The sequence below is a fragment of the Pezoporus occidentalis genome, unplaced genomic scaffold, assembly GCF_034315485.1.
Source record: "Pezoporus occidentalis ecotype Australia unplaced genomic scaffold, CSIRO_AGI_Poc_V1 ctg267, whole genome shotgun sequence".
NCBI classification, from domain to species: Eukaryota; Metazoa; Chordata; class Aves; order Psittaciformes; family Psittacidae; genus Pezoporus; species Pezoporus occidentalis.
The window spans coordinates 1-572,605 of record NW_026914578.1 but is presented as its reverse complement, the minus strand read 5'-3'; the positions used below and the strand labels follow the sequence as shown (position 1 = coordinate 572,605).

The following is a 572,605-nucleotide window of genomic DNA, read 5'->3' as shown; positions in this document are numbered from 1 at the left end:
CTCAGCACCCTCACAGGGAAGAGCTTCTGCCTAAGAGCTCAGCTCAGTCTCCCCTCGGGCAGGTTAAAGCCATTCCCCTTGGCCTGTCCCTACAGGCCCTAATGAAGAGTCCCTCTCCAGCGTCTTTGTAGGCCCTGTTCAGATACTGGAAGGCTGCCCTGCTTCTTCCATATCTGACACCTTAGGATGCCAATTCCACTTTTTAACCCCACAGAAATTCACTTTGCAGAAGAGAAAACTGAAGTTCTCACTCCAGAAAGATGAATAACCTCATTGAGTGGTGAGAAACACTAGGAGCTGCCATGAAGGTGGTTGATTGCCTGCTCAAGGGATGGGAGAAACGAGACTGTATTTATCCACAACAGCAACGGTGAACAGCTTCCTGCCATCAGGTCAGAGCTGCACGAGACAGGGACACAGGCTCAGGAGAAGCTTATTCAATGCCATAGCTTGGTGTTTTTGGAAGGAGGAATATAGTATCCTCCTGCTGATCCCCACAACTGGCTCTGCTCCCTCACGCCACCCCTCATACCTGCTTGAGTCTGCTGGATCTTTCCATGAGCTGATACAACTGGTTACCCCACAAGAAGCTTTTCACTTCTGAACCAGTGAGCTGGATCAACCCACGGCAGAAGCTCTGGGAGCACCTACACAAACGCAGCAGGAGGAGCAGGGTCTCCCCTCTCAGGCAGCTAGGAGCTGCTAGACCACCTTGACTGTTTCCATACCCCCTCAAGCTACAGTTAACATCTGCTTGAAATTTAAATCAACCTATGCCAATTAAAGGCAACAACAAAATTCGGCTGACAAGAAGCTCCCCGTGAACCAGCTTCAGTGTGCGCTTGAGCCCAGAAGCCCTTCGTCTGCTGAGCTGCACCCCTAGAGCGTGAGCAGCAGCTCAGGGAGGGGATCCTGCTCCTCTCCTGAGCTCTGCGGAGACTTTAGCACAGCTCCAGTGCCTAAAGGGGCTGCAGGAAACCTGGAGAGGGGCTTTGGACAAGGGCCTGTAGGGACAGGCCAAGGAGAATGGCTTTAACCTGCCCGAGGGGAGACTGAGCTGAGCTCTTGGGCAGAAGCTCTTCCCTGTGAGGGTGCTGAGGCGCTGGCACAGGGTGCCCAGAGAAGCTGTGGCTGCCCCATCCCTGGCAGTGCTCAAGGCCAGGTTGGACACAGGGGCTTGGAGCAAGCTGCTCCAGTGGAAGGTGTCCCTGCCCATGGCAGGGGTTGGAGCTGGATGAGCTTTAAGGTCCCTTCCAACACAAACCAGGCTGGGATTCTATGATACTACATCCCTAACTCTCCCACCCCACCTCTGACCAAACAAAACCACCCTCCTTCCCATGCAGCAGCCCTGGTACTCTTCAGAGTTAGTAAAAACCAGCCAACACAAACCCTCACCATTTTCCCATGACTTTTGCCTCTTCAGTACCCTGGCAAGTGCCTGTAGCAACCTGACCGACGCATCTTACCATGGCACAAAATAAAGTAACAGCAGGAATTCAGCACGTCTGGAAATTACAGGCATTATTTAGCTGCCCATCCCTCCAACACAAAAGTCTGACCCGGGCTCTGCAAGTTCTTTGAATCAGAAGATCTCATTCTGACAATTTATTCAGACATTATAATGGCTGAACAAACAAAAAACCCCATTCGCTTTCACCTACCAAGCTTTTCAGTCCAAAAATCTTTTCTTCTCAATAGGCATTAAAACACTCGTGCTTGGGAAAAATATGTATCAGCATTCACTCCTCCACAAAGACTAAATAAGCAGCTGAATGCATGATACAGTGATATTCACAAAGCCTGAGCTGGTCTTAAGTTCAACATGCTTTCTTTCTGATTTAAAACTCAAACAATCTTCTAACGTGGTGGAATACCAGGACTCAAACCAGTCATGTGAGCATGCTTTGAAGGAAAATGAAGTTCTAGCACAGGCAATTAATCCCAAAGCTAAAACCAGTTTAATATATAATCAAAATCTTTTGGGTTTGGTCTGTCCTTTACTCAAACTGGTGCTTCTGTGAAAGTGAAATGCAGTTTTTGTTAATTTAGTTTCAGTTTCTGGCCTCATTTACTCATTACCCAGGTTCAGAGCTCCTGTCTGAAGAGCCTTCCTGTCAAAGGCAAAAAGGTTCATATTGATATCGTTTAATTGTTGAGGTTTCTATCTCCAGCATTAAATCCTGGCTGATTCTTTACACCTAAAATCATTTTCCTATGGGATGAGTTCCTGTGCATCCCTTCAGAAGAGCTGGAGTGATACTTTCCACTGGGGAGCGATGGGAAGAGGGCAGGAGACACAACAGCAGCATTATTTTTCCACCCACATTTTCAACCCAGGCTGATCCCAGGCCCCTTGTGTGCTGTGACAGCCAAGTCCCAGGGCTGCCTGAAGAATCAGTTTTCCCTCATTCCCAATCAACATAGCATTATCCCAACACCCCCTCCTTCGGCACACCACCACATAGCGGCAGTTGCCTTCAGTTCCTCCAGGCAGATGGCTGACACCATCAGTGAGACTTCCCATCCTATCCCTGATATTTCCTAAATTGTGCTAGGAACCATACTGAGGACGTTGCTCCAAGCTTAACTCACTGACAGAAAGTCTTATTATCTTTCAAATTCTGATTATTCCCGATGCAGAAGGCAGAGCAGCCATGCAAACAGTTGTGTGAAGGACTCAGCGGCTGTGAAGGAACATCAGCTGAGCTGCTGCTGCCACCCCTGCGCTACTGAACTCATCCCACAGGTGGATCAAAGCTCTCACAGCCCCTTGATGCTGCTCCTGCCTCTTAACCTCAAATCAAGAAGCCAAAATAGGACAAAGAATTTGCCTTTGCTTTTCTTCACAAAAACCAAATGCTGAGGGGGAGGGAGCGGAGAAAACCACAAAACTCTTAGTTTCTTAGTAAAATATCAAGATCAACACATAATAGAAGCCTGACCTGTTGGAACACCATCCACAAGGTGAAATCCAGAACCTGCCTGACCTCCGTAACCCATGGACCTTTCGCTGCTCTCTGCAGCACGAGTCCCCTCCAACTCTCAATGCTATCACTGCTGCAACGTCAGTGCAAGTACGTGACAACAGAGAATAGGAAGTACTGCAGCGTCCTGCCCATGTCTCTTCAGCAACATGGTGACTTGAGCTCCCCCCAGAAAAGAGCTAAGCAGGAGGATTTCACAATAACGCTGCGTTTAATTAACTAAACTTACAAGCAATTGGTGAAACTTGAGACACAAGCCCTGAATACTGCGATGCCTACACCAGCACGGGCCCCAGCGCGCCTCTGCCACTTCACAGAGCACAGGGATTTAATAGCCATGGGTTTTTGGCCAAGGAATAGCTCAGAGATCAGACCTATGATTCTCTGCCCCTTGAGATACAGTAAAAAAAAGCCCAGGCAGATCCTTTAAACTTCTAAGATTAGATTAGTACATGCCGTACCAATAACAGGAAGAATGCTTCATTATGGTTTTCATTTCGGGGGGAAAGATAAAATAAATCTCAGTAAAAAGCCACACGTATTCAGGAATTTCAAAGGAAGAAGGAAGAAACCTCATCTGTAAAATATTCTGATCCCAGTACCTTGAACACCCCCCCAGCCTGGCTGGAAGAAACTGCTGTCCCACACAAGCAAGGTGCTGGTTGTTGTTGCTTTAACAGCATACCTTTCAAACAAGCATTTCCAATTCATTTGTCAACACTGCTCAAGCAGCAAATTACCTTCAGATTGGAATCTTGGGATCATTTGAAGAAAACTTAATGAAACATCTATTCATCTGTCCTAACTTGCCTCCTAAGAAGCAGGAGAGCTGTTCACCCAGATCCTATCGGGATGGACAAATCCACACCTCAATAATCAAACACGTATCTCGCTCTGCCTCCCACATAAAAGAGGTCAACAAGCCTTTTCCCACTTCCTGCAACCCCTCTGAATAGCCCTTCTGCCTTCTTCAGGAGAAAGGTCTCCCTCCCAGGAGACACCGTTCTACCTGTAAAGGCAATTCCCCTTTGTTCTAACGACTACAAGAAGGTATTTAAATACACATTTTAACCTCAAGCAACGGTGCTCTCATCAAAGCCCGGGAGAAGCGATTCTTTCGCGCTGGGACAGACGGCCAGAGCTGGCAAGCAGCGCATCCCTCTCCACCCCGAAGGGCTCGCACTCCCCCCGCCACAGCACGTAAAGCTGCCCCACTTCCCACCCCAGCAAAGCTCAGCCCCGTCCCGCGGGGGGCACAGGCCCCGCTCCCCTCCTCCCGGGCGGGGGACCCTCTCCAGCATCGCCCCTCGGCCGCTGCCGCCGATACAGCCTCGCCTCCCCGGCTCGCGGACGAGGCGCAGACCCCAGCCCGGAGCCACCGCCTCCAGGCCCCCGGCCCGCCCGCCCGGGCCGCGCTCAGGTCCCGCCCGCGCCCCGCCGCCGAGGCGGGCCCGGATCCCCCCCGGGGCTCGTCTCCCCGTCCCAGGGCAGCAGGCCCCGGAGAGGAGGGGGGCGGGCGGCCCGGTGCCCGGCGCGGCTTCCCCGGCCCCACAACTAACTTATGGGACGCTCCGCCCGGCCGCGGCCCCGCGCAACAAGTTCCCGGGCGGGCCCCCGCCCCGCCGCGCTCTCACCTCCGCCATGTTGGCTGCGCGGGCGGGCGGGCGGCGGCGGCGCGGGGGGGGGGGCAGGCCCGGGGAGGGGTCACATCGCCGCCGCGGCGGGGGTAGCGGCGCCGGCGGGTCACGGTCTGCGCGGCGGCGGAACGGAGCGGCGGGAGGGAGGGAGGGCGGGGAAGGAGGGGGCACGCCACGCACGACGTCACCGCGCACGGGCGCGCGCCGCCAGCGGCTGTCACTCAAGGCGCAAGGCCCCGCCCCCGGGCTGTCAGCGCTGAGGCGGCGGCGCCGGGCGGGACCCGCGGAGGGCTCGGTTCCACAAGCGGGGTTCTCCCGCACCCGGTGCCGCTGCCTCCCGCCTGGCTGCTGTCCCCCGGCAGCCGTACTCACGCGGTGAGGTGGGGGAAGCTGTCCCGGCGCGCTGCGAGGTCCTCAGGGAGCGTGGTGGGGGGCTCCCGGCGGGGTGACCCCGGCAGCGTTATGTTGGTCCTATGTGAAGGAAAACACTAAAAACAAACCCCAAAACAAGCGCCCAGACCTAATTCTGCTGCTTTTCTCCCTAAATCCTCCCCCGGCTGCCTCACCCGCCCAGGCTCGGTTCTGTCCCAGCGCTGGCGCAAGGACAGGCACGGTCCTGCGGGCAAAGGGGAAGAGAGCTCCTGATGCAGCAGTCCGGCATCGCAGCGCCGGTAACGGCGAGGAGCGCCTCGGGGAGCCCTGCCGGGCCTGCGGCGGCTCCATCCCGCTCTGCCCGCGCACAGGTCACTAACGACCGCGGCTCTCCCGGCAGTTTTCCCAACCAAACGCGTTTCACACCCTCAAAACGCGCCCGCGGCACATCAACTGGGCCACCTCATCCCCCCCAGTCCTCCCCCCTCCGAAAGCCCAGACCTGCTCCGATCCCCGCCACCGGGGCAGAGCTTTACGGAGGGAGCTCCAGTCTCCCCCGGGCCGACGAGAACCTTTGTGCTTCAGTGACAAAGGGGGCGCAGGGGAGGAGCCCCGGGCTGGGCGGGGGGCGGCGGAGACCTGAGCCGAGGCCGAGGCGGGCGCAGAGAGGGGCCCAGGCACGGGCAGGCCGCGGCCCCGCGGGGTCCCTCCTCAGGCGGGCGGGCGGGGGGGGCGGCCGCGGGGTGGGTAGGAGGGAGCCCAGCGCAGCCCGCGCTGCCGCACGGCCTATCGGCGGCGCCGTCCTTGGCAGCCAATCCCCGCGCCGCGTCTTGGGGGCGCGTTGCCGTGGTTACCGCGCGACGCGGTGGCGCGGCCCTGGCAGCCGCCATGCAGGGCCCCGGAGGCGGCCGGCGGGGTCCTACGTGAGTGCGGGGGCAGCGGCTCCAGGCGTGCCGGGAGGTGGGGGGGGGGGGGGGAAGGAGGGACCGGGGCACCCCGCCACAGCAGCCCCACTCGCTGCACCCCTCGCCCCTTCATTGCCACATCAGTGCCCGTCAATAAGCTCATCCAGCCCCCTGCCAGGGGCAGGGACACCTTCCACTAGAGCAGGTTGCTCCGAGCTTCGACCAACCTGGCCTAATTTCAAGATTCACGTCCTTTAAACCATTCCTGAAAGTTCAGGGATAAGTAGTTCAGTGCTTGTATTTCCCTGTTAGCATTTTACTGATCGAAACAAAACTTCTGTGGCCAATTCCAGGCTCAGGCAACCCTCGAGAACAAGTTTTTACGGTTACAGACAGGGGAGCATCGCAAGCAGCATCTACAGGTACAGAGCGGGGAGCTGCAGAAGCCAGTCCACCACGTCCGAGAGAACTGCAGACAAGTACATCATACGGGTGAGGAGACAGTTACGCTGCTGCCAACAGTTCGGAATATTTAGTTATGGTGGGTGTTAAAAGCTGTCAGGAAGTGGGAGAGGGAAGAGGAAAGGAAAGGCTTGTCTGAACCTGAGCTGTGGAGGAAGAAAACGATCACAGAGCTTAATCTGTTCTGAAATGGCAATGATGAGTCTCCAAACCCAATCTCCAATAGTAAAAACTTAAGAATAACAGCTCTCCTCCTAATCTGACAACTACTGGCTTTCAAATCCATGTGAGATATTGCCTGTACCGCTTCTGGGTCTTCACCTAAAACTGTGATCTGCTGTTTAAAGACCTTCCTGAATACTTCCTTACAAGTAAATAATCTGAGCAGTACAATAAAAATGATGCACAACTGTTCCTTTGTTGCTTTTGCTGCACTGTTAATTTGAGTTGAGGAGACACAGCCCATAAACCACTGTTGGCAGTCATTACAGACTAATACTATAGTGATTATAGAATAATAGTCATTTCATCGTCATCATCATCATCATCATCATCATAATTTGAAAGAGACACTAGGACTGACCAAGGAGAGGAAGTGGGTCTGACATCCAGACAGATATATTTTTTCCAGCCATTTACAGCCATTTCTATCGGGAGAGTTCCAGGGGGCTTTCCCATACTTTCTGCCAGCTTCCTGCCTGGATCCAGGTCATCTTCCTGTTCCAGATGAGATAAAATGTTGCAAGTGTCATCACTGTCACTTGTTGTGGGGAAACAGTGGAACTATTGTAACTATTTAAGTATTTCTCCAGGTTTTTGATGAAGGAAAGGACGTGACACCCCATCCACTCTTCCAACCAGACCCAAGTACTGCTGCACTCAGGCAAGACAAGCTCTCTGGAGCCACAGGATCCATTTTGCTTGCTCTTTTTCCCACGCAGCAGCTATCAAGAACTAGTTTAGCCTCCCTCCCATGGTAAGTCAATGCACTGGTTCTTAAATCTGACCTCAAACCTAAAGCAGCCACACTCCTGCTCTTCAGAGAGCTTTGGAGCTGGAGTTACTGTGCAGGGCTGTCCAAGTACAGAAACACGCTTGTCAGTCTTCACTTAAAATTTGGGGACTAGCACAAGTACAATGAACGGAATCTGTCTGTATTCATGGCTATGTTGGAATTCCTGCTGAAACGCTCACGAAGGTGGACTGGGGCACACACTCCTGTGATATCTCTAATTTCACTCAGATTCTTCTTACTTTGATTCTCCCCCTCTACTGCTGAGACACCCCCCCCCCCCCCAGTCCCGATCCAGCTCTGGGGCAACAGCACAAGAGGGACGTGGAGCTGTTGGAGCAAGTCCAGAGGAGGCCACGGAGATGCTGTGAGGGCTGGAGCAGCTCTGCTCTGGAGCCAGGCTGAGAGAGCTGGGCTGGGGCAGCCTGGAGAAGAGAAGGCTCCTGAAGGGGAGACCTGAGAGCAGCTCCAGTGCCTGAAGGGGCTGCAGGAAACCTGGAGAGGGGCTTGGGACAAGGGATGTAGGGACAGGCCAAGGGGAATAGCTTTAACCTGCCAGCTGAGACGAGCTCTTAGGCAGAAGCTCTTCCCTGTGAGGGTGCTGAGGCGCTGGCACAGGGTGCCCAGAGAAGCTGTGGCTGCCCCATCCCTGGCAGTGCTCAAGGCCAGGTTGGACACAGGGGCTTGGAGCAAGCTGCTCTAGTGGAAGGTGTCCCTGCCCGTGGCAGGGGATTGGAACTGGATGAGCTTTAAGGTCCCTTCCAACACTAAACCAGGCTGGGATTCTTTGATTCCTAAACCACATATGTTTAGGTAACATACCAGAATGGACCAATTTTAGAGATCACAATGAGCACCTCATGGTTCAAACCGACAGCCACACGAGCAGCAGCCTTTGTACTGGTGAGGGCTGCACACAAAGTTACAACAGAACCTACATAGGCACACCACAAAACACTGTTTAGACATTGAGGAGGCAGTGCTCTGGTTGTGATCTGGCTGTCCGAACAAGGCTGTGCAGTGGAGGTGGGGCACTTGTAGCTTGTTAGTAACACTTCCTTTAGCTACTACAGATCCTTTCTGCCTTCCCTAATCTTGGGTTGTTTTTTTTTTTTCAAAACTGGAATATATCAACACCCTCCCATCTATGGGATGGGAAACATGAGGCCTGGTTTCACTGAAGAGCTTCAAATTTATTGTATTTTTTCTGTTTCAATGTCACTTCTTAAGTAGAGAAAGTCCTTGAATGTCTCAGTTCAAATACCTACACACTGTTAACACAGTAAGAATCCTCTATTTGTAACCAATTTAAGCAATTTAACACTCTGTGATTATGTGCATCCATTTCAAAAGATGCTCTTACACAAAAACATTTGAGTTAGAGCTGCTGAATTACATGTTTCACTACTTAGGAGCTTTATTTACAAACCTTCAGTACAGAGGGAATAAACGAAGTCAATGGACTTGAGCCATTTTCTCTTGGGGTGAGAGATTCAATTAAGTAATGCAAATGAAGGTAAAGGACTATTTGTGTTTCAAATGAAACATAATGAAGCACATCAGTGTATCAAACGGTGTGTGCTCACTCAGACTGCACAAGAGAAGATGTTATGTATTTAGTCCAAAGGGACTAAAAGACTGGTGAAGTCAGCCCTGGGGATAAAACACAAAGAAAAGCTTTATTTACTGTTTTCTTTGGCAAAGTTAATGCCATGGTGATGTCTGAGAAGGAGGGATTGCAATTGGGGAACTCTCTCCTTGTCATGTTTTCTAGGCTGGCTGTTAGAAAGGATAATCCCAGAGGAAGGGATATTAAACAGGAGCAAACAGACACAAAAAAAATGACTGAAGAATAAAAAGTGTCTCCTGAAAACTAAACACATCATTTTTGGAGACAAGAGGGCTTTATTTAACAGACAAAATGAAATTATTTCACTTTAGTTTTAAATATAAACCTTAAAAACTGTTTTTTTCAACTGCTTTTGCTCAGCTGTTGAGGCAGAGAAAATCTGCTGACAAACCTCCCAACTGTACCAAGTTTTGAGTTTTACCTCTCATTCTCACACCTATCCCTTCTGTGAACATCACCAATGGTTTTTAACAAGCTGGTCCCTTCAAAAGAGTTTCTGGTGCATTTCAAAGACTCTTCAGTGCACGCAAAGCACCAAAGGATGCGAATCCTGGTGGAGATAGGTGCTGTCTATGGGTGAGCCTTATCACACAGTGGGCAGCCAACACTTCACGTTCGTATACGATAGGGCTGAATCCAAGAGCTCAGTAGCTTCTTTTCCAGCAGCTCTTTAATTCCTCAGGACTTGCTGCCAGAGGAATTCTTCCTTTTTAAGTCTTCTTCAAACCATTTATTTTCTTTCCTAAGCCTTCTGCAACTCCTTTCACAACACAACCATCACCGTATGTGCTTACAGTCTTCGTAGTTTATCCTGGTAACAACACTGCTATTTTTGTGGCATTTTGCTAAATGACATCTGGACCCTCACATACTATTTCTGCTTATTTCTTTGTTACTGAAGGACATATGGAAGCAGCACCACTTCTATATCAAATGCCTCAATGGCTGAGTCCGTACTGGATGAAACGGCAGAGCCTGGCTCTCGAGGGGACACAACCATTAGTTGCCCTGGTAAAGAACATAAGCTATATAATTAAAGGCTTAATTCTTCTTTGGAGCACTAGTTACCTGGTAAAGAACATGTGCTGTATAATTAAAGAATTCATTTTTCTTTGGGGCACTGTGATTTGTGAGACTCTGCAGTCTGTGGGTGTGAGATGCCTGGCACTTCACTCAGTGCCTCACAACTGATCATTCAATACTATCAGAATTAATCTGTCTTCTTCGACATTTAGAGCAGAAAAGGTCTCACTTATGGATCTCATCTAATTTTTCAGATGTGCAGGTGAGACAAGAGGAGATAAAAGAAGAACTGACAGAAGCAGACTTAGATAGGAGAGTGGATATTTACCTCACAGAGACAGAAACTATCTGGATACTGGATCTGCCAGCTGTTGTGATGTCTACAGAGTCAGAAGATGCTGAAAGAGTTCTGTATGTATCTCCGTAGTTGTGTACACACACACATATGCTCAGCACACTCAATTTCTGCTGGTGGCAAAGTCTTGAACAGGCTGCCTACACACAGGTTCAGTACTCTGACTACCACAACCAGTCATTCCACTTTTGTTTAAAACCATACTGGGCTCGAGTCTCTCTTTTGACACAACAGCTTAAAATTCTTACAGCTCCATCTTACTGAATAAATTAATTCTCTCTTTCACTGGTAAAAGAAGGCAGATTAGCAAAGGCAGGGGATGGTAACCAGAGAACACACAGGTGATAGGGGAAAGATGAGATGGAGAAGTGTGGAATATGGGAATTACAGGATTTAATTTTGGTGAAAACAGTATGAAATTGTAAACATTTGCACTGATTCTTGTGTGTAGCTTTACAGCTATACATGAATTAGTAACAAAAATACAAACTCTTCAGGCTTCCTCTGAAGCTCTTCCAGTGCTCCTACCTAGAAGAAACCTCACCCCACCATGAGTGACCTCTCCTGTTAAAATACTGTATCCCGTCCTTAGTTGCATCTGGTGCATTTCTACTCCAGTCTCCTCCCTGGACTGCCATGACCTTTGGTAGGGAGTTAACACAGAGCACACAGGGGTTTGGCTTACTCCCAGGAGCTGGCTGGGACAGAGTGCAGCAAAGTTCTCTCCATGATGGATGTCAGACTGCTAGACCTGTCACATGGCTTTTGTAAATGGCAGCCCTAAAGCCTGGGATGCACTGGTCTGCAGCTGGCAAGTCAAACAACTGACCTACGGGAGGCTTTTCTGCTAGTACAGAACCCCAGACTGGTTTGTGTTGGAATGGAGCTTAAAGCTCACCCAGTTCCAACCCCTGCCTCGGGCAGGGACACCTTCCACTAGAGCAGCTTGCTCCAAGCCCCTGTGTCCAACCTGGCTTTGAACACTGCCAGGAATGGGGCAGCCACAGCTTCTCTGGGCACCCTGTGCCAGCGCCTCAGCACCCTCACAGGGAAGAACTTTTGCATAAAATGCTTTTTTATTTATATATATATATATACATATATACACACACACACACACACACACACACACACACACACACACACACACAAAATGTTCATGGTAGGACTCCAACCCCCACTGCCTGTGAATTGAACTGGTGTGATTTGGGGGAAAAGGGAAGAGGAAGAGCACCCTATGAATCAGACTTAGCCAGTGTACGCAGCACACAGTGCCAAGTATAGGAACAGGCAGTGACTGCTCCTGAGCACAGCAGCCTGTTTGTGATCTAAGGTGGGGTATCACCTCTATCTGCTGTTAGAATATTTAAACCAGAACAGTAGAAAAAGCTTCACAATCCCTACTGACCATTCCTAAGAACCTGAGGGCTGGATGAAACAGAAATACTCTAGTTTCATTTCTGTCTCCCAGATGCACTGCCCTTCACTCCCAAGCGATGAGAACTACACACTTCTGAACCCTCTGAAACCCACCAAAAGTAGCTGGAGTAGCTGATGTCTACCTTTGCAGGCCATTTCTGGTTTAGAACAGCATCACAAGGTCACAAATAGCTGCTGAAAGCCAATACATAGACTGAAATAAAATCTAGCAATCAGAAAAAAACCCAAGCAGTAAATTTATGCCATGGAGTATCCTTTCCTGTCCAACATGTGAAGTTGAATGCAAATGGTTTTCAGACTGTCAATGTACACTTTTTTCCCTTCTTTCTGAGGGAGCGGAACAAGGTTTACACTGACATATGCAAGAGCAAGGCTGACAACGACCGCTTTGTGGAAAAAACAATGCAAACCCTCAACGGAGCCACCAAGAACAAGGAGGTGCAATGTGACAGAATCATCATGGAAGACAAAGGTAAAGTTCCCAAGGCCCATATAGAAAGGGTATTTAATAAGAACAGGCTCTCACCGATTGTACCCTCGGCAGGTTATTATTGGAATCATACAATCACAGAATGGTTTGGGTTGGAAAGGACCTTAAGATCATCCAGTTCCAACCCCTTGCCACAGGCAGGGATGCCTCACACTAGATTATGTCACCCAAGGCTCTCTCCAGCCTGGCCTTGAACACTGCCAGGGATGGCACATTTACCACTTCTTTGGGCAACCTGCTCTTCACCACCCCCACAGGGAAGATCTTCCTTGTATCTAACCTGAACTTCCCCTGCTTAAGTTTTAACCCATTACCCCTTGTCCTATCATTACAGTCCCTGATGGAGAATCCCCCTCCAGCATTCAGTTTACTTACTGAACATTTATTTGGGCAAACTCCAGCCTTACAGCTGTACTGTGGGACCTCAGCAGACTCTCTGTGCACAGTTCGGATACTGAGGAAAGGGTTTTCTTTTCATCTTCCATCCCTAAGCAGAAGACGTCTCCTCAACTTCAAGAGCCACTTTGATTTGGGGTGGCCTTTTCTGTCCTTCCCAAAACTCAAGCACTGGTTTTGGTGCACTGTGTCTGTTGCAATAAAACAGGCATTACATTAGCAGAGAGCTGCTGTGTCCTTCCTGCCTCGGCACCCTGCAAGCAGAGTTTGCTGCTCAGGAGGCAGAACTTGCCCCTACTACTCAACTATGCTCCTGAAATATGAAAGGACAGTTCCCTTTTTTCCCCTTTGCTTCTCAGTGATGCTGATTTCTATTTCTATTTGTCGTAATGCAAAGAGAACCTCTGGTATGAGATTGAATGTCTTGGGGAAAGCAGAAAATCTTGGCAGTCCCACAAGATAGATGCAATTTTACACAATGTTCAGCCTCAATGCTCTAAAAAAAGGTTATACGGAATATCAAAGTTTTAGATGCATGTGCTGAGCTTTGCTTCACTAAGGGCATTTTTTTTTTGGTGTAGGAGGCCAAAGAAAACCATGGGAATTGTCATTGCAAACTTTTTTCCTTTGTTTTCATTACATGTATGTAAAATGGGGGGGGGGGGGGGGAAAGAAGTAAAACAGATATTGATCTGATTTGAATAACATATCTTCCCCCTTTCTGCATGCCTTGAGCATCAACAGAGCTCATTCCAACCCATACCTGAAAAGCTGAACACGCAAAGGGAAGGCTATAGAGCATTGTTTGACCCTGCTGAAGGGAAGCCACATACCCAGCAGACCCCACTAGAGTTGTTGCAGTCACACAGCAGCTGCTGCTACAGCCTTGTCTGACCCACAGTTGGGTTCAAATCTCCTCAGCCAAACAGTCGGGAGCACAGTATGGGAAGTAAATCTGTAATCTGAAGCTGTACATAGTCTTTACCACAAGGAATCACAGAGTGGTTTGGGCTGGAAGAGACCTTAAAGCTCACCCAGTTCTAACCCCCTGCCACGGGCAGGGACACCTTCCACTAGAGCAGCTTGCTCCAAGCCCCTGTGTCCAACCTGGCCTTGAACACTGCCAGGGATGGGGCAGCCACAGCTTCTCCATTCGATCCATTTCAGTGTTCCATCACCTTCACAGGGAAGAACTTCTGCCTAAGATCTCATCTAAATCTACCTTTACAGTAACATACTGAAACAAGAGACTTGCATAACACAGTGTAATTCATTCCTAGGGGAGATGGTCACTTCCTGGGACTTTTATGATACATTTAATGCATTGGAAATAGAACCAATATTCAAAACAGAAGGCAGCACAGATAGCAAGACAGAGACCGCAACCAAAACAAGCAGCAAACCTCACACCACTAAAAAGCAGGATCAGACTACCCCTGTCTCGTCTACCAAAGGTAAGATTCTTCCAGTTTGACGTTCCTGCCATGTTTTCATCCTTCTAAACCATGCACATCCGTACGGTGTGTGAAGAAAGTGCTTGGGCTGCCTGCCTGGCACTTGGAAGAGAGTTTGCCAAAGAGTCTTGGACAGGTCTGCACCGAGACCGTCTGTGAACTGCCATCATATCTTAAATCTATTTATCTTAAATACAGATAAATAGCCAGTGACAAAGTTTGCTGGTCTTTACTTAGGACAGTAGAAGCAAAACACCAATTGTGAATAACTCCACTAGTATCTTATCATAGTACTTGAGCATGAAAATAATTAACAAAATTAAAGCCAGAAAAAATTGAGTGGAAGTATTTTTTGATGATGACAGATTCTTCTATGCTTTTTTGCAGGTGGAGGAAGAGGAGATTTCTTATCCCCTTGATTTTTATGTGCTAAGTATTTTCATGTTCAAACTGGCTTTTCCTGTGTTATCTGTTGTCAGGCAGCACAACTTCTATGACTTCGAGAAGTGCTGCTGTTGCCAAGAACCAAGAGGAGGAGGAGAAGGAGCAGGAGGAGTACCAGTCAGAAGCTCTCCCAATACCAGAAAACCTTCAGAAGGGTTTATTTTTCATGGAGAGGATTCTAATGGAGAATATTTTCCAACCCAAACTTGCAGCTTATCGGCAGTTTCCCATCCTTATAGGTTTGATTATTATTGACTACCCTGTTTTCAGCACAAGGTTTTGCATGCTATTGAGTCAGAGTCCTGTCCCTCATCCAATATCTCTACAGACAAGTCATTTAAGAAGTAGACAAAGGAAAGGAGACTTTAGGAGACGGCAACATGTACTTTGTAGTTTGAAACTCACTTTTAACACGCATCCCTACCATACTTGGTACAAAAACTGAATACATGAGTCCTCCTCTCATCACCACAAACTGACTTACTCAAAATATCAGTCAAACTTGTTTCCTGACAGTTAAGATACAGATTAATTCTGCTACTTCTCCAGCTACCTGTTTTCATTGGAATGTCTTTTACAGTTTGTTTGGTGGGGATTTTGGGGGATTTATTTTATGAGGACACTGACAGTAAACAGAAGTTTTAGCCCGATGGATGCTCAGTGTCTAACAATATACATTCATTGCAGACTGTAAGAGGTATACCCTGGGCCAATGTTCTAAGTAATATTTTACCTTGTACAGGAATTCCAAGTTAACATAGGGATTAAAACAAAAATCAAAGGCAGAGCCACACTGCTGATATTGTATGGTACCTCCATGTCCTAGAGTTACAGTTTCTCAAGCAATGAAAGTGTTATATCTTGTTGCTCTTCAGGAACTAACTACAGTGAGAACACAACAAAGGCGAGGAAGACTATGGCAGTTTACCATGTTCTTACTCTGTTTACAGTGATCTGAGATCAATTTATGATTTATACGTTATATAAAGGGGTGACTAAACAAAAATACTTGGCAAACATAGTCTAAAAACATGCCCTACACTTGATTTTCCCAAGTAATGAGCAACTTACTACAGCACCACGTAACTTAGCTAGGATGTGCTAATTCTTCAAATCTTTACTTCATTTTGGGTATTTTGCTACTCAATATTTGCTGAAAGGGTAAATATCTTCTGATATGAATGACTGGAGTTGGATGAGTGAAACGTTACTACCCAGACTCTACCATATTGGTATGTTATAGATCCTGGAGTTACATCAGACAGTAATGGTACAGAGGAAGACAAAAAAGAAGCTAAACAGGAAAAGGTTGACAGGCAAAAGGATGAGCAAGAGGCAGCATTCACTGATCCATCAGTTCTGTCAGCTCTAAAAGAAGAAACTGCACCAGTTCCCACATTGGAATGGCTGTGGTCTTATGCATGTGGTTTAACTAATGGTCACAGCGTGAGCAGTATGGCCTGGAGCAAAGTAAACCCCGTGAGTTCACAAATCATCCTCTAAGCTGTTTCAAAATGGTCTAAGCCATTGTTGGTATAAAAATAACACCCTGATTTTGATGTACTTTGTTGGGAGGGGATACCAGAGAAATGGATTCGTCTTTACAGTCAGGTGGGCTGTCTTTGCATCTCACCCTCTGCATTTTGTCCTTTCATATAACAATACTGCTACATTATCCTACAGGTTGGACCACTGCAATAGACTTTTCCTACAAAATCTGTCACAACAGCTTTAACTGGTTCAGAATTGAAGTTAATTGGTCCAGTTTACCAGGGGCAGTCACCTGAACAACAACAACATTAAGATAATAGACTTGGGCTGTTATAGAATCGGAAGACTGAGTTTAACAACCTACTGCTAAACTTTTTTCATCACAGTTTATCATAGAATCCCAGCCTGGTTTGTGTTGGAAGAGACCATAAAGCTCATCCAGCTCCAACCCCCTGCCACGGGCAGGGACCCCTTCCACTAGAGCAGCTTGCTCCAGGCCCCTCTGTCCAACCTGGCCTTGAACACTGCCAGGGATGGGGCAGCCACAGCTTCTCTGGGCACCCTGTACCAGCTCCTCAGCACCCTCACAGGGAAGAGCTTCTGCCTAAGAGCTCAGCTCAATCTCCCCTCTGGCACGTTAAAGCCATTCCCCTTGTCCTGTTCCTACAGCCCCTTGCGCAAAGCCCCTGTCCAGGCTTCTTGTAGCCCCTTCAGGTACTGGAAGGCTTTTATAAGGTCTCTCCTGCACCTTCTCAGGATACCACATCTTTGTTTCTAACTACAATCTCCCAGGAAAGCAGCATTCATCTAACTTTAAGGACAAGACGCAACACAACAGGCACAGATTTCTGAGCAGCTGGACCAGGTTTATTCAGTTTGGTTTCAGTGGAGGTGAGAATGACTCAGTCATCTCCTCTTTCACTGCAACCTAAGGCTCAGTTTTTCCAACAGAGCTCTCTTATGGCCACAACAAAAATAATGAATGGAAGGAAAGTAAAAAGCAGGTGAGGATGAGAAACATAAAACCAGGAAGATTGCCCCAAGGGAAAATGGAAGAACATAAAGACCATTTCACACTGTTAGCACACCAGATGCCCAGATATGATTAAGTTGGACACGTTTATAGACTTAAAACTTAGAATTAGAGGGCAAACAAATACCTTTTAAAGTGTTAGTTTCTCTGGAAAGGAACACATTTTTATGCTGGCAGGAGCGGGAATTGCAAACACAACTGACAGTGGCTATAAATACACTTTTAGTTGAAAGAGCTTCCAGTACTCTAGAAATTCTGTTGTTCTTGTGTGTTATTCCACTTGCACATGAGCCTTATTTTTCCAGACTTTGCACTGTTAACAGAACATTGCCTTTTAGAAATACAGAACCGAACTTCCAATTAAACTGAGGTTGTTTATGTTCATCTGTGCTTTCAGGATCTTTTAGCCGTTGGTTATGGAGCATTTGATTTTAAAGGCCAGAAGAAAGGCTTGGCTTGCTGCTGGTCACTGAAGAACCCCATGGTAATGAGCAGCCACTTTGCTTTCTTTCTTTTTCCTCAATGCATTTTCCTGCTATACTATTTCTGCTTTATATATTTCCCTCTTACTGTTTCTAAAAGCAAGACCTAGCAATGAGGTCGAATTTGCTATCACAAATCACACACCTCTGGAAAACTGACTGATGACAGTACCTAGCAATGTGCTTAAATCTTGACCCCAGGAAAGCACCTGTAGGAAACAGTTCAGTTCTATGTCTGTGTGTCCTCTCAACTGACATTTCCAGCAAGAGGTGATGATTGGTGGCTTGGTAACATGGACATCTGTTCACAGGAACTAAACTCATTACAGGCCGCCAAGCGACTAGCAGATGGTCACTACTCACAGGTAGTACCAGTCTATGCCAGGCAACATAGCAATGCAGGTGTCCGTGCCCCATTTCCAATCCCTAGAGCCACCTACCCAAGACTGTAAACCTGTTTTGTTACTATTGTGGGTAGGCCCAGGTATGTAGAAATCATTATTTAGACTGGAAGAAAGTCCTGAGCACAGCAAATGTGAAAATAAATCCACTTATCTTTTGTTTTTTTCAAAATTCATAGGCCGTTTGTTCAGTAATTCCAAACGCTCATCACAGAGAAAAAGCGAATTTTAAATTCAATTATTATCCTTTCCAATCCAAGAAAAGAAACCAAATCAACCTGCACTCACATAGCTCAATCTTAGGGAACTTGATTTTTAGGCGGTTGGTTTGGAGTAGACCCATCTAACTTATTTTACAGTGTAATATTTTGCATAGTCTTTATTTTCCCCTAATTACATCAGCTGCAGCAAGAAATCAGAGAATCCCAGCCTGGTTTGTGTTGGAAGGGCCCGCAAAGCTCATCCAGCTCCAACCCCTGCCACAGGCAGGGACCCCTTCCACTAGAGCAGCTTGCTCCAAACCCCTGTGTCCAACCTGGCCTTGAACACTGCCAGGAATGGGGGAGCCACAGCTTCTCTGGGCACCCTGTGCCAGCGCCTCAGCACCCTCACAGGGAAGAGCTTCTGCCTAAGAGCTCATCTCAGTCTCCCCTCTGGCAGGTTAAAGCCACTCCCCTTGGCCTGTCCCTACAGGCTCTTGTCCAAAGCCCCTCTCCAGTCTTCTTGTAGCCCCTTTAGGTATTGGAAGACCTCTATGAGGTCTCTGCAGAGCCTCTCTTTTCTAGGCTGAAATAAACCAAACCCTTTAGAATATAGTAGCTGATTTCTGTCTGTGTTTCTATAGTCACTATGGTCATCAGCACTTGAATTCTCCAGCAGAGCCTGGCAATTCAGTATCCAATGTTGAGAAGACAGAAGTAAATTAAGAAACTAATTTAAAACATCCTTGTGTTTTTCTCCTGGTCAGTGGCCAGAGCGCATTTTCCAGTGTGAGTATGGTGTTACTGCTCTGGATTTTTCCATGGCAAGCCCAAATCTCTTGGCAGTTGGAATGTACGATGGATCTGTCACAATCTATGATGTACAGAGCTGTAATGACACTGTGCTCTTGGACAGCAGGTAAGGCAATGACTGCACATCTCCTCTCACCTTCATCACCTCTTAAAAAGTAAAGGAATAGCCACAACTGAGGAGCTGAGGGAATAGTAACAGCTTAATCCTCAGCCACCAGCATTCTCCTTCTGTACTGCCATTGTTCTCTACTCTTACTCAGGCTGATAAATGCTTATATTGCTTTAACATCACTGGTCCTTATCTGAGGTATGACACTCTCTGTGCCTGTTACTGTGCATACAAAGCGAGTTCCCCATGTTGGAGAGGTGAAACAAATGAGCACCACGCTGTAAGAAAATGTTACAAGTTACCACCACATACCATTTCATACTCCATGTACTTACTAAGACAACCCTGACCCACATAATAAACCCTTATGGGAAACCAGTTGCAGATGTTGGTGTTTTCTCACTGATTCCACTTGTCAAACAAGGAAAGAACATCTGAACAGGGGAGGGATAAGCAGGAGTTAAGAAGAAAATGAGAGAGGGGGGGAATTAGGGAGACATGCATCTTTAAGGACACTCTCCTACAAGTCTCCTACAAGCTGATTTCATGATTCAGGTGTCAATGAAAGGTGTGTCAGCACATTAACAGTGCCCTGAACCTGGGGCACTGTTAATACCAAACATGCATGACAAAAGAAAAAGTTTCCTGGAGAAAAGAACCAATGTTCAGATTTCTTTCGTTTTGTTTTTAAGAAAAGCTAACAATATCTTTGTCATAAGACTTAACGTTCATTACAAAGTGGACGGTTAATTATTTCTTGGTTTTGTTCATGTGTGATTTATCACGTGCCTCTTTTGTCCCAGTGAATCCCCAAACAAACATAGAGGTCCTGTGTGGCAACTGAGGTGGGTGGAACAGGACAGAGGTGAGGCAGGAGGTGGCAAAAGAGAGAGACTGTTCTGTATCTCAGCAGACGGCCGAATAACCGAGTGGTATATACAGAAAAGACTTGACTGCACTGGTAAGCACCATCCTCTCCAGCATTCCTGCAGAGGGATAACACCTGAATTGCTCCATTTCATTTCAGGTGACATTTATACCAGTTACCATACATAAAGCATCTAAGAGCATTCCAAAGAAGCACGAGTTACTCATAGCACTGTCACATTCTTGTTTGACAAAAACTCTTGCTATTTGCACAGATCTGATGAAAATAAAGCGAAAAGGAAGTGAGAAGAAAAGATTACCAGGTAAGAAAGAGAGGAAAAGCGAAGCACTGATATCTCGACAGGCAGCTGGGATGTGCTTTGACTTCCACCCAAAGGTAGGCTCAGAATGTCCATCCTGGCTAAAGCAGTACCTGGGAAAACCACACAGGAGGGGCAAGATCCTTAGCTGGAGCTACTTCAGTATGCACTAGGCTGGGACTTGGCACTGGTACTTGAAGCATATTTAGTTCTGAAACAAATTGCTTCTTAGCTAGTAACAATTTTACCCAAGATGGATGAAATGTTAAACAAACATAAGCCCTGTATGAGAACAACGCCATCATTTCAGCCATGTTACTCACATTCACCTTGGGCCAGATCCTAGGGCAGATCTCTGTGTGTTGGTCACATCAGTGAGAACTTGACTGTTCAGCAGCTCCCGAGCCCAGGCCCTACATGGCTCTTTAGCCAGCTAAATATTGTCCACAGAGTGCGTGAGGAATTCATGTGTTTGCCCATGTGGACTGCATAAAGTCTGAGATTTTCAGGAGTCAGAACTCACAGTGTATGTTCTGCACAGAGAACACACATCACAAATCCCACACATTCTGTCACCACTGCATCTACTGCACATACACCTTAACAACTCAGTGCACAACAGCCTGGCAGCTCCATCCTTCTTCCTCAGTTTTGTCACTGCCAAACTCATGTAGTCCTTTCACAGACTTTCAGATGAGTGAGAAATAGGTTAATCCAATTTAGGCTACTTTTACCTTTCTTTCAGGATACAAACTTTTATCTGGCTGGAACAGAAGAGGGTTGTATCTACCAGTGCTCCTGTTCAAGCAACGGGCAGTTTCTAAAGACATACAGAGGCCACAAGGTAAGTGATAGTAGAAAAAGCAATGCCAGCAGAAACTGCTCAATTAAGTTCACAAATGTATTAGCTCCTTTGCTTATTTTTACTAAAGAAAACATCTGCAACAAAAGAAACCTAAACTACTTCTATGAGGAACACATTTCCATAGCATAAAGCATCACAGTCTTATCAGATCACTATTAGGATTTTTAAGTAAGCTATTAAAACTTGTATTATAAACTGGTTTAAAACTCTAGTTCTGGCTTTACATAAAGAAAACAACCAGTAATGTGACTGGCCTGCAAACCACAGTTAAACAGTCTCACCTCTGAGGAAAAGGTGGCAGAACATTAACAGCACCTCTTTTGCAGTTAAGTCTCTGCCTCATCCAAGAAGCTGCCCTCTCACCATCAGTCCAACAACTGGTGAAGGGGCAGAATCAGCTGAATGGTTTTTATTCCCAAGATCCCTCCTGCCTTATCACATCAGCTCCATCCTAATTTCCAATGGGTGACACATGATGCTGGTTTTGCTCTTAGGGTCAAAGGATAGCCAGAGTATCCATGAAAGGTCCCTATTAAAAACCATCCTGGGAAGTTGTAGCTCTAGAATAACACAAAGTTCTTTGTTTCTTCCCAAACACCAAGGGTCCTGTGTACAAAGTCACCTGGAACCCTCTCAGCACTGAGATGTTCCTCAGCTGCTCTGCAGACTGGAGCATTATCCTGTGGCACCGGGATTCACAGACACCTGTTTTAACCTTCAGTTCTGCCAGTGCTTTTGTTCATGACATTATGTGGTCTTCAAAATCAGCCTTCATGTTCGCAGCAGTGAATGAAAGCAGAGTAGAAATTTGGGATCTTAGGGTCAGCATGTAAGTAAACACTTTTCTCAAAGAAGTTTCTGAAACTTAATGGCACAAAGGCTGCACACTATTGCCTCATCACTGTTGTTACTCATCAGTGAGCATTTGCTTGCTCAGCTATTGAAAGTATTGCATTTTAAAATACTCATTTTGTAACAGCACATGGTAGTTACCAGAGAACTGTGATTACAAGAGAAGGAGCTGGATGTTTTATGGAACTGATAACGGGCAAACTGAGCTTTGCTCCTGCAGAAATAATAGATTTCTGCCACAGTTAAAAGGAAAAAGAACTGAAACACTTTGATCTTTCATAAAGACAGGATGGTCAGAAGTTGAGGCAGCTCTCACGTTTCCCCTCTACTGTAAAGCAGGTGCACATCTCACCTCAATTAACCTGTGGCCTTGCACTGCTGGGCTGTTCCATTCAGTATTAACCACAGCATGAAGCCCACATGGAGAAGGAGCCTGTCATATCTGATGGTAGCAAAAAGCAAATTCTCCATATAATAAAGATATCACCCCCCAGCCCATATCAGGCAATAGAACAGATTTTAGGTAGCCAGGATATCTTAGTTAATAGCAGCTGGGATTTTTGTTATGGTAGAGGCCTAAAGAAAAAACTGTTTCACTTCTTAAGTTTTTGAGTGCATCTAGAACGTAGAAAGTAAACCATGCAACACCTATCAGGCTCAGTCAACACAATGTGACCTGTTAATTCTGGCCTTCACTGCAGCTTAGAGCCCGTGCTGTCTCGCTTTGCCAACCCAACAGTCAAATTCACATCTGTCCTCTTTGCTAAGAACACCGACTGCCTTCTTGTAGGAGACAGTCAAGGAGAAGTTGGTGTGTTTTTGCTGCAGAACCTGGCTGCTCTCAGCAACAGTAAGGTATGATCTACACGGGAATGGTGGTAGCTCGTGGAGGCCTGTGTGCTTGTCTAGCATGTCATTCATCTGCAAGGAGGTTTCTGCTAAACACTAGCTAATAAATATTGAAACAGGTGGAATCAGATACAATCCCATGAGCAGATTAAACCCTGAGACGGTTCCTGCTCTTCTGCATACCACATCACCAGAGACCTCAGGAACAATGAAGTCAACATTTAACTTTAGGTTTCACTTGATCACAAATCCAGAGGTTAGCTACAGCTGGATTTGGGAGGGACACCTGGGTCAAGGGCAGGAAGGTGGAGCTCCTCTAAATGCAGTCCGCAGGTGACTGTACTTGGCAGAATGCCTCTACCTGCTGACAATGCAGGACCTGCGCTCTCCTGGCCACCCCCAAGACAGTCTCACTGTGCTGGCGGCAGCAAACCCATCAGCCCTTTGGCTCTGCATTGCCCTCACTCTTCCAGAAGCCACCCTGGGTGCTCCAGCACCAGATGGATCTCTCCTCTGATCCATCCAGCTGATATCCATCTAAGCTTCATTCTTAGGGTAATACAGATTAATAATTTACAAATGTCAGCTTTGCATTTATAAATTCTGGTAATTACCAGCTTCATTTGCCAAGTGCTGTGAAACACAGAGCAAAAAGATAGTTGCCTTAAAAAATAAGAGCGAGGCCATTGTCATCTCAGTCTCCCCTCTGGCAGGTTAAAGCCATTTCCCCTCAGCCTTTCCCTACCAGCCCTTGTCCAAAGCCCTTCTCCAGTTTTCTTGTAGCCCCTTTAGGCACTGGAAGCAGCTCTACGGTCTCCGTGGACCCTTCTCTTGTCCAGGCCAAACAACCCACATCCCTCAGCCTGTCTTCATACCATACATGTATCATCTTGAAAATGAATTTGCTTTCTAAACAAGATGTATGTTTGTTGCTGACACTACAAACACAATCCAAGCAGGCCTGCCAAAAAGTGCTGTTTTCAAGGAGCATTGTTAGAAGTAAGCAGTGTATTACCAGAGTTCCAAAGAAGAATCAGCTGACACAACACAAACTACCTCAGCCTGTTTGCTGGATGCTCGCCACGCAAGCAGCTCTGCTCTCAGTTTGTAAACAGGAATTGTGAATCACTGCACGTCTTACACTGCTCTTTTTTTATCTCTTATTTTACAGGTTTAAGGCTTTACCATATATAGGATATAATTGGTCCTGCTGTAGGTGTTTAACAATAGTTAAACAATACCCCTTCTCGGCTGGTAGAGAGTGAGAAAGACCTATTATAGTATTAACAGAAACCATTTTAATGACTGAAAAAGAATAAACTTCTCCATGAAACTATATTGGCTAGAAACTGCCTTCAAATGCTCTACATTTTCCCCTGGAAGTCCCTCCCCGTCTCCCCCCCCCCCCCCCCATTAGACAAACAGCATTAATACACAGGGGGAACAGAAAAGTCTTACGGATCTTTTCTCCTTGGAGTTTTCTCCTTCATTTTTCCACCAAGGTGTTTTCTCCTTGGGCTACTCAAAAACAAAAAAAGCCAAAATCACCTCCTGCATAGGTCACTCCAAAACACAGCCTAAACCCCTACCAGACTATCCTGCATCTGCCCTGTGAGATCATACAGTAAATGAATGGAATTCCCATGAGATCATAGAACCACAGAATCCCAGCCTGGTTTATGCTTGAAAGGACCTTAAAGCTCATCCAGTTCCAACCCCCTGCCACGGGCAGGGACCCCTTCCACCAGAGCAGCTTGCTCCAAGCCCCTGTGTCCAACCTGGCCTTGAACACTGCCAGGGATGGGGCTGGGCATCCTGTGCCAGTGCCTCAGCACCCTCACAGGGAACAGCTTCTGCCTAAGAGCTCATCTCAGTCTCCCCTCTGGCAGCTTAAAGCCATTCCCCTTGGCCTGTCCCTACAGGCCTGTGTCCAAAGCCCCTCTCCAGGTTTCTTATAGCCCCTTTAGCCAGTGGAGCTGCTCTAAGGTCTCCCTGGTGCTTTCTTATCTCCAGGCAGAACAAGCATCTTGTCTTTCATCCCATAAGCCACCACTGAGATGGAAGCTGAGCTCTGAGAGGCACTGGGTGGTCTGGGAGCTGCAGACCAGCCCACACTAAGCACAAGGAAGGACCAACCTTGTTCACCCTCTGACGAATTAGAGTAATATCAAATTGCCATTTAAACTCACCGTGTTCCACACTGACACTTTCAGAAAGCTCTTTACATGACATAAGTGTCCAGGCTGCTGGACCATGGTGTCTTAGAGGACTTCCAGAGCCTTGACTGCTCACAGAAAATACAGAGCATTTCTACAGATGAGCCACTAAGATCAAGGATCACAGGAGCGGGGTGACACAAAGCTTGGCTGTAAAGCTCCCTGCCCACCTGCTGACGGGGACCATAGCTGCCTGCTCCCTCAAGCATTACATCTTGAGACATGTATTTCATAGATAAAAAACATTCAGACCCTCTCATTAGCCTGACAATAAACATCCAACATTTAAACACATCACTGAAGTTAAAGACCATTTGTAAAGCATTAACGTTTACTTCCTCCTGCATTCTGCACATTTTACAAGGACTGTGCAAGCTCACCCTGGACATAAAATTAATCTTTGTGCATTTCAAAGAAGGACACCCATTAAAGTGAATCATGTGTTAATCATTATTACAGATCTGAACAAAATACACCACGTATTTTCCATTGGTGGTTCTAACTGTTTACTTACTGATGCTACTGGTAAAAAAACGAGCTTTCTGTCAAGGCTGTAACACATTGTAATTCTCCCTGTACACAGTGTAAACTCGTCATCTGGAACATTATGGTGCTGGAAAACACTGGTGCTAGGAAGTGCTGGAGATCTCCTAAGATCCTCCTGCATTTTGTTCTTATCACAGAATTTCTGACCTCATAATTGCCAAGTTTTCTCCTTAAGGCATTTTATTGCAGTATGTTTTTATAGAAGCTGATGGCAACTACAGCCAATGACATCCAAAGCGCCAGGAAGGGACCACTCTCATAATCTACTAACCTCTGGTCCTGGAGCACAGTAACACTGCTCCACCCTGCGCCAGTGAACCCACTTGTGTCTTTCAGCTACCACCAAAAAGACATTCTGATCTGTAGCTGTTCCTGCTCTGTCTAGAGCCATCTCCTCTTTTCCTTGCCTTTTTGGAGATGGGCCATATCCACAGGCCTCCCTGCAGAGACATTTGAGCCCTGCAGCTGCACTGGTGCTACTTCCAGGCAAATACCTATGGATGCAAACTCACAACCAACTCCATCACTCTGTACAGTTTGTCACAGCCAGTTCACAGACAGCTCCATGTGCTGCAGGATCGCATCCTACCACTCGGCACACCAGGAATCAGAGCAGGGCACATGCAGGCTCTGGTCCCTCGGTGCCCCATTTTTGTTGTGAGTGACTGCCCAGCACTGACAGGATACTTCAAAGCATCCACAGTTACCAGCCTGACAAAGAACAAGGCAGAGGTAATGCAAAAGCACACAACTGTGGACATCCCAAGAGTTAAATCCCTCTTGGTTTGTGATCACCAACAGAAAAAGACTGATGCCACTCAAACTGTAGTAACAGACATGACTGGGAAGAGGCTGCATGCTGTGTGGGAAATACACAGGGATGACACTCGTTATCTACAAACCATGTAACAAACACCCTCTCGCTTCTGCAGAACATACACATCAATGGTATCAAACTGAGCCTGCACCCTCGAAGCATGTTGTATATACCATATATGTTCATATAGCAAAGCAGTTCCATAAGGAACTCCTTAAGGAGACTTTAACACCTGAACAAAATCCCAGCACAAATCCTGACACACATAAAACACCACATCACTGGAAGGAAACAAGTCATCAGCTTGTTTTTAGCAAACATTAAGTCATCCTCAGAATGAGCCAGTACTCAGTGGAGCGGACAGGCCCTTGGTATAAAGGTAAGTGTGGCAGCAGAACTCCCCACCTTGGCCTCGCAGGTCCCTCCTGCCCCACCAACATCAGCTTCCAAGCACTCCATCTGCAGCATGAGGAGCACAATGCTAGCACTGGCCTCACTTGCACTCCTGATCACAGCACAGGAAGGCAAAGGTGAAGGGAACAGCATGAGGCTCTGTGGGAGAGACTTTGTCAGAGCCATAGTCTTCACCTGCGGCGGCTCTCGGTGGAAAAGGCACTTGACTGATTATCAGTACCTGTTTGGTAAGTACTCATTAACACATTACAGTCTTATTGCCCCCTGGAAGGTGTGCCCAGCTCCAAGGGGATTCAGAAGAACCATGTCACCTGCAGACTGTGCCCAAGGGCAGAGCTGTGCTCTTGGCTCTTGCTGCTCCCCTGAACAGGCACATCTCAGATGCCAACAGCACAGGCTCTGCCTGGAGACAGCAAGTTTCCTTGCAGCTTGCTTGGCATAGCTTAAATAAAACGCATTTAGAATGAGACTTTCCAAATCAACCTGAGAAACCGCAAGTTAAGGCCAAGGCTACCACTAGGAATCTCTATAGCCCTGACATTTTAAATGTCAGGGACAGCTTTGCACAGTCCATGCAAGTTCTTTACCGTTATCTTCAGTAGGACACACTGCTTTCCCCACTAGAAACTATATTACAACCTAATAATATTATAATTAAAGTATGTTAAATACATAGTCTGCAATTTAAGTACCTTCATGTGGTGGTGTATATATTTGTATTTATTAGCGCAGTTTTAGAGTCAGAAAATTTGGCCATTACTGCTAGTAATTTCTAACTCTGATAGATTAAAATAACTAGAAAAAGGAAACTAAATGAGGCAGATGAGAGAAGCTGAGGCTTTCTACACCTTCTATTCAGTAACTTCAGACTTTTATGAAAATTCTATCATAGTAGCAGCTTTAAACAAACATAAAAAGTGATGCTACCTGCAACACCCTACCGGAGTCTGTTACAGAAGAAACCCCTGCTGCTAAACTAAGCCAGGGAACTACTACACCTTTACAAACTCCACAAGGCAGTGCCTACTTGTACCATGGTATTTAAAATGAACCCAAATTGCAAGTGTAACTTCAGTGGGAACATCCAGAACTTTGGAACTGTGGGGTATTTGATGCCTTAACACCTGCTTTTCAGGAAACCCACACCCAGCTCCAGGCTAACAGGCTGGTCAGGTGCCACTGACACATCAAATCACAGTTTTACCCTTCAAAACAAATATATCAGTGTGAGACTGATAAGGAAACTGTTCCTACAAAGAACACTCTTTAATATAAATCCATGAATTACTGTTTTTTTTACATGCTAATCACAGAATGGGTATTCAGATGTCTATTTTAATACTGCCCTGGTAAAAAGTCAGTGCTCTGGTCCATCTTGGTTTTTCACAGTGGAAACACAGAGGATAGGTAATACCTTCAGCTCCTTGGCCATAGGCTGGTCTGTCTTTCTAGTAAAGATAACTATTACAAATTACTCATGATTCCATGACTTCTAATTTTTATGTGCCAGAGAGTGAAAACCCCCTGCCTCTCTCACAAGAGAACAACGGCTATGCTGACCCCTCAACGTACGCAGACCAGAGTCTGGAGACCGACAGCGAAGAAATCCACAATGTCAAGCCTGAGGCAGAGCAGGACTTGCAGCACTCCAGGAAAACATTTATCCTGCAAAAGCGTGAGGCAGCTAAGCTGCTCACCACATCCTGCTGCAGCATCGGCTGCAGTGAGAGGGATATCAGCACCCTGTGCTGAAAGACAGCAGATGCTGATGGGATTTGATGTAACGGCTTTCAGGTAATAAATAATCATGACATAAACCACTATTATTTCAGTTGTATTCTTGAACTGTAGCTTTATTTTCTGGAGCACACTAGGGAGTAAAGGCTGAATGTTCAATGTAGTGCAAGCTAGTAAATGCTGCAAGGACAGTTCAGGCTGGAATGCCTGGATGCCACAAAGTCTTCACAGTGGTTTAGAATTAAACTTCTAGTCATCAGTACAAATATCTGTTTCCATCTAACTACTGTTCTAGTTCCACATAAAATCCAACAAACCACACAATTTATTATATGCTCATTCTCTTATGAAAGCCCAGCAGCAGGTTTCAGCTGTGAAATATGGGTAGCAAGAAGTCCTTTTTCAGAACCAGAACCAAACCCAGGCCATGCAGACAGCTCTGGTGGAGGACCACACAGTGCAGCAAGTCAGCCAGACCCCACTACTGCAGCAGGGAAGGGCTGCAGCAGGCAGGAGCTGCCACCAGCCATTACCAGCCCCAAACTGGGCAGGCAATAGCTAGGATTTATTTCCTATTCCAGCTGCTTCCAGTAATGACTATACAAGGTCCTATCAAGTGAACAGTTAATCTGCATCCAGAGAGACTGGAAACACACTTCTGAGCTCACAGGGCTGTACTTCCTCTCTTAGCTATAGGTATCTATCAGATGAGAACCCCAATTCAATTTTTCTTTGCTGGATTCAAGCACCTTCAACAGAAGGGCCCAGATATGTTAGATCTATATACTTTAAACATAATTTGAAGATGTTTTTCACTTGATTTCAAACCCTATGGGACTGAGCTAGTCTCCTCAAAGCAGAACCAGACACCTTTTCCTGGCCACCTTTTCTGTACTCAGGGTGCAAGGGGAGGCAGGCCAGAATGACTCATTCTCCTTTCCTCTCTTCAGCAGGAAGGTTTGAAGGTACCCCCCTGTCCCCCAGGCAGGGCAGGGTAACTCGCAGCACCGAGTTATCACAGCTTGATGGGACACAGCACCTGCAACACAGTATGTGCATGGAGCCAGGGCCACAGGCCCAGCATGTGTTTCCCTGCCTGCAGTTGCCATTTAACAGAGACGGTTTTAAAATGCTTTTGGTTTACTTTCCCCAAATCCCTCTCTGTTTTCTACTTGGGGTTACTCAGTAAGAGCAAATTCAGGGCGAAATAAAGTATTTAAGGGACACCCAGTTCTGAAAGCAGCTAGAATCAGGTGCAAATCAGCATGTCACAGCAAATCACGGCCCAGAAGAAACTCTGGGAAGTACAGTTATTACATTCACCACCGGAAGGCTCATGGTAACCACATTTCAAACAGGTGAAAGTTGCCTTGGTCCTTCACAACCCTTTTCCGCAACAGAAACAGGGAGAGTTAGGCTGGATATTCATTTCTCTTGCGGTTAAACTCTACCTTATTCCAAATAAACAGCATAGACATTTGCAAGAGCAAACAGTGACGCATTCTTGAACACGTACGATGAAAACGTATCGCTCACAGGATCCCACAGGCACCTGCTTCCGATCAGGATGCTCGGCTCCTTCAGCTGCCCAATGTGTGTCACCACAACGATCTTGTACCTGGGTATCATCAGGTCTTTTACCCGCGCTTTAATAACCTGCAAGAGAAAACCAAGTTTAGACCCCAGTGAATAGCATGTTCTCCTCTGTACAGACTCACAGTTACCTGATTACAGGGGGAAAGGAAGAGCAAACAGTACCCCTTTTTTAATGCCGATTCTGAGCCAAATCAGCTGAGACTGAAGGGGCAGGACAGTCTCCCCCCAACAAGAAGCCTGGGTTTAACTGAGGAGGAGTCTGCACACCTAGCACTGCTCAGAATTCAGTCACTACGATAACTATCCTGTTTTTAAGAGGTCTGACACGTACCTGGACTTAGTTATGATATTCCTGGGCAGAGCAACCACAGCGTGGAGTTTTTACTACACCATGCGCTTGGCCAGAGCCACTGCTGCTCAAATAAACCCCACAATCAACTCGTGTAAACCCACACCCGCCTCAGAGCGACCTCTGGTGCACCCCGACTTCCCCCCAGCACTACTTTTACACTTTATACCTGCATTCCGGACCTCCCCGCCCTGAGGGCCTCCTCCCTGACACCCCGTCGAGGCGTGCGGACAAAATGGCCGCAGCGGTACCTCAGCGATGTCCTTCACCATCTCCCTGCACCGCACGGGCTCGTAGGGCTGCTCCCTCAGGCAGCTCCCCAGCACATCCCTCAGGATAGCATCCACCGCCGCCACCGGGAAGCGCTTGGAAGGACCTGGGGGCAGGCGGGGAGGTTAAGCTGGGTTTCCTGAGGGAAAACACCGCGCTGAAGCCAGAGGCAGCCGCGTCCCGCCCCGAAGCACCCGGCCCCGGGGCCTACCGAAGGACGGGGGCTCGCTGCCGGCCGCTCCGCCCTGCATCCCGCTCCGCTGCTGAGGGCAGGCGGAATGGCGGGAGCGGGGCGGCCGGCGGCGGAGCACGGCTCCCGGCTCCCTGCGGCCGCGGGGCGGCGCTGCCGGCAGCGAGCCCGCACAGCCCGGCCGCAGCCATGTTGGCTCCCTCCCCGCAGGCTCCACGCACCTTCTGTGTCTGCAGCCGGTGCAGGGGCCCGCAGCCTCTGGGGGCCTTGGGTGTCCCCATGGCCCCCAGGGGTTAACAGAGTCCCTATGGCCCCTGTGGGACCTCAGGACCCCCATGCCCCCCACAGGTCTCCACGTGTACCTACAGCCCCCCAAGGGTACCCACGGCCTCCACAGGACCCCCACATATGCTTATAGCCCCCATGGGCATCCATGGCCTCTCATGGCCTCACATGTGCCTACAGCCCTGACTTGTCCCCATGCCATCCACAGTCCCCTCAATCCTCACAAGCCCTCAGAGCCATGATGCCTCGTGTCCCTACAACCTCCATGTATCCTGTCAGGCTCCATTCATCCCCATGGTCTCTGGGAATCACAGAACAATATAATCCCAGCCTGGTTTGGGTTGGAAGGGACCTTAAAGCTCCTCCAGCTCCAACCCCTGCCACAGGCAGGGACACCTTCCACTAGAGCAGCTTGCTCCAAGCCCCTGTGTCCAACCTGGCCTTGAACACTGCCAGGGATGGGGCAGCCACAGCTTCTCTGGGCACCCTGTGCCAGCGCCTCAGCACTCTCACAGGGAAGAGCTTCTTCCCAGTATCTAACCTGACCCTCCCTTGTTTCGGTTTGAACCCGTTACCCCTTGTCCTATCACTGCAGTCCCTGATGAAGAGTCCCTCTGAGCATCCTCAGAGCCCCCTTCAGACACTGGAAGCTGCTCTGAGGTCTCTTCTCCAGGCTGAACAGCCCCAATGTTCTCAGCCTATGTGGCTCCCATCTCCCCACATTTGCCCCCACACCAACCCCAATGTGTCCCCAAGCCAGGATGCTACACATAGCTCCAGCAGCGGTGATGATTTGGGCCAGGGACATGGTAGCCCCTGATACCTCTGCTCCGCTCCTCCGGGTACTCCCGCACCTGCAAGCAAAGCTCACTCAGAAAAGGTCGTGTTTTACAGATTTTTGTTTATTTTCAAGGAAAAAAAAATAATAATCACATTTAAATTGCAGCTCAGTTGGGGATTTAACGTGGTTCTGATGTACAGAATTCATAAACTTTGTTCTGACGCGGGGGTCCGTCGGTTGCAACGTTATGCATGGTAAATAATTGCATATTCAAGATTTTGTGAAATGGGCGACGGGGGGGAATGGAGGGGAGACATTTATAAAAAACATTATTTACAAAAAAAATGATATCCACGTCGTCGTCTTCTACCCTATAAGGCAAGTAAACATTTAAAATATGTTGGTTCATGATTATCTTCAACGAGTCAATACAGCACATTCATATTACCAGTGGTCAAATACAAAGCTTTGCTGCGAGAGTCCGTGTGCAACAAACCCAGACGGCTTTTACAGTGTTGTTTCTTTTTTTCTCTGAGAACAGTAGGTAAGCAGCAAAGTTTTCATCACAGACTAAGCAGTACCTAGGCCATCGTCCACTAAAGGTATAATATATCTCATTGCACGTTTAGGCAAAAAAGGCCAGCCATTAATTAACTTATTTAACTTAAATCTTAAAAATAGACCTGTGTATCTTAATCCACAAATATTTATAAACATTTTATACACGAGGGAGTTCATAAAATGATACAGGGCGATACCTAGGGAAATCCAATTCGATTCCGGGGCATCCTCTGGGTTCAGAGGTGTCACAGTGAGGTTCTCCTGCGCCCTGTGCCCTTCACCCACCAGAGCTGCAAACCAGAGCCCGCCCCAGTCCCTCTCTCAGACCACAACTAACATCTCCGGATGTTTTATGCCATCCAAGCAACCAGGTGATTTCATCAACCTGGGAGCACTCTGGAGTGGAAAACCCCTCCTATGTGGATTACAATCCCAACAGCCGGGCTGCATGTCTGCAACCGTTCACCCCATGTCCAGAAAGGGGGATTTCTAACAAAGAATAAGATATTCTGGTATGTTTTACCACATACTGCTTGGCCTGAAGTCCTGCTCAAGGGCAAACCTTTGAATGCTTGTGATTTTAAGAGCAACTGGCAGCAGCATTATCTGCAGTCCCTCCTAAAGGGATAGGGTTACACAGGGTGGGGGGTATTTCTTGCAATGAAATAAGAATTGAAATACTGATAATCATAAAATCTTCCCAACTCTGCAAGAATGATTTTCCTTGGGAAATTGTGAGAAAAGAAAAAATTCTGGTTATGAAATTAAATCCTTGAGACTATCATTTTTTACTGAGAAAGTTATTATATAGTGATGGTACAGATTTGGTCACACTAAGCTCCCAAAATTAAGTATTTTAACCAAGATATTTTCAAGTAAAACCAAGAAAAGGGTAGGGGAAAATCACTCCATATTCAGTGTATTGAAGTGGTTTTCTCAAGTAGATGTTGGGTTCTTGGGTAACAGACCCACGGGCTGTATTTCCAAAGTAATAAGATGAAGTGGAGCAGAATTCCTCTGTGATGCACTGTGCCACGTGCCTGGCAAAACAAAACTGCTTTCCTTCCCTATCCCTCCCTGCCTGCCAAAACTGGATGGCATTTTAACATAAAACTTCTCTTTGCCATCTATGTTTTAAAATCCTCCTATAGATAAATCCTGAAAGGGCACGCTGAAGACAAAATTAACTGAAATACCAAATAACAGCACTAACATCACTGAGTCCAACCTGCATCCAGAGTTGTGTAACTTACTCAGTATGAGATCGTGCCCACGTGACAAAGCTTTTGGGAGTGAATCCACACACGTATGCATTAAGAACTCATATCTGCTGGGCAGGAATAGGAGTTTAATGGACAGTGGCCTCGCAGCAAAATAACAGAAGAAGCTTTATAACAGGGGAGTGATACAAAAATCAAATTAAAAGCTTCTTATTTGGTAGTATTTCATAGTACTGAGCAATTTCATAGTTACTAAGAAATACTGTTAAAGGACGTTGGTCTGAAACAGGGGGGAGACTGAGATGAGCCCTTAGGCAGAAGCTCTTCCCTGTGAGGGTGCTGAGGCGCTGGCACAGGGTGCCCAGAGAAGCTGTGGCTGCCCCATCCCTGGCAGTGTTCAAGGCCAGGTTGGACACAGGGGCTTGGAGCAAGCTGCTCCAGTGGAAGGGGTCCCTGCCCGTGGCAGGGGTTGGAGCTGGAGGAGCTTTAAGGTCCCTTCCAACACAAACCAGGCTGGGGCTGTATGAAGCAGCCGACAAAACAACCATCCCTGGGGGACTTTGCCACTCTGCTCAGACACCAGCAAGGCAGCAAAACCAAACCATCAACATGGAGCAGCATCTCCTCACGAAGGTCATGCTGGGAGGGAAAGGGGAGACACATGATCCAAAGGTCCTGAGCAAACACCTAGCTGAACTACACCACCATGCAAAAACCTTGCAAAAGCAGTACACAAAAACATCCCAAACTGTCCCAAACTGCTGGCTTTGATCCCAGTGTAATGGGCTAGGAATAGCTGTTTGGTGTTTCCTGCTGGTGGCTGCAGGGGACCCTATAGAATGAGTACGGGACGTTCTCATCTCTCTACCCAAGCTGCATCCCAGCACCGCCACACACCCGTAGAAGCTACCTCTGTTTTGTGGGACAGCACAAATGGACAGGCTGGGAAGCTTTGGGTTATGGGCTTTTTCATTTAAAAAGCATTTAAAACCCCAATGCTAATGTAAACACTTTGTCTTTCAAATGAAATATAAAGTAAAATAGCTATGTTCTGGTAATATTTACATTACAAAATCCTGATTTTCTGGATTAAGACAAATCTCTTTTGGAAGCATGAGTTTATAACAATTGTACACAGCATCTACTGACTATGCAAAACCTGATTCTTATAGTTTGCCCTATATCCCTGTGTCGCAAAGGGGGAGGTTACACAGTTTATATGGATTCCTATTTCAGGGGAAAAACTATTAGCAGAATTGAACACCCCATCCAGGAGTACCAGCAAGGGTACTTTCAAAAACTGCGAAGGGAAATGAAGCTGCGTAACTGAATTGTGCTTAATCTTCTCTTTAACCTGACAGAGAGACCGAGATGAGCTCTTAGGCAGAAGCTCTTCCCTGGGAGGGTGCTGAGGCGCTGGCACAGGGTGCCCAGAGAAGCTGTGGCTGCCCCATTCCTGGCAGTGCTTAAGGCCAGGTTGGACACAGAGGCTTGGAGCAAGCTGCTCTAGTGGAAGGTGTGGCAGGGAGATGGGAAGAGATAAGCTTTAAGGCTCCTTCCAACCCAAACCAGTCTGGGATCTATGATTCTGTGTTGATACCTTTTGGGAGCAAGCACACAACTCAACCACCCTAACATACATAGGAGTCACCTTAGAACTGAAATATCTCAGATTTTCTTATTTTCTTTTCAGACAGCATTGATTTCTGTTTTCTTACGCCCCTCCAAACTGCTCTGTGAGCAAGCACTTCCCAACATGCACAGTCTGAAGTTTTCCAACACAAATGCACAAACCTAATCCTGGCAGCATTTGTGCCTGTAAAATTAGCACTATTTGTCATTGTACGCATTTCTGAAGTCCCAGCACCCTGTTCAGCAGACGCTCCCATGCTTCTCTGTGCATCTGAACAGCAAGTGCATTTCATTCTGGAAAGATCACTACTTTTCCCCCCCATATCACCACATTCTCCCAGGGCATGCACAGGGATGAGCAGCACAAGGTGCAGGAGCCCACATCGGCTCAGGGAAAACACAGAGGGGCAATTTCCACCCCACAACCTCCAGTTTAGAGTTATCTAAACCCATGGGGCTTTCAAAAATGGGGAAAAAAATAACCAAACCAGGAAAAGCAAGCAAAGGAACATAGAAATGCAACCAAAGAACTGGGAGCTGCTCAGGAAACACATCCGTAAAAACAGCAATTGCATTTCCAGGCAGTGCTGTAAGCTCAGATTTACTACCCAGCCTCTTAGCCTGCTCATTTCCTTATCTGCATCCCTGCAAAAGGGAAGGACACCAAGCAGAGAGAGGTGTTTATCACCCATGCATTCCCTGCTGGCACTCCTGAGGGTTAATCTGTGGCTGCAGGAGAACACTTGAAGGAGGTTTTTTGTAATGGAAATGTGAAGGAAATGCTCTTTGAAGTGACTTTTTCCCTTGCGGTTTTTCTGGGAGACTGAATTAGGAACCTCACATTTACATCAATACCCATCTGGAGTTAAACCAGCTAAACCTGAACGTAGAGCTTTTTATTCATCACCGTGAGACGTACCAAGGACTGAAGTAAAAAGAAATCAGCATGTCAGTTGTACTTAACTCTCTTTTGATGAGGCACCCCCTTCATAACAGCTATCAGTATTGTATTTAAATCGTATATATTGACAAAATGTAATCTACCTCTGTAAGCATTGTGCCATTCAACAGTACTACTATTAAATTTATATACCACAGTTTAAATTACATCCATTTCATGAATGGGAAAATGCTAAAACTCAAGTGTCTAACTGCCAAAATACAGCCTTACTGGAATGAGTACAATTTACAAATACAATAATTACATTTTAAAACCATTAACAATGTTACATCTAGAAGTAAATACTGTAGGACTGGTCAAGACGGTGTTTTCCAAGGAAAAAAAATGCTGAAAGTTGTCGACACTTCCAACAGAAATGTCCCGAGTGCAGGATTTAGTTCATTTTCCTTAAACTGTAATTAAAACCCGTTCCACGCACAGCAGTCCTTGGGTATTTTTCCATATTATTTTCCATAGACTTGCATAAGCTTCCTTCAGTTATCGGCCAAGTATTTACCTAGAAATGGGATCAGAAATCAGCTGTGGCGACAGAGCAGCCCTGAGTCCTGGGGGATGGTCACCCACCTCCGCCAGACCCTGCGCCCAGGGCAATGCATGAGCAGCACATGGAAAAGTACTTGTATTTCTACGCAACAATGGGGCAAAAGCTCTTCCTGGAGATCCCCAGCCCTTGCTTTCCATGCAGGACCCATGAGTGGAAAAGAGCCCATGAAATTCAAGGCTCTCATAGGCAGCAGCAGGATTTATTTCATGCAAAGGAGCTTTTGCCCTTCTGCCACTGAGCAGCCCCTGTCATGCCCTGATGTAGCAGGACCTCTGGGCTTGAATGCTCAACACAAACACTGCAAGGGCAGTCCCAGGCATGCCAGCAGAGCGGAGGGGACCATCATGGACATGGATCCCAAGAGGAGCCACCGATGAGGCACCTACCTGCTGCAAACCTCTTCTTGATGAGGGAGAAGCGGTAGCCGGCGCCGACGAGCTCGATGTCGCAGCTGGACAGCGTGCTCCCCTCGCTGGTGAACTGCACAGCCAGGGGGGCCGGGGTGCTGGGCCCCTCCGAGAGCTGGAATCGGGCCAGCAGAGACCCCACGCCTGCAATTTAAAATCCCATGAGATCATTAGAAGGCCGGAGGGGAATTCTGTGCATCCCAGAGCCTCGTTTGCCAGCCAAGGTGATGAGATGCCCAAAGCGCTGCAAGTGAAGCACACTGCTGTGGTGGTACCCAGCTCCTCAGTATCCCCTGGATGGGGCAGAGCAAACCCCCTCATCCTCCCAGCAGATCTTATCTTTTCAGACACTGCAGTGACATGATGCAGGGGAGCTGCATCAGTTACATGCGGAGAAGCACTGTGGTCCCTCAACCAGGATGCAACATGGGGCATCAGACTTCAATGCAGAGGGTCAAAGAAGCATAAGACATGGCAAACAACCATGTCTAAACCAGGTGTGTCAATACCCATCTGTGATGCCAAAGCTGTTGGCAAAACAGTACAAGCAGCACATACCACTGCTTTGCTCCTAGCTTTGAACAGCTTCAGCCCTGGCAAGTGCCAGCAGGCATCTGTGTGTCTGTATTTGTGTGCAGGCGTGATAAACAGGTTACTGTCTGATCTAATTAATCAAAGTTAATAACATGCACATTTATAGGATTACCTCCGTTTTCTGACTTCTGAGAGATATCAGGGATCTTCCACAATATCCTTTGCTGTTCGGCATTCCTAAAAACATATGAAGAGGAGAATTGGTTCAGCCTGGAGAAGAGAAGGCTCTGGGGAGACCTTTTAACAGTCTTCCAATATCTAAAGGGGCCAACAAGAAACCTGGAGAGGGGCTTTGGGCAAGGGCCCATAGGGACAGGCCAAGGGGAATGGCTTTAACCTGCCCGAGGGGAGACTGAGATGAGCTCTTAGGCAGAAGCTCTTTCCTGTGAGGGTGCTGAGGCGCTGGCACAGGGTGCCCAGAGAAGCTGTGGCTGCCCCATCCCTGGCAGTGTTCAAGGCCAGGTTGGACACAGGGGCTTGGAGCAAGCTGCTCTAGTGGAAGGTGTTGGAACTGGGTGAGCTTTAAGCTCCCTTCCAACACAAACGAGTCTGGAGTTCTTGCCAGGGATGGGGCAGCCACAGCTTCTCCGGGTGTTCAGCCCTGACCCTTTGCTTGTGGGAATGGCAAGATAAAACCACCAGAGTGGGGTTGCATGCTTCCTGCGCAAGAGGAGGACAGGTTTGGGTCCCCAGCGTTCCCCCACCCACAGCCACTTCCCCAGGATGATCCCAATCCTGCAGCCAGGACAGCTGGGTTAGGCAGGGGCATGGCAGAAACAGCAAGCAAGCTCTTCCCCAGGGGAGCAGTCCTTACCACACAGCAGGAGGAAGCACAGCTTGAAGTTTGGTTACTCCTCCATCGACGGGGACGAGGAACTGGACGTTGTTTAGAGCTACCGGTGTGGTCATTGCCTCTGTATTGTATTTGTAGTCGATGCGGAGGTCAGTGCTTGCAGGGTCACACCGCCAGCTCACTGCAAGGTTTAATGGAGTAGACTGAATACCCTGGGCAGATACCTTCCAAAATGACAGAAAAAACATTTAGTTTCCATAGGGGTGAAGGGAGAAAGCCCATTTTACAGACGCAGTAATTGCATTTGGTTTCAGAGGAGACAACACCCTGTGTTCCCATGGGAAAGTTTGAACTGGGCTCAAAACCAGGCAATCTAGTGACATACAGAAGGGTTACATGCCCCCACCTCATGTTACCTCCTCTCTGCACTAGGGAAATACCATCTTTTTCATCTATAAGTTAAGCACACATTTTTTTGGCATAGTTTTATCTCGCAATAAAGCTCCTACCTGGTATTTGAGCATATCCACATTGTAATAGGTGGCTTGTGGTTTCTGTTCCGATACCTTCTTTAGGTGAGTCATCAGATTTGGCATGTTGACCCAGAACTCCTTCGTGTTGGTGTCGCTCTGGATGTTGTCACTGCACAGAGGGAGAGTTAACACTGCATAAGCCACCTCAGCAGAAGAAAGCTTTTCTACCAAGCATGCAGGACGGCAGCGCCAGCCACCAGCTGGGACCACAATAACCCCACGTTCAGGGAAATAATCCCTTCCTCACACACATCTTTGGCTTGTCCTCCGTCACATCCAGGGAGGAACAGCAGATGCAACCTGTAGGTCATCTCGGTTTGCAAACAGGAGGTCTAATGAGCAGAGTGAGGCACAAAAGAAGCAAACCCTGTCAAAGCACTTACTCCTCTCTGCTGATGCTCTTCTGCCTGGCAAAGGGGCTGATCTCAAAAGGGGTATTCAGCAAATAAGAAGCTCACGAAGTTCAACCGGGCCAAGTGCAAGGTCCTGCCCCTGGGTCAGGGCAATCGCCAGCACAAACAGAGGCTGGGGGATACTGGATGGAGCATCCCTGAGGAGAAGGACTTGGGGTGCTGGGTGAAGAGAAGCCTCCCATGAGCCAGCTTCAATGTGCACTTGAACCCCCCATATGCTGGGCTGCACTCCCAGAGCGTGAGCAGCAGCTCAGGGAGGGGAATCCTGTCCTTCTGCTGCTTCCCCAACTCAGGGCAGGCCTCCAGGGAAGATATTCCAGGCCATGTGGTTTTGCACAGCACCCTACTTTCCTGGATCCCCGCATTCCTTTGGGATGCCGGTGGGGTGGGTGCTCACCAGCAGAGGAGCTGGGGGTTTGGCAGGACGTGCTCCAGCCTGTTGTAGTTCAGCACGCGGAAGGTGAGCACCGCTGGAGCGGGGTTGTTGGCAAAGTGTCGGGTGATGCCTGCGGGAAACGACAGCACCATCTCCCCCGTGATCTTCACAATACACCTGCAGCGCCGAACAGACACCAAGGGGGGAGGAAATGAGGGGCTCAAAATGCAGCAGGAGGGGACAGTGCAGTGACAGCCCCCTGCTTCCCTCCCACCACACTGGGGGAACAACCTCCTGTGGTCCTGAACCAGAGCAAGCAAAGTCTGGCCACTTGCTAGGGATGGGGACTGATGCTCATGGGGATGCCCCATGAGCATCCTGAGCCTGGACCTCTGCCTGGTGAACTGATAGGCCAAGACCAAAGCACCTCCTTCCCTCCTCCCTCCCCACACTCACCAAAGCCTCAATAGCACCCTAAGCCTATCCTGACCCCAGGACCACCCATACCAACACCCAGACCCCATCGGTTGGCACCTACTTGCTCGGGTCAGCCCCTTTGAAGTACGCGTTGACCGTTTCCGTGAAGGCAGCAGCGACGGGCAGGGTGTCCTGTGCCCCCATGGTCAGGGGGCTGGGGCCCCGCGATGAGCCTGCAACAGAGCAGAAACCTCCACTTCTTACCTGCAAAGAGAACCCACACTGCTCCCCCCCAGCACCAGGGCAACGGGGTGCTCCCCATGAGCCCCAGCCTAGCTTTGTGGGCAAATAATAGCAACAGGTCCCCCAGGCTTTGGATGAGGCTTTAAAAACACTCTGAAATGATTTTTCGCCCTCCCAACCCACTCAAGCAAGCAAAGAAATAATAGAGGCGCCCAGGCAGGAGCAGCATGCAGGGCAGCAAACCCCCAGCACGGCTCCGAGGGGCTGCCACACAACAGGCTTTGCATGACAGTTTTTGCAGTAGGTTTCTGGGTTCCAGCAGGAGGGATTGTGGAGGTTCCTTATCCCTTGGCTGGAGAGCTCAGGTTGCCTGTGGGAAAGTGGGATGTGGGCAGGTTTCCTGCCCTCATCCTGCCTACAGGAACCCCAACCACAGGGAGACCCTGCAATCCCTGGCATGCTCCCCTTTCCTGCCTGGCAAACCCCCTGCTCACCACACCAAGCCCATGGCACGCTACAGCACATCTGTAAATCATCCTAAATCTGGAATTGCAAAGGAGAACATGGGACTCTGGGTGCGAGAGCCAGAGCTGTCAATCCACAATAACAATAGAAGGGGAAAAGTTTGCTTTGGTCATGCTGCATATCCATGGATGCTAGCCAGGCTCTAAATAATTCATCCCTGCACAATCACACACAGGTTTCCCTTTGCTGGCCAGGAATGGCAGTCACTGAACAACAACTGAAGATGAAAACATCACTGCAAGAGGATGCCAGAAGCTCTGGGCATGGTGGGGACCCTGCATGGGGAGCAATGTCCTGCTCCCTGTGCTCACCACCGAGAGGAGAGCAATGTGGACTGCTGGCACAGCAAAGCTTTCCTCTTTCCCCCAAGGAAACTGCTGGAATATCAGCTTGGGGTTGATTTTTGGTCACTCACCCACCCAATGTACAAGGTGCTGATCCCCTGGGCACCCAAAAAAGCCCTCAGAAGGTCACCAGCCCTGTGCTATCATCACCAGTTCGTATTCGTCTGCAATGTACCATTTTGGAACCCTTTCTAGTATCACAGTCTGTGTATCAGGTTAAGCACAAGGATTGTTTTGCCCAAAACCAGCTAAAAAGGAATGGCGAAGGTCTCTGGAGGGGCAACTTCCCCAGGGACCCTGACACCCCCTTTACTGTTACCTTCATTTACAATGCCTGAATCAGGCAGGTGGAAGGGGCTATTAAGTGAGCCCAGGGTTTTGTTTAGAGCATGCAAGCATGGGCCAGCTTCAGCCCAAGCCATACAACATTAAATGCTGGCCCTGGGAAGGGCAGCACCTCCCCAGGCAGTGAAGCAAAGCAACCAAGTGAAATGCAGCGTGTTTCTGGTGAGCTCCTGCTCAGCCTGTCCTCAAAAATACCCCCCTCCCTTCTTTATCTGCTGCTTCCCACCGCTGCCCTGCTGTCTGTTGCTTTTTTCTTTGCATCTAAACAATCTGCCGGGGGTTTTGTGTGATGTACAGTGAGGTCCTGGCTCACCGCTGCATTTTGTGCGAGCAGATAATAGGGTTTGGCTGCAGGGAATCAGGGTTCGTAATGTTTCCTGAGGAAAGTGCTTCTGTCACCTAAATTACACTTTGAGTTGTGATATATTAATTGTGACAGAACGTGGCATTCGTAGGATTCCTCCTGCCTTACAAACCCATCCATGCAGGCAGTGAGTTAATGCATAAAACCACAGCCACTCCCTCACAGAGGCACACATGAGCTTCTCCAGTGCTGGGATTTTCCCTTCCAATGTCTAATGGAGCCTAAAAGGGTGTAAAAAATTAATGTAGGCACACATCTCCTCTTGGACATACATTTTAAAAGAGCCAGGGGAGTGATTTCAGCCGTGGCCTGGAATAGTGATGCTCAGTAAGAGCAGCGCATCCGGCTGTCCCAGCACCCAGGATGGGCAGGCCGAGCACGTCACGCACACAGGACAGACCCATCAGCACACACACATTAATTATCCTAATGACCCCAGGGAGGCAGCCTGGGCTCCCCAAGCCTTCTGCTTCTGAGGCCCCAGCCCCGAGCTATGCATCCATCAGGAACGCGGCCAGCATCCCGTTGAAGAGCTGACACTTCCCATCAGCGCCAGCCACGCAAAGGCAACATGTTTTGTATAAACCCTTTCCACAACACAACTAACGGGTTATCAGAGAGCACAGCCTCGCTCCACACACACGGCAACCACCCCACAGCACGCAGAATCCAGCTGAACACACTGGGATATTCTCATCATGGCCACCCAGAAATACAGACGGGGTTCAAAGTCATCAATACAAACTGGCTATAGAGGGGAGAAAACTGGAGGCGTCACTCAGCAGGGGAACACCAGGTTAATCTCAGCAGGGAAGGTGAGGGGAAGGTCTTTAGCCATCCAGCAGCAGCAAACCCCGTGATCCTTGGCAATGCAATCATTGTTATTTGGGAGAGGAAAAAAGCCACCTCCTGAATATACGTGCACTGGCACCAGCCTGGTTTAGCCTACACCCTGCACTGGGACATCGAATGAGGGGCTGGCTTCTCTTATACCAATGTGCCTTACCCCCGATTTTCAGTCTCATTTCTTCCACTCATTTCTCTGCATGTACATGAGATTTCTTCATTCTCCAGAAAGAAAATCCTATGTGCAAGAATAAACCAGCTCATCTCACATAGCTCTACCCGCAGGCTCAGGTGGCCTTTGGAAATCTGAGTCCATATGAACAGCAACCAAACATCCTCCACATTTCCAATCTGGCTTTGCATAAAGATCATGAGGATATAACTGGCATTCCTGGCTCTCAGTTCCCTCCCCACTTCCCTCATGAACCTCATTCTTCTCTTAATGGCTTCAGACACTAAACAACTCTTTCAATTAAAACTTTAATTTGAAAAGAAAAGTATACTCTATTTTAAACCCAAGAATTCTCTTCCAGAAACCTGAGAGACAAGTCTGGTTCCTCTGGAACGCCTCCACCAAAAATCCGGCTTTTCAATGACTGCTTCAGAAGTCATTTATAGAAACTTCTCCTTTTGGCAAAATGACCTGATAATCCTGGAGGGGAAAAAACCCCAACACTTGATGAAGCTTTGGACCCAGCCATATGCAGCTCACCAGGTTCATTTGCCTTATTTTCCCTACACGAAGGTGGAAAATACAGACGTGGAGTAAGGACGGCTGAGTACCAGTGATCCTGGTAAGCAGCTCTGCCCGTGTATACAGGAGAGCATCACCAAACTTCACTGTGTCTCATCACCCATGAGCACACTGCCCCACGTTCTGCAAATGCACAGATCCTAGCACAGAAAAACCCAAGCCCAGAAACGTAAGATATCCAAAAGGCCTGCTGGAGTCCAGAGGAGGCCATGGAGATGCTGGCTCTGCTCTGGAGCCAGGCTGAGAGAGCTGGGCTGGGGCAGCCTGGAGAAGAGAAGGCTCCTGAAGGGGAGACGTGAGAGCAGCTCCAGTGCCTAAAGGGGCTCCAAGAAACCTGGAGAGGGGCTTTGGGCAAGGGCCTGTAGGGACAGGCCAAGGGGAATGGCTTTAAGCTGCCAGAGGGGAGACTGAGATGAGCTCTTAGGCAGAAGCTCTTCCCTGTGAGGGTGCTGAGGCGCTGGCACAGGGTGCCCAGAGAAGCTGTGGCTGCCCCATCCCTGGCAGTGTCCAAGGCCAGGTTGGGCACAGGGGCTTGGAGCAAGCTGTTTCACAGGCAGCCAGCATTCCCTGGACAAGCTCACCTCCTGTTCCAGACCATCCACACTGGCAGTACAAAGTATAAGATTTCCGATACACCATTCCAAACCATCAATATACAAAACCACAGGAAAACCCCCAAATACTAAATGTTCTCACAGTGCTGGTGCTAGGCAGAGTGAGGAGGAGAAGAAAACACAGAGGAAACATGGTGCCAGGATATAAATACTGAGGGATACAAATGTGGCTGCTGTGACCCAGCATCAGCTGTTCCTTCATGGCCCCCTCCCAAGTCTATGCCAGGGGCTGACATTGGAATGGGGAACATCAAGTGGGGACCTTGGGACCCAGCCACTGTGGCTGATGAAAAGGCAAGAGGGAAGGAAAAAAGAAACCGCTCTCCTGGTTACCACCACCTCCATCCCTGCCTTCTGCTGCTCCTACAGTTTCACACTCACCAGAATGGGGTTTGCTCTATAAATACAAGCCCATGCTCAACAGCTAGGCATTGCAATCCCGAATCCCAGCCATTTGGCTGTTTACTGGAAGGAACACACTTATGGATCACATATGGGATCCGTCCTCCGGTATGTCGCATGCCATCAGCATCTCCAGTTAGCCCCAGCACAGCTCTGCTGCAAGCACTACAGCAGCTCCAAAGCTGGTTTTAAAGCACCAATTCCTGCTGCTAGCAAACCTCCCTGCTTTGCTGTTTTATAAGGAAACATGTTGGCATGTTGTCTGTGAGATGAGGCTTCTTCCAAAGCCTCAGGGCTCTCAGGTGGGGCTGGCTGCCCAGCACTGGTGCCTCTGCCCTGTCCAAGATGTGATGCTGCTCAGAGAAGCTGCCATCCACCCCAAAACAAGCTCTTCTCCCCCTGCATCCTCCCCAGAGAGGCTTCTCATCGACTAGGGACCCCAAAACTCACACCACCTCTGAGCAGCCACACCGGCAGCATAACCTATTGGCATTTCAGTGATGCTTGCTGGCAATGCGGCACGCCTCCGACCCCTCACCATGGAAAAATCCAATGGGAAGAGGACCGTGGCTCGGCAAAGAACCCATCACCCTTTGGTGTGTAATTAACCACACTGTGCCACAGCCTGCTCAAGGTGACGAGCAGCTCGCAAGGGAGAGTAGAAAGAAGCCCTGGTTGACAGAGTCAAGTTCCTCGGCAGTGCAAGCGGTTTGGCTCTCTGGTTTCCACCGCAGTCTCGGTATGAGAAGAGTCTTTTGGGTTTTGGTTTGTTTGGGTTGGTTTTGAATGAATAAACAGGGAAACAGATCATCGGGACAAATAGCACAAATCAGAATGATTCCGGATCGAACTTGCGATGTCATCTAAGTAGCATTTTGCATGGAAAGCCGGACTGGAGCCTTGGAAGGAAACCCCGGGAGTCAGAGAGCAAGAGCAAGGGGAGCGAGTGGTTACCGGGTATGCTATGCACTACTTACCTTCGAAAGTCAAATAAAACTTTCCTCTGTCAAACCAAACGAGGGAAGGCTGTTCATTCTCTGTATGGCCAGGAGTTGAAGCGGGATGGGAAAGGTTAAGGAGAGGGAGAGAGAAGGACACAGTGTGAGTCACAGAGCAGGTCATTTATCTCGCTACGGGGAGGGGACGAGGCGCTGCAAGCCGTTCACGTGCAAGGAAAGGAGGGGCTTGAAACTCTGGTTTTGGCTTAGCAAAAAGCAGAAAGCAAAGCTATGGAAGCCCAGATGGAAGAGTGTTTTTGCTTGCTTGGTAAGGATTTCAGAGGGGTTTCTCTTTCTTTGTCTAGAGTAGAAGCAGCTTCTTGGCTCATGCACTCCAATAGCATATTCTAACTGCACTGATTGTAGGAACCATGACCTTATCCTCTTCACTTCCAGTGATGTCTCAGACAACAGCGTTTTCCCGGTGGGATGCTGAGCCGCATGCCACACCGGTGTGCAGAATAGATGACAGTGAAACATAGGTGCTTTGTGTTGCATTTCAGGACATAAAACTTGCGGATAAACAGACACACTCACACAGAGCAGGAGATGCCTAGCTGGAAGTTTCCCTTTCCTATCACAGCCACCAGCTCCCTGCACTCAAACTGCTTCAAGAGCCACATTGGATAACAAGTCCTGTCAAAATAACTAAGGGCAGGGGGGGAAAACGACGTTTTGAGCTGTTAAATTAACCTTTTTGAACTCAGGAGGTGATGGTGTTTCACCTCAAAGTCCTTTTTGTCACTCAGAAACTGTCATGCAAGGTGCTGTGAGCGATGGGTGCTGGGGCGCAGGGTGCCCGCAGCCTCCCCACTCCAAAGCCAAGATGTCTTGAGAGCGCCCTGCTAATACAGTACCTGCAGGCGTCTCACAGCGCCTTTCAAACGTGGGCAGTTTGTCAATAAAAGCATCATCTTCTGATAACACAAGCAGAAGAAACGTAAAAGAAAGGAAACAAAACAAGAATGAGAAAGCGAATCCCAAATGAAACCGAGCAGCGCGTTTAACAACGGGAAGAGACAGAGCAGGATCTGAACGAGAAAAGGAACAGGCGCTGGCACAGGAAGAACAGCTTCTTTCCCTGCAATGAATTATTCAGACCGCACATGCAACCACAACGAAAGCAAACCAGACCAGCACAGAGGACAAGTAAAGGAAAAGGCACTGGAACAGAACGCCCAAGGAAGTTGTGAATGCCCCATCCCTGGCAGTCTTCAGGTTGGACACTGGGGCTTGGAGCAAGCTGCTCTAGTGGAAGGTGTCCCTGCCCGTGGCAGGGGGTTGGAGCTGGATGGGCTTTAAGGTCTCTTCCAACCCAACCCATTCCATTATTCTATGATTCTGTGAAATAACTCTTCCACATGCCCTCTGGACTAATTTCATCAGACTTTGCCATGGAAAACAAGAGATGCAGAGCGTAGCGGAGATGGACCCAGCAGCAAGTGCTCTCATGGGAGCTCCAGAGATCCCTAACCCACTGTTGTGCCCATACATCCCTGCTCCCTGCCCTGTACACCTTTTACCTTATCTTCTCAATATTCTAAGTGATAAACCCATGATGGGTTCACAGCCAGCACAAAGAGGTGAGTGCTGAATGGATGCTCACCCAGCACCACTGCCCACCCTTGCCCTGGCCACCTTGGTGGGGAGAATGGGGAGATGCTTGGTCTTTCCCAGAGTGGCTCCCAAACCCCATCTGCCCTTGTCTGCCCCCCATCCAGCTTATCCCAGGCCAAATCCTGGCAATAAGGCACCCACCACTTTGTCTGCATGGAGCTGGAAAGGCAAAACATGGAGATGCTGCTCCTGGCTGCCATGTTCAGTGTCCCTCTGCCATGGGGTGACCCCAGAGCCCTGATTTCATCTCTCTGCCAAGGAAAGCCCCAATGAAAGTCATAGGAGCCAGGGGACTGGAACACCTCCCGTAGGAAGATAGGCTGAGAAAGTTGGGGCTGTTCAGCCTGGAGAAGCTGCATGGAGACCTCCTAGCAGCCTTCCAGTATCTGAAGGGGAGCCATAGGGATGCTGGGGAGGGACTCCTCATTGGGGACTGTAGTGACAGGACAAGGGACAATGGGTTAAAACTTAAACAAGGGATGTTTAGACTGGATATAAGGAGGAAATTCTTTCCTGTGAGGGGGGGGAGGCACTCGGATTGGTTGCCCAGGGAGGTTGTGAATGCTCCATCCCTGGCAGTGTTCAAGGCCAGGTTGGACAGAGCCTTGGGTGAGATGGTTTAGTGTGAGGTGTCCCTGCCCATGGCAGGGGGGTTGGAACTGGATGATCTTGAGGTCCTTTCCAACCCAAACTATTCTGTGATTCTATGAGGCCAGTGGACACAGCTTCTTACCTGCTCTGAATGCATCAGCCCCCACTGCTCAGGGTGGGTACATCATTAAAAACATCAAGCAGCAATTTTTGTTCACAAAAATATGTGTGTTGGAGATAAAAACAATAACTTTTAATCCAAGAGCAGGACCTGTTGCCTGCTCAGCCTACAGAACCAGCACACAACCCCCATTGCCTCTTGAAGACCCCACAGTGATCCCTGTCCTCAGCCTGGCTGCTCCTCTCCACCAAAATCATGTTCACCACCATGCCAAGGCCACCAACAGCCCCACCAACAGCAGCCAAAGCTGCAGGACAATGGGCACAGACAGGACCAACACACCAGGGATGCTCGGGGCTGGCCAGCCCCTTGCTTGAGATGCTTCCTTTTCCCCACAGCACGCTGTGACGGTGACCAACAGCCAGCAAACAGGTACAAGCATCTACAACACCTCGAGAGCAAAGCAAACAACAGGACGGAGACGCAGGTTGGACACTCCAGTAAACCTACAGGGAGGGTTTGGATGGACACCGTGGGGATGGTACCCAGTGCACGGCACATGGAGCTGGGTGGTGATGCCACCGCTCCCCGTGGCTCATAAGGTGACAGCAACAGGACATGCTGCAGCCAGGACCATGGCCGAGCACACACAGCCACCAGCCTGGTTCGGCTTCTCAGAGGGTTGGGGTTCCAGCTCCCCATTTGGAGCCCATCAGCCAGCCCTCACTAGTGATGGACTGCAGAGCTCCTTCCCCACCACGCGAACCAGGAGGACTCATCACAGAAGACATGGAAAGGAAAGGAAAAGGAGGAAGGTGTTCCTGGAAGATGGAGCTGCGGGAAGCAAGGGGCAGCAGGGCTGGCAGCCGGGTGGGATGGCAGGGATGGAGGAGGAGGAGGGAGCGCCAGCAGCCAGGACAGAGGGGATGGAAGGGATAGAAGGGTTGGAAGGGATGGAGGGGAAGCACAGGGCGGAGCCTGGCATATGGAGCCTGGGAGCTGCCAGCCAGACTTCATTCACACTTCTTGTTTCATGCCCCAGCGAGGGGCCTAAAGGGGTTTGGCAAAAGCCATGTTTTTCAGGACATTACTCCAAAAGAAAACTACAGCACTTGTGTCTGTGTCCAGGTAAGGGTTAGGAAGGGCCTCTTCCAGGACCCATTTCCCACTGCCGCTTTAAGGGGAGGTTTGAATTTAGGTCATTCAAAGAGATACAGTATTAGGTGTCTCCTGGATCCCAAGGTCTGGCTTCCAGCCCCGCTCCCCTCCAGGCACAAGCATCTCCCGCCATAAAAAGCTTATTTTGACCAAAGGTACAGACCATAATCACCATGTATGTTATATTCACTTGGTGACAACCTCTACCTTCACCAAACAGTCATCTTTCCCAACATCTGGGGCTGCCACAGAGCAAGCTTCCCTAGCAGCATCACACTCATGACACATTGCACCCCCCCCCAAATCCCTCTTTGCGTTTAAAAGCCCGATGAAAGCTAATGAATGTCAACCCAAAGAACCATACTGAAGGATGTTCAGAGGTAGGAAAGGGGAGAGAACAGCAGTGCTGTATGTGTTTACCAACGGTGGGAGTGGTGGCTGCACTCAGGGAATTGGTGGAAGATATGGAAGAAGTGCTTTCAGCCCGGGCTAAAGGTGCTATCGGAGGAGGGCTGGAGGAGTGAATAGGAGGGCTGAAAGGCCTGGACTGTAGAGAAACATAAAATAACAGCAGGTTAAAGGAAATATGCACAGCAACATTTGCATCAAACAAACAGAAGCCTTCCCATCAAGCCGTAACCCTCTGCGTACCTCCAGGCCCACTGGTGCCACTGGCATCCCAGGGCAGCCCCGCTGGGTTAGTGCAAGCCTGAACAACTTTAGTTCTTTTAGTGCCAACGGCATTTTAGTCTGGACCTTGAAAACTGCCGGATGATTCCCAGCATCTTGAGGGTCTGGGTGTTTGAAGTCCCCATCCCCACCGAGGATGGCAATTCCATGGCCATTAGATGGATTGAACGCACTTAGCGTTGAGAAGGGAGCAGTGCCCATCACGTGCCAGCTCACCAGGGGTCAGCTCTTTGGGTCCTTAAGGATCCTTTTTGGGTTCCAGGCCAGCTGGATACAGGGGCTTGGAGCAAGCTGCTCCAGTGGAAAGTGTCCCTGCCCATGGCAGGGGTTGGAGCTGGATGAGCTTTAAGGTCCCTTCCAACCCAAACCATTCTGGGTTTCTGCAATAACTTTATATCTATAAACACTCTCTATAACTTACCTGAAGCAGCTTGGACAGAACCCAACAGCCCAGCCAGCACATTATGGTGATGGTCACCCCCTCCCCTAGCCAGGCACCCTTCCCAGCACAGCCAGAGCTGGCTTGCTCTGCTCCATTAACCAGGCTGGGAATGGAGACCCACCACCCCTCCCGGTGCTCAGCACGCTCCTGACCATGAACATACCACATCGGCCACAGCAGGCTTGCCGGGGGGCAGCTTGGGCCGGGAGGGGGGCCGGGGTGGTGGCGGTGGCGGGGTGCTGCAGGTAGCCAGCGGCGTGCCGGGGCGAGCCGGGGATGAGGAACCTGCAACAGAGGAGAGCTGTGAGTGCACTGCAGGCTGGAGCCAGAGCTGCCCACCCCGTGCCCGTCTGGGTGCATGGACCTCTCCCCCAGGAGCTGGTGTGGGTGCTCACACATGCGCTGCACACGCTTCCGTGGATCATTGCTCCGCACCAGCAGCACGGAGGATTGCTTTTTGGCATCGCCGATGCGAGTGGATTTCTCACAGGGAATGCCTATCTGTGCTGGGTACTCGACTCCCTCAGCCAGGGTCCCTGTGCTGGAGGAATCTTATGGCTTTCCTGAAAACCACACATGGGCAGGAGGAAAACGATGCCTCACCCCTGCAGCAACTGATGCTGATTCCCCAGCTCCTGGGGTGGCAGAGCCAGTGAGCAGGGTCAGTCCCCCACCATGGCAATGAGGGGTCCTGGTCAGAGGGGTAAAGCTTTGCCTGAACAATGAAGAGTGGAAGAGCAAGGTTACCAGATTTTCTGGAAGCTTAATGTGTTTTCCAGCCCTCTGGAAGTGTTTCTGCTGTTGGGATTCCTGTGCTTCCCAGCAGCCACTGCCTTGCTGCAAAGGGGAACTTTCTGCAGTCAAATAGAAGCGCTATCCGATGCTGAAGAGGATGCTCAGCAGATTGTTTTGCTCCAGGTGCAGCAGTTCCCCCCAGGTAAGCTCAGACAGTAAATCCTGGCTGTTCACTTGCACAAGTCCAAAATTCAAACCTTATTTATTTAGAATCCTAACCTGGAAACCAGAGTGTTGATTTTTCCTTCCTTATCCCAGTGAAAGCCTGACAAAACAGGAATTATTCAGGGAAAGCAGCTACCAGCACTGTACGAGTGTCAGAAGGTGGAGGCTTCAAAGGTGCCCTTTGCTCCAGCTCAGAAGCAGACACCAGCCAGCCAAAGCCCTGCTAGACCTCAGCTTTCATGCAGGGAGGTTTAGACTTCAGGTACTGAAGGTCCCTGGGAGACCCATGTACCTACCTCTAGACAGTCTCTACAAGAAACTGTGGCACCAGGTTGTAAACCAGCATGAATAAGAAGCCTTCTTAGATGCTGGGCTTGGAGCAAGCTGCTCTAGTGGAAAGTGACCCTGCCCGTGGCAGGGGGTTGGAACTGGATGAGCTCTAAGCTGCCTTCTAACCCAAAGCATTTTATGATGATTCCATGCTAGTCCCAGCCCTTGGTGACACCCAGGAACCCAGGCAACCACGGGACATGAAGGCAGGAAGGTGCCCTAGGATGGTTCTGCTCCATGGCATGTGAAAGCCCAGGGAAGGGTGCAGCAACAGTGGTCATGGAAAGGTGCAGAGGGCAGGAGCAGGATGGTGCTGGATCCACACCGTGCATCCAGACCGGCTGCCACAGGATGCAGCTTTCCAAAGATTTCCATGATTTTGATAGGGGATTTCAATACTGCATTTTTAGAGCCTGCTGTCCTGGGTAAGGCTGAGGTGTGAGTGGGCTGCAAAGCACACCAGACAGGAGATGATTCCTGGGGAGGACACATGGATCCTCCCAGGCAGGCAGTGCTGCCTCACCAAGTGGGTTTTCTCCATCCATCCGGAGCCACCGGCACATCTGCATCCTGCAGATCTCTGCTCACACATGGCACTGGCTCACTTGGCATGGAGGTGGGGAGCAGTGTGGGAAGAAGCTTGCTCCTTCCTGCTGCCAGTCTCCTGGAGAAGTCTCAGCTCCAACCAGTGCCCCAGCAGACAGTCCCTGTCCCGCTCACCCACCCCACCAACCCAGCACAGAAAAGACATCACCACTGAAGCAAAGCCACACTTGCAGCAACAGCCACGCTCAGGGGGATGGCCCCAGCACCCTACATACACCTGTGGAGGTGGCAAGCCCCCAAAGCAACAGCATGGCCTTCACGCTCACATGAGGCTGGTGACAGCGGTTGGACACCCAACACACCCATCATCTCCCACCACTGCCTGCATGGATCTGCAGGGGTAACCCTCCAGAAAACAACTTTTCATGGATGCGGGATTGCTGGTGCGGATGGGATTTGCGCATCACACTTCACTGGTACACAAAGTGCCCTGGGGTCAGCCTCTAAAGTGGCATGATCAGGTTGCACCTCCTCAAGCACCGTGGGCACTGTGTAAGCTGACCCCTGTGAGCTCCTTCGCCCTGATGGGACACAGACATTCATAATTCAGCAGGCGAAGCCAGGCAGCCAGCACCATGCTGCATGAACCGCTCGGGTTCTGCCCTGGTGAGAGGTTCACCATGGAAGCTGTCCCTCCAGAGCTGGCTGGGCACCCAAGCTCTCATGGTTGAGTGACTAAGCACCATTCAGACCTGTGCCACCTCTGAGTCATTTGGTATCTGCCACCCTGGGGTGATGATATGCAGTGATCTGTCCATCTGCAACAGATTTATACCCCCCTTGGTCTGAGGCTTGCTCAGATCATTCACCTGACATGTTTCCACCTATGTTCACTCTGAAGCCTGCTGAGGATGGAGCTGCTGCAACAGCCGAATTTTGCGTGGTGGGGGTTATGTGGTGTAGCAGAAGTGGGAAGGACAGCTCGGGGAAGCTTTGGGAAAAGGCTGTCAGAGCCATCCGACCATCAGACACGCAGCAAGGAGCAGGGGAGAGGAGGACACGGGAGGCAGAGTGCAGACGCTGGACGCGGAAGCACGAGACGGCTGGGCGGGAGCACGGCGCTGGGCACAGGCACAACCAGGCGGGAAGGGGAGGACGGATGCGGTCACGGCCACCCCGAAGCACAGCCAAGGCCGCGGGACGTACCGCTGGTGCTGCCCGTGCCGCTGCTGCCGCCCGGTCCGGGTGAGGAGACCACCGTGCGGTAGGTGGGAGGCGGAGGGGGAGGCGGGGTCGCTCTTTGTCCCAGCCCAAAATCTTTGGGAGAGGCGACCGGCTCCAAGTTATCCTCCTTAAGGTGCTCCGAGACCTTCTTGGGAACCTCTTCCAGGTGGAGCGGTGAGGGCAGCGGGCGCGAGGGCTCGGCTGCCGGGGCACCGGCCGGGCTGCCCGCTGCTGCCGGGGACCCCGCTTTGTCCCGGGGCGTCCGCTCCGGAGTCGCGCTTTCCGGGGATTGATCGGAAAAATTGACCCACTTGTCTCCTGCGTTAACAGCAGCAGACTTGGGGGAGAGCACGGGGCCAAAGATGCTGTCCAAGTCATTGATGGACGGGAGTTTGTCACCTTTGAGCTCTGCTGCTGTCTGGTCCCCTCCTGTGGTCAAAGTAGTTGATTTGACAACTTAGCATGAACCCAGAGCACCGTGGTCGCGCTATTCTCTATGGGGCTCTACATCAGCTACTTCCTACAGGAGATGCTTTAAAACCACCTTTTCTTATAAGCTGCCACGGAATATAATTCATGTGCAAGAAAGTTTCTGCATCACATCATGTGCCATGCAGAATGGACCACACTGGACTGAAATACATACACTGTATGAGAGAGCATGCACCCCGAGCCAAGACTTCCTCAGCGTCATCGCTTCACACACAGCAGTCCCATATCCTCCCAAAGCCTGGAGCTGGCTCTCGGCCTTTGCTCTCTGCCATCCAAATGGTATTGCTACATCATTATCATCACTCTGAATTATCAGCAGATATTAAACTTATGCACTCAGCTCTTGCACAGTCCACTAAATATATCTATTTATAAACACATACATCTAAATATATCTGTTTAAACATGCTGGCTTGACACTCTCAAGAACTAGGACTGGGCATGCAGTGCAGGGAAGCAGACAAGGTGTATGTATTTCAGTTGCAAGCAGCAGCAGATAAGGGTATTTTAGGGCTCTGCTCACTGAGCTACCACACGTTGTTCCTATCCAACTTCCTAACCAACACAGAGACAAGGCTCATCAGCAAAGTGTTATGCATCCAGAGGAGGGAGATCCTCCTTCCTTTCTTTGGTGCCCTGTTTTCTTGCATTCATCTTCCCCAAGGGCTGGAGCCTGGGGAACTGGCAGCTCTCTAACACCAGGAAAGCTGCCCACTGCTTTGTGTTGCACAGATTGAATGGAAGGATGGAGTGCGGACCATGGCCCTGCTACAGCCATGTGCATATGGATAACAGTAACATGCCCTCTGGGCTCCTCGTGTTGGCATCCCACCCCTGTTCCTGCATTTGTGGGGAGCCATCTGCTGTTCTGCGTTTAAGGGATAAAATACAGTCTTGCTAAGACAAGGGGAAAGAGACTTCTGCTGCTTGCTCTGCTTGATGCACAGGCTGACGTGTGCAGCACGCCGGACCCCAGCAAATAAACCACAGCACATGGCTGGGCATCACGTTTGCTCTGGTTGATGTCTGTAGGAGAACGCTCTGCCAGCCTGGCTGCTCACATGGACGAATCAAGCTATGGAGCATGAATGAAATCCTGACAGAAAGAGCAGTCAGCTCAGGCCAGGGGATTTCTTCATGGTGATGACCCCCCAAGGTGCTCAGTATGATGTGGGTGCAATGAGATGGTCTGTACCCATACAGTGCCCTGCACAAAGATCGAGAACACACTTTCCTTCCCCAAACCAGCCCCCCCAGCACACAGCACCCTGCCAGCAACATGAATTATATGCTTATAAGCACTTTATGTCCTATTGCAGCATTCAACATCATCTTTCAAACCCTTCTTTCAGGCTGTCCTTGGTTCCAGGTACCATTTCATTCTTTCTCCAAGCCCTAGGGAGCTTTTCCCGCTGTCCCTGAGAGCACTAGGAGTTTGGGAGGGCAGGACCAGCTATCCCCCAGCACAGGCAGGCACTGCAGACCCTGTTATTTCATAAGCGGACTGCGCAGTGCTGCTCCAAGCAGTAACAGTGCTCTGTTTATTCCCAATTTTGGGCAGGACTTTAAGGCTAATGTTGCATTTCATTTCTAGAAAGGAAATTGATCTAGAAATGAGACCCATTCCAAAGGCACTGGGGAAGAGAGAACATTAATTTTACCAGTATGACACCAAATTGGGTGTTAAAGGCATCTCTGCAACGATCCTAAAGCATCACCCCGACTGCAGCATCCGCTGAAGCACCACGGATGCAGAGGAAGGAGGATGCACCAGGAATAAATCTACATCCAAAACTCAGCCACAGGGACGCTACACCCCCCCCCCCCCCGAGCAACCCTTGGATCAGGCTTCCAGGGCTGTGGAATGGCACAGAGTGTGGTGCTGGGCTTTTACCTATTCCCACTGTCAGAGGAGAGCCGGTGCGTGGCGGCGTGGCCGGGATGTTTTTCGGTGGGAGTGGTGGAGGTGCTGCAAAAAGAACAGAGAGAGGGAAAGATTCAGTGGGGGTGCATTAGGAATCATGGAATCCTATAATGGACTGGGCTGGAAGGGACCTTAAAGCTCCTCCAGCTCCAACCCCTGCCACGGGCAGGGACACCTTCCACTAGAGCAGCTTGCTCCAAGCCCCTGTGTCCAACCTGGCCTTGAACACTGCCAGGGATGGGGCAGCCACAGCTTCTCTGGGCACCCTGTGCCAGCGCCTCAGCACCCTCACAGGGAAGAGCTTCTGCCTAAGAGCTCATCTCAGTCTCCTCTCTGGCAGCTTAAAGCCATTCCCCTTGGCCTGTCCCTACAGGCCCTTGTCCAAAGCCCCTCTCCAGCTTTCCTGTCAGCAGGTTTGCTGGGAAAGGAGGATCTGGCAGCATGGAGCAACAAACAATCACTGGTGGCTTTTCTGTTGGGTTTTCATTGTTGGTGGTTTTCATTTTTAAGCCTTTGATTGGACTGATGATTTAAAACCCTGAATTGCCATTTTAATTAAAACCCGTAGCCTCTGAGGCACATACCTGCCTCCGCGTTCCTCACGTGCTCATCCCGCATGAATCCGGGATGCTCATGTGGGAGGAGGAACATCATGGCTAATTAACCCAGTGTTGCTTTACAGGGGTACTTTGGCAAAGCAGATGCAGATTCAAATAGGTTGGAAAGGACCTTTAAGATCATAGAGTCTAAGGATGCTATGTAAACAGCATCCAAGTCCTAAACACCTGGAGGCTTGGTTTCCTCCTCTAGATGCAGGTCAGCACCATTAACCATGGGGTCCCTGTCTCGCTTGGAATAAGATTATCCTTAAGGTTCCTTCCAGCCCAAACCATTCCATGATTCTATGATGAAGCAACCATTCCAATCACGAGCATCACCTTCCCCTGGCAAGCTCATGGTGTGAGCAGGCATTGCCTTGACCTTGCCACATCAGCACCGGGGCTGGGGATGGGTTTGGCATGAAATGGGTTGTGTTAATTGCTAGTAAGGGGGGAAAGGAGCAGGGGAGCAAGGAAGGAATAACTTTGCAGCTAGGGAGGAGGATTCCCCTGGCTGCACCAGGCAGTGGGAAAAGTTCCAATGAAAACCAGGGATTTAGGGCTGTTTGCCTGGAGAAACCGGTGCTTCCAACCTCAATAACCAGATCATCAGCATGAAGGATCAGGTGCTCCTTGCTCTGAGGGCAGGGTGGGTTTAATCCCTGGCTCCATGCAGGCCACTTGCCTTGGCTGGAGATGCACATTTCCCCAGGGAGGCTGTGCATCATCCCCCCCGCCTTGGGTACCATCCATCCCGTCCTTATCCAACCTGTGTCCTTCCTCCACCATCATCACTGAAGCCAGGGGAAGTGAAAGCCTCTAACCTGCTACGTGATTAAAACCTGCACAATTCCAGGAGTTTGGATGAGGGGAAGTTAAAGCTTTGATTCAATTTCTGTATATATTGAGTAATTTCTGGTTGATACTTGCACGGTCACTTACTTCCAGTTGGAAAAGGTCTCGGTAGCTTTGGGGACTCTATGCTTGTGTTGACGGGCTGGACCGAACCCCATATCTCAGGCTGATCTATAGTGGCTGGAAAACAAACAGATACACATGTAAAGGTGATGATAAACCCAACAGTCCAACAAATACCAACAGACAGAGACGAGACACACTCACGTGACGAGAGGAAGCCAAACAGTGACAGCAGCTCCTCATTAGATAAAGACAGAGAGGGTTCTGTAATGTTAGATAATTACAGGCTTGCCTGATTGTTAAACGTGCAATTAGTTTGACACTCACGCTGCTTGACAAACAAAACGGTGCCATTTATGTGTTTGGAGGCTTATTGCATTAAGTGAGACACTGCACTAATTGCAAAACTCATGAGGAATTCTAGGATATGCTGAAAAACACTCCGGGTCTCAAAAGGAAAAGATCCAGTTGTATTCACAGGGATTGTAGGAGGAAAACCCTTGGTTTATATCTCATTTAAACTGCTGAGAGGGGAGCTACGTGGAGAGAAGTGCGCACAAGCACAGTTTGATTCAGAGAATGAACTGGAATCACTGATGACAAGACAGAGAAGGGGCAGTGGCCACTCCATGACAGCTGAGCAGAGCCAGGAGGAGGAGAACCCTCCGTGGACAAACCACTCCAGTGGGTGAATGGGTTTTTTCTTTGGGGAGAACAAGCCCTGCAGCTCCCTGTGCCTTGGGAAAGCAGTGGGAAAAGAAAGGCAGGGAAGGGAGCAAGGTGTCATCCTGCTCCTGTGCAGGGCAATGCTGTTTCTGGGGGGAAATGGCACTACTGAGATAGCATCTTCATGGGCATGGGGAGCTGCAATGCAGAGAGCTCCATTCTTATCCTGCTTCAATTAAATCAGTGCGATGCTGTGGTGTGCAGAACAGCTTTGATGTACATCAGCAGAGCCTGGTGAACAGGCGTAGTCAGAGCTTCATTTGAAAATCAGTGTTTTGATATCTGTCAGCTGCTCTCATTCAGGATGTGTCCCAAGACCACACAATTAAAGAATTGATTTAAATACTCTGTTTCTATATACCCTGTATATGCTCCATCCCTGGAAGTGCTGGACGGAGCTTGGAGCAACCTGCCCTAGTGGAAGGTGTCTCTGCCTGTGGCAGGGGTTGGAACTGCATGGGCTTTAAGGTCCCTCCCAACACAAACCATTATAGGAGTAGATGATAAACCCAACCCCGCACTGCCTGTAACACAATCATCCACCCTTTGCGTTCTGCTTTAGTTTTGCCTTTCTCCTCTTCTAAGAGGAGCTCCAGGGGGTTACTGACCAGGGCTGCCCGCCTGCTGGCAGAGCAGGGTGCTGTGAGCCAGCCCCAGGGCACGGCAGAGCCATGGGGCACTGCCAGGAGATGCCCCCCGTGTCCCTGACCCACCGTCCAGCTTCTGCTCCTCAAACGCCGACTCGAGCGGGGGCCCGAAGAGCGGTGCCAGCGCAGCCGGGTCCTCCACGGGTTTCTTGCTGTGGGATGAGGAGACAAGGGCAGAGGAACCTTGAGGTTCAGGTACAGGAACCTTGAGGTTCAGGAATAGGAACCTTGAGGTTCAGGTATAGGAACCTTGAGGTCCAGGTACAGGAACCTTGAGGTTCAGGAATAGGAACCCTGAGGTTCAGGTACAGGAACCCTGAGGTTCAGGTACAGGAACCCTGAGGTTCAAGTATAGGAACCTTGAGGTTCAGGTACAGGAACCTTGAGGTTCGGGTACAGGAACCTTGAGGTTCAGGTACGGGAACCTTGAGGTTCAGGAATAGGAACCATGATGTTCAGGTATAGGAACCATGATGTTCAGGTATAGGAACCATGATGTTCAGGTATAGGAACCATGATGTTCAGGTACAGGAACCTTGAGGTTCAGGTACAGGAACCTTGAGGTTCAGGTACAGGAACCATGATGTTCAGGTACAGGAACCTTGAGGTTCAGGTACAGGAACCTTGAGGTTCAGGTACAGGAACCACGAGGTTCAAGTATAGGAACCTTGAGGTTCAGGTACAGGAACCTTGAGGTTCGGGTTTAGGAACCCTGAGGTTCAAGTTTAGGAACCCTGAGGTTCAAGTTTAGGAACCCTGAGGTTCAAGTTTAGGAACCCTGAGGTTCAAGTTTAGGAACCCTGAGGTTCAGGTACAGGAACCTTGAGGTTCAAGTTTAGGAACCCTGAGGTTCGGGTTTAGGAACCATGAGGCTCAGGCTTGCACTCAGACCTGGTGCTTGACTGCAGACCTGGAGGCTTTCAGGGAGTATTTATGCTCCAGACTCAGAGGCACCAGGCAAAACCCAGGGGTTTGGGCAGAGAGAAAGGAGTTCAGAGTGGTAACATCGGCTGCAGCACTGCAGTGCGGACCCAGTAATGCCCCAGCAGCCACTGAGACACTGGGCATTGATGGTTGCTCAGAGCTACTCCAGACCACATGGGAAAGGGAGAAAACAAGTCAAGGTCTGGACCGTGCTTAGCTCCAGCACAGCTTGAGTCAAGCTCTGGGGCTGCATAGGGCACTCTCCTCCTGAGATTTGGCTTCTAAATCAATCTATACCCACAGCACACACATGGCAGCTCTCCCCAAGAGCAGGCTCAAGGTGGGTTCTAACAAAGGATGTCCTTGCTGGTCCTGTGGAGAGCCAGAGCTGTGCCTCTGGTACGAGGATGCCACGGCCATCAGCGCCTCAATTCTGCATGGATTTATTTGGCTGTGTTCTGGGGCATCCACCCCCCTTCAGTCCTCATTTACACAGCATCCAAGCAGAGAGCCCATGGACCCAAAGCTCCTGTGCCTCTCGCATCCTGCAACCCGGAGCTTATTTAACAACTAAACACGGACATGTGGCTGTCTCATGAGCCTAAGAAGTCACCAAAGTGATGTTTCTGCTGTGGTGTCCTTGATGAGGCAAACTGGGGCAGCTCAGCTGGCCGATGGGTGGGCAATGTTTGCACAGCAGTAAATACCCAGTGAATTTAGCACCCAGAGGGTGCTGAGGCGCTGGCACAGGGTGCCCAGAGAAGCTGTGGCTGCCCCATCCCTGGCAGTGCTCAAGGACACAGGGGCTTGGAGCAAGCTGCTCTAGTGGAAGGGGTCCCTGCCTGTGGCAGGGGCTGGAGCTGGAGGAGCTTTAAGGTCCCTTCCAACCCAAACCAGGCTGGGATTCTGGATTCGGGCTTTTCTTCCCACTGAGCAATGGTGCAAACACGCAGCTGCCCACTGACGTGTTTAAAGACCACATCAGGGCGATGTGCCTGTGCTGGATGATGATCCCAATGGACTCTGCACTGACCTGGCAGGGTCTGGCGTCGGTGTGGAGCGCCGGGGCCGCGTGATCTCCTCATCTGCGGCACAGGATGGACAGTGCAGGGTTAGAGCCGTTCCACCACCTGCCCCCAAACATCACCCCCAGCCCACCCAGACCCCATGTTGGTGTGAGGCTCACACCATGCACAGCACGTGTCCCATCCCATGCCTGCTATGGGGATCCTGGCAGGAAAAGGTCTGGTTTTTAAGTTGGATTTTGTTTCTGTAGAGAACTAGACCAGGTAGCTGCTTCTATAGGATGTCCCCTATGGCCTTCTTCAAGGAAGGCATTTGGGTGCCATCATTTCTGCCAGAACCACTGTACAGCAGCCCTAACCCACTCCCTTGTATTCCCCCTCCCCACAATACCACCACCACACGTATAACAACTGTTTCTGAAGGCTGCAGAGCATACTTACTGGATAAATTCCTTTTAATCGTCCCCTGGAATTAGAAACACACGAGGTAAGAGGGATGCACAGGGACACGGGTGCATGGCAGCTGTCACCCAAGGAGGGACACAGCTGGAGCAAAGCAGCCCAGCAGATGCAGGAGGAATTGCCTGTCCTGGGTGATATTTACTGTACATGGCTGAGATATGCCCGGCTACACATGTGTGTTGTGAAATCCCATCTGCTTCCAGCACACAGGGAGCAGAAAAAACCCTTTGAAAAGGATTTTTAGCCATGAAAATCCATCACCTGGCAGCGCTGCATTCACAGCCATCCCGACTGCCAGGGGCTTACAGGGGTCACTTACAGCATCACCCCATGCTGATGGCATAAACCCCGATTCCTATGTTTCATGGCTGCAGATGGATCTAAATAATGCATTTTTTAGCAATCTAAATCCTCCCTTTTTCCATACAACACACACGGGCTTGTGCACAGCAAAAACCACCCCCACCTGGACCATGGGAGCTGGGGCTTCATGGCAGGGGGGGGAGCAGGATGGGCAGTGAGGCTACCCCAGGACCACAAGCAGCATCCCCAGGAGGGCTGCAAGGATGCAGGTCAAGCCACAGAGGATGCCCATCACTGGGGACCACTTAGCAGTGGTGACAGTGACAAGGTCCTTCCATCACCTGGGTCACACGACAGCGTCTAACGGGACCAGCACCGGCTCCCCTTCCCCTGCGCTCACCACGTAACCCCAGCACAGACTCAGCCCCCCCAGCACCCCCACGCTGGAGCAGCAGGGGCAGGAGCAGCGAGCACGGGCGCTTACCGGGCTGCGCCGCTGCGGTCAGCGAGAAGGAAGAGAGAAGAGACACCTGGTCAGAGAGCAACAGGTCAGCACCCCGAGTCCCCAGCACCCATCACACCCTCATCACGGCTTCACAGAGCACACTGCAGGGGGGTTCCTCCTCCACGCAGCCCCCAGCACCCACCAGTGGGAGCAAACCCCTTGCCCGGGGGGGTCACTGTAGCCATGGGCATAAGGCAGGGGGAGAGCAGCATCCACAGAGACCCCTGAGGAACCCAAACCCTATGAAACAAATGAACCTCCCCGTTCTGGGCTTAGAATCACGGGAAGCCCAATCCTCTCAGGGAAGCCATCACCACCGCGTACAGCAGCACTGCAGAGGTCATGGACCACTGATGGGGTTTTCTGCCTTCTCGTATCTTTTGATGTGCAAGGATGCACGTAAAACATGCCCAGGTAAAGCTGTGCCCTCAGGCACCTTGTCCAATATGTGCCTCACCCACTACAGGGTGAAACCACACGGGGTTTGACGTGTGGGTTGGCACTTTGACATGGTTTAGTGATGGCCTTGGCAGTGCTGGGGAACGGTTGGACTTGGTGATCTTAAAGGTCTTTTCCAACCCGGTTGATTCCCTGGTTCTGTACACCCCCAGACTGTGCACAACCAAAGCCAGCCTAGCTCCATAGTAAAGTGCTCCAAGTTAAATCGAGGGAGAAGGAAAACAAACATCACGCCTTCCAAACCAGTAGGATTTGTTATTTGCATTTCACAGTTCATTCTAGAGACATGCAAAACAGGGAGCGTGCAAACCAGAGAAGATGGTGTTAAGAAGCTATGAGAGATAAAAAACTGTATTTCTTACCGGACTTCTCCTCTAAAAGAATGCAGAAAAGGAAGAAAACAAATGAAAAATGAGAATATAAGAGATTTTCTGTAAAGGGATAACAGAGAAGTAAAAGATTTGTATTATGAAGGGTATTTGAAGGATTCACATGCCTTGTCATTAACAGGCCCCATTAGCTATAGACTGGAAGGGCCATGTACGAGCAAAGACAAAAGGAGCAGGAAAGAGGCCTGAAGATGCTGGGACGTTGCTGGTATGGTACGTGGCAAGGTGCAGGTTGTCCCATCACTTGCAAGTGCAAGGAGTGAGACGCAAGCTACTGGGCTTCAGATGGAAGATGCAGCCGAGACCAGTTTACAAGAGCATCTCCAGTTTCCTGCTTGTCTTCAAGTTGAGGCACCATAGCTTACACCCCAAAGGGATGGGGAGGACAGTGCCCATGGACACAGCATCCCACTGCTCTCGTCCAGGAGAGGCCGATGCACAGGAGGGATGTGGTGCTGGAGCATGGCTTTGCAGCTGGTTTTGGAGGGGAGCAAGGGCATGGACTCAGACAGGAAAGCAAGGAACTCCCTTGGATGCAAAACTCCTTCAGCCAGCTCCTGCCCAGGGCACAGGTGCTTTCCCAGGGCAGCGGGGCCAGTGCCGCTTGCCGGGATCCGGTGTACTGGGGAGCAGCACCACTCACGTCTCCATCTGCGCCCTTTGGCTCTGTGCGATGGGACTTGGATCCCGACGCAGGGAAGCAGCTTCTGTTCCTTCTGTCCAGCCTGGCACAGGGCTTTTCCCTGAGCCCTTCAGGCTGAGCGGAGTCTGCACTGTTTTACAGGGAGGCACCGGCTCCAGCCCCAGGCTGTGTTTACTGCTAGAGACAGCATCACTTTACATGCACAGATTGGTTTGGGTTGGAAGGGACCTCAAAGCTCCTCCAGCCCCAACCCCTGCCATGGGCAGGGACCCCTTCCACTAGAGCAGCTTGCTCCAAGCCCCTGTGTCCAACCTGGCCTTGAACACTGCCAGGGATGGGGCAGCCACAGCTTCTCTGGGCACCCTGTGCCAGCGCCTCAGCACCCTCCCAGGGAAGAGCTTCTGCCTAAGAGCTCATCTCAGTCTCCCCTCTGGCAGCTTAAAGCCATTCCCCTTGGCCTACAGGGCCCTACAGGCCCTTGTCCCAAGCCCCTCTCCAGCTTTCCTGCAGCCCCTTCAGGCACTGGAGCTGCTCTCAGGTCTCCCCTTCAGGAGCCTTCTCTTCTCCAGGCTGCCCCAGCCCAGCTCTCTCAGCCTGGCTCCAGAGCAGAGCTGCTCCAGCCCTCGCAGCATCTCCATGGCCTCCTCTGGCCTCGCTCCATTGCTCCACATCCATATTTTTGGCTGGGTTCTCCAGAACCCCTACACCCAGGGCTGCAGCCCAGCACCAAGGAGCAGCTACTCCCACCTCTGCAGCGGCTGTGACAGAGCCACCGGCTACACCCGGGGTCCAGCGAGTGCCCTGTGGTGACTGGAGCACCAAACCCCACAGGCAGGGGCCTGAAATAGCAGCAACGAGGGGAGGAGAATGCACCAAGAGTTGAGCCCTTTGGAAAGTTTTGCATAGCACTTTCCCTATCCCATTCCTGACGTGTTGCACTATTTCCTCTCTCCTCACAAAATCACACTCTCATACATTATTTACACATACATGTGTGTACCAGGCTGCTGGGGCCATCACTTTGCAAAACCAAAATCAGCTCGGTTTCACAATAAGAAATTCTGTGGGGTTTTTCCCCTCTCAATCGAAATTATCCACCTTTTAGGCACATAACTGCAGCCTCCAAAACTCCCCCCATCCTTTCTGCTGCATTTTGAGCTTGGGTTTTTAACTCTTTTTTCGTTTTTGTGCTTCCCAAAGCAGCCAACTGCAGTTTCTAACCCCTAAACCTCCCTGGTCGCAGCACCAAAAGCATCCAGAAGTGCACACTGCTAAAAGGGACAAACATGAGGGGAAGCAGAGATGTGCCAGGGGCACTCAGAAGCTCTCATGGAACTCGGCCACGTCACATTGGTTTGGAAAGGAGAAATAAAACACATCTATTCGATTTCATCTTTGCTTCGGGTTTGAGATTCATTCACACTTCAGATCCAGGCTATTTATAAAGCACAGAAAGCTTCATCTGAAAAGACACTAAAGCCCACACTGAAGCCCACTGAAAGGGAAAAATCAAGTCTTTTCACAGCTGAACAGATTGGGATGAGATGACAGAAATCTTGACAAGTCTTAGGGAAACCAGAAGGTGATGGTGTTTATACCATGTATATACAAGGAGAGGTGACCTCTCCTTCCAGGAGCCCCACATTCACCCCTGGGGTGAGAAATTTCCCTCTAACACCCATAGCGGTGGTGTGGAAAGCCCTGGGAATGAGGGCAAGGCCGATCCAATTTGTGTCCTGGATGATGGTCGCATTGAAAGATAAGGGGAAAAATAAGGGAATAGTGTATTCCAATCTCGGTTGCTCTGTTTTATGAGCAGGAAAAGGGATTTTTAAGACATTTGAACTGGAAACATCACTGCAATACATCTGAGCTCTATCTGCAGTCACGTTATTAGTTCCGTATAGACTAGACCTTATAAATAAGGACATAAAGAGAAACTCATCCATCCTAAGGGAGAGCTTCCTGATCACTTGGGATGAGCCCTGAGGAGCACAACTGCTTTTGTAACCCAGGGAAGAGATAGAAACACGAGGACTCACCACGGGGGATGGAGAAAGTGCAATGTTGCCTATTGATGCCTTCAGCTCGTCCACCGTGGCCGCGCTCTTCAGGATGTCTTTAGCCTGCAAAGGCTTGATCTTGATGTTGAACTTCTTGTGCGCCTCCTCTTCCTCTTCAGATTCACTCGAGGAGTAGAAGTGCTTTCCTTTGGTAGGTAGAGCACAGTTAAAGAAGGTTTCGTCCTGCTGTGAGGGCAGAGCCTTGGGATTCAAAGGCTCCAGCATCCCTGAAGAGTGGGAATGAGGGGTTCCCAAAATGCTTATCCAAAACTCCCGTGGATGGGATTAGTGTGCAGGGACAAATCCTCCTGCAGTGCCTGCCACTGCTGTGATGTTTCAGTGCTTTATCCATATGCAGGCACTGATGCTCACAGGGATAAAGCCAACCCTGGTTTAGCCCGGCAGTGATGCGCATCAGTGCCTGCATACCTGGACCATGCACGGGCTCTGGTCTTGAACATCGCATGTGCACCCAGCACAGATGGGATAGGACATCACCTTCCCCATGGGACACCCTGCTGGGATGCTCCTGGCACCACTCATCACACCTCCTCATTTCATGGCAGTGGATCAAAGGCAATTAAAATCACCCTCTGCTCTACTGCCTCAGGTAATTCCCTGTGGGAGCCAGTTAGAGCTGTGGAGTGACAGCTCAAAAGGGAAGTAAAGAGGGGGAAAGAAATAAGCATAGAATCACAGACTGGCTGCTTTCTTCTTGGCCCCGTTAGGCACTGCTCTAAGGTCTCCCAGAGCCTTCTCTTCTTTAGGCATGATAATAATAATAACAACAATGATAATAACAACTATGTCAGTGGCCTGCCTGCGAATCCCAGCTCATCTTACAGTTGGTAACCCAAGAGGCAAAGCCAGCCATAAAGGATATAGCCTGGTTCCTCCGGTCGGATGCTGTATCCTTCCTCATCAAGCTCAGGTGAGTTCTGAATAGGGCACAAAAACAAAACCAAAAGAAAGAATTGGGAATGCTAATTCCATCCCTGGAAAGCTGGAGCAGCTCCTTCCTCCTGCAGGAAGAGATGCCCATCACAGCTCTCCGCAGCCTAACCCTACCCAAGAGCCACAAGGCAGCATGTGGGTACAGCCCAGGTCCCATTGGGAGCTGCATGGGTGCTGGGTGGAGGGAAGGTTCCTTGGGGCACTTACGTATCTGTCCCAGTCAATCTCTGCATAGAATCCATTCGGGGCTCCATTTGCTTTCTTCTGCAAGACATTGAAAAGGAAAATGTCCATGTTCTAAGTTAAGAAAGCAAGAGCAGAGCATCTCTTATAGGTGTGCATTGACACAGCTGGGATGGCAGTGGGTACTGCAGCAGCTGCCCCTGCAGGCACTACAGCGAGCTGCTCTGCACCTGCACATCAGCCATACACAACAGCACTTCCCACTTCTGGAATGCCTTCCACACCAGAGGGGTAAAAAGGCTTTTGTTGAATATTCATTAAGTGAATTTAAGAGGGGGGAACTTAAGCAAGAGGTGAAATGACCATTTCTATATGTGATGGGATGTTCAACCCATGGGGAGAGCTGGCAGCAGGGGTTTTCCCCTTGCCCATCAAGCACAGATAGCACCACCGTTTATAGGGAGATAATCACCTTCCCCAGGACACACTGAAAGCAGAATCCAGTTTGTGTTATTCAGCAGCCCAGCCACCCATGGCATGAGCTGGGTTGCAGCAGTGAGCGGTGTCGGGGCTAACCCAGCTGTGATCATGGAATCCCAGACTGGGTTTGATTGGAATGGAGCTTAAAGCTCATCCAGGTCCAACCCCCTGCTTCTCCATCCTAGAGACGCTGTGGCTGCCCCATCCCTGGCAGTGCTCAAGGCCAGGTTGGACACAGGGGCTTGGAGCAAGCTGCTCTAGGGAAGGGGTCCCTGCCCGTGGCAGGGGTTGGAGCTGGAGGAGCTTTAAAGTCCCATCCCACACAAACCAGGCTGGGGTTCTATGACTGATTCTATGAATTGCTCTTGGCCACTCCGGTGGCTGCAGATATTACAGTGAACACATGCTGTAGGAAGAGAAGTTACATTAAGTGTCTCCGTCCTCCAATTCCCCTGCCCCAAATACATTCGGTGGCTTCCTTATACCCCCCCAAAATCGCATTTCTCCATCTTTCAGCTTGCTGGAACACTGGAGACTTTCCCTGCCCTGCCCTGAGCTCAGACAGCAAACCTCATGGAACAACAAGAACATGAGCCTGACTGAGAGGGCACCTGAGCTCACCCGAGGTCCCTGCACCCAATCCTGCTAGGACAGGCTGCCCACAGCACTTCTGCTGGTGGAGGAGACAGCTCAGGGCTGCCCCTTGAATGTTATTTGTGTGTTACTGTGAACAGAGCCTTGGTTCCAGCCCTACCTGAGCTGCAGGCTCCTTTTTATCCCTATTAACCAGCTCTCATGGACACAGGGCAAGCCCAAAGCCATGGATTTTGGGTCAGATGTGGAAGAAAACCCAAACCAGAGGAGTGGTACCCCAGTTTTTGTTTGGCTTTGTCACCCCAGCATCGCTCTCCTTGCTGAGCCTCCTGAGGGTCTCATTATTTTAAGGTGAGTCTCTAACATCTAAATTTGCTCAAGAAACAGCAACCAACGCAGTCACAGTGTGAACCCAACACTTAAACTGATATCGAATGGCAAAAGGAGATGTGGTCCTTCCACTACCCAGGTCTAGCAGGGCCATTTCTAACACCATAAATCAAAGCAGCAATAATCAAAATAACAAACCCAAGTCTCTCCTTGTTTTCAATGTAGAAAATAAAAGCAGGCACTGGAAACAGCTGTTCTGGCAACATCCCCTTAACCCATCCCACAGCAAATCTGACCCAAGCCAATTAGCAGGAGTGGAAATGGGGATATGGAGCCAGGGGGGTTTAGCCGGACACGTGGTCCCTCTGCCCGAGGCTCTCTCCGGTGTTTGTTGTTATTTTCTCTCTGTTAAACCTGCAGGAATCCTGGGATGTGCCATTAAACAGCTCCTTACCCAGATGTATTTCCTATATGAAACAGAAATGAAGAGACAGTTCGCAAAGTGCTGATGGGGGAATTAACACTTAAGGAGCCATATGAGGAGGGGAAAGCAGGATGAGGTCCATGCAATACTTACAATGCCATCCCTGTCTGGTGACCCTCTGTAAAGAACAGAAAGAAGCAGAGTGTTACTCCCAAACTGCACTAGTGCCCAATCCATACCGTGGCGATGTGGGTTACACAATTAGTACGATTACTAGCGTGGAGATGGTTTTAATTATGAGACTATCAGCAAATCTGAATTACCTGCCACGTGCTCTCTCTGAAACCCACACAGAGGTCTCAGTGCTGCTGATCTCATGTTATCAGGTGACAAATGCTATATTTATTCCTAAAGTGCTCCTGCTGATGATCCCACTCTAGTGCTGAGGAGCCGGGCTGGCTCCTCCTTGCACCCCTACCATGGCCATAGCCCGATGCTGGGTGCACATCCTATTGCAGAAGGCACTAAAAATGACAGAGTGAGTGAGTCGGAGGTTTTATTCCGGCAGCAGCACAGTCACTTCTCTTGAATGGATTTGAAAACTGAGGAGATCCTCAGGGATCCTAATCCCCAACCACTCACGGGATTTAGACCCTGATCACGGCCAGCAGCGTGTCCGGCTCAGCAGCCACATTCAGACACTGCCCAAGGATGCTAAGTTGGTTAGTGAAAACACAGATATGCTCATGAAAACCAGGCGGCTGCTCCACCTCTCCCGTGCTCCCCAGTCATACCCCAGCTAGAATGGCTACGGAGACCCTTGGCCGCTGGAGGGAAGGGGTGGAAAATCCTTTCCCCTCACACAGCAAACCCAGCCCATTCCAGACCCCAGACAGCAGCTCTGGACATCCCACACCACGGTGCCCACCCCCAGGTCCATGGCAGGGGGGGGACCAGGGGGGCTGTCCCAGCCTCTCAGTGCACCTCCCAGCCCCACACCGCCTACTGACGTGGGATTTGGAGAGCACTCGAAGGCCCTTGGGGCGATGATGGCGAGGTGACCCTGTGCTCTGCTAATCACTGCTGCCTGCTGATTGCAAGTGTCTCCTCCACAGCGGCCTTTCTGCAATCATTGCCATCACGAAAGCCCCAGGATTCGTTTGCCATCTCCATAGGCTGCCACCTTCCCCAGCCTCTAGGAAGAGCCGGCTGCTGCGAGCGACTGGTTAAAGGCAGGACCTAGCCCTGGCTCCATTGATTTTCCCTGGGCAGATGAGGATGCAGAGCAGCCTGACTCCTGCCCAGCATCCTGATACATTATAAATGAAGCCATTCACAGAGCTCCCGGCTGTCCCACAGCCTGCTTGGGGATGGACAGCCACCCTTCCTGGTGACAAGCCAGCAGGACAACGGCCTGGTGCTGCACAGCCCTCTTTGGGGATGTTCTCCATAGAGCTGAATCAACGAGGTTGGAAAAGACCTTTAAGGTCGTCAAGCTGTATCCCATATTTTCAGGCCCCATTTTGCAGTGGGCAGAGCCCTGCAGGTGCTGATGCAACCAAGGCTCACCGTGGTCCCAGGAGCATGGCTAGGGCTGTGGTGGCTGCCCCTTTGCAGAGGAAACCTCAGCAACCACCAGTGACATAGAAAATAGCTGAGGAAAGCAAATCTGAACAAAACCAAACCAAAACCCCACAGGGATTTTGTTGTGCAAGGCATTAAATACCTGTATGACGGTGAGGGAGAGGGAGCGGGGCTCCTCACTGCCTTTCCCCCTCTCCTTTGCCACACTGCTTTCTGATATATACCCCAAAATACCTCAGTGGCAGCCAAGAGCTGGGCCCAGTGCCCCACCAGCAGCTCTGCACCCAGCTGTGAGGAGACCCCTGCCAGATGTTCTTCCAGGGAGCAAAAGCACCTTCCACATCAAAGCCAAAGGAGCCCCACGCGCCCTCATCATCCCGAGCCTGCCCCAACCACGGCTCTGGCTCTTCACCACCCTGTGCAGGCATCTGCTTAAATGGAATTTGCATCTAAAAAGACCTCAGCAGACGGCAGATGAGGAGCTTGGGCAGGGATTAATCTGCTGAAACTCCCAGAGGAGCAATTTCCTCCTGATCAGCGCTAACTGTCACCATCAATTGCGAACACGTGGAGAGCGGGCTGTGTGGAGCAGAGGAAACACCTTGATTTGCTGTGCACTGCGTGTCCAAGGGAAACAGCTTCAATGCATTTGTTCTTCCAAGACTTGATCCGAGGCTGATGAATGCCTGTGGTGCTCCGACTTCCTTCCTGGCCTGGCACCCCGGCATCAGCTTCTCCCCGGTATCAGCGTGCATTAAAGTGGTTTATAGCTCACTGACTTACGTGGAATCGGTATCCTTCTCTTTCTTCCGTATACCAAAGGCCTTCCTTGTACGTTTTTTCAATCCTGTGGGTAGAAGGGGTATAAACAAGAATGCAACATTGCCATCAGCCTTGACAGAAATCCTCCAGGAGGCTCCTTATTCCTTTGTTATTTATAAGGAAGGTTAAAATAGAAAGGCCCAAACCCAAGAACCACCCGCAGCACTTTGCAGGTGGTTTCTACAGTTGCTTGTGCCTCCTATTTGCCCACTTAACTCTCATTAACCTGCTCTCAGCATGTGTGACTACATATTTCACAGCTAATATTTCTAAGCTTACTGTCTTATGGGGACTGATGCACAGCGGGGAAACCTCTTTTTGGTGCAAAACCCACACAGCTGAAACCATGAGGCTGGTTGTCCTGCACTGATTCTTGATCTGCATAGTGCTTAAAATGATGCCTGGTGTCAATGATGCTGGAACCAGCTTGGAGCCCATCACGGCCATCACCACACTACTTAAAGAATGAATGGAGGAGAGAGGGTTTCTGAGATTTTCTCTCTCTTTTCCATCCTCAGAGCTACCCAGGAGAAGGATTTGAATGGCTGCTTGCAGCAAGGACTCCAAGGAAAGGATTGGGAGCATTTTTAGCACATTTCACTTGGCTGCTTTTCACACAGATGATGTTTCAGCTGTGGCTGGAAGCTGCTCTTGTGCTGGACACTGCTGGACACGCTCGTCATGAATCTCTGCCAGGAGCATGACAGCAATTAATGTAGGTCACAGCTTAATTTAGGGATTCTGGTAGCCACAGGAGCCAATATAAACCACAGTTCTTGAGACTAGAACAGCTATTTCTGGCCTCTTTCCCTTTCACAGCTCCTGGGAGTTGTGCCTTGGTCTGGAAGCCACCCAAATGTGCTGCGACGTGGGTCAGACGCTGCTGCAAGGGTGCAGCAGTGCTGTCGGGAGGTAAATGCAGTGCTCGCACTGATCCAATGTCAAATGATCCTGTGTCAAATGGCCAGAGCAAAGGTGCAGGGACCACAGCAGGTCCCTTCCCTGAAACCTCCTGGAAAGCACAGTCAAGCATCACAAGGCAAAGAGGGACCATCGCTAACCAGAGCCCACAGGGACGGAAGGCAGGAGGAGCAGGGTTGGCAGCACGCACCCTGTCCTGCTGCCTCCTCGCTGGGTGCCCAACCAGCTCTGCAGGGACTCAGCCATGGGTGCCTGCACACAGCAAGGAAACAGCTACGGGGTGAGTCTGCAGGGAAGATGAACACGCTGCCATTGGGAGTCCTGTTGGATGCACACATGCCTGCACAGCCCTGCACGCCTTCCTCTCCCCAGTGTGATATGCAGCAGCTTTCGAAGGTGAAGGCAAGGGTCAGTGGCACCAATAGGGGTTGCCAGGACTGAGGCATAGCTAACAACCAGTACACCGCTGTGCTCTGTTACACCAGAAGCACACAGCTGTACCAGTGCTAAAACCTGCTTTGTTATAAACCACTGACTAGGTTTCGATGAGAAAACCTCAACCTCAAGCAATGTGTTGAAAGAGCCAAATCTCCTGTAGCTCCCCTGAAACAGGCTCTGGATACCCCAGGAACATGGGAGCACTTATCCTCGGAGCTGTGTGCCCTGGCATAGTTCATTTATAGAATCCCAGCCTGGTTTGTGTTGGAAGGGACCTTAAAGCTCCTCCAGCTCCAACCCCTGCCACAGGCAGGGACCCCTTCCACTAGAGCAGCTTGCTCCAAGCCCCTGTGTCCAACCTGGCCTTGAACACTGCCAGGGATGGGGCAGCCACAGCTTCTCTGGGCACCCTGTGCCAGCGCCTCAGCACCCTCCCAGGGAAGAGCTTCTGCCTAAGAGCTCATCTCAGCCTCCCCTCTGGCAGCTTAAAGCCATTCCCCTTGGCCTGGCCCTGCTTCCTCTTATGATGCTGCTGGCAAACACTGGGTTTCTTTGGTCTGGCTCCTGCTTTGAACCTGCCATTGAATTGAAATTATTTCTCGTTTTCCCAGGAACATCCTACTCTTCTGGGCACTGGCACAAGCAACAAGCACTACGAACATGAGCTTACTGCAGCACATCATTAAACACTGGGTTTAAATATCACCATAACACAGTGGGATGCTCCATGCTTTCAGTAGCCCATGGCTGGGTGGTCTGTGGGCCAACATTAGGACCAAACAAGCCAGGGCAGGACAAGGAGATGTCCCCTCGGTGCTGCTCATGGAGCTTTGCGCTGGACACTATCCCCTGTGAAACGGGAAACTAAGAGGCTGCTCCTGAAAAAGCACACGCAGTGCACTTCCTTTCTCTCCCCAAGGCATTACATGGTCAGGGCAAAGGAATCCCTTATGGGATCCCACACAGCCCATCCTATGGGATCAATATGCCTTCACGCGCCGAACCCGTGGGCTCATCCTGCAACCTCACATGGACTCTGTTTTTACTACATAGTGCTGCTCAGCATTCCTTGTGTTTCTTCAAGACTCAAGCGAGTTATTAATAACCAAGGAAGGTTTCCATTCATCTCACCCCCTGGAATAACTTCATCCTCCAAACTCAAAGTAGAACAGGGAGGGCCGAAACCCCCAGAAATGAGTTCTTGCTCAGTCTTACATGAGGCAGCACCCGATTTGGCTGAGTCTTGTAACAAAGCCGTCTGCTCAGTTACACAACAGGCCCACCATCTGCTTTAAATGGGCGATGACTGAGCAAAACATGGGCAAAGTGGCTGCCCCTTCCAAGGTACAACAGCTTCACACGCTGCAATTGGTCCTCATCGAGCCGAACGGCTTCACGTGCTCTCCCTCAAAGCCTCAGAGTAGCCACAAGCCAAAGCTGAACTCATCACTGTGTGCCAGGGATCTCATTTCAAACACCAATGGCTCTCCAAATTTGGGAGCATTATTCATCTTTTATTTACTATTACTCTTTCTTTTCCTGGTATACCTGATAAGTGGCATCTGAGAAATAGGAATCATTATGAAGCTCTCTGTATCTTACTCTCAAGAACAACCAGCACCTTTTTTTTCCTACACCAAAGACTTTACACCTATAGAAATAACTCCAGTATCCCAAATTCAGCCTCTTGCCCTCCATTCCCAGGCAGCTGAAGCAGCTGCTGCTGCTTCTGGACCTCCAAATACTGAAGGGGGTCCCTAAAGGAAGAGCTATTCACTCAGCAGGATGGGCCTCATGAAAGCAGCACACCTCTCCAACAGGAGAGACATCAGGGAGAATATCTTTGCCTTAAACGCTCTTTTGTGATGACTAAAGGAAAAAGAAATGATTGAAATTAGTTCTACTTAGTCTGTGCATGAAGATAAACGTTATCTATTGCCATGCCAGAGGCTCAAGACCAAAGTAGCAGCAGGGAGGGGAGAGAATAAGGAAGAAGGGGGAGAAATAGGGGAGGCAATAAGAACTAATCACTCTTAGCTTTGTGTTTTCTTTGTTTTGGTGTGTGGAATTGTTTTGCACGCAACTTGGAGCTGGATTTGAGCATCCTGCTTCCCCACCGCACACAAACCTGAGTCTTACTGAATATACTGAGTCCAAAGACCTGGAAACCTGCTGCCGTTTCATAGCCAAAAGCTCTTTGTATTTGGGTTTGGCTTGCTTTACTAAAGCAATAATAATCCTCCCTTTGCTCAGTAAGACAAAGCAAAGGCAAGATAGAACTCCTGAAAACCTGAGTCATATCCAGAGGAAAAAGTCAAAGGGTGAATTAAAGCCCCAAATAAATAACCCAAAGAACAGTGTCTCGAATGCTCTCTGCAAGTCAGCCCAGAAGCTTCCCCTGCTTTGACACAGCGCCTTGGGCCCAGCTGCTGCACCAACCTTTTACATGAAAATGAGCATGTTTGGGCCATTGCAAACCCAGGGATTCTCAACTCCTTCACCCTCAGCAGCAGAAGAGTCAAGCCTCAGTGGCCACACTGCTTCAGTCCACGCTATTTTGTCCTTTCCCCACTGTATAGGATCGATTTAATTCTATTATCTATAATTAAATTAGTATACATCACGAGAGCATTTTAAATGCTTTACCTAACCCAGTCTTTGCATTCCAGCTCATTACCAGCCTCTCAGCAGGCTTAATAACGCAGTGAGGAGCCGAGCCCTCCGCACACTGCCTTGGTACAGCCATTAATATTTTAACCCCCTTCATTTACAAGTCTAATTGCTCCACAGAGGAGAGGATGGACCATCAGCGAGCAGCAGTGGGGCAGCAATGGCACCGCTTCTGTTGGCAGCCCAAAGGGGCTCGTCCTGCAGCAGCCTGGTCCTGCAGAGCATGGATGAAGCCTTCAGGAGACAAGGTCGTTTGCTGCTGTGTCATGGTAGGCACCAGGCTCCAGCCACAAACCCATCACCAGTAAGAGTCAACACAGGCAATAAATAACATGCTGATGTTATTTACTGCCACTGTTCCTGGGTTTCCTTCCTGGTACAAAATGGTGCACCTCAACTACTGCAGTCTTAGGAAAAAAAAAAATCACTTTTTAACCAGCAGCACTTGTATTTATCACTGACTTAACATTCCATCCCAGTACACCAATAGTTTCCAGTGCAAACTGGCACTAAAATACTACATTTAGCTTTGCCACGGCGGGCTAACAAAGCTGTCTTTGGTCATGAGCTTGCCAGGTGTTAAAGGGCCTTTCTTCACCCTGTTGGGCTTCCAGGGCACTGAAAACAATATAAGCTAGATAGCAAAGTCCCACACACGTGTATTACAATCTTCCACTTGCTTACTGCAGTCCCTACCTATTGGAAAATGGAATGGTGGCTTCACCACTGCATCTCTCGCTCTCTGCCAGAGCAGAACATGGCTGGGGTCTTGCCTGTGGCTTTCAGGAAAGGAAATACTTGAAAAGAAAAGTGAACAACAACAGCTGTGGGCTTCTTTTGAAAGGACACATAAATTAATGCTGAGAAGTTTGCTCCATTTCAGATGGAAGACACTGAAGGACTAAAAAGTTCTTCATTTTGAGTGACCCCAGAGCAGAGCCTCAGCTCACGGGGGAGTGATGAGGGCAGCCAAAAGTCTGGAGGAGATGGTGGTGGGCAGCTGTAAGAGCTTCAGCTATTCGGCACAGCACCAAAACCTTGTCAGGAGCAGCTGCATCGGCATCCAAACTTAACCTGGGGAATGGAAACGGGATGATGGAGGGACACCCATTGCAGTGGGCAGAGGTGATAAAAGACCCTGTGGCTGATTCAGAAATACAGTCACATTTTCAGCCATGAGGGTAACTGAGTCTCTGAACAGGTTGTGGTGAACTGCCTGAGGAGGTTTTGAATTCAACACCTCCCTAAAATTACAGATCTCATTCCAGCCACTAAATGCAAAGAGCTCGGATGAAGTCCTGTGGCCACCACCACGTGTCCTGCCTGTCCCGCAGCAGCAGCCCCCATACTGGCTCAGCTCCGAGCATCCATCCCCATGTATCAGGAGGAGTTTGGGCTCCTAGCGCCTTTACATCTTTCCCATTCCCTTAGGTCTGCACCTTTCTCCCTCTGCAAACCACCCAAATACTCCTTGCAGCAGAGTCAGGAATTCAAAGGGCTGAGCATGCAAGGACTGCTGAACACCGGATCATTGCTCACAGGTTATTCACCAACCTCAGTAAAGAAGCTGCAGGAACACCTTGCTGCCTGCTGACCCCAGGCATTGTTAACACCACCTTTCAGAGCCCCCAGGTGTGTGACAGGCAGGGACGTGGCACACAGGCACCTCCACTGATCCTGTCAGTGAATTCAATGTGGGTACAGTTGTGGCTTTCATTCCCGCCTGGCACACACACAAGAACACCAGATGCATTTCTAAAGGTTGCTGTGCTGTGTAAGAAGTTGTCCAGGACAGGCTCTCCCTCCCACATGATGCTCAGGCTTCTATTCTGAGGAGGTTTCAGGTTTTTGGTGTATCAGGAAAGGATGACAACGGTGCTCCCAGATGCCTCCCTTGGCTCCAAGCTGCAGGAGGCCATTGGACTTGTTCAGGAGAAACCCACCCAGGAAACATCACCCATGCTGGTATTTCCTTCTCACTCCCCCACAGCAAAGCCCACTGCAAACCTCTCCTCCTCTTTGCAAGGCTTTGCCATCACCTCTGCTCCTCAGCCAGCAGCAGCTCCCATCTCACAGCCCTGTTGTCAAAGGCATCTCCTTAAAACCCATTGCTCCACGCACACCACAGGTTCCCAGCAACCCCTTTGACAATTTTCCATGAAGAACACACCAGTTTTCCTGCTCTGCTGTTCACACAGAACATAAGGACTTACTAAACCCCACCAAAACCCTTCCCACTAAGAAACGGCCTTCCATCCACCCATGACTTATGGACCAAGGCAACCCCACTGCAGCCAACATCCATGAGCTCCCATTCCCGATTTCCCGGGTGAAGAGAACACCCAGGTTGGCAGGAAGATGCTTCCTTGGGGATAAGGGACAAATCCAGGCGACTTGCCAGGGAAAAGCATCATTTGCTCTCAGTTTGGTCATCCCATAAAAAATAATTGGCAATATTCACATTTGCATACGATGAGGATTTAAACCCAAAATAAAGCCTGACGAGACACTTCTTCCCAGTTCCTCTCCCCATCCTGTTCCTCCCACAGTCTGCTGTCAAACCATTATCCTGATTTTAAAGCAGTGATTAACTGTGGCAATAGTGTAACTAAAAATAAGAGCAGGAGACCTGACCCGAAGAAAAGCTTCATTTCCAGGCAGTGTTTGACTAAACTGATGGAGCTTCTCCCACCCATCTGTCTCCCTGCAAAGGAGCTGTGCAAGGGGAACGAGCTCAAGACCCCTATGGGAAAGGAACCAGGTAACCATGAGGCATAAACGACCTTATAATAAATAACTTGGACAATATAAATGGCCTTATTGTTAATAACTCTTACAGGCTTCTTTTGCATCTTCTGTACTAACACCAGAACCATGCCAAACCCCTGCAAAAACCTGAACAAGGGGAAATGGGTTTAAACTTAAACAGAGGAAGTTCAAGGGCATGGATTAGGCAGAAGCTTTTCCCTGTGAGGGTGCTGAGGCACTGGCACGGGGTGCCCAGAGAAGCTGTGGCTGCCCCATCTAGGCTGATGTTTGAGATGCGAGATGCTCTTAAAGCTGATGCTGCCTGTAACAAGAGCAGGGCACAGGATCCAGCCTGTCTGACCCGCACCCACTGCGTGATAAGCGTGATGCTGGGTGATGTTTTAAGAGAAGCACAAAACAACCAAACACCCACTGAAATGCACACATGGATCTAAGAGCCTGACACCCACTTATTATTAATTGTTAGCTCTAACAACAGTATCCATCTTTAGTGATTTCTATAGACCCAGCTTTAGAAAGCCAACATATTTGTGTGGCTGTATGAAATCCTGCAGGCACCCAAACTGGGGGCTGCAATGGTGCTGATTATAGAATCCCAGCCTGGTTTGGGTTGGAAGGGACCTCAAAGCTCCTCCAGCTCCAACCCCTGCCCCGGGCAGGGACCCCTTCCACCAGAGTAGCTTGCTCCAAGCCCCTGTGTCCAACCTGGCCTTGAACACTGCCAGGGATGGGGCAGCCACAGCTTCTCTGGGCACCCTGTGCCAGTGCCTCAGCACCCTCCCAGGGAAGAGCTTCTGCCTAAGAGCTCATCTCAGTCTCCCCTCGGGCAGGTTAAAGCCATTCCCCTTGGCCTGTCACTAAGGGATGAGGGCAGGCTGTGAAACCTGCCCCCAGCACCACCACAGCTCCTATCCTCCTCAACCAAGCCATCCCAAGCCCTCTGCGAGATCCCACACATCCCACACATGATGACACTAATCTCAAGTTGATGTTTTAAATTCCCTGAAACACGTAGGTGGAGACTTGAAGATTTTTATTCCTCAATAACTCCCTCAAAAAAGGGTCATAATTTAAATGAATTTAAATGCAAAGGAAGATGTGCCAAAGTCAGGGGTGCTTTTCCAAGGCTGGGGTGGGTAAGGATCAACTCCCAGATAATACAGGCTGCAAAGCACAACTTTCCCAGTCCTGATACCTTACTGCTTTCAAATAATATAACCATTGTCAGCACTAATCCAGTGTAAATGGGGACATGGTAGGGAACTTCCCCTTTCCACCTCTGCAGTGAAGCCCACTGGTGTGGAGGGGAGGAGATGGGGTTTGTTGGACACTGTATGAAATCAAACCACACTTAAAACTAACTCGAAGACTGAAGTGAAGAGTTCTGTGAGGCTGTAAGTGCAAAAACCCCTCTTTCAGTCACACAGATAAAGCAAAAAAACCTTCAAAAGCCCCCCAAAACGTCAGCTTGCAACTGAACTTCTATTAAAAACAAAGAGCTGAGGGTAGTCAATAGCTGGCAAGGCAAACAGGGCTACACTTGTACTACTGCACTGCATGTGAGCATCCCACACTGCTGACAAACACAGTGTGCCAGCCAGGTGTTTGCCTTTTTCCTACTGAACCTGTAGGAACTCAAGTGTAGTGTCTTAAGAACAGAGGCTATATTGGGCCAGCAAAGGAAAGGGGAAGGCCACCACATGTGAGACAGCCACCGTCACACGCCATAGGCTTCTCAAAGGCAGACAGGTTTTTAGTGATGGTCTCCAAATACAGCAGGGTTTGGGCATCCAAATAGTTTAAGGTTGCTGCTTTAGGAAGGAGCTCTGCCCTTGCCCCCCTTCCAATTTTCCCTCTGAAATGCTCCCTTTCAGACCCCAGCCACGGGTCATGATCCCTGGAGCAAGTGCTGGGCAAATCACGTTTTATACCACCTACAGCTTCACAGCCTCAACACGAGCATTTAGGGAAGGTGCTTCCACTCAGAACCATGTTTTGCATAGAATCCCAGCCTGCTTTGGATTGGAAGGGACCTTAAAGCTCCTCCAGCTCCAACCCCTGCCACGGGCAGGGACGCCTTCCACCAGAGCAGCTTGCTCCAAGCCCCTGTGTCCAACCTGGCCTTGAGCACTGCCAGGGATGGGGCAGCCACAGCTTCTCTGGGCACCCTGTGCCAGCGCCTCAGCACCCTCACAGGGAACAGCTTCTGCCTAAGAGCTCAGCTCAGTCTCCCCTTGGGCAGCTTAAAGCCATTCCCCTTGGCCTGTCCCTACAGGCCCTTGCCCAAAGCCCCTCTCCAGCCTTCTTGCAAGTCCCCTCTAGGCACTGGAAGGCTGTTTTCCACCTCTGCTTCAGACCCTGTGATGGAGGTGCAAGAGGAACAGACACCTGATTTCTCCTGTAATTTGTTTTCTAAAGTCTCTTTAAAATTTGAATAATACCCATGAATCATGCAGAAAGTCTCTGCCTTGGCAAAGGAGCCCAAATTGCTGCGCTTGGGCACCAGCTCGAGATGCCCAAGGGCACGCTTTAAACCGAGGTTCAGTCCAAGGAGGCATTTTGCAGACCCGTCACGTTTTGCCCCATTTTCTATCTTTTATACCCCCCAAATTAAACCCTCTTTGGGTTTGCTTCAGCTTCCACGTCTCACTGGTTATTTTAGTTGCAAGGCAAACATCGAGCTTTGCTGCCTCACACGTATTTTGCTTTAAATCTTCAACATCATCATGTTGGCACCACACGGGTTTTAAGTGGCAAGTACCACCAGCCCCAATCCAAAGCATTCCCCAGACTCACAGGGGTTGGGGGGGACCTTTTGCTTCATAACTGGTAGTTTTCAGCTAGAGTCTTCTTATCCCTTCCCTCCCTTTGCACGGAGAGACATGCTGCCAGTGGACTACAGCTGGAAAAACCCAGCCCAGCCCAGCGGGGAGGGTTTGAATGCCTGCAAAAAGGGATGTTCCCATTTTTTGCCCTTCCATAAACTAGAAGGTGCTACTGCAACCTGCTCAGCTCATGGAGACATTTAGTATAACTGTAACATAGACTTTAGTATAACTTTTCTTCCTACATGTTCTCACCATAGCATTTGCCTCCACCGGAGTGACCAAGGGCAAATCAGAATCAATCATAGAATGGTTTGGGTTGGGAAGGAGCTTAAAGCTCCTCCAGCTCCAACCCCTGCCACGGGCAGGGACACCTTCTACTAGAGCAGCTTGCTCCAAGCCCCTGTGTCCAACCTGGCCTTGAGCACTGCCAGGGATGGGGCAGCCACAGCTCCCCTGGGCACCCTGTGCCAGTGCCTCAGCATCCTTGTGTTGAACAATCAAACCATCTCCTCTTGCACTCATGGAAGAACAGTTTCCACACCAATGCCAAGGCCTGTCAGTTATGCAGCAGGGTCCAGCAGGTCTGTAAAAATCCCCCTTGCATCCCAGAGGACACAGCTGGAGATGCTCCTGCAAGACAAAGCCTCTTTGCAAGCCCAAGCTTGGTCATGGTCTACTGCTCAAACAATGCATTGGAAAACACAGGTCCTGGTTTAGTGTTATGGTCCTAATGGATCTCTTTTGCTATCCATGCCTAGATTTAGGTTAATTGTATCAAACCTGCTATTAGCTTTCCCAAATAAAACCCAAACTTTTCTAGTAGGCCATTTCCTTGCTGAATCCCACACTGAGCACATTTAAACACACCATTCACTGAAACCATAGCACCAAAACAGAATAAAGCCACGTTTTTGCCCTAATCAAGAAAAAGACTTTTTAATGTGCCCTTAAATACTCTGCTCCCAGCACTACCTGTTCAGCACAATGAAAACACAAGACCTGGAGACAACTATTGCCAAAAGATGACTCAAGAAAGTCTTGGCCATTTTGGATGTGCCCAGTTACCCATGCAAGTTCCTAGAGGACCCCGCTTCCAGAAACATGTGCAAAAAGCCAGATATTTCCACTCTGAGAGAGCTTCCCTCCAGCAAACATGACATTTGGGCTCACACAGGTACTGTTTCCTACAGAAGAAATGACCTTCTCCCATGTAACCATGGCTGCTCCCATTAGCCACAGTGCTGTCTTATCTTTCTGAACATCACAGAGCTTCTGGCTGGGGTGATACATTGCAGCAGTGATTTCAAAACTTAATTAGGCTGCATAAAATACCTTCAGTACATTGGAGATGCAACAGATGGATTAAAAAAGGAGATAAACTTGTTCCTGTGCACGGATGTTTACCTTAACAACGCATCCAATGTTTTTCTGAGTACTGCAGAGTAATTTTACAATCCAAGAGAACATCTAATTACCTCATATCAACAGACACACATGCAGAGAGCTTTCCAGCATGTCGTGGAACCTTTCCCACAGAGGCTTGGGTCCTAGATCTACTGCTGACATGCAATACAGTTCTGCTTCAGGTTATATGCCCCATCCCTGGCAGTGTTCAAGGCCAGGTTGGACACAGGGGCTTGGAGCAAGCTGCTCTAGTGGAAGGTGTCCCTGCCTGTGGCAGGGGTTGGAGCTGGAGGAGCTTTAAGGTCCCTTCCAACCCAAACCAGGCTGGGATTCTACTCAATGGTTCCATTTTTCTCACTTCAAACCTGGGAGGGTTTTAGTCCCCATCCCCAACACCTACTTCCCACCTGTAAGTGAAGCCGGGCATGGCAAAGCATCCCTAATGTGGATGGTGAGCAACAGCAATACTTGTGCACCCTGCATCCCACCATGCTATGGAGGACCACCCTCTTCTGGTGATTGAGACACCATGAGGCAAGGGTTCAGCATGCCTGGTTTCCTGAGACAGCATCCACGCTTGGGTATCATTGCAATTTTTAAGCATACAGTGAAAAATATGCACCAGGAAAGAGAAGAAAAAAAATCCATATCGGGTTGAGAACAAACTAGTACAAATGGCAGAACCTGCATGGTTCCCAAGGAGCCAAATTCTCTCATTTTCAAAAAGGAGGATCAAAAACCATCAACCAAGCCAGGCTCATTCCACTGGCCATGGGTAATGCTGACGGCTGCATGCTCTGCGCCCATGGGTATAAGCACATGCTGGGCAAGTAAAGACTGGCTCATCCCAAGCTCCACCCTCAGCTTCCAATATTTTGGTGAGACAAGTGATTTAAATAATTATAACACTAATAAAACCCCCTTAAAATGTTTAACGCCCCATAGAAAGAGAAAACTGTGGCTGTTCAGCCTGGAGAAGAGAAGGCTCCTGAAGGGAGACCTGAGAGCAGCTCCAGTGCCTGAAGGGGCTGCAGGAAACCTGGAGAGGGGCTTGGGACAAGGGATGTAGGGACAGGCCAAGGGGAATGGCTTTAACCTGCCAGAGGTTGAGGAGACTGAGATGAGCTCTTAGGCAGAAGCTCTTCGCTGTGAGGGTGCTGAGGCGCTGGCACAGGGTGCCCAGAGAAGCTGTGGCTGCCCCATCCCTGGCAGTGTTCAAGGCCAGGTTGGACACAGGGGCTTGGAGCAAGCTGCTCTAGTGGAAGGGGTCCCTGCCCGTGGCAGGGGTTGGAACTGGGTGAGCTTTAAGGTCCCTTCCAACACAAACCAGGCTGGGATTCTATGTTTACTGCAGGGAATCACAGATACTCTGTGCAGGTTTACAAGTTTCAGATGAAACCTAAGCGCATTCAAAAGCATGCTTATCTTAAAATAAAGACATATAAATGAACACCTCATCAAGGTGCCAGTGTTCCAGTTGGACGTTGCTCACAAAAGTCTCACTCTCCCACAAATAGAACCAGTTTCCAACCGGTTAAAAACTCACCAAAAGCAGTAATTATTTCTTCTCATTTTCTTGCTATCATTCTAGGTTCCTGCACCATTGGCTAGATGCGGAACAACGTGTTACGCAGCTTCAGAAGTTGCAGATAATGGGGAAATTTTGGAAATAATAGGTAAAAGCTACCCATAAGATTTTTCTTTCTTAATGCCTGGATCACAAAAGGTGATTCCATGTTCACCATAGACCAATGAACCTGCTGCCCCAGACCTGGCCAACATCCCCAGCGCCTTGGCCACGGTGGCCAAGGCTCCTACACAGAGGCAACCCTTGGGCATGTCCCAAGCAAGGCAAAAATCCTCCAGGAAAAACAATCCACACCAAAAAACCTCCAAAACACACAACCCCCCCCCAAGCACCCACCCATCTTCCCCCCATCCAGCCTCTAAACTACTTAAATAACACAAACTGCGAACTGCAGGAGGCCAACTTCAATTTAGCCACATTCATTCCTCCACAGACGTAGGCACTTTTGAGAGAAACCACGTTCTGAATGATATCTTCTCTCAAATGACCTGTTCCTGCACGGCCTGGGTGCCTGGTCCCCAGTCATGTATGTCAGCACGGTGTAATGGGCTCGATGTCATGGCTTAAAATGAAAGTCTCTTTTGATGGTGACTATCGTCGGTATTAAAGGAGACGTTGACATGAGGCATTTCCTGCCATCAAAGAGCACCACCACTCATTTTCTTAATGCCAAGACACAGAAAAAATAGCAGGAAGCAATTCCCGTGTGCTTACACATGGCCATTACAGCACCCGAATTCCCAAGGTTAGGCAAATAATTCAAGTCAATAGGAGAAGTCTCGATTGCACAGACCTTGATGCCTCCCTAGGTTAATGTGGAGCGGGTGGCAGAGCACGATTTGCAGGGACACACCAAGAGGAAGCCCAATTTCTGCCTGTCATCTCGGGAAGGCCGGGAATGCCGGTTAGCATGAAGGCAGCGCCGCGAGCACAGTGCTGGATGCGGCTCCATGCAGCCCTCCCCAGGCTGGGCCCTGCTGCCTCGGCCAATGGGCCAGGAAATACAAATCCAAGGGAATATTTTGACATCCTCAGGTCTCTCCAATAGATCATTTTTACTTAGCAGAAATAAAGGAGAAATATATTCCCTCCAGTACCCATTCTGCTCAGAATACAAATTAAAGTCTTCCTTTCCCTGCATCTGACTTCAGCAGGCATTAAAAAATTAAATAGAATTAAAAAGAGCTTTACATACAGTCGAGACAAATGACATAGGTTAAAATCTCTTTAATGCCCAAAGGCTTTTCCCACACAGCATCAGACACAGTCTCACAACACTCTCCTGCTCGGAGCCCATATTTCCTTCTCATTTATTCCAGTAAGCCACAATCCAACACCCCCCCACCAGAGCCTGCGCCTTCAAACCAGTGACACAACATGGCAAAAAATGACCCTAAGTTTAAATATCCTTGTTTCCTGCTGGAAAGATGCTCCTCCATGCAGTGTAAACCCACTGAATCCCATCCAGCATCGCCAGGCTTCACAGCCCCGGTCTGTGCACGCAGCTAACGCTTAAATTCACCCTCTGTGCATCACAGCAAGTGGAAAAAAGCGGGTTTCCAAGCAGAGGATAAAATAATGCCTAAAGGATCCTAATTCCAACCAACCCACCCGGGTTGGGGTTCATCTCTCTGCCCAGGCTGCTGCCTGGAACTGGCAGCTCTGATGGACAGCCGGGTGTTTGCCTACCCCGAGCTGCCTACACAGGGCTGGGGAGGGAACTGCAAATAATCTGATGGGCTTGATATTATATCACCATCCGCCAGCTTGCCGGCAGTGGGCAGGGAGCTTCGGTTCGACTGGGATTAGGGGGAGGGGAGGATTTAATTTTATTATCATTATTATTATTATCATCATTATTTGGGGGGGTCTTTAATAGAAAAAGGATTCACACGCGCAGGTTGAGAGCATCCTCCTTCCCCCACGGCTTTGAAAACTCCAGTGATCCCGAAAGACATGCTCAGATCATCACCTACCTTCCATCATGGTGGCAGAATTGCATTCCTCAATTTCCAAGGAGCCTGAAAAAAAAAAAAAAATACAGGAGAATACGATCCCAGTTACCAGATGCTGAACGGGAGCCCCTCCACCAAACGCCTCCGATCCCGCTCAGCTGCCGGAATAAGGAGGAGGGGGAAAACCCGTGCGCTGAGGGGCTAAGGGCAGGCCATGGATGCTCTGCTGTGCCTGTATCACCTCCAGGAGCACCGGAGGATGCTGAGAGAAAGGGAGGACGAGCCGGGCTCCGGCGCAGCCAGTCCCTCCCGCCCCGCACCTCCTCACATGCGCGCTCGCTCCCGACACCCCCCCCCCCCCCCCGGGAACACACCAACCTATTTCCCATCTTTTCCCCCTTTCCTTTCCACTTTCACCAAAAGCATAACCCCTCTCCGTACCTCGTGACGCACTTCCCCTCCCTCTAATCCTATTGCAGCGGCTGGGGGAGCCGGATTAATGCCCGGGTGCTGTCAGATTAGGGAGACGGGCTGGCGACGAGGGAGGGGGGGGAAGAGATGAACCCAGGCTGGATGAGGCAGCGGAGCTCGCTCCGGGCCCGGCTCCCGCAGCCATTCAAGAGGGAAACGCATCGGGCTGACGTCACATCGCCTGCAATTAGCCCCGAGAGGATGATGAGGAGAAATTTCTGCCGGGATTGCCTTCCGACAGCGCCTGGGAAGCGGCTCCATGGGAAGAGCGGCGCCGGCACCCCCGGAGCGGGGAACAAAAGAGGCTGGGGAGGGAGGGAGGGTGCAAGAGCCGAGCCCCGGCTCTGCCTGGGGACCCCCCATTTCCCATCACCAGCCGGAGCCACCCTCCAGGAGATGCCATCAGAGCCTGCCCCGGCCAACTGACACATCCCGTTTCTCTGTCAGCCCCGGCTTCCAGCTCCCCTCAGCACAGCGCTGAGCCGCAGCCGGCCCCGAATGCACTGCGGGACCCTCCCTGGCTTGGGAAGCACCTCTCAGAGCTGCTTACAAGGGCTGGGGGTGACGGGGAGTTCCAGCACAGGGGTTATGCGGGACACCACCGGGTTTACCCCAGTAAATACGTGAGGCACAAATCCGGTCCTGGCAAAATGGGGTCTAAACAGCTCAGAAAGTTCAGACACCCCTGGAGAAGAGAAGGCTCCTGAAGGGAGACCTGAGAGCAGCTCCAGTGCCTGAAGGGGCTGCAGGAAAGCTGGAGAGGGGCTTGGGACAAGGGCCTGTAGGGACAGGCCAAAGGGAATGGCTTTAACCTGCCCGAGGGGAGACTGAGATGAGCTCTTAGGCAGAAGCTCTTCCCTGTGAGGGTGCTGAGGCGCTGGCACAGGGTGCCCAGAGAAGCTGTGGCTGCCCCATCCCTGGCAGTGTTCAAGGCCAGGTTGGACACAGGGGCTTGGAGCAAGCTGCTCTAGTGAAAGGGGTCCCTGCCCGTGGCAGGGGCTGGAGCTGGAGGAGCTGAAACCAGCCTGTTTCAGCATTTGCCAATGCAGCTTTTCTGTGTGACCTTGTGTCTGATGGAACCTCAACCTCCACCTCTCACCCTGCATCACCGTCTTTAGGACCACTGAAGGCAGCCACACGTTTCTCAGGACCTCACTCTGCACACAGGCAGGGAAAGCAAAACCCATATTGTTTTCCTATTTAAAAAAAAAAATAAACCTTCCCCCCCCCCCCCATTTAAAATTCTACCATTTTTCCCATTAAAAAAAAATCTTTCCCCATTAAAAATTCCTATCTTTCTTCTATTAAAAAAAAAAACAAAACAAAATAAACAAATCTACTCATTTCCCCCCATTAAACAAATAATTCTCATTTCCCCCATTGAAACCCTCCCAAAGCCGAGCACCTCCGAGGGTCTGGATGCACCACTGGGGAAACAAGACTCAACCCCACATCAGAGCCTCCAGCCTTGAGTATCCCAACCCAAAGCATCCCCAGCCGCAGCCCTCACCCATCACAGCACCGAGATGCCCCCAAGGGCTGGGATTATTTAACAGATGGTGGGTTAATCCCTGCAGGAGCCCCCGTGACCTGTCCCAACTCCCGGCACCTTCTGCACGGGCACAGGGCAGTGGGATGGGGATGGTGCCTGTGGAAAATCCCTTTGTAATCCCAGGGTGAGCACAATGAGATGAACGTGGCTCCATTGTCCCCCCCCCCCAAGAACACCCCAAGGAGAGAGGCTGGCACAGTGACAGGATGTCTGGGTGATGGGCATGCACACACCATGTCCAAATCCCTCTGGAGACACCAAAATAACACCTATCCTTATCACGGCGCTGCTGTAGCCATCCTGCATCCCAGTGGTGCTGCTTCCCATGACACTCCTCAGCCAGGTTTATCCTTCTTAACCAAGCAGGAAGAGCTGTAACTTCCCTGCAAACACCTTCCCAAGCTGGCAACGGGTAAATAAGTTGTTGTCACCAAGCTCCTCCATTTCACAGCATCCCCCACACTGTGCCCCCATAACCCACGGTAGCACAGGTGGGGACCCCTGCATTACTGCTAATCCCAGCACGGCTCCGGCTTGCTCAGCTCTGTGGGATGTCTCGACCTTATGAAATAATTCCTGTCATGGGGCAAGAGCGAAACTCGGCTTCCCGAGGGTAAAATTAACCCTGAGCTAACCTGGGGCAGCAGCACAAGAGGGACGTGGAGCTGCTGGAGCGAGGCCAGAGGAGGCCATGGAGATGCTGCGAGGGCTGGAGCAGCTCTGCTCTGGAGCCAGGCTGAGAGAGCTGGGCTGGGGCAGCCTGGAGAAGAGAAGGCTCCTGAAGGGGAGACCTGAGAGCAGCTCCAGTGCCTGAAGGGGCTGCAGGAAAGCTGGAGAGGGGCTTGGGACAAGGGCCTGTAGGAGTTAAACACATCCTTGGCAGTGCTCAAGGCCAGGTTGGACACAGGGGCTTGGAGCAAGCTGCTCTAGTGGAAGGGGTCCCTGCCCGTGGCAGGGGTTGGAGCTGGAGGAGCTTTCAGGTGCTTTCCAACCCAAACCAGGCTGGGATTCTGTGACACCATGAACCTGCTCCCTGCACTGGCTCTTCCCATACCCAGGAGGCACAGGGAAAGCCTTGTTCCTGGTACCCCAGCAGGGCAGCGTGCCAACGAGCCCATTCATTCCAAGGCAAAAATTGCTACTTGTGGATTTCTATACGATTCCCAACCGCAGCAGCTGACACAGGGCCATTTCCCAGCTAAAGCACGGGCAATCTCAGGCAGCTCCTGAAGGATACGCGCTCCGGGGCTGCAGCAAACACCAACAGACAAGTCAATGGCATTAACAAAATGAAAGGCAGAAAGTGAGTCACTGAGCACATTACTCACATCCCAGCAGAGTCATGCTTGAGGTGCATGTGACAGGCGCCAGGAAGAGCCCGGCTCGGCCCCGGCCAGGACAGGGTGCCCCCGGGATGCAGCACGGACAGGGATTTGCTATATACAGCTCCAATCCTTGTCCCCACGCAGGATCCGGCCCTGGCAAATCCCCCAGCATTAGCAGCAGTAACGGGCAGCCGGTGCCTTGTTTACATCCACGCCTGGGGCTCCACAGCCCCTTTGCTAAACCATAGTTAAACCTTCAGTAAAATAAGCTCATCCTTCATCTGGTGCTGGTGGGAACGCGGTGGAGGAGGCCAGACCCTCAGCATCCCCATTACTGATCGCTCCCGTCACCACACAGCACTGGGGTTTCCTCCCCATCACTGCAAACTAGACTTTCCAACAGAGTTCAGCTATTTGCCTCTAGAAAATCAGGTTTTTCCATGCAGGACACTGGAGGATTTAAATCCTGGGATGCAGGACTCACTGTGAACATTGATGGTGGTGTTCTGCCATAGGACAGCTGGGGACAAACCCAAAGCCTTGCACAGGCTGCCATCTGGGCTCTGATAAAGTGACGTATTTACAAGATACCTTGCTCAAAAGGCTTCTCCCGACCAGGGAAGGGGGCTACGGGATGCAGGGCTCAACCAGGAGCATCTCACCCAGGTCTCCTGCATGGAGCCAGAGCAGCCCATCAGCCACATCCTCAGCACCAAATACCCTCACACAACCTTCTCAGGAATGCTGCAGACTGTGGAGCTGAACCTAAACATGCCGCACCTTGGGATGCTATCCGGCTGGACCATAGAATCATAGAACATTTAGGGTTGGAAAGAACCTTAAGATCACTCCACATCATGCTTTGCACAGCCATCATACGTGCACTGAGTCCCATGGCAGGAGCAGGGCTGGACCAGCCCCCGGACATCACAGGAATGACCCCCAGCTCATCCCTTGACACTGAGCACAGGATCCCATCACCACCCTTCAGGGTGGGAGCAGCAGGGACGAAAGCAGAGGAGCATCTCCCACCCGCATCCCAGCGCATCCCGGGCACAGGGCCCCTTTCAGGCTGCAGCTGCTCCTCGCTCCACAATACAGCCCGTTACCTTCTGCTCTATTAGTTTCCTGCTCTATTCATCCCCGGTTTTCCCACGCACAAAGAGCCACCGAGCCCTTTCCATCTCACTGAGCTGCTCCGAGGACTGACACAAGGGATGCGGGACGAGCCAGGTCCCTGGGAGAGAGCCCTCTCCCATGGGACATGGACTTGGAGAGGGCGGAGAGCTGGATGGGTGCCTGCTTTCCCAACAGCGCCAGGGAAAACGTGCTTATCCCGCATTTAAAGGGAGACTCAGTGCACTGGGCTGTCCTCTGGATGGAGGGGAGGGCACAACCTCAGCATGGAAGCAGCTCCCTGGGGAAGCACCAGGAGCAGAGCACAGGCACACGCTGCACCCTAAGCCCCTTCCTGCCCTTCAGCTGCCTCTTGCCTTCACTCACTGGCGCACAAGGAAACAGCCCCAGGGAGACACAACCCCGCTAGCCCCAACATGCCCCTGCCAAGTGCTTTGCACCCTGTCAAACACCCCCCAAAGCACCCAGAACCAGCCCAGCAGCATCCCACAGGACCCCAAACCGTCCTTGGTGGGAGCAGCCCCTGTAATCCCAGCCCAAGTCACAACCGGGCTGGGAACAGGCAGTGGCTCCCCTGAAACCCCCTCACGGGACCGACCACCTCCATCCCCAGGCCTGAGCTGGATGTGGGGCACGGAGGGGCCCAAGCAGCCATGGACCAGCACCAGGGAGCTCACTCGGTGACCCCCCAACACTCACATTTTGGCGAGCAGGGCCCCTCCGCCGCGGCAGGGAGGTGCTGGCAGCGCAGAGCCGCAACGTGCGCGCTCAAGGGGTGGTTTAGCGCTGCCGGGTTTAATCACTACCAGGTAAGCGGAGGTAATCAGGCTGCACCCTGGGGCGGAAAAGCACGGTGGGAGCCCCACGCACACCCTGCTCCCGCCGGGAATCCTGCTCCGTGCCTCCGCACGGCGACCAGCGGCAACCAAAACCCACCTCCGCCGCGCCGGGAGGGTCACCATGGGGCAGCACCGCGCCACAATGGACCTTCCTCTGCTCTGCCCTCCTCTTCCTCCTCCGAGCAGCCTCCTCCCAGCACCAGGAGCTCCTCCTGGCTCCCACCCACAGCCGGGTAATCAGGGTGAGCACCTGCCCCAGCGCCTCAGCTCACTCCCAATGGGATGAGGAGCAGCTGGATGGGGCCCAGGGATGCTCTGAGCTCCAAACCCAGCACCTCTGCAGCCCCCCCCCATACACCCAGGTGGTCACTGCTGCTGGGTATCAAAGGGACCAACCACCCACATGTCCAGTAAAGAGATGGAAGAGGGAACACTGTTTTGGTTTGGGGTTTTTTGCTGGGGAGAGGGGCTTTGGATCAAGGGCCTGTAGGGACAGGCCAAGGGGAATGGCTTTAACCTGCCAGAGGGGAGACTGAGATGAGCTCTTAGGCAGAAGCTCTTCCCTGTGAGGGTGCTGAGGCGCTGGCACAGGGTGCCCAGAGAAGCTGTGGCTGCCCCATCCCTGGCAGTGTTCAAGGCCAGGTTGGACACAGGGGCTTGGAGCAAGCTGCTCTAGTGGAAGGGGTCCCTGCCCGTGGCAGGGGTTGGAGCTGGAGGAGCTTTAAGGTCCCTTCCAACCCAAACCAGGCTGGGATTCTGTGAAGAAGTCATTTAGGAACACTGAAGAAGACCTCATGCACCCCCCAGTTGGGGGTTTGCAGCCAGCAGCCCCACTTCACACCCCACATCTCAGCATTGCTAAGCCCATTTTGGATGTGATCACTGAGGGCATCAGCATTTCAGAACGGGAACAGCCCTGTCCATGTGCCCCCTGGCACGGGTCAGGGGTCAGCTCTGTGCCCCGGCCCCCAGCAGCCCCACACGGCATCCAGCATCCCCATCAGGCACAGGGAAGGGGGACCCCAACTCCAGCCTTTGGGCATTGACGGGGAAGCCCCAGAAGTGCCATTTCATCCAGTTCCACCCAAAGAGACATCGATTGATTTGAACCGCTGCACCCTGAGGGTGGGAAGGAGCTCAGCAGCACATGGGGAGGGGGGGAGCAGCATCAGCTTTCAAATGGAAGATGAAGTGTGCAAACCAGTGCCAGCTGTGGGCATTGCAAAGAAGCTCCTTCTGTTTTGGACACCGCTCCCTCCTTAGACATGAGAGACATTAAAACAGCTCCAAGCTCCTGTGTTGTTCCCTTCTTCCCCATAGTTTAAGCATTATCTTAAGGAGGGTATTAATGAGCAAGGGGAAAGATGTCAAAGAATGAGGCTGGGATTACTGGTGATCCACAGCAAACCACACTGAAGGGAGCCTGAGATGCACTGAGTGCTCCTGCTCCAGGCAGCTCCCACCTCAGGCAGGTTTTTGGGGGTGAGGTGGAGGTTTCAGCCCAAATAACTCAGCTGAGAATAAGGAAAATAATAAAAACTGTGGTGTTTTAATGGTGAAACTGTTCTTACCACCGTTCTGCTGCAAAACCCCCCAACGTCTGCTCCCCCAGCCCTGAGGGTGTGCTCTGGGGATGCTGCAAGGGTTTACGTGGATTCTCAGAGAACTAAGGAATGGTTTGGGTTGGAAGGGACCTGAAAGCTCCTCCAGCTCCAACCCCTGCCACAGGCAGGGACACCTTCCACTGGAGCAGCTTGCTCCAAGCCCCTGTGTCCAACCTGGCCTTGAGCACTGCCAGGGATGGGGCAGCCACAGCTTCTCTGGGCACCCTGTGCCAGCGCCTCAGCACCCTCACAGGGAAGAGCTTCTGCCTAAGAGCTCATCTCAGTCTCCCCTCGGGCAGGTTAAAGCCATTCCCCTTGGCCTGGCCCTACATCCCTTGTCCCAAGCCCCTCTCCAGCTTTCCTGCAGCCCCTTCAGGCACTGGAGCTGCTCTCAGGTCTCCCCTTCAGGAGCCTTCTCTTCTCCAGGCTGCCCCAGCCCAGCTCTCTCAGCCTGGCTCCAGAGCAGAGCTGCTCCAGCCCTCGCAGCATCTCCGTGCCCGTCTTCTCCACCCAGCCTGTGTTTGGTGGAGGAGCTGCTCCTCTGGTGTCAGGGAGCTCCTGTGGGTGCTCCACAGGGAGATGCCCATCGTGGGGTCTGCAGTGCCCGGGTATCCCTGGGTCAGGGGGTGCTGTTAAAGATCCACGGTGCCCTGCGCAGGCAGGGGGGGGAAGTTTTGCCCTCACCAGTTTCCAAAGCCCCAAGGAGATGTTCTTCAACCCCTGCAATCGTCACGGTCCTGTTGTCTCCTGCACCTTCTGAGGGTGTTCCCAGCGCTCTGCTGCAGGCTGGGTGGTGGCAGTGCTTGTGTGCAGAGGTGGTGGCCAGCCTGGGTCAAGGCTAATGCGCGTCAAACACAGCGTTACTGCTGCTGCTGTGCGTGACCTCAAGCCTTGTGGCTCCCCACCTTTGATGTGGTGGCAATGTCACGTTTGGCTGAGCATCCATAAACACCTTTATGTGTTTGCGTCCTCCAGCCACCAGCAGCGTGGCCCACATGGCCAGGGAGGAAACATTTATCTCTCCCTTATAATAAGAGTTTTCTGCAAGACCTATATATTAAGAGCTGAAGGGGTTTCTTAGAGGGGAGGGACAGAAGGTGAGAGGCAAACATGTGTGGCCCTGGCTGGGCACTGGGTCAGGCAGCTGGGTTTGGATCCCACCAGCTGCATTTGCACATCAGCACAGGGGATGTGGAGCTGTGAGCTCCTGCGGGACAGCAGGGAGCAATGCAGGAGTAGGCTGGAGGAGAGGGAAGGAAGAGGGACTTGTGCTGGCAAATAGCTGTGTGATGGGGCAGGAAAGGTAGAGAGAGCCCCAAGGGTGGGGGTAACCCAAAGCAGGCCTGGAGTTACTGCCTCCAGATGTGTGGGAATCCAGATGTGCGAGAACCCAGCTGTGCTCCGCCTCCAGCTGTGTTCAGTGTCCAGCTGTGAACTGCTCCAACTACACAGGCACCCCAGCCATGCGCCCCTCCATCAGTACCTGGCTCCAGCTGTGCACCGCCCTGGCTGTCGGACCGCATCTGGACATGTATCCAGCTGTTTAAGGTGACCCGCTCCAGCTGTGCCGGACCCGCGCTGTGTGGCCGTGCAGCGCCCCGCAGTGCGCGCTGCGATGTGCAATGGTGCAGGGCCTCGGCAGATGGAGCTCTGCAGCTGTGCCGGCGCCGTGAGCGAGCAGGATGGGAGCTGTGCAGATGTGCTGCAGCCGCGCACAGCAGGGGACAGGGACAAGGGGGGGACCCACAGCAGGACCTGCTGCCAGCAGTGACCCTCTCCTGCAGGTAAAATACCTTCTGCAGTATACAGATGTTCATATGCATATATATATATATATTTCATTGCAGCAATCTCTCTGTGGTGAGCAGCCTGCAGTGGGGATGAGGATATCCCTAGGTTGGTCCTGTTGGGGACTGTGAGTCCTCAGAGACAGGGAGCCCTTAGGCACCCCGTATCACATCTGGAAGAGCTAAAACACTTAAAGGCATCTTAAACTGCATCAGCTGTACCCCATTCCCTGTCCTTCCCGGGATCCAGCCGGATTCCCTGCTGCCAGACCCACCTCCCCTTCGCACCGAGGCCACCGGAGCCGTGAGCCCTCGGGCTGGGTTCCAGCGCCGCAGCGTCGATAACATCAGTGCTTCGGGCGCCAGCCCCCAGCTCCTTCCTGTTTTTGACTCCGAAGCTGTCAGCGGCTGATTCTCATGTCTCTCTTTTCATCTGTAGGACTTTGAAGTGAACTCTAAACCAGTGGCACCTACACCTCCTTGGCTGGCAAATCCTTAGGGCTGCGTTATCAACCTCAATGCAGCCTCTGCCAAGCACAGCTAAAGGCTGGGGGAGACTGGATGGAGCAGCCCTGAGGAGAAGGACTTGGGGTGTTGGGTGAGGAGAAGCTCCCCATGACCCGGCTTCAGTGTGTGCTTGAGCCCAGAACCCCCCTGTGTGCTGGGCTGCACCCCCAGAGCGTGAGCAGCAGCTCAGGGAGGGGATCCTGCCCCTCTGCTGTGCTCTGGGGAGACCCCCCCCTGCAGCCCTGATCCAGCTCTGGGGCAGCAGCACAAGAGGGACGTGGAGCTGTTGGAGCGAGGCCAGAGGAGGCCATGGAGATGCTGCGAGGGCTGGAGCAGCTCTGCTCTGGAGCCAGGCTGAGAGAGCTGGGCTGGGGCAGCCTGGAGAAGAGAAGGCTCCTGAAGGGGAGACCTGAGAGCAGCTCCAGTGCCTGAAGGGGCTGCAGGAAAGCTGGAGAGGGGCTTGGGACAAGGGATGTAGGGACAGGCCAAGGGGAATGGCTTTAACCTGCTAGAGGTTGAGGAGACTGAGCTGAGCTCTTAGGCAGAAGCTCTTCCCTGTGAGGGTGCTGAGGCGCTGGCACAGGGTGCCCAGGGGAGCTGTGGCTGCCCCATCCCTGGCAGTGCTCAAGGCCAGGTTGGACACAGGGGCTTGGAGCAAGCTGCTCTAGTGGAAGGGGTCCCTGCCCGTGGCAGGGGTTGGAGCTGGAGGAGCTTTAAGGTCCCTTCCAACCCAAACCAGGCTGGGGTTCTATGATTATACCTTGGGAAACACAAAACACTCCATCCTGCTGGCTGGCATACTGAGGGAAACAGCACTGTGCATCATGGTGTGCTCAAGCACATGGGGCACCCCCATGCCAGCATGATGGACACAGAGCCAGCCTTGGTGGGGCCAAAACACGAGCAGAAGCTGCGGCAGGGACCAGCACCGCTTGCAGCTGCTGGCATGCATCTCTGCAGTAGACGGCAGGTTGCAATGCCTGCGCTCCTCCCTCACTCCTATGGACCAGGAGTTAAAAAGCACATGGCAAAGCATCCCCCCAGCCAGGAGAGCCCCATGGGAAGCCAGCAGAGCGGGTTTGTTCTTTCATTTCTTTGCACCACGGTTTCTATGAACAACACCGACCTCCGGGGCAGGAGTTTCCTGGCAGTGCTGGGGGCTCTGTGGGACCCTTGTCCCCCGTGCAGCTGGGAAGGGCCGGCCCCGCTCCAGCACAGCGAGCAGCGGCTCATCCCAGCACTGATGCCATGGGGGGTTATGGCTGGTGGAAACTCCCTCTGAAACCCCAGTGGGACGTTAAATCCTTGAGGACCCGGCCGCTTAGGGCACTGCTGCAGTAGGGGTGTTGGGGGCATCCATCATTAACACTGGCAGCGAGAAGGGGAGAGCTTGTGGGTCCTTATCCTGCGTCCCCGAGGCTGGGTCCTGCACCATCCACCCTGCACACAGCACTGCCCCTGCTGCACACCTGCACTGCACAGCCCTGTGCACTCCCCAGTTGCATGCTGCAGTTGCACAGCTGGACGCACACAGCGGTTGCACAGCTGGATGCACACCTCGCTTGTACCTGGGAGCCACCCCTTCTCTGGAAGGACGTGCTTTCTGCACCCTGTTTTCCCGCAGGTTTTCTTTTTCATCCTGTTTTCCCCTCCAGGATCTGAGCCGAGGCCATTCCAACCCGTCTGGGTGCAGCCAGAGCTGCTGGGAACGGGGAGAGCACTGGGAAAGGGGAGCAGGACCCATCATCTCGCTGCATCAAGCAAGGAGGACGCATCACACTGCATTGCTGCCTCTACGTGGAGCCGCTTCTGATGATGAAGGAAACCATGCAAACCCCGTGGGGCCCTCAGGGCCAGTCAGTTTTGGATGGGAGGATGATAAAGCAGACCCAAGAGGCGTCCTCGTTCCCTGAGAAAAGGACAAAAAGCACCAGTAAGCTGCCCTGCTCCCCAGCTGGGATTTCCCACCCCCAAAATGGGAGGAAAACAGGAGGGATTCGAGTTAGCTTCACAGCATTGCTGCCACCAGGGTGTTTCTCTGCTGCTGCAAGAAGGAGAAGTGAAAGGAGCTGTTATTTCGGTGCCAGAGCAAGAGCACAGTGTTTGCATGCGCTTGTGATGAACCGGCCTGGCAGAACGAGGTCACTGGAAGGGAAAGAAAGAAAGCAAGAGAAGGCTGGTGGAGGGATGGGGGGGGACCGGGGCACCCTGTGCTGTGTCAGCCCCACACCGGGGCGCCCCACGTCCCAGTGCCATCCCTGCTGCCCTGGGGCTGGTTGTTCACCTGCAGCTCCAGCTCTTTGCTGCCTTCTCCACCCGGAGCTGCCAATGCTCTTCCACTCCAATAACTCCGTGTCCCAGCTCTGCACATCCCCGGGAGCCATGAGCGCAGCGCTGGCTGCAGCAAAGGCGAATGGAAACGATGCTCGGGGGGGAATTCATGGAGAACAATTTGGGATCGGCATCATCATGAAGTCTGCACCTTACACCCATGCCAAGGTGCTGGGAGAAGCACCCCGGGAGGCTGCAGCCCCACTCCCAGGGTTACCATCAGCTGCTTGAGGCTGCAGCCCCCTTCCAGCCGGATGAGAGGTGTTGGCATGAAGGTGTCCCCCATGAAGTGCTGGGTGAGAAGATGGGTACGGGATGGGGGATCTGCACTTCCACACAGCTTCTATGGAGCCAGGGAGTGCTGGGTCTCCTTCAGGTACCGCCAGCTCCCCAGCATCACCCGCAGCAAGAGCAGCCGAGAGCAGTCCCTGGTCCCCCCCCCCATCCCCTCATTTCCACCCCCCACCACCAGCAGGATGTTTTTGACTGGAAATCCCGTTGTTTTGGGTCAGGCCGGGACATGAAAGCATCCCTGAGCCCCGGAGCCGCCCTGCACCGGGCGCAGGCTGCGCTGCGGCCATCGCCTTCCTGTCTGCATCCGCCTTCCTGTCGCCGCTGCCACCGGCACGGCCCTGCTCAGGAAGGAGAAGGTCTCCACATGGAGAGGGTGGCCGTGCCCTCTGCCTGCGTCTCTTCCCCTTTGTCTCTGCCGGGGTTTGGCCATGGGAGGGTTTGGTGTTACCGGTGCCAGCAGCCAGGTTGCAGCCGCTGCCGCTTGCCCACAGCGACCTGTTAAAGAAAGCAGCAGCCACAGGGCAGGGTCATGCTTTCGTTTATTCACTTCATATAAAAATCTCTTTTAAGAATGCATCTGAACACAATATATAATACTATAACATACATTGTGTGAAACTTGGAGGGGTGGGGGGGACAATAAAATAACCACCTGGAACAATGCAGTGTTCAACAGACATACAAACCCATTGATCATGCACAACTGTGCTATTTTCATTAACTAGTTAGTCACAAGTTGGACCAAAAGCTTGAAACATTATTTTACAAACTGAGATTTGACACGGCTCACGACTGCCGGACAAGCTTTGTCAGAAGAAGTTTCACAGCACAATTATTACATCAGTTCACATTGGGTTTTGTGGCATAGAAATTCACATTGGGTTGTTCAGAAGGCGGAAGGGGACGTTTAAAAGCCAGCCCCGTTGCGGGGGGGGGTTCTTTGCTAGGGTTCCTTTCTCCAGGTTTTTTTTCAGCGTTTCCATTCATTGCCATGGGGTCTGGGTCTGTGAAGATGAACCCCCCCACAGGCAGCTGCCACCCGAATGCCCTCCCTGGGTTGCGTCTGTCTCTTCAGCTATGTTCAGGTTCGTGTATTTTATGCAATATAAAAGGTTAGAAGGAAGGGGGGGGGGGGGGGGAAGGCAACTCTTGTTCGAGTTTTCTACCCCTTGAACATCGCCGCCGAGAGGCGATGCCGGTTCATATATAAATTAATAACTTACAAAACATTACAGTATGTACATTACGTAATAAATACACTGTTATAAACAGTAATGGAGGTGTTAGAGCTCAAGGCAGTGCAGGAGGACGGCGGCGGACCAAAACCTAGGAGACGTGGAGGGGAGGAAACACAAAGATCCGAGCGTGCAAATTCCACGGAGCCCAGGAGCTGCCGAGGGGGAAGGCGCGTCCCGTCCCACCGCGCCGCGCTGCCTCATCACTGCTTACAGGGGTACGGCAACAACCTACCCTCTATCCTGCTCCCGACAGAGAAGAACACCCCGCGGAGGAAAACCCACTGCTATTCCTAGCAAGCGAACGGAGGTGGTGCATGAAGTGACTGTAAATGGGTCGCCTGGGGTAGCGAGAGGACGATTAAAGGTGCAGCAATGCAAAACAGAGAGGGTTTCCCCTTCCGTTTAGTCTGTAAAAGTGATGAACTGCAATAAAGTGACAGGTATTGCCATGGAAAAAAGGAAGACTGCTTCTTGTAACAGGAAGAATCAAAAAGGAATCCGTCAATTCTGAAACACTTCTGTGTCACTTTTGATACTAAACTCCGTGTATTTTGTTAAGAGACTCTTGAAAAGACATGAAAGTGTTTACAAAGAAGGCACACAGGTCTGCAGACAGGTGGTCAGGTGGACAGCTTTTATATGGAGAGTTATTAATCAGTAGTTTCTATCAGTCTAACTGGTATAAATTCCAAAGCTAACAGTATAAAATCTCTCAGTTGTGTGTCATTTACTCTTCAGTCACGACCCGAGCCAGCTCCAGGACAGCAGGATGCTGGGAGCTGACAAGGATTCAAACCACAACGTCAATCACCTGTTAATTTCCTGAGCAATCATTCACTACACGATCTTTAACCCTGACTCCAATCTCAAGTAGCTGGGGAGATCTGTCAGCCCGTGTTAGGCACAGGCCTCAGACCCAGGCTGCAGGCAAGTCCGTGAGACTGCTGCATGCTCCTCAAGTGTTTGAAATCCACTCACACGGGCGCAGGACATTATGTGTCCACAGGAGATGTGTCTTCTGTCACAATCTCTATGTTGGCCTCCCTCTGTGAATCCTCTTCCCCTGGCTCGGCCACGCTGAGTGTCTTTGTATTGCTGAAGTAGCCGATGCTCTCGCCGTCCTTCTCCGGTCCATCCGAGTCCTCCTCCTCCAGCGTCAGTTCAAACTGGAACTTCTCCATCAGGCCCTGGCAGTCCCTGCCCCGCTCCTCCAGCGGAGGAGATGGGCTCTGAGGTATCATGCTCTGGTACCAGTTCCTGTTGTCCTCCAGCGTGTCCAGGATGTCCTGGGCATCGGGCTGCACCAGGTCAGCCCACGTCTCCCAGAGCGGATGGACGATGTAGTCAATGAATCCCACCTAAGAAACACAGCGATAAGCATGCTTAGGGAAAGGGAATGGCCAAGATGGATCTAAAAGGTTCAAATGATGTTAACAGATGAATTTTACAAGCAAAACACCCCACCCCACCCAGAGCAAGTCCCCAAACCAGCACAGTCTAATTGCAGATATAATGAAGATGCTGCGAGGGCTGGAGCAGCTCTGCTCTGGAGCCAGGCTGAGAGAGCTGGGCTGGGGCAGCCTGGAGAAGAGAAGGCTCCTGAAGGGGAGACCTGAGAGCAGCTCCAGTGCCTGAAGGGGCTGCAGGAAAGCTGGAGAGGGGCTTGGGACAAGGGATGTAGGGACAGGCCAAGGGGAATGGCTTTAACCTGCCAGAGGTTGAGGAAACTTAGATCAGCTCTTAGGCAGAAGCTCCTCCCTGTGAGGGTGCTGAGGCGCTGGCACAGGGTGCCCAGAGAAGCTGTGGCTGCCCCATCCCTGGCAGTGTTCAAGGCCAGGTTGGATACAGGGGCTTGGAGCAAGCTGCTCTAGTGAAAGGGGTCCCTGCCCATGGCAGGGGCTGGAGCTGGAGGAGCTTTAAGGTCCCTTCCAACCCAAACCAGGCTGGGATTCTATCCTCTGACACCCAAAGCCGCACCTACAACATTGGGTCAGGTCAATGCCTTGTCCAAAATCAAATCCTGGATGAAAGTTTAAAGGCAGGAGCCACGGGGAAACTCAGTGATGGAGCTCCCAATCCCATCCCTGGCTGCCTGCATGATTCTAAATATCCCTGGAGATGTCTGCTCCTGACCAGGGGCTCAACCCCTGCTCTGGGAAAGTCAGGGCAAGCCATCACTTTGAAGACAGACCATGCCACTGAGGGGTGCCTCTCACCAGCTGTTAATGCAGAGGGGCAGTTTAGATGGTTATTGCCTCTACCCTAAGCATCAAGGAAGTTTCCATGTCTCCAACAGGATCCCCTGGTGGCTGTGGACAAGGCTGGTGTATTTATGGCAACGCTGCCATTACCCCAGATGTGTATGGATGTGGCTGGCAGCTGTGAAAACACCAGTGCTCCCAAGGCCAGCCACCAAATGTCACTGTTTTTATGGACTAAAGGTTGACCTTTCAGTGCATTTTACAACAGTGTGTGGTTTGTACCTATTCTGAGCTGCTTCATGCCCTGCATCTTTAAACACTTCAACACTGCTACTCTACTTTGCCAAGGCAGCCACCGTGGTTCTCTGTGGAGCTGGTAGAGGTTTCCTTTCCCTTCACTTCGGTTTGGAACGAGTGCTGAAAGCAGGTCAGAAGTGCTCCTCCTGCATGAAGGAGCACAGAGCACTGCTGCCTGAGTCCCATGGAATGACATCCAGAGGTGGAAACGATGAGGGCTGTGGCCGAGCCCGTCAGCCCTTCCGCTGGCTGGAGCGTAAGCTCTGAGCTAAATCACTTTTCAATTGTCTGAGTAAGAGGACGTACGTCCAGGATGGAGAAAACTCAATGGCCATAAAGAGGATTGAAATTCTTCCGTCTTGGCAGAATGTGTCACTTCTTGCTCTGCTGGACAACATTTCTGTGCAGCAGGAAAATGGCTCTCAGAGGGGCCAGGCTCAACGTGCAGATGTTTGCTTTGGAAATCGCACATGCCTCCTTCAGACACAACAGGATGTCAATAGAACCATTAACATTCAATTGTAACGTACTGGGGAGGCAGCTTAAACAAAAAGGTGATGAAAATTTCCTGCAGCACATGTTCCAGAGCACTTTTAAAGTGACGAAAGAAAACCCTTCTCTATGGTTAGCTGATGGCTTCACCACCACCCAAAACGCTGCAGGGCTACCCAGCACCCATGGTGAGAGACCAGTCCCTTTGGAACCAGGCCACTGTTTCCTTAAACAAACATCCCTAACCATGGAATAGCTGGCCAACTGGCTGAGCACTGATCTTAAAGATTTTGATGTGAAGAGGTAATATATGAAGGCAGGTTGAGAAAGTTGGGGCTGTTCAGCCTAGAGAAGAGAAGCTGCGTGGAGACCTCAGGGCAGCTTCCAGTGTCTGAAGGGGTCTACAAGGATGCTGGAGAGGGACTCTTCATAAAAGACTGTAGTGATAGGACAAGGGGTGGTGGGTTCAGCGTTAAACACGGGAAGTTCAGGTTAGGACCAAGTAAGAAGTTCTTTACTATGAGGGTGGAGAGGTGCTGGAATGGGTTGCCCAAAGAAGTTGTAAATGCCCCACCCCTGGCAGTGTTCAAGGCCAGGTTGGACACAGGGGCTTGGAGCAAACTGCTCTAGTGTGAGGTGTCCCTGCCCATGGCAGGGGGTTGGAACTGGATGATCTTAAGGTCCTTTCCAACCCAACCCATTCTATGATTCTCTGATCTAGAGCTTTGTAATACTTGCATACTATATTCTAACCAGTTCCTTATTTCACCCCAGAACAGACATGCCACCTCCCTTTCCCCTCTGCCACTAGCTGGGATTTCAACAGTAGCCATTTTGTGCAACTCCTGTTCTCTCTTGCATGGCAAAAATGCCATTTTGAACCTCTATGAAGTGCACATGTGAAGCAAGAAATTAACTGGGGCTCACATGAGGAGCACATGGGCCTTTTCCGGCCAAGCCTTGCTGAAGGATTCATTTCTCATTAGGTTAACAAATAAGACAGATTTTTCCAACAAAATCACCATGTGGTTGAGTGAATAATTTTGAAACCACTTGGCTTAGCCCAAGAGGACATTTGGAAACAATTATCATCAATTTTGTTACTTATTCAAGCTGAAAACCCTGGACGATGACTTGCCGGAGTCATTTAGAAACAACAACCAAGACACCATTATGTAAAGGTTGGAAGATGTTGAGGCAAACATCAAATTACCAGCTTCATTACAGACTAACCGGGTGAAATTTTATGGCCTGTGCTACACGGGTCAGGACAAAAGCTGGCCTTGAAACCATTTAATCTATGAATCAGAACGAGGGATGAGCCGGTTCATCTCGGAAAAAGAGACGTATCCAGCTCCTTTTGAGGTTTATATTGACAGAAACAGGTATTTCTTTGATATATATTTCTTTGATATACCTAGCACACAGCAGCTCCATCAACCTCGAACTTAACTGGACAGATTGTGCAGTGCACAACTGTTCTGCACAAGGCTGAATAAACACCTTTCCAGTGTCCTCAAGCGGATCTTGGGTGGGAGAAGCTCCTAACCCTATGGTTCAATGCAGCTGGCATTGCTATGAATGCCTAACATGAGATGCAGTGGCAGTAGGTTTAGGAGGTGCTATTTAAGGAGGCTGGGGGCTTTGAAGGCAGGAGGGGGAGATCAGAACTGCACTTTTTCCAGCCTGGGGAACAAAAGGAAACCAACTCGCTCTGGAAACTGGGACACAAACAGCGCAAGATGAAGAGGCACTGGAAACGATTTGATGCCAAGGGGGTAGATAAAGGAGCCTGAACAGCCTTGCGGGTCTAGATGGGCTTCAGGCACAGCTGGATGTCAGGGTCAATCAGAACCAACCCTCTGAACAGCTGGCTCTTTGCCTGATTGTGCTAGAGAAAGCAGATGAATTTGGTGCGTGCTTTAGAAACACAAGCCTGGGCAGTACAGAAAGGCAGCTCCCAGCCAATTACCTGGGATTTTTCCACTGACGCTGTGTGTTTGTCGCACATTGGGCTGATTTCCATCCCTCTCTCTCGCTCTTTGTCTCCCTGCTGGAAGAACTCCTCCATGATCCTGTCCGTCCATTGCCGGTACAGCTCCAGAGACTTTGTGGGATTACTCAAGTCTGCACAATGTACCATATTTCGGAGAACCTGCAATTACATTAATCAGAAAAGTCATAAAATCAAATGGAAAAAAGAGGATGGTTTCAAGCTGTATCTGCTTGCTTAGTTCAGAACATTTAACCACAAGGCTCTTTGATTATGCAACAGCCTCCAAAAGTATTAACATCCCAACAGCTCCATATACGAGACTGACTGCTATGGCCCACTTCAGGAGTGAAATATGCCCTATGTTTTTCAGGCATCTTACACAGGGTGTAGTTGTAGCCATGTGAATTACATCATACGGGTTTGGTTTTGAATGCAGGTGCTTCCCACCATTCCGACTTTATTTCCATGCTCTCAGGTGGTTAAATGCTCCTGCTTCATTAAATGAGTAATATCCCTTCCACACACACACAAAAGCCGTGGCTGCAAGGACCTGGACAGCAATGGAGTGACCCGTTTGAACATCAGCAGTCTTAAATAACTGTAAGGAGAGGTTTCCCTGCTCTTAAGTTGTCCATCAAAAGTGGAGAGAAGAGCAGGGTATATCTTGTCCTACTAACTATGAAACCCTGCTCCAGTTTTAATAACTGCTTCGTTATTTCTGCAAATAAAGGATTAGATGACACAGGGACACTAACTTCAGCTCACTGTGAGAGTTGCTTTAGATAAGGGGTTACAAATTAAATTCACAATGCTACGGCAATCTTTTTGACAGGAGAAACAAATGGGAATAAGCAGCAAGGAAATTCAGGAGCCCTCAAAAACTCAGCCTTGTAAGGCTGATCAGCTTCAGAAGAACATGCATGTTTGCAGCTCCATGCTGTAAGTGCTCAAACATAACCCCATTTATCTAAAAAACATGGGACTATCTTGTGCCTCTTTGTGGTGCAGAACAGAAGAAAAATTAGGTCAGTAGCTTCTATATTTAAAAGCCCCGGTAAAAACCAGAGCATGGTTTCATAGAATCAAGGAATGGTTTGGATTGGAAAGGACCTTAAAGCTCCTCCAGTTCCAACCCCTGCCACGGGCAGGGACACCTTCCACTAGAGCAGCTTGCTCCAAGCCCCTGTGTCCAACCTGGCCTTGAACACTGCCAGGGATGGGGCAGCCACAGCTTCTCTGGGCACCCTGTGCCAGCGCCTCAGCACCCTCCCAGGGAAGAGCTTCTGCCTAAGATCTAATCCAACAAAATACATAAAATCCAGGCACCCCGGCTGACCCACCTGTATTCTGTCGGTGTAGTTGTCCAGGAGGAGGACCCCTGAACTGGTCACTTTCTTGGTTTCCACCATAGTCTTCAGATCAGCTAACAGACTCATATGCTTGGACATATCCGTGGCCAACACCTTTGCAGAAGTGAAAACAGGATCTCAGTACAGGCAACCATAGAAAGCAGCCACTCTTTTGTTTAAGAAGAGGAGCAATGTGTGCATAGCTCATACCATGTCAATGACCATCTTCCTGAGTGTCTGACGCTGCTTCTTGGTCAGGTTCTGGAAGATGTCACAGTGCTCCTCTTGAAGCAGTTTGAAACCCACGGCAAGATGGTGGTTTTCCAAGACAGATTCATCGTTGTACATCAGGGCGAGCTCAGAATCTAGCAAAGCAACACAAATACGTGAGTCCTGCCCGTGAAAGGTGTGATTTCAGACAGCAAACCCTTGTCCTGAGTAATGAAATGTTGATTTCTATGCAATAAATTGGGAACAGTTTTCTTCTTTGGCCTCATGTGGGCCAACAGCGTGCGGTTTTCCAATCTGAGCACATACGTATATAACATAAACAGCCCTTTGTTCAGTTCTAATGAACAAAATAATACTTGGTTGACTTAGTTACAGGCTTCAGAATCACTGACAACAGAGAGCATGAATCCTACGAACACACTTTCCATAAAAGAACAATACCCATCTCTTGGAATCAAGATACATGCTTAGGCTGTTGCAGAGTACAATGTGAACCACAATATTTTGCTTCATTGTTGTCAATAGCAATAGTGTTATTTCTCTTTTATTAACAATAAAATTTGCACTCAGGCCTGGAAGAATTATTATGCATTAGCAAGTAGTAATACTCATAAGCTTCAAGGGCACTTTGCAAATTGTTCTACAATAGCTTCTTTTGTTAGGAATTTCATTGTAATTACTGCTTATTTCATAATGTCCGAGTAGTTTACTGCACAATAGTTTGAGAAAGTCGTAATGGGTGACCCCACTGTTAGGGAAAATGCAGTTCCATTAGATTCCAAGTTTGAGGATGAAGTTATGACTGTATCTGAAACAAAACTCACTTGTGTTAATGAGAAATTGATTGGAGACCCCGGGGTGATCCACATCATGAATTGCAGCTGCAAAGATTGCAGCGAGGATTTCCAAATCAGTGAAGACAGCCTAGGAAAGAGAAAAGGAATTCATCAGAGAAGTCCTCATGTTTTATCTCAGCAGTTTGGGAGGCTGATGTACAGAAAGAACTTGTGCTTTTTAAATGAGTTTTCTGAGGGCAAGACATTTAGGCAGAAGAAAGGTCGACAAAGCAGCATGTGCCCTTTTCAGGTGAAACAGAGATTACAGGTAAAGCTGCTGCTGAAATTTCTCACTGGTGACTTCCCTGGCAGTAAACTGAGCCCTCGGAAGAGCAGAGAGCACACAGCCTCTTGCAAGTCTCAGTGCTACTGGCCACTGACTCAGCTTGAGTTTTCCCTTCTCTATTCACATAGGCAATGCGGTGCTTGTAAGCCTCCATCCTACCTTTAAAGCCAACAAACAGCTGCCCAACACAAAGCACTGAGCTCAAACTGGGAAACTCACATCCAGTGCTGGGGTAGAGAGCAGAACGTGTGTGGACTGGGCAACGTCAGCAGCGTGGAGGCTGTTGTGGTAAGCCACATCAGAGTGGTAGTGGTCTTCTAGTGTCATCATGTACGTCACGAAAGTGTCTGATGAGATCTTGAATGTTTTCAGTAGATCTCGCTCCTGTGTAATAAATGGTACAAGGATAGATGCAGGTATCAGATGAGGGTCTCATACAGTAGAAGGCAACAAGACAGGAAGCGATTAGGAGCTCAAAGAGTGTTGTAAAAGAGCAGCAGATTTGATCAGAAAACCACCCACCTGAAATATCGCGTACATAATGCAGGTGAGCGGCCGGTTGTGGGAATACCTGGCCACATTGAAGATGTTGAGACCCCACTTATTCAGATCCTCCAGTTCCTTTGGAAAGGACAAAAAGAGAATGGTTACAATTTTTCCAAGGCAATCCTGCCTTTAGCACTTGCTCTGCATCTTTAGCATTTTCCAAATGTTTAAAGAGATGCAAATTCAATGCTCATTGTGGGAATTAGGTGAGTGATGAACACATGGACTTAAAGCACACCAAGACAGAGGAACTGGAAAGGGCTGATGCCAAAGCACTTGTGCAAAGAAATGCCATTTGTGTGGCAGGGGAATTATGTGTGATGTGAATTTCCAGGCTGAAAGAAGAAATGCCCTGACAAAGGCCCCACAGCCAGACTGCTGGACATGGTGTTGTTATAGTTTCCTATGTCTGATAACTGCTCTCCTCAGCTTCCATCATATTTTTATTATTATTTTAGGGATATTTCCAAGGAATTTACTAACACAGAATATGTTGTTAGGGCCTGGAGCCATTAATTACAGTATTTGTAATGGCCACATCACTTCAGGGATGCCAATTCCAGTTTTACAAGGGGATACGGTCCAGCCAGCCAGTCCATCCCCAGCTTCCAGATAACTCCCAGTTCCCACAGAACTGTCATACCTTGGCCAGATGGTCTTCCTTTTCTGTCTTCACACCAAATCTTGAGATGCTGGTGTTATTTAAGCTTGAACTATGCATTAATTTTTTCACTCCACTGATCTGTGTCATGAGCTGCTGTTTTTTCTTCTTCTCTCTGTCTTTCTGGGTGGGAGAAGGAATCTCCACATCATTCTGCTTGTCTGTAACCAAGAAAGGTGGAATGAGTCAATGCTGTTTGCAGTGTGAGCACCATCACACCCCGCAAAACGAACCCTTAGCTCTGCTGACTAAGTTCAAGCCCACATGTTTCTGCTGGGGCCTTCTCTATTTTGGGGACTGAACTGAACCAAAAGCAAAGCAAAACAGTCACATAACCTCTGTTTGCCCTTGGCAAGCCTGACCCTTCCCACTGAGCCCTGCTGGGCTGCCTTCAGCACAGCCATTGTCAAGCTGCATCACTTGGGGACATGGCACGTGTCCAGGACACAGCTCTGCATGTCTGAAGGGCACCAGGCTCTGCTTATGGATAGAGCTCAATTAATTTTTCTTTCCTATTTTCAGGAAAATAAAATGTCTATTCAAAATAACACATTTTTCCTCAACAGATTAGGACGAAGAATAGATATCAGATTGTATTTTCATATCCATTCTGTTGTTACTTATTAGGGCCAAACTCATCTCCATATCCCCTGCTCTTAAAACACCAACCCAGTAACAAATTGTTGTCACTGATTTATTAAAGGCTTGCCCTTTACTTATGTATAGAGTATCTATAACATGTATAACATATATAGATGAATATATTATATATAAAATGTATATATATGTATAGCATGTATAACAATAACATGTATAGGCCATATTTCTGATGTCAGGCTCAGAGACAATGACAATATTAATGCACATTAAGTAGGCATCTATCTAGTAGGGCACAGACTTGGCTGTGGAGATGTGTTGAACAGATAAATCTATCCACATATGCTACTGACTGCCTTTCCCACTGATTTATCTGCTGCATTAGAATGGAGATAGAGCGGCTCATTACTTTCAGGCTAACCATGAACTCTTAGGAGAGGATGCTATCATCTGTTCGCACCTTTGCATCTCTGAGGACCTCTGGAGGACTAAACATCGAGGCATTAGTTACCTTTGCCTTGGCTTAATTAAAAACCTCTCAAGTAAGAACTACCAGTGTGTCTGCAACACTGCAATTAAGAGGGAAGCCATTATTCACAGCCACAGTGAGCTGACATCAGTGGGTGTTTCCCTTGTGTCTTTCTGCTGAACAACAGAAGGACTTTCCTCTATATAATCTCTTTAGCAATGACTAACACCAGGGCAGTGTAAAATGGACATTCTTGAACAGAAAGGTCCAGTTTGTTAAACCAAGTCCCCATGGTGGTGGTGGCAGCAGCAACACCCTTCACCCCTCAGGAAAGGGCAGGTGCTGAAAGGCCATTGTGACCTTCCTCATTCATGTGGTGTCGCCAATGAAAAAGGGCCTGTAGGGCCAGGCCAAGGGGAATGGCTTTAACCTGCCAGAGGTTGAGGAGACTGAGATGAGCTCTTAGGCAGAAGTTCTTCCCTGTGAGGGTGCTGAGGCACTGGCACAGGGTGCCCAGAGAAGCTGTGGCTGCCCCATCCCTGGCAGTGTTCAAGGCCAGGTTGGACACAGGGGCTTGGAGCAAGCTGCTCTAGTGGAGGTGTCCTTGCCCGTGGCAGGGGTTGGAGCTGGAGGAGCTTTAAGGTCCTTCCAACCCAAACCATTCCAGGATTCTATTCTATGAACACCACCAGTGTTCATCTTTGTCCTTCGCAGGGATTTAAAGCTGGAGCCCTTGCTCTCACTGACCAAACTGACAGCAGGGCTGGCCCCTCTGGTGCCTTGGCTCTTGGTGCCTTTCTTAGCTCGTTTAATAAAGTCTAGACACTGAATAAAAGTGGAGGGTTTAATATCTATGTTAGCCCCTCTAGTACTGGTTGAAGATAAATTAATAGATAAATCCTATTCACTTGTGTCTTTTTGATTGCTTGCTCAGCTTCCCCAGTCGTAGACTCCTGTTATTTTGGGCATTACATTTTCAATCAAAAGGCAGAAAAAAGTTATTTATAAAGGTGTGACAGCATGACTTCCTAAAAAAAGCTTGAAGATCCTTTTAAAAGCTTTACTCATTTCTCTTTAATATGCGCAATTAAGCTGCAATCTGCCCCAATCTGGTGAGCCTGCGCCACTTGGCAACACAGCCCAAAGAGGCTGAGTGGCTCTCAAACTGTCACAAACCAGGGAGGACGTCACCGTTACAAGACTATGTGAGAAGAAGCAGAATAGGGATGAATAAGACCCATTGTCAAGACCTGCAAAGGGAAATGCAGTTACCTGACCCAGCCCAAGTGCAGGGAATAACAGAGCCCCATTAGCACCAACAGTGGCTTCAGCTAATTAGTCCCTGGTGCAATAGAGACTCCTCTAAATTCACTGTAGGTGTGGTTTATGGGTTTTATATTAGGTCCACAGTCTCAAGCCACACTGGGTATCTCCCTGTCCCATAGATACATGCCTATTGGCAAGGGCTGTCTCAAAATGTAACGGTGGTCACGCTCCCCAGCATGCTGTGTATGCCCCAGGCTCTTCAGCTGAAGCAGCAAGGCAGCCTTGCTTCTACTCCCTCCATTAAGTCATGTTCTGGATGTCACAATGAAGCTAAAGACTGGGCAAATGGACTCCCACAAAGCAGCTCCAGACTTACATGGATTATTAGTGATGTGTCCTAAATGCACGCAGTAGTTCCAGTTCCAACTGGCTACTGAAATCACTTTAAAATCCCTTAATGGGAATAATTGTGTGTCATACAGTGAATGCATTCTGAGACATCTTAACCGCAGGGCACGAGTCCCCACGAGCTCCAGCATCCCATACACTCAGCACTTGAAGCTGTTGGACTCAGCAGTATAGAACCCCAGCCTGGTTTGGGTTGAAGGGACCTTAAAGCTCCTCCAGCTCCAACCCCTGCCACGGGCAGGGACCCCTTCCACTAGAGCAGCTTGCTCCAAGCCCCTGTGTCCAACCTGGCCTTGAACACTGCCAGGGATGGGGCAGCCACAGCTTCTCTGGGCACCCTGTGCCAGCGCCTCAGCACCCTCACAGAGAAGAGCTTCTGCCTAAGAGCTCATCTCAGTCTCCCCTCGGGCAGGTTAAAGCCATTCCCCTTGGCCTGTCCCTACAGGCCCTTGTCCCAAGCCCCTCTCCACGTTTCCTGCAGCCCCTTTAGGTGCAGTGCAAAGCTTCATTTTATATACAAATGGTCACAAATTCTAAAGCTGCTGGAGAACACAGAAGATTCAGGGGTTTATAACAAATCTGTTTTGTAAACCGAGAGCATTCACTCCTGTCAGTTAGTCCTACGAGATCCAACAAATCTAATGACATTCAAAATACTGTTCCTACTCTTTATTCTGACTTCCAGTGCAAAATGAGCAAATACACACAGCGTAACATAGAAGATAAAATGGCAGGGCTGAACCTGCTTCTCTGACCCCCATCTCTGAAGGGGGAAGATGTAGCTGCATGAGGCAGCAGTTGCAAGGATGAGAGGATGCAGTTGGGCTTGTGTGACTTTGTCCTTTACTTAAGGTCAAGACAAAACCAAATCCTGCACAAGGCAGCTACCAGCAGCTTAATACAATCTGAGCAGAAACCTCTTTTCATTTGGAGAAGGCATTCCCCCGTGGATAGACTTATCCAAACCCTGTATTATTCCCCTCCCTTGATCCATTTTGAAAGTGAAAAAGCAAAACTAATGCTCTGCCCTGAAGGCAAACTGGGCACAAGTGCTGACTGGTGGCTGTGAGGCTTCCATTCATCCTGAGCTTTGAGTCACCCGAAAGCTTGGGATGTGATTCCTTACCTAGGAAAGTGTTGGAAATGTACTCGGACACCTGGTTACCGGAGCGGCTCATCTCGGAAAGGTGTGTCAGCTCCCGGTTCAGCATCCTCTTGAACTGGGAGGGAAAGAGCACAGACAAAAGATGGTCTTTTTCTGGATGCTTTTCCCAATTAACACAGCTTTATCAGAAGCGAGTTCACAAATGAGATGTTAAAAACAAAATCCTGGAGGTATCTGGAATGGAGACAGCTGCATATGGTTTCATTTAGATACTGCTCAGCAGCATCATGAGGAGAGATTTCCTTTCAGTACACTAAACTGCAAAATTCATTTCCTCCACACAAACATACTAGTTTTTACTGCAAGAAATGAGCAGATAACGTTTCAGGTAATCTCTCTGAACGATCAGATTCTTGCACTGCTTTTAAATCCCACATCCTATAACCTTCTTTTGTTCTGCGTTTCCTAAGTTTGCTCCATTTTGTATTATGCCAGTAAAAGACAACTGCATAGAAGAGCATAGCAGAGGAGAAACATGCCATAAATCTGAACATCTGCTTGGGTCATTGCAGTAAAATGCAGGATCCAAGCATTGATTCCCTCAGAGATACATGCTGCGATCCTCCCAATTTTACAACCACATCTTTTCATTGCTGCATCATGTTATCCTGCACCACTGAATTCCCAAATGGGGGAAAAATTACATACATGTCAGCTGCATGCACAGTACAAACGTACGTACATCTCCTGCCCTGCAGTACACACAAATAACCATTTAAAAGCATGTTTTCCTTATAGAGGTTCTATCCAAGCAATACAGCACAAAACCCAGTCACTTACAAGCCTCGAGGATTTAAACCCACCTTAATATAACCCCAAGACACAGACAATAAATAGTTGGCTTCAGGCATTTTGGAAAACTCCTCAGCACCGTCCCCAAATCCTCACGGAGAAGCCGCCGGTCGGATGGGAATGCTCCTCGGGCACACACGGACACCCCCTGCCCCGGTCAATCACAGAAGGCAGCATCCATCAGAGCCGGAGATCCCCCCGAACCCGGTGGTTGCTAATCCCAGACACAGCCGAGCCCGGCAGAGCATCTTTGCAGAGGGCTGAACGTGGGTGTATTTGCTCGCAGGAGAGAAGAATGAAATCAGGAGCTGCACGGAGGAAGGAGAACTGATCCAAACGCATTCAGCTGGAAGCACTTAGGGATTACGAATGCTCCTGGTCGCTTAATTGGCTGAAGGGGGTCCCCACTCCACCTCAGCCTTGCCCAGCTGCTCTCTCTGACACGAAAATGATGCTGGTTTCCGAGGGGCTGCCAGCTCTAGTCACACAGCCATCTTTGGATGAGGGAGATTAAAATGGAGGAAGCTCCGTGCATATTTAAATAAGTCAAAAGTAGGCAGTAGCTCTTCTCCGTTTCTGCTTTGGTTTAATCCTCTTCGTTACAGAGGCTGAGGATTTCCAAAGCAAGGATTCTCATAGGGGTTTTGAAAAGCATCGTTTTCACTTTCTCAGTGAGATGACAGAGATTTCTCCCCTACGTGGTGAAGGGCAAAATGCAGCAATGTAACAAAGCGCACCTTCATGACATAGAATTATTTTTCAGTGATAAACTAATACCAACTTTAAATCTGTAATGCCACTGTACGCTTCATAAATCCTTCCTTACAAGTATATATTCACAACCCCAATGTCAAGATTCAATCCTTTCTGTGTTTTTTACTTGAGACTGACATGCAATGACTTTATTAGGAAGTTGCAGCTGTCCCTTTTAGCATCAGATCAAAAGCAAAGCCCATTGCACTGCGTATGTGATAGAGATCACAGTGAGGAATCCTGCTGATGCGCAGCACTCGCTGCTTTAGGACGTCCTTGGTGATTGTTGGCTGCAATACACTGCATGACAGCAGCCAGCATTCCTAAAATAAGAGTGCAATCTGTGGTTTAAATCATTTCCTTTCTCCATTAAACGTTATCAGCCTCGCCTGGAACGGCATCACGGGGCTTCCTCACGTGCTGCAGGACATGCAGGGATGGGGGAGCTGGTGCTGCATCGCATCCCCTTGTCCCTGCTGCAGCAGCTGATGCAAGCAGGGAGATGCGGAGCCTGCAGACAGCCCATGCGGAGCCTGCAGCTCCCTGAAAATCACCCCTTGCTGGCCAAGCATGGCTCCACCTGCGGCTCAGCACCATCCAGATGGGACTCCCCCTCAAGCCTTTTGGCCACAAGAATCACATAGAGCAAAATGAAGCTGTGAAGGCACCGTCTTCTCTCCTTAAATTCATGATTATCAGAGGTGGAAAGCTGATGCCATCTCTCTTTTGCCATGTGAGCAGACCAAAGATGGGTGCCATCTGCTCAGACTCTGCCGCCACCACCTCTGCTGTCTTCTCTTACAGCAACCTGCCTTGCCCTGCCAGTGTGAATGCCCACTTTCCAGGTTACTCAACCAGTTTAAATACTGTCTCATGGGATCTGGGCAAGAGCAGGATGTGAAGGATGCCATCTCATGGGATACAGGCAGGAGCAGGATGTGAAGGATGCCATCTCATGGGATACAGGCAGGAGCAGGATGTGATGGATGCCACCTCATGGGATACAGGCAAGCGCAGGATGAGAAGGATGCCATCTCATGGGATACAGGCAGGAGTGGGCAGTGAAAGATGCCATCTGATGGGATATGGGCAGGAGTAAAACATGAAAGATGCCATCTTATGAGATATGGGTGGGAGTAAAACATGACAGATGCCATCTCACGGGATATGGGCAGGAGTGGGATGTGAAAGATGCCATCTCATGGGATCCAGGCATGAGTGGGATATGAAGGATGACATCCCACAGTGCTGGGTCATGGGCTTCAGCTCACAAGGTCCCCAGTAAACTTCACGTCAACCAAGAGGGACAAAAGCCTTTTGAAACTCCTAAGAGAGACCTTAGTGATGGAGAGTGAGTGGCAGGAAGATAAGAACCAAGCAAAGAAAGCCCGTGGGAGGAGAGCTCTGACCCCGTCATTCCTCACGCTGACGTACTTTGGCTGGTCACAAGCCCTGGCCACCAACACGTGGATGCTCCCATAGGCTCCCAGTGAAGCATGTGCTGAAATGCTGCCCTGGACCGAGGCCTTTATCTTCACAAGGAAAACACCACAATCAGATGATGACACAGACGCTTTCGGCAATGTTGAACCAGGCAGGTTTGCTATACAATCACCCCTTTCAGGCAAATAATCACAAGGGGTGAGCAAACAGCTGAAAAAATGCCTTTACCTCACAACTGCCTTCCTCCAGGACAAAGGGTGGCCGCTGCCTTCTCACGCGGGCACAGAGCCATTACTTGGGTTCCACAAGGTCACCCAAGCCATCCGCAGCGGAGATGAGGCCAGATACAAGACGCTGGGGTTCTCCTATCTGATCTTTAAGCAGAAACCTGTCCCCTTCATCTCCTCCAGCAGCCTCACTCCTGCTCTCTTTTCCAGGCTTTTCATTAGCAGCCTCTTATGAAGGCGAACAGCAGGATCCCAGTGCTGCTAAAAGCACTGCGGGGGCCAGACCCAGCCGAGACACCCACAGCGCTGTGAGAAAACACACATGCTTTGCAAAGCTCGCTGTGGTTTAACATCCGAGTGATGCTGGCACCTAAGGAGGGTTGCATAGAATCATAGAACCAACAAGGCTGGAAAAGCCCTTCAAGCTCACCCAGTCCAACCGTTCCCAGCCCTGCCACGGCCACCACTGCCCCATGGCACTGAGGCCTCCCCTCCACGCTGTGTGAACACTCACAGGGCCGGTGCCTGCAGCCCTGCCCTGGGCAGCCTGTTCCAATGCCTGAGCACCCTCTGGGGCAGGAATTGTTCCTCAGCTCCATCTAAACCTGCCCTGGTGCAGCTTGAGGCCGGTTCCTCTTGTCCCATCCCTTGTTCCTTGGGAGCAGAGCCCAGCCCCTCCTGGCTCCATCCTCCTGTCAGGCACTTGTAGGGAGCCATCAGGTCCCCCCTGAGCCTTCTCTTCTCCCCACTGAACCCCCCAGCTCCCTCAGCCCTTCCCCATCACCCTTGTGCTCCAGGCCCTGCACCAGCTCTGCTGCCCTTCTCTGGCCCTGCTCCAGCACCTCAATGTCTCTCCTGTAGCGAGGGGCCCAGAGCTGAACACAGGATCCGAGGTGCAGCCTCACCAGGGGACAATCACTGCCCTGGCTCTGCTGCCACACTGGTGCTGATACCTCAGGCCAGGATACCCTTTACTTAGTAACACTGTGCCTTTAAAAACCAACCCAGTTCAGCCATGGTGCACATGGAAACCATGATGTCTTCACTGCTCCCAGGGGGTATCTGGGACTATTCCTGAGCTTTCCTTGATGTGAGGATGCTCGGGAGTGACACTGCTTGCTCTGAACTGCATTGCCATTTCCCTGCAGGCAGAGAAAGCAGGTCGCTGCCTCTGTCCAGATCGATGCCTGATGTCATGTGCAAAGCTCTGTAACGATCCCTTCGTTGAATTGATGTGACAGCAAAGGGTAAAACAAACAGATTGCACGCTAGCGATGAGAAAATACCAACTGCTCTGCCACTGAGCAAACAGAAGTGTTGCTGCTTCAGAGAGCTCCTGCGTGGCCCCTCAGCTTGGCAATTAGGATCGTGCCCATCAGCAACATAGGGAAACGTGCTCTTATTTTCATAATTAATAATAATCGCAGGGCCTTTTCCAAAGGAAATCAGCACTGCTAACTCCATGTGCAGATGGGAACTGAAAAATGCATGTGGCTGCAATAGGATGTACGTGGGAGGGGATGGCCACCCCAGTCCAAGGGGGTCTTCATTGAATCACAGACTGGTTTGGGTTGGAAAGGGCCTTAAGATCATCCACTTCCAACCTGTTGCCACGGGCAGGGACACCTTCCACTAGATCATGTAACCCAAGGCTCTGGCCTTGAGCACTGCCAGGGATGGGGCAGCCACAGCTTCTCTGGGCACCCTGTGCCAGCGCCTCAGCACCCTCACAGGGAAGAGCTTCTGCCTGAGATCTAACCTGAATTTTCCCTGTTTAAGTGTGAACCCATCACCCCTTGTCCTGTCACTCCAGTGCCTGATAGAGTCCCTCTGCAGCATCCATCCTTAAAAAGAAGCAAAACCAAGAGGCAGGCTTAGCACTCCCGTCTCTGTACCCCAATTTGACCACGGGACCGTGCAATGAACTGACGAAAAGGGTGCCGATAACATGCGTAAGACGAAGCCCCAGCTGAGGTCTGTATTAACCAACCAGCCGTGGTGCTCCAGCTGACCTTCCCGGCAAGTCACAGAGGTCTAAAACCATCTGGAGGCTTGTGCGAGAAAACGCCATCGCATCGCGTGGAGCCTTCCTGGTTTGCATGCTCTGCAGTAACTGCACAAGGCATCTGAAGCAAATTAAGTCTCCCAGAAATTGAATCACTCTTTGATTACCAGCAGTGACCCTTTTTCGTGCGTTCTCTGCTAGAGGGAATCACAGTTTCTTTCCAGCATCCCAGTCGTGCGTGTGTGTGGCAATTTCCTTGATTACTGTTGGGAAAGTTCCCTCGCAGTTCCCCTCCTGGCTGCCCACGCTGCTGCTCCTGCCTTCCCTGCACTGCCACTTGCAATGCTGGCTTGGGGCTGAGCGCTGGCCCCAGCACAAGGCTCGGCAAGGGCACGACCATGGGGACCTCTGTGGTGGCATCGGCACCGAGCGCATGGCAGCTCCTTCAGCCCATCCTAACCAAACGCTCTGCAGGTGAAGCTCACCTGCCCTCTTTTTGGGCTGAGGAAGAAGATTTGGCCTGGTTTAGGGTAGGATTTACCAGATTTAGGAGGCCAAGCAAGCCTGGAGTGCACTGGCTCCAGGGCTACCACGTGCGATATGTGGTGGAGCCCAGGGCAGCATCCAGCCCCAGTGCTTCAGTGTGGAAAATCCCACCTTCGTGGCTCCTTATGGAAGAAACAGATCTCCTCCTTTCCCAGGAAGGTCAGGGAGAGCCACACAGAGGCACACACAGTTCTTGGCCTTTCCAGCCCCATGCTGTTACTCCTGTTCCTATTCCCCCTTGGAGTAGGGCATGAGAGGTGTTGCTGGTGCTTTACAGGGAAAAGAAAGACAGGAGGATGGATCTGCTGCTGATGTAAAGCCTTTGAAGTCAATTTATACCAGCTGGGGTTCCCTGAGGCCAAGAGTCCTTATGCAAAGAGGCTGCTTAAAAAAGCTGTAGTCCTCTGCAGGAGCTGAGGGCAATTTCAAGATAAAAGAGCTGCTGAGATGCTGTGGGCTCCAGCCTGGAGAACCTGAGGAGAGTGGGGTCCCACCCCACACTTTGATGAGGAATCTCGGTGCAGATCTCCAGTGTGTAAAGATGTTTATAAACTGTGTTCCCGGCGACCCACCCTTCTGACGCAAACATCACGTCCCTCGCTCCTCGAGACCTCAGAACAAAGGGGTTTGTGGTACCAGGGCTCCTCTCGCCTTTGATTTCCACCCAAAGGCAGCTGGGCTGAAGCCTCCTCGGAGTAATTGCCCTGGTAAATTAGTACAGGTCCAGAGGCACAATTAAACTATGGTGGATCTGTTTTAACAGCTTTTCTCCTGGGAGTAAGTGGATGGCCAGCCCTGGGAGCTGGGAAGAGTTGACACTCACCTGCCTGTGTGACAGAGCAGAAACGGGAGTCCAGCCGGAAATCATTTACACACAGGAGGGAAATTACTCATCCGTGGATACAGCAACCAGGTCCAGGAGTGAATGCGTAATGCTTTTGTCTGGAGCCCTGGTTACTCAAGGGGAATGGATGTGACACTCGTGTGCTACTAGAGATTTCAAACCGAGATTCAGCTCATTGTCTGCATTTGAGAGCTAGAAGATGGGTTTGTTAATCCCTAGCCCTCTCTTCCCAACGTGAATACCTCATTCCTGTATTGCACACAGGCACCTAAGCCTTAGGCAGACAAAACTCCAGGAGCTAAGACTTTGCGTGGGCACAGGCAGAGTGATGCTAACTGGGTGCGATGCCGAGCACCCCTGGGCAGAACCAGACCTGGTACTTCTGCTCCTAAGAGGTCCAGGAAGCACATCTCTGGCACACCAACACCGTGTAACTTGCTGAAGGCAGTTCTTCATTCCTCTGGGGTTTATCCCAAACTACATTTGGAAAACATGGGGTGGTGATGGCACAGGGTGCCCAGAGAAGCTGTGGCTGCCCCATCCCTGGCAGTGTTCAAGGCCAGGTTGGACACAGGGGCTTGAAGCAAGATGTTTGTGGCAGGGGTTGGAACTGGGTGAGCTTTAAGGTCCCTTCCACCCAAAGCACTCTGGCATCCTACGAAAACCTGCGGATTTTGGAGTGCTGGAGCATTTCTTTTGTTGTTTCTTCCAAGGTTTGCAAGTCAAAAGAGTTAAAAATCTCTGCTTTACAGGAACAGTAACTGGATCACAATCTGCCTTTTCCTGACATTACCTCACTTACAGAAACTGTGTCAAACGCATTCTCGGCTGTCCTTGTTCCTTCGTAATTCCCATTGATTTTCCTTTTTAAGCACTCCCATGAAGGACAGTGGGATGGGGCATTTCAATGTTTAAAGAAATAACGAGCCCGTTTCACACAAGAGAACACTTCCAGGCACATTGCAGTGCCTGCAGAAAAGTGGGATGGTTGCAGTCAACTATCAGTCATTAAAGAAATCAAATGCTTTTTCAGCTCTTTCTTAGTTGTTGTTTCCTAAAACAATATAGTTTTTAATGTGCTAGAAACTATTTTTAATGAGATACAAAGTACTATTTGTTTTTTGGGGTTTTCTTGTTTTCCCTTCAGCTTATTTTTTAAACCAAAAAGTAAACAGAGGGTTATGAAATCTCCAATTTCACATCAAAGGCGAGTTGATTTATATATGTGTTCAAAGGCAGACTTGAAAGGAGTAACATCATGACCAACTTGTTGGCCTGATGTTATTAGAATAATTTAAAAATCCACAATGTAAATGTTGATAAATAAATAGCACGTTGCCATAAATCAGCATGTGGCTGCTCATGAAAGCACTGAGCTCTATCTGATGTAGACAGAGCAATATTCAGATTTTACCAGTGAAGTTTAGCATTTTTGAAAGCAGCAGAACCTCCCTGGGGTGGGACGGATTGATGCAACACAGGGCTTCAGAAGTGATGGAGTGGAACCTGAAGCAGGAGCTTTAGCACCGGTACCAGTTCCAGCTCATTTCCAGACAAATGAGACTTGAAACATGCAAATTGCATTCAAATGCCGGAAAGGAACAACTCCCCATAGGATCCTGCCCAAGGAGAGTGTTGTGAATTAGCACTGCCTAGAAATGATACTGGATTTCCTTATTGAAAAGCAGGTTCGGGGCATGTTACTCACTTACTGGGAACAGGTAGGGCAGAGGAAAAACCCCCTCCACCCGCTGCTGGGGAATGGGTAAGGTCATGGAGAAACTACCCTGTTTGCTTTCCTGAAAGTGGATGTGTCATGTGTTTGTAAGGTGTGCCCTGCCCGCTGGAGCTGTGGTTGGCACAGGGAGAAAACGCCTGCCATGCCCTGCAGGGACAAATCTGCTCAGCACCTCCTGGATGCGGGCAGTCCTGCAGTGCCTGGTGCCGAGGAATTCAAGTCTTGGTGTATCCAGCACTGTCGTGTTTGGTACCCAACAGCCCTCGGTTTGGATTTATGTTTGTTGGGATTGATATGGGGTAGCAGGGTTGAGAGAGTTGAAGATTTCATGCTGCACGGTGTGACGAAGCACACGGTGTGTATCTTCTTGGGTGGAAAAGACATTACTAATCCTCGGCTGGATTAGACATTCAGAAGCTCTTCCCTGTGAGGGCGGTGAGGCACAGGGTGCCCAGAGAAGCTGTGGCTGTCCCATCCCTGGCAGTGTTCAAGGCCAGGTTGGACACAGGGGCTTGGAGCAAGCTGCTCTAGTGGAAGGGGTCCCTGCCCATGGCAGGGGTTGGAGCTGGATGAGCTTTAAGGTCCCTTCCAATACAAACCATTCTGTGAAGACCCGTAGCAGCAGGGTATGGCCCAGGCTGCAGCTTGAACTGAAGCTTTGGCTTCCTTTGGAAGCAGCTCAGATTGGTTTCTGCTTTATCCAAAATGCTCTTCCTGTACTTAAATAAGTTTCTTCTAGTCAATTAATACACACAGCTAGACCTGGAGTCTACAGATCAGCTTATTCGATTTGGTATGGGTTTCCTCACCAGTAAGTACCAAACTGCACACAGCACGAGCTCTCAACTGGACACAAGCTTAGCAGTGATCCCCTGGGAACCACACTCTCTCTCCATCATTAGAAGGTGCATTTTGTAACATAAACCAAATTGTAAGGAGGAAAGACCCCACAAATGGCACGTTAGAGGGAAGAGGTAACCCCCACATTAGCACCACTTCTTCCCGTGTGGCTGAGCACAGCGTGATGAGCACTCATAGAGGTTTTTCACCCCAGCCCTGCTTTGATTCTTCACTCCAACAAGAGGCGAGGAAGTAAAGCCAGAAACAAGCAAATAAACCATGTTTGTGCTGCAAAATCACTTTTACAGAGTGGTGGAAAACTGTTTGTCATGTTAGCTGCAAGAGGAAAATCAGGAGGAAGAGATGCCGAGTGCCAGCCTGGGCTGAAGGCTCGGAAGCACCAGCAGAATGGAAACCTACAGCAGCCCGTTTGTTGGTCTGAAGTTGATTAAAGAAAGACCTGATGCAGCTGACAACATCTGTGGCCTGGAGAGCAGCGAGTGCTCCAGGAGGCTGCAGATCTCAGACCAAAATCTGCTGTCAGTCACACCCATGCAAACCACACTGCTGAAGCCTCGAGTGCTAAAGGAAGCCAAAGGACTACGTCAAGAGCCCACAAATGAAAGCAGCTCCTCAGCCTCTCGCCCTGCTGGGGAGCAGCAGAAGCACCCCTGCTCCCCCTGCCATAGGCGACGCTGGACCCTCGGATGAAATATACCTGGATTATATTCTCAACCTTCAGGACAAAAACAACTGAGAGGGAAGAGCATTTGTCATTTAACAAGAGAGCAATGCAATTAAAGAGGGGATTTTGTTAATCGTATGAAGCAGCAATTTAAAATTCATGTAAATTTGAGTCAGGCTCTGCAGTCATCATTTAGGCAAATCCAATGGGGTTTTACCTGAGTAGGAGAACAGGCTTTGGAAAATTCAAACAGCTTTGTGCCCTCAGATGACTTTTCCAAGGTGCCCATGATGAGAAAAAACTCTGGTAGCTTCTAATTGACGGAGGTCTGGTTTGCTTCAGAAAACACAGGCTAAAGAGCAAGACATCAGTATGGCTCCACTACAGCAGTACCTCCCCCAAAACCTGTGGCAGTTGGTCCTGCCAAAACAAAAATGAGCCTAATGCAAGCACCAAAACCCTCCAGAAAGCACTAATTCATGTAAATAGATTTAAATGAAAACTCCTCCTCGCACAGAGATAGGCAAATGATTTGCAGAGTAACTTTTCCGCAGCGTTTGCCCAGCTGGGCTAAACCAGCAGCAAGGTGAGGCACTACTTGTTTGTTTGCTTTAAACACGGAGCAAAGGCTTTAATCAGAGGAATCTCTCCCTCTAAGAGCTCTGATGGATGAGCCTTGAAACCAGTACATCTCCACAACATGTCCTGGCTTTGATAACACCACATCTTTCAATTAGGTTTCACTTAGCGCAAACATTTTGCTCACCAGCTGCCTCACCGAAAGCAATTGCTTTGCAGCTGGCTGAAAAATGAGGAGTTTGGAGCCAGGCTGTAGGATCCTGGTGCACAAAATCAGCGTCAGGATGAGGACTACTCCAAGGGTTAAATCTGCCTCTGAAACCCAACTCACCCTCATCCTAAGAGATGCTTCTCCTCTGAGGTTTCGTGCGTCTCCAATATCCCCACTTCACTTGCGGAGAGGTCACTGCTCTGAACAGTTACTCACTCTCCAGTCCTGCCCTCAAATCATGATTCATTTTGAACCTGCCTTTGAGCTACTATTTATTTAAGCCCCACCCTAATGTGTTGTAACGTCAAAGTCTGAGAATGCAGAACTTTCAAACCCAGCGCATCCTACAAGCAGAGATGTTTAAAGGACACCCTAGAAGGTCCTGGGCACCGGCATGTCCCTGTGGATCATAGAATCTGGGAATGGTTTGTGTTGAAGGGACCTCATCTGGGTCCAGCCCCTGCCATGGACAGGGACACCTTCCACTAGAGCAGCTTGCTCCAAGCCCCTGTGTCCAACCTGGCCTTGAACACTGCCAGGGATGGGGCAGCCACAGCTTCTCTGGGCATCTCGAAAGGTGGTGCTGGCTCCTGACACTGTCCTGACGCTTTTCATAAGGGTGCAGCTATCCAGTATTTAATATCTGAATCAGTTATCCAAGATACCTGGCAACTGACAGCCCAGAGGGCTCGCAAGACCAACAGATGAGACTGCTAAATAAGCTCACGTATGGCTCTACTATCCCACCCCACTCAAGACACATTTGATCTAATCAGAATGATTTAGAGGCCAAAGAGCAAGGGAGGAGCAATAGGATGGATACAGCGACAGCTACCCTAAAAGTCCATTTATGATAGCGATAAGAATTGATTGATGCACAGGAGGTGACTCAAAGCCAGGTCCCCAAGCCTCGAGGGGTTTCAGTCAGAGCCCCGGTGCAGAGCTGCCTCCTCACCCAGGACTTCACTGGAACCTCATGTTCACCACGGCCAAACGCCTCTGTCAAAAACCTCAGCTCTCACATCCCGCATAGCTTTGCCTTAAGAAATACAGCGCCGTGTCCCCCCCAAAACAAGGACATCCTCAGGACAGATGAAAAAGCAACCAGATAAAACAAAAGCTAGAGCGAATATTCCCAGCCTCAGACAGAAGCAGCTCCCACCTACCGCAGTTCTCAAGGAGCATCCCGATCGCCGAGGTCCTGCTCTGCAGCCAGCAGCTGTATGGCTCAGAAACAGTTAAACCACCGCCGACGTCAAACCGACACGGGCAACTGCGTTAGGGCTCTGCAGGGACCAGCTCTGCAGGGACCACGTGGAGCAATGCCAGGGGCTGCTCCGACCGTCGCAGATCCCCGTTTCCATAACGTGAGTCCCCGGGCGAGGGGAATACCGGCTCCGGAGCTCAGTGATTCATCCCGGCTTGTAAAAACAGGAGACGTGGAAGTCTCTTTGTTTCGCTGGCTGCTGCACAGGCGAACAAGCCTCTCTTTGTGCGGCGCTCCGGCTATTTTAAAGCACGTTAAACAAAGGAAGTTCCAGCGAAAGACTAAACAGCTCGGCACCGCTTAAGGGAAACATCACGTACAAAGAGGGCAAGATTCGGGGCTGATGGCCGGGCAGGAGATGGGAGAGCAGCGTGGAGGCTGTGCAGCGCGGCACATACGCCGCTGGCACTCGGCCCCGCACCGCACTCGACCTCTACCACTCCACCGCGGAGTTTACATTAGTGTCCAGATGTTTATTTAGCCGCTGGCTCCTGAACGCTAGGTGCGGCCTCGCTCCTCTTTCTGACCAAAATGCCCTTGGAAAAAACAAGCAAAATGACATCAGTTGTGTTTATCTTAACAGCTTCTGGCCCACAAGCAACCAAGATAGGAGTGTGGAGCCCCAGCGTGCCCTCAGCCGCTGCCCCAAAACGGCCTTGGGTGGCAAGGTTTGGGTTGGGTTATCCCGCACTTGGGAGTAACGGAGACGTCTCTAAGAGCTGAGAGAAGAGAGCTTAAGGATTTAGTCTGCAGTGGTGGCAGGGAACAGGCTGGGTGTTGAAAGTTCTGAGGGCACAAGGCAGGCACCCTGACGACAACACCTCTGCCTACTCAGAATCAAAACATCCCCACAGACCACAAATTACGTTATCTGCCCATTTGCTTACTCAATGGACTGAAAAGCTCTGAATAAGACTGAATTTAAGGGGGTGGAAAGGTGCTGCTTAGGTCTGTTCAATATATCTGTTTTACCTGTGATCTGGGCTCTATTCTGCATGGACTGGCAGGCGGATGTTGAGATAAACCACATTTTCTCCATCCTTCATTTCTACAGTAAGTTCTAAAAACTTGGAGCTGGCCAGAGCAGCTTCAGCTGGGAAAAATGCTTGCTCCTTTTTATGACCCGGGGGATGGATGATCCTGTCCTCCCCAGATCCCAAATTAGGTAATAGAGCTGAGGGGTCCTGCAGGACAAGTGGGGCTGCGGACAGCTGCCTATGTCAAATGCAGCATTACAGGGTGGCCACCAAGAGAGAAAATCCCCTGTCTTTTATCAGCAGGCTCATGACTCACAAATCCTTCAGAGCCCCAGCAGTTGCCTGAGCTGGAAGCTGGAGAGGGAGATAAATGCAGGGGAAAAAGCCTGTATGTGTTATAATGAGGTAAAGATGTGCTGCCTGCTTCTACAGGCAGCGCTGAGCGCCTCTGAGCTTTCCGCAGGTCATTCTGTTTCACTGCAAACTGCAGTACCATACTCTGCTCACAGCAAAAGACAGTGTTAGGAAATCAATTCCCTTCACGTCGGTGGCATTCCCTGCAAGCAGGGAGTTTTCCAGGCAGTTAGTTGGGAAGTTGAGGCATTGTGCATGGGCAGCGGCTCTGTAGCAGAGGCTGGCAGCTGGAGCAGGGACTCTGCTCTGGTAAATGCATCAGGACTCATGGATGCTGCCAACACACCCAGGGCACAGAGCTCCCCTCTCTGCCAGTTTATGTCTGATCCCTGCTCTGGCCCTGCAGGGTCCCACTGTGGAAGCAGCGCCGCTCCCCTGGCTCACGCTGATGTCAGTGCAACCAGGCTGTTAGCTCACAGCAAGATCAGCTCCTCATTTCCTCACTCCTCCGGTAATTAACTCACACCTTCCAAAAAGCACACGCACATGTTTGAACCCATGCTTTCCAAACCCCATCAGCTTAGAGCCAGGATGCATCCCACATGGCATCATCCATCCATCCATCCCCCCCCTTTCAGCGATTCCTTTCTGGAGCAGGACTTCCGAGAATCCCCTTGCAAACACGTATGCCGCCATCCTCCCCCTCTGCCTCGCTGTTGTTGCAACTCTGGGTTTTCTAAACTACGTCTGTCAGGAAGGAGACAGGAAATTCGAGTCACACTTGCAACAGCTGTGCCATGCCTACTATCAGTCGCAAATGACGTAGTTTGGCTTGGGTGGCGTGGGGCCAGGAACTCGGCGGAGCGGAGGTCAGGGAGATAGGTCACTGTTTATACTGCTCTGCGCTTGGGAGCATGCCGAGCCCATTTGCTTTCTTCCTATCTCTACTGTTTCTCTTTCCGTTTTTCTTTAATAACGTGGAGCCCAAGCATCCTGTTTTCAAAACATCGGACTCGTTTGCTGTTTACCGGTGACAAATTCAAATGCCTCTGAGCGGAGCTGGCGCTTGAATGGGTCACTTGGCTCCGGGACAGACAAGGACCGCTGCAGCCTCCTCCGCAAGATGCACATTTCAAACCCAACAGCTTCTCACACTGCAAGATCGCCCTGCAGATAGCGTCTGCCACCAAAACCACAAACTCCCAAACGAATGTGTGTCCCTGTTCATCACTGATGAGGAAAGGAACCGAGCTGTGAGGCCATTTTAGGCTTCTCGTTTGCTGATGAAAATGATACTGGAAGTTGACCAAAAAGCGCAGACATGTCAGAAACTGGTTGTGAAAGAACAGTTTGGGGAACCTTTTGCTCGGCTCTGCTCTAAATCGTTTGCACACGGAGGAATCACAACTTTTAGTCACTACAATAAGCAATTTAGTGAGTCTTTCACCGTCACAAGTCCAGCTTTGGCACTCAGCAGGAAGAAAATCAACTCCAAATGAAGGGCTTTAGTGTCCACCCTGGAGGTGCAGCCTCCTCTGCAGCCTGAACCTGTTCCAGCTTTCACCCTGGCTTCCCTCAACACAAACTCAGGAAAAAAACTATATTCCTTTCTTGAAAGCTGGGTCTATAAAACTTTTATTGCTTCCTTTGCCCCTGCACATCGCGGCAATCGCAAACAGAGGAGGAAGCTGAAATAACACGGGATTCCTTAGCTCAACTTTTTCCATAAAATCAAGTTGGTGATTCAGCATTTCATTAATTCCCAATTAATGGGAAAAAAACCCAGTAATATCGGGCTCCTGCAGCACAACTCAGAACTGGGTTTGACCACGGCCACTGGTCAAAGGCATGGCTGCAGCAGGCACAGCCCCTGTCCCAAAGGCGGGGGAGCCACCCTGGGGCTCTGATCCTCTCCATGGGACAAGGCACGGCTGTAAACGCTGCCTTAAAGCCTGGGTGCAAACCCGGGCTCGCCAAACCAAGGCAGAGATGGGGGGAGCCGCCAAGCGCTGCCCCAGGGGAGGGAGCGACTCCTTCCAGCAGCATCACCCGGGCGACTTACGGTCTGCCCTGGGGAGATGCTGCAGAGAAGGAGCTTGGCTGATGCTTTGGCTCGGAGGGACGGAGCTGGGGAGCCCGGCTCCAGCACCGGGGGGGGGGGATGCGGGGGTGTGGAGGAGGAACACCAACTTCCAGCACTTCATCCTGGGCGTTCAGACCTCGCACTTCGCTTTCCTTCCCCTCTGCTGCTCCTCAGTGTACTCCTGGGACTCTCCTCTCCCTCCTGCTCCTGACTCGCAGCACAAGGCACTGCTCTTTATGTTAGCACCTCACTCCTCGCAGCGAACTCAATTTCCCTTTTCGCTCACGGCTCATTAAACCCCCCCTAAAAGACGAAAATAAGGTGGCGGGAGGCGGGGGAGTAGCTCATTCCCACTCCACAGTCCTTGACTTCGCACCCTCCTCATGTGCTGGCAAGCGGTGCGGAGCCAGCCCACCACATTAACCCCCAAATCAAAAGCTTTCCGAAAGGACAGAACAGCAATAACGCACCACGATGTTTAGAGTTTGCCGTTATTACGGCCAGGCAACAATGAGGATGATTGAAATCTGATGTGATAATTTGTTAAAAGCGGCGGTTTTAACAGTGTTCCCGGTTAAATCGGTTCCGAAGGGACCGGCGCTCACTGAAAGCTCTCTGACTTCTCAGGAGCGAGCCTGGCTCGTTACGGGGCAGTCAGAGAGGTGCGGGTCGCTCTCCCCATACTGCCCCGCCGCCAGTTTTATCTGCGGGGGAAACCCGCATCTCTTTTCCCGGGAGTAACCTGGAGTTACTCTCCCGCACACCCCGCTGCCGCGCACCGCATCCCCGCCGCTCCGCTCACCTTGTTGGATGCCATCTCACTGACGGAGCGGTAGGTCTGGATGGTCTCCAGCTGATCCAGGCACCAGTCGAGCTCCTCCAGCGTCTCCATGGCCAGCTTCTGGTAGGGCTCCTCTGCGAAGAGGCACACGGACATGTACTCGGGCTGGCGCGGCTGCAGGCTCTCCATGCCGGGGCCACCGCCAGCGCCGCCGGAGGTGCCGCACCGCTCCCTCATCATGCGGCCGCCGCTGCGCTCCCCTCGCCGCCGGCGAGCAAATCCCCGCCCGCCGCTGGCACCCGGCACGGCCCCGGCCCCGGCCGCCCGCCCCGGCCCGCCCCGGCTCCGCCCTACCCCCGCGGGACGGGGAACCGGGCGCCCCCGGGCAGGGCCAGGCCGGGCTGCGGGAGGGAAGGGTGCCCCCACCCCGGCTGCTGCGGGACCCGGGACAAGCGCGCTGAGCCCGCCCGCGATGCGGGTCCTGCGCCAGCCCCGCTCCCCAACCTCACCGGGTCCTGCTCCCCATCAGCCCCGCACCTCAACCCTGCCTGGTCCTGCTCCCCATCAGCCCCTCACCTCAACCCTGCCTGGTCCTGCTCTTCCCAACAGCCCCGCACCTCAACCCTGCCTGGTCCTGCTCTCCCCATCAGCCCCGCTCCCAACCTCTCCTGGTCCTGCTCTCCCCATCAGCCCCGCTCCCAACCTCTCCTGGTCCTGCTCCCCCCATCAGCCCCGCACCTCAACCCTGCCTGGTCCTGCTCTCCCCATCAGCCCCTCACCTCAACCCTGCCTGGTCCTGCTCTTCCCAACAGCCCCGCACCTCAACCCTGCCTGGTCCTGCTCTCCCCATCAGCCCCGCTCCCAACCTCTCCTGGTCCTGCTCTCCCCATCAGCCCCGCTCCCAACCTCTCCTGGTCCTGCTCCCCCCATCAGCCCCGCACCTCAACCCTGCCTGGTCCTGCTCCCCATCAGCCCCGCACCTCAACCCTGCCTGGTCCTGCTCTTCCCATCAGCCCCGCTCCCAACCTCTCCTGGTCCTGCTCTCCCCATCAGCCCCGCACCGCAACCCTGCCTGGACCTGCTCTCCCCATCAGCCCCGCACCTCAACCCTGCCTGGTCCTGCTCTTCCCATCAGCCCCGCTCCCAACCTCTCCTGGTCCTGCTCTCCCCATCATCCCCGCTCCCAAACACTCCTGGTCCTGCTCTCCCCATCAGCCCCACTCCCAACCTCTCCTGGTCCTGCTCCTCACCAGCCCCACACCTCAACCCTGCCTGGTCCTGCAACCTAACCCCAGAAGCCCTGTACCCCAGCTGTGTCTGGCCCCGCTCCCCTCCAGCCCTCCTCCCTAACCTGAACAGCCCTGCTCCCCAGCCCTGCTTGGTCGTGGCTTTCCAGCCCCACCAGTCCTGCTCCCCAACCCTGCTAGCCCTTCTCCCTAATCCTGCCTGGTCCTGCTCCCCGCCAATCCCTCCTCCCCAGCCCCACCAACCATCAACCCTGCTCCTGTCAGTCCTGGCTCTCCAGCTCTGCTGCCATTGCTCCAACCAGCCTTGACCATGCATCCCACCAGCCCCACACCTGATGGTACCACTGCAGTGCTATTCTACTGTGCTCCCCCCAGACCCTGCACCCCAACCCTGCCAGCCCTGTTCCCTGCTCCCACCGAGTTCTGCTGCTTGACCCTGCCGCAGGCCAGCGCGCTCCTGAGCAGCTCTCAGCACAGAAGTTCGGGTTTACATAAGCGGATACAGTGAATCATACAATCTCCCCATGCTTGTAACTGCTTCTCGTAACAGCGGTGACATGTGCTTACCACATAAATCTGTCAAAGTTAATGGATTCAGCATTTCTGATGGCACTGGCCAAGCAGGTAACAGTGACATCAGAGGTCAGGATTGCTGCCACAGACTAGCAGCAATGCATCTGCTGTGCAGTGCACACACTGCATTCACATATGTCTCGTGTGTGTACACCCTTGTCATCCCTGTCACACGCTGGTTGGGGCTGCATGGGGTGTGCTCCTCCTCCAAGGCCCCCCAGGTCCTTGGGAGAGGAACTGCACCTCAAGCTGCCATCCATCCACCTGCCTTCACAAGGAGAGATTCTCCTCATTCCCCATCCTCATCAAGCACTGCACAGCATTAGAAGTTCTGTATAGAGACCATGCGTTCATCATAGAATCCCAGACTGCTTTGGGTTGAAGGGACCTTAAAGCTCATCCACTTCCAACCCAGCCTGTCCATACAGTCCAAAGCCCCTCTCCAGGTTTCCTGTAGCCCCTTCAGGCACTGGAGCTCCTCTAAGGTCTCCCCTTCAGGAGCCTTCTCTTCACATGGCAGACAAAGAACCACTGCCAAGGAGTAATTCAGCAATGAACTCACAGGGAGCACTTGGCACAGGCACACTTTAAAGATTCAGTAAATCTGAACCCTTGTGGCACTGGAAGTTAATGTTTTTTCTGGGCTCACAGAGCTCCAAACATGGCAAGTAATCTCGGTCTTGCATACTTGTGTGATACATACATCAAAAAGCAGGTGGCAATAGCCAAAACACACAGGACTGGGGTGTATTTTTCTTTCTAAGACACCTATTCTCTATCAGCTACTTTATCATGTCAATGAGTTGCCCTGGAAGGGCTCAAATTCCTTGTAATAGAAAACGTTTGCATTGATAAAACTAACATGGGCTAAATCGTGATTTTAGGAACAGGGAGAACAATCTCCTCTGCCCAAGTGAAGAGGAGCTGCCCGTACGTTTAACTAAGGCGCTGTGCTGCATCCCATGTGTCCTCCAGCTCCAAGGGGCTCACAGAGGGGAGAGCCTGTGACACCAGACCCTAATTTAGCCCTTTGGGGTTCTCCAGCCTTGGCCAGGGTCAGGGTTGTGGGACCCACTGTCCCAGCAGCTCCTCCTAAATCTTCCATTCACTTAAATCTCTGACAGAGCCCTCAGAACACAAATCAAACCTCAAGACTCATAGAATCCCAGCCTGGTTTATGTTGGAAGGGATAATCCAGTTCCAACTTAAAGCTCCTCCAGCTCCAACCCCTGCCACGGGCAGGGACCCCTTCCACTAGAGCAGCTTGCTCCAAGCCCCTGTGTCCAACCTGGCCTTGAACACTGCCAGGGATGGGGCAGCCACAGCTTCTCTGGGCACCCTGTGAGCTCCAGAGCTGATGATGGGTTCAGGCTACTCCCTTGGTTTGTTTGTTGAGTTTTGGGTAATAAAAGAAGGCAAAATAAACCAAAACAAAATGCAGAATCAAGGAAAGAGGGTACATATCCAGCCCCATCCCTCCCTGTGAGCCGCTCTGCTGCTCCACTTCAGAACACCTGAGCAGTGTGTGGGGGGGTCCCTCCAGGCTGAAGCCTCCTTTGCCCATGTAAAAGCATTATCACTCAGGGAGGCCTTTTCAGCAAAACCATTTAGAGGCCAATAGAAGGACGATTTAATTGCAGATGCTTTGAGGACCACCACTTAGTGTATCTCCAGTCCTTCCAGTGGCAAAGATGGAATAGGGTGATAGTGACCAGTTCTGCCTAAGTACCATTTTAAGATAGAAAAAAGGTGAGTCCTGCTGCTGTTGGGAGGTGTTTGGGGCCCACCCTCCAAGTGTATTTCCATCTAAAAGCACTTTTCCTTCAGAACTTGCTTTGTCTGACACTACCCACCCTGCCCATTCCCACCGGCCTGCCCACAGCCCTGCCTGGCTCTGGGGACCTGGGAATCTGCATCAGCCCACCCTGGAATGGCTCTTCTGAAATTCCTCAGTGTCTCCTGGGTTTGCCTGATCTAAGGATTTGTTCAATCATTCCCTTAAGCAAAGGAGCCCTGAGAAGGGAGGTCCTGATGATGTGTGTGCCTCCTTCCAGCAGTGTGCATGCATCTCAGCTCCTGCACCCTCCTTGGTCCTCAGCCCCTCATTTCTCAGCCTGCTGCAGGGGTTTAGCTCCATTTCCTTGGCCAGTAGCTCCATCAAACATACCACATTCCTATGAGTTCCAAGAAATCGGTCAAGCAGACTAGAAATCGTTGTCCTTCTGGACAGAAGGAGGACACCCCGAGCCCAACGCTTCCTAGAAACTCACTAACTGTCTCCCAAGCCACTTTCTATGTAATCCAGGCTGAGCCCAATCAAACGAAACCCCAACTGTTATCAAAGCAGCCCTCCTTGGGCTTGGACAACTGTTAACTCGATTGTGTTAAACTGGTGTGAACATTTACAGATGCATTGTGAAAGCAGTGGCTACAATTCCACAGATCAGGATAAAACTGCACCAGGCATTTATTTCCAGCATGTGAAATTAAAATACATGCTCCAAGAACGCAGTGAAATGCTGTAAACTATTCAAAGCCAACATTGGGGTGTAACACCAACTAGAAACTGCTCTTCTAGGAATGTAATAACTTTCCACAGGAACCATCTCAAAGGGAATAACAGATTTTTATAGAACCCCAGCCTGGTTTGTGTTGGAAGGGACCTTAAAGCTCCTCCAGCTCCAACCCCTGCCACAGGCAGGGACCCCTTCCACTAGAGCAGCTTGCTCCAAGCCCCTGTGTCCAACCTGGCCTTGAACACTGCCAGGGATGGGGCAGCCACAGCTTCTCTGGGCACCCTGTGCCAGCGCCTCAGCACCCTCACAGGGAAGAGCTTCTGCCTAAGAGCTCATCTCAGTCTCCCCTCTGGCAGGTTAAAGCCATTCCCCTTGGCCTGTCCCTACAGGCCCTTGTCCAAAGGGCATTTTCTAACCTTCTTAAGAGTTAATATTCATGGATACATACCACATTAATCACACTCAACTATGTTAACATTAACCATACATTTTGATACTGATAAGGCCGACCATACTTCAGAGCAGAACCCAACACCGTCACTACCAGAAGGAGCAGCTCCTTTCTTCCTGAGGCCACCTTCCACCCTGCTCGGTGGCCCCACAGCATCTCCCCTACAGATGGCACAGCCAGTGCTGTGTTCAGTATAACACAATACACAAGATACGTTCTTGACATCCCGTGATCCACCAGCACTCAGTGCCATGGGTTAGGGGCGGCCTTGGCAGTCCTAGGGTAATGGTTGGGCTTGATGATCTTAAAGGTCTTTTCCACAGTTGATTCTCTGATTCCATTCTATGATTCCTTGACTACCTGCTTTGGTAGAGGCGGGTGTGTGGGGCATGGGAGGGACTGGAAGCAGTGGTAGGGTGAAAAATGCAAGCAGAGGAACCCTATAAAAGCAGAGGGGGAGAAAAAGAAGAGGTGGACAGGGAGAGAGGAAGAGGCAGAGGAGAAAGACGGAGCACATCAGGATCCCCTTGCTGTGTGCCATCTCCAGGGATTCACATAAACAGTAAACACAAGTTTAGGAGCGATGTGACATGATCCTCCCCTGACTCCAATGTGAGCGTCCCGCTGACATCAGGAGCACAACACCTCTGCCAGAAACACTCCTCAGCCTTCTCCTGTCGCAGCCCTCGATAACCTTCCTGGTACAGCTGATGCACACGGTCACTTACGGAAAGAGCCCCGGAGTTTGTGGATGAGGACTCCTGGAATCCCATCTGACACAGCTTCAACTGTATCGTGTTTCAGTTTATATTTGGGTGTTGCATAACCCAGCCCTTATCCATAAAACCACAACCACCACTTCTGGCCCTTTGCTAGAGCCCTACACGAAACCAGTTCAGAGACTGAACAAAGAACTGATCGACAACAGGAGTTTGCTTCAGTGTTCAAGTACTACAGGGTGTTTGTGCCCAACTTTTGGTCCCAGTGGCAATGGAGCAGGCACTGAGGTGACATTTCATCACAAGACCTGATTTGCTGCCAGTCCACCAGAGGACAGGCTGGTGGGGCTCTCCCAAGCAGCACATGGTTCAGCAGTTTCCAATTGGCACTTAGAAGGCTGTAATGTACTGAAATATAATTCACTGATGGGGCAGTATTTGCTGTAACTGCATTTTGGGCATTTTCTGCTCTCTATTCCTTTTAATCTCTGTAAGATGATGGAACATACAGGAATTTTCATGGAACATACAGGAACTCTCACTAGAGCAGACTTAGCAGCCCATGTTTAGAACCATGGAATCCCAGCCTGGTTTGTGTTGGAAGGGACCTTAAAGCTCATCCAGCTCCAACCCCTGCCACGGGCAGGGACCCCTTCCACTGGAGCAGCTTGCTCCAAGCCCCTGTGTCCAACCTGGCCTTGAACACTGCCAGGGATGGGGCAGCCACAGCTTCTCTGGGCACCCTGTGCCAGCGCCTCAGCACCCTCACAGGGAAGAGCTTCTGCCTAAGAGCTCAGCTCAGTCTCTTTTTCTTCTTGAACACTCAACAAGTGACAGGTTTTAGCGTCCTCCTGTCTGGGAGTGGTTCAGGGTAAAAGCAAACGTGAACCTCCTGAGTGTGCTCTATGAAGTGTTGCAAATGAGGAGGGGGCTTAATAACGACAAGCTCTTGCCTGACACTCACCCTCCAGCCCTGTCTGTGTCTGTCTTCCCTACAGCACAGAGCTGCAGCCCATCACCACTGCCCAGGCTATCTCCGAGCACAAGGCAATGTTATCTGCAGCTGCAGTTGCTTCCTCTCTCAGCCCACAAACTCGCTGTCCACATCCTGTTACCCAAATGCCCCACGCGAGGAGGGATGGTGGGGCAGAGCCCCTTGTCCCCACACTGCGGCAGTGAACAGCGGTGGCTTTACCCTTGACTGACACAGGAGATGAACCAAGTTAGGGAACATTTTGAAACTAGATCCAAACACCAAAAGACAAACGGAGTTTTTCTCTCCTGATTCTCTCATGATTCTCACTTGCCACCCTCGTCCCCTTTAAATAAATACATCAAGACACAGCACGTCTTGCTTCTGGCAGAAAGTGTAAAGGCTACAGAGTTTTAAGAGCAGGCGAAATCAGGTGAGTCAAACAAGTTGCAGAGGAGTTGCAGTTCTCTTTGTTCAATAGACTACTGCAGGTGCCAAATAACGACGTTTTCCATGATGCAGCAGGTTAATAGCATTAACGGGTTTCTATCTGGTGAACAGATCGTCCAATTCAGCAGGTGAGAAACATGAATACAAATATATGCAGATGTATTTAAAAACTCAGCTCTCCTCAAGGCTTAAAGATTACATTATGATATTGATGCTGGGCTGCACCCCCAGAGCGTGAGCAGCAGGTCCAGGGAGGGGATCCTGCCCCTCGGCTGCGCTCTGGGGCAGCAGCACAAGAGGGACGTGGAGCTGTTGGAGCGAGGCCAGAGGAGGCCATGGAGATGCTGCGAGGGCTGGAGCAGCTCTGCTCTGGAGCCAGGCTGAGAGAGCTGGGCTGGGGCAGCCTGGAGAAGAGAAGGCTCCTGAAGGGGAGACCTGAGAGCAGCTCCAGTGCCTGAAGGGGCTGCAGGAAAGCTGGAGAGGGGCTTGGGACAAGGGATGTAGGGACAGGCCAAGGGGAATGGCTTTAACCTGCCCGAGGGGAGACTGAGCTGAGCTCTTAGGCAGAAGCTTTTCCCTGTGAGGGTGCTGAGGCGCTGGCACAGGGTGCCCAGAGAAGCTGTGGCTGCCCCATCCCTGGCAGTGTTCAAGGCCAGGCTGGACACAGGGGCTTGGAGCAAGCTGCTCCAGTGGAAGGTGTCCCTGCCCGTGGCAGGGGTTGGAACTGGATGAGCTTTAAGGTCCCTTCCAACACAAACCAGGCTGGGATTCCGTGATTCTATGAAATTATGGACTGACTGTACAGCTAAAGGAGTTAATCCCTAATTCTGCATAGAAAATAAATAGTTGCTTCTAATGGATCATAACTTCACTCATAAACCTCAGGCATGTAGAGTTTAAGACTCAAAGAAGACTCTAATAGTCTCTATTAAAAAGGGCTGCCAAAAAACCTCTGGCAGTGCAGGTTTTAAAGCAAAGCATCCCAGCTGATAGCAGCCTTCCCAGCTTCAGCACAGCGTATCCTACTCCACACGCACAGCCACTTGTTTACAGTGCCAGTAAGACATCCACTGGGTTATTTACCTTTAATTGCATCCTGGCTGTAAGAAATTGCAGCTCTTTATAATTAGTAACTTCTTCACGACTCGAGGCTGCCCTTCCCAGGAGCACGTTGAGCTCAGCCCTTGCCTTCAGAGCAGCAGTTCAACCCCGACCTAAGGGACGGCACCGAGCCACCAAGTGCCCATTTTGCAGGGATCCCAGTTAATTTAATAAAGAACACTTCACTATCTGAACCAATTCAGACCTGGGATCAAATGTGTCCATTTCAAAGTGAAATTAAGAAGCAGAATTGCCTTGGAAAGGCTTACACACTGGATCTGTTCCCAACTCCAGTACGTACCAACGTGGCAAGGGGCAGGCACTGAAATGTTCCCAGAATGTTTAAGAAACTGATAAAACCCAAAAGAACCTGAAGCAGACAAAGCTCATAAGAAACACAAGATTAAAATAGAAGTATTACAGGAGAAAATGCTTCCTAACTCCCAGCAGGGACAGGGAAGGAGGCAGTAATGGGCGCAGTGGATGAACTGAGCTCCATGATGGCTCTTAGGTGCGCTGGGGCTTCGGAGTCCTCGTGTCCTTGTAAGGGAACACGCAGATGTTTATCCCAGTGCAGGAAAGCCCTCGCAGGCACTGAATCCCTGCTTTAGGAAATGCCTGAAAGCACATTCCCAGGCTCCTAACTTGAAAAGAACAGTAAGGGTGCAATTGTAAAATGGGTAAAATTCCCAGTGTGAATCCATAGGACACAACCCCTGTCCCGGAGGTTCTGGGCACATTTCAATGTTTCGCTTATTTTCATATATTCAAAATCATTTACAAAGCCAAAGAAAAGAAAGGAAAGCATGTTCAGATAAGGCTCCTACTTAAAAATCATAACAATGTAAATGATAAGTGTTTATCACTCAGAATTCAGCAGAGGACTTTCAGACAACCCATTTTAATGACATAATGTACTGTATTTACGATAGATTATCATAATTGTTGTCATTATTATAGATGACAGAAAAGATTAAGAAGAGAAGAGAGGAGAGATGCTCTGGTTAATCATGTGAATGACAGATTATTACTTTGTGAGCAGTGTAGATATCATTGATGTTTACTGAAGGCTGCATTTACCTTTCTCAGCCCTTGACTACTAATGACTAAGAGCTCATATCTCAGCAGGCCGGCAGAGACCCCCCCTGCAGCCCTGATCCAGCTCTGGGGCAGCAGCACAAGAGGGACGTGGAGCTGTTGGAGCGAGGCCAGAGGAGGCCATGGAGATGCTGCGAGGGCTGGAGCAGCTCTGCTCTGGAGCCAGGCTGAGAGAGCTGGGCTGGGGCAGCCTGGAGAAGAGAAGGCTCCTGAAGGGGAGACCTGAGAGCAGCTCCAGTGCCTGAAGGGGCTGCAGGAAAGCTGGAGAGGAGCTTGGGACAAGGGCCTGTAGGGACAGGCCAAGGGGAATGGCTTTAACCTGCCAGAGGGGAGACTGAGCTGAGCTCTTAGGCAGAAGCTCTTCCCTGGGAGGGTGCTGAGGCGCTGGCACAGGGTGCCCAGAGAAACTGTGGCTGCCCCATCCCTGGCAGTGTTCAAGGCCAGGTTGGACACAGGGGCTTGGAGCAAGCTGCTCTAGTGGAAGGTGTCCCTGCCCGTGGCAGGGGTAGGAACTCAATGAGCATTAGGTTCCCTTCCAACCCAAACTACGCTGGGATTCTGTGATACTGGAAGTGTTACTTGGAAACAGGCAGCTCTCTACCCATTTGCATGGGGTGTCTGCGCCATCTGCAGTGTCCCTGCTGAGCTCCAGCCCTGGTTCATGGCTCTCCCAGTGCCCATCACAGCTGCATCGCGCTGGGGAGCAAACCAAGAGCCCTTCACCCTTACTCCCACCTCCCTTTGCACACTGCAGGGAGGCTGCAGCATAGCTGCAGGTGTGAGAAATGTGAGAGGGGGCAGCTAGAGTTACTGGTTGAACTGGAGCCCCAGATACATGATGGGGAGGGGGAAGCAGGGCCGGCTCATCCATTTGCTCAGGGAATTGCTCAAGAACATACTGGCTCCTCCTGTTCCACGGGTGCTGGGGCTCTGTGCCTTTCTTAGCACATCTGCACTTATCTTTGCAAAAGATATAATTAGTTTCATTGCCTACAATGAACTGCTGGGGAGGAGGGAAGTGCATCAATCCTGCTGTCGTTCCCATGATTTTAGATTGCCCTGTCATTCCAGCCCTGCAGTCCAGCAGACTGGGAGTGCACAAGTGTCCATAAACCTACAAGAGGGAACATGTTAGTACTCTGGCAGTGTTGCCAGCACGTGTGGTGTTGAGTAGTTCTGCTGGGTACATCTTGCTTTTGGACGATACCTTCTCTTAGGTACATGTCTGGATTCTTTGCTTGGGAAAGTAGCTGGAAATCTGCTTCCTGAACACTGAAAAACATAGAGGGCATCTATAAAGGAAACCTGGGCATCCAGGATACAGGGTTTTTTCAGTGCTTGCAGTTTGTAAGATGGTGCTACCAGACCTGGACATTTCCATGGCAGGTTTTACATGAATCACTGCAGTTGTCCTTTGCCCCTTTGATTTTCCATCCTGTGGATTTTCAAGCCCATCTCCAGACCATTTTCACAGCTCTATTTGTTGGATCTCTTAGAACAGTGGTTTAATTCAAGGAAATAGCTCTGTGCTCACGGGTAGTCATGAATACAGGATGCATTAAACAAATAAATCCTTTGGTGTCAGTTATTCACTCGGCATTGTCAAGGATAAATATGTAAACATGTCCACACGATCTGTAAGTAACCACAGATACATTAGGGAAGGCAAAGGGTAAATGGCTGACAGCCTGCACAAGGCCCTCTCTCTCCTATCAAGTTTTGGCATGTCCTTGGTTGATAAACCTGTTTTCCTGAACATGCTCCGGGGTTTTAGAGGGATGCCAGACACTGGCTGCTGGTGATTGCAGGGCAGGTAGCGAATCTCGCTCTCAAGTTAAAATAGCCACATGCTCTTGTGGAAGGGAATGGGAGCTCCTACTGTGACCTTTAGCTAAGCCATGAGCACACGAGTACCTTGTTAAATCACACAGGCCACCCTGTCTTTTTTGTCTCCTTCACCTCTCTTTTCCTCTCCTCTAATAGCCACCAAAACTTAAAATCAGGTGAGTTCAGCCGGTGACTCAATCTTCTGTGGATGAGATGATGTGTGAGGACCCCAGAAGGGCTTTGTAGAATGATCTGTGTTGAAAGAGACCTCAAAGCTCACCCAGCTCCAACCCCTGCCACGGGCAGGGACACCTTCCACTAGAGCAGCTTGCTCCAAGCCCCTGTGTCCAACCTGGCCTTGAGCACTGCCAGGGATGGGGCAGCCACAGCTTCTCTGGGCACCCTGTGCCAGCGCCTCAGCACCCTCACAGGGAAGAGCTTCTGCCTAAGAGCTCATCTCAGTCTCCCCTCGGGCAGGTTAAAGCCATTCCCCTTGGCCTGTCCCTACAGGCCCTTGTCCCAAGCCCCTCTCCAGCTTTCCTGCAGCCCCTTCAGGCACTGGAGCTGCTCTCAGGTCTCCCCTTCAGGAGCCTTCTCTTCTCCAGGCTGCCCCAGCCCAGCTCTCTCAGCCTGGCTCCAGAGCAGAGCTGCTCCAGCCCTCGCAGCATCTCCATGGCCTCCTCTGCACTCGCTCCAACAGCTCCACGTCCCTTTTTTTGCACAAACCCATTTCAGAAACGTGGACTTTTCCATCCCCAGCACTAACAGAGGAGATGTGGTAAGAGAGGGCAGGGCAGTGAAACCCCCCGCAAAGAGTGATGATGGGATTAACGGGCAAAGCCACTACTAGACGTGCACCGAAGAGGTGGCACTGGAAGAGATCCAGCTGTGCGGGAGCACAGGCAAAACCTCTCTTAAAGAGGCTCCGAAGCAGCAGAAACAATGGAGTCTGTGTTCGGAGATGACAGAGGAAGATAGAGACCCAAAAAAACGAAGTGAAAGCTTTCTACTGCTAATTGCGAAAAATGCCAGGAAATGAGCGCGATGCTGCTGCCAGGAATAACGCCAGGGAGGCTGAAACCGCTGCGGAGAGCGTGCGACAGCCACAGGCAAAGCCCGGCCAAGGGTTTGGGGGGCAGTCTGCTTTGGGGGCTCTGTTTTCCCAACAACAAGGAGCAGAAGAAATGAGCTCTTCTGATGCACTGCTGAGGAGCCCGGCTTTACACGTTCCCTAATGAAAGACAGGTCCTTCCTGGGACCCGCCGGTCCGCCCGCCCAGAAGGGCTGCTGGGAAAACTCAGTTCCTATTAAAAAGGCTCCAACAGTGCTGAAGATGCCAAGGCAGTGATTAAAACAGCACCCGCCAAGAACATCAGGGACACATCCAGGTCCAAACGGGAAGACTCTGAGGAGCCAGCAGCGATGCCTCACGGGGACCGGGGAGAGGAATATGAGAGGGAGAAAGGAAAACCTCCCGCCTGTAGGGAATGACACAAACCCAAATGGCTTCACGTCCCCACACGGCAGCCTTCCCAAGAAGGAAGAAGGCCCAGCTCATTTCAGCACTGAAGCAGAGGCTCCCGGTGACGGAAGGAATGCCTGCAGCGTGACTCGGCCACGACACCAGGAGCCCGGGCCGCCTGCTCCCTGCTCCACTGCCATAGTAGCAGTGATGTTTCTGAGTCAACAGCCGAGGCCTCGCTGCCCCATCAGCTGCGGTGTAACCTGAGCAAAGCAGAGCAGCAGTAATATTAGCCTGCAGAAATGTCACTGGGTGGGGGGTTCAGCTGGGCTATCTTTAGCCATCTACAAGTTAATCACCTAAGCTCCCGCGGCCAGTGGAAAGTGGCTGTGGGACCTCCGAGGGGTGATCCTGGTCTATTCTCAGCACCACGGCTGCGATGGGCTGAATCACCCTCCGGAGGTGCCTGTCATCCTCCATCAGCTGCAGAAGGCAGCTCTCTATCCCGGTCTCAGAGCTGGCTGGCAGGGACCTTTGGAGGTCATCGGCTCCAGCCTCGCACCCCCCAGCAGGACTGGCTCCAGTATCACCAACACAACATTGGCCTGATGCTCCAGGAGCTGCAGGGCACCATCAGATACCCCAGACCTTCCTGTCATCAGCCACCAGCTGGACATGCAGCTTCATCACCGCCCTGAGAGACTGGCAGTGCAGCACTACCCAACCCTGCCAACAGGCTGGCTGTCCCGCCAATGCTGCTTCATTCCACATGGGAATGCCGTGGGAAATGGTGCCAAAGTGCTTATGGTATACGCACCCGCGGTGCCCCCACAGCCAGGATAGCCTCCCTAGCCCTGGCAGCAGGAGGTTGGAGCTTTCACCTACCATTCCCAATCTACTTTCCTGTCCTTCATGTGTCTGGAAATAGACTCCAGTGGACACCCTCAGTGACCTCTCCAGTGACCAAGAGTCTGAGTGCTCCATAGTTCCCTAGATCCCCTTTGCCCTTCTCAAACATGGACCTTTTTCCTGTTGCCACAGACCTTCCCAAGGACCACAGTGTTTCACGAATGACACATGCTGACCTTACAGTCACATCAGCCAGCGTCTCCAGCCTGAATCCCGTCCAATGCCATGGATTTGAACATATCCACCTCCTCTAAGTCACCCCTAGCCTGCTTCTCCCTTACTGCCCTCCATCCCTCTCCTTCCTAAGCGGGCTGGGAGGTGCCAGGGCCCAGGCAAAGACTCTGTCTGTAAAGACTGAGATGAAAAAGACACTGAGTACTTTGGCCTTCCATGTACCAGACGTCACCAGGCTGCTTCCACCATAGATTAACATCTTCTCTGAAGCTCCTTTCCCTACTTCATTGGAGTCCCCTCATTAGTCACAGCTCCACCAGCCTTTGGCCTGCCCTGCTTCACCCCTCATACCCAAACAGCACTTGTACATCCCTCCTTTGTTGCCAGCCCTTCTCACTTTTGGCCTGCTCTTTTTTGCACTGGCTCGCCAAGAAGCTCCTTGCTTCACCCAGTTGGCTTCTGCTGAAATTCCTGATCTTCCTGCACAACAGGATGGTTTGCTCCCCAGCTCACAAGATGTTTCCTTCTAAACCCAGCCACTGCTAAAGATGGGTCTGTAATTTTTAGGTGGCTGAAGGCAGGTGAAATTAACCTTGTGACAGTGACAGAGTCTTGAGACCAAGCAGCAAATGGAAGCCCTGGGCAAAGAGGAGAGCTTCTGCAGAGCCCTGGTGCCGGGCAGCCTGCTCCCCTGAGCTTTCCTTTGACCCCAATTCCTGCTTCCCACCCCAGGGTGAGCAGCAGGGGATACGTCACAGGGGCCCAACCACGGTTTTGAGGCAAAGATGAAACATTGCAAGGAAACTCATGGCAAGAGGTGAGCCTGGAGCGAGAGCCAAACCCTGATGGAGCCAGTTAAGGCAGAACTGGACAAACCTGCAGGAGTGCTGATTGCACCCACCAGTGGCTGGGGTGCATCACAGCCAGGGCATGAGAAGCAGGTCACGGGCTGGCAGCTCACTGAGCAGACACTGGCTCTTAGCAGTGACCAGGCAGGGGCTGAAGCAATGGGTGTGAGTCCAGGGGTTGCGGTTTATTATCGCGGGTGCTGGAGAAGTCCCTGGATTTTGCCAGGCTTTGTGGCAATCACTGCGGGTGCCCACAAGCAGCACTTATGAGAGAACCTGGGAATGGTCTGGGATGGAAGGGACCTTAAAGCTCCTCCAGCTCCAACCCCTGCCACGGGCAGGGACCCCTTCCACTAGAGCAGCTTGCTCCAAGCCCCTGTGTCCAACCTGGCCTTGAGCACTGCCAGGGATGGGGCAGCCACAGCTTCTCTGGGCACCCTGTGCCAGAGCCTCAGCACCCTCACAGGGAAGAGCTTCTGCCTAAGAGCTCATCTCAGTCTCCTCAACCTCTGGCAGGTTCAAGCCATTCCCCTTGGCCTGGCCCTACAGTATAAAGATTAAAGATCAAGATTCCCAAACACTGCACCTTTTGCATGACAATGAGTTGCAAAACCAAGCAGTAATCACCAAGAACACCTTAATGTGTCTAATAGGAGCCTAGGAAGCTTCCCAGAGAGATAATTTCTGATCTGAAGATAAGCCTAAAGGTTTAATCTGAAATGCTAATGACTGAGGAAAACTGGAGCAGCTCTGCAGAAGGGTTTAGATTGGAGATATCACCTCATCCTGGAGTTTTACCACAGGGCAGCTCCCATCTCAGCAGTGTCCTTCCCCCCCAGCAGCCACAGGAGTGAACAATACAGTGTCTGCCACAAATCAGAAGGGTAAGTGACAGTGCTTTTATGGTGCCAAATGGAAGTAACAAAATGCAGGAAGCATCTTGTCAGATGTCACTTAGCAGCGATATCACGGGGGAATCTGGGAACGGGATTTGCCTGCATAGTAGGAATTCCTCAGTCCACGGAGAGGGAGAAGCAGAAATGGCAAGAGGGGCAGAATCTAATCTTGGCCTGTGGAAGGAACGGGAAAGATTGTTCAGTTCCAACTTTATCTCGGGGAGCAAACACACAGTTTGGCACGTTATCATTTTACTGACCGGGCTTGATTCCTGCTGCCCTGTAGGATTCCTGCCTTAATCACGAGACAGGAGGGAAAACACAAGGCAAGGGAGACCTCTCCTCCACAGGATCTCAAAACCGAGTAGAGAAGACTGACAATGTACTTAAAAGAAAGGCCTTCAAGGAGAATGCTGAAAATGATTTACCAGATGATGCTTTGTATGGGAACAAACACAGACCTCAAACACGTTTCTGAAGATAGATCACAGTTACCAAGGTCATGATGAGTTTGTAAACGAAGTGAATCCCCATCACTCCTCTTTGCTCAACTGAAAGTGTGCGTCTGGGATACACTCAGCTCTCACTGTTCCACAGAGCACAGTGAAAACAGCCCAGAGAGCCGCAGGCTGGGGATGGAGGTGACCAGTGGTTCTAACAAGCTGCCGAAAGAAGCCTTCAGCCCAGACCTATTGCTGAGAGCAGGGATTAAAACCCCAATCCCCACTTCCTGCTAATCATGGGGTGCCCAGATTGCGGTTTTGTTTTCCTAGCTAAACAAGGCTGGATCAGAGTAAGATGTTGTGTGAGCAGAAATGTTTTCTTCCTGAGCACATGGCCTGCATGTGAATGCAGGAGTGTGAGAAAGCCACTGAAAAAGCAGGATATGATTATGAAACGACTTTGGATTTACCTGTGCCGTCTATTATCTCCCTTGATACATGTGGGCAGGCTCGCAGAGGGCTGGTAAGCTTTACACGTGCAGGGAAACCAACTTGGATCCTGGAAGCAGCAGTGCTGTGCTAAGGAGGCACTCCACCTAGGTGTAATTAGCGCTGCCTTTCAACAGCATTAATTAGGTGGGGCACCATCCTGGGCTGTTGTGGCGAGACAGCTTCCGGCTCCGGAGCTGGCTCATCCACGGCCGGGCTGAGGACTTCTGCTCTGCGCTACCTGGTGCCACGCTCTGATGTGCGTGTGCTGGAGCAGGGCTCTCTGCCCATGGCTGAGCCCACTGCCTCCCTCCCCTGAGCTGTCCCCATGCATGCCCAGGAGTTCAGGTTAGATATAAAGGCAGCAGCTCTTCCCTGTGAGGGTGCTGAGGCGCTGGCACACGGGGCCCGGAGAAGCTGTGATGCTCTGTATCTGTGCAAAACTGAGAACTACTCCTTGAGAAACCACGAGCTGACTTTCACAACAGGCCTAAGACAAGGAAGGAACTATCTAGACAGACCACAGCAACGATTTCAATTTGACAAGATGGGAAAACCCAAACTCATACCCGAATCATGAAAGATGCAAGGGACCAACCATTCCCTATTTCGCTGCTGCATATGAGCTCTGTAAGCCACAAACAAAAAGGTCTGCAGTGGGATCTGCCACAGAATTCAACATTACTTTCATCCACATGCCCACCTATAGATGTTAAATCAGGTTTTAAGACTGGTTAACCTGGAGATACAAGAGTTAAAGCCCTTTGACCGTGGTGAAACAAATCCTGGAGTAGGGAATGGAAAAGGAAGCTCTGCAATGAATCCTGGCAGTAAAAAGCACAGTGCTGATTTACCTGAAAGGCTCACACTTGGCAACAGGCATCAGATATAAAGACAAAGTTTATGAATAATCCATAGCTCTTCGTGAGGAAAATTACTCAGAAACTCTAAATGAGGGTCAGAACAAGGCAAGCAGCAGGGAACAGGCTCTTGGTAACATGTCAGACGTGCTTGAATCAGTTTTCTTCACTCCTGGAAAGGTTGGGGATCAACACCAAATTGTCCTTCCCTTCCTCTCCATTTAATTTCCTGAAAGTCTTCAATATAAAAGTTAAGAATGTGGTTCCTGGAAGCATCCCAACCGTAATTCACTGGAATTCTTTAAGACACATACCAACCTTTGTGCCCTGATCTCAGCCTTGCGATGACTGGGCATAGTCCTGGTTGCCAGCCACCATGCCAGCCATTTAAATGATATTAATTAGCGAGTATAATTAAAAGCATAAATCAATATAATGTGGGGTTTTTTTCATGTCTAAATGCAATTTTTTGAAAGCATTATCCTATAGGATGGAAGCTTGAACAACTGCCTCAGTTTGGAATTTTAACCTGGATTCCTCCAACAGGTATTTTACGCACCCAAAAGGTAATGTCTGCCTCTCTGATTTACCTTAGTTGAACCTTCTGTCCTTATTTTGCCTCGGAAAGGAAAGAAAGAAGCTGTCATCCTGCAGCTGAGCCCCAGAGCCAGCACGTTGCAGAAAACGGCCTGTTTTGCCACATTTGCTTTTCAGGTGATACTCTGAGTAAGCCCTATCGCCTGATCTGCAACTGCACGGAGCTGCACCGTGGGTAGGCAGAGCATTGCTCACTGCAGCTCGTGGGTCGGGTACGGAGCAGGACCAGCAGAAATAGCATGAACCAGCTGAAAGCACACGCACTGAAAAGAGATGTTTCTTCATCTGTGCTCCTCCTGCTTCTGAAAACATGGAATGCTCTGGCCGTTGAGCTAATGCCCTTCACATCGCTCTCTGGTGGCACCCTGGGATGTACAGAGTCACCTTTTGCGCAAGCAAACACGGTAACATCTGGAGTGAGCCTCAAGTCCCAAACCTAAAGACCTTTAGACCTGCAGCAGCTGAGAACAGAGCCCAAATATTCTCTGTGCCAATCACCTGTATTAATCCACCCTTGTGAACCACCTCAGCTGTTGGAGCAGTGACTCAGTGTGCTCTCTGTTTACTACTGCACGTACAGCCTGTTAGAATAAGCTGTTTAAAAGCACAGAGTTAAGTCCCACTGGTAAAAGGGTGGGGAGGAAGAGGGAGATGTCAGGATCCTACAAACCAGCATCATTTGTTTTGACAGCTTTTAATATTCCACATTAATCCTTTCACGTGCTGATCTCCACTGTGCCTCTGTGTCACCTTCAGGCTGAGGCCATCACACCCTGGGCACCAGGTTTAACTATTCTATGATCCCATGTGTTTGGGACATGGGTCAGAATTGGACCATATTTCCCCAGACCCTGCCAAGGACACAGCAACAGGTTCAATACTTGTTTATCCATAATCACAAACAGATAAAATAGAACATGAGATAATCATTTATCTATGTTTTTTCCTTACATCTGGATCATTTTAGGAAGAGGGTGATTAAATCTGGAGGTCTCAGTCCTGTACAACTACTCTCCTCAAACCTAGGCTCTCAGTCTTATCCCAAATCAGGCTCTTAACACCAGAACTGAGCAGTCAGAGATGCCTTCAAGGGGCAGAGGGAGGATAAACTTGACCCCAGTAATGGAAATGCCAGGCAGACGTGGAAGTGTAAGCACTTGGCAAATCACTGCAGCCAGCACAGGTAAGAACAGCCTTTCACTCCCAAAATACATTTAATTAAGGCCCTCAAAATACACTTCTTTAAAGCACCTCAAACTGAGTGCAAGGAAATCAAAATGTCACCTACATTACAGGCACCTTGATTAAGAACCCCAGTTAAAACATCAGATTAAATGGCCGTGGAAATGGAAACGTTCCCCACTGCAGGTCAAACACGGGTTGGCTGCCGCAGATGATTCCAGTGGTTGCTTTTTATGCTTCCAGTTTTATGCTCTGTGGCACCTTTTGGAATTTCTGCCATTTAGCAGCAAAAGAGAGGCAGATTGTGTGAGCCTTGGCCAAGGTCTCTGCCCCAGCACTGCTTCTCCGAAACCATTAATTCTGTGGAATAAATTGGGTGAAATTCACGCAGTTTCTGTGAAGCATCTGACTCGAAGCTGCACATGACTTCCACTCCGGGCAGTTTGCAGTCAGAGCCATTCCAGCAGCATGTTAAACCGACCACATTTGGCCGCGGTACAAAGGCAGGCTCAGAAGGAGCAGCTGCTGCTGAAAAATGTGCTGTGAGCATCATCTCTCCTTGGGTTTCATTTTCACGTTGCTGATCTACAACGTGCGAGTAACAGGGTTTTGGCTTTTACCTACGGAGCCCGTTCCCACTGGAGGTGGATGGAAACACTGCAGAGTTTCACACCATGGACTTGGAACTCAGGAAGCTGCAACCAGTGACATTTCAGTAACAGGAATTTCGGGAAATACCCTGCCCAAAGAGCTTGAATTGAGATGAAGGCCCAGCATTCATATTTGAGTAGGATCTGGATGCGGACCACATGCCATAAAGTACGACTGCTAACCCAGAAAACACTCACACTGGAAACTTGTATCTGGATTTCTCTTCTTCAAGAAGGATCTTAGGGAAGAAAGGGAGGGAAACATTTCACAACCAGCAAATTCTAGCAAGATCTGCTAGTGAGAAACCCTCGCTTGGGTTTGCTAACCTGTGAGTGAGTAAACATGGAATTTTGCCCATGGCTTGGCCCCACACTAGGCTCAACTCATTGGAGCAGACGGTTATACCATGTCCTCTAGAACAGCAGATCCAAATGTCCTGCACTCAAGTTGGTAACAGCAGGACCACCATTTCGGGTCACTTTGGATGAAGCCAGAGAGAGAAGGAGGAAGGAAGGGAGGGAAGGAGCAGGAAGACAGGCTGCCTTTTCCACTTCTTGGAACAGCACTCTGGGTTTTCAGAGAATACAATTGCTCCGTGTCCTGCTTTTGTCAACTTAATATATGGCATTTAAAGAAAAATACACTGCTTGTAAAATGTGACATTTTAGACTCAGTTTGGTATTAAGTGCTAAGCTCCTAAGCCCAAGTGAGGTGTGAAAGGCCTAACTGGATTCAACTCATTTTAAGGGAAAACACTGAGGTGTCTGGAACATGCTGGAAGGGCCCTGGCAGGCTGGACCCAAAACCCTGCTCCCAGCGCCTGGATCCTGGAGCCTTTTAGGTACAGCACAAAAACATCTGTTAAAGAGATCTTTTGCAGACTGTGGAGGTGTGGTAGAAGGTGTTCATACACATAGATGTTTAATTTCCTCTTGGAAAGGTATATTTATGACAGCAGATTTACACCAGAAGATCTCCATTAGAAAGCATAGCTCTTCTAAAATTCAATCTAACTACAGAAGTAGTTAGTACTGAGTAATGGCTCCTACGTAAGTATTTAGTACTGAATAATGGCTCCTAGCGAACAACACAAGCCAGTGTCTAACCTTGGGTCAGCCCCTGCTCCTGTTCTGGTTGGTAATGGGCTGTTTGCCTCTGGCCTTCAGCAGGCAGGGGACTGAATACAAAATCAAAAGGCAGTCACTGCCAAATCAAGACCATGCTGCATTTTGGAGGTTTTTTCTTTCAGTTGGGTTTTTTTTACTTGTTGTTTTTTTTTTTTTTTACATTCTGAATTCCTAAAATTATGTCAATCAATGACGCCCTAAAATATGAAAGCATCTTCCACATGGACAGGCTTACTTAGATGGTGTTTAAAGTCTACTGCTTAAAACACGTCAATCTTTGCAAGCATTCCTCTTTTGCCAGTGAGCTGAGTTAACTTCAGAACCTGGCATGTTTTATTAATAACCATAAATAATTAACAGTTGTTTCCTCCCTGTCAAAAAAGTATTGCAATTATACACTACTTGAGGCTGTCATTTAGACACTTCTCACAGAGAAAACACTATTACAATAAAGTGTTTCATTAAGCAGTAGCGCAACATTCGTTACCGGTTGCACAATGCCATCATGCTCACAGTAATAAGCATTCCATGCTTCCCTATAGAAATCTTTTGAGTCAATCAGGAGATGAACAGATACCAGGAACAAAACCAGAGCATTACTGGGGAACTGGAACATTGGAGACGGTCAATGTGTTCATTGTTGAGGCTCACCGGTTGGGAATTGGCGAGTCTAAACCATATCTCAAAGTGGATGCAATTCCCTCAGGGAACAGAGGAAAAAATGCATTAGCAATCCTTTACTCCTGCTTTTAATTCTAGATATTGATTTTAAAAGCTCTTAAAGTTTTAATCTTTATCATTGTTATCCTATAATTGAAGAGTTAACTTTGGTGGGCAAAACGTCTACCCTAGAGAGGACCACTGTCCTAGAGAGGACAATGATCAAATTCCATGTGTACATCAGATTCTGCCCACCAAGGCCAGTGCTCTACCCTCTGTACATGCCCCCATAACCCAGAATCAAACACTGCTCCCACCACCACTAAGAAATACAAGAGTCAGTGGGGTCCCTGCCCAGCCATGCACCCAACGATTTGGCCACTGACAGTCAAAACACAACAGCCAGAAAGAGGTTTTAAAACACAACAAGAAAGCAACTTACACTTGGAATCAGATCCTGCCAGAGGACAAAGCTGGGAGTATTAGGACTGCCCAAGGCCAGGCTGGTGGCTCTGGGATCTGTGCAGTGCATTCCCCTTGGGAAGGTCTCCGCACAGAGCCTGGGATGCAGCCCCTCACACTCCCATGGCCAGCTGTGTCTGGGACACGATGCTGCTGCACCGAGCTCAACCTTGGGGGAGGAAGGAGGAACTTATATATAGCTGCTGCGGGGATGAGCTGATGGGTGCTTCCAGGAGCCCAGTTCAGCTCCCACTGGCTGGAAAAGGCTGATGACATGGAAGTTGAAGGGGCTCAAATCAGTGGGACAATGAAGAACCCTATTCATCACTAAGGCATGCACAAACTGTGCCCCATGACCTAAAAAAAAAAAGGAATAACTCGGGCTGCCAGAAGTTTGGTTTGGGTGCTTTTTGTTTGGTTTGGGTTGGGTTTTCTCTCAGCTCTCATACACATTTCTCAAACTCATATGGAAGTGATTCAGTCCACCGAAGGCTGCGCTGTCAAAATCTCACCCACAGCAACTATTATCATTCTATACAGAAAACAAAAGAAACACAGATTTTATCAACTCCGATATTAGCAATGGCAAAGTCTTATTGTCTTCACAGAGGCCTTAAGCAATCCAGTCCAAACAAACGGGAACTGAATAAAGCAATACAGGGCTTTCAGGGCTTGACCTGCACTAAAAGAGCACAGAGAATGTGGGCACGCAACAAGAACATGCCACCGTGAAGATGTCTCCGTTGCCACCTTGGGTTTGCAATTGCCTGGGTCATTCAGAAAGAAACCATCCGTCCCAGAGAAGCCCTTTTCAGAACCTATGCCTGGTATTATCCTGCGTAGCCAAGTGTGGTATCACCAGTGAAATGACCACCTCAACCAAAAAAAAACCCAAACAACAGCGGTTTGGCTCCTCAGCTGTTCTTCAGGAACACGCTGCTGCTGTTGATTACAACATACCTGCTTATCTTGTCAAAGGAAAGATACTCCTTCCACCTGGGTGAGGATGCCATCTATATATATCCTTAGGTTCTCAGCCCCTTTGGAGCCTTTGTCTGTCAGCCAGAGCCATTCCTGACACTGGGCAAGGAGACCTGCAGAGCCCAGAGCTGCCTTCAGCAATGGACAGGATGGCAGCTCCGGGAGGCAGGGATCTGCCTGGCCATGGGCATGAATGGATGCCCCGGCCAGCCCGGCTCAGGAATACAGCAGGACACTGGGAGCGCACACGGGGAGTCCCGCTGGCACGGCGGCCACAGAGGGCAGCTGGGCCCCAGGGAGGAGTGACAGGCTCCTGATGGCAGCAGCACGTGTAGCATCTTCATGTGACATCCACAGGTGGGGCGGAGGGGAAAACAGTTTTTATGCGTTGCTATGGAGTCATGATTAGCTTGTATGTCTTCAGAGCCTGCCGAGGAGAAATGAAGGCTATTTTCTTATATAGATGTCATGAAATCAATCCTTGCAGAATTTCTGGAGTCAAAGGCTAAACAGGTTTGCCTGAATACCTTCTGTCACTTGAGACACAGATAAATCTAGCTGGGAGACCGAAAACCAGTGTCATTTTTCAGCTGGTTGCAAAACCCCTACTCTTTTAGTCTCGTTTGGAGTTGTTTATGCACACAGCAACACAACAGAAGCGTGTTAAATAAAAAGCAGCAATTATCTCCACACAAAATGGGGCTTAGAAAATGAAGCAAAATAAAAAGAAACCCACCCTAACCCAAAGCCTTATTGCAAAGCACGGGGACTTCAGAGGAAACTTTTCCCTTCTTCTCTCCAAATGCTAAAAGCAAACCTGATGTTCTTCTTTTAAAATGTGTCTGCCTCTAGGTCTTTGGCACAGGTTTGCTGATGGGAGGGCCGGCAATCTATTTAATGACTGCATTGACGTCAATAGCATAACTGAAATACTTACTAAGATGCATGAGTCCAACTCGCAGGGGGGGTGTGCGCGCAGCAGGCGCAACACGCGAAACGGACTCGCTGCCGGAATGAACTACCCCCAGAGAGAGCAGGAGCTGCCTCGGGATGCCCCAGTGCTGCCCGGAGCTCGGGCACCGCGCTCCCGGCTCCAAGGAGCACTCCCAAAGTTCACCTTGAAACGCAGCTCTGAGTTTGCCCAGCAGGAAGGAGCGCTTCAGCATCCCGCAGCCTGTGCTTGGCTCTGTCATGTCAGGGAGCTGCTCGCCTACCTGATTTCCTCTAGTTCTGCTTAGCTTCTAAGCAGTCTGCATCACTTTAGCCCTGCATCCTTTAAAATTAGGGTTTGTAGGTAACAGTATTTATAGGTAAGTGTCCAGCATCACTGAATTCACTGGGCACAAGCAGTTACTTCCAAGCTCAGCTATTTGGTAACAGCACTCTAGTTAAAAGCCTGAAACACCACACACTGACTTGTATAACCCTTCTCAAAATCAAAGGGCCACATCTTGAGCCAAACGCACAACAGACCAAGGGTGTTTCAAAATCAATCCTCTACTTCATCTATGCCCAGAGCCATTCTGCACACGCCAAGCAGAGGAAGTATGGTGCAAGAGCATCAGCTCCGTGCTAATTGCTTGGGATATACAGGTATTTATAATCAAGAGCTGACTTTCATAGAATCCCAACCTGGTTTGTGTTGGAAGGGACCTTAAAGCTCACCCAGCTCCAACCCCTGCCACAGGCAGGGACCCCTTCCACTAGAGCAGCTTGCTCCAAGCCCCTGTGTCCAACCTGGCCTTGAGCACTGCCAGGGATGGGGCAGCCACAGCTTCTCTGGGCACCCTGTGCCTGCGCCTCAGCACCAGATGCAGATTTGATGCACAGGGCTCCTGAACAAAGCGCTGGGACTCGGTGAGCACGGGCACCAGCATTCTCCAGTGGTTTGTTTACGCTCTATACAAACCTTCGTGCACGAGTCTGTGTGCATCTTACACCCACATAAGAAATGAAAGAGCCCAAGTTTGGAGTTCGTGTAAAGGCATGCGAGAAGCGCAGGCAAACGTGCAGATGTACAGGAAAGCAGAGGCTAAGGCACAAGCACGAAAACCACCAATCTTTCACTCCCATCCCCAGGAAGGAATTTTAACCAAGCTTTAATCCCATGAGCCCTGAAAAGCCAGCGTGGGACATATCCCAAAGCACTACACCCCCAAAGCCTCGGGTTGCAGAGCACGGCAGCTCTGTTACATGGTTGGGGACACAGTTAACTCTGAGGACAGGCCAGGATTGCTCAGTGTTGAAAGCATTCAAGCAGCACATGGTTGAGAAACGTTTCTGCAGATCCTTCACAGCTCTGGGAAGAGCTTGACACTGTTTGCTCCCTGACAGGGTGCCGTGCTCCTGTCAGCATTGCTCACAGTTAGAAGTTGCTGCCTATCAAATGAACTGCAGAGGGAAAATACTGCCCATCTGGGTATTGATTTGGCAGAAAGGTGGCACTTCTGCCTCTGCTCATAGAGTCACAGACTGGGTTGCTTGGAAGGGACCTTAAAGCTCATTCCCTTCCAGGGATGGGGCAGCCACAGCTTCTCTGGGCACCCTGTGCCAGCGCCTCAGCACCCTCACAGGGAAGAGCTTCTGCCTAAGAGCTCATCTCAGTCTCCCCTCTGGCAGGTCAAAGCCATTCCCCTTGGCCTGTCCCTACATCCCTTGTCCCAAGCCCCTCTCCAGCTTTCCTGCAGCCCCTTCAGGCACTGGAGCTGCTCTCAGGTCTCCCCTTCAGGAGCCTTCTCTTCTCCAGGCTGCCCCAGCCCAGCTCTCTCAGCCTGGCTCCAGAGCAGAGCTGCTCCAGCCCTCACAGCATCTCCATGGCCTCCTCTGGCCTCGCTCCAACAGCTCCACGTCCCTCTTGTGCTGCTGCCCCAGAGCTGGATCAGGGCTGCAGGGGGGTCTCCCCAGAGCACAGCAGAGGGGCAGGATCCCCTCCCTGAGCTGCTGCTCACGCTCTGGGGTGCACCCAGCATTCCCCCAGACAGGCTTCTCACTCCCTGCTGTGTCACGCCTGTACAGCCCTTTCTCCACAACCTCTGTTGATGGCACAGGAGTGGGATCCTTTACCCAGTGCCCACAGAGGGGACAGAGGCTTTTACACGGGCACTGCAAAGGTATGGGTATGGCAGAGGGAGCCTACGCTAGTCAGGACACACACCAAGACAAGGTACACAAGCACTGTGGAGCACTGAGGGAGAAACTGATCCTGGGAATCTAAGCAAACAGCACTGATCCTGTTCTGAGCTGAGAGAAAGAACGTTGGTGAAATATGAGCAAAACACAAAGGGAACAAAAAGGACGGAGAAAAGATTGTACCAAGATGGGTGGAAGAAAGAGAGGCTCAGGCTGAACGTGGCAGCCAGAGACAAACGATTTAATTCAGAGAGAATTAGGGCCAGTGAAGTAAATACGGAGGAAGGAGCAAAGCTAAGCAGGAGCTGCCAGATGTGTTCAAGATTTTATTAGCTGAATCAAGTGGGTAGGAACTAAAGACCTTCCACTGATGCCAAGGGAATGGAGAACTGAATTGAGAGAAGGTGCTGATGGATGTACTGAGCCCCAGGTTGAACAAAGGTTAGTGAAAGCAACTGTGGGAGAGGCCACACTTCGAAACGAAGAAGGCAATGGCACAGACATCTGTGTAACACCACGTGCAAGTGTGCTCGTGTCATCCTTTCTGTAACTCCAGAGGAGGCAACTGGGTAGCATTCATTCATGATCATAGAATTAAGCTGAAAAGCCCTTCAAGCCCACCCAGTCCAACCATTCCCCAGCCCTGCCACGGCCACCACTGCCCCATGGCACTGAGGCCTCCCCTCCACGCTGTGTGAACACTCGCAGGGACGGTGCCTGCAGCCCTGCCCTGGGCAGCCTGTTCCAATGCCTGAGCACCCTCTGGGGCAGGAATTGTTCCTCAGCTCCATCTAAACCTGCCCTGGTGCAGCTTGAGGCCGGTTCCTCTTGTCCCATCCCTTGTTCCTTGGGAGCAGAGCCCAGCCCCTCCTGGCTCCATCCTCCTCTCAGGCACTTGTAGGGAGCCATCAGGTCCCCCCTGAGCCTTCTCTTCTCCACACTGAACCCCCCAGGTCCCTCAGCCCTTCCCCATCACCCTTGTGCTCCAGGCCCTGCTCCAGCTCCGCTGCCCTTCTCTGGCCCCGCTCCAGCACCTCAATGTCTCTCTTGCAGTGAGGGGCCCAGAGCTGAACACAGGATCCGAGGTGCAGCCTCACCAGTGCCCAGCACAGGGGCACAATCACAACCCTGCACAGCTGCACTCTGTATTGCTGTAAACCTCATGCCCTGAAGTATCCCCATTACCCTTCCCAGCGGCTGAGGACAGGAGCTCAGTAAGGGTTTATGGCTTTGTATGTCCATGTTACGGTTTCTGGGTTAATTCACAAAAGCAATTCTGTGTGGTCCTGTGATCTCCAACAAAACAACAGGAAAAATCTGCCACGTTTACTGGAGCCGATACCAAGGGCAAAACACAGGATGTTCAATACACACTGCTCGTCCTTTTATGGCTGCGGTGGGAAGGTTGAGAAAGCTCCGAAATCCACCGTGACATCAGTGTGGGCCCTGAGAGCACTTTGTGCCACGAGAAACCTGGCCAGGCTTTTCCATACATTGAGGAAAGCGAAAGCAAAGCAGAACTTCATCATTCCGACACAGCTCATTCCCTTCACCCGGCGCCTGCGTCCTCAGCAATGCAACTCCCTGGGAGTGCAATGGCCACAGGTCTGCTCCTCCGACTGACAAACCCTGAATATCCTAGCTGGAGCAAACAGCTGGCACGTGTTACCTCCAGCACAAAAGCTGGATGGGATTCGCCTCCCTCCAGGGTAATTTGATTAATGTATGCCTGTTTGCTTCAAACCCCGAGTTCTGCACTTTTCCTAACAGGATATAAATCACTCCACTAATGACAAACAGGAGACATATACGAGGTGCTCAGACTGATGTCAACGGGGGGTGGTAAATCCGTGAATCAATGTGTGACATGGGAGAGCTAAAATACAATTCCAAGCTTTGCCGGCTAACCCACGGAGAGGGTATCAACACGTTTCATTCCCAAGCATGTTCTTTCATCCAGAGGGATGAACCTCAGCACAGTCCCAATCAAAACATTGCTGTTTCCTTCTCCAAAACTGTCAGGAAAACCACCCCGTGTCCTTTCAGACACAGGAGCCATTGGCACAGAGCTGGAAGTGTTCCGATAGGAAAAATCTTTCCTTCCTCTCATCATTTCCAAATCAAAAGCCATCCAGGGGAAAAAAAAAAAAAAGCTGGAGAAAAATAAATAATCCCCTAAAAATCTTTGTTCTGCTGCACTGAAACGGAAACTTCCTTAGAAAGTCAATGGCTGTCATTGTGTGCTGCTGCACTGAGGTGAGCTCCAATATGCAACGAGGGCCGTAAACAGGGAAAGGAAGGCAACCAAATGGATGGAGGGAAGTGCTCTACAGAGTGACTCCAGCCTCCTACAGAAACCAGAGAGGCTTGGGGAACTGGGGAACGCAGCAGAGCGGGGACTCCAAATGCAACAAGTAAAGAAGGCCAGAGATGCAGGACAGTCCTGGTTTCCACACAGTAAGTTACTGCAGGATAGAGCCACGCTGGTGCTCCTCACCACACCTCTGTTCTCACGTGAACATGGGGAGCACACGAGCTGAGGGCACACAACCCATCACAAAAGCAAGGAGGAAGGTGCCTGGGTGCTGGCCTCCCCCGAGGAGAGCCTGTCCCCTCTCCCAGCTAGGATCCCAAATGTTCTCTTGCGAGACCTCACCTGGAGCATTGTGTGCAGTTCCGGGGTCCTCAACATAAAAAGGACATGGAACTGTTGGAACAAGTCCAGAGGAGGCCACGAGGATGATCAGGGACTGGAGCACCTCCTGTATGAAGACAGGCTGAGGAAGTTGGGGCTGTTCAGCCTGGAGAAGAGAAGCTGTGTGGAGACCTCAGAGCAGCTTCCAGTATCTGAAGGGGGCCTATAGGGATGCTGGGGAGGGACTCTTCATTAGGGACTGTAGTGATAGGACAAGGGGTAACGGGTTCAAACTGAAACAGGGGAAGTTTAGATTGGATCTAAGGAGGAATTCCTTTCCTGTGAGGGTGGTGAGGCACTGGAATGGGTTGCCCAGGGAGGGTGTGAATGCTCCATCCCTGGCAGTGTTCAAAGCCAGGTTGGACAGAGCCTTGGGTGAGATGGTTTAGTGTGAGGTGTCCCTGCCCATGGCAGGGGGGTTGGAACTGGATGACCTTGAGGTCCTTTCCAGCCTGAACTATTCTGTGATTCTACGTTCTGAACTGCCTGTTTCAGGATGCTTTCAGAGTCTGGCTCTGACGCGTGACAGCCACTGGCCCTCCTGAGGCCCTCAGTGCAGGGCTGTGATCCTGCAGCCGATGCAACGGCTTGGTCTGGCCAGGAAGGGATTGAGAGACCGGATCCTGTGGGAGCTGGTACCATCCATGAGCACAAATAATCTGAAATGGAATTTAACCAAGAACCCCAGGCTCTTTCACAATGCCAGTATTAGCTTATTTCACATAGGAAATCACACAATTCCTTATAATCTGAAAGATGTCTCTTAGTCTTAGAATCACAGAATAGTTTGGGTTAGAAAGGACCTTAAGATCATCCAGTTCCAACCCCCCTGCCATAGGCAGGGACACCTCACACTAAACCAGGTCACCCAAGGCTCTGTCCAACCTGGCCTTGAACACTGGCAGGGATGGAGCATTCACAACCTCCCTGGGCAACCCATTCCAGTGCCTCACCACCCTCACAGCAAAGAATTTCCTCCTTATATCCAATCTAAACTTCCCCTGTTTCAGTTTGAACCCGTTACCCCTTGTCCTGCCACTACAGTCCCTAATGAAGAGTCCCTCCCCAGCATCCCTATAGGCCCCCTTCAGACACTGGAAGGCTGCTCTGAGGTCTCATCTACAAACTGTCACAATTTACCTCATGTAATGATATCACTCACACCTTTTTGTTTCATTTGAAGATTTCACCTAAAGTCACTTCAGATTCATGGTTAAGAACTCAGTTTACTTGAGGAACACAAACCCAGCCTGTGCTTCCCTACTTAACACAAATCCCACAAACCCTGAACTGCAATCTTCTTCCACAGTCACCAAATAAAAGCCTGTGTATGGAAAACTCATCCAGCGTGGCTCATTTCCACATCTGGCCATTCTCTTTTTCCACATCGCAGGTGAGACACGAATATAATTCATTTTAGATCTATCCACCTGTAATTACCAGGACTGAAACATTAAAACCCATGAGTCAGGATCACAAGGCTCAAAATGCTAAAAGTTGGATTCTTCTCCGTGGCTTTTCTCTTGGAGCTTTGCAGGGAACACAAAACTTGCTCTACAGTTACATGAGTCAGGCCCTTCAGTCCAAAAGGAAGCTCAGATTTTAGTGCATGCCCAGCTTTAGAAGCCTGGGTTCGCTAAAAGGGAACAAGCATCCTACAGCTCTCATTGCACAGAACTCTCCGCAAGGTGTTAACATGCTGAAAGCCATTGTTTCCACAGAAAACGTTGAGAAAGTTAACCTAAAAATTCCTGGAAGGAATCTTGTAACTCCCACAGACACGTCTCGGGACGTTTTCCATGGCTTTTGTTTCCACAGAATCAGAAGTCTTGCTGGAACACATCTCTGCCTAAGGTGACGAGCTGCGTTCCTGCCGGCTCTGCCTCGGCACTGGTCACAGGCAGGCAGGGAAAGAGGACTTGAGGATCCTATTGTCCAGTTTTGTTTCTGCATCAGAGGTTTCCACATCCCCTAAACAAAGCTTGAGGAACCTAATCGGGACTACACGTGTCCCCAGACGGTAAATCCTACCCAGCATGAAAGGAAATGCTGGAGAGTTATCCAGGCTTCACACACCGTAAAAGTTAAGCTTTATGAGTCCCTCCAAGCACGTAATTATTGGAAAGGCTGAGATTAAGCCTACAAATGGGCACTCCTCCAAGTCTTATCTCCTTCCCTGTGGGAGTAACCTTTAAATTAGCGCGAATAGGGCCAGCTCTGTTCTGCAGAGGGGTCCCACAAGCCCTCAGCACCGCACGGCTAAACCCAGGGGTGGAAATAAACTTGCCCTAAGTAAGCAGCAGGCTGCCTCTGCTTCCCAGCCTCAGCACTTCACCCTACCTTGCTCCTTGCTTGTAGCCAGACCTATCTGTGTTTGCTGGGGTCCCTGAGCTGACGGGGGGGGTGAGGACAAGGGGACTGAGGGACACGGGGAGCAGACAGGGAGAAGCTGTGATGAGCCACGCTCCCTGACTTCTGCTCTCCTTTGATTGCTACATGTAGGTGTCAAAAGAGATGGAAAAATGCCCTTGCAGGGCAGCCTGCTGAAAGCGGGGGAAGTTTCACCTGAGCGAGGTTCTTCAGATCACATTTTTTTACATAGATCACATGGAAACAAACTGAAATAAACAGGGTAAAAAAAAATACAGCTGTGTCTGAGCCTGTTCAAGGCTCGTAGGCTGGGGCTTGTCCAGGCCTGTGCAGCACAGGGACTTGGGAGAACAGCAGTCACTGTGGCCGTGGCTATCAGACCAAAATCGTGTTCATCTCCTATGCTAACACACAAGGATAAACCCCAACCCCAACCCACCACAGTAACAACATTTTGGCCTTGATGGTTCTCTCCTAGTAGTTTTGCACGAGCAAGCCAGAAGAAGCTCTATGAGCCCAGAAATCCACCAGGAAGAGGGGGCAGAAAAGTAGGTGTTGGTAAATGATGTGCAATTTGACCTTGCAGGTGGTTATCAAAGCCACACACGTACCTTGCAGGTTAACTCTGGACACAGGAGGCTGACTTGTTGCTGGAGATCTCCTAAAAGAGATAAAGGACACTCCATCAATAGGCAATGTTTTACCATTTCAAACTGCCACCTCCCACAGTCCAAAATCCTCTTCCAGATTCACAAAGAAACCCCAAACACTTCAAGATCTGGCAGTTAAAGAGCACTATTGACAGACCTGTTAGAATACACCTAGCCAGGGACATCCCTTGGGAAGAAGGAATTCCAGGGAAGATGTGCCATCATCTCGTGCTGCCTTCACAATTCCTGCTCAAAATGTGCCTGGGAGGAGGCAAGGCCCAGCCTCTGTGGCTGAAGGATTCAGTGGCAGCCCCAGAATCAAGGCCTTCTCCCAAACAGCTTCTCCCCGCAAGGTCTGGACCCTGAAGTAACATCAGAATCTACACAAGCATGCAGGCTGCAATGCAGAGGGCAATGCCATAGCTGAGAAATGGCTTTAAACCTTGCAGTTAACAGTTTGAGCTGCACCTGGAAGCAAGTAAGGGGACGCTGGAGCCACTAAGAAAGCTCTGAAGCAGCTGAAGGACATCTTCTTGATGAGGAGCAATGATTTCATCGGGAAAGTCTGGATTTCAAATGCTAATTGAAGAATTAGTTGTGGGCAACGGGGTCTGACTGGAAAATGGCTGCAGCATCTCTCCACATGTCAGAGGATTTCACTGAGAGGTTTGCCAAATAAAACTCATGATTTCAAAGTCAAAACCACAATTTACTTGTGGAAAAAAGGAGACTTCTTTACAACAAGAACTTGAACGGAGTTGACACCAAGATGAAGATCCTTTGTTTTGCACCGAACACGGTATTTCAGGCTGGCCAAAACCAAAACTTTGGGCTTTTCCTTCCTTCCGAAGTCCCTGATAATGTTTTAACCAAAGGCAGATCCCCCCCAACTCCCTCCCAGCCAACCTCCTCACCCCCATTTTTTGAGCCAGGCACCGAGCTGAAACATCCATTATTTGCCAGCTCGCCTTTGAAGCTCAAATCAAAGCAAGCGAGCGGCTCAATCCTGCTGCAGTTGTAGCTCCAGGGGTTTCCTCAGCCCTGCCCCAGGAAGGCCTCACTAACCAGGTACAGCCCGTGCCAGTGTCCAAAGCCTGCTCCGGAGCAGCAGCACCCATGTGCCAGCTGGCATTTGGAAAGCTTGTTTTTAACGGAGGGAGCTGCAGGACCCAGATTCTTCGAAGGGTTCAGCACAGGGCGCACAGGTTGGATGCTGACTGCTCTAAAATCTGCCCTGACCTGCCTCTGCTGAGCCTTTGAAAAGCCAGATCTTGAGATCTCTCAAAAACAGAAACTCCCCAATGGGGACACCACGGCTGCAGCGCTTCCAGTATCTGGGGAGACGTGCTCCAGGTATCTCCAAACCCCGCGCGAGCTGCACAGGCATGCCCACGGGGAGGCGGGGAGGGATGAACACGAATCCAGCAGGGTATTCCCCACTGCAGAGCCTGGAAACCTGGAAAAGGGAACGGCACCGCTCCTGGCATCCTCCTACTACGTCCCAGCTGTGCCCATCCTGGTTTCTGCGGCAGCCAGGGTGCAGGTAACAGAGACCCAGAGATGGAATCATGGAATCAATGAAGGTTGGAAGGGACCTTAAGATCATCCAGTTCCAACCCCTGCCATGGGCAGGGACACCTTCCACTAGAGCAGCTTGCTCCAAGCCCCTGTGTCCAACCTGGCCCTGAACACTGCCAGGGATGGGGCAGGCACAGCTTCTCTGGGCACCCTGTGCCAGCGCCTCAGCACCCTCACAGGGAAGAGCTTCCTCCTTATCTCCGACCTGAACTTCCCCTCCTTCAGTTTGAACCCGTTGCCCCTTGTCCTGTCACTACAGTCCCTAATGAAGAGTCCCTCCCCAGCATCCCTATAGCCCCCCTTCAGATACTGGAAGCTGCTCTGAGGTCTCCACACAGCTTCTCTTCTCCAGGCTGAACAGCCCCAACTTCCTCAGCCTGTCTTCATACAGGAGGTGCTCCAGCCCCTGATCATCCTCGTGGCCTCCTCTGGACTTGCTCCAACAGCTCCATGTCCTTTCTATGTTGATCTGGGTCTCCACAGCACTGTCCCACCTTAAACACCACCACGCTCAAGTGGACATGGCTCGCACTCCCCATTCTTTCTCTCTTGCCAGTGGGCATTCAGAGGAGTAGGTGCTGGATGCTTTCTGACCATGTCTTGTGCCGCATCTGCCAAACTCAGGCACTCCAAACCCATTAATCATACTCTCCCCTATTCCAATCGGGAAACTGCTTGAAAACCCCTGATGCTGAAGTCCAAAAAATACGACTTCTAATTAGTTTTTTTTTCCCCTCCAGCCCTCAACATTCATATTTTCCATCATTTCTGCAAATACGTGGGACAGCATCCTCTTTCTTTCTTGGGACAGGAGGAAAAAGAGAGGAGAGGCCGGGCTGCAGCAAAGCTGAGGCTCTCATGATCCCCAGAGCAGAAGCTGAAGTGAAATACCACGTATCATGAGACATATGATAAAATAATGAGCTGTAACCCAGCAGAGCTGTTTGGAAACAGTGCGGGAAGCTCCGCAGCGCCTGGAAGCACATTCTGCCACGGACTTGGATGTTTGGTCTATAATGGTTTAAACATTTCACGACTCTGACTTTGGCTGGGCAAGTGACTTTATAGCTCAGTCAAACCTGGGAATGCTTTCAAAAGGACACTGCAAGATGCCTGTGCATCCTACAGGTTACGCCTTCGCTTCCTTCCGGCCCTGTCCGATTTCAGATTCCTCATTAGGAGCTGCTGAAATGCTGGAGTTCCTCAGCAAAGCTGGAAGAAGGGATCTACCTCAGCCATCTCTTTTTCTATTAACTTCCATCTTGGAATGCAGAGGCTCCTTCCCATCAGGGTTTGCAAGGAGAAATCAACAGGAGGAAAAACGCCTGGACAAAGTGCTGGCCTTCATGTAACACATAAGAGTGCACTGGAAGGCGGAAACCTGAGTCCATGGTGGGCACCCAGGCGATGCCATCTCCATGTGCAGTACTGAAGCAATACCATGGTGTCCCGGTGGAGTCCACTTTTGCACCTCATCTTCTGCTTCAAGAAAGAGAGGGATGCTCTGGATGAGCAGCCCCAGGGTGGGATGGATGGATGGATGGATGGATGGATGGATGGATGGATGAATGGATGGGTGTGTAACCAACGTCAGCAGGAACAAGTGATGTTGGTTTCACACAGAACAGCTCTCCTGGGGCAAAACAGGCTAGAAAATGACGGTGACTGGCTCATTATAAATAGCTACGGGGAAATGATGGTTCTGGACACAGGCGTAAAAAGGAGTTTGTTTGGTTTCTCCTGTTGAGCAAGTATAAAAACACACCTTCGTCTTACGTTCATCACCTGCTACATTCAGTGCAATTACAGCCTGAAATGAAGAGAGGTGGGCTCCCTGCCTGCCTCTCTGGGCATCCCCCTCAGACCCAAGCCCTGGGTGAAATCCTCCCCTTCCCCACATCCTCCTGCTTGGCATCTCCCTCCTTTGCCTGTGACCACCTCTCTTGCTGCCAACGCAGAGCCAGCACCACATCTCGACCTCCGCTCGCAATTATGCGCCTAACACACACACCTGGGCCACCCAAAGTGCCGCACATCCCACCGTGCCCTGGAACACATCCCATCGCCTTCCCAAGTGGAAATGCATCGCTCCATCCTCGAGGACCACTGCGGCGAGACCCGAGGTGAGGCGCGGCGGAGGGCTGCGCTTTGGCGCCGCCTGGCGTCCAGCATCGGGAAGCGCAGGCCGAGCAGCGGCGGCGAGGGGGAGCCGGGGAACCGCGGCCGCGGTTCCCCGACTCCCCCTCGCCGTCCCTGCTCGGCCCCTGCTAAGCGATAACCATAAAGGACCTAAGAAATACTTGCTTACTTGTTGGAGGTGCCGTGTAGGTTGGTAAGGAGCGTGAAGTTGTTCCTCACGCTTCGTAGGCTGGCCAGCACCTATGGGGGGAGGCGAAAGCAGAGGTGTTACCTTCCCCACCTGAGGTTTTCGCGTGGTTTTGCATTGGTTTAAGAGGTCTCCGACTCACCTGGGCGAAAGGCGTGACGATCAGGTCGTCCCCATGCCTAAGGAGAAAGGGAAATGTGTGAATTTACCCCAGACAGGTCACTTTGAGTATAGAGAGTGAGTTTTCACCCAAAACCCTATACTTTAACTCATACAGCACGTATTTAACACCACATAAAAACCTTGCTCCTAATGGAAAGGTCTTTGCAGTGTACATCCAAAACAACCCGGCTGGAGAGCCTGTTCGGATTGGTAACTCCAGGCAATAAAAGGCAGGAAATAGAGAAGTTAAGGCACACGCTTGCACCGTGGTGGAAAAAACCCTGTAAGAGTCCAGGGAAAGGTCAGCTTTGAATTTCCTGGCATTTGCTGATCTCTGTCACAGACTTTAATGTTATTCAGGCGCTGGGTTCTGTCTGGCTGTTTTCATCATGGAAGATTTTCCAGTGCCTAAAGGGGCTCCAGGAAACCAGGAGAGGGGCTTGGGACAAGGGCCTGTAGGGACAGGCCAAGGGGAATGAATGGCTTTAACCTGCCAGAGGGGAGACTGAGCTGAGCTCTTAGGCAGAAGCTCTTCCCTGTGAGGGTGCTGAGGCACTGGCACAGGGTGCCCAGAGAAGCTGTGGCTGCCCCATCCCTAAAGGAACTAGACCAGGTTGCTTGAACACTGCCAGGGCTGGGGCAGCCACAGCTTCTCTGGGCACCCTGTGCCAGCGCCTCAGCACCCTCACAGCAAAGAACTTCTTCCTTATCTCCAACCTGAGCTTCCCCTGTTTCAGTTTGAACCCATCACCCCTTGTCCTATCACTACAGCCCCTGATGAAGAGCCCCTCTCCAGCATCCTTGTCCCCCCCCTTCAGACACTGGAAGGCTGCTTTCAACTGGAGAATTCATACTGGGAGGCCGCAGCTCCCCAAGTGCTACAGGAGCCTTTACCCTGCAGTAAATGGATCTGCTGAACTGCAGGCAGCTGTGAAGCTGGGAGCAACCAGGGTGGTGGGCACATCTGGACGGGGCTCCCCCCACCCCAGCACAGCTGGCTGGGAGCACTGGGCAACTGTTACAATCCCCTGTTTACACAAAACATGGCATTTGCATAATTTGGAGTGATTACTTGGTCTCTGGTAAGCATCTACTAATTGTTAACTAACAGGAGGAACATTCTAGTATCTGGATTTCTACTTCATGACAAAGCTTGTAGGGCTTTCATACCAGAAACCTCTTTTTATACCTTAATGGCCACTTTAAAGCTTTAAACTGGGCCTTTTAGAATAAAGGGCTGCAAATCTAGGACACCCCTTTAAGCTCCATGCTCTGTTGTATTGATCCTCTCAAGCTCAGCCATCTGTCTGGGCTCTCTGCTGTATTTTCCGCTCAGCTCTAGTTAACAGCCCATGACAGAAAACAGGATGGAGAAGAGCAATACTGTAAATGTAAGTACAGTCATATTCCTCTTGTCCAGCCTAATGGAGGAAAGAGCAGAGATGATGTTAACCAGGCTCTGACAGCACGCACTGAGAGTATGATGGCAAAAAGGGAGTGCGAGCAAGCCAAGGACTGGAGTGACAGGGTTCCTCTGACTCCAGGTCCAATGGAGACAAAAGGACCTCACAGCAGTGCCTGCCCTGCAGTTAGCTGCAAGCACTTCATACCTCACCCCCCCCCCCCCAAATCCCCAGGTGAAGAACTGGTACCAAGAAAGGTAAAATGCAAGATTTCTATTATTATTTCAGGATATGGGCTGGAAAACTGCTGCTAAATTATGGAGAAAAGGGGAATACTTTCAGGGTGGGTGGGGAGGGGGAAATCATGCCTTGGCAGACCATAAAAGCAGCCGTCTTGGGCACTCAGGCTGTGAAACGCGAGTACCACCCACAAGCTCCTCTTACCAGAGCCCTGAGGATTACAGGAGGCCATCTAAACCTCTCAGTTCCCATAAAATATGAGGTGAGCTGGCTGGATGCTTACTGCTCGCTTGGGAGAGAGGAGTTCCTGGACATGGTCTTTGGTGATAAGTCATAGTCGCTGTCGGATCTGTAGAGGAACGACTCCCGGCGCTGGCTGTGGCCCGGGAACGTGGTGTGCAATACGAGCCCCGAGGAGGAGCTGGCCTGCGGGTCCAGGGGGCTGCGCCCTGGGGACGGGCCATTCTCCACGTCGAAGCTGCGAACAGAACACACGCCGCGCGTCAAGAGAGGCTCTCAGTGTGTGCGGGTCACGTTCGCGCTGCCCACAGCGCATCCGGCTCGGTGCAGGAGCCATGGGGCTGTGTTTACTGGAGCTCTCCCTGGTGTATTCCTACTGCACGCAAGCAGGACTCTGCAGTGAGGTACATTTACCCCCTAGGCTTCTATTGGCATGCACAGAATCCCAGCCTGGTTTGGGTTGGAAGGGACCTTAACGCTCATCCAGTTCCAACCCCTGCCACGGGCTGCGAGCGGAGAACTGTTTCAAAGGTGTTAAAAAGGCCCTAAACCTTCTGTCACCTTTTCCATTATACACCCATTTCCTTACGGTGTCAGAACTTGGCTGCTGCAACTGGTGGCTGAAGTCACCCTGGACACTTCAGCAAGTGACACCCCTCATAAACCCTGAAAATAAGCAGGTTGGCCTCCTTTGCTTGGGCATTTGGATCCCATATAAAGACCACATTCCAGCTAAGCCAAGTGGAGCACAGCTGCGCTCAGGATGAACTTCCTTGCCTTTGGAAGTCTGAAGGTTCGTCTCACTTGCAGTGGGAGCTGAGTTCTCCCTCCCCCCAGGGCACGTGCCTCTCCCCATTCCCAATGTTCTCCCAATTCTTTTGGCCTGTTGGGTGTGATATCAAGCTACAACCCTGGTCATGCATTTCTCCATCCTTCCTCACTGCTTCCCCCACTCTTAAGTCCAAAGATCTCCCTCTGCTCTGCAGAGCATGCAGTGTGCTTCTAACTGCATGGGGAGGCAGGTGAAGTGTAGAGATGAAACAAGGCAAACTTCTGCCACATCTGAAAGCAATGCACAAAACCATGAAAGAAATGAGAGAGCCTGTGTCCACTTGTAAAGTGTATCTCAGCTTAGTCCCCTTCCCTGCTGCGAGTCCATACATGCACTCAGAGATTCAATACAGGGCGACCAAGGGATGAATGAGAAGGGGAAAACAAACACCAAACACCGCAGAAGAGAATCACAGGTAGAAGAGGTCTTGGAGATAACTGCTAACATGAAGGTGCCATTGCTGAGCTGGGCCTGCATTATTAACGTGTGAGGCTGCAGCAAACAGAAGACCAAACAGGCTCAAAACCAAGATAGCCTCCCCTGTTTGGGCAGTGACCTGACACTTTGAAGCACTGAGACCTCCTACCCCCTGACCAGGGAATCTGATTAAAATCCAAATTTCATGGCATGAACAACAACCACCTCAGCCTTAGGTTTTGCAGAAGCGTTTCAGCTCCTGTATAATAAGACCACAGAAGCCCCAGGCTGTGGTGTGACACCAAACTGTGTGCAGTGACGCAGCTGAGGGATGCAGGAGCTGCCCTGGAAGTAGCCCTGATAATGGAACACAGGCTGCATGCCCTGATGTGGCAGGGTCTGGTGCAAGCTGCTTCCTGGGACACACCAAACCCCTTCGTATGAACAACCCCCAGTGAATTACTGAACAATTTACCAACAGTAAGAACACATTGCATGTGGGGATTTTATGCTTTGCTGAAGCAGTTACATTCACAGCATAGATACAGATATTTATTTGCAGTTATGCATGTGCTTGGGAGCAAGGGGGTGCTCAGGCAGTCACTTCTGATGTCTCATGAAACTACTTACTGGGATAGGCCACGGGCAGGGACATCTTCCACTAGAGCAGCTTGCTCCAAGCCCCTGTGTCCAACCTGGCCTTGAACACTGCAGGGATGGGGCAGCCACAGCTTCCTCCCTCTACCATGCCTCACTGTAGCATTTACTTACCCAACTGCTTAAGTACATCTTGAAACTGGTAATGGCTCAATTAATATTCTTTTCTTTCGCTCCTTATTATCTGCTCTTTCACCACTGACAGCTCGAGTACACTTCCTTTGTACGCACACAGTCATCAACAGAAGCAGCTCAGCTCTGTAACTATGGCATCTACAAACAAGAGGCAGCTGATAATTAATCCTACCTATTCAGGAAATTAACTGTGATTACTCAAAACACTTTGGTGCAAAACCTTCAGTCGAGAACATTGAGTTTACTGACACAAATGGAAATACAGCACTGGGCTAAACCTGAGCTAAAGCTGGGCAGAGCTGCTTCTGGCTCTTTGATGCTGTACCTGCTTCGTGCTGATAGGTGTTAGCAGTTGGCTTGGGAGAAGAAGTTAACCCATGAGGTTCAGAGGGCGTGTGAGAGGTGAAGGGAGGGAGATGGGGCAAGGCTGAGGAGAGGACCTTTTTGCAAAGACATCTACTCAGCAGCAACAGAGTAAGTTTAACAGGAGGGGAATGATCCACCAAGGATGGGGTTTGCGTTTGGTGTTTGTGGGGTTTGTTTACTGTAGCACGGCTTCTATGCCAAAGGTGGGTGGAATATACTCAAATCCCCTCCCCTTTTCCTCCTTTTTAACATAAAGGAAACCCCCTCTCTGCGAGCCTAGGCCTATTCTGAGTCACTCCTGCAGAAATTCCCACCTATATCCCAGGGATTTTTGACATCCTGGAAGGAGTTTTGTAGCAGAGCTGTAAGAAGAAGCCTCATGCTCTATAACCTGGGTTAACGGTGGATGTTAAACCATGGCCAAGGCAGAGCTCCCCAGGAAACAGTCTGCCAGAACCATACAAGTTTACCAGATTCCTGCAGCACTTGTAGCTCATGGTGGGATGAGCCGGAGACATTCAGGTGGCATGAGCAGGAAGCCTGGCACGGTCGCCATGAGGATGCTGCAGCACAAACCACACAGTTAATCCAGCTGGACTCCACCTAATCCAACCTGCTCTAGTGGAAGGTGTCTCTGCCCGTTCCAGGGGTTGGAACTGGAAGAGCTTTAAGCTCCCTTCCAACACAAACCAGGCTGGGATTCTGTGATGCTAAAAGCTGGGTGGCTGCAGAGCAATGCTCAGCAGTTCACCGCAAGCGATGGGGCAGCTCCATCTCCTTTGTCCCAAAGAAACTGGGATGTTAATGCAGTGAAGAGCAAAGGAGGAGACGGCAGGTGGCAGGAGTTAGCTGCGGCTCGCTCCGACAGCGGCTGAAGGAGGCCCTTGCTTTGGACCTGGGGAAGGATGCGACTGTGACACGGTAACGAAGGGAGGGAGCACACGACGGCGAGCCAGGAGAAACCACTGTAAAACACACCAGGTTCCATGACTCACTGTGCAAAACAAAGACAATCAATGGCAGCACCCCCCAGCTGCCCACATTCTGCACTCCTGCAGCAATGACTACAATGTCTCTGCATTGAAAACTGCTGAAATCCTCCAGCACAGGGGAAAGTCCAACCAAGCCTCTGCAGGCAGAGGGATCGCGCTATGGGACCCCTGTCATGATCCAGCCATCTCTGCTCCCACCCAGGGACCAGGCCAGCTCCCTGCAGTGTGCATGAGGACCTGTTCCCATCACACCTGCCCTAAATCACTCCTCAACCAGCCCTGCTCCTTCCCAGAACACCACCCTCACATGAAACCATGACAGGCTTCAAGGTGTCCCGACACAAGTCCCACTGTGAGGGTGCTGAGACGCTGGCACAGGTTGCCCAGAGAAGCTGTTTGTGATTCCATGACTCAATGTTTAAGATGCTGCCTCCAACTTACCCAACAATTCAGGCTTCGAAGCTCTTGGATCTCCCTCTGCAAGGGGGTCTTGACACAAAACTTTTAGTGGCGTGGCAATAACGAAGAGACAGCATGGGGAACACACAGTCCGGCATCAGCATCAGCAGCCTTGGAGTATGGTTAAGATAAAAACCTAGAGTGCTTTGTGTTGGAAGGGAGCTTAAAGCTCATCCAGTCCCAACCCCTAGAACACCTTCCCCTAGAGCAGCTTGCTCCAAGCCCCTGTGTCCAACCTGGCCTTGAACACTGCCAGGGATGGGGCAGCCACAGCTTCTCTGGGCACCCTGCGCCAGCGCCTCAGCACCCTCACAGGGAAGAACTTTTTCCTTGTATCCAACCTAAATCTCCCCTGTTTAAGTTTGAATTTGGCCTCAAACCTGACAAATAGGATTGCACCACGATTTCCAAGTAATTCAGAGTCATTTGACCAAGTCAAAGAGTTACCCCGAGAGAGCTGCAGGGCCCCACAGCTTGTTTCTAGGCCAGTGATGTCAAACCCAACACAAGGCACATTTCAGTCTCTCAAAGCAGGCAGGCTGGGATGTGCTGTTTATGTTACAGGTTTACACTTTTCCTAGGGCTGACAGCACTGACTCCATGAGAGAGCTTTCCATCTGCTTTGCCTTCCCTGACCTCCTCACTAAGGCACCCCCTTGCTATGGTACCAAATCTGGTTCCAAAAGGCAGTACTGCAGGAAGTTTGAGCAGACCCTGCTATTATAAAGATCCTCTCACAAGCGTTAGAAGCCTGCTTCTCACCAAGATGTTCAGCTGGATTTTTAACACCATTAGCAGTGAAAAACACTGTTCCTTGCACCTTCAGATCCATACAGACACAACTGCTTCTGGCTGCTATGTCATTTGGGGCATCTGTTTCCCATTATCACAACAGCTTGCTGGTTTTCCTAAATAGTCTTTCACAGGGAAAGGCCTGTGCTTGGAACATCAGGAGGATGTATGGATGAAATGCAGCTGGGTCAGACACAGTGGGCATGCTGGAGCTGAGCATGGCTCCACGAGCCTGACCACCCTCAGCACCACAGGTATTAGTGCCCTTTTATCTCCCTCTTGACCTTCTCCCACCAAAGGGACAATCTTATCCTAAAAAACATGTAGATGAGGCCCTCAGTGCCATGGGTTAGTGGTGGTCTTTGCAGTCCTGGGGTAATGGTTGGCCTTGATCTTAAAGCTCTTTTTCAACCTGGTTGATTCTGTGATTCTGTTGCTCTCAGGGCCCTCTCAAAGAGTTCAGATCCCACTGCCAGGTTCATCCCTCACGTGGGTCCTAACTCGCTTTTACCTCCAGTGCCTCCTGAAATACAGCTACCGAACTCCTTGCAACTGAACCACGTATCACAGCTCCAAACTCATGCAACCCCAAACTCCTCCCTCCCCAGCACCATGTACCACAGCTGCCCAGCACAGAAACCCAGCAGCACTTCCTGAAGTGTAACGTAGACTCTCACCTGCTGCTAAACATGTTTTAAGCCTTTTAGTGCCTTTTAAGCATTTTAGTGCATGTATCACAAACCAATGTACACATTTATTTGACTCTGTTCACTCTTCAGCACCCAGAGCCCAATGCAGACCCAAGAGCTCGCGGTGCTCCCTTTGCAACCCAGGTCCATCTTCAAGATAAAGATGAATATACACAGCCAGAGCCCTACACTCTTCACTGTAACTCAGCAGCAGTCCCCTCGTTGGGCTAATGCAAACACGGGTTCAGCTCCCAGCTCAGCATGAGCACTGATGGGTTTCAAAGGACATCACAAAGTGCTCATTTAGTTTTTAAAAGCCCCATTCTCTACGAAGGAGCCATTGTGCTTCCTGCTTGCTCAGAGTCTGCAGCAATTACTGTCTGAAGCTGCCTTGCACATCAGGTCCTCAAGCCATTACTGCTCCCCATGGCCATTCACTCCCTGGCACTGGTGAAAGCCACCCAGCTGCGGAGCTGCTGCATGTCCCAGAGGATGTCTTGCAACTCCATGCAGCCTCACATCGCGCTGGAGCACCACCGGGAGGGAGAGGGTTGGAAAAGGGCAGGAGGGAGGTAAAAATGAGTTTGCATTTTCTTTCAGCTGAGAAGGGTCCAGAAAATCTCATCCTTTTCACATTTACTCCAGCTCAGTAGCTTGGCGTTACCCTGTAACCAGCTAACACCATGTGGCTGCTTAAGTCCCCCAAAGAAGGAATCCTCACTTATACAAACCACTGCTATTTGTACATCCTGGGCTATTTTATCATCCTGCTATGGTTCACTGCCGTTAACCCCCGGGAAAATGCAAGGAATAGGAACCACAGCAGACACCTTTCCTATTTGCACTTCCAGAGCTGGTAAAAGCAGATGGGGATGAGCGTGGTCACTCTGCGCGCAGGCAGCAGTGCCACTTCCTAAGGGCTATTTCCTCCTGAAAATATCCCAGCTATCAACTGGCAGAGGAGCTGTTTCCTTCCTGACTGCTGCTGCCCAAGCCAAGGTATTCGTGAGGAATTATGCTCCCTGTGCAGCACTTACACGGCCCTTTGAACTATGTGGGTGCTTCTGCCCAGCACCCTCCACTCCCTTCTTCAGGAAGAGCTTCTGCCTAAGAGCTCATCTCAGTCTCCTCAACCTCTGGCAGGTTAAAGCCATTCCCCTTGGCCTGTCCCTACATCCCTTGTCCCAAGCCCCTCTCCAGCTTTCCTGCAGCCCCTTCAGGCACTGGAGCTGCTCTCAGGTCTCCCCTTCAGGAGCCTTCTCTTCTCCAGGCTGCCCCAGCCCAGCTCTCTCAGCCTGGCTCCAGAGCAGAGCTGCTCCAGCCCTCGCAGCATCTCCATGGCCTCCTCTGGCCTCGCTCCAACAGCTCCACGTCCCTCTTGTGCTGCTGCCCCAGAGCTGGTCACAGCTCTGCTCTGGCACATGGGCTGTGCTTTTGCTGCACTGAAGGACCTGGATGGGTCACTCTGAAGGGAGAATTGTCACCTTTTCCATGCTGGAAAGGTGCTGGCTGTGCAGTTGCATGCTGCTGGCCACGAGTTCAGGAGCCACCAGGACAGCACAGTGCTCCTCAGTAGACACTTGCTGGATTTTGGCATCACCTGCTCCATGAAACAGTGATGTTCTGCAGCACAGACATTTACATTCAAGTTATGGGATAGTATTTATCCCTGTCTGCCCTGGCTGTTATGCTCTGCTCAGTGTCAGCTCAGCTTTTACAGCTACGTAGAAGCACCGTGACATTTCACAGACTCTCTTTCCCAATATGCAAGACACCTCCATAGGAGGCAACATCCTTCTTGAAGCTTAATGGCTTTAAGCTGAAATAGGGGAGACTGAGATGAGCTCTCAGGCAGAAGCTCTTCCCTGTGAGGGTGCTGAGGCGCTGGCACAGGGTGCCCAGAGAAGCTGTGGCTGCCCCATCCCTGGCAGTGCTCAAGGCCAGGTTGGACACAGGGGCTTGGAGCAAGCTGCTCTGGTGAGCAGCCTGGTCTGTGAGTCTATGACACAGCCATGTATTAAATCTTTCATCAATACATCTTAAAGCACCTCATATACCTTGTAAGTATAATGTGCACTTAGCACTCTTCCCAAAGCCTATAGTGCACTAATGGCAAGCACATCCAATAGCACAGGCCTCAAGGGTCCCACACAGCAAACGGCATCTGCTTCCAGTACACAGGGCAGTGTTCCCGTGTGTGCATGGAACCGGAGCATCAGGAGGCGGCCGGCCGGAGTCATGGCTTGTTTCATCCTGCCCTCAGGAACAGGATCACTTGGCACAACTCCAGGAGGCACTTCTGCTGTTTCAGAGAGGCCGGTGAGCACTTTGCTCTGCCCTAGCTCCATCCGGCTGCATCATCCAGCCACAAATCAAGTGGCTGCTCTGATCCGCTGTCAAACAGACCGGAGACAGGAATACAGCCACAGTCATTGCAACGAGCTGCAGAACCCATGGATTTGTCCATTTTACCTGAACTGGGGCAGCCTTTGAGTCAGATTTTCTGCACTGATGCCCATCTGTGACACCCCAAAGTCCAACAGCGGATGTGTGGAAAGCTGCTGCACTGAGAAATGCACCAAACCTTTCCACTTTGGTTCATAAAGTCATTATTTGACGTGGGGTTTGGATTTAACACCATAATCTGTGTCTATGCTCCCTGCCAGCAAGAAGACAATGAAATCTCCTAAAATGGTATTTGGATTATTAAATGCTTTGGAGACTCGGCCCTCCCAGAAATAACTGATCTGGTTGGGTATATTTCAGCAAAACCTTATTTGTTTCACATCTTTCAACTGTCTGTACTCTTCATCTCTTACATCAACAGGCAAAGGCACCGCACACACCAAATGGCAAAGTACACCGATGCCATTGCAAGGACAATGGTTTTTATAGCTCTTAGTGATCCTTTCAGGCCCAGCACAAACTTCATGTAAAAGGAGCCTTATCCAAATCAAGAGCATCAGCCAGCTGGCACTTTCTGAGGACAAAGTATTAAGGGTGGAAAAACTTGGCCCTTCCTTTGGCAAAGCTGCAGGTTTACTCTAAGTGGCTTGGTACATGGAGCGAGTGGATGGTTGGAAACAGCACCTTCTTCCAGGGTACCAATACCTTGGTCAGTCCAACTTCAACTGAGTATTTGCTATAACTACTTCAATGGCAATCACAGTATTTCTGTCATCACTGCAGCCAAGCAAGTGCAGAGAAATAGGACAGATGCCAAAACTGCAAGAGAGGAGACTGAGATGAGCTCTTAGGCAGAAGCTCTTCCCTGTGAGGGTGCTGAGGCGCTGGCACAGGGTGCCCAGAGAAGCTGTGGCTGCCCCATCCCTGGCAGTGTTCAAGGCTAGGTTGGACACAGGGGCTGGGAGCAAGCTGCTCTAGTGGAAGGGGTCCCTGCCTGTGGCAGGAGTTGGGGCTGGATGAGCTTTAAGGTCCCTTCCACCCAAACTATTCTATGATGGTAAGGCTGGAGCCACTCTGCTCATTGATCCTGCTGACCCCCCCAAGCAAGATGTTGCCCAGCTTCTGTACATGTACCAGGGGCAAAGGCCAGCAGAGGAGACAAGATCCTCAAACTAAAGTTCAACACTGGCACAGGAACAAGCAGGTATAAACCGGACAGGAATAAACTGAGGCAGGAAATCAGAGGGAAATCTTCTGCCTCAAGATCAGGCAGATCACTGAACAGCTTTCCTGTAGGAGTGATGGGGGTAAACACCAACTTGATGTTATTACTGGTGGGATTAATAGCATCATTGACTATAACACTGCAGGATGGAGGAGAAGGCTCATCCCACAGTTGCACCTGAGCTTTGCTCAGACACCTCCAGCATCACCTCTGCTACCATAGCTCCAGATATCACCCACACCTCAGCACACAGCAAGGACAAGGCAGGAACAACACAGGATTTCCATACATTTGCATGTTTACTGATGTTAGGGAGCGGGGAGGGACACCCAGCACAGCCTCACAGCAACCAGCAGTGACACGCTCTGCCTGCCCACACTCCCTCCGGTCCTCCTCAGGCTGTTTGAAAACAAGAGGGGGCAAAAGCAAGTGAATTTAAAATGTAGGCTTTTATTTTCTGCTATCAAATCACATGCTCCGAAATGAGCTTTAATAACTCTGGGCAGCAGACGGGATTTAGCAGAAGGAAAACCTTCTACAGCGTGGAGAGAAGATAGAACTGGTGGGGAGCAAGAGCAAAACCTTCTATAGAATCATAGAATCACAGAATAGTTTGGGTTGGAAAGGACCTGAAGATCATCCAGTTCCAACCCCCTGCCATGGGCAGGGACACCTCACACCAAACCAGGTCACCCAAGGCCTCGCCCAACCTGGTCTTGAACACTGCCAGGGATGGAGCATTCACAACCTCCCTGGGCAACCCATTCCAGTGCCTCACCACCCTCACAGGAGAGAATTACAGGAGGGACTATGGGCCCCAAAAGCCAGGCAGGGCAGAAGATCTGCAGCAGAATTCATGCAGTTTATGCCAACTGCTGAGCTCATATGGATTTTGCAGGTGTGGTGGAGCTCAGGATGTTGGTCCTTGCAGACCTGCCAGCTATTGACCACAGAAGGAGGCAACCATTATCACCCATCCCGTCTGACATCCATTATCTGGGGGTTGGGGTTTCTTTCTTTTTAACCTTTTTAGCACTCTTACGGCTTGCTCCTCCATCCAAACCAAACCTTCAGACCGTGGAGCCTGCCTGCACGCGGCAGCTCAGGTCAATGCAGTTCTCATCCCAGCTCTCCTGCTCTCACCCAGACAGCGCAGGGATCTCTGCTCCCTTCCTGGTTCCTGCCGTGCAGCTGAAACTCCCGGCTTGCCACATCCCCTACCCGGAGTTTCACAACCATCTTGTGACTCCTTCTACAGCGTGTTTGTGCTTGCAGCAGTCTACATCATCTCACTGCCAAGTTACCTCCTTGCTCAAGTCCCACCTCAGCTCATCCTCGTGCCATGAGGCTGCTGCTGGCCTCCTACACTGCCTCCTCACACGCTGCACCTCAACCAACTCCTCTGCGCCGCGGCTCTAAAACCCTCTCGGGAGGGATTTATTTCCCTGATGTGAAAGCAGATAGTGCCCCGTTGGCACCCAAAATATCATTTAATAACACTGTTATTTTCCTTAGACCTGCAAATCTTCCTAAGACCTGCTTCAGGGCTCATTTTGATCTTCCTTAATTAGTGATCCCTTAGAAGCTCTGTTTCATGTTGAAAAATCACTTGCTGGAATCCCTAGTTTGGAGTCACTTGCCACAAATCATAAAGCTGCACTGTTCAAAAGAAATAGAGACGTGGGAGCAAAGAGCAAAATATATTGCAGCCCCAAACTATGAATATATTAAATGCAGCTATAAATCATCAAGGCCAGTAACAGCAAACAGTGCAGCAGTACAGCTACGAACACTTGGAGATTGGGAAGAAACACGAGCTGAGTACTTGTACAATTGATTACCATTTAATAATGCAGAAAGTGAAGTTTTCGGCATGAATAAGCAGAAATGTGTAGGCATGGCACAAAATCAGTGCATCTGATTCCACTTTACGACTCACATCATCGTAGTAAAAGCTTCATTCTTGAACTCAGAGCTCTGACATTATGAGTAGTTTATTGTAATGATAAAAAGGAGCCCTGAAGAGAAGGACTTGGGGGTGTTGAGTGAGGAGAAGCTCCCCATGGCCCAGCTTCAGTGTGCGCTTGAGCCCAGACCCCCCCATGTGCGGGGCTGCACCCCCAGAGCGTGAGCAGCAGCTCAGGGAGGGGATCCTGCCCCTCTGCTGTGCTCTGGGGAGAACCCCCCTGCAGCCCTGATCCAGCTCTGGGGCAGCAGCACAAGAGGGACGTGGAGCTGCTGGAGCGAGGCCAGAGGAGGCCATGGAGATGCTGCGAGGGCTGGAGCAGCTCTGCTCTGGAGCCAGGCTGAGAGAGCTGGGCTGGGGCAGCCTGGAGAAGAGAAGGCTCCTGAAGGGGAGACCTGAGAGCAGCTCCAGTGCCTGAAGGGGCTGCAGGAAAGCTGGAGAGGGGCTTGGGACAAGGGCCTGTAGGAGTTGAACACATCCCTGGCAGTGTTCAAGGCCAGGTTGGACACAGGGGCTTGGAGCAAGCTGCTCTAGTGGAAGGTGTCCCTGCCCGTGGCAGGGGACTGGAACTGGATGAGCTTTAAGGTTCCTGTCAACCCAAACCAGTCTGGGATTCTACCTTGGCTTGGGCTGGAGAAGCAGATGTCTGCGCTGGGGTGGGAGGCTGTGGGCTGGTGCTAAATCTCCTTCCAGTCTCCTGCTGGGATATAATCTGAGTTTAAACAGGCTGACTTTAATCCATCGTTCCAACTGAAAGCATATGGCCAGCAAGTGATCTAGCAAATGCAGCTCTCCTTGCAGGAGGTGTCGGGCTGCATCAGCTTGCTGGCCCTGGCTTGCTTTAGCTCTCTTTCATGTGTTTCATTGGTGAAGTCAAACATTTCTTCCCTCCTCCACCTGGGCATCCTTTCCACCCCCCCCATCTGTGCACACTGTCTTCGGGTTCTGCAACACTGAATGCTGTCACACACACGGTCATTAGTTTGTTTTACTGGAACCATTCTGGCTGTTGATTACCTCTGCCTGCTCCTTCTTTGTTATCTCAGTACAAACCTTTACCATAGAATCACTGAACTCTGGAATGGTTTGGGTTGAAGGGACCTTAAAGCTCCTCCAGCTCCAACCCCTGCCACGGGCAGGGACACCTTCCACTAGAGCAGCTTGCTCCAAGCCCCTGTGTCCAACCTGGCCTTGAGCACTGCCAGGGATGGAGTTTCAGAAACCCTTCCCTTTGCTCTCTGTGCTCTTGCTGAACTCCAGCAGAAATCCAGCTCCTTCCTTCCTTTACATAAGAGATGGAGCCACTTGTGAGTTTTCAGGTTAGGAAACCTTGCTGCAAATGTGCTGATGTACTTGGAACTGGATGATGGCCAAGAAATGCATCAGTCCTGTACTGAGCAGGACCACGTGCTATCTGTCTGCTGGGAGCGTCTGGAAAAGATCAAGATACAGACCCAGGGTGGGAGACAAACAACAGGGAATTCTCTTTACCCCACTCAGGCAGAATAGAATGTGACACTATATTAATAACCCAGCAAAACATCTGACCAAGGGGACGGAAAATGCCACACAGATATCGAGGGCCTGATGGCAAGTCATGTGAAGAGCAAACAAGATAGCTGGGTGACACGAGATGCAGCTGGGAACAAAACCCTCGTGTCAAGCCCTTTTGTGCTCAGCAATCAGCCCTGACTGGTTTGTGATTTCTGCCTTCTGCCAACGTACTGCTTTAATTGGGCAAGGGAGAGTGGGCAGCATATTGAGTAACAGAGGGCAGAGAGGAAAGTGGCAAGTGCCAGGCTCAGAAGACATGGAGAAGTCACCCTGATGAAGTGCAAAGATTTATTAGCAGTAGAAAAACATCTTATTCACTATGGCTTTTTACTGTTGTAAGCAATGATTTATTCTAACAACACAACCTTTCGTGTGCTGTCCACCAGCCACACACAGAAACCAAATGCTGCCTGAATTTATACTCATGGGTTCCACTTGTCCCAGTAAGCAAAGCCAGAATTAACTCCCATCCCTTTTCACTGCCTTGGGTGAGGTGGAAGCAAAAAGCCACTGACAGCTGAGACAGCCTGAGAACACAACCATGAACATGCTGGTGGACCTCATCCCCTCCATGACTCTCCCTACGCTGGACAAGCAGCAGCAAGGACCAAGCTGTTCCACCTTAACTACTCACTGCTCGTACCTGCAACTCCAGAAGGGCTGAGGAAGCAAAGTTCTCCTTGGGAGCTGGGGATGAAACCTCCCGGGTGCTTTCAAGACATCAAAGTTGGCCTAAACCCTAAATTGTAATGATGACCTGTATGGCTGTTCAAGTGAATTAGAGATGCAGAAAATGTGAGCAAGAATAACTGAGCTGCTTATTGACTTGAATTTAACAGATCAGTTAATAAAACCCAGGGCTTCCTCACAGAAGTAACACAGAATCAGAATCCCAGCCTGGTTTGTGTTGGAAGGGACCTTAAAGCTCTTCCAGTTCCAACCCCTGCCACAGGCAGGGACCCCTTCCACTAGAGCAGCTTGCTCCAAGCCCCTGTGTCCAACCTGGCCTTGAACACTGCCAGGGATGGGGCAGCCACAGCTTCTCTGGGCACCCTGTGCCAGCGCCTCAGCACCCTCACAGGGAAGAGCTTCTGCCTTATCTCCAACCTGAACTTCCCCTCTTTCAGTTTGAACCCGTTACCCCTTGTCCTGTCACTACAGTCCCTGATGACAAGTCCTTCTTCAGCATCCCTATAGGCCCCCTTCAGACACTGGAAGGCTGCTATGAGGTCTCCACGCAGCTTCTCTTCTCCAGGTTGAACAGCCCTAGCTTTCTCAGCCTATCTTCATACAGGAGGTGCTCCAGCCCCTGATCATCCCTGTGGCCTCCTCTGGACTTGCTCCAACAGCTCTGTGTCCTTCCTATATTGGGGACACCAGAACTGCACACAATGCTCCAAGTGAGGTCTCAAGAGAGCAGCAATGCTCCTGCTTTGACTCTTGCAGCAGCTCCATAATCACCTGAATGGCATCTTTAGTACTTGAACCTCTTTCCAGCACAAAACTAGCTCCAAAGCAGCACTCAAGCCTGGAATAGCCAGACTGGCTACACTCTGTCTTCAGGAGAGTATGAAATCCTTGCTGCTGCCTAAGAAAGACAAATCACTTGGCACAAATAAGGTCTTTTAAAACCACTGATTAAATAGATATTCACAAGACAGAGCACAATGGCTTTGATGGAGCCATTGCAACCTATTACATAAACCCTCATTCATGCCCATGAGAGCTTTTCCTTTTTTTAATAACAGAAGAGAAAATGCAGCCACGTAAGATTAAATTGAATAAAAATGTTTGACTGGGAAGTCCATGACTTAGAGGAGCAAACAGATGGAGAGTTTGGGCTGGAGATCCCAACTGATGCCAAGAACTTGCTTCCTTGGACTTGGCTCCACAGCACGGGAGACCCAGAATTACACCTCTTTTGAAGAGGACATAACTCAGAGTTTATTTATGGGAGTGCTGACAAGGAGAACAAAGCATCATGTGAGGGGGGTGGACAATACTTAGGAACTCCATCCCTTACCCTATAAATGCTCCCTGTCCACACATATACAGCCCCAGCACCTCCAGCCATGCCTTCAGCGACGCGGCTGATGTACGTCAGCAGCACCCTATTTGTGCTTGCACACACTGTTGTACTAACATGTCAGACCTGATTGAAGGCGATGCTCTTGCTAAAGCTTTGGCAATTCTCCGTGTTTCCTCCCCAACATGGATTCCTTTTCTTTTTGCCAGAAACCACTTCTAACACATCTAATCTGAAATAAATAGGTAACATTGCATCAGTCAGCAGCTGACCTCCTTAGCTGGGCTTCCTCTGCTCCAGCTGAAACTGGTCTGGGGAAGCTGCAGTCAGTGGAGAGGGTAATAAAACAGTTCTTCAAACACTGTTTCATTTCACTGCAGCAAAGCAAAAGGGGGTCAGCTTGTTCTTCCAGGCTACAAACAGTGAGTAGCTTCATAGAGGGGGAAAAAACCATAGGCAGCCTTTTGTGATTTGAGTGAACTAGGACCTGCAATCTACACCCGCTACAAAACCTCGCTCACAGATGTCTATTCCTTCAGCTAGTATTTAGATTTTCAGGAAAGCCCCACTCTTATGTGCCAGATCCAGGCACAGCATCTCCCCTGTGGCCACTTTGCTCCAGTAAATCTCTGTTCTCATGAGTGTCTCTAACCACAGACAGATGAAATCAAACCGGAGCCAGGCAGGCTCACTCTCCCAGAGTCAGTGTTGTACAATGTGGAGCTTGATGGCCCTACCGAGGTGGTTATGATGGACTTGACAGCTTGGTCCAGCACCAGGACTCAAACCAGATGTCAGTATCCTCACTGAGGCAGCACCAAGAAGCACGTTGGTCTCAAGAGATCTGTAACTTCAGGAGCAGACAACGTGTCACGAAGAAGCTCCTCACCCTGCCTTTCTTCTCATGGCTGGCCATTGGACCTCTGGAGCCAGGTTGCCCTATGGGAGATGGAAAGCAACTTGGAGACACAGGATGGCCAAGCACGATGCTCCCTGGTCCTGTGGGGCATCCTCTCTGTCTTCTTTCTTGCAAGAGAGAAACTAGTTTGTGCCTATGAGTGGTGAGCTTCCTTTCAAATGCTCTGCAGGCCATACGCACATACCACACCGTGGTTCTTCACAGCCAGGTAGGACTCGGCTTCTTCTCATGGATTCATTGACCCAATGCACTCCACACTCACTGGCCACTGATGTGGACAGCACCCAGAACCAACCTCTTCTTTTCTGCTCCTCCCCACCAGAAAGGGTTAACAAGAAACATTTGTTGAGGAGACCAACAGGCTCTCGGGCCCAAAACTGGACTTGCATCACACACTGAACCCCTCTGGGTGCTCAGCCTCTCTCCGCTCTGCTTTGCAAGGCACAGCTAAGCCGGAAGACCCAGGAACGCAGATCACCAACGTCACCATCCGTGTGAATTCATTCCTTCTCCTCCTGATGTCATCCAGCTCCAGCGCCCACGGGGCTTTCACAGGAGTCGGGAAGCGTTGACGTGTGTGGGGATTCTCACTTCAGCTGAAGGAGAGATGATTTATAAGAAATCCCTGGCTGCACTTCCTCCAGCTGGCTGCAAGAGCTTTCCCTTGGTGCTTTTGTAGTAAAGCTTCTCCAGGGCTCAGCTCCAGCTCCCCTCACCAACACAACGCTTACCCCAGGCCAAGCAAGGCAAGTTTTCCATGGGTTTATGGAGCTGAGCTGGCTCACTGCAGGGGCACAGGTGAGCAGGTGACACCGAGCCACTGATCCCATATCTGGGCTTCATACACTGCATAAGGAACTTGTTGGGATGGCTCCCAAAAGAGCTAAGAACCGGGATCATGGACTCTGAGACCACTGGGACTGAGGCAGAGTGCAGCACTTCAGTGGGAAACTCACCTCACCCAGTATTCAAATCCCAGCCTGGTTTGGGTGGAAGGGACCTTAAAGCTCCTCCAGCTCCAACCCCTGCCACGGGCAGGGACCCCTTCCACTGGAGCAGCTTGCTCCAAGCCCCTGTGTCCAACCTGGCCTTGAACACTGCCAGGGATGGGGCAGCCACAGCTTCTCTGGGCACCCTGTGCCAGCGCCTCAGCACCCTCACAGGGAAGAGCTTCTGCCTAAGAGCTCATCTCAGCCTCCCCTCTGGCAGCTTAAAGCCATTCCCCTTGGCCTGTCCCTACAGGCCCTTGTCCAAAGCCCTTCTCCAGGTTTCTTTCCCTGCTTTAAGCTTTTCTGGAGGCCCAGGAGCAGGCACTGGTTTCCATTAAGCATCGCAGTGGTAGCCCTCCATCCTCACATGCTGTGGTGCCATGAAGCCAACACCAGCTCATGACCTCCACCTACAGCCGATGGAACAGGCAGCAGCAAGGATACAGCTTTCGGGGGGAAATGAATTCCCTGATCACCCACCAAGATGAATTATTATATATTTGTATGAGGATTGCAAACATCTGGGAAACATTAACAAACTGCTGCAGAGAGAACAGGCCTCTCCGATGAGCTCAGCTGCATCATGGCTCCTTCCTCCAGCCGTGAAAGGGGAATTTTGGGAACGATCTCTGCAGATCCATTGACTCAGTGCCCTCTTGGCACCCGGCAGACCCACTGCCTCTAGCTCCCCAAGGCAAGATACAGCAGGTTCCTCTCTTTGCCTTTTTTAATCTACACCCTTTGAATCACTGCTAAATATATCCAGCACCAATACACCAACTCTACAGAGAAACTGCTTCATGCTCCATCTTGTCCCTGGTCAGGTTATGCCAAAATGCCCTGGATCTGCTCCTGCAAGTGACAAAACTGCCAGTAAAATTGTGGTTGGGAATGTCCCTGCCTACCCACCAAAATGTACTTCTTGGATACGCCATGACTCAGCTCCCAGTGGGATTTCAGCTGGGGACAAACACGAAAGCATCTCCTGTTCCCATAGGTACCAACAAGCACATGGGCTGCTTTGAAGTCTGTCATAAAGCTTTTTTGCCTCTTCTCAGCTCTAGGCAAAGGCAAAAAAAAAAATAACCTCAGTGCTATGGCAACTTTCCATGGACAAACCTGACACCTACCTACTATTAACAAGGGTACCTCGACATTTCAGGTGGGCAGAAACAGCGGTGGGAACATGATTAACTGAGCAAGGATCAGGATCTTTTGGCTCTGACATTACCCTACACACGATGTACGACAGTACCGCGGCCATTTCCCTGGTGTTCAACAGCCACAAGCGAAGCACAATGATTCAGGCTTAGAAACACAGCAGGGAATCAAACACTGCCCAAGTGAATGCTGATGTTTTGGTCTCCTTTCTCCTCAAGTCATTGCTAACAGGCACTGGCTGATGCGACCAGGAACAAGTCAGGTAGTGTATAGAGATATGTCTGGCTCCAGATGTGTTCCCAAAGAGCATCATCAGGGGAGTATTCCAGACTCCTTTTGGGCTGAGAGCTGGAGAACATCATCAAAAGTACCTGGAGCTTCCTCCAGTGGCACCAGGAAGACCCAGTGGTCCTCCTGAACTGCCAAAGCCACCCAGGTGAGGTAGCCCATGCAGAGATGGGTACAGCAGAGAATGATTGGTCTGAACAAAATACCTGAAGCTTTAATTCTGAGCATATTTTTTGTGATGATTTCCTCTGCTGGTGTGAATCAGGACGCGAGGCACTGCTGAGTCATGTCTCTGCAGGGGTAATGGTGAGCCCTGTCTGTACAGACCCCAGAAATCCAACACAGCCACGCTGGCATGGCCATGAAGGGGATGGAAAAGCCAACTGAGAGACTTATAAAATCACAGAGAAAGGGTAAACCAGGGTATCTGCATCTAGGGTGTGGGAACATCCAGGCACAGCAATGCTCTGATAGCCTGAGAGCTTAAGGAAGTGACCATCTAAAGTAGGTATGGGGCTTCCCCATGCTTTCTGGCAATGCAGAACATGAAAACAAGTATTGCGTATATCTAAAACGGAACTGTAGGAACAGGGTGCAAGCTGGTGTGAAACAGCAAGAAGAAACAGCCTTCCCACACTGCTAGAAAGGGATACAACAGGCTGGGAACGCCGCCCAGGAGCTCCAGTGGGGTCCAAGGGCTGCGCCGGGAGGCAGCAGCATCCCTGAGCTCTCCGCGCCAGGCTCTCACGACACCCAGGTTGTGCCAGGGCCCTCCGAGAGGCTTTAACACCCACTTTCCCGTAGGAGAAGGATCCTGCCAACATCCTTGCCTCTCACTTCTGCAGAGTAGTTCCTGTGCTGCTGCTCCTTGGATAAACAGGCAGGGCCCAGCCCTTGGCAGGGAAGGCTGTTTGTGAAAACAAGCACCAGCCGGGGAGGACTCGGGTGGCAGCACATCCTCCCGAAAGCTTTGGGATCTCTTCATCCCTCTCTGGGGAACGCCAGTAGCTTGGATGGGATAAAGACAACTCCAACACTCACAGCATCAGCCTTTCTCCCACCAAGGAACAAAGAGCCACAGACGCCCCATGGAATTTCCCCTCCTACCAGTCTCCAAGACCAGATGATTCCACCCCAAACATTGCCTTATAAACTCACAAACTAGTGCCCGACGCACTAAACAGCTTAGCAAAACAAAAGGTGAAATCTATGCAACAACATCTAGAACACTGCATTACTGATCAAGTCGAAAGAAATGAATACAAACAAGGTAAGATTTAATCTCCGAGTTCTTCTCCCATTAAGTCATCCCGAGGACTTAATTTCCAAACACAAAAGTGTTCTGAGAATATTTTGTAATTACAAACCGATAAGAGAAATCATCCAGGAGGAATAATTACATAATTTCTAGATGAACTCACTGCTTAGAAGAGCTCACAGCTTAGAAGAGCAGTAATAAATAGATCCTCATATCATTACTGTTGCTGCAGCTGATGACTCACCACTGTTACTGGGATCATATCCCAGAATAGTCCTGCTACTCTGTGTACTGCATACAAAATTAGCCACGAGGGACTTACTATTAAATGAAACAGGTTTGGGGGTTTAGGATTCATGTGGTCATAGCATAAACCACAAAAGCTGTTCAATGCTTCACCCGACGGCAGTGATTTTAGATCCCGACCCTGAAGGTGTCTGCTCGCCCTCAGACAGGATTAGCATCTGCATAGATCTGCATACACTGACCACGAGGGTTTTCAGGCAATGACTTCTTCTCACACCCTCGTGGTTCTGGCAGCTAGAACATGCCGTCTCAAGGGGAACATGCACACAGCTTCATAAGGGAACATAAGGGAACAAGTACAGGTGACTGCCACAGTTTATCTAAAAGAAAGAGAACTAATTAAAACATACTTGCCTTACCATCTAAAGAGGAACAGTGCATAGAGCTCAATTCAACATGCAAAACAAGGTGGCATAAACCATTAGAGATGGCCTGCTAGAAAACTGCCCTGATAGCCTCCAAAAACCCTGAGAGAAACAGCCCCCATTTCCTCTACTAAATACCTGATCACTTGATGGAGGTTTTGTCTGTGCTGATGGGCCACACCTCAGTGGGGTTTGGGTGCTATTCTCAGTGAATACCAAAAGCCTTTGGGAAGTGTAAGGCACATCCCCACACAGCCATGTGGGAGACTGACGGAACGATAGGACCAGGAAAGGGCTTCTCCCCGTCCCTCCCATCCCTCCCAATCTCATTTCCAGCCATGTTCTGGTATTTATGCACATCTCTAAGTAACTCTGCATCCTTTACCTTCACAACATGTTTCCTGGAAAGAATCCCAGAATCCCAGCCTGGTTTGGGTTGGAAGGGACCTTAAAGCTCCTCCAGCTCCAACCCCTGCCACAGGCAGGGACCCCTTCCACCAGAGCAGCTTGCTCCAAGCCCCTGTGTCCAACCTGGCCTTGAACACTGCCAGGGATGGGGCAGCCACAGCTTCTCTGGGCACCCTGTGCCAGCGCCTCAGCACCCTCACAGGGAACAGCTTCTGCCTAAGAGCTCATCTCAGTCTCCCCTCTGGCAGCTTAAAGCCATTCCTTCCCCTTAGCCTGCCCCTACAGGCCCTTGTCCAAAGCCCCTCTCCAGGTTTCCTGCAGTCCCTCTAGGCACTGGAGCTGCTCTAAGGTCTCCCTGGAGCCTCTTCTTCTGCAGGCAAAGAACATTAGGAACATTCAAAGTTTACTTTTTGTTGAGTAAAACCCTCTCCTTGTGCATTAACAAATAACTAGTGAGTATTATAAGCAAAAACCACTCTTTTCAATCTCCAAGCAACATCAAGTACTCACTGGACAATAAAACACTGACAACACGCCACCACCTCAAGATACTTCTATTTTTGCACTTGAGCTGCACCTTCAGATTTAGCAGTCACTAATTCTTCAGCCATTCCTCTTAGGAAAACAGCTATTTTCATTTTATGCTGCTTTCTTAAGAGACCCCCTGGGTCCAAGGTTCTCTGAGACCAAGAGGTCTGTCTGTCTGTGCCACAAAGCCCCCTGTTCATGCAGCTCCCGCAGGTCACTGCACTGCTGAATCCGCCTCATTTTCTGCTTTTAAACCCTGAACTTCCAAACAACTGCTGTGATTTCCTTGGAAATACGTCAGCTGCTGCCCTAGATACCGAGCCTGCTACACCCAATGGTCTTTTCCAGACTGCACAGTGACTGCCAGCTTAGCTCTTGTGTTATTCTCAGCATCCCTCAGTTCATTGTGCCTTTCCTGCCAGCCTCCTGGAGGACCACCACGCTGCTGCCCGCCTCCCTCTCCTTCTCCTTGACTAATATGCAGGAAACCAAGTATTGATTTGGCATTTTTGCAGCTTTCAGACAACAGAGCGCTCGCTTCTCTGCAGATATCAATTCCTCCAGGCTAGGAAATATCAGGCTCCCTGAAGAATCCTTTTCCTTGCAGGATCGCAGTGATGCTCCTGGACCACCCACTCCCGTATTCAGCCAACAGCCGGTTTTCTGGCTGTGTTGCAGCTACCCCCTTACAGGAGCCAACCGGAACCCTTGAAGTTGTATTTCATGTTCTCCTAAAAGGCAAATATATACTGTCTATCAAATTCAGTTCCTCTCCTAACTCTTAGTTCCATAAACAAACCCACCAATCACATATGCTGTGTTTTGCTCATGCTTGTGCTTTTGACAGTGGGCCAGACCGCTGAAATCAAGAGAGCTTCTGAGTAAGGACAGGCAATACAATCTCTGCTGCTTTAACTGTGACAAACCTGCTTTTAAGAGGCTTTTAAGGATGACAGATTTTAATCCTGTGGAAGCAATTGTCTAGATTGCTACCTGTGTGTTTCTACAAACACACTCTGTTTGCTTTTTCCAGTCCTCTGATTTCTCTATATTCCTATCCCAATATTGTATCACTTAAAGCAGCAAGTGATGTATTCATTCCACTTGTCTATATTCTGTTATTCATAGTAATCCCAGCCTGGTTTGTGTTGGAAGGGACCTTAAAGCTCATCCAGCTCCAACCCCTGCCACGGGCAGGGACCCCTTCCACTAGAGCAGCTTGCTCCAAGCCCCTGTGTCCAACCTGGCCTTGAGCACTGCCAGGGATGGGGCAGCCACAGCTTCTCTGGGCACCCTGTGCCAGCGCCTCAGCACCCTCACAGGGAAGAGCTTTGTCCTAATGCCTAACCTAATCTCTCCTCTGTCATCTTAAAGCCCTGTATCAGCATCAAACTTGTGTTCGTAACACAAGTGTCAGATGTGGACATGGACTCTGCTATTAAGAAGAGAAGAGGTTGGCACAAGATGGTCTTTAAGGTCCCTTCCAACCCAACCCATACTACGGCTCTATGATATGTAATGCAGGCAAACACAGAAACAGAAAGAAAAGCGAAAGAATGGCAGTTTTTCCTCATGAAAGAGGAGCTGTGAGAGTTTCTACAAAGTTTCAGGATTACATGAATGGCATCAGAATTATCCAGTTTCATTTTCTGCTGTTCCTGCTCACATGAACCCTTACCCTGTTTGGGGTCAGCTCTTGCACACAGTGGGTATAAACCCCTCGGAGGGACACACAGGGCAGAAATTGCTCAGAACTCCCTATGGCAAAGGCCAGCGCTCAGCGCGTGCTGCAGCCTCACCCTGTGTCACTTCCTCAGCATTGGTTTTGCCTGGAAATTGAGCTGTTTTCAGGAATAAGACAATGGGAAACACATTCCTCCCGCAGAGCCCAAGGCTCTGTCAGAGCGGGCTGCAGGCTGCCGGGTGCGTTTGCTTCTTCTCTTTCTTTTCCCCTCCATCGCAGGCTATCGCTTTCAAGGTTTAATTTTAAACTTGGCAGTAGTGCCCCAGCAGTGTCAGGCAGGGAGCAGCCCTTCCCCAGACAAACACTCACACTTGACTCACTGATGGGCTTTCGAAAGCAAATCTTAGCACAGAAGCACTAACTGGAGCCTTTTCAGCGCCGGGCTGTTAAGCAGAGTCCCAAAGGTGACAGGCAGAGGAGTCTGGGGTGGAACCAGGCAGCTGCTGCCTGCTCCCTGCCTGCAGCATCCAGGAGCTCTGCTGGGGTGTCAGACACTGTCCTAAAGCAAACGAGCTGAGAAACTTGGTTAAAGAACAGGTAGCAACACAACTATGGACAGTTCTACATGGTCTTGATCTGGACCCAGGCTTTGGGTGCGTGCTGTGGGATGTCCCTGCGGAGATGCTGGGCATTCAGCCACTGCTCCATGAGCCACTGCTCCGGGGAATGCAAAAATGGGTCTCACCAGTTCCAAGAAGTTCTGGGGCTTTTCCCACTCTTGTATCTTAGCAGGCTTAGGAATGCAGACTCTTGTTTCTAAAGCTTTATTGGGATTTCCTACATAAACCTCTTTAACAGAGGTTAATAACTGGGATAAAGATTTCTTTCAGCTACAAACTGACTGGCAGAGAAGTCAACCTCTGGGCAGTTAGCAGATACAGTGAATAACACAATGAAAACAGGGTTTGAAATCTGGATCCTGCAGAAGGAATATGTGGAATTTTGGGTTCCTACTGACCTGGGGTTTGTTCCATGACCCAGCTTCAGTGTGCTTGAGCCCAGAACCCCCCCGTGTGCGGGGCTGCATCCCCAGAGTGTGAGCAGCAGCTCAGGGAGGGGATCCTGCCCCTCTGCTGGGCTATGGGGAGACACCCCCCCACCCCCCCCCCCCCCCCCCCCCCCGCATTCCTGATCCAGCTCTGGGGCAGCAGCACAAGAGGGACGTGGAGCTGTTGGAGCGAGGCCAGAGGAGGCCATGGAGATGCTGCGAGGGCTGGAGCAGCTCTGCTCTGGAGCCAGGCTGAGAGAGCTGGGCTGGGGCAGCCTGGAGAAGAGAAGGCTCCTGAAGGGGAGACCTGAGAGCAGCTCCAGTGCCTGAAGGGGCTGCAGGAAAGCTGGAGAGGGGCTTGGGACAAGGGCCTGGAGGGACAGGCCAAGGGGAATGGCTTTAAGCTGCCAGAGGGGAGACTGAGCTGAGCTCTTAGGCAGAAGCTCTTCCCTGTGAGGGTGCTGAGGCGCTGGCACAGGGTGCCCAGAGAAGCTGTGGCTGCCCCATCCCTGGCAGTGTTCAAGGCCAGCTTGGACACAGGGGCTTGGAGCAAGCTGCTCTAGTGGAAGGGGTCCCTGCCCGTGGCAGGGGTTGGAGCTGGAGGAGCTTTAAGGTCCCTTCCAACACAAACCAGGCTGGGGTTCTACGATTTATGTCAGCACTCAGCTGCTGTCTTGAACCTTGCACTGCTCACCCTCTGGTTCACAATGAGCTATCTTTGCTTTGTCATTTTGGGGGCAACCATATACAAAAGAAAGATCTGCAGTTTATAACACAGAACACAAAATGCTACTGTTCCACATAATATAACAACATTAACAGCATGTTTATTTTGTGTGTTGTAACATGACATTCTAAACAGACTGAAAGAGAGTTTAAAAGCCATTCAGTCACCTTGGGAGGAACAGAGCAGCCGTCGGGGCGGAGGTGTTGGTACCTCTCAGCAGGGCAGCGCTCCAATGAGCCACGCTCCATTTCAGCTGGTGTACCTGCCCTAGCCACAGCATCACCGAGCTCGGGGCTGCAGCTGGTGCGTGCAGGCACCCGGCAAACCCACTGCCATCAGGACAGCAGTCTGGGGCAGGCGAGGCTGGATGCAGCAGGTAACAGCAGCGGGTCTCCTCCTGCAGCCCCCCCCTTTCTCAGCCTTTCTGTGGTTCGGTTTGTCAGGGATGAGCCTCAGGGTTCATTAGAACTGCAGTTTTATGTATTTAAACAGCAAGCAGATAACGGGTGCGAAACCAGAACAAACCAGGAAAGGATCCCCGAGGGGGGGGAAACCTCGTTGTTATTCCTGCTCCCAGTTTTTCATTGTTTCATCTCTGTGCAAGTTCTCTTGACATACTGGGCTCGTTTGAAACCTCCCAGTGACGTCAATGGGACACTGAAATCAGAGCAGCAGCAGCTCCGCTCCCAGCCTGCCCGGCTCTGCTGCTGCTCTCAGACAGACACCATCCATCACACTGCAGCACAGCAGGGCTGCTTCACCCTGCCTGCAGCAAAAGCTCCCCGGCACCTGCAGAATACACACATGTATTCCTGTTCAGTGCAACTAACAAAGGATGTGGCATTAGAAAATGCAGGTGGCAAAGGACTTAATGCCTGAAATGCATTACAGAATTCTGGATGTTTCATTTTGGGGGAGAAAATACAAAATTCCAGCAACCAAAGTTCAACTAACCAAGTCTTTGCTTGGCTTATAAAGGGATTTAACAATCATTTTAGAGGCTCTATTCCCCCTTTGCCCTGTTATTTGTATGGTTCTGTTCGCTTTTTGATGTAGCTCTCCCTATAAATCCTGGAAAATAAAACGGCCACAAGCCTTTCCTTGCAGTTTAGCTTCCTTAGCTTTTATTTTTTAAGGGAAGCATATGAAAACGTGTTAATTCTACCAGTCTGGCTGTTAAACATGAATCAATTTTCTCAGTGAGAAATCGACCCACGACACTGAGCTGATGAATTCCCACTGCGCACTGTGAAGCCACATGTGCCCGTTTCACAGCACTTCGGGTTTATCAAGGAGTTGTCCCGGTTTATCCAGGCCTTCTCATCCAGGATATTAAACCTGGCACAGCACAGGAGTGCTCTGCACAGCAGTTGTCTGCAGAGCCAGGCAGCATCACCTAAAGGGGCCTCAAGAAACCTGGTAGAGGGGCTTTGGACAAGGGCCTGTAGGGACATGACTCTAGCACCACAAATGATTTGGGTTGGAAGGGACCTTAAAGCTCCTCCAGCTCCAACCCCTGCCACGGGCAGGGACCCCTTCCACTAGAGCAGCTTGCTCCAAGCCCCTGTGTCCAACCTGGCCTTGAACACTGCCAGGGATGGGGCAGCCACAGCTTCTCTGGGCACCCTGTGCCAGTGCCCCAGCACCCTCACAGGGAAGAACACAGATATACATGGACTTAGCTAAAAGGAGTTTCCCTCCCAAATAAAGTTACATAGATTATTTCACAGGAAATTAAGCTAATGAATGTAAATATGAGGTCATGTAGATACGACCAGAGCAGCCTCAAATGTTCAAACTCTCATCTTCTACCTCGCAAGACCAGCATGAAAATACAGCCAGAAACAACTTGAAAGGATAGAGCATGAAGAGAAGGGAAAGGTCACTAAATACCAAGCACCATTCCTCCACCAGAATCCCTCCATTACCATCTCCTCACACAGGGAAAGCAAACACTGTGCTCCTCAGACCCAATTAAATGCCCATGATTTGATTGTTAAAGCCCCAATTCCAGCCAGGCATTGACTTTGCTGCAGACACATCTCAACAACAGATTCTTTATGCTTCCTACAGCCATTTGCGAGCACAAGAGAAATATTTGGCCTCCTCTTTCTAAACTGTGCCTACAGATCTCTGAGTTCTGTCTCTCAAACCTACCCTCTGCATACAAATCACTTCTTTGTTGAGATACCGCCTATTCATAGAAGGCCACTGAATTAATACATGAAGACAACCAAATTGTTCTAAGTATATCTCAAGTCACAGCTAAGCCAAACTAAAACAAGACAATGTGAAGGAAGAGCTGATTTATACCCGTGATATTGGCAAGTGTTAACTCCCAGAGCAAAACCTGAGGACTTCAAACTCAAGTTATAAATCAGTCAGTACGTATGGTACCACAGGATGGAAATACTCCCAGCCTCATCCACCGGCAAACATCTCAGCTTGAACCAAATGACTTGAAGAGCTGGAAATGGGAAAAGCTGATTTCTTTCATGTCATGAACACACTTTGGGTAGTTCAGGTTAGGGAACACTTGTGCTTCCACCACAGTTTTTCTCTTAAAGTTTAGTTCAAGAGCTTGCTCATGAGTGGTGGAAAAAGGAAAGAGCTCAGAAGAGGACCAAGAACTTACTGCAGAGGAACAAAGTGCTTGAGGGTACAGTGCAGAAGGCTGGCACTGGATCTCAGCCACAACACAGGCCCTGAACAAGTAACCAGGTGGTCATGAACACTGTGATTAGCCAGACTCAGCCTGTAACTAGACCAACATGGGGTGAAGGACATGCTGTATTTCCACCTCTGCGCAGGTAGTGAATTTATATAGGATAACCCCTATCCTCTCCTTTTAAATCTGCCTAAAAGCTCATCTCAATCTCCCCTACTATAAATCTGTATATGGAGAAACTGAGCTATTGTGGTACAAAGATGCCAAATACCAGTAACGTGCTTGTCTGACATGGCAACGTGTTGCACAGCAATTGGACATCTGACACCTGGATGACGTGGTCCTTGCTTCTCTGCAGCATTACATCTGCTTGGGAGGGAACGCAAGAGCCGCATGGTCAGGTCATGAGCACAGCCACCTGAGTGGACCACTCTGGCTGGGTAGGAACCCGTGCTGCCAACACCCGTTGCCCTCCTGAGCACGTAACAGCCATGCCAACCAGTGAGGTGACACATGTCAAGTGTGTCCTTCAGAAGGGCAGAGGGTGTTGGGCAGCACCGTGCCACCACTGTGGCTCCCTTGGGCTGGCACAGCCGGCAGCAGGAAGGAGAACGACCTCAATGTCCACCCCAACCCACAGCGCAGCAGGGACAGAGCAATCCTCCTCATGTCAGCTGTCAATAGATCAGTGTGGAAGTTTAGATTGGACCTAAGGAGGAAATTCTTTCCTGTGAGGGTGGTGAGGCACTGGAATGGGTTGCCCAGGGAGGTTGTGAATGCTCCATCCCTGGCAGTGTTCAAGTCCAGGCTGGACAGAGCCTTGGGTGCCATGGTTTAGTGTGAGGTGTCCCTGCCCATGGCAGGGGGGTTGGAACTGGATGATCTTAAGGTCCTTTCCAACCAAACTATTCTGTGATTCTATGAAGACGCAGCCCTGATGTTTATGCACTGTAATGACAGACACCATTGGGTTTCGAATTAAGACCAACATGAACCGGCCCTTGGGAAGGGAGGACACACAGCACCTCACAATGAGAACTTCCCCGGTGGGACTCTCTTCCCTTTCCCATCTTGCTGCCTCAGTGCCTCTATGGACTTCTGTTCCTTCCTTTCTTACCAGGTGCTTTAACCAGAGGTCTGCCAATAACCCAATGATGCATTTCTCTTCTCCTCTAAATATTTACCTTTCTATTCTCCTGCCCTGCACCACAACACACAGCTCTTCTGAATGACCAGACTAGATCTGGAGAAGGAAAACTACCTCTCTGTCTTTACAACACCATTCAGAGACTCAGAACCTTGACATTTGTACTAAGATCTACAATTTAATACCTAGAAAACCCTAAGCTATAGGTTCGTCTCAGAGCCTAACGCAGAGGAAGCTACAATTAAATCATCATAAGCAATAATAAGATTACACAGAATAAATTCTATGCAAGAATATGTAACTATGAGGAATATACTTGAATATCTAGAATAGAAAATTCTCTCTATATTGAATATTCTCACAAGATGCTGTATAGACTACATAGATTATCTATAATCACAGATTGTAGATTATGAAGCCACATATAGATTACAGATTACAATCCATGTATATCACACTATCCAATGACTTCATACCTGACCTCCTAGGAAAGGGAAGCCCGTTTCAGTGCAGTCTCAGACTCAGTTCCTGCTGTGGGATGTGCCTCTGGAGTTCCCTTCACATCCCCCCATCCCAACACCACAGCTCCGAGCAGAGGCAACAGCAGCAGCAGCCCTGGCTGCTTCTTAGAATGCAGCTGGAGTTGCCAACAGGCTGGGGAAGGTGCCGAGGTAACACCATGAAACCACCCAAGTGAGAAGTTGCTTCAGTGCCTCATTACTTCCTCAAATGAGAATGTATGCCCATACACACCTTGTAGCGAAAATAATGAAGTGCAAGACAACATTCCCCACCCTTTTTCCACACCCCAGTTGTGAGGGTGCATTGTGAGACCCAAATCCCACCAGGAAAGACAGAGAAACAGAAAACATCCCGCAAACACCCTGAGATTCTGCAGCTGGAGGAACGCGCGCATCCTTATCCGCGTTTCCATTGAACATGGCTTTTTGGCAGAGGTAAAATCACACATTTCCAAGCTCTTTTGCCCACCATGACTACTCTGATGGGGCCAAACCCAAACGATACTCACCAAATCCACGAGTGACGGCGATTAGGTAAAAAATTAACATTCAACATCTTCCACGATGCTGCTTCTCTTCCGCTCGTCCGAAAGGAGTCAGCACATTTCCCACTGATCCCAAACTTCCTTCCGAAGTTCTACCAGTGGCACGGAGCTGCTCCCAGGAGTTTTTATTCTCTGTGGTTACATGCCAATTCCCATCGCAGGGTGGATGGCACTTTAGAAATGAACGCAAATGACCTGGCAATCAGAACGTGAGGGTGCCTGTGGAGCAGCCTCTACGGACTCCCATATTTCTTCACTGCCATCAAGAAGAAAAAGACAAAATCATCTATTTCTGGCAAAGCCCTGACTGCAGTTTCCTGCTCTCATTTGTATAATCCCTTCCAGTGATCCTGAGACGGCGAGGGGGGGAAAAGCAAGCCTTTTCCAAGCTGGAGAAACATCCCCATTTTCCTGTTGATCCTTTCCAGGTCACATCCCTCGTTCATTCACCACCTTCGCAGATGAATCAAAGTTTTCTGACGCTGCAGAAACTCTGCTCTCGCTTCCCTCCTGCGCTCCGTGGATGTGAGAGATGGTATTCCCGGGGTGAAAACAGGGACCCAGCTCCCTGTCCACGTTACAGGCAGGAGGGAGCCCGTCCCCGTGGCAAAAGGCCTGGCTCATCCATCCCACCAAAACAGAAGAAACAGCGATGCTCTCAGCGGGTTGCAAGCTCCCTGCAAGGGGTCACTGCAGGAGCAGGGCTGTGCTCTGCGTCACTCCCGCCGCACAGGGACGGGGCTGTGTTTCTGGATGGGATCCCTATCTGCCCATCCAGCCCTCCCTGTGCCCGGCTGGAGAGGTGCTCTGCCTGCAGGAAGCTCCTCGGAGCAGGTATCTCCGCAGCTGCAGCTCCCCCCGAGCCTTTGAGCCGGAGCCGATTTGTGTGTCTGCATAAAATGGAATTTTACAAGATTTACATCTAAATCCCGCCGCTAAACATCAAACCCGGCACAGCTCCCTGGTGCAGCCAGACGTCAGGGGGTGGGTGGTGGGAACGCGGAGCGGCTCCTGGAATAAGGGCTTTTCCGCAGGAGCGCAGCCCGGGGCTTGGCCGCCAGCCCCCCGCCACGCACCCGCTACCGCCGGCGCTCCGGAGCACAGGGAGGGGATGTAAGGACAAAGGGACGCTGAAAGAAAGGAGGATGTAAAAGCGCTTCCAGCAGCAGCGCTGCGATGGCTTGGGAATGCCGAAAGGGAATCTGCTGACACATGCCTGCCCGGGCAGCACCGCTGCCCACCCGAACGCAGGGGTAAGGATGGGGGGTTAGGGAATGATGCTGGAATGTGAGCTGTGCTGCCTTCTGCTTGGGAAGCAAGAAGTTCAATGTCAAGAAATGCGCAGTGTGTGCAAGCAGATTTTCCATTTACTGGATTTATTCCTCCCTCCCGGTGAAGTGTCCGGACGTTTCACCTTGACAACCAACAGGAAGGGATTTGATCATGGGCTGAAATCAAATAAGCAAACATGTATAAATGGGCTTCCTATAGGTGACGTAGAAGTGGGGTTTACATTTCATCAGTCATAAGTGATGCAGAATGTTCCCCACCCCCAGAGAGGAGGTTCCCAAAGCAGCAGGAGGGGACAACACCAGAGCCCAGCACTGCGAGGCACGGAGAGGGGGATCAAAACCATGGCTCAAGGAGCCTCTCCATAAACTGAGACCTGAATCCCAGCGGATCACCCTGCCTTGCAGCTGAGACTGAACTGGAAAGGGGAGTAACTGGCACAGTAGTTAAGATCTCAAATCCCAAGGGCAGGTTGGACACAGGGACTTGGAGCAAGCTGCTCCAGTGGAAGGTGTCCCTGCCAGTGGCAGGGGGCTGGAGCTGGATGAGCTTTAAGGTCCCTTCCAACCCAAACCAGGCTGGGATTCTATGGACCAGTTTGTGGCTCTCATTTCCTTTGCTGCATCTCCACTTTGGTTTGAAAGGAGCCAGTTTCACACGTGGTGGCAACTAATTTTGCTTTCAAATCAGCACAGACCACAGAAAAATGCATCTCATCTATGAGAAGGTCCCACAAACACACATGGATGGAGATAAATATACAGACACATGCCCATCTTCAACGCAGCCTGCAGATCATACTGGTACAACAGGTTCCACATAATCAGCTTAGCCCAAACCTAAGGGCCATTCCCAATGGACATGCCGACACTGTGGGCTTGGGAAGCAACAAACCACTGTCACCCTTCAAAACCTCCCATCCATCACCCCATGGACATCTCCTCCCACCTGCACCCAATAAGTTGAAAACTCTCAGGATTGCATGTGACTCAAAGAAATTCCTGTTTAATGTCCTCCTCTTGGTTCTGCCCTTTGAGCTTTTCCCCACCTCTCAGCCTGGTACATTAGATGTTATGAGGTTTAAAACAGCTGTGTCTTCCAACCCCATACCTGGGAAAAAACACCCTCTCCAATAGCAAGTCCACCACATTGGCCTTCAACTCTCTTCTTCTCGGTGAAAAAGACAAAATCAATTCACTGCTAATTTGGTAACGGGCCTTTTCATGCACTACCACACTGAGATCTTGCATCTTCCCTCCCTGCTCCCATTTGTGTGGTATCTCCCATCACGTTTCCAACCTTTCCCTTCCTCGAGCATCCTGAACTTGATGTGGATAATTGCAGGGAACATAGCAGTAATCAAACAGTGGCTGGTGGGAAGGATAATAAGTCGTTCTCTTGGGTTTTTCTCCTATAGCTTCTCAGACAGTTGAATAATTATCCCCCACTAAAGACTCAAGTGCAAGAGTAGCAATTGCAGTATCAACATGACAGAAACGAATACAGCTCTCAGAGCTATGATCAGAACCCGCTTGCACCTCACTCCTGGGTCCAAGCACTGCTGAGTGCCCTGCCTCCACTCCTACACACTTCAGAAGATCATCAAGTTGTGCATTTTGGTCCTTATCCACTGGGTGCCACATTTACATATTTAGTATGTATATTAATGAGAGGCTAAAATGGCTTTGCAAGCCCTCCTAACGATGAGTCAAAGTCCCATTGGTCCAGCCTGGCAGCCCCAATGCCAATGTTCTACCAATGAAGTTTTCCATTAAGAAAAACATCAAATATGGTGTGAAAAATTGCTTTCCAAACCCATTTCTTGCTGGAAAAGCACCATGTAACCTTTTTTAATCCACATCTTTCAGAGGAGTTACAGAACGCAGCTATTGCGCAGCCGGCCCCTTATCGTGCTGCCTTGAAACACTCCAGGCCCTTCAGCACTTCGTTACCTTCATCCCCTCCATCAACAGCAGGTTGCTGTGAAGGCTCAGGAATGTTCTCTGGCCTCAAAAGGCACAGATAGAGCAGCCTGGAAAAAACACAGCTGATATTGTGGATATCTTGAGATAAACCAGAAGTGCAGCACATTTGGGAAGAATACACACATTGGATCCTGCCTCTTTCCAGGTTAAAGACCCTCAACAACTGCAAGAGGATACTGGGGGTTCACCCCAGATAAATAAATAAATCCAACACTAACTATACTTAGAAGAATATTTTGTCTTCCTCCAAGTTGTCGAAAGTGGAATAGTGGAGCGAGGCCAGAGGAGGCCATGGAGATGCTGCGAGGGCTGGAGCAGCTCTGCTCTGGAGCCAGGCTGAGAGAGCTGGGCTGGGTCAGCCTGGAGAAGAGAAGGCTCCTGAAGGGGAGACCTGAGAGCAGCTCCAGTGCCTGAAGGGGCTGCAGGAAAGCTGGAGAGTTGGGACTGGGACAGGGGTTGGAACTGGATGAGCTTTCAGGTCCCTTCCAACACAAACCAGTCTGGGATTTGATGAATAATCAAACACCATCTCCCTACCTGATCAAAAAGCATGAAAACAACTCAGGAACAAACTTCTCCAGTGCTGCCCCCAGTATTTCATTTGCTGTTTTGCAGAGGAGTATTGACCTTTCACCATGGGCTGCACTGCACAGTACAAAGCCATCTATTGATTTGCAAAGGATGCGATTGCTTGTGCACCAAACCAGCTCCTCCGCCTCACAGGACCTCTTCGTCCTTCCTTTCTGGCCACACTGATTCATTATGATGAAATACTGATCTGTGATTCTAATTTCCTTCCTTCTCTTCAATAGGCTGCTCAAGGACTGACCCAAGGGCTCCAGGAACATAGCCTTGCCAACCCTTACATTAAATACCAGTGCTCTTACTTCTTTAAGAAATGCAATCATCAAGCATATACCCATTCAAAATAATTAGCTCTTCAACCACAATTTGAAGATAATCTATTTTAGCTTGAATTTTGGGTTTCTATTCACCAAATAATAAGCTGTAGCTGCTTGAAACCTGCAGGTAAATTGGTGTGCCAGGAAATTACCAGCTCCAAAACCCATCCTGGAGCTCCTGGAGACTCTTCTGCAAGATGCATATGGCAAACACCCCAGAGGAATACAAGTCTAGGATAAGGCAAGCATCGGACTGCAGAAAATAGCATCATAATTACAGGTATGTATTCACTAGGGACAGGCTCACTGAAATCTCTTGCCAGTGCAGATGCCTCTGTTTAATTGTCAACTTGACTGTTCTGGGCTGTTCTTTCCCCAGCTCTGCAGCTGGTTCAGACCCCACACCTGTGCTGTGGGTGTTTACAAGGGGCTGAATGTGAAGGATGAGCTTCTTTACATTGTCTTACTCTCAAGTTGAACTCGATCTGCAGAGCTCTGGGTAAATACAGGCAGGAGATGGCACAAGCACATTATGTCTTCCAAAAATGGTGTCACTGAAAGTCATTTGGCAGCAGGGAACTGCAGTTTCTGGAGCAGCGCTCTCAATATAGCGTGAATGTCTCCTCTGCAATGCAAAACCAAAGTGCCCCCCAGGACCATTCATCTTTTCAAAACAGACACATCACTTCTGAGCAACACCTTCCTGCCAGCAGCTCAGGGAGGGGATCCTGCCCCTCTGCTATACTCTGGGGAGACCCCCCCTGCAGCCCTGATCCAGCTCTGGGGCAGCAGCACAAGAGGGACGTGGAGCTGTTGGAGCGAGGCCAGAGGAGGCCATGGAGATGCTGCGAGGGCTGGAGCAGCTCTGCTCTGGAGCCAGGCTGAGAGAGCTGGGCTGGGGCAGCCTGGAGAAGAGAAGGCTCCTGAAGGGGAGACCTGAGAGCAGCTCCAGTGCCTGAAGGGGCTGCAGGAAAGCTGGAGAGGGGCTTGGGACAAGGGCCTGTAGGGCCAGGCCAAGGGGAATGGCTTTAAGCTGCCAGAGGGGAGACTGAGACGAGCTCTTAGGCAGAAGCTCTTCCCTGTGAGGGTGCTGAGGCGCTGGCACAGGGTGCCCAGAGAAGCTGTGGCTGCCCCATCCCTGGCAGTGTTCAAGGCCAGGTTGGACACAGGGGCTTGGAGCAAGCTGCTCTAGTGGAAGGGGTCCCTGCCCGTGGCAGGGGTAGGAACTGGATGAGCTTTAAGCTCCTTTCCAACCCAAACCTTTCTGTGAGTCTAAGACATGCAAGGAGTTACAGCACTTTAGTTCCTTTGGTTTCATCCAGAAAGCTGCTATCAGTGTTTCTTCCCTAACCAAGGTTTTACAACAACTGCATTTCCAAAGAAGTGGAGCATTGAGAGCAAATACATTTCATCTTAAACATGAAGGCTGATAATTTCTGGTAGTTTCTGTTTCCATCAGATAAATGATGCAAGGTTTTGGTTTAGTCACATTACGTGCTGCGGTGGGAACTCACATCCCCTGCAGCATCTCTTCCTCAAATTGGTTTGTGAAAGCTTTATAGTTTGGAAGTAGCCAAAGTGGAACATAAAATTAAAGCTCCCTAAAAATGCAGTAAAGCTGTCGATCAAGATACAAACCAGATGGAAACCTGCTCAGTGCAGGCACTGCTATATACAGCATGATCCCAGCTTTGAGGGTTTGGTGTGCTCTCCCCAAAAATGTGCACTCTAAAGATGTCATCATAAATGCTGTTGACATAAAACAGACGAAAACTCTCCCAGTAATTGATTGCAAGTGAAGCCAGAACCCAGACCCCATGGAGGTGGTTATGAAGATCATGATATTCACAGAGCAGCTGCAGGTTTTGATTCACTGTGCTACCTTCTGTTGGAATCTTATCAGAAATGTCCCACTTACCCAAGTAAGTCTGGTGCGTCGTCGCTGGCTCACTGTTATGATGCGAGAGCTGCATGCTCTGCAATGGAGATTCCACTAGAGCAGGTTGCTCCAAGCCCCTGTGTCCAACCTGGCCTTGAACACCGCCAGGGATGGAGCATTCACAACCTCCCTGGGCAACCCATTCCAGTGCCTCACCACCTTCACAGTAAAGAACTTCTTCCTTATATCCAATCTAAACTTCCCCTGTTTAAGTTTTAACCCATTACCCCATGTCCTATCACTGCAGTCCCTGATGAAGAGTCCCCCTCCAGCATCCTTGTAGACCCCTTCAGACACTGGAAGGCTGCTCTGAGGTCTCCACACAGCCTTCTCTTCTCCAGGCTGAACATACCCAATGTTCTCATCCTGTCTTCATATGGGAGGTGCTCCAGCCCCTGACCATCCTCGCGGACTTGCTCCAACAGATTCATGTCCTTATTCTGGGGACACCAGCACTGCACACAGTGCTGCAAGTGGGGTCTCACTAGAGCAGAGTAGAGGGGCAGGATCACCTTCCTCAACCTGATGAGATCAGAATATCATCACCTGTCAGCACACTAAAAATTAGCAGTGAGGCATCCCAGAGCAGTTGGGCGGTAACGTACCAAGCATCGTGAGGCTTCCCAAGCTGGGCCTCTGGGTCCTCCCTCCACCAGTGGAGCCATCTGGAAAAGCAGATGCCGAACAAACACCCGACGCCGGCACGCTCTTGCACTTCCCACTCCCTGCTGCAGGCCAGGAAGGAAAAGCTGAGCCCCACAGCCAGGCTGGACTTCTCCTGGATGAGTAATAACCCCCCGGGAGCGCTGACGTGGCCCTGGAGCTTTCAGGCTCGAGCTGGACCCAAATATAGGCACCTACGTACAGAACCGGATTTGTAGATATGGTAAAGCACAAGGAGAGGGGCGGCGGGTGGGAACCATGCAGCAGCACCAGCCTTGCTGCCTCCCTGGACCTCATCCCCAGCACTGATTTATACATGGAAAGAAGCATTACCTCTTTAACACGGGTCATAACCCTCAACACTTTACATTGGTGTATCTTGGACCCTTTCAGCTGCAGCTTTCTGGAGCATCAGCTTTTGTATCTCCTCCACTGAAGAAGGGGTATTTTTACACCACGGCATTTTGTGTTAAAACAAGCAGATGACGTTTTGGGAGTGTGGTACTTAAGGAGCTATTTCCTGACAGGAGACAAGGGAAAGCAGCAGTTTCCTCAGGCACTCGGATTGCTCCTTTCTGCTCTCTCCCCTCATGTTAACTCCCATCGTGCTCACAGTTTCCTTTGACTGCAAATCCATCTGCATGAAAATATTTTACAGCATTTTGTATTGCATCTGATTTCGCAACAGGGAGGAAGCCCCAGAATGCACAGGAACATTTAATCACATTCTCCATATGCTTCCTCCCTTGCAAGCCAGTATTTTACATCCACCACTGGCCATGGGATCGCAGGTGAAGCCCATGAGGAGAAGCTTGCAAATCCATCACTTTAGCACTTGTTTGGACATGAAATGGCCACAACCAGCTCCATGAAATGGGCACTGCCAGCTCCTTGACATGGCTACCACCAGCACTGCCTGTCACCACCAGTGCTGATCCCAAAGGAAAGCGTTCAGGTGGATGTTTAAATATCCATCTAGGTCACACAGACACTGGTTTGACGGCTACAGGATAGCACCAGTGTGTGTGAAAGATGAGGATGTATAAAACCAGTGAAGGTTGCAGCCAAGAAGCTGTTATCTCTTTGATACAGCTTCCACGTCTAGCAACAAGGCTCTTCATCTACCTTTATCAAATACAACAATCCCTGACTTTCACTCTAAAGGAGGCAATACAATATCCTGAACCCTGAAGGGAATCTTCAGTTTCTCAGACCCTTTTGAAGAACTAAAGAAATCTAAGATAATATGGCAAAACTCACCAATGTTAAGATGTGAATACACCACTTCCTTGGCATACTGAAACTCCCCACTCAACGATATCTTATATTTCTGTAACAAAGAAGTAACTTGTATTGACAATAGTTATTTTTTCATATTGAAATCACTCTCATTTTAACTTCCAGCAGCAGAATAAGCCGCGTGTCTCTATGCATTCATTCAAGCCAGGAGATTTTGGCATGCTCGAACTGTGAAAAATCAGAACAGGAATCACTTTTAAATCATCTGAAACCAGTGATTGTGCCATCATTATCCCAGAACCTTTCCCAGCATTAGCTACACAGAGTAAGCCATGCTCTGTGATTAAATGCCTGTTTCAGAGCAAAAGCACACTGTGAAATACATGCAGCACATGGCAGGGATTTGCTCTGAACCAGGTCCAAAGTGGGTGAGCTCTGGGGTGGCTTAGACATGCTGTGGGTACTTCTATCTCCTCTCAGTGCTCCTGGCTCTGCTGGTATCTGGTTTTAAATCCCCTTCACCTGGGGGCATGAAAGAAGCAGTGGTGGTTTGAATCACAGAATGAATCATGGAATGGTTTGGGTTGGAAGCGGCCTTAAAGCTCACCCAGTTCCAACCCCCTGCCACAGGCAGGGACCCCTTCCACTAGAGCAGCTTGCTCCAAGCCCCTGTGTCCAACCTGGCCTTGAACACTGCCAGGGATGAGGCAGTCACAGCTTCTCTGGGCAACTGTGTTGAGTGCTGGATGGTTTCTCCTGGTTTGCTGTATTGGCTGAGCTGTAGCCTCTGTTCCTGTGAAGCTGCAAAACCTTAGGCACAGGGAGCATGAAGATCCCCACTCAAATCCTTCACTGGCCAAGCAAGGGGAAAACAAGGGAACAGAAACCAGAGGTTAACAAAGAGGTTGGTGAACATGAAGAAAGATACTTGGAAGCCTTAGCAAGGAGATACCAGCTTCACGGCCACAGCATTCACTGGTTTTATACAGTCACATCTTTTACACATACTGGTGTTATCCCGTGGCCGTTAAACCAGTGTATGCATGAGATGGGTATTTAAACATCCACCCAAACACCTACCATAGGGGTCACCCTGCAAAGAGGTCTCAAATGCAGCGCAACACAGATGATCTGGAGTAGGACTGAATAAAAATGAGGTGTTCTTTGCAAACCTGTCCTTCCTGCGTTGATAGCAACACATCTTGACACTTCCGTGACTATTAGATTTTGTTCCCACTGAATACTCAGAACCATTATTATTAAGTTACATACATCAGGAATTCACCTCTCTCATCTTCCCAACTTCTTTCCTGGTGGGAAATCATCTTGGCAAAACAGAAACAAGGGACAGAAAGAAACACCAGGGAAAGGGACCTCATGGAATCATAGAATCCCGGGCTGGAAGCGATCCTAAGGCTCATCTGAGCCAATCTTTCTAGGCAAAGAATGACCTAGACTAGATGTCCCAGCATGTTGTCCAGACAAATCTTGAAGTCTCTAAGTCTTCCTAAAGAACAGGTATACCCAGACAGAATTTGGGGGAGTATCCACTTCTGTTCCTGGCAGAGCACAGAGACAGCATCATAAGGATCAGCTTCACATGAGCATGCGTATCCATGTGTCATTTAGAGGTGCACTGAAGGGGTTTAGATCACATACCTGTACAGAATGTGCCAACACTCCTTTTCCTGCCTTTATTACCAGCAGTGGAAAACCATCTAACGATCTAATTCCCAGGGCACAATGGCCTTGAGCTTCTCCCAGGGGATTAGACTTGGGATTTAACAATCCCCAAAGCATCGCTCACTCTGAACTAGGAGAAATTGCTGAGTTTTGCCAGCAAAGGCTTTGCAGGCAACTGGGGACCTTGCTCTTCAAGAGGGCGAGCCCTGCCAAAGCCCCACAGAGAACATACATCTACTTTATTGAAGCCTGGCATCATAGCAATGTTTTGAAAGAGACATGACACTGCTCGTAATTTAACACATCCATATTCATTTCAAATAGGTAAAGTTGATTAAGCTAGCTTTTCTAGGGAGAAACCCATCATTGCTAAAGACACAAGGGCTAAAGAGAGGTATTTCAGTTCTATGTGGTTCAGGACCTGGTAAAGACAGACTTGTTCTGCCTCTCTCGGCAGAGATGCCCCTTAGAGCCTTTCCCACCATCCTCAGTGATGTTTCCTATGGACTTGCTCTTCCTGGATGACCTATGGCATATAATGAAAACCCACTATTCCCAGAACAGGTTTCAAGAAGAGGTTTAAGTCCTTTGAGAGACTTACTCATGCATCTCAGAATAGTCCATGTTGCAGCAGCGTGAGTGTATATATTTAACTGTTACTCTTTATCACTTATGTTCCCTACCCTCTAAATATCTCAGGAGCAGGGAGAAGACACACTCTTTCTAAATGTTTAAACTTTTGGGGGAAACCCTCACACATAGAAAACACCTTTGGACTTTGGCATTGTTTCATAGAATCATAGACTAGTTTGGGTTGGAAAGGACCTGAAGATCATCCAGTTCCAACCCCCCTGCCATGGGCAGGGACACCTCACACTAAACCAGGTCACCCAAGGCTGTGTGTCCAACCTGGCCTTGAACACTGCCAGGGATGGAGCATTCACAGCTTCCCTGGGCAACCCATTCCAGTGCCTCACCACCCTCACAGGAAAGAATTTTCTCCTTATATCCAATCTAAACTTCCCCTGTTTAAGTTTTAACCCGTTACCCCTTGTCCTGTCACTACAGTCCCTAATGAAGAGTGCCTCCCCAGCATCCCTATAGGCCCCCTTCAGACACTGGAAGGCTGCTATGAGGTCTCCATGCAGCCTTCTCTTTTCCAGGCTGAACAGCCCCAACTTTCTCAGCCTGTCTTCATACAGGAGGTGCTCCAGCCCCTGATCATCCTCGTGGCCTCCTCTGGACTTGTTTCCCAATTTTTTGCCCGTTACTATGATTTTCAGGTAATTTTTTATTACTCCTATTTCCCCGACAAAACTGTATTTCAGAGAAAAGGGCAAGAAATCAGGAAGCATCTCCCTACTGTGTGCTCCTCAGCCCTTTTTCACATCACATGTGTTAAAGGCAGTCTTTAGCACACCTGTAGCAAGGCATAGAAGCACCACGAATATGTCTACTCAAACTAATAGAGACATCATTCAATGGTCTGGTTTGAAGGGACCTTAAAGCTCCTCCAGCTCCAACCCCTGCCACGGACAGGGACCCCTTCCACTAGAGCAGCTTGCTCCAAGCCCCTGTGTCCAACCTGGCCTTGAACACTGCGAGGGATGTTGACTTTTAATCTAAGGTGGAAAAGAAAAGCTACCTGTAGAAGCAGAGCTGCAATATAAATTAGCAGGTGCCTTATTTTAACCATAAAGGATGCCCCTAGAACACAGCATATTCTTTCAAGAGCACATAGCACACCTGCACAAAAGAATCCCCGCGGAGCCTGATGAATCTCAAGACTCCAGGATTCAGACACCGACACTCCACCGCTTTCTTTCATGCACCCAAATAGTGATTGGAGAAAATACACTCCTGTGTTCAGGAAAACACGAACCCAGGTGTTTCAGAGAAAGGCTCCCCAAAAGGCACCGTTACCTCCTGACACTTTGCTCTCCTGGTTATGGCATTTCCTCATAGGAATCATTTAATGGAAGGCAAATGCGGTGCATTTGTTTCCTTGGAAACAAACCGCTTCAACCTCCATCGCACACGGTCTCAAGCAAAAGCAAACTCTGTAATGAGGCCCAAGGTCTTGCTATTTTTAGCCAGAAAGATGTTAAATCACGACTATTTTATTTGCAATAGGGCACAATGAAAATGCAGGGATCTCAATGAGCGGAGTAAGGCTTTGTAGCAGGAAAAACAATGAATGCATTGAATTACACTGAGAAATGGAATTCTTCACCCATTTAAAAGAATTGGGTAGACTTGGACTTCAACCAGGATTAAAAGAAAACTTCCAACTGAGTACAGTTCTGTGGTCCCCAAAATAAGCAGGACATGGAGCTGCTGGAGCAGGTCCAGAGGAGGCCACGAGGATGAGCAGGGGCCGGAGCACCTCCTGTATGAAGACAGGCTGAGAAAGTTGGGGCTGTTCAGCCTGGAGAAGAGAAGCTGCGTGGAGACCTCAGAGCAGCTTCCAGTATCTGAAGGGGGATAACAAGGTTACCAGAGAGGGACTCTTCATCAGGGACTAGAGTGATAGGACAAGGGGTGATGGGTTCAAACTGAAACAGGGGAAGTTCAGGTTAGATCTTAGGCAGAAGCTCTTCCCTGTGAGGGTGCTGAGGCGCTGGCACAGGGTGCCCAGAGAAGCTGTGGCTGCCCCATCCCTGGCAGTGCTCAAGGCCATGTTGGACACAGGGGCTTGGAGCAAGCTGCTCTAGTGGAAGGGGTCCCTGCCCATGGAAGGGGTTGGAGCTGAATGAGCTTTAAGGTCTCTTCCAGCACAAGCCAGGCTGGGATTCTAAGCAAGGAAACAATCAAGAGGTAACATTTAATCTTTTAGGAGACTTTAATACCCTGAATAACCACCCACTGTTAGCACCTGTTGTAAACATTTGGCCAACAAGGCTCAAGCACTATCAAGTACCACCACCCACATATTCATTGTCAGTACTTTACTCAGGCTCTAGGACAAAACAGCATCATCAACACCGACTTTTAGCCGAATCCTGTATGCTCTACAACAAACTACTGTATAAAACTCAGCACAATAAGCCTTAGTTGATCAGGTTAGCTATAGTGCTTTTGCTGTCAGAAGCAAAATCCATTCTCATACCCCATGAAGATACTGAGCCACCAGAGATTCGCTTCTAGTATTGCTGACATTGTTGCTTCAGCCAGTGGGATCAAGAAACACACGTATCCTGGTCTTCAAAACCTCCACTTTCCAAATCTTTATATTCATAAACATATAGAAATGGCTTCAAGTTGCACCAGGGGAGGTTTAGATTGGGTACTGGGAAAAATGGCTTCAAGAAGAGGGCTGTCAAGCACTGGAACTGGCTGCCCAGGGAAGTGGGCACCCCTGAAGGTATTTAAAAGACGTGTAAATGTGGCGCTTTGGGATATGGTTTTGTGGTGAATGTGGCAGTGATGGGTTAACGGTTGGATGTGAGGTCATTTCCAACATGAATGAGTCTATTTTATGATGTAACTGAGCAGGAGTCGGAACACAGAATGGCCCAAAGAGTAAACTACTCTGGATTTTCACCAGTTCTACTTTGCCCACCAGACACAAAGATAAAAAGTATGTATGTGACTGTGGTCTCCATGCTACGCTCCTAACAAATACATCCACATTGTGAAAGGAGCTCAAGAACCAAAATCCTATAGTCAAAGAGGTAGATTCTTTCATTAGAAATAGCAATATGGCCTGAGGAACTTAGAATGAAATGGATAGCTTCATCTAAACTACACTGGCCAATTCTATTCTGCTTATGTTCTTTCCTGTGAGGGTGGTGAGGCACTGGAATGGGTTGCCCAGGGAGGCTGTGAATGCTCCATCCCTGGTGGTGTTCAAGACCAGGTTGGACAGAGCCTTGGGTGACCTGGTTTAGTGTGAGGTGTCCCTGCCCATGGCAGGGGGCTTGGAACTGGATGATCTTCAGGTCCTTTCCAACCCTAACTATTCTGTGATTCCATGGTCCCTCAGTGGTTTTATTGTAGAAAACCTCTTTCTCATTTCAATTAAAAAGGTACCAATTGAATTCTACAAAATAATTATCTGAAAAGATAAAGGGAAAAGTATTATCCATTAAATTCTATTGTGAAATCAATATTTTTTCCTCAGAAGGCCTTTTAAAGAATTATAGAATTATTTATTCTATAAATGTGTAGTTCTATTGTTAATTTTTATACTTTTAGACATTATTGGGTGTTTTTTTTTCTGGGCACTGAACAGATCATCAAAACAGTATTTCTGACAAAGTCTATTATTCGGCTGCTTGGGGAAAGGGATCATTAAACCCAAGATTTACAAAATCACAACTTCTTGTTTCATACAGCAAAACTGAGCCCGGGAGTGAGATTGTTTCACAGCCCTTCACTTGTATTTGCTGCTCTCTGGAGATTCTCTCACTTGCTGCTGATAGATTTTCCTTTTCCTTGTATAAATGTTTTAAACTGAGAGCAATTTATTCTCTGACCATCACATCTTTTTGATTAAACATTCCACTGCAGGCTTTTTTCCACCGCAGGCTTTTTTCCACCATAAATAGAGAGATTTTCAATAAAAGGAAGCGTCGTGACACTTGTGAGTTGAATCACTTGAACAAACAGAGGTAAATCACAGGGAAGGGAATTTCAATGCTTTTATGGATAAGGATTATTTGGCTTAATGTTGAATATGTACTTCTTCCAGAAACAGAGGTTTAATCTCTTCATGACTAAAACACCGCCCAAAGGGCAACCTATGGTGGGGTCATTTACAGGGGAAGTACTAGGGAAAAAAAGAGAGTATTAAGTGATGGGAAGGCAAGAGGAGAAACAGAGACTTCAGGCTAAATTTCACTTCGTGTTATCACACACAAATCAATGCCTGGAGATACCACTGCTGAGTCAGCTAGGTAAAACTGTCACGATTTGGGTTTGGGAGGTATCAGTTTTCACAGATGACCCCCACGTATCACCAGGAGCAGCAGTAAATCTGGCATACCTGTTAACCAGGAATTCCTTCTGCCTTATATGTCTTCCCTGTGAGGGTGCTGAGGCGCTGGCACAGGGTGCCCAGAGAAGCTGTGGCTGCCCCATCCCTGGCAGTGTTCAAGGCCAGGTTGGACACAGGGGCTTGGAGCAAGCTGCTCTAGTGGAAGGGGTCCCTGCCCGTGGCAGGGGTTGGAGCTGGAGGAGCTTTAAGGTCCTTTCCAACACAAACCAGGCTGGGATATGACAGAACGATTTGAAGGACTCCAGCAGACACTACACACAACATCATCCATAGCTTTGGTGCTCCTCTGTTACCCATACAGCAATTGAAGGATAAATGGATCACTGCAGAACTGTTACCAATATTTCCATGATTGATGGCAAATCTACAACCCTGCACTGCAACAAAGCGACACAGATTTAGCTCAGTCTGCAATCACCATAAGCGGGCGTTTGTGAAACACCCCTCTCCATTCATGGTACAACACTCTTTATGCACAGCGTGTCGGGGTCTCACTGCTTGAAGCAAGAAGTGGTGGTTAACTCAGGAGTGATAACCTTTTCAAATGTCAAGGTGTGATTGTACGGGTGTTATGCAGACACCCCCGGCCCCCCGCTCACAGCTGCAGGGAGACCAGCAGTTATTGCTGCTCTATTCAATATATTGCTATTTTCCCACATAGAGCAGGTTAGATATTAAATTCTCTCCCTATTCTGAAAGCAACTGACACAACAGCAGAAAATTCAGAGACAGATCTAGTCCCCTACATCAGGCAATTCACTGCTGATAAATGACACTTCTCTGTCTGCCTAAGAAATACTTCATTAGAAGTGCAGCTCAACCCCTACTGTTCCCAGAGAAAAGATCCACTTACTTTGAGTTGCTTTGGATCCTAATATCATGCCTCTGTCTCCTCAGCTCCTCCTAAACAACAGCTTTATACAGCTCCACATACTGCAAAGAGACAATCTACCTGCTGAGACAGAAAATTGCCCCGGTTGTCACAGAAAGTGCATACACCAGGAAGCAGCTGGCATGAAAACTATCTTGTTGTGAACAATGGGAAGCTGAGATTCTTAATGTTTTCATTCCTCCAGTCCCTAGGGTATGCCTGATTCTGCTCTGCAAGAGATGACTTAACATTATGGATGACAAAGAAGGTTAAGTCATCTTGTATGTCAAATAAAGTCATCAACATCTGTAAGTTTAGTGCAGGGCAATGCGGACCAGCTCTGGGGCAGCAGCACAAGAGGGACGTGGAGCTGTTGGAGCGAGGCCAGAGGAGGCCATGGAGATGCTGCGAGGGCTGGAGCAGCTCTGCTCTGGAGCCAGGCTGAGAGAGCTGAGCTGGGGCAGCCTGGAGAAGAGAAGGCTCCTGAAGGGGAGACCTGAGAGCAGCTCCAGTGCCTGAAGGGGCTGCAGGAAAGCTGGAGAGGGGCTTGGGACAAGGGCCTGTAGGGACAGGCCAAGGGGAATGGCTTTAAGCTGCCAGAGGGGAGACTGAGCTGAGCTCTTAGGCAGAAGCTCTTCCCTGTGAGGGTGCTGAGGCACTGGCACAGGGTGCCCAGAGAAGCTGTGGCTGCCCCATCCCTGGCAGTGTCCAAGGCCAGGTTGGACACAGGGGCTTGGAGCAAGCTGCTCTAGTGGAAGGTGTCCCTGCCCGTGGCAGGGGTTGGAACTGGGTGAGCTTCAACAGAAACCATTCCATGATTCTGTGACCACCATCCCTCATTGGGATCACAAGGAAGAAGATCAGCCTGTGTCAAGAAGATTCAGCAAACCACAGTCGCCTTTGTTCTTGCACCACGTTGCATATGGATACTGGCCAATTCTGTGGTGAATCAAATCCACAAGAATCTCCAGTGTGAACATCTGAAAACCTCCAAGGCTTCAGAGCTCTAAAGAGCATTTGCAGCATGAGCAGTCTCATTTGCAAGATGGATTGTTCCTGAACTTTGGAGAATGGAAACTTGGACTCAACCTCATTTTCCTCCAAGTCCCCCAAGTGAGAAGCACATCTGGAAGACATTAACCTCCTATACCGGTGTGTTTAGACACAAGAACTGGACAAAATGGTTCCTAGGCCAGTGAAAGCATATTTTTTGTTATTTTAAGAGCAATTGAAAACTGTTATATCTGATATTAGCTGAAAATTGCACCTAGTTAATAGAATCAGGACCAAACAAGTGGAATGCCATTTCTGCTAAAGAAACCAGGAACATACAGATTAATGTTCCTCTAATTGCACATGGCAGAAATACTACTGAGGGGGCTTTGTGTGACACTAACAAGGCAGAAGGCAGAGTGGGTCATAAATCTCACTGAAGCCCCTCTGTGGGATTTCAGCTCCACACGAACGATTCAGCTGCTTTAGAAAACCCAGCTTAACAGGTATTTTATTCCAGCTCCTTCGTTATGAATTTTCCGCTCCTTGCACTCACTGCCTTCCACACGGGGAAGAGTCATTTCTTGTGCTTTCAGCTCATGATGCACCAATCCGTAACCCTTTCTTTGTCTGAGGGAAGCTGCTATGTCTAATTGCCATTGACTTCAATGAGATCTTGCCAGAAAATCTGTAGACCTGTGGCAGCGAAAACTGGAGACTGATCCGTCAGCAAGAGTTGGAGACCTGCTGAAGGGAACCACTAGGATACCCTCGTATTTTGCTAACAAATACCTGGCTACAGCACACCAGGGAGCACAAGCAGGGCACGCTGGAGCAATGATAACACTTGTTAATAAACCCCAGATCTGCTCTGGAAAAATTAACTCAACAAGCTCTTCCCTGGGAGGGTGCTGAGGCACTGGCACAGGATGCCCAGAGAAGCTGTGGCTGCCCCATCCCTGGCAGTGTTCAAGGCCAGGTTGGACACAGGGGCTTGGAGCAAGCTGCTCTAGTGGAAGGGGTCCCTGCCTGTGGCAGGGGGTTGGAGCTGGATGAGCTTCAAGGTCCCATCCAACCCAAACCATCCTATCATTCATTCATTCTGCCATGTCACCTCCGCTCACCTAAGATCTATCTTTCCATGCACTAACCACTTTAAAGCCCTGTTTTCACTAATCGTCCTGGTAGCTCATTATCAAGTTCATTATGAATTCCACAAGGCTAAACATTTAGCACACCCAAAATGCTGTAGTGCTTTAGTACTGCAATGGAATATATTAAAAATATGCCTAAGGAGATCCTAAAAGCGTGTAAATTCAGAAGCATCAACTCCAAGAACATGGCCCACACAAATCTGCTGGTTTGCAATTTCTCTTTCACCAGTAAGGTTATTCATGTGCCCAATTTTCTGGTGTTTCATCCATTCACAGTCTTTCTTATCATAGAATCACAGAATCCCAGCCTGGTTTGTGTTGGAAGGGACCTTAAAGCTCCTCCAGTTCCAACCCCTGCCATGGGCAGGGACACCTTCCACTAGAGCAGCTTGCTCAAAGTCCAGTCCAACCTGGCCTTATCACTGTACTTAATTCCCACTCAAACTGTTGGAATCCACATATTTGGCTTCTCCAGTCTGGCAGCCCCTTGGATGGAAGCTTAGGACATGAATCCCATTGGATCTGGCAGCTACCCATGCTTGGGAGAGAGATGCAGTTTCTTAGCAGGCAATCCCAAGCCTAGAGCTGGAGATCCACAGATCCATGCCCAAACTGTCCCTTGGGATAGAGGTCCACAAAGAGCTGGAGGCAGCAAGATGCATCTTCCCCGTGGACCACCTGCACCAGGGGGGAAACCAAGGATCAATTTGACCAAGTCACAAAGCCAATGGTGGCAGGCTTCAAACAGGGATTTGCTCACTACATCCTACTCAGATAATCCTAGAAAACTCAAAAGGCAATTTAACACTTCAACAGCATTAAAAGGTATTTTCAGTTATATCTTGGGAAAAGAATCTTTAGTCAAGCAAATGCAGTAATAAACTGTAACCTTTTCTATTTTTTGTTTGTGACAACGTATTGGCATTAACATTCATTATTTCAAACATGAGTAATATAAAAATAAGAAAATCACATAGTAGGAAAGTATCAAAATGACAGCAGCAGCAAATAAATAGCTCTTTCAAATTAGACTCTACTCTTTCATCATGAAGTAGAGCTCTTTTCCATTGCAGCAAAGTAACAGGCAAACTAATAATTTAATGTGAACTGGAAGGCATGAGATAAAACAAGCATTAGGAACACTTTCAGACTTGCAATAAACTTTATTCGTTAGATGCAAGCATAAATGTACCAGAACATCTGGAACTGCACATGGATGGATGGTGTTGATGTAAGGTATGGAATTGGTTTATCTGAACGAAAATTAACCATTCTAATGTGTACAGCATGGAAAATCCACTGAATTTCTAGGAATGAACGCAGACAGAACTTGGAGCAATCCTGCTTAGTAACACCTGAGTAATAGATAGGAGTTCTGAAGATGTTGATATTGGTTAAGCCAGGTTGGACACAGAGGCTTGGAGCAAGCTGCTCTAGTGGAAGGTGTCCCTGCCCATGGCAGGGGTTGGAACTGAAGGAGCTTTAAGGTCCCTTCCACCCAAAGCAGGCTGGGGTTCTGTGATTCTATGAAAAAGAAGTGGTGGAAATTCATACAGTCATAGAATGGCCAATTCATTTGAGTTCACCTCCCCAAAGAACTGCTCAAGCTGACAGAGTACAAAGCCATTCTACAGGTTTTCACAGCACTTCAGCCCTCTTGAACATGGCCAAAGTCTGTTTCAGCCTTGGCCAGGGCTCAGAGATCAGTCATGATGCTCAGAAATGCAGAAAATACTTTAGTAAATGAAGGGAATTTGCCTTTTTCTCTGCCTCTTGAGTCCTGCAGCTCGACGTAGATGTTTCTGTTGGGTGGAGGAGCAATGCAGCACCCCCAAGCACAGCCCAAGCTACTGCTGCCTTATGGCTTTGTAAGCACAAAGTAAAAACACAAGAATCATAGAATGATAGACTAGTTAGGGTTGGAAAGGACCTGAAGATCATCCAGTTCCAACCCCCCTGCCATGGGCAGGGACACCTCACACTAAACCAGGTCACCCAAGGCTCTGTCCAACCTGGCCTTGAGCGCTGCCAGGGATGGAGCATTCACAACCTCCCTGGGCAACCCATTCCAGTCCCGAAGTAACTTAACTGCTGTAGGGCTCAATAACAAGCTAGTCACATGAACCACTTTTTAACAGCGCTTCCGACGCTGGCCTGTGTGTGATCGATGCTCTCCGGGCAGGCAGTCGCACAACGTGACCACCAGATGCAAACTGGAACTAAAAGCTTTAGGCTGGCTCCCGCTGCCCTTTCCCACGTCTGTATTTTCAATCTCTACAGCACAAAGACACAAATACTTACACGGGGGGGGGGGGGAATCTGTCGAGTAATGAATAATTTACCTTATAGCAACAAAATACTTTCCAAATCAGCACCTAATGAGTTATGAAATCCAAACCTGAAGCTTATCGGTGTAGAGTAAAACCAGGCAATGTGGTGATTTCCTGCAAAACCATAAATGCATCCCGCTCTAGTAGAAATTAAATGCAATTCCCAGCATTCTCTTGTATACTGGAGTAATATTCATCAGCATCTTTACACTTAAATATCCCTGCTGCTCCTGAACCCATGGCACTGCATTAGTATTCTGAGCAAGGTACTTCCTAAAATTCAGAGCTTCTTTAGTGTTCGTATTTGTTTTTCATGAGCGTACACAGATCATATAAGAAGAAAGAGTGGACCTGACTTGAGCAAGGATCCAGGACATCAAGCCAATTCAAAAGAGAATCAAATCAAAGCTTATAAACCTCTGAGACAATTTTTTCTGACTTTGACTGCTGAATTTGGTGCCTAATCAGTAAACTCTGAGGTGAGAACACTGCGGGATGTTATAAAAGAAGGATTTTCTCTGCAGAAACATTTACTTTTCATCTCTGTTACTGCAACAGAGATAAAGCAGTAGAAAATATTGTTAAGGATCATAAGGTGAGACTGGCACCCAGATATAGAACCAACAAGGCTGGAAAAGCCCTTCAGGCTCACCCGCTCCAACCGTTCCCAGCCCTGCCAAGGCCACCCCTGGCCCATGTCTCAAAGTGCCATGTCTCCATGCCTTTTGAATCCCTGCAGGGACGGTGACTGCAGCCCTGCCCTGGGCAGCCTGTTCCAATGCCTGAGCACCCTCTGGGGCAGGAATTGTTCCTCAGCTCCATCTAAACCTGCCCTGGGGCAGCTTGAGGCCGGTTCCTCTTGTCCCATCCCTTGTTCCTTGGGAGCAGAGCCCAGCCCCTCCTGGCTCCATCCTCCTCTCAGGCACTTGTAGGCAGCCATCAGGTCCCCCCTGAGCCTTCTCTTCTCCAGACTGAACCCCCCAGCTCCCTCAGCCATTCCCCATCACACTTGGGCTCCAGGTCCTGCTCCAGCTCTCCTGCCCTTCTCTGGCCCCGCTCCAGCACCTCAATGTCTCTCTTGTAGTGAGCATCACAGATCAAGATGATCCCCATGTCAAGAAAACCTCCAATATTTGTGTATTCCAGTGCTTTTCAGAAAGGAAAGGACTGGGATCAACATCCTTAGATATTCTAACGTTAAAGACAGTGGTACTGCTAATAGTGTTCAGCAATGTCCAGTGGTGGTTTGGCAATAAACAATGCTGGTCTTCAACTCAGTCATCAACAGAGATATATCAAAGGAAGCTTTTGGCAAGAGCATGGTGGAAATACGCAGTTGCCACAGAAATGCAGCTCTAAGGGAACCCCAGCAGTGCTTGGGAGAAGCAACAGGCACAGCAGACACTGGAAAACCTCAACCTCCAAACTGCCAGCAGAACCAGAAGGCAACTTTCCAAGCACAGAGGTTCAGATCCATCAAACTGCCAATCTTTAAACCCTCGCCCCAAAGGAGAAGAGCAGTGAGCAGTAACACTGGGGTACAGGCAACGTGGAGGGAGATGCAGTCCCACAGATGCACCAGAAACAGCTAAACCCTTGCGAGAGGAGCAGCTGTGGGCAAGCTCCAGGTGAATGCCTACAGCTTTCTCCCTTCTGACACGCACCTCTGAGCACTGCATTTACTTGGCAAAAGGCATTTGAAAGTAGCAGCCCCAAGTCCATTCTGGGATCACAGTTGGATCCATCCTATGAAAACCATTCCATCCATTCTCCCCATCTTTGTTGCCTCCAAAGTGTTTCAAACGTGACTGGTGCACTCTAACCAGTGGAAGCCGTGGCTGAAAATGAGCCATTTGCACCCCATCAGTCAAGCAAAGCGCAGTCTAAACATTGTAAATACAGTGTTCACTGAGAAAGCCACAGTGACATCTGTGTGGGTGCTTTAATACGCCTGGTAAATAAAACGCATTCAGAAGATCTCTCCAAATGCTGACAATGGAGAGTGATGAACAGGGGATTTGCCTGTGGGAAGATTCGGTGGGATTCCACCAGGAAACCATAAACCTGAATATTACAGTGCCTACCCCCCCCCAGCAACCTGCAGAGACAGAGCTCTGGGATAAAAATACCCCATTGAGCAGCAGTGCTGGTCAGAGTTATCCAGGATAGTCTCCAGTGAAACCCTGAATTGGGTTTTGGGGGGTTTTTAACAGAAATCCTTCAGCGCTGCTGTATGATTTCCTCTCATTCAAGTCGAATGAACTGCAAAACAAAATAAGCAACTGGGATGTTTTGGAAGTAATGAAACCACAAGAAATTCCACTGCCAAAATGAGCAGCACTGGAGCTCATCAAGGAGCTTCCAGAAGAGGGGGAAAAGCACACCTTCACTTTGGTACCTAGGTGCTGTGATTGGTTTTCCACGATCCTATTTCATCATCCAATGCATGATGCAATATGCAGAAAATCATAGTTCTCAACACAACCATGATACAGTTGTGACCCTTTCTGCTAGTCCAAAGCTCAACACGCACAGCATTCAGGTATCAAAACGTGAACTGAATCAAAACATGAAGACAAAAGGGAAACTTCACTGCCCACAGCTTTCTCTTAAATGCAACTCAGTAAGGCAGCAATGTAATCCACAAGACACCAGAGATGAAACTGTCATTCTACTAAATTGTAATTGATAAAAAGGAAATGTAAGTCCTAAGGAGAGATGAAGGAGACAAGTCCCTGGTCTGACCCAGGGCTGAGCTCACGGGACTGAAAGAGGGTAGATTGAGATGAGCTCTTAGGAAGAAGTGGTGTGCATGCCTTGCCAGTTAGTGTATAGAGTACCTAAACTGCCCTCAGATTAGCCCAGCCCAGGCATGTCAATGGGGGTGCAAACACAAACCTGACCCCTTTAGGTGCCAGAATAGAGGGCAGGGTGCAGTGTCTGCCCTCTCCCTCCTGCTGCTGCTGAGGGTTTCACGTTGCTGAGCTGCACAGTAATAGGTGTTTCTGTTTGGTTTAAAAGTCAATGGCGACTGGCTCAGCCCAGGCTGACCATGAGGCGGCACTGGGAATGTGACCATCCCTCCTGGCACTGGTGAGGACTTACCCTGAGCATGGACCCCCATGATCATCTACACGGAGCAGCCGTGAAAGAAGATGTGATTGACTCTGTCCCTTGCTTTATTCCAGAAGGAATAACACACAAGTCAGACCTGTGACACTTTAAAAGCTCAAAACATCCTGGACCAAAACGACTGCCCACTGTCAGAGCTGCAACATTTATTAACACGAGCTGCTTTTCCAAGTAGCAAGGTGATGGTGTATCCCATTGCATTCTCATTTGCTGTACGCAGCACTATTTGCAGCAGTCATTTAATAACCCCTCTAGGATTTTACTTTTCCACTTGACTGCAAATTTTCAAACCCAAGAATTAAATGTATTCAGGTTTCCCCCCCCAATACATGGTAATGCTTATGCTAAAAAGCTCTCAGCTCTTGTGTTTCATTTTTAAAGCACGGAGAGCAGGCGGTTCCCCATGGAAGTGTATCTGTCGTTTGAGATGGTTTCCAAAATCTCATATTTAAAGCTGAAATCCAGCAAGATTTGGCAATGTCTAAACATGGCAAGGCCAATGACGATACTTACAGACATAACCATCTATTAAGCTGGCCTTTTAGAGAAGATGGGATTACTTTGGTCTGCATGGGAAGGAAGATCATGCTCTGGGGGAGCAAAAAGGAGCATCCGCCTCCCTCTGCAGTATGGACGTCACTAGTGCAATTCACTTGGGACCATGACATTTGTAGGAACTGCTAAGTGTGCCCTGCTGGGAGGCAGTGGATGAATGACATCTGGAGCCAGGGAGCAAGTCTCCTGCCGGCTCACACCAGCAAGGAGTGTCATGGAGAGGAGAGTTAAATTCTTCTGTGTAGTGACCAACCCCAGGATTGTCCAGGTGTCACATGGACAAGTGCTCTGCAACTGCAGAGAGGACACTGACAACAGCTTTAGTGCCATAGAATCTCAGACTGCTTTGCATTGGAAGGGACCTTAAAGCTCATCCAGTTCCATGGGCAGGGACCCCTTCCACTGGAGCAGCTTGCTCCAAGCCCCTGTGTCCAACCTGGCCTTGAACACTGCCAGGGATGGGGCAGCCACAGCTTCTCTGGGCACCCTGTGCCAGTGCCTCAGCACCCTCACAGGGAAGAGCTTCTGCCTAAGAGCTCATCTCAGTCTCCCCTCTGGCAGGTTAAACCCATTCCCCTTGGCCTGTCCCTACAGGCCCTTGTCCCAAGCCCCTCTCCAGCTTTCCTGCAGCCCCTTCAGGCACTGGAGCTGCTCTCAGGTCTCCCCTTCAGGAGCCTTCTCTTCTCCAGGCTGCCCCAGCCCAGCTCTCTCAGCCTGGCTCCAGAGCAGAGCTGCTCCAGCCCTCGCAGCATCTCCATGGCCTCCTCTGGCCTCGCTCCAACAGCTCCACGTCCCTCTTGTGCTGCTGCCCCAGAGCTGGATCAGGGCTGCAGGGGGGTTCTTCCCAGAGCGCAGCAGAGGGGCAGGATCCCCTCCTTCAACCTTTGCTTCTACCTGGAGCAGAATACAGATGCAGCCTCTGCCCTTCACAGCACATTTGAAGTCTGTTAAGGGTTGCTGGAGCATGGACCCTCATGATTAGGCAGCAGTGATGTGTGGGCGCTTTTGGATCACCTCTGCAAAGGACTAAATCTGATGACTCAAGTGCTCTCTTCCAAATGTCCTGCTGATCAAGACTACATTAGCAAAGCTCCTTTGGTGAGGATGGGATTCCTGCTATGCTCTTTGCTCCACTGGCTAATGCATGAAGGGAAACCACCTGCCTCGAAAGGAGCACATGATGCAGCTCCAGCATGAGGGATGTGATGGATCCCTCTGAAAGACGGCACTGAAGGATGCACAAAGAATCATAGAATCACAGACTGGTTTGGGTTGGAAAGGACCTTTTAAGATCATCCGGTTACAACCCCCTGCCACGAACACTGAGTCACTCTCACCAACCCGACTGCCACATGTGCTCATTGAAAGGAAGAGCTGCCACCAGCTAAACACAATGTCAACGCTGAATTAAGAGCTGTTGGGCAAACTACAGGCTTGGAACCATTAAGATGCTGTTGCCATGAGCTACAGGAGTTATTTTCACACAGACTGCAGCCCAGGTGGCAGAAAGAAGCCTTTTGAAAAGATATTAATTTCGAGGAACCAACACATCACATTTATTTATAACCCCTTACTAGAGGCAATAATCTAATACAGAAGTAAAAAGACAGTGGAAGGCACTCTGATACCCTCCCTGGCAACCCGGATAACAGCATTAGGTCTCAAAGCAATACGAAATGGTGGCGGGGTTTTTATTACAGGCTGCTTTGCTTCAGGTTACACATGAACCTGCTGCATCGGTGAGGCAACAGCGTTGTGCCGCGTGTGGGAGTCAGCAAATTCAATTGTAAAGCTGCTCTGAAAACACTCTTCTCACAAAGAGATTACAGCAACCCAAATGATGAAAGCGGATGAGCCGCTCCTGGCTCCTGTGTTTTCCCAAGCAGGTATCAGCTGCCCGTGAACATGGGGCTCCGATGGCATGTTCAATTCGGAGAGAGCTTACGTATTCTTACATTAAATGGCAGGTTTTATATAGAATTTAGCTTCATCTGTAATAGTGGGAAAATATTGTTCATCTTGGGGTTTATCTGGGAGTTCAAACTGTAAGGGTTTGATAGCTTTGATACCAGGATTGCTTTGCCTCCCAGATTTAAGGTGGCTGGGATGCGTTGTCTCATAGTCCAGGGATTTCCCAGGCACAGGGGTGCAGGGACACTATGAAATACTTGGGAAGGAGGAAACTCCAGGAAACCTGCTTGAATGGATCAGGATGGGTATTAATCAACTTTCTGACTAGTTTTTACCAAGATTCACTCTGTCATTGGCTGCTGAACATCCTGCATCCGACATGAACCCAACTGTTTGCAAGACAGAATGACACTGGTTACAGCTGAGATGGAGAATATTGCAGTGTGCAATACATCTGCACCATCTACACCTGCTCTCTGCTTTATCACCATAACTTCATCACACTTGGGATTCTGTAATGCCCCTTTTCTCCTCTATTTTCTCCTCTCTTCATATTAGTCTTGTAAGATTTTTTCCTAGCAGCAATAGGCAGGAACCAAGTGTTACAGCTGGTCTTGAGTGAGAAATCAGATTATTCCATAGCTGCAAGGTATCTACGTATTTTCCTCAGATATTTCAGCTGGCCAATATGCAAGGAAAGACTCTAATCCATCTGGATACAGAAATCAGACACTCACAGAAGAGCTTGGGTTAGAAGGGACTCTGGAAGAATCTCATGCAGACCCCGATACAAGCAGGTCCAAGTAGATCAGGCTGCTCAGGGCCTTGCCTTGCCAAATTTGGGGCATCTCCAAGCACGGTGATCCCACAGCTGCCCTGGCCCTGGCCCAGCAGCTGACCATCCTCCCACTGAAACACTCTTTGCTTACAGGAAGCCAGAACTTCCTGTGTTATAAAAGGGTGGCTCTGCCTTCTCTATACCCTCCCATCCCATGTCTAGAGGCAGCAACGAGATCCCCCATTCCCTTTTCTCCTGAGGGCTGAGCAATGCCACATTTCTGGGAGGGGATTCTAACCCTCTGCTCTGCTCTGGTGAGACCCCTCCTGTAGTCCTGTGTCCAGCTCGTAAGTCCTCAGCACAGGAAGGGCATGGACCTGTTGGAGAGGGTCCAGAGGAGGGCCACAAAAATGATCAGAGGACTGGAGCACCTCCGCTATGAGGAAAGGCTCATAGAGCTGGGTTTGTTCCACCTGGAGAAGAGAAGACTCCGGGAAGACCTTATTGCAGCCCTTCTGTTCTTAAGAGGGGCCTATAAGAAAGATGGAAAGAGACTTTTTAGCAGGGTCTGCTGTAACAGGACGAGGGGTGGGGGGGGTTAAGCCAAAAGAGAGGAGATTCAGGCTGGACACGAGGAAGAAATTCTTTACAATGAGGGTGGTAAAACCCTAGCACAGGTTGCCCAGAGAGGTGGTGGCTGCACCTCATTTTGCCTCTGCTTGGAGTCTGGTCTTCGTTGCAGCCACAGTTGCTGGTTTGAAAAGTACACTCATCTTTCCCATCAGCTCCTCATGAACAAACAACAGACGTCTAAAATATGCACTGTATCATCGGAATTGACTTTAACTTGAACTGAAGCATAGGGATAACTGACGTTACCAAAACACATGCATTTTTCATGAGGAAAGTTTGCATCTTGGCAAAACACTGACTCTTAAATAAAGGCTTAGTGACCATCCACATCACAGTTATAAAACACACGAACCCTTCAAAACACAAACTGTCCAACACAAGGGCAAGATTTTGTTTTCAGCAAACAGAACTGACTCTTCTGGTGCTGCCACCAGGTACTGCCAAGAAGGATGTATGAATAATGTAGCAGGTATAAAGGGAAGAGGTTCTTTGCCCCTTGAACATAGCAAATAGCCAGGTTGATCCAAAACATTACTTTTCCAAGGCTTATTTTGCAAGACATCACTTAGGGTACCACTTGAGAGAGACACATGCTCCTTGAGAAAGCCCTACACAGGGCTTGCAATCGTTGCTCTTAGCTCCACACCTTCCATATTCTTTGGTCAGTCACCTTGACACCTCCTCTTCAGATTAGATCCTGACTTGGCAAACTGCAGTGAGTGAATGTGTCACAATGCACATGACTTGTCCCATGACTCTACATCAGTAACAACAAGTTGGGCAAAAGCCATTTGTGCAGCCTTCATTAATTCTAGCAGAGCACGGGGGATTCATTGAGATATAGATAAATACCAGAGATGTGCAAAAAGAGAAAACAGGAGGGGTGTATTCCCTCTGTAAGTACTAGCAATGCACTCAAATTAGATCCCTTGACACTTTGGGCATGAATTATTAATCACCTTGAATGTAGGGAACGTAGGTGAGCTCCTACCAGCGACCTGCTGTGCCTGGATACATTCCTCCTCCTTACTATTATGCAGATTCTTTCCTTCCTTCACCTCAGGAAAGTGAAGATGCACAGCAACCCCATTAGTAGAAATAAGGAACAGGAGCTGAAATCTGCTGTTCAGTGACTATGTTTGACTCTGTGGATGGAGAGCACAGACATGCACATGGACAACTGCCTGCAGGCGAGCAAAACAGGGTGACAGCAGATGTGGAACCAAACGGGGCACTGGCTATACCTAAAACTTAGGGCTATTGAACATATGGATGACTTACTAGTCCATCCACATTCTAGTTAACAGGTGTTCCTGCTATTCAGAAGAGAATACAAGGAAGATGGCAGGTTGTTCAGCCTGGAGAAGAGAAGGCTCCTGAAGGGGAAACCTGAGAGCAGCTCCAGTGCCTGAAGGGGCTGCAGGAAACCTGGAGAGGGGCTTGGGACAAGGGCCTGTAGGGACAGGCCAAGGGGAATGGCTTTAAGCTGCCCGAGGGGAGACTGAGATGAGCTCTTAGGCAGAAGCTCTTCCCTGGGAGGGTGCTGAGGTGCTGGCACAGGGTGCCCAGAGAAGCTGTGGCTGCCCCATCCCTGGCAGCGTTCAAGGCCAGGTTGGACACAGGGGCTTGGAGCAAGCTGCTCTAGTGGAAGGTATCCCTGTCCACGGCAGGGATTGGAACTGGATGAGCTTTAAGCTCCCTTCCAACACAAACCTATTCTCTTATAGGATTCTATTCTGTTCTGTGATGCCCTTGAACTTCGAAAGATAGCAAAGATCAACTAGTGCCTGTCTAGAAATATGTCCTGATACACACACAGTGAAACCTTTTTGCATTGACTCCGGTATTTGTTAAAAATACAGAAAACACGGCAAGCACCTTGTCACAAAGAGGCTTTTCCTGCCCCAAGTTCAATGATTTCTCATGGGGCGGGTGGAGGGAGGGACTGGCAAACCAAGAATACGGCCAAGCTGCCCTCATAAACAAGAAGTGAAACATAAATAAAGTGGCTTTGTCCAAACACACTATTCTGTGGGGGGAGGATGACTTATTTATTTGGGTGTTTTAAAACCCCAATGCATTTAAACTACAGATGAAAAAGATGCATTGAAAAGGAGTGAAGTATTTCACGGGAGTAAACTTCCATTTTATGAAACGTATTCCCCACAGCTGTGATACAACAAATTAAAGCCTGGAATTTCAGATCTGGAATATTACTTCTAAGAGGATGTGATGCACTTCTTCAGGAATGAGGCACTTTGTTTGGAAAAATAAATTAGAAGAATACTTCTATAATTCAAAGTTAATGCATTTTTATTTGTAATAACTGAACCAAAGAGGCCAGGAGAAAAGAAAATCTTCAAGGACGGTATTACTGAAACCCAGCCTCGATTCACATGGTAACAAGTACCAGGCACAAGCACTTGTCAATCTGATTTCTCCCTTACACATCATAGCTCAATAATTCTTATTCATTGCTCCTGGTATTTCCTACGTGCAAATCTGCCCCATCTACCACTCGCTTTCTGACAAGACCAGCAGAACACAGCACATAAAAGAACAGTAATTTCTTCATAAACAGTTTTTTTCCTGGATCTGCTGAACATTTCAGGTGATAAAGTGTCTCCTGAAAAGTGGAAAATTAACAGAGAACTCATCCCTGAGGAGCATTATCAACTTCTGTGTCATGTCACCCACGTCATCCTCCACTTGCAGCAAGAACCCATTGCTAGCGCTGATGCTGCCCTTGGGGACGTGTATATACCAATGGCTTCCTCTGGGCTGTTTATTCCATCAGATGAATAAAATCCATCTAAAACCTTGTGTAAACTATGCACTGTTAACAACCCTTTCTACCACCAACTGAAACCCTTGAATAGATCTACAAGCTGTCAGTTCTGATGTGGGTTTTATTTCCTGGGCTTCCTCAATTCACTGTCATGGGTAACATCCTGTAGTTTTTAACATACCCCTTCTGAGGTAACACAAAAAATAACCCCTCATCTTCCAGTGAACTGGAAGCAGCAATTGATACATGTATACATGAAAGGTCTGGCTTTGAATTAAAAATACCAGCCTACCGATGGGCTTTGCAGCAGCATGGGCCTTGTGGGAGGGGGCTGGAATCAAAGCTGATAGACCTGATGGGTTGGTGGGGAGACAAGCAGAAAGGTCAAGCTCTGAAGCTTGCAGGGATGTCTGACAGCATCGTTTTCATGGGAAAACATGAAAGCATTTCAGCTAGAGATTAAAAACTCCACTGAAGGCCTCAGTGAAAAAGAACAGGATCGTTTCTACCTAATGTTTCCAGTCATGGAATTCTGCTAAGCCACATAATGGATACATTCCATTTGAAATCAAAAATAGGTTACTTCTCTGAATATTGCAATATCCAACCAGGATTGTTTTCATAACAGACAACATGAATATGTTCAACCTTCTAAAAAACTGATTTACTGGGGCAATGCAGCTGCCACCTCCCACCAGGAGAAACGGTCCCACCAGCACAGTTCATGCCAGCATGAGGCATGGGGAGCATCCAGGAACTATTTATTATGGCAACAGCACCCAGACCTCAGCAAACACCACATCTACTGATCTGTAAACTGATGTCCATGCCCTCCGAAAAGGAAGTTTCAGAGAACCAGTAAATGGAGATGGAGATTACTTTGGGAGTCAAAACAAGACTCAGGTTCCGCCTTGCAAAGCAGGAAAAGGGCCAAAGATAAAAAGCCCAAATTAAAAGGAGACCCAGCATTGGTACTGTTCTATGTAAAAACATGATAATCTTCATCACAGAACAAAGAATTCATTCTTGAACCCAAAATCTTGCAACAGCTACTACAGCTCCAGCACAAGCTACACGAAAGAATAACACATGATCATATAATCACAGAGTGGTTTGGTTGGAAGGGACCTTAAAGCTCCTCCAGCTCCAACCCCTGCCACGGGCAGGGACACCTTCCACTAGAGCAGCTTGCTCCAAGCCCCTGTGTCCAACCTGGCCTTGAACACTGCCAGGGATGGGGCAGCCACAGCTTCTCTGGGCACCCTGTGCCAGCGCCTCAGCACCCTCCCAGGGAAGAGCTTCTGCCTAAGAGCTCATCTCAGTCTCCCCTCTGGCAGCTTAAAGCCATTCCCCTTGGCCTGTCCCTGCAGGCCCTTGTCCAAAGCTCGTCCCCAGCTTTCTTGACATTCAGTACCTCTAGGTACTGGAAGGCTACAGATCCTGTGAAATAATGATGCCCATAAATCACCTTCCTGAAACGAGCCACAGGTTAATTCAGATGGTCATCTCGTGCACTGCTCGGACAAAAGGCAGAACGTGCAGGCACAGGTACCATCTTTGCATTGCACACATGGGAAGAAGGCCAAGTGATGGAAAAGCACTATCTGGACCAGCTTCCAGAGAGGAGTCAGAGAAGAGACTTCCTGAGGCTCCTGACAATTAGAAAATTGAGTAAAAATAGAAAAATAAAATAAAATAAAACATTAGAAAATATTGGGCAGAAAACTCACACTAAACTACAGGTACACCTAAAGAAACTGAACAGGCTCCCATTGCAAATACCATGTAAATACTTCTTCATACTTCTTTCACGTTCAAGAGGCTCTTTATTTCAGGATGTCATTTTCCTGTGCCCCTGTTCAGATGACTTTTAGCATAACCATAAAGTAGAATCATGTTGGAAGTACCTGGTGTTACTGACACGCACCACCCATTTGACATTTGGCATTTGACACACAATATTGAAAGAAGTTAAGGACAAAATGCTAAATTCCCAGCCTGAAGATTTTCCAGTGCTCTTCCTGTTCTCCCCAGCTCTTGTGGTGAGCAGAGGTTCACTTCTGGCTGCCCTGGTTTTTACAGCAGAAGGAAACAAACACATGAATGGGTTGCCCATCGGTGGCAGCGTGGGCTGAGCGCGACTGCTCCGGTGCCAGCCGCACAAGTGAGCAGTGAGAACATCCTGCTTCCCAAGGCTGATCGCTTCCCTGACTCAACACGAACCAACCCATCAGCCCAAAGCTATCTTGTATCCCACCGCAGAAAACCTTTTGGGCTGTTCCCATAACTGATGTGCAGCTAGTTCTAGAAAGAACAACATGAAGCATATTGTTTGACTCACTATTACTTGCACTGGTCATCTCCAAGTTCTGCACTTCATGTTCTCTGTCCCCGTCATGAACTTCCCAGGTTTTCCTGCCTACACATCAGCAGCTCTTCTTTTTGATGCCAACAGCATATTGAAACAAGAGTCTGGGATAAAAATCTCTCTACAAATGTCATCTTTCAGTTTTAAATACCTGTACTGTCATCCTGCCACCCCTGCCCCAGACGACAGCGCTCTATCTCCTACTAATACACATTTACTGGCAGCCCACACACTAACGTATCTTCTGCCTTCTTCTGTACGCCCCTCTTAGCTTTCACACATTATTACGTATTCAGCTTGTTCCTGTATCATATCACTACTCCCATTCTCTTGCTCTATCAGATCATCCTATTCCATACAGTAACTTCCGCTTGCTTTCCCAATTTCCAAAATTAAACACAGGTTATATCCCGGTGCCAAGGATTGTGTAAATGGTAACAGAAACTTCCTACTTACAGCTAGATTCATCAGAATCAGTCTGATCAAATCACAACAGTTATGGATGATGGCAAATTTATGGGGCAGTCTCCTCTGAAGCCTCCATGAGGCCCTGTTAAAATGGCACCCATCAGAGAATCATCATAGAATTATGGAATGGTTTGGGTGGAAGGAACCTTAAAGCTCCTACAGCTCCAACCCCTGCCACAGGCAGGGACACCTTCCACTGGAGCAGCTTGCTCCAAGCCCCTGTGTCCAACCTGGCCTTGAACACTGCCAGAGATGGGGCAGCCACAGCTTCCCTGGGCACCCTGTGCCAGCGCCTCAGCACCCTCACAGGGAAGAGCTTCTGCCTAAGAGCTCATCTCAGTCTCCCCTCGGGCAGGTTAAAGCCACAGAATCAACCAGGTTGGAGAAGCCCTTCAAGCTCACCCAGAGCAACCATTCCCAGCCCTGCCAAGGCCACCACTGCCCCATGGCACTGAGGCCTCGTCTCCATGGTGTGTGAACACTTAGAATCATAGAATCACAGAATAGTTAGGGTTGGAAAGGACCTTAAGCTCATCCAGTCCCAACCCCCTGCCATGGGCAGGGACACCTCACACTAAACCAGGTCACCCAAGGCCTTGTCCAACCTGGCCTTGAACACCCCCAGGGATGGAGCATTCACAACTTCCCTGGGCAACCCATTCCAGTGCCTCACCACCCTCACAGGAAAGAATTTCCTCCTTAGATCCAATCTAAACTTCCTCTGTTTAAGTTTTAACCCGTTACCCCTTGTCCTGTCACTACAGTCCCTAATGAAGAGTCCCTTGCAGGGACGGTGCCTGCAGCCCTGCCCTGGGCAGCCTGTTCCAATGCCTGAGCACCCTCTGGGGCAGGAATTGTTCCTCAGCTCCATCTAAACCTGCCCTGGTGCAGCTTGAGGCCGGTTCCTCTTGTCCCATCCCTTGTTCCTTGGGAGCAGAGCCCAGCCCCACCTGGCTCCATCCTCCTGTCAGGCACTTGTAAAGAGACGGTGCCATTTCCCTAATGATACCTGAGTCTAAAAGGCAAAAGTGTCACCCTGGGCTGAAAAAATTATTTAAAAAAAAGAAAAATCTTTGTTTTGGCTCAACAACCTGCTTGGTTCATGAGGAAAGGAGGAGGTTTGTCCAGTCCTTGTTCTGGACCCTGGCAAGGCAATCCCCAGCAAGCTATCACCTCGCATTGCATGGAGACAGGCTTCAAAAGAGAGGAAAATAATTGCATACAACTTGGAAGCTTGCACTTGTTTTGTACCTGACAAGGACACTGTGTTCCTCCTTAAATGCCACTTTTCCTACCTTAATGGTCTTATTTGCCTTCAGACTGACATTTTCTTTGCCAAGCTCTCTTCAATTAGCATGAAATGTAATCGATGAAGTGTTGAATGTACAACTATCAAGGTACTCATTTACATCACACCAAATATTTAACATTTCTGGTGTTAATGAAGGGAACCAGACCACGACGAGACACAGTGCAGAAAGCAAACGGTTTTGTGACAGTGCAAACAGGAATAATGCTGTACTTGTGCATGTTCTGCTCCAAATAACGGAGATATAAACACCACGAACATTGTTCAGAGCAGAACGGGAAACAGCATCTGTCAGTAAGGTCAGCTCTGGATTCTATTATGCTTGAGTTTAAAAAGGGACATGAGAAAGAATCACTAAATATTACACTTCGGAAAACGGATGAAATTGCATTAAAAAAATAACCTTTTAAGAGCATTTAGCTAAATACAAAAATCAATTTCTAGGCAATATTTGGAGGGGGAATTTCAGGTTTTACAATTAAGAGGCACTCATGTAATTAATGAGACGTGAGCACCATTAATTTATAGGGATACATCTGTCTGAGGCTGATAGGTTGAAAGCCACAGTACAGATTAAAGCAGTGGATGTGGGAACAGCTCAAAGCTGGCTTCTACAATGATTATTTAGATAGACTAATGTGGGAAAGCCACCATGATGGGTCACCACAGGGCATCTGGGAAGAAAGCTGACGGTTTGAAGGTCTGGTTTGTACCAGAGGGCTTCTGGTGCCTTGGCCTGGGGAGCTTCAGCTCCTAAGAGATGGGATGTGAACAGAATGAGGGTGTGAGTCCACATCTGGCAGGAGCCTGGACTAACACAAGTGTCACCCTGCCCACTTTGGTCCTTTTCCAAACCTGAAAGCTCTGGGAAACTGAACATAAACAAGAAGTTCTTTATAGTGAGGGTGCTGAGGCACTGGCACAGGGTGCCCAGAGAAGCCGTGGCTGCCCCATCCCTGGCAGTGTTCAAGGCCAGGTTGGACACAGGGGCTTGGAGCAAGCTGCTTTAGTGGAAGGGGTCCCTGCCCATGGCAGGGGTTGGAGCTGGATGAGCTTTAAGGTCCCTTCCAACCCAAACTATTCTATGATTCCATAAGGGGAGGTAAATTCCCCTTGGGATAGTGGTGGGATCCAGGTTCCTGGAATGAGAGACTAGTCATCAGGACATGTCCAACACCATGCACTTCAGGTTTACTAAATATCCCAGAATCTATATGAAGTTGGGTTGGGCAACCCAACAGGTGGAAGAAGAAATGGGCCAGGCAGGAGATATGTTATCACAGAATGGTTTGTGTTGGAAAGGACTTTAAGATCATAGAATCATAGAATAGTTAGGGTTGGAAAAGACCTGAAGATCACCCAGTTCCAACCCCCCTGCCATGGGCAGGGACACCTCACGCTAAACCAGATCACCCAAGGCTTCATCCAACCGGGCCTTGAACACTGCCAGGGATGGGGCAGCCACAGCCTCCCTGGGCAACCCATTCCAGTGCCTCACCACCCTCACAGCAAAGAATTTCCTCCTTATATCCAATCTAAACTTCCCCTGTTTAAGTTTGAACCCGTTACCCCCTGTCCTGTCACTACAGTCCCTAATGAAGAGTCCCTCCCCAGCATCCCTATAGGCCCCCTTCAGACACTGGAAGCTGCTCTGAGGTCTCCACGCAGCTTCTCTTCTCCAGGCTGAACAGCCCCAACTTCCTCAGCCTGTCTTCATACAGGAGGTGCTCCAGCCCCTGAGCATCCTCGTGGCCTCCTCTGGACTTGTTCCAACAGTTCCATGTCCTTTTATGTTGAGGACACCAGAACTGCACACAATGCTCCAGGTGAGGACTCACAAGAGCAGAGCAGAGGGGCAGGATCACCTCCTTCGCCCTGCTGGTCACGCTCCTTTGGGTGCAGCCCAGGATACGGTTGCTTTCTGGGCTGTGAGCGCACACTGAAGCCGGCTCATGTTCATTTTCTCACCGACCAACACCCCCAAGTCCTTCTCCTTGGGCTGCTCTGAATCTCTTCTCTGCCCAACCTGTAGCTGTGCCTGGATCATCCAGTTCCCACCCCCATGACCCCTTCCACTAGAGCAGCTTGCTCCAAGCCCCTGTGTCCAACCCGGCCTTGAACACTGCCAGGGATGGGGCAGCCCCAGCTCCTTCATCTAGCTCACACTAATGAGCTTTAAGGTCCCTTTCAACCCAAACCAGTCTGTGATCCTATGAATTTACCCTTCTTGAAATGTTCCTCTTGACGTATCCTCACATGTTAGAAGCCAAAATAAAATTTCCAGCAATAATGAAGCCGGTTTATAGCAAGAAATCTGGATTCTAAACTTCTTTAGTTTTATTTGTCTGTGCAACATAGGTTGGAGTTTGGGGATCTTACAAGGTTTTGCCACAGAACTCTATGAAGTATTTATCTCCTGACAAATAACATCAAGCACTAGAATACCCATTCAGGTTAGAAAAATGAGCCATTACTTTGAATGCATTAAAATAAGGAAATTAAAATAAAGATTATTATATGAATCCATGTGCCTGTCAAAAGACAACAAATGATTCCATCACACTTTTCCTTGCCTCCAACAGCCTTTCCTGCACTTCCACAAAGCAGCTGTGCCTAATAATACCATGAATTACCATGAAACCAATGTTCAGACTGCAGCCTGCTTATTTATAATCTCATTTGCACTTAAAGTACATTGAAAAACTGAAATAAGTTTTCCAATATTTGGCGGTCCTGGTGTCCTCAGTGCTTGTTTTCCCCCAGGATACGGAAAGCGCTGTCCACACAATAATTCATTTGACCAAAACCTGATCAGCATCCAATAGTAACTCCCTAAGGTCTGGCTACTCGCTCCGTCCTTGTGTTTTGTGCTAAATATTTTTAGACTGTGAAATGGCAGTTACTCACATAGGGATGACACATGGAGCTTCTCACGAAGAAAGGTGCTATATATACACCTTTAAGGTTTTATTATAGATCTTAAAAGCTCCACTTCCCTTGAAAGGGCGTCAGGATTACATATGGCTGTTGAGCTTGTAAACCTATACAAACAACGGGCAAAATCAATTCAAGCAATTCTTTCTGGTAAGAAGCATCACCAACCACTTGAGCTACTGAAACAGGCTATTTGTATAAAATCTGACCCAGAGCTAAACAGCCTTTAATTACACTCTTTGTGATGAAGGCTCAATACCGTATAAGCATAGGATGAAATGAGCTTTTAAATTATAGCTCTTAATACACAGAAAAACATCTTTATATTTACTATCTTCAAATAGAACCCCCTTCTCTTATATTTTATGAATGAATATAGTACTTATGAGAAAGCAGCATGATGGAGTAGATAAATGCTAAGTCCTGCACCCTCTGCAGGGTTGTGCTAAAGCACAATAAACCCAAATTCTGTTGTTGTCTCACCCAATCTGTCAAACAAGCTGTTGTTGTTTTCTGGTGTGGTACAAACTTACTGGTGAGGATGATCCCTGCTCCAGGAAACTTGTATTAATTAGAGATAACAGAAGGGGCAGCTCCAGCAAAGCCAGTCTCCACAGCACTGGCATCACAGAGCTGCTCGTGTCCATGTTTCCTGTCAGCCTCTTCTACCTCCTCTGCATGTGGGCTGGCCTGACCAAAACTGTTTGGCAGTTGGGAACATGAAAACTGCAGGACATGACAGCAATGAGGACATCTCACTTCAGCACACATTTATACATTAGATCTCATTATCTGTCAACTAAAACTGGAGCTCTTGGAATGACTCCAGAGGAGGCCATGGAGATGCTGCGAGGGCTGGAGCAGCTCTGCTCTGGAGCCAGGATGAGAGAGCTGGGCTGGGGCAGCCTGGAGAAGAGAAGGCTCCTGAAGGGGAGACCTGAGAGCAGCTCCAGTGCCTGAAGGGGCTGCAGGAAAGCTGGAGAGGGGCTTGGGACAAGGGATGTAGGGACAGGCCAAGGGGAATGGCTTTAACCTGCCAGAGGGGAGACTGAGATGAGCTCTTAGGCAGAAGCTCTTCCCTGTGAGGGTGCTGAGGCGCTGGCACAGGGTGCCCAGAGAAGCTGTGGCTGCCCCATCCCTGGCAGTGTTCAAGGCCAGGTTGGATGGGCCCAACCATTCTGTGATTCTGTGTAAACCAGGCTGGATGAGCACCACTAACTCATGGCTTTATCCGAGGCACGGGAATGGGAAACCGGCCTGGGAGTGTTTGGTAGAATCACAGAATGGTTGGGGTTGGCAGTGCCAGAGAGTTCCAGCACTTGCAAAAACTGATAACAAAATATAAAAGCAAAATACAAGCATTTAAGGATACGGAGATTGCAGCTTAATGAACCTGCTCTTTGCTTAAAGAACTAAACACTGCCATTAGAGTTTTGAGCAACAAACCCATTTATGAAATGATGAAGGACCCCATTCCCATTTCATTTCACTAGAGGGATTTAACAAGTGACTAAAAGATTCTCCAGCTACTGAAGTGTTGCATATTCTCCACATGACTACCTATATATCTTATCCTAGAAGGCAAAGTCTAACTTCAGCTCTTACCAAACAAGATAGTACTTGACAGGAGCAACCACACAGCAAAATGTTCAGACTCCCTATGGTGCCAAACCCCAATCTCAAGGAACACAAGGCACTGCAGCCACGGACACGAATCGGATCAGCTGCTAGGAAATGAGGGAGGACGAGCTTCTGAGGGATGGAGCACTTGAATTCCATTTTCTATGTGAACTGGATACAAATGCTCCCCTGGCTCTAACAGCAGGAGCTGGAAGGACCAGCTGCTAACAGTGTTGGCATTACCAAATGCCCAACGCTCTTTGCCCCTCACAACAGAAACAGGTCAGTTACTCCTTTGTTCATCCATTAACACAAACCCCTACTAAACACAAACTCCCAGAACCAAATGGCCCGTTCCGTTGACTTGTTTTTCATTAGAAATTAAGGATGCATTTCAGCTACTTTGTCATACAAAAACTTGCTGTGCAAATGATGAACGTCCTCTATTTTTCTTGAAAACAAAGTCTATTTCAAAGCTGTTTCTTGAGATAAAAAGAAATTATGTGACATTAAAGCACAGTATTGAACCACAGAAGACAGAGGTTGGAAGGGACTTCAACTTCTAGGGAACTACATAAGCAATTTTCATTAAAACCACAACGTGATTTTAAACTGGACTAGAAACTTGCTCAAGGGGAAGAAACAACGGTTATGCTCTTAAGGAAAAAAAATAGCTCCAAATGTCCGTGTTTCCATAGAGACAACCTCTATCCTTTTGTGCTTACTAATCTATCTTGGTCGATCAATACTTTATGGTAATTGTTTCCATGGTAATTGCAACTATAATAATCCCCTTTTTGAGTATAAAAGCAAAAACAAAACCACTTGGGAAACACAGACTGTGTCTGCCACAGTGACAGCAGAGAACACTCCTTTGGCTTAAAGAAAAGAACTGAGACATTTGGGCTTGATTAACCCAGCTGGAGTTCCCACTGTAGGTGAAGTTTGGTGGCGCATCTGAGGATGAGGATGCAATCGATGTCTGTTCCCGCCACTGCTGGGCTCAACCCCGGGCAGCCAACTTCAGCAAGCCAAGAAAAACAAACCTGGGAGCCCTCTGAGCTGACTGACCATGGTGGGATGGAATAGTAGGACGCTCTGGCATCACTGCTACCCTCCAGCACTCCTTTCCTGAGTTCTGGTGTCCTCAACATAAGGAGCTGTTGAAGTAAGTCCAGAGGAGACCATGAGCATGATCAGCCTGTATGAGGACAGGCTGAGAAAGCTGGGCTGGGTCAGCCTGGAGAAGAGAAAGCTCCTTAAGGGGAGACCTTAGAGCAGCCTTCCAAAATCTAAAGGATTTACAGGGATACAAGGATGCTGGGGAGGAACTCTTCATCAGGGACTGCAGTGATAGGATAAGGGGTGACGGGTTTAAATTGAAACAGGGGAGATGGAAGTTAGCTATAAGGATGAAGCTTTTCCTTGTGAGGTTGGTGAGGCACTGGCACAGGGTGCCCAACCCAACCCACTCTGGGATTCTGGGATTCTATGATTCCTTTCTTATCCTGGCACCCTGATGATGTGAACAGGAACAAAGCCAGAACATCATGGAAAAAAGAACAAGCCATTCATGACATAACACAGAGCTGGGGGCAGGAGGAGTTTATCTCCATGTTGGACCCACACCCAACCTGATCATCCAGGTGATGTGCAGCAATGCTGGGTATCACAGAGCCTTGGGTGACCTGGTTTAGTGTGAGGTGTCCCTGCCCATGGCAGGGGGGTCGGAACGGGATAATCTTACGGTCCTTTCCAACCCTAACTATTCTATGATTCTATCACCCATGGGGCACCCCAGAGAACAGCCCCAAGTCCTTAACTTCCAGAAACGAGCATTTCAATGTTCACTAGCATCCAACTAAAACAATAAAATATACTAAAGGGACAATGAGAACTCCATGCTTCTCATGGGTCAGTATTTCAGGAAAAAGCAGTATTTCCACCCAGTTAAATGTCGAAGCTGCTGGGTAAAGGTAACATCGGGTAAAGGTAACATCAGGTAAAGCAAACTTCATCAATATAAAGATCACCAATTAGCAGCTTGTCAGAAAGGAAATTACCTGGAACACTTAAGGAAAACCCACCCCCTGAATTAGGACCAATTTAGCAATTCCTGACACTTTGTGTGAACCAAGGAGAGCAACAGTATAGAAATTAATTATGTTGATTGTGTACTTGATTACAGTGGATTAAAAAGCATTACACAAGTGCTGTTCCCACAGCAGCATGAGCCCCACAAACCTCTGCCGTGAAAACACAGCAGCAACGAGACTCCATCTCGGCTGGATCCTTCTCTACCTGTTTTAACCAGATACATTCGTTTTCTGGTTAAAGCAGCTACAAAAATGGAGGATGTGGCACCTGGCTGAGCTCCCTACTCCAGCTGTGCAGCAGGTCTGCTGTATTTAAACACGCAAAACCAGGAACAGAAAGCAGCCAAAGGTTATGTTCATTACTATGTGTTGGCTCAGCCTGGAGAAGAGAAGGCTCCTGAAGGGGAGACCTGAGAGCAGCTCCAGTGCCTGAAGGGGCTGCAGGAAAGCTGGAGAGGGGCTTGGGACAAGGGCCTGTAGGGACAGGCCAAGGGGAATGGCTTTAAGCTGCCAGAGGGGAGACTGAGATGAGCTCTTAGGCAGAAGCTCTTCCCTGGGAGGGTGCTGAGGCGCTGGCACAGGGTGCCCAGAGAAGCTGTGGCTGCCCCATCCCTGGCAGTGTTCAAGGCCAGGTTGGACACAGGGGCTTGGAGCAAGCTGCTCTAGTGGAAGGGGTCCCTGCCCGTGGCAGGGGTTGGAGCTGGGTGAACTTTAAGCTCCCTTCAACACAAACCAGGCTGGGATTCTATGATTCTCGATTTGCTTTCACAATGCTGATGGCTCTCAGAAGAGCTCAGCCCATTGCTGTTAGGGAAGGATGGCACAGAAACCAAAGCCTAAAACTTGCATTTTAATTTTTCTTTTTTCAATCACAGACAAAAAAGAACCAAAGCGTACTTGGTGGGGAGAAGAACAAAAAGGATCTATTTGTTCCTGTCATATCTACATTACACAGAATTCTCAAACCAGCCCAGAGGTTTAAACCCTTTGCTAAGCTGAGCTCATGCCAGGGATCACGAGTGGCACCACTGGTGGTGGCAGCAGCTCTCAGTCATCAGCCAGAGAGCAGAGGGACAAGAGGGAGCACTCGACAGCACTCCCGTCTCCTCTGAACCACAGACTGCAGAAATCACAGGCTGCCGAAATCACAGGCTGCCTACCTCTGACTAAGGCCCTTTAGAAGAAAATCAATGTCACTGACACATACATGAGCCAACAGAGCCTGCGGTGCCACCTCCCCAAGTGCTGGTAGATCAGTCCAAGGATTCATTTGACCTGATGGCTCAAGCAGGGAGCCAGTTGCTTTGCATTTTACATCACTTTAAAATGGTGATGGATGTTTTAAATCAATAGCTAATCTGTAACAACGCAAAAGGAAGAGAAACTTCAAGGGGGCAACTTCTGAAGGCACACAAAAGGCTAATCCTGCTTTAACAACAGCTCACCTATTTCAACAGTGAAGTTGCCAAGGAACCCCTGAAGACATGGAGCTGCCAAGCCCAATACATCAGCCAGCGCCACATGACGTGGAGCCTGCTGTAAGGGCTGACCCTCCTGAACCCTGCCTGCCGTGTGCAGAACACAACGTACAGACCAAAGAGCCAAATGTGGGCAGAGGGAAAACTCTAAGTCAGTTTTCTGTCTAGCTTCATGCACATTTTATGAGCCTTTCTCCTGAGATCATCTACTAAAACTGGCACAGAAACTGCCTTCTCAATTGCTGCTGGCTGGGATGGAGAGCCAGTTTTCTGCAATGGCTGCAACCTGCTTGTGGGGCAGAGAGGAAGTATTTGAGGTATTTGTCAGTTCACTATTGTATATGTGTTATATGTAGAACACATAAATATCTTTATACACACACCCTTGCATATAAAAAGTACCTACCTGTTTATAGCCTCTACTGACTTCTCTAGGAGGGAACTCTTCTTCCCATAGGCACAAGGAAGGAAACTACTAAGCCCCATGGCTGGCAATTAGAAACTTCTTCATAAATGTCTATATAAATGCTAAATGCATAGAAGCAATGAAAACACTTATTTCACATACACAAAACACCATTTTAATGTATATATAAATGCAAAAGCTATATTTAACCAAGTAAATTCTAGTACTTGAATTATTTATGGCAATGTCCTTTTCAAAAGTCATTTAAATACTCCAAGAATTAGAATGAAACATTGAAGTTTAGTTCTTTTAGTGCCTATGGGTCAGAATACAGACAGTGCACAACTCCTTAAAATAAAGGTTTGACCAGGTTAAATATATAAAAAGCACCATTCAAATACCATGGAAATTCCACTGTGGTATTCCTTATATATGGAAAAGGTACCAAATTAAGTGAGACATATTTTACCCACCTATATAGGCCTAATCCTGCTTCCACTGATGTCAAAGACATTTCTGTCATTGACTTTAATGACAGCAAAATTCCTCCTTAAATGTTTAGTAGACCCTCCTATGCTATGGGGCTACACAAAGATGCAGGTGTCCTTCAGGGGTGTCATTTCATTCTCAGTGTAGACTCTTCACTTCTGAATTCCTAACTACATATGCTTGTCTTCTGAAAGTTCTCATTATTAAAGTGCATTTCTCTTCCTCCTCCACAGGTAGCAGATGGAATAGTACAAATCACACTTCATATATCCTTGGGAAGTGAGTTTGAACAAATATAGCTCCTTTTTAAAGCTGTAGCTACCAGAAATACGAGGAGAAATACGGCTGAATACGTGTATCACGCTGACAGCCACGCAGCACTGACATTTAAGGGTTTATGACAAACAGCTTACAGCTGTATACACATACATAACAATAATAAATTCTTTTCTTATCCCATTGAAATATCATTTGGTGGGAAAAGGGTCAGCAGGATGATAGTGCATCACGTAGAGCAAGGTGAGGATCACTGCCTTTGCTGCTGTGCCTCAAGTCATGGGAAATGCATGACAACCTAAAATATACATAATATTTTAATGAAGAATTTGCCTTATTTGAAAGGCCAGACTGGGAATATGCAACATTGACAGAAAACGAGAAACTTCTAACCTAAGGTGTTTCTCTACAAGCTAAATAAGGAGCTGCTATCTCTATTAAATATTGAATCTAATGTAGATACTTTGGATAAGGGCCTGGAGGGCCAGGCCAAGGGGAATGGCTTTAACCTGCCAGAGGGGAGACTGAGATGAGCTCTTAGGCAGAAGCTCTTCCCTGTGAGGGTGCTGAGGCGCTGACACAGGGTGCCCAGAGAAGCTGTGGCTGCCCCATCCCTGGCAGTGTTCAAGGCCAGGTTGGACACAGGGGCTTGGAGCAAGCTGCTCTAGTGGAAGGGGTCCCTGCTGATGAGCTTTAAGGTCCCTTCCAATCCTAAACGTTCACTGACTCTATAAAACAATATTGGCAGCTCAGAAAACTCTTGGGGTTTGCGCTTGCTTTCCATGCTGATGACCAAGAAGTCACCAAGGCACTTTTGTCATTTTATGTCCTGCTGTTTGACACAGGGACTTAACGCATGTTTGGGTTGCACTGAGGATGCTGCTTACTCTTAACAGTCTCCTGCTGGCCTGCAACATGACTAGAAGTAATTGGTATGGACAGTAACACAGAATACAAATGCCAGGATACGTTAGGGGCAACCCACAAAAGAGAGTCAATGTAGTAGCCACTTTGTTTGCTCTTCAGAAAGATGCTCGGTGAGCTCATGCCTCCTGTCTCCTCTTCCTGCTTCCTCCCTGCAGTTCACTCCCAATCACCTTCAGGACTTTGCAGAGGGAGTTGATGGAAAACTCATCAATGATTTATGGCAATTTACGGCTAGAGGAAGCTTTGATCTGAGGACACACAACAAGAGCAGCAGCAGTGCCTTTGATGCAGCTGATCGATTGTTGTGGCAATGCTGTCCTGTTGTGCTGTTGGTTAAAGGGATTTACCTTTCTTCTCAAATAAAGCCACGTAACACTTTGCTTCCTTTTATGCCAACTATTTTGTGTTGAATATATTGACTTAAAGCTTTGTTGTGGGAGTTGCCAGGAGTGCAAAGTTTCTGCAGATCTCTTTCCTTTGAAGAATGCTTCAATATTAAGTATGAGTAAGCTAAAGATGAAGATGAGTCAGAACTGCCACTCCACAAAGAGGCAGTGAGATGGACTTTGATCTACCGGAGATAATATGGAAGCCCTCAAGAAAAACTTACCTAAATGCTTCTTATCCCTCAGAGCAGCCTCATGACCAAGGTATAAAACTCCCTTCTGATATCCTGTATTTCCCAACGTATGTTCAATGGAAGAAAAATGCACTTTCAGCTTTAAAGAGGGTGCAAGTCATTACACAGCCCTGACCTTTTAATATGAAAGCAATATCCAGCTTCTAGACTTGAAAAGCTGCCATCAGTGAGGAGAAATCCTAATTTCTTTAGCCTTTCTGCTGGGTTCTTGCCCTGAAATGTATAAATTTCTCCTCAACTTCTCCAAGTAGTACAAAAAGAGGGAAAATTATTCCAAAATTGTAGCTCATTTTTCTCTCACTGCATGCTAGAGACAAAAACGTTTGACATGAACTTTACTAGCTATTTACTCAAAGAAGGAAAGAGCTCTATCAACAGGATCTATCTATGAACATAAATAACTCACTCTTTAAAAGACCAGATGTCCCAAATAGCAATTCATTTCCCTGTTCACAGATTGTGTTAATGATCAGTAAACTTCCAATTTCCAGGAAAAACCCCAAAACATTCCTTGTAAGAGGGCTGCACATCCTGCAAATCTCCCAGGAGGCACCATCAGCCTGAAAGCACTCCTGAGATTCCTTTATAATTCTCATGGGATTCTTTTCCTTCTCATGCCTTGTTGCATATGAGCTCCTGTCAAACAACTCCATTACAAACATAGAAGGATTCGCATTTCCAGCATCACAAATGTGACAATTCCCTTATAATCCCATTCATTTTTCATACCACTCTAGGGGAAACTGGAACAGAACTGACAGTTCTCAGTACAACTTGTAACAGTCTTCTAACACCTAAGGAGGCTGACAAGAAATCTGAAGAGGGAGTTTTTACAACAGCAAGTAGGGCCAGGCCAAGGGGAATGGCTTTAACCTGCCAGAGGGGAGACTGAGATGAGCTCTTAGGCAGAAGCTCTTCCCTGGGAGGGTGCTGAGGCGCTGGCACAGGGTGCCCAGAGAAGCTGTGGCTGCCCCATCCCTGGCAGTGTTCAAGGCCAGGTTGGACACAGGGGCTTGGAGCAAGCTGCTCTAGTGGAAGGTGGCCCTGCCCGTGGCAGGGGTTGGAGCTGGAGGAGCTTTAAGGTCCCTTCCAACCCAAACCCGTCTGTGGTTCTATGACCTGAGTCTAGGAATTAAGACTGGAACTGCAACCCAATCCACAGGCTCAAGGAATCCTTTTAGTTTTCAGAAAGGGGATTTCTCTCGGATGGCACAACTCAGAGAGGACCATGCCTTCAGGTGCTCTTTCAGAGCACAGTGTTTCTACCCCCTACCCAGCATTTAGACACAAAACCATATGTTAAACCTGCTGCAGCGTGAGACACTGACAGGATGGGGAAAGAGGAGGTGTGAGCCTGGCGCAGGCAGCTGCAGCGGTGCTGGGCTTGACGTCAGCCCTGCTGACCCCCTGCCCTGCTTTGTCTCCCTCCTTCCTCGCTCCTCCTCCAGCCCCCATCCCTTTTGTCCTTCCCCTCCCTGCGTTTTCCTCCTCACTGGCATTACTTCATCCCTTTCGGCTGTTTTTACATCAGCTGCCCTCCCTTCTGCAGTGTTATTATTTACAGGTTCGCTCTGGGTTCAGCTCAGCTATAAAAATCCCTTTAATGGCATTCCCAGCACACTAATGCTCCTCCATCACAGCACAGCCAGCTCTCCATCACTTTTATTCAGTGAGGGTAGGACCAAAGAAGTGCAAGGCTGTTGAATCAGCAGAGTTCCACTCAAAGCAATGTTGAAAAGAAACCTGCTTGGTCCCTATCCCACCACCTCCCCCTTCCGTTGCCCCAGGGAGCTCTCATCATGCACAGTGGCTCTTAGCAAGGGGAAAAATCTTTGTGAAAACTAAAATCATTCCTTGAGCCTGTGGATTGCTTTCAATTCCAATCACTTCATAGAATCGTGGAATGGTTTGGGCTGAAGGGACCTTAAAGCTCACCCAGCTCCAACCCCTGCCACGGGCAGGGACCCCTTCCACTAGAGCAGCTTGCTCCAAGCCCCTGTGTCCAACCTGGCCTTGAACACTGCCAGGGATGGGGCAGCCACAGCTTCTCTGGGCACCCTGTGCCAGCGCCTCAGCACCCTCACAGGGAAGAGCTTCTGCCTAAGAGCTCATCTCAGTCTCCTCAACCTCTGGCAGGTTAAAGCCATTCCCCTTGGCCTGTCCCTACATTCCTGCCATGGTTTTACATTTTACATTCTTAGCATGTGGTTAAAAAGCCAGTAAGGAGCAGAAAGTTAATCTATATGGAAATGAACAGCGTGCATATGGTACCGCTCTGCTAAGGCCCCTCGCACGGCAAAGCAGAGCCGCTTCAGCTTTGTTCCACAAATGTTCCCACTGCTATTTTCCCGGGATGACGTCCTTAGTGTCATGGTTACAACAATGCTGCAGAAAGCATCGCTCTCGCCTCTCCCCGCTCGCTGGGAACAGCTGAGCCACCGCCTCCCTCCTAAAGGGAATCTGCACCAAGCCCAGTGCTCCGCACAGCAGTACCGTACGGGAGGGTGGACTGGGACACAACCTTGTTTCCTCACTGTGTTTTAATCGCCTTATTCTATTTTAATGGTCTTTGGTTATTAAAAAAGGCACTCAGCACTTGCAAAGGCTCCTTGGTTGACTCCGAGATGGGTTTAATATTCTGTAATTTCTCAAAGTCCCCGTTTCATGCAGCAAAGACCAAGCAAGTGATGTTCCTGGCTATATGGACACTCAGTAACCTCTGCAAGCTCTAGGAAAGGACTGTGATCAATTCTTCCTGAGAGGTGTAGTTTAAACCTGCTCTACATGCTATAATTGAAGCCTGTTCTTTATAAAAACATAGAACCCTTGAATGGTTTGGGTTGGGAAGGACCTTAAGATCACCCAGTTCCAACTCACTTCCAACACCTTCCACTAGAGCAGCTTGCTCCAAGCCCCTGTGTCCAACCTGGCCTTGAACACTGCCAGGGATGGGGCAGCCACAGCTTCTCTGGGCACCCTGTGCCAGCGCCTCAGCACCCTCACAGGGAAGAACGTCTTCCTTATAGCCAATCTAAATCTCCCGTTTAAGTTTGAAGCCATTCCCCTTGGTCCTATTGCTATCTCTGATGAAGAGTCCCTCCCCAGCATCCCTATAGGCCCCCCTCAGACACTGGAAGGCTGCTAAGAGGTCTCCACGCAGCTTCTCTTCTCCAGGCTGAACAGCCCCAACTTCCTCACCCTGTCTTCATACAGGAGGTGCTCCAGCCCCTGAGCATCCTCGTGGCCTCCTCTGGACTTGTTCCAACAGTTCCATGTCATTCCTATACTGGGGACACCAGAACTGCACACAGTGCTCCAAGTGAGGTCTCACGAGAGCAGAGTAGAGGGGCAGGATCACCTCCTTCGACCTGCTGGTCACGCTCCTTTGGATGCACAGAGATACCCACTGTAACTTCAGCCTGTTCTACATACTATTTTTCCCATTTACAAATACAAATCAACTAATCTTTCACCTCTCCAACTCATTACCAAGGTTAATAACTGGGTAACAGATTCTGAGTGCAGATGAGTAACCTCAGTCAGTCAGAAATGACAGCAGTTGGGCTTCACAGTATTTCTTTTTCCCCACAATATTTGCTTCCATCTCAACCCTTGTATGTGATTTTACATCACCATTTGAATTTCAAATGATCTCCTATTTTCTGTTACCTGCTGACCCTTCCTGAGAAGAAGATTATTCTGGTCAATCTTGTTACGATGCCGCGATCTCATTTTAACAGTACTGAGTACTACTGCAATTTCGCTATTACCTGTTTTCAAATCAGACTTGAAGAAGAGGTTGTTTTGGGGGTGGGTTCTTTTTTGGGGGTTATTTTTGAGCTCGTGACTCCCACCTGTGTCGTTCATGGCACAAGGCAATAATTAAACCGCAGAATCTCAAACGCTTTCTTGACACAACGGTTGCTTTCCTATCAGCAGACTCACCATTTCCCCCTCCCCATCGCTGTTCTTAAAGTGATGAGCAAGTGACAGCCCTTAAATGTCAGTGCAGAAAACTGGCAGATCGATGGCAAATGACTTGTGACTGAATGTGACTCGGTAAGGCTGGCCCGGCCACCCCCCGACACAGTATCAACACCGTTAGAACCAATTATTCTTCAAATCAGTTAGAAAAGGGCAAAACCTGCAGCACCTTATTTGCTGCTGGCTTCTCCCCTTTACTCCTTTAGCTCTGAATCAATCAGTTGAATGGCTGACATAGAATCATAGAATAGTTAGGGTTGAAATTTCAACCCCCCTGCTATGGGCAGGGACACCTCACACTAAACCAGGCCACCCAAGGCTCTGTCCAACCTGGCCTTGAACACCAACACAGAATCATAGAACAGTTTGGGTTGGAAAGGACCTGAAGATCATCCAGTTCCAACCCCCCTGCCATGGGCAGGGACACCTCACATTAACCATCTTACCCAAGGCCTCGTCCAACCTGGTCTTGAACACTGCCAGGGATGAAGCATTCACAACCTCCCTGGGCAACCCATTCCAGTGCCTCACCACCCTCACAGGAAAGAGCTTCTTCCTTAGATCCAATCTAAACTTCCCCTGTTTCAGTTTTAACCCGTTACCTCTTGTCCTGTCACTACAGTCCCTAATGAAGAGTCCCTCCCCAGCATCCCTATAGGCCCCCTTCAGATACTGGAAGACATGTAGAATCCCAGACTGGTTTGGGTTGGAAGGGACCTCAAACCTCATCCAGTTCCAACCCCCTGCCATAGGGAAGAACTTCAGGGAAGCTCTTCCCTGTGAGGGTGCTGAGGCGCTGGCACAGGGTGCCCAGAGAAGCTGTGGCTGCCCCATTCCTGGCAGTGTTCAAGGCCAGGTTGGACACAGGGGCTTGGAGCAAGCTGCTCTGGTGGAAGGGGTCCCTGCCCGTGGCAGGGGTTGGAGCTGGGTGAACTTTAAGCTCCCTTTCCAACACAAACCATTCCATGGTTCTATGATTCTGTGCCAGTAAATCAATGTAAGCACTGAGGACAATAAGAATGCCTACTGAAAATAAAGCCAAGAAAAGCTTCACTGAAGAGAGCACATCCTAACATTGCTATAGCATCCACATTCCTCACCCTAAACCTGAACAGTTCCTACTAAAACATGCTTTAAAGATTCCAGCAGAATCAGATCTTATGCAAGAATAATACCTGCCAGAAGTTAATGCTTTAAGTTTCCAGTCTCACCACAAGGTAAAGCTACTGATTTCTGATGATCATAGAGGAAAAACTCCTGCTGCTGTCAGTGTCTGAGTAACCTGTGGCATTTCACAAAGGGACTTGAAAGTCCGAGCACGCAAACCCAGCACACTGCAAGGCAGAATGGAAATTTCCACCTGAAGAAACACTCCTTTAAAAACACAGTTGGTTTCTTGGGAAGCATTTGTGGCTCTTTATTAGCCCCTGTTGCTTCCAGTCCCCCAACCAGAAGGATGTTTTCTGTACACACTATCCACCTCGGGAGAACACAACTGAGAACGCACTACTTATGTCTTACGGCAGCCGTACCTGGGTGCTGGCACCTCATTTGGCACATGCATCACCACAAAACATGGAAAAGGCACAGGAATCCATCCAGGTTTTCATTTAAATGTCTCACAAACTCTTCTAAAGCCTAGGTAAGGTGAAAAGGAAGAGTGCTCCTTCAATTTAAATATCACAAAGGCACAACACATAGACATTTAAAGGTTAAAACTCCCAATGCTCTCTCCTCTAAAGCACTACAAATAACACAGAAATCCTTTTCTGTGTGAATGGGGTTTTAGGTGTCTTAAGCATTCTCCCTGTGCCTATAGTAAGAATGACTGCTTAATGAAGGGACATTAAGGAATTGCTCCCGATAGAGAATCCACATCGAGGAAAAGGAATAAATCATAATTCATTCTCCAAACCAAATAAATACCCTGAATTAGTTCTCATTATTGCCACCCAGAGAAATATGCAATCATTTGCTATTGTTCTTGATTTGTTTGCATTAAACTTCACTGTATATGCAGACAACAGGATCATGCCAGTCTGAAAAGTATATAAATTGTTTAACCAACAAAGACATAATGATAGACCGCAGCAGACAGGGAAAGCAACATGGGAGCACTCAAGGATTCTTCAGGAAACACAGAATCTCATAGGAACAGGGCAGAATTCACTCCATTGATCAACATATGAGGTCATCTCTTTGTGGACATTAATCCTTGGAAGTATCTGAGGGCAGGATGAAGGGGCTTGGAGCAAGCTGCTCTAGTGGAAGGTGTCCCTGCCCATGGCAGGGGTTGGAACTGGATGAGCTTTAAGGTCCCTTCCAACTCAAACCAGTCTGGGATTCAGGCTGTCATTTGCACTCAAGACATATAATAAACAAAATAAAAGTGTATTAGGATGTAATGGTGCTGTATTTCAACCCCTGGGTAGGAATATCAAATTCTCTCCAGAAGAGCTGGCATCAGAATAAAGGATTACCTACAAAATGATAATTAACCTTCTATAAAGTGCTTCTGGCTAACATAAAGAGCTGCCTTTTAGTCTGTTCTGTACGAGACCCAAAAATTAGATCAATGATACAAAGATTTATGCTTTAGTAATAAAGATATCTGTGAAGTGAAATCCTGCCCATGAAAATCCTGGTGGTTCCAGACATCAGTGGCCCTTTGTACATCCCCAACCAATGCAACATCCACTGAAACAACAACAGTGATAGAAAGAATGGAAAACTTTGGAATGGAAAAATGGAAGGGAAGCAGAATGGAAACGGGTGTCATTTAGCTTCTCAATGAGCTTATACAGCAACAGCCACTGCACTTCTTGCAGTATTTACATCTCCGTCATCAGACACGAATGAGATTTGGGATAGAGACAGTAACTGAAATCATTCACCAGCAATGGGAACAGGTGAAATTCCTGTGGGAAAGCCAGATCATGCACCTGGTTTTCATGCCCACCAAAAATATAGATTTAAATACTAATTCTCAGGATCTCACAGGACATATTTAAATCATTTGAATAATGCAGTTTCATTCTCACTGAAGTGCAAGACAAGACACAGGTACAATGGATTTCTGAAGTATTTCAGTCCTGTTAGGTACAACGCCTGGATATAACTTAGGGGCACAAGACCATTGGGAATATTTCCTATTTGGAGATCTTTTTGTTTGTATAATAAGGACACATGCTACACTCTACATTAACAGCAGCATCCCCTGCTTGCCTCCCGATTCCTCCTTTCCACACCTTCCACAGACACATCCTAACAAGCATCTCAATGTATTCAGGCTGCAGCAGACTCTGCTCTTCCTCACTCTTACTGACCCAATTTAAAGGTGGTAGCTACAGCATCAGCCACGGAACAAGCACATTATTGTTTCTATGGTCCCTTGATTAACTGCCATAGTAACCAGGGAGTAGTGGATTTGTAGCTGACTACCTTATCTTATTTTTATTTCAGTTATTATTCTAGAGGTGAGAGTCGAACGGCAATTCCCCATCCTGCTCTCCATAGCCTACACCAGCGGTCGAGGGAGGGGATTCTCCGCCTCTGCTGTGCTCTGGGGAGAGCCCCCCTGCAGCCCTGATCCAGCTCTGGGGCAGCAGCACAAGAGGGATGTGGAGCTGTTGGAGCGAGGCCAGAGGAGGCCATGGAGATGCTGCGAGGGCTGGAGCAGCTCTGCTCTGGAGCCAGGCTGAGAGAGCTGGGCTGGGGCAGCCTGGAGAAGAGAAGGCTCCTGAAGGGGAGACCTGAGAGCAGCTCCAGTGCCTGAAGGGGCTGCAGGAAAGCTGGAGAGGGGCTTGGGACAAGGGATGTAGGGACAGGCCAAGGGGAATGGCTTTAACCTGCCAGAGGGAGATTCAGAAGTCAGCCTCTGTACCTCTGCCTGTTGCAATAGCGTTTTATTTCCCATGGAAAACCTAAAAAGCTGGTAGCAGTTTCACTACAGTCAGTCCTCAACACATGCTGCACTGTCTTGTTCAAATACACCTTTTTCTTCCTCCTCTTTCATTAAGGATTTAAAAATTCACTGCTCCTCTCCTTCCTCTGGAGAGCGGACTTTGGTCTCACCAGGGAGAGGGGATGCACACCATGGAAGGGCTGCTAATGGAATCTAGCTTTTCCACCAGTACAAATGATACGTATTTGGAGAAGGGAGGCAGGAGTGATCGCAGCTGAACCTCTGTGTAAAAAGAGGGTTAAAAACCCAATGACTACAATGAGCTCACTGAAGAGAGCTGGAGGGAACAGTCACAATGAGGATGAGAAGGTTATCCTGGTAACGTCTCCGGCACCTTCAACACCACCACCGAGTGACTGTCAGGGTGACTGAAATGGGATACGTGACCTGTGCTGCCTTATGCAACTGCAGTCATCAATCTTTCCAGCAATTCTCTTCCACTCTGACCTACGGTTCAAAACAACAGATACATAGGAGAGGATCAGAGAGCTGGGCTTGTTCAGCCTGGAGAAGGCTTCTTAAGGGGAGTCCTGAGAGCAGCTGAACTGAGGACTTGCAGTGGAGAATATGACTACACTGCAGTAGTATTACCAGATGTCTCGTTTCTCTTGCTTTTACATAGTAGAATGAGATTTCTACTCACCTACATCTGCATAAAAATGGGACTTTAAATAGATGAGTAATATTTAAGATAAATGTTCTTTTATGTTCACTCCTATTATCTTACTCTCCGTATTACATTGCCACAGATCTCCATCAGCACCATGAATCTCTACCATACCTCTCCTGTGAGCAGAAAGACATCCCTGTGAGGGATTTCAAGAAGCCAGCTGCTGTCTTCCCACAGTCCAAAGCAGGCTCAACAACATCCAAAACTCTCTAGCCTCACTCAACAAATGATACAAGCTGAAGATGTAGTTCAGTTCTTCACCATCCTTCCATCAAAGCATTTCTCAATGCCCATACCCAAATAACCTCCCTTGCCGCAGGATGTGCTGATTATTTCTTCCCCTGTCTGCAGCAGCTATGGAACGAAGCTTCCTTCTCCTGAAACTTTATATAGAACTAAAAGAAACCAATTACCACAAGAGTAAATAATACCAAGGTTTTAATCCTCCCTGATAGACAAGGTTTGCTATTTCTGTCATTTTTATTCAGATTCTCTCAGACTCTTCCTCTTGAAGGGAGGTCCCTGAAGAGGACACAGTTCTCCAGCTCTAACGTCACTACCCTCAGTGGGGCAGAGCATCTCATAGCTGCCTCACCTTCTCAGAACAGTAATACTGAGAGTCGTGCTCAAAGCCTGAAGGAAGCATCACTTGTAACTTGACTTCCAGGCTGATAACACGGTGGTGAGGCACTGGAATGGGTTGCCCAGGGAGGTTGTGAATGCTCCATCCCTGGCAGTGTTCAAGGCCAGGTTGGACGAGGCCTTGGGTGATATGATTTAGCATAAGGTGTCCCTGCCCACAGCAGGGGGGTTGGAACTTGATGATCTTAAGGTCCTTTCCAACCCTAACAATTCTATGATTCTATAATTCAGCCATCTCCAGGTCACTAGAAACACAGCTCTTCTTTGTTGCTATTCTATATATAGATTAAAAACAACCACAAAAGGCAACACCTTTCTAATGAAGATGTTTCCTTTCTTCTTCCTGCCTGCCATATTTTTCCACAGTAAAATTCTGCATCACCTCAGAAAAGTAACACATGAAAATGTAAGTGATTTGCTCCAAGGATGCTTCCCCAGTCTTCCCTGATGTTATATTTTCCTTCCTGGGCGTGGAGGTTACAAGCCCAAATATTGCTCCACCAGCCAAATAGAGATTTGTATTGCAAGAACAGGAATACTTTTAACAGATTACAATGCACAAACCAATATTGTTGGAGCAATCCCAGGCACAGCTACAGGTTGGGCAGAGAAGAGATTCAGAGCACGCCAAGGAGAAGGACTTGGGGGTGTTGGTCGATGAGAAAATGAACACGAGCCAGCTTCAGTGTGCACTTGCAGCCCAGAAACCAACCGTATCCTGGGCTGCATCCAAAGGAGCGTGACCAGCAGGGCGAAGGAGGTGATCCTGCCCCTCTGCTCTGCTCTCGTGAGACCTCACCTGGAGCATTGTGTGCAGTTCTGGTGTCCTCAACATAAAAAGGACATGGAACTGTTGGAACAAGTCCAGAGGAGGCCACGAGGATGCTCAGGGGCTGGAGCACCTCCTGTATGAAGACAGGCTGAGGAAGTTGGGGCTGTTCAGCCTGGAGAAGAGAAGCTGCGTGGAGACCTCATAGCAGCCTTCCAGTGTCTGAAGGGGGCCTATAGGGATGCTGGGGAGGGACTCTTCATTAGGGACTGTAGTGACAGGACAAGGGGTAATGGGTTCAAACTTAAACAGGGGAAGTTTAGATTGGATCTAAGGAGGAAATTCTTTCCTGTGAGGGTGGTGAGGCACTGGAATGGGTTGCCCAGGGAGGTTGTGAATGCTCCATCCCTGGCAGTGTTCAAGGACAGGTTGGACAGAGCCTTGGGTGAGATGGTTTAGTGTGAGGTGTCCCTGCCCATGGCAGGTGGGGTGGTACTGGATGATCCTCAGCTCCTTTCCAACCCAAACTATTCTGTGATTCCATTCTCTGAGTGCTGCAGGCAAAATTATCTATCCATTCTGCTGGCCTAATCTCAGTATTTCAATATTGAAGCAGCTCAGCTTTTCAGTCCAAGCATACTTCAAGTGAGATGTCTACACAGAAACCTGACATGCAGATCAGTGCCATGAAATTGGCTAAAAACATCCCAATATTAATTTAACAATTAGAGTTGAGAAGATGCACAGGGATTAATGAATTACAACTGGCGTTATGAATATTGCAACAAGCTGCACAATGAGTACATGCTATTGTGAGCGCTTGTTCTGTGGCGCTGAAATTCCTACAAGAAAGCAACTGTGAATCATCTGAACAGTCATGCTTCTCAAAGGGAACAAATCACCCATGAATATGCTTTAATAATTAAGAAATAAATGTCTTGTGACTCTGCTTCCAGAATGTCCCACACGCCTTGCGGTGGGCAATGAAGGGTTATCAGGATTCACAGAATCACAGAATGGTTTGGGTTGGAAGGGACCTTAAGATCATCCAGTTCCAAACCCCCTGACATGGGCAGGGACACCTCGCACTAAACTACGTTACCCAAGTCATCAGTTTCCCCTTCTTCCTTGGCCAGAGGAGGTGACATTGGGTGTTCCACACAACTGGCTTCACCCAGTAGAGGCAGCTGCTGTTCTGCAGAGTGCTGCATCAAGACAAGTCCTTTCTCCCCAGACTGGTAGCTGCAAACACCGCAGTCCCAAGGCAGCCATGAACCATCATATAATCCCAGACTGGTTTGTGTTGGAAGGGACCTTAAAACTCATCCAGCTCCAACCCCTGCCACGGGCAGGGACCCCTTCCACTAGAGCAGCTTGCTCCAAGCCCCTGTGCCCAACCTGGCCTTGAACACTGCCAGGGATGGGGCAGCCACAGCTTCTCTGGGCACCCTGTGCCAGCACCTCAGCACCCTCACAGGGAAGAGTGAAAAACAGTGGGATGGTCACTCCATCAAGAGGAGGAAATGCTCTATGCTTGGATCAGTCAGCAACAAAGAGCAAGCAGAAGACCCCAGTACACTTCACTCACACTGTCCCCATCTCTTTTGCCATCATGTACTAAGAGCTAATTTACACCGGAGCTTGATGGAAGCTGTTAATTGTGGTTACATCAAAGTGAGTTCCCACCAAATATTATTCCATGGTTTTGACCGGAGGTCAACAAACTGGGTACACTGGACATCAATAAATCCTGACCACAACATTCATTAAACCAGGTCAGACAGATACCAATCATGTGCAATATGGATTAATTCCATTAGTGAAAGACTAGTCAAATTCAGAAAAGAACTGATGGGATGACTATGAACTTGCAAAAAAAAAACCCATAGGAATGAAATACATAATGGAAACTGCACGTTAACCTCTCACACTGTGCTGGGTTAAATACACACCAAGAGGCACCAAAACCAACCCTGGCACAATAAGGGAGCACTTTGGCTAATTGGTGTTGGAAGCAGAACAAAGAATTGTGGTTTATGGTCCAGCCTTCTGCTTCTCAGCCTCATTTGCACCAGAGATCATCATCCGCCCACAACCATCCAGCAACTCACACTCTGAACCAGCCAAATTGCCAAGCCGTATTTCCACAAGAAAACAGAAGGAGTTTTCACTTTTACTCCATCTGGACACTCCATTGATATTATCAGCTCTTAGCCATGAATGCATTAACTGAAGGGGCTACTTACACTGAAAAACAAATTGTTCTCCAAACCTCATACAATGCAGTTCCCCAGATCCAGCGGTGCTCTGGCAGGGACCGTGGGTTTAACCACTGTTGTTTCATACACAGATATTTTGAGAACAGAGAAATGAAGTAGGCACAGTGCACAACTGAACAGCATGAGCCACAGGATGATCGATGGCTTTTTAAGCGCCAAAAGACCCATTAAAAGTAGCAGATGAACCTCAGTGGCAATTGGTGTAACTGCTGGATTTGGTCTACTACAGCTTCAGTCACAGCACGGTGCCCTGCAATACTGGTTTGCCAGTAAGAAAAGGCTATAAAACAAAGCCACAAACAAAACCTGGGATGAATTCAGCTTAAAAAAGAAGTAAATTTAATCTCTTCTCATGGATCTGATTTGTACTTTGGGATAATCTCTCGGTGACAAAGGAAACTTTCAGTACGGGAGAAAGAGATGAACAAGGAGACAACGTTATTGCTCACGAACTCCCTGGACGATGGTTTCCTGCTCCTGTCCAACACTGTGGCTTAAACATTCCTGGAAAACATATGTAGTGCTGGTGGATGGGGAACATCTGGGATGTTCCCCATCTCCCAGCAGAGATGTCAGTACTGTAAATACATCAACAGGCCCTAGAAATGACATGATAGATCTGGAATGATGCTGCGTGAATTGGCGGAAGCTTGGTCAATAGTGAAGTACCTTGTGAAACACTCATTCTCACCAAGTAAAGCTTAAGGCTGATCAGGCAGAAATTACATTTCCTTACGTAGGTGGGAACATATGGGAGTTGTCAAAACACATGCTCCTGCAGATGCACGTGTCCCAGAGCTCCACTGCCTTCCACATTCTGGGACTTCACGTTATGGGACTTAACGCTGGCTACAGGAACATTTGTAGTTTAATTACTGTAAGCCTAAAAATGGTGTTGCAGGAAGAGTACCTGGGGTCTCTCGTGGTTTTTTGCAGAGCTCACAGCTCCTCGGTGGTGAAAGGAAGCCTGTGCTTCATCACAGCAGCATGAGTGGTCTGATGGGAAGCAGTAATGCTGCTGGGGCTGATGTGGAGGTGAGAGAAGTGAGCTGGAAGTGGTGGTAGGAGAAGAGTGTTTCTCACCTCCATCTTCCACCTGTTTTGTCTATACCTTGAGATAGAATCACAGAATCACAGAATAATTAGGGTTGGAAAGGACCTTAAGATCATCCAGTTCCAACCCCCCTGCCATGGGCAGGGACACCTCACACGAAACCAGATCACCCAAGGCTTCGTCCAGCCTGGCCTTGAACACCCCCAGGGATGGAGCATTCACAGCTTCCCTGGGCAACCCATTCCAGTGCCTCACCACCCTCACAGTAAAGAACTTCTTCCTTAGATCCAATCTAAACTTCCCCTGTTTAAGTTTGAACCCGTTACCCCTTGTCCTGTCACTACAGTCCCTAATGAAGAGTCCCTCCCCAGCATCCCTATAGGCCCCATACCTGGAACCTCACAGCCCCTCCAGCAGACTGAGAGCTGGTGCTGCAGCAGCCAGAAACATCCTTTGTGTGGCTGATGACAGCCTGCTTCCTCACACAGACAGGCAGCACAGTGAGGGGCTCTGCAGGAAAGCAGGACTCTGACACACTGCACAGGAGGGGCTCCCTTAGCATACAGCAGTGCTGCTTCCAAATTAAAGTAGTGAATGGGACATATAACACACATAGGTTCTGGCTTTTCTCTTCTGCCATCAGCCTGTCTCCTCTCACCTATGTGCCCCTGGACATGGAGTTTATCTGCTGCTTGCACCCGCTCCTCACCAAGCATCCAGAATCACTAAATGTCTTGCTTCCAGTCTCCAAGGCCCTAAAATCATCCAAGTCCCCCAAGTTGCAAAGCATAAACCTAAGTGAGAGCTCTGCTCCTCAAACCCAACAGTGATGTTCCCTGACCACACTTCAAGCTATGCAAAGAGGCTCCACAGGAGCAAAAAGCTGCTTCCATTCCTGCCGCTCTCCATTGCAATGCCACTGCTTCTCGCTGGGACGCCAGGGACAAAACAGCTTTGCCCCAAGCGGGTGGGCATCCACACACAATGACTTTGCCTACTGTAGATCAAGACATGAGCAAAGAGGAAGGAGAACCACCATCTGGGTGCTGGTAAGGCACTTTCTGTACTAACAGCGACGCAGAAACCTTCAGCACAGAAAATTCCTCTTGGTGTGTCCTCAGAAGACCCAAATTTGATGACCCAGAGATTAATCTTCTGCATATAACTTAAATCCAAGCATAGCAGCAGGAGGCCCACACATGTCAAACCAATCAAAACAGCTCAACCCAACCAGTTCAGGAAAGGATTACTGCAGTGGGATGAAAACAAAGTATGTTTTAGAAGCTAAATGAGCTAGCCAGGATCTTAAAAATACTGAAAGATGTGAAGATGTCCCCCATGTTTCTAAAAATTAACTGCAAGCTTAGGAATGTGAAGTCAATCTCTTCCACCTCAGCTTGAAGGCCGATTCGTTCACACGCTGCAAGGTAAGGGCTGGTAAGAGCAGGGACAAAAAGTAGGTGCTGCAGCTGATGAAAACCTCAGCTAAACTCATTGTCTACAGGCAAATGCACTAGGCTGAGCCATGCAGGAACAGCGGGACACTCGGCTGAAACTGGATGCTTTAGATTGCATGTCTAAACCGTTAGAAATTCCCTTGTTTATCACCAGAAATGGGTATGATCGGGATACTCCGGGCATAGAAAAACAAACCCCATGCTGACACCTGAAATGAAAGAGTGTGCTATGGGAGAAACTAGCTAGGTTTGAATGGAATGAAAAAGAGGCAAAAAAGGCCCATGGGATTAGTATAAAGAAAGACTGAAATAAGAAAACAGACATCTTTTAGGCATGTTATAGCTGATACAGCTGTGCCGACTGTCAACATTTGTTCCCAGGTGTTAAGACAAGAAGGAAGAAACATATTAGAGTGGTAAAATTAAAAGCACGGTGAGGATTTATGCAATGAAATGCAGAAAAAAAGAAGACTAAAAGTGCAGGCTATTAGAAGAAGCTTTTAGAGCACAATATTTATTAGATATGAACAGTCCATTGAGTAGCTGAAGCTCTGGCACTAAGGACAAATAAGGGAGACCTCAGAGCAGCTCCAGTGCCTAAAAGGGCTCCAGGAAAGCTGGAGAGGGACTTGGGACAAGGGCCTGTAGGGACAGGCCAAGGGGAATGGCTTGAACCTGCCAGAGGGGAGACTGAGATGAGCTCTTAGGCAGAAGCTCTTCCCTGGGAGGGTGCTGAGGCGCTGGCACAGGGTGCCCAGAGAAGCTGTGGCTGCCCCATCCCTGGCAGTGTTCAAGGCCAGGTTGGACACAGGGGCTTGGAGCAAGCTGCTCTAGTGGAAGGTGTCCCTGCCCGTGGCAGGGGTTGGAGCTGGAGGAGCTTTAAGGTCCCTTCCAACCCAAACCAGGCTGGGATTCTATGAAGTTTCTCACTTTACTCAGAGAAGTCCACAGCTCATCAGTATCAAACCCAACCACAAGTACCTACTACAGCAACCACCTGAAACTGGAGAAGTCCAAAATCTAACCCAGGATGAATCTCTACTCTTTAAATTGTGGCAGTAAGCCAAAACCCCTAAAAGCAAATAACTCTCCCCAAAATAACATTCTTCAGCTATGCAATGTGGTTAGTTCAAAACCTTTGTCACAGGCTTGACAACATGAATTAATCAAAGCTAATAAATAGCTGCAATCACTTGTACCCAGTATTCTTCCATCTGAACACAGCTGCAAAGGCTTCTCTCTGGCATGCCCCTTACATGGCACCTACAGTTATTAAGCACTGAGAAGATTTTAATCCTGGTTATTCCTTTCAGTTGAGTCATTACCAGAATATTTTATTGCCTTCCTGGAATGATGAACAGGAGTGACCTTTTCAGCATTTGGAAGGATCTTTTCTGCATGTTAAGTAATACCACAATGGTTTCATTCAAGCTGCAGCCCAAAGCCATTCTACCTAAATAATCCCTGTCAACAATGAATTTACCATTAAGAGAGTCAAATAAAAATACATAGTTTGTAGCAGTTCTGGCTTTAATTCGTTTGTCCTCTCTTAAGACCTTGCTCCAGGCAAGAACTATTGGTGACAAAACCAGTCACAGTCCCCACATCGATTTAACTTCAGTGCACGAAGCCGAACTCCCTTCAGCTTCAAGAAGCTCCAGAGATCAATGTGTCAACATCACAAGATTCTCACCATTAAAGTTTCCCTGTTTCTACTCCCTAAGAGACTCAGCAAGCCCTATGAAAGATCAGATGACCATAAAAAAAAAAACCAAAACCAAACAGATCTTCATTGCCTCTTATAAATAAATGAATAAATAAATGGTACCCCCAAACCACAACTGTACCAGCACGTATCATCCATAAAGCTACTTGAAGGAGCTGTCTGCCACCAGAAAAGGCTGACTGAAGGGTACTGAACAGCTCTGAAACTTTAAGTGATCATTGCTATTTCCTTTCACTCAGATGAAATTACCTGTAATTTCTGTGAACAGTTCTCCCTCAGAGTAGAAATACCTACGCAATTGTTACAAGCTGCAGGATTCCCAACCCAGGGCTTTATGTCAAATGGGGAATATCAGATAATTGTCTACACCAGGGTCACCCTGAAATGAAAAATAAAAAGCTATTTCCAATTGCACCATACTGCTGGGTTTGGAGGTTTCTCTATTACTTTAAACCCCCAAATGCCTTCAGAATGCAACTACTTGGAAAGGTGACACACGTCACCGTGCACTGCTCTGTGAGGCTCTGAAATCCTTTATTTGGCTTTGAAATCCCAAATTTACATCCAAAAATGTACATCCAAAAATGCAGATCAAGAGATCCAGGCTATCTGCAGCTCTGAAAAGCATTTGTATTAATGTCTGCTTCTCTCAGTGGAAGCAAAGCGCTCCTGAACATTAACATCTCTGCTTTAATCCCTGCCCCTATCCAAGATTTACGTTTCTGCCTCTTATCTCTTCTTAACCTTTATCTGTGGTAATTGTTTCTGCTAAATCTTGTTAATTAAGACTTCAAGCTCATCAGGGAAACATCTTCCCTTTTGTTTTCCAGTCTGCATCACGCCTGGCACAAGTACAGCATCAAAAATGCATCAGATACCTCATCCAACAAAACCACTGCACTGAACTATACAGTGGAGACATGGAGGCCCCTTAGTCCTCTTGGGTGTTGATATCAAAATGCTTCTGCTCATATAGTTTCTTTTATTATAGAAATTATTTTTTATTATATAAAATATTATTATATAAATTACTAATCAGCTTGTTGCTTCTGGTGAGAGACTTTAATATTGACTATTAAGGCAATCTATCAGAATCAAATCACTCTCTCTTTCAGCCAAGAGCTGATGCCCTTCCAAGGTTCATAGGCTTATCACAGCATCCCCTCCCACCACATTAACTTCCCACTCTGGTCCTTGTTTTGCTAAGTGCTGTGTATTTATTCCCTTTGTCTAAGGCCCTGGAAGCTGGCTTTCAGTCCGGGTTCATGAATTACTGACACTGAATTATTCAGTAGCTATTTAACCAAATGCTCTACCAAAAGCCCCAGTTGCTGTAAACCTAATGAAAATACATTACAGATTCTATTTTTCTCTATACAGCACTAAATACTACATTTTTCTTTAAAAGATTCCTTTAGGCATCACTTGCTTTTTCCTTAAGTGATACCAGGATAAAAGGCAGATTTAATAATCTGTTTCAGTTTCTTATCTTCCCTTTTCTTGAACCATTAATGTAAGTGCAAGCAAAAACGTAACTCAGCTTGTTATCTTTGCAAAATCAAATACATTAGACAGGGTATTATTTGCCTCAGGCAATGCCATTTTGAGTTTGCATCACTACTACCCAGGACCATTCCATTTACAAAGAACAAAATGTGGAGTTGACAATGACTGCTGCCACTCATTTCCAACGAGCAATTGCTCTTTCACCAAGAAATCAGCTTCCACCTCAGCACATCTGAATGAGCAAACCTGGGGTGTTTATTACATAGGAAATATTTTCCCCTGAAGTCTTGAAATAATAGGAATGTATTGCTCTTTCCCTTCAGATTAACAACAGAAATCAGAAACTAACCAAGACCTGTCTTGGGAGAGCAATTTGAACAACTTAGAAATTAGATTTCTAACAAAGAAACACAGTTTGGATGAGAGTCACTAAATAAGAAAAACAACCCAACTAAATGCCTGTGCTTTAAACCTCCAGGTTGACTGTTCCAAATGCCACCAGCTCTGGGGACAAGTTGCTCTGCTGTTGACAGCATCTTTGAACATCTAGTCACGTACCTCAGACAGCTTGAAAACTTAATGCTATGGGTTTGCAAATTTTGACCCACAAAATGCATCATTTGAAGATCTGTGAGCATCTGCCTTATGGTGTCATGCACACAACTTCAAATGAGTTTTTACAACATCAGGCCTACGTATTTTAGAGCTCTTCCATACTCATTATTTGCACGGGCAACAACTCAACACCCAATACTGTGCTTGACTATCTCCCACCATGTTTTCTTGCTCTATCTCCCTTCAGCATAGAAACAAGATCATGGTTTCTCAACTTAATTGCTCCTCTGAGGTTAACATTACAAGGGAGAATAAGTCAAGCAACAGAAAGACTGAGAAAAAGCCAGGTCTGAATGATGAGAGTGATGGAGATGGTGGTGACTGAATAACCTAGATCAGCAGTCACAAGAACACTCTGCCAAAAACACAATTGCCACCTCAAGCCACAGAGAAAAATTGTAATTTCTCCCACATCTATTACTATAGAACAAATCCATGATCTTAATTTCATAATGTTTTTCAAGCTTCATTAATTTAAATCCTTTCAATCCATTCTAAGTTATTTTAAGTAATGATTAAAACCAAACCCATCTCTCAAGTCCACCTTGGGGCTGTTTGGAGCGAGTACACTACAAAGGGAATAGGCTGTCAAATACTGTTAGCAGTTATGATGTGAATCCTAAACAATACAAATATAGAATCCCAGACTGGTTTGGCTTAGAAAAAAACCTGAAGCTCATCCAGTTCTAACCCCCTGCCACAGACAGGGACGCCTCACACTAAACCATGTCACCCAAGGCTCTGTCCAACCTGGCCTTGAACACTGCCAGGGATGGAGCATGTACCACTTCTCCAGGCAATCTGTGCCAGGGCCTCTCCACCCTCACAGGGAAGAACTTCTGCCTTATATCTAACCTGAAATTCCCCTGTTTAAGTTTAAACCCCTTACCCCTTGTCCTATCACTGTCCTCCAGGGTCCTGACTTACCCTTCTGTGGAGCCCTAGTGTACAGAGCTTGAGTAAATAAAATTCCAACCCAAAATATGAAGACTATTCTCAAAAAACACCCCTTCAGTGCTTTCCAAGCGTGGCTGAAGAAGATTCACATTCCCTTCACAACAGGCTGACCAGCTCAAAGGATTTACAACTTGCTACAGAAATTCGCTTCCCTTGTAAAATAACAACTGACAAGCACAACATGAACACTAATAATCCTCTACAGCAGGCACGCGGCGTTCTGCAATTGTGGATGCACAGAGCAATGCAAGAGCTGCTTTTTGGGCCATGCTGTACCAACAGCAAAGCTTGACATTTAAAGATTCTTGGGTTTCCTTATGGAGGAGGTTTCAAGTACAGTAGTGCAGGTTTTCATCGACCCGTTCTTGAATGCAGGGCAAAGCCTTAGGCCTTGGTGACTCAGGCAGGTGTGTTTGTTGGAGGCGAAGAGTGGGAGAACATGTCCTTATGTCTATGGAGATGATAGCTCAACACTTCTCCAAGTTAGAAGTGGCAGCACTGTGATTACAGATCCCAGACTTACAAAGATTGCCAAGACATTGTTCTCCAGAGAAGATTATTTCAAAACCTTTTTCATACACAGTGTGGGCTTCCCATTACACCGACTTCCCTTTCAATGTGCACCTTCCAGTGTTACCTCCTCCATCCTGTACCGTCTTCTCTCTTTTGTTCCTTTTTGTCATGATGCCAATGTAATCACCTGCATCCCATTGCCAATAGGATGCTGAAGAGGTCTCTTGAGACAGTAGGATTATTCCTCTTACATTCTGCTCAATATTGAAGGATATTTCTCTTGCAAATACAAGTTAAATGACAATGAAGTTCCTTTGGGGGGTGGAAGTGTGGGGTTTTGTGGTAAGGACATCATTTATCATTTGTTAGCAGCTACCTTTGAGAGCAAAAATAAATGATGTCTTAGAGGCTGTAATTCAGAAACACAGAATATTTGCTGCTTCCATCAATTTCATCTGGGATTGAAGGAGCTCAGCGTCAAATAAACAGGGCTGCCTGGAACTAATTTATGAATACACTGTGACCTCTTGATGAGCACGTTTACTGAATGTGTGCACTGGTTTAGATCTAACAGCAAACTGTTGGAAAAGTAAGCTGCAAGGCCAACAAGGGCTGGAGGCAGCCCCATCTACCAACAACACAGGAGCCATTTGTTTTCATGTTCCACCTCTGACCTCCAGCAGATCAAGCAAAGAGTTTAAGGGGATCCAGCCTGACAATACAGACCTTGACAAGATTTGAAAGGACACATTCCCTAGGGGAGAGAAGACAGAGCTTTGGAAAACGGACTGATGCTTAGATCTCAAAAGTTAAGGTGGCTGTGGCTTGTCATCATTAATTTATAGCGATCATAGCTAAGAGATGTGTATAATCACTCCTTGCTAATAATCACACTGCTAAAGAATGCTTCATTTAAGTGTTTCTTTAGTGGTTCAGAATGCTATTCACTTACTCTGATAACCACAAGCAAACCTAGCTCATCTCCGGAATACTGGAGCCCACCTGCAATGGGATAACTCAAAGCTCTTGCTTCAACCTGGAAAGCACATTTCCCAGCCACAATACTCTGTGATCCCACGCCTCTGCCTCCAAAAGACAGAACTCAGGCAAGTGGATTAAGGACAGAGCCAAGGACAGAGTAAACTACCACAGCAGTAACAACTGATGAAGGCAGCATGGCTGGAGAGGCCAAGTATCCACGTAGCCCCAGCTCAGACACTGCTCCCTTAGGTGCTGCATACCATGAAGGATGCACAGTAAGGACACCAGGAGCTTTGCAGTGGTGACAGCCCTCAGGAAAACAAGTCCTTGTATAGACTGTGAAAATGCTTGTGATTGTAATAACTGAATACTCCCTATGATTACTTGCCTCATGTGGTTTTTTTACAAATATTTTGACTTCCTACCCATCTAACTTGCTTGAAGATAAAGCAAATGGGCTGAGAACCTCCTAATGAGCACCCATGTGTTATCCTATAGGAATGATACCCTCAGCTGATGCACGCTTGTGGATGAACTCCTACAGTGGGACCCGAGCCCTGAGCCATTTATCCACCAGCAGAGAGGGGTCTCCATCTGTGGTGTGTAAGAACAGCTTGATATTCTGACAGAGGAAACACTGCTCTAACTCAGTGTACTCACGCTGATGGTCATTATGCTGCTATTTCTGTTCCTGCGAAAGCTGCAGTATGAACAGTCTTTGGTGGAAACAGGAACATACTCCAGGTTGTGAGGTAAGGGAATCGCCTAGAAACATATATGCCCAGATGAGCAGAATCTACAAATCTGAGGTTATCTGAAGCTGTAAGACGCCAACAGAGAGACATCTAAGAAGGAAAAACACATTACTTACTCTTTGCTTTTAGCATGTTCATAGGGAAAACACCAGTATCCTAAATACTGGGCAGAAAAGGAACTCCAAATGCTGGACCAAGTGCCTGGGAAGAGCTCCAACACTGAGCCACCAGAAGCAGATGCTTGTACAAGGATCTCCAGCACAGCTTCTCAACAGCTTGGGCCTGTATGACTTAAGCACATACTTCTGCCAGAGAGCACTACCTCAGCCTCTTAAAAGCAAATGCTATTGTTATGAAAATTCATGGGAACTTGATATTTCAGGATAAAGATCTCAGTTTTGAAGATAAAATAGGGCTAGGAACAAGTGTCTCATGCTGTGAACATCACTTATTTCCCCATGAATAGCACCAGGACCTGGATTCACCTGAATTTTTCTTTCTTAGGCAGGCAAATGAGTCCCCACGTTGCTATCTGCAACATTTGAACAGCAATAGTCTGCATATATGTTTACAAGTCTCTGGAAAACACACATTCAAATATCGTAAGGATGGTTTTAATAAGGACTTGAGAGCTGGCCCTGAAGTCTAATGGAAAAGTAGATGGCTGCATTACAAGCCACCTTGAGGCTGGCAGTCTATTCATTAAACACACCCAAGCACTTGAAGATGCAAAGACCCTGGAGGCAACAGCGTGTATAGTGTGTAAGTTACTAACCTCAGGTCCTCACCTGAGAGAAACAGACAAAACTTCCAAAGCCTGAATCCAAAGGGAGTTTCAGGGGCGATGGTCAGGTTTGGAAGGCTGAGAAGAACTCTGCCTCAGGTCTTCAAAGGCTTGCCTCTTCCAATGGCATCAGTCCATCAGCATGAATTCCAGAGCTGGAACTGCCTAAGGACAGTCTAACATGCTAGGGACAAACAGTGACTGCATCACTTAGAATCCATTCAGAGTCACCTAGAAGCTGTTTCCCACAGGATTAGTGTCCCATCAGCACCTCCTGCCCCATTCTCTCCTTTGCCTTAGCTCTGCACTCCTTGTCAGCCTCTTCCTTTGTTTCCACATGTCATATTTGATTATTTTTCATTCTTTCCCCATTTCCCTCACAAAAAAATACACAATAAATATCCCATACACAAGCAAGAGGATTTCTTATCTAAGTAATACAGGATAGGATCATGCTCAGCCACCATATTGTCTTCTCTGATTAAAAAAGAGGAACCCTGCAGTACAGAGCACCCAACAGATGGAACTTCAGTCATAACTAGATGATTAGGTCTATGATAACCATTAACTTTAAACATTAATGCCTAATTTGACTTAGTATACTGTTTTAAGCAACAGGGATCTGAAATACCCATAAACCTAGAAGGACTGAGGTGAAGCTTGCTGAGTTCCCTTAGATCTCATTTCTGTGGCATGAGCTCTGCAATGTTCTGAGCTCAGTACAGGTTCAGTCTCCCCAATTACCTCAGTAATAATGAATCCAATAAAACAGAAGAGCTACTTCTGCGTTATTGTTATGAAAGAAAACTTTGCCTCTAAGCTAATGAAGTTGTCCATCATTATGCAGTTATTACCTGCATGTGTCCAACGTCAGCAGGGCTCATTAAAGCTTTCTGAAATGAAGTAGCAGCACAAAATGTTTCTCATTTGCAGATAGCTCTTTAGATGGTTCTTTCTATATTGAAAAGGGAGCAAGCAACTGTTAAATTACACGCTATATTCTGTACATTTTAAGAACACACAGGAAATAATGGGGTACTCTGGTAAAAATGACGCGTTAATATCATAAAAGGTAATTTCTTCAGCATTTTTCTTCTACTTGCACTTTGCCAGCCATTGTCAGTGTAAAAGCTGTGCCTGAGCCAAGAGAAAAATCAAACGATTTCTGCTTTCTTTGACTGATAAAATAAGATTAATGTCTCCTTATGTTTCTTTTCAGGAGGTATGCTTTCAGATGGTGCAACACGCTTGCTTTTCCATGCCAACGTCTAGACAGCTAGCTCTGCCAGAAATCAATGAAACAGAGAAGTTACTGTACCAAGACAAACATGCAGTGAAATGGAAATTACTCAGTATGTGCATATGTAGGAATCTACCTGCAGTACATTTTTATCCAGCCTCCCTTTCTGAGATCTGCATCGTGATGCATCACACGCTGTACACACAACAAAAAGTCATCACAGAGCGGTTTGGGTTGGAAGGGAACTTATAGCTCATCCAGCTCCAACCCCTGCCACAGGCAGGGACACCTTCCACTAGAGCAGCTTGCTCCAAGCCCCTGTGTCCAACCTGGCGTTGAGCACTGCCAGGGATGGGGTTTCCTCACAGTAAAAACTGAACCATGCAACACTGGACACGTGGAGCTGCTGGATGCGCAACAAAAACTCTTTTCTCCAGACGAGTACAGATTGATTCAGGGGAAAACTGAGGAAATGGTCCTCATTTAATTCCATTAACTGCCGTGCAGATGCTTTATTTCCATAGCATTTAACTCTGCTGTGGAGAAAGCTGCAATAAATTGCTCTATCATGATAAAATCACAGATTCACAAACAAGGGCTGACTTGAATTTACAAACCCCTGTCAGCCTTCTCACTCCAAGTTCTTCTCACATTTCTGTCTATCAGTTTTATTGGAAACAGTCAAACTCCAAAGCAATCTGGGTCAAGCCTGATTCCCAGTTAAGTGTCCCACGCTAGCGACATGGAAAATGTGAGTGTACTATAGCACACCACATCACAAGGAAGGTCTATATTTATCAGGAGCTACTAGTAGATGAAGCATTTTCTCCAACACAAAAGAATAAAGGTTTTTTTTTACCACAAGAAGAAAATAAATCAGGTAATATATTGCTGTTTCTCTAGAGTCTTATTCATATATTATTCAATATCTGCTCTGCCCCTCAGCAATACCCATGTGCTGCACTGAGAGAACAAAAGAATTGAGAAACCTAAAAATTTAATACTGAATCTTCTTCCTGTGCTTCCCAAAGGTTCATCCAACAGAAGAGATTGAATCTATGTATTTATTTCTTGGGAAATAGACCTATATTTCATATTAATAATTTGTTCTATGGGTAGCTACAGTGATATTTTACCCTAAAACACCATCAGCTGCTGTTGCACCAGTTGTCCTGTTTTACTTTAGTGTTAAGGCTTGTGTGTGCGTTGCCATTTCAGTTCATTACATAAAAGTCTGTTATTTATTGTCAGGTTTGCTTTATATCGTGCTGAGAGAGGAACTCGCACATGTCAAGCAATGCTGCCTATTGAGTCACGAGCATGGTATGAAAGTCAGAGCGCCCCATGAGCAGAGTTTAGGTTTCTTAGTTACATTTTATGTATCATACCCATGCATATAGTCCAACAGGAAATTGAGAGCAACTGTGATTTTCCCATCCTTCCCAAATCTCTTCTTTCTACTTCCTCAAGTCTATGTTGGCAAATCCGCCCATCCCAGAACCAGCAGAGCATCTTCTGCGGCATTGCATTTACTCATCCATGCCAAGAACATTGCCCATGTTTCAACCTGAGCTAATGTTCTGACTACTGCACAATGCTCCTACAATGATAGTTACAAAGAACCTACAAACCCAACTTGTCAAACTACCCCAAACTTGTGCCATGCGACACAGAAACATGCACGAAACCCACATGATGTTCTCATAGGTAATACAAGTAAAACATGGAGAATCACCGAATCACACAATGGTTTGGGTTCAAGCTCATCCAGTCCCAACCCTTGCCATGGGCAGGGACACCTTCCACTAGAGCAGCTTGCTCCAAGCCCTGTCCAACCTGACTATATGTCTGCAGAGACACCGAGAGGTAACGGTGGTTATTCAGAAACAAAATAGCTGAAGAAGACCAGAAAATCCCCAGTGATGGACCAGAGAATGCACAGCTCTGCACTGAAGCTAATCTACACTGCATAAATTATGTGGCAGACACATTCGTGGTTTTTCATCTGTCCTGGCAACCAACTTGAGCACGTAAGAAGCAAACTGTACCTCCTAGAAACACACAGCGCAAAGCTGTAGATGCTACCACAACGGCAAGTTTCACACATCAACAGAGCTTTCAGCAAAGCTAAATTCAACAGCAAAGCTTCCTTAAGAAACCATTTCAGCACAGACAACATTCACTTAACCATGAAGCCTGTTTATGAGAGTTGGGTGTCACAGATTCTCTAGGCAGGTCTCACAACCATGGCAAGTCATGAAACCTCTCCAAATCCATATTCCCCATAGATAAGCACACTATGAACATTAAAACCTTACTTGCAGGTATTACAAATTCCAGAAATAATGGGGTTTTTCTCCTAGAAGGGATCCACTCTTTTTCTCTCTCCTTCTTGTAGAGAAATGGCTGAATCTATCCAAATCAAATTATCATTACTATAATAACCTGCTGTATCTCCTTGAATCTTGAGCAGTTACTGAGCATTTTAACACCATGTTTTCCCACCGGGGAATGAAAGAAGTTTCCCCTTTCTGTCACCCATGGTTGCAGAGAGGGTTTAGAGGCAATATATAGACAGAAGCGATGTAAAGATTTCACAGCTGGTTCTGTGTGTGCTGAGTGCGCTTATTTCTGTTGTCTGAAGAGCTCTTTCCTCCTCACCGTCATGTCCTTTGCAATCCTTCCTGCCACTCACTGTTAGCACACAGGAAGTCTCCTCAGGACAGATGGGAGAACATATTAAGCAGAGGAAAAGAGAGGAACCTTCTGGTTTCTCCATCCTTTTCCCTACTCACTTCAGCTTGTTTCTCCTGGGACTTTCAGTAGATAAATGAGCAATCCTGTGTGTCCAATAGCAGCCCCGGCTCAAGAGAGAAACCCCAGAAAGCAAGAGAATCACCCTGTTTCTCCAAAATACACACAAAAACAACCATAAAAAGCTTAAAGTCACATCAACAGACAGCAAGAACTGCAAACAGGCCCACTCAAACTAAAGACAAGTGTGTTATTCAAAGCTGGAACTACGGCAATGCATCCTGATATATATATATATATCTCAAAGTTGAAAGGGGTCCAAATGCATATCATGTACCTTCAGGCTATGTGAGAGACACTGGCTTTGTCTCAAAACCAGAAGTCAGCTCCTCGAGCCCAAGTATTGGCTGAAGCTGGCCAGGAAATCTCAGATCAGGGGCAGTGGTGTGTTTGATGCCAGCCCAGGGCAAAGGCCACCTCATCACAGTCAGACACAGAAGGGCTTGGTGCTGTAAAGTACTCCACTGGGACACGGTCATAGAATCCTGGAATGGTTTGTGTTGGAAGGGACCTTAAAGCTCCTCCAGCTCCAACCCCTGCCACGGGCAGGGACACCTTCCACTAGAGCAGCTTGCTCCAAGCCCCTGTGTCCAGCCTGGCCTTGAACACTGCCAGGGATGGGGCAGCCACAGCTTCTTTGGGCACCCTGTGCCAGCACCTCAGCACCCTCACAGGGAAGAGCTTCTGCCTGAGAGCTCATCTCAGGCTCCCCTCTAGCAGCTTAAAGCCATTCCCCTTGGCCTGTCCCTACAGGCCCTTGTCCCAAGCCCCTCTCCAGCTTTCCTGCAGCCCCTTCAGGCACTGGAGCTGCTCTAAGCTCTCCCCTTAAGGATCCTTCTCTTCTCCAGGCTGAACCAGCCCAGCTCTCTCAGCCTATCACCATAGCAGAGATGCTCCACTCCACCATACAGGTGACTTGAACACACCACAATAACTCCAACAAAACACTGAAGACACTCATGTATCTTACATATCCCTCACCAATTTCAAGCACACGGGCAGTCCCCAAACCCTGCATTTTCTGAAGCCCTACCTTGCTACTAGGTAAGTCTTTCTTATTTGGTTCTAGAAGCACAGTGATCAGAAAGCAAACCAAAACGTGACATCTTCTGATAGCTTTGATTTGCCTCTAGTGCATTTGGCAGCTTCAAGTAATTAAACCCATCAGTTGTTATTCACCAGGCTTGGAAAAAACTCAAACGCTTCCCCTCTGACTGGATTGTGCCATACTATTTAACTTACGGAATTCCACCACTGCAGATTATTGTGTAATGAAAACAGAGCTTGTTTTCAAAAGATTCAGGCTACCATATGATTTACACTTTACATTGTATTTTAGAAAGCAAACACATGTCTGCATTTCAACTGCATTGAAGGAGAACCAAAAGAATAAACAGAGCAAAACTTCATAGCATACCTTTTCTGTTCTGTTGTTGCTTTATAACTAGAAAACAGGTATAAAGAAAAAAAACAGGCTTAAAACCACCAAAATAATGAAAGGGAAATGTGAATTAATTGGAAAAAAAAACCACAAAAGTCTTAGTTAAGACAATAAACATCATATTCTATAAATCACAGAGGTTGGTATAGGCAATGACTGTCTATATATTAACAAACTAAGTCCTCTAGGCTTTATAAATATTATTGAAGAGCTATTTATAAGCTTGAAGACAAATACTGCAAGATAATAAAACCTACTTAACTAAATAAGTTAAGTGAAAGTAAATATAATCCAGCTCCAACCCCTGCCATGGGCAGGGACACCTTCCACTAGAGCAGCTTGCTCCAAGCCCCTGTGTCCAGCCTGGCCTTGAACGCTGCCAGGGATGGGGAATATCAAGTCAGGTATCAAGTTGTGGCAGCTACTGCCTGCTCTTCTCCTCACACCCCCCCTCAAAATGCAACTGATACAAGGGAAAAGAAAGGAAGAAATAGGATTTGGGCTTTCAGGATCTCCAGGACTACGATTCTATGATGCAAGAAAACAAGAACGAGACCTGAGGATTCTGGTGGAGGAAAAAGGCCAAACGCTTGAAGAGTTTTTGTGCTGCTGTTTTATAGGAAATGGGGCATTTGAAGACCGGACACAGCAACAGCAGCCGTGGCAAACGGTTAAAGGGGTTTGGAGGAGGAAGGGATCAGCTTGACATACATCCAAAAGAGCACATTGGTCATGTATTGTTATGAGAACTGGATCCCAAGGAATAGAAAGAGCCAGAGAACAGAAGCATTTGAGTTTTAAAACATCTGAAATGTTGCTTTCCTTTTCCTGTTTGGAGAAGATCTGGTGAGTGGATATTGGAGAGGACTGGTGATGACAAAGGCTTCATCAGCATAATAAGGAGAAAGAAGTCAAAATGTATTTGGTTATAAAAGAAGAAAAATGCCTAGAAAAGGCCATTAGTTACAGAGCAAGGGAAGGCAGAACACTGAAAATAAGAGGCACAGAAAAGGGACTAGAAGATTCATCAAGAAACAACATTAGCAATGATGGCAAAGGCTGTGACAGATCATAATTCACCACGCCACAAACCCCAAACTGAGGAACTTTGCTGTTTATGAGGCTATGAACATTAGAGCTGATATGAAATCCAACAGCATGAACTGACTGCCTTGCTTAGCATTACTGAGTAGCTGATATTTCTTGCACATTTACTTGTGAGGTAATTCCTTTGCAACATAGATACTACATCTAACCAGATACTACTTCCACTCAGATAACTTCTCTACCCAGATACTGCTTCTACTCGGATACTCTTCTACTCAGATACTACTTCTATCCAGATACTCCTCTACCCAGATACTACTTTCACCCAGATACTCCTCTACCCACATACTACTTCTACCCAGATATTCCTTCTACCCAGATACTCCTCTACCCAGATACTCCTCTACCCACATACTACTTCTACCCAGATATTCCTTCTACCCAGATACTACTTCTACCCAGATACTCCTCTACCCACATACTACTTCTACCCAGATATCCCTTCTACCCAGATATTCCTTCTACCCAGATACTCCTCTACCCACATACTACTTCTACCCAGATACTCCTCTACCCACATACTACTTCTACCCAGATATTCCTTCTACCCAGATACTACTTCTACCCAGATACTCCTCTACCCACATACTACTTCTACCCAGACATTCCTTCTACCCAGATACTACTTCTACCCAGATACTCCTCTACCCACATACTACTTCTACCCAGATACTACTTCTACCCAGATACTCCTCTACCCACATACTACTTCTACCCAGACATTCCTTCTACCCAGATACTACTTCTACCCAGATACTCCTCTACCCACATACTACTTCTACCCAGATACTACTTCTACCCAGATACTCCTCTACCCACATACTACTTCTACCCAGATACTCCTCTACCCACATACTCCTTCTACCCAGATACTCCTTCTACCCAGATACTCCCCTACCCACATACTACTTCTACCCAGATACTCCTCTACCCAGCTACCCCTTCTACCCAGATACCCCTTCCCAGCTCACCACCAAAGAGCACCTTATATAAACGGCATTTTGGCTCAGCACAGGTGATGATGTTTCCATGCACTGGGCAGCAAAGGTACAACTACTGAGCACATTCAGTGACACACCTGAAAGTACAGTCTACAGCACGCATGCCACAGCTTACAGACACTGCACAGAAATGCTGTATCATGCTTCAATAGTTTTAAATCCTGGTTTAGAACATGATAAAGCAAACTGAAAAGATGCCTGGGTTTGTTCCGTGTTTTGACTGCGTTAAACACACACTCACACGCAACCATTCTTGAAACCTTTCTTTCTAAGGGGGATTTTCTTCATTTCTACAAGAGTTTGCTTCTTACCTGGGGTTAAAACACTCGTGTGCAGTTCATAACCACCTGACAGTAAAAACTTGAAGGAAAAACGGAAAGAGGATGAGATCTTTCCATTGAAGAATTAACTTAGAGCAATCCCACCTCCTGTACAAGTTGATTCAAGTAGAGATTAGTAGTTACACCTATAAGTATATGTGTGTATATATATATTTATCTTTCAACAAACAATACAGATTCCCTGTACTGAGTCTGACCACATCCTGCCCTACTAATTCCCAGCAGCAGCATCTTCCCACAGCACACATTCCTAGCAACACTAGGGGGGCCACAAGCAGCCCCCACTGTTCCAGTGCTGAGAGATACGACAGATGCTCAGAGAATTAATGTGGATCAACCTAAACTCGACTGACTACAACCAATTCAAATGCTTGAGGAAGCTAAAGAACATACTGGTTCAGTGGGGTTACAGCACGTACCCAGTTTGGGTGGCTGTGATTACTGCTTGGATTAAAGGAAATAATAAATAAATCAGGAAGTCTCCATGATTCCAGAATCCTAATTTGAACTGAATGCTGCTCCACCCCAAATTAATTTCAAAAAGGAATTAAACAGTCAGTTATCCCAGTTTGATTCAGTACAATTCCCTAGTATCCAAGTTTAGTTTTTCCTCTTATCTTCCTTGGTGTTTAAAGCACATAACAAGTGCAAGAGCTACTAATCCACTCCAAGCAATTAGTAATTCACTTCAGAAGTAAATGCAGCTTTGAAACATTTGAATTAAACAATTTTTAATTCATTTTCTACCTTAAAAAAGCAGCAGACAATGATGGAGTTATTCCAGATACCCCAGAACAACTGCCCCAGCCACATACAAATGGGATAACCTCATCCTCCCTCCTCTGATTCAGTTTCGGGGATAGGAAAAGAATGGAGCAGGCTTTAAAAATATTCATGTTACTGAAAGTTTTCTGGTTTGATTCCCACAGTCAGGTCCTGCATATTTATGGAGACTTTGGGAATTTGGAAGGTGGCCCCTACAAGACCCATATAGAATAAAGAGAGAAAATGAGCTAATGAGACTCTTACAGACATTCCTGAACTGCGTATTTTGATTCCTGCTTATGGCATGGTTTATCCAGGATAACTGACAGTCAGAGGCAGCTCACAACCAGCTCCAGTGGCACGCAAATGGACTATTTGGGGTTAGTAACTGACAGGGAGGAAAAAGCAGCCTCTTAGCTGGGGTTCCCTTGCAAAAATAGCTGAAAGAAGGATATTTGTAGCCAGAAAAACTGTTTAAAAGCCCCTCACAGGGAAGTTAAAGCCCTTTCCAGCATTTAACTCCAGTGTAACCTGCCCACATCACCTGTACTGTCATCTGCAGCCGGAGCTGGCGGGGGCAAAGACAAAACCACATCTTGAAGGCTCAGAAACGAATTCATGTGTTCTACCTACAACAACATCATGCCTGGGAAAGTTACCGGCTGCTGCCTTTGTTCAACAGAGATTAACCACGGCACGCATGAATAATGGGCTGCATTTATTCTGGAGAGCAGAAGCTGAATGACAATTGTCAAGGCACTGCATTATACAGACTTGGGCTGCCTTCTGCTCTATTCATTTAACACTTGCAGGGAGTACCGTGAATGAATCTCAGCTCATTTTTCCCCTGTTAAAACCCCAGCCGCACACAGTCTGCTCTATAAAACCACACTGATACACCCAGCGGACCTTACCAGGTGTGTGCCACCGTGAAGCGACGACGCTGGCGGATGCTTTTATTCACCAGCAACTTTCTGAAGAAGCACGGAGAGTTCCTTGGAGAACTGCGAGGAGAAATTTTTGGAGACGTCGGTCTGTTCCCGGGCAGCTTGGGAAGCTCGAGCTCGAGATGCATTTGTTCTTTGAAAGTCCTTATGTAAATCTCGGACTCTGGAGTAGTAAGTTCCCTAGAAGACTCTTTTGCTGTCATAGCTTGGACGTTGTGTGAGCTCTCACCATTCAGAGAACGCACCAAAACCACATCACGCAGGCACCGCCGCAGACTAGAAGCGCTGACCCACGGGCAGAGCTCACCCCGCTCATTCACGAGGCTGGGCTCCGAATGGAAAGGCTGCCTGAAGCAAGAGCAGCATAAATCGAAGGCCGATAAGCCAGGGCTGTCAGAAAGCCCTTTATCAGCCCAGCTCTCCCTCTGAAAATGCGCCAAAGTGTTTGTGTGTCAGCAGGCTGTGTGTGGATGCAGCTCGCTGCCAGCTCCCCTCCGACGCGCGCCGGAGCCATTCAGCCCCGCACACCAGCTCATGAAAAATTCATGGCAGCCAGCTCGCGATCAATCCCTTTCCTATAGCGTTTTGGCTTCGCATCCTGAACAGAAAAACACTGGATTTTTCACTAATAAACCCAAGGAACTCCCTAGCTTGGCTCACAAGCCAAGTAACCCCATTCATTCAGGCCCAGGGTGTTTAACAAAAAGGTCTCCATTCAGAATGAGTTTCACCGGTTCTGCAGTAGCTCCACCCATGCCATGCTTATTGGCTCGGTATTATTTTGACAACTGGACCCTGCTCAGCTCTATGATGAGCGTGTTGGATTCCCATGAAATCTTAATGAGCCGTCTCACACCGTCACACTGTCCCTGGGCGCCCCCGGAGCACCCCGGGATGCCAGCAGCATCGGTATCTCCGACAGAGGCATGAGCAGGGCTCGGGTGGGACAGGAAGGACAGGTCTAATAGAGGGGAATAAAACCACAAAGGCAAGGAATATTTTGCAGGAACAAAGCATCCACAGATGAAGCTGAACGCTGCCACGGCAGCATCCTTTACTGTGCTGGGATTTATGAACGGTCAAAGGGCAAGATCACTGCCAGACACTGCACAGCCCGACCCAGCAACAAACACAGGGAGAGGAAATAGAGGGGAATTGCAAAGGGTGGGGAGCTGGCAATTCCCTGCAAGATAATTCCAATTCATTTAAACAATAAATGTATTTAGAAACACAAACACCAGGGTTTTTTGTTCTGGACATAAACACCATGAAACCAACTTGCACACTTGCAAGGCTAAAAAACTGATTAATCCAAGCAAGGAAGTTAAAGACAAGATTTGATGCTGGTAGTAAGAACATCACAAATACTACAGGCAGCGACAGTGTCTTTTTAACTGGTCAAAAGTAGGTGACCTGAAATGCGAATACAATAATTCCTTTGAAAGAAGGGAAGACAGGAAGGAGTGTAACCAGGCAGGACACGGGGAGTGCTCTGATCTGAGTGCAAGAGTTTGATTACACAGTATGGGCATCAAGCACACAACAGATCCCCATCAGGCCTATCTCATTCCAGTGTTCTTTTCATTCATACATCCCAAAAGACTTTACAAAACCATTACCAGACTCAAGCAAAAGGTTTGCTATAGAGAGCTTCCCTGGAGCAGAGACTATAGAGGAGTAACCAGACATTCTACCTAACCTGCTACTGTGCTATTCACCATTCACACTTATTTAAAACCAAACAGGCAAACAGAAAACACACAAAAAGAGAAGGCTCTGCCTGAGCCTAACCTAAGCACCCTGGCCATGCAGTGCTAGCTAATACTGAGAGGTCCACACAGTAGCACAACAGGAATGTTTAATGCTTTAGGAATTATGACGTGTTAGACTGTGACATCTCGACTGTACTGACAGGCAGTCAAAGACAAAGGGATGCTTGAGAGCTGTGCTGAATGAGAAATGAAATCCACACAAACGCTTAGAATCTGGAATTCCAAACAGGAAAAATGAATTTTCTAACTCACCAGGAAATAAAATGGGATAATGGGGGGGGGGGGGGGGGAGAGAATTAAACTGGTATCAGAGAAACAGCATTTCCCTGCCTTTCCATAAAGCTATTTAAATGGTAAGGAGAATAAAGGGAAATGCATGTTCTAAAAGCAGTCTGCAATAAAACGTGCTTGTCCAGTGGCATGCTCCTCACACTGAGGACGTACTTCCCTTACCCAAATCCAGAGATGTCTCAGAAGAAGTCTCCATTAGGAAATGCTTATTATTAGGGCATTCATAAATGAGTAATGAAATGTCAGCCCCATAGCCTGCAAAAGGTGCTCTGGCAAGATGTGCACAGGCAGTTGATGGAGCAAAGAAAGCACACACCCTCACAGTGTTCTGAAGGCTGACCATTAGCACAAGAAATCTGTTAAATATCTTCCAGATCTTGGTGGCACTGGGAGCTATCAGTTACCTGACAATCTCTTTCCATTACAGCTACCATCATAGAATCCCAGAATGGTTTGTGTTGGAAGGGACCTTAAAGCTCCTCCAGCTCCAACCCCTGCCACAGGCAGGGACCCCTTCCACTAGAGCAGCTTGCTCCAAGCCCCTGTGTCCAACCTGGCCTTGAACACTGCCAGGGATGGGGCAGCCACAGCTTCTCTGGGCACCCTGTGCCAGCGCCTCAGCACCCTCCCAGGGAAGAGCTTCTGCCTAAGAGCTCATCTCAGTCTCCCCTCTGGCAGATTAAAGCCATTCCCCTTGGCCTGTCCCTACAGGCCCTTGTAACAAGTCCCTCTCCAGGTTTCTTTTAGGCCCCATTTAGGTATCAGAAGCATTGGTATCATCCTTTATGCTGACAGTTTCTGATGTTGCACGCACAGAGGACTGTTCAGTCAGCATCTATAAAGTCTCTACTGCTTTGTAGTATTGGAATTCCATCAAGATATGCCTCTTTACACCAGGATAAGCCAAGAGGTGAGAATAAGAACACCTCTAGAGACTTGAGCTAGCTGGAAGCTTGGTATCAGAATAAACCTTACAATAATTCACTATACTTGCTGAGGCTGCCATCAGCAACAGGAGGCAACACTTCGGGTACCACAACACCTGGAGAGGATACCAGGTACAAGGACCAGTCTACTGAAGTTCTTCTAACATACAAATGAAGGTGGTCAACATGCATCTCACTCTTTCCTGACCTTCTGTAATGTCCCAGTAACATAGTGTAACGCAATAATTTATCTATAGACAGAGATTATTTTGTGCAATAGGATCAGTATTCCAAGAGGAAAATTCAGAAAAGGGGCCAGGAATACAAAGGAAGAGCTAAGGAGGGGGGGAAAGATGATAAAAGGGCCTGGTAGCACTATCAGGAAGACAAAAGCACTTGGAAGAACAAGGACAGTTAAGGAAAACTTCAAAGGTTGAAGTGTACTTGGGTGAGTTTCCGTACGAGCTTCCTAGGTTACCAATGTGTCCAGGATGGCACAAGGTTTTAGTATCATTTAATACATTTCAATATCTTTTACCAGAATAACCGATACAGGTGGTAAACATTTCCAAGCATGTAATTCCTCATCAAAGGCTGCTCTTCCTTGTGTTCAGAGCAATTGCTAAGCAACAAGAATACATACTTTTTCTTTACAGTAGCACTGTATTTACCTGTTTCATATGTTGTGATTGCCAGGATAAAACAAAATGGCAAGGAAGAGGCAACTGTGGAATGTCCTACATGCTTCAGCAGGACAGGACGAGCTCTTAGTGGCCTTTTCACAGCAGTCTGAATCCATGGCAGAGTAACTTCCACACAGCATGCTCTCTAGAAGCACACTGAGATGAAAACAGCCAGGAAGGTCCCCTCTGTTATTTAGGTCCTTGCTCCATCCATATATAAGGCACAAGCTCTTCCCTGTGAGGGTGCTGAGGCGCTGGCACAGGGTGCCCAGAGAAGCTGTGGCTGCCCCATCCCTGGCAGTGTTCAAGGCCAGGTTGTACACAGGGGCTTGGAGCAAGCTGCTCTAGTGGAAGGGGTCCCTGCCCGTGGCAGGGGTTGGAGCTGGAGGAGCTTTAAGGTCCCTTCCAACACAAACCAGGCTGGGATTCTATTGATCCATACACAGGAGCAGGGCATCCCAAAAAGATAGAGCTAATCTGACAGCAAATTAGTTAGAAAATTATTCCAAGGGATTCCAGTTTTCTGGTATTACTTTTCCTTCTTTTTCAAAGGAAGGAAACAAAGAGGAAACATTTTTAATCAAGTACAGAGCCTCCTTTTCCAAAATCCTAGCTTTCAGCATTCTGTCTTTAAAAGCAAAAATAAGGATCTCTTACAAGTTTTCAAACAATACGAAAATTAAGACATGTGCCAATCATGATAAAATATAAACCAGAGACAACATCCACCCCATATTTTTAATTGTTATTCAAGCAATTTAATAAATGCATACATGTAATATGTGCTCCTGAAGCAATAGAGTGTGTACCTTTGCACTTGTTAGTCCTGGCAGGACTTTGAGGTCCCTCATACATCACTGTTTGCTTGGTTTAAGACAGGCATCTGTGCAAGCACTGGACTGTAAAGGTCACTCAGGAGAATGGCCATCTCTAGAGCCTTTATTAATAGCAGAGGATGCTCAAGGGAAGGGCTTAATCAGACTCTCAGGAGCCAGTATCTTTCTTTTAGACTATAATTTGAGCACACTTGATGTAAAATACCTTTTGGGCCAGCAACATTATGGAATCTCACAGCACTGTTGCTACTTAACATCTGGATTTCTGCCAGTCGTCCAGGGTAGAAGACGGTTTGGAAGAGGATCCATGATGGACTTCCAGCAGAGAAACTCTAGAAGCTGATGAGCTCCATTAGCTCAGAGAGAGGTGAAGAGGCAATGTGATGCCAAGGAGGAGGCAGTGAAATCACTGTCCCCCTTCAAGAGGTTATCTAAATGGTGATCACGCAGGAGACTAGAAATTGGAGTTAGAATGGGGTCATTGAAGCAAGTGAGTTTAGGGGAACAGAGCAGTTGAGGAACGTCTGATTTTGAGGAAAAGGGGAAAATTAAACCAAGGTAAGGGAGGAAAAAAGCTATAAAATGACAATTTTCTCTTGGACTAAACCAATAAAGACAAGCGAACAGAGAAAGCAGAGGAAAGGAGAAGGTAGAAGTGAGAGTCAAGAATATAGAAATAGTCATTTGTACTGGGAAAGAACTCAGTCACAAAGACTGCAGCAGAGGAGGGAATAGATCTGTGGTGGAAATGTCACAGGGCTGACATGGATGTGATCTTCAGGTTGATGCCTAAGGCAGAAGATGTAATTGCTGAGACGAGCTAGCACTGGGAATAAGAGCAACCCAGGCAATGGGAGACAAGCAAAAATGAGAGGGGGATGCAAATGAATCAAACATAGCAGAAATGTCTAGGAGGAAACTTAGAGCAAGGCAAAAGAATATATCAATGAACTGGAAGCTGTAGAAAGGTAAGAAGCCAGGAAAACTGGTGCCAAGGAAGAGTGCTTCAGTGTGAAAATAGAAGCCACTTGAGAATGGATAGGAAAGGACAGCAAAGGCTGTAAGTCAGAGTAATGATTGGTAAAGAGCTGGGAGGGTGACAGTGATGTGAGAAGAGCTAGATGCAGTCCTGCTAAAACCTGGGAAAGATTACAAGGAAATAAAATATAAGCTGTACAGCCAGTGTTACACATAAGGATGTGTTTGTGGTGGGGAGCTTAAATCTTTCCAGTGATGGAGTTAGTCTTCTAGACGCAACAGAAGTGGAGAAAAGGGGAAAAGAAAGGTGAAGAGGATAAGCTGAAGGGACTGACACGAGAAGAATCAGTAAAATACATACTTCATGCCTTCTTTATTTCCTTTCTATCACCACACTGTGCCCATCCCATAGTGAGTGCTACTTGTTACGTTAGAGGCAGAATCAGCATCAGTTAATTCTACCCTATCCTAATCGCAACTTTACTTTTAGCTCCCCCAGAATAACAGCAAATGTGGTGATAGCCTCTATTCAACCTATACCTATGACTGACATTTGAAACCATCACATCAAATTCTGATGCATTCAAATAGTCATTTAGCCTGAATAGTAAGAATCCACCATTCTAATTTGGGTTTGATCAGCCACATCTTCCTACAGTGTAGTAAAGCCACAACACAGAGCACTGATCAAACCTCCAAAACATACAGTACCAGCCCTGCTAAACAATAATACAAAGAAATAGGATCTGGAAGCTGCGAAGAGATGCTGATGTAGCAAACTTCTGCAACCCTCCCTTACTAATGTCTTATTTAATAAAAGGCTGAGCAAACCCAATGCAGGAGATGCTGAATGAGAGGCAGAAACCCATCACTAATTACTGGTTTACATGACAAATTTCCCACATTGAAGAGGCAAAAAAGAACAACAAGTCACTGCAATTTATATTACCATTGAAAGGTAAAGCTTTTCTATATTTAATAGTTTAAAATTACATAGTTTGTATCCCCATTCCCACAGATTCAGGGGCCTCTGAAATCTTCTGAAGGGCAGACACCAGTAAGTCTTGCCAGGCCTTTGAAGCAGTGTTTTGGAGGGCTGTAAGTGGTGACAGAAGAGCTGAGCCAACTGCCAAAGAAAGAAACTCTGTCCTTACTTAATCCAGAGTCAGAACACCAGCACAGATATGCCCCACATCTATGAGCTTAGCGAAGGTTGAACATGACCCACCCTATATAAAAGGTGACCTTTTGAGCCCTTCCCATTTCAATGGCATCTGGTTGCTTTTGAACAGGCTATTCTTCATTCAATAAGCAGCTTGTACATTAGGTTTTGGTTTGGCAGCCAACAACTGCAGCCTCTGTATATGACTTCACAAGGTTTTTGCCCTTTAAAACCTCTAACAAGGTCAAGAAGGTCCAGAAGACTTTAGAGATTTGTCACAAATAAAAGAACTCCATCTTTAAGAAAGATACCTTGAGAGTCCTGAGTGGCTTGGATGCTTGTCTGCTCACACTGAACTGGGAGTCACCCGGGTCATTGTACTGCCCGAGTAGAGCTCTACAAGGTGTCCTCTGTCACTGACAAACTGCCTGCATTCAGGACATGCACGAAGCAGTCAGTAATAAGGGTAAGCCTGATGCCTTTCACCTGCCAGTTAGTCCCAAACTGGATTTGGTACATTTATATCCATAGTAAATTACAAAACAAGAAACACAATTTATCCGAGATCCTTGCACTTTTTAGTATTTAAACAAAGAAGTACAATTTCTTATCATTCTACAATGATATCTTTCCTTACAGGTATTTATGTTGTTCTCTCCTAGTAAACATATATAAGGAAAGGAATGTAAATACTATAAACCCTCAGGGGACAAAGTAAGATACTTTATTCATAATGGTGATTTCCTTTGCAACTTTGTGCTGGGTTTAGAGTAATTCTCAGAGAACATTTAAATGCCTTCTATATTATCCACAGTGAGTAGCCAGATATGTCAGGTCAATCTGTATTACTTGTCATTATTTTCTCGTTTCAGAGCTATAGATTAATATTTAACAAATGAATTCAATAACCAAGTTATTCTTCACTGGCCTCTAGGCTGGCTCCAGAGAAAAGAGAAACCAATGTAATAGAATATTGTAATTTCACATACTGTTTACATCCAGTGTGATGATAGAAGAGAGGCTACTACAGAGATGTGGTATAAAGGAATCCCTTAAAAAATATTTGCCTGCACAGGTTACCTCACCCTTTGCCAGGCTACTGAGTTATACATAGAATCCCAGCCTGGTTTGGGTTGGAAGGGACCTTAAAGCTCATCCAGCTCCAACCCTTGCCACAGGCAGGGACACCTTCCACTAGAGCAGCTTGCTCCAAGCCCCTGTGTCCAACCTGGCCTTGAACACTGCCAGGGATGGGGCAGCCACAGCTTCTCTGGGCACCCTGTGCCAGCGCCTCAGCACCCTCACAGGGAAGAGCTTTTGCCTAAGAGCTCATCTCAGTCTCCTCAACCTCGGGCAGCTTAAAGCCATTCCCCTTGGCCTGTCCCTGCAGGCCCTTGTCCCAAGCCCCTCTGCAGGTTCCCTGCAGCCCCTTCAGGCACTGGAGCTGCTCTCAGGTCTCCCCTTCAGGAGCCTTCTCTTCTCCAGGCTGCCCCAGCCCAGCTCTCTCAGCCTGGCTCCAGAGCAGAGCTGCTCCAGCCCTCGCAGCATCTCCATGGCCTCCTCTGGCCTCGCTCCAGCAGCTCCACGTCCCTCTTGTGCTGCTGCCCCAGAGCTGGATCAGGGCTGCAGGGGGGGCTCCCCAGAGCACAGCAGAGGGGCAGGATCCCCTCCCTGAGCTGCTGCTCACGCTCTGGGGGTGCAGCTCAGCACACAGGGGGGTCTGGGCTCAAGCACACACTGAAGCTGGGTCATGGGGAGCTTCTCCTCACTCAACACCCCCAAGTCCTTCTCCTCAGTCTCAATCCAGTCTCCCCCAGCCTGTGTTTGTGCTGAGATCTGGGCTCTGTGTTCATTTGGTGGTACGAGCTGAGCGCAACCAGCATGAGCTGCACCTGCCTCTGCCATGCACTTGCCTGTGACTCAGCTCCTCATCTCACATGAGTCACCAGCACTCGACAGCCAGGACCAGGCCCCTCAGCCCCTGTCAAGATGCTCTGCAGATGCCTCCACACTCATACTGCCCTGCAGCACCCCTTGAAATTCAGTCACAGGTAACCTCCTTGCTCAATATGAAATGCAAACAAGCGTTAGGATGTGTGATTTCATGTCACTGGAATGAAAATGACACTGTACAATGAAAAGTATGAGAAAAACCAAATATCTCTATCAGAGCAATGTTCTCATTCACAACAGATCATCTTGTATAACCAGTTCAAGTAGCCACTTGGTTACTGGTGCATCCTGCATACCTTCCCCTAAAAACCCTACAGTTTGGTTTGGTTGGCAGCATCACCACTCACACAGGCAATGGAAAGGGTACAAAAATGAAAGTCTGGCCATGGAGAAGCCTCCTCCTCCTTTCAATGAAAGGATCGATATCATTTTCATGAGCAAAGATGTGTCTCTTATCAGTTCCTCTTATAGTAGCTGAACAGAGAACTTCTCTGTTAATGTGAGTCTCTTCAGGGTATGTATCTTGATTTGCTCTTGCAGGTTCCCAGCTCTTCAGCAGTTGACTGATAAAGCATCATTCCACTTTGAAAGCAAGTTATTTTAATTACTTTGTGTTTCAGAGCCTCTACACCTTATCAGCTCTCTCAAACACCATCAGGCTTACAACATACATCTATTTATAGTTATTTTTCCCTAAAAAGAACCCCAACACAACCAGGTAAAGCTCACTGCATTCACTGTTCAACAGTGTGGTTGCAACCTCCAGCTTTGCCAAGTGCCTCATGTTTTGGTGCTGGGAAACAACAGCAAATGCATCATGCACAACAATCCTAATTCCATACAGCTTTGTCCATGACAGCTTAAACAAAGGAATAAATTTACAGCCAAAACCCTGGAGACCAGCACACTGCCAGCGCCAATAGAAACAAGGGTAAAGAGAGGAGGTGGCTGTGGCCTGTCCGAGTGTATAAGAAGTTTCATGATTTTCTTAATGGAAACAGAGAATCATAGAATCATAGAACAGTTAGGGTTGGAAAGGACCTTAAGATCACCCAGTTCCAACCGCCTGCCATGGGCAGGGACACCTCACACTAAACCATGGCACCCAAAGCTCTGTCCAACCTGGCCTTGAACACTGCCAGGGATGGAGCATTCACAGCTTCCCTGGGCAACCCATTCCAGTGCCTCACCACCCTCACAGGAAAGAACTTCTTCCTCATATCCAATCTAAACTTCCCCTGTTTCAGTTTGAACCCGTTACCCCTTGTCCTGTCACTACAGTCCCTAATGAAGAGTCCCTCCCCAGCATCCCCATAGGCCCCCTTCAGATCCTGGAAGCTGCTCTGAGGTCTCCACGCAGCTTCTCTTCTCCAGGGTGAACAGCCCCAACTTCCTCAGCCTGTCTTCATACAGGAGGTGCTCCAGCCCCTGAGCATCCTCGTGGCCTCCTCTGGACTTGTTCCAACAGTTCCGTGCCCTTTTTATGCTGAGGACCCCAGAACTGCACACAATGCTCCAGGTGAGGTCTCACAAGAGCAGAGCAGAGGGGCAGGATCACCTCCTTCACCCTGCTGGTCACGCTCCTTTGGATGCAGCCAAGCCCCCAGAGCAGCGGTTATGTGAGAACCTGCATAATGTGACTGAGGCTGCAGCAGAGGACAAAGCTATGTTCTGGGTCCTCTAATTCATTCCAATGATGGTTTCACTGTTACCAGGGTCTCTGTTCAAAGGGTCCAGGAGGGAATCAATACCATATAAGTGAGTTTAAAAAGCTTCCAGGAGGTCACAACACAGCTACTGAAAACACCTAAGAGAAGGCTAGAAAGGACCTTTAAGCTCACCCAGTCCAACCATTCCCCAGCCCTGCCAAGGCCACCACTGAACCATGTCTCAAAGTGCCATGTCTCCATGCCTTTTCAATCCCTTCAGGGACGGTGACTGCAGCCCTGCCCTGGGCAGCCTGTTCCAATGCCTGAGCACCCTCTGGGGCAGGAATTGTTCCTCAGCTCCATCTAAACCTGCCCTGGGGCAGCTTGAGGCCGGTTCCTCTTGTCCCATCCCTTGTTCCTTGGGAGCAGAGCCCAGCCCCTCCTGGCTCCATCCTCCTGTCAGGCACTTGTAGGCAGCCATCAGGTCCCCCCTGAGCCTTCTCTTCTCCACACTGAACCCCCCAGGTCCCTCAGCCCTTTCCCATCACCCTTGGGCTCCAGGCCCTGCTCCAGCTCCGCTGCCCTTCTCTGGCCCCGCTCCAGCACCTCAATGTCTCTCTTGTAGTGAGGGACTCAGAACTGAACGCAGGATTCAAGGTCCTGCTGTGATGGTCACTAGATGATCTAATAGCTAACCACTGATTCACATCGCATTTCCTTCTATTCTATGTTTTAGAGGTACATACACCTTCACAGCCAAATTTCAAGCTCCTTAGCTGGGAGAGCAGCACAAGACCACCACCAGAAGCATGTGTAACAGCGAGTAAATACCTATCTGATGCCATAGATCAGCTGAGAGCCAGAAGGCAGTTCTCCAGGTAACAAAGCAAACTGGGTTTGATCTTTCCCTTCAGATGAAGCTATCATTAGTCAGAAGTTTAAAGCTAAGAGAAAGTTGTGTCAAATTCTTGTCTGATTCAGCTTTTGTATCACCTGAATTTCCATATTCTCCATTTATTTTATATTCTTGGGAGGATGAAGTTTGAACATAATATTTCAGAAGCTTCATTGTCTTCTTCTAATTTACAGTGAGTCATTTCTTTCCATTCTAGATACATTTCAAGCTGTCTTCTTTCATTCTGGATCAAGGTATATAATTACACTTGCATCATTAGAAGCCCTTTTTGTGTGTCTACAGCTACCTCTGTTTTGAGTGACTTGTATCTGCAGGCAAATCCTGTAGCACCAAACTTCAGGATCATCTTCAATGAAATTACTTGGGCTCACCTTGCAGTTCATACAGAAAAGGGATGCTTCCATTCTAAGCACTAAAATCCAACAAATCAAATTGATGCAAGCTAAGAAAAAGATTATCTTGCAATAATATAAACTGTCTATAAAAAGACATTTACAAAATGTCTCTGACTAATCCAACATCATGTTTCCCCTTAAAATTCCTCTATACCAAACTACACCACCCATAAATCGTGGCTATTCTATTTAGACCTTCTAGAAAACATAGAAATAAGAAATATGCCAACTAAATCAAAGATCCAAGAGCTTCAAAAACTGACAGAACCAGACAATGGCTAAACATAGGCAGCCAAAACACTGATCTGTGTATTTTTAGCTGAGAAAATAACCTCAGTGATAACTCAGAGATAGCACAAGTTATCTCTGCAGCAGTTTCTCCCTAGATAGGTTTGCATTTGTACTGACTCTGTTTCTTTGATAGAATCCCAGCCTCATTTGTATTGGAAGGGAGCTTAAAGCTCATCCAGTTCCAACCCCCTGCCATGGGCAGGGACACCTTCCACTAGAGCAGCTTGCTCCAAGTGATCCTCTACCCAGTTTCTGGTGAGGAAGAACCACCATCACCCCAACCAAGTCAGAGACGATGGGGTAGTCTCTGGTGGAAATACCTTACTAAGGGAGAACACTTCTCTAAGTTACCTCAGTATCTTCATTAAAATGAAGCTGGGGGCCAACAATGACAACAGATTCAAGGAATTTCCTCTTCTTATAGAAGCCAAGCAGCCCTGCCTCCTGCCTTGGCGGGCTCAAACAGATTTAAGCATCAGAGGACTTCTTTATGTAATTTTTATGAACTCCCTGTAGACAACATAAGAACTATGTTTCAAGGGAATATTTTCAGCCTTTCAGAGACTATCCCCAGCACTCCACGCCCTAATCAGTTCCTGTGTTCAGCACCAGGTGTGAGCCATCACTAAATGTACCAGATGATCTTCCTACCTACTGAAGACCAAGCAAAATCACTGAGTGGATGAAACCCTTTAGGACTCTTTCCAGCTCTAACCCTCTTCAATACTCCCTACGCCTGTCATGCTGTTGGGAAGCTTAGGACAAATCACAGTAAGTCAGATGACACCAGGCTGTGTGGTTCGGTTGATACGCTGGAGGGAAGGAATGCCATCCAGAGGGACCTCGACACGGTTGTGAGGTGGGCTAATGCCAACCTTATGAAGTTTAATCATGCCAAGTGCAAGGTCCTACACCTGGGTCAGAGCAATCCCAGGCACAGCTACAGGTTGGGCAGAGAAGAGATTCAGAGCAGCCCAAGGAGAAGGACTTGGGGGTGTTGGTTGATGAGAAAATGAACATGAGCTGGCTTCAGTGTGCGCTCGCAGCCCAGAAACCAACCGTATCCTGGGCAGCACCCAAAGGAGCGTGACCAGCAGGTCCAAGGAGGTGATCCTGCCCCTCTGCTCTGCTCTTGTGAGACCTCACCTGGAGCATTGTGTGCAGTTCTGGGGTCCTCAGCATAAAGAGGACATGGAACTGTTGGAACAAGTCCAGAGGAGGCCACGAGGATGCTCAGGGGCTGGAGCACCTCCTGTATGAAGACAGGCTGAGGAAGTTGGGGCTGTTGATATGGAGAACATTACTTAAAACTAATTCTAAAGATTTCTCTATGCCATTTTGTGATTTTTCTTCCCCCCCCCCCCTTTGTCTCACTGTTCAGCCTGGAGAAGAGAAGGCTGCGTGGAAACCTCATAGCAGCCTTCCAGTATCTGAAGGGGGGCTGTAGGGATGCTGGGGAGGGACTCTTCATTAGGGACTGTAGTGACAGGACAAGGGGTAAGAGGTTAAAACTTAAACAGGGGAAGTTTAGATTGGATCTAAGGAAGAAGTTCTTTACTGTTAGGGTGTTGAGGCACTGGAATGGGTTGCCCAGGGAAGCTGTGAATGCTCCATCCCTGGCAGTGTTCAAGACCAGGTTGGACGAGGCCTTGGGTGAGATGGTTTAGTGTGAGGTGTCCCTGCCCATGGCAGGGGGGCTGGAACTGGATGATCTTCAGGTCCTTTCCAACCCTAACAATTCTATGATTCTATGATCTTCAAAACAAAGTGATCATGAACATTTTCCAGATAAACCACAGTGTAATTACAAACTATTTTCCCCAAAGAATAGATGAGCTATTATGATGAATACTGTTGACCTCCTTTCTCAAGGTAAGTAAAAGCCCCACAGGAACATGGTACAGGCTTTAGGAGCATGTTCAACCACAATAAATGATCCTGCTTTATTACAGCAAAACCTGCTGTGATTTAGAGAACTAATAAACATTTTGGAGCAGATGATGTGCAGATGATGTCCCTTCCAACATCAACCATTCTGTGATTTCAATAATCTTAAATACAAGTAGAAAAATCTAAGTATGGCTTTAAGGGTTATTTTTTTTCCTCTTAGTTTTTTATTTTTCCTATCATATGGGAATCCAGTTCATGGTTGTTTTCTCTATTCCATGCTTGCCGCGTAGCTCTTCAGTTCTTATCTAGCTGCATATGAAATGATCTAAGAAATTAGACTTCAACCTATTTCACAGGGTATAATCTCACAGTCTGAAACACCATTTAAAAAGCCAACACGAAACACAGAAGCCCCACACATCTCTAAAACAGCATTACCCCTTCTGAACTTACAGCTTTCATCCTGCTTTTCCTACTTAAACTTCCTATTACCTGAAATCTTTCCTTTCATTCCATGGGATTTACAGATTTCAAACAGGTAAATGAGTGACTGGACATTACCTTCTGCTTAGTTTACTGGACTGGCTACAGTTTAATTATCCTTTTTAATCCTCCATGCAAATCTCCATCCCCTTTATGGATGGACTTTAACTTCCCATGCCCATTTCCATCTTTATCCATATCTATCCATATCTATCATTTAATTACCATCAGCTTAACAGCTGCTTGGTGGCCACGAGCCATCCCTAACTGAAGCCAGCACTGATTTGGTTTGGTTTGGTTTGTTTTTCGTGTTGCATCTAACTTGCTGCCCAAGATCCCCCTCTGGAGAACAACGTGCAGTACTACAAGCATGGGTCTGGCACTGTGTCACACACACTTAGGAAAGCAGGACTGCACTTGCACACCTTTCTTGAATAGCCCAGCTTCAGGAAGATTTTCAGATGGACATGGAAAACAGGATCAAGCCCTTCATTCTGACCTGCACAATAAAATTCTAGAGAGGACTATGGAGATGATCAGGGGACTGGAGCACCTCCTGTATGAAGACAGGCTAAGAAAGTTGGGGCTGCTCAGCCTGGAGAAGAGAAGCTGCGTGGAGACCTCAGAGCAGCTTTCAGTGCCTAAAGGGGGCTACATCCTACTGAAGGATGCTGGAGAGGGACTCTTCATCAGGGACTGTAGTGATAGGACAAGGGGTAATGGGCTAAAACTTAAACAGGGGAAGTTTAGATTGGATATGAGGAGGAAGCTCTTCCCTGTGAGGGTGCTGAGGTGCTGGCACAGGGTGTCCAGAGAAGCTGTGGCTGCCCCATCCCTGGCAGTGTTCAAGGCCAGGTTGGACACAGGGGCTTGGAGCAAGCTGCTCTAGTGGAAGGGGTCCCTGCCCGTGGCAGGGGTTGGAGCTGGATGAGCTTTAAGGTCCTTTCTAACCCAAACCTGAGGGATTCTGTAAAGTAAGCTATAGGCCTGTCCACTGACAAATGACTAGCAATAATGCAGCAAGCTCAGACACACGAAATACTACATTTAGCCGTACTGTTTGCACTAAAAAAATGCTCTTGAAAAGTACAGACAGACTAATGATGATTTTTATTATTAATTTTTTAAGTGACTCAAATTGCAGCCAGCTCTGTTAGCAGACTGCTTCCCTCAAACCTAGCCAGTTCCCATTTCACTCTTGCAGAAGAGGGAAGTAGCTTTTGTGTTGGCCAATTTGCAACACACATATTTCAACACAGCATTTAATACGTAGCTTGAATGTTCAACACAATCTCTATGCCCTAAAGAAATGCACTCCTTACTGTACTTAACATTCACAGAATCCCAGCCTGGTTTGTGTTGAAGGGACCTTAAAGCTCCTCCAGCTCCAACCCCTGCCACGGGCAGGGACACCTTCCACTAGAGCAGCTTGCTCCAAGCCCCTGTGTCCAACCTGGCCTTGAACACTGCCAGGGATGGGGCAGCCACAGCTTCTCTGGGCACCCTGTGCCAGCGCCTCAGCACCCTCACAGGGAAGAGCTTCTGCCTAAGAGCTCATCTCAGTCTCCCCTCTGGCAGGTTAAAGCCATTCCCCTTGGCCTGTCCCTACAGGCCCTTGCCCAAAGCCCCTCTCCAGGTTTCTTGTTGGCCCCTTTAGGTATTTCCTTACACTCTGTGACTCAACACAGAACTTATTTTTGTTTCAACACAGAAACTTGATGCAAAACTGTCAAACTGTCTCCACAAACCTGAGCCTAATGTGAGAAGTGGTGTAAATCAGAAGCTAGCTGTCAAATCTAATCCAGGAGCTGCCGAGCATCAAAAATAGGGTAAGAGAACTATATTGGATGTTCTAAGTGTAGGTACAAATATATTCTTCACACCCTCGTTCTTCTCTCTTGCCTGGATTTATTATCACAAAGCTTAGTTATAAAATACAGAGCAGGATTGTGGAAAACATTTTAACCACTTTTATGAAAACACAGACAAAATGTGCTCAGTAGAAGCTTGTAAGACCTTTTACATTCAGATTGCACTTGAAGATCTATATCCCATATACCCTTTCCCTTGCATGACTCATGAAAGCTATTTTGTACAGGTAGTGCCTTGCCATGGTCCCACTAAAGATTGTTATATCACAGCTGGCTTTGGAGTCAGCCTGCCCAAACCTCAGCTTTATCTTTTAGGTTCTCATGCACCTTCAGTGAAAATGCTTACTTGAGTCATGGCTCACGCTGTCACGGGTCCTGCTTTTGCGTTACCACTGGAAGTTAAGGTGATTTCTGACAAGATGTGGCAGAGAAACTACTTACAGAAGGAACAGGCTTATTTTGCTCCATCCCTCCCACATGATGTGTTCTGCATTTGAACTGTCTCATCCTTTTCTTCAAAGCACAGTTACTGCAATCCCAGGAACAGCTCGTTTTCCACGACCAGTGCACTCTTAACACATAGTAGCACAGCCCTGATGGTGCATGTTGAGTTTTGTACCATTTCAGTGATGATAGAGCCAAATTTCACCCTACCAATAATGAACTATATTCTTAAAAGAAGATCAAAGCACTGAAGCTGCTGTAACATGACCTATATTCTCCACAGATACATAAGGTTTTGCAGAGAGCTGGGTAACACACAGAGCTCTGCAAGATGTATGGTTAGTAGCAGAAAGCATTGTATTTCACAGATGTGGCATCTCCTAAACTGCTCCAGGAAGAACCACAGATCTATTATTATACACAAGCCCTCTTCCAGGATTTCAGGGCAGAAATCTCATTGGATAACAGTGGTATTTGCCATCTGGCATTTTGCTGACCAGACACAGGGAGACTATTCTCAGCTGAGGACAGTCACACAGCAGAACAGGTTGCCCAGAGGATGTGAAGTCTCCATCCTTGCTTGGAGGTTTCAAGATCACACTAGATAAAGTTCCCTGAGCATCTTGCTCTGGCCTCACTTGGAGCAATGGCTGGACTAGAAACCTCCAGAGGTCCCTTCCAGCCTGAATTATCCTATAATCCTCTGAAACTAAGAGTTGGACACTCTTTTCACAAGGAATATCCTATTTCCTGTCCCAGTCTGATAGACAGTTTAATGGCATTAGGCTCCCTGTATTGCCCCCCACCTCCAATTGCTTAAAACATGTTAATTTCCTGCCTGTGGCTTCAGCATTTTTATTAAAGCTCCAGGGAAAGATACCCATAAAGCGAGCTGAAAACCCCGGCTCTATATTACAGTATACATACATAATGGTACATCTAGCCCATGATCTTGTCTCCCACAAGACACTAAAGGCACAGAGCAGAAAGGAACAGAAGGCAAACACATGACACTTCCCCTCAAATATTTTCCCAGCCTTAAACAACTTGGAGCTCAGAAGCTGCACAAGATGTATTCAGAAGGAAACCACAACAGAGTTCTCCTCCCAGGATCTGTCAAGCATTCCCCTTGAGCCTGCTCAAACTCCCAGCATCCACAGTATCCTATGGCACAAAGTTCCCCAGAGGAACTAGAAGCTGTGTAAAGAAACACCTCCCTGCACCTGCTTCATGCCTGCAATACCAATTTATTTCATGGCCCTTTTTTCTCGTACTGGAAAGGACAATAAGCAATAAATCAACTACCTCTGCTCTTACCATTAGGAAGATGCCAGTCCTATCTCTTTGCTCATTGTGTCTTTCCCATGCTGAAGACTTCAAGCCTCCTTGGTCAATCCCAGGGCAGAAGCTGTTCCTTATCTTCAATCATTTTGGAGGCCTTTCACTCTTCTTTGTTGTGCTATACCCTTTTCTGAGAGGAAGGACCAGAACTGTACACTATATTCTATGTCTGACCAATACCACGGCATCCCGATGTTCTAAGTTTTATCTACTACTCTTTTCCTCCAAATCTTTAACAGTTAATTTGGGGTTTAGACCATTAATAAGCACTGAACCTGCAACTCTGTTGGATTTCTATACTATGTTCCTGCACAGTTACATTGTTTTGCAGCTACAATTCTTTCATGCTCAGATGGTATCACTTATTTCTCCACACTGAAATTTTCCTATCACTTTATTGCCCACTCACTGAGTCTCTTAATGCTGATATCATCCCAAAGCTATTTCAACACAATGGCACATACCGGCTTTACACAAATATAATCTGTGTCTGGGGTATATTTCATGCAGAACTGAAGCAGAATATAAAGCCCAAGCAGCCTGGAGGTGGGATCATGCCTCTAATGCTCCTACACAAACTAATATCAGTCATGACTATGAAAGTGTGGTCAGGCCCCGAACAACTGGAGATTGTGTAGGTAAGGAACTGCTGGCATGGGGCAGAGAACAGTGACAACCCCGTCAAAAGCCCTTCACGACTACAAGTTACACAGAAAACCAAAAGATCAGGCCAATTCTCTGCCCAGCTGTAAGAGCAGTCGATCTAACTGGTGCCCCAGTCAGAAAGGGGAGGAGGATGCAAAGATGCTTCTGTGAGGAGGTGTTGAACAGCACCCTGCATCAGTCGCACTGACCAGCAACCCCCAGCTCAGACCGGGCTGTGCATAGGTACGATAGATTCAACGAAACCAGAGAAGTCAGAAGACATCTGCTCACTTACAGGGGATGAACAGCAGTGAAGAAAGAACCATGACCTGAGTATAAGCGTTTTCTCTTTGGCACACCGCTGAAGAAAAATACATGTTGTACGACACAACACACACACACTGGTTCTGCAGTAATGCAAGAGAGGAGCAGCAATGCCCCCTTGCGTTTATGTGCAAGGGAAACCAATGACAAATCCAGCTGAATTCCTTGCATTTTCCTTACTTGTGCTTGAAGGTGTCTACAAAGATCAGAACTAATTCATTCTTAGAAGCACACCTGAGGAATAGGGTCCACATTGTCTTGCTGTCAAGACTACAACTGCTGCAGATACACAGAAGGGAACACTCCTAAAGTGTTCCTGAAGATAAAACCAACCCTTTCACTGTCAAAATACACAATCCATCTGAAATTAGATGGATTTCATTTGTCATCTCATCTTGTTAAATTTACCCACAGCAATTAAATGCAAAACCAGAACAAAAGCTCCTAATTCCTCTTGGATTTCTGCATCTCATCTATTCAAACGCATAGTTTAAAAATCCTATTTTCAATAGGAAACCTGTTTGTAAAGGACTCTGACAAATGAATTTAGGATCCCCTCCATAACTGCTCAAATGCAAACTGAAATGCCAGCTCTGAACACTGCTGAGCTTAACAGAAGCTAAACCCAGATTCAGGCTCGGAAACAGTGACGTGAACATGTCTTGCAGCCAGCAAATGAACTTGAGAGTGGAGCAGTTAAAACCTAGAATCTAAAGCACACTTGAAATCTGAAGGTGAGTACAGTGTTTAAGGTTGCACAGCAACACCAATTCAAGATTCATAAGGCAAGGGGGACATCTAACCTTGTTGTGCCATTAAAATCTACCACTGCAATTCCAACACATCAATAACTGGGGCTTTGTCTTCCTCTCCTCCCTCTAGATGAATTCCCTTGTTTTGGTACTTAGTATTGAGTTGGAATCATCTCTTAGCAATCCCTTTTTAATCAGCTCTCTGAGAGTTTCTTTAGAGACTTTTCTAGAGCTTAGCATCAGATTTAAATGCTTTTCTAAGCCTTTCTTTTAACTTGGAAATAGAGCTCAATCCTTGCTCCTCAATCTGTCGTAGAAGAGCCTACCACCATCCTGCACTTTTCTGTGGGTGCAAAGCAAGTGACACAAACCCTCTGGCCAAGATCAGAATTCACAACACAAAAGTATCATGAAGATACACAGAAAAGTGAACGGAAGAGGTTTTAACAGAAGTAGAACTTCAAAAAGAGGCAATTCCTTTGTAAACTTACATCCACCATGCACCAGTTGGTAGAGATCAACAGCACTGATCAATATAGACAAGATATTATTTCTTTCAATAAACCAGAAAACAAACCCAACTAAACCTAAACCCCCAACTGTGTGAGACATAACAAAGGGAAGTAACTCACCAGTCTTGGTAAGTGGTGATGGCAATACTTGGAGGTGTCAGCAAAGGCAGAGTTGTTGGTCTGCACACAATGTCTCTGTCAGGGGTCTTTGCCTTTTCTGTTTGTCTTTGGGATAACGGTGGTAACTGCAAATTCCCAGAACAGCATCTTCTTCCTCTCCAGAGGTCTATGCCCAGAGCGTGGCTGGAAGTGCTGTAGGACTTACTCAGCCCGCACTCCAGGTAATCCAGAGCATTCTGCAAAGACAGAGAAGCCACTGAGGTTCTGCAAACAAATGTTTTCCTCCATGAGGATAAAACACATTCAAGTGTTGTCCTACAGCCAGAGCTGCCCACAAAGGGGAAGTGGCTGATGAAACCTGGCACAGTCTGACTGTGCTGCATTGTTACTTTATCAAGTTATGTATGAACTTGAAAAGTCACTCCTAACTTACCCAACAGCTAATTCTAATCGAAGTGAACACTTCCCTAATCCAGGTCACTTCAGCAATATGTTAAACTTTGGGTATTTTAAGCTTTTTCACAGAACTTTCCACTCAACATCATCTAAAGTATCACTCCTCTCAACACAAACACATTGGTTTGGCACTCATTTTGATGAATCACCAGACAGAGAAAGGTGAATACTGGATATAGACACATCTAAATCATCCAAGAGCCATTCAGTGAGATGAACTCCCAGCTAAGCTACCCTACCCTATGTCCAGAAATAGACTCAACAAAAACTTTTCATCAGTCAAAGCAGTTTTTCCTCTTGTCGCTTCTACTCAGTTTTATTTAAAGGCATCACCATGATCACAGAATTGGCTGTCAGACTTCTCAAAGCCGAGCCAGAAGTTCTCCCACAGAACAGCACTGCGAGGGAGCTGTCAGTTTGGGTCTTGCCTGGAGAATTTAGCTACTCAAATACAGTTGTCCAATATAAATGAGAATATTTCTGGCCTGTGGGTGATGAGCTACCAGTAGAAGCTGGAGGGTTATTATGATCAGTATATCATATATATACATATATATATATTTTAATCCCTCTACATTTTCCTCGTCTACCTGCTCCTGAATGTTGATCTCCCTTCACAGACCTTTCCAAGCCCAACTCTCAGCCTCCCCAAATCCCTTGGCTCACTTCCCTACAAACACCTACCACTGCCCTCTCCCACCCAGCACTGCGTGACTTCAGAAAGAGTGCTTTAACTTTCCATAATCAGTTACGTCCTCATGACTGACTGCGAAGTAGCACAAGTCCTCCGTTGCCTGGTAGTTTCTAATGGAAAGTGTGTTTTCTGTTGTCATGAGACTATTAAACAGCTCTGTGGTACCACTGACTCTCTTTCCTCAGCAAGAGACAACATGGCAAGGAAAGACAAAGCTGGCAGGACAAAGGTACATTACCAGTTCTCTCAACTTCCCTGCTTGCTTGTCCATTCCACAACCATGTGAAGCATCCAGAATGGAACCAACATGGCCCGCGTCTACTTTAGTCCTTTCATGTAGTCTGAAGAGCTACCACAGCCATTGGTGCAGATCCATGCATTTACTAAAGCATCAACATCATAATAACCCAGATAGACTTAAAAATATTTGGCATGCTATGTTTCCAAAGGTATGCTTCAGTGATCCAAACCTGTTCTTGCCAGCACAAAATCAAGTCAAAAACACCCCTAAGAACCCCAGAAAGGAAAGCCTGCCTTCTATGTGAGGATCTGACTTAAGCTGCCACAGCTTCTCTGAGCACCCTGTGCCAGCACCTCAGCACCCTCACAGGGAAGAACTTCTGCCTAAAAGCTCATCTCAATCTCCCTTCTGGCAGGTTAAAGCCTCGTCCTGTCCCTACAGGCCCATGTCAAAAGTACATGTGGTCTAAGAGTTTAAAAGAAATAGTTATTTATTGTAGGAGTGCTATAGATTGCTCTAACTATTAGTTGCCACTCCTCCACTGTGTTTTCTTTTACATTCCACGTCATTTTCCATGTTTGGTGAGACTCAGCTGTGACAAACAAGACATTTAAAGCTGCCGTTATCACACCATCAGTACAAACTGATACATCTCTCCAGAGAATGGGAACTAGAGTATAATTAATAGGGGATTAGGATGACGATTAGCAAGCGTGGTAATGAAAAAACACGTGCATCATCACATTAGGAGTCCAGCAGCTACAGTGGGGGAGAGATGCTGAAACACAGAAGTATATGAGTAGAGCACATGCACAAAGATGGGATCCAGAACCATAGAATCATGGAATGACTTGGGTTGGAAAGGACCTTAAGCTCATCCAGTTCCAACCCCCCTGCCATGGGCAGGGACACCTTCCACTAGAGCAGCTTGCTCCAAGCCCCATCCAACCTGGCCTTGAGCACTGTCAGGGATGGAGCATTTATCACTTCTTTGGGCACCCTGTTCCAGCACCTCAGCATCCTACAGTAAAGAACTTCTTCCTTATACCTAACTTGAGCTTCCCCTGTTTCAGTTTGTAGCCATCACCCTTTGTCCTGACACTACAGTCCCTAATGAAGAGTCCCTCCCCAGCATCCCTATAGGCCCCCTTCAGACACTGGAAGCTGCTATGAGCTCTCCACGCAGCTTCTCTTCTCCAGGCTGAACAGCCCCAACTTTCTCAGCCTGTCTTCATACAGGAGGTGCTCCAGCCCCTGATCATCCTCGTGGCCTCCTCTGGACTTGTTCCAACAGTTCCATGCCCTTCTTATATTGAGGACACCAGAACTGCACACACAGAACTGAGCTGCCTGCCCACATTACACTGACCAAAGATGAGTAAAGGATACACTTTGCATAAAACTTCTCTAAACTTGTTGCTTGGTTCATTTTGAAATGCGCCAGGCTTATTTTCTGCTTATTGTATGAGCTGTAAACAACTCTAAAGAAATCACTGAGTAACCAGAGCAAAACCAGCTGACACTTATGAAATAAGACACAAAACCGAAGTTTTTATCTCATTTCCATCAAGTACTGGGAATAATAAAACCTTCAGAAGAAACTTACCTCATCTGCAGTTACAGTCATGACACTTCTGCTTTTCTTCATTATTGAGACTGAAGTGCTCCCCGTTACACAGAACTCTTGTTGTTAAATCCAATTACTTCAGATGGGCCACCTGAAAGAAAGAAAAGGGATTTCGGAATGACAAACTCCTTTTGGTAACAAACTATGGAGCTAACTTCTAACACAATGGATTTATAACCTCCTGCCCACTTTCAGCAGCAGAAGTTGTGCAAGTGGAGCTCTATTAGTAAAAGGGCAATGCACTATTTAGTAAACCATGTTAAAAGTAACCAATGCTCACAAGGCTTTGCAACCTCAGCAAGCCTTGAAACACCTCTACTAATACAGGATCAAAGCTACCAGGTTCTCCTTGCAGAGCCCTTTTCAGAAGTACCATATAGAAGGTCTCCAAGAACAGCTTGGGCCAGCTTTCATAGAAGGAATGCTATCTGTATGTGATTCACAGATTTAATCATAACTCACAAACATATTTATTATTACACTGGCACATACACACCACTTCAGCCACTGAATTAGAGCCTTCTGTAAAGAGAGAGACCCTGCAGCCACACTGAACCACATAAGAGTGCTAAAGGGAATGAAAGAGCTGAGCAGCTGAAGCAGCAGGGAAACCAGCACATGGCAACAGCCCCGTGGAGTGTTCCAGGCCCCCTGCTACTTCTTGTTGTGGATTTAGTGCTCAGGAGGAAGCTACATTCATGCGTACATAGAGAGAACACTGAGGACCGTGGGGTTTTTCTCTTTCTTTCATAGAATCCTAGAATGCCAGGTTGGAGGGACCTCAAGGATCATCTGCTCCAACCTTTCTAGGCAAAACATGACCTATACAAGATGTCCCAATGCCCTATGCAGTTGAATCCTACACATGTCCAGCCCTGGGAACCTACCACTTCCTTGGGAAGATTATTCCATTGGCTGATTGTTTTCATCAGGAAAAGTTTTCCTCTTGTGTCCAGTGGAAATCTGCCCAGGAGTAACTTGTGCCCATCACCCTTCATCTTTTCCATGGGACTCCTTGTCTTTTGAGTCTCCATCTTCTCCACCTTCTTTGTAGCCATGCCTTACTTACTGGAACATGGGGATAAGTTCTCCCCTGAGCCATCTCTTCTCCTCAGAAGAGAAAACCCAGCTCTCTGCCTTTCCTCACACATTGCCCAGGCCTTGGGTCATCTTTGTGCCCCATCTCTGGATCTCTCCAGCCCATCCACACCGTTTTTCTCCAGCAGGACCAAAACTGAACACAGTATTTCAGAGGTGGCCTGACAAGCACTGAGTGGGACAGTGACATCTTCATGTCTGCTGGTGATGCCCTTGCTGATGTTCTCCAGCATCCCATTTCCTTTCTCTGCTACAGCTGCTCACTGTTCAATCCTATGGGGCTTGTGTCTCCCGGGTCCCTTTGCACAGAGCTGCTTCCAGCCAGGCAGATCCCAGGCTGTGCTGCACTCCTGGAGTGTGTTCCGACTGCTGGAAAACAGGGCTGCCAGACCCTGGCACTGTGCTAGGTTAAATGCTGTTTAGCTGGCACCTCTGTCTAGTTAAATCAGAAAAGATTAGAGAAAACAAACCAGACACGCTATATCAGGCCTAGGAGCTGAATACAGAGGGGTTCCTCTGATCACAGGGGTGTAAGGACACTGCAGTCTCCAGGAGCCAACTGCTCATCTGCTCCTCCGCACACAAGAGCTGTAACAAACCTGCTTCCCTCTAAAGCAGATCACTCTTGGGTTGGGGGAAAGAAAGGGAAAGGGAATAAAGTCTCCAAGGGAACACCAGCACGCAATGGCAGCGCTGTAGCTGAGTGTGCTGCGGCACAGGCACCTCCAGTTGTTTTCATTCCCTTAGGGTTCACCCATCCAACACACACATTTCCCTCCACTGCCAGCCAAAGCATTCGGAGCGCTCAGATCCGTGCCAGACAGAACTGGCTGCCATTTCAGCACAAGTGCCAGCACACAGGGCTGCACATTCATCCTGTATGGAGCAGCACTGGGAGAGAGCTGAGGGGTTGGTCTTCTGAAGCACCCCCAGAGCTTCCCTCTGGAAGAGGAGGAACTGGACAGGCAGGAGCAAAACCAGAAAGGGCTCAGCAATGCCTTCTCTCAGGCTTCCTCTCGTCTCAGCATCCATCACTTGCCAACACCAGAGCCAGGCCAGTGGGATGAACAGCTTCATGGCCTGACCTAGAGCTCTCCTCTCATGGCAACAGGCTACATGGATGCTCCAGCTAAGGAAGCAGGGTGGGTTTAGGCATTAAGCAGCAGAACAGCTATTAAAATCCTGACTCTAGGCAAGTGGTGTGGCAAAGTTACTTCTCTCTGCAAACCTTATCTAGCTTTGGATCCGTATTACAATCGATGAGCAGGCTCGAAGTAAGAAAAATGACAGAATCATAGACTCCCAGATAGGAAAGGACCTCAAGGATCATCTGGTCCAACGTTTCCAGGTAAAGCATGACCTCTACTAGATGTCCAGCACCCTGTCCAGCTAAATCCTTACAGTGTCCAATGTTGAGGAATCCACCACTTCCCTAGGGACATTATACCAGAGGGTGGCTGTTCTCACGGTGAAAACTTTTCCCCTTGTGTCAATGAGTCATTACTTGAACAGCAGCATAAAACCCATCCTGCAGTACCAGAACAAAATTACACACTAAGTTTAATTATTTTATCAATCTTCATCAATTAGGAGAAACTAAAAAGAATCCAAACCTGACAGCATAAAGCAAATTAGATGACACTGTCCCACATATCATGCAGGTAAAGACAACCATAACAGTGGTATGTATGCATAGACTAGGAATCATAGAATCCCAGAATGGTTTGTGTTGGAAGGGACCCTAAAGCTCCTCCAGCTCCAACCCCTGCCACAGGCAGGGACACCTTCCACTAGAGCAGCTTGCTCCAAGCCCTGTGTCCAACCTGGCCTTGAACACTGCCAGGGATGGGGCAGCCACAGCTTCTCTGGGCACCCTGTGCCAGCGCCTCAGCACCCTCACAGGGAAGAGCTTCTGCCTAAGAGCTCATCTCAGTCTCCCCTCTGGCAGCTTAAAGCCATTCCCCTTGGCCTGTCCCTACAGGCCCTTGTCCCAAGCCCCTCTCCAGCTTTCCTGCAGCCCCTTCAGGCACTGGAGCTGCTCTCAGGTCTCCCCTTCAGGAGCCTTCTCTTCTCCAGGCTGCCCCAGCCCAGCTCTCTCAGCCTGGCTCCAGAGCAGAGCTGCTCCAGCCCTCGCAGCATCTCCATGGCCTCCTCTGGCCTCGCTCCAACAGCTCCATGTCCCTCTTGTGCTGCTGCCCCAGAGCTGGATCAGGGCTGCAGGGGGGGTCTCCCCAGAGCACAGCAGAGGGGCAGGATCCCCTCCCTGAGCTGCTGCTCATGCTCTGGGGGTGCAGCCCAGCACACAGGGGAGGTCTGGGCTCAAGCACACACTGAAGCTGGGTCATGGGGAGCTTCTCCTCACTCAACACCCCCAAGTCCTTCTCCGCAGGCTGCTCTCAATGGTACAGCATGACTATTTGCTGCCAGAAATACATATTCTGCTGTAATATGTAGACAGAACTCATAGAAATCAACCAGAAGCAGTTGCATAAGCAGGAGAACTAAGGAGCCCGTAGATCTATGCTTAATAAAGTGCAGATTTGTGCTTAGTGAAGTCAAAGCCTGAGTTGTTCACTGCTTCCCTGCTGTGCACTCTGTGATGCCGACCACATGTGAGCTCACGCTGCGGCATGTCCCACAGTGGGACTAACAACTGCATCCCCCTCCTGAATATGTGTCACTTCACAAGTAAATAAATGAGAAAATACATCATAAAAGAAATATGAATACAAATATGCATCCAGGGAAACATCTTTGGGAAAGAAATCTGGAAGACTGAGAGTCAAAGAGCATCTCCCAAATCACACTGAACCTCAGGATCAGAACTGACACCAGACGTGAAGAGATGGATCAGACTGTGAATGCCTGAGTCCTCCTATACATCAGCTTCCCTTCCCTTATAAATATTTATCAATTTCTCAAAGTTTAAGCAGAACATGAATAATTATAACCCCACGTTTTGCTCAGTGTGGATTTCTGGCATTTCTGAAGAGCCTCCCAAGAAAGTCTAACACTTCCGTTAGTCACGAGGAAATTACTGCTAAAATCTGACTCATTCTTTACTTCTGTCTTTACGTAAAAGAGCTGACACCTGGGACAAGCATCTGGGGAGGGGGGGACCAAACAAAACCACCCCAAAGAGGCTTGCTGAGAAATTGTTCCCGTGCATGTTTCCTGATTTATGCAATCTTTTGTTACAAACAAAGAGTTTTTCTCCACTACCTGAATTCACAGAATCCCAGCCTGCTTTGGGTTGGAAAGGACCTTAAAGCTCCTCCAGCTCCAACCCCTGCCACAGGCAGGGACCCCTTCCACTAGAGCAGCTTGCTCCAAGCCCCTGTGTCCAACCTGGCCTTGAACACTGCCAGGGATGGGGCAGCCACAGCTTCCCTGGGCACCCTGTGCCAGCGCCTCAGCACCCTCCCAGGGAAGAGCTTCTGCCTAAGAGCTCATCTCAGTCTCCCCTCTGGCAGCTTAAAGCCATTCCCCTTGGCCTGTCCCTACAAGCCCTTGCCCAAAGCCCCTCTCCAGGTTTCCTGGAGCCCCTTTAGGTATTGGATTCTCCAAGAAGAAACTATATCCCAGCAGCCTGGTTAGGTGTGGATAACAGGGAATCCTAGAGCCCCAGTCTGGTTTGGTTGGAAGGGACCTCAAAGCTCCTCCAGTTCCAAACCCCTGCCATGGGCAGGGACACCTTCCACCAGAGCAGCTTGCTCCGAGTGCTGCAGTTGTATCCCAGATACATCCCATTTTGCTGGGCAGCATTGCAGGCAGGGTGTGAGGTTCTTTTCTGCACCAAGCTGACCTACTTCTCCCACCTGAAGCTGTTTTGTGTTCAATGACCACGATTTTCACAAGTGACAGTAAAGGCTCCAGCAGCCTCAGAGTGTTAAAGCCTCATAGCAAAGGTATGAATTGGCAGCGTTCAAACCTGGCAGCTGGCAGTGGTGAGGAGAAAACTCCATGGACACGTGTGATGGAGCCTGCTTGTCCTACACACTTCTTTAAAAATAGCTATTCAACTCATCCCCTGTGAAAGCCACTATTTAAAGAAATTCCTAAAATGCATCTCCATGTGCAGGTTCCGGAATGACTTGGAAAACAAGACACACATCTCACCACGTCACTGCTTGCCCACCAGTTTGGCTTCTGCATGGGCAGGTTTAGAGCTACAGGGAGCCAAGAGAAGCAGATTAACCCTCTCACTCCTAAAGATACTGCTGGGCCAACAGGGTGAGGGCTTTGCTGCTTATGTGGTGCTTGTTCTTTGGATTAACAGAAGGTTTTGGCAAGCAGAGCTGGTTACCTGGCTCTCTGCATGCTCTAAATTCTTTTCCTCCCACTTTCTCAAGGCAGCAAGACTAATGATTGAGAGACAGAAAAAACCAACCCAAACCCCAGTGAAACTCAGGTAATACAGCCCATCCTGCATTGCCATACCTGTTTCTTCCCAACTGCCAGCAGTGCTGGAAAGGCCACCGTACACATTGCTGGGGCACTGTTTTTCCTAGCAAGAAAATGCTGGTCCATACAGGTTCAGCAGAAGCTGAAGATGCTAAAACCAGAAACCCACATTAATAGAGAAGCTTTACTAAGGAAAGGGCTGGCTTAAGGAGATTATCTGATCACTCAGATAATAGCATCATGTGTGAGCTGGGGTTCTCCTTAAAGATCAGCAAAACTTCCCTCTGATGATCTCAGGTCTGTCTCTCCCAGATGAAACTCATGGGCTCTGCTTCTGGCTTGGAAATGGCACATGGTTCCTTGTAAGAAAAACAAACCCTGCATGGATTCCACACTGGTATAAATCGCAGTTAGTACCTAAACAGTGATGGTTTGTGTTTTGCCTTAACACCACCAAAACGTGAGCGAATTCCTTGGATTGCTCTGAAGGTCAGTCTGCTTACAGGGAACGGAGGTCATGGCCAAGCCAAGTCTAAATTAATTTACTGGTTTTAAGCAATGTGATAAAGCTGCAAATTTCTCTAGCATACAAACCAAATGTACGTATTTTATTATAAAAAGAGAATGCAATATGTGGAATATCTGCAGAGCCACAAAAAACCCTTTAATACTCCCCTCCCGTCCCACATTACCACTGTGGGTAAATTACCCTTATTAAAACAGCGTCTTCAGTTTCATTAGGAGCTTTCTTACTGAGCTATCACCAAGGTTAAGAGGATTGCAAAGCCTCATCTTTTCTCTGCCAAGCTCATCATTAAAGCTGAGAATAACCAAGTCAGTCTATTCCAGAAATTCCAGTAACTCTTTGACTTCCAGGAGAGGGTACAATGAGGTTGTCATTGCTCTTCATTTGTTTTAGTTATGATAGGAAAAATCAATACTAATTTGAATCCATCCTTACTTTGCTCATTGGCATTATGCCCAATGTGCTCTGCAGAGCTCAAATGAAACACAAGCAACGTTCTTCACTATTACTGATGAGGAAATAGCATCTTTTTGAGGGAACTCTGAGGCAGATGTTCATGTCCTGGGCAGAACTGCAGAAATCACTGTCCTCTTTTCATTACTCTGTTAATGACTTTTAAATCTTACATTTCTAAAGCAGTTTGTGTCCTATTGTGGTTAAATGCAATTTGAAACTCAGTTCTGACAGTATCAAAGAATACAGTTTAATGATGTTACCTGCAGCACATAGAGGCTTTTCAGGGTAATTCCTCAGCCAAGTGAAGCACACTATTAAAAGATGCAATTTATACCTTTCTGTTCCCTATGCAAATGACAGCAGAGCCTCCCACTCCTCGCAGTGGAACTGAGCAGCATTCAGAGAGCAAAGAACAAATCCTAATAATGCTTTAAAATAAAAGATCAGTTTAAAAATACAACTAAAAACATGATAGAGAACACACAAAAGGCAGATTTTCCCCTTTTAGATTGGTAGTGGCTTCTTCATAAATAGACCTCTTGTATCCCTGTGTTTTTAGAGCAAAGGAACAGAATGCATTGAGTCTCACTGGTCTCCATAGATAAGGGAGATGCTGCAGATGAGGCAGGATTAGCCTGTGCTGGATGAGCAGTGCGGGGAGCTCACTGTGTCACCACTAGCTACATGGCACTTGCTTCACGCCACCAATTTCTTCCTTACCTTCCCCTAAACTCACCCAGATTTGCTCTAGTCCAAGAGGAAATGTTCTAAAATCCTCAGATGTCTCTTTCCCTGCAGTTTTTATGGGAAAAGCCAAGTTCAAACAGCCTGCAAGAAGGCCTTTTTCCCCTCTCAGAGTCATGCAAAGCCAAACAATGATCCCAAGCACAGAAGTGCACCACCAAGCCTACAAATAAAGATCATCCTCAGAAGAACACATCCCCCAGATCTCTTGTAAGAGGAATATTCCTCACCAGGAGCAACCTGCTCTAGTGGGAGGTGTCCCTGCCCATGGCAAGGGGTTGGAACTGGATGAGCTTTAAGGTCCCTTCCAACCCAAACCAGCCTGGGATTGTATGCCAATATTTCCCTTTGGAAAAAAGACTCAGGAATAGAGAGGAAAGACAAAATGCAGAATCAGACCAGCAAGAGCTCCTAAGATAACCAGACTAAAGCTGAGACCTGCAAAGGAGGAAACCCACCAAAGTCACGTGAAATTCTCCTCAAGACAAAATCAGACCAGCTGCACAACCAGAGGCTGCAGGAGAAAGTTCAAAGCACCTATGAGAAATGCTAACAGCTTTATTTGCCCCATGAAAATGAAAGACTTGCTATAAACACCATTTCCACACTGCTCTAGAAGATATCCTCACCCCCCCCACCCCCCCGCAAGGAGCCAGCACCACCTCAATCCCACCCAGCCAGGCACACAGCCCTTTTGGGCTTGCCTGGTACTGTTTACACAGGTAAAAATCCCATAAAAATCAACAAGAATCTCCCTTGAGTCTCCCATAACCCTTCTTGCTATTCTACTTGCTTTTAAAATGGGAGATGAGGGGCTGAGAAAGGACTATTGGATACCCAGAAGCATCTTCCACCAGGAGAAGACACCAGCCAACATCTCTTCATGGTGGTTTTCTGTACCAGGCAGTCAGGCTCAGGCAGCTCCTGCTCATCTCGCAGCCCAGCATCACAAACACAACCACGTGGGCCATGAAACAGCACCTAAGAGAACAATTTAATTGCCTGAGGCAAAACCTATTCTATGGCCAATTAGAGTAAACGCTTCCGGCATGCTAACAGGGAGCTCAGCTTTTCTGACCACAGACACACAGAAACTAAGGAAAAAGGATGCTCTGTGCCAAGGTAAACAGCTGCTGCCTTTCTCCTCCTGCCCCCTGTGGCCTCTCTTCACCAGGAAGGAGGATTCTGCAGCTGAAAAACTGCCTTTTCAGATGGGCATCCCAGGCTCACAATCCTGTAAGGAATCCGAGACAGGAAAGGAGAGGCTGGGAGAGACCTCGCCATGCTGTGAAATGAGTACAAAAGGAGGTTACTTGGAGGGTAACAGCATTTAGCCACACAGGATGTATTGCTGCAGATGGGCACTGCTGATGCCCGTCTGCAGCATCATTTTTCTTGGAGAAATACAAAGGATTTATTTCTTAGATCACTGGGTTTGTGCAGCAGTAGTTGCTATTACTCTGTTATTAAGAACAGGAATAATCATCCCATGTTACAGTGCTTTGTCTCAGCAACTGCATTAAATACCCTGGCACATGCACATCATCTCTCAGGAGAAAAACATCCATATATCAACAGTAAAGACAACTGTTGTCTGAGCATCTCCTACCTGGGTTTGGATACACTGAACATCGTTCCAACACTTCGCACCCACAGACCTCAAAGCACTTGGTGAGGGTGCTCAGCCTTAATATAGCAAACATTAATGCACAGGAAAAAACCTAAACTGACTGACTCAAAATCAGTTATGAGTCAAAGCAGAGCCAGAAATAAGGCAGAGAACCAGCTATGCTCACCACTGCACAAGAACACTCAGGAAGGAGTATGGAAGCTATGTATAGAAACGATTTTTAAGTCATGTTCTTTGCCTAACTCCCCTCTTTACTATTTATCAAACCCCAGTTACATCCTGGGGTTTCAAAAATAACTTAATTGTACATTTAGACCTAAGGAAATTCTCTAAATGTAAGATGTGAGGCTTGTCAGGAAAATTCATGCCTGAAAGCATCTGCTAAAACACTCACTTTGGAGAGCAAGTGGTTCTTCAAATCACTCCACGTCCCTTTTCATACAGAAACAGTAATGAGAACTCAATTTCCCATCTCACCTGCAAAGGCAAAGCATGGCTTTGGAGGGTTAAAAGAGGATACAACTGCATTAGCCCAGCCTGCTCAACTACAAACTTGATTTACCCCAGGTTTTCTTCCATACCAGCAATTTCCAGAGCTACTTTTCTGTGTGTCTATCCAATAAAGAAAGAGATAAGACTAAAAGAAAAGCCTTTGCCGTTCTTCAAATACACAGATGTTTTCTACCAACCACTGCCTATGACCACTTCCATTGAAATATTTCACTTCATATATCCTAAGAGGCATCTAAGGCAACATTGCTGTATTCTGAAAAACTAAGTTATAACAAGAGATTTAGACTAAAAAGCCTGATTTAGAAGAACACTGAAGCTTTCTTAGTCCAAGATTCATCCTCTAGCCGAAGCAGATGATACTGTTTCTTTCCATCACAGCTATTTTCTTACCTTCAGTATCTGAAAGTTTGCTTGTTGGGAAAATACACGGATTTTTCTGGATTCCAGGATGAAATGATCAGCATTTTGTTGTTGAAGAAGGAAGCGTGGTTTATATCACTCTGTAGTTACCTCAGAAATCAAGGGCTGCTATGTCAGGTGAAAATGACAACACCAAATTTTCCTCAAACTTCTCACTGTAATTCCTTCCTAGTTACTTAAAACGCTTAAAAACTTTAACCAAGTGGGGCGATGCTTCAAAACCTGGTGTCTGCCCAATGCTGCATCCTTTGAATCACTTCAAGGAGTGCAATTAATGAGGACCTCACTGTTTGTCACCTCTACATGCAGCATCCCCATGGTGCAGAGCAATCACAGCCAGGCTGAGAGAGCTGGGCTGGGGCAGCCTGGAGAAGAGGAGGCTTCTTAAAGGGAGACGTTAGAGCAGCTCCAGTGCCTGAAGGGGCTGCAGGAAAGCTGGAGGGAGGCTTGGGACAAGGGCCTGTAGGGACAGGCCAAGGGGAATGGCTTTAACCTGCCAGAGGGGAGACTGAGATGAGCTCTTAGGCAGAAGCTCTTCCCTGGGAGGGTGCTGAGGCGCTGGCACAGGGTGCCCAGAGAAGCTGTGGCTGCCCCAGCCCTGGCAGTGTTCAAGGCCAGGTTGGACACAGGGGCTTGGAGCAAGCTGCTCTGGTGGAAGGTGTCCCTGCCCGTGGCAGGGGTTGGAGCTGGAGGAGCTTTAAGGTCCCTTCCAGCACAAACCAGGCTGGGATTCTGTGATTATCATTTCACAGGGACCAGCTTCTTTTTGTGCATCACCATGAAAATTCTGGTTCTTCTGTCCAAGTTATTCAACACGGAAGTAGCAAAGGGAATTGCAAAACTGGAAATTCCCAAACCTACAGATGTATGAGAGTCCCAGGTTGTTCAAGGCATGGTTAGAGGAATCCCAACCTAAGCAAGAAAATGCCTGCTGCTCTGCACAGATCTGGTGAGTTTGAGTAACTAAAGCAACAGAAAACAGAGTCTTGATGTCAAAAGTCAGTATTTATATCCACAGATGCAACAGCTGCTACCATTTCTACAGTCTTTGGCCTATAAAACAAGAGATACCCAACTGCTGCTGAAGAGGAGGCTGGTGTCTGTTATTACAATTGCTCTTCTAATAACAATGGTGGTCAAAGGCAGTTACTCCTTTGCAGCAACGAAGCAAAAGGATGTATCTGAAATATCTGAGTTCTTTTTAAAACAGGTAATTCAAAACAGGCCACAGATGATTATGTACAACCTCATGTATCTTTTTTTCCAGAAATAATTTTTTTAGGTATTATCAGTACATTTTTCTTTCAAACTAACTTTATGTTAGGGCAAAAGAATATGATGCTTTTGCTTGTTCCAGTGCAAAAAAGTCGAAGGCATAAGGTAGACCCAAAATGACCTTTTTATACCACAAAACATCAGCCTACGCAATGGTGTTTGTCACAAGAGTGGTCTAACATTTCTGCATTTCCCATTCTGAACTTATGATTTGCTTTCCCCAGACAGAAAATGCACTCCTCTGTCTGGATGGAGAAGTAGAATTTCCTTCTGGGCAGAGGAAATGACAGCTTTAGAGACAAAACATGTCCTGGGTCCTATATTCTCTCCCCATAAACAAGATCATGCACTGGGACCTGGCCTTGCTGCCTCTGCTCCTCTGCTGTAAGGCAGCATCTGAGAAGGTTGTGGAAGCTGCTTGGATTGTCCAGAGTCCGCATGTGAACATGATTATAGAATGCCAGCCTGGTTTGTGCTGGAAGGGACCTTAAAGCTCATCCAGTTCCAAACCCCTGCCATGGGCAGGGGGACCTTCCACTAGAGCAGCTTGCTCCAAGCCCCTGTGTCCAACCTGGCCTTGAACACTGCCAGGGATGGGGCAGCCACAGCTTCTCTGGGCACCCTGTGCCAGTGCCTCAGCACCCTCACGGGGAAGAATTTTTTCCTTATATCTTAACCTGAGTTTCCCCTGTATTCCTGCAGTAAACCAGCAGTGTTGAATTGCTGGATGGTTTTTACAGCAGCGATTGTTCTCCCTGCGAAATTTAAAGCAATATATCAGCAACATCTTCCTTACAGTTTATATAGTGATAAAAAAAAAGGCAATCAGCTTTTCAGCTTGGCCTCATCATCCTAGGAGAGAGCAGATCAAAGAATCTCATGTTACTCAAGTAACAGAGTATTTCCTTGGGGGTTTTAGTACAACCATACACTCACCTCCAATTTCTGTACACTTAAATTTACCTTGTATGAATATACTGAACATTTCCACTGACTACATGGAGCCTGATTACTTTCAATCTCAATTGCTGATAGACAACGTTCACTTTGGATCAGAAATTAAGTGCCTGGATAACCTTAAACTTCATCAGGAATGAATGTGTATCCACAGCACATGAACTCCACGTAAACTTGAAACAACAGCATCACTAGGCCAGCTGATAAATCAAACCACACTAAGAAGTCAGCACAGATTGTCCAACGGAGTCAGCCTCCCAGCTGTGTATGGGGTTTTAGTAAATCCGAATTCTTATACATGTGACAAGCCTTTTTAATGCCCATTTTTAACTGAAGAGATGCAATATATCACTATATATTGACTAAATATTTTAACATGACTGTAGACCTTCACACTACCAAACTACTTCTAGGTTCAGAGTTTGCCATGATGCGATTAATTGCTCAACAAGGTCTACGCTGTTCCTAAGGCAGAAGCTACACACAGTCATGGTAATTACACTGAGACAGCAAGCTTCAAAGGTTTGTTATGCGTTCTGGATGCAGAATTCCATGCTAAGAACCAACCAGATTACAACAGCAAAACCCATCCTCCTGCCAGGCTGGAAGAAGCATCCCAGGTCTCTGCACTCCGTTATCCAGATGTCCCCGACATTAAAGCTTGCAAAGAAGAAGTAAATGTGTTTGTACCCATTGTGGCAGCAGCTGCATAGAGTGCAGATAATGAAATGAGAGATGCAAATAATCAATCCTTTCCCACATCCACTCTACACAAGCGTTTTCCAACAAGGTCAATGAAAGCAAGGTACATCCTTCTGGAGCTATAAGAAGATCCCAAGGAAGTTATCAGAAAAATTCCCTTTTTTGCAACCTCAGTAGATACCCTTCTTCCAGGGAACCTCCAGAAATGAGGTGGTGGACACAAGAACCCCAGATCCCTGTATCATGAAAGAGCAGCTCAGAAAGGCCAAGCGTTGTTTCCAGCACCACTTATTTCGGGTGAGTTTTGCCAACTTTCCTCAAGGATCACCGGACATGCTGCATTAATACAGAGATACACACCAGGAAAACCACATCCTTTTTTTGCAGCAGACAGAATAAACTCCTTCCTGCTAACAAATACGCTCAGGGTTGGCAAGAGTTTTACACAATGCAACGTGCCTACAGCAGAGCCTCCTGGGGCATGGATAGAGCAGAGATCAGGGATAAGGATGCTGCCAGCTCTCCCTATGTGGGCTTCCAGATCCCTTCCCCCAGAGCTGAGTCACTCGGATCATACATTTTAAACCTTCCCAGTTACTATAACAACTTAATGGATTTCTTCTTGATGTTATTAATTACATTCACTTGAATCTGTTCATACAGGAGTTGGGGGGAGGCACTATGTGATAGCTTCTCCTTTCAAAAGGCTTTTACATTCCAAACTCATTCCAACACTCAGGTGCTCCTCCATAAATCTGCTTCCACTGAGATAAGGAAATGCTCAGATTCCTTCTCAGTTTGAGAACTCAGAACAGAGGGAAATGTTTTCTTCCCCAAGCCAGATGCCCACAAACAAAGCTGTGAAAGATGCACCTAGCTGTCTTGCTACAGAAAGCATGGTGCAAACCACAGCTGCAACCTGGCTGGAAGCGGCATTTATAACACATCCCAGAAGACTGAGCACTTTGCAAGCAAAACCACTGAGAGCCAAAGCAAAGAGGAAGTCAGGATCTAATTTATTAGGTCTACATTTCACAGCCTCAGGGTCTGAACCCTGAAGCAGACACCTACTGCTGGAAATGGGAGGAAAATGTAAGAAACCTGAGGCAAATCCTAAGGTCCAGCAGCGTTGCAATGTACAGAATACACAACATCTGAGAATCCCAGACTGGTTTGGGTTGGAAGGGACCTTAAAGCTCCTCCAGCTCCAACCCCTGCCACGGGCAGGGACACCTTCCACTAAAGCAGCTTGCTCCAAGCCCGTGTCCAACCTGGCCTTGAATGCTGCCAGGGATGGGGCAGCCACAGCTTCTCTGGGCACCCCGTGCCAGCGCCTCAGCACCCTCACCAAGAAGAGCTGAAGGAGCTTTAAGGTCCCTTCCAACACAAACCATTCCAGGATTCTATGATTCTGTTTTCCTTCCTCCAGAGCCTGGAGCAAGGGGAATCACCTCAGTGCATCCCTCCCTCAGGCAGAGGCTTCTCAGCAGACAGTGAGTTAGCTTGACTTGGGAGACAGCCCGTGTATCCTCACAAATGACTGTGGGCCTCTGCAATAGAAGATTTGGCTGATTCCCAGAGAGTTATTAAATGAAAATTCCAGTATCACTTTATACACGTACTTTTGGAAATGTGTCTACTCCCAACTTGAAAACTAAGTCTTATTTCAATGCCAAACCATAAGCATGGAGAGAACCTGAACTTCCCACAGAAGAACCTGGGTGCAAGGAAGAACCTGAACTTCCCACAGCATGGATGACTCGGGAATGAAGCATTCCAGCTACCTTCTCCATTTAGATTTATCCATTTTAGCTGTACAGAACTGAACTCATCTGCAGAAGCATCGCCACGCAGCACTCAGGATAATTTTAACCCCACAGACATATGGAGAACACTCCTTTCACCCTCCTCTGCAGGAAAAGGAAAGATGATCTGAGCCTACAGACTTCCAACAGGGGAAAAAAACTTCTCCAGATATTTGAAACCAGAAAACTTCATGGAAATGATGATAATGGTTGTTTATATTTACAGTGTAAAAATCATGCACCACGTTTAATCCCCAATTATGCAGTGACAGATACAAGAACACAAGGGGAACAATTTGATGCTGCTTGCAATTCTTCGTGTCAGTACTTTCTATGAATTTAATTACTCTGATTCTAAAGTACAGCTTTAAACACCTACAAATGCCCTTTTAAACCCATTGTAACCATGCTTTAAGAAAACAATACTGAAAGCACACGTGTGAATAAAACCCTGCGTGAAGCAGCTTTGAGCCACGTGCTGGCACTTCAGAGCACTGATCCAGGTGCAGCTTTGCTTGCTCCCAAAGACACAATATCAATACTGAAACCCAAAATTGGTTTCGTTTCCTGAAAAGCAAAAGCTTTCTTCAAGCAAATCTGCTTTATACAACCACAAAGTAACTGGTAGAAATGAAAAGAGAATTAAAGGCTTAAAAGTGCTCTGGCGCAGTGATGGAATAACTACCAAGTGCATCCCGAACTCCTGGGGATGGGACTGCCATGGAAAAAGCAGGTAGACCTTAAGATGGTTTTATAACCATCGTTTGTGTTTTCCCCAATCCACAGCTTATCTGCAGACTGGAAAGACCCCCTGCGCTGCTCCCTGCACTGTAAGGTACTGAACATAAGGTCAATAAGTGCAGCAAACCCCTGCCTTCAGAACCAGATGATATGCAGACTCCACTCGCACTGCTGTATCAGTCCACTCTTGTTACCTGGCTGGGATCCACCTCTTAAAGAGAGCTGAAAAAAACAAATTCAAAGCTCTACCATTGCCCAGCCTTCTCCATGAAAGCAAACTTAGCAAAGATGAGCCTGGCCCCACCAACTCCGATGCAGAAGCATCCATTTCAGTTCACCATTTCCTCACTGGTTTTACATTGCTATACTGTAAGACAAGTGCTGGTGCTCAGGAACGTGCAGGTCTTTGACCCATTACACAGCCACAAGACCTACCAAATAAAGAAACAATTAGAGATCTCTGCAGAGTAAGATGGGAAAAGCAATAGCCATGACTACTCCAGGGATTGCAGCATATTGCAGTCTAATCATATAGTGAAGAATGGGAAGGGAGAAGGGCTTTTTTTTCTGGGGGCTGGTTGCAAATGCATTCTCTGATGCATTCAACCACAGCACAGACAGAAAAGGGCTTTCACAATAGACGAGTTGTCCAGGAGGAACATGACTACCACGACCCTAAGGTGAAGCAGAAGAGGAGCAAGTGCATTTCTGCTTGTGAAGAGGCCTGTAGAAGCACAAGCCATTCCTTGGAAAGGAGTTTGGGAGATAGAACCATAGAATAGTTTGGGCTGGAAGGGAACCTAACACCCACTATGCTCCAAACCCCTGCCACGGGCAGGGACACCTTTCACTAGAGCAGCTTGCTCCAAGCCCCTGTGTCCAACCTGGCCTTGAACACTGCCAGGGATGGGGCAGCCACAGCTTCTCTGGGCACCCTGTGCCAGCGCCTCAGCACCCTCACAGGGAAGAGCTTCTGCCTAAGAGCTCATCTCAGTCTCCCCTCTGGCAGGTTAAAGCCATTCCCCTTGGCCTGTCCCTACAGGCCCTTGTCCCAAGCCCCTCTCCAGCTTTCCTGCAGCCCCTTCAGGCACTGGAGCTGCTCTCAGGTCTCCCCTTCAGGAGCCTTCTCTTCTCCAGGCTGCCCCAGCCCAGCTCTCTCAGCCTGGCTCCAGAGCAGAGCTGCTCCAGCCCTCGCAGCAGCTCCGTGAACTACTTGAGCAGGTCCATGTCCCTCTCATGTTGGGAGCAAGATGTCTCCTGCTTGTTCCTTGTTTTACAAATAAAATGATGCCACTCACAGCAAGCAGCCAGAAGCAATTCCTCCTGATAGCAACAACAAGGAGCAAACCACAACAGCAATACCTGGGGTTAAGGAAGAGAAGCAATATTTTATCCGCCACAATTCACGAAAGCTTTTTACTGATGTGCACAACATCAACAGGAGTTTGCTTAGAGCTATATCACTATTTCTTATTTTAAAGCTTCTCTGATTTTACACGAGTCTAAACAAATACCCTCTGTTTTGCTTATCAAGTACTTCCTTTTATTATACATAACTGAATTGAGATATTCATTTCATTACAGCTATGTCACACGACAGGAGCCCTTCACCAGAACAGCACTAGTCTTGTAGACTAGTACATGTACAAAGCATTTTCTACACTGATAGCGGATGATTAAGAAATAAGGAAGGATGTTAAAGAACGTATCTTTCTCCTTCCTCCTAGTTAGCTACTTGTGTGTGATCACATTATTTTCCCTCTTTTAAATATATATGTAGTTTTGTGTATATGCCAGCAGACCCCTGAAGAAAGCAAAGCATGAGGTGAACATGTATTTTCCCAGTTCTTATGCCTGGCTTCATTTGAACACTGCTTGTTCTTGCCTTTCTGAGAAAAAGCATTTCAAATCTTCAACTGAGACTTGAACTGATTCATCAGTGACTTCCAAGCAGCTTGGGGAAGACAAAAGGCCCCATTGCTCCTCCAGAAATGAATAAAAATGAATGAAAAAGCAACATAAGGTCCAACTTACCTACAGAACAAGGAGCATTGGACACGTGGCATGTAACACATCAAACCTTTAACAGTGTGGGGAAGGGATTTCAGGATACCAGACCATTAGGCATATGCTGAAAGGAAATGTAAAGCTTAGAATGGGAAAAGAAGATCACCAGCTTCATAACACTGCCAGGCCCGATGATCCTGCTTAGCCAAGTATTTCCCTTTTGTTAATGGTTTTCATCCATCTGTAAGTTACATATATACATAATTCATCAGGGAAGTGCAACAAAGAGGGGTTATAATAGAGATTTCAGAATGCATTCCAGAAAGGAAGTGAAAAAAATGAGACAGAGAAAAGAAAGGAGAAACCATGAAACCAAGTAGGGTATATTCACATCTCCCAACCCTGTATACCTGGGAAAAAAAACAGTGGGGAAGTACCCCAAGAACTGTTAACAGCACAATAGTGTTATATAGCAGTATACCATTGGTCTAAAGCTTCTTCATGATGCACCTCTCTTGGAGTTGTCTCAAACAAGAATCTGTCGTAAAATCCTCAGGTCAACAAGATGCTGTTACACCCCATATGCCCCTCCAGCTCTGTTCTGGCTCTGTACCTCACCACCAAGGCTCCCTGGAGAAGCCTCTATAGCTTTCAAGGATGATAATGATGTGACAAGTTTCCTGCTCTCCTTGAAGGGTCCCAAAAGATATACCCTGGATATCCTTAGAGCTTTCTCCAGTGTGAAAAGGAGCACTTCTTATTCCAAGCTCTCAAAATAATAACACTTAACATCATGCTTCTGAATGCTCTTTGCCTACAGGCTAAGAAAGCTGGGGCTGTTCAGCCTGGAGAAAAGAAGCTGCGTGGAGACCTCAGAGCAGTTTCAAGTATCTGAAGGGGGCCACAAGGATGCTAGAGAGGGACTCTTCATTAGGGATTGTAGCGATAGGACAAGGGGTGATGGGTTTAAACTGAAACAAGGGAAGTTCTGGTTAGATATAAGGCAGAAGCTCCTCCCTGTGAGGGTGCTGAGGCGCTGGCACAGGGTGCCCAGAGAAGCTGTGGCTGCCCCATCCCTGGCAGTGTTCAAGGCCAGGTTGGACACAGGGGCTTGGAGCAAGCTGCTCCTGTGGCAGAGGTTGGAGCTGGATGAGCTTTAAGGTCCCTTCCAACACAAACCATTCTAATATTCTATGGTTCTTTTGTGGACCCAAAACACCAGCAGCCATTCTCAGATGAAAAATGGAGAATCTTGTGCTATTTCAGTGACAATTTTCCAAGCCAATGCCTACAGCAATTGCAAATGTTATACAGGGATGCCTTTTCTTCTAGTGGAATGACCAAAATAGGCAGTGGTGGGTTTAGCTCTTGCACCACTTGTGAGCTGTACGATTAGTATTCCTGAGCATGCTGTGCATCCCGAGAACATGATTTTCTTTGAACAGAATCCCATCACACAGAAGAAGAGGAGCAGCTTCACCCTGAAGGTTTCCATATGTTTTATACTTATTTTCTTCTCAAGAGCTCTTGTGAGGCTGGATCATTTTCTGTTTCTTATTTGGGTTTGTAGCTTCGGAAATGGTTACTACAGAGGATTAATCACTTTGGATCCCTCTCTTCCTGAAGTTCCTGGGTTTGCTATTTACAAGCACTCATCAAAGTATCCCTGTTGCAGGGAGCTCCATTCCAGATTTCTCTCTCACAATTAACAAGTGCTCTGGTAATTTCTGAAGGGGTTTTCGGTCCTGTTTATTCAAGTGCTGTGCAGTCTATTGCTTCCTCCATCAATTACTGAATTACAAAAGCATGAATGAAACAAAAAACAACTGCAAGAATTCCTTCTGAATCTCAGCATAGTTCTGTTCCTTCCACCAACGCTGCGAAGCAATTCTTCACTTGGTGACCACCTTGCAGGCAGGAAGCATTCACTCCACACCAGTCTGCATGACTCAATATTAAGCTTTGTTTAGCAACAAGAAGGTTAGAGAAGGTTCTCGCCCATAAGGGAAATTTCTCCCCTTTTTGCTTGACATTTCATAGTTTACCTCCCAAAACTGATTCTTATACATTGGTGAGGAAATGCTGCAGCTCCAACAACTCCCAGGCTTTTTCTATGATGCAGACAGGCACTTCATGTGGATTAGTTTCCAGAACAAACACTGTTTCTTGCCTGTGTTCACGCAGGACCCCAGGCAAAAGCAGAAGGAAAATATGATGGTTCTTTATTCTAGCAAAGGAAAGGGTCAAGGTCTTGTTTACAGGTTTAGAAACACTGTTGTGATAGAAAAACATCTAAAAGAGCATGACAGAGAAAAGCCTTTGCATTAAGCTCTCACTCCAGCTCTCTTTGCAGCTTCCCTGAGGGAGCTTTGTAAGAACTCAGCAAGAGTATTGTGTATAAAATGTTTCAACAGGTCGAGTTTCCTTCTGGGTTTGGGAGAGCTGAAACTTCCCTTCCAGACACGACTAACAAAGCCATCCTACAGCAGCAGCTTATTCACAGCTCCCCAGTCTTCAAGACATATTGTTTCACTGAATTTATTTTAGGTGACCTCTCTTTCCCCTTTTCTCTCTTCCTACTTCTGCACTTGTAGAGCAGAGCTTCTGTGTGTTGTTCTACAAGCTGTGCCCTCAGCAGCTTCTGAAAAATCATTCTTTCATCGCAAACATCACACAAACAATCCCTGGCCTGGATGCACAAACTGAAAAGTATTTGATAGAAAAGCTTTTAGTAACTGCTGCTGGTTACCTGTTACTCAACCTTGTACCAGCTGGTAGGTTTTAACTACAGTCATTCTATTCTGGTGCTGTGCTACTCAGCAGCACTTCATGCTTGGAATCACAGAATCCCAGACTGGTTTGGGTTGGAAGGGACCTTAAAGCTCCTCCAGTTCCATCCCCTGCCACAGGCAGGAACACCTTCCACTAGAGCAGCTTGCTCCAAGCCCCTGTGTCCAACCTGGCCTTGAACACTGTGAAGGATGGAGCATTCACAGCTTCTCTGGGCAGCCTGGTCCAGTGCCTCAGCACCCTCACAGGGAAGAGCTTCTGCCTAAGAGCTCATCTCAGCCTCCCCTCTGGCAGGTTAAAGCCATTCCCCTTGGCCTGTCCCTACAGGCCCTTGTCCCAAGCCCCTCTCCAGGTTTCCTGCAGCCCCTTTAGGCACTGGAGCTGCTCTAAGGTCTCCCCTTAAGAAGCCTCCTCTTCTCCAGGCTGAACCAGCCCAGCTCTCCCAGGCTTGTATTTTACCATTTGGAAGGCACATATTTTACCACAAATAGCTGCTATTCCCTGCAAAATCTGCTGCTTAGAATCAGGTCAAAAGCAGGGTATTATCAGCTGTGCTGCAAATAATTAGAGAGCAAGTGAGCACATATTAACTGTTCAGCCACTAAGTCGAGTCAGTTTAACGTTCTCCACAGGCAGCTGTTTGCAAATAAAGTGTATATCAGCAAATATTATCCAAAGTATTTCCCAAAAACACCATCAAAGAGGTTGCATCCTCATGATCCCACTGAAATGCAGCCCAGACCTTCCATGTAAATCAAAACCACTGAGGAGATTTTCCATCCTTTTCCTAGGTATCACTCATGACACTCCAAAGAAACATCAGTCACCTCAACTTCTCTGCTGCATTGCAAAGGATCCTGGTGGCTTCTCTGCTTTTCTGTTACCAGAAACTAATTTAACATATGATAAAGTACATCATACATTGGAATTCTGGCATTTCATCAACTCCCTGCAGCCCACAGGAAAACAGAACTGCTGCAAGGTTCCTTGGGCAATCAACAGCAAAATCAAAAGGCTTTCGACCACCTGAGCAGACGGTTGATTCAGAACCTCTGCATTAACTAGTGCTTCAGTTATAAAAAGAGACTTAGAAAGCCTCAGCCAGCTTAGTGTTTTCATTTTCGAAGAATGGAATGTAAAGAGAGGGGAAAAATACCTCTGAAGAGCAGCAATAAGGATTTGAAGTCTTCAATGATACAAAAATCCATGAGGCTTGCAGCTCTTTCTGATCATCTTTCCTGCCCAGACAGGACATTCCTCAGGCTCCAGCTTCCCCAGGATGGTGTCCACGGCCTGGTTTGGAGGCCCCTCTGGTGCAGGGCACCAAAGGGGCTGACACACTGTGTTTAATGGTGGATGGTGAAAGCTCCACAGGGGTAGGACTGCTCTAGTTAAACCTGTGATTCGGGTCTATGAAAGGAACCTCTACATTTATTCCTAAGGCCAAAGCCAGCAGGGCAAGGGACAAATGTCTCGATTTACTGGCACAGAAGGATCAGTATGGTCAAGGGTTCGATGGCCTCTCTCATGGAGTGAAAGCTCTGCAAACATTAGAGCTGACTCCACTTGCAGCTCTAAGGAAAACAGTCTCTTACTGTTCACAAGGGTGACAGCCTAACAGGAAACATAAGATCAAGGTTTCCATTACAACTTGCTATGCCTTTAACTCCAGCTCAGCAAGGCTGCTCACAGCCCATCAAAAGACATTTGCCTACTTGGCTCCAGCCATCACAATGTAAGGACCATAATTCAGCACATTTCTTAGTGGGTTAGCTGCTCCCATTTCCAATCCAAGATCAGAAACCCAGCCCTAGCCCTATCTGTGGCTTTAACCACCATCTAGTCAAGACTCGTTCTACAAGGCTGTTAATATCAGCCCTTACTGCTGTTATAGTTATCAACTCACAGTATGCCAACCCCTAACCCTAGTTTTAATCATATTATCACAAGTAGCATTGTACCCATAGAGAAATACACCTAAGCTCTCATCCCTTTTTTTATGTTGTGTTGCCCTGACCTCCCAAGCTCACCAGAATCTACTGCAACTTCAGATAAGCCAAGTGCAACTCCATAGCATGCACTCACCTCATCCTCTGCCCAAACACCAAATCCATTCCAGCCTCATTTCACTCTCCTGCAGCTCCTCAGGAACCATTTGTTTGTGCTAGCACCAACTCTAACCTGTCTCTCAACTCCCCAGCGATTTAACAGTAAAGATGTTCAGCCCATAAGGTACCAAGCTTTATAATTCTACCCCAAATTAGCCATATTAAATAGCTCAATCTATACAATACCTTCGGTCTACACTGTCCCAATTTCCACCCTGCATTTTCAGTATCATCAAGGTTATCCTTACTTCTTCCAGACCTTGAACCTGTACATACCCCTCCAGATGCTGGTTTGTCCTAGCCTGGCTTCATCCTCCCCTACAAATACAAAGCAACTCTGCTTGCTCTAATGGAAATGGATTATCAGTGTCCTACCCACACCTGACAATGCTTTCCCCCATAACGGGACACCTTCCACCCCTCAGCAGGTGAAAGAAGGCAGAGGTTGAAAGAGCAAATCAAATGCCACCATGAGCACAAAGCACTATCCAGCCCATGATGCAGCTTTTGGTTCCACTTGCCTCCTCATTCCCCATATACATACAGATGTAACACTCTTTGCTTGGCTTCTGAAGAGGAGAGAATATTCAGGAAAGAGAGATGGATGGAGGGGAGGAGAAAATCCCACAGACCACACTGAAAACCCACACAGACAGAAAGAAACAGAGAAGCAGTAATGACTACAGGGGAATTTTCTGGATCTTCTTCCCCAGACTTATTAATAAAGTGTATTGTGAAGTGCACAAACACAAGAAAGTGCCAGACATGGAGTGCACATGTGCACTCACAGAATTACACTTTATAAGCCTCAGAATAGCCCCAGATCTAATCCATCCTCATCCACTAATCTATTTTCTCATCACTGACAGCAACGCCAGATGCTTCGACAGAAAGTGCAAGAAATTCCACTGTAGGCAGACACAGGATAATCTGCTCTCCTGAAGGCTTCCTCCAAGCCTTATTTCTCAGAGGCTGCCTTCAGCTCTGAAGGGTAAACATTTACATCTTTCCTGCAGCTCTCCAGAATTGCCTTTTTAGTTGTTTGCAGAGTTTTCCCTACTTCTGGATACTTCTGTGATTCACAGGAATTATTTTGGATCTAGCCATGTTCTGTGCTTCAAAAAAGCTCTGGCAAATAGTCCCTTGGTCTGATTCTGTATCTAATGGAAATAAAATTAACAGGCTTGATTTTTTCCAGTTTCACTCCACGCTTACTTGTTCTTACATTGTATGACCAAGAAAAAGGTTCTTAATTTACCTTTCTGTACTATTCATCATCCTTTTTCTAATATGCTAACTCCTAAACTATTTGAGATGTAACATGTAGGGCTGAGAGGCAAACGGAACCAACGGCATTTTACCCTCACAGAAGAGAGAAACAGACCTTTCAGGCACATTTCAAGCAATGTGATACTATCAATTTGTTCTTTTGTAAAAAGAGAGCTGGGCTGGGTCAGCCTGGAGAAGGCTCCTTAAGGAAAGAGCAGCTCCAGTGCCTAAAAGGACTACAGGAAACCTGGAGAGGGGCTTTGGACAAGGGCCTGTAGGGACAGGCCAAGGGGAATGGCTTTAAGCTGCCAGAGGGGAGACTGAGATGAGCTCTTAGGCAGAAGCTCTTCCCTGTGAGGGTGCTGAGGCGCTGGCACAGGGTGCCCAGAGAAGCTGTGGCTGCCCCATCCCTGGCAGTGTTCAAGGCCAGGTTGGACACAGGGGCTTGGAGCAAGCTGCTCTAGTGGAAGGGGTCCCTGCCTGTGGCAGGGGTTGGGGCTGGAGGAGCTTTAAGGTCCCTTCCAACACAAACCAGGCTGGGATTCTATGATTCTTCAAAAAACAAGTTTTAAAGCTCAAAACTAGATTCATAATTAAAGGCATTCAGCTAAAATGTTTTACCTAAAGCAGCTAAATAACCATTCCTCCGCATTGCCTGAAACCAAAACACTGCAGCAGCAAGAATCAGAAACCGAAGCTGACAAATTATTTTAATTCTCTAAACTAGAAATAAAGAGGGGAGAAAAACCCACAAGCATGAGTAATAACATCAGATTAATATCCTTTTGCTTCAAAAGCAATATTCAATGTACGTAGACACACATTCATTTGCAATAGCCCTCAAGTTTAGGGGAGTTCTTTCACATCATCATTTTTTCTATGCTCTTCTGTTAGTTTTCTTCCATCTGCTAAGGCTATATTTATCCTCCTACCATAATTATACAACTCCATTTAGTGATGGAACTAGTGTAGAGACTCGCATGCTTTTTTTGCTGCATGACAGGCATTGACTTAAACAAACCAAGGTGCCTCTACGCAACGTCTTGTCAGTGTTTCTCAGTGTGTAAGAACTACCCACACCTATAACAGGATACTTGGACCACGTGGATGACTCCAGGGGAGGGTTGTTTGGGTAAAACAAGTCTTCCCAAGTTATCAGTGCTTCAAATTGCCATTTTAGGCAGGTTTCGATGCTTCTATCCATGGCTATGCATTTCAAATGTGGAAATTCAAGGTGATTGTAATGACTTTTTAAACAAGATCAATGTTCACCGAGACAATCACTCCACTAATCTGTTATAAGCTTCCCGATAGATAAGTCGGATTCTTGAGTAAGGATGTGAATGCTGAATAAGGAGAAGCCCCTGTGTGAGGTGGAAAGAGATGGGATGTAAGCTCAGGGGTGGTTGGGATGAATGGGAAGGTCTAGGACACAAACATTCCGAGCTGGATAAATGGAGGGGCTGGTGAGCACCTGGGAAACCAAGAGGAAAGAGGATGAACAAAGCTGCCCAGCCCTCTACAGTACTTCAGAGCAGCAACAGAGGAAGCAGCAGAAGGATCTAATGATTCTGTTCAGCATGGTCAGACCAACAGGCATGGAAAATGGTTTGGACAGTGAGGTTTTCATCAGATATAAAATGGCACATACTGGGGCAAAGGAGGAAACTGCAGGAACCAGAAAGCACAAAGAGCTTTTGTGACCTAGGCAGGAAAAGGAGAGGCTGTATTTGCAGAAGGCAGCACTCTATTTACTACCAATAAATGAGAAAAGGCTCCTACCAACAAACACCAAAATAGCGTGGGATCAGGATTTGTTATACCACTTATCTCCGTAACACAGAGTAACCTTCACTTGCAATTTGGAACCTTGATGCAAATTCAACCTGAATATGGTTTGGGAAGAAGCAGCCAATAAGGCTGAATCTTGTCTTTTACTTCAGGTTCACGTTTAAGCACTGCATTAAAAATGGTCTACTGGCATCTGAAACCTCCAAAGATGAGAATGAAGTAAGATTTAGCTGTACCTGGAGTACCTGAGCAGGCACATGGAAAGATACGAAAATAGATTAGACAAGAGAAACAGGTAATTACAATGAATGATCTGCTACATGCAGCCAGCACAGTACAAAGAGTGCTTTCCTAGGACACTATTAGGTAAAGAGCTTTAGTTTCTAGATGATTTCTAAATCAGAGATTTATTTACAATCTGGCCACCACCTCTGGAGCCGGCGGGGAGGGAGGCAGCAAACAAGCATCTCAAAGTGGTATAAAAAGTTCCCTGTTCCATTGGATTTCAAACATGCAAATGCAGTTATTCAGCTTATTCCCTGCTGCTCCCTCTGCACACCAGCATTTCTGAGGGAAAAAACATGAAATCTGCTGTTAAGAGAATTTACAAGTCTATCGGGAATTGTCTCTTCAGCATAGGTGGTACTTGGATAGGAAATGCATTTCCTATTGTGGCAGATGCTGAGCACCACAAAAACCAACTCCTTACCTGCGTGGCTGCGTTTCACCCCGAGAGATCTACACATCTCGCTGCGTATCAGAGCTGATTTATCGCTCCTCAACCATCACCCAGAGGTGAAAGGAGAATCCTTCTCTGCCCTCCCGCATGGCACCCCATGGGCGCACTGGGAGCTGCTGCCTCGGGGCTGGCATGGAGCTCCGCAGAGGAAACACTCAACTTCCAGGTCCTCCCTGAACTCAGCACCACCCACCAGGCACCGAACCGGGAAAGGGAGCATCAGAAATAAAACAAACTGACTCAAACCACATGTTAGCGGGCATGATGCATCGAGACGAGAAAATGCCACAGGGAAACTGAGGCCGGGAGGGCTGACCCGGCAGAGGGACGAGGGCCCAAGGCTGCGCATCCCCTCGGAGGCACGGATGGAGCCTGACCCGTTTCTGATGGGGGGGACACACACCTGGCATGGCATCCCCCTGCCACACAGCACCGCGAGTAAACGATGCCACAGCAAAACAGCCTCAACGGGCTCAAAATAACACAGGGGACTGCAACGGAAATTAGGGAAAAATAAAGACAATAATGTGAAAAATAACCCAAACAATAATTAAAGTGCATCTTCCTCTCTGGAAAACCACAACCCTTTTCCTCCTAAGCTCTCAGTTCTTAACCCCATGTGATTCAACACGACAAAACTTGCTGGAACCCCCGGAACAACCCACAAGTGACTACGGCTTCTCCCTGCCTCACCAAGCCTGGGGCGCTGAGGTGGCGGCACCGCCATGTCCCGGCCCGCCGGGACCCCACCGTCCTCCGGGACCGCGGGCACGGCGGCTCTCGGCCCCGTCCCGTCCCTCCCGCTCCGGAGACCGACAAGGACTCGGCCCCGGGCCGCAGCCGGGGCATGCGAGGGGCGCTGAGGCGCTGCCGGCGGGCAGGGAGCCGGGGCAGCGCTCACCGCTTACCTCAGGCAGCCCGGCGCCGTCTCCGTGGGCTCCGCCGCTCTCCCCGCACGGCGCAGGTTCCCCGTCAGCCCCGCTCCTCAGCGCTCCATGGCTCCGCCGCTCCCCGCAATGGCAGCAGCACGAAGCGGCAGCGGCTCCGAGCGCGGCCACCACCTGCCGGGGCTGCGCCGGCGGCTCGGCTGCTCCCCGCTCCGCTCCGCTGCCGGCCCCTGTGGGCGCGGGGCGGGCTCGCCTCAGCTCCCGCTTCCCGCCCGGCGGGCGGGGCGGCCTGAGGGGCGGCCATGGGGCGGGCCGGACCGGACCCGCGGCCTCACAGACCCGCAGCGGCCGCCGTGAGGGGAGCGGCGGGGGCCGGGGGAGCCCTCTGGAACCGGCGGGCCTGCCCCGGGGGGGGAGCTTGGGCCCAGCACTGCTCGGTGCGGGAGCCGGGAGGGGACACCCCCCCTCACCTCAGCCCTCCGGGACGGGCAGGAGCCCTCGGGGCCTCGCTGCCCGGGTTTGGGCAGCAGCCGTGCTGCCGCAGGGTGCCCAGGAGTAAGGCAAGAAGCCGGTTCATTATCGCTGCACCAACAGGGGCAGAGCGGGGGCTTTTCAGTCTGGAGAAGGCTCGGGGGGGACCTGATGGCTCCCTACAAGTGCCTGACAGGAGGATGGAGCCAGGAGGGGCTGGGCTCTGCTCCCAAGGAACAAGGGATGGGACAAGAGGAACCGGCCTCAAGCTGCCCCAGGGCAGGTTTAGATGGAGCTGAGGAACAATTCCTGCCCCAGAGGGTGCTCAGGCATTGGAACAGGCTGCCCAGGGCAGGGCTGCAGGCACCGTCCCTGCGAGTGTTCACACAGCGTGGAGGGGAGGCCTCAGTGCCATGGGGCAGCGGTGGCCTTGGCAGGGCTGGGAATGGTTGGACTTTGTGATCTCAAAGGTCTTTTCCAACCCGGTCGATTCTGTGGTTCATGGCACTTTGAGGACCTGCCTTAGAAAACACTGCCGCCCTCTGCGCCCAAAGGCAGGCATGGAGGGTACCGCAGCCTGGCAGAGGAGCCACTGGAAGGTATTTAGGCACCATCACCCACCTGAGTGGAAAGCCACTGGCGTAACCTGGCCATGCTGGCCAACACTCGGCTGCTTCTCTTACATGTGCAACAGCAAAACGCTCACCTCGGCGCGCTAAAGCCGCTGTATGGTCACAGCATCCAGAAACACCCATGATGTGGAAGATAACTCATTTTACATGGTTTTTGTTACAGTAGGAACGTCTGTTTGATCCCAATGGCCATGAGGGTGTTTGATGTCTCCATCAAAAGCCAAGTTTCTGGAGTAACGATGTGAAGGACTTAATTCACAGTTTAGAAGGGGACGTTTCTAGTCTCTGCGGTAGCAGAGCAGCCTTTGAAAGCTTTATAAAGCCTTTTAAAAGCTTAATGAACCCTCTCCAAGTGCCAAAACCTCAGAATCCTGAATGCAAAATAAAATGTATTCATTATGGAACTGTTTAAATTAAGAGTTAAACTCTATTTGTGGATGACACAGAGACCCTTGATTAATGACTACAGCCTCTGAAAACCGAACACAAGGCTGCTGTGTTGTAACTTCGCCCAAGTACCACCCCATAGCCTAGTATCCCACCGGCCCCCAGTACGGACCATACCAGATCCGGATAAACCACTCTTTATGCAGTGCAGTGTAAAGGAACAATATTGAATGAAAGTTTTGTACCATATAATCATAAAGAGAGGGGAGAAAAGGCTGTAGAGCTGTTCAGTTACGTTGTGGTAAAGCTAAGAGCTGATAACTGCTTGATGGAGTTCTATAATATAGAGAAGTTTCCTTTTGCATACACAAAGTAGAAAACTAATTATGAATAAATTATAATTTTCCCTTCTCTCAAATAAGGGCAAATTTATCTCTGTGCATGAAGTGTAAAGCAAGTGTCAGGCTGCTAAGAGTTGTAATTCAAATGGCGATGTGGGTATATACTGTATTGCCTTCGTTACTTCATATTGCAAAGAAGAAAAGCAGCCTCCATGGATACATGGTGCTGTAGTGCCAGAGTTGTTAAAGCAGCTGAAAAGCAGTCTCTCCAATGTTTTGCACTGTTATAACTTACCACCTCATCCTTTCCTTTGCCAGCAAAAGACCTCTCCAGACACATACTAGCCTATCCCGAAGTCCCAAAAATAGAAAGATTTGCACCACTAGCTTGAATACCTTTTACCAATGTCATGGTTGGATGTGGAACTATGCTTATGTTTGGTTACAGGAGCTGAACTTTGTCCTCTCACACTAAAGCAAGGCACCAGAGGCTGAGATTGGGCAGGAAGAGGAGCTCTCACCTTGCAGAGCAACCAGCAAGGCTTTTGTGCCTGGGAGCACATCCAGTCCTGCAGAAGAAGGTAACTTAGTGCCTTATCTTTACTGAGCAGCTCTCCTGGGATGGTTCAACCTGGTGCAAAGCAGCAGCAGCCAAAGCAGCCTGTGTGGCAGTGTCTGCAGGCGCCCTCCTTGCGATGGGGCTGTGAGCCTCTGCAACCCTGCTCAGGGTGACACTGTAGGTCTGAATGCACTGGGGTGGCTCACAGCCCCATACACTGACAAGGATGGACACAGACCAGTCCTGCCCCAAGCCTCACCCTTGGGTAGAGGACGCCTTCAGTTTTGTCATGTGAAGGATGTGCTTTTGGGAAGGAATAAGGCACATGGGTCCCAATTGCCTCAAGAAGAGGCAAGCTGGACCAGCACCAGTCCTAGTCTGACCTGTACTTCATAGGCCTTTAATTTCACCAGTTTCCTGCTGCTCAGCCCTGTGTGTCTGACTAAAGCCTCTCTCCCAAAGTCTCCCAGCCTGGGTGAGGAGGTAGGACAGAGGAAGCACCACGTAGCAGAATGTTCCTCCTCTGGTTGCTCGCTGCCAGCAGTAAAACATGTACTTAACACTCCAATTTGAACTTGTCTGACCTCAGCTTTCAAGCAGCGGTTCTTACGCCTTCCTCTGCTAAACCAAACACTTGGAGTATTTGACATGCTAATAAAGTCACTGCTTAATCCACTGTTTGATAAGCCAAGTAGATCAAGCTCTCCACATTGATTATACATGGCATTTTCTTCTCTCTTTACACATTTTTACAATTTTTCTAGGCCTCTCTAAACATGCCAATCCCTTTCCCAAAATTTGGGCTGCAAAACCATTTGTAGCGTTTCAGAAGCATGAAGGAGCAGTGCATAGAAGCAAGGTGATCCCCTTCCACCACGAATGCTGCCTTGGTCAGAGAGTCGTGTAAGAAATCTGATGTACAAGGATGCTCAGCTTGTTAGGTTCAGCAGCTCTTCTCTGGATTCTAGATTAAATCTCTGTGGCTTAGGCTGACAAATCCTCAGTTGTTGCGTGTGAAGCCTTTTGCAGAGCTGTTTCTTAACTATAAGCACCACACAGTTATGGCAGGAAACCCTTATCTTCTAGGCTACAAGGCCAGGAACATTAATATCTTGCTCTTAGTCCCCCCCAGCCCTCAGGGAGCACATACTATCTTTTAACTCCCTGGCCATAAGGAATAGCAGTAATCCTGATACAGCCAACTATTCACAAACACTGAGGAGGTTCCAAAGCCTAACAGCAGACAGAAGTGCTTCACCCTGACAGGAGGACCTGGTTGTTACTGCTGTGTGGTAGCTTGCTGCAGCAGTAGCCTCAAATGATCCTCCTCTCCTCACAGCCCTCTGACATCCTATTGGAAACTCAAATACTGGTAGCAAAGGCTGATAGAGGGAGGATGAGATGAAGAAACTCCTTCAAGCTCATCCTGTGATCATATCCCAGGCTGTGTTATTCTTATCTTCCTCCACTGAATCTGCCAAGTCAACTTCAAGAAGTCATCCATGGCATTGATGTTCCACCGACCCAAAGCACTCGCGATCTGCACTAGAACTGAACACTGTAAGCTGCAAAGCTTCCTGCTCTTACACTGCTGGACCAATATTTACCAAATACCAGCCATGAGCACAGACTTTTCACTATCAGCAAGCTCTAACCATCCAAAAGGACTGAATTCCCCTGAATGTGACTGATATCCTGCCAGCCCTGTGAAGAGGCTGTGACTTACACTCACCAATGCTGTTTAATTAGTGCTGTTGTCATCTGTAACTCTCAAACATGCAATACCCAGGCAAACCCTGTATTCCCACTTGTGCCACATCAGCTTAGCCAGTTCATGGCCAAACCTCCTCATTCCTGTGAGGCCACAGAGAAGCTGCCCAAAGGCCATCTCCAAGCACATCTCTCCAAAGCTGATATCCATCACAGCTTAGCACATATTTAGGCCAAGGCATGGAGATGAAGTTGTTTTACTGGTAGTGATGAATTGGGCTCCTCCTCTCAGAAGGTAGGAGAGAGGCATCTGTTCTCATTCTCCAGAGTCACTCCACACTTAAACTTTTAATCCTGGGATCCCACAGCCTTCCATACAGGAACTGGCAGGATAATACACTATGTGGCTTTGGGTGCTTTCTGAAAGGGAACATCCATTTCACTGAAATGGGGCTGTCTTCCTCCACTGCTGGACCTTCCCCTTACAAAGTCACATCCTCATCAGTGGACAGACAGCTGGTGAACACTTAGGTGCCAACAATGCAGAGATGATGCACGGATGGTCAGTAATGCACTAATGCAGTAACTCAGGGGCATTTCTGGATGCACTGTTGACACTGAGCTCTCATTTACCAGTCTGAGTAATGCTTTCCATTCTTGGAAAAGGATGGAAAAGGATAGAAATTTCCAGGATGGAAAATTGCCTTCTTACCATTTCTGTCCCATGCTGGTGTGTGACTGTGGTTCTTCAGGCCTTCATCCCCTCTCAGCTGAGAAGGAAGGAAGGAAGGGCACATGAGAACATGCTGGGAAGGAAGCTCAGGGCACATCAGAAACTCCAGCTGGTACCCAGGACATTGTAGAGCATCACCCCAGCAGCTCCAGGAACCATCCTGGACTCAAGTTCCCCATAAAACAAAACCAAGTGCAGGGTCCTCTCCTACCTAATCCTCTGTGCTACAAACCCACCATAGCCAAAAAGCTGCTCAGTAAGATGCTGAGTATTGCCAACACCTCCATTACTGCTGGATGGTGGAGCTTTGAGGCCAGAAAGTAAAACTGTCTGAGGATCAAATCCAAGGATATGGAATGAACCAAGAAGTAGATATCATTAATAATGTGTCACCAATTATTGCTCCATGTGAACTGTACATTTCTTGGGCTTTGCTTTCTCTACTGTAAAGAAACAGAGCAATGTGCATGTAAAAAGGTGGGGGAAAGTCCCTCTTACCAAAATAGGACACTATTGCATCCATATTTTTTCCCTAAGGAGACAGAAAAACACTAACCTGGCAGATGTTACTCATTCTGCTTAATGCACTCATATTTTGGTGATAAATGTGGTAGGAGAGCTTGTACAGAATAGAATAAATGGCTTTAGTGAGGTACTGTCAAAACAGTAAGAAGAAGATGTGTTTCCCATTAAACTAAAGAGGGAGTAAAAGCAAATGTGTTTTGAATGAGGATGGCTGGCATTAGGGATGCTAAAAATAAGGGGAAGTGAAGGGGAACGCAGTCCTTACTCCACTGCCAAGAAAGAGGAAAATGGTTCTGTCTCTAAGGGGAAATGACTTCTCTCCCATCTCTTCTTTGCTGGTTGACCAGTTGAGGATCCACCATGAAGAACATCACAGGCAGGAAGGTTTCCCAGATCCTGGGGTTCCTGTGCCCTCCAGCACTCCCCAGCAGGCAGCACAGCCCCAGAGCTTCCACTGGGAAGCTGGTTCCTGTTTTGTGGTATTTCACACAATCCTCTGGCTTTGTTCCCCCTTTGTCCCTCCTCCAGAATTTCTCTTTCAGAGGAGTTTTCTTGGCATTCAAGTGGAGAAGGTGGCCAGTGCCTCCCGCATCATTGTCTTCCTTCCTCCGTGCCTTTGGTTCATGAATCCCAAACAGCTTTGTCATCTTCTTCCCCTTCCATAAAGGCCTTGGTACCAGAGAAAGGAATTCAGGGGAAAACTGATGGGAGGCTGCAGGCTGCCGGGAGATGAACAGAACAATATGGAAACCAGGGAGGAAATAAATGCTCTGAATACTCTGAGATCAATGAATTAATTCATTGTCCAGGATTAATGAGTGCTTGTGCTCCCTCTGTCCTTCCACTGCAGCTGAAGCAGCTCATATGTATCAAATAGAGGGGAATTAAGTGGGGTATAACAGATGCTTCTGTGCTCCTGGCATCAGGCAATACAATTCACCCACCACATTTAACACCATCAGGAGAAGAATTGTTGCTTTCAAGAGCTGAGGGAAGGCAGACTGAGCAGGAGGGACAAGGTGCAGGGCAGGCATTTCATCCCTCCTTAGCATCCTGGTAGTATTAGAAACCTGGTTGGGATAAATGCATGGAACAGTGAGTTGTGCTGTGAAGGAGACACTTCCCATCCCTTCAGAAGTTCATTGGGAGGCTGTTAGTAAGTCCTTTTCCTCACGAGTGGATGACAAGACTGCTATCGATTCCCAAGTCAGGCACATAGAGAGAGAAATCCAGCAATCCAGACAGCCCCACCACCCAGAGAAAGGATCAGCTGGTTTTCCATATGAAAAGAGCAGGAAAACCAAACCCCTGAAGCTTGTTCATTTTAAACCCCTCTAAAATACAATGGGCTTCTTAAACACAGGAATTTCTCATTTCTAACCCAGCATGCAGGTATAGCCTGCAGTGGTCCGGACTCCAGGAGGTGGGAAGCAGTGGTGGCATGAAAGGCTTTGTCACAGCATAAAGCCAATGGGGATTACTCTGTGGATGAGTTCTCCTTCTGGAATAAGTTTGAAAACCAGAACATTTCTGCTTAAAGACAAGAGTATTTCAGTGCAGAAGTAACACTGCAGCACTTGCAGGGAGGTGAGGTTGAGATGACGCAGACTCTGCTTTCCTCTATCGGCTTTAGGGAACCGGGGGATTCTGAGCCCTGGGACAGCTGTAAAATAAATGGAAAAATCCCAGCAGGAAGGTGGATTTTGCGCCCTGTTTGGAATTGGTTTTAGCAGGGAGAGCAGGACAAAGCAGGGTTTTTTCCAGGCAGAGCACAGAGAAGGGAGGACGCGTCTGTCACTTGGAGCGCTGCAGCTCTCGCACACTGCTCCGTGCAGGCGCTTCCCTCCTCTTCCTCCCCCTCAACCACCCAGTACCGGCTGACAGGGCTGCCAGACACGGAACTGATTCACTGCACAGAGCCCCTCATGAGCATCCCAACCCCTGCGAGGGTCAGAGAGGGAAACGGAGCTCAAGGGCAGAGCTGGCACGCAGGGAAACAGGCTCTGAATAGCTCCCATCCTCACAGCGAGCACTCGCTGGCACGCAGCCTGAAACCCAGTGCTGATGCATCCAGCCCAGTTTACAGAGCTGTGGGAGGGAGGCCTGGCCTGGCGGCTCCATGTGGATGAATCCTGTGAAAATACAGCCACTAACAATGTTTTTCAGCTCTTTGCTTGCATAAGAGCTGAGGCTGGAAGGGCCCTGTAGTTATCTGATGAGGGAACCAGCCAAAGTCCCATCGGATAAACTGATCTGATCACAAGTCATACACGAAACAGATACAAGAAATGAAGTCCTGACATCACAAAACCCAGCATTTCCTAACAGATGAAGAATAAGAGTTTCAAAGTGCCAGGAATCAAGCCACTTCGTTTAATTAAACATCAACATTTTACATGGAATAGAAAAACAGGTTTACTTTGAAACAAATACTGAAGGCTCAGCACTGCAATGAAACACAGGTTTAACATCATTTACCCTCAACAAATAGCTACAACCACAGATTTCTGTGAAGATTCAACCCATTCTCTCAAATGGCCTTTTGCTTCCCACATCCATTGTGGAAATCCCAAGTGATGATTCCTGCACCACCCATTCTCCATTATGATACCTTATTCAGGTATCAGATCCCAACTGGACACAGCCCTGGGCAGCCTGCCCTTGCTGACCCTGCTTTGAGCATGGGGTTGGACTAAACAGTGTCCAGAAGTCCCTCCCCACCTCTGCTGTTCCATGATTCTGTTCACACAGTACTATTCCTGTCAGGATACTTCCAAATCACCAACCCAAGCTGGATATATGCTCACCCAAATGATTTATTCTGCACACCATTTCCTTATAGCTGCTTAGGGAAGATCACCAAGAGAGCTAAAAAACCCCACCAGCTATTGCACTGTATGAGATTTATGCCTGTTTTGTCCTAACACAGACCTCACCGTTCCTCCAGGCAGACTTCCAAGCCTCCATCCCAGGGTGCTGGGGACAGTAATGCTTTCCCTGGATCAGCTCCAATGGCAGTAACTGGAGGAGACACATCCCAGTGCTATGGACCTGCCTGGCAATCAATGAGAGAGACCTGAGCTGAAGCCAGCCCAGAGGCTGGGATCAAAAGGGACCATGTAAAGCTATGATAGAAGCACAAACACAGACCAGCACAACCCGCAGGAAGGCTGAACTTAAATAGAGCCCCTGGGCAGGGCCTGTGGGGGCATGGCCCAGGTGAGGCTGGTCAGGGCTCTCCACTTCTCACATTGCAAAGGGATTTACTCTCTTTTCCCACCAGGAAAACCAAGGAGAACCACAGCAGGGTCACTGTGCCAGGAGCAGGAGGCAGGTACAGCACTCACTCACCTTTTGGACTGCTGCACGGGAGGGAATGGGAGCTTCTTCCACACTTCAGCCTCCCTTTCCCAGTCCCAATCTGCAAGTCTGAGTCTAGATGAATGCCTGTGAACTGGCCTGTGAAATCCCTCTTGGAAGTCCATCAGGCATCTGGATGACAGGTCCCTGCTACTTCACACTTCTTCCCTTCGGCTCTGCATGTGTTCTGAGCAGAACGGATGGCTCCAAACTGCCTAAGGGCTACAACAGATCTGTACAATGTAGTGCTTTCCCTGAGACAAATTCAGCACATGAGGAACATTCCCTCCATGCTGGCCTGTAGCACTCCCATGCTTCTCATCCCCCTTCCCAGTTGTTCATCTCGGCTCATGACATCATTCCCCTTAGGAATCACAGTCTTTCTCTGATTTGAGTCAACCTTCTGCTTTTCCTTTTCCAGGTCACTATACTTGGTAAATAGGGCACAGAGCAGTTGTAGCTGTCTGCTGTGAGCCCTGTCCTCTGGCTGGCTCAGAGCTGCGTGCAGGACCCACTCCTATCTCTTACAATGTGCTTTACAAGGCAGTTTTCTTCACTCCTTCTCATCTCCTTTATTGTCATTGCCTCTGCTTGCACACACACAGAGAAACCCACAACAGCAGAGTGCAGACCAAGGAAGCTGCACCTCATGCGCAAACATCCTCAGCAGGCCACAGCCACTGACAGCAGGGCTGTGGACACACAGCGTTTGCACAGTGGTGGTGGCTGTTGAAGCCCAAACACCTTCCCTGAGGACACTGCTCTGTGTCAGCCCCATGAGCAACCCTGAGCAGCAGCTCCTGGTCTGTCACTGGCTGAAGGAGGCAGCTACGTGATCTGTAGGGTTATAATGTCATAGAATCCCAGATTGGTTTGTGTTGCAAGGGACCTTACAGCTCATCCAGTTCCAGCCCCTTGCCATGGGGGTTTGCCCTCTCCCGGTTTCCTGCAGCCCCTTCAGGCACTGGAGCTGCTCTCAGGTCTCCCCTTCAGGAGCCTTCTCTTCTCCAGGCTGCCCCAGCCCAGCTCTCTCAGCCTGGCTCCAGAGCAGAGCTGCTCCAGCCCTCGCAGCATCTCCATGGCCTCCTCTGGCCTTGCTCCAACAGCTCCACGTCCCTCTTGTGCTGCTGCCCCAGAGCTGCATCAGGGCTGCAGGGGGGGTCTCCCCAGAGCACAGCAGAGGGGCTGCTGGCGGTGCAGCCCAGCACACAGAGGGGTTCTGGGCTCAAGCACACACTGATGGGTCATTCCCACTGATCAGAGAAAGAGCAAAGGGGACCCACAGTTATAAAGAGCTAATAAAATGATGTCTTTTCCGAGCCTATTCTCAAACCCCACAGATTGAAACCAAAAAGAAACCCCCAGGCCCCCGCATGGGGAGGAGCAGCTCCTCAGCTGGTGTTTTCATGGCCCACCACCAAAGCAGAGGGATGACAAGCTGTTCCAGCAAAACAGCATCAGGTTCTGCAGCTCCCTTCTGACATTAGGCAGGCAGAAGACTAAATAATTATGTCGGTGCCAGGCTCTTCTGGCCCAGATCTTTAATCATCATCTGAAGCTTGAAATAAGGCTCCAAGTGTTTCCTTCCAGCACAGGTTGCAAGCCAGAGCCTGCGGCTCCCAGCACTGCCAGCTTTGATTTGGGAGAATTAGCAGCGAGGCTGTTCGTGGCTTTCCCATTACACCCATTCTGCTTCCCATCACACCAGAGGCTTGTGACAAGCTGCTGGTTTCAATGCTGAGCTTCTCTCTACAAGTAGGAGCAGAAGGCTGGTTGGTTGGTGCCAGTCCTCAGTGCTGTGCTCACGTTTGAAGGCATAAATAGATGGTTTTAAAGTCATTTTGGGCGATAGGAAAAGGGCTTTGTTTGCCATCAGGATGGACCCATCCAGGGCCATGTAAAGAGGTGCTGCACCTTGCTGGTGACAGGAAAGGCAGGACAAGACGCTTAATTACAGCCAGGCTACAAAGAGAGGTGTGACCTTTATCACACGCAGGCTCCACACAGCCCAGAGACCTCCCTGTCCACGGCTTTCCATCGACATGAAAAGCCCCCCCCAGGGTCTCCTTCCCTTCATCTCTCTTCATCATCTGTTTTCCCATTCATTCCCCAGCAGCAGGACACCGCGTTATTTCCTAAGCCATCAAGAGTGACTTTCAGCTCTCCTGAAGAGAGCTTCTCAGTGCCTCTCCCTGCATTGCTGATGACAGCTCTTGCATAAGCAGCTCCTGATGGGTTCTAATTAGAGCCTCACACAGACAATTCACTTTGCCTTTGTTTAGCATAATTAGTGAACAGAAGGACACCTGCCAAACCCAAGCGGGATTCCAGCCCTGAAGGTGCTGCCCTTTCCAGTTTGGCTCTTATGGAAGGGGAGTTGTTCTTGTGGGTGCTGTTGGTGCTCCTAGAGCTGTGTGCCAGCAGTGCAGTGCTCTGTTGGGAGAGCCACAACCCTGCCACTGAGGCTTTGGGAATGCAGCCGTCCAGAGGAGGCCATGGAGATGCTGTGAGGGCTGGAGCAGCTCTGCTCTGGGGTTGAAACTGGATGAGCTTTAAGGTCCCTTCCAACCCAAACCAGTCTGTGTTTCTGTAGCTGTGCCTGAGAAGGGGTTGTGCTGCAGGTGTAATTGCTGTGCAGCATTTAGAGCTCTTGTGCACTTCAGAATGACGTATCTACCCTTAAAAACCAACACTCAAACTACTGCCACAAGCAGAACCCCGCTGCCATGGATGGAGTGTGTCTCCAGTACATAGAGGGGGAACTGGGTTTTGAGTATCCACCAGCCCCGATCCAATCCTGAACACAGGCCAGCAGCTCAGCACTGGCCAGGCACACACTGCTCCAGCCCCTTGCATGCAGTGGAGCACCAGACAGGGAAAGCCACCCTCCAACACCGCTTTACAGAGTGCCTCTGCCCAGGCACCATCCCTGCACCCAGGAATAAGCAAATGTGGTCCTGCTCCTGTGTAAATCACATATATCAGCTGCCCAGCAAAAGGAGGCTGCTGTGAACATGGAATGAACCACAGTTATCCAACAGGACGTGGGAACTACTTGGCTTTGTTAAACAAGGGAATGACCCGAAGCTGAGGGTTAGAATACGTGAGGAAAGCATGTGGTAACTCACCGCAGCTCTTCATTCCCTTTCCCAAAGGCAGACACTGCCCACAGGAGCTGCAGCTGTAACTGGAGCCTGGGAAAGGGCAGGCAGCAGCGGATGGCGGATTCAGGATACGCAGGTTTTGGCTTTCTACAAGAGCAGAGAGAGGGAAGGAGCAGACTGAGTGTCCATCCCACAGGAATGCAAACGCCACACTGGAAGCCTGCTCCAGGAAGTGCTTATTGAACAAACGCACACAGCTGCATCCTGCCCTCCCTGCGGTCAGGACCGGGTTCACCTGCACTGTCAGACCCTGGGACTGGGGATACGGCCTGGAGTCTGCTTCAGGAAAGGCACAACTACACAAGGGATTAGATTGCTTGATTCCACAGTAATTACACTTAAAACCTTCTGGGTTTGCTGAAGCACAAGGGATCAGGTAACATTTGCAGTATTTCTTACAGGGACAGCAGGGGTTTTGTAAATACCAGGTCAATCAGTGTTTCTAAGGAGCACCACTGGCACTGGCCATGAAAGCCTCACAGTGAGATGGCAGAAGCACCCAGGAGGACAGGCCAGGCTTCCAGAGGTGGGAATAGCTGGATATCCACTCACTTCCCTAAGGGAGACATTCTGCACTGCTTTGTTAATACAGAACCCTCCAGCACAGCTGAGGAACGCCAAGGCTGGGAACGCTCTTCTCCCATTAGATCAGAGGCATGTCAGAGTCCTTCATGATGGGGGAGCAATGAACTCCTGCCTCTTCTCCAGGAAAGCCTTCCCTGGTTCTGATCATTCCTGTGGTTCATGGTCCTCCTGTCCTCACAGAGGCACTGGATAAGGATTTGATATGGTAAAATCAATGTGAGCTTTTAATTTCCTGGAGATTGATGCTCTTCAAACACAACCAAGTATCTTTTCTGGACACTGCGATTAAAGAAAGCTCAAACCTGATGGTGAACCCCACATTTATTCTTCCAGTCTCCAGCTCTCACACAACCATGTTTCAGTGGTTCCCATTACTCTGCACCCCAGGCTAGCAAGAGGAGAAGGCTGATGTGCAGAGATCCAGGCTGATGTGCAGAGACCCCAAATTTGGTCACACCACAAGCGAACCCATGTGGCATTAGGTGGCACAGTGTGGGGGCAGCCAAGCTTCACCAGCCCCCCCCCCCCTTCAGGGAATGCTGGATCTGGTGGACAAGCCATCAGGAGAGGCAGAATCCAGCACCCGAGCCCATTCCCAGGGGAATCATGGGACCGCAGAGGTTGCATCACATCAGGTTCACATGCCAGCAGGAGGGAGTTCTGTTCTGACGTGAGTTCCAAGTTCAGCATTCACCTGGGTGCTGATCACAGCTTTGCTGCTGGGACTCTGCAGGAACCTTCTGGTTTGTCCCTGCAGCCTCCAAGCCCATTTTCAAGTGACAACGGTGTCTGGTCACTCACACAAAGCAGGTTTTAATCCCACACAACAGCTCCGGAACAAGTACATTGGATCTGTGTCACATTCAGTAAGAAAAAGCTGTGGGGGCTTTGGTAAAGCTCAGCTTAACTCCAAAGTGCAGACACACACGTGCTGTGGTCCCTTCTGCTCTTTAGGATCTCATACTGCTAATACTCAGTGTTTCCACACCTCTCTACCATGTACTATCATTGCTGGGGTTTGCCCTTTTGGGTTTAAGTACCTATGTGAGTTTTCCATGAATTTAGCTTTGGAATACAGAATATATTCATCTCTCTTAGCTCCTCAAAATAGCTCTTTGGAATGTCTACAAAAATATTTACTATCAAATAGAAAAAGATACGCTTGGCTTTCCAACAAGTGTAGTTTCTTTACCTGCTCATCCCAGAAAATACAGCTCAGATGCAAGATGCGGTTTTCCTCCCACCTGAAGCTTTCCAGCTGAGCAGCATAGGGTTTGTGAAGGCAAAGTGATGTCTCCAAGTCCATGCAGGCAGAACAGCTCAACACAGATCAAAACAGGATCAAACCACTGCCTGTGCCACCGCAGGCTCTTAGGAAAGGGGGTTGGAAATGATGTTAGTTTGGCAGCAGTACCATTTGTACTAGAATCCCATGCTCAACAAGAAGAACATGGACATTTTACTTCCAAGTACATGGTTTTACCTGGATAACACCCCACAATTAAGGCAGCCACAAGAGTTTTGATTCTTTCCTCTGACCTTAAGATGCTCTTTGCTGCTGCTGATGAGTATTTTCAATTCACTTTAATAGAGACCCTTGTAACAGGGTTAGCTGTCCTGGATCAGGGCCTCCCTTCCAGCAGCTGAAACACAGTGTTCCCACTGCTTTTTCATGGGGACCATTTGTGTATTCACAAGCTCTGTTTAACCCAGATGTCAGCTCAGCAATAAATACATCAGGATCTGGGAGGAAAAAAAGCCTAACAATTATGTTTGGTATTTGTACAGTGCATCCATTTCCCACCAGCTTAAGTGTATCGTAGCCTGGAGTCTGCACCGCATCCAGGTCAACTCACCCTGTTGCACTCAGTGTCACAAATCATTCCCAGGGAAATGACTCATTCCAGCTTTCCCCCCCAAAAAAACACCTCACATGTACATATTTCAACCTCCATGTTAGCTCACTCCTTCCTGTCTTGCCCTTGAGGTCCCAAAGCAAACCCTAAACCAAGAACAAGCTCTTTCAGGACAGTTTGCTGTGATGTTTGAGGAGAGAAGAAATGTGTGTGTGTGTGTGTGGATCTGTGCTGCCAACAGACACACTCTGCTATGGAAAACACAGTCCGTTGGGATCACATCCAGTCCTTTCACCTGAATGTCCATGGCACTGAGTCCCGTTCCAAGTGCAGCTCTTCACTGGAGGGCTCGCACATACACCTGACAGGCATTGACACAGAGATTATGGCACCAGAGGCTCGTCTGAACACAAACAAATCCCAAAAGCAAGGCCCCCCACTTGAAAAATAGGTGAAGAAATGGAACTTCTTCCTGCTAAAACCCTGGCACTCAAATCCAGAACCAGTTACCCAGCTTCAAATCAGGAGAACTCCTGCAACCAGTCAGCAAAGGGAAAACAGGAGAACATACCAACACCTAAAACACCATTAAGTGCATCAAGTTATGGTGTGGTGACTTCAGAGGTCTTCTCCGTGCTCTCCTGCACCTTGGCTGCAGTCATCTGGAACTGTGGCATGTATGGCATGATGACTTTGTACTGAAGGCTGCTTTGGATAAAGGCATTTAAATGAGGTGGTGTGTGCTGCAGAACCCCCCCATCCTGGAGCAGATCCATTGCATGCAACTGACACATCACTCCGGAGCTGTCCGTTAAGAAAACATCATTCTCCCTTTTTCCCAGTGACGTTATTCCCAGGTAACACAAGCTCTGCTCAGGGCTGTCTCCATCTGGGAAAGCATCATCATGATCTGAAGGCTCTGAAAATCCCTCTGAAGAGATGAGGGACAGGGAGAGAGTCTTGGGCTGCCTGATGGGAGCATCGGGGAGTACCAGAAATGCCCCGTTTCTCACCACCCAGGGGCTGCTTGAGAAGGAGCCTGTAGCTGAGGAGTCTTCAGCTAAGAGGCATCTATCAAAGCAACTTCTTGGCCTCACTTTGTGTTCATAAAGCCCACTTAATCTGGAGCTACTGAGGACAGTAGCGTATTTAATATCAGACTCCCCTGTCAGTTCTGCACTGCTTTGGCCATCGTGGGAGCTCTCAGAGAAGCTGCTACTATGGAAGTGGCTGCTGGAGCAAGCAGAGTCATGTGCAGAGTCTTGTGGTGTTGCAAACATGGAATCAATGACTAAAAAGTCTTGAGAATCTTCCTTCTTCAAGACTTCAGTGACACTGATGTCTTCCAGCACTATTGCTGGTTCCAGAAGAAGAGGCTCGAATGACATTGCTTCGGGGTGCTTGATGAAGAGATGCTCAAAAGTTTCAGGCTAGAAGAGAAGATTTTAAGCTCAGTCTTAGTTCAGGATTAAGCTACTGATGTTAAGAATCACAGACAACCCCCCCCATAGCTTTAGTATGAGTACATTGCTGAAAATCCTCTGTGTCTGTGTGTAAGTAAAGACCAAGGACAAAACAAAGACATGAGAAGCTGTTGGTGTGTCAAGTGCTGCAAAGCAAGTGTTCCGCTTACCCTGTATTACGTGTACCCTTAAACATCCCCGGTTTCCTATTTAGGTTGTATAACCCATAGACTTCATCATTTACATGTCAACTAAAGGAACTTTCCCTGCTAGGATTATATATTTGGGGTCAAATTCAGCCTTTCTATAGCATTTTTAGAGCATTCTCATCAGAACAGGAGTGGTAGGTTTGAACTGCACAAAGAGAAACACACCATTATTTTGGAGAAACATAGGCTTTACTACTACCTAGTATATATGCACATAAAATATACAACAGCATGAAGTGGGTCTCCTAGCTACAGAGGAGAATTCACTTGAAAACCCTGTATTTGCTAATGAATTCAAGGCAAACCAAATAGATAGAAACAGTTTCTGTGTGTATCAGCAAACCATGTTCTACAGCAGGAAAGCTGCCAAAACAACTAGAAACATGTCAAAATACGTTAACTAGTCTGCAATTATGGAAGAGTCTATACTACCTCTCCTAGCTTTAGTCTAGACTAGCTATTGGTAGCACCTATGCCCTCATTTGGCAAAGCTGGTAAGCTGGTATCTAACTGCTCTGGTCCTTGCTGCTCACAAGTCCAGCATCTTCCTACACTGAAACCAATCTGTGCACTGGAATCTCTCCTCCTCTTCAAAACGATGTCAGTAACTGCATATAACGTTATCAGGCTACTGAAATAAGGTGCAGGCTGCTACTATCTGTATACACCAGGCTGTAATGATCGTAACTGGTCTGGTCTGGTGAAAGTGATCTTCTCTCTCAGGGTTGCTTTGCATTGACACTAACACAACCACAGCCAAGCAGTGTATACTGACTGCCCCCAATGACATTTTCAAATGGGAGACACACATAAACAGGAATCACAGAATCCCAGACTGGCTTGGGCTGAAGGGAGCTTAAAGCTCCTCCAGTTCCAGCCCCTGCCACGGGCAGGGACACCTTCCACTAGAGCAGCTTGCTCCAAGCCCCTGTGTCCAACCTGGCCTTGAACACTGCCAGGGATGGGGCAGCCACAGCTTCTCTGGGCACCCTGTGCCAGATGGTTTATATTGCTTCCAAAACCTGTGTGCTCCCTCACACCAGCACTGGTATCTGCTCTTACAAATGCACAGAAAACACAAAGATAGATAATATTGCCTGCAGGGATTAAATACATTCCATTCAGAGGCAGATGTGCTGCTTGGCAAAGGCCACCATCTCTTCTTAAAACATGTCACATCCCTTATTAAAACATGTCAGGTATTTAATCCAGTATAACACATATTCATTCCAATGTCCTGAGAAGATGTAGAACTCTCTCATCTCACAATTACTTAGTGAACTGGGAGAACAGTGCTGGATTTCCACAGCAGAAGCACGTGCAATATAATCTGGACACCGACTGTGTTAAACAACAGGCAAAATAGCTCCATACTTTGGAAAAGTCAGTCTTGGGTCACCAGCTCCCAAACTTTGCCCAGCAGATGAAACGAGATCCAACCAAACCAGGAATGTCAAAGAAGGCTGTATTTTGCTCTCCTGCTCACTCTAGGGTTTAAGCTGTATTTGTCTCAGAAGCCCCAGGCTACCTCTGAGCTGGAAGCCTGACCTGGGTTCAGGTCAGAATTACTTTGCACTCCAGCTGCTAAACACAGATAAATCAAAATATGCTACTGGCCTAATTCTGCCATGGCCAGATCTGGACTTTCCCATACATTTAACTCCACACATTGCAGATTAGCTGATGGACACAGCAGGATAATTTAGATACACATAAGTCTTTGCAAGTTTAGTATTAATTTCCCTGTGAAATAATACCTGTAGTTGTGTTTAAATCATTTCTCCACCATTACAGGAGACTAAAACATTACTATTTTATTGAGCAGAGAAGAGGAATTTTCATGATTTTTGACATTATGCATACATGTAAAGGCTTGCATGACAGAGTCTAGATGCAAGACCTGCCTGGTTTAGGTAAGGATTCATAGATTCGTGGAATGGTTTGGGTTGGAAGGGACCTTAAACACCATCTTGCTGCTGTGAGCAATACAATCAGGATAAAATAGTCTATAAATGCAGTTCTGGAGTACCAAATGTGAGATACTGAATATACAAAGTAATGATCAGATGATTTAATATGGCTGTGTATCAGGACAAGACAGGAGTTTCACATCAAATGCCTTCAGAATGACATCAGAAGTTCCCAGCATTGGTATAGAGGCTATTTATGTAATCAGTGCTTATCACAACTAAAGAAAAATATCACATGTGAGCTGTACACTGCTTTTTGTCCAGGAAATTCCATCCACACATACAAAAAGGCAGGATTTGGCTCCAAAAACATGGTTTCAAAGAACATGTGCCAGCCTTGGAGATGCCAACCTGAGGACAGGCCCTGTGCTTTGAGTGCAGTTAACATTTCCCAGTGGAGTTAGTACAAGGCATGGAAGAGGCATGCATCCTACTGCACAAGCTGTTTAAAAGCATGTCAACCTTCACTACCTTTCATCTTCCATCATTTTTTCCCCATTAATTATGGGGCCAGGCATATGGATACAGAGCGGGATCCCCAGGGTGTCAGCTTCACCCTCCCTTTCCAGTTAGAACGTCATCAACTTTAATACCCTTACTTCAGCTCAACCAGTCAGTGAGGAGAATCATTTCCAAGGTGCTAAATCCAACATGCAAACTTCATGCCCCTCTGCAGGTGGGGACAATGAGGATCGTCATGAACTCCTTTTGCTATAGATGAAGATCAGACAAATACAGTTGTGCTGGTGCTACTCATACCTCTGCAATTAAGATCTATTCATAGACCCCTTCCACCTCCACCAAAATCACATCTTCCTTGAGGATTTCTGACCTCTTTTCCAAGTACAGACAGAATGTTAGAGATTACTCATGCACCTGCACTGGGGTGGCTTCATGTTTAAATGACAGCAAATGAACAAGCTGTATAAATAACATGCACATTGGTATTTCCAGGAAAATGCAAGCAAATAAAAAGCTCAGTAAGGCACAAAACACACCCAGTTTCCGCATTCTCTGAGTTGCTGCTGCACCCAAATGCATACAAAAAGCTCAAAAGACCATAATGGGACAATGAAGTACTTGTGTGAATAGAGATTTGATCACTTTGATGTGCCTGGAGTCAGTGGAAACTCCCAAGCTGGCTCTCGATTAGAACAAACACTCAATTAGAACAAGAAACTACTTTTGAGTGGAGTTGGGAGCTGTAACTGGGCAGATCTTGCACTCAAGCTGGATGAATTCCAAACCAATCTGATGTCTCTGCTTCCTGGGCTGCATCCTAGGAAGGGCTGGGCTCTCCCAACTCCTTCTGAGAACCAGGGCTTGAGAGGATTCAGCCCTTTGCCAGTCTGCAGAGCAGCAAAGAAAAGTTAAAACCACCAAATCCAAAGTCAGTGCTCCTGCCTGTGCAAGTGACAAACTGGGGCTTGGTTTTGCTCCTGATTATTTCAAGGGCATTTTAGATTTTTGACCAAGTTACTTCCAGGACTCATTGTATTTAAACAACTCAGTGTTGCATCTGTGCTTCCTGTCTGCTGAACAGAAATATAACAGTCTTCTAACAGTTTTGTATAGAAAGCCTGGAAGCTGGCCCAGTGGTTCAGCAGGCACTGATCATGATCAGACTTAAAGAATGCCCATTCTCTGTTTAAGTGAAATGAAAGGCTGAGAGAGCTGGGCTGGGTCAGCCTGGAGAAGGGAAGGCTCCTGAAGGGGAGACCTTCAAGCAGCTCCAGGGCTTAAAGGGGCTGCAGGAAACCTGGAGAGGGGCTTGGGACAAGGGCCTGTAGGGACAGGCCAAGGGGAATGGCTTTAAGCTGCCAGAGGTTGAGGAGACTGAGATGAGCCCTTAGGCAGAAGCTCTTCCCTGTGAGGGTGCTGAGGCGCTGGCACAGGGTGCCCAGAGAAGCTGTGGCTGCCCCATCCCTGGCAGTGTTCAAGGCCAGGTTGGACACAGGGGCTTGGAGCAAGCTGCTCTAGTGGAAGGGGTCCCTGCCCGTGGCAGGGGTTGGAGCTGGGTGAGCTTTAAAGTCCCTTCCAACCCAAATCGTGCTATGAAATAAAAGATGAGAAAAAGAAACCTTCATTGGGGAATGCAAATTAAATACCTGAAAAATCTTCTGCCATTAGATGCTCTTTTAGAAATAACAGGTCTGAATTTGGATTATTATCTCAGTGATTGCCCAATGTTGGATGCTGGGTCCATGAGAAGCTTAGTCTACTGCTAAGCCTACATGAAGACTCTACAACCCACCACAGCACCCAAATCACAGGCTGTTTATCCCAGCAAAGAGTCTGGCCTTTGATACACTTGCGGCACTTGCTAAGGTGCACAAGCACTACATCCATGGGATTCTGCAACTGATTTACTGATTGCCCTGAAATTTAAACACCAGCTACACTCAGAAGAGATGTCAGTCTTTGGTCCTGGCCTGGTCCTACATGTCAGCTCTCTACACCAAGAGAAGTGCTGCACTGGTAACTTCAGAGGCTCAAGTGGCTTCATTCAGTAGCTCAGGCAGGGTCTGGTCTACCCAAGAGCTGTCAGAGCAGTGGGGTGGGGGAAGAGACATCACTAAGGGAATACACACCTTCTGAAAATTAACTCCTTGTGCCCAGGAGCAGTTCTTGGGGTTTGGAACATCTTCCCAAAACAGCTTCTTCATTCTGAAACATGAGGTAAATCCTGGAGTTGGTACTGGTCTCATACTCTCTGTACTGCTCTCATTCCCCTCTGCTGTGTCAGAAAAGGAATCCATGCAGTTTTATTTATCCAGAGCACTGTGGCAATGACATTTTCACAAGGTAACAGGACCGCACTCAATTCTGGGTGCTGTATTCCACAGTCCCCTGCCTTTCGGTACAGTACATCAAAAATATGCATAAATAATCCCTGGCTTTCCCCAGAAATATCCTGCCCACCAGTTCAGCACTGAGGCATCCCCTAAGCTGCATCACCTTCTTCTGAGATGACAATGAACAACCCACCTTTGGTGTGAAACCAGCAGTGCTCCAAGCAACAAACCTGAGGTTGAAATGACTATTGGCAGAACCACATAGAGGTTGGCATTGTTCTCATTTTCATATCCAGCTGGAAATTAAAGGGATTTAGTTAATAATGCAGTCAAATAGTTTGTGTACAAGTAGTTTGCATCTAAATCACTGTCCATAGTTACATTACAATTATAATTACACACAGCTATATTACAATTATAATTACAAATATAATTAAACTGACTATATATATATATACAAATATAAATAAATCTGACATGTTTTTCTGGTAAGATACAGACTTCTCCTGCATTTAAATGTTACTTTTACAAGCTCCTATTTCATAAACAACAGGGAGAAAGATCCTGTCAGTCACCTTTGGTAAACTGATCTGTTGCTCTGGGTTTGCCAACTCCTCCAGCAAACACAGGATACAGGCTGAACTGGTACTTCTCGATCAGGATAAAGTGGTCTGGAAAGAGGAAATCAACCTTCTGAATCACAACTATTATCCTACTTTTAAACAATCACCTCCACAGGTGCTCTGGTCACATATCAGAGCTCAGATCAGCACAGAGAGGGGAATAATGAAAGCTGTCTTTTATAGATACATATTTTAATATCAGAAGATTAAACCCATTAATCTATACAGGACAATCTGGCATTATTCTGTCATGGAATTAACACCTGTACGGAGCTATTGTAATAAATTTTAAGATTAAAGCCAAAATGCAAATGGAATGAACACATTAACTTAGATATTAGCTGCTGTATTCAATATTCCAGAGCTGACTTTTTTTGTATTGCCAAAAAATGAGCATGCTCCTGAGTTTCAGTCTTTGTTAATCTGATAACAAATGCAGCAGTCAATCCTTTACAGTCGGTGCTCTAATGATGATTAGGAATCGCTCCACTGGTCCTTATCATAAATCAGGAACAGAGAGGGGGAAAAGGAATCACAGAGCTCAGTAATGTCCCATCTTGCTGCTCCATATTAACACAATATATTCTACTTTCCAGCACACACTCACCATAAATGTAATATTTACTGATATTTGGAGGAACTCGCACCCATTTCATCTCCTCTTCTTTGTTAAGGTTCTTCCACTCAATAATAAAAGACGTTACCACGTATATTTGAGGGGAGAGTGTCCAGATCAGAATCACACAAGTGCTGTTCACTGGGTAAGCGCTGAGGGACCGCACAACACTCACTGACAGGGCAAAGAGAAACCAGCCATGAGTAATGTGAGCAGAAGCGAGATGACGATGGGTTAAGCAGGAGAGGTGTTTACTGCGAACTACATGCATATGGGTGACTGCTATGGTTTGAGCACATGAACATAGTATCATAGAATCCCAGACTGGATTGGGCTGAAGAGACCTTAGAGCTCACCCAGCTCCAACCCCCTGCCATGGGCAGGGACACCTTCCACTAGAGCAGCTTGCTCCAAGCCCCTGTGTCCAACCTGGCCTTGAACACTGCCAGGGATGGGGCAGCCACAGCTTCTCTGGGCACCCTGTTCATTTATCATTTACTTGCTTAATTGTCTTCTATAAAATAAAGCCAGGTCTCTAGTTCACATAAGCAAGCATATTTCTCTTTGAGCCAGCACAGCTTGGTTCACACCAACTAGTCCTGAACATTAAACAGATCAAGTTTCTTACCAGACATCAAACAAACATCCTGATTCTCACGTGCACTTCCGTAACTATAAGTCCTTCACAAAAAAACCTATCAACATGTACTGAACTGTCAACATTTAAACAGTAAAGAACACACTGGGAGCCCTGTAACGTAAATCCTACTGAGGCTAAGCAATACACCAAGGTAACAATCCAGTTGGACAAAGGCTTCCCATGACATCTGCTACCAGCCACAGGGTTTCCAGAGCACATTTACACACAATATCAGAAATTTATCCACAATAATGCTTTTAAAATAGCATTACAGCAGAAAAGTTTTCCAAATAGGCTGCAGTGATGTTTCCCACAGCATATATTTGCACGTGAATGTTACACAATGGAAGTATTTCAATGCAACAGGCTTTATTTCATTAGTAAAGCAGAGTGAATCAATAAAGCAGCTGAATCAATGAGAAAGCCAAACCTCTCAAACAATGTACTCTGGCAGCCCCTCAGGTGATCAGCCGGAGAAACAAGACCATATATCATTTTGGAAACAACCAAACATTCCCTAGCAGGAATGTTGGGTGTTCCTAAGACAAAGTAGATGAAAGATGAGTTCTACAGTAAGAATTTCTTATTCTTTGATTAATTACTTTAGATTCTGCTAGTGGAAAGTAACAGACAACTCTTTTCCCAACCCAAAGGTCATTAAGGTTTTCATGCAATGGAAATCTCATTTTTCAACTAGCTCTGTTGGTGAGATGCAGAAGCTGTTTCCCATATACAGCTGAATGTACCATCACAGAACATTTTTTATCCTAAGAAAGGGAATTTGATTATAAAGAAAGCTTTGTCCAAAAGCATCACAACAATTCCCAGCATTTTCCACATCTCAAAATGGTCACTAACAGGTGTTTCTTACCTGTGCTCATTTGCTGGGATAGAGTTAAATTAAAATTAACTGAAGAAACTCCAACTGAATTCATGGCCAGAACAGTAATGGTGTGCGTGTGCTCAGTCCATGGAAATGAACAGGTAGTGCCATTGTCAACATACTCTGACCATGTGGTGTTTCCTGATGTCTGATGCTGTATAACGTAGCGGCTCACACTGCACAAGGAGTGACTCTTCATCAGTGGCTGCAGCAAATATTGGCATGAATTAATCTCCCAGCCTTTGATTTCAAAAGCAAATGTTATTTGGGCAGAAGGCACCATTCCAATGTTAAGAAAACATGATCCAGTAAAGATATTCTATAGGCTGTCTACTGCCCTTTTAGCAAAGGCTCTGTAGTCTATCTAAAGACTTAATTCCTTCTATCTCCCTCCCTAAGAGCTGACACAATTCCTTGCTGTTCCAGGGGGAAAAAGAGGGCACAAGGAAATACAAACTTTCAGGCTCCTCTAGTAACTCACTGTTTCATGTTGTCTTTTTCAGGACTGAGAAAACAGAACAGATGACTGTTTGCACACGACACATGGGCAAACAGGAGTGAGTAGTCACGGATATGCTTTTTTCTCTGTCCTGTGTTAACCTGTTCACTGTGCCCAGTTTATGTGTAGTTGCAGTGGTGTTTGTACAGGCAGCTTCCTAGGAGCCAGTGGCACATTCTGCTCAGGCATCTCAGTCAGCAGAACTTGGCAGCTAAAGACTGCACCTCATTCTAAACTGCAGTCTGTGATTCCACATTACTCTTTCTTCTGAGTGTTAAGAGCCAATTGCATTTTAAGTCTCCATTTCATAGCATTTGTGTAACTAACACTGAAAGTACAGGTCTCCACACAAAGGCAAGGAAACCTGTAGCTTGCCTGGAGAGCTGAGGGCTTTCCTGTAGTGAGGACTGTAAGACAGAAACAACGGGATGCTCCCCATGGCTGTGATGCAGCCCCCACGTGCAGTTCAACATGGCTGTGGTGCAGGTAACTGGACCTCGGATGGGTCCACTCTACAAACATCAGTTCAGGAGGCTGGCCTGTGAGCTTCCCAAGTGTGGAACAGGCCTGCAGCCAGTGTATGTCTCATCCAACTTACAACCAACCACACAGCACTAGGAAAGTTCTTGTCCTACTGCATTACTATGAACTTGGTAATGATTAGGGTACAAGATTAGCTCAACATGTGCCAGCAAGGGGCAGGGGAGAATAAACAGAATAAAACCAGAAGGGAGTAAAGTCCAAGACACGCTGCTTGAGCAAAGAAGACAAACCCGCCTCTCACTGTATCACAGCCTTACAGTCAATATTCACCAGCAACCTCCACTTGCCTCCAGTATTAGCCAAGCAAGAGGTAATAGCTCAAAAGAGGTCACATCCCAAGTGAAACCCCATAAGCAGTGACTGCCCAGCTTTGCCTCCCAGGGAAACGTGCTCATCATACTAACTTTCTGGCAATTCTACCCATGGGTTTTGGATCAAAGTGAATGACCAAAAGGGAATTGTTCTCACCTTCCATAGGAGTGTAACATTCTTCTGCCTCCTTGCTGGATCTTCAGTAATAATCCTCCAAAATTCAGGGCCCTGTAAGGGAGCTGCAGTTTTGAAAGAACAGTGTCACTCTTCAGTCTGAAGCTGCACAGCCCCAAAGAATGCACTCTGAAAGCACAAGTACCTTTGATATCTTTTACAAGGGTATAGGCTGATCTGCTCCAGTTGCTCCAGTAGCCTGATCCATCCAGCTCCCTGCACCGGACCTGAACGACATACTCAACACAAAGGTTTTGAACTTCTATCACAGCTGATCTTGTGGGTGCATTTGAAACTTCATAAAGCTGTAACAGAAGTCAAAACAGGCTGAGTAAGAACAAAAGGCTGTTTTAGCATCTGCCAGAGTCAGAATTCCTGAAAATGAATCCAATGAGAAAGTGAATTAATCTGTAACATAACCATTATAACCATGATTCACTGCATGCCACAAATTCCACCTAAACCCAGTTAACACACTCGGTGACAACACTGCATCAACCCATGATCTAGATTAAAAGAGACAGTACCTCCCACATCATTTCCTCCCTGTTCACAGCATACCGAATCTGAAATTTCAGATCACTGTTTGCAAACAGAGGGTTTGTCCAGCTCACATTCAGCAGCCCAACATTCCTGGTGAGTTCTGCTTTAACACTGGAGGGAGGAAGCAGCTTCACTAGAAAATGGAAAGAAAAAGAAAGGCTATGAGGTCTGCAAGGACATCCCTCATTAAATCCACTCATCATGGGCTATTTTCTTCTGCCCTGAGGCTGGCAGGTATCACATTGTGGCTTCTGCCATCCCAAGTAAAGCTGGACTAGAATGCAAATGTAAGCATTCACCAACCCAGCCTGGCTGGGCCATTCTCTGCAGACAGAGCATTGCTGACTGAGAAAGACAATGCCTGTCTAATGGGAAATTCATTCTGATTTTGACCCAAAGTCAAATCACCAAAGAAAAGGTGAAGTTGAAATCTCAAAATCAAAGTTTCTGACAGAATAAGCGTTTCATTTAATAACAAAATAATCATCCATGGGCAAGTTTCAATACATTTCATTTTAATCCAAACCCCAATGGCTTATATTGATGCCAGCACCTTGTACCTCCCCTGGTACAAACAGCAAATGATTTTATACATATAAAAATATATATAAAACTTGTTTTGGCTCATCAGAGGGTGAGGGAGGAGAAAATAATAAGTAAGATAAGCTTTCAATTCTGGGTAGTGCTAGAATGAATCTGGTTTGGTTTACCATGACATAGAGCACCTTTCATCCAGTGTAGGTCAATTCTATTGCTTTCGAGTGATGACTTGAATAAATCAGGCTCCTGGAGTTCTGCTACAACTCCTCACTGTGCAGCGCTGTCCAAAGCCAGCACCTCCATCCAAAAGGGCACAGGCAACTGAGAGCACAGCCTGCCCACCCCAGACTAATACTACAGCTGCTCTCCACATACATAATAGATGTGGTTTATTATTCTGCTTTATTTCATGTAGCACTTCTGTGCTCCAGCTGCCATGTTTTCTCTATACATATTGTCCAATTTTATGTCCAAAAAATAGAGTCCAATGAATGCTCTGAGTCACAGAGCAGATAATAAGTGTTTTCACATTTTGCAGTGTTTCAAAACACTCAAACACTGTCCCTGCCTCCTGCTTTTACACAAATTTAAGTGCTCTGTGTCACAAAAGAAGCTTTGCAAATACATGCAAGAGCATGAGCAGTCCCTATGACTGTAAGCGAACAGGTAACTGTGTAACACATATAGTGCTGCATCAAAGTATAAACTTAACTACTTAAAGACTCCCGAAACATAACATAACCAAGAACCTTCAAAATGAGACTTTGTTCCTAAATCTAATTCTTGCATTTTCTAGAGATCTCTTTACAAAACTCTTTATAGGATAAACCCACAAAACTGGATGTTTCATGTTATAGGTATTAGCTGCAGCTACAATCTGCTCCTGTGCCAAGCAAAGGTATGGAAATATCATTTAATCCAATGTCTTTTAGAAGACATTATCAAAGCTTTTATGTTCTTATGTTCTTTCCACAATCTAATTGAGTTAAAATGCTATGAAGAAGTACTTTACCTACACCATATAGGGAATGAAATCCAAGGTCACAAGTGAAGAAAGACGTGCACAAATCTGGACCTACCCACATCAGCTGGAATGACACAAGTTGGTGAGGATTCAAGTGTTCCTAGTAAGTGCTTAAATTCTATCCACATGGTATATCCAGATAAAAGAAAAATAGGCTGAAATGTGCACTCGTAAGAATGGTTCTTCCGCAAATGACATTCTTTCACCTCTGATTTTGGAGATGTACTTGGAAAGTCGGAACAATAAATTCTGCTCCTTAAAAGAGAGAAAAACCACATTCAGTCAACACACTGCAACTATAAGCTGCCCGTGGCATCAGTAAAATAGAACTCTGAAGGCAATTAAAATAAATGGTGTCACTGGAACCTTCTGGGATTTTCTGATGATTATTTGGAAAGATCTTGAGCTTGAAATCTGCACAAAATGGATAAACAACATTGCAGTGTTACTCCTCAAAGCTTTGGCTCTTAGCTGGAATAAAGCAAAACATGAAGGCTCTCCCTGTGGAAATCTCTGATAAGAAACTAACTACAGGGAGAAAGAGGTACAAGAAGAGCAGGCACCTGCAAATACTCATAAATTATAGAATCCCAGCCTGGTTTGTGTTGGAAGGGACCTTAAAGCTCCTCCAGCTCCAACCCCTGCCACGGGCAGGGACCCCTTCCACTAGAGCAGCTTGCTCCAAGCCCCTGTGTCCAACCTGGCCTTGAACACTGCCAGGGATGGGGCAGCCACAGCTTCTCTGGGCACCCTGTGCCAGCGCCTCAGCACCGCCTCAGCACCCTCACAGGGAAGAGCTTCTGCCTAAGAGCCCGCCTCAACCTCCCCTCAATCTAAATTACGTTCCTTGAATGGTGTTTATTAGCAATACACATAGCACGGCAGATGTCCAGCCAAGAATTTGCTCCAGCTGAGAATATGGCTTTCAAAACACCAAAGGGCATCCAGGGGAAAGCTGCCACATGGATCAGTCAGGCAGTGAAGTCTCCAGGAGATGGAAACCCCATAAAAAAATATCAGTTCTGGAGGGTGCTATTGAAATCCCACATGCAGACAGTATCTCATCTGGCAACAGAAGAGAGGAGAGCTGGACTCTGAGTAAAATAGCACCGGACACCTTATCAGTGATGGAAAGTGTTCCAATTCCTCCTAATTTTTCCTAAGCTTCATGGCCAGCTTAGACTTGTGGTGAGTGGCCAGATAAGGATTAGTTCTCCAACTGAACCACAGAAGTTACACTGAGCTGAATCTCTTCCTGTCCACATAGCTAACAGTGATTAAACTGGTGCCTTGTGCTTTGAAGATTCAGCTCAGCATTCCCTGGATTTACAGGATGATCATCTCTGCACTGTTTCTGTTGGCAGCATTGGCTGTAGAGGAAGATGTAGTTACAACCCAACCAAAACAAGACACCAAGAGCAAAGCTATCACACCAATGTACTGCAGAACATTGGCTTTCGTCTGCAGGACATAATTGCATCAGTCAGTAAGAAGAATAGCTGTGGGCTCCTGGAAAACCAGATGTGCCTGATGCTGATGTGACACATCTGACTTTCAACTTCTACCATGAGGACTTGCTACGTCTAAGCAAACACCAGCAATTCCTGCATATTTGTGGTGTCTCTTACAAATAAGTTAGGTAATTAAAACCCCTATTTCATTTGGTTTCAAAATTCATATTCTTTTTCTGTATTTTTGCTCCCAATATGTAACAGAATATTATACAAATAACAGTGGTGATTCTGCCCCTCTGTTGTGCTCTGGGGAGACCTCCCCCTGCAGCCCTGATCCAGCTCTGGGGCAACAGCACAAGAGGGACGTGGAGCTGTTGGAGCAAGGCCAGAGGAGGCCATGGAGATGCTGCGAGGGCTGGAGCAGCTCTGCTCTGGAGCCAGGCTGAGAGAGCTGGGCTGGGGCAGCCTGGAGAAGAGAAGGCTCCTGAAGGGGAGACCTGAGAGCAGCTCCAGTGCCTGAAGGGGCTGCAGGAAAGCTGGAGAGGGGCTTGGGACAAGGGATGTAGGGACAGGCCAAGGGGAATGGCTTTAACCTGCCAGAACACGGGAGACTGAGATGAGCTCTTAGGCAGAAGCTCTTCCCTGTGAGGGTGCTGAGGCGCTGGCACAGGGTGCCCAGAGAAGCTGTGGCTGCCCCATCCCTGGCAGTGTTCAAGGCCAGGTTGGACACAGGGGCTTGGAGCAAGCTGCTCTAGTGGAAGGTGTCCCTGCCCGTGGCAGGGGTTGGAACTGGATGAGCTTTAAGATCCCTTGCAGCCAAAATCATTCCACAATTCTATGATACTGGTATTCTCATAAGTGTACATTTTCAAACGTCTTATAGTTCAACTGTATGGAAATCACTACATGAATGGGGTCCCCCATTATTTATTTGTTTTTATTTTTCCTCTGTCAGATCCTACCATTAACAAACAAACAAAAGCCCAAAGAAAGATCACAACAAATACCAGCTTCTGGGCAGCATTTTCACTCTGTATTAATGTTCACTGTTTGATCTACCAAACTGTAACAAATGCACGAGGTATCACCTCCTACTAGAAAAGAACATCTTTAAATAAACCTGAACAAGTAAAAAGTGGGAATAAAAACCTTGGCAAGAGCAGCACAGGCTTTATTTCAAGCTCCCTGCCCAGCTGCATACTCATTACATTCATATTTTTGAAGACACTTTAAACAAAACCTACCTTAGCAGCCAGTTAGTCACTAATCCTGCCCTAAAAACCTCGACATGCAATCTCAGGCATCCCAGTTCTTACTTTCATCCAGAAAATGCTGAGAAATATTCACCTTGGTACTACAATAGTATGCGTCCAACAGAGAAGACAGTTCAGCTTCCCAAAGGATTGGACCCTCAGGGCTGCTTTAAGCTCGTGTGCCAAAACTTTGCATATCAGGTCTAGCAGAACAGTAAAACTAAAGACATTTTCTCAGGAAGGGATGTCTGTCTTGTTTCTATAAAGACTAACACAGTTCTAGAAAACTCCAACGGATTAGTCCAATGTATTAGTGTATCAGAGGGATTTTTTAGTTTCATGGTAAAACAACACTATCAGAGGCAGTATTTGTGCACATGAATGAAGATAAGGATGATCACAGCACTGGTTTAATAATCAGGTTTGTATTTTGCAAGCAGGAATGTTTGTTCCACATCCCAGTTCTCATACTCTTCCCCAGACAAAATTAAACCACCTACATGAAAATACCTGAAAAAAACACCTGAAAACACCTGAAAAAACACATGAAAACTAAGAATTGCTCTGGCCACCAAAAATACTACCCACCTTCATAAAGCAGTATTCCCTTTATGAACTAAGATTTGATTCTCTCTATATAAGTAAGACTTTTTCCATTCTGAATGGAAGAAGCCTTTTCACAGAATGCATGTTACACACTCAGGTATCTATGGTCCCTCTTCTAAACACGTATCATAGAATCCTATAATAGTTTGGGTTGGAAGGGAATGAAAAGCTCTTTCAGTCCCAACCCCTGCCATGGGCAGGGACACCTTCCACTAGAGCAGCTTGCTCCAAGCCCCTCTGTCCAACCTGGCCTTGAGCACTGCCAGGGATGGGGCAGCCACAGCTTCTCTGGGCACCCTGTGCCAGCGCCTCAGCACCCTCACAGGGAAGAGCTTCTGCCCAAGAGCTCATCTCAGTCTCCCCTCTGGCAGGTTAAAGCCATTCCCCTTGGCCTGTCCCTACAGGCCCTTGTCCCAAGCCCCTCTCCAGCTTTCCTGCAGCCCCTTCAGGCACTGGAGCTGCTCTCAGGTCTCCCCTTCAGGAGCCTTCTCTTCTCCAGGCTGCCCCAGCCCAGCTCTCTCAGCCTGGCTCCAGAGCAGAGCTGCTCCAGCCCTCGCAGCATCTCCATGGCCTCCTCTGGCCTCGCTCCAACAGCTCCACGTCCCTCTTGTGCTGCTGCCCCAGAGCTGGATCAGGGCTGCGGGGGGGGGTGTCTCCCCAGCAGAGGGGCAGGATCCCCTCAGTGACCTGTTGCTCACACTCTGGGGGTGCAGCCCAGCATATGGTTGGCAATACAAATAGTTAATACCTGTGGAGTTCCAGGAGGGAAAAATTCCAACTTACAGGAATTAAGGATGTTTTATAATTACAACTATTCAGAATTCTTTGCTGTGATAGTTATTCCCAGAGCAACACTTCCCAAACATAACGAGTGCATTAACAGCTATATACACACCTGTGGTATCTTAACTGCAAGGAACTCCCCAGGAGCACAGTGTTTGGGTTTGCAGACCATCTGCAAGTCATTTTAGTTAAGTACCCATCCGTTTCACAGGTGATATTAATATTCATATCTAATTAAAACACATGGAAAGTTCAGATTAATGAAGATATAAGTGTTTGTATAAAAACATTTATTGCAACTGCTCAATAAAATCTAACTGGAGCTTACAATGGAGGTATTTTGATCTTATGATTCAAAGGCAGTGAAATGATAATTTAAAATCGTCTGGAATCTTACCTACTACATATAATTCAGCGTATCTATGATGACATTCCCTATTTTGATGACAACAGTACAATGCGTTATAGAAGAAACTTCCTCTAGGTTTTGTTGCTTTCAAGTTGAAAAGAGTAACTTTGCTTACACGGTCATTCACAAGCGTATACTGACTTTGTGGGATTTCTTGTACTAAGTTCAGCCACCAGACAATCTTCTTGGATGCTACAAGCTTGGTTGTATTTTTGTAGATGCAATGAAAGGAAACATTAGAACCAACACCGGTCAGTAGCTTAGGAGGGAAGTACAGGACTTGAGCTACACAGAAGGGGAAAAAAGGGGAAAAAATATCAATTGAGATTAGAATCCGTGCAAAAATATCCATAAAGGAAAACACAATACAAAAATATTAACATTATCCAGGTGTATTTCTACCTTTCCTACTTCTTAATTACTAGGACAGGGGCAGGAATGAGCCTTTGACTGTCTCACTCCATAACTGATATTGGTAAATTCTGCTAAATATCTTTAATATCCCCAGGCAAACCTGAATTAAATGAGCAGAAATCACTGGAGGCTCCAGTGGAAGCAATACACAGCAGCACAAGGGAAACAGGGAATCACAGGGGCTGCTGTAAATTAAATCTCAGGAAACCAGACTAACACTGCTGCTTTCCACTCAGCCAACCTAAGGCACCAGGTCATCTTATTTAAATGCTGCAAGTAGTACTTGCAAGCTAGAAAGGGTCTGCTTCTGTAACTCATCTCAAAAAGACATACAACACATAAAATCGTAAAATTGAGAGAGGATCCAAATAAGAGAAGAGCAATGTTTGGGTTTGGAGGGGTGGGGAATAATCATCTGACTCTTTGAACCCTGCAGGGTGTTGAAATCATGTTAGCTGAAGCATTAACTGAAGCTGAAGCATGGGCTTGTGCAGCTTGCAGAAGGTTTGGAGAGACCTAAGAGCAGCTCCCAGTGTTAAAAGGGGCTACAAGAAACCTGGGGCTTTGGATAAGGGTCTGTAGGGACAGGCCAAGGGGAATGGCTTTAACCTGCCAGAGGGGAGACTGAGATGAGCTCTGAGGCAGAAGCTCTTCCCTGGGAGGGTGCTGAGGTGCTGGCACAGGGTGCCCAGAGAAGCTGTGGCTGCCCCATCCCTGGCAGTGTTCAAGGCCAGGCTGGACACAGGGGCTTGGAGCAAGCTGCTCTAGGGGAAGGTGTCCCTGCCCGTGGGGAGACAGAAGCAGAAAGGGAAGAACTTCCATGGGATTTTTCAGCTCAGTTCATGCCTGCTGTACCTTCCTGGTATAACACATGCTCTCAAATACTCATTCCACAAACCAAACCAAACTGGGAGGCGTATTCTGTTCCAAAACACTGCACATAAGTGACCACATGAGGCCTACCTCCTAAGCTGAGGTTGTATGGTGTGCTCCAGTCACTCCAGAACCCTGGACCATGATGATTCCTGCACCGCACTTGAACTAAGTATGAAGACCCAAGCAGTGTATTGTCTATGGCTAGTGAGGTTTCCAGAGCAACTTGAACCATCTGTGGGATTATCAGAAGCCATTATGGTTGTATAATGAAACAGGATGAAGAAAGACAGAGAGAACCAAAACAAAGAGTCTAGAGAGTAGGTTTTAGGTGTCAAGTTCAGTAAAAAAAGGTTCCTTCTTTAAATCTATGTAAATCCAAATATGGTAGAGATTGCATGACTCTGTGGAAAACGTGTTATTTCATTATGAAGTCCTAAATAACAGCTCCTTTTTATTGCAGAGACAGTTGTGTGGTAGCAACAGGAAAAAGCAATTCACTAATAAAAGCTATAAATATTAAACATATTATGGAATTTGGGGGCTGCTGAAAAGAGAGACCTTTGCCTTTAGACTTCACAGAGTCTAGTATTTCATCCAAAAAGAAAGATGGGAGCTTGTGTGTAAGACCCAAAAGGAGACGGGTTTTGTATCAGTGTAGTGTCTCTGCTGGTGTAACAGATGTCAAGTCCAGCTCACCAGCACACTGCTGATGTTTACCAGGGTCTGCTGGACACACCAGCTCAGTGTGCCCTGCCCAGCTCCACCAGACCCACCACTGCCTAAGGAGAGTTCTCAACCCACCGGATCCACTGCCCAAGGACAAGGAACGTGCTAAGAAATCCTGGGCTCCACAGAAACCCACCAACCTGCACTGTAAAATACAGGAGCAGAGCTGACTCACCTGCCAGCTGTTTTGACCTGAGTTTGCAGAGATCTTCACTTCATACTGAAGTGGGTATGGCATCAACAAAGGGTCGGACCAGCAGATCTTCATTTGACCTTCCTCTGTCATTTCTAGATGCAGGTTCAAAGGAGGTTCAGGCTTGACTGCAGACAAATTAATTGACAAGTTTACCACTAACCTGATTGCATGTGACTGCTGACGGCAATGGGTCTTTTCCATGCCACTTCTTTGAACTCAGTTTCCAAGAGCTTCTCTGCAGCTGGTGTATGACACACTAATGTGTAGTATCACTGGAAAAGCGCACCCTGGCACTGTTACAGTTAGCAGGACATGCTGTTTGACCCGATGTTTGCCTTAAAACTACATTCATTTCTTGCCTTGGGACATGATTCTCTCCAGTAACCAAACATTAATGTACCTGTTTTGCTGCAAAGAGGACTGAGAAGGATGGGAGTGCTGAGCAAAGCAATTTGCTCAGCTCCTGAAGAGACAGGAGATAATGTCCTCATATTGTACACAAAGAATTGCTAGATATTCCCATGCCTTCCACAGTGATTATGGCTATGAAAGAAGGTCTCCAGGAGAGCTACATTAGGGCAAAGTAAAAAGGAGGGTTTCAGAAATTTCCCAGGAGGATGAACAGAACACTCTGGACAGGGAAATGGATGGGCAATTTAGAGTGATCATCAGGATTACATTCACTCCTCATCAGACAAAGGCAGGGAGCCTTGATCCTGCTTTTACCTGTTGCTGAGACCTTTTCAAATCACTGTTTAAGTACAGTGTCCTTTGGCTCACCTTGTCCTCATTCACAGCTCCACGTTTGATTATATAACATATAATATTATGCAAGTTCTAAATACACTTTACTAAGTGGCACAAAATAATTATGTTATCTTAACTTATCCTGTTTGCAAAGCACATCCTTTAGGAAGAATTTTATATAACTCCTATTATTTCCCCCCCCACAGCTGACCAATTCCCCACCTTTTTGAAATCTGTGAAGATCTGCAATAACTGTGCATATTGGATAGCAACACATATCAAAGTCATAATATCAGTAGAGTTTTAACTTGATTAAATACAGAGGAATGTATTTGGAAACAGTTGGAAAACACTGGTATTGGTAATGTGTAAGGAAAAAGCAACAGGACAAGAGAGCTGCTTGAGAGAAGAGTGAGTTTTATTTGCTAAGTCACTTTAGGAACAGTTCCCCCCCCCCTTTTTAATTTAAGTCCTCACAACATAGATAAGCTCCACCACTGCCCCAGACTCAGGCACAGAGAGGTCTGAATTAGAACTGAAAGCTGGAGCATGTTGACAGCATGGCCTGTGCTCAGTTTGGTTTTGTACCAGAGCCCAGAGAGGCATTAGGAGGCTAGAAAATGTGTACAGCACCACCCTGAGCAAGTGAGACAGCACCAGGAGGCCTGTTCCTGTTCTGTCTGTGCCCTCCTTCTCCAAAAGAGACATTCTGCCTCTGCCCTCCATTCAAAACCATTTCAAATACAGTTGTACTTACCTACGTCTATGGGCTTGACTGACATCAAAGGTGACCACAGAGGTGTAACACCAACCATCATCTTCAGCCACATGATGTAAGTGTAGTTGAGTCTCAGGGCAGGCACACAGCACTCACACCCATCATACTCACTGCAGTCACACTGAGCAGCCATGACAGTCCCCTTCAGAAAGCTCGTAGATACATCCCCCAGAGACAGCTCTGACCTGCAAGGGAAGGAGCAAACCATAAACCAAACCAGCACCTCAACAGAGTTTGTCCATCTGGATAAGGCTTATTGATAAAGGTAAAAAAGTGAATAATTGCAACCAATTGCTTTTACTTTGCTGCTTCTCCTTTTTGAAATGGTTTCCAAGTTGTTAAGATGCCTTCATGAAAAGTATTCCTAAGATTTGACTTTAAAACAAATGTGTTGCAATCCTAGATGATAGCTGTAGTTCAGTCAGACTAGTTTCTGATTCCTGTTGGTAACTATTACTACATACATCTCAGGCACCCAAAGTTAGTTTACCTTACAGTAGACTAACAGCCCACCACCACCCTCACAGAGATTATGTTTCCGTTCCTATTCATGAGGCACTGAAATGAAATCTAAACAATTTAACATCACTTCCAGCTTCTGATACAACAAAGCATTACAAATAATAGAATAAGCAACCATTTTTCAAGTGAAAAACAAGTTTTGAAGCGAAAGGCTAAAGAATTCCACCATTCAGAACAAGTTTTAGTTCTCATTTTCAACAACTTATAGTACTTGAAACAGAAAGACATCCGAGTCTTCCAAAAGTCTTAATATCGTGCAGTTAATTCCAAGATAAGGCTTTAATTATTATGTTCTTTATTCTCATTTCTCTTTCACAGATATCCTTTAGGCTCTTTCAAACTCAGACGCATGTTTATGGTGCACTGCAGGTATTCAGTGGCACAGACCTCCTTAAGGTAGGGAATTTAATAGCACAAATACTTTGGCCAAACTTCTCACAGCAGCAAAGCCAAGACAAATCCTGAGAGTTAAACCATCCTAAATTCTTTCCTGATTTTGACATTTCATCCTTGTAACAAAAATCTTGTGTTTTAAATTGTCCTGAAGTGATTCTGGAATTGTTTCTGTATAGTAAAGGGTTTGTGTTACTTATTCAGAGAAAGCAACTGAAGTTAATGGTATAAAAACCTTTCTGTGAAAGCGTTACAGTTTTAGAGTTGGTGTGACTCACTGTTAACACTTGAATTCAGGGAGGGCACAGAACTCTACACTGGAAAAGAAGAAAGGACAAGATTTTCTGCTTTGTTTTAGTGGATTTGGTGTATAGTACATTTAATGGGCTGTAGAGCACACCGGAAATGGGAATGATTCACTGATCCCAATGCCATCAACTGCCCTACTTAAAAAAGAAAAGGTCAGAACCTGAGGAAGGCTTGGAAGTGAGCAAAGGGCTGATGAATTACAGGGAAGAGCCTGTGTGAATCATGCTGACTGGGACTGAAAGGGAACCTGCAATGAGCACACACAGATCCCCTGGCACCAGGGCCAACTCCCTTCATCATTCACTGATGCCCACACACACACGTTATGCATCCACCTTGTATTTAGGATGCTCTTTGAAGCTGTTTCTTTTTACCAGGACTCACAGAATTTAGGACAGGAGAATTATGGAACCTGATACTGATGGTATCTGGCAAACACAGAGCTTTTAAATTACTTGGAATATTTTTGGTTTTCTAGTTGTGGCTCCACTTCTTTCTCTGAATTTCCTTTCAAAGACTTCGCAGAATTGTCTTTTAAGTTTCCCTGCCTTGTATTGCTGATCGCAGATGTTATTAGTCTCAAAAAACCCACAATCAATCCGTAGGCTTCTCATCAAACCATGTCTTTAATCCGATCTATCTGGAAAGCAGTTACCACCCCATCACTGCCCCCAGCTTTCTCCTAATCATTACTTCAACTTTTAACCATCAAACTGAGTTTATCTGTACCCAGATGAGTCCCAGTGCGGGGGGGGGGGGGGGGGGGGGGGGAAGTGCTAGAAAGCTCCTCCCCATATTATGTTGTGCCATTATGTTTCAAAGGCCACTTATTTGTGAGCAAACAGGCATGAGATGTTATTTCTCGCTGTTTCCACCACACAAACTTTTGCATAGAATCCTAGACCATGTAGTTCCACAGGCAGGGACGCCTTTCACTAGAGCAGGTTGCTCCAAGCCCCATCCAACCCGGCCTTGAACACTGCCACGGATGGGGAAGCCCATTTGATTGCTTTACTGTATAAAATGCTGTGTGTAGGGATTCAAGTGTAACTGGAGGAACAGCCACGGCTCCAGGCCAGGCAGGTCTTCCACTCCTGTGTGACAGAGAATTACCAGTATCTCATTTCTCTGCTCTAGACTTCTCTTCCAGCTCACTACCTTTGCAGGCAGCCAGGGCACAGACGGGGGAAAGACCAAGCTATGTTACCACATGCCAGGTCTGCTGCTGGAGGAGGATATCCAGATACAAAAGCAGGGTAATGAGCTTTGCATTCCCATGTGCTGGCAAGACACAGGGACCATCTCAACAGATCAATGCAGGATATAACCTTGAGGACCCCACATCAACTTACTCCAACTTGCTAAGCCTGGCCTAAATCCATGAGAGCTGATCACAAGCAAAACAACAGAAAGCCAAAGTGCTTTGGAGATCAACAGTAGCCTGGGACTGCATGAGCAGCCCATCATCTTCAGTTTGGCTGCAGAGGGATCCTGTCACAGAATAACCATCCTTCCTAATCTGTACATACTGACTTTGGAGGAGTTTATGCTTATAAAGCCCTCGCAAGTTCAGAAGAGGTCAGTGCCTTCATTCCGTAGAATGAGAGGAGATATCTGGGGTAAACCTAAAATAAAGCAATAGACTATTAAAAACTGGAGTTTTCCATCACACTTGCAGCGCACCGACTTAGAGGAGCTATAAATCCCTGTTCAACAAGCACTTTACATCATGCAGCACTGATCACATCTAAGCCAGACCCAAACTGTGGTGGGGGGAAGGAAAGACAGGGGGCATATAAAATACGTAAGTGAATACTATGTCCTCACTCAGTTTTATAGTGCTGGCTGCTGGAATTGGAGGGATTTGTCCTGGCACAGAGAGGTAAGCATGAACGAGATAGGAACTAAGCATATGGACTTCTGAGAAGGGATTATCAGAGCCCACCTCTGAGATCCAACAGCAAACTAGTGAACTGGACTTAAGTTTTAATGGCTAGCAGAGAAGGGAGAGACAATGAGCAAAGACAATGCAACTTTAAGCTGGAAACATGGGACTAAAGCATAAGACACCGCAGAAGAGGACAAAAATAAGTAATTACTGCATGCCCTGAACCCCAGAAGTCATTAACATTGCAACAAGGGCATGTGTCCAAGGCTTGCTTTTCTTCTCCACTCCAAACACTGCACAGGGAATTCTCGCAGTCAACACCTTAACACCTCCTAGGTGGTTTATATTTTGGTGCACAGTTCAACCACGCTTCAGAAGGTGGTGGTACTGCTGCTGAATTAACCTGTGGCAAACTTGGAGACTTTAAATACAACCCTGCAGAATGTCTTTGCTGAATTTTAATCAGTTTCTTCCAATTAGAACACCAGAAACGAAAGGTCAGAATTGTTTTCGGAAGAAACACATGAACTTGTATAATTCCTCTGATTTCAGGAAAGGCAGAACATCACCTTTAGGCAGCTATACTGAGACATATCAGAAATAAAGGAATTGCAAGCCCTTTATTGTGCAATTTCTTTATTACGAATTGATGGGACAAAGCTGTCTGGGGCTCTAAGGATATTCAATAAGGTATCTCAATGTATTTGATAGACAGTAGCTCTAGGACAAGACTGATTTGAACAAGCTGTCCCATTAAACTGCAGAACACCTGATGGCTGCCTGGCTGCTGAGAGGGTAAGTCTCTAATGCAAGGTTAACGTTCTTCAGCTGAAGAAGGGTCAATGTGTAACTGATGCACTCAACTAAGCCATCAGCCTCCAGGCAAATTGCATGATTTCTCCTTAAAAACATGGGAGCTTAGGCAGAGAACTAAAGGAAAGCCTCAAAGGTACTTCAAATAGGTCTGAGATATCAGTTCATCATATACATCACCATCTGCTGAAAGGGCAAATTATAATCAGTCTCAAAATTAAACTGGAAGCATTCATCTGTGTCACTACAAAAGGATCCCTAAGGCAAAGTGATTTTAGTTGATGTAATTAACCATCAAGGTTTACAGCATTCCTAGAATACATACAACTGGAAAGCACATTCACTTTTGGTGGAAAAATCAGCCTCATTTGTCTACTTAAGCTTCAGAAAAATCCTCCTCCCAAAGACGTGCTGCTAGGGAAGGTAAAAGCCCTGTCATTACCTCTTATAGAATATACTGTGATAGCTCTGCTTTGGACAGAAGAAAACATTTCTTATTCAAAGTAACTTGGTATCATTTAGAAGCAGGATGTGTAAAATAAAAGGATGCTACTTCAATGCTGAAAAAATTAAAAGCTGCTGAGGACTTGAGCTTTTTTGTTGTAGATTCTTCTAGGTCATTATTTTAGTGCATTGCCTGTCCTGTATGTGAGAATTCTGGCTTGATCTCCAGACTCCCAGGGAGAAACACATGCCAGGAATGCATATTTTTAAAACTGGGAATGTTTTCAAGGTATTTTGGCTGATGTGACTAAAATGTCAAGGTATCAGCAAGACCAACAGGGAAAGCTGTCACTTCACCAAAACCTCAACTGCTTTGCTAGCTGATCCCCCAGAAGACAAGGACCTGAAAAGAGAAATATGAACATGAAATGTGGGGAGTGAAGTAAGTTCTCCCATGTGAGGGCCTGCGCTGCACCTCAGCTCTGCAGCACAAAGTAATCAAAGACAGAAATGCCACAAAGTCTCTGGTGAGTCCATAGGGGCTGCTCTCACAAATTGCATGACACTTACTGAATGCCCTTCCTCATACAAAGAGCCTGTTCATCCCAGCTTGGACTCAAATCCCTTGTTCCATGGATGTTAGGCATACCAGAAAAATTCAATAGAGAGATTACCACACTAGGATTAGTGGCAAAGATCTTCCTATTGCAGTTGAGACTGGATGGAACAGAGGCAAAGTCAGATCTACTTCCCCCACAAACACCCAGAATCAGAAATCAAAGTAATGGGGAACACTGGAAACAGAAACCCACTCAAAATCTGATTTCAGCTTTGAAGTATTATGTCAACCAAACACCTACAGTTATTACTAGTTAATACACCTGCTTCTACCCTGACTCCAGGGGCAATTTGTGTGATATCTGGCTTTTAAAGTAGAAGTAATCAACTGTAAATTCAGCTTATTCACCTATTGATGTTTAACCTGTTTCCTACGTCTGCGTGTTCACCCCATTCCTTCCAGTCTATCGGTAATTCAGAACAATCTGTGTGGCCTCATAAGTAGAATCAAATGGACCTTTTTGTGATCAGTTCAGGCAGGTCATGTACAAGATCTGCCCACCCACCAGTCAGGATGACGACCATCTATTGCCATCCCAGAAGGTATTTCACACAGTGACAACTGCGCAGGTGAGTGTCCCTCAGAGGCATCAACATGATCAGAGTAGCATTTGGCATTGTATTAATATTAAATAGTGTAATTACTTCAAGAGAGAGAACATTATGGCCAAAAGCGTAAAAAAGGCAAAACCAAAAGCACAGCTTTAAATTAAGCTATTGTAACAGCAAAGATATTCTCAAGTCAATACTGATTTCATTAAAGTATTTTAAGAAAGGACAGAGGAGAGGGACTCTCCACTGCAACCATTTGTCATTTAAAGACAGAAACCATTTCCATATTGTCCAAAATTACTTTTAGATAAGACAAAGGTTCATAACGTATCATCTGCTTGCAAAGCTAATGCAACACCACACTGCAATTTGGATTTCTAATGCTAAGAGTGACAAACTTAACAGAGTCTGTACTTACACAGTATAGAAAAGATTAACCTTCAGGTCATCTCTCAAGTTCAGCTTCAAAAACTTCAGAGTACAAACCAGCAGGTCCAGCTTGCCTTTAGTCCAACATTCAATGGTCCAATTTGAATCTGAGCAAAAGAAAGAAATTAAAAATTTATGAACTATATTAAAACAAAACAAACCCCAAACCCAGCTGAAGAGCCAGGGTAAAATCCACTCACAAAGAGAGGACAAGTAACAGATACTCATGAAGGTGAGGGTGGACCACAAGTGTGCAAATGTTTATGAGTAATCTTTGCTGAACTGGGCACCAGTGTGTGCCCTTAAATGCTTTAAGGGCTGATACTGCTGCATTCTAATTGTTAGAGAAGGAATATATTTTACCTGGCTTTACAGACCAGGCCACAAGGGGAAGAAAGAAATGAAGTTGCTGCTGCTGGTTGAGGGTTTTGCTGCTGTTAACTGGTACAGCCTCTATGTGGCTATACTTTATGCGTACATGCATCTGTACTGAACACAAAACATCAACACATTTAGTGTGGCAGCCTGTAACAGGGATTTATTTGTTCCATGGGATAGTTCTCGTAGAATGAAATGCTAACTCTGTCGAGGTCAGTGAGACTCCTGCCACTGATAGCAGTATGCCAAGAGGCTCCATGCTCCTCAGAGACTGTGGTTTACAGGAGACCAGCCTAGGTAAAACTAATTCAACCTAAGCCATGTACTGATATTTACTGAGGCACAATCACGGTCCAGGCAGAAATGATGGCACTTGCTCTTCATCTCCCCCACCTTCTGAGGGAGTTTAAAGCCCAAATTCACAAAAATACTTAAAATATTTCTCATAGCATCTAACACCTTTGAAGATCTGGGCTTGTGCAGTGCCACATATTTTATTCAGCATTTCCTTAGAAAGGCAGCCAACTTTTTTTACCCTTTGAAACTGTGCTATGCAATTTCCTTCATCTTCCAGTACAGAATACTGCGAGGAAGGGTTTGACCAGACTGTGTTGTCTGCTCTGAATACCCATCAATACAACCCACATACACCCCCTCCCAACCAACACAAAACCCCAACCTCTTTTTGAAGAAGTAACTTCTTACTCCCTTGACTGGAAAACCAACCTTTTTCCTGAGAAGCAGAGCTACTTATTTCTGAAGGAATAAACTTCCTTGCTTGCATGCTTGCTCTGTACAAAGAACAATCAATGTTGCTATCATTCCAAAGGCAGCACAGAAAACTTTCTTCATCCATTAGCAAGGGAGGTTCGGTTTTGGATGCTCCATGCCCTCTCCTCAAACCAGACCAGCTCTCTACAACTCCAACAGAGAAAGGACTCAAAACTGTTTCATTTAGCAGCATACAGGGTAATGTAAAGTTCCTGGAAGGAATTTGATGGAGCATACAGTGGGCAACTGCCATCTGAAGAAAGTCTGCAGATACAAAGGCAAAGATATGAGAAATTAAAAGTTCACATTACTTGAAAATGAAAACCGAGTGGCTGGTGTTATAGAGAAATACATACATTACATAAAAATCAGACTGTTTCCAGGGCTATTCTCTGAGCTGCAGACAAAATGACTAAAATCATCCCCTCTGAACTGGTGTCACAACTAACATATGTCAGCCTTTTCCCCAGAGTCACTACACCTAGCTTCTTGTTTTCTCAGCCTCTTGAAAGACAAACCAAGACTGTAGGGGAAGCATCTCTCTGGGATAAATTGGCTTATAGTAATTCAAAATACAGTGAACCATAAACCCAGGTTCACAGAGGTCTCATTTCCCCCTGCAGTGCTGGGACATTTGCAATCCAGCTCTTATAACACAGCTCTGTTACTGTAGAAAAAATCATTCCATTGTAAATATAACACATAATCACATTACAACTGTTAGATACCAAAGGACAGTGTTACAAGAATATCCAGTAGATGTAATGACACAACCCCAGGGCATTATGTGGGAAATGAGACGCAGGAAAAGACTGATCTTCTCCATAAGACTTGCATTCTTCAAAATAAAACTGCTCTGACCACATCTGTAGCTCCCATTGGTCAGTCATAGCTTGAATTACACTAACACTGATTTTCAGAATGACGAGCATGTTAGTTTTGGAAATGGCTTCTCTAAAACACTGTGTGAATTTCAAAGAGTAAAGCTCTAGTTACAGAAAGGTATGTGGGTATTTGTGCATTTTGCATGCAGTTTTTCACTCAGGAAGGGCAGAAATATTTTAAGCAGTCCATCAGATAGAAATTAATTGATGCTCTATGCCTTGAATAGGCAAAAAAGAAAACCAGAATTTCTCTAGCACTGTTTAATAGCATATAAGCATAAGCTAAAAGATACAAAATGAATGAATTTCACAGAATGAAAACTTTGAAAGAGTAGATTCACGCTACTTTAAAAGTAGACATTGTGTTACTATGCAGAGTGCTAAAGTGTTGTTTCCTCTTTACACAGATCTTGTATTCTAGACCCCTGAAGTTCTGCTCCTTCCTCCTCTCTCATCTAACAGGGTTTGTGCCTTTGTAAATCCCAGTTTCACTGAGCCTCCTGGCTGCACGTGGAGGATTCAGCTGACCAAACACACTATTAGTCCATAATACATGATTTAAAAAAAGGACAAACGAGTAAGTGACATGACTGCCTGTGAAGCAAGACAGATAAGTAATGTAGTACCCAGTCCACAGCATTCATTGAGGGTGGGAAGGAATTCCTGCCCATCACCTCTTTTCCTACAAAACCACTTCCCCCTCACAGATCACACCAAACAACCCCAAGGCATTAATTAAACCCTATAAAATCAAAGTGTGCGCAGAAATGTAAAAAAGAGAACTAAAATGCATTGCAAGAGGGCTTAATACAGCTCTGCTATAGCTCTTCAATGCCCATTAAAAAAACACAGCATGAATTAAAGATGTTTTCCAGCTACAGATGTAACGGTTTGTCCATGACACAGGCACAGAGAAACCATCATTTAGCAGTCCTGTCCCCAGAGCAGCTGTGTATTTGCATGTCTGGGTTAACAGGGCTACAAAGATGCCAGCCATGGCTATCTGCTTATTCAGAATTAGGTGAAGATGGCTAGTTAGTAGATACACTGACTTGCAGTCATTACAGGCCATCAGTCAGCAGCCAACTGCTCTGAAGCCTGATGAAGACTTCCTGAGACACAAATTTTGAACCTGACTTCACTGGATTACAGTATCTACTCTCTCCCTAAGCATCATCACCAAAAGCCTTTAAATAGTTCCTATTTTAGTTAAAAAAGGCAAAAACCAGCTGTCTCTGAGCAGCATTCACCAGTATTGTTACAGATGTTACTACATCCAACATTTGCAGTTAGCTGAGCACCCTTCAGCAACACTGTGCACTTGAAAGCTAGAATATCAGCTACCTGAAAAAGCAGAGCTCCAACTCATTGACAGCCTGGCTACACTGAACAGAAACTCCGCAGTTCTGATGGAACTGGGATTTTCCTTTCTGGTTTTGGACTTACCAAACAAAAACAAATTCCCCATGAACTTCTGTCTTACGAAATTCTGACTGGGACACTTACTTGAATGCATCTTGACTCAACACACACTTTCTACTGATGCTTCCTGATGTTAAAAGAAAGTTGCACTGCTGTTGGGGATAAGACACATAGGCACAAGCTGAGGGTGTCAACATTTCAATTCCACACAATGATAACATGAAATCCTTTGCATATTCCAGTTGCATGTTGTGATGAGATACTAACCCAGTAGCATGACTTGTAACAACACTGTAAAACAGAAATGGTGATCACTCTTCACTGTACATAACTTCCAACAGAATTACGTGTTTTAGTAACTTACCCAATAGCACAAGCAGGGTCAGACTGATTTGCCAATACATCTTGTTTTGGAGAGCTGATCTGAAAAATATAGAGAAAATTAACTGAGAGCTGGTAATTATCAGTCTATTATTTTAATAAGATTCATTTGATAACAGCTTATAAGCAGAAAGGAAAAACAAAATCAGAATGTCATTTAAAGCAAAAAACCACATTTCTTAGGCTGCTTAGAATATCAATTGAATATCAATACAGATCTTTCTTTCATCATTGGAGCTATTTAGTACTTAATTTCTCAGGCTTCTGCTGATCATTGTTCACCTTCTGGGTTGATCACCTGAAGGGCACTACAAATCCAAACAATCAAACTGCCCAAGAGATCATCAGTTTTCAAACTGTAGCATACACTGAAGCACTCAGGCACTCATTTCATAGAATGATAGAATCCCAGAACTGATTTGGGTTGGAAGGGACCTTAAAGCTCATCCAGCTCCTACCCCTGCCACGGGCAGGGACACTTTCCACAGGAGCAGGTCACTCCAAGCCCCTGTGTCCAACCTGGCCTTGAACATTGCCAGGGATGGGGCAGCCACAGCTTCTCTGGGCACCCTGTGCCAGAGCCTCAGCACCCTCACAGGGAAGAGTTTCTGCCTAAGAGCTCATCTCAGTCTGCTTTCTGGCAGGTTGAAGCCATTCCCCCTTGTGAGCAACGACTTCACTGAACTTGACAGCAGTATTTCAATATTGTTCTTTCATTTCAGGTACTTCGGTCTTTCTTATTTTCATCCCATAGTTATATAAATTCTGTAAACCCCAGATATAAGCACTTTTAAACTTAAAAAAAAAAAAGAAAAAGCAGCTCAGTAGATGGTATCAGAGTAAAACATACAGATTTTGGTTGCTGCTGCAGTTAACCAAAACTAAATGATCAGTAAAATTTACAGCTCAAGTAAGACAGAGAATGCTGGGGCAAGAAATAAGATTCAGTGAGTCCCTCCAAATTATTCTCATTCCTTAAATATTTCTGAGAACAATTTCCTTGAGAACATCTATGTTGCCAAAAGAACTGGTGCCAACACTGTGTAATCCACTGGCCCTCCAGTTTAGGGTTCACATACTGGACTATATGTACATGTATGTTACACACAGACTGCCACAACAGGAGAGTCGCTTTACTGGCTACAGAGCAGCTCGTTCTGCAGCCTGGAAGGAAAGTGCATGTGGGCACAGAAGATTAGGAGAGAAAAAGGCTGATTCCTTCCTGGTTTTCACCACTCCTGTTAGGGCACAGTCTGAATACATCCCTGTTGTCGCACACAGGCACTTCAACAAGCCCCATGGAGTGGAGGGTCAGCCCCACAGAGGAACCAGTGGCTGCTAATAAAACCAAAGAATACTATACGGAAAGCCACCCTCACTCAGAGCTATCTCTCCCTTTGCCCTCACCAGAGACCTTGATATGATCATCCAGTGACCCTGACACTGCTTTAAGCCTTGTGCACAGCCTAAAGCAGAGGTGATTTAACAGAAATAGCACCCACCTGCAGCAGCAGCAAACCTAAGCTACAGTATTTTAGTATTCTTGCCTCCCTGTAAGCTTGTTTCCCTCAAGGAGAGGCCTTGCAAATCCAGCCAGAGCCAAGCCATTCTTTTAGCACAGACCATCCTCCTTTTGGTCTACAAGATGAGTCAGTCCAAGCCACTTTCCTCCCCATTCACCCAGGTTATAATCAGAGTGCATTTTAAGCTACATTTTGAGCAATTCAAGAGGAAAGCTCAACATTTCAAAGGCAGTGCTTCACAAACCCCTGCTTCAGAGGAAAATGTGCCTCTCAGCACAGCTGTTAGGAGGCCTTACCCACACCTCTTCCATTAGCCTATTTCTTAATAGGTGAGCCATGAAGGCCAGAGGAATTATGTAGCAACAATCTCTATTAAATCTGCCATTTCACAAAGGTACAGGCCAGGATCATTTCCAAAAGCAGATGATTGAAGTTATCTAGATTTTTCCAAAGTTTCTGACTGAATAAAACCCCCAACCTTTTAAAATACTTTACTTGACATAAGTGTACACTAGTGCTCATACTATTAGAGGTATGGTTTAATGAAAAACAGGCCATTTCCCTCTTCTACAGGTGTAGCAAAAATTTGTTCACAGCTCAACCACTTCCCAGTAGGAAACTGGCAGAAATCACTTCCATATGGAGAATAAAAAAATCAGACATACATTTCAAAAGCCTATCAAAGTTACCAATACATCACAGATATTGGTGAAAATGCTTGAAAGCTCTCATTTTCAAAACAAGTAGAAAAATTACACCACCGAGGGCTCTAAATAATCCACAAAGTTGTGGTCCATCACTTGCTCTCCCATCACAGGCGCAAGAAGCAAGAGCTGTCACCCTAATATCTCAGCCCTATTGCTCCTTGAAGGAAAGAACCACTATTTTGGTAACTACACATATTCCATTGTACTATTTCACAGCAGAATGTGAACCATCACATCACTTGCTACTGGAATTAAGATGACAAATACTTAATGGTGTTAACAGCAGCTGCTGTGTTAGTTTCACCCTGCAATACCTACTGTAGATGGGAAAGAAAGCAACCACAGGTCCCCAGAACCACCTGCCCCTCAAAGAAGGAAAGCTATAATTCTGTAGTCTACTGGAGATGAAGGCATTTTCACTCCTTGCTACCATAAAAATGGCCAGATAGAGCAATCAAAGAGATTCCGATATCAGCACTGGTTTAACTATAATTAACAATACATGGACTAGAAGGCAAAAGTACAGCTCAGACCAGCCTGAGACATCTTCTCTTCCTACTCCTATTGCAACTGCCTGAGGTTGCTTTTTAAAAAGGTGTTATTTTTTAATCCTGGTTCCAACAACATCCATGAACAATAAATAGTACTGTACATGACCTCAAAGCAAAATAAGCTGCATGTCACCAGCACTTGCTCCTTTTCTCTTCAAAGTTCAGTAGTGCTTGCATAAACTTTACACAGGAGTTGGGTCAAAGGAGATGCCTACAGACAGGACAAGCTGAATGTAAGACTTGACTGGACAAATACCTTTTCTAGTGAGAATACGGAACTTATCACAATTCCTAACTGCACTGTAGGGAATATAAGTTTTACAAGAAGAGTTACAGGGAACAGGAAGTTAAAGGAGAAATAGAAAAGCTTGTAACTATAGCTGTGTTCCAGTCAGAGTAAGTTCACACAGCAAGGACAAATGGTTTTATGAGTGGCTGGAGAAGTATCTATAAAACAGGAGGAATCAAGGCCCTTTTTAATAGGTCTATGTTAAGATACTGCACTCTGAAACCACCCACTTTGCTGCTGTGTACAAGAAGTTTCCAATTTCATATGTAAATATTGTGCTCCTCTCCATGCTAAACACGGTGCAATGAACTTCAGCAAGCCCTGCTTTAACAAAACCATCTGATTAAAACCAAAACACAGCAGATATGACAAGGAAGACAACACTGAAAGTCAGATCGTTTGCCTTTACAGGCCAGCTGAGAAGTTATAAAACCCACTGGCATATTAGCAAGGGAAACATTTTCAGCACAGCCTGAAACAAACATAGTTTGTGACCCACAGACACCTGCTCACTGGGCATGGAAAATGCACTGGAAGTTTTCCTTTCCTTTCTGGAGCTGCTTTTTTATTTCACTTTCTTGCCTTGATAACTTCCATTTGTGCAGGTCTCCTTTGTGAACTCCAGAAAGAGGTCTGATGTGAAACGAGGACCGCAGGATGCGGCAGGTCTACCTGTCCAGTGTGAAGAGTGAACAGAGGGTGGCACTGGTGACCACGAGTGTCAAGTTTCCACAACCCATCCTGGATGCAGCTAGCAGCACAACCCTGGTACACACAACCGTGACACCACTAAACTCAAGCTGTAAAATTCTCCCCAGCTTTTACAGCAACAAAGAGAACAGATCAGCAGATGTTGTAAGATCAGAGCATAATACGTTAGTGTTTTTCAATGAGCAATTTGAAAGCCTATAGATATGTATAGAAAGTTGCCAGGATCTCTCTTCCCTCAAATGATGCACCCCACACACATACAGAGTCTGGAGTTCTCCATCCTTATTCCCACCCTCCCCAGAAAACAACAACAGCTGCTAGTTAATGGGAAGCAGGCACATAATCCCACAGGCACACAAACTGTCCCTGACTTTTGCAAGCACTCCACTACAGCTGGCTTTAAATATTTAAAAGATCTCTATAAAGCATAGCCATATTTTAGTAATCATGCCTCCGCACATCTCCTGGCCTGCTCTTTAATGGTGCTGAGGGCTTCCCAGTCCTGTTGGTTTTGGCAAGCCCAATGGTTGTTGGTCAGCCCTCCTGGGCTTGGAATTTCATCCCATTTGTTTGTCATTTAGTGTATTAGAAAACATTACTAATGAGTTGAGAGCAAATGGAACATGCTAAATAGCAATGAGCATGACTAGCATTAAATACGTGTGCTTTTTAATATGAAATCCTTAACCAAGCAACGCAAGTTCCGTGTTTTCCTACATGCTCAGTACAGTGGAACTAGCAGCAGTTACCCTCGTCTCACTCGCGCATGACCCCAGAGCCGCAAAACGAGCTCCAAGTGTGCTGATGGAGCCTCTCCTCGTGGCCCAGCAGCAAAACATCCCAAATTGTGGAGACCTTCTGCAGGTTGTACAAATCCTCCTGATTTTGGTGGAGCTTCCCCTTCACTTCACACATCCACGCTGCTCACGGGTAGGTTCCCCTCGGCACCGGACGGACGGCAGGGAGCACAGCATCCCCACTAGCCAGCATTCAGTCACAGCGCGGTCTGGCCTGGATTGCAGTACTGAACTTTGTGCACGCTCCTGACACACCGTTTGAGACTGACGCTGCATGAACAGTCCCGGTTCTAAGTCAGCAATAGAGAAAAGTGGTTTTAACATGAACTTTGCCTCGTTGCTTTGCACTGAACATGTATTTGGTTTTCCTCGCAGGGCTCCTGTAGTCATCTGCTACTCAAACCTCCTTCATGCTATAGCCACGCTTGGTCGTTACAGGGCTCTCGGTGTTACAAACTCTTGTTTATGAACGCCATAACTAACACTACATTTCCAAAGCACTCCTCCACCCGAGCAGAACAGCATCACTGACTCCCAAACCACACGAAAGATTTCCTTTTTACTTTTGCCTCAGGCACTAAGCCTCAAGAACAAAAGGAGAGGGAACAGGTCTGACCTGGGCGCACCGTGCTACCTCCGAACTTGGCTGGCCCTGCAGAGCTGACCTGAGGGAAGGAGCACGCTCGCCACCAGTCCCACACACCCCTCAGCGTGTCCTGGCGACAACCGAAGGCCTTTCCCGTGCGGCACCCCCCGCTCTGGGCACGGGAAAGCCGCCGGAAACCTCAAGTGCAGAAACGCGAGGACATAAAAGCCGAAAGTGAACTCACGGATCTCCCGGGGTCACAACCGAGGAGCTTCGCCGCGTCCCGCCGGGAGCAGCAGGGCCCCGCCGCTGCCGCCCGCTCCCCTCAGCGGCCCCGCTCAGCCCCCGCCGCCACCCGCGGCCCCGCCTCGTCCTGGCGCCCCGCCCGCGTTACCTCACGGCTCGGCGGCGGCGGGGAGGCCGGTGCCCCCTCAGAGCAGCCGTAACCCCCCGGGATGGGGATGGGGCAGGGGCAGGGCTCGGCTCTCCTCACACACAAGACGGGGGTCACACGGGTACGTTAGAGCCCTGGTCGCCCTGTAGCCCAAACCGTGTCCAGAGCCACCGCCATCGCTTCCCTCACCAGAGCGGGGTTAAGCTGTGGTGCATCGAGCTGAAAAGTTACAGCACAGGCAGCCAATTCGTTCTTAGTAAAGCCTACGAACAAGTAAGTACCTTCATACTGAAGAGGTGGCAAGTCTGCACACATCCCAGCACGGGGAGCCCATCCTTGCTGGTTGGGTTGGAAGGGACCTTAAAGCTCCTCCAGCTCCAACCCCTGCCACGGGCAGGGACACCTTCCACTAGAGCAGCTTGCTCCAAGCCCCTGTGTCCAACCTGGCCTTGAACACTGCCAGGGATGGGGCAGCCACAGCTTCTCTGGGCACCCTGTGCCAGCGCCTCAGCACCCTCACAGGGAAGAGCTTCTGCCTAAGAGCTCATCTCAGTCTCCCCTCTGGCAGCTTAAAGCCATTCCCCTTGGCCTGTCCCTACAGGCCCTTGTCCCAAGCCCCTCTCCAGGTTTCTTTTCCAGCCTCCAGGAAGCAGTCAGTGCCGCCTGGACCCACACAAACGTTTCTTCAGAACTGAATTAACGTTCACCTTAAATATTCCGGTTGTTGGTTTTAACAGTAGAGGCTGTACAAAGTAGCCGGTTATTAACATCAAAGGAGACAGAAAAGCACAGGGAATGCTTTGTTGTATTAAACCTATTCATTGTGTCCCACGGATCTCTGAATTTTCACAAAATTATACACATAAATGTTGTGAATTATTGTTCAGAACCCAATTTTGCCTATTTGTCAGCAGAAGGACAAAGACTGTAAAAGTCTGCTTCAGGTACAGGTCACTTCAACAGCACATCGAGCAGTGCTTCACAATGGAGTTGTGACGATATGTTGACAGATCATTATTTCCTGCTATCTCATAAACTACACATTTCTGTGAACAATGAGGATGCAGGGAGACCGTTTTCATCTCTTCACTACTCCTCCATAGCTAATGTTGTTTTAATACCAACTATACGTGGATTGTCAGCACAAAGACTTTAACTTAAACCCCCAGAGCCATACCAAAGAAATGGGACAGTGACCATTAATAGCTAAAACTAAATGTCACTTCTGGCTTGAATTGTTAAAATGAGGTCTTTGGGTATTCAGTTTGTGAAGACCAGGTCTGCAGGGGGAAAAGGCACAGCTACAGGTTGGGCAGAGAAGAGATTCAGAGCAGCCCAAGGAGAAGGACTTGGGGGTGTTGGTCAATGAGAAACTGAACATGAGCCGGCTTCAGTGTGCGCTTGCAGCCCAGAAACCAACCATATCCTGGGCTGCATCCAAAGGAGTGTGACCAGCAGGTCCAAGGAGGTGATCCTGCCCCTCTGCTCTGCTCTTGTGAGACCTCACCTGGAGCACTGTGTGCAGTTCTGGTGTCCTCAACATAAAAAGGACACGGAACTGTTGGAACAAGTCCAGAGGAGGCCATGAGGATGATCAGGGGCTGGAGCACCTCCTGTATGAAGATAGGCTGAGGAAGTTGGGGCTGTTCAGCCTGGAGAAGAGAAGCTGCGTGGAGACCTCAGAGCAGCCTTCCAGTGTCTGAAGGGGGCCTATAGGGATGCTGGGGAGGGACTCTTCATTAGGGACTGTAGTGACAGGACAAGGGGTAACGGGTTCAAACTGAAACAGGGGAAGTTTAGATTGGATCTAAGGAGGAAATTCTTTCCTGTGAGGGTGGTGAGGCACTGGAAGGGGTTGCCCAGGGAGGTTGTGAATGCTCCATCCCTGGCAGTGTTCAAGGCCAGGTTGGACAGAACCTTGGGTGAGATGGTTTAGTGTGAGGTATCCCTGCCCATGGCAAGGGGGTTGGAACTGGATGATCTTTAGGTCCTTTCCAACCCAAACCATTCTATGATCCTATGAAAAGCAAACATCCCCAGGCAAAACAAAGTGGTTCTAGAATGAGGAACCGCCACACCATGGCAATCTGTACTTCTCCAAAAGGCTACACCATGTGTAGCTTAGCAGCTGCCCTCACATGGACGTCAGAATTCCAGTCACTAAGATAAAAACTCCACTTCCTTGCATGTTTGTGCTTTCTTCTCACACACATGTGAATTCCCAGCTTGGATCAGGCCCACAGTAGAACACACACCAAGAGTACCTTCTCTCTAGTTGTGGTTTAACCCCAGCCAGCAGCAGGCCCCATGCAGCCATTTGCTCACTGCCTACAGTGGGATGGGGGGGGGAAGAGGACTGGAAGGTAAAAGTGAGAAAAGTCATGGGTTGAGAGAAAAGCATTTTAATACTTGAAATAAAATGCTAATAATAATATTTGTACTAAAAAGGAGGACATCAGTGGGAGAGAAATCAAACCCAAGACAGACAAGGGATGTGAATGAGAGCAATTGCTCACCACTAACCAACCAATGCCTATCCCATCCCCAAGCAGCAGCCTCCCCACCAGCCTTCCCCCCAGTTTATTGTTAAGCACGATGTCCTATGGGCTGGAACATCCCTTTAGGCAGTTGGAATCGGCTGTCCTGGCTGTGTCCTCTTGCAGTGTCTTGTGCACCCCCAGCAGCACGTTGGTGAGGTGGAGGGAGGAGCAGAAAGGGCCTTGACTGTCCGTAAGCGCTGCTCAGCAGGAAGGAAAACATCCCTGTTATCAACTCTGTTTTCAGTACAAATCCAAAACACGGCCCCATAGTAGCTACTATAAAGAAAGCTGACTCCACCCCAGCCCAAACCAGCACATGCCAGGTGTCACCATAGATATGGCAAGAAACCCTACCAAAGGAGGCTTGGAACAAATACAAAACCAAACAGCCGAAGCAGAGATTACAGGTTGGCTACAACCCCAACGTAGATAAAGAATCTATTCCATTTGCCATGAAGATAACAATGTTGAACATGGCATTAGGAGCACGAAGGATAACAGAAGAGCAAGGAAACTAAAATTGCTATAGGCACAGTAGGGAGAACACTGGAAGAGTTTAATACATCAAAACAGAGTTATGAGCAAATTAGCATGTGAAATTGCAAGACCCAGGCACTGGTATTTTAACCAAATCTGTTAAGGAGTAACACAATAAGAGTTAGGGGAAAAAAAACCCAACCTAACCAACAAAAACCCCCAACCCAGGGTGTGATAATACCTGATTTCTAGAGCATACAAAGAACAAGTTGGGGGTGGGAGAGGTGAACATTTGGGAAGTTAACCCCAAGGAGAGGGAATTATGAACTAGTTAAAGCAAAGAACAATACTGGCACTAAGTCAGATGGTTATAAACCTGCCATGGAAACATTTAGGCCTGTTATTAAAATCTCGGCCAATAGAAGACTCATTTCTGGAACAATTTCCAATGGGAACAACAGGACAAAAATTAAATTGTTTAAATGGGGGTTTAATAAGTTTATGAACAGAGTGATTAAATAGGTCTGTGCCTCTAATAAAAACAAAACTCAATGCAATACACTAGTTCAGGCCTCATGCTTCTTTGCTACCAAAGAGAGTACACTGAGTGACCGCACATTTCAGACCACTCAGTACAACTGCCCTTCCCACACTCACCCATTTCAGTTCTTACACTGTCAGTCAGTTAGCTCTCCCTCTCTGTCTGAATGCACCTTTCACAGCTGCTGCTTGAAATGAAGCTACTTTATCTCCTGCTTCCTCACTTCTGCAGTGCTTTCCACGCTTGCCTGGTATCCCCCTGTATGGGTTATTTTCTCTTAATGAGGTTAATTCATTCAAATCTCAAAGATCTCAGAAATATCACAGAATCCCAGACTGGTTTGAATGGAAAACAGAATGGTTTGAACAGGAAGGGACCTTAAAGCTCATCCAGCTCCAACCCCTGCCACGGGCAGGGACACCTTCCACTAGAGCAGCTTGCTCCAAGCGCCTGTGTCCAACCTGGCCTTGAACACTGCCAGGGATGGGGCAGCCACAGCTTCTCTGGGCACCCTGTGCCAGCGCCTCAGCACCCTCACAGGGAAGAGCTTCTGCCTAAGAGCTCATCTCAGTCTCCCCTCTGGCAGGTTAAAGCCATTCCCCTTGGCCTGTCACTAAATGCACATATCCATTACCTGCTGGCTCTCGTTTTTAAGAGTAATGGATAAAAATCACATTTTACTCCACAAGCAGTGAGTGACCCTTTTGCACTTCAGTGTTTGCCTTCACGGATAAGGAGCTCTTTGAGAAGAGAGACGATGCATATGTAAAGCAATGCCACGTATTCAAAAGGCACTTCTAATTAAAAACATAAACGCAAGAAATTATGTCAAGGAACTTCAAGTGAGGAGTGAACCCTGTTAGAAAAGAGTTTAGAACCATTGTACCAGAGACATAAGTCCCAGATATTTGCAATGGAGGGGTTTCTTTACAATGTCTTTTCATTAATATTAGTTTAACATAAATGCAAACCCAGAATCTCTGCTTCATAAGCTATAAAGAAAAACATTTGTATTTACCTACTACGAGCTCTTCTCAGTAAACAGACTTGAAGGTGGTGTCAAACTATCTTGTATTGTGTAAATAGCTCTACCAGGGCTGCATAAACAAACCTACCAAAGGGCTTTAATTTATTGAGTGACTTTCTGTGATTCATCAGCCATTTCCTCCAAGTAGCATCAGCCAGTTTCACCCCGTATTAACATAACCACCATCTCTAACTGATGGTAAATTCGATTTGAAGTTATCTGATACATCAGTTTGGAAAATCTGACTGCATCTGATCTGTGTCTGAGGTGAGGAAGCCATCGAAGTTTGCATATCCCAGACTTTCACAGTGTGAGTAAAAGCTGTCATGAGCTGTCTCCCCTGCCATGCCTCTGCTAGGCAGGAGGGACCACTAGAAAATAACTTTCCATGCAGGTTAGAACATCTTGAGACAAACATTTGACAGATTTAAGTTTTCTTCCATTTCCCCATGTTCAGTGAACCAGAGAAATAAAACCCTTACATAACCTACACTAATGTGTATTTATTTCTTTCTCTTTAAAAGGTTTAATCCCCTTCTTTTTTCATACACCCGAGGAAAGCAGAAGACAGGAAATTCCTCCTTTCAGAAGTCCTGTTTATGTTATGTCATTGTCTCATACGGATCATCCTTTGCCTCAGCTGAAGATCCAGTTCTTTCAGTCTTTCTTTATAGATCATCTTATCTGGAGACCTGCTAAGGTGAACTCATCTCCTTCAGGCTTATTCCTGCTGCTCGCCCTCTGTTCTGAAGAGCAATGTCCAAAGTGCTGCAACCAAACTCTTTAGGGGGAGGAACTATCTCACCCTTTACATGACAGCACCCTGTTTACACATCCCAGAAGGATGTTTGCTTTTTTCCCTCCCAACAGTGCGCCTGTGTTGACTCAGGCTTGGTTTGCACATCTCCCTAACCCTCAGATCCTTCCTGCAGAACTCCTGCCTGTGCAGTTGATCATGCCCCAGTGAAGTGCCTTGCACTGTATTGAATTACAGCCTGTTTATTTCAGTCCCCTTCTGCAGTTTGTCAAGATCTCCTTAAATTCTGATCTTGTTCTCTAAAGTGTTTGCAACATTTTGTTATCCAAGGGTGCAATATAACATGCACTTTTTAACTATTCAGGAGTTACTGAACATACCCAGTGGTTTCAAACTTCAGGTGTACCCCTGAACGACCACCTCACATACAGTCTGCCAAGCTGTGACTTGACTGCTCTTCCTCCCTTTCGAAAGTTCCTTTCCACCCACTGAACACTTTACAGTCATTTAATGTAGACAAGACTTCCCTAGCTCGCTCAAGAGAGTCACCAGACAGCATCAACAACATTGCTAGAGATAATGTACTACGAAGTCAGAGGTTTTCCATATCTGTAGGAATTCCCCTCACTACCAAGAACGTTTTCTTGGTCACACTGAGAGACCCTTTCTGTTCCATCTGCTCTGTCTTTTGCCCTTCAGATTTACCCCTTCATGCTTTTGTTATTCTTCTACAAGTCCTCTTCAATAACTTAACCCAGCTTTCAATTCCAAATAAAGTTGTACTTTATTGTGGAAAATACTGTTTGCTCCTCTACTGCCTGTCCTCCCTTTAGTTCACATTGGAGCAGGTGCTTTCCAGCTCTTCATATATATTCTTGCTAAGAAAATGCCAGCTCTTCTGGACAACTCTTCTCTTTAGACTGACTTCCCAGTTGATATTCACCATAACTGAGTTTATTGAGGCTTTCTTTCTCAAATACTTTTGTCTCTGTTTGGCTGTTTCCTTAAACCTTCATGTGCTCAATCCAGGGGGAAAAAACCTAAAATCTAAAGAGTCTTCTCTCAAGATGTTAACCAGCTCTGGTTAAAAAGGTCTTCAGACGAGAAGCTGCATGGAGACCTCAGAGCAGATTCCAGTTTCTGAAGGGGGCTACAAGAATGCTGCAGAGGGACTCTTCATCAGGGACTGGAGTGATAGGACAAGGGGTGATGGGTTCAGACTGAAACAGGGGAAGTTCAGGTTGGAGATAAGGAAGTTGGTCCCCATGAGGGTGCTGAGGCGCTGGCACAGGGTGCCCAGAGGAGCTGTGGCTGCCCCATCCCTGGCAGTGTTAAAGGCCAGGTTGGACACAGGGGCTTGGAGCAAGCTGCTCTAGTGGAAGGGGTCCCTGCCCGTGGCAGGGGTTGGAACTGGATGAGTTTTAAAGTCCTTTCCAACCCAAGCCAGCTTAGGATTCTATGACTTCCTTGGCAATATCCAATAAACACTTTTATCTTTTCTTCATATCTTTGCCCAAAGACCTTCAGTAACTTCACCTCCTAGAAAGGCTGGATCTCATAAAAAATCATACCCCTCCTTGTGATAAAGGTTTCATTCCACCCATGATTTTAGTCCTCTCTGAACAAGTCTTTCCTTTCACATCTGAATTATCTCATAAAGTTTCCATATGCTAGTGCAGTTATTGTTTCGACTCAATACAAAGATTTCCAGTTTCTCCATACTTTACCCATTGCTATACAGACATCCAGAATGTTACACAAACTGACCCATGATTTTCCTTCCTTTGCTCCTGTATCTGTACCTTGAGTGAGCTCCTGGGCTTTTCATCTTTCCATGTTATCAAATTCATACCTAATCATTGGGCCTACAACATTGGCCCCTGCCAGTCTATTCACAGGAATCCACTCCAGCTTAGCAGACCTGTGATCGAATACACTGTTCCCAGCCCCAGCACAGCATCCCCTCTTCTTAGGGCCTCACCCTTTGTGGAACATTTTTTGGAGAGTGTCTTTTTATGACCACAACAAGGAGCTGATTTTCCCTCAGCCTCCACACTTCCCCTCAGACTTTCTCCCTTGAAGCCTTATAAGGATAACAAAGGTCCAGGAGCCTTTCAAAGAGTTACACATGGAGGAACAACAAAATGCCATCAAATGCCGAGCCCCAAGTGTTTATGCAGAGCACGTGAGAAGACTTCAGTGACCTGTGTGCATGTTTTGGAATGGACTGTGGGCAAGAAACATGTAACTGTGGGGGGAGTTTCGCTGACAGAACTAAAGCACTTAATGCTATTTAAGTTTGAAGGTTTATTCATTTTAAAGCCTCACCATTAAAGCAATCCCTTCCCTTCCACCAGTCACATACAATCATACAGCCACTGTGTTCACATACGAGAGTACTCTGACCTCTGACAAAGCCATCTATAGTTTCCTGCACAGCTTTACATCCATATCTATGTGGATGATGCTAATCTTGCTGGCAGGTAGTACTGCAACCAGATCTCATCTGGGCTCATAGAAAAACCTGCAGACTTCCTGCTCAAGAGCAAAAAATCCCAAACCACAAGTTATTTTCCTCCTCTAGTGAGCAAAAACTACAGCCATCTGCCCCAACAGTGACAGGTCAGTGACAACATGATCTAGACAGGGGTACTTTCCTGAGGTTTCCAGTTCTGAATAAAGATGCAGGGATCTGAAGCATATCAACATTAGCTACTCGGTGCAAATGGAGTGATTATGCATCTGAAAGAGCTAGAAAAGGTGTTAGAAGTTCAGCTGTGGCTCTACCAGACTCAAGTTGTCATTTCTGAGCACAGCTGGGCTCCTGCTGGGTTTTAATGTGGGTTTCAACATTTGCCTTGGGTTTTTTCACTTCTAATCCACCCAATTTGATTCATTCCAGGTCAACCAGTTGATATTTAAACAGGTAAAAGAGCCTAACTACAGGACTGCTACAGAAAAATCAAATATCATTGTTCTATATAAAACCAAATCACACTTGTACGTGTGTATCATAAGTTTTTCTAAACCATTTAATGACCACCAGCAGTGAAAAGTCAGTTTTCATAATGAAGGAAATGCAAAGCTGGGCTCTACCTTCATGAGGGGATGCTCTCAATGATTCATTTTTGCTGCTGCAAGAATCTTTGGCACTTAACCTCTCTGCAGGTCTTTCCCAGCATCCAAGCTTTAAAGTAAATAGAGTTGGTTTATAACCAGGAGGAACAATTGAATAGACATTAAAACTTATTGCACATACTGTTATCGAATACAACCAGGTAATTCCATGTATGTTCCTCCTTTGCTGGAATCCCTATGCAGCTGCCTACTTAGATTTCCTCTCAAGATAGACACAAGTGTAACTATATTCATTTAACAAAGATAACCCCAGGGAAACATCTTTGGAGCAGGATAATTCCAATCCTGGAGCAGCTCTGCTCTGGAGCCAGGCTGAGAGAGCTGTGCTGGGTCAGCCTGGAGAAGAGAAGGCTCCTGAAGGGGAGACCTGAGAGCAGCTCCAGTGCCTGAAGGGGCTACAAGAAACCTGGAGGTACAAGGTGCTTTCCGAGCCAAAGCAGGCTGGGATTCTATGATAATCCTATTATTCCAAAATCCCCTGTTGATTCATTTCATTATAGGACACAAAGTGTTGCTTTGCACTGGAAAAACAATTGCAGTTCTTGGAGCACACACACGTTTACTTTCCAGGACAGAATCATTTCACCGCTAGGTATCCAAACTTCATTGACAGTGATTCCCCCTAGAGGCACATAGGAATGAGTCACATCTGTAACAGCAGAGATGCTGGCAGCGAAACAGGGATCTTGAAACACTGACTCACTCTCAGACGTGTTATGCCAGCATCAAGAGTAACTTTTGAACAAGGTGTAGTAAGAATTGATCTTCTCTTCTTTAAAGATTTGTAAAACTTGTGCCTTTGTCTTATATGATGGCAGGACAAGGCCAGTTTGCCTGTGAATAGTGGAGCAGCTGAAGCATCCTGTCTGCAGCACAGTTATCACAGGGTGCCCTGGTAACATGCTATTGAGATGCCCACTGGGAAAAAGAGAAGTGGGATTCCAAATCCGTATCTTTGTATGAAAGAATAAAATTTATCTCTGCTTCCAAGACACTGGACAAGCACCCAAAAGCAAGTAGATCCTTCTCCTGTGAGAAAAATCCAGAGGAAATGGTTGACAAAGAGTTAGCCAGTTCTGATATGGGGGTTAAATTTCACATTGATGGAAAACCCACCTCAGTCTGCAGAATTGTATTAACCTTGAACCCTTTCTCCAAGGAACTTCATAGTTTAGACGCTTTCACAACACGCTGTGAGAGGATGCTCCCTCCTGCATCTCAAAAAGCATGCAGGAAAACCCAGAAGGATATCAAGGGACAGATTACAAACTTATTAAATAATAGGTTTCCTATATAATGGAATTTCCTAAATATAGCTGAACATTGGAATTTCCTATATGTATGGATATATATAGGAATAATAGGAGTTTCCTACATATATATATAGTGGAAGAATTTCCTACATAGTAATAGGAGAGATCTAAATACGTGCAGATTGTGATATAAGCTACTATTGCCATCTTAAGTGGAAGTTTGAGACAAGAAAGTAATTGCAGAGGATGAAGTAATTCAGTGAGTCAGGCAGAAATTACACAAAGCTGGTAAGGCTCAAGGATAACAGAGACACTGAAGATTATTCATGAGAGAAGTGTAAGAGCTTTGATTCATATGTGACAAATTGCCCGCTTTTCCCTCCTGCTTTTTTCCCCCCACATTAATAATTCAAGTCAATAGACACGTCAGGCTTCTCAATTTTTATGTTTTCTTGTGCTTTGAAGCATCTGTGTTACTACGTGAGCCATTGCGGAGTTTACCGAATAACTCAGTCTGAAGCATCTACATGTAGGAGGCTTGTTCCCTTCACATCTCCTTCCCCAGAACCCGGCAGGACATAGCCTGAAGGGTCCCAAACCCCCTCCAAGAAGGTAGAGCTGGCAGATGCAAAGGTTGTTTCTCAGCCTCTTTGCAAGGACCTGCTGAGCTTGTAAAAAAGCCCCACTGTACAGCACAGAATAGGTGATGCCAACAGCTTAAACAGCAAGGACCCACTCCTCATCATCTTTTAGACAAAGAACATGAGTTTGTTGCCAACCATGTGCTGGGCTGCACCCCCAGAGCGTGAGCAGCAGCTCAGGGAGGGGATCCTGCCCCTCTGCTGTGCTCTGGGGAGACCCCCCCTGCAGCCCTGATCCAGCTCTGGGGCAGCAGCACAAGAGGGACGTGGAGCTGTTGGAGCGAGTGCAGAGGAGGCCATGGAGATGCTGCGAGGGCTGGAGCAGCTCTGCTCTGGAGCCAGGCTGAGAGAGCTGGGCTGGGGCAGCCTGGAGAAGAGAAGGCTCCTGAAGGGGAGACCTGAGAGCAGCTCCAGTGCCTGAAGGGGCTGCAGGAAAGCTGGAGAGGGGCTTGGGACAAGGGATGTAGGGACAGGCCAAGGGGAATGGCTTTAAGCTGCCAGAGGGGAGACTGAGATGAGCTCTTAGGCAGAAGCTCTTCCCTGTGAGGGTGCTGAGGCGCTGGCACAGGGTGCCCAGAGAAGCTGTGGCTGCCCCATCCCTGGCAGTGTTCAAGGCCAGGTTGGACCCAGGGGCTTGGAGCAAGCTGCTCTAGTGGAAGGGGTCCCTGCCTGTGGCAGGGGTTGGAGCTGGATGAGTTTTAATGTCCCTTCCCAAAACATCTTATGATTCTATGAGTTTACACTAGAAAGCACATGGAAGTTTTCAAAATGCAAAAGATGAGCCCCAAACCCACATATTCTTGATATTCACAGCCTGAGTCTTCATGTATGCAAATCTGTAATTACTTTATAATGAAAGCATACAATGCAGATTGGAGAGAGCGGAGAGGGAGCGGGAGGACGAGCAGCACTAAACACACGTGGTTTCTCACGGGACACCTCTCTCCTGCTTAGCTGAATCAGTGGAATATGAGGGAGGAATATATAATATTTCATAACATATTCTTAATTCCTTTTATAGTTAGGTAGCTCTAGCTGTTAGGAATAGGCTTTTGAGAGAGGCAGAAGGGAAAGGGCTACAGGAAATTCACTAGAAGGCATTTTCAACCATTTTAACCCTTCACAAGGCTGCGTGAGAGGTCCCAGGTAATTAGTGCTGTCTCCATTAGCAAAGCCTATTTCCCGAGTGCCAAAATGCAATTTGGCAAGAAGAACAGAGAGTGCATTCAGAGGGGAGATTGCAGCAAAACCCTAAGTTTAGCCAAAAAAGCGTTCCTCCAACTAGCAGGCTCTGCAGTTTAACTTACATTTTGACAAGTTACGGGGTTTGATATGGCTATTTACTGGGCTTTTAAATAAAACCACTAGTTACTATAGTAACATTTACATCATAGGTTGTACTCGCGCTGCCTCTGAGCTCCAGCAAACCAGTCTGCTGTGTTAACCTTTGTACTTCTGCAGTGTTTTCAACAACAAACCTGCTTTCTAATGAATTGTCTTCTTCTCTAATCAGTTTACTTCTCCTTTCATTAGAAAGTAAAATATGTTTGATCTGATTTTCTTTTACATGACTAAGCCCCGTGTGTGGGATCATGAAACCCGGTTCCAGGGGGAACAAGGAGAATGGATGTAGAGAGAAAACTGCAATATGGGGAAATAAGACAAATCTTGCTTTTCAAGTCCTTCTGTAACTTCGTTTCCTCTTTTAGGGATCATGGTAACATGATAACTTATTTCTTTGAACAAGGTCTTCTCCTGCGTAGCTTTTATTTTAGCCCATTAGAATAGCAAAGCAGCATGGTCCACTCTGAGCTCTGCCTCTGCTGCCCTTCCCACAACCCTTCCAGTCTCTTATTAGTTGATTTATCATTTTCAGGTGTTTCTCTATATCTCCTTGCACTCCTCCATACCTATCAGTTTACTTCATGGAAGTTACAGTGAGACATAGAACGCAGACAACCCTGCAAGTGCTCACACACCGTGTAGACAAGGCCCTCAGTGCCGTGGGTTAGTGGTGGCCTTGGCAGTGCTGGGGAATGGGTGGACTTGATCTTCAAGGTCTTTCCCAACCTGTGATTCTGTGATTCTAACCTTGCTCGATTCAGCTTTGTTCCTGGGGATCCCTGTCCCTGGCAGAACACTCCCAAGCTTGCGGTGTCCTGATTTAGTGCTGGAAGCCTTATTGTGCTCTCCAAGAGGTCTTATTGCTGCAAGGTGGCACGGTTAAACTCTGTTCAAACGCTACAAAAGCAAAATATTTAGACAGCAAAACATGACCCTCTTTGGCAGATGAGGAAATGAAACAAGGACATACAATCCTAGAGAACAGGTGCCTGTTACTGATATGTAAAGACTGAGAGTACAAAGGCACGATCAAGTTACAATAAAAACAACTATTGAAAGCTTCTTCTCCTGTGTCCCAGTGGTGGGGAAAACAGAAACAAGCCCTCCACATGTTCTTACATGCTGATTTCCCTCCCTGCCCAGAGAAGCTGTGGCTGCCCCATCCCTGGCAGTGCTCAAGGCCAGGTTGGACACAGGGGCTTGGAGCAAGCTGCTCCAGTGGAAGGTGCCCCTGCCCATGGCAGAGTTTGGAGCTGGATGAGCTTTAAGGTCCCTTCCAGCACAAACCAGTCTGGGATTCTGCGATCTTAGAGCATTTAATACATATCTAACTTAGAGTAGCGGAATGAGATCCTCCACAATTTCTCCCCTCTGCAAAGATGTGCTTAAACACTTCCTAGGAAAAAGTGTTTGGAGTGAGCGGAGTTGATCAAAAGGGAGAAATGTTCCTAAAGTAGAGAGAACATCACACAGGCCTTTCACGGCTCTTTTCAGATGTATTATTCCTCTCTGAAAATGGAATGGATGATGTATCCATCCATGATAGCTTCAGACGCCTTCCTACAGTAGGACAAAAAAGGTGGTCCGGAAAAGAAGCAAACCCAACAATGTTCTTTGACTGGAGACTCCAAAATCCAGCAGTATTTCATCCATATTAAGATGTGCTGTGATTAAGACCTATTCAAAAGCACATCTTAAATGTGTCTCAAACCCAGATGTATTGGGTTGCCGAGACGTTACGTGAAGCAGTGCAAACATTTCTGTCTCAGTAACTTTTCAGAGCCAGAGCTGAATTTCAGAAGGTCGGGGAACATTCCAACATTAAGCGGCCAATAGTTTGGGAAGGAAATGAGAGAAACAGAGTGGAAAAAGAAGTGGGGAATGGGTGAACTCCTTTCCACACTGAGATGTTGACATTGTGCATGACTTGTTTTCTAGACAAATAGTAATGCATGGGAAGGAAGGCGCAGCATGGGAAAACAGCCTGAGAAAAGCAATACAAGGGTATAGAAAGAGTGTGTGGTAGGAAAACAGGGGAAAATGGGCTAGAAAGGGACAGATAAGGGAAGAAGCAAGAACAAGAAGCAGATGGACCCTGCTGGGGTGGAAATGATGTGTACAGATAGCCCTGGCACAGAGGAGGTGTGACTGAAGGGAAGATCATGGGATGCTGATCTGAAGGGAAAGGGTCAACAAGGAGACAAAGCCCCAATAAAAGGGGGGTGAAGTCCCTGTGCAGGGGCTCATGCCACCAGCAGGAACCACCTACCTACTGCCAGCAGTAAGGGTGCTGCACCCTCGTACTTAGGGGCTGGGACACACTGGATTTTGAATATACCCTCTATATTTGGCAGTACAAAGGGAGTAGCAAGGCACAGACACCAAGCCAACAACCACTGGCTTGGACAGCTGCTTCCTGTTGTAGCAACCCCAGTTTTCACTGCCATGTGGAGTAGGCTCTGAGTATGCGGACTCATCGAGTGAGGCTTGTGGGGAAGAAGATCTATATGGCATGATTCATTCCCACATGAACTCCCCATGGGAAACACTCCCTCAGACAGTATTACCTCCTGTTGCCAAGTGCTCTTGCTCTGCACAAGGAGGGAAAGGCTAAGGCACTGCTCATGCTGGAGATGATGAGAAGAATGGGCAGGGAAGGAGTCAGCCCTCTCATGTTGGTGTCTGTTGGCAGGGACCCACATAAACACCAGTGAACCTTCAGATCTGGATCAGGAGAAGAGCAGACATGAATTCCAGTCCTTCCACACAGAGACAAAACACTGCTAGAACTAGATTATAGTGGAAGAGAAGATTCAGGTACAGAACACACCGTAGTCTTTCACTCAGCTCATGCCTTGCACTCTGTTTAAAGCAGAATAGTCCTCTGTTTTGCACATTTAGAGGTCCTCTGCATCTCCAAACTTCAAGATTCTCCCGTATTGATTAGGTATTTTAGCCCAAAGGTCTCCACTTGAAGGGTGTCAGACACAAACCTGATTTGATGATTCAGTTCAGACAGGTTTTCCCTTCAGAAAGGTCACATTTAATGCAGCACTATTCCATCACACATCTGACTGCAGCACATCTGAATGGCTTCTAACACTGCGGCACCCACAGAAACCCCAGTGACGCAGCAGGTGCCTTTCCCTCCTCACCTTCTTATTTCCACTATTCCAGTTTCTTTGTGTGTGGGTTGAGGTTAGATACAATTGACTATTGAACAGGATTAATAAAACTAATCCTAGAACGCTTTGGGCTTAAGGGACCATAAAGCTCATCCAGTTCCAAGCCCCTGCCATGGGCAGGGACACCTTCCACTAGAGCAGCTTGCTCCAAGCCCCTGTGTCCAACCTGGCCTTTGAAAGGTTTCATTTTGGGGAGGAAGGTTTGATGTTTAAATGGGGATATGCTCAGTCTCCAGCTAAAAGTACAATAATAACAAATGGCCTATTACTGCAATTGAAAGTTTTCCGAAGGCCAGGGCAATGCTATCAAGTTAACCCAATTACTAAAAGCGCTACAGGAAAACACATATTGACTGATCCTCATAATGAGTTTACCTACAGACTTCCTCATTACCTGCACATTACTCAAGAGATTTAGTGAGGAGAATACAATTAGCTTCAGTAACTTGTAATACCTCACACCATAACTGAGAGGGGTTGCGTACAATCAAAACGGGAGCTTAAATGTCAGGCAAACAAATGGAAGAATGATGGTTTTACTCTTGATTTACTTATAAAGCCTTTTACACAGAAGCAGAAAGTTCGGGATCTATGTGTAAATGATCCGCCAAAATTGACTTTGCTACTGTCTATAGGTGCAGTTATTCTTGTCACTAAAGAAAAAAAGAAACACAGAATCATAGAATAGTTACGGTTGGAAAGGACCTGAAGATCATCCAGTTCCAAGCCCCCTGCCATGGGCAGGGACACCTCACACTAAACCAGGTCACCCAAGGCTTCATCCAACCTGGTCTTGAACACTGCCAGGGATGGAGCATTCACAACCTCCCTGGGCAACCCATTCCAGTGCCTCACCACCCTCACAGGAAAGAACTTCTTCCTTAGATCCAATCTAAACTTCCCCTGTTTCAGTTTGAACCCATTACCCCTTGTCCTGTCACCACAGTCCCTAATGAAGAGTCCCTCCCCAGCATCCCTATAGGCCCCCTTCAGATACTGGAAGGCTGCTATGAGGTCTCTGCGCAGCTTCTCTTCTCCAGGCTGAGCAGCCCCAACTTTCTCAGTTGGAAAAGACCTTAAGCTCATCGAGTTCCAACCCTCTGCCATGGGCAGGAACACCTCACACTAGAGCAGGTTGCCCAAGATTCTGTCCAGCTTGGCATAGACATCATAGATATCAAGCATGCAGAGGTATCAGTGCTGCCATTGACTTCCACTAATTGTCAGAAGCATTTACTGTATAAACATAAGATGAAACCAAAATTGGGCCATTTTCATACCAAGTCAAAGGTATGCATTTAAAAATACCTTACAGCCTGAGAAACTATTATTGACCAAACTTCACCCAGTGAATCATAAATCATATGCCAGAGCAGATACTTTCAAGAATGATAAAACAGACATTAGGAATGCTTCCATTCTGCACACAGCTTAGGACATGAGTGAAGAGTTCACATTTCAAAGAGAAGATTAAAAACCATCCAAATATGCCAAATCAGAGCTAGTGAAAGAGTTAAAAGTCATAGAATCACCTGGTTTGGAAAAGTTCTTTGAGCTCATCCAGTCCAACCATTCCCCACCACTGCCAAGGCCCCCAGTAACCCATGGCACTGAGGGCCTCATCTACATGGTTTGTGAACCCTGCCAGGATGGTTATTCCATTTATGCTGTTTTCCTTAAATAAGGCGTGTGTTGCTATAGCAAGTTATACACAACTCCTGGCTTTAATAGCAAAGACACCAAAAGGCAAATGAGGGAAAATAGGGCAAGGACAATCAAGATAATAGCACTCAAAAGGAGGAACTATAATTGCCCAAGCTGCTTGTCTCTGGATAAAGAAACTCTTATCTCAGAGTGGTTTCTTGCTGTATCTGAGAGAGTCAGTTCCTACAGAAGAACACCAAGTACTTTTAGCCTCCCTCTGTTACACACACGTCTTAAGTAATTAGGAAGTCAGAGCCATCGATTTACATCCAGAAACAATTAGTATTTTATGACATAGTTCTAAATCACCACTTGCCTGCTCCTCTTCCCATCTCCTTAATACCATCCGTAAGTCAGTGTTTGTCAAGTTGTTTTGAACGTGTGACTTGCTTTTGGCTCGGCTTCTCGTGACACCTGGAGCTGACAATAGCTCAGTCCCATCAGGGCTGGGGAACAAGGACTGCTTGCAATTGCTCACTCTGGGGGTTTAAAATTCACTCTCTTATTCCAGAGAGCCTGGAACTTCCAGCAACTGGGATACAACTGCTGTAAAAGAGGAGAGGGACAAAGAGACACCTGCATCAATCCTTAGGTGTGTGAAGGGACCTGAATAATCTGAATCCAAACTGAGGATATCTGCTGAATCGTGATTAACTTTACACATCACTCACTTCAGAGACTACCAGATAAAGACCATGCACTTTGAAGTTGTTTTCTGAAGATGGATACATTAGAGCATCTCTTTAGCTATTACAAGATTCTTATAAACTAATATATTTTCTGCTGTAGATTTTAATTAAACAGCAAAATCTTTGTTAAGAATGCAATGTGTTTTGAAGGAATGAGTAGAAGAGATAGCATGCTCTGGACTGCTCTTTAAAGTCTATTATTGTGTATTACCCGATGCAAAAGGTTAAGATTTACTTTATGTATGCATCTGAGAAACATCCTGCATCTCTTAATATTTTAAAATTAACCTAAGAGCAGAGTTCTGTTTGAGATTTATTCTGTGGGAAATTGTTTGACCATCACAGAGTTGTATAAAAACACCCTAATGTCTCATAGCATTCATTAGTATTTAGTTCAGAAAATAGACTATCAAAGAAAGATTGGCCACAGTGGGTGACACTGAACCGTGTTACTAGAAGCAAGGACAAGCTGTTAAATCTTATCCTGGAGTGAAATTCCCTCTGTGGGAATAATGGCATATGGATTTCTGTAGCCAGCACCTCCCCTGTATTGTATTTAGCGCAGCCAGAAGAAACACACCGGGACAGGAAGGACAGTCTGTGGCACAGGAGTGGCTCAGGAGCCCGCTCACAGGTTGCCCTCAGACACCACGGTGTCAGCACCTCACCACGTCGGGCCTCTCTCATCTCTTCTCCCCACCCCATCACCCCAACAGCAAATTGCCACCAGCTTCCAAAGGAGCACTTGATCAGTAGCCAGCAAGTTACAGCTGTTGCAGCCTTTGTTGCTGTCTCACATGAAGGCTTTTTTTAAGGACGGAAGACTGGTAACAAAGCTCCTATTATATTGTGAGACACTAGTCTTAGGCAGGAATTACATGAGTAACAAAACCACAAGCCCAGATCGGTCACAACAAAGGGTAAGCAAAACATACAAATGTCACAATCAATCCTCTTATTCCAAGCATATGCCTTGTAAAGCACAAGAAATACGGTTTAACTTCCCCCCAAATCCTCAAGCAAACAAAAACATCCAAGCAGCTTCTCTCATTAATATTGACCAAGAAAATGAAAGCACCTTCACCAGGATACTGCCAAATGAAGCTCAAAGCAGGTGACAAACCCAGAATTCACAGCCTCAGCTGACCTATTAGGAGACATCAACATCCCTTTTTGCCTCGAGCTCTGTTTGAGCCTCAGCACTGTATTGTCCACTTAAGGGTTTCAAATACATTATATACAGCTTGAGCCTCAATACGATTTGGGGGGGGGTTTGTGTGTGTGGTTTGGGTTTTTAAACCTCACAAAACAAGCAGTTAATTTTATCAGGCTCCCCAGGAAAACATGCAGTGCAAAACACAGCATAACACAGGCAGCTCCCACCAGCCCAGCCCTCAGCAAGCAAACCACTAACAATGAATATATCAGGGTTCCAGAGCACAGCACCTGGGAGGGCCACTGTAACTACATGTATCATATTCTTTACTTTAATAGACAGCAATGCTATAAGCATGTTCCACAGGAAGAAGTCTTTCCTATATGCAAAGACTCTAACGCGAGACTCTATTATGTGTAATTTTGCATAATTATGTTCATTACCCAAATTACTCCATTAAATGAAGCCATAGGTTTGGTCTCGGTTTGAAAACAACCCTCCTCCTATCTCCTAGAGAACTTTCTGGGGGAAAAAGGACATGTTTTTATAGTCCCCATCCCCTCCCCAGCAGCAGCTGCTTCATAGATAGCCGTAAGGATCTCCAAGTATTGAGGGTCAGCAGAAAGACAACCATCTGCCCATGCAGACAAGGCCTGATCACCCTCATGGATGAGGAAGCCGGGAACAATAAACCAGTCCTTTTAAAATGAGCCACTAGAAAGCAAGAGAACCCAGAATATTTGTTAAAATTCAGAAGTAGTCTAAGGAAGTAGTAATTCCAGAAGAAAGAAGTGAAATACTCAATTAATAAAAGAAAGAAGTGAAAAATTCAACGAGAAACTGAACATGAGCTGGCTGATCCAAGTTTAGATTGGATCTAAGGAAGAAGTTCTTTCCTGTGAGGGTGGTGAGGCACTGGAATGGGTTGCCCAGGGAAGCTGTGAATGCTCCATCCCTGGCGGTGTTCAAGGCCAGGTTGGACAGAGCCTTGGGTGACCTGGTTTAGTGTGAGGTGTCCCTGCCCATGGCAGCGGGTTGGAACTGGATGATCTTAAGGTCCTTTCCAACCCAAACCATTCTATGATTCTATGACAAGTATCTCCAGCTGAAGTGCTACTCATAGGGTATAAACTACTATAACCAATTTTTGATGATAACCCAGACATGCAGCTCAAATAAAACTCAATATAAAGAAGCAAAACAAGACAAATACGGGAACAGGCTTTTGGAGAACATATTTCTTTAAAAGTGTTCATCTGATCTTTAAAATTTAATCCCAATCCCTCAGTCAGTGATCAGCCCTTGTCTGCATACTGGTCATGTATTTGCAGGGGCCACTTAAACAAATCAATTTGCCATTAGTACCTGGGGTGCATCCAGCTTAATGAAACAGTCTTTTCATCCATTATCCTAGATCAGAAACAATCCCTGCAGAGCAAGTGATGTGGTATCTTTAAAGTCCTGCTGTGTTAACAATTGAGATCAGGGTTAGAGAGATCATTTTAAAGCTTTACATCGTTTTTGGTTTAACAATAAGAAAATCTGCATATGGGTGACTAGGATGACTTTGCTTAACTCCCAGGTATTAATGAGCTTACACTCATTTTAAGGGATTAAAGTCTGTTTCAAGGCTTTAGAATGTTACCCAAGGTCCTAACTCTTTAGGAATGTCACCAGCTTTCTAAAAGGACTGAAGAGACTCCAAAACCAGTGCAAGATTCTGTCTCGTATCCACTGATCCTGACCCCTTATGTGTATTTTATTTCTTCCCTCCGGTTAAGTATATGTTGACAGGGAACAGCTCTGCTAACTACAAAAATAAGCAGCTACAAGAACAAGGGTGAGAAGCACAAGAAGTTTTACTATACAGACACTGCTAGCAAATCCAGAACCAGATTAAGTAAGGGAGGCTCAGGAACCAAGCCTAGAGCCTGATGTTACTCTATGTGCAAAGCACGAGTTGGGCTGGCAGTACAGAACAGCAACCCCAAGCGTTCATTTTGCAAAGCCCACAGCTAACTGATCCAAAACACAAATATACTCACCTTCTCCAAAGCCTAGTTGCTCAAATCACTGCCGTCAACAGAGAGGATTGGGTATTCAGAACACAAACACTACAGCCACCTTGTGCTTTCACAGTTATTAAACTAACTGAGCAGGCTTCCTTTTCCCAAGCACTGGTTAGATCAGCATCACCCAGTTCAATATATTCACCAACCTAGCTACAGGAGTACTTACCTAGAAAAGAAATAGAGCTGTGATACCTGTTGCATCCCTGCCCAGTCACTTGAAGCAAGGAGAGTGGAAGAGGTCAAGTACTATTTCACATACCATTTTCTTTTGAACACCTTAAAGCTCACAGATTTACCACGTCCATAAGAGGTAAGTGTTATACTTTATCAGCATAGTTGGATACAGCCTCTGCAATACATTCTAATGCATGCCATAACAGTAATTCCATCTCTTGCAATTACACCACGGCTCCCAGAAATCTGTTCATCATGCCATTATGAAAGCACCACTGGATGTTTTCTCTTTCCTCCCATGCAAGATTCTGTTGTTACCCCTTGAAAGTAAAGACAGACACACACATAAGCATCAGATGTTTATTAGACAACTCAAAAAGTCAGTTTTATTAGACAACCAAAAAAGAAAAGTACAATATGTTTTAATTTCCATGTTTTAATGCTTCATCTGGAGGACCTGGCGATCACAGGAAATAAAACCCCTGTTTACAAAAGTTACAAAAGCTGCACTGCATTCTGAATTACAGAAAACATGGTTAGTCCACAAGGAAGCTTTATAAAATGCAGTCACAGAACTTCAGCTGACTATGAAACACAGTGATATTGCCATGTATATGCGCTCACAAAATCAGCATAGGAGGGAAATTAAGGCACTTTGGATACATAGTATTCACTTCCATAGAGGAAAACAATTTCAGAGAAACCACAGTAAATAGCTACTGGTGGATAGTGACAGTCCATGCCCAGTATTGGCCATCAAAGCACCAGGTTCATGTGAATGAGTGAAGCTCTTGATAAAAAAAAAAGTACTGACAAGTTCTTTCACCCTATTTGGTACTGAAGACTCACTGAAGCAGATTTACTTTTCAAGAGGTCAAGGAAGGTTTCCATGGTTTAAACACTGTGAAACTCAATTCTGAAAGCGCATCTTGAAATGAGAGTCCATGGTGAAAACTGCAGGAAGTTCACATTAGGGATTAGTGCACGAGCTGCTTCAAAAGACCACATAAAGCGAAGCATTGACTTCCTCCACTCAACACCAACCGCAGGAATACCACAGGAAATACAGCACAATGGAACCATTTGTCCAAGAAACAACCTCAACGCTGCACTTCCTAGTCCTCCTTCTCATTTTAGATTGTCACATGCTTACGGCCTGCACCTCCATCTGCACAAGCACACTAACAGATCCACAAGAGATTCTACAAAGAATGGTTCCATAATTTCATCAGTAATCTAGTAGTTTTGGAGACTTCTATTGCAGCCTTTGGTACATAAATTCTAAGGAGTAAAAATACTCAAGAACCCTGCAAGCACATGAGTATTTTAACAGGAGATAAAGAGGACTGTTAGCAATGACATTAGGCATTTACAGGATCAGGCACTGATATTGTGTGTTATTGTTGCTGGTTTACTTCAGTAATTTGAATGAAAAAATGCCATTTATAGGGGAAATAAAAGCACCTTCTTCAAAAGCCAAAGCAGGAGAAGCCATGTTTACTCCAAACAACTCAGCTCATAGTCAGAACAATTTCCACAACAGTACTTTACAAATTAGTAGTGTCCAAGATATTTCATCTAAAGTCAGGAAGAAGACACTTGCTTATGCACAGCATCTTTACAAGTATATTCCTATTATGTATTTGATGAAGCATTAACATCCAGAAAAGAACATTTCCTTTCATGTTAAGTCTTCTTTACAAGAATGACAGCTTAGGCACACTTCAGTATAAAACAGAGCTACTCAGCATTCCTCAGCACTGTTCACCATACACACATCTGAAGTTTAAACGTAAAACATGTAATTACCCTTCCTGAAACCCAATACTCCATTCCTACTTCAGTGATGTTACATTACTTGGCCCACAGCACAATTTCTGTACCCAGCAGCAGAGTGCTCATGTAACATTAAGTCTTGGATCTTTGCTCTGCACAGCAACCCACAGAGCCCCATTTTGCAGTACATGAGTATTGGGAGAGTTTGGAGAGCAGCAGCAATAGTTGCACACGACTTAGGAGGCAAAAAGCATTGCACTGATGAAGCTGCCACATCCTGCAGTGGGGATTCTATGACCTCCTCACACGGTGTCTCTCACAGCTACACAGGGTGACAGCAGTCAGCTGTGAACTGACTCACACAACTATAAAACACTCATTGCAAACTTCTAGCCTAAAGAACTTGCAAATGTAAACCATACCCTAGGCAGGAGCTCAGCTTCTTACTTCACACAGCAGAAACCTCTTTATGTCTATTTTAATATGAAAGGATAAACTAAGGCATCTCTTCCTTTACCCCTCTGCAGATTACTGAAAGGTCTTCTCAAGTGAGGGTTGTATCAGAACGCATTTTTACCCAAGGACATGCCTCCACACTTTGCAGGATTCAGCAAGTCAAACCAGTAGGAAAGTTTACTTTTAGAAGTGTGATTATGTGAAGGATAATGCTATTTTAAAAATATAGTATTTTAATGGAACAATCTTCTGTTACAGCCAAAAAAATAGCAGTTGAATAAGTACGTTTTGAAAGCAATGAGAACAGAAGAGATAAGAAGTCCTACCCAAGGAACACTCACTTTGCAATTCAGGCATTTCACACATAAGAATACAGAGTTCAGTATTACACTGTTTGTAAGTGTCCTGTGCATAGCTTCTTCTTTTGTGAACCTTTCTAAGAGAAAATAATGTCAGCTCAAAGCATTAGATTATATTATTCCCAAAGTATAACCACAGGTGTTAAGTCTGAATATCCTTGGGAGGGAGAATTTCAAATGAACACCGTATGTGGAAGGAAGGATGTTTAAGCAGGGTTAGTTTCTTTTTCTTTCATTAGGTAGTAAAAGAGCTGAAAAACCTACATTTGGTTTGATGTTATCAAGAAAAACACAAAAATGATGAGTATGGAAATGAAAAGCAAGTCTTTGTTCACCCCTAATCAAAGCAGAAAGGTGATCAACTTGAAGAATACCAAGTAGGATCATCTTTATCTTGGCCTACTTTGATTATACGGTTAAAACCCAACAGGCATGCTTGACCAGTATCACGTGTCAACGGTACTACTATGATTAAAACAAAAGTTAATGCACATATACTGAAAAAATGAGTAAAAAGGCTTTATGTTATGTAAACTTTAAGATTAGGAACAGGTCTGCAACAGTGGTTCCAGCTTTTACTGACTACATCAGGACAGATGTCACAAGGGCTTTTTCCCTTTGGCTGAAAAGCACTTTAAAAAAGCATGTTATGATGTGGTAATGTAAAGCTACATGTATATGCACATACATCTGCCTCAGTGTGCACACACACGGCTGTTATAACATATACACATATACACACACAGAGGATACATATGGTGATACATGCTGTGAAATATTACCAGCACCAGAGCGATGTCCTACCACTGCTCCCAGCTAAAGTCATCTCCTCTACCAAACACAAGGAAAAAGCCTAAAATAGTAAGGAAAATGACTGCATTGCCAGCCAGCACCAGACCACAGGCTCCCCATTTGATCTGAAATGCAAGGAAATGAAACAATCAAAGCAGTTCTTTCAGGTTCAGGCCAGTTCTTTAGATGCATTAGATAAACTAAATTAAATACTACAGAAAGGTGCTAAAAGCATAAAGAAAAAAAAAGAGACAAGAAATAATCCAATTTATGTGATGAATTATTCAATTAGCAACCACTCATATTCCTACATACATGTACTCATATAACATTTCAAGAGACTGCTAATGCTGGTTTACAACAAAATAATTACTTTGCCATACAAATCACTAAAACATCCCTTAATGATAGATATTTTTGGTGAAATCACTGCTCTCCTTTAACTGCTATGCAACGAAATAAAAGCTCGCCTTTGAAATGCCAGTAACAACCACGGAAAACAGAATGGGGGCTTCAAAGTAGCTTGTTTTATCAAGCTGCTCAACTAAACGTACTCAAATAAGCGACGTTTGTGCTTAAAAGACAGAGCTATGAATGAGAGTTCCCTCTCGTGGTCACTTCTGGTTCTGCTTACTGTCAGGTCCACAACTTAAACCCCAAAGCATCAGGGAAATCGCGCATTACCAATAAATTAAAACTAAGCACACAGGTTTTAAGCAAAACTGAAAGACTGAAGGGAGAAAAACAATGCAACACACAAACATGTCTGGGTAGTCTGGGCGACAGGACAAGGCAAAGAGAGTCCTTCGTGTTGCAAACAAACATGACATAAACCTCACCGCTGAAGGGCAGCTCAAAAAGCAAAGAGAAATGAAGTTAGCAGAATGTCCTCACACTTTGAGGGGGCAAAGCATGAGCTTGGGGAACGCTCTGAAAACCAGAAGGGCAGCTCTAGAAGTTTGGCCTTTTAACTGCTAATGCACTCCAGTCACCAAGTTTTCAGCATCCTAAATGGAGAAAGTAAGATACATTCTGAGATCAAAATAAGGAAGGTGGTGCAGGAAGCGGTGCGAAAGTTGATGAGACAAAGAGGCACAAGATGTAGGAGGAGACAGTATCTTGTGTTAGGCCAAAACAAAACTGGAAAACACCCAGCTACACTTTCTAGTCATGCATGACAATAATGAAATTAAAGACAGGATTTACAGCAGCAAGACTGCACTTAAAGATGATACTCAGTAACTGGTGTCTTTCAATAGGAATCAGCAAGCAGGACTTACCGCTTCAACCCGTGCCAGGATTATAGGGAATCCAAAGGCAGAAACAACAATTCCAGTTGTGAAGAAATACGCCAGTTCCCTGCAGGCACTGCTGGCTGCATCACTGTCATCACTGACTCTTTTTGCAATGAAGTGGGGAATGGGGCAGATGAAGTAAAATATTAAGACAAACAGAGGCCAGTATACACTGGGGAGGGGGAGAAAGGAAACATATAATCAGTTTAGATGGATGCTTCAATAAAAAGTATCTCCTGCATAGAACAAAGTAACTGCAATAACTGTGATTGTACTTCCTGGTTTGCAAAGTGGATTTAATCACATGCTTTCACCCAAACAGGCAATCATATTCCTTGTACATTTGTACTTGGATCATTTTCCTTGTACACACACTCGTATGACTTCACATAGAGCAGGAACCACTCTCACAAGGCCAAGCGTTAGTTTATTTTATATCTGCATCCCGCTGCTGATTCAACTCGCACCACAGCCACACAAAACCAACAGTCACCGCACAGGAACAGGAAACGCACCCAAGCGGGATGGGAACCAACAGCTTTCCCAAATTAGAGGGATCCCGGAGGATAAACAAGCCGGCTGTGAAGGCGCAGCCTCGCACTCCCCCTTCTGTGCTTCAAGTGTGCGAGACATCCCAACTGGAGTCTTGTGGGAGGAGGGCTCTTCACAGAAACAGGGAAGTAAGGGAAAGCACTGTGCGAGGTTAAATGTCACTGTTTAGCAAGATGGCACCGCTTTTCCTGAGAAAACACAGGGCTGTTCACACTGACTGTTTAAAGGAAGCGCAAGTACTGGCTAAGGAGGAGGTACTCAACCACAACAAGCTGCCATGTGTCAAGAGCCAGGAAGCAGGCGGCTGCTGTTAGCTACCCACAGCCAAGCAGCTCCGTTAAAGGAGATCAACACCTCCATTAACACACACGAAGGGGAAGCTCTGGGCACGAAGCCGCCCCGCTCACCCGTAGTACTCCAAGGCGCATCCCAGCATCAGGAACGTCAGCCCGATGGCTCCGCTGAAGGACAGCGCCACGAGAGCTGCAACGGCACAAGGCAGGCGGTGAGGCGGGAGCTGCCCCACCGCTTACCGGTGACCTCCCTCCCTCCATCCCCGCTGAGGCGGTGCCCGGGGGACGGAAGCGGCTCCGCTCCCTCAGAGAAGGCCCAGCCCGTGGGGCGGCGGCGCTCGGTACCTTTGATACCCGCCATGGCCGCGGCTCCCAGCGACGCCGAGCTGAGGTGGCGGCGGGCGACTTCCGCCTACCGAGCCTCTTACCCCGCCTCCTCGCGAGTCACGTGAAAGGCCGCCTTAAAGGGGCAGTGCCAAGATGGGGCGGGTCCGCGCTGTCCCACTCTCGCCCGGGGGCGGTGCCCACTTTAAGGCGCAGGCGCTGAGGGGAAGCGGCCGCGTCGAGGCACTCGTTGCCATGGTAACTCCGGACGGGCCGCAGCGCACATAGGCCCAAACGCACATATATAGTGCATAAACACACGTATAAATGTGTGCACGGGCAGGATTTAAGTACATAAATACAGTTTCAATGACTCCCAGTACGTCAGTCACTGCCATTTTACAGGCTACTGATGAAGAGCCCCCAAACCGGCCAGAGGCTCCCCTCGTGTAGTGCCTTCTCAGTACCTGCATCATCCCCCTCCCGCGAGCCCGCACCAAGAAGGGCACATCGTTTTTATCGTATTTATTAAGCCCTAAATGCTTGAGATCCCGGTTTTGACCCAAACCCAGCCCTTTCGAGGTAGGTTTGGTACAGCCCTTTCCATACACCTTCACAGGGAGGTTTTCTTTAGGTACCTCCCACCTCTGCCTCTCAGCCTTCTGTCTCATTGTGCATCTGCTCTGATACAGATGGGGTTTTCCTTAGTTTCGTTATTAATCTCCAATTCAAGGTTGGAGGGGGCTTGGAGCAAGCTGTTCTATGGAAGGTATCCCTGCCCGTGGAGCTGGATGAGCTTTAGGGTCCCTTCAACCCAAACCTGCCTGGGATTATATGGTAATTCAGAGCCGACAAGGCTGCCTAATTAAAAGAGCAACTTAAGTAGCTAAATGCTTCAACCGAACGTTGTATTAACTGGAATGCCAACCTATGGCACTTTAAAGATGCAATACTGACACCAGCTGACACACCGCAGCTGTGGTATGGGAAATGTAGGATTTTATGTTGTTTGTGAGCTTCTTTTGAGAGAGAATATGATGTAGAGCCCCTTTTACTGTATCTTCCCCCATAGTGTAAGGAGCAGAACAGATCCTCTGGCTATGATCGACAAGACTTTACATCTCGGTACAGCTGCCTGTACCTGCAATCACTATATAAATCACACCTGAATTAACTAGTCTTTAACATCAGAACATGGAAGGTACCATGTTCTGTTTCAGCTGAATTGAAGGGGTTGTCACTTAGGCACGAAACGCTGCACCTTTTTCCATGCAAATTCCCTCTGAGTGAAGCCCTTACTGCTTTTACAAACTATTGCAGTAATGGGAATGGCTTCTTCACCTACTTTGTTTTCTCCCAAGGAAATAAAATCTTCAGGAAAACCCATATTTGGCTCTAAAGCAAGTAATTTCTGGCTAGCTTATGTGTTCCACACAGGTCGCACCCAACTCTGCACTACAGCGACAGGTAGAGTTGTTGTTATGAGATGCTGTAAAGAGGTTGCCATTTACCATCCGTTCATTTGCTGTTGTTTAACCCACATGTACAGAAGCATTGCTCTGAACTGCATTTAAAGCAAGAAGGTAGAGGGTTCCCCCCCCCCCCCCCCCGCAAGCACAAAACATACCTGAATATGTTAATTTGAGCTCTTTAATGTATATACAAATGTTTTAGACCAGTCACAATTGCATTGAGTATATACTGTATTTACAAAAATTACAATAATTTAGTCAAACAGTAAACCTGAACATTGATAACCTCTGTCACTACCAGATATGACAAGAATTTTTATCGTTAGTTAACTATTTTGATATACGTACATCCTAATACTTTCATGCATCCATAAAAACATTAGGGATGGAAGTAATCAAAGCTGAAGTGGGGTAGGGTTTCTTTTGGTAGATAAAGTTTAATGATGGACTTGTGTTTTGTGAACGTGTGAGTATCCAGAGTCCTGTGCCATGACCAACTCGATACAAAGCTACTGTAGTTTTCATCATTAAAAAAGGACGTTATAGTAATGAGATCCTTTTTATTATATAGGCATAGGTCACAATATCTACAAATGTGAATGAGAAACAATAAACCAACAAATCACAGGAACATGATTCACATTCCAGTTATCTCTTTAAATAAGACAAGCACATACTGGATCAAAACATTAATAAATAACATCCAGTTTGTTACTATTATCTTAAGGTCTTTTATATAAAAGGACACCTATGTGTTGGTTTCACATTTTCAGTTAATGGTAGTAAATAATGGACCAGTACAACAAAAGGATGGAGTTTTATACAGAAAGCAATGTACTTGGACACACTCTTTGCAGTAAGTTTTGCCACTTGAAAACAGAAGTGCAACAACAAGTGGATTGTCTTTAAAAACCACCAGCTTTAACGACTCGCATCAGATGGCAACCTGGTCCTTAAGCAGTAAATACAGATTATTTCCTGCCCATCTTCTGAATATACCTGCCCTCTCAAAGCTCAAATACAGATACAACGTGTTGGTAAATAAACTGCTAGCTTTAGCTATTCTACAAAAGGGGAATGCCAAAATTTGGGGTGAAGAGTGTAACTTTCTGTTTAGCTAGGAAAGATGCTTCAGCTTTAGCATCAGAGATATTTTCTTGTGATATTATTGCTTTGGTCCAATATAAACTTTTAAGAGAATCAATTTGCACTGTATTTACCTCAAAAATCAGATCTGGTCCACAGGTATCTACAGGACAGCTTGTACACCATGATCTGAAAAGTGAAGTTAACAACAGACTGCATCCTTGCCAAGAGCCTTGGCCAAGTGCTCTGGAGCTGATAAAGGCATAGAGGTGATACAAGTGGGCTGGAAAAAGCCTTCTGAATCCTCAGGAGGGGAAGGAAGTGTGACCTATAGGCTGGGAAGTTCCTAGAACTGTGCAGCAGAGTTTTAGTTTAGTATTTCTTTTGTTTGATGGTTTCAAGCTACTGATGAGAACTTCCTGGGAAATGCAGTACATACTTATTCCTCACTTTTACAGTGAGGATTGTGATTCAACCTTCCCCTGTCAGAGGATTCGCCCCCTAAACCTGCTGTCTGACAAATGAACAAGGTACTGTTTAACATCAGCTACTTGCTGTTTAACAGCCACTTGCTCCATAATGCTGAGGAATCTCTTCCACACATTTCACTGCTGGTTTGCGAGGTGAAGTACAACAGTAACGTAAAGCAGCATTCAGGGGGCACTGATCTAACCCAGGATTCAGCTTTGTCTGTACTCAGGCATACAACACTATATGGATAATTAAGCAGCAAATGGTGACAGTCAGAAGTGTGCCTAAACCACATCTGTACACTTACATTTGATAAAGTTGGATCCAAACCTAGGATGGAAGTACACTGAAGTTTAGGCTTCACCACCAGTTGTTGAACTTAACTGCAGTGTTGCCTTATCACAAAGAAAAAAGTAGGAAATTCAGCAGCTACACTGTGCTGGAGACAGAACAATTCTGCCTTACCTCAGAATGTGTTCTGTCTCCCATCACTTGAATCCAAAGGAAAATAGAAAAAGTTACAAGAAACTGTAACCCCGTGGCTCTCCTAGGGCAAGCCAGGTGGCTAGAGTTCCTCTGAGCTCAGGATTCTTGGTACAAGTATAAGGAAACCTTCCTCTTGTTCTTCACGGTAAGTATTAGGCTCTTAATGCTCTGAAACTTCCAAATTTCCAGCCAGAGTTTGGTTGATCTGCGACATTTGTGACAAGAGACTATATAAGCACTAGCACAGGTCTGTGTGGAGACTGAGAAAGTACCTAATACAAGGGTTTTTGTCCTTGGTTTTCAAATTCTGACCAGGCATCATTTAGCTCCATAAATATCATCTTTGCATATTGTTCATATGGCTGCCCAGTAGCCTGGAATGAAAGCAGAAAGAGGGATATCACATCTACCAAATCAGACTACAGAAGGTTGACATTTGAGCAGCGAGATTCTCAAGCAGTCATCATTTACTTCCCACAAATGGTTTTCACTTTGATAACAATAAGCTACCATTGAGGGCTGCTTGTTCTCCTTAAGAATTTCTTGGCTCTTCAGCTCCTCGGAGTTGACAACCCTCAAGCGTGATAAAACACTGCACTCCTGAGGCAAAACAGTTCAACCTGGGCTCTGCAGGAGGCATTTTACCTGCACTGAAGGCAAAAAGCTGCAACCTGACACCGTTCCTTGATAAAAGCAGTGTTCCTGCAAGCCTCTGGGCAGCCCACATCCTTTTAAGCCTTGCCCACTCTCCTCAAACCCTCAGAACCTCCAGTTCCTCAAAGGTGGAAGCCTCATCATCACCACAGGGTTTCCCAGGTGGCATCATTGCCATCTGGTTGGCAAGTGTAAGCAGCAAGGCCACCAGCCATGGGCTGGGGAATCAGATAACCCAATTCTTCCATTTTAGACATTTGATTTTAAGACCTCTGTCCTTTCATACGACTTTATCACACCCTCATTTCCTTTATCAAGTGCCATATTATGGACTATTGCTCATCAGTAGTATGGCTTGTAGTCAAAGTGAGGGCGACAAAAGCTGACGATCTGAATCTCTGTTGCTTGGAGCAGCATGTGCCAAGCACAGTCTCGGGGCTGGAAGTGGTTATGGTCCTCACCTGTTAGAAACTGGCAAAAAACTTGAACTACTACTTTCTACAAAGCTGTTTGCACAGATGAATTAAGCAGTCACATTAAACTCTCTGTAATTGAGACAACAATGACAATATCTGATCAATGCAGGAGCAGGAAAACCTTACCTTGTCAGGATGAACGACAAGCACTGCCCGCCGGTAGACCTTCTTCACTTGCTCCGGCGTGACCAGGTCTGCCATACTAACAGGTTTCCACTTGGTTTCTCCTGCCCATAAGACTGTATGCATTGTGGACAGCAGAGCTCTTATATTTCTCTCCTTCCCTTCAATCCATTCCAAGATCTGGAGAGAAGAATGTGATTCTTAATTTACGCCTTAGACTTTTGAGTTGGACAAAAGTTTCTTCATTTGAATAGCAATGACTCCAAGGGGCATCTTAGGTTTCTTTCCAAGCTTTAGAAAACCTTTGGAAGATACCTGTCAGTCTCTACTTTGCCATTATTTTTTATATCACTGCTTGAAAGTTAAGACATACCTTAAGCAACATCCCTGCTAAAAATATCAAGTTTGCAACCCTTAGGAACAGTCATAAGGTGGAATAGTCAAAAGATAAATGAAATGTTTAACTGTGTGGATCTTCAGCAAGCTTGATTGCACACCTACAGTAAGCTCAACTCGAACTCTGGATGTGTATCTCTTCAGTTAAGTTCTTCTAAAGATTCACGTTAAGACTGGCTTCAATACAAAACCTTTCCAGCTCTAAGTCAGAAGCTTCAAGTCTCTTCACATGCCTGTCAGCTACCTGCAATCCAGCAGTCCAATAAAGCAATAGGTAATCACTTTCCTACATGATGTAGTCCCTCTTAGCTAATGGCTGCAGAAGGAGAGGGGGAGAGGGAAGTTAATGTGATAACCAAAGAGTGAATATATTTAACAGCTCCAGGCTGAACTGAAGCGATTCTATGAAATAAAAGGCATCAGAGCAAAGGGAATTATATAGGGAAGGGAGAATCAGCTGGGTGCTTCAGTGATTCAGCAGCTTGCTGGGGGGGGAAATGCTGCACACATTAAGCAGCACCACATGAATTGCTGAAGTTGTACTGCCCACTCGATGGCCTGACAGCTGCCCACTTGGTTACAAGAGGCTGACGTCCATGTTCAGCATGGATGCTGGCCCACCCTTTCTAAAGGTTAAAACCTTTCCACAAGGTTAAAAACTAAAACATTCATTCATTCTGTTCTATAGAAGTTCACTTGGGCTTTTCCTCTCCGGTCTGTATCCTTCTGTAATTATAATTCCTGGTTTCAGACTTCAAACATCGAGCAGGACAGAATGAATTTCCTTCCCTTCATAACAGATCTGTAGCTTGGCAATTCATTGAGGAGAGATGAGAGAATTCCAAAGCAGGCAAGATTAATGAGATGGAGGATTAGTTCAATTAGCTGTGCCTGCTAATCAGGGCTGGAGTGCTGCGGAAGACCAGCAGCACTGACAGCAACACTGGGCAAGCCATGGTTTGCTGCAGTCTGCTTTAGGACAGAAACGTGAGCTTGCAGTTTTAAATCCATTCCAAAGGATGCTCACATCTCCAGGGAAAGCATCAGAAATATATGAACAAACAGCAGCAAGTTCCTGCTTTCTACCCCAAAGTAATCTCGTAATGGGGAGAATATCCTTCATTTCACCAAAACCAGGACTGGCAGAGATGGTCCCTCCTCTTTTATCTGGTTTATTTGTGAGAAGCTATTTCACAAGAGAGTTCCTAAAAACATACCTCTTTTCCTAAGTAGCATCTCTCGTTCTGATGAGATAGAGGAGATTCTTCCAGATATCTCCCAAAACCTGCAGTTCCTGCCTTTGTCTTTCCCATCACACTAGTTCATTGCTGTCTGGCACACAAATGGACAGCACAGCAGTGTGTGGTGCTATTGAGTATATTAGATAGCTCCTTTATGGAAAGCAAGCATGAGAGAGAGCACGTGGTCTTTGGGATCCAGCAATGCTGTGGAGCCTGCACACTGAAGTACTCAAACAGTAGTTACTTAACTGCACACCTACAGTAAGCTCAACTAGAACTCTGCTGTGGATGTGTATCCTTTGAGTTAAGGACCATTGTCACTAAGTGATCTGAGAGATTAGCTGCACCATGTGCAGGATGGCTGGTGCTTACTGTCCCCTCCACCTTCCAAGCAAGGTCCAGCATGATGAGAACAAAAGACATGTTAAATGACTGTAAGAGCACAAACAAGACTATTCCTTACTTTTAGTTTTTCAGGGTCCATCTCCTTCGCCATTTCTTCTTTCCTCATCTCAGCTATTGTTTTGGGGCCCTTCTTGTCCTTGTGAGCATTAAATCCTTGACCAGATAATAGATCTTCAAAATCTGCAGACACTTTTGGTTTCGCATCTTGAAAACCAGAAAGATTTGAAGACGTTATCACAATAGAGTTTATTTAACACTGCTTTTCTACCTAAAGCCACCCCCCAAGACTTAACACTATAACCATCTCCCAGTGTTAATAAGTTTGCAAGAGACCTACAGGTTAATGTTACTTTTGAACTATTATTCATAGAATTATAGAATCCCAGACTGGTTTGTGTTGGAAGGACCTTAAAGCTCATCCAGTTCCAACCCCCTGCCATGGGCAGGGGCACCTTCCACTAGAGCAGGTTGCTCCAAGACCCCTCCAGCTGGCCTTTGAACACTGCCAGGGATGTGAATCCCATTTGGAATAGAGGATGTTGGAAATATTAGCATACTTTAGAGTATAGGACAGTAGAACTGGGGTTGAACTTTATATATCAAATCAAATGATCAGCATGACTTAGGTGCTTAGACCCTGACCTGTTAAAGTGTTTAGCATTAAAGCAGTATTAGAAGGAGGCAACCTTTTGGATGCTGATCTCTGAAGCATAGAATCATAGAATAGTTAAGGTGGGAGAAGACCTTAAGATCATCCAGTTCCAAGCCCCCTGCCATGGGCAGGGACACCTCACACTAAACCAGGTCACCCAAAGCCTCGTCCAATCTGGTCTTGAACACTGCCAGGGATGGAGCATTCACAACCTCCCTGGGCAACCCATTCCAGTGCCTCACCACCCTCACAGCAAAGAATTTCCTCCTTAGATCCAATCTAAACTTCCCCTGTTTCAGTTTTAACCCGTTACCCCTTGTCCTATCACTACAGTCCCTAATGAAGAGTCCCTCCCCAGCATCCCTATAGCCCCCCTTCAGATACTGGAAGCTGCTCTGAGGTCTCCAGGCAGCTTCTCTTCTCCAGGCTTACCAACGTTAGCAGGTCCTTTCCCCCGTTCGTTTTGTGCCCCCGGCATTGCTGAGAAGCTCACGTTATAATTGGGTTTGTTCTGGGGGGAGGCATGAGGCATGCTCGGCTGCGCTTTGGGCTGTGCCTGCTGCCAGCCATAGCCAGCTCCTTGCTGCCAGCCGCTGCCACCCATGGGCTGGGGAGAGGGTTTCTGCGGCGACGGGGGGAATCCTCCACCCATGCCCGTCGGCGTGGTTGGTTTGCTGGCGAATGAAGGGCCACCTGCAGGGTACAGGGAAAGGAGTGACAGTGGGCATCAGCACACAGGATACCGACTGGTCTTCTGAAAGGGGAACCTGAACAAAATCCTCCATGCAACTGGCTTCTGCTACGTGCAGCCAGCTGGGAACCCAAGCTGTTGTGGCTGTACCCTGGTGCAGGGTAATGTTACTTTTGAACTATTATTCATAAAATTATAGAACCCCAGCCTGGTTTGTGTTGGAAGGGACCTTAAAGCTCCTCCAGCTCCAACCCCTGCCACGGGCAGGGACCCCTTCCACTAGAGCAGCTTGCTCCAAGCCCCTGTGTCCAACCTGGCCTTGAACACTGCCAGGGATGGGGCAGCCACAGCTTCTCTGGGCACCCTGTGCCAGCGCCTCAGCACCCTCACAGGGAAGAGCTTCTGCCTAAGAGCTCATCTCAGTCTCCCCTCTGGCAGGTTAAAGCCATTCCCCTTGGCCTGTCCCTACATCCCTTGTCCCAAGCCCCTCTCCAGCTTTCCTGCAGCCCCTTCAGGCACTGGAGCTGCTCTCAGGTCTCCCCTTCAGGAGCCTTCTCTTCTCCAGGCTGCCCCAGCCCAGCTCTCTCAGCCTGGCTCCAGAGCAGAGCTGCTCCAGCCCTCGCAGCATCTCCATGGCCTCCTCTGGCCTCGCTCCAACAGCTCCACGTCCCTCTTGTGCTGCTGCCCCAGAGCTGGATCAGGGCTGCAGGGGGGTCTCCCCAAAGCACAGCAGAGGGGCAGGATCCCCTCCCTGAGCTGCTGCTCACACTCTGGGGGTGCAGCCCAGCACACGGGGGGGGGGGGGGGGTGTCTGGGCTCAAGCTCACACTGAAGCCAGGTCACTGAAATGGTCTCTATCCTGTGCTGATGTAAAGCTATCCCACAGAGGTGGCAGTTCAGCACTTTAGGGGATGCTCCTCTGGCTTAGTCTGTGGTGGGAATTATGCAGTCTTAATGTTTTATTATTTGAGACTAACATTCACATTCAACTTTGAGCTCTAAAACATGTCATGGAAACTGGATGAAGTGCTTTTGACTCGGGCATGAACAACAGAAACTGCGGTTAAATATCCTGTGGATGCCAATTTTTTGTTTTTAAACTCCATAACTTTGCTAGAGAACACATGTTTTAAAAGCACCTCAATGCCTCCGACACAGGTCTTGGCTGACTTTTTATTTTGCTCCTGCAGAGCAGCTCGTGTTCCAGCAGAGGGAACTGGGAAACCTAATTCCAGACCCATGCTGGTACTGACGCAAAGGGGAAAACAAACATCGGATAAAACCACAGTGGCTCACAAAGAGCTGAGGGAAGGGACAAGGGGAAGAAAAATCTATTTATCAGAGAAGCGGAGGTGTTGGGTTTTAAGGAAAACTGCAATTATTTCTCAGATCTGCCTTTTTAACACGGGGGATGAGGATTTGCTGATCGTTTTGTGACAGAAAAGACGGAGAAGATGCTTGCCTAAGCAGCCAAGCACACGGTCTTTTGTAGCCAGGTACAAAGGAAATGGGGTCAGACTCCACTAAGAATAAGAGGCAGATTAGTGAGGTTCTCTGATTTCCTCACAAAGGGCAAAAATGAATCAAGTCTAGAAGGAAACAATTCCTCAAGGACCCCAGTGGCTTTGAAGAGCCAAAGTTCCCTCCCAGGCACTGCTCCAAGGTGTATAGCAACAGTTCTCCAGTTAAACGCAGAGCATCCTTAGCCAGAGACTGTTTAGACTTAGCAGACAGAGGTTAAGCTTTGCAGTTCCTATTGTCTACTGAGGTCCTAGCAGATTACTGAGAGGCTTTTTAGCGGTGGATCAGTCAAAGCATAGATTTGTGAGAGCTTACAGAGAATCAAGCAGAAGGGAAATCTTCAAAGCAGCACTGGTGTACAGGTCAGTTGAGAGGACCCACAGAGCTCTTTGCCACACACCCCAAGCCGCTCATCCTATTTCTTAGAAACAGAGCTGAGCATTCCTTCTTTAGTTTTAAATAGGGATGCAAACCTGCTAAACTTGCTCCAAGGGTCCCCAGATCAGCAAAGGGATCCAGTGTTTGGGGTTTAGGCTGATGGGTGGGAGTGCTGTGGAGGGATCCCGTAGGACTGGTGGCAGCTGACTTGCTTCCCATTCCTAGACCACCTTAAAGAGAAAAAAATTCATATATAAAAGAAAAAAATAACTCATTTTTTACCCCTATTTTACATGACTGCAGCTCAGTTACATGATGTTAGAAGATTGCTGTTAAAATTGTGTACTACTGTCATGTTTCTAAGCAGTCTCAACTCAGTGTTGTTCCAGACTAGTTGCACACCCACTTACAATTAGGCTCAGCAACAAGAATGTTCCCTCGACTGTCTGCAGTGACAGGGTAATTATGACAAATTAGTGTGTTTTAAGATTCAAGAGCCTTGGGGAAGCAACTTTAGTAGGACATATATATTCTCCCAAGACTAGAATCATGCTATTATTTAGTGGCATCCCAGGAACGCATAGCGCTTCCTCCCAGGTGCTCCTTGTTGCTCTACGCTGGAATGAAACACACCTACATACACCCTCCCCAAGCACTTGTCCTGCTTCAGGCCCTGGTTTCTTGAGGAAAGAAACCCAGATTTTCTTTGGAACAGGAAGAATTTAGCTGTTTTTAGCCAAATCCTCACCTGGATGACTGGGAGAGCAGGACAACAGGCTGAGATAAGACAAACCTTGACTGAAGTTGTAGTGTATTAGTCAAAGTGGTAAGCAGTGGAAAGATCCTCTGCAGTCACTGGTTTCTGCCTGTCTTCTCTCAGGGCTCTTTAAGGGGTTTTTGTTAAACACCCTGAATTTTTAGGATACATACCTGGTTTGCTGGGCCAATCCCAACCACCGGAAACATCTGGTTGTATGGAAACCGTTGGTGTGCTAGAAGCTAAGCAGAGTGAATACACATAAATATCTCGAAACAGTACAGCAAAACCAACACAATCCAGTGTCCATGAAAAGCATGGGGCAAGGAGCAGGAGAGACAGTATTATGGCCATCTACCATTTGGTCATTAGAAGTTAACTTCTCCCCCATAAGGGCATTACAAATTTAATGGGGTTTTATTGATCTCATATTGTACAGAGGTAAGTGGGGAAGGACACAGACTTACAGCATTCATTTTATGATAGCTTTGATCAAAGGCTTCATATATTCATTTATAAAAACCTTATCACCAGAATAACACACGGGCTTTTGTGTTTGAGAATACATCTCGACCCAAGGAAATACGCTACACATAAAGGGCAAGGATGGAGAAAAAGCAGAGCAGCCCACACAGATGTAAAGCAGAAAGAACACACACAGTCCTTCCTTTAACCCCATATCAAATAAAGCCTGTACATCCATGCAGTTCACCCTGCTGGCTTTTCATTATCCACATACACTAGCACTGTAATTGAACACTGTAATTGACCTCATCACACTGGGATACCACTTGAAATTCCTTTCATTAGCACAGCCAGCTCCAAGTGTGACCCAACCTTATTCACAGAGTTAATATCCAGTACCCGAGTTTGGCAAAGCAAGGATGTGAGCAGTGCCAGCAGCACGCCAGTTCCCTCCTGTGTCATTTTGGCTTTCCAACAAGACTGTTGCATTCAAGGGACATGTGTTAAATGATCAGACAGCAAATTCATAACCGAATGTGTTTCAGAGAAGGTTATAACATTAAGTTTTGGCACAGGAGGAGAAGAGCACAACTGAAGAACATTTCAAACCAAGAGAAGGGAAAAGTCCAATAAAGAAATAAATAATCCTCCTCTTCAAATAAGTGTCAAATTCAACTGTGAATTTGGCTGAGGTTGCTAGCAGATCTAAAGAAAACAGATGCCTGTATCTAAGTCACCAAAGGATGCGTGTTTTCTCTAGCAGGCTTAATACGCCATGCTCTGTTTAGCGCAATTAATGGTAGTTTGGTTCAAATGAGACCTTATAACCACAGGAATATGCAGGCAGACATTCGTCATCATCTCTTTTTTCATGGATACAAATAGCTTATTAATTAAGTATAAGACTTGAGTGAAACTAGTCCCGTCCTACCACACTTCGAGTTATGAATATGCTTTAAGTCTGGAGACAAGAAAAGCTCTTTCCTGTTTAGTGGGGTTTCTGTGGTTTAGAGTCATTTTATGGTAAGCATCAGTCTGTGCTTAATGGCTCCATCACTATTTAAAAGCAGCATTTCCCATTTACTTAAACACACTAGAAAAGCCTCACTTTCTTACCCATATGAAAGGGATCGCTGTGCACAGTTGGTGAAGGACTTCTTGTTGCTTGAAGGAAAGGATCACCAGGGACAGCTGATGAACCAAGGAAGGAACCCAGGAGGTCTGGACCAGTTTGCTTAGGGCTACTTCCAAACGGATCAAAGGCAGTGGCTGTGAAAGCATGTTTGAGAGAACTAAATCATTAACTCCTATAATGAATGGGCTTCAGGGAAAAGACACTGGTGTGTGGAGAAGAAAACCTAATACCCGCAGACACCAAGTAGGAGACAGCATGTGACTGTGGGAGAGCAACTGGAAAGTATCGGGAGCCCAGCCAAATTCATGGGGACCTAGAGAGCTGCACGACATGGTCACAGCAACACATCTGTTGAGCCCATCTGTCTTTTCCTAGGAGAGGAGCTGAATTTCAGAGGGGTCAGAGCAAATATTTAGATGCTTAGACACTGCATCTAAGTTTCAACTTGCATGTACTGCCAGTATGTAAATGGATGGTGAGGGACAGCCCAGAGCTTGGAGTCTGTGCCCTGTTGTAATTCCTGCTTCCTCCCAAGAGCTGAACACAGCCCAAGACGATCTGAGGCTGTCAGAGCTTACACATGTCAAGGGTAAAAGGGTCATGTTTTAGAAATAGCTTTAGAAAACACTTGTTACAAAAATCCAGCTCCTTCTCAAAGTCTTTCCATCAATTTGTTTAGTGTCTTTCACATAAAAAACCCCAACAACAACAGAAGAATCCACTATGAAGCCACTCAAATTCTTACTTGCCAACAAGTTTAAAGAACATCCTGAACAGAGATGCAATATATGCTACTGCAAGAGAGACGCAATCCTGCAAAGCTCTGCGTTGTGTTAATGCTGTCTATTACTCATTACTTATATTATCCATTGTTTAGGATACTTAATTACTAGTCTTCACTTATCTCTCAAGGTTTTATTCTTGCTTTCCTGGGTTGGGACAAAGCCAGGACAAAGCTGTATGAAACCTTCCCTTTCCTTTCAAGCACCAGTCTGGCTCTGCAAAGCTCAACAGCGATATCCAGAAGTCTCTTCCTGATATTGTTGCTGCATCTCTGTCTTGTATAACTCTGAGACCAAGCATACAACTGCCACAGCATGAACCTTCTCTATATACAAGTGGCTTGATTTCTCCCACTGAAATCTGTATTCTTCTCCCCTCTCCCTCCTCCAGTCCTCAGGGTTCATCTCTTCTCTCCCTTCACAAGTCTCACTACAAGTAGGTTATAATTGCTCCTGTCCCTTTCGCTCTGATAAAGACCACAGACAAACCTCCCCAGGCTTGTGGGGGTTCTTTAGTCTAACTATGAACTTCATTTCCTTTCCAACCCCAACTATTCTATGATTCTATGACTCGGGAAGAGTCTTCAGAAGCTGGCTGAGGGCCATCCTGTGGTAGGTGCTACTGGTGTCAGCCCCAAGGGAATCTGAGCAACTTGGATAGGGCTCTTCACCTGCTCACTTACCAGTGATTTTCACTTGCTCTCCTATATTCACTTAGCTCCCCTCCCAAATCCCTCTTTCTAATATCTGTTCAACCACTCCTGCCAGCCTGATCTCCATCTGTCTTGGAGGAAACGAAAGGCCTTCTCACATTGCCGTGGTCTGCAGAATGACCAGAAACAGCAAAACTGTGTAGCCTTATTTCAGAGCCCAGGGTCAGTATCACAGCTCCAAACCCCCTAAAGTTAAAGGGAAAATCAAATTCAAACTGCTACGGGTCTACCCAAAACCTAAGAGGCTCCCCAAATGCATTATTGGACACACAGCCAAAGCAAAACTGATGATCTCTGATAACTGATGCTAGTGTAAGGAGCAGCCAAACACTTGGGCGAGCTCCAGCAGACACTTATGGAACAAACTAGAGAATGTGCTTTGTATTCTCAACTGTGAAGATGCACCAACTCTCCTGTCACAGGGCAGAGGAGCTGGCTGGGCTCCTGGGATCCCTCACAGCTCTTGTTTTCATGTCATGAGCGTACCAAGAGGAATCCAACAGCCCGGAGCACATCACCCAGGTGGGATTCCCAAAGCACGTGCCCCATGTCACACATAAGGAAGAGCCACCATTACCTTCTCCTACCCTTGGGGACGGGGATGGGGATGCTGAAGCTGCGGAACGCCGAGGAGTTGACTGCACAGATCCCGGTCCCCCCACATGGAAGACCTCCTCAGCAGCGGGTTGTCCACTTTGGCTCTGGGAACTTGCCCCACCGACCCCAAACAAATCATTCAGCAAGTCTGAGTTAGAGGGGGCAGCCGTGGGCTGTGAGGGAAAGCTCTTGCTCATAGGGCTGCCATCCAGGCCCAGCAGGTCCACGTCTTCAGGTGGAGGCGGTGCTGGAGGCTCCTGCTGCTTTTTGCTGTGTTTTGGGGTGCCGTGAGGCTTGTCACCGCTGGCATTACTGTGCTGACTGGAAAGGGACAAGAGTTCGTCATCGGACTGCTCGCTTTCCTCGTGCACCAGCGCTGCGCGATCCTCTGAGGTGGGGTGAGAGCTGCTTTTGTCAGATTTCTGATCTAAAGGATGGGGGAAAATGAAACGAGGTAGCCGTTAGCGGTGTCATCACAAAGGTCCCGTGAAAATCAGCTTGCAAGCAGAGCACAGAGCTACTGACAACATCGTAGCAGCCTTTTGCTAGGTCTTAAAATGAGAGTCCTGCGCAAAGACTGAGGTCTTTCCTGGTTTGTACTGTAAGGAGCCAGCTTTAGTGCTCAGGAAACAGAGGCAGATTAATTGACTCTCCTCCTGAAGAGCCAGCAAGTGTGACGCCCAGAGATACGAACTGAAGGAGTTTCTGGGACAGGACCAAGCATCCAGCACAGACCTCCAGCCATGCCTTAAAATCCAGGCAAAACAAGGCTCACTGTAAGGGAGCAGTGACATAAATCACCCTCCTAGCTGTGCCCACAAGGATCTCTCACACCAGGTTCCGACCTAATGTAATCTACACAACGTTCCTGTGTAGCCCTGATACTGGAGGAGGAATGCTGCATTTGGCAGTGCTATTTTCAAGGTGCTCAGCACTATTTGGGAGGTTGTGAATGCTCCATCCCTGGCAGTGTTCAAGACCAGGTTGGACGAGGCCTTGGGTGAGATGGTTTAGTGTGAGGTGTCCCTGCCCATGGCAGGGGGGTTGGAACTCGATGATCTTCAGGTCCTTTCCAACCCTAGCTATTCTATTCTATGATTCTATGATTAAATGGCCTCGGACAAATGTTCTTGGCGCTACATTCTCCTAGCATTACATATAAAGTGCAACATTAGGAAAAAGATGGGTTTAGCATCAAAAGAGGCTTCAGGCAAAGCTTTACACTAGAACTGTATCAATAACTGTCATATACAGCACAAGCAGGCAGTGGCTGAAGAGGACACTGGAAGAAATTCATTCCCACTCCATTGCAACACAAGGGTGTGACCAGCACTTCACCATGATCTAATGGGAAAGAAATGCTACAATCAGACCCTTCAGCCCCACTCTGTGCTCCAGGGAGGGGGGGGAATAAGTTGTTTGTCTCGTTTGAAGCAGATCTTGCTTTGAAGCCCAAGTGTGCATACCTTGCCAGCTGAGAGATGAGAAGAATGCACTCTGTCCAACGTTTCTTATGTTATCCTGGGGTGAATCAGTGGGGCCTCTACCTGCAGCACAGAGTACCAAATAAATCAAATCAAGCAAAGCAAAGTTCAGCATGCAGGGAAGCACTGAAATGGAATGAACCTATGCAGCTCTTACCTGCCAAAGCAAGAGTGTCCTGATGCTCCTGATGAGAGGAGAAGAGAATGGTTGGATTGATGTCTTTCGTGGTGAAGTTCTCCCAGGGGGGAGTTAATTCGGTTTGTCTATCTGTAGACTGTATTTCTATGTCCAGTATAACATGAAAGAGCTGAGGATATTTGTCTGGGGAGTCACAAGCATCCAGTTCAGGCCTACGTGGGGACAAGAGTTGTACAGTTAAACAGGAAAGGATATTTCTGTACAGCTATATAAAGTCTTTCCATAGATGCATGAACACAGACTTTTCACATTTCATCGGTGAATATTCTCCTTCAGACTTGCTTGGGCTTTCATGCTTCAGGGTTTGACTAATGTTCTGCTTAAAATACTCACTTGGTGAATTTTAGTGTGGTTGTTCCCAGGGCTATGAAGCCAGTATGAAACTGAATTTGGAATATCTGTGTGTTGGTCATCTGCAAAACAACATAGAGCACCAGACTGAACAAAGGCTTCAATTCATGAAATTCAGATAGTTCATAGAAGATACAGACAGTTAAGTCTACCTTACTACCAGTTACTACACAGACTAATCATAACTTCCACAAGCTAACTCATTCTGCTTGCTCAACAGAAAGCAGAGCTTTTCCTTCTCAAACCCAAATGTTTCCATCTGCCTTAAACCTCGCTTCTGCTGCTTCCACAACACCAGAATGCCTTCACAGCCTTCAGGAATACGCCTTCTTTCCCTGCTTGTCTGTATTTCTGGGATCTACTTGACACTTAAGCAGTTAAATAAGACCAGTTTCTGTTTCCACTGACAAAACTCGGTTCTGCCCTCACATTTTGTGCTGGAAGGCACTACAAATTAAACAGATTATTTCAGCGAGTCACCCCTCCTCACTGCACAGGTTAATGGAGCAACGCAGAGTGTGACAACTATGGAGGCAGGCTTTGCAGGTCCAGGTCTTCTAGTCTGCATTTCCCCATTCCTTTTCCACAATTACAAGAGCCAGAGAACAGCATGTTCAGGTCCATCTCAAAGCCTAGAACAGCACAGACCAATGCCCATTTTCACTTTCAGTGGTGTTACTATATTACGTGAAGGAGACATCCGGGTGTGCTCACTCCAGCACTCCACTGCTCTCACTTCCCAGTTTCTTTCTTCCATTTCTTTGATCTGCCAGAATGAAGAGGCTTTCTGGCTACAAAGAGGGTGGCTGTCTGACCAGCCTGCAGCTTCAGTGGTCTTTCCTATCCCCATGTCTTCTACAGGAGCTGTAATGATCATATACCCTATCAGTAGACAATGTTTCCACAAAGAGAATTCTCCATATGCAGTTCTATGTTTTCCCTTGGCACTGCTCAAATTTGTGTTATGCCTACTGTCAAGTAAGGCACCTTTCATCACAAGTGCCCCATGCATCTTTAGGCCCCATATTTAGCCATCTCTTAGCTACATTGCCTCTACCATGCAAGAGAAGATAAACTCCTACTTTTGCTTGAAGGCGGCCCCCAATGGTTGATCTCATATGATAGACAGAAACAACAACATCTCCATGGACAGTGGCTCCCAGTGGAATGAGGACTTTCCCTTCTTGCACACGGTATTCCCTTTGAGGGGAAGAGAAGGAAATCCACAGTTAAGCTCCCTTCCACAGTGCCTGGAATTAACACCCGGCAACAGAGTGAACATAAAAGCTATCATCTCCTTCAGACCATGGTGCATGCAGCGCCCCGCTTAGCGTTAGGCTTAGTTGAAACAGAATCATGTAACAGGGGAAATCAACACAGCACTGAACTATCCCTATGAAGATATCCCACCACAGGACAACTTCAGGTTCAATCTGCTAGTTTATTTCATTCAATTCACTGAAATGAATGAAACAATATTTGCCCTCCTTCATTTATCAGGCAGGCTGGCAATGACTACAGCAAAGCCGTAAGACATGACAGCAAAACCAAAGCCCCAGAGCCTCCTGGAATGAGGCTCCTAAGGATGGCAGGAGATCACAGCAACTCACTTCATTCTTTCATACTCCTGGGAAGTGGTAAGGATCCTGGTTTCTCCACTGAGAATGTCACAGAAGGGCCGGCAGCCGTTCCGTTGCTTGTTGAAACAGGGGACTGGGCTGAGGGTGACCGACTTGATAGTAAGTGGTTTGCAGTGAGGAATGACGGGCTTGTCTGCTATGAGATCACAAATGTACCCTATGTATCTGCAGACAGAGAAAGCCATTACTGAAACCTCCATCCCAGATGACCAGTGTTCATTCTGTACTTGAAATCTACCTTGAAATCCAGTGGAAGTGTGACCCTCACAGTTCCATAACTGGAGTTTCCATGGACTCAAAACCTGTGCTTCTATTTCTGTTTAATTCCAAGAACTGGAGCTCAGGAGGAAGGAAGCTGGCCTTTAGCTCTGAGCTGAAGATCGTTTCTCCTCGCCTTTTAGGAGAGAAGGTGCTGAGCAATGGGTTTTTCTGGTTTACCAGTAGAAGTTTGCCTGCTATTGTACGTGCCCACAGTCAATAAATTACTTTGTTAGCCATGCACTGAAGGATCATCATTACATACATAACACTATATCTTTGGTTTGCTCTGACAGGCAGCTTTCCTACTTAATGGATATTGTAAAGAAGACAGTTTTACAATGTAAACTGCTATGAGGATGAAGCTGATGCTGGGAGAGGGATTCACTATAGGTTTGTCAGCTTTCCTGAACCGCTGAGCAAAGCTATTGCAGTGCTTGATTTTGTTTGTTCCATTATTGTTATATCAATGGAAGTGGCCACAAACATTAGTTAGGACCTGTCAGAGCTAAGTACCATGGCTAATGCATGAGGTCTGCTCGTGCTGCAATAGGAATTCTGGGGTTTTCAGTCACCTCCTGCCAGTGCCTCCAGGTTGGTCTGGGTGGACAGGCTGGGGCACGCAGCATATACACCCTGCAGGTCATATGCATTATTCTATATGATAATAGAATAACTCTATTATAGAGTTATTATATATATCTAGAATAGAATAATAGAGGTTGGAAGAGACCTCTGAAGATCATCTGGTCCAACTCTGCTCAGAGCAGGATCAACTTCAAAGCTGTATCTCAGAACTGGACTATGCTGCTGGGGGTGATACCCAGCCAAGGACCTCCAAGGACAGAGATCCCACAGTCATTCTGGACGAGCTGTTCCAGCGCCTGATTGCCACCTTACCACTGATTTCTGGGGAACAAAGTGAAATCTGAATGCCTATCTCAGCCTAGGGGCTGGGAACACATTGCCAGAACACAGACATGTACTGGGGCAGTTTTCAGTGTGAGGAATATAGCTCTTTTGCACAGCATTTAAGCAGCATACACTACCTCCTGTGAGATGGCCACAGTACAATTCCAGGTCTCTTTGTGTTCAGCAACTGCATAGCAGGGCCTGGATTAGAGAAGAGGTGACAGAAACAGAACATCGCACTGACCAGGACTGCTGATGCTGCTCGGCCGTCCTGTTAAGGAAAGGGCAGGGGGAGGAAAACGTCAAAGACATCCTTCAAATTCCAACAGAACACTCTCTACTCTTCCTTAAAGCACATTAAATCATTTCTCCAGAGAGACTAAGATTGGGACCACAAGATGAGGAATATTCAGTGCTGTTATTTAGTGCACAGCATTACAGTGAGTGGCACGATGCCTGGGTCAAAGGTAAGGGAATACCCAGTAAAGAGCCAAAGACTTGTTTTGAAAGGCCACAAGTACATTTTTATCTACAAACGTTGGTGTTTCGGGGCTGCTCCCAAGCTGTGATACTATAATTATTCAGACATAGGCCTGGAATGACCACAGGGGTCAGAGCACACCATCCCATGGCTGCAGGCTGCTGTCTAATAGGAATTTAACAGGGAAGAGATCACTAACAGAAAAACCCAGCCCAAGGCTCCCTCACCCAAAACACCTCCTCAGCCCTCAGCCTACAGGTTGCCCCTGAACAAGCCTGTGATTTCTTTAGTGTGATGATGGGGGAAAGTATGTTTGCTGAGATAGATTGATAGACCAAAGATACAGCAAGAGCAGGGGAGGATCAAAGCACCCCCAGTGCCCCGAGTCCTGCGATACCTAGGGACATAGGCAGTGATCAGCCATATGGACCAGCTCTGGCAAGCCAAACAAAGAGAAAAAGCCCTTCCACCAGCTTCCACCAAAACCCTGGTCTGATGACTGCTTAGTTTCAGATGCACATTCATGGCAATGGCTTATTTCAGCCACCTTTGAGGCACTCCAGGCATAACGTGGGATTTACCACACCAGAGCTGACCCAGACCCCAGTAACCTGCTGAGCCTGAGCACATGCTCAACGTTAACAGGGTTTAGCCTGAATCAATTGCTTCTGAAAAGCTCTCTCAGGTTCATATAGAATCATAGAATAGCTTGGGTTGGAAAGGACCTTAAGATCACCCAGTTCCAAGCCCCCTGCCATGGGCAGGGACACCTCACACTAAAGCATGTTACCCAAGGTCTTGTCCAACCTGGCCTTGAACATGGCTTCTGCAGGCTTCTGAGGAAGTGTCAAAGAGGACTCCCTGTCCTTTACAGCATTATCCTGATCTTCATTGCTCAAAGGGCACTAGGAGAATTGATTCTTGAGCTGCATTTGCAGGACTGAAGCATCAAATGCATCTTCAGCTCTGGTGGAATGGAATTCACATCCCATAGCCACTGGCTGTGCTATTCAAGGCAGAAATGCCAGACTCTAGTTTGGGATCAGTCATTTCCTCTGTTCCTTCCAATTTACACTGGTCGGCAATGACAGCCTCCTGGAATTAATTTAGGCTCCAGGAACAAAGCAGAGCTTCCCTTTTGGGTATTACTGTCAATATTGAAGGTAGCGTGGAGTACATTATATGTTAGTCACACAGAATAGCACCACTAATGCATCCCATCTGCACATTGCCCAGTACTGAGTGATCCTTATGGGGGGCATATAGAAACCATTCCAGCTGTGGGGCAGAAGGAGGAGCCGAAGGCTACTGGACTTCTTCAGCCACGCCTGACAAATACAGATAGAATCATAGAATCATAGAATAGTTTGGGTTGGAAAGGACCTTAAGATCATCCAGTTCCAACCCCCTGCCATGGGCAGGGACACCTCACACTAAACCAGGTCACCCAAGGCTCTGTCCAGCCTGGACCTGAACACCGCCAGGGATGGAGCATTCACAATCTCCCTGGACAACCCATTCCAGTGCCTCACCACCCTCACAGGAAAGAATTTCCTCCTTAGATCCAATCTAAACTTCCCCTGTTTAAGTTTGAACCCGTTACCCCTTGTCCTGTCACTACAGTCTCTAATGAAGAGTCCCTCCCCAGCATCCCTATAGGCCCCCTTCACATACTGGAAGCTGCTCTGAGGTCTCCACGCAGCCTTCTCTTCTCCAGCCTGAACAGCCCCAACTTTCTCAGCCTGTCTTCATACAGGAGGTGCTCCAGCCCCTGATCATCCTCGTGGCCTCCTCTGGACTTGTTCCAACAGTTCCATGTCCTTTTTATGCTGAGGACCCCAGAACTGCGCACAATGCTCCAGGTGAGGTCTCACAAGATCACAAGAGGCTTCAGGAATCCCAGCTTCCCAGTTTGACAGAATTCCCAGCTATGCTTTTTCTCCCTAAATTCCACCAGTAACCTTCAGTCCAGAGGCTGCACTTTGTGACTACTCACAATAAAGTGCAAAGCCACAGCAGGCTGACAGCTCTTACGGTCAGTTGTTCCACGAAGTTCAAACCTTTTTGCTACTCATCACTTCTAGTAGCTCACTGCTGGAATGACTGTGACCTCTCTTGCTTTGCATTCCTGCTTTTCTTTAGTGTTGGGTCTTCCAGCTTAGCTATGCAGCTGCACAAGGAAGATTGTGTCCCTTCCTGTAGTAGTACCTTTTACTACATTTCTTTTCCTTTTAGAAAGTCACCATCCTTCTACACAGACTGCAGACGTGCAACATGCAGTACGACTCCTAGGTCTAAAAATGTGGTTATTTTCAGGTGTACTTACCATGCAGTGGATGACACACACGTTTTTGGGGTTCTGCTGTAGCCAGTTGTGCATGTTCTTACAGACAGCATAGAGGTTGTGCAGACTGGGTGCTTGCCGCACTGGCCAGCTACATTCAGATACCTACAGGAATCACAGCATGAACAAAAGATGCTCTTCCTCAGAGCGTGAAGCAAGGCATGCTTTGCTTTTACAGTGCTTGCTGCCGAGAAACATACTCCTCTTTTACAATCTATGTGCTGGAAACCTACTCCATCTTTTCCCCTGCATAATTCTGCTCTGTGACTTCCAGAAGAAGCCTCACTTAATAACATGATATTGATGTATTGGCACTGAGAACACACTTGTCAAATCCACATTCCAAGCCAGATTGTCTTGAGGGGCTTTTCATAACACTCCAGCCTTGCAGCAGCGCATCGATTTCTGCTCCGAAGCCTTTGTACAGCTTGTCCCTAAAAACTAGGGCTGTTTTTCAGAGGATACTGAGCATCTGTTGGTGTCAGTCATTTGGTGTCAGAGGATTTTCAAGCCCAATTTGACAGATATTAGACTGATGAAAGGGAAACTTCTGTTCCATAAAATACCGTATCTGAGTAGGTAGAGTTAATGTGTGAAGAAATGGATTACTTTGAGCTGAAACCCACAAATCCTAAAGTGTCTAGCTACTAATAAAGTGTCTCGTTACTAATAAAACCCTAATGGTCTAGTTACTATTCATCAGTGTGCTAGTTTTGAGTCATAGCACTTATGTCAAGAACAGCCCTTGCAGTCTCACACAGCACATCAACATCAAATGGCCTTCCACAGCCATCTCTGTTTCATCTGATTTTAATTGAAATATCTTTTTTTTCTTAAAGGCATTTCTGGCTAGAAGACATTCACAGGAGAAACAGCATGGAGCTTGTTCTCAGGCAAAGAATTGGGTCTCTCTCAGCCAATGTGTGGATCCTGTTTAATAAGACCCGGGGGCAGGAGGAAGGTGGTTTGCCCAGATGTTCCTGAACAGCCATATGGATCTCCATACCTGACCGCTTCATCTCTCAGAGGAAGCAAGTGCTCCAGGTGTCCTAAAACATCTCACAGCAGAAACAGGAATCCTGCCTCAGAGATCAGCCAAGCTGTGCTGTCCCAAACAACATTTCCAATGACAAGCAGAGAACAGAGGGACAAAGCAAGCAGGCAGCACTGCTAACCCAGCACATCCATCCCCCCCTGGCAGCCCATTTGAGCTGGAGAAGCTCTGCTTAGAATTTGGGAGATTCTTGTCTAATCTAATATCTGAATAGGTATTTGCCTACTTGCTTTTTACACTCAGGAAAGTTTCTGCTCTCCACAATACACTGAAATGTAGTTGTTGGGGAGCTTCTACAGTGCTCAACAAGCACACAAGTCAAACCATGCCCAAGCTCTGGAAGGCATTCCCTAGTTACCGTCTCTACATTATTGTACTCGTCCCTCATCTTCTCCTGTCCAAAGAGCTGTGTTTCATTTCATTCTTTCTGTTGAACACACTTGATTTCCCTTTACCTTGTCTGTGCATTTTCAGGGAGGGCTGAAGGGGCACAAAACACCCTAAGGTTCACTATGGGTAACCGCCAGCACAGGAACAGCTTTCTGTTCCACAGACCTGACAGGGTATGCACTGCTGTGTTATGGGACCACTGTAAAATCTGAGGTACAGACTGACCATAAACAGTTATTCAATTCTTTAACAGAACCAGACTAATTTATATTAGCACACCAGTCATTTTACATCAGGCACGAGATTCACTTGCAATTAGATCACTAAACCACAACTCAGATTCCAAGTGGCTGCTAGAATTAACATGACCAGTGACCCTTTCACTGATGATCTTCTGAACAGATATCATGACAGCACACTGTCAAGCATCTGGAAAAGCCATTACCGCTTACCAAGTAAATAATACACATTTACCAACAGCCCATAATTATGTATTTACTTTGCCTATAATTACCCATCTGATTGCTGGTTCACAATTAGGAAATTAAATACACACTATGGAGCACAGCATGTATTTCAAACAAAACCTCACCACCACTCATGAAACGCAGAACCCCAGCCTGGTTTGGGTTGGAAGAGACCTTAAAGCTCCTCAGCTCCAACCCCTGCCACGGACAGGGACACCTTCCACTAGAGCAGCTTGCTCCAAGCCCCTGTGTCCAACCTGGCCTTGAGCACTGCCAGGGATGGGGCAGCCACAGCTCCTCTGGGCACCCCGTGCCAGCGCCTCAGCACCCTCACAGGGAAGAGCTTCTGCCTAAGAGCTCATCTCAGTCTCCCCTCTGGCAGCTTAAAGCCATTCCCCTTGGCCTGTCCCTACAGGCCCTTGTCCCAAGCCCCTCTCCAGCTTTCCTGCAGCCCCTTCAGGCACTGGAGCTGCTCTCAGGTCTCCCCTTCAGGAGCCTTCTCTTCTCCAGGCTGCCCCAGCCCAGCTCTCTCAGCCTGGCTCCAGAGCAGAGCTGCTCCAGCCCTCACAGCATCTCCGTGGTCTCCTCTGGCCTCACTCCAGCAGGTTGAAAGAAACCTTACAGGAAAGCAACAGAAATTCTTCTAGAGCTTTGGAAATAAGCAACCAATGCCTGTTTTATCACTTTAGCAGTAGGGCAGCAACAGCCCAGCAAGGATGTGACCCACGGGGGATTTTGAAGTTTGGTTTTGTTTAACATTATATTTGAGTTCTGTGGTTTCAAACTGCTCACACTTCATCAAGCAGACAAGAGCTCTCCTCTCCTGCCGGGGAGGCAAGGCAGGGAGGAGAACAGAGAACAACCAGATTGCAGTAGCAGATTTAGTGTTCATAGTCCACTCTTCTCCTCAATAGACTGGGCACCTGAGGCTTTACGACGTGCTCAGCCACATCTGAGCAGGAAAACAGCCCACCAGAACATTAATTCACCTCCCTCCTGTGTCACTATGCAGCAAAGTGACCTACCTGCATCACAGGCTGGTTTGGGTTGGAAGGGACCTTACAGCTCACCCAGTTCCAACCGCCTGCCATGGGCAGGGACACCTTCCACTAGAGCAGCTTGCTCAATGCCCCATCAAATTAAAAAGCCTTTCACTTCAAAGAACAAGCGTGTATCTTAAAACTTCAGCTCAGCTGGCATCCTCATCCAAAGCAGAAAACGCTCTGCACAGGCTCTCACCTCCTTCACAGCCCATTAGTATTTTTTGCAATATAGATGAAGTTCAAACTCCTATGTATAATTGTTTCATGCTTCACCTCATGCACTGCATTGGGCACATTTCATTTTCCTGAGAAATACTTGGAGCCAGTATTTCCTAGCCCATAACCTGAAAGTACAAAAGAGATGCATCATTTTCCGTCTGTGTGTGTCAAGGCAATAACTTACAGAGCACCTCATCATGCTTTGAGAGCGACACACAAAGTCATCTGTTAAGCTGTTGGGTAGGGCAGGAGACAAAGCACAGGGGATGGAAGACTTATGGCCAGGTCAAGCAATACACCAACAGATGTTTAATGCTGGGCTTTCAAAACTAGATCTGTCCTCCTCCTCCCAACAACAGCAATGCACCAGACCCAAGCGAGACTCGAGACTCAAAGCCCTTGATACCTTTTGATAACTCTTTCCTGTTCATTTATTCATATTTGAAGTCATGGCTCGTTACTGACTGCCACTGAGAAATTAGCTTCAAGTGTGAGTAAGTGATTTCTGGTGATCAGAGCAGTCGCTGAAGATAGACACAGATATACCTCAAATTACAATTGCATTAGGCTTATGCTGCATGAGGGTCGCTTACCCTGACTGAGGGTTAAGCCTGGCAACTGCAGTTGCCCTGTTTTTGTTGAAGGCAGTAAGAAATAAGAAACTAAAGGGAGGAATCATCATTCCCTTGTGGGAGAGAGGAAGAACAGGAAGTTGTCTGAAAGATTAGATCTAATCTTGCATTTCACCAGCAGTATTTCATAGGGATCTCCTCTAAAAGCCATTAATGAACCAGAGCCTCGCAGTGATCCCATATGCTCTTCTGGTTTTAGAGAAGGAAACTGGGGCAGAGCATGGAGGTGGGTTTTGAAATCATACATTAGTGGAAGAGCCAAAACGCCCTTAGATCCAGTTTCCAGCCCTGTGTTTTGCCTGCTCAGGGCTCCTTCTTGATTGAAGCACAACTGAAGGACTGCTCAACGTGAAAATAATCTACTTGCTTTTATTGGTACTTTCTTCCAAAGCTCTTGCATTCGACTCCTGACATCTATGTAGGAGCCAAGAGGCAGCACAGGTTCAACTTAGTGCAATGCCACTTACTCTAAGAGGCTCCTAACACAAGCAACATGTCCTGAACTTTCAGGCTCTTTAATCCCTGAGGTCCCAGACATCATAGAATCACAGAATAGTTAGGGTTGGAAAGGACCTTAAGATCATCCAGTTCCAACCCCCCACAGAAAGGACCACATCATACAATTCCCTTTTCATCTCCTTACACTTTGCCATGCTAGGACAGACCTGGTGCCCCTTTTCCTAAGGGCTTTCGCCCCTGCTCATGTTAACCCGTCAGAAGACACTCACCCGGTTGTGGAACTTGGCACTGCGATAATACTTGGGTGACAAGTTGAAGACGGTGTAATGGTCAGGATGTCTGGAATCCAAGAACGTCCGGACATCTTCGATGTGGTTCCTGAATCCCAGCTCAACGCCTTCAGCCGGAAAAGACATCACTGGAAAGGCAGGGAGAAGCCAGGCTGAGCATGCACCGAAAGGTGCTTATGGACTTCTGAACCCTGCAATACTACAGGTTGTATTTATCCACTAAGCAGTACTTACCTATGATTCTGGAGGTAATGTATGAAATATCTAGCTCCCCCTTGGTGTAACTAAAACAAGACAAAGTAGGAGAAAGTTGTTATGCTCGTAGTTACACAAGACAGCACATTACAGGAACCATGAGAGTGTTTCCCCACAAAGATCTACTTATAACACAAGGAAAGAATGATCTTAAACCCGATTCTTTCTTCTTTGTCACTATTCCTTAAGCAGCAAACAGCTTTGTGCAGACAGTGACCCAGCCTTCCCTGCAACGTACGCAATTAACTGGATGCAGAAGCTGCACACCAGGTCCCTTTTCCCCTCTGTCATTAATTTCCAGCACCAGTTTTCAGGAGGAATCTCTAGCAGTTTGCCACTTTGCAGATGCCTCAAAGCCTCGCAGGTCTTGTATGCATTAAGCTCCTTTAATTTACCGTAGCCGCTATCCCTCAGAGGCAGGTAGAGTGCCAAGAACAGGGAATGATGCCAGCAGAGGTAAAGCAAAGCACCTCAGCTCTTTCTGCAATTCAAAAGGTGGCTTTAGTGAAAGCAATGGGTGCATCAGGAAGCAGAGCCTCCTTGCACAGCAAAGGGAGGGCACAGAACACAAGCCAGTTCTCAGTAACAAAAGATTCAAGTGGTGATTGAATAGATACGCTCCATAGAGGTCAGTGAAGGAATAGCAGACCAAGTGCTCCACGTTCACTGGGGGGGCCTTTTCCAGGTTTCAGGGTGTTGATGCTCACTTACTAAGAAGCTTAGATACTTTACTTTGGTTTCCCTGCTTCCTTGAGGCCAAATACCAACAGTGAGACAGAATCAAAGACGTCACTTGTGATTGCCCCCTCCTTCCTTCATAAGGTTAGCTGGAAGCTGTGCTGTGCCAGCTCAGACTGGCACTATGCAGCTAGAGATTTTACCTGCATTAGGCAGCTCAAGCTGTACTGTACCTGGCAACAGACTGCATGACCTTTGAAGATGTATCTTTCAGGGTATCCTTCAGGTTATCCTTCAAGTTGCTGAAGAGTCTCCCTGCTCCTCCTTTGACCATATCTAGCAAGCCTCCCCCATAGCTGGACTCCATGTCTGGTGACGAGGCACCTTCAAGGACAACAAAACCAAAGCCAACATCACTTGCTTGCAACAAACCCACTGAGCCAACAAACCCACTGCTCTGTCCAGACCAAACGTATTCACATAGGGCAAATAAGTTTTACTTACTAAAGTCATAATTTTCCAGAGATGAGAGAAGGCCCATCCTTGCCAGAGGGGCTCGGAAACCACCACCAACTCACAGCATTGCACGTATGTTGACTATTTAGTACCAGTATAGTATGGACAACCACCATACATCTCCTTCACCCCTCAACCCAACCAAAGGCACGACCAGCTCTTTGACACACAGCTGATCTGCTGATCACAACCAAGACCAAACCAACAACCACCTCCATAGGGGTAAAAACCAGTCACTAGAATATATGGCAGCTCTTGAGTGTCACCATCACAGCTGCCATTTGACCGCGGGTAGGTGACCGAAGGTTGTCTTATGAATATCCATTTCTGTGGCTATAAGACAAGCCAACAGAGGGATTTTAGGGTCACTTGAGAGCTCAGATTTGCTTGAGTGAAAGAAGACAACAGTTTGGGGTTTGCCATGAAAAGGAAGTTCAGGAATTAAACATTCCAGCAGAGAACCAGAACCTTTTCTGACATCCATATGTCTGCAGCCTTAGTACAGGACTCAGGGAACTGCTAAGGCTAAAGCAGAGCAGGGCTGACCTCCTTCGTAAGCTTTTCTATCACAGCTTGCAGTGACACAAAGCTGCAAAGTCAATAGGAGACTACCACAGACCAAGAGCCATTTGAAAGTGTTCTTTTGGTGGGCTGTGAGATGACCTTACTCCTCAGGTGTTTGCAATTAGAGTAACTATTCCACTGTCTTAAGCGAGAAGTGACTTTTGCAGCCTTCCATGTTGCAGCAGTGCTATGTTAATAGCATCATTCTTAGAACAGTACAATAAATTGGATGCAGACTTCAGCAAATGGGAGGTTTTTAAAGCAGAGAGCCATTTTATCTAGTAAAACCCTATTTTAACTGCTGATTAGCTACAGTTTAAGCTCCTGACTACTTAAAAATGGTTTTCTGTTCACTGTGTTGATCTTAGCAAGCTTTAAAGTAATTATACATTTAGTAGTTAATTATACAGTTGTTACCTCATCAGTCAGCAGACCCACATCCTATAGCCCAGCAAACAAGGCAACAAGCAGCCTATGTAAATGCATGTAACACTCTCAGGTAGTCCCATAACTGAGGTGGCATCTACTAAGAGCTGCCTTTCCCCAGAGCACCCAGCAATTCCAAGAACATTTGTCCTGCTGTAGAGCCATGGGACAGCTGCTTTGGAAAGGGAACGCATCAGTCATTATTACTCACTCTGGTGCCCAGAAATAGGGAAGATTTAGCACAGTTAATGCAGGCTGGGGCATTGCTAGTGCTTGCTATATAAAGAGACCTTACAGGTATCACTTCTCTGGTCTACAGCATGTCCCTAAGTGGTGTTAGATACACGCTATTGAAATATCACTCACATAATCATCACTATCAGAAGAAATATTCTAGAGGCATTCAGACTCTTAAGAAACAGGTTGGACAGGGCTTGGAGCAACCTGCTCTAGTGGAAGGTGTCCCTGGGATTGGAACTGAATGAGCTTTAAGGTCCCCTCCACCACAAACCAGGCTGGGATTCTGTGATGCTCTGAAAAAAAGCTACAGCTAAAGAAGTTCTCACTGATTTACTCTGTAGATTACCAAACCCATTTAAATGACATTCACTCTTTCAAACCCAGAATGAGCTATCAATAAATGTAATATACATCTTTAAACTGGAGACTATTAGCAAAGTGATGCTATTTATTCCCCTATGCACAGAGAGTGCCTTAATGCGCTCTGATGTGGTCACGCACGTGATCCGTGTGTTAGAGCACTACAATTAGAGGCCATCTCTTCTCCCCTGCGCTCCGCCAGCCTCAGAACAAACGATGCCATCTCAAGGCACAGGAATATTTCTTTTGCCAAACCACTTGTAAGTATCTGCTTCAAGTATGATTAAGAACAATGAGAAAGAAAGAAAATCAAAGCGTCTCACTGGCTTCCAAGAACGGAATCAGTGTTTGACCTCTCTTCAATAACTCTGCTTTCATATTACTCCGTGCTAGAAAAGCCAGGGTTGGAATGAGGAGGTTTTGTTCAGAAGGTGCTTCCAGTTCTGCAGGTCAACTTTTAAAAGAAAGGAAGGCACAAAGGTGGTAACTTGGAAGAGGGAAAGGGGGAACAGAGGGATTAGGGAACCAATGGCACTGGGCAGATTTTTGCAGCTGGAAATGCTATAGGAGAGCATCAGAAAGGCTTCAAGAGTATGGAAAACCTGGAATCTTCAGAAATCAACCCTGAGGGGGATGGGAAATAGAGAGGATGAGAAACAGAGAATGAGAATTTCACTGTATGTCTAAAAGCAGCAGCAGTTAATTCCAAATTTACTATGTACACTAAAGCAGAAAGAATGGCTAACGGAGAAACGCAACCTGGTGCTACTTAACCAAGAGCACAAACATCGCATTTAGGATTTAATATGACATAGATATTAGTTAGCTATTGTGGAAGCTTCCAATGCAGCAGCACTTGGGACTATATCGGGTGCAGTGATTTGCAGTTAGCTTTTAGTTAAAGGGTGAAATCAGCATCCTCAGTGCTGATAAAGTCTGTCTCAGTTACTAGGAATGATACAGTCTTCAGAGACTGTTCATAGCGGAATAAATACACTCAAAGGCTCCTTTGCTAGGCTGCATCTCCTACAAAGCATAAAGGTGTCTGAAGGGGCAGAAAGGGTTAATGCATTAACACATGAACCTGACAATATGTACCAAAACCCACAGGAACAACCAGAAAAGGTTTGATTAAAAGGAAAGGGTAGCCTGCATTTTTTGACGAATAAAACATTTCTGTGCTAAGTCCCTCTTGTAAATGGAGACCTTCAGAGCTCCTGGAGACCCTTCTAAAGGACGACTATGGCCCATTCTGTTGTAGAAGAAGGACCAAGGATGCTCGCTGAGTCCAAAAGGATGAGCCAGTCGCTGTTCCCTGTCAGAGCCCAGCAGGAAGGAGGTTCAGGTTTCACCATGCAGATAAGGTGATCACCACTACCTTGGTCAGGATACTGAGTCAGTGGTGGAATAGCACTTCCTTGCTCAGAAAGATCTTCCTGCCAGAGGTGGGTGGTAAACCCAGAGGGGAGAAACAGTCCTTCCCCTTAGCACAAAGGCAAAAGGCACAGGACACCCCTTCCCTTCCCTCTATCCCACCAGGAACTGCATCCCATACACCCGTTCACTTATCCTGCAGCAAAGCCAAAACTAACCCTCAAAGACCCAGCATCAGCCCCAGAAGCATCTTCTGGTACAGTAGAAATGGGCTCACAAGCTTGTCTGCACAGAAATAGATTGCTGCAAGTTAGCAATGCAGGAGCCTGCCATATGGCTTGGGTCCCAGTTCTTGGCATGTTGACACACAGCTGACATGGGTTGGAGTTGCTGCCTTGAAGCCTTGTTACGGAGAATTAGCCTCTATGTGTATGAGATGCATCTGTTCCTTACAGGGCAAGTACTCTTTGTCAACCCAGTTACTGGATATTCCCCAGAAGGCTCAGTACGCTTCAGAGACAAGCTTCTGACCTGTATTTGTAGCACAGGTTTCAGAGGGATCGCTTGCTAACAGCAGCCTTTTCATTTCCTAATAAGGGAGCTTCTCATGTACTGGTTTTACTGCTGCCTGAGATGCACGGGACAGCTCTTCCTCAATAGCTCTGTAAGTGATGGCAATGACAACGTCACTGAAGCACTTCAAGTCAATGGGGCAGCGTGGAAAAGAGACAACTTCATTCAGTTGACAGAGTGAAGTTTGTGTTTTTTCTGGGTAAAGGTGCCTGCTCTGAGCTAAGGCCTGCTCCAAGAAGAGGGTACTCAGAATAAACCTCCAGCAGTCACCAAGTGTAGCAGCAACCTGCTACATGTCCTTGCAAACACTACAATATGTCATATGGTGGCATCCCTATGACAGTCCTTTCTCACCATCAGCCCTGTACATGAAGGGGTGAGCACGGCTCCTCTGCCCGATGTCCTGCCGTGACCTGCTCACCAAAGGCATAGGCATCACTCCACAGTGACGTGAAGGGCTTTAGCAGGACAGCTTTGGGGTGTTGGGAGGCTGCAGAGAGGCTGACACTCACTGCTATGGCAAGAGACCTGCTGTCCTCTGTCTGCACTCAGTGGGGCAAAACCATCAAAGCGCATATAGCAGCTGAAGTAGGAAACTCATCTTCTGCACATGGACATGGGAAGAAACTGCACTGTACCCTAAAGGGAAATACCTCCCTCATCCTGTACCCTCATGAAAGGCCACTCGCCCCTTGCTGCAGTCCCACCAGCAGTGATTGTGCTCAGTCTCAAAAGCAAAGACACTTAAACCATTGAACACGTTTAAAGATTGACTTTTGGGGCCTGAATAAAACCAGTGTGACCCTGAATGATGGGGATATTTCAGCACCAGCCACCATCTCCTGCAGCCAGAGCTTTCACAGCAGACAGAAGGACCAGCTGAGGGAGATGCTCACTGCTCAGAACAAGCAGGAAATGCCCACTTGGGAAGCTTTCTGTGCCAGATCTGCACACTGTGGTCCTCCCTCATCTGCCTGGGAGGTCCCTGAGCAGCAGCCTCCCTCAGGCAAGCCACAAACCCTCCGAACCACAGGCCATGAATTCCAGCTCCCCAGGGAATTAAGGGGGAAACGAGCCCTCATTTAAAAGGCATTTCAGACCATGTCAGTCCGCAGATTTGTGCTGATGAAGCAAGGTTTAGCTTGAGAGCAGGGAGGTGAAAGCAAGGCGCCTGGAAACTGAAGCGCTGCGCTTCAGAGGTTACTTAGCAAGAGTAAAGAGACCCCTTTTTGCCTGTAAAGGGCAGACAAAAAGCAGACATGAAACCATAGGAAAGGAAGCAGGTTTACCTCAGTCTGCCCAGACTACATGTAACAGTACCTTCAATGTCAACTTGCATTTGACTGTCCTTAGAGCTACTGCATGTGTTTTCTGTAGAGATGGAAAGACCTTCCCTGCTCCTCACCATGGCTCTTCTCTAGAATAGCATTAAAGCCTTCATGTTCCGCCCTCCCCAAAAAGAGGTTAGCTCAGGACTACTAAATGCTCCTCTGTATTCTCTTTCTATGGTACCACGAGAGCCTGACACGACGATGAGGAAAAACTTGTTCGCTGCTGCGTACGTGTCCCAAATTCCACATTTCTGGAAGGTTTTTGCCACTTGCGGCTGCTTCCTCCCTCCCCACAAAGTATTTTGAGGGGGGAAGGGTTGTTTGCTTGCCTTTTCCCCCCTAGACTATTACCGGGACACGTCAGGAAAAGGGAGCAAGGGAGCCTTTGTAGAAATGGCCTTTTAAAGGTCCCCGATCTGACAGAAGCTGAGCCGTTGTTGTTGTGGCTCCGGCAACAAAGCCTGCATTGTTTTTAAGGAACACTCAGCAAAAACTGATCCTATTTGTACTGCTGCCTCCCCCAGCGCCCCGCAGCTGGCGCAGGAGCAGCCGCAGCTCACGTTCCTCCGGCAGGCAGCGATCCCAGCAAAGCCTCTGTAACACGGGACATGATTCCACACCAGCGTTGAGGGATACACAGCCAGGCTGCTGTGGCCCTGCCCTCATAGAACGGGTTGGAAGGGAGCTTAAAGCTTATCCAGTTCCAACCCCTGCCACGGGCAGGGACACCTTCCACTAGAGCAGGGTGCTCATTGTTTTTAAGGGCTTTACCTCAGCATTGCAGAGCCCATGCTGCGTGTGAATGGGAGGAGGAGCAGCCCTGGTGCAGGCATTCCTGCCACAACATGATTACAGCATCCTCATATAGGTATGTCATGTATGGAGGGTGTATGGGTGTAAAAAATGGACAGCCAACCAAACAGACCCAGGTAAAGCAGAGTTCTCGCACCCCTGGGTATCCTCAGCATCCCCGGGTACCCTCAGCATCCCAGGCCCTACCATTCCCCACATTGAGTCTATCTTCCATGCTCAGCACTTCATCTTTCAGGGGATCACAAAGCAACTTGCAGACATTACTGGAAGGGTTTAAGCTCCCTTTCCAAAGGGGAGGGTGGTTGGTAATTCTAAATGAGTATCCCTGGGCAGGTGGCTCCTTTACATCCAGTGATAATCAATAGCCTTTATATCCAAGTGCTTTGTCAGCTACACTTTAAGAGCACAATCTCAGTGCCCTAAAGCCCAGTCCTCCCTAAGCATTCCTTCCAGCATGTATCTCTTTTCTGGACAGCTGAACCTTATCACATTTAAGCAACTCTCTAAACCATCTATGCTATTATATGCACTTACATCCTCCCTTATATCAGATGTAGCCTATGTGTCATAATTACATCAACTTTTCAATAGGCACTGAGCAGTGTTTTACAATGGGGCTGGAGAGAAAGCAGCTAAAACAGTGATAAAGGGGCATTCACAGGAAAAGAGAGTGCTTCTACCTGCAGAAATGACTTGGGGAGCTGCTCAGGCTCAAACAGACCCTGAAAACTGATTATTCCCCTAATCGTTTTTGCTAGCAGCCTCATCTGTCCCCTCCTCCATCACTGCCCCAGGTTCCTGGTAAATTCCTTACCAGGCTGAGCACAGGTATCTTCAGGTGTTATTCTGTGAAAATAAACAGCAAAACACACGCAGAGAAGAGCTGCAGGACAACGACAGCAGAACAGGCTCCAACACTTGGTAACACCATCACTGAGACCCCCCAACCCCAGGTTTCACTGATGCTGATGCTTTAGAACACATAATGGAGGCAGGCAAGCAGAAGTCTGCCGTAGCAAGTGTAATGCCTGAGAAAAGAGGTCAAAAAACCTCTGGGAATGACTTAGGGGTGGCCAAAGGGAAGTTTTGGAGCAGGCTATGAAGATGTTTGGGCTCTCTAAGGGCACAGGGAGGCAGGAGATGCACTACGAGCCAGGGAGCCTAATGCAAGCTAAGGGCTCACCAGACCATGAGTCTCCCCCAGAACATAGCCAGCTTCAACACAGGGGCAGAGCCAGAATCTTTCAGTGTTCAGCACAGACCCATCTTGTGGTGCAGACAACCCGAGCATTAAGAGATCTTCAATAATTCATTCAAGTGAGCAAGCAGTTGAGGCTTTTTTGTTGTTGCTTGGGTTTACCTGCAGCTTTCCAGCCTGGCACTGCACCTATCCAGAGCTTTGGCCCAGAACAGATAGAAACTGCCTCAAGACTTCAAGGTGCAGTACTACCTGCCCAAGAGCTTCCTGGCAGCTTTACCTCTAACAGGTAAAGTGCCCTTCTCACTGCTAAAAGCTACGAGCACCCTTCTCAGATGAAGTCAGGCTGGGAAAATAAAGCCATTATGAGCTGACAAGGTGCTCGGATAGTACAGACCCTGGGAGAAGGAGAGGCAATAGGATGAACTGAGAAGCTCCTGATGGAGGTGCTTTGAAAAGGAACAGATTTTGGTTCACACATTAAGGAACTGCTGGCACAGGCAGATTTCTGTGTGTTTCTGTTGGCAATGCACATCCAAACGTCCCTTTCTCTGCCCAGGCTGGGACAGGATTGCTCCCCTCCCATGGGAAGCACTGGAGCCACTGGCACCACATAGCGCCCTGTAGGGTAGAGAAGCCTGAGGACTTCTTTGTGTGCTTTCCTATGATAAAATGCTGCAACGAATACAGTATGAGCCCAAGGCTTTCTGTTTGAGGGTTCGTTTGAGACTGCCTGAAACTTCATGGACCTGTGAAGAATGAAGCTATTTCTGCCTTTCCTTGAGAAACAGCAACTAAAGAATGCTGCTCGCACCACCAACGAAGCAATATGGAGGATTTCCATGAAGAAGGGGGTTTGTTTCCATGCTTAGAATAGTGATGCTGGGGGGGGGGGGGAAATCGCCCCCCAGCACTGTGCTAAATTTGTTCCATTTGTTCTATATTTTGCCATATGAAGCTCATCCTGCGGTGAACAGAACGCGTGTGAGGCTGGAATACTGAGCTCCCAGCACAAGCCATGCAATTGCTCTTTGAAGTTGATTGCCATTCTCTCTGCTTCTCCTCCCTGTCAAAACAACAAGGAAAGAAAAACCCTACTGCCAGCCCCGAATCATTCAAGTGTCCAAAACACCCAAGCAAACAAAAGAGTTATTAAACCCAACCTCCCCGCTGGAAAACGCATCTAGAAGAGAATACAAGACAACATTGTCAGCGGCGGGCTTTGTCCCCGTGCCAGTGACACGGAGACGTCTCTCTTCTGACTCAGTGAAAAGGAATCGCCAGGGTACAAGAGATTATGTTTGCAAGTGTACAACAGTTCAAGAAATCCCAGCTTCAACACTTGCTGTTTATTTAAAGCCCTTTTCTTTTGTGGTTGCTCTGCCCAAGGAAGCACGTAGCACAGGCAAGCCTATCCCCTGAGTGCTTAAAAGCTACTCTGTAGATTGGCCCGCTTATAAACACCACACAGGAGCACAGAAAGAGGGGTTTTTCCCTTTTCTAACACGTATCCTTGCTGTTACTCATATCTTATTTCCTAGGACCTCTTCTTTTAATGCTCAGCCAGCTGCTAAGAAAACATCATTGAACGCCGCAGCAAAAACCTAAATAAATTGCTGCTTCACTGCCTGCTCCTCATCTTGTGAGCACTTAACACCAAAGAGACCAATTTGGTTTTGAGCTCACAACGGTTTGTGTCCTGACAGCTTAAGCTCAAGTCTCCCATTAGCTCTCCTTCTCGCCATCCTCAAACCTCCAGCCCCAAGTCCAGCATGGTTTCTGAAGGAGCAGGCAGGTAGCAGTAACGTATAGGTCCCATTAGGTTTAAGTGCTGTGATTATGTTACTGTATTGCATCTAGCATATTCCATAGGAGCTGCTTTAAACACTTCACTAGGAGCTGAACATTCATCAGTTAAGGGCATGTGCTAAAGATGCACAGAGATTTTATGCCCACTTAAGGCATCACAGAATCCCAACTTGGATTGCGTCGGAAGGGACCTTAAAGCTCACCCAGTTCCAACCCCTGCCACGGGCAGGGACACCTTCCACTAGAGCAGCTTGCTCCAAGCCCCTGTGTCCAACCTGGCTTTGAACACTGCCAGGGATGGGGCAGCCACAGCTTCTCTGGGCACCCTGTGCCAGCGCCTCAGCACCCTCACAGGGAAGAGCTTCTGCCTAATGTCTAGGCTAAACCTGCAGATAAGCAGGAAGCTGTATGAACAGACCACACTGTGAGACATAAATCTGAGACTGAAACCACACACTGACCAATATTTCACCCTGACTGGTTCAAGTCTGACAAAGTTTAAAGCAGCAAAAGGCAAGGTCATCACATCAGCAGCATCAGATGCCAGCAGCAAACTCCTGCAGCCACCCTACCTGAAACGAAGCCTCTGCTCTTGGCTGCTTTGAGCTAAACCCAAGCCTAACAGCAAGGTGCTTAAATCACTGGGGGCTGGAGATTCCATTTATGCTGCCTGTGAGCACACAGGTACTCCAGGCTATACTTCAAGCAACTTAAATCATCACTACTTCACTCTAATAGCCCACGTTAGTGCTCCTCTGCATGGCATGGGTGAGGTTGGCAGAAGAATTGTTAAGCAAACTGAACCAAGAAGCATTTACCAATCCCAGAGACGTTGAAAATTGGAGTTTTCCATGCTCAGCCACTGGATACAGCCTGGCCAGCCTCTCCGTCCCAGCGCCAGCACCCCCAGGACACCAGCACAGAGGCCCCTCTGTACCATCTCCCTTCCAGCCCTGATCAGATCCTGGTATCCAACAGCACCCCCTTCCCCCATACAGGGTGATCTTAGTTCCCAGCTTTTGTTCCCTTTTTCTTTCAACACCAAGCCACACCGGTCCAAAAAATACTAAGCCAATAATCACAAGTACTCAGAAGTTACAGCAAAGCTGCAACCACTGATTATTTTCATTGCAAGAAATCGTTTATGAGATTGCGAACCCACGCTACGAGATGATGCTTTAACATCTAATACTTTGCATTAAAGAAAATGAATAGACAAACCCAGCAGGGGCCCACTTCCTCAGCTCGTGTGAGTTAGTGTCATTGCAGCAATGGCACATACAGCCACGCTAGCTAAACCGGCAGCAATTTGCCCCCGAATTGCCAGCACTTTGCCTGCAGCACAAACCCTCACCCGTCTAACTTCTGTAATCACTTCATCCACAGGCACATCTTGCAGAGAGCAAAGGTCGTTTGTCTATGCCCAAAGAGCCTTGCCCTGGTGCAGATGAAACTTAATGCATGGGGAGAGACAAGGAAGGTTTGAGTCTCCAACTATTTAATGTAATTGAAGATGCCATTTAACGGCACCGAGGCAGGCAAACCACAGCACTGCACTCAGCCTGCTGCACCCAGGGGCCCACATTGCCTGCTGACACCGAGCTGTACCCCAGGACAGCTTCACCCCTTAGCTACAAACAGCCATTTCATTAACTCAGGCAGCAGCTGATCCCACCACGCGTGAAACCATTGTTTAAAACCAGAAAATAAAGGGAAACCTGGAACATAAGGGAGGTCAAGTGTGTGGGATGCACGTAACAAGCTCTGATGTGGCCAGGGCACCTCAAGGGGTCTGCCACCTAATGTCACAGATGAAAGGCTCCCCTGCCCCACCAAAACCCGGCCGCACACCTCCCTTGCACCATCACCGCTTTATCTCACCCCTCTCCTTCCCACGGAATTCAGGTCTCTTTTCCCACCTGATGGGCTTCACCACTGCCTATCTTAGTGATCTAGACTTTGGGGATCATTCCTGGGAAAAGCCTGAGGTATTTATAACACAAACACATTCTCTATTCGATAAAACAAAGGCCAGAAGGTGGGTGGTGTTTTTTCTTTGCTCCTATTAAGCCAAATCCCCAGCCACTTGATTTTCCTGTCTCTCACACTGCTTCCCCATTCCCCCCATAACAATCCATCCTCCCCCTGCATTAAAGATAAATCATGTCCCACAACTCATGAGCGGCTCCAATTATCAAAGCACCAGAAACCACAAGCACACCTGAGGGGTGGATTGGCTTCTTCAAGCTTTCATAATTTCATACTTGACAAAGAAAAATGTTTTTGCAATGAACTGATTAAAATTAGGCATTTATCACCATAAAGTGCTCAAATGAAGAAGGCAGGAACAAGTACGGAGCTCAGGTTTAGAACAGAGCATTACACTCAATACACCTGGTTTTAATTTCATGTGAAGATTTAGAATCACCCACCAAAAAGCCCTTATAAAACAGATTAAGCATTAACGAACCTATAAATTTGATTCAAGGGCCATATTAAGGCCTGAGGTTTGATGCTGCTTAGGCATCAGGTGTGTCGTGTAGCACCAGTAAAAATTAGGTAGTGAGAGTACCAAAGTGAGCTAAAGGAAGCAAACTCCAGCTGACACAGATCTCTCCACCATTAACTTCCAAATCCCAGGCACAGCCCTTGATCAAGCCCGTGTGGTTAAGGGGAGAACACTCTAGAAACTGATAGAGGGCATTAATACAATTAATGCTCTGGGATGTCTTGAGAGTTAGAGGTGAGTATTGCACAAAGCCTTTAAATGAGGGTATATTCTAGCTACCCATGAGCTCGTCAGGGAGTGCACTGGCTTGAGGAAACCAAACAGAACAATTACAACAGCAATGCTCAATGAGACACTGAGCTGGTGCTAGGCAAAAACTGCAACTTGACACGAGCTGCAGCACGCTCCCATGCTGTCTGATGCCAACACCACCTTCCACCACACGGACACCTTTGGTTCCTAAAGTTCCAGGAAACTCATTCAGGGAATAGCTTTAATGATATACATTAAGCTGACCGCAATATCTAACCATCGCAGGAGGTGCCAGTGTGAGAATCCAAATAACTGTAACACAGCAGCCTACTGTGAGTAGGAATCTACTGACACATCCTGTGATTACAAACAATTGTAGCAGAGATATCACAGCAGCAAATTTAAATGCATTTACAAAGTGCGGGAGTAAAACAAGTTAAAAACCAAAGCCAAGCCTCAAAAGAACTCTTGAAAGCAAATTCAAATGGCAAGGAGGGGGAAGAGGAGAACACAACTCAACAACACAGCAGAGCAAACGTGAAAACAAAATCAAGGTAAGAATCAACCCATCCGAGCCAAGACATAGCTCATTGGGGTGGGGGATTTTCCCTTACGAAAAAGGTTGGTTTAACCTTAAACCAAAGGTGATGTGTTTTAAGTACTTGCTGAGTGCCCTGGGCCCACCCCTTTCTTTCATGGAACAGTACAGATATCGCTGCACATCACCCCACTATAAACAGGCAGACATCCAATTCAGTCCCCCACAACCAGTCAGGGTATTTCTTTGCACAGGTTTGTGCTTTGGAAGTTCTCCACAAAGGCTGCAGATGTTCATTGTGATGGGCGCATGTAACCAACCAGAACCAGTTGGTTTGGAGAGAAGACTTAAAAGCCATCAGATGAGCACTCTCGATTACTGGTTATCCAGGCAAATTTGAACCTGTGATTTAGAGGTGGAGAGCTCTCTATCCCATTACCAGTCGTAAAGGCCATCTGGTCCCCTACTCCCTGATTAAAAATGGTTCATGCAGAGTGCATCATCTATCACAATTAATCCAATTCAGTTTGGCGAGGGGGGAAAGAAAAGTAATGACTATTCTGGGAAATAAGTCAGTTGGGGAAAGAGCCCAAAACGCTCCATCCATTTTAGCTCCTGAACAACCTTGTTCTCTTTGGGGGTGAACAGAGGAGTCGACCACGAGCCGGTGATTTCCACACGCAACCCTTGGTGGGATCACCTTCCTCCCGCCGCCCTCCCTCGGACAAAGGGCCGCTATTGTCCCCGGCTCCACAGCCTCCCTTCCCCAGGCACCCCCATTAACACAACCCCACCATGAAGCAGCCAGACCCAGCCCCGCACCTCCCACCCCAACGTTCCCCCCCTTTCCCCATCCCCACGCGTGCGGCGGGGACCCCCATGGAGGCGCCGGGCGGGCCCGCTCCTACCTGAGCTGTCCATGGTGCTGCCGCCCTCGGCGCGGGGCTGCGCCTGCTGCTGCTGCTGCTGGTACTGGTGATGCTGATGGTGCCGCGCAGGGCTCCGGCCGCCCGTCCCCGTCGCACCGGCCCCGGCCTTGCCCCCTCCGCCGCCGTCAGCGCTGCTGTCCACCAGCTGTAACGATTCATAGCCGTCACTGCCCGGCTTTTTCCGGTAGCTCCCGAGCAGGCTCATGGGCGCACCGGGCGGAGGAGCTCCGCTGACGCCGCGGCCAGGAGGGGAAGGCGAGTGCTCCGGCCGCCCCGAGGGGAGGAGAAGGGCGGGACGGCACCGGGAGGCCGCCCCCCCGCCTTCCCTTCCTTTCCCTCCCCGCCCCGGCGCCGGTGCCGCCCCGTCCCGCCCCTCCGGGGCCCGGAAGCAATCGGCGAGGCCGCCGCCCGAGCGTCCGAGCTGCCCGGGCTTCAGGCCGCCGGTGGAAGTGGCGTTAAGTTAATGAGCGATGGGGCGCTGGAAGCGCTGCAGCAGCCCCAGGGAGATAGCGGCCAGAGAGATTACTTAGCAAGATCTACCCCGTTTCCCTCCCTGGGCTGCCGTGTGTTCTAGCAGCCTTGCCCCAAAGAGGTCCTTCAGCTCGGAGGGCTGGGCTGTACTGCAGGTGTGTTCTCCGAATAGCGATCGACATTACGATCTATCACAGCAGTGAAAGGTGCGTTCCCTGGGAACGAGCCAAGGTCACCGAGTTACCGGCTGACACAGCCAATTCTGCAGCCTGGAGGAGGAGGGGTGGCACAGCAGCTCTGCGCTGAGCCTCCAAAAACCTAAAGGGCATCCCTGGCTCAGCGTAACACTGCATCTGTCTGCGGGCAAGTAACTGGTGGGTGTCCAGAACCACAGCGCTGATTCATACAGCACACCACAAGGGATGCAGCAGCATCCCAAGCCCCGGCCTGTGCCGCTACTGGCTTCAAACTGGTGGCATCCAGCTGAAGAAGTGCTACCCCTGACTCCTGAGCTGTTTCTGTTGTCAGGTCTTGGCAATATATTTTTAGCTGTTCACATGTAGACAGACTTTAGACCCACACAAAGTGTGTCCTTGTCCTTGAACAACTGATGAGCCATGCCTCGCTCAACACATTCTGCAGCCACAGTAAATCATAATTTCATTGTACATGGAACAGGGGAGCTGAGGGATGCTCCAAGGGAAATGACCACTATTAAACTCTCCTAAATGGGTTTAATTTTAATTTAAGGAGAAAGGAATGCAAAAAGAAACCGCAGCATCCAGACACGAGTACACCTTCAACCTCTTACAGAAAGGACAGAAGGTCCTTAGAAAAACAGTGTGTGTTTGCTTCTAAAGTATTATTAACATCAATAAGCACTAACTATAACTTGAAATGCCATGTTGGACAGGACTTGGAGCAACCTGGTCTAGTGGAAGGTGTCCCTGCTCATGGCAGGAGATTGGGACTAAATGAGCTTTAAGGTTCCTTCCACCCCAAACCATTCTAAGATTATTATTGACACTTGGTTTAACCTTTCCTGCTCAGCACTCCAGGGCAGTGAGCACCTGGTACAGCCATACCTAGTTATGTTTCCCTAGCTCCTGCAATTTGACATTACAGTGTGAATAAGGTACAGCTGTGACCCAAAGTTCTCTCACAAAAACTCAAGCAGATTTACAAACAGCAGACAAAAAGGAACCAACCTGGTTGGTAACCGGTTCAGAGTCAGCAGCAGTAACAGCTTGAACTCAAGGTTAGAATAAGGTATTTTCTACCCCGTCATTACTGGGATCTTAATACATTGCTCAGTATGGAGCAGTGTATGGACTGCAATGCTCACCATTAGGAATAGGTCCCCTTTCCCCTTGGCACCCATATGCAGCAACTAATAAAGAAAGAATAAAATCACAGGTACATTTACTAGGGATCACATCTGTAATCTCTCCCAGTCAACCTTACATACAGTTCCTGTGCTCTAGGATAAAAAATGGGAAATCCGGGGGTTCAAGATGATTTTCATTTCTTTCGCTTGCCCAGAACAGCTCAAACACACAAAACAAGAGGCTGTCAAGTGAAGGAGGCACACCAAGGCTGTGTAACTCTTCAATGGGTACTCAGGTTTGCCTACACTGGACACAGCTGCAGCCTGTTACAGGGAATGAGCTGTGGAATCTGGCACAACACAACACCCTACACAACCTGTTCCTCGCCTTAAACCATCACCTGTGATATCTAGCCTGCTCTGTCACCTTTACCCATCCACTCAAGAAGCTCAGCTTAGGCAAACGTTCATCTCCTAACTCCAAACTCATCTCTCTCACTGGTGAGCACCAAGGACCTGTCTGCATTAGGCAGCAAGGGCAAAGCCCTGCTGAAGATGCTCTCATGGAAAAAGGGCACAAGCATGAGGAGAGGTTCGTTCCAGCAGGAGTTACAGCTGCCCTTCTCCAATTCCCATGTCGTACTTCCCCAGCTCCAATCTCCTTGTCACTGCCCACGGGAGCCTCACAGCATGCCTTTGGCTCCACATTTCCTACCCGGTGTTAATGCTGCTGCCATGTCTGCAGAGGCAAAGCACAGTCCTAGTTGGAAAAGAAATTGCTTCTCCTTGTTGAATCCATCATTAATTAATTTCTTTCCACATCTGTCCCAGAGTTCTGTGGGATCAGGGCTTGCTTTGCCTCCAAGGAGATCCACCACCATAGCCTGAAGCTCTACCCTGAAGAAGGAGGCTCTGCAAAGCACCAGCACAGGCACCGAGTAGGGACAGAGCAGCCTTTGCAGGGAATATGGGGGCAGAGGAGGGAGGAGGAAAGAGACTTCAAAACCCCATCCTTGCTTGTAATTACCATGGCTACAAAAAAAAAGAGATGGGATTAGGGAAGCCCATTGTGTGGGATTCAGTTGAAGCTGCACTTATCCATGCATTTTTCAGCCCTGTGGGAACTTTAGCTGAAGAGAACATACAGAGTAATATTCCCTTCTCGCCCAGTTCTCCCTTTCAGTTGGGCTAATGAAGGGCCACACAGTTTCTCTCTTTTAGACAATTCCAGTATAAAGAAAGCTATATACAAATCCAACCAAACAAGTAACATGTTAAGGGCACATGACTTTCAAAAAGGAAAGAGAAGAAGGAAGAGCTGGAAAAATTCATTAACATCCTTGCAGATTTATCGAGCGGTGGCTAATGATACTGCGGAGCGATGATGTATTCCGTTTGAACACTGAGGCTGGCAGGTGCCATTAAGGCTGTGGGAGATGTTAATGACATGCTAAGGAGGATTGTATGTTGCTCAAGACTCAAGAGATGCAGACTCTCCCCATTACTGACCTTGGAAGAGGCAACTGATTTGCCAGCCTCTCTTTGTCTCTGTCTGGGTTGCAGCCTCTCCTGGGGAAAGCCTCTTTTCATAGCTGTAATCAAGCATCAACCATGCTGAGGTGCAATTTCATCTTTCCACCTCTCCTCCGACTAGAGCAAGAGCTAAGGTGAAATGTTCCACCCCTATTACTTCAAGAACACATTCAAACCGTGGAGTGTTGTGCAAATGACAGCTATAGCTTGAGCATTCATTTACCACCTGGAGCAATACCTTTAAAACTCAACACACTGAAGACTTCTTCCAGAGTTACATCGCTGTGAGCAATGAGCTCTCCCTGCACAAAGGGTTTCTGCAAGAAGCCCAGACCCAGGTGTGTGCACAGAGGTAGGCATGCGGGAAGTACCAGCTATGCTGTATAACACGAACTTCTATCACTGCCTGGACAAAAACGCATGCATTAAGAAAAGTCAGACTTGCTCAAGCAGCTTTCACATTCCTCGAATGTATTTCACATTTCCACTTTCATATTGCAGCCCAGGGCAGTCCCTTCTCTCTGCAGTAATTTCTTTCCTCATTCCTGTCTGCCCTTGCTCACATGAACCTCTCTCCTCGCTGGTCACTGGGCCATCAAAACATACCCCAGAGAATTAACAGTTTTGCCTTTTCCCTCCTCAAAGCACCTTTAATTCAGACTCCTGAATTCAGGCTGCCCTCAACGTTCCTATAACAAGCACTCCGTAGAATGGGCTTTCCCAAAACCAGGCAGCACAGCACAAGCTCTTTAACTCTTCTGCCTTTCCTTGACACTTCAGAGGGAGCATCCCTGGCATTCAGCCACAGTTACACCCTAGAGATCCCTTTAGTGAGCCACCCCATCACACGCTACCCTGTTCCCAGGGCTGGGAGCTGTGCTAGGAGCCAGGCTGCCAGCAGCAGGGGGCTTTAACAGCTGCATAAACTGAAGCACTTTGATCAGCTTTTGATGGCCTGAAAGGATAACAACCAGCACCTTTTTGTGCTTGTTTAGTACCCAGACCTACAGCACAGCCATTGCCACACATCTTAGGTAGCGAGGTATTCTGACACTTCATCTAGCTCATCACCAAAAACTTGGTGTAGTACAGACATCTTTCCTGCCCTAAAACCTAGCTGGGTGGAGAACTGACAGCTGTGTCTACCTCAGCGCCACATTCACCCCAGAAGCCCCACATCCTGATAAAACACAGACCAAACCAAACTCCTAGCCCTTCCCCAGCCACCACACCGAGCCACAAGGTTACAGCCCCACTCACAGCCCTTAACCCCACTGCGCAGGGAAGAATGTGCTCCACAGGCAGCAGTTCTGACCCTAGGGCCTACAGCACTCTTCCACCAGGAAAGCAAGAGCATCACCACAATTTGATGCCAGCCCTCTCATCCTGCACCCACCCCATAGCAATTTTCCTCTGGCAAGTACCCATTCCTTATACTCTTAGGAGAAGCACCTCTCCCACTGCCTACCTCTCCAGGGAGCACTGACACCAGCATCTCCATCCCAGGATGCTGAAGGCCTCCACAGCTGCCAGCACTTTGAATAAGAGCCTCTTGTTTAACCCTGGTGAAGCAAACCTGATTGAATTGATGACAACCAACAAGCTCCTTGGCTAGGAGCACCTCACTTACCGTCAGTGAGCAGCACAGATGAGCTGTAAGAAGCAGTGCCCCTGCATTGTGGGTCATTATTGCCTTAGATAAAGAATACCTGAATTTTTCTATTTTATTTTTGGCCTGCTGCGTTCTAACAGCAGCCAAAGACCTTAAACCCTTAAGCCATGCAGCACCATTTGAATTAGCTTCAAGGTCTTGCCCCTTGATTGCATGTGCTGCTCTCCATTCCGTTCACCTGCTTCTTGTCACTGCAAGTGATACCAACCCTCTTTGCTTTACTTCTTGCCTAAGAAAACCAGAACCAAGATACCTCCTCATCAAAACAACGACTGTCAGATCAGCCTCAACCTTTACAAGGAGCACTGAATACACTTTTACATATACAACCAAAGGATTTGGAACTCATCTCCAAGACCAGCTTAGAAAAACAGTGTCTGCTGAACAATCATTCTCTCTAAAATTAGCCAGATCCTCAGTCTGGGACTGCCTTGAACTTAGTCCCATCCTGTTATAGTGTTAGCTAGACCCTCCCTCCCCCTAGCAGGAGCCTTCCCATCACTCTTGTAGTCTATCTATAGGCACCAGCCTCCACTCTTGCAGGCTCTGAATGCGCTGAGGCAATCAGGGAGGATGTGTAAGGGTTTCTTTCCTGACAGTTCACTGTCATAGCAGTGGTGACAGCTGACAAAATAAACCCCCAGGAGCCAGCCCATTGCAGTTCCTACTCCTGTAGAATAAGCTCGTCACATTTCCATGTTGGGATGAGGTACGGATCGAGCACAAATGGCTTTGGGGTATATGTGATGTACGCAGCAAGGATCCTGCCCTCTCATCTGGAGGCTCCATTCACTGCTCAGGAAGTGCCATGGGCTGGCCAGGAGAAGTGATTCCCATAACGTGAGAGCAAAATGGGTAGAGGCTCTTGGTGCAGAGCCAGAAATCAGATTTCAAAGCAGTAGCTGGACTGGTGCTGAGGATAAATAAGTGGTCCTTGGACTGGAGTCAAGGATGGCCGTGTGGTTCCTGTCTCTGCACATGGGGATAGTGTGTCCATGCTTGGGCTTGCTGGAGAAATAAGGAACCATCACAGCCTACCTATGAGCAGTTACCTGGCTGGAGTGCAGTGAGCCCCCAGGAACAGGCCAATAGGGCTGGGTTACATGGATCCAGGTGGGGAGAGGGGGGTCAAATGCTCTAATCCTTTGTTAACCCCACTCAATATGCAGGAACTCCCAAACTGGCCCTTCCTGTTTTGCTCATTTCTAATATATAGCAAAGGTGGTCCTGAGAAAGGTTGAGTTGATTTTAAGTGTTAGACTCAGTTAAACCCTTGCTTTCCTTCATCAGAGGAAGCCTCGAGCCTTTGCTGCAGTGAAACCTAACTGCAGTACCCAGCTTCAGCAGCTGAAGCTCCAGTGACCGGGTTCTGCAATGGATGGACACTGACAACCATATTGACAAGGATTTGTCAAGCAACAGCACTAATTTCGTATCAGAGGTGTTCATGGCCCTCCTGCAAGCATCTGGAGAAGGAAACCCTTGTTGGCAGGAGCACTGATGGCAGGAAAAGCACCACAACCACTCCCATAAAAGCATTCCTTCTGCTCAGAGACCACAGCTTGAGTATGCACTGTAGTGATAGGACAAGGGGTAACGGGTTCAAACTGAAACAGGGGAAGTTTAGATTGGATCTAAGGAGGAAATTCTTTCCTGTGAGGGTGGTGAGGCACTGGAATGGGTTGCCCAGGGAGGTTGTGAATGCTCCATCCCTGGGGGTGTTCAAGGCCAGGTTGGACAGAGCCTTGGGTGACCTGGTTTAGTGTGAGGTGTCCGTGCCCACGGCAGGGGGGTTGGAACTGGATGATCTTCAGGTCCTTTCCAACCCTAACTGTTCTATGGATTCTATGATTCTAACTATTCTATGATTCTATGATGCTCCTGAGACATCTGGAGGCTTTGAGTGGGACAGTTTCACCCCGTGCTGTCAGAAACCTTAGCAGATGACTTGTCTTTGATTCTCTTACTATCTCCTCTCCCATCCTTTCCTCTCCGTGACAGCACACACCATTAAGAGCATTGCTGTGCCTGCCTATTGTTGCGTTCCTTGCCTTGCAGCCCTGTTGAAGTGCTGTCAGGATGACACACAACTCACTCATTCCAGCCCAAGACTTTGGTTCGGAGTATTTAAGGACTTGACTGGCTCCTCAGCAACGCTGAGCTGTGGAGCTGCTTGCCAAAGGCTGCTGTCGGTGCTAAAAATGTTCGTGCTTCACCGACAGAGTGCAGAAACGTATGGGAAAACCCAGTCTATGAGGAGCCATTAAATAGGACTGTGTGCTCAGGAGGGCCCCAGCCTCAAACTGTTGGAGGGTTGGAAGCTCTACAGCCATTCATACAACTCCTCTGGCCAAAATCAGACACTTAGGTGAGAATCAGATGGTTTGCTGCCTATCTGCCGTTCATTCATTTCCCATTCGCTGTAAGTGGCTAAATACCAAGAAGAATCCAGGTATAGCCCTCCTAAAGCCATTTGTGAGCCTGCAAGATACATTTATATGTGCTCCCTGGTAGGATGAAAGGCAGGAGCTGAGAAACACACAAATATTTCCATTAGCAACGGAAGTTCCGCATTTGTTAACCAAGACAGAACTGGGGCCATAGATGCCCCATGGATTTGGAAAAATCTCAGCTTTACATTAAACCTGCCTGCAGCTTGCAAGGAGTTACAAAGCTGAGTTACTCGGCGCTCTTGTAATGCAAGCGTGCATGAGCACTGGTATTTAGAACAAGACAGTGCCCAGATCGTGGGGGTTTTGAGCACAGAAAGTCCAAATATTGAATTTCTTGCAGCAGGTGATTGTCTGCATTGGGAAAAGGGCTGGTGGTGAAAGCAAGGAGGAAAACGATACAAGGGAGTCACCGCAGGGTGGCTTCAGCCACTGCTGATGTGCTCAGGGTCAGACTCCAGCAGCAAATAATGCAATGGAAATAGGGAGCTCAGACCAAGGACCCCTCCGCACACCGAGTCTTCCCATGAAAACAGAAGGGAGATTCCACCGGCACTGCCAGCCCATGCTGATGGCTGTGGCTCACCCCATCCACTCATTGCTACTTCGTTTGAGGATGTATGGGATGGAGGCTTCCTTTGGGGGTGGGCCAGGGGATGAATGTCCTCACTCCAAGCTTCAAAGGGACGGTTTCTCTTGGGTGGGTGTGTAAGTGAGGTCTGGTGGCAAAGGTTAAGAAGACACAGATGAGTCAGAAGGTTAGCCAGAAACCCACCGCGTCCCCATTACAGTGGTTCTATCCTCTTACAGATTTGGGCAGCATATTTTTTATCTAATACTAATAGGAAAAATTACATTATTAGAGCTTTGTTGTTCTGGCTGCTATATAAAGCATTGAAACATGATGTCTCCCTCAGCTCGCAGCATCTCCTGACTTACAGGCCCTGCATCACACCCAGCTGATGCAGTTTGGGTTATAACTGCTCATCCTTTCCAAAGTAATACCGAAGCTGTCTCTCCAAGGCTGCATCTGCTCTCTCCCACGGTGCTGCTTTCAATCCATGTGGTGCTCTGCAGTTTTGGAAGAATGGCTTGGACATGATTCAAGGGGAGAGTCACCCAGTCGCATCGGCATGGGAATAGCTTGCAACAGATCATCGTGGATGCAGGCTGTAAATTCAGCAGTACAGGAGCCAGAAGTCTGGTCCTCAGTGACTTTACAAGCAAGGCAAGGAGCAAGGCTGGGTATGATGCCCTCATCCTTCTCCTTGTGACCAATACACACCATGAAAGGCAGCAAACCCCAGTTCAGTGTCTCCTACAACACTAACTGAATCAGCATTCTTGGGGGATGCATTGCTGGGATGCCTACAAGGCACCGAGCAATAGAAAAGCTTCATGAACATCAGGGCCTTGAGCAACCTGGTGTCCCTGCCCATGGATGAAAGGGGAACTGGATGAACTTAAGGTCCCTTCCAACCCAAACCATTCTGCGATTCTATCCAAATGAAGCTTGACTCAGCAGAAAGGATTCAAAGCAACCTCCCTCTCCTGGCAACGCCTCCAGCACTGCTGCATGGGTTCAGTGGGAGCTGCTCCACACTATGGGATGCTCTCGAACAGCCCTGAGTGAGGGGCAGGTTCCCCCCGATGGCTCCCCCCAGACCCAGCTCAGGTTTCCAACACCACTGAGAGCAGGAAGGAGTTTATCACCAGGTACATTCACCCAGCACCACTGCAGGAGCTGCTCTGTGCCTTGTGGCTCCCAGGCTGGGAGGTTGGTGTGGATGGGCTTCAGTTTAAACACCTCCCGAAATCTGTTGGGATGGACAGCAAATGCTGGGAGTGAATGTGGGCAGAGCCAGGGCCTGCCTGCATCCGACCCCTCAAAAGTTTTCCATGGAAACTATTCCTTGGAAAAGGAAATGGAGTGTTTGGGGGTTTTATCCCTTCAAAACACGGTCTGGGGAAGGGAATAAACTTCACAAGTTTCCTGCATGGCAAAGCCCCCCTTGCAGAGGAGTGGGAGAAAATCCTGTCCCTCGCCTCAGTCTCCCTGCACTGTTCTGCACACGCGGTTTCTTCACCTCTCTGCTTCCCAGCCAGGATTCAGGGATCCCATCCTCTTCTGGGTACTGAAGAAAGAGCTTACTCAAGAGAAAGAAATCTATCCGTTGCTTACCGTGCCAGTCAAAACAGGGCCTCGCATGCTATTGTAATGCAAACTACTGTAAGACTTCATGAAATGCTAGTTCTAATTCAATATGAAGAATAAAAAGTAATATTTAGAACATTTTCATATTGAGAGCTTCCTGTGGCTGCTTTATCCCCCCTGAAGAAGCAGCTATAATCCGTTTTCCACGGTGGATGGAAATGACAGTATCTCGATCCAGTACAAGCACAGCTGGGATTTCCACACCATGATCCCCCAAATCCACACCCAGCAAAGATCAGATCCACATGAGAAACTCCACAATGGTTTCAGGTATCTCTGCGTCTCCAGAGCATCCCACAGGAGGAGCAGCCACCCCCTTGGGTCTGGATGTTCCTTATACATTATAGGATCATAGAATGGTTTGGGTTGGAAGGGACCTTCAAAGATGATCTAGTCCAAACTCCCTGCTATGACCAGGGACATCTTCATCTAGATCAGGGTTCAACTAGATCTTTAACTAGATGCTTGTGTTATATCCTTTCCTATATCCCATACATACCCCATGGCAAGGGGTTGGACTAGATGATCTTTGAGGTCCGTTCCAACCGAAACCATTCCATGTTTCCATCCCTCGTGTGCTGCTGATGCTAACTGCCTTTGCAAAGGGAACTTCAGCCACCTGAGCAGAGCTGGAGGTGAGATAAAACACAACCCTGCGTGTCAGCACTGAGCAATACCCCAGTTTTGACCCCCAAACCTATGTGGCGCCTCCGGGTACCAAACTCTCCATCGCTATGGCCCAGCACTGCCCTTTCCCACCCAGCCCCTGGGCTGCCAACCACATTTTTCCAGCGAAGCGGGGTGGATTGTAGCAAATCCTGCCCCAAAATCCAGCTCTGGGGACTCGCGGCTGCGGGTGCAGCGGGAGGCCCCGGGATTAATCCGCAGCGGATTAGTCGGGTCAGCAATTAAACGCTGGCGCTTAACGCTGCTGGCGGCCCGCAGGGAAAACCTGGCGCTCAAGGACAAAATGCGGTTCCTCCTTAAAGGCTGCAGCCACTCCAAAATGCTGCATCTATCTGCTAGGAGCGGGGCTGGGACCATAAACAAGCCGGCGCTGTGACAGGCAGCTAAATATAGTGCAGCCCGGGTTGCCTTCCTGCCGCCTGTGCCATCTGAATTCCTTGGTACGCTGAGTTTTCATCTATATTTTGTTCTCAGGGAGGGCTATGACTAAGAGAAATCTACAGCTGAAGGGGCAGCAGAAGATGGAGGCCCCGGTCCAGATGCAGAAGGTGAATAAAGTCCGTACTTTGTGGACCTGGGGGCCTGTCCAAGATATCCCTCGCCCTTCTCCTCCTCCTCCTCCCTCTCCTCTCCTTGGCAGTACCCAAAATAAGGCTATAGTAACGACAGCCACAAATACATCAGTGAGACATTAAATATGTTCTGATTTAAAGCCACAGTGCTCCCGAGGTGATGCTGAGGGGGATAAACACCTACCTGGAGCAGCGGTGCCATAGGGAGCAGCCCCATCCCTGCTGTCCCCCTCCACCCCGGACACCCGGCCGGAGCTCCCTCAGAAAGACCAAAGCAAAAGCAATGATGTATGCACACAGCTGTGTATTTTTACTCTTTTTTTGGCCCAAAGTGGTGTTTTTAAAGGGAATGCAGCTCTGTGTTTGTGTCGGCATAAAAAAAAACAGGGGGGTTGAAGGTCAGCTCCACAGTGGTGTGCTGTGAGAGGCTGGACATCAGTATTTCATAGCAGCATTTATATACCCCCCATTACCCCTCCGGTAGGAAGTACAGCTATGTTCAGATACAGGTGACAGCTATTATTTAAAGCCAGAAAACCACTTCAATTTGATTCATTGACAGCAATATGCCCAAATGGCTTCCACCACCCTAAAATGCACAAACACCTCTTTTGGGCTGGCAAGAAGAAATGCTCGTTTTGGTATGGAATCACTGGGTGACCCGGAGCAGGAGGGAGGTTATTCAACACTCTGCGCCCAGGTAGAGCTTGCCGGATTCCAGCCCCTCTGCTTGCCCACCAGACAGGGCTGTCGAGAGGGGCAGTTTTCGGTGCAAACCCTCAAGCCCATTACACAGCCGGGCTCTAAAGCAGGGTTTTTCCCGAGCTGCAGGATCCCAGCGTGCGTTCCCAATGATTACTCAGCACAAACGCGCCGTAAACAAGGGCCCCCCGTTGATGGTGCCCCCGCCGCCGCCTCGCTGCTCTTCCCTCGCATCCCGCTCATGGCCGAGCTTTCCTTACCTCCCTTTTCAGCTGCGGGCATCCTCGGCTCCCGGCTCCTGCGGCGGGATCCCGGCTGCGCTCCCGCACGCCGCCTCCCCGCTCCTCATCCGGCGGCAGTCCCCGGTCACGGGGCGAAGACGACGATGACAGCGACGGTGGCCATGGGCTGGGGCGCTGCTGCCTGGGAAGTGCGCGCTGCTCCGGGCCCTGCCCGGTTATATTTGGGATTACCGAGACTCAGGGAAGGATGAGGATGGAGGCAGACATATCACATCTTCTAAAATGTGGCATGGAGTGGGATCTGGAGTCTGCAGGTCGGAGCCGTCGAGTGCAAAACGAACCCATCTTCTGTATTGATTCCTTTTTTGTTTTACTTTTGGGGGAAGGTGAAACCTTTTGGATGGAGTCAGTGGGGATGTGGCGTGTCATAGAGCAGGGAATGGGGCAATGTGCTGCTTGAGGTGCTTCCCCGGCTCCCCATTACTAGCTGCCACTAGGAAGACGCTATTAACTGCCCCCAAACCTTTATCACAGCAGATAACTATAACACCAATATGTTATACTGTCAACTATTATATATTATTATATAATATATATGCAGATTATAATATAAATATTACATATAATATCTATAACTACAGATGTGATGGGGTTACAAACTAGCAGTTCCATTTCTTCCAAGCAGTCATCAGTAACTCCAGCTATCTTCCTTGGGTATCCCTTATCCCCCCTGTACCTGAGCATCCCAGAAGCTTTAATCACTCTGCACAACACCCAGGGGAGGCAGAGCAGTGTAGAGACTGATGGGGAAACAACAGAGGAGCTCAAGGTACAGATCCCCAGGGACAGGTATGCAAAAGGATGATTTAAAGTAACCGGGCTGTAAAACAGCAGCGTGGAGCTCAGACAGCAAATAAGGAGCAAGATCCTGCAAGCCTTACATGAAGAAGCTCTTCCCTGTGAGGGTGCTGAGGCGCTGGCACAGGGTGCCCAGAGAAGCTGTGGCTGCCCCATCCCTGGCAGTGTTCAAGGCCAGGTTGGACACAGGGGCTTGGAGCAAGCTGCTCTAGTGGAAGGTGTCCCTGCCCGTGGCAGCGGTTGGAACTGGGTGAGCTTTAAGGTCCCTTCAACTCAAACCAGGCTGGGACTCTATGATCCTGTGAAACTGGGGGCTTCTCCCCATCTGCAAGGGACACGCACCCAAACCTGCCATGGCCAGGGACAGCCACAACACCCAAAAAGCAGCTTGTTCCTATGGGGCTGCTAGATAATTCTTTTCATTTCAGAACAACACTGCATCAAAATTCTCACCTTTCTCTGCTATCTCTATACATTGTGTGCTATCGATCCCTTAATAGAATCATAGAATCCTATGGAACTTCTGCCTAAGAGCTCATCTCAGTCTCCCCTCTGGCAGGTTAAAGCCATTCCCCTTGGGCTGTCCCTGCAGGCCCTTGTCCAAAACCCCTCTCCAGGTTTCTTGTCAGCACCCCTCGTACATGCCACAGGTCAGGACACAGGGATGGGGACACCGACCCTTGTTCCCCCCCCCCGCTCCCCTGGCAGCACTTGCGGAAGAGCCAAGGCTTTGGTCTCAGCTGGGTTTTCGCATTCCTCACAGATTCCTCTGCTTTTTGACCTTCAATCGTTTGTTTTCAGACTGAGTTCTTTTTCTGGCTTACACAGCAGTTCTTTTCCTCGTTGTATTTATCTGCCCTTGCACCCTCAGCCAGAGTTGCACAGAGGCATTATAGCCCAAATCCTGCACAGAGGCAATACATCCCAAATCCTGCACGGGGGCAATACATCCCAAATCCTGCACACAGTCAATACATCCCGAATCCTGCACGGGGGCAATACATCCCAAATCCTGCACGGGGGCAATACATCCCAAGTCCTGCATGGAGGCAATACATCCCAAATCCTGCACGGGGGCAATACATCCCAAGTCCTGCATGGAGGCAATACATCCCAAATCCTGCATGGAGGCAATACATCCCTCCTTGGCCTCTGGATTGCCATGACCCTGAGCCCCGGCATCACCCTCACCATGCCTCTGCTTCCTCACCTCCCAGGCAGTGGGTTTGCTGTTTATTACCCTATTGTTATTTCTCCTACTCATTTCTGAGTCTCTGCTTGTTCCAAACAGGGGCCAAAGGGCCCTGAGCTCCTATGTGGGAATACAAAACAGTTGGATCTGCAGATGGGTAGTGATGGGGGCAGGCACCTCATCTTATGGCTTTTAATCCCTGCTACCAAGTAACGTGATGGATTACACAGGGTGCAGGCAATGGCCAGAGCCTCTCCATGTCTTTTATTGGGGAAGTTAACTAGGAACATAAACCCCACTTTATGTGCAAGAAGGGTGGGAGGGAAGGAGAAACTCACTTAATCTGCACTGTCAGAACTGGCTTTTTAACTGTTATTTTGGGTTACCTCAAACAAAGGAGGTGGATGTATGACAGGACCCAAATAGGATTGTGCCCAAGCCCAACACCCGGGGGACCCCATTTCCTGGGGGATCATCTCCTGCATTCAAGCAGGGATGCTCCCATTCCTCTTCCTCCTTGTCCTGTATAAAGAAACAGCCTCAGCTCAGGGCAAAGGCTCATGCAAAGCTTGACCTCCAGTGGACACCGGGCATAACTCACACACAGACACCGGCAGCACAGGGATAAGCAGCAGGAAAGATTTATTTACACCTTCGAGCAGTAACACGGCCGCAGCGATGCACCGGGAAGAAACTCCAGGAAGAAGACTCGGCGTGAGATGCCAGCAGAGCCCCACACAGAGGAAGACACACACAACCCCCCCCCAGTATCTTGGGTCAGTACAAAATCACCATTGCGTTACAAAAGGCGCGAGGTTCACAGTAGGGTACCAAAGGGGAGCGCAGCGGTGAGGAAGGATGAGGGATGCGAGTCCCTGCTGGTATTTGGTCTATGAAAATGCACCAGAGAACGACTCTTGTAGAGAAACCCCACCCCAAATGCTCCACGCATGCACAGTCATGGGGTTTACACCTCCTGTAGGACTCGAAGGCTTTAAAACAAGCGCTCAGGCGGCTCTCCTGGGACAAAGACATCTGTGAGCCCTGTCCTGCCGCCGGGCGCTGCATGGGGTGGCCTCTCCGCAGGAGGCACTTTGCAGCGGGGATGGATGAGACACAAGAGCAAGGAAAAGCAGGGAGCAGCCCCCCTGCCCGGCACTTGGCCCTGGCAGAGCTGCCTGCCATGGCCAGGCTGCTTTTATAGCCTAAAATCCCCTCCCCAACGTCGTCTCCTCCCCTCGTGCCCAACACTTCAAAAGAAAACAGCACACACGTTTCGGCTCTTTCTAGATCTGTGTTTAAAAAAAGCCCAGACCTCACGCGAGGGTCATGGGAAAATCTTGCTTAAATAGGATTTCATTGCAGGGTGGAAGATTTGTGTCGTCCCAGCCCAGGAGCTCCAGGGGAATGGAAAGGCCACGGGGACAGCAGTGATGGTCCCACTGCTCCCACCGATCCCATCCAGAGTGGGATGCGGAGCCTCACCTGCATCATCACCTTCACCCACAGGCAGGCAATGAGAGGCAGAGATCTCACTGAGCAGATGCCTGAGGGCCTCAGGAGAGCTCCAGGGCAAAGCTGCCTCTGTCAGAGAGGGCAAACATCAGGGGCTCCTCCAACAGCATGAGGCTGCGGGTGGGGTGGCTCGGTGGGGATAAAAGCCATCCAGGGATGTGCTGAGGTTTCACCTATGCATCCCTAACAAAGCCGCCCTGCCATGGGGCCACTCTCCAAACAAAACATAGGAATAGTGACACTTCAGCAATTAACATTTGCCTGGGCTGCACTAATTCATCAAATGGGGGGTGTGGAGTGACAGCTTTCCTGCCTTCCTGCTGAGCCACCCATGGCAGACTGCAGCTTCCTGCAGAATTCCCCAAAATTGATGCTAAAATTCAGCTTTTTTTTTTTTTTTCCCTTTTTTAACCTTTAAAAATACACATCTGGCTTTATTTTTCTTTAAATATATAGTCTATAAAATAAGGCAACTTGAGGAGACAAAAAGAGCATCCCCATTGCTTAGGTACTGCAGTCCTGCCACCAAGGAGGGTCACAGTACTTCCAGTCGAGACAAGCCGTCCCATCCAGCCACCAAGCTCCTGCACGTGAGAGAAGAGGAGCAACATGCTCATCAGAAGATGCTGTCAATGGTGGGAAATGCCTGGGCACAGCTCTCAGCAGCCCCAGCACGTGTCCTGAGGAAGGGAAGGCTCTCATCCCTCTGGGGTTTGTGGCAAAGGAGCTGCTCCTGCCAGGAATGCTGCAGCAGGAACCACGTGGGGAACACCCCATCTCCAGGGGAATTCAGGGACAAAGGCAGCACAGAAGATGGAATGACCTGATTTCTCCCCAAAACTGAAGCACACATTGAAACAGATCTTTGGGAGAAACTCTTATGACTGTATCTTGTCGTAGTCAGAGCTATAAACAAAGGTAAGCACAAAGGAGTGCAACGCATCCCCAGCACAGATCCTGCTCGGTGTCACAGCAATGCATGAAAACTGGACTGTACAGCAGCCTTTTCTGACAGGAATTGCCTCTCCCTCTATGGAAGAAACACAAGTGTGTGTTTTACCTCCAAAGCCTTCCCTCTTTTATGTGTATTAACGCTGGAAATGTGATCTTCACATTCCAAGCTTTGTAGTGTACACATTTTCCATGTTGCTCTCCAGTTCCCACTGGGCTGAGCCGTGCTTTGTAGAGCTTTCTTTTTCTCAGAAATAAAGTTAATAGAAAATAATTTATAGGAAAAAAAACCCACGAACAACAAACAACTAGAGAGTAACCTACAGCAAACGGCACTGTGGAGCAACAGGGTGGCACACTGTAGGCTCAAACAGCAACCGGGGTTTGTACGGGGGTGGCAGGGACGTCATGGCAAGCTGTGTAAACCTGGTATGGCCATGACCTGATCTCTGCGTGCACTTGGACCATAGACAAGAACACTTTGTAGCCTCCAATAGGAATAAACCCACCTTATTCCAGCAGACTTGACCTTATAAACAAAGACCTTTCCCCCTGATACTGGCTATAACCATGTACCCACCGATGACACCCAGTACACCCGGGGAAGGGACACAAGATACCAGTCGCCTAATCTGAGCACAGCCCCAGCACCGCACAGAGAAACTGAATCCATGATGGAATCAACTCTTGGTCCTTGGACAAGCTGTTTAGTTCTCCTCATCCGAGAGGACGGGGGGGATCTTGCTGGAAAGCAGGGTGTACACGTACGGCCAGATCTTGTTGGTCTCTGTGCCCGAGAAGGAGTGAAGGATGCCCCTGCTCCTGGAAGAGAGATGGGGGGGAGAAGTGACCACCAACCCTTCCTGAGGTCAGGCTGGCCATTGGCAGGGGACAGCCCAGCCAGGCTGGAAGCTCACCAATGGCTTTTTGGGTGAGAGGACGGGGATGAGCAGTGGTGTTCACTGGTAGGAGCCCAGCTGCACTCACACACGGATGAACCAAACCCAGATAACCATGAATAACCACATTACCCAGGACACAGCTCACCCTCACCCCCCTAAAGACCACTCTATAAAGTGCTTTACAGATGTAAATCAGCAGGATTTATTCACGTGCTTAAGCAAGTAGGAAACTCATGGCCCCAGTTCTCCTCCCTCCCCTGCAAGGGCACCTTTGCCCCCTTCTGGACCACTTCTGGTTTCATAAATGCTCCTGGGTGCTCGCTCCCTTTCAGTAGTGGATTGCCACCAACAGCATCCATCTATTCCCAACTCAGTCCCAAACCACCAGCACTGCAGAACGGACAAGCCCTGAAATGTGCCTGTGCTCACAGTAGACCCATCCAAGCCTCCTGCCAATCACCCTGTACTTTACCTAAACTGATTTCTTGCCCTGGATGATTTTTATAGGGTGAGTGGGCAGCACACACCACCCTGGACCTGCACAGCACAGAGCTGTTCTCTGCAGCATCTCCATCCCCACCTCAGTGATGGCTCTGCATGGGCAGGGCAGGGTGTGGGGCATCTCAGAGCTTGTGCCTGGTTTTACAGTCATGCTGTGGGTTATCCCACACGGTCCAACTCACTTGTACATCTCTATCACTGGCTTTGCAGCATCTTTGTATTTTCTGAGCCTGGCAGCAACGGCCTCGGGTCTGTCGTCCTCGCTCTGGACCAGCGGCTCACCCGTCAGGTCATCAACACCCTGCGGGAAGGCAAACACCATGGAGGGGATGCAGCCCCAGCCCCACCACTGCAGCTCCCTCCCATGCACCGCTGCCAAATGCCTTGTCCTGCTCCGCATCCATCGAGCATCTCCAGAAGAGATTCAGAGCAGCCCTGCGGAGAAGGACTTGGGGGTGTTGGTCAAAGAGGAAATGAACATGAGCCGGCTTCAGTGTGCGCTTGCAGCCCAGAAACCAACCGTATCCTGGGCTGCATCCAAAGGAGCGTGACCAGCAGGGCGAAGGAGGTGATCCTGCCCCTCTGCTCTGCTCTTGTGAGACCTCACCTGGAGCATTGTGTGCAGTTCTGGGGTCCTCAACATAAAAAGGACACGGAACTGTTGGAACAAGTCCAGAGGAGGCCACGAGGATGCTCAGGGACTGGAGCACCTCCTGTATGAAGACAGGCTGAGGAAGTTGGGGCTGTTCAGCCTGGAGAAGAGAAGCTGCGTGGAGACCTCAGAGCAGCTTCCAGTATCTGACGGGGGCCTATAGGGATGCTGGGGAGGGACTCTTCATCAGGGACTGTAGTGACAGGACAAGGGGTAACGGGTTCAAACTGAAACAGGGGAAGTTTAGATTGGATCTAAGGAGAAAATTCTTTCCTGTGAGGGTGGTGAGGCACTGGAATGGGTTGCCCAGGGAGGTTGTGAATGCTCCATCCCTGGCAGTGTTCAAGGCTGGGTTGGACAGAGCCTTGGGTGGCCTGGTTTAGTGTGAGGTGTCCCTGCCCATGGCAGGGGGTTGGAACTGGATGATCTTCAGGTCCTTTCCAACCCTAACTATTCTATGATTCTACAATCCTATAAATCCCATTTTGCTAATTAACATTTAGCATAACCCCTTCAGGCTGGCCCCGAGGCCCAAGCCCTCCACTGCTCAGCACTCGCTCCCTGGGATTTCTTCCCCTATGCTTATTTCTGATCCCAGCTCGCACAGAAAAGGTTTCTCTCATCTTTTCCTCTGCGAGCTGCTCCCAGCCGGCACCACTGGGGTGCTGCAGGCTCCTACCCGGACATGAGGGGGGTTGAAGTCCATGTTGTACACCCTCCCGCTGGCCGGGTGGACCCAGCGGGCGCTCAGGCGATCCTTCAGCGTCTCAAAGGGAATGTTCAAGCTGATGACCAGGTCCAGCTCACAGATCCTGTCCAGCGCCTCGGCTTGCCCCAGCGTGCGAGGGAAACCTGTGTAGACACAGCATCAGGAAGGGGTTGTCGTGAGAGGCAGGAAAGCAGCAGCGATGGAACCAAACCCGCCGCCCCGGAGCTGCAGAACCAGCGCAGCTCCTCGCTCCAGCACAAGCGGTGTGAGAGTCAGGCATCCACCATATGGCTGCAATAAAAAATAGCTCTTACAGCACTGACTCCCAAAATACATCACACAGGTCGCTGTGGGCTCATGTTTTCCTGCAAAGTCGTGTCTGATGCTGGGCTAGATCCCTGCAGAGGGGCTGGTGCTGGTGGAAGCATCTGTTCTTGCCATCAGACTGCAACAAGGGGCGGCTTCCAGCGGGTCCCCTCTTCAGTCTTCTCTGCTAATAACACCCTTTTTTAAAATGTTTTTAATCTTTTTAACATCCATAAAACCCTCTGAGACCTCCCAGGGTCTTCCCAAGCAGGGTATTATTAGCCTAAAGCTTGTCAGGGGCCAGCAAGAAACCTGGAGGGGGGCTTTGGACAAGGGTCTGTAGGGACAGGCCAAGGGGAATGGCTTTAACCTGCCAGAGGGGAGACTGAGCTGAGCTCTTAGGCAGAAGCTCTTCCCTGTGAGGGTGCTGAGGCGCTGGCACAGGGTGCCCAGAGAAGCTGTGGCTGCCCCATCCCTGGCAGTGTTCAAGGCCAGGTTGGACACAGGGGCTTGGAGCAAGCTGCTCTAGTGGAAGGGGTCCCTGCCCGTGGCAGGGGTTGGAGCTGTAGGAGCTTTGAGGTCCCTTCAACCCAAACCAGTCTGGGATTCTGGGATTATCTCCATATTCACTCACCGTTTCAAAGACATCAGCAGTGGCAAGGGAAGGTTTCTACCCCTATAACAGCCATGGTTACACATTCCTACACATCCCACCTGCCTGTGCCCAGCACCTCAGCTCAGCACAACCCATCCTGCCCCATCCCCTAACCAGGCCCCAAAGCAGTTCCTAGAGCTGCCACCAGCCCTAGAGCTGCCACCACAGCTGCTGGGATGCAGCTTCACCACCGAGGGCTGCAGGAGCTCCTGGCAAACCCTTTGCTGCTCCTCTCACTGCTTCCCTTGCTGGTTTGCTCTCGGTGTCTTCTCCACCCGCACCTCAGGTGGCTTTCAGCCTTGGCATGAATAGCTCCTCTGCGCACATATGGAGGTGATAAGAGGTTTTTCTTGGCTTGCCTCCAGCCCCACTCTGCTCCCTGGCTCCACTTTATGAAACACCCATCTCCCCTCCCAGCCTTTCCCTTTCCCGGACACGACCCAAGGGCTCAGCTGGACACGCACGTGCTGCTGCTTAGGGCAGATGTCTCTGCCAACAGCTCAGCCCCCGCCTCTCCTTCCACGACCATCAAAGATCTCTTTCGTGGTACTGCCAAGCCACAGGCAGCAGAACAGAGTTTGAAAGGGAGCTGGGATTTTCCCACCAGAGGGAATGCCAGCAGCTCACTCACCGTCCAGCAGCCAGTGCTGCTCTCGCCGCTTCTCCAGCTCCGTCATCATCATGCGCGTGATGACGTGGTCGGGCACCAGAAGGCCTCGCTCAAGGTATTGCTTTGCCAAGACACCAACTTCTGTTCAAGAGATGCAAAGGAAAAAGAGGGAGAAAAGGAAAAAACCATGACATTTCCACTTAAAAACCAGCGCTCCCCCTCAAATTCTGCCTGTCCTCCCAAATTGCTCATCCAGGATGGTTTCGGCAGCATCCCTCTGCTCAGAGCTGCTGCTCCTGATAGCTGGAGGCCACAAGGTCCTGTTGGTGCTGAAATACCCGAGAGCAGGAGCACAGCAAGCAGCAGATGAGCTGTGGCAGCCCTGCCGTCAACAGCACCGTCCCTGCCATGCCCGTGCACGCACAATGTGCCATGCAAAGAGCTCCTTTGGTTTTGGAAACAGCACCCGTGTGGTCACAGGTGACACTGGCATGAATATTAAATGTCCCAAAGGCACTGAACCAGCTGCAAGGGATGTGCCAACTCCACGCACCTCCGACGGCGGCATGGTCACCCCATCCCATACCACAGACCTGGTTAACGTACAAACATGGAATCCCAGCCTGGTTTGGGTTGAAGGGACCTTAAAGCTCCTCCAGCTCCAACCCCTGCCACAGGCAGGGACACCTTCCACTAGAGCAGCTTGCTCCAAGCCCCTGTGTCCAACCTGGCCTTGAACACTGCCAGGGATGGGGCAGCCACAGCTTCTCTGGGCACCCTGTGCCAGCGCCTCAGCACCCTCCCAGGGAAGAGCTTCTGCCTAAGAGCTCATCTCAGTCTCCCCTCTGGCAGCTTCAAGCCATTCCCCTTGACCTGGCCCTATAGCCCTTGTCCAAAGCCCCCCGTCCAGGTTTCTTGTCGGCCCCTTTAAGTACTAGAAGACAGCTCCCCATCCAAAGGGCTTTAAGACTTCAAAGACTCAACTTATTATACAGGCAGATAAGAAAATTATTCCCAAGATCAAATCCTTGAGAACCTCATTGTGGTGCAACTGCAATGCAAATATCCCTTATCAGGCTCCTGCTGGCTCTCCCCCACGTCACTCAGCTGGAGCCAGCAGTGCTGAGGAGAAGCCCACAGTGGTTTCTGCTCAGGTTACACCATGTCTGGATCCACCTGGCATCACCCAGGATGTAATAAGGGTTTATTCTGCTTATATTTTTTATTGCAGCTGGGGTAGAGCAAATGTTACTCCAAGGAGAGATGCAATAAATCCAATTGCTTCTTACTTACGGGTTGCCTGGGATTCTCTTTTAGCCACCCAGGGACACAAAGAAACTGATTGCAAATAGTCTCTACCACCATGTGTGACCTGCCCTGATCCTGCCACAAGAAGAGGTCCAGCCTCTCCCCTCTTGGACCAGGACCCTATGGACACCTCTGCTCTCTTCCCGCAGCAGCTGAAATAGCGTTTGTCACCAGAAATTAACAATTCTGCCTTGGGTTTGGGGAGGTTTTTGCTGAGGACAGCACATTTTTACCTCTCAGAGTAGAGGAACTCTCTTACAAAAGCCATGGGAGCCTGCATTTGGAGGCAGGCTCTGGCTTTCCAAACCGCAGCGAGCTGTCAAAGCAAAAGGCAGGTACACCTGCACTCCTGAGCTGCAGGAAGGGGGGTCTGCACAGCACACAGCTCCTGGAGAGGGCTCATCCGATCTAACGGGGAACCTGGCGCAGCCTGCACGGATCCCCTGGGAGCAGGCGGCTGGGATGTGCACAGGAAACCTTCTCGGGCTCCAACCCCGATGGGCAGAGGCCGCGTGGCAGGGATGCTTCCTGCCTGGAGCCCAACCTGTGTCCAACACGGACTGGCAGCAGGCACTGACTCATGGGCCTGCAGGGCTGAGTCACGGCAGGGATGGGGACCACTCTGCTCCGTAAAGGCATTTCAGTTCCCTGCTCGGAGCCACAGTGGCTGCCAGGCACCGGGAGCAGAAAATACCTTTTCCCAATGACATGTGCTTTTGTCTCTGTCGCCAGGGCTGCTGGCAGCCATCCTGCCTGGAAAAGCGAAGGACACGGGGATGGAAAGAATACATGATGCCTTATGCAACCAGCACAGGGACCCGCCAGGGCACAAATATTGTCACATCTGCCTGCAGATTTTAATATTCATTCACATGGTCTGCACATTGCCACGGGCCTGCAGGGCAGAGCTGATCCCAGAGCACAGCCCGGGAGCCATGGAGCTGCAGAAGGTCCCGAGGAGCGCTGGCCGTCCCAGGGAATCGCTACTGGAGCTGGGCTTGGTGCTGCAAACCGAGTTGTGAAGTGTGGAAATGCAGCTCTGCATCACAGAGGCTGCACGTTTCCCACGGCCCTGATACGGGTGGACGGCTCTCCACTGCTCCACAACAGATGGACGATTCCTGCTGCCAGGAATTCTGCTCCTTTGTGTGTCCTGTGCTCGCTGGGTTGACACAACAGCATGGGGATGCGCACTGGGACAGAGGGGCATGCACCAGCATGGGGGAAAGCACAACCACGCACTAGCACAGGGTGCTGACTGCTTCCACACAGGTCATGGAGGCTCTCCCTGCTCCAAAACACGTGTGGCAGCACTACCTCTTCTCTCACAGAGGGAATGGGCATGTATCTTGCATTAAGGACCTGAGAGGTGCCTGATACCCAGCTCCCAACACCCAGGATGTGCTGGAGAACATCAGCCCTGCTCCCACAGGGTTCCTCAAGGCACCTTTATCTTCATCAAAGGCTGTAAGGCCAGGCCAAGGGGAATGGCTTTAAGCTGCCAGAGGGGAGACTGAGATGAGCTCTTAGGCAGAAGCTCTTCCCTGTGAGGGTGCTGAGGCGCTGGCACAGGGTGCCCAGAGAAGCTGTGGCTGCCCCATCCCTGGCAGTGCTCAAGGCCAGGTTGGACACAGGGGCTTGGAGCAAGCTGCTCTAGTGGAAGGGGTCCCTGCCCGTGGAAGTGGATGAGCTTTAAGGTCCCTTCCAACCCAAATCCATCTGCGATTCCATGACCTCCAGTTTTACATTTATTATCCCCTTTCCAGCCACACCAGCCTCAGAGCCCAACCTGCTCCATGCAAGTCCCCCCCCTGGTGCAGCACTCCCACAAAGGGGAGCAGCACTTGGGCAGCCCTTCCTGACCCTGATTCCCCTGTGTGAGGAGCTGGGGCTCACCCCTGTTGCACTGCACAGCACCAAGGCAAGCAATCCCCATTGCTTCAGCTGGGTGCAGAGAGGGGCTGCATGCATTGCTCTGCAGTTACCCCAGGTAGCAGGGGGCTCCTTAGATGCTGCTCATGCTGCCTAACCTGGGCTGGCACTGGGTGCTTCCAGGAGTGCTGAGCTCAGTTTTGACTCATGGGCTTAATCCCATTAATCTAATGACCATGGGTTTAATCTGCCCTTTAACGCATGGGATGTCAAGCTGTCTGCAGCTGCTTTCCCCGTGAGACCCTGATCTGCAACCATCCCTCCTTATAAAAGCAACAGCCCTAAGAGACATCTCCAGTCCCCGAGGCCATGAGCAGCAAAACAGCCACCAAGGACGGGGCTGGAGGAGAGGCTGTTCCCAAACAGGATGCTTGGCAGCCTCCAGCCCTTGTGTGATAGATAACCCCAGATATTCTGCCCCATGGCACAACCTTCAACGTGATTTTGTTTTTATTTAGGCTGCAGCACACAATCTGGAGCTAACGGAGAGGAGAAACCCTGGATGGTTAATAGGGGACTGGCCACAGCTGCTTGTGAACCAGCACAGTTAAGCTGCAACAGCTCCAAACATTACCCCAGTTTTGGGACCCCAGGACCTTGCTCCCAATGTGGATGCTCCATCCAGGACCCTCACTCCCATCCCATCCCCACCAGCAGGATGTGAATTTGGAGAGCTGGAGCCTGATATGGCCCCGAATTCAGGCCATGACCTGTTCATTTGATGGACAGTGGAGTCTGTCTGTGGGGTGGCTGCTCCTGGACGCAAAGATGAAGCACAGACCCTATGGAAAACCAGAGGGCTGGCAGGTTGCACCTCCTGGGCCCAGCTCCAACCAGCACCAAAGCCCATCAGCCATGGAAAAGGTGGGGAGAAGGTCCATGGGGCTCAGTCACGCACAGCCCACATCCCCTCCAGCCTTTCTTCTGTGCTTCCTTTGGTTGATGCTAACAAACAAAACCCATCACGAGGAGGGGACAGGAGCCACTTTTGCCTCCAGTGAAGCACATTAAAGGGAGCGCTGGGACAGACACAAGTCCCACATGTCCCCGGCGGGATGCTGACCCTCAGCCAAAGCCACTTGGAAAAGAAATTAAGTTGTATTGCAAATTAACTGCCGAGTCCTGATAAGACCCCAAGATGCTGCCAACACCAGAGCAACCCCCTGGGTGCTGGGGCAAGTAGTGGCAAGGAAATCACTCACCACCCTCCAGCACCCCTGCCTAGCACCAAAATCAGTTTCTAAGCCTTCCAAGACCTTTAAAAAGGCCCTTTTCTACAGCAGAATGGCCACTCGCTAAGCGAGACACTATTAACAGACAAATGTGCAATAGCCTATGCACTCATAGGGTTGCTGTAGCAAAGCTTCAAGCCCTTCAGCATGCGTTCAGATGCTTCACCCGGCTGTAGAGTGAAGTCCTGGATCCCCAGGACTGCTGACACCCAAGCCTGAACCCCACAACCACAGCTTCTTTATGTCTTGCAATGGCAAGTGGGAAAATCCCCCGTGCACCGAGGTCTCCCCGCCATCCTCAGACCAAGATGACTCTAAAACCACTGGACAGATGCGTCCCTTTGGGGTGATGACTCTGAGACGATCCCGTTTGGATCAAAGGCCCCCAGCCCCCCTCAAATGCAAATCCAGTGGCGCAGATGGTAAAACTCAAGAGCAGAGACTACTTGCATCTAGCTTCCCCTGGAGCTGGCGCACGGCAGCACAGTCGTGTTGCAGCTTGTCCAAAGCAAATAGCAGAAAATAAATAGCAAATAGCTGCAGCTTACTGAGAGCTGTAACTGGAGGCTGAGTCAAAGGTGGGATGAGAACGTCATGCCAGCTGCACCAAAAACCAGGGCTGACTGAGTTCTGAGCAATTTTACCAGCATTTCTCAGCGTTGCTGCCTTTGGGAAACCGGAGTCACAGAATGCACTTTGGGGAACACTTCTCACAGCCCCCTTTTTCCTTCCCCAGTGTCCCCAGAGGAGCTCTACAGCACGAGTGTGAACTGAAATATAGGACTGAGGGAATACGCTCATGTAGGGCTTGACTGCGTGAGTTCCCAGGTGGACACAGAGTCGCCCTGCACTGCCCTGCCCTGCTCACTTTTCACGCGGGTGTTTTGTCCGGCAGCCAAAGCAGCCATGGGGATTTTCCTAAATTTGAGCCTCCCTCCAAAGGAAATAATATTGTCCCGTTTATTTGTAAAAGGAAATCTGGGTATTTGTAAAGGAGTGACCAGCGCAGGGCTGTGTGAAACGCCCTTGCTGGAGCACAGAGCTCTCCAAAACTTTACCCCTCCTCTGTTCTCTGCCTTGTTTTGTGCTGCTGCTGTTTCACCGTTCCTCTGCCCGGTGAGTCAGCCTCCCCCCTGGGTCAGTCTTTCACACGTTGGTAGAGGAGAGGAGGAACAGTTGGAATAAGAAACATGCTGGGATTGCCTAATGGATGCTGCAGAGGAACGGGAGCACAAGGTGGGGTGCAGCACGCCCACTCCTGAGCATAGCCGGGACTGGGGAGCATCTCGCAGCACTGCCCGGGGCACGAACACAGCACAGACCATCTGTTCTCCCCAGGGCTTTGGACCTAGAAGGGAGCTTCCTAAGGAGCGGAGACAGGCACCAGCACAGCAGAACGCCCGCCGGGCTTGCCACAGGGGCTGGTTTAACCCAGCGCATCACATCACCCTGTGACCCACCGTAATTTTCTCCGTGGGATCTCCCCCGTGCATGAATGCACGTTCCCAACCCATCCCTTCCAGTGTGGTTGCACAGGCATCACCACCCTTTCAGCCATCTGCTCTCCGACGCTCTGCAGTTTATACCCCATTCCCGTACACGGGGCAAGATGAAGTTATTAATAACACATAACCCGTGTCCCCCGCTGCCACCGTGAACCATCGGTGCCCGAGCAGACGGGTTATTCCCACCGGCTTCCCCGCAGCCGTACCCGCTCGGCACGGGAACGAAACTATTACACACCGTCGGCTTACCCCAGCACCAGAGCCCACTTTTACCGGGCAGTCCGGGAGCTCTGCTGGAGGGAGAAGGCAACGAATGAGCTGTGCCAACCCCACGGAGAGAAAACAACCCGGGGTGTACCCGGACGGGGGGGGGCTCCCATCACCATCTCCATCACCACCATCCTCATCTCCATCACCATCCCCATCCCCATCGCAGCCCCGGTCCCCTCCGTTGCACCCCTCGTTGTCCCGCCGCCCCCGGCGGGGCACCCCGCGGTCACTCACCCCCGCCGCCGTCGAGGCTCTCCCTCAGGAACTGCCCGCTGGAGAGATGCTGCAGCCCGAAGCTGCGGGCGATCCTCTCGCACACCGTCCCCTTCCCCGAACCGGGGGGTCCCAGCACCACCGCCCGCAGCAACTTGGAGGCCATGGCCGGCTGCCGGAGCCCGGCCCGGGGCTCCGCGGGGCAGGACAGCGCGCCAGCCCCACCGAGCCCTGCCGCTCCCCCCGCATCCAGCCGCCGCCGCCGCGGCCCGTACACATCAGCAGGGCGGGGGGGAGCCCCCGCGGCCAGCACTGCCCGCCCCCCCCTCCATCCGCCCGCCCCCTCGGGCCGCGGCACCCTGGGACTTGTAGTCCCGGAGCCCCACGGGGGACCCCCCCCCAACACCACGGATCCGCCGCCGAGAGCGGACGGCTGCGGAGGGCTCCGGGACCAAGGGACTCCGTGTGCGTCCTGCAACCGGGCAGAGCATCAACAAGCGCTGCAGGGGCTGACCCGCACGGAGCCAGGGTGGCTTTGCAGGGGCTTTAAAAGCCCCGTGCGGCTGCGGGTTAGAAACGCACGGGCTGCAAACGGCCACGTTCGAACGTGCAAGGCTTGCAAACGCGCATCCCATCACGTCGAAGCGGTCGCTCTGCTCCGAGCCGGTGACAACGGTGGCGGTGGGGATAGTGTCGCTCATTGCATTGACCCTCCTGATGCATCCGTGTGTGTATATATGGTGTGTGATGCCCACACCGGACCGACCCCATTCCCAACATAGGGATAACGGGACACAGGGAAAACGCTCGCGGCTGCCCCCGCCCCCGGAAGCGGCCGTCACATGGCGGCGCTGCCATAAACACACCAAGATGGCGGCCCTCACGCCGTCAGCCCGTGCTGCGTCATGTCGCCCCCCGGGCTCGGCCTTCAGGTGGGTCCTTTATGGCCGGTACCGGAGGAAAAGGGGGGGGGGGGGGTACGTGAGGGGGGGGGGGGAGCGGGCGGCCGCCCGCTCCCCCCCCCCCACGTACCCCCCCCCCGCCCCGTCGGTCTGGCGCCGCCGCTTGACAGGCCCCGAGTAGGCCTCTGGGTGCGTTCCAACGCTCCCGACGGACGGAGACAGACGGGTGAGGTGCGGGGTCGGTGTCTTGAGGGCGGTGAGGGGTGGCCGGGCCCTTTGGGGTTGCGGAAGCGCTGTCTGTGGGGAGGGAAGTTGTTATGGGGCTGGGGGGGGGGGCGGCGGCCCTTTCTCCCACAGCCGCTCTCCTCGTTCCATCGTAACTGGCTGCTTGTTTCCTCTTCAGGCTTTATTTCTGGGCCAAGCGCCGTGATGAAGGTGGAAATCAGGTTTACTCCCTTTCATACCTCATCCCCCCCCTTGTAGTTGAGACCCCGGGGAGTTGTGAGCGTGTGGATTGTGGCCCGGGCACGGCGGTGGGATGCTAAAGGAATTCCGGTGCACATAAGTTAACAAAACCCACCCCCAAATAAGCAGAGTCGCCAGCTCCTTTCAGGAGCAGAAACTGGCAGCAAACACTGGAAACTCGAGGGGTTTTCTTAAAAGTATATGGCAATATGCGATGCTTCTGCAGTCACAAGGGCAAAAAGACTGTGTTAGGCTCCAAAACTAATGCAGGTTTTGCTTATAAGGGGGTTTCCTCAGGGGATAATGGTGACTCTCCTTAGGGTTTTTGTATCAGGTCTGGGTAGCTTTAGTCTGACCAAAAATCAACAGGTGAGTGTGAGATGCAAGGAAGCGAACTGCGTGTGCATTGGAGTAAGAGCTAGATCCTCTAGAGAAAATGGCATCAGCCTTTAGAATATGTAACTCCAACCTTTGTGCCAGGGGGTGTCGGGCAGGAGCTGCTCACCTTTGTGGTCTCATAACCTCTGCCTTTAAAGAGCATTATGGTAACTCCTGAGACATGGAATAAAACATGGAAAGAGCAGTCAAGGCATACTGGAGCTATAAAATGACACCTCTCATCACTTCAGCCTGTGAAACACAGGATTCTCAATGCCATTCTATGGAAGTCAGTAGAATTTTTCTCTTGGAGTAGTAGTGGTGTTGGAAGAACACCTCAGGGCGAGAGCAAATGGTTCATTACTTACGCAGCTTCCTTTTCAGAAGTCACCGATGTACATACAGAGTCTATTAACGTGGTTTACCAAGCTTTTCAGTTGTCTGTTTTGCTCTCGCGGCCACAGGCTCTAATGCTCAATCTACAAATGGTGGTAAATCCGTGAGTTTGAGGGGATGTGTTTAAGTCCTCCGTGCCGTACGTCAGGATTGCGTAATCTGTTGGCTGTCCCCTTTTTATGTAATGTATGTTTGGAGTTGGGTTTAAAACACACAAATGTTTTTTTTCCCACTGCGTGCTTCTCTCAGATAGTTCGTGTTTGTCTCTCCGTTGCCCTCTGGAGTTAAAACCCTGCAAGACACCGGTTTGATGGCTGGAGCCCGCTGGCTGGTGCGTATTTCTCTCTTAACAACAGTCTCTGCCACACCTCAGGACGTGCTCTTCTCCAGGTGAGTTGTGTGGAGTGTTGGGCTGCTGCTGGAGTTTCTGCTTCCTCCTGGTGTGGAGGTGAGAGCACCCTGGACCAGTGAATTCCATCAACATCCAAAATGAACTTCTGAAAAACTTAATAATACATTAACTTCTTCTGTAACACATTAACTTCTATTGTGTAAAACTGTTGGTTTTGAAACTCATTTCAGAACTTGAGCTGTTTGATTCTCTTAACCAAAGTGTGTGTGTGTGTAGAAATATTTCCATGATCTTTTTCGGCAGTGCCTGTTTTTAGGGAAGAAAAAGGGAAGGAGGTAAAAATATAGGTTGATGTAAGGTTGTAATGTGATCAGTTTGTGGTGGAATTGTTTATTTCACAACCTTATATTTGTACCCTATAACCTAAAAATGCCACTGAGCCTTTAGGCCCCTCATGTGCTTACTCCAGCTGCAGCCCCTGGTGAACACGGCTGGGTGCTGCTCCCCTCAGAGCCCTCGTGCTGGTGCTGTTAGTGATCCCCCTCCTCAGCTGTTGCAGGCAGTATAGCTCCATTAACTCATCTGGCTCTCTGCCATTGCACCCAGTGACTGGTTGGTGACATTCAATACTCAAGCAGCATAAAACAAATGCTGCTGTCTTAACTCCAGTGGATTTAAGGGGGAAGAGAGGAGTCCCCATGTTCTCTGTGGTGATACCTGTAGAGCAGTTAGTTACCCTATTTCCATTAAATCCAGCATTAGTGGATGTAGCCAGCAGAAGCTGCTACTTAAAACCACTTTGAGCTGCATTGCAGAAGCCACTGCAGTGATTAAGATAACAGATTAGCCAGATAATTAATGCTGGACTGAAACCCCTGATGCAAAGCCACTTCTGTTAAATGCTCTTGAGCTTTTCACCTGGCAGATGGACACTGGCTGGGGTGATGCTGTGTTTCTGAGACGTGTGAAGGATGAGGAGGTGGAGGATGTGCCTGCTGGGCTCGGCAGTGCTGTGGAGGGGCCGCAATGACTGACAGGCTGCCCTGGCTCAGTTATCACAGTGCTGATGCTGTCTCTTGTAAAGGTACAGTACTGTGATAACTGAAGGATGGCAGCCATCTGAGCTTCTCGGAGCCCCATGGATGCACGTACGGCGCAGCAGCGTCCTCCTGAAGCAGAGTGTGCTCATTTTAAATGTACCCCTTTGCATAAAAGTAAAAGGTTAATGTTGTCTTTGAATAAAATATTGGACTTCATTGAGAGTTTGCCTGGTAACTGACTGCTTTGCCTTGGAAGAAGCCTTCCAAAAGTGGTGTGCTTTGGAGATCTTCAAAAATGGTTCAGAAAGCAGGGCCCTGTGCAGCACAGTGGAGTATTGAAGAGCGGAGGGGTGGGTCAGTGGGTGAATCTTGGTACCAGAGCAAATGGAAACAACTGTAGCACTACAGAAAATAAAGCCTTTTTAAGATACTCTTTAATGCATCTTGTTAAAAATACCATGAGCTTGGCTAGCTTGTTTCCATGTGTCTCAATACATGGCAATCCCAAGCACAGCTACAGGCTGGGTGGAGGGTGGATGGAGCTGCCCTGAGGAGAAGGACTTGGGTGTGTTGGTCAATGAGAAGCTCCCCATGAGCCAGCTTCAGTGTGTGCTTGAGCCCAGAACTGCCCCGTGTGCTGGGCTGCACCCCCAGAGCGTGAGCAGCAGCTCAGGGAGGGGATCCTGCCCCTCTGCTGTGCTCTAGGGAGACCTTAGAGCAGCTCCAGTGCCTGAAGTGGCCGCAGGAAACCTGGAGAGGGGCTTTGGACAAGGGCCTGTAGGGCCAGGCCAAGGGGAATGGCTTTAAGCTGCCAGAGGGGAGACTGAGATGAGCTCTTAGGCAGAAGCTCTCCCCTGTGAGGGTGCTGAGGCACTGGCACAGGGTGCCCAGAGAAGCTGTGGCTGCCCCATCCCTGGCAGTGTTCAAGGCCAGGTTGGACACAGGGGCTTGGAGCAAGCTGCTCTAGTGGAAGGGGTCCCTGCCCGTGGCAGGGGTTGGAGCTGGATGAGCTTTAAGGTCCCTTCCAACACAAACCATTTTTAAGAATTTCTATGAAATAGATGGTCGGGAACGGGCTATTTCAGTCCGGTGAGGACGGTGCAGGGGGAGATAGCAATGCATCTGGTACTGTCCCTTGCAGGGTTTGCTTGGGCTTCTCTGCCCCAGTGAGGGACAGACTGCAGCCTTCCTGGGTCATTTCCGTAACGATGTTATTTAAACGTCCAGAAAAGACGAGGTTTCTCGGGGGACTTGCTCTTGGTCGAGGCTGGTCTTATTTTTGTGCCATGTGAATTAAATGATGTGGGAGTGGGGGCCGGGCTGCAGTGCTGGAGCTTGACAGCAGAGGGGCCCAGCGGGCCAGATTGTGTTGGGGAGTGTGAAATCCGAGGGGTTTTGTGTAAAATGAGCAGACTTGTTACTGCAGTGCCTGTTCCCCAGATCCCCCTCATCCCAGGAAGCGGATGGCCCTCAGGCTGCCGACGCTGATGCAGCGGTCTCCAAAGGTCCCAATTAATTCTTGATACCAACATTAAGTGTGGTCATTGACCTGGTGGTGTTTAGGAATACTCTTCCTTCTGGAGTCGATGATTCATGGCTGTCCAGGGCTTTGCCCTGTGCTTCCCTGCGCAGCCCTGGCTGCTCTGGGGAGAGAATGGGGATTAGCTCAATCAGTGCTCTGCTCCAGCATGGCAATTAGATGGGTTATGTTATTCCTCTGATCTTCTTTACTGGAAGGGATCTGCCAGACAGTGCTGTTGGCGATGTCTGAGGGCCCAGACGGGGTCAGTGCTGTGCAGCTCTGATGGAACGTTTGCCAGCGTGCGCCATTTAACAGGGGAAATTGTTACTGCTGTTGTGATAGTGGCTTGAGCCTGCGTCTGGAGGAGGGTTCTGGTGCACTAGATACTGCACGTGATAGAAAAGACATGCTGCTACCAAGCGTTTAAGTTCTAGGTGGATTAAAATCTGAGCAGAGTCAACCCTCAGCTTCTTCCCTGCCTCTTTCCAAAGCTTGCAGGGACTTCCCAGGGCAGGAGTATGCTCATCCCAAAAATGAGAGATGGCCATCTCCCATGGCTGCCGCCATTCCTCACTGTACAACAGCAGCTCCTCTTCCAGGTGCTGTGCTAGGCTCCTGTTTTGGTTATGGGATGAATGGGAGAGAAGAGGAGCTGTGGGATCTTGGGAGTGGGAGCATTTGTAAGCTTCCAGGCTGGCCAGGGCTCAATTTCATCTCTTTGTACCTATTTCTGCTGTTGTTTTAGGATCCAGCAGGTGCTCAGGAAACGTTCATCCCCTTTTCTGGGAGAAAGGCAGGCAGCAATGGAGTTCGGAGCTGGAAGTAACGTGGTGTTCAGCCATGTCCTCCCTCCTTCCCATAGGAAGTGAGGGCACTGCGCAGAGGCAGATAGGTTTGTTATGGACCAGGTCCTCACCTACCAAGCCTAGGGTCGGATTTGAGGGTTAATGACCAGCCTGGCTGGCTGAGAGGGACGTGCAGCAGAGCTGCTCACTGTGTGCTGGAGCACACATTGGGTGCTGGTGAAAGAGCAAAGAGCCTGTTCAAATGACATGTGCCTCTGGCTTCAGGCTGTGCTTCTCATTTCCTGTTACAAGTACAGCTCCCAGCTCTGGCATGGGACAGGAACTGAAACACTGTCTGTGCCTGAAAACAACACCTCTCCAACAAGGTTTACTGGGAGCCTTGGTCTTCCTCTCAGGCTGAGCAGATGGAGAGTCCACCTCTTCTTCCTGTGGCTTCCTACTGATATGATAATGGGACAGACTTCTTATAAATACGGGTGGGTTTGCTATGTCTAAATATTGCTGCACGCGAGCAATGCAACTATCAAGTCTTCTTTGGCAGTGGAGCACTTCCTCCCACAAAGGATGTTAAAGCGGAGATGTAAACAACATGCACGCAGTGATACATCCCATCGCTGTCTGCTCAGAAGGAAGCTCTCTCTGAGGCCCGTCCGTTTTCTGATAAAGCTTTCTGTAACGGATGGGTTTGATCCCAAGACAAGGCAGCTCGCTCGTGACACGTCCCTGCTGTCATTCCAGATGGATTTGTTCTAACCCGGTGGTTCTCGGGCTGTTTCATCAGGAAAGTCCCTTTTCCCATCTGGAGGCTGTCTCCTTCCCACCCACGTTCTGCATGAGGAGAGCAGGAGCGCTGCTCCTGTGACATCTCCTTGGGGCTATAGATCTGCAGACAAGGGTGGCTGTTCTGTTCCTGGCTTTCATCCACAAATTCTCCTTTTAAGGGCCCCGAGCAAGCTGGCCAGCTGCTGTCAGGATAAAAGACTTCCATTGTGAGCCTGCGCTCAGCCTTGACACCAGGTGAGGATGTTGCCTTTCCCCAGTGTTCTGGTTTTTAAAGGCTTTGACTTGTGTGACTGTTCAGCGTGAAGCATCCATACTAAAAAGCCTCAGTTTAGCAGCACTAAAATAGGAAGGATCCTTCCCAGCAGAGTTTCAAGCACACACGGGTGTTGTTTCAAAGTCCAGCGGTGCCCCATGGGAATCAGGCTGTTTTAATGACTGTTCATTCAGATCCTCTCTGGCTAGTGCAGAGCACTTGACCTTGAACTTTAATCCAGACCTTCTTGCTTAAACATCTTTACAAATCAAGTAGCCCAACTGCAGTGTCTCAATATGTGCACATATTAGATGTACCAGAATGTAACTCGGTTTTGGGTCAGGTTAGGCAATTCCTGAATGTGCTGGTTTGGGCTGGGGTGGAGTTAGTTGTCTTCATAGTAGCTGATAGGGGGCTGTATTTTGGATCTGTGGTGAAAACAGCATTACTGATGGAGAGATGTTTTCATTATTGCTGAGCAGTGCTTACACTGAGTCGAGACATGGAGTCTGCTCCCCACACCACCCACCAGCGAGTAGGCTGGGGCTACGCGAGGAGTGGGGAGGGGACACAGCCAGACAGCTAATCCCAGTTGACCCAAGGGATATTCCAGACCACAGGACACCCTGCTCAGCATATAAAACTGGGTAAAGAAGGAGAAAGGCATTTGTCCTCTCAAGTCACCATGACTTGTGAAGGAGATCTGCTTTCCTGATGGCTGAACAACGATCTGTCAATGGGAAGTGGTGAGTGAATTCCTTGTGCACAGCTTTTGCTTTTCCTGCTCTAGTGGAAGGTGTCCCTGCCCATGGCAGGGGGTTGGAACTGGATGAGCTTTAAGGTCCCTTCCAACCCAAACCATTCTATGGTTCTATGATTATCTCAACCCATGAGATTTCTCACTTTTACCCTTCTGATTCACTTCCCCATCCCACCAGCGGAGACAGTGAGCAGCTGTGTGGTGCTCAGTTGCTGGCTGGGGTTAAACCACAGCCCTGAAGATGACCCCGGAGATGCTGGACAAAGCAGAATGGACAAAAACAAGTTGAAGACTTTGGTGCAGCCTGTGTGATCAGAAATGCCACCAGCTCAGCCATGCAACATCATTTACCATCAGATGTGGAGGTATTTTCTTGGCATGCCAGCTCCAAACACTGCTGTTAGAGCACCCTGCCTGCAAAATATCATGAGCTTCAGAAGAATTCATTCATTACAAATATGCTCAGCTCAGCTGTGGTATTAGCTTCACTTTCTCAGAGTCAGGTGAGATCAGTGTGTGATTATGTTCTCACTCCTTTTTCCTGGCGAGGGGTCCTTTCCCACTCAGTGCAAATGCTGTGGAGGAGCAGTAATGGCCTTTACACGTGCCTGTTACCGTGAAAAGCAGTCTGCAGAAGTACTGTGTGATCAGGGGATGACACCACCATTTCTCCTTCCTGCATAAACTGTTTCCGACTGTATCTCACATTTAGGAGATAGTGACTAGCTGAGTTGTTGGATAATACGTAAACCCCATGTTGTTGTCATTCGCTTGATTCACAAAGGGAAAATGTGACTTCAATTGATGTCTGACTGGGGACAAAACCACTCCTTGAGAACGGAGTGTTTCGGTGTGGGGCAGTGTCAGAGTTACCTCTGTCATTGCTGTATTCAGACAGATGAGAAAGGCAGGATTGTGCAACTTGGTACATAATTTTCTCTTCATAACGTTTCACAGGAGCAGGAGAGGAGCGTGGATCTATGTGTGGGTTAATACACCCTTACATGAGATCACGTCTTTAAGTTGGGCTACTGTTACAAGCTTTCTGGGACCTAGCACTGCTGGAGCCAGAGGAGAGACTCCTCTTGACTCCAGAGGGCTTTGGCTCAGACTTGTACTTCAGATCATAGGCAAACTTCTGATCCCAATCTTAAGCTCCCCATTCACTTCAAGAGGACGAGAGCTGCACTTTGTCTGGGTTTTATTTGGTACGCAGGGATGTATGTCTGACACTGGAAACAGCCTCATGCAACTGTAGCAGAGAACAGGGTAAAAAAGAGTGTGAGGCCACTCGGGAGGGAAGCAGCTCTTGGTTTGGGTGGTTCCCTGGATGTTCTGAAATTGGACACTGCAGCCCCAACCCTAGCTCAGGACAGGTCAGTCCCCAGTGCTGTGCACACATGGTCTCCTTAAATTAAGGCAAAATCATTAAGGTTTGGTGCTGTGCTGCTGCTGGTCAGTACTGAGAAGCTGTAGCTGCCCCATCCCTGGCAGTGCTCAAGGCCAGGTTGGACACAGGGGCTTGGAGCAAGCTGCTCTAGTGGAAGGGGTCCCTGCCCGTGGCAGGGGTTGGAACTGGGTGAGCTTTACGGCCCCTTCCAATATAAACCATTCTATAATCCTGTTGCCAAGGGAGCACAGCAGTTATGTGGGGGCAGCTTGTGGTGCAGGAGGGGAGGAGAAGGCAGGTGGTATCAGCACTCCCTCTGCTACAGTTTGCTGCCTCCTCCCTGCAGTGAATGTGAGAGCTTGCTATCGACTGCCCTCCATTTTAATTAACTCTAGGAGCAGGCAAAGTACACTGAATAATTCAAGAGGGACATGTGTTTAAACACTTGCAAAGCTTCAGATTCCACCTGCCTAAAAATCAGTCTGTGAGAGAGCAAATGGTTCCTGGTGAGGTGGTGGTGGGTGGACAACAGAGTTATGGATCACATCCCAACCCCTTTGTGTTGCTCCAGCCAAGAAGATGCCATCTGTGGCTCCCATTCTTGCTGCTGGGACAAACTGGGGCTGATGGTGGTAGAAAGTTCATGGCAGTCAAGGGCTGCACACGCAGGGGCAACACCAGCGCAGGTAGTTCTGGCCTGGGGGCAGAAAGAGCTCATAGCACAGAGTTTTGGAGAAGGGGCTGGTAGGGAAGCAGGTGAGGCCAGTAACAGGGCTCAACATCAGCAGTTTTAATGGTTACTCTGAAGTTACAGGGGTAGTGGTTTTCCATAACTGGGAGTTTCACCTCCTGCACTTGTTTTCTCATAAAGAGAACATGACTTTAACAAAAACACACAAGCAAAACCATGAGCACACAGATGCCCTTTAGGGTCAAGCATTTTGGAGCTCCAGAGCAGAAGTGATCCTTCCAGAGGGAAGTGGATGAGGAGGAGTCAGTACCTTTCCTGTGGAAGCTCACTGATAAAGGCTGCACCGGTTTAGATGGGCACGGATCAGTAGGGACACCATGGGAGGCTCCATATCCGTGTTTCTGATGCGTGGCTGGGTTACCTGCTGATCTGGTGTATTCCATATGCAAGCAACTTCCTTAAACCTGTTGGCTTCATGTTCCCAGGGTGATAAAGAGTCACATGTTTGTTTCAGAACAATTTCCACCCAGGGCAGAACAACAGCATCTCAAGGCAACATGTGATGCTGCCCCTCCAGCATCCAGAGATTTGCTGCATCCTGCTTTGAAATGCATTGCTCTGGGGGACCCTGAAAATGAACATTTGCTAACGAAGGCTAATTAATGTTGGGTGTAAAAGTGACATGCTGCTGCAGTTGCGTTTGCCTTCTCATTAGAGGAAAACTCATTTTATTCACAATCCACAGCGGGTGTTTTAGCTGATAATTTATTAGAGGAACACAGTATCTGTGTGGTTCCTTCTTAGTCTAAGGATTTTTCACTTCTTCACCCCTTTAGCTCAGCTAAGTTAAAGGAAATGTGCCACAGCCTTCTAAAACAATCACATGAAATACAGTGTTTCACTTAAGAGGAAATGAGGAAAAACAGTTACATAAAATGGGAGAAAAATATTGCTTTTCACCTCCACAGGTTTCATGGAATGAAGTGGCAACATCAGCTATTTTCATCAGGTACATTGCAACCTGAGTGCTTTCAGTCCATTTGAACCCCATAGCTAGCAGTTCCCAAATGCACTGTAACCGTTACTCTCTCGCTGTAGGCTGTGCCATTCCGATGCAACCCTTGCTCTGACAGATCGCTGACATCTTTCATTTTTCTCTTCCCATTCCCTCTCACAACAGCGCCATGGTCCTGCTGAATCCGTGAGGCACATGGTTAAGCAGCACAACAGGGTGAAGGCAAAGGCAGGGGCACTAAGCTGCTGATGGTGATACTACTCATCCTTAATGGGCTTGGGAAGAAGTCCACATTTCTTCGGGTCTGGAGTTTGCTTGCCCTCCTGGTTGTATTTCTATACCCTCTGTGCCATTATGAGCAATGTGATCTTAATTCTCTATCTCCGTGCAATGGAGGGAGGAGGAATATAGTAAACCCCACATTAAAAAAAAAAAATGCTGTTTTTTAACACAGACCAGGGAAATGGAGTTCCCAAAGAGAACATGAGAAAAGCAGGAGTGACAGAATGTGCTTTGGAAGCTGGCCAAGCAGGGCTGTATATCCTGGCTGCTAGTCACTTGTTAAAGATCCCAGGCATGCTGCATGCTCCATGTTACGTGTGTTCTCCTGAGACAGGGGCACCTAGATGCAGGACACTGACCTGAGCATTGCCCCCAGCCATGTAAACAAGCTCTGGGATCTGTGGAACGTGAGGGATGTGAATCAGTGTGCATCATTCCAGAGGGGTGAATGCTTTGGTGACAAACGTGGTGTTTCCAACCCTAAAACTTGAACTAGAATTAAAGCCAACATTAGTTATTGCTCTGGTTGAGGTCAGTCTCCGCTTTGTCCTTCCCCTCCAGTTCCAGTTAGTGCCAGACTCGTCCTTATAAAAGCCAGCTGTTGCACATGTAGCTTTTCTGGGGTTTACATATATATCATACGTATTTATATATATGGAACTAGTATATAAGCAAGTGTGTCTAGCTCTAGTGGTATGGCTGGCAGGCAGCCAGGCAGCAAGTGGGTACATGTGAACTGTGCCAGCGCCAAACTCATCCTTCTGGAGATGGCTGTGCTGGAAAATAGATGAGCTGAAGAAAATGCATTTAAGGATCTGGGCAGTATTGATTTGACTTTCTGTCTTTTATTAGTCTGCTTAAAGCACAATAAAAAGTCACTAACCGAATTTGACTTCAGTGGAGGGGGGTCAGAAGTGGATTTGGAGCTGGCCACCATCACCACCCTGCTCCATTATGTCTCAGTGCAATGATGGCTGAGACAAGAAGCCAGGGCTGGAGCAGCTCTGCTCTGGAGCCAGGCTGAGAGAGCTGGGCTGGGGCAGCCTGGAGAAGAGAAGGCTCCTGAAGGGGAGACCTGAGAGCAGCTCCAGTGCCTGAAGGGGCTGCAGGAAAGCTGGAGAGGGGCTTGGGACAACGGATGTAGGGCCAGGCCAAGGGGAATGGCTTTAACCTGCCAGAGGGGAGACTGAGATGAGCTCTTAGGCAGAAGCTCTTCCCTGTGATGGTGCTGAGGCGCTGGCACAGGGTGCCCAGAGAAGCTATGGCTGCCCCATCCCTGGCAGCCCTTTAGGGTTCCTTCCAACCCAAACCAGCCTGGGAATCTATGATTTAGGCTGCACTGGTTGCAGTGTGCCAGCTGCCAGCCCACAGGCACTGGTGTAACTCCATCCTTTGCAACTGCTCTACAGCTTTTTACACAAGCAGTGTTTCTGGTGCACAACAACTGAACATAAGGTATATTTTTCAGTAGAGAAATTTGGGGGAGAAAAAAAAAATGCTGTTGTTTTGGCTTGTTAAGAGAACAATGAAGAACCAGAAAACCGGCAATGAGAAAACAGCCGAGGAAGGCAAGCAGCAACATGAACATGCCTGATGCAGGACGGCATCAGCATCTCTACTCTCCCAAGCCTGGAGCACAGCAAGAGAACTCCATCCCCCTGGGCAGTGAAGCTGGGAAATAGAGCTCCGTGTTACGCCTCCTCCACACTGCTCTGCCAGCCTGCTTCAGCCCCGTGCAGGAAATCCCCCTGCAGCTTGGCCTCCTCCAGCAGCTGCCGCGGCACCCTCAGAACAAGCACTGCTTTGGATGGCCAGAATTTAATCATTCCTTTGCGAAGTAAATTTGGAATAGTGACAGGAAGGACCTCTCCCTCCCCAAGATGAGAGATTATTGGAAACCCCTCTTGGCTTAAAAAACCCAAAGGGTTTGGCACCATATTTAGTAATAGTTAATTAGGAAGAAGCAATTCACACATTCCTGATGGCTCAAAATAAACTCTCTCACTTGCTTTTCCAAGCAGAGACAAGCACTCTGAAAACGGTGGCACAAACAGGGGTTCACGCATGTTGTGTGAGCATAGGAAGTTTCAGATAAATTCAGCAACAGATCAGATGAAAGAACTTGTGCCCTTGTGTATCTATTTATACAGCTCCTGTGGCAAGTCCCCCCCCTCATCGCTGCAGCATCCGGGGGCCTCACAGTCTCTCAGATACTCATAGAAGCTGCCACAGAATACTGGATGGTGATGGTGTGATGGGGAGACACAATGGGGAGGAGGAGGGTGTAGGGTGAAGTCACCCAGCCAGCAAACACCCAATGGGTGGTTTGGAGCACCGAAGGTTGTTGGTGTGTGAGTCCCTTTGCCTGATCCAACTGCATGCTGCCTGATGGCTGCTCCTGCTGCTTCTGCTTCTTCTGCTCCTTCTTCTCCTCCTGGTCCTGCTGCCTGGCTGCTCCCCCAGCTCCAGCCACAGGGTGAACCAAACCCTGTGTCAGAAAAGATAACTCTTCAGTGAAAAGATCAGTTTTATTGATTTTGAGGCAAAGATGCTCCATTTGCTCTGCCTTGTAACTCCTGCTTTGTTTTTCCTGGGGATAAAAATGGAACAATGTTTTTCTTTGGGGAAAAAAATAATAGTTTGAGAAATCAATTCTAATGTGAGCAGCACTGAATACAGCCTGACACTCTGCAGAAGCACACAAAAGCACCAAGAATTACCCTCAGAATACTTTCTAATGCTATTGCAGTTTAAGGCGTTGCTGGCATTGAAAGTCCGCGGCCCATTTTACACATTACACAGCACCTCTGGCTTCATGACCTCCTCCTGATTTTCACAAGTATGTTTGAGAAGAGCCAGGCTCCAGAAGTACTGCCAAGAACAAATCAATGACAAACTGAAACCACGTAGATAGTGTTAAATCACATTTAGGTAAGGGTCCAGTCAACCCCAGGCTGGTGGCGTTGGTGATTTAAAGCACTTTACCGTATGCAGGGCCCCCCACTGTACCTTGAAATGCCACAAAAAAAAAAGGGCTTTTAAACATTTATACTGTTTAAAGTAATGTGGGAACATCCCCATTTCAGAGGCAAAGGTGCAGTTTGGCTTCTGGAAGCTTGAAAACCAAACTGCAGAGCAGGCGAGGAATGGATAATTCCTGCATCCATCCCTGCCCCTCCTTTAAAGAAGGCTACAGGAGAGAATCTGTTTGAATTTGACTTTCAATGCACAAATACCAAGGCAATCATCTGTATTTTGGCCTTTTTTATTGTGGAGGGTATCAGTGCCTCCTGGAAGTTACAAAATAAAGAACACAATAATTCTTCTGCCTCATCACTGCACCCTGGTACAACAATAATGGGCGAAAGAAAAACTTACTGTGCATCAAAGGCCTTTCTGCAGCTCTTTGAAAGCCCATTCTCTTTATTAGCAAATCCATGTGATAAATTCCTCAGAGAAAGCTACTTTAAAGGCTTCAATGCAAAATGACATCTTCCCCATGGGGCGGTATGTTGTGGTAAAACCAGACTGGTTTGGGTACAGGCGGGAAATCATCCCCTGTTATTAACATAGTTCTTGGAGTAATTTTTAGAAGCGCATTGATCTCCCCTCAGTTACATGTCAGAGAACAGCAAGTAATGCCAGGCACCAGTGTCCTGACATAAAGGAGGAAAAGCAGAAAGCTCACATTGCAGGTAGGACCAGGAGACTGAACACACCATTTCTGTGGGGCTGAATGTGCCGTAGGAGCTCAGCACCATCTTTTAAAGTGAGGTTGTGAGCCTGTAAGAGTTTAATTCTCACCGAAGGACAGAGCCTTTGGGAGCCTGGGTCATTCCTGGGCATGGTCTTGGGCTGTGGGCACCCATTTAGATAGAGGCAGAGGTAAAGCTGCTCTCCCCTGAGCTGCTGCAGCCAGGAGCAGCCCCAGGCTAAGCCCTTTATGCAATCCTTCAGTCACAGCCACCTCCTTGGTGTTGATTTGCAGCTCTGAGCTTCAGGATTTAAGGACATTCACAGCATCAGTTGCTGTGCTGGGAAACAAACCCTGCCTCTAAATAACAGTAAAGATCTGGTACTTTATTTGGCATGAAAACCCACCAAGAAAACCTGATTTTACCAGTATAAAGGCAAAGCCATGGAAAGGGCTAGCAAGAATGAAACCTGGTCTAGTGGAAGGTGTCCCTGCCCTGTCCCAGAGGGTCAGAGGATCTTTAAGGTCCCTTCCAACCCAAAGCTTTCTAGGTTCTATGATTCTGATTCTAATCAATGGAACCACATCCTCTGCAGGCAGATCATGGGAAGCAGAGAACAAGAAATGGTGGGACCGGAGAGCTGTGACACAGCCACACATCTGCAGGTTTTGACCTCTCTCCTTTCAACCTCAGGCTCTTTCCTAACCTGAGTTAAGATTACCAGAGTGATAGAAACAGGGTGAGATTCCAGGGCTTTCCCATGCACCCACAGTGCACGGTTAATCCAGACCCAATAATGCCATGCAGCTGAGGAAAAAGGTTAATATGCTGCAAAAGCATCCAAATTATGCTCTGCTGATTCCCCAACTGCTGTGGACACAGGTTAGGTAGCACTGGTTTGTTTTCCCTTGGGAGAGGGGAAAGAAACAATCAACGATTATCTACCTTCAGTTTGTGAACCTCAACCACCCACTATAGAATCATAGCATGTTTTGGGTTGGAGGGACACCTGCCACTAGAGCAGCTTGCTCCAAGCCCCTGTGTCCAACCTGGCCTTGAACACTGCCAGGGATGGGGCAGCCACAGCTTCTCTGGGCACCCTGTGCCAGCGCCTCAGCACCCTCACGGGGAAGAGCTTCTGCCTTGTATCTAACCTGAATTTCCTGTGTTGAAGTTTAAACCCAGACAAGGTTTAAACCTTGTCCTATCACTGCAATCGCTGATGAAGAGTTCCTCTTTAGCATGCTTGTAGGCCCCTTTCAGACACTGGAAGGCTGCCCATGCACACAAGCGCACTCGCACGCAGTCAGCTCCCACCTCCCAGCTTCAATGTGGTAGATGAAAAACTTGGGTTGATTTCCTAGAGCTTCAAAACTCACCACTGCTGGGGCACAAGCTGGGGCAGATGAGCTGGGACTGACGACCTGTGTTGGCCTCTGAACACTCTGCAATGGCAATGGGACTTGTACACCCATGCGCTGCCATGCATGAGAAGACCTTGATAAAAAGATGTTATCGGCGTGCTCTGATGAGTCGGAATAACAGAAACCATTATGTTGAAAGGGGGCACCTTCAGCAGAGTATTGGGGTTTTTTACTGACTGGTTCAGCTATTGGGCCAATTCTCCCAAAAAGCAGCAGCAGATTGGTTCTTTCAGAATAAAATGCCAAATACGTGTGTGTGGGAAGGGGGAAATCATTTTATTGAACTGAATCATCTTCTAGCTGATAACTTGTGCAGTTTCCTGCGACTTTGAGAAGAGTTTGAAACCACAGCGCAGAAACCCATTTCTCTTCTGTGCAGAGGGGAGAACTGTGTGTGTCTCCTCACCTTGGTGTAAACACCAAGTTGTTTACAACGGCTCATTCATGTCTGTGTGAGGTTAGAGATAGGGTTGTAGGGTTTCTAAAGATGATGGAGTTAAGTCTAGAGGAGGCCATGGAGATGCTGCGAGGGCTGGAGCAGCTCTGCTCTGGAGCCAGGCTGAGAGAGCTGGGCTGGGGCAGCCTGGAGAAGAGAAGGCTCCTGAAGGGGAGACCTGAGAGCAGCTCCAGTGCCTGAAGGGGCTGCAGGAAAGCTGGAGAGGGGCTTGGGACAAGGGATGTAGGGACAGGCCAAGGGGAATGGCTTTAACCTGCCAGAGGGGAGACTGAGCTGAGCTCTTAGGCAGAAGCTCTTCCCTGTGAGGGTGCTGAGGCGCTGGCACAGGGTGCCCAGAGAAGCTGTGGCTGCCCCATCCCTGGCAGTGCTCAAGGCCAGGTTGGACACAAGGGCTTGGAGCAAGCTGCTCTAGTGGAAGGGGTCCCTGCCCGTGGCAGGGGTTGGAGCTCGGGGAGCTTTGAGGTCCTTTCCAACACAAACCAGGCTGGGGTTCTATGATCCAAGTAACAAGAAGAGCTCAGCCCACGCCACGGCAGACAATGGAGGTCTGTGGAAACAACCGCTGTGGCCTCAGCTCCGGGGTTGTGAAGACACCCCCCCAGCTTCAGCACTGAGCGGTGCCACAACACGTTGGCTGACAGCTGGTTTTAATCACCTGCTACTAACCTGCTGTTAATCGCCCCGGTGCCCACCCCACTCGCTGGTGTCTCCATCTCTCTCCACACCACTCCGGCCACAGGCCCATTTTAACCCGGTCCTTCTCCCTGGCTGGGCTCCAGCCACGCCACCACCACCCCCTGAACCGCCTCCGCCGGCAGAGCCCTCAGCGCCGGAGCGAAGCCGCCATCCCCGCCCCGGCCCTCGCAGCCCCCTCAGCGCGGAGGCGGCAGCGGGGAGGCGCCACCCCCGGGCGGGCCCGGCCCTGCGCATGCTCCACAGGCGGGAGCCGCCGCCGTGCCGGGACCGCCGCCCTGCCGCCGCTCCCGTGGGTTCGCTGCCGGACAGCACCGGGCCGAGCCCCGCCGCCCCCCCCAGCCCCACGGGGCCGCGGCTGAGCCGCACGCCCGCCTGGCCCGGCGCGACGGAAGGGGTGAGTGAGGCCGGAGCGGGCTGGCGCGGCTGCCCCCGGCCGGGCCCTGGGCTGGGGGGAGCCGGGGAGAGCGGTGCGGGCGGCGGGCGCTTCTCCTGAGGGAGGCTCCCGAGATGGCCGATGGCGCGGGGGAGGCGCGGGGCTTCCGCGGCGGCCGGGCCCGGCGCCTCGGCTCGGGTGTGCGGTGCCGCTGGGCTCCCGTCAGCGCGGAGCGGGGACGAGCCGGGCCGGGCAGGGGGTTTAAGAGCAGCCACGGTTGTGGTGAGAGGCGGCTCCACGGCCCCGTCGTGGGAGGCCGGTGTTTGGCCATAGGAGGAACCGGAATGAAATAACTTCGGTTCTGGCCGCTGGGGGAAATGGGTGAAGTTGGAGCGCACCCGGGGGATCCTGAGCGAGCTCGGACCCCCCAGGCGGCTTCGGTGTGCTTTGCAAGTGGAGTTGCTCGGAGATAACTGCCTCATGCTTCTGTGCGAGTTAAGGGCTTGGGAGCCTTGGCTGTACCCAGCTGCCAGCCTGGCATCGCTTCATGTGGAAGGGGAAGAGGCACTTTTGGGTGCTCCTTTAGCCCCGTTCTCCTTCCTCTGAGGGTGGTGGCAGCCATCGAGAGGAAGGTGGGGTATCCTTCACCTGAAAGGACAGGCAGGGATGCAGAGCAGGTAACTGCCAAGTTGCACCTACTTTCTACCTTCTCCAAACACCATAATCCTACAACTCGGCTCTCTGTGCGTGTGGGAACAACTCTGTTGAGTTGGGCTTTTCAAAGTACATGTAGAAAGCTCATCTATGAGGAGAACCAGGACACAGAAGCTTGAAGTGCATCAACCCTGCTGCTAACCGTGTAGTTGGTGACAGAAAGACAACATGGCAGTGCTCAGTGTGGCAGGAGAGGCCGGACCTGGCCCTGTTTAATCAGGCTGTGCTTAGGGAGGAGGATGGGGTGGCGCTAGGGAAGAGTGTAGCTAAGGGGGTGGCTGATAGATAAAGCATGAGGGGTAAATTCTGAGGCAGCCTGGAGGGCAGATAAGTGCAGTGCAAGAAAGTTGTCTTTTTTTGACTGGGGAGCTAGAAGTCATTCAGGGTTGCGTCAGCGTTTAAACTTAACCCCCGTTAACCCAGTTTAGCTCTGGCTTGGGGAAGATGTTCAGCAATTTAATTCTTTAGCGGGACGTGTGTTGGTACCGTGTTCTTCACGGCTGCTGAGGTTCAGTGCTCAGTTCAGTTTTGCCTATATAAGGGGAGTGGTTGGCGTTTCCTCCTGGCACTTGTTTTTTAAACATGCAGGAAGTTGCACCTTGATCGGGGTTTGTGCGAGGTGACACTGACACAGGTGCTCTGAAACACGGAGCCACGGAAGGACGCGCCGCTCCATCTGAGCGAAGGAGCCACATTGGGGTCTTGGTGTTGTTCGTGGTGTTCAGTTAGTGATCACAAGCAGGTTTTACCAGCGTTTTTGTCGATATGATTTTAGTGATTCACTTCTTAAATGTCCTTAACCATGCCAAGTGCAAGGTTCTGCACCTGGGTCTGAGCAGTCCCGGGCACAGCTACAGCTTGGGCAGAGAAGAGATTCAGAGCAGCCCTGTGGAGAAGGACTTGGGGGTGTTGGTCAATGAGAAAATGAACATGAGGCGGCTTCAGTGTGCGCTTGCAGCCCAGAAAGCAACCGTATCCTGGGCTGCATCCAAAGGAGCATGACCAGCAGGGCGAAGGAGGTGATCCTGCCCCTCTGCTCTGCTCTTGTGAGACCTCACCTGGAGCATTGTGTGCAGTTCTGGTGTCCTCAACATAAGGGCACAGAGCTGTTGGAACAAGTCCAGAAGAGGCCATGAGGATGCTCAGGGGCTGGAGCACCTCCTGTATGAAGACAGGCTGAGAAAGTTGGAGCTGTTCAGCCTGGAGAAGAGAAGCTGTGTGGAGACCTCAGAGCAGCTTCCAGTATCTGAAGGAGGCCTACGAGGATGCTGGGGAGGGACTCTTCATTAGGGACTGTAGTGACAGGACAAGGGGTAACGGGTTCAAACTGAAACAGGGGAAGTTTAGATTGGATCTAAGGAGGAAGTTCTTTCCTGTGAGGGTGGTGAGGCACTGGAATGGGTTGCCCAGGGAGGTTGTGAATGCTCCATCCCTGGGGGTGTTCAAGACCAGGTTGGACAGAGCCTTGGGTGACCTGGTTTAGTGTGAGGTGTTCCTGCCCATGGCAGGGGGGTTGGAACTGGAACTTGATCTTCAGCTCCTTTCCAACCCTAACTATTCTATGATTCTATGTTGTCTAAGTATCTGCAAGCTGTTTGCCTCAAAGCCTGGTGAAACGGAGAATACACTAAGCACATGCAGAGCTAAACTGCAGACACTTGACCTTTGGGAAATGTTAGGTGAAAAGCTTGTAAAAAGCCAGGGTGAGTGGGTTTAAATTTGAACAAGAATATAAACACAGAACTGGAACAATGTTAAGTCTGTGAACTCCTGGAAGTCTTTTGCACTGCAGAAGTCTTTCAGAATTAATATGAAGGTGGCCTTGTTTGAGAGCTAGGCTCTGTAATTCTAGAGCACATTCAAGAATATGCTGTTTCTGTATGTCCAAATTAACTTGTCTATTCAATGAGTTTATTTAAACAACAAATGGGAAGCAAGATCTGGAGAGAGTATCTGATACGAAAGCCTTGGAATGCAAACCTGTATGAATTACAAAGCAAAATGCTGAAGTGTATCTGAAAATTGGGCGAAATCAATGCACCTTGTAAGTTTGGAGAAGAGAAGCTCTGTGGAGGCCTCATAGCAGCTTTCCAGTGTCTGAAGGGGGCCTATAGGGATGCTGGGGAGGGACTCTTCATTAGGGACTGTAGTGACAGGACAAGGGGTAACGGGTTCAAACTGAAACAGGGGAAGTTTAGATTGGATATAAGGAAGAAATTCTTTCCTGTGAGGGTGGTGAGGCACTGGAATGGGTTGCCCTGGGAGGTTGTGAATGCTCCATCCCTGGCAGTGTTCAAGGCCAGGTTGGACAGAGCCTTGGGTGACCTGGTTTAGTGTGAGGTGTCCCTGCCCATGGCAGGGGGGTTGGAACTGGATGATCTTCAGGTCCTTTCCATCCCTAACTATTCCGTGATTCTATAAGTTTATTTTTTCCTTAGTCAAACAGAATGTTCAATTCAACTTGCTCTAATTCTTTTACCTTACCTCTTTGGGGCTGGAAGTAAGGCAGGCTTCTTGGTTGGAAGAATAAGTGATACTAATACAGTAAGCTTAGATGGATGCTTCTACAATAATTTAATCTTTCAAATAAAAGACTGAATTCTCAGAAATCAGCTTCCCTTTTTTGCATTGCTGGGAAAAATCTTTCCTTTTTCGTAGGCAGCATCCTGACAGTGATGCTTGTTCTTGTGGGCAGGGAGATTTCATCTCCTTCCTACCACGTTCCTCCTCATACTTCCTCGATTTGGAGGTAAAACACCTTTTTCACCTGCAGAACTGGCCCTTGGGTTTCTTGGTGCCTTACTGCTGCCTGAGTTGGTATGAGGAAGAGAGAGGTTCAAAATAGAGCACGAATGCTGGGAATTAGAACCATAGAATCACAGAATAGTTAGGGTTGGAAAGGAGCTGAAGATCATCAAGTTCCAATGCCCCTGCCATGGGCAGGGACACCTCACACTAAACCAGATCACCCAAGGCTTCGTCCAACCTGGCCTTGAACACTGCCAGGGATGGAGCTTTCACAACCTCCCTGGGCAACCCATTCCAGTGCCTCAGCACCCTCACAGGAAAGGATTTCTTCCTTTGATCCAATCTAAACTTCCCCTGTTTCAGTTTGAACCCGTTACCCCTTGTCCTGTCACTACAGTCCCTAATGAAGAGTCCCTCCCCAGCATCCCTATAGGCCCCCTTCAGACACTAGAAGCTGCTCTGAGGTCTCCACACAGCTTCTCCAGGCTGAACAGCCCCACCTTCCTCAGCCTGTCTTCATACAGGAGGTGCTCCAGCCCCTGATCATCCTCATGGCCTCCTCTGGACTTGTTCCAACAGTTCCATGTCCTTTTTATGTTGAGGACCCCAGAACTGCACACAATGCTCCAGGTGCATCTGACTGCTGTGTTGGGTGTGAATTGCATGAGGAGCTGCTCTATGTTTACCTATAGAGGAAGGTGTTTGAATTGTTTTGAGAAGTTAAAGCTTTTACACATAGAAATAAACCTTTTAGACTGGTTTGTGTTTAGACTTGAGAACGGAGCGTGTTTAGGAGCCAGGTTGTGGAGGGAAGGCTAAGTTGGGTCATGGTTCCTGCCTAGTCTCATGTCCAGCAGCAATTTAAAATGATAAAACGCTGTCTTCTAGATGATAAACTGTTAATATTCAACTTGTTCTTTTGTAGTCTTTCCAACACTTTGCAGTTTCTTAAAAAATTGGATATTATTCCTGTAAACACACTCAGAGTTACTCTAGATCTCTAAAGCACTTAAAATGCAATTAGATTTCAGGTATTGGTAAAGCAGATGCTTGCCAAGTTGACAGCAAATGGCTTCTACAGTTCAAGCACATGATTTAGTCAGGTAATACCCAGAGCCTGCCTTTTAGAAAGCAAGCTTTTTCATGGACTGATACGGCTCAGTTTTGCTAGTAGGGTGAGACAGATAGGCCAGAACTTTTCAAGAAGGAAAGTGGGGTGTCAAGAACAGCTTTTGGGGTGTTTGGCCACTAAATTATTCTGTCTGTTGCTGCAGTTCCTATGCATTACATGAAGCGACAGATTAGGGGGCATTACTCTGCTCACTCGATGTCTTTAGCAGTGCTGTAGGTACCCTGGCCACTATTTGTTTTTCCCCTTTCACCCCATCCTTCCAAAAAGACCTGAAACGGTGCTGAAGAGTACGAGGTTACTGGAAAATGAAGCTGCTGATGGTTCTTTTGGGCAGGTTGGTTGCAATTCCTTTTGATTGAAATTGGAAGGGGAAAGTGAGGAAGTGTGATTTAGTGGTTTTAACGTCCTGGTCTGTTGAAAACAGGTGCATTTTTAAGGAACAAGTCCTGATGTTTTTCTTCAGGCTTATAAAGCTACCATTTTATAAAACTCCAGTTTTATAAGCTGGATAGGGTAATTGAGTGGGTGTCTGTGTCCCATCCCGTCGTGTGTCGTCCCCCCCCCCCCCCCCCCGGGACCTGTTAGATAAATGTAACTTAAGCCACATAACTGACAGAAAAACTGAGCTGCAGGAAATGAAGAGCAGCTTCTACTTGGGAAAAGTACATCCTGCAGCATTTATGTTGCCTGGCATTACCTTTTACCATCCTCCGAGCTGTTTGATAACAGTGATGAGGATATGGTTCTCTGCATGTTATGTGATTATGATTACAATTTAAAACAGCTGGGCTGTAAAAGTGCTCTGTTACTCTGTTAGACTTTTTAATTCCCTGCTGGATGTGAAAGGTAAGATAGAAAATAAAGGAGAAGAACTGGAAGTCAGTGGAAAAACAGAGATCTGTGCATCATCCCAGACTATGGAGTGACGTGGTGGTAAAAGCCTGGGGAAAATGAAATTGGAGTTGCTGCTTGAGGAGGAACCTACCTGCGGAGTTAAGATTCTGAACAAGTACAGTTACAGCTCCCAGAGACTAGAACTGCTTGTGCTGGAGTTAAGTGGCTTGGGGTTGCTATTGATTCTGCTTTGTCAGCAGTTCTGATAGTAAATGAACTGTCTTTCAGAAATGCCAGGTCACTCTTCTGCTGTAGCTATGGAGATCCTAAAGCAGCAGTAGGGGCTTGTTGAGCAAGCTTTCACAAGGCAACTGGCTTGAAGAAGCTCATCTATCAGAAATGCACATATCTCATCAAATTTGCTTTGTGAAGTGTTTTGGACTTCTCCTTTGAAGCTGGCCTGCTATATAAAGGAGGTTCTGCTAACACATGGGATAAATTCAGTATTTAGACTGGGTATTAGGAAAAAAATCTTCATTGAAGGGATGGTCAGGCGTTGAAACAGTCTGTCCAGGGCACTGGTGGAGTCACTGTTCCTGTAAGTGTTCACAAACTGTGCAGGCGAGGCCTCAGTGCCATGGTTTGGTGGTGGCCTTGGCAGTGCTGTGGGAATGGTTGGACTTGATGATCTTGAAAGGTCTCTTCCAGCCTTGTTGATCCTATATTCTCTGACTTCTGAAGCATGTAGGATTTACCATGAGTGAAGACATTGGTTGCCTGTGTGTATACTGGAAGTGGGAACAGGAAGGTTTGCAAAGATGAGGAGTCAATGCAGATGGAGAAGCATATCCTGCAGCATTCCATGGGCTTAGAAGCTTTGGGGTGCTGTGCCACTGGCACAGTTTATTCCTTCAGCACCTGTCTCCTCCCTTTTTTCCTGGAAATGCTGCGTTCCCTCCCCAGTCCCCAAAGGCTTAATTCCCTTTGAACACAAAAGCCAGGTGACAACTGTTACTCGTACTTCCAGGAGGAAACTCCTAAAGGAAAATTTGCATATTCCTCAGACCTTGGTACGCAATCTCCCTTGCTGGCAGAGTGGATCTGAGAGGGGCCCTGGCTTGTGGACTCACCAGTACATCAACAGAGTGTGAGTTTTTAGCAGTTTTGGACACCAAGTGCTGTTCAAAGTGTTCCTTGAATGTTTTGTTTCCTGTCATTTCCAGCTATTTGAAGACTGAGCAGAGTCTGGATTGCCCATCAGGTGGCCCAGTTGGAATTTAGCTATTGTAATACTTTATTTTGTTAGCAGTACTCTTGATAGCAACCCTTCAATCTGGGCATAATCCATGAAATATAACTCTGTTGATCTTCCACTTCAGATCTTTTCAACTACTTAATTTTACTGGCTGGGAATTGAGATAATATTGACTCATGCTATTGAGAACAGGAAAGAATTCTTGTTCAACCTAGGAGGTTGTCCCTAGATCTGCTGTGAGAGCTACTGTGTCTGGGGCTGTGCTGGAGACAGCAGTGCTGGAAAAGTCCCTATACCTTCCATGTCAGAAGTAAGGACCGATCTACACCTCCTACGTTTTTAGGTAAGGAAGTTGAAGCAGACCATGCTGGATCTGTGACTCGGAGTCACAGGGGATTGAGAGAGGAGAGGTATCACTTACAAGACATTTGTTTGTACATGGACTCAGTTTTTCAGGAAATCAATTTGGCAGAACAAACTTTTATGCTCATTTTGAGACACGAGCAGCACAAAGAGGTACCTTAAACAAAACAAAGCTTAAAAGCCTTGGCACTTGGACAGTCTAAATTATTTCCTGTTGCTTGCCAGCCAGAAATACTCATCTCTGCACTCCTCTGGATATTACCAGGGGATGATGATAAATTCAGAGCAGGGTTTTTTTTTTTTTTTTGATTGGGTGCTTTTGGTAAAGTTATATTAGCTTGTAGGGCATTAGATTTTTAAGGAAAAGAGAAGAAAGTATAAAGGGTACCATGTAGCTTAAGTGGTGGAATAGGCTTAGCCTTTGATTCTAAACCAGCAGATTTAAATATAATAGAATGGTTTGGATTGGAAAGGACCTTGAAATCATCCAGTTCCGGCCCCCTGCCGTGGGCAGGGACGCCTTATGCCTAGACCATGTTGCCCAAGGTTCTGTCCCACCTGGCCTTGAACACTGCCAACGATGGAGCATTTACCACTTCTTTGGGCAACCTGTGCCAGAGCCTCACCACTCTCACAGCAAAGAACTTCTTCCTTATATCTAACCTGAACTTCTTCTGTTCAAATTTAGACCCATCACCCCTTGTCCTGTCACTGCAGTTGCTCTCCAGCATCCTTGTACCCCCCTGAGTTTGTGGGGTGTTAGATGTTTAAGGGGGGAAGGGAAGTATAAAAGATACCATTTAGCTTAAGTGTTGCATTAGGCTCAGTCTTTTGTAGTTAAATCTGCTATTTTGCACAGGTTGGTTTGGTTTTGTCCTTAGGATTTCGAGCTCTTGCATCTTAACTGAAGCTGGTGGCCTCCTGCGTGGAAGGAAGGTGTGGCCACCCTTGGTTCTGAGGTTTTTAATCAAGAATAGCTCTAAGCTGGCATTGGCAGTTCACTTGATATGGTTTTCTCGTACACTCAGTGTCTTTCATGTTTACTGCAGATGCGCAAGAAATAACCTTTCACTTCCTGCACGCTTCTGTGTTTAACTTTTCCTCAAAGCACAGAGGAACAGACACTAATGATTTTGAAATTGCCAGAGCCCATCTATTTAGAGAGTTTAAAGGTTCAAAAGGAACAAGGCAGCTGAAGCAGTGAGCCTGGCCTGTATGTATCAGCCTCTGTTGGCAGCCTTTACAGCTCTATAACCTGTGCTGGAGCACTTCTCTTCGGGAGTTACCCTCACTGAAAACAGAAGGTTACAGATCCACTGTTTGTCTTTTTGCTTCTTCCTGCTATTGATTTGTGTTGCATTTGTGTTAAGCTATTTTTTTTTTCCTTATTTGAATCTTCTACCCTTCTGAAGACATACGGAATTAACAGCAGCGATTCCAACACTTAGCACTTACTGTCTTCCACTGTTTCTGAAGGTGAAGTCTATTTAGTGGTCTGCAGGCTGTAATGAACACCTCCTTCTGAAATGGTGCTATAACCTCATCACTCCTCTAACTGGTTTGCTGTTAGGAACATCAGTGCCCATCTTAGGCAGAGAATAGCTTAAATGTATTTTGACTGTTATTATTGATTTTTAGGAAGTCTCTTAATAATTCTGTCCCCTAAAGACAGGGAATAGTCAATAGTTCATCCCCATTCTGGAAAGTGCTGGTATAATGAGAGAAAATGAGTTTGATCCTCATTTTTTTCTTAGGATCATAACTGTTCATTGCCAAGAAAGTTTATGCTTGTGTCCATGCTTGTGTCCATGCTTCTGTATTATCCACTTCAGGAAGGAGACATAGAGGTTGCGTTTACTGATAGTCTAGAACAAGCCCCATAGCCTGATGAACGTGTTGTATGTAGATGCAAGTTGCTACTGGGAGCATTGGGATTCTTTGTCTTACCACCAGTATCACCTGGAAATAATCACCTCATGTGGCTTTATGCCAGCCCTTATTTCAGTAGTAATTCATGGCCATGAACACCTTTCTTACAAGTGTGGAATTGGCTAACACAGGAGAGCATGGGTTTGACTTCAAAGCCACAGGTGGTAAGTGAAAGGACATACAGGGATTGTTGACTTAAAGGACTTCAGCTTTACAAAAGAAGAACAGTTGTATTCTGCCAAGTTAAAAAAAGACAACACAGTCCTGTGGGTTTTACAGTCCTTTCAACTTCCTGTACATGTGACTTACAACACACAGCCAAGTTACATCAACAGAAGCAAGATACATCAGCAAACAGAGGGCTCACTTAGCTTAAAAAAAGGCACCTTTTAAATCCTGAGTACTCGAGCACAGCCTTAAACAATTAAACCCTAAGACACAGGTCATACTAACTTGGCTGTGTACAGATGAATTGTTCACCCTTTGGTATTGACTGAAAGTTTACTTTGCAGTAAAAAGGGCATGGGATCTCCAGGTTTAATCTGACTGTGTTGGTACAAGTTTGCCATGGAGTGAAGTGAAAAATGAGCTCACATTTTTCTTTGCTTATGGTGTGCATGCAGAGGGAGGAGTGAGCAGCGCTGCTCAGGTATCATTGAGGCTGTGTTTTCACATTGCAGATCACAGCAGAACTATCTTGAGGCACTCCTGTTGTGGCATGTCAGCGCTTTGGTTGAGCAACTAACGTGTTCTGATGGATACCTGTTCCAGCTCGGAGCACTTCTCAGCGGCTCCCTCCCCTGCTTCCCGCAGGGATGTATTAACTTGGACACCGTGTTGTGAAAATCCTAACACCAATATGCTTTTAAGTGGGAGCAGTTTAACTTCTTTGTAGAGTCCACCTAAATAAAATCATGGAATAGTCATGGTTGGAAGGGACCTTAAGATCATCTAGTTCCAACCCCTCTGCCATGTACAGAGATGCCTCACGCTAGGCCAGGTTGCTCCAAGCCTTGGCCTCGGACACTGCCAGGGATGGAGCATTTACCACTTCTTTGGGCAGCCTGTACCAGTGCCTCACCACCCTCACAGTAAAGAACTTCTTCCTTATGTCTAATCTGAATAACTTTCTCTAGGCTTGTCTTGCACCACAGCATATACCTGTGGATGTGCTTTGTGCGTCATTTAGCATGCAGAGGAGCATTCAGGTAGAACCCTCTTGCCCTGTATACTTGGAGAATAATTTTCTGTGACAAGGGAAGGAGCTGCCAAGCTATAAATCAATGGTTAGACTCTGCCTCTGTAGGGAGAGAAATCAGGATCATGCATTACCTTCACCTCTGCTATGCTGGCTCATTGTGAGCCTTGAGATTGTTCCATGTTTTCCTCTGATGAACAAATTCTGTAGGAGTTTTCCGAGCCATTGTATCTTTGTTATTTAAGTGCTTGATAAATTTTATTAGAGGTTAATGTAAACTGCTATGCATACACACTGTTAACTCCTATTTTTCATTAGAGTTCCATGCAACTTGTTTGGCACAGACAAATTGGTGTGTATCAGTGAAGCTGAGTAATTACCTAAAGAACTTGATTTGTAGTGAGTTTGGCCTTGAGGCACAAGCAGCTGTCCTAATAGTTTTTCTGAAGCTGGCAAAGCCTTTTGTTAGAACTGCAGCTTTTTTTGCATGGCTTTGGCTGGAAATAAGATTTACCATGTTTCAGCTCCTGTTTTCAAAGCAATTTAATCAGCACTTGTTCTGCAAAGGGTTTGTTTTTCAAAACCTATTGCTACTCAGCTTCAGAGACAAGGGAGGTTGAGAGCAGTTTAATTAGCAGGTAAGACTGATACAGTGATCCCAATCACATAAATAAATACTTGTGGTCCTACAAAGCTCTTCTGGTTTTAGTGGGGCATCTCATGGTGTGGACTCCTAGAGAGGGCACAACCTACAAACACTAACATATAATTTGCTGTCGTGGTTTAAACCCAGTCAGGTAATTCGTTCGCTCACTTCCCCCCCTTTCTTGCCCTCCCCCTGCTCTCGGAGGGACGGAGAGGAGAATCGAAAACAGTGCAACTCCCACGGGTTGAGATAAGAACAGTTTAGTAACTAAGGTATAACACAAATCACTACTGCTACCACCAATGATAACAATGATAAAGGAAATAACAAGGGAAGAGAATACATCATCTCACCACCAGCCGACCGATAACTCGCCCCCCCCAGCCCGACCAAGCTCCGACCGATACCTCCTCCAACCCTGCCGTCTCACCGCCCTTCCGGCTCACTCCCAGTTACATCCTGGGCATGACGTGCTGTGGTATGGAATACCTCTTTGGTCAGTTTGGGTCAGGTGTCCTGTCTCTGCTTCCTCCTGGCTTCCCCTCCTCCCTGGCAGAGCATGAGGCTCACAAAGTCCTTGGCCAAACCAAAACATCGCTTGTTATCAGCTCTGTTCCCGAGCTGAAAGTCAAAACACAGCACTGCACCAGCTACCAAGAAGGGGAAAAATGACTGCTACTGCTGAACCCAGGACATTATCCACCCCTTATTCCATACCATTCACGTCATGCTCAGATCCCACATTTTCAATATACTCTTATCTTAGTGCATAGACCAGTCCCTATAAAGCTGCTGAGTCCATCTGGTCCATGATGTCAGGCTCCATCTCTTGTAACAGTCTTCCAGAGCAGGAGAGACTGTGTGCAGTGTTCACACTCGTGAATAACCTGGGCAATAGTGTCCATTGCTAAGTCCACCCCTCGATCATGAGTCCATCTCTGTGTTGCATCTCTGCTCTGATGGCCTGAAGTGCCATGGGCCCACCAGGCTTAAAATAATTCACTGTCCCCTTAAGCAGTTTCTGCAGCTTGTTGCTGGGGACTCCATACAGCTGCCTTCCATCTCCGATGCTTCCAAAGCACTGGAGGGGCCCAGTGGACTAGATACTTGCCCATACTGTCCCACACACCCTGCCACTCATGACTGTCCAGCTTTGGGGAAAATCTCTTGGTCCCCCCATATCGTCGTCTAACCCCAGACAAGACCCAAACCTGACTCTGCTTAACTTTTGAGATCAGACAAAATGGTTGTGGGTAGAACACAGTCTGTGTGTGTGCCAACATGCTGATCCCCACCACAATCAGCAGGCATGTCCCAAGGATACCCAAAGGCCATTCAAAACCTTCAGAACTCTCAGTTGATGCTGCTGTACTTGTCACTGGGGCCGGTGTAGCTGCTGTGCTTGTCACTGGGGCTGGTGCAGCTGCTGTGCTTGCCACTGGGGCTGGTGTAGCTGCTGTGCTTGCCGGCTCTCCCACCGCCAGCTTCTCTTTTCCTGAGTCCAGCTCTTCCTCCTCTGCCTTGCTGGGAAATGCTGCGTGGTCTCCTGCATCCTCCTGGGGCTCGGCGGGCGGCTTCCGGGGAATGCTCTCGGCCGTCGCGGGGCTCGGCTCGGCCGCGGGGCTGGGCTCCTCCGCGGGGCTCGGCTCCTCCGCGGGGCTCGGCTCGGCCGCGGGGCTCGGCTCCTCCGCCGCCTTCTCCCGCTGCTGTTCTTTTAGAGAATACATCATCTCACCACCAGCCGACCGATAACTCGCCCCCCCCAGCCCGACCAAGCTCCGACCGATACCTCCTCCAACCCTGCCGTCTCACCGCCCTTCCGGCTCACTCCCAGTTACATCCTGGGCATGACGTGCTGTGGTATGGAATACCTCTTTGGTCAGTTTGGGTCAGGTGTCCTGTCTCTGCTTCCTCCTGGCTTCCCCTCCTCCCTGGCAGAGCATGAGGCTCACAAAGTCCTTGGCCAAACCAAAACATCGCTTGTTATCAGCTCTGTTCCCGAGCTGAAAGTCAAAACACAGCACTGCACCAGCTACCAAGAAGGGGAAAAATGACTGCTACTGCTGAACCCAGGACATTTGCTAAGCCCCATACAAAGGCTTAGAAGGTTAATATGTTATATCCCCATGTTAATAGGGATGAATTTTTCAGGACTGACTTAGAATCAAACTCTGCTCAAGAATATGGCATAGCTCTGTAGAGCAGCAAGCAGTCTACTCCATGAACATCCCCTTCATAAAATGTGCTACAATGGGGCAATTCCCTTTCCCCTCCCATCTATTTCATCCTCATCCAGACTTGGAGATGAGCTATGAAATGTCTTTAAAAGGGGTAGGAGGAGAAATTAAACTCCTGGGAATATGCCCTGAGAAGCTAAATACTGTGAAGAAGCCTGGTGTGGTGGGTGTTCTTTGGCTGTAAGCATTCTGCAGTAAACTGGCAACTTGGCAATGCTGGTGTAGAGTTGTCTCTTGAATTTGCATACCAAGTTCCCCATCAGGTTTTCTTAGTTTACAGCTGAGGCATCTCTTCCTGGTTTGATTTGCATTTGATCCTGTTCAATTCGGAAGCTTTAAAAGGTAACTGTTTTGTTTGTTTTTTTTTTTTCATGGAAGTTGTGGTTTAATAAAAACAACCTTTTGATACCTCCATTTTTAATGCTGTAGTTACTTTTATTGCCAGCTTAAATTTGTGTGTGTCAGTCCTCTAGAAAAACCAAGTAGATGCTCATAACCAGTAGGGAATATCTGGTTATTGGAGTATCTGGCATGCTGATTTCGTTTCCTTTGCCACATCTGTTTGCTCTCTTGTTACAGTAAACAGAAAAGAGTCTGTAAGATTTAAAAGATGGTGGCTTTGGCTTCTGTAATTCTCAAACTTTCAGCATTCCTAGCTAAAATAGCAGGGTGGCTCTTTCAGAGTTCCTCTCCAAAGTATTTTCCAGGGGTCTAGGTCAAGTATGTGATGCTAACTAGCAGAAAGCAAAGTTTTAAGCAGCCCAAATGAAGTCCTTTGCCCTGATTTCAGTGACCTCTGGTCACAATCTGTTAGTGCTCAGAACAATCTGTTAGGGTCAGTTTTCGAGACTAAGAAAGAGTGGTGGTGTATTTCCGATGGGTTTAAGCCAACAAATCGGCTCTTCTGTTACTATCAAGGGAAAAAAATACAGCAGGTTTTCTGAATCTCAAATTTAAGTGTACTTTTACTTGCTTGCTGTGATTGATAAGGAAATAGTGGCCCATGGATTTCTCTGTCTTTGCAGATGTTAGGAATTCTCCTCGTGGTGATTTTGTGCCAAAGGTTTGTGGCCTTTTGCTTAAATTCGGGTGAATTTGTTTGTGAGAGTGGTTCTGCATATTTGTTCCACTAGACTTTCAGAGATGAAGAGACTAATCTCACACTGAAGACTCAAGGGAGGAGTTAGGAGGCTGTGAGCTCTTGTTGGAAGCTAATGGATATTGAGAGTCAGCTTTCTGGTGGCTTGGTAAGAAAATAAACTGAGAAACGAGGTTCTTCTAACTCTAGGAGTTGTGTAAAATTGTGCATGAGCCCCTTTGACAAGCGTTATTGAGAGCTTGTTCTGCTCAACAGCTGGTGGCTTGAGAAGCGTGGAGCAGCATGGAGCGGAACAGATACGGTGTGACCATCCTTGTTCCATGCGGGTGAAGATCCTGCCAGAGCAGAAACTCTTAAATGTGTCTCCAAAGTTCATCTCCCATCCTGAGTGCTGGCATAGACATGTTTTGGAGTGCAAAGGAGAAACCGGGGGGAGTGCTGAAATCCCCTTTTCCTCAGTGCTTTATGCCTCAGGAGCCTGCAAGGATGGATTACTGCTGTAGGATTATCGCTTGAGTTTGAGTGTGATCTGTGTAATCCTTGAGTAATAGGGCCAGGAGCCTCCAGCACTGCATTTGGAGATACACAAAGGTGAGGATCATGGCATGGGCTGTTGTGTGTTGCGATGTTGGTCATAGTGATGCACAAACATGGAAGTGATGAGTTGTGCGCTGCTGAGTTGTTAAGTATCTATACACTGACAGCACATGGGTGGTCTTTCTGAGTTTATTTCCCCTTGAAATCCATTTTCCCTTGAATGAGGGAAAATGGTTGAGGTTTTCTTCCCTTTGCATTGAAGGACTGTGTCAGAGACGTGCAGTAGACTGTTTCTAACTGCAGATAACCTTGCATTTTAAAGATAACAATATACAAGATTATGACTGCATTTGAGCAGAAGTCACATACTGGTTAAGTGTGATCTACATGCATTGAGCCATCTGAGAAAATGAACTGGTTTTACTTCATGACATACAGGTAACCACCAAAGCAGAAATGCTGCTTGGTAACAGCCAGGTTCTCAGGTTGTAAGACACGGGGAAAGATTTTGAGTAGCCCTTTGGAAAACAGGGTATTTCCCCTCTGTGGAATCCGTCCAATAATTCTCAGATTGCTTAAGGAAGCTGCTGGAAGGGTGATACATCCAAGTTACTACAGGAATTACACATATTTTTTTCCTAAGAGATCACTTGTAACTAATTTCTGCCTGTTTTCTTTGAGGTCTGCAGTTAACCTTTTGGTAGAGAGATGTATTTCATGTAACAAATATTATTTCAATGTGTTAGGTTACAAACTAACAGGGGGGTTTGACTGTTTTTTCATTCCTGAAACAAGCCAAGCATGATTCTTTTAATGTGTTGATGCATCTTAAGTTTGTTTTTTCACAGGGTAACATGGCAATTACAGTGATTTAGGGCAGTGGTTTGGAGTGAAGCTTTGTCTCCCTAAAATCCATGAGGCTTCTGTAAATGATGAGGAATGCTTGCTGTGGTATCAGTAGTTTTTGTAAGGGTTGAACAGTTTAAGACTGGGCATGTTTAGATGTTACGGGATAAACCAGCAACATAATGAAATATGAAAGAGGTTTTGTTGTTGAGTCCATGTGAACATGCAATTCAATTTCTAAGTTGCTTTGACTAAAAGCGACCAAGTTGCTAACTGCAGTTTCTAAGTTGCTTTTAAGGCCAGCAAAAAGGAAGTACTATTATGGTTAAGAGTAGCTTGAGCCGAGGCTTCAGTAGCCGTATTGTGCTGCAGATCTGACAGGCTGTGACAGGCAGTTGCTGTGCACACAATGTGCTTTCTGGTTTTAGGTTTCATCATCTCCTACAGCAGTGCATGAGCTTTAACAGGCAGATTTGCTCCCCAAAGCCTTTTTTTCCCCTCTAAAGTATTATTTGTAGCAAGTATTGCCCATTATAGTTAACATATATTGCTCAGAATAGCTGCACTGGGGTATCTGCAGATTGGCTGCAGACTTGGAGTGAAACATGCCTCTGAAAAGTTCCTTTTCTCCATAGTGCTTAGTTTTGAAATCAAGGCTTTGGAACTGTAATTGTAAACCACCTAATTTCATCACAGTGTATGGAACAGGAGAGGTGTGATTTTAAAATGCCTCAGGCTTCCACGGCTTTCTGAGGGAGTTTCATGGGAGGTCCTCTTTGGTAGCCCTTTCTTTTCAGGTGTGTTCTCTCACCTGGGCTGTCTCATTCATAGAAGTACGAAAAGGAGTGGATAGTGTGAAGCTATTCTCTGCTTAGTTGAAGTTAGAACCAAGTTTTAGCAGCAAATAATTGCTTTTAATTCCCCCCCCGCCCCAATTCAGAACATTTTGTCTCATGTTCTCTTAAGACACAAATACATTGTTAGTTCTAGTATCAAGTTCAAAAGGGGAAATACAAAACCCCAGTTCTAGAGCACAGTTCCTGTTTTTCTGACTAGACAGTTTTGAGCTTGGTCTTTACTGCTAGTTTTTGTTAGCTTTGGAAGCTGGCAAATGCTGTTTGATAGTTAGAAATGGGTCAGTCTGGGCATAGTATTTATCTTCTCTTCTTTCCTCAGTTACACTGAAAATGTCCCCAAGACTAGTTGTGTTATGCTTTTTCTGGCAAAGAAGAGCAGAAAGTGATGATTTTTAAGTCTAGCACAGTATAAGTTACTATGAATAACTCATGCATAAGGTACCTAGTAGAGTTGTGAAAATACAGCATTCGACAGCATGGGGCTTCCATAAAACACAAAGTATTTTTCATAGAGGTTTCAGGACAGTGATTCTCCTCCTGCATTATCTTTTCCCCAGAAAGCCACTCAACCCCAAAGAAACATACCACTGTTATATTGCCAATGAGAATAAAGATCACATAAAAACTTCACATAACTCCTGAAGGAGATACATATATACATATATATGTATCTCCTTCATATATAATCATATATAACCCTTCATATACATGTATATATGCTGATGAACTAACTGATGTTGCTTTGCTACCAGTAGCCCTTTTTTTCTTCTTCCCTTTGTTATTTTCTTTATGATCTCTTAAGTCATGAGTGTAAAAATTACTTGGGTCAAAGGATATTGATGCAAGCCTGGCAAAGACTGTTACATATGATTTGGAAGCACATAAACAGTTCTGGAGCACTACCTTATGTGTAAAATACACAGGATCACATCTTGCCACCTAGTATTGTGTGCAGTGCTGGTGTCCTCAAAATAAAAAGGACATGGAACTGTTGGAACAAGTCCAGAGGAGGCCACGAGGATGCTCAGGGGCTGGAGCACCTCCCGTATGAAGACAGGCTGAGGAAGGTGGGGCTGTTCAGCCTGGAGAAGCTGTGTGGAGACCTCAGAGCAGCTTCCAGTGTCTGAAGGGGGGCCTATAGGGATGCTGGGGAGGGACTCTTCATTAGGGACTGTAGTGACAGGACAAGGGGTAACGGGTTCAAACTGAAACAGGGGAAGTTTAGATTGGATCTAAGGAGGAAATTCTTTGCTGTGAGGGTGTTGAGGCACTGGAATGGGTTGCCCAGGGAGGTTGTGAATGCTCCGTCCCTGGCAGTGTTCAAGGCCAGGTTGGACGAAGCCTTGGGTGACCTGGTTTAGTGTGAGGTGTCCCTGCCCATGGCAGGGGCATTGGAACTGGATGATCTTCAGGTCCTTTCCAACCCAAACTATTCTATGATTCTATGGTGTGTATGTAGTACTAAAGAGATTTTAATTGATATCTGATCAGCTCGATCAGTCTTGGTTGAATTGTACATCTATTAAGAAGGTTTTGTAATGGCTTTTCTGTTCTCTGATGTTTTCATCGTAAATGTACAGTTGAAGTCTAAAAGCTGTGAATTCAACTGGGTGGAAATTCCCAATATGTGACCACTTGTTCCTGTAAACTCCAGTAAACAAGACTAAAATGTGCTTTAGGAGGGGTTTTTCTCTGATTTTTTGGGTGGTTTGAGCAAGGAACAGCAGAGATACTGCATTCACAAAGCCTGGCTATGTGACTTGGGGGTTACTAGGAGGATAATCTTGTTAGAGCGTGACTTCATAACTCAGTGTGGCTGCAGCTAGGAGGGAGGGTAAGAAAGTGTTTTCTCAAGTGAGATGCTTGATAATTGCATGTCAAACCTTTTGTCAAACTAGGCATGACAACTCCTTCATTTCTAATCCTTTTCAGTGTTAGCTTTCAGTCCTTTTGGAGCATAATCCCGTGAGTCACGTTCTTAGAAACCATCACTGAAGGCTGAATGAACAGGTAGGAAACTCAGATTAAATTTCAGTGGCGAGTATTGACACGCACGCCCCCTCTGTCCCTGAGGTGTCCAAATCAGCAATGATGTCCAGTACGTAAAGCAGGAGTTGTTACAGTGAGCACTGGGAAAGCAGATACAGCAGCATGTACTTGGCGTTGAGTCAGAAGTGTTTGAGTCACTGCTAAAAGTGATCGAACAGGAGTGTCCCTGCTCAGCTATTTTTACTATCTGCTTACTCACATTTACTGTACTAAGCTCTTTACAGGAAAGGTACTTAAAAGCTGTAGTAAGGTCTTAAAGCTGCTTTTTGTGGCAGCTTATTTTATTGATTCAGGGTGATGTCTTCAGTCCTGCCTTTTCTGAGACTTTTAGGTCTTGGCATAATTGTTGTTCTGGTCGGTGCTTCCAGAAGTGCTGCAGTCCAGGACTCAGGCATTGCATCTAGACCTACATGGTTAAATTGGCATCAGGGCTTGACCTTGCACATGTTGCAACCAGATCAACAGTGGCACAGCTGTAGCAGTGAGAAGGGGTGGTGATGAGTAGCTTGGTAGTACCTAGAGGTGCTTTCCTATCTCACCAAGTAGAAGTCTGTTTCATAAAGGGCGTTTTAAGATATTAACAAATATTCCTGGGATTTGGCCACAATGGAATATACAGCTTTTCTGTTGTAAAACCCTCCTTGCAACTTCCACGTTCCTTAGGGTGTCGCCCTTCCAAGAACAGCAACAAGTTCAGTTCCTGGAGCTCTGATGACCACTGAGGTGCAGCCCTGACTCCCTTCTTTGCATATACAGGTACTCTCTTCTTTAAAGATGTTCTCAGCTGTATTTGCAGGAGGAAGAAGTTGAGGAGGTTGCTTGGGGTGTGCATGTGTGTCATGGAGTTCAGCAGTGGCTTCCTGTTTACTGCTGCTGACTGAGGATTTGGGCTGGGGCCAGAGAAGGTGCAAGAGTGTGGCTTGTGGATTCCCTGTTACACAGGTCTGCCCCTGCTCTCTCCTACCCTTCCCGTCTCGTGGCAAGCTGTTACAGAAATGAATGTAGCCACGGGTTGGGGTGTTTGCTGCAGAGCAGCAGTGGAATCAATGTTAGCTGGAAGCTGCTTTCTTTTCTTGAAGCCCATTGTGCAGACAGGTTCCTTGAGCTCTGTGTTGGCACTAGAGCTGGGGAGGGAGGTTGGGGTCACAGCCCTTCAGACCAGAGGCACTTTGGTTGAGTGGCTGGGTGAGGAGAAGCTCCCCATGAGCCATCTTCAGTGTGTGCTTGAGTCCAGAACCCCCCCATTTGCTGGGCTGCACCCCCAGAGCATGAGCAGCAGCTCAGGGAGGGGATCCTGCCCCTCTGCTGTGCTTTGGGGAGACCCCCCTGCAGCCCTGATCCAGCTCTGGGGCAGCAGCACAAGAGGGACGTGGAGCTGTTGGAGCGAGGCCAGAGGAGGCCATGGAGATGCTGTGAGGGCTGGAGCAGCTCTGCTCTGGAGCCAGGCTGAGAGAGCTGGGCTGGGGCAGCCTGGAGAAGAGAAGGCTCCTGAAGGGGAGACCTGAGAGCAGCTCCAGTGCCTGAAGGGGCTGCAGGAAAGCTGGAGAGGGGCTTGGGACAAGGGATGTAGGGACAGGCCGAGGGGAATGGCTTTAACCTGCCAGAGGGGAGACTGAGGTGAGCTCTTAGGCAGAAGCTCTTCCCTGTGAGGGTGCTGAGGCACTGGCACAGGGTGCCCAGAGAAGCTGTGGCTGCCCCATCCCTGGCAGTGTTCAAGGCCAGGTTGGACACAGGGGCTTGGAGCAAGCTGCTCTAGTGGAAGGTGTCCGTGCCCGTGGCAGGGGTTGGAGCTGGAGGAGCTTTAAGGTCCTTTCCAATCCAAACCAGTCTGGGATTCTGTGAGTGAATAAACCTGGCCTGCTTGAGCTGTGGAAGCCAAGATAACTTTTGTTATCAGCCTCTTGGGAAGAAAGGCTGACCTATGACACGTACAGCAAATATCTTGGCAGCTATCAGTGGGGGGAGCAAGGCAAGACCCAATGATTTGTCTGTGTTGAGTCACAGCAGCAGTGAAATGGTCCTGCATCCAAAGCTGCTGTTGTGAGAGAGTCAATGGAAGGGAGGGAGGGAGAACCACAGCTAAGCCATGTCTGCTGCTTTCTGCTTCTAGAGAACTGAAATCAAATTATACCTGGACTGACAAGTGAATTGGCTGTAAGCTGCTCTTGGCCAAAACTGGAAATTGAAAAGCAGTGAGTTACTGTGAATGTTCATAATATAAAGACACTGCTGGGAATGCAGACAGACTCAAAATGGAAAATCTTTCATTGCTCTTCTTTTTTGACTTTGAGCAGACCTTATAGCTGTGCTTTGAAGAGTGCCAGTCGCTATGCTGACATAGAGGGTGTATGTTACTCAGACTTTGTTTTTCAGCTCTCGTGTGTTGTGTAAGCCTCACAGGAGGATGATTGTGTTCTTCTAGGGAAGGCCACCAAGGGAGATAATTCGGCCCTACCAGGATTTCGTAGAAGAGTGCAGTTGGTTGTAAACTGGAAGAGATCTACAACTTTTTAGGCAGAGAAGCGCTTAGGTTGAAATCATACGGGGTGAGATCCTCCGTATTGCCACATCTCTACGTCAGCTGCTAAGTGTGGTGGGGTTTGTGTGGGTATGGATGAGTTTAAAGACCACTTCTAGTCATTCTGGGACCAAACAGTTAGTGATAGTGTAACTGTGCAATCTGCAGCACAAACTCTCAAATCCATAAGCCAAACAGGACTCCCTAAGAAAAGAAGTTGTCCCACTGGTCACCACTGTCCACTAAAGGCACTGATGTGTATTACCACCTTTGAACTGCTGTTGGCACAATTCTTGGAGGAGGCATGTGAAATTTACTCCTGTTTATCTGGTTAGTTAAAAATAGAGTATGTGTTTGGCCAAGAGATTGACTTAATTGAGTGTCAATATTTAGTTTGCTCAACAGGGTGATACTGGGGTATAGCTCATAGTTGCCAAGAGACTCACACCAGCGGTTCTCTTGATTGTAATAAGTACACCACATCAAGGCACAGCATTCACAATTGAAGTGGCTAGTGGAAATTCACTGGAGAGCTCCCTTAAAATAATGGTTAGAACTTCAGGTGGTTGAAAAAGTCCATAATTACTGATAGGGCATCTTGAAAAGCCCTACTGCTCTGCTCAGATTATCAGTTCAGATAAGTGCAAACTTGGGAAAGTGCTTACATCTGTGTTAATAGGTGGTGATGGAGGAGTGGATTGGGTTTATGGGCTCCTTCTCAGCCCCGTGTCCCTGCAGATCAAGTTGCTTGTGGCAAAGTCTGCCTGTGCTGAAATACTACATAGAATCCTAGAATCAGGAGAATGGTTTGTGTTGGAAGGGACCTCAAAGCTCATCCAGCTCCAACCCCTGCCACGGGCAGGGACCCCTTCCACTAGAGCAGCTTGCTCCAAGCCCCTGTGTCCAACCTGGCCTTGAACACTGCCAGGGATGGGGCAGCCACAGCTTCTCCGGGCACCCTGTGCCAGCGCCTCAGCACCCTCACAGGGAAGAGCTTCTGCCTAACCTGAACTTCCCCTGTTTAAGTTTGAACCCGTTACCCCTTGTCCTATCACTACAGCCCCTAGTGGAGAGTCCCTCCCCAGCATCCTTATAGCCCCCCTTCAGACACTGGAAGGCTGCTCTGAGGTCTCCACACAGCTTCTCTTCTCCAGGCTGAACAGCCCCAACTTTCTCAGCCTGTCTTCATACAGGAGGTGCTCCAGCCCCTGATCATCCTCGTGGCCTCCTCTGGATTTGTTCCAACAGTTCCATGTCCTTTTTATGTTGAGGACACCAGAACTGCACACAGTGCTCCAAGTGAGGTCTCACGAGAGCAGAGTAGAGGGGCAGGATCACCTCCTTCGACCTGCTGGTCATGCTCCTTTTGATGCAGCCCAGGATATGGTTACTTTATTTGTCTCAGGAGATAAAACTGATGCTAGAAGAATATTGGGGTGTTCCTCCATTTCAAGGATGAAACAACTGTTAGATAAGACTAACTCCAGCAGCTGACAGCCTGGCCTTCAGCATATGGCACTGCTGTGATGGCAGGCAGTCCTGTAGGAGAAGCCGTACGAAACCATGCAGGATGTGCTGTTTTAGTATCCGGAGGGCATTCCAGATATGACTGACACTATCTTTGCATTTAAAGGAGTAGCTGATGACTCTGTGTGTGTGTGTGTGCATGTAAGTGGAAAAAGCAGCAGGCACCATCTGTAGGGTTGGACACAGGAGGCCAAAACAGCAGAGAAAGGAGCATCTGGCTTTGCTGTTGAAGAGCCACCACAGTTCAGACTCTGCTTTTTGTTCACCAGTGGAAACATAAGGATCCTTGGTTTTTGGCAGAGCTGGAGTTGTTTATTCAGCTTTCTAAATAGCTTCATTTGGCTTTCAACAATTTGCTTCCTTGGTTGCAAGTGCCTTCTGCCAATTTACTTGTATTTGATGATTTTAGGAAGAAAAGAATCTGCAACTGTGAAAAATGATGATGTTTTTTCAGTCTTTGTCACAGGTTTTATCATAGAAAAATGATTCAGGGGGAGATCTGTACCATGCCATTTCTTTATTGCCTCTACATGTGATATTTATGGCTTACCTCCTCTTTTTACGTAAGTTAGGCAATATAAGGATTCATTAAAGCCTGAGAACATCATAGTAATTGCAAGCAAACTGAAGTATATCCTGGGGGACAGTCTGCTCATCCAGCTTCTGAATCTCCAGTTTAAAGGAGACAAGCTTAGATGCAGATGCCTGAGATCCTTTCTCAGACAGAGGAAAGCCTCAGAAACGTCATCCAACCTACTTCAGATTTCCCTTTCAGGATAAGATAAAATAGATCTTGGACTCAGTTGTTTGAAGTGACAGGAGAGGAGGACACAGTGTCTGCATCTAGCCATCTGTATGGGAAACAGAACAACGTGCAGGTATCGTCAGGGCCCCCTCTCAGCTCTGAGAAACCTGGTTTGAAGACAGGTTCTTTCTTAACAAACAGCTTACTTGAGGCTGAGGTGAGTAAAGGTCACTGCAGACTCATTCCTAAGTTGTTATACCCAGACTGCTCATCTGTGGAAGAAGAGGTACAGCTCTGCTTCTTGAAGAGATGGGTGCCTGTGCCATCGCTTTGCAGGCAGAGACTGAAAATAAACCTGTTTCACGTTCTATCACTGTGATCCTTTCTCTCTAAAGGTCAGTTTAGACACCGTTCTCTGCACTCTTCTGTTGCCCACACCCTTGCAGCCACCCGGGGCTGCCCTTTGGCATGCGTGAAATAAAGCATGAGCAGCCTTTGGGGGCAAGGCTGCAGTAGGGACCGTGTGGCTGAGCTGACCTGCTGCCTGCCCCGAGAGGCTCTGACCTTGGTGAGATGGTGAGGTGAGCAGAAAATAAGCTGGAAAAAATCCGTAAGGTGGACTGAATCGCCTTAGGGGGACTTCAGTGTTGTGTCTCATTTTCCTTCACACAAGCCAATTGCAACTAGTTGTAGTTCCTTCCTCTGACTAATAGCGATAAAGATGTTTACAGCTAACCATTAAGAAAGGTGTATTCTGGTGATTAGTCAGTAATAAAAAGTAATTGTTTATACCCACAGATGGGCAATAAAGAACTGTATTTCCCACATGTATTAAAACCTGTGTCTCAATGGCAGTAAATCTTTCCCAGCTCCAGTCACACAGATGCTTTGAAGTATACACTCAGGTATGAGCATGCCAGCGGGTACACGCTGTACTGTTGAGAAGTAGTTGGTGAAATTAAAAGCTAAAAAATACACTTAGGTTCCAATAGCAGTGTCTGAACTTGACTTTGGTTTTCCTTTCTGGAGACTGATCTCCCTTCTGGTCTCTGCCCATGCCAGTGGGCGCCAGGAAGACGTGCACTTTAGCTGCATTTCTCTTGAGACAAAAAGAAACCTGCCCAAGGGTGAGGTGTTGGCACAGGGTGCCCAGAGAAGCTGTGGCTGCCCCATCCCTGGCAGTGTTCAAGGCCAGGTTGGATGGGACTTGGAGCAGCCTGCTGTAGTGGAAGGTGTCCCTCCCTGTGCCAGGGGGTTGGATGAGGAGCTGCATGAGCTTTAAGACCCCTTCCAACCGAAACCATTCTATAATTCTACATATGCTTTGTTGGTTTGTTTCTCCACACATGGATAACAAAATATGGTGGCTGGAAGATGACACTGGGACAAATTACCTAAAGCGACAGTGAGCTATCTGCAGAGACCCTTCCCATTAAGAAGCCCACCCACCCATACATGTGCTGACCTCCTACATTCAGCCCTTGCTTTTCAAAGACACCTAAAAGCAAATACAACTTTTGAGCTGCTTTGTGGTCCTCAGGGTTTGTTGGGCAGATCTTCTTAAGCACATGCTTTGATCCAAGTGTATGGGTCTCAACCCTAGGCATCAGACATGAAGGCAGAGGTAGGAATGTCAGAGGCCTCTTTCTTGGCTTGACTGGTTTCTAATGTGAAGTGCTAAGCCTGTCACTCTCTTCCCAGTTTTCCAAACTCAGAACACTTTTTTCTATACACAGTGAACCAGTGTAGTCCAATAAATTCCCATGGGAATTTTGGGGGTTGGAAAACTTGCTTTCCTCTGAGCATGTCTCTGGTGCACCCATGTGGCTAAATACAGACATTTTTTCCCTTATGGTTTATTACAGCATTCATTACCTGGATAACCTGAATGCTTTCAGTTTCAAATAGTAGCCCTTCCTTGCTACATGTACCATTATTAGAGCATTCACCCTCAATATGTGAACTGCTTTAGCGCCAGGGGGAACAGCAGACCACCTTTTATTTCCAAACATGATGACTGCCATTTGTTGTAGTGAAAAAAATGAAGCTTGGTGTCTGAGAAAGCAAAATCAATTCAAAATATAGTGGCTAATAGGTATAGTAAGACAAGGCTGAGATTTTAGTGTGACTCTTTCACTAATTTCCAAGCAGATAGGTTTTAGTTGGAGGCCAGTGTATTGATTTTTCAAAGCTCTGGGTGGCATTGGCATAGCTATTGTAGAGCTTGTTTCTCTCTCTAAGTGGGTCTCAGATGGCTGTGGCTTTCCATGGCAACGCTTGCAAGAGAACATCTGTGTATAAATTGTCTCAGAAGCAACAAAAAATGCTCTGTGGATGTGGTGCAGCAGTTTCTTCATAGACTTGAGGGCTGGTTGGTCACTCTCTGGGATGGTGACCTTGCAGTGTGTGACTGCAGTGGCAAGGGCTGACCAGTGGGATGGGCAGGGAAGGCTGGAGTCACAGAGAAGAGAGCTATAACCTGTTTTCTAATGTCAGCAGTGGTTTGCATAATTAGCAGAAATCATAATGAAGCTTATACCTGGCAGAGGATGAGGTAATGCTGCTTTTCAGGCTAGTATTTCACAGAATCCCAGGCAGGTTTGGGTTGGAAGGGACCTTAAAGCTCACCCAGTTCCAACCCCTGCCACGGACAGGGACACCTCCCACTGGAGCAGATTGCTCCAAGCCCTGCCCAACCTGGCCTTGAGCACTGTCAAGTGTCTTTTATTTGGTAGCTGTAGATAAGGCTGTACCTTAAAGTTTTTTCCTGAATCGGATTAACCTGGAGCTGTGTTGGTAAGACCAGAGGTCATTGTGCTCAGCTCTGAAATCCCACTGGAATTTTTCTTGTTGCTCCCACTCCTGTTTTACCATGTATGGTGGCCCTTACCGATGGTTTTCCACTGTGACTTACAGGACCAGATAGTTACAGTTAGCACATCCTCTGCAATCAGAGCACCAGCTGCTTTAGAGGGATTTCTGCACTTCAAATCTCAGCTTTTTACTTTCATGCATTGGAAATTATATATATCTAGTATCTAACGGAAAAGGCTTCAGTTGAGACAGTGTCTTTAACCCTGAGACTGTTTCTGTACCGTCTGGCCCTCCCTCCTCCAACCAGAATCGCATGCAATGTCCATTTGGGGTAACCAGCATTACAGCAGGGTGATTGTAACTTACTAAATGATGAGTAGAGAACAAAGAGAGGGGAAGGAGACTTTGAAGATCAAATTGCTTTTGCTGTTGATACAAAATCCCAAGGTGGCTCTTAAATTGTATGGTTTTGCAACTGCGTTACAGAAAGAATGTGTGCTGGTTAGGGGGTGTCTTTGTTGGTGGTTTGCTCTGAGCAGAAAGGCAAAGATAACTGGTAAAGTCCTGTTTGCTTTTGTTTATGACTTGTTTTAAATGGTGAGCCCTGAAGAGGGAACTTTAACAATATGTTCTCACCACATTACAAAAAGAAGAGAAGAAAAAGGCAAACCTTCAAAAAACGCTTACCAGAGTGCAAAGCCACCACAGGAAGCACGGGACTACCAGAAGTCTGTGTGAATAAAGCAATTGAGGTGATTCAAATGTTCTTGCTATATGCAGAGTAGATGTTGACCGCATCGATAAAACTCTTTACGGCTTTTACAAGCCATAAAATCAGAGTGATTTGTGTTGGAAGGGACCTTAAAGCGCACCCAGTTCCAACCCCTGCCACGGGCAGGGACCCCTTCCACTAGAGCAGCTTGCTCCAAGCCCCTGTGTCCAACCTGCCCTTGAACACTGCCAGGGATGGGGCAGCCACAGCTTCTCTGGGCACCCTGTGCCAGCGCCTCAGCACCCTCACAGGGAAGAGCTTCTGCCTAAGAGCTCATCTCAGTCTCCCCTGTTCTGGCAGCTTAAAGCCATTCCCCTTGGCCTGTCCCTACAGGCCCTTGTCCCAAGCCCCTCTCCAGCTTTCCTGCAGCCCCTTCAGGCACTGGAGCTGCTCTCAGGTCTCCCCTTCAGGAGCCTTCTCTTCTCCAGGCTGCCCCAGCCCAGCTCTCTCAGCCTGGCTCCAGAGCAGAGCTGCTCCAGCTCTCGCAGCATCTCCATGGCCTCCTCTGGACTTTTTTAAGTGCTTATGGCAAGAAGGTAGCCACACTTGCTTTTAAACCAGGTACAATGCAAAGATGTGCCAGTATTTCAGCTCATTTTTTCTGAGGGCTGCTATGGTCAACCTGAGGTTGCTCATGGTGAGCATCAGTAACTCCTGCTCCTCAGGATGTGCTGTGCTGCCAGCACTGCTTCAGGGCAGCTCAACCCCATTGCAGATGACCCTGGGCAAGTTCCTCCTCTGAGGTGAAGACGTTTTGCTGTAGCAGAATCTCCTCTCCCACCAGTTCCTTCTCTGAGGCTAAGTGGCTTCCATGCATGTGGTGGCTGATGGCAGGGGATGGCCTAGAGGATGAGGAGGGAGCATGGGGCTTGCTTGCCATCCCCTTTTGCTGCCACCATCGTAATGCTCAGCCTGTGCAGTTAGTGCTGCCAGCTCTAGGAAGGAGGAAGCAGGGGGTGGAGAGATCTGGGACAAGTCTCCATTTTGTGACACGATTTGAAAGCGAAAAAGCTTTAGAACATCTGTAGCTGCTCTCAAGGAAGCGGCCACAGGGCTGAGCACGATGGAAATGACCGTGTGTGGTTGTGGCGCCTGGAGCTCTGCTGGAGTGGCCTGTGACCAGCGACGAGTCTCGGAGGAGGGAGCTCTGCAGTAGCTCTGTGGTCACCAAGAAGTCCTGACCCCTTTGCATGTTTTCATACTCTTGAACTAGAAAGGAACGTGTGTAAAGTCCACCTGCTCGGACCGTTGGTGTTTGGAGGATCTGTCGCTTCTAATTCAACCTCTCATGTTAGAGGCTGTGGAGTGGGATGTGGGAGACCCAGGCTGGTTACCAATGCTGTCGCTGATTTCCTGGGTAAGTGGGCAAGGCACTGAATTTCTCCTTCTCATCTACTCATTTGCAGAAGAGACATGCTGATAATGTTTCTTGTGCCGTCTCACCCGTCTTGACTTTGAGAGACATCAGCTGTTTGCTTGTTTTGGTTTGTTTCTTACTAAAGATCTCAGACGTGATCAGAAATCCCGGTGCCATCATAGTAAATCTAAGCTTGCTTTTCCCTTAAAAGCAAGTAAAAGGTAGGATTCCCTTGTTGAGTAGCAGCAGTGGGTTGTGGAGATGGTCCTTGTGCATGTTTTGCAACAGGGGGGTACAAACAGCCCCCTCCCAGGTACAATCTTAGTCTAAGAACAGTGCAGTGCCAGGATGGCACGTGTAGGATCTCGGGTTCATCTCTTCTCCACATGCACAGGCTGCTGAGCAAATGAAATCACTGAAGTGAATAAGGTGGAGGTGGGGTGGACTGTGGCTTGGCTTATGAGGAGAACTTGGAGGAGAGCCGGTAGATGCATAGCGAGTCTCCAGACATCACGTTGCTTCATCAAAGATTTGAGCACGGTGACATCTCTGAGATTTTGAGGCTTGGGAGAGCAGGACAGAGTGACTTCTCTTGCTCCAGTTTGGTTCTGCACTTACAGACCTCCATCTGGAAACCATGGATGATCAAAGTGCTTCGCCTCTCTCCTGGTGGCTTGCCCTGCTTAGGAAAACTACTGGTAATTCCTGAATATTCAGGAAGTAAAGGTGCCTTGAATTGGGTTGTTTTGGGGAGGAGGAGGGTAGATGTTGAAGCTTTGTAGAAGTTCCATCACAGCGCTGGATGATGAATCTCCCTTGTGCTCCTAAACCCCAGTTCTATCCTGGCCAGGCAGCTGCTCTTGCCACGTACATGCACAGCACAGTTGCATGACAACATAGTCTTTAGTGGGTGGAGAATGCTGTGTGTGTTATAGCGGTTTTTCTTCCATTCCTTCCATGTTCATTTCCACCCCTGCCTTTCTGATGGATCTGTGCAATGAATACAGTGTGTTTTCCTCTCTTGGAGAAGGTAGAGCCATTCCCTGGGCTTCAGCACCTCTTTGTAGACCTAAAGGCTGTGCTGACTTCGGGCTTGAGCCTACAACCAACCACTCTTGAATTGAAGGAGTTGCTGTGCGTTAGTGGAGCTGATGGACATGACCCCGTGTTCACTCTCTGCCCTAGCTGAGGCACATGGTGTGAGCTTTCACTGAAGTCTTAACCAGGGCAGGAAGAGCACATCCGTAGTCTTGCCACATCCAGTTCTAGTGACCTGAGGAGGATCAGTTGCCAGATGAGCCCAGAAGGACCAAGCTTTGCACCCCCATAACACTTTCTCTTCCCAAAAGACATAGATTTGGAGGTCTTTGCCACAGCGACTGATTTTCCTGAAAGTTTTTTCATGCATTTGAGCTGAACTTCAGGAAACCCCTTAAATCAGTGCAGTGCCACCAGGAAGAGGCTGTGTTTCCTGAAGATCTGCTTCATTGCTGGGAAGGTGACGTGGCTCTTTGCCAGTGAGCTTCCATCACTTCTGAAAGGGGCATACTTCTAGCTGCTTGCTAACGTGGGGTTGGAGGTGAGTGGCGTGGAGAAGAACATAAAGGAAGGAAAAGGATCATTAATGCTGTGTCCCGGGCAGGAATAAAAACATATTGTCAGTGTAAATCTCTTAAAGCTGGAATGCCCCTTCGCTCCCGTCTTAGTAATAAAGCTCTTATTTAGATGGTTGGCTTGTGGTGAAAAAAACCCTAAATGAACTTTCATCTAGTTAGTGGTAATAGGGTTTGGAGTATTGGCTACATGGCAGTTACATAAAATTCGTGTCATTGTTTGGTAGGTTTCCATGATGGATAGAGGCTCGGTTAGAGGCATATGTTTGCCTCCAAACTGATGTTTAAGCTGAGAAGTGGTTAGTATTGACTATACAAGGATTTAGTAACAGACTGTAAGCTTCTCAAGAATTGTGTTATTAAAAGCTGTTATTATACCAGAAATTGCACACATTTATAGTTTAGAAGCAAGTTGTAGAAGTTGTTGGTCACTGTAAACACCCAAAGGAACATCAGGCTAGAAACATCAGGTAATTTAGAGGGAAAAGTGACTTTGTGTTCATGTCCATGCTCACACATCAGTAACAGCCATTACAGATGGGCTGATAAAGATGGTAAATTAACAGGCAGCTATCCGAGCGAGCTGAAAAGCGTCTTCCCACATGGGTGACACGTCAGGAAATTCAGAGAAGTTGCTGAAATTGCATTGGAAAAGCAGAGGAAATGAGCATGGTTCATTCTCATAGCGAGACAGTGAATTGAGTGGGTTCCTGAAGTGTTGGGTCTGGTCCGGAGCAGTCAGTAAGTGAAGCAGGCGGCAGGAGTCTGCCTCCTCTGCTTTTCAGAGTTATATTGCTAAAAATGGAAATATAGAACGTCTATTAACATAAGTGTGTGAATAATGGAGGCTGGCTGACATACCCTGCCCTGATCAAGATGCTGCAAGGGCTGGAGCAGCTCTGCTCTGGCACCAGGCTGAGAGAGCTGGGCTGGGTCAGCCTGGAGAAGAGAAGGCTCCTGAAGGGGAGACCTTAGAGCAGCTCCAGTGCCTGAAGGGGCTGCAGGAAAGCTGGAGAGGGGCTTGGGACAAGGGCCTGTAGGGACATGCCAAGGGGAATGAATGGCTTTAAGCTGAGATGAGCTCTTAGGCAGAAGCTCTTCCCTGTGAGGGTGCTGAGGCGCTGGCCCAGGGTGCCCAGAGAAGCTGTGGCTGCCCCATCCCTGGCAGTGTTCAAGGCCAGGTTGGACGCAGGGGCTTGGAGCAAGCTGCTCTAGTGGAAGGGGTCCCTGGATGAGGAGCTGGATGAGTCCCTTCCAACTAAAACTGTTCTGTGATTCTATGATTCTGTTATCCTATGTACCCTGTTTTTCAGTTAAGAAAAATAGCTATGCTTTAAAGTATTTTTGCTGAAAATATCCATTATGTGTGCTCTCAGCCTCATGTTTAAAACAAAGCTTTACAGCATAGATCAGTCACATCTCAGAATGCATACTATAGAAAAACCCAAGGGGAATTAGTGTGTCTGGTTTGGGGGCAGTGGTGAGCAGTATGTGGTGAGGTCACTCTGAAGAAAAGAAGAAAGTGGAATGCGTAATTCCACTGAATTACACATTCAGTGCAAGAATCCTGCGGGAACAAATAGTATGTGAAGATGATGAAATATTGCATGTGCACAAAAAGGACCCAAATAGAGTTCAAAAGGCAACCTCAGTCTGCCCTGTAGCGTTTGGGTTCTTGAATTTCCAGAAATGATACTTTAAAAGCTTGGGTTTTTTTTGTGCAGTATGACTGGAAAGAAACACCTCCAGAAAAGAGCATCAATAGCAGTTATTAGAGTTAGTCTTAAAGTATTATTAGTGAGTGGGAGATCTGCGAGCTGAAGTAGTGTAGTGAGCAGAGCCATGGGTCAGAACAAGACAGTGGCACCGTAGCCTGAACCTTCTGCTGTCCTCAGACTTACTTGGACAAGAGTTTAGACCTGAGGGAGCTCTGTGCATGCTCATTTTCTACTTTTTTACCTTTTTCTTTCCTGTGAGCGTTCGTCCATTGAGGCTGGTCCAACCTTTGTCTACGGCAGTTGTGGCTGTGCCTTGCCAGGGCTGCTGGAGGAGGTGGTTGCTCAGCGGTGTGATGGCCCTATCAGTGATGTGGGATTTTAATGTGCTGCTTTGCTATTGTATTGTTACTGTCTTTTTCTCTCATTAAAATGTACGAAATAGAGCACTTTTAGGAAGTGATTTTATGAATTTATGAAGGTTCTGTTTTAAATGAGTCTCTAATAAGTTATCATAGAATCCCAGACTGGTTTGGGTTGAAGGGACCATAAAGCTCCTCCAGTTCCAAACCCCTGCCATGGGCAGGGACACCTTCCACTAGAGCAGCTTGCTCCAAGCCCCTGTGTCCAACCTGGCCTTTGAACACTGCCAGGGATTCTGGGTTATGGTACATGAGATGTACGCCCCATTTCATGCGGCCTGTGGCAAGTTCTTGACTTGAGTGTTGACAAACCATAATAATTGAGATCTTTTGAACTGACAAACTATGCTACCACCAAAATGTTCATGCCCTGCATGCCTGAGGAAGCCCTTTCTGTTACGTTCTTAGCATAAACAATCATAAACATCCCCTGGCTCTGTCCCTGTCATGAAACCAGAAACTAAATCATCCAAGAGGGAGTAAAAAGAGGAAGAACTTGCACATGGTGCTTCAAAGCAAGTTCTGGTTTGGTCGGGTTTTATCTGGGATTTTCCTCTCCTCACATTTTAGGGACTTTTGCCCCTGAAACAGACCTTCCATCTTTGCATTTTGCTGCCATGATCTTTGCTTATGGTGGAGGGGTTTGTGTTTTCCCTTTGCCCATCAGAATGTTTTATGAGTGGAGAGCAAAGGGTGCTGGGTCCTTGGGGTCCTGCTGGGTTGCGAAGTGACTTTAAGGCAGCTGAAGGCATTTCTCCTGGCAGGCATCTCCTCTGCCTCTCTTTTGGGAATTGGAGCAGCTCTGCTGGGAGAAATTAAAGTGTGTCCCACTGAGAGTGCGAAAACTGAGCTGGGGTAAAACCCCAACACATCCTTTTATGTGCTCAGATGGGGAGCCCAAGCTGTGTGCCATCAGCAGCCTTGTTTGAACTCAGTCTTCTGAGTGAGAAGTCATCTTAAAAATGCCCTTTGGAGCTTGTAGCCGGTTTCTATTGGTTTCTGATGTCTTGAGCTACCTCCCAGCTGATGATTTTATCCTGTTTCTTTATTCAAGTGAAGCTCTGTGTTTCAGGGTATTTTGTGGAGAGGAACTCTTGGCAGAGCTGGGTGCAGATGTCCCAGCTGCACAGGAGGCTTTGGAGCCAGCCTGGCTTTCCTGGGCACCTCCATCCATGACAGCAGCTTAACTTCTTCCCTGTGGTTCAAGGAAGATTTGCAAATAGTTTCTCAGGTATTTTATTTATGCCATTGACTTTTATTTCATTGATTTTTGAGGCACACGAAAGTTTCAGGGAGTTATTTAACAAATCTGGTGTCCTCAACATAAAGAGGACATGGAACTGTTGGAACAAGTCCAGAGGAGGCCACGAGGATGATCAGGGACTGGAGCACCTCCTGTATGGAGACAGGCTGAGAAAGTTGGGGCTGTTCAGCCTGGAGAAGAGAAGAGAGAGGCCTCATAGCAGCCTTCCAGTATCTGAAGGGGGCCTATAGGGATGCTGGGGAGGGACTCTTCATTAGGGACTGTAGTGACAGGACAAGGGGTAACGGGTTCAAACTTAAACAGGGGAAGTTTAGATTGGATATAAGGAAGAAATTCTTTCCTGTGAGGGTGGTGAGGCACTGGAATGGGTTGCCCAGGGAGGTTGTGAATGCCCCATCCCTGGCGGTGTTCAAGGCCAGGTTGGACAGAGCCTTGGGTGACCTGGTTTAGTGTGATGTGTCCCTGCCCATGGCAGGGGGGTTGGAACTGGATGATCTTCAGGTCCTTTCCAACCCTAACGATTCTATGATTCTATGATTCTATGAAATAGTGTTGCATATATAGAGAGATATATGGTTTTTTTTGCCTTAGAAATAGCAGAACTATTTTGCTTGAACCACTCTGCTTTTACTAAGGAGATCTTGGCAATTCCTTGGCAGGAACTTCAAGTTTTACCAATTATTATTCTCTCTATTTATTTCACTGTTCTAATAGTATAATAGTCAAACCAGACACAAACTGATTTTGAAGAACCTACCTTTAGAACTCACTCCTCCTGTTTTGCAACTTGTCGTCTTCCTGATACCAACATACTGTGATAATATTTCCTCATCAGTGTATGAGGAAAAAAAAGCTTTTTTGGCTCCAGATCTGTTCACTGACCTCCCTCAAAGAAATTAAATGTGAGTTTTGGCAATCGTGGGCAAGTGGTTTTGGTTTTGTGCCTGTGCGTGCTGAATAGCACTCATTTTGTGGTTGTCACCCGTTGCCTGCAGGATGAACCATTGTCCCCCTCTGCTGGTGGTGCACTGGGTGGGTTGTGCTCACTCTGAGTTATTCTGAGGCTGGAATTCAGACTTTAAAGAAGGTGACAGGTCGGTGTGTGTGTGTTGGGCAGGATTTAAAATGACTAGAGAAACCCTGTGCTTTAGGGAGTACTCAGAAGGCTGTAATGCATCAGGTTTCGAGGTGTGGAGTTAACCAGTGGTATCTTGAGAAAAGCCATCCTGCCTTCCCCTAAGTGAGTCCAGAGGAGGCCACGGAGATGCTGCGAGGGCTGGAGCAGCTCTGCTCTGGAGCCAGGCTGAGAGAGCTGGGCTGGGGCAGCCTGGAGAAGAGAAGGCTCCTGAAGGGGAGACCTGAGAGCAGCTCCAGTGCCTGAAGGGGCTGCAGGAAAGCTGGAGAGGGGCTTGGGACAAGGGCCTGTAGGGACAGGCCAAGGGGAATGGCTTTAACCTGCCAGAGGGGAGACTGAGTTGAGCTCTTAGGCAGAAGCTCTTCCCTGTGAGGGTGCTGAGGCGCTGGCACAGGGTGCCCAGGGAAGCTGTGGCTGCCCCATCCCTGGCAGTGTTCAAGGCCAGGTTGGACACAGGGGCTTGAAGCAAGCTGCTCCAGTGGAAGGGGTCCCTGCCTGTGGCAGGGGTTGGAGCTGGAGGAGCTTCAAGGTCCCTTCCAACAGAAACCAGGCTGGGATTCTATGATACTTTGCAGTGTGCATCACAAAAGACTTTCCACCATGAGAAACAGATGTCAGGTGAAGAGTAAATATGCTCTGAACAAAATGAATGCTGCCCTGTCAGTCAGACTATTCCTAGCAGAGTTTGAGTGTGTCCGTATTGTCCTGCACTGTGTCCCCTGCTCAAGGGGGAGGATGGGTTAAGTTCTGGGGAGTGCTGCAGTAATGAGCAGGGGAAAGTGGAGCTTATGGTGCAGGAAGAGACGAGTGGAACGTGGCACAAGCCAAGCAAAATGCAGCCTGAGAAAGGACGCAGCCAGTATCTGTAAGTTCATCAAGGAAACATGCAAGGGAGGGAGATGATCTGGAGGATGCACACAAGAAACAGTGGTCTCCTGTGGCTCTAAACCCTTCTAAGTGTCAAAGGATAAAAATCCCCTTCAGATTTCGGACATGAAGCATGATGTGTAATGTGATGCCTGAGATTGCAAAAGCCAGAGCGGTATGGCCATGGAGAGCTCTGAGTCACGCACTGGGAACAGTCGGATGCACCAGTACATGCTTACAGGCAGCAGGGTCTGGAGGGGTGAACGGGTGTCCTGGCTGTCACCATGTGCTGTGAGCTGTATGTACCATAACACTGCTGTGTAGAACTGGTGAGAGCTGCCGCTGCTGAGACAGCAGGAATTAGTCTTGTTTAAGGAGGCACTTTGGAAGGTTAAGACACATTCTTAAAAAGGTGAATTCCATTGAGCATGGAAGTATCTGGAAAACTCATTAGGAAGTTAGAGATTGGATGTTGGTTGCTTTGGTTCATCCCCAAAAGCATATTGTAAATGAAGCAGCACTTTGAGGGTGGAATTGTTTTTGCATTCTGGGAACTGCTGCTGTGATCAGAAACAAGAGTAGGAGCTATTGAGCAAAACCAAAGAACCCTGTGTTGAAAAGCAACAATTCTGATTTATGAATCCACACAAAAGCAATGGTTTTAGGTTTCCCTTCTTTTTTCAGACATCTGGACAACCTTTTGAATCTTATGCCTGCACACACATTACAATATATTGAATTTCACTTGCAAGATATGTCATTTAAAAAGGAGTGTTTTCACTTAGATTAAAGCTGATATCTTCAACCTTTTGCGTTTCAGTTTGATGGTGCTATGCAGAAATAATTACTGCCTTGTCTGCATATTCCAGTAATCATGCTATTACTTCTTCTCCATATTGTTGTTGAGGCAGTGTGTCTGGAAACTCAAATTTAGCCTTAAAGTGGCATGGCTGGAAGAAGCATATGCAATTCAATTGTAAATGTGTGTTGTGCTGTTAAATGTTATCTTTCTGTCTATGGCAGTATCACGTTTGCTGGGCAGTTTCCAAGCAGAAGGGAGGATGTGTGGCAGTGTCAGACTTTCTCCAGACTAAGCCTAAGGCTTATAAAGGAATATTCATTGAAGTCTGCTGTGGCAGCAAAAGCAATGCGCATTTAGTTCAAGTATGTTTGGCAGAGAAGAAGGAGAGATGGAGAATACAAATAGAGGAGTCTTTCAGCCTCAGATGAGTGATGGGTGATGTTTAACCAACCCTGCACTACTGTCATGTTTAGTTTAGACACATTTTGTCACATTGAGTTTACTGTCACACTCAATTAGTGCCTACCCCAGGAGAAGCCATGGATGGTTTCCACTTGAGAGCACGGAGTTGTGGCTGATGGACAGTGATGCAGAACAAGTGCCAGAAGAGAGGAGTCTCTGGAGATGCAGAGCAGAGTCCCACATCATTCTTCTCTTGGAGAAGTCCAGACTATTCCTCACCTGGCTTATTCCCATGCCAATGGGAGAGGAGCAGCCTGTCCATCTTTGGAAAGAAGCATGCAATCATGCCTTCCAAGCATGCCAGCTCTTCCACTGATGCTCTGCACTCTACCATCAGGGCTGGGACTAGGTTGACATCTCACAAATGCCCATTTTTCCTCCACCTGCTTCTTAAGGATTCCTATAGCATCTCATTTATTTTACAGCCCTGGTGTCAGACAATGCTTTAAATAGAGGCACTGTCATGCCTGCCATTGAAAAAAGATGGTATTGATATTTTCCTGGCTTGCTTCAGGTGGTAAGGCTAGCCTCTAACTTTGGGTGGGAGTAGTTTTGCAAACCAGCCCCAGGATACTGAGGTGGTTTGTGGTGTTGGATAAGGCTTAAAAAACAAATGTAGGGTCTTGGAAGGTGCTCCTGCTGCTTGAAGACACTCAAGTCACAGGCTGCAAGTCAGGGTTGTTCAACCTGGAGAAGAGAAGGCTCTGGGGAGACCTTAGAGCAGCTCCAGTGCCTTCTAGTGGAAGGTGTCCCTGCCTGTGGCAGGAGCTTGGAACTGGGTGAGCTTTAAGGTCCCTTCCAACCCAAACCACTCTGGGATTCTGTTCTATGAAGGTTCCTCTGAGAGAAATACGACCCTTACAATGGTACTTCCTTGAGTAGTTTCCTTATTCTCTGCACTTTTCACAGAGCAAAGGAGAATAAAACAAAGAAAAAACCCTGATAATTTGGATGGGGAAGAAACAATAGAGACTGGAGAGAAATTGGAATTAGCAACATGTAGTTAAAAATGTGAAGAATTAAGTGACTTCCAAAGCTGGGTGGTCACCCAGCTAAGGGTTGCTGTAGTTATGACACCAACCTGATGGCTGATGCTCTGAAAATGTAATAAAAGGGAAAAAAAGAAAGAATAACCAGAAAGAAAGGCTTTCCCTCTGGTTTTTGTTTGCATCTCAGCCAATGCACCCAAGGAGCCAAAAGAAATCAGTGCACTTACATACACTCCTAGATGCTTGCTGTGAATGTCTTTGGACGAGACTAGGTTTAGTTCTCAGTTATCTTAATGGAAAGATTCCTTTGGATTTCAAGTGGCCTGACCGTATATTTTGTGCCTCAAAATGTACAAAGCAAATCCTAACGTGTATTTTGTATTCCTTTTGTCAGCCAAGGTCAAGTTGCCCTTGGGGAGTGTGAAGATAATCCGTTTCAGTTGTGTTGAGGATCAGACAGTCACATAAATGCAGGTGTGTTGGCTCTTGAGGTTTGGTTTTGTTTGCTTTTCAGTGGGAGGATTATTCATAAACTGTAGACTTGGTGGTTTGGGCTTTTGTTATTAATTGAGTTAAAGCTTAGTGAAACGTGGAACCCAGACCCCATAATACCCAGAGTATGTGTTCATCCGTTTCCTTTCTGTTCTTGCTATTTAAGTACGGGGTATAAAATGCAACAGGAATTTTCTTTCAGGTCAGAGCTGTCTTTTATGCATTCTTGGCAGTCTAAAAGCTATTGCATTAAACCTACTTAGCGCTGCTCTTTCCTTCTGGAGAGAGAGAAGTAATAATAAATAACAGCTCTCCAATAAAGCTCGTTTCACTGTGACACGTTAAGTATCAGGAGTTTAAAAACAAAGGGTGAGAGGGGAGAAAACTACCAAATATTTAGCTGTTAAGGAGATTGTAAAACAAAAAGAGCTTCTATTTTTAAAGGAAATATAAATTGTACTGTTTATATTACTCAGCCTCAAGTATTGTTTTCCAGCCAGTTAAATTCTTAAGGATGTGAAAGTTATTCCTGTTTTACAGCAAAAAGAGAAGCCTTCTAGAGTAGTTGTGGAACCACCAAAACAGAAGGGAATTACTTGGAACAGTGACCAGAAACAGGATAATCACTGACATATCTTTTTTTTTTTTCACTTTTCTCCTCATTTGTGAAAAGTGCTGATTTGGAATAATCAGGTTCCCCAATGTGAAGACTTTGAGGAATGCTATGCCTAGCCCCTAGCCCATGGTAGTATGCAGAACCCCTATTAATCAGTGTGTTTGTGTTCTCACAAAGGCTTAAACTCATCCTCACATGTTCCTTAACTATTTTTCCTCCTCTTTCAGTATCTAAACGTAAAAGAAGATTGCAAAGCCATGGCTTTCTGTGCAAAGATGAGGAGCACAAAGAAGAGCGAAGTAAACCTAGAAGCTCAGCATCAGGGTTTAGAAATACTTTTCTACCTGCAAGATAAAGCTCCCATTTCTTACACCAGTGGCGAGTTCACCTCAGAGGAGCTGTGCATCGAAGCAGCCCAGAGGTGTTGTGAGTACATGGCTTTTATATAAGTTCTCAGTGGCAAGGCCTGACAGCACAGAGAGGGATGCATCCTTCTCTGCATGTAAGTCAATGTCTGTAGAAGTACTCATGTTAGTAGTCTAGGGTTGGTTTGGGCAGTTCTTAAACTGCTTGAAGTGGAAGAAATTGTGGGGAAAGTCTGTCTTCAGATTGATTGAAGTGATGAGCTCCCACCCTTGTGTCTCTCAGATACAGGTACTGACTTTTTAACTTGGGTGGGATGATGAGGTTTCTTTTAAGAGAAGAGGAGACACTGTATAGAAGTGAACACAAAGCACACTTTACCTCATACAGTAGTCAGGATCTGTCCCATCTTATAAAAGTTTGGAGAGGGCTAATGGAAACAAAAAACCCAATCAAAACCTGTTTGCTAGTTTCAGTTTTCTCTTACTTGACACTTCTTTGCAGAGAGTTACTCACCAGTTAAGATTACCTGAATGGCACACAACTGCAGTAATGCATAAATGTATGAAGAAGATATCTTGCTTTGTCAGTGTGGTCCGTGAGTCACCAAAATACTTGAACATATAAGTAATTCTACTGGAATTAGTGGATTTAATCTATGTTTCAGCCTTATTGAACCAGGATAGTTATATATTTAAAGGTTCTTTCCTGCCGTGATCTCAATTCTGTGTTCCCCAAGCTTCATGGAACACTAGCTATCATTCAGTTGACATGGGAGCAGTGAATCTGGCTGTATGAATGGGCAAACTGGACCTAAGCTTTCCTGCAGCTTTAAAATGTTTTAGGTCGTCACCTTGATTCTTGTAACATTTGGTACCCTTCAGTTCAGTTGCCTAATACTTCTCTTCCATTGGAAAGGCAGGAATGATGGGAATCTGCAGGTCAAACCGCATCAAAGAAGTACTCATGTTGGTTTTGAATAGTTTTAATGAAAATGAGGAGTACTTAAATCCACCTATTCATGTGAGCATGTAAGAGCTGTGAGCTGCTGCTGTTTGTATGGGTGTGAACCCACATTCTGTGCAACTGCTCCCAGTAATTTTGGTTGTCAGCTTAAAACCCTTGAAGAAATGGCTTAAAATGAGCTTTCCTTCAAATCACATCTTGGATGTTAATCTGTTGATGGCATCTGCCTACTCCTTGTTGACCTGCAGAAGGCAGTGGCTGCCCAACCCCACCTTTAGGCTGCTTAGTATTCATTTCTGTGGTTTCCCTTCTTCCCTTCTGTTCTCTCCACAGTTCACAATAGAAATAGTTTCACTGAATCCTGTAGGACCCCAACAAAGTGCTCTGCAGTTGGCCTCATTTCAGAAAGACACTTAAGCACATGCCGCAGAGCTCCTTGCCCTGACCAAGGGCTTTTTGCCTCCTATTGAGCAGGAAGCTGAAGCAAGGAATTCAAACAAGGGTAGACCTGTAAACATACCATAGCCTGTTCTTGTCTGGGGTGATGTAAAGGCAGAGGTTAAAGCAGGTCAGCCCAGACACACAAGTCCAGGTCTTGTTCTTTGTTGGAAAAGCCTCTGATGAATTAGCAGAGAATGGAAAAATGACACATTCTGTTTTCTGTTTGTTTGATAATGGAAAGGGGATTTTCATCCTTTCGCTAAATCTTTCTCTTAACGGTGGGAGTAAAGTTTATTAGCAAAATAAAGCTGAGGACAAAGTAGTGGTTTTGTTAAAACACCCATTTCTGTGATCAGGAAAAAGTGAAAATTTTCAAGTTACATCCTTTTAAGATAAAAAACCTTCTGCAAAATCAGGATTTCAGAATAAGTTTAAGGTTTGAAGTACCCGAAATAGGTTTAATACACACTATAAGTGGTGGAGCGAACCAATGTGCACTTTGCAGTTCCACTTCAACCATGATTTCCTACTGTTTGTTTTAAACTAATCCTAGTATTAGTTTCTTTTTATGTTCTGTTTTGCAAGATCAGATATTTGCTTTAGGTATTTGTATCTTTTGGGCGTGCATGTGCGTTGTAGCCTTGTGATTCATTGTTTTCTTTTCTCTGACAGCTGTGTCTCCTCTGTGCCACAATCTCTTTGCACTGTATGATGAGAACAAAAGACTCTGGTATGCACCAAACCAGGTCTTTAAGATAGATGAGAAAACATCATACCGCCTCCATTATCGAATGAGGTAAGTGTAAAACATCTGAGAAATGATTCCTTAACCATATGTAGGTGTTCTGAATCCTAGTGAAGAAGCAGGAAAGCAAAAGCAAAGGAAGCAGCTTGCTTTTCACAGTACGGATAAGAAGTTATCTGTAAAGGCTTAAAATGTCTCGTGATTTTTGTTTGCATCTTTGCTTCATAACCTTGAGGAAAAGCTCCAGAAGTTGAAAACCCACAAGGACCCACAGAGCTGTAGATGATGGAATTAGCTAAAACCTAAAACCCAAAAGGCTCAGAAATGTTTTCTTAGGTCAGTATTTTGCATCTTTCAGTTTCCGTTTAAAGTGTCCACAGTGAGCTGTGCTTGTACTGAAGTCAGTGGGTATTTTACTACTCACTTAAAAGGCAAAAGCAACATGCTGCTGCTTATGAAATGCTTCTCTAGGGCTGTAGGGGAATCCGTGTGACCTCGCTGTGGGTGGCATGCACTACTCTGGAGGAAGCATCAAACAATAGAAACCATTGTTCCCAGGATCTTTATCTGACATATACCATCAGGTTGGACTTCAGGTGGTATTCTTATGATGCAGCATGTAGCCTGCTGAGATTTTTGGGGCTGAATGGGCACTCCAGCCTTCACCTACTGAAAGAGGAAAGCAGTAATGCTGACAACTGTTGAGCGCTCTCACATGCTCCACCTAAAGGACATCTTCCTTTAGGGTTTGATAGAAACTCAGTTCTGCACGTTATACTGCCTTATGGTTTTGAGTTTTATTCTGACGTTTCTTCTGGAATCAGTAGGAGCTGTAAGTGTACGATACAGGAGAAAAATACATAGAATAAACTTTGCTTTCAAGATGAATTAGTGTAGAAATTTTACCCATCTTCCTAAAGCAAGTCCAGAGATGGGTTTTGTCAGTTCTTCCAGGTACAACTGTAAGAATATAAGCTTCTTTGTAATATTCCCTCTCTGCCTTGAAATGTAATACATACATGGTCAGTTTGGGCTATAGAGAAAAACACTTGAAGTGACTTCACTGTGTTCACGTTAACATCTTTTTCCTGATAATCTCTAGTTAAACAATATGACTGTCACTTGTACATGCTAGTGGGAGAGCAGTCCTGTAGAAACTGCAGTTTGTGCATTCAAACTGTTTTCTGAGCTTGATAGAGAGTAACAACCACTTTGCTTATGCAGATACAAGGAGAGATTTGAAAATGGGATCTTTGAACTGTAAGCCGTTTCAATTCTGATTACACCTGTGCCAGGCTGGAATTGTTATTTTTGATAGGTGAACTGTTAAGAATCAAGAATACTGTCAGTCAGGAAAAAGATCTTTGCTTTTCAAGTAATTATAATACCTACACCTGTTTTTAGAAGAGGAAGAGGATACTATGGTCTTGCCTTTTTGCTTTAACACAGTTTATTAGTGGTATTAGTGACTTAACATTGGCTAATCCCAGATTTAAACAGCTGTGATTAAGTTTGGCAGATAAGCAGTAATGGAATTGAGTGACTCTCTAAAAGAATCTCTGAGGACTCTAATGGCCTCTTACAGAGCATTAAGTGCCTTTTCTTGCTGTAAGATATCAGTCAGATTAACGTATACTGGATAATAAAAGAATTTCTTGGTATAAGGCGAGTTTGGAGTATTTCCCCCTAGTGTTGAATTTCCTTGATGTGATGTGTTTTTTCTCTGTAGAAGAAGGTGGTTATTTTAAAAGTGGAGTTGTGAGGATTTAGTCCTCTGAGTAGAAGTAGGATTAAAAAATAGTTTCTGCTGTGTTTGGTGTTAGTATGTTTCTGCTTTGGGTGAATGATGAGAGCTCCCTCCAGGTACTCTTTCATTCCTACTGCATCCTACCTGCACGGTGGGGTACCACCACCTTCTCTCAAACTGCTTGAAGAGCTCCCTGGTGCAAATCTTTGGCTGTTCGTAACTGTCAGATTTTAGGTATAAGGGCAAAATGGATCAGTGTTGAACTTTGTTTTCTGTAAATTCTTCTACCATTTTATAGAAGGGAGCTATGGAAAATGCCCTGCTTTCTATATTTAAAAGTTCTGGTGGTTTATTTTCTTAAGCTTTGGAGCTGGGATTTGAAGCTTGGCAGGGACGTTTCTTTTGTCAGATGTACTCCGTGCATGAAAATTGGCAAACTTTGGGGCCAATAATACGTATTTAAATCATCTCGTATGCATTTAAGAAGAGACTATATGAGTTAAGCACTAAAATCTAAAGATTCCATCTCCCTCGGAATACTGTATTGGTGAAGTGGTATTTTCCTTCCTTTCATTTCTGATCTATTGTGTGTCTTGGCTTGGGCATCTGAACTGCGAGCAGGGCAGAGCCCTGAAAAATGACGAGCAATGCAGGATTGTGAAACTGTTCCCTAAATGAATGTTGTTTATTTTGAGCTCTGCAAGAGGCAGAATTCCTCTTGAAAAAGGAAAATGATCTGGCCTTATGTAATAGTGCTCTGTGTTGGTCTGTATATGATCATTTAGTCATTAAATCAGTTTTCTGTGGCCAACTGTGTTCTGAAATGATATTGATAGATTTGATTTGGTCATGTCCTATTAACATTATATATATAGAATGAAGGTATGTGACTGAGTAGTTTCAAATGCTTTTAGAGGGTTTGATTTTTGTCCCACTGCTGAAAGCTTTAGGTTGGCTTTCTGTGTGAACTTCCATCCTCCTCCTCTCCCCATTGGATCTGTGCCAGCTGCTGTACTTCTGGTAGCAGTTTAAAAGGACTTGCTTTTCACTGGCTCTGTATTTCTTCCACTCACCCAAAATTTAAAAGAATAAAAGTCTACAGCATCAGAAACCACAGAATTTCATAATATCCGGGACTAGTTATCACACCAGCTGATGGAGGAGGAGTTTAACTGTTCCGTAGCCGCATTGTGTTTAAGCCAGAGGTATCAGTGTTTCTTGTGCAGAGAAAGCAATTAGTGGACATGTTTCTGGCACCTCTGGAAGGTAGGACTGTCATAGCCAGTGTAGGTGAAAGAGAGCAGCAGGTTCCCCTCCAGCACTGGCCAGATGGACTGGGTGAAGCGCAAAACACCCTGGGAGTTCTGCAGTATCCTACAGTACTTGTCAGGAGTGTTTGACGTGGTTGGTTGTTGGTGTTCCTACTCATGCTCTAGCTGCTGGTTTTTGGAGACTTAAAAAGACTTATCAGTAAGAAAGGGTGGACAGAAACAGAGTGCAGAAAGTCTCACCTCTTAAAGAGTAATTTAATTCATGATTCTTCATTTGTCATGGAATCCCAGAACCCCAGCCTGGTTTGGGTTGGAAGGGAACCTAATGCTCATTGAGTTCCTACCCCTGCCACAGGCAGGGACACCTTCCACTAGAGCACCTTGCTCCAAGCCCCTGAGTCCAACCTGGCCTTGAACACTGCCAGGGATGGGGCAGCCACAGCTTCTCTGGGCACCCTGTGCCAGCGCCTCAGCACCCTCACAGGGAAGAACTTCTGCCTAAGAGCTCATCTCAGTCTCCCCTCTGGCAGGTTAAAGCCATTCCCCTTGGCCTGTCCCTGCAGGCCCTTGTCCCAAGCCCCTCTCCAGGTTCCCTGCAGCCCCTTCAGGCACTGGAGCTGCTCTCAGGTCTCCCCTTCAGGAGCCTTTTCCTCTCCAGGCTGCCCCAGCCCAGCTCTCTCAGCCTGGCTCCAGCCCTGTGCCTGTCTTAGGCAAAGATTTCTCCGAAGTTGCTAGCAGAGGTTTAAACTCTAAACAAATTTGATTTCTCTTTAGCAGATTCCAACTCCTTTAGCAGTTTTCAGTTAAATAGCTTTGTGTACAGATACGAGTATAAAGCTTGTTTGCAATATACGCAATTGACTGTGTCCCTTTAAAGCCAGATGGTTTGAATTAGTGCCTTTTTCACCAGCTCCATTGAAACCAGCAGGAAGCAGCAATTCCAGGGAGTGAGAGAAGCAGAAATTCCAGGGAGGCATCACACTGCTTCCTGCTCCAGCTGCAGGGGCTATGCACAGTCCTGCCCTGTTCTTTGATTCAGTGCCAATGAAGGAGGAGGAGGTCTGAAGTCATGTTAGCCCGTTGGAGGAGTCATTTTACCTTGGAATGGTAGTGCCAACCATTGCACAGAGTATTAACACTCACACTGCTCAAGCAACATAAGAGGTGATGGAAACCTAACTTATCTGAGTGGCAGCTTCTTGCATGAGGATGTGACAGTCAGTCAGGCCTGTTGTTGTGCTAAGAGTGAGATACCTGTTAAGTGGAAATGCTGAAAACCTTTGTCTTATAGACCATTTTCCCCTAGTTTTTCCCCATTTCCTCAGGTCAGACATGAGGTTTCACCAGTGACCTCTTAAGTTGCAGCCTCAGGGCTGAAGATTGATGGATTTTGACTTTTAACTGGTTTTCTTTATAAGTTTAAAATATGTATCTGATGTAAACAGAGGATTTCCCCAAACATTTTTAAAGCTTATTCCTCTTCTCTTACAAGATACTACTTTACAAACTGGCATGGGACTAGTGAAAATGAGCCCTCAGTGTGGAGGCATTCCCCAAGGAAGGCAAAGAACTACGAGAAGAAGCTGGGACCAGAAGGAACCCCTATTCTTGATGCAAACTCATTAGAATACATCTTTGCCCAGGTAAGAGGTTGCTTGCAAGTATCTCTGCCATTGTAGTCACACAAAAACTGTTTGATCCAGTAGAAGCTGCTTTAATGACTTTTAAAGTACGTGTAACATTACCTGTTAGTATTGGTGTTTTCTTCATACTTCTGGGTGGTGGAAAGAAAATGTGCTACAGGAAGAACAATCTGCCCATATGCATGGTGTGTAAAGAAACTTATCTCACTGTCCAAAAAGAAAGGGCTATATCTTTATAGCGTATTTTCTTTCAATCTTAACCATTTTTGGATATAAATGTTATCACCTTTTCTTTTGTGAAACATTTTTAGTAACTTTGACATCTGTAGTCCTACAGAGGAGCATTAGGAGAATTAAAACTGTGACAGTATGGTGTCCTTTTAATGAGGTTTTTTTTAGTGTGTGGTATTAAAACACTGACTGCTAGTAACCACTGTCACACAGGCCTTCCATGCTGTTTCTCCTTCCTTCTGTTGTGCGTCCCCTTGCTGGCAGTACATACAGCACACTGGACATGGCACGGAAAGCAGGGTGTCCCTGCTTCAGAAAGCTTGTGCTCTTGTACAGAAAGGTTTGTAGACACACAAATGGTTTTGCAAACCAGAAGCTGTCTGGTTTCACCAAAGAAATGGGAACATTGAAATTGATGAAGGCTTGTGAAATGAGCAAATGAAATGTACTGGGAAGAACTTGTTTACTGTTAATTCTGACTATAATTACTGCAGAACCTTCAGGCTTTGAAATATGGCTGTGTCCTTCAGCAGAAGAAATAACATGAAGCTGCTCCAGTGAATCCTTGTTTTATTGTGAAATCACAGTAAAAGAAAACACCAAGTGAGCTACAGCTCTGGGTGCATTTTAGTGGTGCCACTTGCATTCTAAAGTAGTAAAAAAAGCAACTATTTTTTCTTCAAGAGGAATAAAACCACCGTTTAAGTTGTGGATTGAATAGGGACCTTAATGTATATTGTCAGACAGTGTTGTGTTAAGCATTTACTTTTGGGTAATAACATTAAACCAAAGGCCAAACAGAAAGAAGTGATCCTTGTATAAGGCAACAGAAATGTCTTTGCTGGTGATTCCATCAATCTCTTGAACAAAGTGTCTTTGTAAAAGACTTCTGTCAGGCACAAATGTTAGTGTTTCTTCTCAAATAGGCAGGTTTGTGGGTGACTAGTGATTGCCTCTGTTTTGCTGGTCGAAGAGAAGACTGCATCTATTGCATAGCTCTTCCCTTCTCCTCCTACCCCTTCCTGTCCTGGCTTTCAGCTTCGGGTGACTCTTGCTTGAGGAGAGCCTCTGATCTTGTGACATATTGCTTGCTCATAGGAAAACCATGACAAATACCAAATCTGGTAACCTATTTTTTGACTTGCTTCCTATCAAGGGTCAGTATGACTTAGTGAAAGGCCTGGCACCAATCCGTGATCCTAAAAATGATCAAGAGGTTCATGAAATTGAAAACGAATGCCTGGGCATGGCTGTTCTTGCAATCTCTCACTATGCCATCAAGAAAAATGTGAAGCTTCCAGAGCTTCCCAAAGATATGAGGTGAGCCTGGACAACTTCTTTGTCACTGTTGGGTCTGTTGCAGTTGTCTTCCAGAAGGGGTTTTAAGCATTTTACCTTCCAGAGTCCGACTGTACAGGAGTTACCAGTTCCACACTACTGTTGCTAAATGGGACTTCCTAATCTTGTCAATAAAGATATGTATTAGAAAACCTGATTTTTTTCTCATTTGGAAAGTATTTGAAACCTATGAAGCTAGTGCAGCCAGCCCACTGATGTGCTGGGTACCAAGTGCCTTGCTATAGATGCAGGCTCTTGGATTGGTATGGTCAGAAATGACAGCGTTAAATGGCAACCTAATGAGGAAGCAGTTAGAATAAATCAATTTGATTATAGATTTGAGTGGGCTGTATCCATCTGACTAAAAAGCTTTCAGAAAAGGTTATTACCTGAAGTCCTGTTGGCTATTAATGCTGTAAACACTGCTACAGTACCAGCTGCACAGTGGTTTGCTGCATCCTGTTCTCTGTAACGTTCCAGGTAAGGCAGCTGCACGTTTTAGAGAGTTAAAGGCGTAGGAGACAACAATATTAACTCATAGCATTGTTTTTCCTTCTAGTTACAAGCATTACATTCCTGAAACCTTGAACAAGACTATCAGACAGAGGAATTTCTTAACCAGGATTCGGATAAATAATGTTTTCAAGCATTTCCTTAAAGAGTTTAACAACAAAACCATTTGCGACAGTAGCGTGACTTCACGGGATCTCAAAGTAAAATACCTGTCAACCATGGAGACCTTGACCAAACATTATGGAGCAGAAATTTTTGAGACTTCTTTTTTGCTGATTTCATCTGAGAATGAAATAAATAGATCCAATTGTGGAGACAATGAGATACTCCCACTCTATGAAGTCATCGTAACGGGAAACAATGGAATTCAGTGGAGGCTCAAGCCAAATGTAAGTATCCCTTGATAAATGGGAGTTACAGGATTGCTGAGGGGGGAATAATAACTGGAACAAATGATCATGATCTTCAGACACTGTGGATCAGCTCTTTATTGAAAGGACTTCTTTTGTAGGATTTTTGCAGGTTGGAAGGGACCGCAGGAGGTGTCTAGTCCCAACCTCCTGTTCAGGGTTAGCTTTGAGATCAGATCAGGTTGCTCAGGGCTTTATCCATTCTGGTCTTGAAAACTTCCAACACCACTGCACAATCTCTGTGGGCAACCTGTTTAGCAGGAAGATCAAAGACTCTACTGTGTAATTAAAGACTGTACAGTGGTGGGGCACTGGCACAGGGTGCCCAGAGAAGCTGTGGCTGCCCCATCCCTGGCAGTGCTCAAGGCCAGGTTGGACACAGGGGCTTGGAGCAAGCTGCTCTAGTGGAAGGGGTCCCTGCCCGTGGCAGGGGTTGGAGCTGGATGAGCTTTAAGGTCCCTTCCAACACAAACCAGGCTGGGATTCTATGTATCGACCAGACGAGACACAAGTCTTGAAAGATTAATGTCTGTGGAGGTCTTTATGGTTTTGTGCTCTGTCTTGGTACCAAAGCCTGTTAATACTGTCTGTATAATGGCACCCCAGGTGCTGTATTTGCTCATAGTCATAGACTTTTCATGAATAAACTAAAATACAGTGACATTAAAGCTGAGCTTTCTCACCTCGGTGATACTTTACGTGATGTTCCTTGTTTCAGTGCTGCTAATTGGATTGGTTTTGCTTAACCCTCTTCTGTACTTTGTGGACATAAATATTAAATATGCTCTGGGTTTGAAGGGGTTACGGCACATTCTACAGTTTTTCTCCACATATAATACTTGAAAAATCAACCTCTTTTTGCTTGCCTCAGTTCCCCAGAGTGGTGAGAACCCTACTGATAACTATCTTTTGTAACAGAAACGATTGTGTTTCACTTCATTTAGAGGTAACTTAACTGTCTCTGATGGGGAATTTGTTTTGAATGATAATATTAATGGGGTGAGGGAAGGAAGAGCTGATGTTTGAGCAGGAAAGCTCGCAAGAAATGCAGCCTGTTTCTTGTAAGGCTCCTGCTTCTGCTGGTTTATAGATTGTACTTATTTAAATCCCTAAACCAAAGACTTTCATCTCAGTGAGAACCTTTCTGTGACCCTTCAGCCTTGCGAAGAGAGAGGAAAGTCACCTAATGAGTGCTCACTTTCATCCTCATAAAACTCTGTCTTATGGACAATTCTTGATAGAAGTATATCTTTGCAATGCAGATACACTGAATGTGTAAATGAATTGATAATTCAGTGCAAAAAGCAAACAAAAACTAAATAGCTGTGGAAGATCAATTTGTCAGTAAAAACACTGGGCTAAAAAAGACATGTTTTTATTAGTTACTTTTATCCAAAATGTATTTGCAGTCTGTACAGACAGAGAAAGAGAAGAAGAAGAAAACCGATGGCAAAACCAGAAAGGATGAAGAGAAACTCAAAATTCAAGACACATGGAACAACTTCTCTTATTTTCCTGAAATCACCCACATTGTCATCAGGGAGTCTACAGTCAGCATTAACAAGCAGGATAACAAAAGGATGGTAAGAACCAAGCCTTGGATAGGTTTCCCTTCCCTAGGAAGCTCTAGTGACACAGCATTGCTGGGTCAAGAGGTGACAGCCTCCTTGAGGAACATTTTAACTCTTAAATAGCAGGTAAATATGCTGTCCCTAACACCACAGATACAGAAGTGATAGTTAGAAGAGCAGCAAGTTGGTGAGCATCATTGATTGTCTACACTTATTACTGCACATCACCAGTGTCTGGTGGCCTTCTTGCTGTGCTTCTCAGCCTGTGGCCTTCCTATGTACACCTTTGATAGCCACAAGCAGCATCAGCAAGTGTGGCAGATCCAGGAAGGCCTTGGGAAGGAAGGTGAGGAGGTTTCTAGATGCGCAGTTTAAGCATCCGAAGTGGTTCTTCTTTCTGTGAGCTGCCTGCTATTGGATTGGGAAAGGAGCTGCCTAAGTGCCCTTGGCTTCAAGTCCAGTGTGACTGCCCCATTCCTGAACTGTGGCACAAGTTTTTGCCTTAGAGATCTCATGTAGGATTACAGCAGAACATGTCATGCTGGAGAGCCAAAGTTTCTATCCAGTAATGGGTGGGGAGAACAGAGGACGGTCAGTGTTGGCTCTCTAAATGTGGTTTTCTCTTGTAGGTTTCTGGACAATTTTTTAGCCACTCTATGCAAAAATCTCTGGATATTGAAGCACTCCTGAAATGTTTTATCAGAACTACATGAATTCTTTACTAAAGTACCCTTTTGTTGTAGGAATTAAAGCTGTCCTCACATGATGAGGCCCTGTCGTTCGCGTCCTTGATAGATGGGTACTTCAGACTTACAGCAGATGCTCACCATTACCTCTGCACAGATGTGGCTCCTCCGCTGATTGAGCACAACATAAAAAACGGATGCCATGGCCCCATTTGGTGAGGAAAACGTTTGATTGTTGTTTTTCTACTTGAATAATTAGTCCTCTAATACTGCTGCATCGAGATTCTGAGTCCACTGAGGAAATTGGACATTTGGAAAACTGTCAATTACCAAAAGGCTGTAGAACAACTTAAGTTTGCTAAGGATTATATGGCAAAAGCCATCACTGTTTCTCTCCACATAAATTTACTCATCTCTAAAGCCAGTGTTTCCTCATTATAGGAATATTTTGAGGCTTACTCCACTAATAGATATGAAGATCATTGTCTGTTGAACAGATGAAAAAATTTACATAAATAGCATTGAGCTGTATCTACACTGACCCCAGGAGTCCTCGGGTGGATGAACAAAGCCTTCTGTTGTTTCAAATAGCTAAAGCAATTATGTTTCTTTCATAGAATCATGGAACCACAGACTGGTTTGGGCTGGAAGAGACCTTAAAGCTCCTCCAGCTCCAACCCCTGCCACGGGCAGGGACACCTTCCACTAGAGCAGCTTGCTCCAAGCCCTGTCTAACCTGGCCTTGAACACTTCAATCTTTTTGGCTTTTCTTTTTATGTTTGAAGATACAGTATATAGAAAACGGAGAGTTTATGTGTGCACTGTGTTAGATGTGGAATTTCCCCATTAAGCATACTAAGAGCTTAACAAATCTTTCTTCCCTTGCTCTGAGCAGCTAAATGCGAGTGTGTGTAATGCACACAATTAAATCATGTTTTAATAATAAATAACATAAATATGTCTAAGTTGCTGTTACACGTTTTTGTGCCAAATACAGAATTTACTCTCCTGTGTCTTTCCTAATAATAGATTTGGGATGCAGCTGCTCATTGGTTGTTTTTCCTCATGTGTACATTGACTCTTTCAGCACGGAATATGCCGTCAACAAGCTGCGCCAGGAAGGGAACGAAACAGGAATGTATGTGCTGAGGTGGAGCTGCACAAACTTTAACCACATTCTCATGACAGTGACTTGTTCTCAAGGCTCAGAGGTATGTCAGCAGTCATCTGATAATGAGCTGAAGACTGACAGCTGCCTGTGATCCATGCTCATGCGTTTGTGTTCTTCAGGGCAGTCACCCTTATGTCTGTGTGATAGCTGCTACAGCACAGGGTAGAGAGTTGTACTCGTAGCTTCCTTTTCTCCAGACCCTCTACAAATATGCTGTATCTACAAAGATGATTCAGGACGCCCAGAACATTGCCATTCATAGCAATAAAGCTGTGGAAGAACGTGGTTGAAATTAAAAGCATTTTAAACTCACATGGTGTGAGAATGACATACACAATTTGTCACTGTAACTTAGCTAATGTTTCCTGAACATGGGTTTGATTATACAAGCGTGTTTCTCCTGACACACTGGAAAAGAACAGTGCATGAAGACAGTTCCCTTTACATGCAGAACACCGCAGAAGGAGATAGATATACAGCTAGCTGGGGGAACATACTTCTTGAAAGATGATTGATAAGCAGAAGCTCATGATGAGGGATAGCTGAGGGAACCAGATGGTGATGGTGACAGAAAAGAAGAATGCAGGAACTGCACAGAAGTTCAGCTGAAGTCTGCAGTTGACTTGCTGCTTTGGAGAAAATACTTCAGGTGTTCACACAAGGATAATACTAGCATAAACACATATAAACTGCTGTTCTTCCCTTAGAAATACAGGTAAATAGAATCAACTGTGAGGTCAAGAAGGGATATTTGATACTGGGTTCATCTTCTGTAGACATTTCTAAGAGGGCTAAGTGATCAACATTGTCTTCTAAAAGACAGGACAACTTGAAATAACAAATCAGTTGTGCCTTGGAAAACATTCAACCTCTTTGCAAGGCTTATCAAGAAAAAGGAAAGGTGGCATGAAGCTGTGGTATGGTAGAGGTGAGGAAGAGGCCTTGAAAGGGCTGAGACAGGTAAGTGCATAAGTTTCAGCCCTTTGGAAAGTGTGAGCATCAGCATGGAATGGTTTCACTTGTTGAACAATGTGGGTTGTGAAAGGGAGCTGTGCTATTTTTAAGTGGAGATGTTGAAACCATGGTCCAGCTTCTGCAATTCTTGACCAGATGAAGAGAAGATTCCTTCAGGAAGAGTCAGGGCTTCCACACACTCTCAGGTTCTGCAAAACACACAAGCCATAATTTGGGCTTCTTAGATGATTGAATCTTCATGTTGCTGCTCTTCCACTCTGTTATTGTAAGTCTTCCTGGGACTGAAAGTTATAGGAATTTTAGGGCTTTTTCTACTGTGTTGGAGTTAGAGGACCCTGGCATAGAGGCAAGTGATTACTGGTGCTACGTGTGATTTCAAAGGCTTTTGGGAAGTTTTTGTGGCTTAACAAACATTCTTTCACTCTAATGATTATATTTTGTCTTTTTCTCCCTTCCCCCCCTCCCAATAGCAGATGGGAAATAGTTCAGTCCAGTACAAGAACTTCCAGATTGAAGTGAAGAAAGGCGGGTACTTCCTACATGGATCCAGCAAATCTTTCTCATCCTTAAAAGAGCTGATGGATCACCTGAAGGGACAAATACTCCGGACAGACAACATAAGCTTTACACTGAAGAGGTGCTGCCAACCAAAACCAAGAGGTAGTGTGTCCTTTAAGAGGGGCAACAAACTTTGTTGTTGAAAGGAAACAAGCTCCAAGGATGAGAGGGGTTCTTGGTGTCTCGTTTGTTCTGTGTCCCCATGTGAAGCTCATTGGTTACTTAAGAAGTGACATTTAAGGTTTCTTCCTTCACTGTGGAGGAGGAGTCTTCTCAAAAAGCAAACCCAAGCCCTGTGAACAAGGTTTTAAGGGTTTCCTTTCCCTCTTACAAGCTCAGCACAGGATGCTCAGGGAGTGGTACTTCTCATGAGCCTTCTTTGGGTGAACTTCTCCCATGACACTGAGAAAAGTTCTGGTTTCCCTTCTTGCACCTCGAAGCTGGGCTGGCCCTGCAGAGGTGGCCTCTAGATTTGTCTGAAAGGAAAATGTCCCAGCTGACTCAGAGCCATGGGCTGCAGTGCTGTGGTGAAGCAGGGACCAGGGAAGGTTCTTCCTTTGCTTCACCACATCACGTATGCCAGGCAGTGTCACCATTCAGCATGTCGTGTTCCTGTGGCAAAGAAGGGTTGCAGCCTGCAGTGGCTGTGTGGCAACCTCTGGTTGGAAGCTTGTTTGCTCTCATGTTGAGCTGTTGTTTAGTCTATTAATCATGAAGCAGAAGGAAAGCTGGCTCTGCAACTGTTAGCAAGCAGAACAGCCTTGGAGTCAGTAAATCCATCTGCGAGGTCAGCTTTGAGAGGGCTGGGACAAGCCTGCATTTGTTAAACTGCCCAAGCCAGCACTTACTGAAATGGTTTGCTATAAGCAAGTGTCTTGCAGCTGAGTTTTGTCTGAAAGGGGAAACACAGTGGTGTGATTGTGTGATCTGATAGTGGTTTTCTGTTAGAAGGGAAATAACTGAGCTGCATTAATTACCTGCTTGTTCTGATGGTTTTAGAGCAGAGTTTTCTGTAGATGGACACTGAGCTTAGCAGCACTTTGAGGAACCCTGTCAAGAACATGGAGAGGTTATAGTTGTGACTACATTTTGACAGCTGTATGTGGAATAAAATGAAATGAGTCAAGGAGTTGAGTGCCCACTTCAGCTTTTCACTGGAATTACAGTGGGAGCCAGCACATTATCTGTGCTGTTCCCTGTTCTGCCTATTCCCTGTTTAGGGTATTTTTTTCCCTTCTTTTTAAATCTGTTTTATTGGTCATTCACAAAGAGGTTTAGGGGATGCAGAAATAAAGCTGGTTTCCAGTGTATGGTTCATGACTGGTTGTTTTCGGAATCCTAGATCCCAGTTTAGCCCTGATGCACATGTGCTGCTCACAGGAATGGGAAGGCCAGATGCACACAGACATCTAAAGCCATTGTACTGTAATAAATAAAGCCTGCTGTTCAACACAGGAAGGCAAAACTCATGTGCAAGGCGTTGGGATCTGACCATGCCTCTCCCTCACCAGAAGCAGTGGGGAGGAAGAACCAGCCTTTTGAGTCTTTTCCTTCTGTTCATTTCCCATTCCCCAGTTTAATTCCAGTGCTCTGGAAACAGACTTTTGGTGTTTCCCAGGGTGCAAGAAGTGCTCAAGGAGGTAAAAAGAGGAAATGAGACTCCAGCTACCTCTTAACCCATCTGCACACTGCAGGAGGGACTGCGTGGTATTTTACTTAGCGTACGGCAGAGGTATCGCCTCTTGTAGTCCTGGGTATTCATTTGTGCAGTAGCCACTGTTCAGTTTCTTAATATCAGCCCCAATATGGCTAATATTAACATTGTGTGTATAATATAAAATACATAGCTCTGCTGTAGTGAATTCTCTGTTGGATGACAGAAGTTACTTGAGCAGAACTTAAGTCAAAGTCTCTTCTTTCCTCCCTGCTCATCCCTCTGGGGGTTTACTTTGCAGTAAGCATAGGCAGCAACGTTACTGACTGAGAAGGGTGGATGCAGTTATTCTGACAAGCCCTAAAGACTTTTCTCTCCCTGCCTTCCAGAAATCTCCAACTTGCTGGTTGCAACCAAGAAGGCGCAGGAATGGCAGCCAGTCTATCACCTGGGGCAGCTGAGCTTCCACCGAATCCTTAAGGAAGAAATCATCCAGGTGGGGAGCTGCTGAACTCTGTTTCTCTCTTGTAATCAAACAAGTGCAGCATCCCGTTGTACCCTGTTCAGTAATACAAAATCACCCCATTCCAGCTGGTTCTTTCACTCCCATTTCTCCTCAGCAAAGCTTAAGGAGAATCTTCATTTGTATTAAAGCCTCTTATTGCAGAACTTAATTGTTTACATGTCCTTGTGTGGAAAAAGAAGAGCAGCTTGGAAGTAATGCCTGCCACTAGGAATGAAATTGATATTTGAGCAGGTTTCTAATGGCTATGGAGAGAGATGCTTCTAAGGTCGTTCTTAAAACACCACGAAGGTCTTAAGAGCTGTTTTTCTGAGGTGCTTTGTTGCTAAATGTGGCTGTATCTGTTAAAGCCTCACGTATCAGGAAACAGGCAGCTTAGAGGTTTAAGATAATATCCTACAGTGAAAAACAAGGGTGAAGTATTCAAAAGCTCTGAAGAGTCTCAGCATTCAAAATCCTGTGTTCCAGACTGATTCAGCACCCAGCTTTTCCATCAGTTGTTTCAATCAGTGATGCTAAATCCTGAACAAACCTCAAACCCCCCAGTGGCTGGAATGCGCAGTCACATTTGATGCTTCTAAAAGACCTGAGCTCTTCAAACATGCACTTAACTGCTTCAGTTAAACAGAAAGGTCTGGGGGTTTTGTTAACTTGCATCAGTGCCCAGAGAGATACGGGTTATGTTAATATTGATGCTGATATTTACAGTCAGGGTGCAGGCTTCCTGCAAAAATATCCCAAGGTGGCATCCTCTGTGATTTTAGGAGGAAATTGCTTTCCCAGACAAAGCGTTCCATTGAAGTATTACTTCCTCTAACTTTTGGAAGGACATTAAAGGTTGCCTCAGTAGCAGCTTATTGTAAATAAGAGGCCAGTAATTATTTATTCATTTGGTGTTTAGTCTGATAATGTTAAACCACAGTGAACCTGTGTGATGTTAATGGAGATGTAGTAGCTCTTTTGTGTCAGATGAGTTTCCAGTGGCGAGTATGCTGAGAGAGACCACTTAAGCAAAGGCTAACACAGTGTCATTGGTTTCTCACTGTGCTAATTGTAAGTCTATATGTAGCTAGATCAAGTGGAGGGCTAAGTCCACTCTCTACTTGGAGAAGCAGCATACAGTGCAGATCCAAGTATTGGGGTAAATCTACCCTTGTTTGCTTCATGTCCTGGTTGAAACATGTATTGTGTGTTATGTCTTAGGGTGAGCATCTTGGAAGAGGGACGAGAACACAGATTTACTCAGGGATCCTCAGCTACAAAGAAGATGAGAACGAAGGCTATCAAAATGAGAAAAAGATTAAAGTCCTCCTCAAAGTCTTGGACCCCAGCCACAGAGACATTTCTTTGGCAAGTTTTTCCCTTTTTGTCTGTTTACTACAGCTATGACCTCAGTTGTATTTGGTTAACTATGAAAAGCCTTTAAAAGAAGGGCTTGTGCATCTATAGTTAAGGGAATAGGAGATACTGAAGGTGTATCTCACCATTTTAGGCAGTCAGATCCATCAATGACCAGCATTTTGGAGTTACTTGCTCATTAGGCAAGCAGCATCAGGTCTGGCTGGAGCACGCCAGCACTGATTTCAGCCTGCACACGTGCAGACCATAAGCACATCCCCGCCATTGCTGACCCTCTCTGTTCCTAGAACACAGTGATTCTGCAGATGGTTTTGTTCCTTGATGCTTGCAGTTGTTAAACACTTGGATGAGTGTGGCAGTGACCAGCAGCTTCATGGCTGACCTCTTTTGCTTCCCAACAGGCATTCTTTGAGACAGCGAGCATGATGAGGCAGGTGTCTCACAAGCACATTGTCCTCCTCCATGGAGTCTGCGTCCGGGATGTTGAAAGTGAGTTTTGGGAACGCCTCTCCAGGCTTGGAAGGGACTGGGCACCGTTCAGTTCAGTGCTGGCACGGGGGAGATGGAGGTAGCAGTTGCTGCCTCAGTTCTCAGTGCAGACACAAGTGGAATCAGAAATGCAAGGCAGCTGCAGAGTCCTTTCTGCTAACAAGTTTCCTCATCCAATGCTGTTTTAGAATAAGTGCCTTATGGGCTCATTCTTGAGGTTGGAATGCCAGAGTGATAGTGGCAGTGTCCTTACAAACCAGCCTTCTGGCTTCCTTGGGAAGACTTTGCCCTGTGGTCTTTGAAATGCTTTGCTTCAGGTTTGCTGTCCATTTACTACATAAACCCACTCAGCCTTTTCATTTGGACTCTGAACACTGAAATCGCCTTTGGGGAAGGTGAAGTAAAGACATTCAATAACCATCGTGCCCTGGGGAGAGGGGGAGATGGTAACAGGCCATTAGATCACTCCAGACACTGGTTACTGCAGTACTGACTTTATGTTCCTGATTTCACAGACATCATGGTTGAAGAGTTTGTTGAATTTGGGCCTCTGGATCTGTTTATGCATCGGAAAAGTGAAGTTCTGACAACTCCTTGGAAGTTCAAAGTTGCCAAACAACTTGCGAGCGCACTGAGCTACTTGGTAAGGGACCTCTCGACAGAAGCATTGCCTGTAGCTGCTACAGCCTGATGCTCCCGAGGTTCCATGTGCATCAGTAACTAAGGAATTTGCTTTCTCAAGTGGGACTGTACAATGTATGGGATATTCCTTTTGTATTCATATTGTTGCTTTAAATAAGGAGAAAGAGCCTCAGAGGAGGTCGTGAGCTCTGTTTTATCAGCAGGCCATGTGCCTGCAGTGATGCTCTTTGTGGAAAAGGAATATTATGGTGCCTAAGAGTGAACAGTATGTTTCCCTATTCCCCCTTTCCCTGTTTTTCTCTAGGATAATTTCTTCCAAGCTGTATTTTTACGTTTCAGCTTGGACTATTTTTCAGTGCTCCCCTATGTCATGGGTATGTCAGAACTCTGGCAGAGCACTGAGAACTGCACTCACTGTTCTTTTCCTTCCTTCCCGCAGGAGGATAAGGATTTGGTACATGGAAATGTGTGTACTAAAAACATCCTATTGGCAAGAGAGGGAATTGACACTGAATATGGTCCCTTCATAAAGCTGAGTGATCCAGGAATACCAATAACTGTGCTGACCAGACAAGGTATGGTACAAGAATTGGATTGCTTTCTTTGGTGGGGAAGGGGAAAGGAAGAAATTATAGAATCCCAGCCTGGTTTGGGTTGGAAGGGACCTTAAAGCTCCTCCAGCTCCAACCCCTGCCACAGGCAGGGACACCTTCCACTAGAGCAGCTTGCTCCAAGCCCCTGTGTCCAACCTGGCCTTGAACACTGCCAGGGATGGGGCAGCACCTCATCACCCTCACTTTTTTCCCTAGAGTATATCTCTACCATTTATACCAGCTAGACCTGGCTCCAGTGTAGAAGTAGCCAGCTTTCACAAATGTGAAAAAGTAAATAAGTGAAAGAATGTTGCTGATGGAGGGTGCTTGTTTTATTCATTTCTCTTAAAAACTCACGTTAAGTCAAGTGAGATAATGCAGAAAGAATCTCAGTTTCTGGATGGCTCAAGGCACCACCTTGTAAAATGCACAGGAACACCCTCGAGAGAACAGGGATTTGGGCATGAAGATTTGCCTGAAGGTGGACAAGCAGTGCAGCTTTAGTTTAGCTCAGTTAAGCGGGTGTTAGACCAGAATAACTGAGTTAGAAGGCTGTTTATTGAGTCCCTTGATACTAACTCCAGAACGCATTGATTCTGCGTTTGATCTCAGAATGCGTCGAGCGAATCCCCTGGATTGCACCCGAATGTGTTGAAGACTCCAAAAATCTAAGTGTTGCAGCAGATAAGTGGAGCTTTGGTACAACACTGTGGGAAATCTGCTATAATGGAGAAGTCCCACTGAAAGACAAGACGTTAGCAGAGGTAAAACTGTGTTCATAACCCTTACCTTCACATCTCCGATACAGCCTCTTTGGCGCTGCAGTTTCCATACCCAACTTGAATTGCTTTCACCTTGCAGGAAATCCAGCTCAGCTGGACTTGGTAAGGGGCTGATTTGTGTCAACTGCCACAGGTTGCAGCAGGAATTCATGTCCTTGCTGTAGAAATTGCTCATTATTGCTTCAACCTGACCTTGTGGAGCATTCTCAGTTAAACAGAACTGCTGCTGCTCTCACATTTGCCCTTTCCTAATCACTGTGTCCAGTTACAAAGTGATGGAGGTTCTGCTTACAAGCAATTGGGTGGTTCTGTTCTTGCTTGTGTCTTTTAGCTGTTGGTTCAGAACTAGTCTCCCGTGGGACACCATTATTCACTATGAAATCTAAAAAACATTAAATAAGCCTCGTCCTGCCTCCCTGCTGCAGTGTCTGTTCAGCGCTGCTGGAGGCCCTCGGCATATGTTCCAAACATGCTTTTTGTCTCTTGAAGTGTTGCTGTGTTGGGAAGGGGATGGAGCAAAGCAGCTGCTGCTCATCTGAAGGAAATGACTGAGTCCTTGAGTCACTTCAGGAGGTGGCTGAAAGGAACTGGCTGCCCAGGGTGCAGTCCCCTTCCTGCATGTGGAAGGCAGTGCTTAGGAAAGTCCATCCTCATCCCATCTGCCCCGAAGCTGGTACCTTCTCAGGGGCTGTGAAGAGCAGGCAGTGCTGTGGGGTTTCCCTGGTGAGCATTTCCACTCAGCCATTTGTCCCAGTGCATAAATAACATGGCAAACCAGGAGGAAAAATCACTTCAGAGTGTTGTAGAACCTTATGTGTTTTAAGTGGTTGCTCCAAACTACACCAGATTCAGCACAGTAATAATTCCCTGTGGGTAGGAGATGGTGAAGAGGATGAGTTCTTGTCAAAGTAGAAGCCCACAGTGAGTTAAGGACCCAATGGTCACGTTTTCTGCTGTAGAACACAGGTGTATTAAGTTAAAAGCTGCAATTGAAGCAGGAGTTTCCCTTTGCACCTTACAGAAGGAGAGGTTCTACGAGGGGCATTTTGTGTTGGCAACACCATCGTGCAAGGAGCTGGCTGACCTGATGAAGCAGTGCATGAACTATGACCCCCATCAGAGACCCTTCTTCAGAGCAATCATGAGAGACATCAACAAGCTGGAGGAACAAAGTAAGGCCTTGGCTTTGGGATAGGAATGGCTGCTTTATTTGGCCAAGGCAGGACCCTCCAGGGGCATTCTCCCATGTGTCTGGTTATACTGATGCCAGGAGTGTGGTGTCCCTGCAGAAATGGAACTAACCCTTTGTGCAGATGAGTGCAAGCGGGATGTGTTTAATTCATGCTGTATGTGTGGCTGCAGTTGTGTTGGTATTACTGCTGGCTCATTTGATGGTCCATATGTCATACAACAGCTTTATTTCCAATCTCTGAGCTCCATGAGACCTCCACAGGGCTCAGACAGCTCTGATTCCTGGCTCATCTTCTGCTGAAGTTCCTACAAAGCAACTAGCAGTCAGTCAATAAAGGGCGTAATTTTGCCTCCTGTATCTAGTAATATATAATCATGGAAGCTGAGGGTGGGAAGTATAGCAAGGGAAGGCGAGATGTCTGGAAGGAGACCCAGCAAGCAACCCACAAGGCGAGGGGGAAGATGAGCAAGTGACAGACTGGCACGTACGAGTGGAAGGAATTCCCTGTCAAACAGGAGGCAGGATATAAGTAAGGGAAGTTGTGACAGCAGGGGTAGACACACCAAGAACAGCTCAGTGGCAGTGAGCAAGGATGCCCTGAAGTGTCCAAGATGTCCTGGCAGGAATCTGTCTGACCTGAGACTTTTTTCCCACCCTTAGATCCTGACATTGTCTCAGAGAAGCCCTTTACAGAGGTGGATCCCACTGTCTTTGAGAAGAGATTCTTGAAAAGAATCCGTGATTTGGGAGAGGTAAGAGGAATGTCAGGAGCAGAACACGGATACGTGTGTGTACACACAGCTGTGTGTGCTTTCTGTGTCACAACAGGAAGATGGGAGTCATAAATGCCCAAAATAGCATGTCAGTAACTGTGGTTAGCAAGTGCTGTGTTAAATAACACTGTTCCTTCTTTCTTTTACAATCAGGGCCACTTTGGCAAGGTGGAACTCTGTAGATACGACCCAGAAGGTGACAATACAGGGGAGCAAGTGGCTGTTAAATCCCTGAAGCCAGAGAGTGGAGGGAATCACATCGCTGATCTCAAGAAGGAAATAGAGATCTTGAGGAATCTTTATCATGAGAACATTGTCAAATATAAGGGAATTTGCACAGAGGATGGTAAGTCTTCATGGTGAATATTAAAAGTGCACACTAAAAGGGTTGTCCTTTAAAAATGAAGCGGTTTAAAAAGTAGAACAGTCTCAGTTCAATCTTAGGGGTTTCGGTCATTTTCTTTATGGAAAAAGCAGCAATTTACCATAGAATCCCAGCCTGGTTTGTGTTGGAAGGGACCTTAAAGCTCCTCCAGCTCCAACCCCTGCCATGGGCAGGGACACCTTCCACTAGAGCAGCTTGCTCCAAGCCCCTGTGTCCAATCTGGCCTTGAGCACTGCCAGGGATGGGGCAGCCACAGCTTCTCTGGGCAATCTCTTCCAATGCCCCCCAAGGCTTATCTCTGAAGCCTTGCTCCTGCCTGTATCTGTGCTGGGCAAACCTGGATGTGGACATCAGGGTCAGTGTTCTCACCAAACCCATACAAAACTGAGCACCTGGGCAGGGTGAGGGGGTCTGTTCAGGAGTGAGCTGACCATCACAGCTGGGTCATCACCCCTTAAACCCAGAGGTCAGTGTTGGAAGCATCCATTATTCATAGAAGAGAGCTCTCTTTGTTTTATAGTTTCGTTTTTCAGTAGTGATTGTTCTAAGCCAGTATTAAAAACTTAAAGAACTTTGAAGTTCAGTAACTGTCCTGCCTGAATGGATTCTCTGCTGGGTTGTGCAGGGACTGTCTCTGGGATTTAGCCCATAGTGTGGCCACGCTCACATGAAACCATTAAAAATGCTGCCAGTTAATGGTGTGAGAAGGGTAATGTTAAACCCTCGCTCTGTTGTTAGGTGGAAGTGGGATTAAACTCATCATGGAATTTCTTCCTTCTGGGAGCCTGAAGGAGTATCTGCCACGGAACAAGAACAAAATCAACCTCAAACAGCTTCTCCGATACGCGGTTCAGATCTGCAAGGTGAGCCTGGCACCAGAGCCTTCTGCAGCTCTTCTGCTTGTGTAGTTTAATCTTTAATTGAATACAGGGATGGGGGGGGGAGGAGAGCAATGCCCAGCGAACAAAACCTTTCTCCTTCCTTTGTCCCAAGGACCTGGATCCTGAAGCAGTCCCTCCTGTGCTTCAAGTGCTAGGGAAGGATTACCAGGTCCCCTTGCCTGAAAGCTTATGATAAGAAGATGGGTTTGTGGTTAACGGTGGGCTGGGCAGTGAGAAGTGTAGGCGCAAGCTGCCAGTTGTGGCAGCACACAAAGACCTGCTGCTGCCAAGGGGAAGCTGGAGAAAGCGATGTGAGTTGGAGCGAGTAGTGTAAAAGGTTTTCTCCTCCCTCAGGGAATGGACTACCTGGGCTCCCGTCAGTACGTGCACCGGGACTTGGCAGCAAGGAACGTCCTTGTTGAAAGCGAGAACAGAGTGAAGATTGGGGACTTCGGTCTCACCAAAGCCATCGAGACAGACAAGGAGTACTACACAGTCAAAGACGACCTCGACAGCCCTGTCTTTTGGTAGTAACTCACAACTCATTTCCTTTAAGCAGCCTGTGCAGCGCAGTAACTCGTCTGCTCCTGCAGACTTTGGCTTTCAGGTGTCCTGAAGTCTTCTGGTTTTGGTAAGAGACTGAAATATACAACAGAGCAAGGACAATAAATGAAGGTCCAGTATCAGAGGAAGCAGAAGGCACCTGGTAGACTACACTTCCTTACCTACTCTGTGCCATTTGTTTCTTCCTGCACTTAAAACCTTAATTCCCATGATTTTTAGTCTGCTTTCACAGCGACTCACTGTGTAACAGTTGTCCCTCATTTGTCACTTCTGTGGCATCACAAGCCCTATGGACACATTCATTTATGTGCAGGGACTCTCCAAACGCAGAACGTGTCTCTTTAGTTCACTTTAAATACAGATGGGTGGTGCATACGTGAGATTTGTGTGGCTCTGGATGAAGATTAACACTGTTGTGCTGTGTCCACAGGTATGCCCCAGAATGCTTGCTTCAGAGTAAGTTCTACATCGCCTCGGATGTCTGGTCATTCGGGGTGACACTGTACGAGCTGCTTACCTACTGTGACTCGGAGTCCAGCCCCATGGCAGTAAGTGGTTGGGGAGGAAATGGCTGCTCAAGTAGCTTTAGTCGGATATAGAATCATGGAATAGTTAGGGTTGGAAAGGAGCTGAAGATCATCCAATTCCAACCCCCCTGCCATGGGCAGGGACACCTCACACTAAAGCATCTCACCCAAGGCTCTGTCCATACATATATTATATATAATAAATATTTTGGGGAACAAGAAGTTGATGACTCTCTGACAAAAGCAGCCCTTATGGTTGTCTTTCACTGAAGAGCCTGTACAGAGGCAAGTTGTGACTGCACATCCTGCTGAGGAAGCTGCATGTAAGCGTTACTATTTCCTACTGCAAGTATCCGGTGTGTGCTGTCTCTACAACGAGCACCCACCATTCGTTTTCACTTCGGGATGCAAAGCCCACCTTAATGCCAAGCTGGAACTCCCTGCATTAGTGCAGGGTGGGGGATGTGGGGCTCACACAGCTCTTTCCACAGGAGTTCCTGAAAATGATCGGCCCCACGCAGGGGCAGATGACGGTGGCGCGGCTGGTGCGGGTCTTGCACGAGGAGAAGCGTTTGCCACGGCCACCCAGCTGCCCAGAGGAGGTAATGGCTGTGCCCATGTGTTTGTTGTATTCGTGCCTGCCCTTTAGCACCAAATAGCACCAGATCCCAGTGGGAAAACCTGCTAAAAAGGCATTTCTGGGTTTTTTTCTGGTACTGATGTTCCCAAGTTTGGGACATCCCTTCAGAGGGGTGAAGGACTTTGCTTTAGCATCTGGATTCATGTAAAATGCATTCAGAATCCTTCTGATTTTTGAAATATGCATTTCCTGGGTGTGCAGAACCCAGACTGAGCAACGCCACGGTTCAAGCTGTCAGCACTACCACTGCATCAGTTGCTTGCACTGTCAAACATACACCTTTACTTCAACAAAGAACCCCCCCACTAATAGCATGTATTAATTCTGATCAAAATCCGAGGCATGTTTCTGTCACTGTTCATTCCTAAGCAGTGAGAATCTGCTCCATTACACTTACTGGAGAAAACAAATCAGAATCCCAGCCTGGTTTGGGTTGGAAGGGACCTTAAAGCTCCTCCAGCTCCAACCCCTGCCACGGGCAGGGACACCTTCCACTGGAGCAGCTTGCTCCAAGCCCCTGTGTCCAACCTGGCCTTTTAATCCTATCTGTTGCCTTTTTAACAGCTTTGGGGAAAATGTTTGTTCCCAAAAGCTTTGTCCAGGTAACAAAGCCCATGTCCAGGGTTAGTAACTTGGGTTCGTTTGAACCAGAGAATCGCAGAGTGATTTGGGTTGGGATGCTACACTCCTCCCTTTATAAACCCCTCTTGTTGTCGTTAGGTGGACCAGCTGATGAGGAAGTGCTGGATCTTCAAGCACGACGAACGGACGACCTTTCACAATCTGATCCAAGGATTTGAAACCATTATGAGTAAAATGTAATTCATGGTTTTGTAGATCCTGTCAGTACCTTCCATGTGCGACAACACAGAAATGCCCAAAACCTGTCATTGTTTTTTATATAACTACTGTAATTTGTACTCTGACTGTGCTAATGTGGTTTAAAGGAGCCTTTTTCCAATAGTTTTCCTTTTGAATTTTAGTCAACAGTTGGATCAAGTGAATTAAAAGGTATGGCAGAAATAATAGCTTCAACTCTTCTTGCTGCTGTTAGTGCGAGGCAGTTTTAGCTTTAGCCCATTATGGTCTTGCCACAATGTGAACTACCGTGATGTCCGACCGTGTTCCGTGTGCTACCTGTGGCATTGCAACAAGTCTGCTGGGCACGTGTGGGCCTTGAAGACCTGAACTATGTAAGAGGATTTAATGCAGTAGGTTAGTTTTCATGGGGTTTTGAGGTTTAAAAGAAGTTTGCCAAACAGCCTCCATGGACACTCCAATTTTCATCACAGAAACCCAAATCTAGCATAAAAACCCAGAGAAGACAAAGGAATGTGCTGGTCTTACCCCGTCTGCAGTTCTGAGCAATTCACATAGCGAAAAAAGAACTACTTGACTGTGGTGATGGTCCAAAAAGCAACCCCCAAAAGCACGGCTCGACATGTAGAGCGTCCCATTTCAGTGAGAAACCCCATTTCTGGATGAATGCAATCGCTTTTCCCCTCCCACACGACCCATTTGTACCTGCTGAAGTTTCCACTGGTTATGTAGCCATTAAACCTACAAACGCTTCTCAGCCGGCACCGCAGTGAGCTCTGGCGCTGTGAACTTCATTACATACTTTGGGAATGGAAAAGAATAGGAATCCATGTACAGGCTGCAGGGGAGAGCTCCCCTAACCAAGAATTAGCTAAAAGCAAGGACTGAGCATCTCGGATGAGGAGCTGAAGACCTGGAGCCTCCCTGTGACCAGCGGTGCCGCGCACATCGCGTGTAAGGTTTTGGTCAGTGGTTTCTTTGGCCAGCCTGTTGTATCAGTCAGTTCTGCTGATCTTCTCTAAAGCCCTTCGTTTGGCCTGAGATGGTGACTGGCCTTTTGTTAGGTTGGCTTCTGGACTCAAACCACGCTCATGGCAGGATTAAGGAACCAAAGAGAAGCCAGCGGGGCCGGACTGGGACCACCACCACCACCACTGTAGTGTCAAGACCAGACTGAGCGTTGAACTCAGCAGCAGGTGAAGTGTGGAATGGTGCTTGGCTCGGAGAAGCCACCAGGCTTCAAGGAACAGTGCTTGAACAGGAAACCTTTTGCTGCCCTGTGGTCTAGAACCTGGGCCATCATGCATTGAAAATGCTTTGAAGTGAGTTCTGGCCATACAGAAAGATGTCTTTATATATATATACATATATATATATAATTGTAATTATGAGCTGCAAGGAGGTCAGATTTATTTTTACAGTATTACCTGTTTTTTCTGTATGTACATCCCTCATGGCCCTGATTTCAATCTGTCAGCGCTTTTGTTACTCTTTATACAAACAAATCCAATGAATAAATTTTCTTTTTCTCCACGTGCCCATCTTTTTAAATCAGAAATTAAAGAGAAGTTTTTAAATGTAACTTCCCTTCCCTGGGGATCACAGAATCCCAGAAGGATTTGGCTTGGAAGGGACCTTAAAGATTGTTGAGTTCCAGCCCCCCCCCCGAACCTTCCACTGGAAGCTGCTCAAAGGTCTCATCTCAGTCTCCCCTCTGGCAGGTTAAAGCCATTCCCCTTGGCCTGTCCCTACAGGCCCTTCTCCAAAGCCCCTCTCCAAGGGTTTCTTGTTGGCCCCTTTAGGTGTTAAAAGGCCAAAATAAGATTTTCCAGTGGCATCAGAACATGCTGACTTCAAAACACCCTTTCCCCACATGAAGTGGTTACTTTAAAGGTAGGCCAGAGCTGCTTTCCTGCCACAGAAATCCACTTTAGCTGTGTACCAACAATTTATTTCCACTGAGAAGCACAGGAAGTTGAAAAAGTTGCATATACAAACAGTTGGACCAAACCAGTACAAGTGCATTGATCAACACACGCTGTAGAACCCCAGGAACACCCCTGGAACCTGCACTGCTGGGTGCTGGGCATCCAGCACAGCTGCTGAGAGGTTTTTGGGTGGGAAGGGACCTTAAAGCTCATCCAGCTCCAACCCCTGCCACGGGCAGGGACCCCTTCCACTGAGAGCAGCTTGCTCCAAGCCCCTGTGTCCAACCTGGCCTTGAACCAAGTATAAACTAAATCTATGTTCAGTGTGCATCCCGATCATATTACAAAGCTTAAAAGGCAGAAGTTAAGACCTTTTTGTTGCTTTTTGAGTACCACAAATATGGCTTCAGTTTTAGCTACAGCAAGATTAAGAAAGACCTCGGCTGTGACCTCAGTGCTCAGTGACTTGAGTCCAAACGGATCTGCAGCAGGATTCCCAGGGCTGTCACAGAGCATTGGCTCATAACTGCTCTGTCAAAAACATTGATTTCAAAAGTAAGGAGTTCTGAGTCTTCAGCTACAAGGATGAACAGCAGCAAAGAGCGACTCTGCTCTAAGCTGCTCAGTGAGTAAGCTAAAAATACAAAGTCTTTAAAGAGAAAAGATGTACATACTCAAGCTGGGGAGATGGGCAGAGGCAGCCTGGATACTCAGGGTGCTGTGGTTCACAGTGCATGGGTGCAAGGCTGTACTGCACCCCTGGGACAGGTCAGTGAGTAAATACTGCTTCCTCTAGTTGGAACTACCACATGCAAAAGGTTGTATGTATGGAGTGAAACCCAGAGCCAGGCTGCTCTGCACTAGCAGGCTTTGGAGCACAGCAAGTTTCAGAAGGTAAGCATGCTTGGCAAAATGAATAAATACACTGAGGAGCAGGAAGGCAGGATCAACCCATCATCTGAGGGGTATGGGGGTGTTGCTTCTGCTCCAGCTGAAGCATCCAGATCCAGAAGAAGCCACAAAAAGGACAAAAGGCAGTTGATTTTGTCCCCTCTCCGATACCTGCCTTACCCACTGAAGGAGGCCAGTGCTTAACGGTATGCACCGCTTTACACAGCTGCATTCACAACCTGCAAATGACTTATCCAAGGAAAAGCTGTGGGTGGATTCTTGGCCTAAAAGCAGCTAAAGGTTACTGCATGGCCCAAGTATCACCTATCCCAGCTGACTTTCCTCTTGCAAGGCAGCACACAGTGCAGCATTTTACTTTTAACAAACATTTATTGAAAACATCACAGAGGCTCTGGTAATACATTTGGTATATCTCCATTCCAGGATTAAGAGGAAATATAGTAAAAATTTAAAGGCTGTAAATGCAGAACTCTTAATCCTGGAAAAAGTAAGACTGAAAAAAACCCCACATTCTCAGTTAAAAAAATAAGAAAAAATTACTATCAAGACTTCATCTTTTAACTCCCTCGGGTCCGGGGAGAAGAGGAAGGCTCAGCAATCCCTCCTCAGGACTTGTATTGCTTTCAGCTGGGAAGCTCCCCACACTCACCCAGTTCCTCAGTGCTGTCAGCCTCAGCCCACTGTGGCTGGCAGTGGCAGATGACAAAGGAGACTCCATCCCCTCCCTTCAGAAGGCAAGTCCAGACTCCCGAGGCCCGGCTCACCTCGTCGCCATACGTACCGCTTCCTCGGCAGGCGCGCCCGTTGCAGAGGCTGTTCCTCTTGGGATACTTCTAACCCACACAGAAAGAAGAATTACTTGTCTGAAGTTAAGGCAGCAATAAATAGCAGAGGTACGAGACCCTGCCCTCACACCCTGGGGCAGGAGTGGCGATGGCGGTGTCAATAGACGCGCTTCTTCTTCAGCGAGGATTCAGCGTAACGCACTGCGGAGCCCTGAGTCTGCTGGGCAAGGTACTCCACGGGGCTGGGCTCGGGGGGGGACAGCAGGTACGAGGAGCCTCGCTTCTCACTCCTCGCTGGAGCCACCTGAGGACAAGGAAACAAGTGACACATGAGCCGGAGCACAGGGCCTCAATAAATAACGCTCCAGCCTGGGAATTATCAAGGACCCGGAGCCAGGAACTGACTCCAAAGGGCCGACTCCTTTGGCGTGAAGGCCCGGCTATACACAGCTCATGAGTCAGTGTTTGTGCCCTTTCCCTGGCAAAACCCAATGGTAAATGCACTGGTGCCCCACTGGACATGCATTTTTGTGAGGGCAAAGGGCTGGCTGGGGCAGGCAGCCCCGCTCCACAGTGTGGGTTTGAAAAGCAGATGTGTAACAGCCGTGCTGATCATCACCCTGCCGCTCCAGGCACCACCATCCCTTCATGTAAGGCACCAGCAGGCCACCTTTCATCCCTCTTTTCTCTCGGAGAGCTGAAAGGGTTAAACCGTCCTGGCCTGCTATCACAGCCAGTCAGGTGCTGCAGGGCTTGCTTGCCAGCCAGCCAGAGTGGGTGTGTGTTGGGGATGAAGGGTAACCATGTGCCACTTGCAGACATGAGCTTACACGTGATACCGAAGCGAAAGAGAGAGCAGGAATGGTTCTTTAATCAAAGCTTCAATTAAAATGCCTGCCTCTGCTACACAGGAAGCACAGAGGGTCCCAGAGCAGGGTTTCCAGTGAGGGTGCAGGGAACCTACTGGTGCTCCACTGCCAAGTGCTCCTTAGGGTATGCAAGGCTCAGGTTCAGGGCCCCTCTGGGATCCACCAGAGCACGCTGTTGCACCATGCACACACCGACAGCACCAGAAGTTGCACATCCACATTAGAGCCTTCCACCCTAATCAAGGACTTACCCACTTCATAGAATCATACAATCACAGAATGATTTGGGCTGTAAGGGACCTTAAAGCTCCACCAGCTCCAACCCCTGCCACGGGCAGGGACCCCTTCCACTGGAGCAGCTTGCTCCAAGCCCCTGTGTCCAACCTGGCCTTGAACACTGCCAGGGATGGGGCAGCCACAGCTTCTCTGGGCACCCTGTGCCATTTCCCTTCCCCCCCCCCATGTGTCATTAATTTAATTACCAAATGGCTTGAACAGTCACTTGGACACCACTGAACATCCGCCCCATAGCAATCAATCACCTGAACCTGAGCTCACCACAACCTGCTCAGCCATGCTGCGTGTCCCGGCTGAGGCCTGGCTCCTAGATCAGAAGCTGTGGGATTCTGGTTCATGCTGCTGTGAGTATTTTAGGGACCTTAACACATTTCCCAAGCTGGGACGCTATTTCCTTAATCAAAGGAGCAGCTGAGCTGACCACATGTCCCTGAGCCAAACCCTTCCTAGAAGCATCCCTTGCTAATTCACAGTCACAAATCAAATTGCCCTCTGCTAAGTCCAAGTTCATTTTAGGATGCTCTTGTCATTATCATAAATAGGACCATGCTTAAGGAGAGACTTTCAGCTTCCTCCCATCCTCTCTCCTGCACTTCTAAGAGCCATGGGGCTGTCACATGTGCACTGTGACCCTCCATGTATCCTGGCACACGTGGCAGAGCGCAGCATCACCACCACATGCTTCATACAGCCTCCAACCATGCTCCTTCTGACCTCCAAACCCCAGCCCACAGCAGCAGGGGGAAAACAGGTTGCAGGGTTAAAGCAAGCACATGCACATGTGAGCACACACTGAACGGACACTGAGCCTCTTGGGGACCAGCCTGTGTGCCCCCTGCACTGGGATTTATCTCCTGCTTCCAGGAATGATTCTGTGTTTCACTGTGCCAAGGGACCGGCCGCTCTCCTGCCTCCTATGGCATCTGGCATCGAGACAAGCTTCTGAGCAACTGCTCAGCATCACCTCCACACTCAAACCTTCCTCTTTAGACTCGAGATGAACTGAAGGGTTCAGTTAGCTCAAAGCACAGACCACCTCCTCCTCTTGTCACAATTCCACTCGTTTCCAGATATGCTGGGAACCTGAAAGCTTTTTGCTGCAAAGAGCAAGAGATTTCACAGCCCATGGCAACGTGTTCAAGCCTTGACCATCTTTAAGCCAAAACCAGCTCTGGCCAGGCCTTGTCTCCTGTCTAGGAACCACGGATTGCTACAGTTGTGTGCTCCTAAACCTCCTCCAAAACCCAAGAATCTCATGCCAAGTCTGAGATGTGAGTTTCTGAATGCCAGAACATCATGTGCTGAATCCACCTACTACCCTCTACGCACCAAAGGGATTTACTGTCACGACAGAGACAGGCAGGAGGCTGGGCCCCTGAGCTCTCCCTGCTGCGACTGCTGCTTCAGCCTCTTGGTGTGCCCAGACAAGGTGCAGAGGGCCACGAGCTGCCTCAGAGGCTGGAAAGCCAGGTCAGTGTCTTCAGAGAGATCATCACGGGTCTCATGGTTGGGGCAGGATCAGGAAGGCAGCAGCTTGTTGGGCATACCTGCCTGCAGCCACTCCAAACCAGATGATAATCCAGCTTTTAAGGTCTCTCCCATCCAGAAGCAATGTGATTTACTTACAGCATGGGGTTTGAATTCCTCAGGACTTCTGAAGCACTCAGGAAATGATAAAAGTCCTTTGTTCAAACTGAATAAAGCTTTAATCCCCACTGTCTCACCCTGTGTTAAACCAGCCTCCTGTTAGTCCAGACTACAGCCTCCTGTAATCTGGTCCTCACTGCTTCCACAGCATTTCCCCATCCCTCTCACATCTTTTATTGATGAAAATGAAGGGTCTACAAGGTGCTACAGACAAAAAAGCAGCTTCACTCAATGAGTCGGGCTGACATCTGTTAAAATGGTTTTCCTCCCAAGATCCAGTTAAGAGTATTACAGAGTGGAGGCTGTTGGTAACCTGGACACTGCCTTGACTTGCTACACTCCACTTCAGAGGTCCTATCCCAGTGGTACTCACTGCAAAACATCTGCATGCAAGGCAAAAAGAATCATCTAAACCCAGTACGAACTACATCCTTTATTCACTTTATACTTAATGTGCCTCCTTTGAGGCATTTTTGCACATCCACCCTCACAGACCATAGAATCCTAGAGTGGTTTGGGTTGGAAGAGACCTTAAAGACCATCTAGTTCCTATCCTCATGCCAAGGGCAGGGACACCTTCCACTAGACCATCCTTCCAAGATATTTGTTCAGTAACACCTTGGCTTGTTTGGTTTGGTGTTTGTGGGCAGTGTGGAGCACTGATCTCCAGGGTGCCGGAGGGCTCTGAGGGGGCCTGGCGCTGGCACACTCTGCCCAACCACTGCTTTAATGTATCACATCCACCAGGAACTGCGTGTGATCCTGAGGCACTCGGGATCCTGAGGAGCACGGATGCAGTGGAAAAGCTCTGCCTTGGCTTGTCGTGGGTCCAAAGTCCACTCGGTGGCAGCACAAGACAAACAAGCAGCACCTCCACCAGCAGCAGCTCTGCCCCATCTCTCCTCTCACCTTAGTTAATGGGGTTTGTGGAGGAAGCTGCAAGCTGCCTGGCTGGTATGATCCCTGGGCTCCACTGTAAAGTGTAGGCATGACCTGCAAGCAGGGACCGTAGTCTGGGTAAGATCCACCTGTAGAATCCTAAATGCAGAACGCGATCCACGACCATCCAGAAGGTGAAAGAGAAAAGGTTTAACAATTCATTTTTACTTGGTATAACAATGAGCACTCAGCAGGTATGAAAACATCTGAGTCACACTCAGTTGCTAAAAGGAGCGTGTAGTTCACAGCAGCTCAGGCATGCAGAGATTTCTTGAGCAAAATCATGAATTTGGGGATGGTTTACACTATTCCTTAATAAATCAAAGTGTGCTTCTCATAACTCACAGACACCTTGGGCCATGTAATGGCCTTGGTGAGAACAATCCTGCAGCCACTCACTGGGAACTAACGTTATGGTGTGCTCTTTCCTGGTAGGAGTATTTTAATACACTCCTGACCTGTAACAGGTAACTGGATTGTGGGATTTTACAGAGGGATATTCCTGGCAGGTACAATTGGAAGCGTGAGGATGAATCCTGGAGGAAACTGTGCAGGGCTGCCCTGCTTCTAGAAGGTGACCATGACCATGCAGTGCCATCCATCCCACACTCTCCAGCCCCTTATTCCTGCAGTACCAATGGCAGCAGCAGCCACTATCAACAACCAAAGCATGTGTCCAGAGTCCAAAAGCAGCCTTGCAGCTGATGGGTGAAACAGCCAATGGAGACAGGAAGAAAACAGAATCATTTCTCACCTCAGAGGCTTCATTTTCAAATTCATCAACTCTTGCCTGGGTAGGGTTATATGCCTGAGCATAATGCTGATACCACTCCTGAACAGCCTCCTATAAGGAGGAGAAAACCTCTTCCCATTAGCTGTCTACTAAGATGACTTTAAATGAAAGCAATTCCAATGGCCTCGCAGGACATGAGAAAGAATAAAAGGCAAAGCTCTCCAAGAAGCATCAGAACATGCTTAACACCAGTGACAATGCTCAAACCAAACATTTAAACTACATAAGTGCTTAGAAGATACATGAGGCATCACTGCTTTGGCAGCAGACACAAGTACAATGCAGTTTCTGTCACGTGGAAGGAACAGGCAGTACAAAAATGCAGCTGAGTGGTGACTGTGGCACCTCTGCACCTCAGAGACATCCTTTGAGTCCTTCGTGTTACTAAAGATAACATTAATAACATTTATCCTACAATACTATGGATTTTGGGGATAGTATTTAAGGGTTTGGGGTTGGGAACTACCTCCAGGAGACATCAAAATATATTTAAAGCCAATAATCAGATTTAAACAAACTACTGAAGACTACGTTAGTGCTTACATGAAACACAAAGCACAATGGCTCACAGGACATACCTCATGCTTCTATAACCCACAACTGTCACCAGGTCTGTCACTAGACATACTCCAGGTCTGACCCGATGAGAAGATGGGTCTGGCCCCTGGCACAGCTCCCTGCTGCAGTGAACCTCTCCTGATCAGGCTGAGACCCTCCTAATACAAGACAACCCCAGACCCAATGACTCCCATAGCAGCCCTGCTCCACCTCAGGAGTTTGGGAACAACACAGCTTTCCCTGCCAGCAGCGAAGAGGACAAAGCTTGTTTCTGCCTCCCTGCCACGGGAGGAGAGATCAGGGCAGGAAGAGACACAGAGCAGAGCCAGGCTGGGTGTCTCAGCACAGATTTTATACAGATCACTATGATCCTGCTCTCCTATTTCATTTGCGTGTAGTTGTATTTCCACACAGACCAGTGATAATGAAACTATGGAAATGGTATTTCACAGTGTGTCCCAACGTCTGGGAAACCCAGCTACTTGCTCTCAGTGCTGCAACACCCCCCCAGCCACGGGGCAGCCCTCCACACCAACAGCCATGCTCTGATCACCAAACAGGGTATACAACGCAGTGAAGCCAGCTGGCTGAGAGTGCAGAAATTCCCCAAGCTATACAGGAACTTCTGGTAGACAGAACACACTCTTCTCTGGCATCCAGCCAAAGTTCAGGAAGACTTTAAACTTCTTGGGAAGGGGAAGAGAAAAACTTCATGCTTCAGAAGACAGAGAAAAGCCAAGCCAAAAGTTCTAAGTCATTTTTTAGCCAACTGCAATGAACTCAGGCTCTCAAGATGCAATCTGTCTATGGTTATGATACTGAAGCAGGGAATATATTCAGGCTTTTTTTGACTGGCATTAGGTGTAATTTGTGCTAAATCTGTTCTGCACACTGAAAGAGAGAAACTATCAGTGAGGAAGAGCGACAAGGTTCAATCTGAGCAAGAGCGTGGGCTCTCTTTGTAGGAAAGCCTAAGAACTGCTCAAGAGTGGTTGACGATGTCGGGCAATGCTGTTTAACTGCATGCAGGGCTATCACACCACATGTGTGCCAAGAAATCCATTAACAGTACACAGAGAAAAAGAAGAAGTGCATTAACAATCCATAGAGAAAAACAAAGAGCAGCTCAGGGAGGGATCTCTGAGCAGCTCTCTGCCAAAAATCCTGCTACCAGAGCTCCCAGTGACAAACCAAGCTTCAGGAGGCAGCATCAAACCAACTCACCTGTGTGTATTCCCCATGCTGCTGGGAGTAATTCAAATAGTTTTCCATTGCGTGTTGTGATGTAGTTCCCTGAGACACAGCAGCATCCACGAGGTTGTTTGAAAGCCCAGTCTGCTGTGGTGGACTAGAGGCTTTGCTGGCAATTGCTGTTTGTAACACAAAGAATACATGGTATGTATAAACTGTTTAGCAATGTGCTGGGATTAAACCAGAGCTCTGCTACTTCAGATTAGGTTGTGCTCAAAATTAATCAGTGCTACTAATAACTGAAAGGCTTTCCAAAAGCTTGCCTACATCACTAAATTCATTAACACTGAAAATTTACCCAAATAAAATAACTATGAGGGTAGATTACACTGAGGTTTTCAGACAGACAAGATTTCCTTAAAGAGAAATGCCGTTGCTGGAATGATCTGCAAACAGAATAACCAGATGCCACGCTTCATTCAAGGAAACTTGCAACTAACCCCACTAAACGTTTGCTTACCTGGAAGACATATACCAGGCAACACACTTGCCAAGTTCAAGTAGGGGTTGGTACTAAGACGGATTTCTTTTGGTGGGTCTCCTAGTAGCGAAGTCTGTTTTTTCAAGGGAGTCTGCAAAACAATTGGGCAGGTCACTGCATTAGAGTCACGTAAGGAAGATTCTGAAATACCCCTGGCCCTAAGAAACATAACAAGAAAACTGAAAATAAATAGTGGGGACAGTTATCTGACACGCTGCCTGGGCTTTTTTCTGGCCGAGTAATTTTGGAGGCATGTTTCTCTTTAGACTGCAAGTTATTAAAGGATATTTAAAGAAACAAACAAAAGAAAACCTTTTATATTCAAGCTAAGGAATAATAATGACCATCATGACTCCAGATACAGGGAGTTAGCATTAAGAACATGGCCAAGACAAAAGCAACTCTTCTCACCCAGAGGACTCTTCATCAGGGACGATAGTGATACCACAAGGGGCAATGGGTTTCACACTGAAACAGGGAAGATTCAGGCTAGATCTTAGGCAGAAGCTCTTCCCTGTGAGGGTGCTGAGGCGCTGGCACAGGGTGCCCAGAGAAGCTGTGGCTGCCCCATCCCTGGCAGTGTTCAAGGCCAGGTTGGACACAGGGGCTTGGAGCAAGCTGCTCTGGTGGAAGGGGTCCCTGCCCGTGGCAGGGGTTGGAGCTGGGTGAGCTTTAAGGTACCTTCCAACACAAACTAGGCTGGATTTCCATGAAAAATGAACCCTGGAGAGATGACCCCGTATGAGATCTGCTATTGTAACTCATCTTACTGATCATTTATAAGCCCATACTTAATTACTTTATGTTAAAACAAATACCAGAAGTAAGAATGAAGTAGCTATAGCAGTTATACAGCTTGTCTGCAATACTTAGCTCAAAGATGTTTATGCAGTATTCTACTCTATATCTGCTCATTTTTTCAAAGCCCATTAAGGAAAAAAACCTCATTATTTTAATGAATTAATACTGCTTTAAGTAAAATACTAGTCATCAACAACTCTTTAAAGACAGTGAGGCCAGTTTTTAAACACAAAGAACTTCAACAGAGTGCTGATATCCTTCATCTGGATGCAAAAGCAGGCGTTTCACTGTGACCCTTCACTACCAGCACAGACTGTGCCTGTCTTGTCAAGGAAGGGAGTTTTGCAAACTGGACTTCTGTCTATTGATGCAGAAAAGAAACAATTAAAACATCTACTAGGGTTTAAAAAAAGCACTTTTTCTAATAAACAATAGTCATAGAAATAAATGAATTATATCAACTTCCAATGGTTTCTTTCAACTCGACAAAATGCTGAGATAAAACTGACTTTATATGTGTATATACAAGAACCCTGCATATTTCATCCGTGTATATACATATGGGTATATATATATATAACGCAAAGTGCCCTTTCTGAAGCAGGACCAAAGCTGTCCAAGCTGTCTAACCAAGGCAGACACCAATACTGCATATAATCACTTCAGGTGCTTCAGAGAAGTATGTAAGGAAAAAGATCTGATCTGAATGAAGATCATGTTTCCTCCTAAATGTCAAAGTATTTATGTATGTTACATAAAAAAGTATATTTGCTAATGACAGGAAAAAGCTTCTTAGAAAAATAGCCCATTCTGGTTCGACTTAAATCCCATCCCATCATCCTCCACTTGCTTCCTTCAAGGGACTAAACATTAGAACTGATGCAGACTAAGAGTATGTCAGCTATGGCTAAGAGGGGGCGGATTAAAAGGGGAAAATTTACATACACATATGTATATATACACATATATAAACAGACACCACCTGGAAACCCAAAGGCCCTTCATACCACCACAACTGCTCCCGATTAGTCATGAAATTCAAACACAAGTTCAATTTTCAGACTATAAAAGAGACATTGCCCTCGAGATAATTTCATCATCAAATGCTATGAGGGATACACATGGGAAAAACCCCCTCCAGCATTGTAAAGATTCTTTTTGTTAATTCATTTGGACCACCAAAGAGCATTATTGTTCTCTCCCTATTATTTATAACTGAAATGACCTTAAAATGTCTCATGAATGATCCTGTGATCGGACTGATTTTATAGTGAAGAGCTACCCCAAGCAGTTGCAGTTAACTCTTCAGCTTGTGAAAACCAGAGAGAGAAAATCCAAACACAAGTTAAAACCAGGCAATATTTGTGTTCAATGCTCCTTACCCCCAAATTTGCATCAGTACTTTTTAGTTGGTTTTGTTGTTTGGCATGGCCAGCCCTCAAAGCTCCCGCAGAAAGATTTGTTAAGGTCTGATGATAGGGCTGTGATCCCGAGACAACCGCTTCGGTAGGCGCTGGTTTATCTGGAGCATTATTTTGCCCTGGCATAGCTTGTCCAACAATGTGCTGATTCGGGAAGAATGGCAGCATGCCCATCCCTGCTGTTGCTGCTGCTGTTGGAATTGGAGTCAGATTAGATGCTGCAGTCAACCATAAATGGAGAAACTTTTCTGTCTGACAAGATTTATCAGTACACTTTGCTTGTGGGGTTTACTAAGTGATGAGAAAAACACTGGGAGATCTGGTTTACAGCTATCCCAGCACACTGCATTCTGATGATAGCTTTTACTCTCTTCCCCCAGGAGCAGACAACTCTATTTAATACAACAGAAGAAAACTCAGACTTTCCTAAACATGCATTATGACAGTAGGTTACTTAAGTGTTCCTGTTGCTTTTAAAGAACCTGTGAACATTGCAGAGGATCCTGCACTGGAATAGAGGGGGAAAACTCCACCCCAACTGGCATTAGTAAAATTAATTTGACAAACAAAAGAGCTAGAAACTATTCTCCAAAATTGAAATCCAGACATTCAGCGTTGGTTTCCTCCCCACCATCCTGCCCTCTGCAAGCTTTTCCTTGCTTCTGGTTACTAGCATTACTCAGCCCACATGTAGAACTGCAAGAATGTGTGGCTTTCAGTGGGGGAAACAACAAAAGATGCACTCAGCAGTATGACAACTGATCTTTCCTCATAAAAATTGAGGGCACCCCTGGCACAGGAATTTCCATTCAAAACCGATGTCCATCACAGACTGGATGTTAAAGCTCTATTGCTTAATGAAAGGAATGCAAACACCCCCCCCACACACACTGCTATCTGTGGTGCCTCTTCAGCGACTCAGATTTATCTGCTTTGAAACAGTAACCCCCCAAATTGTAGTCCTACATACAAACACATTCCAAGAGTACTGAAAATTATAGTAACTGAATATTTAACAACCTGTAAATGTTCAACCAGTGCCGCAGTGTACTCCCCCTTCCCTGACAGAGATGAGAGAAGCCAGGCAACAAGGCGAGCTATTTCAAGTTTGCTTCCTGCTCAAACCAGCAGGTTATAGCTGTTTATATAGATATAAAACTTGCTACCTTGCTTAACTACACAGCTATAAACTTTGCTATTGCCCAACTCCCTGCCTACCTCACTGTATAAGGTTCAAACATACTATTGCTTTTGCTACAGAAGGGGAAAGGAAGGTGCATCACTTCAAGCTGAGCATTTCCACTGATTTGATAGGAAAGAAAATGTCATTTACACTTCAGAGCTTCTGCACGGGTTCCCAGGCCTGAACTCACTGATGGCATTACCCCTAGTCCCAGTACTGTCTGTAGGAGCATTGTTGGAGGTTCTCCCAGCAAACCCGGTTTCTATAAGGAAGAACAGAAAACTGTGTCAATGATTAAAACAATCTATCTGTAGCTGTTTCTGACAACTCACATTCAGTTAATCCTTTCAGATACACTAAACTGTTAAATTATATGAAAAACATTATTTATTTGAGCAGTTATAAGGGTGCCCAAAGAAGTTGAAGGGATGACCTTACACTATTAGCCTGAAGGTTTTCTATCTTCATCAGCTGCTGCTGCGGCAGTGGCATCTGAGCAGGGCTCTGCAGCAGTAAGTTAGATGCACTCCCCAGAAGTGAACTCTGGAATTATTAAAAGAAGTGTTAGTTGGCACTCATGGGAAACAGTGTATTCTGGAAACATTCTCAGATGATACTGCTTAAAGAAGTTTAAATTAGTTTCTGGGTTAATGCAGCAAAGAAAAATAACTGTTTCTTCCTTTGCCTCATTCATAGATAGTTGTTTCAAGTTCTTTTAACTTCCCATTAACCCTTTTTTCACCTCACAACCACAACTATGCTTTCTGATGGCTTTTAAAGGATCAAGTATACTCCAAATACAATCCAGCCTGTGTTCAACCCAACAGGGAAAAGTGAATGTGTTTGAAGGCTCCGCAGACAGACTAGATAGTTACCTACAGTGCCAGTAAGAAAGATGAGACACAGGGACTTCAGGGATTATGAGCTCTGTGAATAAGGGCTTCATTGTTTGTTAACATTTGCATTGTACCTTGCACTGCAATTCTAATACCTAATCCTCACCAAACATCTATATACCTTACAGGACCCAGCTGTAACTGGCAGGGACTCTGAGCCCTTGCTTTACAGTTACCAAACAGTACATTTGCTTTCAAAGAGAAATACCCAGGTATGTTTTTCCCCCTTTTCAGTGGCAACTGAAAATTCTATTCCAGAACCATTAAAAAGCTTATAAATCACAGGGCCTGCAAATTGCTAAGTCTATAAAATATTAATACTTTTCATTCAAAAGCATTCTGGATCAGTTTGCCACCAAAACCGAGCCACTTCATCACCAACTTGGAGCACCACGTTCAGACTCTGCTACTGGTATATTCAGCATTACGTGCTCTGGATCACAAAACCATCTTATGATTCACACTAGCTGAATATGGGCCTAAAACTGTCCTTCTGGCAGCAGCAGCAGCTCCTGAGCATGATTTGCCAGGCAAAATATAGGCTGCTCTACCAACCTTTTTGTACAGCAGTACAAGAATAGATCCATGGGGCACTGACTGTGTCAAATCATGACAAATATAGCCTCCCTCATTTTTTTGAGGTCTCCTACAGAGAGAAGATCACCAAAAGCAGGTAATGAAGATGGAACCCCAAAAGGCAGCTCTCCCAGTGCATGGCTTTGCAGATTTTGCAGCCTCCTGCTAAAACCTCACAAATATTTTCAAGTCTAGGTTGTGTCCCTATGTGGTAGGGTCAAATTCCCTAGGGAAAACCCCTCTGTGCCTAGAAAATGGTCTTCTGGACTCAGAAATGTGCAATTTAAAACAAAAAGTGCCATAACTAGATTAGTTACATATTTTGTCTTGGTGCTCTCCAGCGTCACCAAGACCAGTGGTTGTTCCTTCTAAACTTGGTTATGGCAACGAAGAAAATGTGTTAGTTCAACTGCAAACCTTCCAGAAATACAAGAGTGGAGAATCAGTTTGGTTGGGATCCTCAAAAGAAAGCCTCCGGATTAATAAAGATTTAATAAACTGAGGAAAACACATCCCTGAGAAAGCTTAAAACACATTCCCTTGGTTCATATTGTAACTAAGAGAAATTAAATGAAGTTGAAAGTCATGCTACCTCCAGAGTTGAAAACCCATTTGTTCAAATTCCCCTCTGTTGAACCTTTTTTCCTCAATTATTTTATAATGTTCTGGCATAATCATCCTAAAATATTGCTTCTTCTCATCATATTACTTTACAAACCCTTGAATAGGAATTAGCAAAACCAAGATATACAGGAAGCTGAATCAGTGTGTGACTGGGGAGGTGGGGAGAGTGTCAAGCCAGGACACTGCTGTTACTCTATCTTGTGACAATACTGAATTTCAAGGCAATAAAAAGTGACCTGGTTCTCTGGCTTTAAAGAATAGTCTGAAAGAAGTCACTGAATAACAGAAAAATGTGCCTAATGGAAGCAACTGGCATAATCAAATCATTATCCCTAAAATTCAGGCTATTAGACCAGGTTTGGAGTGAATTAAATGACAGGAAGCTCCCAGAAGAGAAGTAGCATCTAAAGAGAAAACACTAAGTTGTTTGGCTGCAGCACTTAAAAGACACTGGATCATCATCAATCACACTGTTAACTGTGTAAACCACGCCTGCCTCCAGCTGTGATTAGAAAACATTCACATTGCCTTCCAAGGAAGCATAAGGCTCTCTGAGGCTGAAGAGAGAACAGCAGTGACTAAATATAACAATTGAAAATGTCACTGAAATGGAGTACCAGCAAAAAAAGATGGATCTTTTTTCACAGTACAGGACATAAGCAACTCATCTGATGGGGCAAAATTAAGTGGCGTTTATTCAAAATGAATATATTCACCTACCAGTTTTGGGCAGAAAAAAAAATAGCAAAGCTAAATAGAATTACCATAGGAGCAGCTCTGCATTTTAATTTGGTCTTCTGTAAGCTCAGTAAGTTTGTGTTTGCCGAAAGAACAGCAGAAATAACAACTAATAAACTTTCAGAATAAGAAAGAAGGTTCAAGAAAACCTTTCAGAAATTCCCCTGTCCATCTCGAATTACAGATACTCTGAGAACACTTGAAACATAACCTCGGGTTTTGTTTTTTTTTACTAAGAAGTAACATCAGCAAATCACTGGTTTTTAGGGCATATGTAGCACATTTTGGTCCCTGCAAGCTTTAAAGTGAAGATAATGATGCTAAGCTTGTTACCTGAGCGAGATAAAACAATCAAGTCTCTACAGGAAGTGTGTATGAGCAGCTTGAAGAGAAATGGAGGTGCCATGCTCCTTAAGCTCCAATTTAAAAAGGATTTTTGCCAGTAATAGTAAGTTGTCTCTACATCAGCAGGTGGTAGCAAATCAAGAGCTCAGTTAAGGTAAAATAACTCACTTGGGGACAGCAAGCACAGTCTGCTCATACATCCCCCATAGGCAACTCCTAATAGAGTGCTTAAAGACATCTTTAACAAGAACATTTGATTTTAGTTGTAATTTCTTGAAACCCTGCATGTATTTTTCATGCTGAGATCTCTGCAAACATCTATTGGATAAAAGTTACTTTCTCACATACCTGATGAACTTTATTCAGCTGCAAAAAAGGTGGCCCAACTGCTGAATTTATAAGGTGAGGTAAACCTGCAGATGCTCCAAGAACTGCTTGAGAAACACAAGAAGAAGTTGCAGTGTTTTGCAAGTCAGGCAAGTACAAATCTTTTTAAGAGTTACTCTGTGTTTTCTAGATTTGGTTTCCATGATATCGGTCAGTGTACTAAGGGTCACTAAAATGAAACCTTTCAATAAGTCCAGCTTTGATCTGATTTGAGAGATCAAACATATACCCTCAAGGGGCTTCTCTAAAGCTGAGAGTTTCACTCCAAGAAGCAGAATGCCTGCAGCTGATTGCAAGAGCACAGCTTTATCTAAAGTGCTTTGAATGGCCAGCATTAGCTAAAGTGTTTCTTCACTGGTCACTTCACGCACCATTTCTGTGCATTTGCTGTCAGTGGATTATGTCACAAACCCTTAGCTGTTCCCTACTTGACTCTTGAAATTATCTGTTCCTAATAGGTTCACTATTTGAAATGTGATAAGATTGCTTGTTATGTGTTCACATCCACCCTAATGAGAAGATAGAGAAATGTTTTTGACCTTTGTAAAGGTTGGACTTGATGATCTTAAAGGTCTTTTCCAACCTAGCTCATTCTAGGATTCTGTGAAACGCTGTGTACAACTATGGTAGCATCCAAGTGAATAAAGACTTACACTGGCAACAACAGGAGAAATGCTCAGGCTGCAAGATTCAGATCTAGAATCAGACTTAAACTTGCCACTTTAATGATGTCTGCAAAAGACATTTCATTTTAAACATATTTCTAATACAAACCTTCAGAGACCACAGTGTTAATGCAAGGACATTTTTAGGTAACAACTAAACACAACAGGATAGGGATTGACCTTTGCATTCATAAAATGTGGAAGTGTCTACACACAGACACTGAAACAGTGCCTGCAAAGATTGTAAAACAGTATTCCTGCTTCTCTCCTTTGCTGAAAGCCTTGTATCACCAAGAACAGGGTTTCTCTTTTCACCTCTGTTGTTTTAAAGGCACTTACCAGGTTTAACAGCATGTCCACGCAACTGGGGCTGCAGCAGCATTTGCAACATTGCTGGGTTATTAAAACTTTTCATAATCTGCACTGGATTTGGCTCTGGAAGCAAGCCCTTCCTGTTGTTCCTCATCTCCAATTGAGAGAGATACAAAGATGTTAGAATCAGGAGAAAACAAAGAATACATTTAAATCCCTCAAACTTGTGTGATGATGGTATACACATTTCATTGTACACAGAAGTAACATCTCCTTCCTTGTTTCCTGCTCCTTTTCCTCCAGTGCAGCACCTAACAAATTCTTCCCCCCAAACTTCAAGCACATTATTTTTCCTGAGACATATTTCTTTTCTTCCCCTTAAACCACGACAGAGTTGTCAATAAAGAGGAATATGAAAGGCACTGTTAACATGAACACCACATATTACAATAGCACCACTCATCTCTTATAAAGACGTGGGCTAAAGCTAGCTGAAGTAATGAAACTGTTCTGCTTCTGCATCTAAGACAGCTTCATGTAACACCTATCACACCCAATTTCCTAGGAAATAATTTGGTAAGACGTGTGGGTGTAAAAAGCTTTCTTCTTTATCGACCATGAAATTGAACTATTCTTCCTACCTTGAAATTTATCTTGAAATGGACAAATTCTTGCCCCTCTGTTTTAAACCAAGTTTTAGCTTCTCAAATGACTCCACTTCCAGTTACTTCTGGTTTGAACGGGAACAATTTCTCTTACAGATAACTAAGTTTATTAAGAGCTATTTAAGTGTAACTTTGTGGTATCTTATGGCCGTATTTTACGCTTCCTCCTTGCGCTATATGGCCATGCTTTGCCTAGGAAGGAGACTGAATTAGGCTGACTAGCTACACATAAAGGCTCATGCTTCCAAAAGCTTGGCTCCTTTTCCTGCTACAAAGGTAGCCTGCCCACCTCAGGCTGCTCAAGGTGTAGCAAACTCATTCTGAAAACAGATTTACCAGTCTCTTACCATCCTTTGTGCTGCTATAAGTGCTGCCAACGTGCTTCTGCCTGGGGCTCCCGGAGCACAGTAGGACACCTGCACTCTCTTTCCTTTGACAGTCATTCCATCCGTGAGTTCTTGTACCTTCTCAGCCTGCTCTGCAGTTTCATACTCCACCACCGCAAAGTCACCGATGTTACTGTCTTCATCCTGAGCAAACTGAAGCATTTCACAACACACTGAATCGAATGGGGAACTTCAGGGACTGCTTTGCAGGATTTCCACACATCCCTTGCAAAAGACTTGGCAGCTGACACCCGATGTTCATGCCTGCCCAAATCAGTATGGCTCTTTCTCAAACATGCTGGATAGAAGTTGAATATTTCATCTTTTTATGACATTTGGCATGCATGCTCTATTTACCTGAATCACCAGTTTCCCATCCATCTAATCTCATGGAGAGCCTGAGCTATGAAATGTATTTAACACGTGTTTTCAGAATAAAGAAGGAATGAGAAGGAAAATGTAAATACAGCTGTAGGATACAATGACTTTAGTTCACAAGATAAGAATTATAAACTCATTATTGCTCAGTTTTAAGCCTCCAGTAACAAAAATGGTGTTCATCCCACTACATGATAGTTGTTGAAACATGTAACAATGCGAATTCCACTGATATACGCTCCCTTTCAGGAGGATATGAAGTCTGTGGTTGTATCGAATGCCAAGAGAAGATGCCAGACTGATCAATCAAGCAGACTGGAAACAGGCTTATGTGTGAAACAATGCTCTGTCCTTTGTTTGCAGAGTTTTATAGCAGAATGAGCAGACTGAAATTAAACAAACAAAAAGGGGTGAGAAGGGAGGGAATGAAGCTGAGGCAAAAAATCTCCATCCCAAAATGAACAGAAATGATGTACTGATACTAGTTCTGGGGTGGAAGAAAGGGAATATCCTCAAGATTTCACTGGATAAAATTCCCAGCCTGGTCCCAGCAATTAGGTCCCACAAACAACAACTGAAATAGAAATCTCAAGTAGCTGGAAGAAGAGGGTGGTCAGATCTTTAACGGCACTGCTGAAGACTGGCCTCTGGGAAGAGCTCTGGAGAACACAGCTCGTTTGATACCTAGGACAAGGGGTGATGGGCTTAAACCTAAACAGGGAAGTTCAGGCTGGATATAAGGAATATCTTCCCTGTGAGGGTGCTGAGGCGCTGGCACAGGGTGCCCAGAGCAGCTGTCGCTGCCCCATCCCTGGCAGTGTTCAAGGCCAGCTTGGACACAGGTTGGACACAGGGGCTTGGAGCAAGCTGCTCTAGTGGAAGGTGTCCCTGCCTGTGGCAGGGGTTGGAACCCGATGCGCTTTAAAGTCCCTTCCAACCCAAACCAGGTTGGGATTCTATGATTCTACAATCCACCTGTTAGTCTATTACACAGTGTATTTCTACAAGTGACAGGTAATATGAGGACACACCAAGAATATTTTCCTGGCTATGTGCCTATTTCTTAATTCAAAAGCACGCACCTTAACTCCTCCTCACCTGCGACACATATCATTATGATTTGAGAAGGGAGGTAAAAGCCTCTAACTGCACAGGTTACTGAAAACCATCTTCATCAAAGCACCCTCTTATTCTTTGGGCTTCTGAATTGGTAAAGGATGTTGAAAACTTCTTGGAGGAGCTGATAAGAGCCTCCAGATTATCTGACAGCTGGAAAACAGCTCTTAAGGAAAAGACTTGAAAAGCTCAACCTGTTCAGCTCGTTAAACAAAGATTGAGCAAGTGACTTGATGACAGCATTTAATACCTTCTTACAGGATGAAAACAGTGGGGATCAAAAGCTCCTCAACTTAGTCATCAGTGAGGAGAAGCTGAAGCCAGATACATTCAACTGAGAAAACAGACAAAGAAGAAGTGATGGCCAGTTTGTGGGAAGAATTACTGTCAATTTATGCATCTCCTGCTATATTTGGACCAAGCAAGTGTAAGGGTAGACTCACAAACTAACCATACTAGTAAGCCAGCTAACTACAAATTACTGGGTCTTGAAAAGAGCACTGGGGACAGTGTGACAGCCTGCAGGCGGTCAGGCTAGACAGCCTGATGGACCTTCTGGTCTGAGATGCTGAGGATCTCGGATTACTTATCCCTCAAACTAATCCCTGAGCAGCTTTCCAAGATACTTAAGAAAGAACCCCCCCCAAACCAACAACTGAAGTCATAGCCAACCATTTTACTATAAAGCAAGCTTTCCTTCTACTGCCCGTTTATAGATCCCAAGCTACATCTTCTTCAGTTAGGGAAAAACAGCATCTGATGTTTGCAGACATTTCTTAAATATATGAATTACACACACACACACATATGTGCGTTTATATATATATTCTCCACCATCTAAACTGTTGCACTTGTGGTACTCATAGACTCACAGGCTTGCTTTCTTTACTGAGCAATAAAACCAACAGCCATGCGCACTTCAAAGGCTCTCTGAAATATTTCTAAATTGGCTTTCAATCAAAAGCACGAGGAAGGGGATGTCCTACAAACATTTTACTGGTGCTCACAGGAGTCTTCTGCACAATCCCCAGCTAACACCCAGCACCACTGCAAACCCGCACCAAGAAAGCAGCTGTACCACAGCATACATCACACTGCAGATGCAGAACCATTCACTACTTACATGAAAAACACAAGTATTAGGAAGCAAGCAGGGAATCACAGAAATACAGAGCTACTTAAATCACAACCCTGACCTTCCAGAAGATACAAACTGAACATACCTGGCAGAACACAGGTTTATACTTCAGGGAGAAAGCTTGGATCAGTTCTTTGGAGTCAGCACAGTCTTTCTGAAATTTCTCCACACAAAGGCACTTAGAGTGAATAAGATTTGGGGTGAGCTGGTTCACGTCCATCCACTGTGCAAAGAGAGTGCTCTCCTCCAACTGCTTCCCCAGAAGTTCCAGCCTGGCCTTGGCAGCGGAGTCCTTCTTCATGTATTCCACAAAGCCGTAGCCCTTGGAATGGCCAGTAACTTCGTTATAGACCAAGAAACACCTCTCAACATTGCCATAGGCACGCACAAGTTCTTCAAACTCTTCCAAGGTAAACGAAGTGGGTAAATTGGTAATGCACAGCAAAGCATCTGTCGGCTGCAGTTGCACTGATATCTCTTTTCCCCGAAGAGAATACTGGTGATACTTCCCAATGGCGTTTTGTGCCTGCTCTCCATTCAGCAGAGTGACGAACGCTGGAAGAGACCAAATCAAGATACATCAGAGAATCCCAGAATCCCAGACTGGCCTCGGTTGGAAAGGACCTTCAGATCATCCAGTTCCAACCCCCTGCCACGGGCAGGGACACCTCACACTAGACCATGGCGCCCAAGGCTCTGTCCCACCTGGCCTTG

General features: G+C 47.7%; 12 protein-coding genes and 4 long non-coding RNA genes across 44 annotated transcripts in view; 5 read left to right on the top strand and 11 right to left on the bottom strand.

Moving 5' to 3' along the window:
• MIER1 (MIER1 transcriptional regulator) overlaps positions 1-5,691 on the bottom strand; it is a 39,117-nt gene extending 33,426 nt beyond the window's left edge. Inside the window, exons 1-2 of one of the 4 annotated variants that reach the window (XM_062624449.1) lie at positions 5,498-5,601; positions 4,997-5,095 (exon numbers count right to left, since the gene is read on the bottom strand). Coding sequence is in view for 1 of the 4 variants with exons in the window: in XM_062624447.1 (XP_062480431.1) it covers positions 4,622-4,630 (9 nt within the window). In the remaining 3 variants the exon portion in view is untranslated. Of the gene's footprint in view, positions 1-4,621; positions 4,813-4,996; positions 5,436-5,497 lie in introns of those variants that run through there. The other 3 variants (XM_062624450.1, XM_062624448.1, XM_062624447.1) reach the window with 3 other exon arrangements.
• A 96-nt stretch (positions 5,692-5,787) lies between these two features.
• DNAI4 (dynein axonemal intermediate chain 4) lies at positions 5,788-25,997 on the top strand. 4 transcript variants are annotated; one of them, XM_062624443.1, is made up of 18 exons: positions 5,788-5,919; positions 6,255-6,393; positions 7,176-7,339; positions 9,907-10,016; positions 10,283-10,439; positions 12,156-12,295; positions 13,990-14,163; positions 14,643-14,846; positions 15,851-16,086; positions 17,529-17,615; positions 18,982-19,133; positions 19,940-20,097; positions 20,279-20,400; positions 21,069-21,167; positions 21,791-22,017; positions 22,742-22,895; positions 24,903-25,050; positions 25,854-25,997. In XM_062624443.1, exons 1-17 carry the CDS (start codon positions 5,885-5,887, stop codon positions 25,005-25,007), a joined length of 2,463 nt encoding a protein of 820 aa, XP_062480427.1. In that variant the 5' UTR covers positions 5,788-5,884; the 3' UTR covers positions 25,008-25,050; positions 25,854-25,997. The 4 variants fall into 4 exon arrangements, with proteins under 4 accessions (XP_062480427.1, XP_062480428.1, XP_062480429.1 ...); XM_062624444.1 differs by lacking the exon at positions 24,903-25,050 and having other exon boundaries at positions 25,854-25,977; XM_062624445.1 differs by lacking the exons at positions 24,903-25,050; positions 25,854-25,997 and adding an exon at positions 24,061-24,227.
• A 918-nt stretch (positions 25,998-26,915) lies between these two features.
• On the top strand, positions 26,916-28,771 carry INSL5 (insulin like 5). Its single transcript, XM_062624454.1, has 2 exons — positions 26,916-27,109; positions 28,393-28,771. Exons 1-2 carry the CDS (start codon positions 26,935-26,937, stop codon positions 28,632-28,634), a joined length of 417 nt encoding a protein of 138 aa, XP_062480438.1. The 5' UTR covers positions 26,916-26,934; the 3' UTR covers positions 28,635-28,771.
• Positions 28,706-31,215, bottom strand: DYNLT5 (dynein light chain Tctex-type family member 5). The gene is given in 4 exon segments (XM_062624453.1): positions 28,706-30,275; positions 30,816-30,940; positions 31,046-31,160; positions 31,162-31,215. Coding segments are annotated over 4 exon segments (498 nt in total). The 3' UTR covers positions 28,706-30,071.
• Positions 31,216-32,190: 975 nt separating this feature from the next.
• On the bottom strand, positions 32,191-91,678 carry LOC134166637 (uncharacterized). Its single transcript, XR_009965936.1, has 2 exons — positions 91,520-91,678; positions 32,191-35,225 (listed from the first exon to the last, which is right to left on the bottom strand). It is a non-coding gene; the product is annotated as an uncharacterized LOC134166637 (long non-coding RNA).
• Positions 36,379-86,271, bottom strand: SGIP1 (SH3GL interacting endocytic adaptor 1). 7 transcript variants are annotated; one of them, XM_062624439.1, is made up of 23 exons: positions 86,120-86,271; positions 85,700-85,744; positions 71,067-71,130; positions 68,853-68,877; positions 66,896-66,952; positions 66,618-66,672; positions 65,702-65,889; positions 61,352-61,376; positions 60,919-60,970; positions 59,028-59,113; positions 57,613-57,705; positions 56,042-56,116; positions 53,638-54,084; positions 50,759-50,880; positions 49,884-50,010; positions 45,956-46,015; positions 40,663-40,774; positions 40,146-40,301; positions 39,312-39,444; positions 38,824-39,026; positions 38,122-38,186; positions 37,395-37,559; positions 36,379-36,960 (listed from the first exon to the last, which is right to left on the bottom strand). In XM_062624439.1, exons 2-23 carry the CDS (start codon positions 85,707-85,709, stop codon positions 36,938-36,940), a joined length of 2,343 nt encoding a protein of 780 aa, XP_062480423.1. In that variant the 5' UTR covers positions 85,710-85,744; positions 86,120-86,271; the 3' UTR covers positions 36,379-36,937. The 7 variants fall into 7 exon arrangements, with proteins under 7 accessions (XP_062480423.1, XP_062480420.1, XP_062480421.1 ...); XM_062624436.1 differs by lacking the exon at positions 86,120-86,271 and adding an exon at positions 85,920-86,076; XM_062624437.1 differs by lacking the exon at positions 86,120-86,271 and adding an exon at positions 85,920-86,076 and having other exon boundaries at positions 65,714-65,889.
• Positions 91,679-98,047: 6,369 nt separating the features above from the next.
• On the bottom strand, positions 98,048-321,637 carry PDE4B (phosphodiesterase 4B). Of its 5 annotated transcripts, XM_062624426.1 has the most exons (17): positions 321,559-321,637; positions 294,655-294,766; positions 291,658-291,893; positions 165,221-165,415; positions 163,275-163,311; positions 163,115-163,185; positions 159,190-159,239; positions 127,710-127,822; positions 111,525-111,618; positions 107,641-107,819; positions 106,974-107,072; positions 106,671-106,835; positions 106,154-106,253; positions 105,309-105,463; positions 105,090-105,212; positions 103,726-103,908; positions 98,048-100,121 (listed from the first exon to the last, which is right to left on the bottom strand). In XM_062624426.1, exons 2-17 carry the CDS (start codon positions 294,694-294,696, stop codon positions 99,756-99,758), a joined length of 2,208 nt encoding a protein of 735 aa, XP_062480410.1. In that variant the 5' UTR covers positions 294,697-294,766; positions 321,559-321,637; the 3' UTR covers positions 98,048-99,755. The 5 variants fall into 5 exon arrangements, with proteins under 5 accessions (XP_062480410.1, XP_062480411.1, XP_062480412.1 ...); XM_062624427.1 differs by lacking the exons at positions 291,658-291,893; positions 294,655-294,766; positions 321,559-321,637 and adding an exon at positions 271,391-271,809; XM_062624428.1 differs by lacking the exons at positions 291,658-291,893; positions 294,655-294,766; positions 321,559-321,637 and adding an exon at positions 194,220-195,050.
• A 1,571-nt stretch (positions 321,638-323,208) lies between these two features.
• On the bottom strand, positions 323,209-326,411 carry LOC134166625 (uncharacterized). The gene is made up of 2 exons (XR_009965932.1): positions 326,350-326,411; positions 323,209-323,961 (listed from the first exon to the last, which is right to left on the bottom strand). It is a non-coding gene; the product is annotated as an uncharacterized LOC134166625 (long non-coding RNA).
• On the top strand, positions 323,822-334,310 carry LOC134166624 (uncharacterized). The gene is made up of 2 exons (XR_009965931.1): positions 323,822-323,949; positions 333,411-334,310. It is a non-coding gene; the product is annotated as an uncharacterized LOC134166624 (long non-coding RNA).
• Positions 334,308-397,791, bottom strand: LEPR (leptin receptor). 3 transcript variants are annotated; one of them, XM_062624424.1, is made up of 19 exons: positions 397,660-397,791; positions 366,724-366,782; positions 364,009-364,317; positions 362,894-363,011; positions 356,916-357,121; positions 355,391-355,536; positions 354,577-354,721; positions 353,188-353,484; positions 352,903-353,020; positions 348,750-348,949; positions 347,115-347,263; positions 346,733-346,892; positions 346,570-346,652; positions 345,048-345,264; positions 343,528-343,710; positions 342,873-342,968; positions 342,491-342,593; positions 342,094-342,169; positions 334,308-337,290 (listed from the first exon to the last, which is right to left on the bottom strand). In XM_062624424.1, the coding sequence occupies exons 2-19, from the start codon at positions 366,761-366,763 to the stop codon at positions 336,463-336,465; spliced, it is 3,474 nt and encodes a 1,157-aa protein (XP_062480408.1). In that variant the 5' UTR covers positions 366,764-366,782; positions 397,660-397,791; the 3' UTR covers positions 334,308-336,462. The 3 variants fall into 3 exon arrangements, with proteins under 3 accessions (XP_062480408.1, XP_062480407.1, XP_062480409.1); XM_062624423.1 differs by lacking the exon at positions 397,660-397,791 and adding an exon at positions 370,041-370,490; XM_062624425.1 differs by lacking the exons at positions 342,094-342,169; positions 397,660-397,791 and adding an exon at positions 370,041-370,490 and having other exon boundaries at positions 337,071-337,290.
• Positions 394,657-398,993, bottom strand: LEPROT (leptin receptor overlapping transcript). 2 transcript variants are annotated; one of them, XM_062624431.1, is made up of 4 exons: positions 398,865-398,993; positions 398,634-398,709; positions 397,660-397,846; positions 394,657-396,504 (listed from the first exon to the last, which is right to left on the bottom strand). In XM_062624431.1, exons 1-4 carry the CDS (start codon positions 398,878-398,880, stop codon positions 396,388-396,390), a joined length of 396 nt encoding a protein of 131 aa, XP_062480415.1. In that variant the 5' UTR covers positions 398,881-398,993; the 3' UTR covers positions 394,657-396,387. The 2 variants fall into 2 exon arrangements, with proteins under 2 accessions (XP_062480415.1, XP_062480416.1); XM_062624432.1 differs by lacking the exon at positions 394,657-396,504 and adding an exon at positions 396,646-397,386.
• A 1,482-nt stretch (positions 398,994-400,475) lies between these two features.
• Positions 400,476-452,109, bottom strand: DNAJC6 (DnaJ heat shock protein family (Hsp40) member C6). Of its 7 annotated transcripts, none has more exons than XM_062624416.1 (20): positions 444,660-444,747; positions 439,912-440,077; positions 426,734-426,884; positions 425,802-425,851; positions 425,547-425,695; positions 420,996-421,118; positions 418,326-418,459; positions 416,989-417,183; positions 416,461-416,578; positions 415,361-415,440; positions 414,986-415,179; positions 414,811-414,891; positions 413,325-413,771; positions 411,234-411,386; positions 409,826-409,894; positions 408,991-409,125; positions 406,738-406,998; positions 405,712-405,857; positions 403,615-403,791; positions 400,476-402,732 (listed from the first exon to the last, which is right to left on the bottom strand). In XM_062624416.1, exons 2-20 carry the CDS (start codon positions 439,922-439,924, stop codon positions 402,631-402,633), a joined length of 2,778 nt encoding a protein of 925 aa, XP_062480400.1. In that variant the 5' UTR covers positions 439,925-440,077; positions 444,660-444,747; the 3' UTR covers positions 400,476-402,630. The 7 variants fall into 7 exon arrangements, with proteins under 7 accessions (XP_062480400.1, XP_062480402.1, XP_062480405.1 ...); XM_062624422.1 differs by lacking the exons at positions 400,476-402,732; positions 444,660-444,747 and adding exons at positions 402,921-403,483; positions 451,822-452,109; XM_062624415.1 differs by lacking the exon at positions 400,476-402,732 and adding an exon at positions 402,921-403,483 and having other exon boundaries at positions 444,660-444,751.
• A 2,374-nt stretch (positions 452,110-454,483) lies between these two features.
• AK4 (adenylate kinase 4) lies at positions 454,484-467,382 on the bottom strand. 3 transcript variants are annotated; one of them, XM_062624413.1, is made up of 5 exons: positions 467,136-467,378; positions 460,676-460,795; positions 459,054-459,226; positions 457,905-458,023; positions 454,484-457,141 (listed from the first exon to the last, which is right to left on the bottom strand). In XM_062624413.1, the coding sequence occupies exons 1-5, from the start codon at positions 467,278-467,280 to the stop codon at positions 457,027-457,029; spliced, it is 672 nt and encodes a 223-aa protein (XP_062480397.1). In that variant the 5' UTR covers positions 467,281-467,378; the 3' UTR covers positions 454,484-457,026. The 3 variants fall into 3 exon arrangements, 2 of the variants coding, with proteins under 2 accessions (XP_062480397.1, XP_062480398.1); XM_062624414.1 differs by having other exon boundaries at positions 460,676-460,792; XR_009965929.1 differs by having other exon boundaries at positions 457,032-457,141; positions 457,802-458,023; positions 467,136-467,382.
• Positions 467,383-468,628: 1,246 nt separating this feature from the next.
• On the top strand, positions 468,629-478,674 carry LOC134166635 (uncharacterized). The gene is made up of 2 exons (XR_009965934.1): positions 468,629-475,274; positions 477,821-478,674. It is a non-coding gene; the product is annotated as an uncharacterized LOC134166635 (long non-coding RNA).
• Positions 478,675-484,721: 6,047 nt separating this feature from the next.
• JAK1 (Janus kinase 1) lies at positions 484,722-550,098 on the top strand. 2 transcript variants are annotated; one of them, XM_062624434.1, is made up of 25 exons: positions 484,722-484,815; positions 522,635-522,714; positions 523,576-523,774; positions 525,791-525,914; positions 530,374-530,524; positions 531,912-532,075; positions 532,653-532,995; positions 534,426-534,599; positions 535,331-535,488; positions 536,361-536,484; positions 537,890-538,079; positions 540,021-540,127; positions 541,358-541,504; positions 541,915-542,002; positions 542,518-542,645; positions 543,084-543,219; positions 543,850-544,001; positions 545,041-545,191; positions 545,872-545,963; positions 546,138-546,330; positions 547,108-547,232; positions 547,605-547,777; positions 548,245-548,362; positions 548,833-548,943; positions 549,702-550,098. In XM_062624434.1, exons 2-25 carry the CDS (start codon positions 522,709-522,711, stop codon positions 549,801-549,803), a joined length of 3,456 nt encoding a protein of 1,151 aa, XP_062480418.1. In that variant the 5' UTR covers positions 484,722-484,815; positions 522,635-522,708; the 3' UTR covers positions 549,804-550,098. The 2 variants fall into 2 exon arrangements, with proteins under 2 accessions (XP_062480418.1, XP_062480419.1); XM_062624435.1 differs by lacking the exon at positions 484,722-484,815 and having other exon boundaries at positions 522,629-522,714; positions 537,893-538,079.
• A 2,891-nt stretch (positions 550,099-552,989) lies between these two features.
• Positions 552,990-572,462, bottom strand: RAVER2 (ribonucleoprotein, PTB binding 2; the record flags this gene model as incomplete). The annotated part of the gene is made up of 12 exons (XM_062624455.1): positions 552,990-553,729; positions 557,148-557,276; positions 557,932-558,021; positions 559,753-559,898; positions 560,240-560,351; positions 562,444-562,673; positions 563,816-563,927; positions 564,104-564,208; positions 567,193-567,278; positions 568,236-568,362; positions 569,221-569,412; positions 571,977-572,462. Coding segments are annotated over 12 exons (1,962 nt in total), but the record flags the coding sequence as incomplete, so codon positions are not given.
• Between the last annotated feature and the right edge of the window lie 143 nt (positions 572,463-572,605).

Bases quoted from the DNA above. Each gene is read 5' to 3' on its own strand.
- INSL5 (XM_062624454.1), top strand. From the start codon at position 26,935: ATGAGGAGCACAATGCTAGCACTGGCCTCACTTGCACTCCTGATCACA. The intron at 27,110-28,392 runs GTAAGTACTCAT...TTTATGTGCCAG, and splicing joins TGATTATCAGTACCTGTTTG to AGAGTGAAAACCCCCTGCCT.
- AK4 (XM_062624413.1), bottom strand. From the start codon at position 467,280: ATGGCCTCCAAGTTGCTGCGGGCGGTGGTGCTGGGACCCCCCGGTTCG. The intron at 460,796-467,135 runs GTGAGTGACCGC...TCTCTTGAACAG, and splicing joins GAGCCTCGACGGCGGCGGGG to AAGTTGGTGTCTTGGCAAAG. The intron at 457,142-457,904 runs GTGAGTTGGACC...TCTCTCTTCCAG, and splicing joins CCAGTGATAGAGATGTACAA to GAGCAGGGGCATCCTTCACT.
- PDE4B (XM_062624426.1), bottom strand. From the start codon at position 294,696: ATGAAGAAAAGCAGAAGTGTCATGACTGTAACTGCAGATGAG. The intron at 159,240-163,114 runs GTAAGCAAGTAT...TATCTCTTTTAG, and splicing joins CTACACGGCACCTCCAACAA to GAGATCTCCAGCAACAAGTC. The intron at 105,464-106,153 runs GTGAGTTTTGTT...TTGCTTTGCTAG, and splicing joins TCAATTTCTCATTAACACAA to ATTCTGAGCTCGCCCTGATG.
- SGIP1 (XM_062624436.1), bottom strand. From the start codon at position 86,067: ATGGGAAATAGGTTGGTGTGTTCCCGGGGGGGGGGGGGGGGTGTCGGG. The intron at 65,890-66,617 runs ATATCCTTTATG...ACTGTGCTCTAC, and splicing joins CCGACCGGAGGAACCAGGCT to CTACCAAAGGAAAGCACTTC. The intron at 40,302-40,662 runs GTAGGTGCCAAC...TCGGCGCTGCAG, and splicing joins AAAGGGGCTGACCCGAGCAA to GTGTATTGTGAAGATCACGG.
- LEPROT (XM_062624431.1), bottom strand. The intron at 397,847-398,633 runs GTGAGCGGGGCG...CCCCCTCCCCAG, and splicing joins TGCGCCTTGGAGTACTACGG to TGTATACTGGCCTCTGTTTG. The intron at 396,505-397,659 runs GTAAGTCCTGCT...CTTGCATTTCAG, and splicing joins TCCTGGCACGGGTTGAAGCG to ATCAAATGGGGAGCCTGTGG.
- DNAJC6 (XM_062624417.1), bottom strand. From the start codon at position 440,137: ATGAGCCTGCTCGGGAGCTACCGGAAAAAGCCGGGCAGTGACGGCTAT. The intron at 414,892-414,985 runs GTAAGAGCTGCA...TCTGTGCTGCAG, and splicing joins GGACACTCTTGCTTTGGCAG to GTAGAGGCCCCACTGATTCA. The intron at 405,858-406,737 runs GTAAGCCTGGAG...CTGGTTTTCAAG, and splicing joins GAAAGGACCTGCTAACGTTG to ATGCGAAACCAAAAGTGTCT.
- DNAI4 (XM_062624443.1), top strand. From the start codon at position 5,885: ATGCAGGGCCCCGGAGGCGGCCGGCGGGGTCCTAC. The intron at 14,164-14,642 runs GTAAGATTCTTC...ATCTGTTGTCAG, and splicing joins CCCTGTCTCGTCTACCAAAG to GCAGCACAACTTCTATGACT. The intron at 22,018-22,741 runs GTAAGTAAACAC...CCTTCACTGCAG, and splicing joins TGGGATCTTAGGGTCAGCAT to CTTAGAGCCCGTGCTGTCTC.
- LEPR (XM_062624423.1), bottom strand. From the start codon at position 370,099: ATGGAGAGGAGCACAATATTTACATATGAAATTGGAAACTTCTTGTAC. The intron at 363,012-364,008 runs GTTGGTTTTCCA...TCTTTTGCTCAG, and splicing joins CTCTGCTTCTCAGGAAAAAG to ATTCAAATTGGACCATTGAA. The intron at 342,969-343,527 runs GTGAGTGTGTGC...TCCTCTTTCCAG, and splicing joins CAGTAAATATTACATTTATG to ACCACTTTATCCTGATCGAG.
- JAK1 (XM_062624434.1), top strand. The intron at 542,003-542,517 runs GTGAGTTTTGGG...CTGATTTCACAG, and splicing joins CTGCGTCCGGGATGTTGAAA to ACATCATGGTTGAAGAGTTT. The intron at 544,002-545,040 runs GTAAAACTGTGT...TGCACCTTACAG, and splicing joins AAGACAAGACGTTAGCAGAG to AAGGAGAGGTTCTACGAGGG.